Here is a 515,873-nt window from a genome sequence, read left to right as displayed (position 1 = left end):
TTTCTGTCGGGGAAATTGCTTACGCAGGTTTTACTTTGTGAAAGACGGGGACTCGGCGGGAGGGACCTTAAACAAAGCAAATTCATTTATAGTTAACATCTTTATTCTTGTCACCAATTAAGTCATATACACAATAATAAAAAATATAAATTACTGAGTATATTACAACTTTGTCTTGGTTCAAAGTAGCTTATTTAAAGAAATACTTTTATCTTAAAAATGAATGTTTTAACAAAATAAATCATATTAAAATCATCCGAAATAAATATGCACCTTAAACAAACCAAATTCACTTATAGTTTACATCTTTACTCTTGTCACCAGCTAAGTGACAAGAGTGCTTTCTGTCGAACTTAAATAATGAAATGGTCAGGTGCCTTAAGCCAAAGTGTACATTGTCCAAAATATTGAATATCTGTATTGAAATTTTAAAACAGGTATTTTAGTTCCTAAAGAGGTTTAATTCATTAAAAGTTATACTTTTTGCCCTTAAGAATTCTGTAATATTATTTTGATTTAGCAATACTAATTTTATTAACCCGGAGGTTATCTTTAAAATTTTCTTTTTGAGTATTTTTATCCTAATTATTACTTGTATTACTTATCAGTTTTGCCAATAATAACATGAATCTTATTAATATCCATAACTGACATTTATCATTGAAAGAAAACAAATCTAAAATATTACCGAATATATTAATTAAAAATAAAACATTATTTCTTACTTCTGAAATTTTAGTTTAAACCAATTTCTTATTTAAATACTAAAAATATTTTAATTCATTTAATTCGTAATTTATACCCATATTTCAACCTTATAAGTGGAACAATTCAGATCTATAAAATCCAATGATATTAGAGATACATACACTTTTAGCCAACGGGATAAAATACAGTTGCATATAAAACAAAAGATAGGATAATAAATACATCATTCAAAACTAAAACGCCAGCAATATGACCCCCCCACAAAAAAAACAAAAACAAAAATCAAAACAAAACAAAACAAAACAAAAAAAAAAATAAAAAAAATAATAAAATAAAATAAACAAACAAACAAATAAAAACAAACAAGCATACTAAATCAAACAAACAAAAACAAACAAACAAAAACAAAACAAAAACAAAACAAAACAAAAAAAAACACTGGGAGTGACATCAGGTGCTCCGGAAGGGTCACTGTCAGTTGCACCTGTCATTTGCAAATGGGTAAAAATCCAGTAAGAATGTTGCTTCCGACTAGATGTCATGGCAGTCACGAAGAGGTCTCCTAAAAAACAACGGGGCGATTATCCGATACAGAAAAAATTATTATCGAGGACCTAAAATCACCAAAACATTTCAGACAATAAAAAATATGAACCAAGAACGATTAATCTTGAACTTGACATCGTATGGTTATAAGAGTATTCGAAAATTAGCTGATCCCGCGCCAAGAACCTGAAATGTATCTCAACAAATCTTTGTAAAAGCCCTTACAAGATGGCAGTGAGATTTGAAAAAAAATGCAATGGACAAGATAACTTTCTGTCAGAAGATATATTTAGTTCTTGCAGCTCCTCCGACATAGTATTCCAAAGAAGCTACACCAATGCAGCCAGTAAATATCAAATTTGGTGGATTGTCAAGCCGGCAAGGCATGGATTATAACAGAAGATATATCTTGTTGGATGAAACTTCATGACGTCAAATCAAATTTTGTTGGCAATAGTGATGATATATTCAAAGACTTGCACATACCCCTGATTTCTAAAGAATATTAATGACAGAATCCTAGTTTGGCAAAGCCAGTTTGTGAACTGGTATCACAGGCGGATCCAGGGGTGCAGGCTGTTTGTCCACCATTTTTGTTGGAAAATTTGTCATTTTCATGTGTAATATTGAAAAAAAAATTGTTAGCAATGTATTCGCACCGACTTTCATTGAGGAATCCCGGGTGGCATCCTTTTTTTTCAAAGTGTCTGGATCTATACTATCTCTCTTGATTGCATAGAATATGCTTAATTGAGTAAAGACCAGGTTCATTTTTCAATGCAACCGTTAAATATGAGTCAGATAGTAAGGTTATGGGTGCTCCGTTTAAGGAGAAATTAATAACCTTAGTAAATTAAAAAAAAAAATTAGTTATAATTTTAGTTTTCCTGAATATATTTTAAAAATCTATAATGGTTTCTGAGAAAGAGTAAAACTGATTTTAAATAATTTAAGGTTTTGAAAATAAAGAATAATAAAGCGAAAATCTTAACAGGATGTACTTCCTGTCAAAACGAAAGTAGTTTGAAAGTAAGAGTAACTCACAAGCGATAAACGATGAAGAAAGATGAGCAACATGTCAGATGAAGAAAACAAGGATAAAAGAGAGAAAGTGACACAATACGAAGCATTTCTGAATGATAAACTTAAAGAAGATCTTAGGTTAGAAAACCTTTGTTTCTAAGAAACCAAGATTGGCAAGAAAGCCACTTCTCTGATAATTTTATGAAAAAACAAATCTAATGCACCACTTTTTTTAAAATCTTGGGTTGTAAATTGAGGTCAGTTTTGCACTTTGGCAGTTAAATTTTTGGAGCATTCATGGGGAAAGCCTCAACAATATGTAACAGGGGCTTGCTTCCACCACCAAATAAGCAGGTGCACTAGTATATAGACAATAGACAATAGACAATTTTATTTGCACAAACACATTTACAGTAAATGGTTATGGCATGAACAAAAAACAAGTACAATGTAATATATATTACATATAAACTAAATTTATAAATTTATGACCATGGTGCAACATATATATATATAACCTACAAGATGGTGATCAAAGATTTGGGGATGCCTAGCTTCAACTCATTTTTTCAAGTAAAAGTGATATATATGATTTTATTTGAAAAAAAAATGAGTTGAAGCAAGGCACCCTAAAATCTGGGATCACCCTTTTGTAGATAAATATTCTACTTGGGCTGCATATTTGATATTGGGAGCAAGCCCCTCTGAATAAGCCAAATAATAACTCCTATCATTTATGCTGTTTCAAATATTGATATCTACACCAGTAAATAAATCAATAAATATTTTGGGAATACTATCATGCCTGTGATATATATATAAATTCAGCTGGTTGAGTGGTCTAGGGCGCTGGACTTTGTGCAGGCGGTGTTGCCATAGATGTCACAGCGGTACGAGTTCGAGTCCCACGGTGGGAACAACCAAAAATTTGTTCGCAAGCTTGACCATTGTAACATCGTTAGGAATTTTTCAGACCCTTCTTTAAGTTTACATTATCTTTCCTGTATCAATTTGATCCGATGGAGCAGTGTAGCGAATAGAGTCGTCACATTCTGAGATTATATATATTAAGTTGTCCTAAGATATTTTATCCCTGCATGCTTCAGTCAAAACATGCTTGCATGTATTTAATCATACCATTAAACCCATCCTTTTATATATAGTTTTGAGATTTGGGGTGCCTTTAACCCCACGTCTGCTTAATGTAGAAATGGATTTGTTTTATTTGACCAAATTTACTCTAAATTACCTGCTGAAAAACTTTATACTAAATTCAGTTAATTTATTTTTGGAGCTCAAAAAAGAAGTACCTGTACAGACTTTGCTGTATTAACTGAGTTAGGGAGACTGCCCATATATTTCAACATGATTACTGCAATGATTACATGTTATTACAGATTAAAGAAATCAGGTACTAACTTTCCATTGTTGTACAATACCTTTTTGGAATCTAAGACATTGTATGTGTCGTAGAAGCCATCATGGTGTATGACGTTAGAGAAACTTTATTCACTGGTGACTGAGCAGTGAATGCATAACATTCTCTGACAGAGGTAAAAATTCTATGATGATATAACTGTTAAGAACTTAGGACTGATAACAAGACTAAAGAACACTGAAAAATTTGAAAATTTATGGTTTTATAACTGCAATGTGCATGCTTAGACTGAAGGAGGGAAAAGAAAAAGATATGATTTATTTGACAAGATTGAGGAAAAGTTGAGATAAGTTTATAAAAATTAAATTCTGACTATGTGTTTAATGACAGTTCAATTAAAGTAAGTAATGTTATATTTTAAGAATCAACTGATCATGTGATCAAGTCACATTTAATTGAGGAGAGCTAAGTCAAAGGGAGATAATCATCATATTTATGACTTAGGTTTTCTTTTATTTTTGTCAACAACCAATATCAGTATTTCCTCCTGCTCAATTTATTTTCTTATTTTAATGATTTTTATCTTTATCTCATGGTCAATGGTTGAATTATAGAAAAATGAAAACAACACTTTTAGTTCTTCATCCAAGATGTAAAATGCCTACACAAGTAAATAAACTGAGTCAATATGAGAAACAGTCATATGGTAGAGTTGTGTGAGTTACCATATTGACCATCGTTTGTGAGTTTATGATTTTTGAGTGTGTGTGTGTATATATGTGTTTGTCTTTGTAAGTTATATGTTTGTTTTTGTGTTAACAGTGTAGAAAATGCTTTTGCAAATGTGTATACTTTTTTATCAATTGTTACTTATAATATATAAATATGGGTGATAATATTACAATTTTATCTATGAATGTTAGGGATATAATGTCAAACCCTATAAAGAGAACAGATATTTTTAACTGGGTTAAAACTAGCTTGTTTACAAGAGACACATAGCACTAGTGAAGTTGAAAAATTATTGGGTGATGAATGGGGAGATAATTGTTATTTTAGTCACTGTAATAGATGTGCTGGTGTTTGTATCATATTAAAAAAAGGTCTTGATGTTAAAGTACATAAATATGTAATTGATAGTAATGGTCAGTTTTTAGTACTTGATATTAGTTTATATGACCAACATATAACACTTGTTTGTTTATATGGTTATAACATAGATAAGCCTGACTTTTTTGTTGAAATTTGTCAAAAAATATTGTCATTAACAAATACTTCAGTCATTGTATGCGGTGATTGGAATATTGTCCAAGACTATGGCTTAGATACTTATAATGTACATCATAACAGAAATCCTAATTTGAAGGAGAAGATAGAAGAGATGTCTGAATCTCTCGAATTGATTGGCCCATGGAGAACTTGTTATCCCAATGAAAAAAGTTTACTTGGCGGCAAAAAAATCCTATAAAGCATAGTAGACTAGATTATTTTTTGATAAGTGAGGATATTTTTGCTTTAATGAAAAATACAAAGTAATACCAGGTTATTGAACAGATCATTCAGCCATTTGTTTTACCTTTTCTGCAAGTCTTTCAAAAAGGGGTAGAGGGTAATGGAAATATAATTCTCAATTACCGAGAGACATAGAATATGTTCAGTTAGTCTTGTATAACTGATACTGTATCAGAATATTATGAGTCTGGAGATATTGATGACTACCTTACTGTGAAGCTTAATTGTAATGACCAATTATTTGTTGAAGTTTTAAAAATGAAGATAAGGAGTTCTTCAAAATCTTACACCATATCAAAATCCAAAAAAAGAAAAATTTGAGTACAAAAAAATTGAGAGAGATATTTTTAATTTAGAAAATATTATGAATTCTAACTCCTCAGAGCAAACTAACACATTATTGAACAATAAACAAGATGAACTTGAAAGAAAAAAGGAAAAGATGGTAGAAGGATTATTACTTAGATCAAGAGCCACTGGGCATGAGCATGGACAGAAATGTTCACAATACTTTTGTAAACTAGAAAAGAAAAGTTTTGTTAAAAAAACTAGTTCAGAGACTATCAATGATAATGGAGAGCATATAACTGATCAGAATGAAATTTTGAAACAGCAGCAAAACCTCTATAAAACTTTGTATCAAAAGACAAATATAAATGCTAAGGATGAAACATTTTTTAAACATAATGTTAAACTCACTGATGATCAACGGATTCACTTGAGGGAAACATAACTTATGCTGAGTGTGCTGAAGCTTTAAAAAACATGACCAATGTCAAAAGTTCTGGGTCAGATAGATACACAGTTGATTTTCATAAATTTTTTTGGAAAAATATTGGACCTTTTGTATATAGATCATCACATTTTGGCTGTGAAACTGGAAATCTTTCACAATTTCAGCACCAAAGTATCATTACATGTATTACAAAAGATGGTAAAGATAGAAAATTTGTAGCTAATTGGACACCAATAAGCCTCCTTAATATCGATACAAAAATAGCATCAGCAGCAATTGCAAATCAAATGAAGTTGGTCTTATCAAGCATTATTAGTGATATCCAGAAAGGTTTTATGAAAGGGAGATTTATGAGTGAAAATACTTAGTTGTTATATGACTTAATGCATTATCTAGAATAACATGATATAACTGGTTTACTACTTTTATTTGACTTTGAAAAAGCTTTTGATTCCATAGAATGAGATTTTTTGCTTAAAGCTTTCAAAAGCTTTAATTGTGGTAACTCCTTTTGTAAATGGTTTGAGACTTTTTATCATAATGCCCATAGCAGTGTTATAAACAATGGACATATTTCTAGTTACTTGAAGCTTGAGTGGGGTTGTAGACAGGGGGATCCATTGTCCTCCTACTTATTTATTATTGGGGTAGAACTTTTATCCATAAAGATGAAATCTGACCCTAGAATTAAAGGCATTACGGTCAATAACAAAGAGTCACTCATAAATTCAGTACGCTGATGATACATTTCTGGTCTTGGATGGGGCTCACATTCATTAAAATCTACATTACAATGTTTTGATTCTTTCTATAAAGTCTCTGGGTTGAAAATGAATGCATCCAAGACTAGAGCAGTATGGACAGGTAATAAAAATTATTCCGATCAAATAATATGTCCAGAGTTTAATCTTCAGTAGGCATAGATTTTTCACTTGATCTAAGCAAAATATTATACATAAATTTTACTAAGAAAATTAAAGAGGTTTCATCCATCCTTCAGAGTTGGCACCATAGGAAGCTCACTATGTTAGAAAAGATTACAGTAATCAAAAGATCAGCGTTGTCAAAACTTATTCATTTATTCACTGCTTTACCAAAACTCAACGAGATCAACTCTATATTTTATAATTCATGAGGGATGGTAAAGCTGAGAAAATTAAGCGAAATACTCTAATAGGTGAATACCCTTAAGGTGGTTTAAAGATGGTTCACCTCCAGTCATTCATAACTTATCTAAAGAAAAGTAGGATTAAAAGATTGATGGAAAATCCAAATGGAGACTGGCAAAATATTTTACTGTTTGAACTTGAAACATTTGGAGGAGACTAGACCAGAAAGATAAATTAAAAGAAGTTGCATTCTGTGTAAAAAATCCTTTTGGGAGAGATGTACTTAAAGGTTGGTCAAAAGTAAAACCAATAGCAAAAGAGAGCACAAAAGATGTACTCTCATTAGACATTCTCAAATTTGTTAATATAGATAAGTTCTAACATTTTCTTGGCTGGAAAAACTATGGTGTTCAACATATTAAGGATATCTTCAATTTCCAAGATAAGAATTTTCTTTCATAACCTGAAATCAGGCATTTAATACATGCAAGCAACTTTTTATATATTACAGTCTGCTATCCAACATTCCAACATGGATGAAAGGACTGTTGAAAGGATTGACAAGTTTCAATGTTGACACTTTCGAACCTTGTGATGTTATTCTTGAAAATATCAAGAAACACAAAAAATTAAAGTTTTTGTGCAGACAGCTTGTTCAAAATATAGTAAACTTGCCCTCACAATTTTTTTTAAGTAGGAGCGAACTTTGGGAGTTGAGATCATAGACTGGTCTCAATATTACAAAGTATTGCATAAATCTTGTAGGATATCCTTATCTGAAAAACTTCTTCATAGAGTTGTTGCCACAAACTCATGGTTATGCATAATCAAACTTGTCAATAGTAAGTGTTGCACTTTTTGTAAAAAAATGAAGAAACCATTGACCATTTATTTTTGGATTGTCCTATTATCCATTATTTCCGGGTATCTTTTGCTCATCATCCTCAATTGTATTATGAAGATTTTACTTTAGAGAAAGAACAAATGATTCTTGGATATACTGATGATAGATTTTTAAATTTATTGCTCATCATAGCTAAAAACTATATATACAAATGTAAACTTGATTTAAGAATGCCTACTATCAGAGAACTGATAAATAGAACCAAGAAATATCATTTCTTTGAGGAAAACATAGCAGAAAAAAACATAAATTCAATGATTTCTGGACCCCACTTCATCATATTTTCCCTCACCCACAGTAGAAGTTTATATGTAATTACATGTATATCTTTATTATGCCAAATATATTTCTAATAAGACAAAGATAAACTAGAATGAATGTGTGAGCGATAGATGTATGAGAGCAGGTACCCTAATAGATTATAAATATATTTTTTTGATATATAATGAAAACAGTATACATAGCCAAAATATAAGAAATAGTGTATATACTTTGTTATGTTTCATAAACTGCCTTTATATCTGTAATTGTAAAACCCTCATACACCTTAGTCGGGTGGTTTTGTAGAGGGTATTTGTAAAATCCTGACTATATTTGAAGACAAATAAAAAATAAAAAAAAACTTTCATTGAAATCTGTTCAGTAGTTACAGTAGTAACATCAAAAATAGAGAAAAAAACACACAAAAAGGGGCTCCAACATAGGTCATAAGATTTTCACGAAAATTTGACCATAGATAAATTTTAATATGCTGAACACTATTTGGTTAAACAAAATGTTTTTTGAGATATATGCAAAAAGCTGCTGTCTGACCCCTATGTTCTTTATGTGAGCTATTGCCATCACATGTTGTCAGTTGGTGCATCAGTCATCGCGTTCTATCGTTGTCATGGTTTTCTGTCATCAAATTTTTCAAAACTCTTCTACTCTGACACTACATGCCATAAAAGAACCAACTTGGTATGAATGTTTCTTGAGGTATCCTGATGTGGAGATTTTGATCCGATGAAAACATGGCTGCTATTACTAAAAATAGAACATAAGGGCCAGACAGAAGTTTTTGGCATATTTCTCCAAAATGTTAGGTTTAGCAAAATTCTGACATATGGTGAAAATTTTCAGCATGATGAGATATCTGTGGTCAAATTTTCATTTTATCTGTTAAGCCATGTTGGAGTTATTGCATTTTTTCAACATTTTTTGCTATTTTTAATGTTATTTCTTTCAAAAATTTTCTCCTCTGACATTACTGGACCAATATTGGAACCAAATTAGGTATGAATGTTCTGTATCGAACTGGCATGTGGGTTTTTGATCAGTTGAAAAACATGGCTGCTGTACCTAAAAATAGAACATAGGAGTCAGACAGAAGTTATTAGCATATATCTCCAAAAGTGTTTTGCTTGATGAAATCTATCTGTAGTCAAATTTTTATTTTAACCTGTAAAACCATGGAGTTATTGCCCTTTTTCTAAGTTTTAATGTTATATTTTTTAAAAATCTTCTCCTCTGAAAATACAGGACCAATTGGATCCAAACTTAGTATGAATATTTCTTAGGGAATTCTATATAGATCTGATGTGGGGATTTATGATCCACCAAAAACATGGCTGCTGTTACTAAGAATAGAACTTAGGGGTCAGACAGAAGTTTTAAGCATATTTCTCCAAAAGTGTTAAATCAGCAAAGTTCTGACAGATTAAAAGTGTTCAGCATGATGAGATCTATCTGTAGTCAAATTTTCGTTTTAATCTGTTACACCATGTTGGAGTTATTGCCCTTTTTAGACGTTTTATCTTTATTTTAATGTTATTTTTAAAAAATCTTCTCCTCTGAAACTACGAGACTGATTATAACCAAATTTTGTATGAATGTTCCTTAGGGAATTCTATGACATAGACTGACGTTTGAAAAACATAACCATGTTACGAAAAACAGAAGAAAAGGGTCAGTCCGAAGTTTTTCTCATTTATCCCTAAAACCGTTAGGTTTAGCCAAATTCTTTCAATTGTTAAAATGATCCTTATTACAAGGCCTACAAAAAGCTGTGGGGATCACAATTGTTGGACGACTCCTTTTTAGAGTTATTGCCCTTGTAAGGCAAAAAATTATGTTTTTAACAGTTATCAGCCAATATCTTGAAAATTATTATAGATGGAAAGTTTCAATTGATGAAATGATCCTTATGAAAAATCCTACCTAAGTTTTTGTGAGTCAAAGTTGTTGCACATCTCCTTGTTAGAGTTATTGCCCTTGAAAGGCAACAATTTAACAAGGTGAGCGATTCAGGCTCCTGGGAGCCTCTTATTTCAAATACTCTTTATTTCAGCATCCAGTGTATGTTAGCATGCTTGTAAGGTTCCTTAATTTTTTTCAGAAATATTCTTGAACAAAGAGATAAAGTTTACCAACAGATAGCAGAATATTCACAATTGGAGACAGTTATAGAAACTATCAAAGTAAGACTTAATATCTTTACAGCTTACAAGTCAACTATTGATTTCTCTATTTCATATTAAAGCAGGTGTAGAAGAGCTGTTCATACTTTATTTTTCATTATTTTATATCAGATGAAAGTTTTCCTTTCCCATAGATATAGAAATGGATTGGTTTTAATAGTTAAATAAAAACTAATCATTGTATATTATATTAATTAGAATACATTTTCCTGTTTGCATAAAATCATGGCACAAACTATTACAGTGTGGAACAAATTATCCATGTAATCCTGATTTTTTTTTTACAGTTATAAGCCCTAAAGTTCTAAATCCTTACATACTAGCAGAAAATAAGAATTTGACATTTCACAATAAAAAGCCTGTGGGGTTGTAGGACCTTTTCCAAATTTTATAAGAATTCTTTCCACGAATGTTAGTTATTATAATGTAAATTGATTTTTTTCAGCAATCAGACTCCAATGAAACTCTTAAAACGAAAGTTGATTTAGGATGCAACTTTTACGTTCAAGCTAAAGTGTGAGTAAGAAATTCTTGTACATTGAATCCCTCTTTTTAAAGATCTAAAAGAATAATTGCAAAAAACAAAAAATCAGTGAACATGGTACATTTTCTCTTGTTTTTCAAAATCCACAAGATTTTGGGTATTGCAGATATCATTAATATTTCTCCTAATTGCTAGGAAAAATTATAAAAAATTTCATTGGTAAATTCATATAGTTTTGTGTGAATATAACTACAATGTACAACCAAAATTCAATCTATGCAAAATGTCCAAACAAGAGAATGATGTTGTAAGACTAGTACATGCATAAGCAGTTAAAAAAGGGCGGTGCCCCATTTGCTTGAAAATTTAGTGGATTTATAAAGAGAATCACTGGTGCAACCCCTTAGGTCAGTCATAGTCAGTGGCCCCTATTTGGAATTTTTTGATCGACCACTAGCATTGAACCAGAAACTGTATTCTACTTTGGTCATAGGTTGGAGACTTAAACAAATTATAACAATAAAAAAATTTTTATTTTTAGACCCGATACCACCAAAATCTTTGTAAATGTTGGTTTTGGATTTTATGCTGAGTTCACACATGATGAGGCGCTTAAATTTATCAGCAAGAAAAACCAAGTACTCAATGAACAGGCAGAGAAACTTACTAAAGATGCCACCACAGTGAAAGCTCATATAAAGCTTGTCTTACAGGTAATTATATTTATGTACAGCAACAACATATTTTTGACAAATAGTATCTGAAATTAAGAGTTCAATAAATCTCTGTACTGTACTTGTCATGGGTTAAAAATATTAATACTCAGAATACATATGTTGCTATTAAACTCTGTGACAGAGGAATAGAGCTAATATGTATATCATTGTTAGATTACGATTTCAAAATTTAATAAATGATAAGTAACATGGACATATGTGTTTATCAGTAGTTTTTGATAAAAGTTAAACAAGGTCACCTTCAAATACATTAACAACAATAATGTATCAAAACGGGCATATACTTCCTGTTGTATGCACATATAAAATTCAAAATTGGGAGAGGACGACAAGGGTGGCAAACATTAGAAATGTATTCTGTATATGATGCTTAAAAATGCTGTTTCATGAGGTTTTGGTTCCTGATGAGGTTTTATGGCTAAATTTTGGTAAGGCATACCATATCATCTCATGTAAGTAAAAAGATCTGAACCTTAGAGTGATGAATTAAAAATTAAGAGCATGGATGGATCAAGTTATTTTTGGTAGGTTACTTATGTAAAAGTTGTGAACTATAATTGAGTACTGGTATATTTTGCATGTTAGTATTCATTTCTTTTGTAATTTTAGGGACTGCAAGAGCTTCAACAACTACCTGTAGAAACAGACAAAAAGCAATATCGTGATGTACTGTCTTAATACCATCTCCAGTTAAACAAAAACAAGTAGTTCTGAATAATTCACATTTATAATTGACAGGATACACTAATGTTTGGATGTTAGTGTGTGCATTTGTCATTCATTTTATTGCTTTAATATATATGACTCCATTTAACATCTTATAATTTATACTGTAAATCATAGCAGTTATTGTAGAATATAAAATTAAAATATGAAAATGGTTATATTGTAAATTGTTTTTTTCCTGATTGAATGGGTTCCTTGACAACCCTTTTGGATCTTGCACATAAAGGCAATTTTTTTGTTCACCCATATTGATATAATTCTGTCAGTTCATCCACACATTGTTTGAATACTCCAACAATCTTTGAGCACATTTATGCTGTAGTATGTTTGTCTCGATAATAGGAAGCTCCAAATTTTTTCTGTTTATCTCATCTTATATTTTAGTTGAAAACACAGTATCCTTATTTGACTACATGAAATACTGGTATAGTTTTATGACAGTTGTACAAAAAAACAGTGTCTTAATTTTTTGTATTGCACAGAACAGTGATGTGTTTTTTTGAAATTTCACAATACAGCGTAATAATTTTTGGTATTGCAAAAGTCAGTGTTATATATTTTTGACAGTGCACAAAACAGTGTTATATATATTTTGACATTGCACAAAACAGTGTTATATTTTTTTTGACATTTCACAATACAGTGTAATAATTTTTGACATTGCACAAAACAGTGTTATATTTTTTTAGTCATTGCCCCATAGAGTGTAGTAATTTTTCACATTTCACAAATCAGTGTTATATTTTTTTGACATTGCACAAAACAGTGTTACAGTTTTTTGACATTTCACAATACAGTGTAATAATTTTTGGCATTGCACAAAACAGTGTTATGTATTTTTGACATTGCACAGAACAGTGTTATATTTTTTTGACATTGCACAAAACATAGCTGTAGTGCCTGAAAGTGTAGGCATATACAGTGAAACCTGTCTTAATAGACAAACCTACATAAACTAGACTTTTTTTAGTCCCTTTATATCAGCAGTAATGTATTTTGAGCTTTGGTAAAAAGAGCACCTGTCTAAACTTGACAAATTCTGAAGTCCAGAAGGGGTTTACATAAGACAGGTTTCCCATTACAAGTTTAAAGCTCTTATCTGAGTAAACCAATTAATTAGTGTTAAATTCCAGTTATGTATAAGTACCTAACTGATGATAAAACTAGTGCAAGCATTATATATTCTTTATTTTACACTACATAACTGTTACAACTACACAAACTCTTGAATGGTCCTCAAGATTTTAATCATTGCATATCAAATCCTTTGAGTCTAAGTGATTCCATCCAATCTAGAGATTTTACTGTTACACTTCCACTATTTGTTGTGGCCTTTATTCTTCCATCTTTTCCAGACAAATGACCTAAAAATCAGAAATCTTCATTTAGTGCTAGTTTGTTGTGAATGTTTAGTGTAAGTAAGCAATACATCTCAATGGATTTGGATTAAAATTAAATCAAAGGTTGCTACCATGAATCTTTCAAACCAACAATAACTGACTAATATTATGAGTGTTATCTCTCTTGCAAATTCAAATTTCTTCAAAATATGTTTTGTAAGCATTCTCCTGCCAACATTACTGAATGGAATTTAATAAAATTTATACTTAATTTTCATTACTATGAATCATTCTCACAATTTCACAAAATCTGCCAATATTATTTTAATTACATATGCACTTTAAAAATGGAGCTGATGGGGGACTGTGAATTTTATAATTAGGAGAATAAAAGCAAATCAGATGTCATAATCTTTTTTTCTACATTATGTTGAACACTTTAAATATACATAAATGAAATCAAAAGTTACCATGGTCAAGGGAAATCAATGCAGTAATAAAGGTAGATATACTAATAAATATTAAAGCAAAATTAAAAGCTACATGTATTTATAGAACAAAGAGCTAAACAAGAGGCTTCCAGGAGCCTGAATTGCTCACCTTGTTAAATTTTTGCCTTCAAGGACAATAACTCTAACAAGGTATTGACCGGCAATTTTGACTCGAAGAAGACTTTGGTAAGACTATATATATTATAGTTTTCAAGATAATGGCTGAAAACTGCTAAAACATCATTTTCCACCATTCAAGGACAATAAATCAAACAATGAGTTGTCAAACAACTTTAATCTCCTGTAGACTTGTGTAGGCCTTATCATAAGGATCATTTCAGCTATTGAAAATCATAGTTTTCAAGATATTGACTGAAAACTGTAATAAAACTTCTTTCTTACCTTTCAAGGGCAATAACTCTATCAAGGAGACACCTGACAACTTTGAACCAACACAGACTTTTAGACTTTTATAGGCCTTATAATAAGGATAATTTCTTATCCTATCAGTTCTATGCACATTATCCTAGGAACTTTTATACCAAGTTTGGTTCTTATTGGTCCAGCAGTTTCAGAGCAGAAGAATTTTCAAGGAATAACATTAAAATAGCAAAACCATTCAAAAAAGGGCAATAATGTCTTCACAGATTATAACAAAAATTTGAATACAGATAGATTTCATCATGCTGAATGCTTTTACGATGTCAGAATTTAAGTAAACCTATCGGTTTATGAGAAATATGAGAAAAAACTGCTGTCTAACCCTTCTGTTGTATTTTTAGTATTAGAGGCCATGATTTTTGATGGATCAAAAATCCCCACCCCGGTTCTATGCAGAAAACCCTAAGGAACATCCATACCAAATTTGGTTCCAATTGGTCAAGTGATGTCAGAGGAGAAGATTTTTGAAAGAAAAAAAAACTTTAAAAGAGTAAAAAAAAATGTCAAAAAAGAGAAATAACTTCAACATGGCTTTATAAATTAAAACAAAATTTAACCACTGATAGATCTCTTCATGCTGAACACTTTAACCCTATTTAGTAATTTGGTTAAACATTACGGTTTTGGAGATATCTGTGAAAACTTTTGTCTGACCCTTATGTTCTATTTTAAATAACAGCAGACATGTTTTTTGACAGATCAGAAATCCCCACAATCATCATAGCCTAAAAAACATTCATACCAAGTTTGGTTTTAATTTGTCAAGTAGTTTCAGAGGAGAAGAGTTTTGCAAAATTGTTAACAATGACGGACAATATCAGATGCAAACGGAAAACGATGGACGCCAAGTGATGACAATAGCTCTCATAACTTTTGGTCACTAAGTGCACTCAAAGGACCTTAGTTTAGTACTGATTTACATACAATTTTAATACAAAAGTGAACAAATGAAAAACCCACAGAAAACTATTAGAAAATGAGCACTCAGGACAATACAAAGAAGTTTAAAGCTCATGTGAGGTGAGCCTTCTCTCCTTGCAAAAAAAAAAAGAAAACACTTGCCAAGTCACTTATTTAATATAGAGAATAATAAAATAAAAACTATCACCATTAAGATTAAGTATCATCGACAATTTTTCATGCAGGTAAGTTGGTTTAGAATAAAGCTTAATTACAAGCCAAATTCCCAATACATTGAACCTTGTTTTCTAAAGTTTCACTTACCTTGAAATTTTTCTTTGTCTCCAGTTACTTCCCTTTTCTGATCAGCTACATTAAGCTTGTCATCTATAATCACTTTGTTGGCTTGTAAATCTAGTTCTACAGAAGTTTCTGGAAGTTTTATAGTTATGTCACCTGTTACAAATACAAAGACTCTTAAATGTGCACCAAAAAATAGAAATAATACAATTGCTGAAAGGGATTCCAAAAAAAATTTGTATGTTAAAAAATGGTATGCACAATATCAACACTGACTTTATAAAGCACTTGACATGCTTAGACAATAATATGAAAAAAGAAAAATAAACAAATATACAATGTTTGCACACAAGTAGCTATAGTTAGCACAAAATCACCACATTTGTTGTGAACAAAATTTTATTGATGAAAATAAAGGCTTTCAAAGTAAATTTCAATAACAAATTTTGATTTCACTTAAAGTTAGAGAGAAGGAATCTACAAAAATCAATCCCTTCTTATCATCAAAAACAAAGTCACTGATACAAATTAATGTCTTATTCCTGTATACAATCCATGGATTTCAGTACTTTTGTTGTCCGAGTTCTCTAGGAGCTTACTTAAAGGTGCGTGTTTACACTTTTTTAGGACCTTTCGGGGATCTATTAAAGTATTAACCATTTTGTAATCAGGTTATATACTGTTGTGTATTTGTTGCTTTCACCATATCTGTTCTTTTTTCTACTGAATACAAACCATTATCTGTTTCCACAATAACATCTTCAGGTCTTGAAATAAATAAGTCTGTAGAACCATTTATTACATGTGATGTCAAACTACCATCTAAAGAATCTGTAAAATATCCTTTGTCTTATATCATTTTTTCTCCAGAAATCAGCAAAATGGTAAAAAAACATTCAATCAGTCATACAGAACAAAGAAATAAATTAAGGAGGTAGACCTAGGGTAAGGGATATAACTCTTGAAATCTTGATTTGTTTGTATCATATTCAATTTCACCAAAGCTTCTCAAGCTTTCATTTGAAGCAGAATAAATTCAATCCAAGTTAATTAGATGCTTACATAATATTGATGTGAAATGCTAAATGCAAACGTTCCAATGATTTTTATGAGATGTCCCTTACCCTAGGTCTACCTCCTTGAAGGAGTAGCTTTTGAAATTTATTGGCTTAAATCCAAAACAAATTAAAAAAAAAAGGAATCTGACCATGGGGAATCCATTATTTTTAATTAGAGTTTGTAGGATGCTGAACAACATGATGTGAACATTTTTTAAGTGCAGGTTTTGATTATTTGCCCTACTTAATGATAGAATGGATGTTTTACATGCTTTGCTAATTACATGTGTTAATATTAATATCTGCATTCCTTCCCCCATTACCAATGTTTGTTAATTTGAAGGAATTTACATGCTTACCACACCCCTGTCTAAAAAATGGTACAAAAATAAGTGTAATAAAATTGGATCTCTAAATTACAAGACAATTAAAATGAATTAGAAGTTTACAGTGATCAAATTCAATGGGGTAATACTTTCCACATGTAAATGAAAGTTTAAGTTCAATTTTGCTAGTAGAAATTATTTTCCTTTCCTAAATTCTATATATATCATAAGTTCAATTCAGAAGTCCTTAATTCATGTCAAAAACACTATCAGAATTGCTATTTAGCAAAACAATATATGTAGTTTAACAAAGCAAATTACCTATGACCAAATTTCCTTTGTTTACAGAGGTTTTAGATGCTCCGTGATTATTTCTCAGGTTTATACTGCCATTAGTACAAGTAAAAGAAGAAGAATTACTATACACAGAGGAACATGTAATACATCCCTCTTCCACACTACAATTTATACTCTGGCCTTGTATTCTGTCTGTTGTGATGTTCTGAAATGCAAAACACTATACATTCGTACTACTTACAACTTTATAAAAAGATATTATTCTTAAATTCTTCAAATTTGAAAGGGGTATCAAGGAAACCAGGAAAGGAACATTAATCAAAAAGAACGCTGATATGATAATGACTAGATAAGGAAAATAGACACTCACACACAACAATGAGCAAGAAATAACTAAATCAACACACATACATGAGCAACTCAGTCTCCACTAAAAAATGGGAGCATGGACCAGCTGCATTGGTAGGGTAAGCCTCCTCTTAGATCTATGATATGCTTCATGCTGTAGTGCACAGACATACAAACATTTCAGTAACACAACAGTTCACAAAAAAAAATTAAAAACAAATGAAAAAAATTATTATTCTAAGAAGGAATATATTAAGGATATCCCCTGTAAGACTAGGGAGTGTTTTTATGTTTTCATGGGTAACACCTCAGGCCTAGTAAGCAATTACTCAATGGACAATGAAGTCTAAATGAAAATAGAATATTTCTTTTCATACTAATGTGTACTCAGTCAGTCAAATAAGAACTTATAACCTTTTCTTTTTTCTGTTGATGGTAGTTTTGGGGTTACCCAAGTAAAATAAGGCAACATAAATGGGTAACCTCTCAGGCCTAGTAAACAATTACTCAATGGACATTGAAGTCTAAAAGAAAATAGAATATTTCTATTCTACAAGGTCTTGTTTCCCCATGTTATGAAAAGACACAGCCTGTTTGTTGCATAAAATGGCTACTCTGGGGAGCTAAATTCAACTGTGACCTTGGTAAATTTAAGTAAATCTTAATCTTATGATATTGGATATAATAAGACCATACAATGTATGTCAATGATGTTGGTCATAGGTTTATCACCATTTTACCATAGCTATGGTCTAAAGACCATTGAAGTACATTATATTAAAATTGGAAATAATTAATTGAAATTTGTTTTACCCCCTTTCCATTGACTGTAATGTTCAAGTTGCCTTGTACAACTTTTGTACATGTTATGTCACCATCTGTGTTGGTAACTCTAATTGTCTCTCCCTGAAATTTAAATTGTGTCACACTGTGTTATCATTGATTTGATTTAAAATTATAAACATTCTGAATTGTTCATAATGTGCTATACTTTATATTGCTCTATTTAACTATGATATTTTCGTCTATGTAGTCAATTACAAAAACTTCTCTCAGTCTAAGAAGTGAGCACAAACAAGGATAAGTTTTTGCTCATTTCTCCCTCTAGATTTGGCCATGAACACTGCTACAAATGCCCAAAAACTTCAACCACATAACCTGCAATTAATTTCTTTTTTGTTATATGCTAGTTTTTTTAAATGATAAAGAGCATGGGGATAATCATCATTGTAAAAAATCATTTCTTATACATGCATATTTTTCTGTGGCAGTGCATATTGCAAAATAATTCTTTTACAAGATCATTTTTTTATATTCATAGATAGTTTAATGCCAACAAATGTTTAAATGACTCTAATTAGTAATGAACATCTGCAATCAATTACACAAAAAATTGTAAATGTAAAATTGATCGTACATGTACATGTATGTTATGAGTCACAATGCTATTTCCTATTATGTCATTATAACTTAAGACTAATTTTACACTTAGTATTTTCTGTGAAATCAACAGCTATTACAACTGATTTATAGGCTTAAAGAACTTTACCTTAAGATTGTGTAATGAACATGATGACTTTTTCGTAGATATATTAATTTCATTTGTCTCTAGATTCTTGATTGATGTAGTGTTTCCATTACATTCTACATTCAGATCTGCAAAGAAGACCATATTGCTGTAATAAAAATTGTAAACTTCAAAAGTAAAAAAAAATTATTACAACACTTATAACTTCAACATTCTTCATTTCTGTTGTTATGGACTCAGTCTTGTATTCTTTGCCCCATAGCTTCTATAGTAAACTTAAATTTTCATGATTTTTAAAATAGACAAGGAGTTTCAATCTAACTTTTGACCTAGTTTTTCCATTAAGGAAATTTCAAAAATCATTTTAAAGAGCATTTCAGAAAAAAAAGGCACAAACTTTGGAACACCAGAACAGGCAAAACTAAAAATAGACTTTTCTTCTTTCACTTTTATTTTGAGTTCATAAAATAAACCCCTTTTCTGAAGCATTATTTTTCATGAAAAAACTGTTTTTCAGGTTGTCAGTGTCATACATGTACAATGTAGCTTGATATTCACCCTGTACTTTGGATGAAAAATGATAATCATTTGCACAAAAAAAATAGGAAAAGGCAAAAAAAAGGTGCACTATATTTTTTAGCCACCATGTTTTGATGTACACCTGCTCGGGAATATGCAATATAGGACTTTTACAAAATTAATGTACCTTATCCTATACAAAATGTTTGTATAGGCAGAGTTATCTCTCTTTATCTGTAACATTACTGACTTAAACTTTACATTCGTTTCAGTTTGTGTTTAAATAGAAGAAATGTGTAATTAATAAAAAGGTGCTTTGAATCACATGCTTTAGTCAATCTTTACAAATTACTGATTCTTAAAAAAATAATGTGGTTGCACTTAACAAGCCCATTACAAGTAAATGTATGTAAAACTATTGTCAACTATGTACAATCCATATTACTCACCATAATTAATAGGCATTTGAACTGTGCAAATAGCAGGAAAAGTAGCCATTGTATTGAACTTCGCGTCTAATTTGATATTGCTTAAATCTGATGTATCAACATCAAAGTCATACAACTTGGTTAGAGCAACAAGTGAAGCATTATTATATTGTTCTTCTGGAGATTCTGGGCAATAGCTAAGCTTGACAAGGATCTTCCCCATATCAGGATATTTTTGAGGGTCTAATGACTCTACTTGGAGACTGAATGGTACAGAAATGTTTAACCTTCCAAATTTTTTTACGCCATAAAACCATGTTTCTAGGAGCCCTGGCTGAGATGTCTCCACTCTAGTGTTCTCAGATTTGTCAGTTTCAAATGCCTGAGAACAGTAACACCGATAGCTTTGTCGCGATTTGCGAGTCCTGCTGAACACGGCAATAAATGAGCGTTGTAAATATTGGTTTCTCATTACTACAATTGACATTATTAGTACATAACGACAGAAAATACTGTGCTTACAAATTTTCTGGTTATACAACGTCAGATCCGGAAGCCAAAAAATATTATAAACTAAGACGGATGCGGACTATGTTTCCGTTCCATGGCCGTCCTGTTTTTTTTTTCCAGCTTCAACAAATACAACATAAAATACATAACAAGATTGAAATGTAAAACAGAAGACTTACATGGGAGAGAAAATTGTGATCACTTAAAAAGGATGGTCCTCATAATTTGAAATATCCACCATATATGTGAATTTGCCCTAGGGGTGACAAAGACTTTCACTGATATAGACCAGAGAAAAAGGTGGACCTCTGCTGAACACCAAAATTAATATATATCCATATAATTTTGAAATATAAGGAGGGACCCAACACGCATTTAGTTATTAAGGAATTGTCCACTCTGGCATGTGTGGTTGACTTGTTATATTTATAATTCTGAAATGGACTTATAAGAACTTGAAGTGCACAGACCATTTTATTATTGAGTTGGTGGTGGTTTGGTGGGGGAGGGCTCTGGGATTCTATGTTGAGTAAGAAGTTTTTCAGCAGCAGACGGAATTAAAAAAAATATTTAAAAATCTACACAAATAATGGGAGAAATATTGATTCATATATTTTTCTGTCTATATGGCTGAGTAAAATAATTTTTGGCTCAAATTTGAATAATTGTGTTTTTTTCTCTCAAAATGATCAAAGCCCCACCACACCTTCATCCCTTGCAATGGGACACCCGAAACGAAGACTATAAAACTTTCCATAGCAATAATACCAACGCATTCAACTGCATATTAATTATTACTTACTCCTTGAAACACGTAGGGCATATTGATTGATTGGTATTTTATCAGAAACCACAAGGCCGACGTCACTGTAAGTGGACATCACCGAGGATATTCACCAGTCTAGCAGTCATACTTGCCTGATCCGAACTATGTATCATACATTATTTACTGATATTTTCCGTAGCACAAAAATAGAAACCCCTAAAACACCGAGGCTTAACTACACCTCATTATTCTGCTGATCGGTGCCGTAAAACCGTCAATTCTAGCTTCATACGAGATCAAAATGTACCTCTTAAATATCATACACATGTGTTCTACGTGTATTGTTTGCTTGTGTAAGAACGGGAAGTTTACATTGAAAAATGAAATGATCGGTTAGCATTTAACTTAATGCAATATTACTCAGTCTCCGATTCAGACACAGGGCCTCGTTACAATTGGCTATATAGGTCATAAACATTATCGGGGCCCTGACAATGTTTATAATATAATCATTTCCAGTTGTTTAATCTGGTTCCTAATCTGATTCCCTGGTCAATATCATAAACTAATTGAGAGAAACTTGTGAAACAAAAACATTACCCGCACTTCCTGGTAACAAGTTTTTTTATTTTTTTTTATTTTACATTCCATTCCCTTGTATTAAAATGATTTTCATTACAATTGAATTTTTTTCGTGTTGAAATAGATTGAAAAAAAACCAACAAAAACGAAACTGACAAGACATTTAAAAAGAAAAGACGATATGACTCGACCTGGGTAACACGATACACACTGAACATTAACACATATACAAATGTCGTTAGATATGTGTGGTGGAAATATGAATATGGACAAAAATAATGACAGATATTGACTTTTTTTTTGAAAGAGATTCCCAAGGTTGCAACCGCCATGTAAAGGTATTTTTTTTGTGTTGTGATTGTATGAATGGCTGTGGTTTCAAAGCACGATATTTCAAAAGAGATTCTAACATTTCTACATGGGTAAAGGTCATTATCCGCTTTGGGCTACAGTTTGACTATTTTTTAATAGATAAATAAAACAGAAAGGATAATAACCCCTATTCTCATTGAGTAGCTATACGAAAAAAACAAATACTAGTATTCAATACAATAGAACCTTAATATATTTTTGATAAACCCCGCTCAGTTAGGTTACAGGTCACAATACGTGTAGTTTTTTTTCACCCCCTCTATTTTACTCTATGGCAAAGCAAATGTACACTTAATTTCGCATGCATGATCATTTAGCATTTTCTGTTAATAATCACTTGCTATAAAGCTCTCATGTATATGATTGTACATGCTTGTATGTCTAAGAATCATAATTGTTGTTTGTTATCACCCTTTTGGACAGCGAAGTCTGAATTTCGAAAATAATACAAAAGATGTTAGGCCTATTATGTTTTTTCACAAAAATGATGAAAGGTATTGACTTTCTCCTCGAGAGAGATCCCCAAGGTTGCAACCGCCATGTTAACAGTTAAACGAAAACAAATGTAACTGGTATGGAATGTATGTCAATGAAAAAAAAATAGGCAGATGTATAAATGCTTTTTCCATGGTTAGCACTTAAGATAACTTCTAATTTGTGATTTGGTACGAATGTTTTAAAATCAAATAAATACATATTTTGTTTAATAGGTCAACTTCGAAGATGTTTTGACAGAACCAGACGGTGTTCATAGTCTTGATGTTATATGGGACTGTGCTTACAGCTGTTATACAGGCTCAAAAAATTGTTGTTATGCAACATTGACATTCCTAACAGGAATATGCATTGCTCTTTGTTGGGGATGTCAGTTCGGATTTCTTGTATTTTATCATGTTTTGTGCATTTCTCCAAGTATAGGAGTGTTAACTAATGTACTCGAGTGTTGCCATGGCATTATTGGCAACATCGTCGTATGCTGTGTAGCTCCAGTCATGGACACTTTTTCCTTTCTATTTTCTAATATACGTATAGAAAGACTAAGAGGTATGTCTATGTATTATAAAGAAAAAGAAAGTAAACCTTACTTCATGACTTAGCTTAGCAGATGTATTTTATGTACTATGTATATCTGTAAGAGATAGTTGTTTTAAGTAAAATGTAAAACCTCATGTTAACTTTCAACCAATTCCAGTGTACTGTATCTGTTATCATTCTTCATAGTAATTTATGAATGGCGAAGAGTCAACAAATAGGAACAGCTACAATATCGATACGTGGAACAATAAATAAATAAATAAAAAGAGTTTCACCTACAAATATGTTTCGTCTTTTCTATTTTTTCATTTCACAACGCTGTGGAGATTGTGATTAAATCTTTCCTTCTTGTCATTATAATATTGAGTCGTAAGTTTTTCTTTTCATGTCCCATTTAATAACTTTTTAAAAGATAATAAAACCTTCCCAAGGTAGCCTAAATGACTTTTTTTGATAGTTTCTTAGGTTCATTATAATTTCGGTATAAATCGTGTTAATTTTGTAGCAACAGGGAAAACAAACTATACAAACAAACTTTTTTAGAATTTTAATAAGTGTACGTTTATTCAAAAGCTCGATTGAAGGACGTCGAATTGTGCGCTGTTTAAACTGAAATGAAAGATCACAGGCACGTCTCCCAAGTACACCAAGCTATCCGAGATGACAGAAAGACAAATCTAAATTAAATGCACACCATGCGAGACACCCCCCTGTTATCTCTTTGATTTTGATAATATTCAATTTAACAAACTAGTGTTTATGTCAGTATTAGTATTAAACGAAAGGGATAAACTGTTAAAATATTGACTTTAACGATGAGAAATTCAATTAGTATTCCATGTGAAGTTAACAAAATATACACTGTGCAATATTTTCGGAAATGGAAAACTGACATTTTGACTAGAATTGTTGAAAATATTAAAAACAGAGAAATACAACGAACAACGAACAAAAAAGGAGTCGAGCTTACAAGAAATGCGGACAGATGAATATACAGACGGACAAATACACCATCCTCCAAACTTTGCTTTCCGAGTTTTTAATAAATAGTTGAGGTAAAATACAAACCGATAGCTAAGTAAAACAAAATATACATGCGTGCATGTATCCACTCAGTACATCGATTGAAAAGAGCAATGAAAAATGCACATCATATTACGCGCTTACTTTGTATTAAAAACAATAAAAGAAAATATACATTAGAAGGAAGATATCACAGATACTGTAACATGATATTAGTGACCGTCAGTTTTAACATTATCAGCTTTTATTGTGTACAGTTATTCTGCTAAACAATAAACCACAAACTTCAAAGAATGGCGCAAAGCAACAGTTGATGGTTATTCCGCAATATTTCTGTAGATTTCCACAGACAATACTGTATTTCCGGAGACATGGCGAATAACACCAAATGCAATTAAAAGCAAGCAATCCAAACTCACATCCCCAGTAAAACGCTATACAGCAACCACAAAGAGCTGAAGCCAGCTTGTAACTGCAGTTTTTGGAACATTCGAAGCACTTGAAACTGCAGTCCCACACCATATCAAAACTCCGGATCCCGTCTGGCTCGGCCAAAACATCTTCAAATGCAACCTGCAAACAAAAACAAGTATAAACCAACTACAATTTCAGAATTTCATTCTCGATAATAACTTACCGATCCCTTAGAATAGACAATTGATTCTTAGAAACAGAGAAATCTAGTATTGAAAATATTCTTTGTATGTTAGTTTCGACGACGACATTTTCATTTCCTTGGTAGACGAGGTAAAACAATGATAGCTAACCAAATAGAAATACGAAGCTTTTAGATATGAATAATAAACTAATGTTTAGCATCGTGCTATTAACTGTACTAGAAGAAAATAAATAATACAAATAAATTGTCTACGTAGCTAATTTTTTAAAAACGTTTTTTTTTTTGTTTTTTGTTTTTGTTTTGTTTTGTTTTTTTTCTTGTTGGAGGGCATTTTCGTCTCCTTCTGTAATTTATAATAAACTCAGTGTCAGTAAGAATTAAACAAAATGTGATAAATTCATTATCTGCCGACAAAACTTACCCTGACATGGTCGTTAATGTCACACGGATCCCTATGCTCCAAATCGACCAGTTGCCTCCCCTGTTGCTGCTGTCCCGACATTGGAGATTGACTTGTGTTTAATTGTTAGATAAGAACAACGTTTGAGTCTATGCTTTCCTAATTATATCCAAATATTCAAACTTTATATAGAGAGGCACATCAACGGCTCTTTAAATATATTTGATAGTGCAATAGAAATCGTGTCTAATTCATGCTTGACAGGTTTGTACATAATATGGGTGATGGTTCGAATCACGCCATATGTAAAATATAGGTAAAACAGACCAAAGAATACCATCTGATGTTATGTTTGCATTAACACCCCCCACCCCCTCCCCCCCCCCGAAAAAAATGAAAGAAAGAAAAGGAGCAAATTTTATCTCAGCGACATCTGTGTTGTTTCAATTCTCACTTTGGATGTTCCATACCCAAAAGCTAGAGAATAATTGTTTTGATCCCCCTTTTTTTGGTGAATATCAAAGTTTTCTATCTTGTTCAAAATTCACTACTCTTTTTAATCATGTGCTTTTTAAATGAATGTTTATACTCAACTTTTGGGCATGTATAGCTAATTTTGGTAAGGGTAAGGATTTGTATGGTAATCAAAAGAAACATAATCTAGAGATTACGACTAGAAAAAGAATAAAACACACACACACACACACCAAAGAACACGAAAAAAATTGATTCTCGTAGAGTTATGGAATCCAAAATATGGACAGATGATCACAATCATTGTCTTTTGTAGAGACCGAAAGATTGCTATCAACTATTCATGTAAATTAGTTTAGGGTATACCAGTTTAAATTAATAAATGACAAATTAAGAGATAGAAAATGAAATAATACATGAAAGATTAATCAAGGGAACCAAGGTTATAGCGGTAATCAAAAGAATGTAATCCAGGGACAAAGACCAGACATGGAAAACAGACATACACAACAAAGAACATAAAGTAACTAAAATCATACATACAAAGTAACAAAAGCAACTGAGCAACTCGGACTCCACTAAAAACTGGGAGCATGGACCAGGTGCACCGGTAGGGTAAGCGTCCTCTGCTTCTTTAGAAACACCCACCGAGTTGCTCATAAAAAGTCAAGTCCGGGGTAGTCGAAAGAGGAAAGTAAAACTATGACACGTTGAACAAATCGGTTTTCATAGGCGCAGATGGATACACCGTAACGATCCACGAGTTCATGATGACGACCATAAAACTTGTAGTGATGACTTCAATCTTGTAGCAACATAACCCTGTTCCAGAAGCCTCTTTGATAGATTTCTAGCGCGATACTAAAAAGATTTCAAAGATGCAAAGCATAGTTTCGGCAAGCTCTGGCATAACGTATGAGCTGTGATATGAACACGCCATACGCAGGTGCTGAAGGGATGTTGCCACAGATGAAAGGAAATTTGACAATTCTAAATGAAAAGTCACCACATTTGTCGTAAAGTTTGGTCAATAGTTTTCCTTTACCGTCGATTTCCTAGTGTAGGTCAAAATATTAGGCTGACTTCACAGAGACTGCAGTATCCATTATCTCAAGTTCTTTGGGGGTAGATGCGATGTATCAAATCACCAAAATTAGGATTGTTTAAATATAATACGTCATCTATACAGCGGAAACTGAGATTAAAAAATCTAGCTAAACGATATTATTTCTTTTGGATCAGATCAGCTATGAAGTCAGCCTCGTAAGAGTGAAAGAAAAGGTCAGCAAGTAGAGGAGCACAATTTGTTCCCATTGGAATGCCGACCGTTTGTTGAAAAACACGTCCACCACACCGAACTAATATGTTGTACTGAAATATATGTACTGAAAATATGTATTTACAACAGAGGCGGAGAAGCCACATCCTTATCTACATGTGTTTTTGTTTTGATAAGATTATGGGGTTAGGACATGAAGATTGAAATCGAAATCTCTGCGTGGCAATGAACTCTGAACAAAAATGTATCGCGGAGAAAACTGATTTATCATATGTTTAATTGTTCAGAAACCCAAAACTTGCAATACCTACTTTTGTAATTATGATTTAACCATCAATGAAAGCAATCAACTATTTTTTTTTCAACCAAAATCCCTTTTAAACCATTGCCTTTCTTTCCTTGTTTGTTCTAAATAAAGCACACAAACCATCAAGAATATCAAAATAATGAAGGAAAAAGAATATAAATATACTTAGAATGAGAACAACAAATCTGTCCTTATGTTAGAATTCGACGATCTAGTTCAGATATAAAGCAGTTCAAAGAAACATTTACATGTATATGAATGTATGAAAAAAGTCAATCATCATCACAAACAAATTCTAAAAGAAGAGGCTGGTTCAAATTTGGAATAATTTTTCCCAAATAATCTCAGCCCCCTCCCCAGTATAAAAATAGTCTGAGCCTTAACTAATTAACCACACCCCATTGTACATATGTACATCACAGAAGCAAAAGTAAAGTGATATCATAATCATATGTTGCTTGATTCGTATAGCACTCATATGTTATTCGTATGTTGCATCATATAAGATTGCCATACATTTCATTAAAAACTTGCTTGTTTCGCCGAGTGTACGGGGCGCCGAATGGGACTCTTGTGGTTTTGTACTCAAAATTCAATTTTGTACAGACAAAAGTGAATTTTGTTCTACAAAAATGAGTTCAGATTAACAAAATTTATAACATACTACAAATTTTAAATTTTGTGTCACAAAAGTCAATTCTGTGGCACAAAATTCAATTTAGTGAGACAAAATTCAATTCTGTGTCACAAAAATCAATTTTGTCACAAAAGCCAATTTTGTGAGACAAAATTGAATTTTGTCACAAAAGTCAATTTTGTATGCAAATTAGTTTACAGAATCCTTTGAATATGCAAATGAATTCTCTCACCACGATTTTGTAAGAAGGTTGCTCATTAGATAGAGTAACCGCAGGTTTCCGATTACTTCGAGCAACGCGGGACGGTTTTGCGGTATTATATGGCAAGCTAAAGTGGACAAAAATGAGCATTTTCTAATATTAAAAAAATGATTTTTTAATAGTTCTAATTCATTTTCTAATATTACAATTTAAATTTCTTATATAACAAAACACTTTTTTAATATTAAAAATTCAATTGAATTTCTAATATTAAAAAACTATTTTTGAGTATCAGAAATTGATTTTCTAATATTAGAAAATGGATTTGTCGTATTCAATGACGATTTTTTAATATTAGAAAATCATTTTGTAATATTAAAAATGTGACTGATTTTCTAATATTACAAATTCACTTTCTAATATAACAAATTCAATTTGTAATATTACAAAATGTGTGATATTTTATAATATTACTAAATCAGGAATTTGTAATGTTAGAAAATGATTTTTTAATATTAGAAAATGAATTTATAGTATTAGAAAATGAATTTGTAATATTAGAAAATAAGTGTTCACTAATATTAAAAAATGATATTTTAATATTACAAGTTCATCTAATATTACAAATTAGATTTCTAATATCACAAAACACTTTTTGATATTAAAAATTCAATTAAATTTCTAATATTGAAAAACGATTTTTTTAATATAAGAAATTGATGTTCTAATATTAGAAAATGGATTTGCCGTATTCAGTTGCGATTTTTTAAAATTAGAAAATATATTTTCATATATTACAAATTCACTTTCTAATAAAACAAAATCAATTTGTAATATTACAAAATGTGTGATATTTTATAATATTACTAAATCAGGAATTGTAATATTAGAAAATGAATTTTCAATATTACAAAATGAATTTCTAATATTAAAAAAAAAATGATTTTGTAATATTAAAAATTCATTTTCTAATATTACAAAATATTGATTTTTGTCAACTTTGGCTTGCCATAGTATTGAAAATCTTTTAAGTTGCATTCTACAGTAAAACTGTTTTGAAATAACTAAAATTGCTATTATACGTTTTCTAAGAGATTTGTTTTGATAAAACTGGTTTTGAAATACGCGATTTTTCTACTTTCGATTGATTGTGCTTTCTCCTGGTGAATCACGTGGTCATTTCCTGACATATTTCAACTCAACTATAAAATGCTTTGTCCGACCTGTTAATCGCAACCAAATTTATTAATGTATTTGTCCCAAATTTTGCTTGTTAATCTGTCAAAGTCGGCGAAAGATATTTTTGTTCCACTATCCCTCACGATTTTTTGCCAGATACAGATAGATTCCTAATTTCATTCCAATTCTATTGATTTATGACACAAAAAATTCGGTCGAGTGGAACAGGTCGGACGAGATGAAAAACCGACATAGCACGTGTCTAACTTTCGTTTCCCTTTTGTTTACAAACACTCAAATGATCAATCTTTAGATTCAAGATTAAGTGACGCAGTGGGTTATACGATTACGATATCCGACATTCTTTCACTTATGTGCTTTATTATAACCCTTATCCACTATATTGCAGTGAATGCTTTAAGTTTGTAATACACTAGTACATGATGCTGCACATTTTGAATTCATTTGCATATCCAAAGGATTCTGTAAACTAATTTGCATACAAAATTGACCTTTGAGACACAGAATTGAATTTTGTAACACAGAATTAAATTTTGTCTCACAAAATTGGATTTTATCTCACAAAATTGAATTTTGTGACGCAGAATTGACTTTTGTGACACAAAAAATTGAATTTCGTCTCACATGTTTGAATATTGTAACACAAATAATACTTTTGTCTCACAAAATTGATTTTTGTGACACAAAATTGATTTTGATTACAGAAAGATCAAGTCCCATTCGGCAACCCGTAGAGTGCGGGCTTACAAGTTAAAATATCCCGTGAGTTTAAACTTTCAATGGTGATAGAAAAATAATATATGGTCAACTTCTAATGCCATAGTAATATTTTGAGTTTCTTAATAAAATACTACAGCACATAAAAAATATTAGTAATGTCAGCTGTGGGATAGTAAATACGGTTAACCAGATGGCGACGACTATAGCATAGCTGGAAATGAAGTTAACATTGTTTCAAGACGAATATTTTCAATTCCGCTGTAAAAGTTGTAATATAATAGATAAGTGCACAAAATTTGTGGAAAAATCCGACGAATATAAATAGTGTTTGAAGTAAAGTGTTAAATGCAATGTTATATTCTTATTTGTTATAAGATGTTCTTTAAATCTGGTAAATATCGGCGTTGTTAGTATCACGCACTTCCGGGATGTCAACGGCTTGTGATTATTCAAATGGTGACGTTTCTTTAAGATCAGAACAAAGTTTCTTTTTACATTGCAATAAATAAATAAAACGATCCCGTGCATACAGATGCAGACTACAGGTTTGGAATGTTTTATATAAATTGCCCAAAGAACAATGTTATAGAATAGTGCTTTCCTTGTGTTTCTTCCATTTAATAAGAACTAAAACTATTGCATTAAACATGATAAAAGAATATGCAAATCAAGAGCACCCCGTTTGTGTTGTCGAATATATTAGACGATTTGTGGCAGGGTGCTAATTCAATCTATGTACTGTATGACTCCGGCTAATTTCCATCGATAATGTCCCTGAACAACTGTGTAGAAATAAATATCCAAATTCTCATATAAAGGTTAATGTTATTTAATGATATAAGTTTTGTGATGTAAATGATTATTTTTATACATCTAAAGATTTTGATGCATGATTTGTTGTAACCAGGTATAATATTCATCAACCATATATAGGAGGAGGCTATTGCAGTAACCATGACTCTTAAACACATATATAAGCAACCGTATCATGTTCGTTCAGTTTCTACTCGGAAGGTAATCTGGACAGACCTAACATCAATACTAGTTGGATACGATACATAAGGCATCCAAAATGTCACAACAAAAGGGAGCAGGCGATTTAGACATGCTGAATAGAGATCCAAACGGCTTGAACGACCATGTCAAGGTATTTTTTACTTAATGACCTATGAGAGGATTGTTTCTTTGACTAATAGTAATGGTTTCCATGGAAAGCGGTGATGCAATAAAGAATTTTGTCAAATGTTGATATCACACACATAAATACAAAACTATTTTTCAAGAAGAAAACAAGTTTAAAAAATGAACTAAAAACATCGCATGAAAAAAATACTACCTTGATACAAATCACTGTCTGTAATTAGTACTTCCAGTAATCACAATCAAAGCTACTACTATGAAAGCGTACCATTAAGACAGAATTTAGAACAACATTCTGAATATCTTGACACGCTTTGATTTCTTTTCTTTTTCAGTGTCAATTCGAGGACGTTTTCGGCGAACCTGACGGAGCCCATTCAATTGATTGCATTTGGAGAAATTCTTTCCGTATCTTTGAAGCAGCAAAGAGTTGTTGTTATAAGTTATCAACCCTTCTTTGTGGACTATGTATTGCATTGTACTGGGGATGCTGTTTCGCTTGTATCGCTTTTGAGCATGTTTGGTGTGTTACACCTAGCTTAGCTACATTCAGAATCGAATGTGGTGCTTGGAGGAAGTACTATTCCATCTGCATGGATTGTTTCATGGCGCCATGTTGTGAAACAATGGGAAGATGTCTGAGTCAGATAGTCGTTCATAATAAATAGCAGTAACGTGAAGCATAAAAACGTATTCCGTCCAGACTATCATCTGATTTACAGCTTTATCACCTGCAATACATTTTGTACAAAGAATGAACCATTCAGGGATTAATATAAAAAAAAAATTTAAAAAATCGCTTTTAAGAAATATAACTAGACTTGGAATGTTATAGTGATTGGTCATGTGTTTTCTGTGATATTTCACTTTATTTTCTGTTTTATATATATCTATAGATACATAAATCTATTAACTTTTCAATTTTGTTTTAAGATTACTGAATAAAACATAACATGGAAGGCCGAGGAAAATAAAATTATAATATGGTTTAAAAGTCAATGATAAAATATTTCGGTGCATGCAACAATATCCAAAACAAATAGTCTTCATTTTCCAAGATTTCCAAAATAAATGTGTTTGGTGTTAAATGTGTTTAACTAGTCGAAAAATTATCCACTTTCTTTAAAGACTGGAAATAGTTTTAGAATTCTGTAACAATGACGTTGCAAAAATGATTGTTATACAATAAAAAAAAAAAAAAAAAAAAAAAAAAAAAAAAAAAAAAAAAAAAAAAACACACACACACAAAATTAACAAAAATAAGAAAAAAAGAAGATTTGCTTATATCATAAAGTATTAGAGGTTCATACTCAATGATTTCTTTTTCAATTTTTCAAGATGTACCTGATGATTTAATTAAGCTATTGGCTTATGGCAAACGATGCTTAGATTGCGTGATTGTAGGGTTCTTTTTCAAAAAAAGGAAGATCTGAATAACGAATAAAACAGATTAATATCATCATTTTTTTGTACATTCGTAAAAAAAACTCACAGGGATATCCTGAGATTTGGCTGACTTACATGATGTCTTTCCTACTAAATTGTGAAGTATCTATGACTGCGAGTACTTCAAATAAATTGCGTAAGTACGTGATGGAATTTTAAGTTGAAGACCTTGTAAGAATCATGCACATTCTGTAATATGTTATACACCAAAAAGAATACACATTTTTATTTTTTGTTATTAAGTTGCTTTATAGATGTATATGATGAAATGTATAATTATTCATTCCAATCTGTCTGGTTTTAGGAGATAATTTCTATTATATTTTATTGCCGTATTTAGAGTTATCTCCCTTAATTACTTCCTATATAATTTATATCTATTATGAACAAGGGTTAGATATGAAAAACCACATGTTTTTTTTGTTTACTTAATCATTTAAAAACAATATCAAAAACAAAAAAAAACATTTAGGCTTTCCAATCATGTTTCGAATTTTGCATGATTCTTAGCTGGAGTGCTATTTGAGTGGTACAATCGTGAATTATCTTGATTAAAAAAAAAATTTAAATAAATTTCTCATATCACAAAATCAACAATTAACTCATATTTTTCAAAAGAATTTCACCTATTTTATTTTACCTGTACAGTTTTCAATTCAGAATTTTTCATTTAATTCCTATGTGTATATGCCAAACAACCCATGTCATTTATCAACGTCAGAAATCGGTTTAAATCAGTCAGAAGTCGGTTTAAATCAGTATCAATGAAGAAGTGATAACTTTAATCACAATAAATGTCACCAAAAAGAATTAAAATATCACCAGTATTCAAACACAGAAGAGCAATGATACTTAAAGATAATTTGGGAAAAAGTCAAACAGTGGTATGATTTTGGGTCGAGTCAGAAGACATTGAATACTATATATATTGTCTTTGCCGTGTTTGGACTACAGATATCATGGATTGATCAGTTCAGTAAACGACCAACCCCGATGAATACACTTTTGTTATGTCTTATTCAAAACCAAAAACGTTACAAACGATACTAAAATATCATTTTTACACTTTCTTGATTAAGTTGTCAGTGTGTTATACCTTAATAGTACGTACATATCACTAAACATCACAAAATCTAGTATTTGAAAAAGAGCGGACGAGTGATTAGTGTATTAGAAATTATTAAAAGTTGAGTAAAAGCGAACAAAACATCTTTTCCATCGTTTATTTGCGACAATTAAATACAGTGTATTCATATGACAGCTTATCATTCAATATAAAATCAGTTTTAGTATTTTTTTTAACATATCATCGCAAGTCTTTAATGCAATTAAGTGCCATGGTCAAAAAGCATTTGTCAGGAAGCAATTTCCAGAAAATGTAGAGCATATATCAGAAAAACAGCCATTGACAGTAAATATTGAGCAATTGTAAGAAAATATTGAGCATTTGTCTGAAAATATAGAGCAATTGTAAGGAAATATGCAGCAATTATCAGAACATATTGAGCATTTGTCAGAAAATATAGATCAATTGTCAGAAAATATAGAACCATTGTCGGATAACAGAATAAGTATATTGGCTAGTCTCAGAAATATGTGATTATAACCATTATGTCATCTTCATCCGTTTCGTTTACATGCAGCGGATAGATTTGCTGATTTAGTTTTTCTTGCTATTGTAGTGTGTAGCATTGAAATAGTATGTAAATGTTACCGCCATTTAATATGGTAAATCATCAAGCTAAAAAAAATGTGACTTGGAAACTTAATCCAGTGCCGAATATATTATATCATCCCATAGGCCAAAATATGTAGTGGTATATTGTACTTATTACAATGATATTTCTTTTTGACATTTTATGAACTGACACGTTTTTCTACTTAGAGTTTTATACTTTACTCAATGTAATGTTTACAATTCCTTTTTTGTCACCGATTCATCAAAACTTTGAAAAAAATGACAAAGTAAACATTGAATCTGTGTTAAGGTTACAATAAATGATCTTAAACCTGATAAACAACCACGGTAAATTTCCCAACAACCAATTTTAGCAATCTTTACAATATGGACCGTTTACATACACTTTAATTGGATCCTATCTTGTGCTATAATTATGAGTGGCATTCAGTTCTGATTTCTTTTGAAAGTTACCATTGGAGGTTCGATGACTTGTTGATTGAGAGGGATCCATGGGGTTTTATTTTATGATATAAAAAAAACTATCCTTTTGTAGTAAACCATTCTTAAACAAATTCTTCATTTTTTACTTGCAATTCATCAACAAAAATGTAGCACTAAATATTTTCAAGCTACTCTGAATTTGACACTTCTGTAGGATTTTGTTATACCTTGCTGCACCTCTTTAGAAACCATGGAATATAGGTAACTATGAATACATAAAGTTTTGTGATATATAAAGAAGAAAGCTTGAGAAGAACATACATTACTGGGCATTTTTTTCTTAGGAAAAAAAACAGATACATAGTTTATCGCAATGGAACAGTCTGCAGCTGACGAAGTTGATATGGTTAATAGAGACCCAAACAACCTCAATGATCATGTTAAGGTAAGCCTACATACAATAATGCAAAATACATATAAATACATTACGTTTAATTCTTATTAATAGAAAGCCTACAAGTCAGTGCTGTCATCGGATTACTTTACTGCAGTTACAACAGCTGAAATGTGATTGAAACATTCTAAAAAATACATCCATATTATTTGAACATTTGAATTTGAAAAACTTAGCTGCTTCTTGAAACATCAATCTTGAGACTTCAATATAGACATGATGTTATTAGTTAAGATATTATTTTTCTTACTTTTTTAAATGAAAGTGTAAGTGACATACTGGGCATTCCATTTCCTATTGCAGGTCAGTTTCGAAAATGTGCTGGGTGAAGTCGATGGAATGCATAGTATCGACTGCATCTGGAGAAACGGCTACAAATGTTATAAGGGAGGCAAAAATTGCTGTTATAAGTTCCTTACAGCTGTCTGTGGATTATGTATAGCCTTATACTGGGGTTGCATGTTCGCCTGTGTTACATTCAAGCACGTCTGGTGTTTTACTCCACTCTTAGCTCTTTATAATGCCGAATGTGGTTTCCTGAAGAAACTGTACACGATAATAATGGAGTGTTGCTGTGGACCATGCTGTGCGACAATGGGACTTTTCTTCAGTAATATACACGTTCATAATAAATAGCGAAAAGTGTAAAGTGATCCTTTCTACCTTGATCCTTACACTTCAAAATAGAAACCTGAAGTTTGACTAGCAGTGTCCAATTCTCTGTGCCATTCTCACAAATGTCTGTGATATTTGATATGTTGACTTTTATGTAATAAAGTACCTCTACTTACGGATGCATCAGGGAGTCTCATTGTTTTAATATACATACTAGTATTATTTGTCAGTTATTTTCTATCTGCGTTTGTATAAAATGAAACTTGTCCCTTACATACATGTCCGGACACTACTGAAACTTTCATTAGGATTTTTTTTATATTCGAACTATCAAAACTATTGATATTACAAATTACACGTGGTTCAAGGAATAATCTCTCATCAATAGCATTAGAAACAAATACAAGGGAAGATCTAAATCCAAAATCTGCAAGAAGTACTCAAAACAAAAACTGTCGAAATAGGAAGCCAAATTCATCACCAAGAGGTTTTACCATGTGCAATACAAGGAATGAAGCCTCAGTTTTGAGGTATTATTAAATTTGTAATACTGCAATTTTGAATAGATAAAACATGATATAACTCGGGGTCTGACCTGTTGGTTGGTGCTTACCATCGTGGACCTTTATATAAATAAAAAAACAAAACAAACAAACAAAAACAAACAAACAAACAAACAAACAAACAAACAAAACAAAACAAAACAAAACAAAACAAAACAAAAAACAAAACACTACAAAACAGAACAAAATAAAACCAAAACCAATCATATTGAGATCGCAAAGTTGAATGACATTTCGATCAGTATTCGAATCAAGGCCACTTAAAATTAAAACTACTTAAAATAAACATAAGCAATAAAAAAAGTCACACTAAAACTCATTATAACAATCATATACTTTTCGTTAAACAAATCCTGACTTATTTTCTGAGATCTTGAGTTTAAAGAGAAAAAGTAATGTTATATTTTTGTCATTTACACGTATTTCATGTAAAACAACAAATCATACCATTTCCTTACGACTTGGTCAAATATTTTTATGCAGAACTCAGGAACAGCGACATCTTTAATTAAGCAGTTTTAAATATTATAAAATATAATTAATAGATCATAATAATAATTAAAATACGCAAACAGAAACAAACAAACAATCAGTTGATATGAAAATAGGACTTTTTTTAGGGTATTAACCAGCGAAGTAGTCCGATTCGTCTAATTCGATTTTTATCGTACATTGTTTACTGAAATTTTAACTTATATTGCACTTTCTCAAAAAAAATGACTTTCGTAATATGACTTTTCATCTGAATCTAGAAACCATCGTTCCGAATAATTCATATTCAATGAAATGAGTCATTGATAGCTAAGACAATAAATGGAATATTATTTGGAATATTAGAATATTGTTTCAAGGATATCAAAACATCGAAATATTAAAATAATAAGTTCAGAATCACCAGAAAGCACCGAAATATTCTTTACTCGTTTTGAGATATAGTAAAACAATCCAGAAAAATAAAAGTCTACTAATTAGAACCGCTAGTACTCATTTTCTAAAGTTCAGATGCTTATCGATAGTCCTATGGGAACAAGAAGAAAAATGGTACAAATGCAGAAAACAAGCTATGTTTTTAATTCGGTTCAATCTATAAATACAAAAACACCCATATTTTTTGTTTTATTACCGTTAGTCATTCCACAAAATTCTTTTTATACTATGCATACTCTGTGATAAGGGGCTATCATTTCATGTAAACAATCAAATCCGGGAGGAAACATAAAGAATATTAGATTAAAGAAATCTACTGAACGTCCTACCTCAATTTTGGAGTGATATGTAACTAAATGTTATCAAAAATGATGTATCAGCATCATTCTGAATGCTCACCGCTATTTTATAGGTAAACAACTATGTAACTGAATTAAGACCATTACAATAAAACACTCCTTTAAAACTTTTTCAATTGTTGTTTTTTTTTATTCTCTACGATCGGTATGCTATTTTTTAAGATAAGAAGATATCTGTTATTGTTCTAGACAAAGAATACTAATGATACAACTAAATTCGGCTAATAAACTATGATATAATTCAAACAAACAAGTCTGACTACTGGACTGCTGAATAGCCACATGTATATCAGCAGTGGCCTCGACTCAACGGCTTCAAAATATGAACTGTCCTCGCTAGACAAATATATAAATACTAATGTACAATTTTGCAATACAGAAATAAATTCCAAACTGTTAATTTCTACTGATATGACACGAATCATTTGCCATGTTGAGCTTGTGTATTCTGTTTTGTATTGTATTATAATGGTTTACTTTGTCTAATCCCTTTGCGCCATGTTGCTCGGTGGGTGTTTCTAGAAAAGCAGAGGACGCTTACCCTTCCGGTGCACCTGGTCCATGCTCCCAGTTTTTAGTGGAGTCCGAGTTGCTCATTTGCTTTTGTTACTTTGTATGTGTGATTTTAGTTACTTTTTGTGTATGTCTGTTTTCCATGTCTGGTCTTTGTCCCTTGATTACATTCTTTTGATTACCGCTATAACCTTGGTTCCCTTGACTACTTTTGAAACGCATCGCAATTTTAATTGTGAGTTTGTACTTAAAACTTTTAATATAATGTCTAAATGAAATAATGATTGACATAATACTTTATTTTTCAGAGCTCTATTGTAGAAGAGATTAGTTGTTTGAAAATGTTCATTTTAAATTTTAAACATTCTTTAAAGAAACTATTGAGAAAAAAAATGTTGCCTGTCGTTATGAAAATGACATAGTGCAATTCAAGTTGTTCAAATTCTTGAATGGTCTAATTTATCTCTGTCATATTTTTAGACATACTTTTGTTACTTTGTCACTATAGAAAGCCTTATGTACAATAGGCATACATTAAGTGATGTATGGTCTTTTCAAATGGAGAAAGCATCCTTGAGTCATATTTTATTATCAGATCGGTGGGGTTTTGACATGCATGTGTTCTGGTTTTTCACATTTTGCCTGATTCTTAAAAACACTTAAGCGTCAAACGAATCAATGTACTAAGATTGCAGCTCTGTAATCAAAATGCTATTTTAATTTTATTAATTTCATTACTGGTTAACTTACTTTGTTAAAGCTACCCTTTCTCTTAATATGTTAGAAAATAACCTTTTAATTTTTGTCCATCGGCATCATAATGAAGCGGCGAATCTATGATTAAATCATCGGGTGGTAACATGGAAACTTATCGCCACAGAGGACGACCTCTACCAAGTCATTAAACATTATGCTGCTTCAATATAATGAGGGAAATAAATGAGAAAGAACAAACTATGTATTTGAAACGTGGTTTTGATACGAACAGATTTCATATTTTCAGATTTTTTTTTCTTAGACATTTTACAAAAAAACAATTTTGATATAAACAGAAAGAGAACATTTACCCCATGAATTATTTCTTTATGATGGATATCTTACTGAAGAACAATCCACATGTTTCACAAATTGGCGCAAAACAACATTGTACAATGATACCAATATATTTTTGACAGCATCCAGCATAGATCGAGAATGCCCTTAGCCCTGGAGTAACACACCATACTTGCTCAAAGGTAATCTGAGCAAACATACATCCCCAATAAAGTCCAATGCATAAACCACAGAGAGTTGTTAAGAACTTGTAACAACAATTCTTTCCTCCTTCAAAACATGTGTAACTTAATTTCCAAACACAATCGATGCTATGGGTTCCATCTGGTTCTCCTAGTACATCTTCAAAACTGACCTATAAATACACAATTTTCTAATGAATAATGATGCTGTAAAACATTGCTTTTGAAAGTATTTACAAAATTGAGACATATTGTGAGTTCAGATCTGAATTCATTTATAAAGGAATTTATATGAATTCGAGGACGACTATGAAGCGGTAAAGATGTAAAAATAAGTTATATTTTGTACAAATTACTTTGACATTTGCTGTATTTAAAAAAATTAAAACTTACCCTCACGTGGTCATTCAAGTCATTTGGATCACGTTTATCTAAGTCTATTGTTTTTTCTGTCATGATTCAATGAGACCGTCTTCACTGGTCACTGCAGAGACAAAACTGAATTCTAACAATAAAACTTGTTTAATTTAAACCTTTTTTCTTTAACATAGAAAGTAACCAAGTAACTAAAATAATAGTCCTTGTAGGGTAAAATTTCTAATTAAGTAGGGTAACCATCTCTGACATGTCTAATTAGTAGTCTTATTACCAATAATTATGTTGAAGAACAAAAAAAGTGATGAATAATTTTTCTGTCATACGTCAATTTTTAATTTGTAATGAGAAAGTGTCCTAAAGTATTTTCTGTGACTAAGAAGAATATTGTCGTAAGTTAAACAATAGCCACTATTGAAATATTTTGCTATTGTTTCTTATTTAGGTATTGAAAAAAAAAACAATTGCCATTTCTCCTCTGTTTTTAATAACCAATTAAGTAAAGTTTTATCTAGAGTAACCATGGCTTCACAGAGTATTAACAAAGATAAGCACATAGCCTCTTTGAATATCATTTATATGCTGAACTGAACGACTATTACAATGTCTGTTGACCTACAGAAAAGAGATCCAAATGACTTGAACAGTCATGTTAAGGTTAGTGTTATTAGTGATAAAAAATTATGATGCAAAAGTGGAAGGGAATTTTCATTATTACATAACCAAAGATAATTCAGTGAGTTTTTCTTCTTGTCTCCAATTTCATGATGTGAAGATTGATGAGAGAGAGAGAGAGAGGGAGAGAGGGAGAGAGAGAGAGAGAGAGCATTCTTATTGTTGAAGTACACTCCATAGATATAAGTTTTGCTTAACATATTGCGGTTAATGTAACAAGCTAGCAATTTTCGACTTTTTGTGACAAAAATACGATAATATCATACAGTTTGATATTTTTAAAAATATCAAACATCCATATTTTAGGTTGCTTTTGAAGACGTTTTAGGAGAACCCGATGGGGCCCAAAGTATTGACTGCGTATGGGAATTCAGCTATAAATGCTTCAACGGAGGCAAAAACTGTTGTTATAAGTTAATGACTATTCTCTGTGGACTATGTTTTGCGCTATACTGGGGATGTTTGTTTGCTCAGATTGTATTTGAGCAAGTATGGTGTATTACACCCAGTCTGAGGGCATTCTCAATCTATGCTGGATGCTGTCAGAAGTACATTGGAATTGTTGTACAGTGTTGTTTTGCTCCTATCTGTGAAACGTGTGGATTGATATTCAGTAGAATATCTATAACAAAACCTTGACTTTGAGATAACAATGCCTGTATATCAGCGTACAGTTTTTTTATGCTGACAATAGTCAATAGGATATATTAATAAATGAATTTAGATTAAATTAATAACAAATTATGAAAAGTAATCAATATTTTCAAATCATTTCAAGTTCAAGCTATTTTTAATTCTGTATTCTGTAAGGAAGATACCGAACTACATTTGGGTCTCTTTTTTGTATTAGTCGATTTATGGTATAAAACATTAAGAAATTTGTACTAAGGATTTCCTTCAATAAATTTACAATTTTAAGTATAGAAAATAACTGATAAAGAACAGAGTAAAGTAAGTTTTGTACTACTTTTTAACACAAACGCAAAAATCATTTACAGAGAATACCTGAGGTATGGGTGGTTTGAATAATTTCCCCACTCGAGAAAATAATATATATACGAATTTAACATTAGAGAGCAGTACAATAGTTTATTTTATGACCTAGCTGAAGGCGAAAGAGTATCTCAAATAAAAAATGTAATAAGTCGCAAATACAAAATCAACTTGTGTTTTAATCATAGTTATAATAATTTGCAATACCTGATTATAAAACTTCATTTGTTATCAAGTAGATACTACAAATTGCAATATTAAGGAAACAAAAAGTATTATGCACTGTATACACATTCTGAGACAAACAATCAGTATAAATATTTTTTCGTCTTATATTACTTGAAGTTTTATATCCTGATAGAATGTACAATTTAACAAACGTGTTATCAATGTGTTATGATATTTACGAATGAAATGTTTTAATTTCGAATTCCAAATAGTTACCAAATATAAATTTAAACATAATGGACAGACATACATGTCCCCAACACTTCCATTAATTACATAAGAACAATAAATAACATATACTTCTATTGACGGATCGAAAACACACATCTTATTTGAAATATTTAATAAAAAGCCAAAAATATCGGGAAAAAAAATACCGAAGCCGAAGCCGGAAAACTAAAAATATAAAACTTAAAATAGTGACGATACACAATGAGAACAATATACAATGACACGCAAAATCTAAAAACAAGGAAACACACACACACACACACACACACACACACACACACACACACACACACACACACACACACACACACACAAACAAGACAAAACAAAGCAAAATAAAAAATAAAATTTCTATATCATTTACATTATGAATTCCCATTTAGGAACGGGAGAGATATGATGTTCACGTTCGGGGAGGTTGAAGACTACTACAGGAACATCCATAACATCATATTCATTTCTTATCACAAATCTGTTTCTTATTTCTAAGTTACTTTACGTTCAAAGAAATGAAATAATAAAACTTATTTTATGAAAAGGCATACCGATACCCCCTCCCCTCCCCCAATAACACTTTGCAATAATTTGTTCTTTTATACATGTGTACATGTACTTTGTTGAAATAATATATTAATAAGAAGAAAAAGAAGAAAAAGATCGCTTCAACCGTTCCGACCATCACAATAATGAATATTTTTCTTCATATGAAATGTACTATTACTGTTGTTTACTCATTACGGTGTATGCATCTGCACCATAAGAACTGATTTGTTCAGTGTGTCAAAGTTTTCCTTCCTCTTTCGTTTCCCCCAGACTTGATTTTTTATGAGCAACTCGGCGGGTGTTTCTAGTGAAGCAGAGGTTGCTTACACTACCGGTGCACCATGCTCCAAGTTTTTAGTGGAGTCCAAATTGCTTATTTACTTTTGTTAATTTGTAGGTTTTATTTTGGTTATTTCATGTTCTTTGTTGTGTGTGTCTGTTTTCCATGGATGGCCTTTGCCCCTGATTTCCACTAGAATCATGGTTGCCTTACTCTTCCTTTCTGTGTATTTGCCACCTTACTTAAATAAATATAACTTAAACAATGCAATACATAGCATATTATTCTAAGCGCCATCACAAGAGTTGAGGCTAAAATGATTATGCGATCACCCTCAAATTCTCCGACTGGAATTTAATGAAATTCTTAACCATATGGTGCAAATTTGTATCTCCTACTTTTTCCTTTCGAGATCAGAGTTTTTCCTGTGTTTATTCAACATTTTAGCAAACACCACTTCTTTTCCTAGAAATCATATTTTGATATAATATAAAGGCTGTGTTTTAGTAATCAAGAGAACCAAGATTCTAGCGGAAATCAAAAGGATGTAATCCAGGGACAAAGACCATGGAAACAGACATATAAACAAAGAGCATAAAGTAACTAAAATAATACATACAAAGTAACAAAATTAAATGAACAGCTCGGATATAAGTGTTTCGAAAAGCGTAAACTAGAAGATTTTGCTTTGTAACACAGCGTTTCGAGATCCCGGAAGTAAATAGTAAAATGCAGACCGGTCTTCGGATTTCAATACGTTCTACAACAGAAATTCCGGTTAGGAAAATGAAACTACAACGAGACTTACAGACCCTATACCTATACTCTAAATTGTGAATTAAAAATGAGTGTCAAACTTATTTCATGGAACCACTAGTTTTGATCTAAAATCATGTGCAGTTTTCATTTTCTTTTTTAGATAATACATTTTAAACATATAAAAATTGAATTTGAACTATTTTCATTTTTAGAAAATTGTTGATGAAAACACAATTAAACAAATAATAAAGTTGGGACAATCGAATGTATTATATTCCCGTTTTTTTTTTTTTTTTTTGCTTTAGTTCAACAAATGGTTAATTGATCGTAAGCAACAAAAATTTAGGTTAAACTTGTTTTCGACAACATGATAATTTGGGACAAAACAACTCAAACTAATAACTTCAAATTTACTTAAACCAATACATTGGTTTCTTTTTTTTTTAAAGTAATTTCATGAAGTTAGTAACATTCTGTATATGTATCGATGGACCTGAAAAGTAGGGACTCGAGTGTGTTGAACGAGACATGCATTGTAAGTACATTTTGAAACTTTTTAGTAAATTTTGATTGAATGATTTATAAACTCTGTTGAAAAAAAACATCAAACATGTAAAGATTGACATTTTAATTTTCGAAAAGTGCCCAATTAGTAAAAATAGCCGCCTGGGTAGAACGTGAGAAGTAATTTTTGCTAACTGACACCCGGACCAGAAGCTCATTAGCCAGATAAAATAGATAAAACTGTCAAATGTAACACACAAAGGTTGAGTAAAGATGAATATCCTTATTTAAATGCTTCCTACAGTTGTGGCAGAAGCGAATGTCTGTAAATTAGCAATACTTAAATGATTAAAATAGCAAGATCAGTATTTATACACTTTATTTCAACCGCTTGAATAGATAGGTGTTCATAAAAAAAACCTCACTTATGATTAAAACACGTTTTAAAGTTAAAATATTCAATTATAATCTACTCGTATATCTAATGAGACGCATGGCATGAGAAGAATTAGAAATTAGGATATAAATTTACATACAATAAGCCAAATTTAAAAAAACAATGTCTGACCGTTGATTATGCATATGTGGTTTTATTAATTGAAATGGGCATAAGTAATTGTAACTTTAAATAAGTGTTTGAATGCCTATAATCATTGTTTCAATACTTATTTAATTGTTATTTCATTCGTGAATACAAAAACAAAAAATCATCGATTTCAAAAGTGACCAACACACTAGGGTACAAGGTCCTGCAAGTTTATTTTCTTTACTGTTTCAAATCAATTTTAATCAGCCATTACATTGTCAATGTTGCTATAAAATCATGAACTGCAACATTATTTCTTCGGTTTCATCCTTCGCTCTCATTTTAAATTAAACTGAAACTCCTAACCCATGATTTGATTTGCTTAAATTACTTCTTTAGTATTTTTCTTACTTTCAGGTTGAATTTAATCAAGTTTTTGGTGAACCAGATTCAACACACAGCAACAAATACGTTTGGTTATATAGCTCTAATTGTTATGAGTGTTACAAAAACTTTTGGTATGGAATGTTTACAGCTTTGTGTTCTGTTCCAGTCGCTCTTACCTGGGGTTGTTCCTTTGCAATTATAACATGCCAACAGCTCTGGTGCTTTACCCCTACGACAAGGCTATGTTCCATACAATTTGGATGTATCCAGAAGTTTATAGGATTGTTTTCATATTGTTGTATAGCCCCCTTAACATCTTCGTGCGCTTTGATATTCAGATATGTGAGAGTTCGACAAAACTATACTTTTCATTCAGAATGTGTGAGGACCGAGGTTTATATATGTTCAGTAAAGGGTTAATAGGAACACGACACAAGAAAAATCTGTTTCATCTCCTTTACAAATAATGACAGTAATAAAATTGGATCTCGGAGAATGAATAACACTTAAAAATGCTCTTAAATCGTTCTTTATAATTATATTAACTTTGCATGTAAAAAGGAGTACTGAAGGGATTCATTACATAAGTTAGTTATTAGCATTTTCAACAATGAAGACAATTTGGTATTTTGTCGTCTATGTTGAGTGGTCTTAGATCATAATATGAATGCTCGATTATTTCTGTCTTAAAGTTGTTGTCTACAAATGGCCAGTACCTTCATTTATATCCGAATATAGAAGATGGAAAGTTTTATACGAAAATTTAATAATATTTTTAAAATGTTCATTGCTGTCCATGTAAATATGCTCATTGTTTGCTCATTGTTGTACATGTATTCAATGTATATCTTGTACTCAAGTTAACATTTGTGATAGTCATCTTACTTTTTCCATTAATTTGATATAATTAAACGAAAAGCAACTATTGAAGTTTTACATTTTGAGTATTTCATCTGTATTAGTTGCGTACAAGAATTATCGTTTTTATCTTATTTTCAGAGCATTCAACTTGGGGTAGAAGATACTTTCCCAATTTATTTAAGATATATGATTAAAAAGTCGTTAAACTGCCAAAATAATCAATCAAAGTCAAACTATATTTTTTAAATCGTATCATCTTTTTAGCGTAGTCTTTTCCATCCCCATTTGGTATTTCTTGTATTACGAGAAACGCAAAGGCTAGCATAGTTGAATAAACATTTGTTATGCTACAGGTAAAATCTTGTAAACCATCTGATTTTTGAAAAAACGTTAATTCAGAAAATATAAATAAGACATCTAAAGTCTTCTAAATTTATTTACAAGTATATATATTTTTTTCTGATTTGATACGACAAATTTGAAATAAAGACTGCTTAAAAGACAAGTCTTTGTTTCACTTGGGTGATAAATTAAGGCCAAACACTACATGCATTTACCATGCAAGTAAATGGTAAAAGGTAGTATTACATTGTCTCTCGGGAAAATTTAACAAATAAACACATTTGAAAAGAAAAAAATAATATCATATTACCATATAGTTATTCTTAATTCTTCCGTTAAATTTCTTATTGTTTTTATATTACCTGCATGGTGATTGGCATATTGGTTGGCATGGTACAGTATAAAGAGTGAAACATACATTAGTAATTGTCGATCTCCTGAACAGAGAGCACACTTTTTTTGTTAAGCCTACACAAGACCACACCATAATGGTAGATCTTGTTAATAGAGACCCAAACGATCTGAACTCTCATGTCAAGGTAAATATATCTTTATTGAATGGACAATAATGGTCCATCAATTTTTTTCAAGTGAATTAATTTTCAACTTTTTTTTCTCTTTTTTAAAAATAATTTTCACTCTCCAACTCTGAATTTGTAAAGCCAAAATTCTTTACTTCACTCAAATGACATGCATTATTTTGTTTTTGTTTGGTTTATATTTGAAGTCAGTCACTGGCATAACCATGCGCTATTCCGAAAAATTCTACCGAAATAACAATAAGATATTTACAAATATCTATTTCTTTTTAATGAATAAACGATAAAGGTTGTAATCATAAATAACAAAGGCTTAACTTTTCGTTAAGAACATTACATGCGCACTGCATAGATATATGTTAGTAACAAGTTCAACGAAAAAAAATTCTGTTCTTTATCAATTTTAATATATAAATGTGAAATAATTCTCACTTTTTCTCAGAAAGTAAAACATCTTCACGACTTATTCTCATATATTTTAATACATATATTTTTAGGTAGACTTTGAAGATGTTTTGGGTGAACCCGATGGAGCACATAGTATTGAGTGCGTATGGAAAGTTTCCTACATGGCGTATAGATGCGGAATCAATTGTCTCTACAAACTTCTCACCTTTTTAACCGGCATTTGTATCGGTTTATATTGGGGATGCTGTTTTGCTGCATTGACATTCGCTAATGTCTGGGCGATAACACCTTTTATGAGGATATATTCCATCCTAGCTGGATCGTGTCAGAAGGTGATTGGAATTTGCTGCAATTGCTGCTATGCACCATGTTTTGAGACTTGCGGATTGTTTTTCAGCAAAATTACTGTCCATAACAAATAAGAAGTGGTATCTGAACAAATTAACTACATTTGAAACATCGCATAATTAAGTGTTGGAAGATGCTGTAAACAGTTGATAAATTATAAACACAGATATAACAATCCAATAAACTTTTCTTATCAATTCTTTTGTGTCAAAATATGTTTAGCTCACTCGTAAAATTAAAATTATTGCTTAAAATTTATGAACCAACTGGAACAAAACAATTTTGAATTTTACATGAAATATCACTTCATTATTATTGTTAATATTTCAGTTAATTTATAGTCTAAATCACACTAAATATATTTTTGTTAATTGAACTTAAAATAAACGCGAACAAGAAGAAACACAAGTATAGACAACAACGAACAGAACCCCCACTAAAAGGGATACAAGACAAAAGTGGATGTAATTCAGGATCATGAAATAATGTAAATATTTCACAAGTGCTTTGATGGTTTTAGCATATAGTAGGATAGCAGTGATTTAAAAAAAAAAAGGCTTAAAATAACGAACGTTAATGTACCGAAATATAATACGGCTATATTTTGGTATCATTGTTCAGGAAAACCATTCTAATTTCAAATTAGAATTGTCGTACGAACATATTGTGGTCACAATTTGTAAAATTTTGCGTTTTGTGTGGGCGCCCTGTTTTGCTTCACAAATACAAGCCCTTAAAAAGTCAAGTTTGCTTATGAAAACATGAAAAAAAATCTTAATGATCTAAGTGTCTTTCAAAGTAAGCATTAATGATTACATAAAGTTGAATTTTAAATTAAATATTGTCATGCAGAGAATATTTACGTAGTTTTATGCAGACCGTATTTTTGTGCTAATTTTAAGCCAATTTTCATCAATTGTATGACACTCGTACATGTTTACCGACTACAATGGGTTTAAATGTATATATTTTGTAACCAGATACTTTTTGAATTAATTCTCAAGTTTGTGTAATGAGAAGAAGTATTTTTGATTAGTAAACAAAAAGGTCAATACCTGTGGTTTAAGGTACCTCATAAATGCGGAATTTCACGCATTCCGTATACAATCTACCGTATGTTCTGGTCAGTCAATAACTAGTACGCTTAGTCAAAATTACACTCTTGTGTTGTTGCGTTTTGCTAATGATATGTTGTGTACTGTTTATTCTGCTGGTTAGACTGGTTTCGTTTAGTTTGCGAGAAATCTTCGAAAGAATTTTGTATATGTGTTTTATTTGGATATCCGCTTATTTTGTTCAGTCGGACAAAATTTGAGTATGACACGTTTTAATTCCGGATTATGATAGTCTTTTAAACTTTCGACATCTAGTACTAAGACTAGTAGATTTGAGCGATGATCATTATGGGTTGAAAGAAATCTTAGTCAATAAAACATTTAAGTATATAAAAAGAAATGGTTGGATCAGTGGTTTAGCTAAATAAAAAATTATAAGTGTGCCAAAACCCTATGCTTTGAAAAAAAAGTACACATGCTTAACAAATGGGAATATTTGTTTCTTACTTATAAGAAGGCACACTGAAAGATTGCGATTGCATTAATTGTATAGACCCGATAAAATATTTCGACCCGCAACATTTCCTTTATATCCACACAATAATGAATTTATAAATAGTGTGTCAAGTCCTATGCAGAGCTCCGATTAATTCGGAATATCTGACTCATTATGGTAATATGTTGTTGGTCTAAGAAAAAAAATTGATGTTATTCTTATGATTCTCTGTTTATCCGTTCCATTGGGGAACACCCTTTCGCTATAATTCATTTTTTTAGTACCCGTGAAAAACAAGAACTCCATATAATTAAATTAGGGCTAAAGTGATATCATGTACTGCAAATGTTAAACTTGCAACTATAATTGTATAATATACCATAATTCCGAATCTTATCTCATTATAAAGTCTATAAACTAAGAAACAAAGAGTCTTGGCGATTCAAAAAAGCTCTGCCGCTTATACATGCAGTAATCACTGGGGCTTGCTCCCACTATATTGGTAAACAAAGGGGTAGAAAAAATCGCTATCGTCAATGTTATCCCACCGAGAGACTAGTGCAATGAAATTGAAATATCCTCTCTTTTCCGCCAAGATATTCTCATAACCAGTCTTCAAATAAAAAGCTATCTCAGTATCCAGGCACAAACTGTATATTCATAACAGGTCTGTCGACACATGTGTACTATTAAAACAAGTGTTTAAAGTCAATGGCTGATAAGCTTTTCAAGCCGAAAAAAAACTGTTGCTGACACAAATAAACAAACTGTCAAAAACCTGTCTTTGAAAAGCAGTTTTTGTCGTATTTCATGACATTCCAAAAACCTGGTAGTGCTATACAATACAATGAAAGACTTTTTGATTCTTTCTTTTGGCTTGCACCGACAATCGGCGATATGGAGTCAAAAACATACTAAGACCAAATCAATTAGGATACAAAAATGCACCGTTTCGTTATGTGCAATAAAGTCAACTTATGCCAACTTGTGCCAATGACGAAGTGTTGGTTCTGCTATTTTCCTTGAACTGCATTTACTGCATTATTTGTATTATCTTTTTTATCTTTTTAAAAAATTGATACATGACTTCCGTTTCTAAACAGACTGGTAGTTTTCGTTGTAGCCATGGCAACAAGAAATTTTAGACAGGTTAAGTGGTGTTCTTTCGAGTTAATGAAAACTTCCATGTTTATCTCAAATCTTGTCAAGAACTGATATGGTTATATAAAACGAAACAGTTTTGTGTAGTACCATATACGTATCTTTCAAATATACGAAATATTCCCACACTGAACAACATAGGAACTTGTTTTTGAACTAATGGAGAAATGGCTCTTTCAAAGCTGCTTTTTAAATAGAAAATTGAATATTTTACTGCAAATGTAGATATCAAAAATAATTTCAGAATGTCTTTTTTTATATTTACTTTCTTGTTTTTACATTTCGATACCTCAAAGGTTAACGTTGTCCTTTCATTTTGGACTGCTAAAATTTGAAAGTTTTTGGCACGTTTACCAAAAACTGCTGCGGACGGCACTATTTGCTAGGTTTTCTTAAACATAGCTATTGATACTTGGATAGGATGATATTTCTCACCAGCAAAGGGAAGTAAGCATTACAAAAATGATGCAACATTTTTTCTTAAAAAATCATGATTGACCCTTGACCATATTCGATGTATACGATAGCGCTATTTCGATGGAGCTTGAAATACGCTTTTCATCGATATATGATATAGCCATATTCTATTCCGGTGCATTAAATTCTCAAAAATTGATAGCCTGCTATCCTACTAATAACCTCACTGTGTCAGGTATTTGTTACAATTACTTATCCTTTGTTTTCGGTAAATATATATCCTAAATCAGTACCCATTTTCAATCAACTTCACCAATAAAAGAGAGGCTAATATCACTTTTTTTCTGGGGATGACTGGTTTGTAACGTTTTATTTATGTTCAATACATTCAATATTGACAGGTTATGTAAGTAACAGTTACTATGACTGTTGTTGTACGTCATTTAATGGGACATCTTATCTTATTTAAAGCAATAAAGTGAGAAAATTATATTTCATATACAACAAAACCCAATATCCTGCCTCATGAATGGTTACAAACGCTGTAAAAAAACAAAACTGGTCTAAAACGCTGTTTCTTCAATTTGAATATAGTAAAATTTTCAAATTAAAATCATAAAATTTAACCCTCGAGAGAATAAATGATATATCGGCTAAAATACCAAAGCGTGAACATTTGGACTTTTCGAATAATTCAAAATATATGTATTGTCAGAACGTGAAATCAGGAAACCAAGACGATCTACATATCCAAAGTTTAGAACCGGATAAACTGGATTACATATAAAACTGAAGATAAGTACAAGACTCATAAAACTTAAGCACTAGCAATATGAACTCCAACAAAAACAGGGTCTGACATCAGGTGCTCCGGAAGAGTGCCAGTGAGTAGTTTCAAAAGGCCGATTCTGCCGCACTTGCCATTTTCAAAGGGAAATCCTGCATAGGACCCCCGACCCCGACGGCCAAATGCAAACGGACGGCATTCCTATTGAGCATAGGGTAAATACGAGAATTATGACTTTCGTACACAATGGATTCGTTGACATTCCCACAGATGGGGATGACTTCATCAGCAAAGACGCCTTCCAGGAGAAGCTGCAGGATCAGAATCAGGAAGCACTCAAATGGAAGGACTTACCCACCGGTGTGATCTATAAGATCTTGGAGGTGGTAGAAGTGGATGGAAAATTCGGTAAAAGTAGAATCCTCACCCTGAAGGATCGAGACGGAGAGACCACCAGGATATGGGCCTGCCCCTCGCTCAACAAAGAGAAGGGTCCTTTGCAAGGAGCTTTCGTTCGGAGCACTGGATTCAAGGTGAGCAAGAAATCTCAGCAGCAGTACCTCACCTATGATCTGGTGAGGAAGTAATAAAAAATAATCGAGGGCTATGGGTAAGGAGTTCGAAATTTCCCAATCCAAATTACTGGATTGGGAAATTTTTTTTTTTTGGTCACTTGGAACTTTGATCTGGAGGATTCTGGATTAAGCGTGGGGAGCGAGGCGTAGCCGAGCGAGGCGCGCGTTGGAAGAATCCTCCCTATGGCGCATGCACAGTAAGGTCTTCACTAAAAGTGGTAGCCGTGGAAGGTTTTGGCAGCTGCTGCTTTTCGTCGTAGTAGAAGCTAAGACATTTCACAACCCCTGCAAATTCAGATTTATCGATATCATCATCCTCCAGGCCTTTGCTCACTGCATCTTCGATCTTGGATTGGTAGGATCTGACTATGCGCACGGTATCTTCATGCTTTTTACGCGTTTGGCGGATGCGCTTGGCTAGCACCGCCAACCCCGCCATCGTGATGGAATTCACGACGGCTAGTGAGCTCAACGGAATGCATGCCACGGCGCCTATCCCCGTTGCGGCGGTGCTGAGTGTACCAGTGGTGCAAACTACGTTGAGTACTGCACAGGTACCCAGAGCAAAAGACACCACTTTTTCCACTCGTTTATAGTTCCTGGACAGTCGAGCATACTCATGTTTTTCGGATTCAAGCTCTTTCTCGATCGACTCGATTCTAGCTTCTCGGTAGGATTGCTTCCCCAAGTCTGCGTCGTCCATTTATTAATATCTAGAGGAGCATGCCCAAGATGGGGATGCTTTTGAAGGGCTATTGGGACCAAGGATCAGTCCACTTACATCGTAGATCTGACGTCCGCTCTTCAAGTATAGCCCATCACCGTATGTATTGGGCAAAGTGCCTGGACTCAAATACAGACCACGACCACGAGGTTTCACGCAGCATACTTTCCCACCCTTCTTGAGATATAATCCGGATCCCACAGCCTTCTGGATGGCTGCACTACCCAAACCGCTCAATGCACCCACGCCCAAAGCAGGTAGCACGGTTTTGGCCAGCATGGGTAGCGCAGCAGAGGCAAGACCTGCTAGCATGGGGAGGAATCCACCTTCTTTCTGTATATTATGCCTCATCTGCTTCGGACTCATCTCCAAGACCATACCACCCTTCCCACTCTGCAAGAGCTTGGTGATGCGCTGGATCTGGCGGTGAGTGAGGAGCATCTTATGCTCACCGGATAGGTTTGCATGCAGCAATCGGACGCTCACGGGGTAACCCTTCTTTGCCGCACGCTGGATCTTCTCCGCCTGACCTTTCGTCAAGTTGAGACCGTACTCTTGATAATCCATTTATTTATACCTCGCGCAGATGGAAGCGGATGGTGAGATTCTCTCCTCGCAGATCGATGGGGCGGCCGTCTTGATCGGTCAGATACGTCTGCATGTGGTCGATGGTCCTCAGGGTCACGGGTAAGTAGACGAGATTCTTGGGGGTCTGGATGATCTTCATACCCGGATCGACAGCGGGAAAGAAGCAATAGATGGTGGACTGCTGCGTGCCGTTGACGTAGCTTCCGTGGATGATATCGCTATTCACCAGGATGCTATTGATGCTGATGATATTGACGATGTTCGCACCCTCCGCGTAGCCGTTAGTGCTTCGGTCGTAGGTATACGTCCGGCGCCCGAATCCAAGCACCGTACTGATGCTATTGGACACGTCGAAATCCACTCGATAATTTCTGGCGAGGGTGAGGGTTGCTCTCAGCGTCGCACGATTGGCATCGAGAAGGACCTTAGCCTTGTGCCTATGCAGCCGCAGTTGCCGCTGGATCACATCGTTGATTTCGTCGATGCCGTAAGAGCCGGTGCTCAGCTCGACGGAAAACCAGTTAGCTCCGTCATCGGGAGAGTAGCGGAAGGAATTATTATCTGCATGAATATTGGGGATGGAGTACTAGGTCTCCAGATTCACTAGGGCCATCTCGTAAGATTTCTCCTTGCGCAATTGGAGGGGTGGATTGAAGCGGGTCAAGATTTGGCTATCGTTCCCAGAGACGATGAAGGAGAACCCATGCTTGGGGTCGGTATTGGTGGCGATTTTCCGCAAAAGTGAAGCGTCCATTTATCTATCCCTCCTCAGAAGACGACGCTCATCTTCTGACCGTCGGATTCGAATTGGAGGATTCGATCGGAGATGACCAGGGCGAAGGCTTGGGTATTGGCAGGGACGTTGCGCTCGAAATCGGCTGGGATTTGGATATCCACCGTCGACTCTTTCAACCGCTCGGACTGATGGCTGACGTCGATGACGAATAGGGGATAGAGATCGATGAAGTCGGAGGGATTGATACCACCATTGCCCAGCAGACTTTCCATGCTGTAGAACTTCTAGCGGAATTCGGCGGCCTCCTTATAAACCCTGGCGACCCTGCACTGGGTGAAGACGGCATTGAAATCCACGGCGGGATATCTCTCCGCATTGAGGGTCGCGTGGATATTTCGCAATCGACAGTGGTCAAAGACGGCGGCATTATTCAGCTGGTTATTACTCCTATCGGTCTGGAAGGCGACGATGATCCATCGCGTTTTCTCACGTCCGCTTTTAGCGGCCAGACGCCAGTGGAATTGCAAGGTTTGGGGCACGGCGATGGAGTCGCACTGCCTCATGCGAAATCCGCAATCGATCTTGGGCTTGCTCTGGATGATCTTATAGAGCCGCAGCTTCTTTTTGTCGGAGGGATGACGTGGGGGACGAACCAGGAGACCTTGCTCAGGATTACCTTGGCCACGTCGTTGACGGCGGCAGCTCGGAGGATGGCATTTGCATCCGAATCGCGCACCAGGGAGAGTTCGTGCTTGAATCCGCAGACGATCTTATCGTAGTCCTCGGCAAAGCCAAAGACGTGCTTGAGCGGGATGGAGAAGGAGAAGGATCTCTTATTGGCTGGCTTGGTGATGATATATCCGTGGCGTGCTGCGAATCCGACGTTTTCTGTCTCAGCATCGGCCGTGGAGTCTTTGAACCATAGCTGGTTGAGGCCTTGGGATTTGGAGAAGTCGTCGGGGTACTTCAGCATACCCAGCATGGTGGTGGCAACGCCGGGATCGTTGAGGTGCTCGATCTGCTGCCCGGAAAGTCGGTAGCTGATGCTACGAAATAGATACATGGCGGCGTTATGGACGAGCGATACCAGATCACCGTCGGCAGACGCGGTGCCATCGTTCTTCTGAAGTCGGCCTTCGATCAAAAGATAGCTTTCGGCGGGGTGGAGGAAGAGATCTTGAGTCTCGATATTGATGCGTATCTCTGCACCGGCATTATTCAGCTGCGCCCCGGCTTGAGGTTCGTATTCGTGAACCTGATATTCCTGGAGACTTTCGTCGAAAGTCAATCCTTCGGTGATAGTGAGCGTATCGGCCATCATGTATTTATCTATAGCGCTGGACGAAGTCATGCATGGTGGCGATGCCCCCACCCGAGATGAGATTATTGCTGCTGTGAGGTCCTCTTGACCTTGGAGGATGGTGCTTGGGGAGCATTTTTCTTGCGAGTCACTCGATGGACGACGTGGTCAACGGCCTTGACCGCACCTTTCTCCACACCTTTCAGGGCTGCATTGGAAGCGGCACTCAATGCCTTGCTACCCAACGTCTTGGCGGTGGAGGAGGTAAGCAACCGTCCGGCAAGATTGGCGATGGTATCGAATAGTCCTCGTCCGCCGACTGCATATCTCCGGCGATAACCGTGATTCACTACCAAAGGCATCGTAAATTTATCTAGAGGAGCCCCGATGCAGCTTCTCGTACTCATCCCTGCTGATATGACCAGACTTCCTCATGGCGTCGAGGATGGCCACGATTTCGTTGCGCACCCCATTATTTCCAGCCTGGTAGGCGGCGGCGCAAAGATCGAGACGATCCAGCAGCTGGTCGAAGCATTTGAGAAGGAAGACGGTCGGCACCCCGCTGCCATACTTATCTTGCTTATAAAGGTAGGATACGATCTCCTTCCATTTGCGGCTTCTGTTAGCCTTTGGGGTCCTCGATAGGACGTAGTTTCCTTGATACATGGCACTCGACGCTCGAAGGATATCACCATAGGTATTCAGGTCTTCCACGTCGAAATCTTTGGGTTGCTTCAGGACCATAAGCTCCCACAGGCCGGGGGTACCCTTATAGCTCTCGCCATCGACGAAGATATCGTCTCCGTCGAAGGTGACGGGCAGACTTCCGATCATGATGGAGCCGTCTTCCACTCGCAATCCGAAGGTATGGTCAGCCTTGGGAGTCATACTGAGCTGAAGATAGTGCGTCGCTCGCGGACCGAGGCTGGTACTCAATGCTTGCTCGATAGCTAGTGGGTCGTCGTCGTCCCCAGCAGCAGGGAAAGGAGGGGGAAGGGCTGGCATCGGGGCGGGCAGAGCAAGTGGGATATCTTCAATCTTTTTGGTGATCTGGGAGGCAGTCTCCTTTTGCGTCTCGACCACGGGCTTGAATATCTTTGAGAGGTCGCGGCTGAGTCTGGATGCTACGCTTGGTCTCCTGCAAGTCCCTAGCAAGCGCCTCACACTGCTTGGGATCGGTGATCTTGATAAACGTCATTTATTTATAGCTTCACCATCGTCTCATCACCCCATAGCGTTCGGCCCATCGCCCCATCGCCTCCCATCGTCCCATAACGTTCAGCCGAACGCCCCATAGCGTTGGATCAATCATTCTCCCATGCTTTTTGCCTCCTGCGTCAGCGGGATGCAAAAACCGTGAATTCCCGAAGTTATGGCGGATCCTACGCACTTTCCATGCATTTGGAGGAGCAGAAAGGCTCGTGGCCGATCCTCCTCTGGGCTTTGCGGAGATCGTACTATCCCACAATCCTCACTTTTACGCCCGACCAGAGGGAGACAAATTTGGGTACGTATATAGTCCCCTCGTGGATACGGTGCAAGACCTTACCGCGGAAAATCTTAGCGCCGCACCGATAGCATACCTCGGGGAAAAGCTTCGAATGCCTCTTATCACCGCCCGATATGGAGGGATACGTGCACTGATGGCCGCGGACGGTCTTGATGCAGTACGGGGGTCCGGGCGGCTGCTTAGGTTTGCGGGAGGGCTGGAAATTATAGGTCCTTCCTTCGAAATCCTGATCATTGATGCGGCGAGCGTACCTTTCAGCTCCACATCTACTGCAGCAATACCCCGGGATATCGCCATTAATAAGCACGCGCTCCCAACGGTGCTTGCATTCAGGGGGTGGCTTGGGGCAATCTCCCGATCTAATTCCCGTTGATTCTCCAGGAAAAATTCCTGCAAGTGATCTATTCTTTTTCTTAGACTCGATAGAAATCGTCTAGATTGCATCGATATTTTCCAGCCGTCTTGTGAGATCGATGGTCATAAATCCGTGGCCCAGCAGTGATCGTATAGGGCATCGAATTGAGCCGGGGTGAGATCGCCGCAATGGTCCCGGCGGATATGATCGCGATTTTTGGCATCCTGCTCAAAGAGGCAATTGAAGTTGGCATTCTCCCGGATCGATTGCCGCGGGAGCTTGAAGTAATTTTGGCAGAGGTAGAAGCAGTCCACGTTATTATGACGACCGCGCACGTAGTAGTCTTCGCACTTGCTCTGCTTGCTTAGCATCAAGTCGTCGAAGACCATGAGGTTCTTGCGGGTGGGATCGAGCTCTCGAGGATCCGGCACATCGCTCGCCTTCTCAAAGAAGGAAGGTTGGATACCGCTAGGCTTGGTCGGCGTCTTCATCATCTGCACCACGTCGACCAAAGAGTGGGGCAGCGATCCTTGATGGAGAGAAGGTCGCGGATATCGTCTTTCGAAAACCCCTTCCCCAGCGCCTGCCGCAGTAGCTGGTAGATGGGCTGGTGGGGCGATTTACCGAAGACGTAGAGGCGATCGTAGTCGAGCCATCCATCGCGCAGGAGGAGGTTATTCAGCAGCGTCGTCTTGCCGCAGTCCGACTTTCCGATGATCAGACCTCGGATGGATCGCTGCGGGAGGAGAAAGTGGTTATGCCGACGACTCGCGGTGGGCTCATCGTAGGTAAGGTCTTCAACGTCCATTTATCTATATAAAATGGGAATGAAGATAGTCAACCATCTCGTCCGGTGGAGGCAGGCCGTAGGAGTCGAAGTAGACTTTGAGTCCTCCACGCTTATGCCAGCATGTCCAGTGCGTGCCCTGACCATGACGATCAAGCTCCTTGACGAAGATATGAGCGTCGTATACCTGAAGGTCTCCCAGACCCTCTGAGCGTGTGCGTAATCCTCTGATATGCTCTCCGGAGCGTGCTGAAGAAGGCTTCTTTGGTTGGGAGCTGAGTCTCTTCCATCTTGGCCGGCCCATCCATATAATCGTAGGGAAATACCCCTTTCCGAATCATTAGCTCGTGGCGATCGCCGAATCTCGCCTTCACGGTCGCGAATTGGTCGGGGGTGAGATTCTTAGCTAGGGTATCCAGGCTGTTGAGCATAAACCTGCACGAATCGACGAATCTCATCTCCAGATCGTCCACCTGCTTGGAGAAGCTGATATACTTCTCGTCGGTATTAGGGATGCAGTTGATCTTACCCTCGGTGTGACCAAGCTCCTTGACGAAGATATGAGCGTCGTATCCGCTCAAATTGTGGAAGAAGATGGGGACGTGCTTCGGAAGCTGGAAATCCAGATTGCACTGGTTTTGCGCTGCGCCGCGATATTTCCCGGTGAGATGGTCGTGATCCCGGACCTTATCCCCTCGCAATGCATCGCCACAGATGTGGCAGCGCGTGCTTGCTTCGAAGCGCGCCTTATCGTCGTCGGTCATCTCCATGGGCTTATTCTCCTTGTATAGTTTGGAGATGGTGCACACTTCTTCTTCTACGCATTGCACAAATTTCTTGGCCGCATCCTCCCCGCAGTAGACGACTGGATCTTTGTAGTCGCCGTGAGCGTATTTCACGTAATAGCAGAAACCCGAGGGTCGCTGCAGTTGATAGGCCTTCGTGTAGGAGTGTGATGGATCCGGCTGACAGGTGTTGAGCTTCTCCGTGAAGCACTCGAAATCCGCGTATATCGCGAAGGGGGCTCTCATCATCTTCTTGAGATTATGGAAGGTTATGGTGGCTCCTTCTTCCGGCATCTCGATCCTGACCGCCTCTTTCTGGGTGCAATACTCCATGTGCTCGTCCAAGATGTCCTGCCTGGAAAAGTGGGAGAGGCATCTGCGGCAGAAGAAGAACCCGTGACCATGCTCTGAGATTTGGGAGCTCAATAGTCGTGAGAGGCTCTTGATCCAGCAGTAATGCTGCTTATCTTCGCTAGTCAGAAAGAGAAGATCTACGTGGGTGGGACCCGTATTCTTGGATATCTTGAGTGGGTAAACCTGGAGATCCTCTTCACCATCCTCACCCTTCTTCACCCCATTAAACCCATAGACGTTGACGTTGATGGTGGGATTCTGCCTCTCGAATTTATCAATCGCCTTGAGCGAGACCGGGAAGTTGATGCCTTCGAAATTCAGTTCATCCTCCCATTTCTTGTACTGAGATACGCGGTTGGCTGATATCTGATCGACTTCTTCATGATGTAGGGCTGTCAGCACCGCCCACTGGAAGCAGCGATCATCCTCATTTTTCACGTTGACGATCGCCTTCTTTTTCGCGAGTGCTGATGGAGTCGGAATGAAGGAACCCCCCTTGAGTTGTTTGAATTAGTTGAGGTGAATTTCTAGTTTCTCGACGCGGCTGAAAGTCCACCCACTCCCTTTCCGCATGTATCTTGTCATACTTTCCTTGACCTTCGCGATCATGAAAGCGATCTCCAATTCGAGGTCAGATGACTGGTTGAGGGTAGCAAGAGATGATCGAAAGTAGGGGATGGCGTACGTATTTTTTTCCAGTCGCGGGATTGGTCCTCACCAGCTTATGTATTCATATTTATTACATCTTGAGAGGATCTTAATTTTGAAATTCAAAAACGCACATTTACAAATGGTTAGTTTTATCTTTTCATTTTTCTCAGTACGAATATTTCAATGAAACAATAAAGACAATCAAAATCATTTAGTAGGGAGGCAAAGTAAAGACATATTCAGTCAAGATTAGGTCAAATGTATACGATGAAAATCCACAATTTAGCGAAAAGGTTTGTTTCCGCAAAACATGAAATCAATTACTTGTTTGTAACAGTTATTCTGCTAAAGCATAATCCACACGTCTCGCACAATGGAGCTAAAACACAGCTATAGTACATGGTGTTGCACTTCTTTGCGACGTTGCAATTCAGGTCCAAACATCTTAAACAGGGTGTAAAACACCAAATATGGGTACATGAAATTATGGCGAATGAGCAGCCCCAAAACAAAGCAACGCATAATCCTGTAAGCAAAGTGAGGAATTTGTAAGAACAGTTACGTCCACAAGTGAAGCAACTATAACCAACAGACCATATACAATTGATGCTATGAACATCATCTGGCTCAGCAAGAACATCATCAAATGAGACCTGAAAATAGTCATTTTTAAAGTAAGATTAAATATAAATAATAGGGAAAAGAAAGTAAATGAACCCCCTACAAAACACTAAAACAAAATATTTCTACAAAAGTTGAAGATGTAGAGGGCATTATCATGATAAATTGACTGCCCAAAGAACAGCGAAAAATGATGATAACGTCTCTTGCAGCAGGGAATAGTATTATCATTATTAAAGGCATTATCACTTTGCATGAACAGTTAATGTATCAATAATGCACATCAGCAACAATTCTGGGTGTTTAACTGAAGAATCTGAAGCGAGCATTATTATGTGGAAATGCCATTTTTACTGGTAGAAATGAATACCCCAATGTCGAGTTTTAACCAATAAGAACAGCCCACTTTTCTCCGATATTAAAAAAAAAAGATCACAAAGGAAATAGGCACTTCGCTTCATCTGGCATAACATATTAGACTAGCGGAGAACATAAATAAAAAACATGATAAAAATGTACTATTTGATTTGATCTCGCATGCTTCACCACATAATTATAAAAATAAACATATTGAGTAAAAAACAAGTCTCAATTAGTGTTTTTGAAAGGCCAAATTATCATGGTAAAACTAGGAGATAGGTGAAGGTTATACTTCGTTTAGTTTTCCACCATTACAACCGAACACTTGTTATATTTTACCTTGATATGACTGTTGAGATCATTGGGATCTCTCTTTACCAAATCTACTTCAGCCATGATGGTGTGTTCTGACCGACTTCTATGAAGGTACTGGATCAAAATTATAATACATATTAATACTATTTAAAAAAATAAACAATGTTTCCTGTAGATAACAATAGATGCGTAAAAAGATTTTTAGATATCAGTTTAGACTGTTTATGATAATCAATCCAGTGCATATTAAAAATGTATTTCAACTGGATAACCAAGCCCATCAAATTGATAATATATCTATGACAAAATATTTTATGTCAAATTGAACACATTTTTAAGTTTTGATAAAGATCTAGGAAATTAAATTTGAAGTATATGTGATAATGATATGATATTTATTTTTACAGTAACCTCACATGCAACTTCTTTTCGACTGCTTTTTATTGTTGCTTTTAAAATGGTACTTCACTAAATAACTTGATTTTTTTTTATTTTCGCTTTTTGAGTTTCCTGATGATGTACTGATCATTTTGGGAAAAATAAATTTACTCAATTGATATTTTTTTATTAAAAATACCAATCGTATAAAAATTGCAAAATTTAGTATTGTGTATATGTGTTTCAAAGTTTTGCAACATATTCCCAGGACTCAATTTCTTTATTTTCTATTGATTCAAGTTCTATTATTGTTCTGTATACACTGAAATATATCTTTGGACATGGAATTCGGATCTTTTCGGCATCTCAAATTTAAATTATCTAAAGTGACATTGTTTCAATATATAAGTAAATGTGGCTTTTTGTATAATTCAATTCAATATATTTACGAGACCCTGTCATGGCACAACAAGTTTTACTGTGTCCTAAACAAATGCAAATAAACCTTTGTACTTCTTTCTGGTAGAAATATTTCAAAAGAACAGTCCTAATATTTCACAGGTATGAATTTTTGGATACAATATTACCTTCGTTATCGATTCACAACAATATTTTAAACGACTTACGATCGAGATCTATATACATGTACATACAATCAAAATGACACCCAAAAAGAAAGAAATGCTGTCCGGTTAATGTGGTGATGATTTTATAACAATTATTACTTCAAATGATAAAGCGATATTAGCCTACTGCTTTTAAACAGTCGAAAATTTGGACATCATCAAGATCTGAAAATATATTTTTGAATTCATTCTTTTTGTTTGGACTCCAAATACTGGTTTTGTCATCATATTTATAGCGAATGCCATATGTCATTTTGGTTTGCATTTGTCTGGTTTACGTTTGTTTTTATATAGCAGAAAGTGGCATAAATCAGACATCCTAACCAAAAGTCGTTTTGAGATGGAGTTAATGTTGGATTCTTCAGAGTGAAATGGAAATTGCAAAGAAGATGGGCATAGTTTGTGTGCATTGGTTTATCTATTGTTTATTGTTAAAAAGAATGTTCATGATATTATAACTAAACATTTTTTTTATCCGAAGTCACGATAAAATTTAAATATATAATATGTAAATATGCTTTCATCGTGTTGTTGGTAATTGTAACAAAGAAATATTCATTGTGTACTCTTTATTCACATCGCTCCTTTTTTGATTTTTTAAATGAGACTTGTATCGTCTTGTTCTCGGGATATTTGTTTCCTCCATTATTGCCACGTACTACTAGTTAAAATGAAACTTTACTATCACTGTAATTGTGTTCCATTAAGTCTTCATCTGAACTTATTTTGACCGATATCATTGTTCATAAAAATGAGAATAATGATATAGATAACCCAACAGAACCCAGGGTTGATTGATTGATTATGGTTTAACGTCGTATGACAGATATTCATGTATTTCAGGACAAGAACGATTGGACAACCTGATATGTACTGATCCGACGCGCTGGGCTGGATCATCATTGTTCATAACTGATAGAACCAGGCATTACACCCCACTTGGACGCCTTACTCCGAGCCAACCAGTCTTCAATATATCCCCTGAAATAAAAAGTGCTTGGCAATCGAACCCGCGACATCCCGCGCTCGAGGCTAGCGCGCATAGGAAGTATAAAACTTAGTATCTTGCATACTCGGCTGTAAAATACATGTTGCAAAAGAAAAACTCTTATCTTGTCTGGTTTTCCAGAGTTAAAAAATATATGTTACTAATTTTCAGTTTTGTGTGTTTTAATTCGGTTTAGTTCAGCATATTATTTATTTTTTCTGTGTGCATCTTCTTAGTTCGTCCCTCACTTTGCTTCTCGATCATGACTTCAATTTAGTTCCTGTTCTTTTATCTTCATCTCTTTCGTCTGCTCCGAAAGTGACATTTTATGAGCGGGTATTTTTATACAAGTAGAGAACGCAAACCCTACCGGTGAACCTAATCCATGCTCCCAGTTTTTCATCCAGTCCGGGTTGCTCATTCAATTTTGTTTCTTTGTACGTGTTATTTTAGGTATTTCATGCTTTTGTTATGCTTGTTTTCCCCTGTCTTGCCTTTATCTTGGAATATATTCATGTGTTTTTTCGCTCTTATCTTGGTTCCCTTGATTACTCTTATGGACTTTGTGGTATATGGTTTTCTTTGAAACTAAATTCATTGAATTTCTTTTGTTTTGAATTTTGAATCTAAATTTCAGATACGATAAAAAACATTTTTTTAAAGAAGTTTCAGAAGGACCTTAAAACTTTTAAGTACATGTTTTAAGAAGCATGCATGCTAAATTTATAATGTAAAAATATTTTTCTCAAATTTTTAAAGTCTCACTATCCATGAATATAACATCTCTACAAAGAAATATATGGTTCTTTCAAATCTTTTTTGTGTGTTCTTTTTTCACTTCCTTTGTGATAAATAAAACTAGATATTTCTTCAATGTGATCCTGTCTTCGGGTAGTCCCTCATTTGACACTAAGAAGGCCCTCATTTTCTTCATGTTGTAGCAATTTTTGACAAAGTGATCGGCCCGTTACCTGTTCATTTAATTTTCATTTCATAGGTATTTTAATATTTTATTCTAATTCTTTTCTCTCAGATGAGGAGTAGTGAATGAATTACCAAACTGATAAAGTCTAGGCAGTGGTCAAAAGGAATAACCAAAAAGGACACTAAAAAATTGCAATGGTCTGACTTGGTACAGGCACCTACGATGGAAATGTTGGGTTAAACCATGTTTTATAGCACGATAAATCTCTCGCTTCGATTATGGTTAATTGTTTCCCGTATGTTACAATATTAACCGCGATCGGGCAAAGTTGGTAAAATCAGTAACCAAATGAGTTCAAGGTATACAAATAAATATTTATGATATCATTAAAATCCATACATAGATACTTTACTGTAAAAGATAGAATACTAGTTTTTTTCAAGGATATTTTGTCTTCTTTTCGGGAATGTGTTTGTTATTGGACTTGAAACGCGAATTTAAGATTTTACTAAGATTACTATGCAAGTATCAAATATCAAATGTTTAGCATCAATAATGCATTAGTGGATCAATGTTGGTTGAAATATTCTAAGAAATAATATAAGGCCTATTGGTGAAGTGGGAAGATGATGTCGGTTTTCAACTCGAAGCCCTCTGTAGATTTTTGGAATAGAGATCCAAATGACTTGAACACAGATATCATGGTAAGAAAAGTAACTGCTTACATGACAATATATTTCATGCATTTGGAAAAACGTTGTAAAAATACTAAAAATTATAAAACGAATGATATTGTAAAATCTGTGACAGCTCAATACTCTCAGCTGAGAAATATAACAGATAATTGACTTCACAGTGTAGGAATTACTGATGTGTACTTTTATCAGTTGAATGTAGGCAGTTTTCAAAGAAATTGTTATTTTTGTAATGAAAATTCGTCTTTAATCTATTTAACAAAAAGATAAAATTATTTATTTTATTTCTAACTCCACTTTCTTATCTCTTTTTGACAGATTAGCTTCGATGATGTAATTGGCGAACCGAAGGAAATTAACAGTTCGGAATGTACATGGGAAAGTTCGTTTGAATGCTACGCTTGTTGGAGAGGATTAACATATAGACTACTCACAATATCGTGTAGTATGTGTTTAGCAGGACTATGGGGATGCAAGTTTGCCTTCATAGCTTTTCAACACGTCTGGTTTTTTACGCCAATATTAAGAACTTGTACCATATACTTGAATTGTTGTCAAAAATATTGGGGTACATGCGTTACCTGCTGCTTGTCACCAATATGTGGAATATCTTCATCTATTTTCAGTCGAATATTTATTCACAAGAGATAAAAAATAAACTAACAAGCTGACTTAAATTAAAAATTATCCATGATATTTATTACATTTGACTCTTAAGAAATGAATTACATATTTACGCAAAATATAAAAACGTTTATTTGTTTGAAACAATTATTCTGCTGAAGAACAATCCACATGTCTCACATAGTGGAGCAAACCCACAATTACAAAACATGGTGTTGCACTTCTTAACAACGTTACAGTTTACGTCCAAACATCTTAAACAGGGCGTACAACACCAAATATGAGTACACGAAATAATGGCAAATGTGCAGCCCCAAAACAAGGCAATGCATAATCCTGTAAGCAGTGTGAGGAATTTATAACAGCAGTTACGTCCACAAGTGAAGCAACTATAACCAACAGACCATATGCAATCGATGCTATGGACATCATCTGGTTCAGCAAGAACGTCTTCAAAAGAAACCTGAAAATAGTTTTAAACGATTATGTGTACTGTTTATGAACTTCATTGCAGAGACTATTTTTCAAGTCTTTATTCAAAGCAATATGAAATTGCAATGCAGAGCACTGCTTCAAACATTTTTCTGCATATCAAAAGATATGTATTTTAATCTACCCATTTCTAAAACTCAAATCAATATTTTACATTCTAAGTTTACAAAGTGCAAAACATCTGGAGTCAGATGTATTCATTCTAAAACATTATTTTTACTGTAAGGTAGTCAGGATACTATATTAGGAGTAATTTCACTCTGATCGTTCGTTTTAAATAGCGCTACAAAAATCGGGGGTCCTAGAAGGAAATATTTTTCAGCGAACCTTCTTGGTTTTGAAAAAAACACCGGAGGGAAGAACCAGGATTTATTTTATAGTGAATGGTGAATTAAGAATTACTTGAAGAACAATTTCGTTAACTTTCGGTTAAAATAGCTTTCCATAGAAATGTGATAGTTTGCATGTGATAGTTTGTAATAAAATAAAAGATATTCCTATGAAGAAAAAGAAAACTGAGTTCCCTAAGGTAAGATTAACTCACATCAATCGTACAAAAAGAGGAATACTCGATACGAAACCCCAGCATTAAACAATAGCACAATAGACTAAAAAGAAATTGGCATCATGCACATGCCATCTGGAACATATTTATTAACAACCAGGGGACACAATTAAAAGATTTTTTCCAAACCTATCGAATTTGACCTAATCTAAGTCATTCATAAAATGAATGGAATGGGGAAAGTCTTAATAAGAATTTTGACAGATCCAAACCTGTATTCCTCTAATAATAAAGTTGTGTTAAAACTGTGTTTTACTTTCGTCGAATTAATTTTCGGCGATATCACCCAACCTTTGTTATATCTTACCTTTATATGACTGTTGAGATCGTTTGGATCTCTCTTGGTCAAATCCATTTCCGCCATCATGGTATGTTCTGACCTAGTTCTGTGAAGGTACTAACTCAGAATAATAATTATGTATGTAATAATTAATTTAAGTCCTTTAAAGTAGAGACACACGCGGGAAAATATTGCTAAAACAAATGATATTGATTTATATTGGTTTAGACTACTTTAAATCTTAAAACAATTGTTGTTTTGCTGATAATTTAAGATAACTAATATGATTGTGATTAAAGCGCATGGTAAAAATGTATCTTTACACAATCAGTGGATCAAATCTGAAGTCTACTTAACAATGACTGCTGCCCATTCTATTGAAAATTAGACTAAATGCTATACATTTTATTAAATTAAGTTTTTTTCATGTTTTGATAAAGATGTAGGTAATTTCTCTTGGTCGTTTTTGATGAAGTTATAAATCGGAAGTATATTCATTACTATTTAAAAAAAAATGCGATGCCTGGCGTAAATTTTAAAATTTTGGTTTTCAAACATTTCTAAAGGTTCTCTGGTAATTCTGAGAAAAGTAATTTCTGTACTTTAAGAATTAGGGTTTTTCATAATTATTTGCAAACTTAAAAAGTGCAAAATCCAAAATCTTTATATTCTCTTGATTTAAGTCTTTTTTGTAATTTACGATACATGACTATCTATATAAATATTTTGGTCCGAATCTGTAAAGCATTCTAAGTTTCTTATCAACTATAAGATTTGGGTTGGTCGTTACTTTCATTAGATTTTCCTTGGACACCACGAACAAAATGAGAATGTTTGTCAAATAAATACTAGGTACACTGTATCTTATTTGAATACTATAATTTGTAGCTATCAAGTAATTAAAGTTAGACTTTTTGGAATAAGTATTGATTACCTCCTGGAAAATTCAGTAAGAATTAAGGTACAATAATGCCGCTTCCTGACACACTGTGGTCAGGCGGAGTCACAAAGAGGTCACATAGAGGTCACATAGAGGTCCCATAGAGGTCACATAGAGGTCCCATAAAAAAATGGTAAAACTCTATTCCACATTCCTACTTGGCGACATAATATAATTTAATAAATTTTCATTATTTGTATAATATGGAAAAAATAGGAAAATCGTCAAAATGATGTAGAAGTTCATTGAAGGCCAATAGACTGTTTTGACTGGCTATTTTTTCATTGCTTTTGTAAGGGTTTTTGTAAATCAAAATATTACCTAGTTATACACCCACGTAAATTCACTTATTTGTGACAGTATTGATTAAGCAACATCGTGTTTCGCAGTTAGATCAAAAGAAACAATCGAAACACACGGTGCAAAAAAACTGAAATTGGAACATGAAATTATTGCAAAACGTCACCCCTTTTAAGGAAATACACCTTTCATTCAGTGCAGTGAAGATTTTGTTACAATAAATTATTCGGTAGTAAAGCTGCTCTAACAGACTGTCTATATACAATAGAGACTAGTCTAGACACCAACCTGCTGTAACTAAAAAAAATATGTAAATGTCATTACACGAGAGATATATCGACAAAAATAAACTATGTACATGTATATTGACACATAAATTCGGCTTCATAATTAGGAAAAAACTCACAATTATGGTTGTTTCATATGATATACTAGAAATAAAATGTCTAGATTTTGAATTAGGAATGTTTCTTTTTGATCGATCGTTTAAATGATCATTTGGAAATTGATTAGTCAAGAAGGAATAATAATTGTGACAAAGAATGCTCACAACATGACATAACGATAAACTGGCCAATGACGGCACAGCTAATTTGAAAGCATTATCTTAACTTTTTTTAGAAATTAAAAATTAATCAGATATTTCTGCTCTTTCGTCGCTCAGTTTTTGGACTACGAAAATGAGCTCATTTGGCTTTCGTAGTTTTGTATTTTGTGCTCCACAGGAACATGATATAGTGAAATATATAGTATTGATAACGAAAGGGACTGGTTGGTTTGTAAATACTCAATCGTTAACTTTCATTTTGTCGATTTTTCTTATGAAGTCAAAGCATGAGACAACGGTCACAATAACATTAAGATTATAGTTCAGGTCGAGCAAAATTAAGATTGGTCTATACTCTAAAAAAGTGACCGAGTTTACTAAAAAGATCTTTTATATTTGTATTGAACATTGACAATTGTAATCTCCGTACATAATTTTCTATAAATTTTAGTGCATTTCTCTGCCACAAAGAATTTAATGTTTCAAATAAAATACACTTCGTTATAAAAGGTTTCTCTCATACAGGTGGCGAAATGGTGGACAAAATTATTGAGACGATCCTTATGTTGTCAATAGATAATATCTTAAACTTTCATTGATTAACGATATGTATCAAGACTGGAAAACAAACAGATGGAAGATTAAAACTTCAACAATTTGTTTAGCTTTGCCTAAATTCATACGACATACGAGATCTATTTTAAAAATAAATCATTAGGCAGGTGGTTCATTAATGCATTTAACAGGTTTTTAAAATGTTAATCGTGTAGATACGTGCCTATCTTTGTATTACGAACTAGTAAATGCCATTATTATTAACACATTTGTATCAAGTTTTCTTTTATCTTCAAATGAGATGAATATCTACATTTATTTCTTCTTTTTTCAATGTTTGTCAGCAGAGTAGAAGACAGTTTTATAATTTATAGGTATAGGTAATAGAACTATAACCATTATTTTAGTATGACATTACTATATATTTTTTTTTGACAATCCTGATCTCTGCTGTGATTGTGATTTTTGAGAATGGAGTCTCAAAAAATTCTATATAAAACTTGAATTACAAGGCATTATTTTGTTCTTGAGTGTGATTAACATCACATGTCGCCTCTCGTTCAAATCACCTTCTCTTTATAATAACTCTTTGTAGCGAAAGGTATGTAAAGTGGCTAAATTAAAGTTTTATGTTTTGGGCTGCATTGCATTATCAAATGATGTGTTTACAAGATTTTAACAACAGTTAATTGGAATTGCTATGAAATATTAAAATTATATTTATTGGACAATGTGTGACTCCGTTAATATTGACATATCTAAAAACGTTTATAATGCATGATTTTGCAATGGACGTGTTTTCTTTTTTAAATTCAAATAAAATTTTATATTTATGTTTTCAAGTTTTCCGGTAAAGTCTGATATGATACTGAAATATGTTCTGTTAAAACCTTAACTATATCTTTGGTACTATTGTAAATGTATTATATTTTTATTTTCAGCATTCAGGTTTTAAAATAGCTTCTTCGCCTAATCTTAATTTTTTTAATATAGTTGTTCTACAAATACAGATAGGTTTTAGAGGCTTGTTAAAAATTGGGTTACCAAATAGTATAGTTTTAAGATTTAAATATAACTTCTTTTAAGTCATTTTAATTGCTTCTATTCAGGTGCAGTAGGTTGAATAACTTGATATAATGAGCAGCCGCGCGAGACAAATATTTTCAATGTATTATTGAGTTGTGTTTGACTTGTTGCTCATAGTGTCGCCAAAACAGTAGGTAAATACACAAAACATATGAAAAATATGTAGGTTTTTTTAATTCAAATTGATGTAAAAAATGTGAGGTCACAACATATCTAATTTCATAAACGTTAAGGAGTACCCATGTCAATTAGATTTAAAAGAAATAAATGCATTGCTTACTTTACTAAAGGGGCCAATACTCTACTTATGAGATATGAAAATGCATTATTGTAGGTGTAACTTGTAATATGCGATTATTTTACTTTAAAGTGGGAGTTTTTTTGTAAAATAAAGGTCATTTACCATCACCAGAGCATTTATACGGATACATAATAGACTATTATCTAGTCAAACGCATGGAATAAAAACCTTAGACTGCAAAATAAAATCTCAGGCGCTGTTCATGTAAAAAATCTAATCAATCGTTTCATTCACTTTTCGTCACCAACAAATGTAGTTTTTAATTGGAAAAAAAGCATTATCCTTTAATTGACTTCATTTGGCAAAATTCGAAAATTCACTATCAATTGAAAATACACGTACTTATTTAGAAAAAAATTGTTTTACACCGCTTAATGTATCTTTTTATATTTGAGGGACAAAATCAATCTAAATGATGAATGCATTGTGTCTTTAGACATACAAACACGTTTCGACAACGAAATATAGAAGATTTTTATCTTTGTAATGAAGTATACAAATGTGCTCACAATAATCACGTTTTGTATAGTAGTATTTGTTAGTAACCGTTCAAATACCCATTACCTTGTCCGTATTTTCGTTTCGTTAAACGGTATACTGGTTTGTCAAAAATTTGTTTGGCACGGAATATTTAATTTCTTGAGTTCTTAGAGAGAAACGAAATTAAAAGTGTCATTTCATTAATAGAAAGGTTTTACAGCAGTGGACTGAATTTCGATGTTCGTCCATACTTACATATTTTTTATCTGTACAGAGTCTTTTCTATATTATCATGAAGCTTTTAAAGCAGAATTTCAAATTTTGATTTTAAAATTATCGATTGAAACCGACTGAAATCGCCATCTTTAGAGTCATCCTGATAATTACAAGTACATTACTACTTATGAAAACGGTAAAATATGCTTACTTGATAACAAAGAGTAATCAAGTGAACCAAGCAAAGGATTATAGGTATAATGACTAGACAAGAAAACAGACCCACAAAACAACAAACATGAAATAATTAAAATAACGCGTACAAATGAGCAACCTGGACAGGTCCTATTATATATTTTTTGTTTATATTTGGAGGTGTTTTTTTCCTAGGTAGACATGTATTTTGCTAATGATTCTTTATGAAATCAAACAAGGGATAAAGCAGTTAGTTTGCAGATGTTCTGATTTAATCGTTTTATGACAATAATCCTTCTTATTCAATGACAATTCCAAGAATAATGATGACGATTTTCTGAAAATATTGTGGAAGTTTGCATCTTTTACTCTGATATACTTTAACATCACATGTATGTTATATAGTAAAAAGGGGGATTAAAACTGTAGTTTTTATATTTGTCACATACATTAAGATATGGATCTGGCTCCATTACATAGATTTCGGTACTGGAGCTAACATAGATATGGGTAGGGATTTCATTTTGAAAAAATAATAAAAAAAAAAAAACCACTACCCTGTCATAAAATAATGGAGTAACCCCGCGCCGGTAATACGAAAGGTAATCCTAAGACAAGTAAATACGGAAACACCAAAGTGCCATGATAATCAATATACGAAAAACTTATAAATTAAAGAAATACACAGAAAACTAACAGAACTCACTAAAACTGAGGTTGAACATGCAGTTTCTGATTCTTGGTCAAGTGCGATGAAAGCGGAAGGAAATATGCAATATATATATATGTAAAAAAATATAGACAACAGAACAAATGAAGATAACGTATTTTTTTTCGTTGATTTCTTGACTTTTTATCGAACGTTTTTTGTTTTCTCTCTTTTATTTATTTATAAGCCTAGAGTTAACCATTAATGAATAATACATAGTGTAAAGAGAGATAACTCTACCTTCTCTGTCATTGGTAAAGACATTTCAAAGTTTTTGTATTCTACTTGGTGATACCGTACTCGAAAATGATATTCGAATTTTACTCAAAATAAGTCCAACAGATTCACAGAAAGGATCACAAAACGACCGTATAAACAACGCCCATAATCTTCCCAATGGATAAATATCGATTTTGCAGGACTTAATCGATGGCTGAACAGTCCATATATGGGCAAATGTTAGGCAGGCAAAGTGCATTCCCCAACAGAACGCACAAGGCACAGCAAATATTGCAGAGAGAATTCTATAACACCAATGCTTTGTGCCTGTAAAGACTCGAAAACTAGCTCTCCAAACAGCATCAATACTGTGAGATCCTTCTGGCTCGGCAAATATATCCTCGAACTGTACCTGAAATAATAAGTTTTCAATGAAAAAAAGATTGGTATGAAGTAAATAAGTAAATAGTACTTAAATTGGTATAAAAGATCGTTACGATAATGACTGTATTAATAACTTTGAACGTTGACCAATTGATGTAGAGGAAGCTACGATGACTGGGATAAACGAACAAACAATATGTAGTAACCAAAATGAAACTCACAATAAGGAAAAATTTGCATCCGCAATCAAGACACAAAATAAAAAGACTACAAAAAGATCTAGCATTGACCAAGTGTAGTAAACTATATCGAGTTCGATTGTCGAGTCGTAATAGTTGTTTACAAGCCGTACCAATCGATAATCGTGGTCAAAGACCTTTTGGTGATGTGATGTATCATAACAGTTTGACACGATATACAGACATTAGAGAGACATATTTGTCCCTTCCAAAATGCCGATTGCATTTCGAAATTTAAAACAAGCATTGTGAATATTTTCGAAACCTTGTTTTCAAAAGTGACTTGGTCTTTTCTCGTGGATTTTACAATGTATGCATGCAATCACATTTTAATCCAAAGTAGCTGCACATGCAAGATAGTGATTGAAAACCACCTAAGGATAAAATATTTGTACTAAACTTATGACTTAAACCAATAATCCATTTATGTTACTGATCATAAATTTGAAAGTATAAGCATATGATGCTCCTAACCTTACGCATCTTCTCATTCTTTAAAACATAATTTTCATATGTTTTCCATGCTTTTTCTTGTTTATGTAACTGATATCGTTTAGGATAAAAACGTTGTGTATGACATTAAGAGCACAGACATACAAATTTGTACATATTTATGATGCAACAATAACATGCACTAGTAAACAATTATTACTGTTACATCGCTTCTCTGAATGATTATATCCGCTACAATAATATGAATGTAGACAATTCTGGATAGACTACAAGCTATTCGAAGTGATTATGCAATGTGAAAATGTGCTAAATATAACGACTTCATTACACGTGTTTGTATGTGTTTTTGTATTGGTAATTACAGTTGCAGAACAACTATCATCAGTAACATCTAGCACTCATATACACATCTCTAAATGTATTTCATGATTGAACAAAATAGTAGAATGATTGCGTTATCAACGTCTTTAGTGTGATAAAACTATTTTCTTAGTGTGAAGTATAATCCTCTAGAATTTTAGCGATTTACAAACAAATCGTTATATGAGCCTTACGACATTCACCCATTCTGCACCTTTTTCATTCCTTCTCCCTAACCATGGTTAAAGTATAATAATAACATGTGTCATCCTTAATTTAATAGTTTTGAGCTTCAGGCAATTTACAAATATAAAAACCACGTCAAGAATTTCATATAAAAAAGAGGCATGTCTACGATATAAAAACTACACATGTATAATCTTTGTTTTAAGCACTACTGTATGTGATTCAAAGCATATCTCTTACCTTGACAACATCGTTTACATTAGATGGATCTCTGTCATATAGATTGATCCGGACACTGTTGGGTTCTTTGGACGGTTCTTCTGCCTGATAAATCCTCTGTACTCTTTCGTCCCAACAGGGGCTGGTAATAGGGGAGTCAGTCATTGATAGAAAAGTATGATAAAATATTTCTTATATTATGCATGAATCTGGGTAATGATTCATGCACGTGAATTATGATCATAGTAATTGTTGGTGTAAAGATAAGAAATGAAGAGGAAGCTGCGCACATCAACAGCAAAGTCAAAATAATCTAACTTTCTATTATGATAGAATGTCATGTTTTAATAACACGTCATCTATATAAGACCATATAATCGATTTTATAATGGTTAAATTTTTTTGATCAACTTCATTGATCAAAGACAGATTTTTTTATTATTATTAAAAGACAAAAATATTTCTGATCTGAAATTCTACCTCTTCATATCGGAGGAAATAAAATTAGAAGAGTAATAAAAGGAACCAAGATTCTAGCGGAAATCCAAAAAATGTAATCCAGGGATCTGCTTTTCTAGAAACATCCGCAAAGTTGCTCATAAAAAGTCAAGCCTGGGGTAGATGAAAGAGGAAAGGAAAACTATGACACGTTGAACAAATCAGTTTTCATGGTGCAGATGAATACACCGTTACGATCCATGAGTTCATAATGACGACCATAAAACTTCTGTAGTGATTACTACAACCTTGTGGCAACGCAATATAAAAAGTCTGCGTAGTTACGGCAAGCTCTGGCATAACGTATGAGTTGTGTTATGAAAACTCCATACGCAGGTGCTGAAGGAATGTTGCCACAAATGAAAGGAAAGTTGACATCACGTTTGTCGTAAAGTTTGGTCAATAGTTTTCCTTTACCATCGATCTCTAAGTGTAGGTCAAGATATGATGCTGACTTCACCGTGTCTGTAGTATCCTTTATCTCAATTTCTTTGGGGTATATGCGATGTATCAAATCCCCGAAACTAGGATTGTTTAACGATAATACGTCGTCGATATAGTGGAAACTGAGATTAAAAGATCTAGCTATCAGATCAGCTATAAAATCAGCCTCATAAGAGTGAAGAAATAGGTCGGCAAGTAGAGGAGCACCATTTGTTACCATTGGAATGTCGACCGTTTGTTAAAAGAGTAATCAAGGGAACCAAGGTTATAGCGGTAATCAAAAGAATGTAATCCAGGGACAAAGCCCAGACATGGAAAACAGACATACACAACAAAGAACATAAAGTAACTAAAATCATACATACAAAGTAACAAACGTAAATGAGCAACTCGGACTCCAGTAAAAAATGGGAACATGGACCAGGTGCACCGGTAGGGTATGCGTCCTCTGCTTTTCTAGAAACACCCGCCGAGTTGCTCATTAAAAGTCAAGTCCGGGGTAGACAAACGAGGAAAGGAACACGTCCACCACACTGGACAAATATGTTGATTTAAATCTGGTAGCAACATAATCCTGTTCCAGAAGCCTAATTGTAAGAAGTCTAGCGCAAAACAAAAAGTATGCGTAGTTGCGGCAAGCTCCAAAACGTTACGATAAATCCTGTATAGAACGGGCAATATGTCTTCCAGTTCAGAATGTTAGAATTGTTGAAATAACCAAAGTTGGGATATTTTTTCTGAGCGTTGACTCCCTTCAAAGGATAAAAATATATTAACTATTTTTTAATAAAAAAAAACATTTATTTGAACTATATGAATGCGAATAACGAATATTACATGCAAAAAAAAAACAAAATATAAAAATATATTCATATATACATATGTAACTTAAAAAAAGTACATGCGATGTTTAGCATTCTCTTTTAAACGATATCCGTACTTTGCTTAAGACCAAAGCAATAGATTCAAACAGAGGATCACAAAAAGCTCGGACACAGACTGACCAAACTTTAGCCAGAGGTCTGAGTTGAATCTGGAACGATCTTAAGGACGGTTGAATTGACCAGATGTAGTTAAATGCCAAACACGCAAAGTGAAGTCCCCAACAGAATGAACAAGGTACGGCAAATATGGCTGAGAGAATTCGGTAGCACCAATGTTTTGTTCCTGTAAACACTGAATGGCTTGCTGTCCATACTCCGTCTATACTGTGTGTTCCTTCTGGTTCTGCAAATATGTCGTCAAATTGTACCTAAAAAAATTAAATTGATTGCATAATAATAAACTTAAAAGTTTTATGGACAGGGTATAGCAGGATTGATCTAAAATTCAAGAGTTACATTTCCAAATGATTATCATAACTGCATTACATGTGAGCAACTAGAAAAGCACAGGACGCTTACCCTATTGATGAACGTAGCCCATGTTTCCAGTTTTGTTGGAGTCTGGTTGTCCATATACTTTTGTTTATATGTGTGTGTTGTTAATTATTCTGTGTTATTTATTGTGTGTGTGTATTTTCTATGTCTAGTCGTTGTCCCTGGATTATGATCTTTTTGTTGAAGTTCTAATTCTGGTTCTCTTGATTTCCATCTCATGCAGTTTACCATTTTCTTCTTTATTCGGACCACGAACTTCAGAAAATGAAAACTGTTTTCCATCTCAGCGATGAATTGGATATTATGTATAGGATTTACTGTCATCCTTAATAAATCCTTGATCTAAATCTCGAAATGAGTGAACACGAATTCTCTGTTTTCAGACATGGAGTCAATTGTTCTGAGTTTATTCATTGCGAAGTTTAATGATTAGAAACCGCTTCCAATTAAACGTAAAACAATTATTTGCCTTTCATAATGATAAAATGTTCACATCTGTTCCTTTTGCTTTAGATAAGGGTTTAATTTCTATTAAATTAGATCATTGTTCTATCCTTTATGGTCCTAATCTAATTGATTTAATAAAAAGTGTTATTTACTTTGGAAAAAAGTGGTGTATACTTATTTTTGTGGTTATATCTTTTTGGGTTCTTTTCCAAAGTTAATAAAAAAATGTTTTTGTGTAACGATTTACGGAGTTTATGCAGGAAAGAAGACAATCAACCATTTGGCATAAGAATGGTCGTCATATTAATCACTCAAAAACTATATATACTATTACTAGTAGTCTGAAATGTCAAAAATTATTTAGACGAAAGGGAAAAAATACAAAACTCATAAGGAAAACATAAGTCCTCATTCTTCATATTTTTGTGTGGTAAATATAAAAGAAGATGGATCCCCTGAAACACAATAATTATTTAAATGCATTGTCAAAAATTGAGATGAACCATTGTAAATGTTGAAAACCAAACAATTTAGAAGAAAATTAAATGAACTTTTTTTTTCAATATTCTTAAGTCTTTAATCTTAATTCTTACCTTGACCATCTGATTCATGCTGGTAGGATCCCTGTCATAAACGTTAATCCGAACATTCTTAGGTTCTGGTGGCACATTCAGTGGGGCATTTTGATATAGTAATTCAGGTGGTGTTGACATTTTAGAATGAGACTCAGACTGAGGTATATCCCGTAAGTCCTCTGGAACCTCATGCAAGGAAATTTCAGATTCCGAAGTTGCAATCGGAGCATCTTCATGAAAAGATCCTGCCTTCGATCCACGATCGGACATTTTGTTTTGACTCAATGTGATAAAGGCCTTCAATACAAAAAATAAAATTCCGAAATCAACAATACACAATTTATGAGCCGAGAAAGTTATTGTATGGTAATCCTATATTATTATCCAGCGAATGTAGTTTGTACCTATAGCTATCTATATCTTAATGATTACATTGATAGGACGTAGGAATGTGTTTGAGGATGGCATAATGAAGATAAACGGTCTTGTCAGTAAATCTCCAGGTCAAATGCTATCAAAGGTGTACTAGCGACGTTCAAGCCTACCTCATGCCCTGAAGATAAAGAATATGTAACGAACAGATAACATATATTGTTTCTGTCATCTTGTCATAATTCATTTATACTTATCGTCATTAAAGGTATAAAGACATTATCAAAATTGTCAATATTTGTTTCTTTAAAAAGGAACTTTAAGTATATTGTAGTTAACGAAATATCTAATAAGTTGCCAAACTTCGGATTTTTTGGAGTGAAAGAATATGCTAATAACGTGTAAAAATATGTTGGTTTAGGCCTATGTTTTTAATCACGTTTGTGTGTTTTAAATGTACTATCTGACATTACATTTGCATGTTATTGCCGAGTAAACAAACATGTTCTTGTTATTTTAACATACTAGTTTGGGGAATTTCCAGATGGCTTAAGTCCCAGACTATTTGAGAATAGTTGCATTCATCTACCGATACTGCAGAATCATCACCAGGAATATGTAAATGAGTTAAGGATACAATTACTGACACTTGCTGACACAAACAATAAGAAAAAGAAGTAAAAAATCATGTTCGGTTATTTCTGTCTAAATATAAATTAGCGATTGATACGGAGAAACCTACACATGCACAATTCATTTGTAATCGGACTTGCAAACGCATTGGCCAATACGATTTCCTGAATTATTGTAAATATGGGTCTATTTTTTTTCAATTTTATTAGATGTTTTTAACGTATTCTGAATTAATGATATGGAATTTGCGTATCTACAGTGCCTTGTTACATAACTGATGGGTGTTGTGGTTAAACTGATCGGGAGGTAGAAATTGTAACATGTTTGGTAAAAGCATTAAGGTGCTATATTTCACCATCTTTATAAATAAAGTATCAACTAACTGACCAATTTACCCGAACCTGTTTCTGTGTATATATACTATCTAGTGCAAGTGGAAGGTAGAATCATGATTAGTTCTTGTCTTGCCAGCAAATTGAAAAACCGTCAGTATTCCAGATTAACAACAACTCTTCTTAGCAACTCTTCAAATAATTATTTAAGGTACATGCAGTTGATATAACATTGAGAAATGAAACAGACTCTTCAATGGCTAATTTTAAAGTTTCACGGACAATATTATCAAAGGATAGTCTGTCAAATTATTTTTAATCCTAATACATGTATGAATTTTGTTTTGTAGAAGTACAGACTTGGTCTGATTTATCACTTTTGGGACAAACTGACGCCCGGTATGTTCCAATATTTAGCCCATAATTTGAAAATTCCTAAAAATTTAATTTGAATTTTTGGACAAAAAATATATATATATAATAAATGAAAAACAAAAAAGATACACAACTTTCTTTTAATGGCAGCTTGGTTGAAGATATGTATTTTTATTATTAAATAACTCAGGTTCTGAAATCGTTTGCTTGTATCAGATGTTTAGCATTGATATTTTTGTTCTCAATTTTGCAGAGCATGTAAAGTACATCATCAAATCGATATCTTTACTAAAAAGGAATTTATTCAGTATCTTTATTCATATAAATGTAATATATTACATTTCTGACGACTTTTTTCTTGAAAATGATGAGTGTTTTCAACAGCTTGTTCAGCATCTTTTCCGGACCTACATCTCGCATTCGACAACAGTGGTCATCTCAGTACTAAGATTTATGATAAAAGAGACAACTTTACTTCTAAAATTATAAATGTTCTTACTTGTGTGCAGGATTATACCTTCATCTCCTGCATATAGTGTTTATATTTCAAGCTAGAGCTAATTACGTAATCCTCCACCCATACGTTCGATTATGACACTATAGCATGCAAATGCTATTTAATCTCCACTGGTATATTCACGTCATAATGGAGAAGGAGGTTTGGCGCGCTGTAAAACCTAGATTTAACCCACCATTTCATTTGAATTATACCAAGTTAGGACCATTACCAGAAGGAAATTAAATGTGCAACTTTTCAAAGACCCAAAAGTTTCTGCAAATACCGCACAACCCTACAAAACAAGTTTAGTGTCCTGAAAAACCTACAGGATGATGACATCAGCATTGATTCGGCTTGGGAAATTACAAGAGACTCAATTCTACAATCATGTGAGGAAACGTAAAAAAATGGATGTCTGAAGATACTTGGCAAAAAGTTGAAAATAGGCGAAAATTAAAAGAAATAGTAGTTAGTGCAACAACAAGACAGCAAAAGAAACAAGCTGAAGACCAATATAGAGCTAAGGATAAGGATGTTAAGACCAGCTGTATACAGGACAAAAGAAATTGTAAGTAGAACAGCTAGCCAAGGAAGCTGAGTCAGCATGTTGAAAAGAGAATATTAAAACCCTCTATAATATCACAAGGCAATTGCATGTAAAAACGTCAACCACTAATACACCAGCTAACAAAACTTGAAGATCAGCTAGACAGATGGAAGGAACATTTCAATTAAGTTATAAATCGTCCTCCACCGGTAGATACACCAGAGTCAGAAGCTGGTCCTCCACTGAATATCAGAACCACCAACATCACAAAGACCAAGGTTCTGAAAGCAATAAAAAATCTTAAGACAGGAAAGGCAGACGGCATAGACAATATTCCACCAGAAGCTATAAAAGCACTCGATGATGTGTCAGTGACTTACCCACACAAATCACTGAATAAAATTTGGAACAAAGAACAGATACCAGATGACTGGCGTAAAGGATTACTTGTGAAGATTCCAAAGAAAGAGAACAAGTTTCAATGTAACAACTGGAGAGGCATAACACTACTATCGATCTCAATCAAACTACTCTGTAGTATCAATCTTCACAGAATGAAAACCAAATTAGATAAACAGATAAGAGAAGAACAGGCAGGCTTCAGACAGGAAAGATCTTTTGTTGACCAAGTAGCAACGTCACGCATAATCATTGAACAAAGTATTGAATTGCAAACATCTTTATATTTAAACTTTGTCGATTTCCAAAAAGCCTTTGATAGCATAGACCATCAAGTGCTATGGAACATCCTGAAACACTATGGAATTCCCGACAAGATTATTAACATCATAAAACTGCTTTATTAAGATTTTATCTGCCAAGTTATTCATGGAGAAACAGTGACTGACTCATTCCCGGAAACAACTGGAGTAAGACAATGCTGCTTTCTATATCGCCTCATTTTCATCATAGTACTAGACTGGGTTGGTAAAACAGATTATAACCATCCAAGGGGCATCCGTTGGAGTTTATCATCTTTCATAGAAGATCTTGAATTGCAGATGACATTTGTACATTAGTAAATCGATTCCAAGATTCACAACAGCAAGTTAACAACATAGAAACTGCAGCCGAAAGGACAGGTCTCTATATTAATCCACAGAAGACAAAATCAATGAGAATAAATGCCATCCGGCCTGAACAGTTCACAATCAACAGTAAAACATTGAGGATATAAACAACTTCACATACTTGGGCAGTGTAGTAAGCACTACAGGTGGAACAGATGAGGACATTGCTGCCAGAAAACGTAAGGCACAGAAAACCTTCCAAATGCTCTGGCCTGTTCGGAGAAGTCGTGCAGCACAAAAATTAAGATCTTCAACTCCAATGTTAAGTGTGTCCTACTATATGGTTCAGAAACTTGGAGGGATACTGTAGCATCAATCAGCACAATCCAAACCTTTGTTAATCGTTGTCTCAGAAACATCCTTGGCATTCGGTGGCCCGAGAAAATGTCCAAGACTTTTGGAACACTTATCCTATCCATAATCAAGTCAATTCAAAAATAAATCTGACAAAATAGATCTTTAAAACATCACTGGAGTAACTGCCACTGCAAAGGTCCTGAATTACTTGACTTAATCCACTTCGTCCACAAGCTAGGGGACATAGGGCAACTACAGTGTCTTTTCACCTTCTTCTGTCCATGGCTGCTGTTTTTGCCTCTTTCTCTTGTTTATCTTCTTTAATTCTGCTGTGAGTCCCCTACGCCAAGTATTCTTGGATCTTCCTCTCCTCCGATGTCCTCGAGGGTTCCAATCAAATGCCTGCTTGGTTACGTTTTTGTCACTTTTTCATAGAGTGTGACCTATCAATTTCCATTTTCTAGATCTTATTTGGTGTTCTATAGGTTGTTGGTTTGTCATGTTCGGTAATTTTGTTGTTACTTTTATCCTTACAGTCCACTGATACACGATAGCATCATTTTTTATTTTTTTGTGGTCTGCTACCATAGTGTACCTTCTTTTGGCCTCAGTGACCCTTATATTTAGCTGGAATGATATTCGGAATAAACCCTTATAATAGGCTACTATTAAAAACAAAGATTTTTTAGTAGAAACATTTATACAAAAAATGTTCAAAATCATCCAAACTAATCGCTCGCCTATGTTATAAGAAATATGTGCAGATATGATGGAACACAACAAGTGGGTGGCTGTAAGAGAGCAATCAAGGGAACCAAGGTTATAGCGGTAATCAAAAGAATGTAATCCAGGGACAAAGACCAGACATGGAAAACAGACATACACAACAAAGAACATAAAGTAACCAAACCCACACGTACAAAGTAACAAAAGTAAATGAGCTACTCGGACTCCACTAAAAACTGGGAGCAAGGACCAGGTGCACCGGTAAAGTAAGCGTCCTCTGCTTTTCCAGAAACACCCGCCGAGTTGCTCATAAAAAGTCAAGTCCAGGGTAGACAAACGAGGAAAGGAAAACTATGACCCGTTGAATAAATCAGTTTTCATGGTGCTGATGAATACACCATAACGATCTACGAGTTCTTGATGACGCCCATAAAACTTCTGTAGTGATGACTTCAATTTTGTAGCAACATAACCCTGTTCCAGAAGTCTATTTGTTAGAGTTCTAGTGCGATACAAAAAGTCTGCGTAGTTTCGGCAAGCTCTGGCATAACGTATGAGTTGTGATATGAACACTCCATACGCAGGAGCCGAAGGGATGTTGCCACAGATGAAAGGAAAGTTGACAATTCTGAATGAAAAGTCATCACGTTTGTCGTAAAGTTTGGTCAATAGTTTTCCTTTACCATCGATTTCTAAGTGTAGGTCAAGATATGAGGCTGACTTCACAGTGTCTGTAGTATCCTTTATCTCAAGTTCTTTTGGGTAGATGCGATGTATCAAATCCCCGAAATTAGGATTGTTTAAAGATAATACGTCATCTATATAGCGGAAACTGAGATTGAAGGATCTAGCCAAACAATATTCTTTCTTTCTGATCAGATCATCTATAAAGTCAGCCTCATAAGAGTGAAGGAATAGGTTAGCAAGTAAAGGAGCACAATTTTTCCCATTGGAATGCCGATCGTTTGTTGAAAAACACGTCCACCACACTGGACAAATATGTTGTCGATTAAAAATTCCAGCATTTTGTAAACAAAAAAAGCATTACTTTTTTCTTGCGTTGTTATGTTTTGCTGATGTTGTCTAGCTGTGGTAATTGTCCAGATTATTTGAACACCGGAAGTGACATCTATTTTTAGAATGTAGGGATTTTCCTCTATAACGAAATCGTCACATCAACAAGTCAAATGTCCAAGATGGATCATAAGAAAGTTTTCTCTGACACCGATAATCATGTTTTTTCACTCGATGATCTTATTGGTCGAGGAGCTCAAGGAAATATATACAAAGGGATTCACAAGGTTATTATAAGACAGTATTTTTATCGCTTGAACCGAAAAAAGATGTGCGACACCATAAAGGCATAATAAGAAACAACACATATACTAGTTATAGTCATTATAACCAACAAGTCCCTTAATATTCAGTTGTTAACTTAATCCGCAGCATTTTATTGATGTAAATAAATTCGCATTTTTGACAAAATTTTTAATGTTTTAATTTTCAATTTTAAAATGAAAGTAAAATGGATATTATGAAAGGTCTTCTAGTCAGAGAGTAGATCTCCCTTTTTCAAGACAGAAGCAATTCTTGCCAATCTTCTCCACAAAATTTTATCCCTCAATGAAAATTGTTCAATGATAGCTCATTTTTAGAGCAAAACATAAGCACACTATTTGTTGATTTTTCAGAAATTTTGAGTATAAACTTGTTTCTCAGGCGAGGATGAAAAATCGAGTTGTGAAGAAATTCAGAAAGGAGGAGCAATATGTGTAACCTACATGTATATATATGGCTGTACCTTTCCCAAGCTACATCTAAATGAATTCCCAATTTTCAAATAACATATTGCTGAATATTTGTGAAATTATATTGTACAAACTGTGTCTCATCCTACGATTCATACATGTTTATCTCCTGTCAGGAGGTTTGAACCTCTCTTTTTTAAACTTCCCCATTTAAGAGGTTGTCTCCAAACCTGCTGGGACCATGAACTTCAGTGACTAAAAATATAAATTGTAAGAAATATGTATTACAGGTGAATGTGAAAAGTTTGATATTTAATGTTCACATTTGACATTAAACATCTCAGATAATTTATATACATGCTACATTAAATAAGTGTAATCAGTAGTAACAAGTAATTATTTAACATTTTAGGAAGTTTAGTAATTCTGTGTACTTCCTAAATTAGCCAGTATACAGGTAATTACTAAAATAAATATGCCATTTTACACTTATTTACTGATTAAAAGATACGTGTACCTGAAAAAGAATAGACCTATTTCAAAACATTGTACCATGTAAATTACTTGCAGAAAGAACATCAAATGATATGTATGTATATATATATGTTATTCTAAAACATTAGCCCTTAAAAAAAGCATCACAAGTTTAATGCAAACAGCATGTTTTGTAGTTGCACTTTACAAAGCGTTGTTCATTTCAAATGGATTGTAATGTTGACAAACACTTATATCACTGATATCATCTTCAGATAGTCCATGAAAAGAAGAAGCCCTAAACTGATTTTAGGAGAATGTTGACACAAGAAATTCTGGGTTTTTTTTACCAAGTTTGTAGTGTTCAGTATTAGAATCAACCCCTGTCACAACACATAGCATATTGCTAGAGTTGCCCCTTACCCTATAAATATATATATATGCTTAAAATGGAAATTCTAACATTGTGGCTATGGGTTGAAAGATCTGGTTCTTCTTGCAACAATTTTTTTACTGTTTCCATTGGCGTACTATTACCACCATTTGTTTTTTTCTTTTTTTATTGAATTCATGTACAACTAAGTTGTTGTGTTTACAGTGTTCCAATGTACATTCATCTGGTTTGGTTGCCTGAAACATTGCAAGAGAAGCAGTACAGTTTTGTTGTAATTAATTGCTTCCACAGGTTCCGGAATAGCACTGACCTCCTTAGGTGTTAAATTAGGATTTTTTGTTTGTTTTTGGTTTAAGTGGGTTTGCAAATCTTGCTGGTATTGCAAAACCTGCAGATTCTGAATTCATTTGGAAAAGGAGTCATGGAAGCAGTTCATCAGCTAAAATGTTAACATCATAAATGACAAGGATTAATTATATGTACATGTGATCTACATGTATTTTACTTTTAATTTGAAAACAAATTATCAGCTAAACTGCTTAGTTTACTTTGAATTTAATTTTTAATAATGTAAAAATTTAATTTATGCTTAGTAAATAAGCCTAAAAGTGTCAAATATTTTTAGTTATTGCTGGTAATAACTATAGTAAACCAGGAAGTAAGTGTATTTTCCAAAACAGTAAGGAATTACTCGTAATAACTAAATTTTAGTAATTGTGTGTAATTCCTAATTACTCTTAGTTACTGTTATATATACACTGTGTAAGATTTAAGACTAATTAACAAGTGAACTGTTTTTGAAACCACCTTTTGACATGATTTACATATAGATTTTACCCCAGAGGTTTAAGATACATTCCGATGATGATCAAGTTGATAAAAGAATTAAGAAAGGTAAATGTTACTATCAAAATGCTCATTACTATGCTATAGTCAAGACCTTTTGATCTGAAGTTTATGTAATAATTTCTCAGTCTAAGGTCTTTACTCCTGACAAAAATTTCAAAATCTCCCAGTGAGTTTCATGGTTTATCACATGATTATTTCCATAGAGGCAGTGACAAGGATTACTCTAGAAATCTAGCAAAACTAACAAATTAGAGTTTCTCAAAAACAAAAAAAAAAACGAAATCCAACGCTGAGATCAGCCCTTTTATATTTTAACATTGACTACCGGTAGCAATAATTATAATTAGAGATACTCTTGTAAATTGTTATTTGATACAGCAAATTTTAAGTTAAATTTCTACTTCTTTTTCTTTAATATTCAATACTTGTTTCATAGAAGGAGACGTCTCCAAAGTGTACATACAATGTATTGCTGACAGTGCTATAGAAGAAAATAACTAAATAAAAACTTTTTTGCTTTTTTTATAATTGACTGATGAATTGTATACATTTTGAACTTTTTTTCATTTATTTCTAAATTCTTAAATATATAAAATTTATCATAAGTAATGGTATTACAATGCTATTTTTTCTATTGTGACATCAATATTTACAAGGAAATTTTTGTGACATTGGGGCTAGTTATGATAAGTTTTCAAAACAAAAAATTAAATTTCCTTACTGAGTAACAATAAGAAAAAAGTAACAATTATGATAATTATGATTGTTGCTTGGAATGGTGGTTTTTTTTTGTACATGTGATTTCAAGCTGAAAAAATTGAATGAAAAGAAAAGAATTTAGAAAAAAATAATAATGGCATGTAATTTTTATAGTATTAAACTCCTTGTATATATGTACATATATATACTTGTATATGAACATTTTTATAACCTATATGCTGACCTTCTCTTCCAGCCATGTGGCAAGCTGTGGTCCATTTCTACCTCTGAACTACACTAATAACCCATGTATTTGACTTGTTTTAGATATCTGGTGATGTTCACGCCTTAAAAATGTTCGAAAAGTACAATTTACAGACCCAAAGAGAAATGGACGCGCTCAGTAAACTACAACATCCAAATATTGTCAAGTTTTATAAATGTGAAAAAGATGTAAGTATGATTATAACTATTCATGAATGAAAAATGCAAAAAAATACTTTGTTACTGTGTCATACATATCATGTGTGTAAAAATCTAAAAATTGTATACAACAGCTACTATTGTTGGCATGTGTCTAAGAATGTAAAGCACTGTTTACTTGATCAGTAATGCATAAACCTCCTGTCCTTAGCCATGCACCACAAAGTGAAAGCCCACTTAAAAGTAACTCCTTGCTCAAATTCTGGCGTCATGGATTTGGTCTGGATTTAGGTTACAGACCACCAATTCAACCAATGAGCATTTGGAACGTACACAAAAATAGTCCTACGCAGAAATTACCCCTGTTCCTCATAGTGCTGTGAAAAAAGTTCTCATCTCATTTAAAAAATTTAAACAGTTTCTGAAAGGAAAAACATTTCTGTACATTTTATAGGTGCATTTTGCTTCTTGTGATGTGAAGCCTAATCTCCATAATGATTTCTAAATATACCCCTATCTTGTGAAAACACTGGGATTTCCCATGCTATTTATGGACACTTCACTTCCGGTGACCAGTACTGCACTGCAAGTCTGCTAACCTCACATGCCATTATGAGGATTGTGAGCTGACATATGTAGAATCATGCTGATATATAGTCCTCTGCAGGTTAAAGTTAAGGTAAAGTCCAGAGAATCCATTGAATATTGTGAAATTAGCATAGAAGCCTATGGGAAGTGGAATTAGTGGTTTCTAGCCTTAAGCTGAGGCCATGGCAAAATGAAAAGTTTCTTGGAATAGCTTTAAACTACTTGAAGATTTTGTAAACTTTGCTATGAGAGGAATACACTACAAAAATCCTTCAAAATATGCATTTTTTTTAAGTTATAGGTCCAAATTATGGAAAATTGGTCTTTTTAGCTGAATTTTATATCTTATCTTGTGAAAAGTGTAGAAAATTTAGTAAAAATATCAAATATTTAACTTTGAGGGATATATATACCTAAATATGGTGGTAATCAGCACTTGAAATCAAGTTTTGTGTAAATTTGAGCAAAAATTTGATTAGAAATGAGGAAAAACTCACTTTCATTACTGCGGTTAAGGACATATAAGCATTTCCCTATGGCAACATGGAAAATCCATTTTTGAGTACTTTTTTTGCTTTAGGTGCCCTTTACTTGTCATGTTTTATTGTGAAAACACTGTATTTACAAATTTAAAGCCAAAGATATCACCTTTTGTGAAAATTTAAAGATTTAGGGTTTTTGACATGTGATCAAGAAAAGGGGGAGGCATGTCAGACATAAATTTTTAAAAATAGACCAATTTTTCAGAAAATGACTACTTTTAAAGGCTATCTCTTTATTAATATTGTTAAAAAACAAGTTGTGATTAATTTTTTTTATTTGAAAAGTCAGAAAAAGTTCTTTGCAAATATTAAATGCATTTAAGTATGATAGAATATTGTCACTTTTTTGCTTGCGCAACTTGGTTACCCTATATTTAAAAATCAAATATTTAAAAAAGTGCTCGTGACATTTCACTGAAACTTTGCAAATGCATTCAGTATGTGTATAGGAAGATACTTGTATAGTTATTTATTTTTTCTAAGACAGAAAGTGACTCTTTAGGTTACAGACCACCAATTCAACCAATGAGCATTTTGAATGTACACAAAAATAGTCCTACGCAGAAATTACCCCTGTTCCTCATAGTGCTGTGAAAAAAGTTCTCATCTCATTTAAAAAATTTAAACAGTTTCTGAAAGGAAAAACATTTCTGTACATTTTATAGGTGCATTTTGCTTCTTGTGATGTGAAGCCTAATCTCCATAATGATTTCTAAATATACCCCTATCTTGTGAAAACACTGGGATTTCCCATGCTATTTATGGACATTTCACTTCCGGTGACCAGTACTGCACTGCAAGTCTGCTAACCTCACATGCCATTATGAGGATTGTGAGCTGACATATGTAGAATCATGCTGATATATAGTCCTCTGCAGGTTAAAGTTAAGGTAAAGTCCAGAGAATCCATTGAATATTGTGAAATTAGCATAGAAGCCTATGGGAAGTGGAATTAATGGTTTCTAGCCTGGACTGCCCGTTTATGATCGGCAGTGTTGATGTGGTTCTGTATATTATCTTTTAGGAATGCGTTGCTTCAAATAGAAAATGTATTGGTAAGTCCAGCATCTTGGCAGTCACGGTAGTACATCGCCCCATTTTTGTAGTATATGCATGGAAATATCTTTGACCACTCTGGTTTAAATTTTGACTTTAATAGTCGATCACTGCGACCCTTTGTAGTAGTTGACTTATTTTTAGACTTTTGACCTTTAGGTACGTTGTCATGTGACGACGAACTAAAATAGTTCGTAATGGCGGACATAGTTGCGATTCGAACTGTGAGATTGACATGAGACATTACAGTAACTCAAAGTAGTCCATGGGCTGGGAGAGTCCACTGTGCACCCCCTCACTCATCAACTTCATGGTGATTTTTAGGTACCTTTATACCTCCCATTACCGAATCAATTTGTCGCCAAAGAATATTCTCAGATTCTTTTTCAGTACAAGCCTATATTTGTACCCCACTGGGTCAAAAAACCAAGATTTTTGCAACTCAATTGTATGAGCGTCTAAGCCTTCCTGGGATAACAAGTGTAAACAAACTAAACAGTTTTAGGTATCATGATGTAGTGTATTGTCTCAGCTTTACAATGAGACCAGGAAAGTTGCAGTAACACTTACGCTTATAGGTTAAAATGAAAAAAAGTATTCCTACTCCGCTGAAAAGTCGCTTAAATTGACATATTTTTCAATGTCAAAACCCCTGGAGTATTAATGCTTCAGTCAAAAATGGGTTTTTTTGCTATTTTCTGTTTAGTATTATCACAATTTATACTTCTGGGGTTCTTTTGATGAATTTTGACGATTTTAGTAGTCAGAATTTATCAGAAAATGCAAAAAATGCGATTTTGGATTTTTCGGCCAAAAGTCACAAAAAATCGACTCTACAAGTTATTGCTCAACTAAAACGTTTCAAATTTGGTATCATTTGATAGATAATTTAATGTTCTGCATAAAAATTAACCACGAAAAAACTAATTTTCTAGAAATGATTTTCAAAAAATGTTAAAAATATTACCCCCACCCCTAGAAAACTGGTCTCAGTATCAAACAGAATTCTCACTCAAAGCATACTGACATCGTAGAACATATTTTAGGCATTCATAATTAAGATAATGATGTTCTGAATATATCTGATCAATTAAGGCACTTAGATTATCCTTTTGGGGTAACAATTAGTATAAAATCGTAAAAAGGGGAATTTTTCAGAATTTCAGAATTTTCTTCTATATCACCCAATATGTACCTTTTTTAGATTACCGTTGTTTAAACAAGCTTTTGTGTGATCCGGTACATTAAAATACTTAGAAAAAACTTAGAAAATTGATTCTTGCCTCAACAAGGTATAAAAAGTAGCCAAAAAATACAGAAATGCTTTAGTTTATTTTTTGGTGACAAATAAATTTGTAAATAGGAGGTGTAAGGGTACCTGAAAATAATATTTTGGTTGATGAGTGGGGGGTGAGTGCGGGGGGGGGGGGGGGGTTATCACAGTCCACGTACTAAAGGTTTTCATGAATGGCTGATATTTTTTTCTAACTTAAATATTAACCTTATTTCACATGTACTGAAACATTTTTTACTGTAAGCATTTATTTCACAAGTTTCCATTTCTTCGTCCCTTTTTAACTTACTTGACTTAAGCCTTAATTGTGTACTCCCCTGTGGAGGAGTAATCAAGGGAACCAAGTCTATAGCAGTAATCAAAAGAATGTAATCCAGGGACAAAGACCAGACATGGAAAACAGACATACACAACAAAGAACATAAAGTAACTAAAATCATACATACAAAGTAACAAAAGCAAATGAGCAACTCTGACTCCATTAAAAACTGGGAGCATGGACCAGATGCACGGGTAGGGTAAGCGTCCTCTGCTTTTCTAGAAACATATGCTGAGTTGCTCATAAAAAGAATAGGCCAATGGCAATTACTCTCCATCTGACTCTGTTCTTTGATAGTTGATAGTTTAGTGTTCCAGCAATGTCCACTTTCATTCATTTCTTTATCAAGAACTCTCCTCCAGGTTAATTTTGGTCATCTCCTTTTTTCTTTTTCCTTGAGGTGTCCATTGTAGGTCTTGGCAAGTGATGCTATTTAAGCCTTTACATATTGTATGCTCCAGTCATTTCCATTTCCTCTTTTTATACTTCTTGCATGACCCCTCCCCTTTTTAACACTCCAAAATTTTATCATTAGAATATGTAGGGTATTTGTCTCATTAGCATTTTCCAATCCATTTGTTTTACTATTGTGTCTACATTTGTTTATATGTATTTCAAGTATAACAGTAAAGATGTGATAGTAATGGAACTGTGTGAGGGTGGCAGTTTGTTGGATCTGATCAGGAAACCAGAGAACATTACAGGGATTGGTGAAGAGGAATTTCTTAGGGTTTTCTCTCATCTAGGTACATAAGGAATCTGAAATAACCTAGAAAAATACATTGATGTTGGGTTTCTACAGTTGTATAAAAAATAGTGGTGTTTTGGTTGGTATTTAAAGTCCTTGAATGAAAAAAAATACTTCAATTCAAGTAGTTTTGAATGGTTCAATTAAATAATATCTCTCAGTTTGTACTAGATTATAAGTATTTTCCACAAATTTCAGCAAATGACAATTTGAAGGAATATCTATAAATAAAATAGTTGAATGAAGAAGAACTTATATTTGTTTCTTTTTTAGTTTTAGGAATGAAACATCTCAGAAAACATGGGTTTTCACACAGAGACATCAAACCAGGGAATATTTTGGTCTGTGTTGGAGATGATGGCAGGTAATTCATGTACTATAGTATTACATATGGGTATAATACATGTACTATAGAATTACATACCTGTAGAATACATGTACTATAGTATTACATACATGTAGAATACATGTACTATAGTATTACATGTACATATATGTATAATACATGTACTATAGTATTACATGCACATACATGTATGATACATGTACTATAGTACTACATACATGTATAAATCAATACATGTACAACTTGATTAAGATACTTGTTACATAGCTTTGATATAAGTGATTGTTAGTCATTGTCAACTAAACAACTCAACATTAACTTGTATTATAATCTCAAATAAATAGAGATTATAAACAGTTTGATGGGCAGCTTTTGAAAAATCCTCCTTTCTGTGGTATAAATGGTAGTAGATATGTGATATTCCTACAGTATTTTAAAATATCTTATTTTACTAAAAAAAACAAGTACCTTACCACAAAACAATAATGAGACTAGTAACAAAATAGATGGTGATGTGTTCGGTAAACTTGTTTGTACATGTAGACTAAATTTTTAGTTTTTCTTTTATTTTAGAAACATTTACAAGCTTTCTGACTTTGGGACAGCCAAACCTCTGAATGACAATGATTTTTTTGTGTCACTGGTTGGAACAGATGAATATCTTGTAAGCAGAAAATTTATGCAATACTATAAATTAGTGCAAGATTTAAGTAGCAGTCTTTGTATGAATCTTGCAAATTCTGTAATATGTGATACACCCTAAAAAAGTCTACACATTTTTATTTTTTGTTAATATGTTGCCTTATAGATCTATATGATGAATGTATAATCTTTCATTCCAATCTGTCAGATAATTCATATTGAAAATCCAATGGTTTCTAATGTATTTTAATGGCATTTACAGAGTTATCTCCCCTAATTTTGAATTCTACAGTTTATTCTATACAACTTTTATTTCCTGAGAACAAAAGTTATTTGAAAAGCCAAGTTTTAATTTCTGTTTACTATTACATCTTAAACAAAATATCAAAAATAAAATTATGTAAGCTTTCCAACCATGAATCACATTTTGCATGATTCTTATCTGGAGTCGCATAGCATATTTTGTTCTTTGCATTAATGATATAAATGGAAATTTAAGTTTAACCCTGCACAAAATTATCTACATCGATATTAATGATACATGATATTGATATTGTTTTTGTTTCATAGCATATAGATATTGTAACTAAAGTTATTGGTTTTGACATGTGTCATTGAAAAATGGGGAGGGGCAAATTATGTGCAACAGTGCCGCTGTTTTTTGTTTTTCATGATCCCACTTACTATTTTGAATAGCATAAAGTTAATAGTCCTAAGTATTTGTCAAGGCCCAGATTTTATTTTATGATGAAGCATTTACCCATAAAGATAAAGGATCATCATTATGAAACTTCGTCTTGATATGCGGTTTTGAAATAGGGTACTAAGTGTATGAGTGTATGGCAACTTTTGTTGCATGTGTTTTCTGTAAATCTGATTAGTTTCCAGTGATGTTGCATTCCTATGTTTGGACAGTGGAATTTCAAACATTTTAAGTAGAGTTATAAATAAGAATGTTCAGCTTCAGAGCCATTACTCATATGGTTCTTTAGTTTTTTATCCTTAAAAAAATGTTTGTTTTTAGCATCCAGATATATACAAGGCAGCATTCATTGATAGAAGAAAAGGTGGAGGTACTTTTACAATAGCTGCTGATCTGTGGAGTTTAGGTGCCACCCTTTACCATACTATTACTGGGAAAGTTCCTTTTAATCCATATACAGGCAGGGAAGATAAAAATGTTATGTAAGTTTTTTTAAGGACAAAAACTAATACAGTAACTGTTGAAGAACAATTTTTCATGGATACTTGAGTCTTATTTCAGTATTTTTGTAATTAGTAACAAACCATGTATAAAATTCCTTACAAAACGTTACATTTTCTTTGAAAAAAACCTTTTTTGTAGTAGTGGCACCCATGAGTTTACAAATCCACACACAAAACATTTAAGCTAATAAATGTTAACAAACCATTGAAGTTGAAACACACTAAAAAGAATATCTTTACTGTACCATAATATCCTTTTTATTGTGGTATTGACGAAAATCATACCTTTTGTCAAAATGGATCACATTCCCTATGTTAATTTTACAGTTTTTGTAGCACTGTGCAACACCACTGATGATTTTCACTGATATACTTGTGTTCTATTTAAATACATTTATGATATTTCCAGGTATGAAATGATATCTGAGAAAGAATCAGGTGTAATAGCGGGAGAACAAATGTCAGCTGGTGGTAGTATACATTGGAGTAAAAACTTACCAAAAACTTGTAGGATGTCTAGGTTAGTCAATACTACTAGATTATTTAAGATTTTTTCAATGAGAGGGAGTTTCTCATGCTCATCTCGTTGAACGAGTTGAAAAAATATTTAATAATCTGTTTATCGCTGTTAGTTTTCTTTTATTTTCAGTTTTCTTGACCTAAATATTTAAGTTTCATAAGCACTGCAAATTTTCCTTTCAGGACTATTTTTCAGTGAAGTGCTATGTGATGTCACGTATGTTGTGCAACTGTGATACACATTTAAAAAAAAAATTGGTTAACTATGACAATTGTGTTTAAAATTTGTTAAATAATTTTAGGATTTATTCATTCTAATCGGGTAAGTTACTGTATTTGATCATTTTCCATTGTAGACTACAAAATATTGCCACAAATTAGCCATTATTTCATACGCAGTAAACAAACAAATGGTTATTTGGGTCGTCAAATATTCCTACGCTGTTGCTTGTATGTCATGCAAGGACATAGAAACTAGCGATAATTTTCATTCTCACTCAACTGGCGTGAGATTGAAAATTAGCGTACAGCAAGATCAAAGGGATTTTAAACAAAATAGCGATAATAAATCTTCCTCACTAATTAAGTACTAGTCCATGTAAAATTCAGACACTGCCTATGGTAAGGTGATTCAATGTGTAGAAAAAACCCATTGATCAGACAATACTCTTTTGGTCTGCGTATGCTAAATTTTTATGTGACAATAATCCTTTCTGTATTTAGATCTGTATTTTTTAGAAAACTACACTTTAACTTCCCACTAATATCAACCAAACCAAACCAAATCATGAACAATAACTCTTGCAAAGTACTTATTTCATGTACAATCTATATAAATTTTATCTCAAAAGTGCAACCCCAAAATGGAAAACTAAGACTGGTTCTGTAATCTATAACGGTTTCTGAACAAGAAATAAAGCTGAATTTGGTGGGTTTTAAACATGCATAAATCACCTCCTGTTTGATTTTTATAAAGACTGATACTTTAAAAAGATTAAAAAAACTGCTATTTGTTAAAGAGTTAATCTATCCAAAAATTTCTTTCCAAAAATCTCAGCAACCCTTCATGGTAACAATTTGAAATATAGTATGCAAGGGGCATCCACATCCTCATTTTTTGTAGATTATGTTTGTTTCAATGTATTTATGTTATATTGAAACCCAACGTGCCAATATCAAGTTCAGTGAAGGTACTTCATGGGTATCACAATTCACTTTTTGTTATATGTTGTGGTATGATTGCCAGTAGGGTATGTAAGTCTGGTCATGTGACTCTGTGATCTCACAAGAATTGGTCCTAGTCTACCATTCAAATGCATGGAGATTTGTCATTTACAAAGTATTAAGTTCAGTATTATAAGCAAAACATCTTTTTGTTAAAAAATATTGATAAAAAATGACAAACATCTACCAGTATTTCTACATGATAAAAGTTTTAACAATAAGCATGAAATAGAAGATTTTGCATTGTAATACAGCATTTCAAGATCCAAGAAGTAAATAATAATATGCATATCAGTCCGGTTTTCAATATGTTCTACATCAGAAATTCAGGTATGGAAAATGAAACTAAAATGAGGCTAATATTACCTATGAGATAGTCACCCACTAAATGGAAAGCCTTAAATGTAAATTATTTCATTTGTGGATAACCATTGAAATGGCTCTCAATCAATGTAAGTACTTCCATCGTATGTAGTATAATACTGGTGTGTATTTATTGGAATGGTCATTTTTGTTTATTCTTTATTAGAATATTCTAGTGTTTGACATAAATCACTTTCTATAACATTTTAGGTCAATGAATGCACACATTAAATCAATACTTGTAAACCTATTAGAGAGTGATAAGAGGAAGATATGGAGCTTTGAGGAATTCTTTGTTGCTGCTGATGAATTACTCAACAGAAAACAAATTCATTGGTTCTGTACAAGTACCTGCACACATCATGTGTCATATTTGAAAGAAAATGCGAGGTAAAGGCATTTTTTTTTTTATTATTGTACAGTGAAATCTGTCTAAACCTAACTCTGAATTAACAAGAAATCTGCCTACTCCAGACTTCATATAGTTGCTTTTTATTGGGGGATATTCATTTAGACTTAGGAAACATCAATTTGTTTAATTTTAACATTTAATGTTATACCCCTGCTTGAAAAGTGGGAGGTATATAGTGATCATGCTGTCCATCTATTCTTCCATTCATCTGTCCATTTGTCCATCTCCAGTTCTAATCTGCAACTTTTCTCAAACCATTGAATGGAATTTGATGAAACTTTCACACATTCTTTATCTCATGATGCTATTGTGCATTTTCTATTTTGATTTTTCATCTGAATAATAATTGGAGTTTCCTTATCCAAAACATGGACTTCGTCTTTGGTGGAACAGGGGTATACCTTCTTCTAATCCACAACTCCTCTTAAACTGCTGAATAGAGTTTGATGAAACTATCACACATTCTTTATCACCTGATGCCATTTTGTGCCTCTGATTTTTTTTTTTATTTGAATTAGTTTCTGGGGCTTTCCTATATGGTTTCTAGGAATGGGAGCATGGGGTATCACCAAGTGAGCTTTGCTACAGTTTTTCTAGTTTTAATACAAATCTTCATATCTTTATTAGAGCCCTGCCATGAAAAGTAGCAAACGCCCTATAGTGATCAGTCTGATTGTCCATATGTAATTTCTTTGTCTTTTGGTGTAGGCTTTTGATATTTAGCATGAGAGTTGATCATCAGCGCAAGATGATTTGTGTTCTACCATGGTTTGTTTCCAGGACATTGGACTGAGACATCACAGTCAAATTAATGATTTTTGCATACTGATTCATGTCTGGGCTGTAATGAGTTTTGCATGATAAATTGAACATGTTGTGCATGCCAGATATACATGATTTTTACCACAGTGGGGCCCATAGAGATGGATTCCATCTCGATGATATCTGATGCTTATGCACACATTTCTTGTTGATAATTTTCATTACATCTACTTGATGTTTTGATATCTTTCCCTAATTTACCTTGATATACTAAATATTACATGTCAAAATCTGTATCGCATGCTGTATCAACCCCAGACTCCTATATCACCCATAGGGCCACTGTCCCGCGGGTTGATATAGGTCGAGGGTTGATACAGCATGTGATACAGATTTTAAGATGTCATGTTCGTTATATCATATATTTGAACCATACTTCAAGTATGGTCTGCAACAGAAGGTATGCGATATAGGTCTAGAGATGTTGTATAGGGTAAATGATATAGGGTTTAAACAAACACTTGTAATACATTTACAAAAAAGTTTTATTTCAATCTGAATATATATGATATAGTGTAGTACGATTTCAGAGCCAGGTAATATCATTAACTTCCTGTTTTATGAATAGCAGAGTTATCATTAACTGACAGTACATATTCTTTGTTTTGTAGATTTAGTGAATTACAACAAGAAGTAACGTCACAATCAAATATTGAAACAAAATTCCAGTGCTTATTGCATAATGACAATAATATAAACTCTGTTTTATCAAATAATGATAAAGTAACAGATTTGGTTGTGACAGACATACAGACACCAATGTTGGTTGTAGAAATGAACAGCTCAGGATCAAGTGCTGGAGTTAGCTATGAGCCTTGGGAACAAGTTGTATTTGGTAAGTATGGTAGAATTTCAATCATTATAATGAAATTAAAATGGAAAGGATGATTTATTGCTGAAACTGTGAATTGCACTGTTGTTGTGGCTTCTAGACTAACAAAGGTGAGGAATTAACATTGTATGATATTTTCTTATTAAAGATCTATGAAATTTAGAGGGAAAATGCATCTATTTTATGAAGGAATAAGATAGGAAGTTATATAAGCTAGTGATTGGAAATTATTGCAATGTTTGCATAACTGCAAAAATTGCAAATGGATTGTTACCACAATCACTTGAACACATTCACATTTTTTAATAAAATGAGGAAGTCACAATAATAAATGCACACTGTAATTTTTTAACTTACAAAATCTAGATTTATGATGATTTGATTTTTTTCTATACAATATCTATTTATTTGATAGATGAACCAATGCCATTATTTGAGTTGACAGAGAGGACAGTGTATGATGTTTTGAGAGACTATCAAGTAGCTAAAGTTTTATGTGCAAAGATGTTCTTAATGGAGAAAATTGTAAAAAGACTACAGTTGAGCAAACAGTTGCTCTCACAAGCTGTTCATATATGCAGGTAAAAATATTTTGAAAGATGAAATAAGCATAGAGATTTCTTTATTGGTATATTTGAATATACTTCTTATTGTAGGCTGTTTGCCAAGGGTTTTGAAGGTTAAGTGAACTCACACTTTGAAGTAAAAGCATTAAACACTGTTAAATACAAACTAAAATTTGTTTAGCACTATCCAATTCACGACAGTTTTGTCCAAATTAACCTTCTCCAAACCCTTTCCCTAAAAATGTTTCTGGCTGTTGGCACGTAGTGTTACAAGTGTCATCTTGTCTCTGTAAAGTTGAGAAGAAAAGCTGATTTACTCTACTATTTAAAGAAACCCATAATTTCCATGTTCTACATTTTTACTATTAAATTTATAACAGACTACTACTCCTTGTGTAGGTTATTACAATTGATCAAATTCAAATTTGTTTTTCATTTTAAGGAAAAGTTAAATTACTGCTGTCCTTGCTCAGCTCATGTTAGTATCCTGATAACTTTAATACCAGAATTTTTTTTTTAAAAATCAGCATAAGAAAATGATGATATGTTGGAAAGATATTTCATTATAATCTTACCAGATAATGTTCTAAGTTATATATTTAATCATTTTGTAGAAAGCTACACAAGCAGAAAATAAGCAGTTTATCAAAAGAAGTCCAGATGTTACAACACAGACTGTCAGACATTACTGCTCTTACAGAACATTCCAAGAAAGACAGATTTACTGCACTGACAAGGGATGGAGATGAGGATGAAGATGATGTAACCATGGTAACCATTAAAGTTGCTATATCTCTTATTTGCTTCATAAAACAAATGACATTATTCAATGATAATTCTAAATTCTTAAATTGCTAATTATCATTAGATGTGAATGTGAAGCAGTGACAGATGAAAGATAAGACCCATTTTTGCCATATTATATATATGTAGATTTCAAACCTGATAAATTTAAAGAATTACAGTTAAATTTTATATGAAGTAGACTTATAAAGGAGCATAATTTTTTTTTTTTTGTACAAGTATTAGGTTTAACTGTAAATGGCATTTAAATTTTAATTGTCTTCAGAAATGATTTGGAACCATAGTAAAAAGGAGAACATTGAGTGCAGTGTGACATTCTCATAATGTTAATATTGTACGTACTTCCAATTCTCATTTACTATTTAAGTAAGATTTTTAGAAATTCAGGAAATCATTTTATTTTTAAGATGATATTGTGTTTTTACATTTTTCTCTATGACAAATCACTTCCGGACAATGATTTATTTGTTCTCATAGTTCTTCCTCCCACTAACTTGTACTTGCATGTTGCTGTAGAGCTCACCCCTCTCATTATGGTTTTACTGCAGATTGAGCTGTGCTAGCTAATAAAAAATGTAGTATTTGTGCCTTTAACTTTGTTGGTATACCTGCATAATTTTATTTTTAATCCTTCATCTGCACTGATCATTATATCATATTCCTTTTTTATTTCTCTATAACTGAATTGTTATTCATTTCTTTTCTAGACAAAGAAGAAAGTAAACAAATGTGTAGATGTACTGTCAGAACTGTCAGAGCTACAAGTGAATGAGAAAATACATTTCCAAACTCCATGTCCGAAGTGCCTTGACAAGAAAACTGATATGTAAGTTTCACTATCAGGTCTTATTGATTACTCTATGGATTCACTGTATAAAGTATTTACATTTCAGGTGCCTAGTGGCAGATATGGTAAGTATGGCTTGGCTGTACCAATTATTTTTGTTTGTATACCACTCTGTACCAAAAATGCTTTTCAAAACATTTAAAAAAATAGAGTATTTTATGCAGTTACTAATTTAAACAAGTCCAAACATAGAAAGGTGTTCTTCTTCCTCTACCGATCAAGATTTGGGTGCTTCACTTCTAATTTTTTCCTGCAGAGCTTACCTTATCATAGAATACTTTAAAATGGAGCTTAAACTAATGTATTTAAAAGAGTAATCAAGGGAACCAAGGTTATAGCGGTAATCAAAAGAATGTAATCCAGGGACAAAGACCAGACATGGAAAACAGACATACACAACAAAGAACTTGAAGTAACTAAAATCATGCATACAATGTAAAAAAAGCATGTGAGCAACTTGGACTCCACTAAAATCTGGAAGCATGGACCAGGTGCACTGGTAGGGTAAGAGTCCTCTGTTTTCTAGAAACACCTGCCGCAACAAGAATAAAACTGTCATTTGTCAAAGTTCCTATTGCACTATATACGAACAGAAGTTTCTGGAAAGATTTATATTTCTATATGAATGGATTTTGTTGTCCTTCCTTTTATTTACTGTCGTTTAACCTGTATTTTGAGTTTTTTGTTTGTTTGTTTGTTTATTTGTTTTGTTTTTTTTTTTTGGTGGAGGTATTCTTCATCTATAGTTGTATTTATGGCACATGTACCAGGTATTGTCTTTATTTAAGGCACAAGTATTTGTCTTTTCTTTGCTCCAGCCCTAGTCATATTTTATTTTTAAAGTGGGGGCCCCACTTAGTTAATTAGGCCAAAGACATTTTAAATCCTATGGAACAGTTTATGTGGGAAATTTTTACGTAAAACATTTTTTATTTATGTAAAAATTCATTTTTTTAGTATTTTCACCGAAAATATAGTAATTTTTACCCAAACATCCCACAAAACTTACTTTTTTATGTAGAAGATTCTAAATTTTTCATAAATTTTGTGGAAATCTCTCCCTAATGTTGAAGTGTTAACAGGAATATTAAATTTTCTTTATTCGTCTTGTTTTCTAGTGAAAGGAAAGTGAAGAGACTTGTTAAACAATCAGAAGAATTACTAAAGAAGTTCATGGAGAGACGTGGCCATAGAATGACTGTACATGTTGAATATATGCATAACTTTGATAGGTACAGTATTTATACTTTAAAAGACATATATCTGAATTCTGTCTATGGTAAAATGGAATAACATTAAATCTTTTTGATAGTACATGTATATGTATGTGACATTCAATAATTAGTTTGTCTGAATGCAGTTAGTTGGTTTTCTCTTGATTGCTATTCAGTAACATAAAATTGAGTTTTATATTTTTTGTTCTCTTTGTAAATGAGTATTAAATGCAAAGTCATCCTAACTATAGTAGGTTCACAGAAAATCATTATCTTTTTGATAAACTGTTTGATTTTCTACCCATTTTTTTTAAAGAGTTCCACAAAGACTTTTTATCAAAATAAAACAGTGTTTCATATATTTTTAGTTAACTTTACTCTTACATTTTTGTACATGTATTAAACATATGCACTTTTATGAATATGTGTTGATTTGTTTTATGAAGGATTGGTCTTGTAATTAAATGTAAGATATTCATTTTTTTAAGAAGGAAGATCAATTCAGTGGTTATTGTTAATATATATATTTGATTGTAGAAAACACATTCAAGAGCATTATAAAACAGTGCAGCATATGATGAATAAATGTAAAACAGAAGTTAATATGGAACATGAAACCTTTCAAGAGTGGAGGAGGTAAACACTGAAACATACAGTAAAACCTGTCTCAGGGTTTCCCTGAATAAGCTGAATGCATGTCTGAATTAGAAAGAATAATCAAGGGGACTAATTATTTTCAATGAATTTGTAGCTGTGTAAACCAAACACCAAATAAATCTTCCAGTCAAGGAGTGGATTCTGTTAAAACATTTTTTACTGAAATTTTAAGCCTCTATCTGTATGATAATGATAGGAAAAATAAATATTGGTGTCAAAAAGGGTCCCCAAATAATTTGTCCAAGAGACAGAATGTAATACTAAACATGCTAGTAATATAGTTTTTAGAATGTTTAAGATAAAGCATCTATAAAAAGACATGCTATATTTATCAGAGAATTGTAATGTTGTTATGTTCACAAGCAAATAATTTAATTTCTGATTTTGTGAAAAATTTTGTCCATCATCTCATAGACTAAATTTGTAAAGTGATTGTGAAGTCATCAACCTTTTTGGCTGATTTACTCCTTATATTTTGGTACTAAAATTAAATTAGAAGGAATGACTGTTAAATTTTCTTGGTCTATTTGAAATAACCTCAATTCGGGTGGTGCATACTTGGAAATAACGTGCTATGCAGGCTATTTATTGTGCACTGTATGATTGATATTATTTCCTTATAGACCAAAAAAGATAACAGTCATTCCTTAAATAATTTCAACATTTATTAGTGTGTCTTTAACCCATTGAACTTTGATTTTTTTTAAATAGTTTTTTTTTAGAGATGTAACCAAGTAAAAAGTTATACATTTTTTTAAGGCTTCACCTGAACTTAGTAACCAAAGCAGGAGAATTAGAAAATAGTTTAAAGGAAGCTACTTCCTCTGTTAATGACTTGGTACAAACATTTAAGGTAACTATCTTGTATAGAAAATTCCATCTGACTTAGTTGAAACATTCAGGGACATTTTATTTCTAATTCTGACTCAATACAGACTCCTAATTAACTGTCTAAACATGAAGTGTGATTTTTTTTTTAGAATGTATATTCTTTTCTTAAAATAGCGTTTAATTCATTTACAGCTTGAAATAAAAGAAATATACAATTAAGAAATATGGGCTTTTATGTGGTTATTATATAAATGAAAAATGACAGCTAAATATTCTTTGCAAGTAAGTCTATTGAAAACAATAAAATTCTGAGATTTTGAAATAAAGTATTGATTGTGAAATGTTCATGAACAATTAATTATAGTATATTTTATAAATATTTCAGGAGTTAAACTCCCAGAATCCCACAGTACCAGCTATAGGACAGAAAACAATGAGAAGGAGACAATTTGCTATGGATGTCAACTCAAGGTATTTTTTTTAGTTTTAAGGGGTTACTATTTATTTGAAAATTTTTTTACCATCTTGATTTTGCTGTTGTTCAGTTTGAATAGGGTAATTATAAAGAGATGGAGGAAAGGTCTTGCCTTTTGTTCTGTATTAAAATGACAGTTCTAGAAGTGAATTCATTGTTGAAGTGGCAATTCTAGAAGTGAATTCACTGTTGAAGTGGCAATTATAGAAGTGAATTCATTGTTGAAGTGGCAATTATAGAAGTGAATTCATTGTTGAAGTGGCAATTCTAGAAGTGTTCACAAGTTCTTGACATTTAAAAAAAAAAGTAGTGCAAGATGATGATTAGACAACATATCCCATTATTTGTTTTGCCTGTCCTCGGACTGAATTTGTTAATGGATAGAAAACATTAATTTATAGCCCCAACCTCTTCCTCCTTAGAAGCTTTGTAATCAACCCAGTACTCCTTTTAAATGAACCAAGGTTCTCTACTGAATCATCCCTGTATTCCTGGTGTTTAAAATTTATAAACATGTATTCATATTTTCAGGCATTTTGTACTTATAATAATGCCATTGAAAAGATTTAGAAACATTGTGCGACTACAGTTTTTGTTTTTTCCTGCCATAAACATAGTTATTACTTTATTTTATAGAAAATTATGATGCTTAAAAGCAAACATTTAAAAATCTGTTAAGGAGCCTCCTTAAAGGAGGTAGACCTAGGGTAAAGGACACAACTCTTACAAATCATTGCAACGGTTGTTTTCAGCATTTTACATCAATCTCATGTAAGCATCAAAGTAACTTGGACTGATTTCATTCTGTTTCAAATGAAAGCTTGATAGGCTTTGGTGGAACTGAATTTGATGCAAATATCTTTGATTTCAAGAGTCATGTCCCTTACCCTAGATCTGCATCCTGAAATTATAAGTGAAAAGGGCAGTCATAGTACATATACAGTAAATAGTGAATGTGAAGATGATTTTATTTTCATATGGAAGAATTTTTAGAATTTAGAAATTATGTATTTTAGAGTTGAAGATTTACAGAAGGATATCATGGAGTCCAAAATGCTAGCTGTCCAGTCCAGAGAGCAATTAGACAGGTAGTCTTACCATTCTCTCCGATATGTTTATTACTTCAGGAATACAAACTATCTGATTCACTCACTTTACCTCAACAATTGTACAATTAATAATGTGTATTTATATGTTTTTCAGTATATCTTTGAATCCACATTGGTTAAATCAGAATAAAGAGATAAAGTAACCACAGAGTTATCTTTCTTCGTGTGAAATCTTTTTCACTGACAATTTTGATTATTGATAATTTTTATACTTTTATATGTTATAGGTTTGTATGGAAAACATTACTATTTATCCTTTTCTTGATAGGGTAAGTACATGATGATGGTCAGTTATTTGGAACTTTATTTTTGTCTCCACTTATCATATATTTCACATCCATTTTTTTTTCATTTCAGCATGTCATCGCTAATGAGTGACTTACCTGATTTGAATGATGTTGATTTTTCTTCTGTTGCCAGTAAATCAGAATCATCATTGACTAATGGATTGAGTAATTACTCTGCAGACATTTCACTAGAGAATGACTTTGTCAAATTCGGAAATGATGTTTCTTAAGTGCCTTTTATGTTGGTAATAACATTACATATCAGGAATAGTTATTATTTTTCATTGTTATTTTAAGGAGGTAGACCTAGGGTATATGTTTGTATCATATTCAATTTCACCAAAACCTATCAAGCTTTCATTTGAAACAGAATGAAATTAGTAAAAGTTACTTTGATGTTTACCTGAGATTAATTAACTTCACAACTATATTGCAAGTTGCCTATTCACACGAATGTAATCCGTTTTTCAATCATAATATATGGGAGGAGTTTAAGATTTGATTGGCAGGTAAATAAGTAGTTCAAACTGAGGTTCTCCTAGGATTAAATCAATAAATAGAAATGGACTGCTTCTGAAATACAAACATTCCTATGATTTGTAAGAGTTATGTCACTTACCCTTGGTCTGCCTTCTCAATATATGTTTGGTTTGATTTGTATTTTTGTTACCTGCATATTTTTCAAGATGTAACTGGATTATGATTTATTAAGTATTAGTAAATATTATGTTACTGATTTCATGGACACTTTGTGTAGTATTAGGGTTTCTTCTGCCAGTGGCCATCTTAAGACTTTTGCCTATTTGGAAATGCAGCATTTCTCACATTCCTGGAAATAACCACAGGTCTATGAACATGGAAAAGACGAGTTTTGTCTTTTATGAATAGTTTCACATCATTTATTTTGGGGCCTTTTACAGGTTGCCAATGGTATGGGTTTTACACATCATTGAAAACCGTTTGGTGACCTGTAGAAGTTGAATTGTTCGTTGCTTGGTAGTTAGTGGGTGACTATCTCATTGGCAATCATACCACATCTCCTATTTTTATATCATATGATCCCTATCTTGCCATTCAAAGACTCATTTTTTTTTAAATTGTTTTCTTTCTATGTCATTTATTTTCATATTGTAAACTTTTCATTTGTCAGACATTATTGTTTGTAAATGAAAATAATATAATACTGAATATAGTTCTTGTTAGTAAAACTGTATTTTAGATATTCTCATTAAGGAGAGCTCTAAAATTACTTGAGTTCTAAAATATTTGTTATGAAACTAATGTTTACAGGAAGACTTAACTTTTAAAAAATCACATATTACCATTTTCAGTTTTTTAGTGAACACAGTTGTTGATGCTTAAATTTGACAGGATTGTTTATGCAATATTATTAAATCACTAGCATAATTGATGCTGGCTTCACATTTTTTGCCCAAAATAATTTTTGAAAAATAAATACACATAATAAACATACCTTAATTTTTATTTTACCATGAATATATTGACCTTCTGTATAAACGTATATGTAGTACATTAGCCATACATTTGAAAAAAAAATCTATTCATTAGGACATATGTATGTCACATAGACACATAGATATATAATCAAAGACAATAACAGTGTTTTATCTTGAAATAAGAACAATAAATAAGCTTAGAATGGGAACAAACCTGAGGCTTTGTCATGAAGTTGGTTTTGTTTATGCCAAATATGTATATTATTCTTTATTTCTAATCGTTACACTGTTACTTCCCTTTTCATTGCAATCTAATCATTGTTTTTAATTACATTTAATTCTTAAATGGCGGATTTCTCACTTCTTTATCTGGTTAGTGGCCTCTGATACTTTAAACAGGTATTTCACTCAAAAGATTGTAATAAGACATATTATCGCTAGATTAACCGTCAGTGCATTTTGTTTGCTCGAATAGGACAATTGCTATATAATGTGTATGTATTGGATAAAGTTTTTTTTTAAAGTTCATATCATGTCTAAGAATTATACCCAGATTCTATTTGCTGAATAGCAAACTATGCAAATTTATACTATTGAATGTAACACTGTGTAAGTTCCATGAAATAATTTAAGATTGTAAGCAATTTCGGCGACCTGTGTTTTTTTTGTCGGTAGGTTTTGCCTAATATTTGTGTCTATAGATTTTCCTTATTTTAACTGAGATAACATTAAATAAACATTAATATATTATAGAAAATAGATTTAAAGAAATCAGATCACCGACATTGATTCTATGTGATCTAGTCTTAATGTAGATTTTTTTACAAGATTTTATAAAGATTGTATAGGAACTTTTCTCTCTTTCACAAATAATAGAAAGCTAGAATGTCATCAAAATTTGAAAGAAAGAATACGTATCTGACATAATATTTTAAAAAGAAAATTTTGGATACCAACTTTAGAAAAATTCCCATTATATTTATATAGAACATTTCCCCGCCTCTTGAAAAAAAATTATATTCAAAAATAGTTTTGAAAAAAAAATTTTTTGCATCATATCAAGCACTGTATATTTGCTCATAAAAATACGTATTTTCATATGAAATTGCAAGATGGCCGGAAAATTGCTGCATAATATAGGTATGGTCTATAAATGGTTGAGTATATTTTGGATTTTTAACTGGATTACACATTTTCTGTAAAAATAAATGAAATTATTATATAGATAGCAGTTTATTTTTATCGGATGTTCCCAGTGTAATAAATTCCGATAATTCACACTGTGAAATAAATTCGGTAATTTCACTCTCGCGCTTTCTCTCTCTCTTTTATATCAATCCGGCAATCACAGAATTTGAAATTCATATTGAAAATATCGATAAATTATGAAGAAAATCTATATAATAAATAGGATAATCAACTGGCTATCGTGAATAACCAAAATATTATCACTCGTGCCAAGAACGCTTGAGGATTTAACTCGTGTGCGGAACAAGTGCCACACACTCGTTAAATATAGGCGTTCTTCGGCACTGGTGATAATATTTTGGATATTTACTCTTTCCAATTAATTATCCTATTACTGTTTTCTTTGTGAAACAATTATATCATGAACACTTGTTTGAACTTAGACCTCTCCTGTTGTGAAATAATGTCATTTAGTTTTATTTACTGTGATAAATCTTATGTTTTATTTTTGTTTAATAACTGAATCAAAGTTATAATAAAATTTTATATGAAGGTGTTTTGTTAACTAATTAGTGAACAGAGGTAGTAAAAAGTGCATGTACACGTTTTTCGAATGTCGGTTAAACAAGGACTTAGCTTAGGCTCCAACAAAAACTAGTAAGACGAGACATCACATTGATGATCTTAATTTGATAACGAGTTTAACAACTTTTAATTTACAATTGAAAAAAACGTGACATAATATAACTGATTTCCTCCAAGTGCACTTATACATATTAAAGTTTATGAAATTATATTTAAGACAATTTAAAAAAAAATTTCACTAAAGATGAATACTTTACATCCATTTACGTAGTAGTTTCACTAACGATAACTGTAGGACTTATACAAGGTTAGTCAAACCAGGAATCTCTTCATATTTATACAACCATATTTATCGTCACCAATTAGATTGGTGTGAAGAACACCGCCAGTTAAGACACATGGTTGTACAAAACGTCATTGAATTCGTCGAGAGAAAAAAAAAATGTGTAATATCGCCTTAAAATTGAATTGCAAAGTAAAAATCAACGGCGGTTTTTGACTTGCCAAGGTTTTTTTTTTAATTTGCATGTTTACCACAGAATGAAATCATGTTTATTGTACATAGTAGACTTTAAAAACCGTTTTTCTACATTCTGCTAAATTTGAAGTGGGTCCAGTCATTTTACATATTTAACTCAACAGATATATTGAAGAGGATAATAACGACACAGGAAATTAATACTAGGCAAGTTTTTGAATAATATCGGAGTTTATATTTTTTTTAATGTGTCGATTCTTATGCAAATGGTATCGCTTGACCAGGGTGTTGGTCATTCCTTGAATCTGCGAGTTCGTCTGTTATTAGGATAGGATAGGTCTTCAAATAACGAAGTTCAATTCACCGAAATATAATACGGCTTTTTTTGTCTCATCTTTTAGGAAAATCATTTTTTTCTTCCAAATTAAAATTGTCGTACAAACGTATTGTGCTCACAATTGTAAAATTTGGCGTTTTGTGAGGGCGCCCTGTTTTCATTCACAAATACAGGCTGTTAAAAAGTCGGTTTTGATTATGACTAATATGTTAATTATCTTAATGTCTTGCAAAGTAAGTATGAGGGATAACATGAAGCTGTAATTTAGATATTTAGATATGGACATGCAGACAATATTGACGTTATTTTGTAGACCGTATTTTTGTGCTAATTTTAAGCCAATTTGTATGAAACTCGTGCATGGTTATCGACCACAGTTGGTTTAAATGTAAAGATTTTGTAACCAGGTACCTTCTGAATGAACTCTCAATTTTGTGTAATGATAAGAAGTATTTTTAATTAGTAAACAAAAAGTTCAATATCGGTTTTACAAACTCGTAAATGCGGAATTTCGCGTGGTCCATGTATTATCTACCACATATTGTGGTCAGTCAATAATAAGTACGCCGCCAAAATTACACTCTTGTGTTGTTGCGTTTTGCTAATGATATTTTGTGTACTATTTATTCTACTGGGTTTATTTTGTAAAGTTTGCAAAAAATCTTCGATAGAATTTTATATTTATGTTCTTATTTTAAAAAATTTTTCAAGTGACATTTATAATACTCGGACCAATTCTGAGTATGATACGTTTTAATTCCGTTTTAATGGATGTCTTCACAAACCCCCAAGCCTCCCTGGTCCCCTACTTTGTTTTCGTTCATTTGGAACGGAAAATTTAAAATAACATGCAAGGTTAAAACGAACTATTCCCATATGAAATATGACAGTTTGGTATACCAAGGCGTAGAGCAAATCGCTATCGTCTATGCTATCCCGCCAAGAGGCAGGTGCAATGAAACTGAAATATCCTCTCTTTTCCCCCAAGATATTCTTATAACCTGACAGGCTTCAAATCAAAAGCTATCCCAGTATCCAGTAACAAACTGTATATTCATGAAGGATACCGGTGTACCTGCTAGAATGTTCAATACATTTACTCGCTTTTAATTCATGACAGCGTAACTCAGTTAAGAACCTATTCTTTCGACAGCTGGGTAATATTAGTGACAATTATATTTTTTTTAAGAAAGTGTTCAATGGATAATAAGTTCTTCAAACCAAAAAATATTGTTGCTGACACATAAAAACAAATTGGTGATAAAAAGTTCTTGGCGATGCAGGTTTTATTGCATTTCATGACCTTTCTGAAATCGGATACCACTATACAACACAATGGAAGTTTTTTTTCTTTCTTTTGGCTTGCATTGGCATGTTTAAAGTGAATATCGGCGATATGGAATAAAAAAAACTAAGAACAAATCAATTAGGATACAATAAAGCACTGTTTTGTTATGTGCAATAAAATAAACTTTGTGTTATTTCTGCTATTTTCTTTGAATTGCATTTATTGCATTATATTGGTATGGTCTTTTTTTCAAAATTGATACACGCTTTCCGTTTCACAACAACCTGATAGTATTCGTTGTATCCAGGACAACAAGAAATTATAGACTGTGTTCTTTTGAGTTAATTATATTCTATGTTTATCACAAAGTTTGTCAAGAACCGAGATGGTCATGTAAAACTTAGGCGTACTAAACAGTTTTGTTTAGTATTATATGACTACATTTGGAAATATACGAAATATTCACACAATAGTCGAAATGGGGACTTGTAATTAAACTAATGGAGAAATGACACTTTCAATGCTGTCATTTAAGTAGGAAATTCGATATTTTACTGCAAATGTTAGATATCAAAAAATAATTTCAGAAGGTTTATATATATATATATATAAACTTTCTAATTTTACATTTCAATACCTCAAAGGTCAAGATCGGCCTTCCATTTCGGACTGCTAAAATTTGAAAGTTTTTGGCATGTTTACCAAAAACGACTGCAGACGGCACTATTTGCCAGCTTTGCTTACATGTAGCTGTATGAGATGGAATTTTCTCACCAGAAAAGGGAAGTTAGTCATACAAAAAATTTTGAGGCATTTTATTTGTGGATCGAATAATGCTTATTACATCGAAGGTGAATTTCAGTACTCCGAAGAGAACAACATACCAAAAACAAACATATGTTATCTTTCAATTCATAATTCAACCCGAGATGGAAACGAAATAGCAAGGAACATCAAATATGGAAGTCGGCCCTGTTTATAGGAGCAGTTAAAAAAATTAGGCACCAACAAACACGAAATGATTCAATCATTGTTGAACAGTTGTTGTGTGTGCTAAGAATTCCTTAATTATAAAAAGAACTGTCAAAAAAGAAAGAAATATTGCCAACAAATATGCCATCAAAACCAGTTAGAAAATTTGTAATCGTATATAAGTGTGCCTCACGTTTTGAAGATTATGATACATTCTAAAACAAATAAAAACAGATATATCGGATTTGCCATATATGTTAATTTGTTTTCAAGTAAACACGTTTGACTCATATGTACTAGCTTGTCTTTCCTCGACATTTAATTCATTTTCCTCTTATTAGGCATTGGTAAAAACTGACAATAGATATATTAACACATTTTGTTTGATTTATCAGAATGACTATTTAAGTGTCAGTCTTTCTAAAAATCAGACAGTAAGTGATTAATTCATGTACGTACAAAAAACACCGAACTCTAGATCAGAAACAGTTACTGATCACATAATCAGTTTTTCACTTGGTTAAAAAGTAATCAAGGGTACCAAGGTTATAGCGGTAATCAAAAGAATGTAATCCAGGGACAAAGACCAGACACACACAACAAAGAACATAAAGTAACTAAAATCATACATACAAAGTAACAAAAGCAAATGAGCAACTCGGACTCCACTAAAAACTGGGAGCATGGGCCAGATGCACCGGTAGGGTAAGCGTCCTCTGCTTTCCTAGAAACACCCACCGAGTTGCTCATAAAAAGTCAAGTCTGGGGTAGAGAAACGAGGAAAAGAAAACTATTACCCGCTGAATAAATCAGTTTTTTTCATGGTGCAGATGGATGCACCATAACGATCCACGATTCATGATGACGACCATAAAACTTCTGAAGTGATGACTTCAATCTTGGAGCAACATAATCCTGTTCCAGAAGCCTATTTGTTAGAGTTCTAGCGCGATACAAAAAGTCTGCGTAGTTTCGGCGAGCTCTGGCATAACGTATGAGTTGTGATATGAATACTCCATACGCAGGTGCTGGAGGGATGTTGCCACAGATGAAAGGAAAGTTGACAATTCTGAATGAAAAGTCATCACGTTTGTCGTAAAGTTTGGTCAATGGTTTTCCTTTACCATCGAAGTGTAGGTCAAGATATGAGGCTGACTTCACAGTGCCTGTAGTATCCTTTATTTCAAGTTCTTTAAGGTTGATGCACTGTATCAAATCCCCGAAATTAGGATTGTTTAAAGATAATACGTCATCTATATAACGGAAACTAAGATTAAAGGATCTAGCCAAACGATATTTTTGTTTCGAAAAAAAAAAAACGATTTATAATGTTTTTAAGTCGGGATTTTAACTGAGTATGGGGAATAGAAGTATACAGTGTTGAAAAATCATAGGTTTTAATGCCATTATATTCAGATAATAGTTTTGAATTGATTGTCTCCAAAAGATCTTTCTAATTTTTCAGGATCCACATTGATTAATACCATTACAGGAGTAACAAGAGTTGTGGTAGGACTTGCAGACCTTCTTTGAAAGTTGTGAGTATAGAAGTTAAAAGTTTTGAAAGATACTTGGTGGTACATTTTGCAGATCTAGCTATGAAACGTTGTTTGTATGGATTTTTGTGGTGTTTAGGAATCCAGTACATAGACGGTAAATCAAAATCATCGTCCTTGGTAGAGAGACCAAAAGAGGATAGCACAGATTTATGGTTTTCCATAATCTCTTCTTTGGAGAGTGTGGTAGCAGTATAGGTCTTATCACTGCTATTATTTTCTACGTCTACCTTTGATAATTAAAAAAGTATGTAAAACGTTTTGCAGACAAAACAATGTTGTTTTGGGCTTTGTCTGCTGGTACGACAACATATTTGTCACGTCATGTATAGTAGACAACGTTTTTGCTACATCAGGGTCTTTGAAAACTGATGTAGCCTTTTCACTCATTGACCTACTTAAAACTTTCATTCGTTTCAAAATTAAAGACCTCATGGCCTTTAACCACTCTGACAGAGCATCGATGTCTTGTTCTCCTTTTATCCATTGTCTTGCATAGTCCTCCAAGGCATCCATAAGAATTTTAAAGTTATAATTTCAATTTATGGAGCGTGGTTCACGGTACTCGAGACCTTTAGAAAGGATATTACATAGAGATTCATTTTCGATGATGGTTAAATCTCCTGTAATGACGTGACCAGAAGGACCATATTTGAATGGAGAGTTTTTGCAAGAACAGTCAGGTGGTTTAGCCTTGAAGTCCTCTATCTCAAGGTTCTGCAACTCAAGGTTCTGCAATAGACTTTTATAATTGAAAATTTTGGATGCAATTGGTGAAGTATAGGAATATGAAATAATTGGTATGGATTTGTCTTTAAATATGAGGGAATTTGTTAAACATTACGCCTTGAGCAAATAATTATATATACAAACGTCTCAGAATGTGATGACTCTATTCGCTACTCTGCTCCATTGGATCAAATTGATACAGGGAAGATAACTTAAACTTATAGAAGGGTCTGAAAAAATTCCCAACAATGTAAGAACTGTCAAATTTGCGATGCAAATGTTTAGTCGTTCCCTCCGCGGGACTCGAACTCGTACCGCTGTGACATCTATGCAACACCGCCTGCACCAAGTCCAGCGCCCTAGACCCTTCTATATATATAAAATTAGCACTTAGCCAGAGTTATCGTTTCTGATATTGTATTGATTTGGTTGATTTCAGTGGGAGAAGAATGTAATATTTTCTCAAAAATACAGATCTGAATACAGAACAGATTATTGTTATAAATATCGTAAAAACATAGCATATGCAGACTGAAAAAGCATGGTTTGTTCGGTGGGATTTTCTACATCATGAATCACTTCACCATTGATAGTGTCTGAATTTTCTATGGACTGGTACTTAAAAGATTGAAAATGAATACTAGTCATATGGCAAACCAAACTGAATATGCATATTTTTCTTGTATGATTTCATATACATATATGCTCAATAACATATAAACTTCATAAATCGTTATTCTTTATGTTATCCAATACCAATAAGCGGAACACCCAAGCCCATTTACATGGCAATCGACTGTACGGAATATTTGAACAGTTACATTTATTCCTCCGTGGGATGTTTTGTTCAATTCAATTGAAATTCGGTACATAACAGATAAACAAATGAGTTGTTGTTCGGACTTGGTGCTCCAATGCATAAATAATTTCTTGGCGATTTTAGAGTAATAGCATACACAGCTTTTGTTGCCTTTATTTCTTGTTCTGTATACCTAAATTCAAATTAGTATTTTAAAAGACATGAACATGTATTATTGAACTTTATAACACGCCCAATGCTGTTAATAACTAAGTTCAACGTGTGTAAAAAAGTGTGATTTTTGAAAAATTAATACACACGTTATTGCTGTCCACTTAAAATCATACAGAGTTTGAATTATGCATTAAAAGAACTCCTCATTGTACTGACATTCAACAAAGATGTTATGAATATTATACACAAATAAAATGCCTAAAAATTGAACAAACTTTAAAAAAAAATGGAAAGTGACAATTTTTACACAGATTTAGAATTCTTCGGAGTTCAGAGACTTATTTTTAATTTAAATTCACTTTCTTTAGTGAATGAAAAAAAGAAACTAGTATAAAAAAAAATTAAGAAAGTCAAACTATATTGTTGGAATATATCTAGAACTCCTAACTAAAAACACTTACAACTGAAACGTATCAAAATAAAAAGGATAACATGTTTCAAGAAGTCGATTTTCAATTCATGATATATGAATTAAGATATAAAAAAATTGACTTTGCTTATAATCAAATTAGTTGACAAATGGGAGAAAAAACGAAGTCAAAACGATGATATTGAAAGAACAATCAAATAACATTTTTGAGTGTACGTGTTAATTTATTTGTTTATTTTAATTTATTTTAGAGAATGATATATCTCGGTGACAACTTACCAAACGCGGAGTAACTGTATCATTTTGATAATTCCATAAGAATGATCCATATATATAGCTTCAAAATTAGTTTTTAACCAACTACTGCTGGTGCTTCATTCATGAGTAACTTTCAATCGTAGAAAAAGCAGGATTGGAATATATTTGTCCTTTGAGATAAAAAAATTACCATCTAAAAATCAAAAAAACAAGGCAACATACACAGCATTTCATTTAATTGATGAATATATAAACCGCCTTATCAAAATTGGAATGTTTTGTCAACTTAGTCAATCTATAGTAGATGATTCTGTGAATCAAGACATGATATTGTAAATGTCAGAACTGAGGGACAACTAACTGTACTGGAAATTATAAAAACGTCATCGGGTTTGTTGGTGAAATATATCTTGTCACTGGTCTTTCAAATGATCTTAGTTCCTTTTTCTTACAAAGAGGCAAATACGTTCTTTCATATTTCATTTCACGAAATCGAGTATTACTGGAAAATTATAAGTGATACGTTAACATTTAATGGCACATGGAATATTAGGCAAATGGTAATTAAAAAAAACATAACAAAACAAAACAAAACAAAACAAACGCTATCAATATTTATATTCTCATGATCAGCATAGATCTGTTTGAAAAAGTTAAAATAGTAGAGGATAAAAAAAAACCATTCTATCATCTTTTTACACCAAGTTTAATGATAGATTTTTTAATATAACGCGAGCTGGGAACAAAATAAACAAGGAACATCAAATACGAAGTCAGCCAAACTAGACAACGGCTATTACATAAGATTTACTCATTGTTGAACAGTTGTTGTATGTGTTATGAATCTTTTAACCAAAAAGACCAAAAAGAGATTGTCAAACAAGAAAGGAATTTTGCCAATAAATACTGTGAAAGTGCAGTTATTCGTCGGATACCAATTTTCGCGGTTTTCGTGGGTAGTCCCAACCACGAAATTTGGTTCCAATCGAAACGGAGTTTCCCATCGATGTGTATACTGAAAACCACGAATTCAAGAATCCATGAACCTGTGTTCCTTCCCTAAACAATAACGTGTCAACATCGAGTAAATATAATTTCCAGTATAATTTTAGAGTATCAGTCAAAAAAATCAGACGGTCGATAGTTCATCCATGTAAAAAAATCATCGCACTCACTTTTATTCCTTGTTCAAAAACAGCTACAGATCACATAATCAGTGTTCTTTTTCATTTGGTTGAAAACTGCGATATGTCATGAGAAACAAAAATTAAACGGATTTAACATGAAATTAGCACTTAGCAAGCGTTATAGTTTCTTATACTGTACTGATTTGGTTGATTTCAGTGGGAGATGAATGTAATGTTTTTTTCCCTCAAAAATACAGATCATAGGTCAGAATACAGAAAATGTAGCATATATAGACTGAAAAAGCATCGTTTGTTCGGTTGGGTTTTTCTACATCATGAATCACTTTACCATTGGCAGTGTCTGAATTTTCTATGGACTGGTACTTAAAAGATTGAAAATGAAAATTAAACATATGGCGAACCAAACTGAACAAGCATAATTTTCTAGGATTTTATATACATGTACATGTAAGCCCAAATAACATATAAACTTCATAAATCATTATTCTATGTGTTATCCAACCCCAATAAACGGAACACCCAAGCCCATTTACATGGCAATCGACTGTACGGAATATTTGGAACAGTTATATTTATTCCTCCTTGGGATGGTTTTGTCCAATTCAATTGAAATTCGGTACCTAACAGATAAACAAATGTGTTGTTGTTCGGACTTGGTGCTCCAAGGAATAAATATTTTCTTGGCCATTCTAGAGTAATAGCATACACAGCTTTCGTTGTCTTAATTTCTTGTTCTGTATACCTAAAATTCACTTAGTATTTGTGAAAAGACACGAATAAGCAATATTGAACTTAACAAAATGCCCGATGCTGTTAATAACTATGTTCAACGTGTGTAAAAAGTATAATTTTTTTTTATAAATTGATACGCGCATGTAGTTTCTGTCCACTTAAAATCGTACAGGGTTTGAATTATGCATGGAAAGAACTCCTCATAGAAGTGACATTTAGCAAAGTACAAAACAGATGCAATTAATAACTTTTGCTTAGAGCTGGTCATAGCATATATGATTCGTTTCTTGCATTGTCGCTGTGATATGTCTTGCTTACAACTGTGTGTCCGTGTTTACTTATTTATTTTAATTTATTTCAGAGAATCATAGCCCTTAGTAATAACTTACCAAATGCTTGGAGTGACTGTATCATTTTGATATTTCCAAGAGAATGATCCATATATAGCTTCAAAATTAGTTTTTAACCAACTCCCCATCTGTACCAGTCTTTCTTGATAAACTGGTTGTATAGTACCATCTGCTGCGGGTGCTACATTGATGAGTAAGTTTCCACCTCGGCTGAAATTGTAGAAAGAGCAGAATTTTGTATTTTGGCTTTGGGATAGAAACTATACCATTAAAAATTCAATATAACACGACAACATACACAGCATCTCATTTAATTGATGAATACACAAACGACCTTATCAAAATTGGAATGTTTTGTTACGCTCAATTCTGTACAACTTCCAAGGACTTCGTTTCAGTGTGACTGAGTGTCACATGACAAAAAATGCAAATCCAAACAACTATTCTTGCAGTTTGTCAAGATGTGATTGAACAAACATGTACCTTATTGTTTCCACTAAAGTTGTTATTAATTCTTCAGTTGTGACAAAATCATTGAGTTCCGCATCTCTTCTGTAACCTTTAGACTTCTTGTCAATGGATAATGTTGATTCCCATTTCTTTGCATTGGCATCTATATGATAAAAATGAAACTAAAATGTCGATTGTACCTAAAACAAAACGATTCTCATCAAAGCAAATTAAAATAAAATGAAAGTAATTAATACTACTCAAGGTTAAAAACTAAAAAATATTAATGCGACAACGGGTATCTTTTTCTACGTTTTATGAGCTTTGTTTATTTGTTTTAAGCATTTCAAAAATACACACACAATTGCTGATTACCATACTAAGTAATTACTTGGTTCAAAGCAAGTAAAAAAGCCTCCATGTTTGCATGGTGTGTCATTCCCCCATCTGTCATTGACAACCACTTCTTCTTTGACAGGGCTGAAGAATAGAAATATATAACCGCATACCGTCGAAATGAATAACATAATTGTCATACTATTATAAATTTGCAGTCATCTATAAAGTTGTAACTTAGATTTTTAGGACAATCAACTTGCAACTGTATAAAGTAGCAATTAAGACAAGACAAAATCTGCCTTATACTCCGTGATTATTTATAATTGCATAAAAAAGATCGTTGAAAACGAATGAAGCATAAAAGTCGGGCTTACAACTTCGAAGTATAAGTTGCCCTAAAGTAACACTGCATTCATGCTAAACTTGGACGATGGCTTAAGTGTGCAGTCCAGATTAAACCTCTCAAGAACAAACCAACCTACTATTATACAGCCATGCCATAAGGTGAGTGGCATTCCAGTAGGAAGAAGGTGCATTTCCCGTGTTATCTGACCATAAAATATCTGGTTTGTAACGGTTTACTAAATCGTGTAGTTCAGGCATTGCCTTCATCTAGATGTGTTTTAAAAAGATAGAGAGATATCATGGAGACACAAGTTAACAATTTTTGAATGAATAAAATTATGGCGAGTTAAACGATTTTTTTTACCATGTAAATGACTTGAAAATTGAAGCGAAACTGAGGTAACTTAATTAGTGTATTGGATGTCGGGCGTAAAAAAAAATCTTATCGATCAAAATGATTATAAAATTAAAAATGAGCAAACGTTAATTAATCATATTGTTATCTTGGACTGATTAAGATGTCCCATTGTTTCCATAGAAAATCAGTAATTGCGAGCTGCCTCATACCAAATCTCCGAAGAAGATCTATAACTTCTTCCTAATTCACTTCGCTAGCGGCTAGCTTATAGCATGTGAAGAAATTGACAAGTCACGACTCCGCAAAGCGATTTATGTAGTACTGTTAATTTGCATAGAGACGGAGTTAAGCAGGATTTGGCTTTGAAATAGTGAATATATCCTCTATGCAAGAGATTGTTAAGTAAATAGCGGTGATTTTATACACGAGTCGGATTTTAAGAAATATACCTACAGAAACATAATGTTGCGTCTTATAATTATTGGCTTGGTCTCTCAAGAAAACAGGATGGAACCATTCACTGAGCGAATAATACAATCCAATGCGCATAAATTGTTTCCGTATCGACTCCACCATCTTTCCTGCATTGAATAAATTTATTTCAAATTACACATACTATACAATATCACATTTCTTAAAACATTATAATCAGTTTGAATTTAAATTTCTTGATATAAACACGGTGGAATTTTATAAGACAATATCGTACATTTTAACGCTTACTCCATCCATATAACCATATATGACTGAACATATAAGAAAAGTTATTGTAACAAAAAGAAAATTCAATTCTTAAACAGGATATGAATCATATATGTACACACAAACGTCTAAGAATGTGACGACTCTATTCGCTACACTGCTTCATCGGATCAAATTGATACAGGAAGATATGTAAACGTATAGAAATGTCTGAAAATTCCCAACGATGTTAGAACTGTCAAATTCTCGATGTAAATTTTTGGTCGTTTGGGACTCAAACTCGTACCGCTGTGACATCTATGACAATACTGCCTGCACAAAGTCCAGCGCCCTAGACCACTCGGTCAGCCAGGCTATATAAAAACATAGCTTTCGCTGGCCGGGTCATTCCTCCTCGTAGGATTAATCTAGGGCTGTAACTTAGTACATGATGTATGGTAGTACGGGACAGTTCATTTAGATGTTATTATGTAGGATAGTACTGTTCCGTACTACCACACATCGTGTACTCAGTTAAAGCCAGCTTTCCATACGTTTTCATATCTTCCCTGTATTAATTTGATCCGATGGAGCAGTGTAGCGAATAGAGTCGTCACATTCTGAGACGTTTGTATATATATATTTTCACATGAATATAAAGAATATAGGGAAAAAACTCTACCTACAATATCTGTTTTGGGTCCAACATCTATGGAGTTCCAGTTGAAAGAATAATTTGACGGCCACATACTGAACCCCTCAGGCGATTTTGCATTAATGACAACATATCTACAATAAACCACAGTAAGTAAATTCCATTTTGCTTTATAATCAAATAAACTTGTCTGTAAAATCAGAAAAAAAAAAAAAACGGTTAAATGATACAAAAAAAATACTGAAATAAAATAAAATAAACCCAAAATATCATTCAGTAAAGAGACTAGATAGATAATTTTATATGATAATATCAGGCATTACTGAGAACACTGGTCAGGGACTAATCGTTATGGTAAGCGTTTACAGTACTTCTTTTTATGAATACACACTTGACTTTAATTCATACAATACAAAATAGATATAACAGTTAACAACAATAAAAAAGACATTTGTTTGTATCACAATAAAATTATAGTATTGAAAAACACATTAACAAAGCGTAAAATTATCTTAAACTTACTCCGCGCCAGCTGATTGTAAAAGCATTGCCATTTTATCAGTGTTTAAAAATTCCGCAGTAAATAACGCAGCAAAGTCTGTATACGTAAAACCCGGTTTGTAGTTTATTCGCATAAAATTTTCAAGTTGAGGGTCCTTCTGTTTCTTCCAGTAGTACCAAAATGATTCGTTGAGAAAACTTGGTACTGAATAAACTCCCCATGAGACCATAATACCTACTTTAGCACCTGTATACCATAGGGGTACTGGTCGTTTGTCCAATGAGTCCCATGTTGGCTCATAAATGGTAATATTCCGACTTTCAATCTCAGGTTTGAATCGTTGACATTTTTGTTCAAGGCTTTTAATTTTTTTGTCGACATTTTCATATTTTGCAGTCACGATAAGCAATACATTGCATATCGAAAAAGATAATATCCATAAAAATGTCATCATATATCAATAAACAATCATAAATGTGTACAAATAGTCAAAGCTATACACGGTTACATTTTAGATAACAGCAGATAGATAGATAAAGGCAACTTTGGAAAAGTGATGTTTAATGTGCAATCTGACAATCTACACCGTGTCTAACCCATAACGCAGGTTTTACGATTTCAACGCCGGATCCATGTTTTTTTTTCTATAACGCCGGGCTTATTCATTTACGGTCATTTCGTGAGAAAAAAGTGGGTAGCTTTGGTAAGTTACTCTGATATGAATGCCCGTTTAAATAACCTATACAACAATATAAGCCTTCGGTGCTTAAGTGATTAAACTTTACGGGATTGCTTATCTACAGAGGTAAAAGCGTACTGTTTTCTCAATCATTTGTGAAAAGCAAATGAAAACAAAGCGAGTTTTGACTCTTTCATCTCAAAACGGTCGGTCTGGAACCTAAAATAGCTCTGAGGCTCTACTATTCAGAATGTGAAAAAAATCTCAAAGCATGGACACTACTCGTTACAAATTTGCAAAGTTGCTTCCATATATAAAGGCAGTGTTTGGTGCTGAGTGTGGCAGAGGTGTAAATTTTTGAAATAGCGAGTATACCCTATCCTCTGCGCAGGAGACTGCGAACTGACGGTTGTTCAAGGACAATTACAATAATCTAATTAGCGGTAAGTGGGATCAAAGACCGGAACCGAATGTCGATCCTCCCTTTGGATGAAGTCTGATTCAAACAAGTCAGTTTCTTAGGAGTGTAGAAATAGGTCAGTGTTTTCCCATTTAATTTATATTTATCGTTTATAGTCGGAATTAAAATAACTATTTTTTTTTCGAAACTAAGTCAGATCGAGAATCTGGTAGATAATTTCTGTGAATCGAGAAATGATATTATAAATTGTCATTGGTCTTCTAAAATGGTCTTAATTCATTTCCTTACAAGAGGCAAATAATTCTTTTTATTAAATTTTATTTCACGAAATCGAGTATTAATGGAATCAATGTCAACATCACTTTATAAAATAACACTTAGATATTAATATTATTTAATTAAAAGGTATATTTTATAAATGCTCCATTGATCATGTATATTTCCAAAATTATTCATTAGTTCTATATCAGTAAATTTCTTAGTTGAATAACATACCATTAAATAATATACAAATCATTCATAACATACTTTCTATCATACATTGCACAAGACCTTAAAAACAAAAAGACATTTACAGCTAGTTGTAATAGACCAGTTCCAATTTCAATACTAATGTATGTATGCTAGTGAGTAATTAAATAGCTCTCTAGGTAGAAATCTGATAGCTATTCAAACTTAGAAGACGTGTCCAAAAGATCATACAGGTGTTCTGAAGAAGTTAAGTAGAACACATTGGTAAAATGTAGGGCAGATTTCTACCTAGAGAGCTATTTAAACTACTCAGTACCCTACCTAAATTTGTATTGAAATAGGAACTGGTCTATTACAACTAGCTGTTACTTATTGAAAAAAATACTTTGTAAACTTTTCTTACTACACACATAACAACCATAACAAAGAAAGAAGAACAAATCAAATGTTTTTGAGGCCTACAATTTTGAGAACCCATGTCCATTTACAAGGCATCATATTGAATTGGATAGGTGGAATTTTTACAGCAATGCCTCCAGTTTGTCTCTCTGTCCACTGAACAGAAACATCTGAACCTAGAAGTGTTACTTTGGTGTCTGGTCCAGGTACAGGAGCCCACAGAATTAGGTTGTTGTTATTTGGCCATTGCAAAAATATTGCATACACTGCATTTGTCTTAGGTTGTTTTGTATACCTGAAACAATAATATATTTAAGAAGAATCATGCAAAATCTGTAATATGTGATACATCCCAGAAGAGGCTACACATTTTTATTTTTGCAGTTAAGTTGCTATATATGTCTATATGATGCAATGTATAATTATTCATTCCAATCTGCCTGCTCTTAGCAGATAGCTCAAATTCGAAAATCCAACAGTTTTTATTGTATGTTAGTGTCATTTACAGAGTTATCTCCCCTAATTTTGAATTCTACAGTACATCCTATAGACTTTATCTCCTAAGAACAAGGGCTATACGAAAAGTCACATGATAGTTGATGTTCACTTATGCATTTAAAGAAAATATTAAAAATAAAAATTTGTAATCTTCCCAAACATGAATCTCATTTTGCATGATTCTTATCTGGAGTGATACTTAAAGACAAAAATATCAAACAGCCTTCCGTTCTAAAGTCAATAAATTAAGACAACAAATTACATCATTCTAAACCCTTGTAAAGAATAACTGTTACTAAAATAATATATCCTCATCTTCAGATGCCTCAGTGTTTTAAGATCTGTGTTAAATGAAGCAATACTGCAAAATTCAGCAAACAATTGGTGATATAATTTCAGTCAGACATTTATGACTACTGATAAAACAGACTTACCAAACTTTTGAAATTACAGAATCATTCTGGTATCTCCATGGTACGGAGGAGTATATAGCCTCACCATTTACTTTAAGCCAGTCTCCCAATTGTTTTAATCTCTCTTGAAATATAGGTTTGATTACACCATCATGAGAAGGGCCTACATTTATTAGTATGTTACCCCCACAACTGAAATGAGAAAACATCAAAGTCTGAATTTACTTTCATGTAACATATAGTTTTCAATATAATTTTTTTTGATAACTTGATTAAGTTTGCAGATGCTGTTAGTATCAAATAAAACCAATTTAATATTGACTAGTTTAAACCTTTTCAGTTAAAATAGAAAATGAAATCCACAAAGGTAAATATAATGGTATATACCTGACTGTTTCCACAAGATTTGATATAAGCTGTTTAATTGAGAGGAAATCACTTAGAGATGCATTTCTCCTGTAACCCCAAGACTGGGAATCAATAGTCATTGCATTTTCCCATTTTCTTTTCTGGAGTTTGCCTGAAATAGTCAATATCTAACTATTTTTTTCAATCAAAATAATCTAGATTTATGCAGAGTATAGTTCAATCAAATCCTAATTACAAAGTGTCACATCAAGTTTTAATAAATTATTTTTAATGTCAAAATCTGCTTATGACTAACAGCAATATGCAACATATTTTGAATTTATCAAGTTAGTATTTCTATATAATTATAAAAAAAACAGTAAAAGAAAATTGCAAAAAAATCTTTAAAACAAGTTTTTGTATTTTCACCTCAGTTAATATTTATGTTTATCTGGATTATATCTATCTAAAGTATACTTAAATTGCATATTCCTAAATGTGCAATAGGCTTCCTTCCCTAATTGAACTATATCTATCAATACAAGTAAAGTATTCATCATTACATCTCACTATAAATTGGATTATATAATTTGTTTTCCCTTGTCTGTTTGGATTATATTGTTAACTACTGGTAAATTATCATCCCTATCTGTGAATAAAGGTAGAATATACTACCTTGCCTTTAATAAAGGTGAAGGCTCCTTCCTTACCTATCATCATAGGTAAAGTGTTCTGCCTTACCTATCACAAAAGGTAAGGTACCCTTCCTTGTTTATCACTAAAGTTGAAGTTTTCTTCCTGGCCTGTTAGAAAGGTGATTTATTCTTCCTAACTTTTCACTGACAATGTAATATATTTCCTTACCTGTCACTAAATGTGAAGTATTCTTCCTTATCTATCTTTATAGGTAGAATACTCCTTTACCTGTCAGTAAAGGTGAATTCTTTTTCTTTATCTGTCACTAAAGGTGAAGTATTATTCCTAACATATCATTAAATGTAGTATCATCCCTTATCTGTCAGTAAAGATGAAGTATTCATTCTTACCTATAACTAAATGTAGTATTCTCCCTTACCTGTCAGTAAAGGTGGTCTTCTTCCTTCCCTATAACTTAAGGTAGTATTCTCCCTTAACTGTCAATAAAGGTTAAGGTGAAGTAATGAAAGCATTTGTATTTTTCAGCTTGAATATATTGTATTTAGGATAGGACTAAATAAGCATGATTAACTTTTGTCCAATCCATTTTGTTTTTGAACAAATAAAATATGTTTAAACTATGGAGAAGTATGCTATCTTATCTATCAGTATTTCCTGTCACTAAAAGTGAAGTATTCTTCCTTACCTATTACTCAAGGTAGTATCCTCCCTTACCTGCCAGTAAAGGTGAAGTCTTCTTCCTTGCCTACCACTAACAGTGTAGTAGGATCTTTCCTTACTGGTCACTTAAGATGAAGAATGCTTCCTTACCTATCACTTTGACCTGTCTGTAAAGGTGAAGTTTTCTTCCTTACAAATCACTGACAGTGTAGTATGATCATTCCTTACCAGTCACTTAAGGTGAAGTATGCTTCCTTACCTATCACTATTACCTGTCACTAAAGGTTATATATCCTTCTTTATTTATCACTAAAGGTGAAGTGTTTTTCTTACCTACCTGGATTGTATCTATCACTACAGGTAAAATATCCACCATGCTTACACATCACACCACTGCCCCATCTGTCATTTGTAACCACTGTTTCTTTTACTGGACTTAAAACATAAATCCAAACGTAGATATTAAAGTTAATGAAACTTCAATAAATAAATGTGGTCATAAGGTATGACTGGATACTCCATACATGGGCTAGGATATTTTACCACAAATAAATGCAATTTCTTGGGCTGACATTTTCATCCCACTAGGGTTGTTGTCTCTTTGACATCAACCATACCAAAATCTATACCTATTCCCATTATAATATTGAAGTATCTCCAAGTGGAACTTTAGAACCTGACAAAAAGTGCTCTTTTAACATAGTATGTTTAAAAAAATATTCAAAATGGCCTTATCGATGCAGAAACAGTTAATTTTTTAAAAAAAATCAACATTTAAAAATAAAATAAAATTTGAATGAATTTTGAACAATAACTTTATTTTACCATATGTGTATTCCCTGAAAATATATCTTAATATATAATCAGCTGTTTTAATACATGCAATGATAATGTACAGAGGATAGAAACAGTCTTCCATTTTTTAGATAATAATTACCTGATGCACTTCCTCAGGTTGTTCACTTTTAATTTCAATATATGTTGCATAAAGTTTTAATATACTTCTCTATTGTTCAGACAACTACCTAAAGAAGTTCATTCGGTAATTTTCATTCAATCAAGGGAGAACTAACTCTATTACATAGACATCGACATAGTATGCACAATAACTGTCAGCATTGATTTGTTCTATAACGTTCCTTTTAAACCATACCTGTAGTTATATAACCAGGCAATAAACTCTGTGGAATTCCAATAGGTGTCAAAAGCTTCCCAGTCTCCATCAGACCACACTACATCAGGTTTGTATGTATTCACTAACTCATATAATTCAGGCAATGTCTTACTCTGAAATATGCTGACACTTTAAAGATGCTATCATAACCAGATTAATGACTAGATTCATATAATTGCTTATATTGGAAGCTTTAACCCTCTCACATGTATATAAATCAAACAAAAGTTTTAAATTCAAAGCAAAGATTTTTTTTTCAGACATTTAATATATTTTCATATGTTTTCTGCATTTATCATCCATGGATTTCTGCTTGCTTTCACCTTTGCTCCAGGTATTTCTTCCTTCTTCATACAGGTACATGTAATACTACATGTTACATGTATCTAAAACAATATATTACCTTTACGAAGTCTTGTGATTGGAACTTGTTAGCTTTGTCTTGTAGATACAATGGATTAAACCATTCATAAAGGGAGTGATAAAGTCCTACATGCAGATTTTTATTACGAAGGGCAGTGCTTAGCTCACCTGAAAAGATATCCATGTTAAGCATCTCTTACATTTTCAACTTGGCAAATTCAGTTATTTTATTTTAAAATTCTGATCAGTGGTAGTATTACTACACAGTATTGACTTAGTTATTAATTGTATACTGACTTAACAGTGGTACATATGTACATTAATGTATAACAGTGGTACATATGTACATTAACGTACAAGTTTTCATAGAATTTATAGCATAAAGATAAATTATTTTAGTACAAATGAGAATGCATATAATTTTATTGTACCAGAAATATATTTGCAAACTTCCAGACCTTGTCTTCAATACATGTATATTTTATACATGTTTGACATTATCAGCATGTTACATTCTGAAGCAAGCTGCTGGCATTCTTGATTGAAACCAACCACCCATCTCCACCGACCACTTTCTTTCCCATATATTCAATAAGAATTCTGCCTTCAATTTAGTGAATTTTTCAGAACATAATAATAATAATAATAATAATAATTGTCTTTATTTAGACAGGATAAACACATATTAGTACCTTATACTAGTTCACATAGCAGTCTGTATTATAATATATGCATCATAAAAATACAATAAAAACAGAGGGTTTTCATATAATCATATAAACTGACATCAATTACATAGAAAAATACTCTTCTAAATAAGATTTTTTAAAAGACCCTGACATATTACGATTTCTGACAATGTCAGATAAATTGTTCCATAGACTGATACCAGACACTGTTTGCAAATGTTTATAATATTCAGTACGAAATAATTTCATGTACATATTTAAATATATTCATATAGGAAGGTGTTTAATTGAGAAGTATTTTAAAAACTAAAATGACCTTTATGAATACAAAATAGTCAGGCATTGGCATCCATCTTAGTACAGATAATGTTTTGTGATGGACTCATTATATTTCTGATATGCATTAAGTATAACTTAAAAATATATCAATATCATAACTATTTTTGCGCTACCCATACAGTTAAAATGTGCAAATGTAACACTGCTATAAACTTTAAGTAAAGCTTCATTTGACATTAATGGTCTTAAGTCTTCTAAGTATACCAATTTTTTAAGATATTTTCTTGGAGATTATATTAAGATGTATCTAAGTTAAACATTCAGCTACAGTAACACCAAATAATTTGGCTGAGGTAACATTTTCTAATACATCATTGAACATTTGTCACCTATTTGTCATCTTCTAATACGTTTACATAATGTCAGCAAATTATGAATTGCAAGCCAGTAACTATTCATCAGCACTTACCTACTATGTCTCTTTTTGGACCTACAGCCATAGAATTCCAATTGAATGAATAATTTGATGGCCAATTGGTAAAGCCTTCGTGATGTTTTGTTGTGAACACAACATATCTGAAAATCAGCAAAACACTGAAAATATATTTTAAGTCAACAAAACTACTGTTATAAGGAAAAAATACAAGTTATTAATGTTGTTTTGCTCATAATAAATGAAATTCACACATTTAATTCTTAACATCACTTTTGTGAGATTTTTCACAATAATACAAAAACAAGATTGTTTTTATGTCGCAAAGGAAAAAGGTGCAATAATAAATGCATGGAAAAATATCTGAACTAACTGTCAGATTTTTAAACAATATCAATTCACTTACTTCGCACCTGAGTTTTGAAACAAATCAGCCCATTCATCTGCATTGAAAAACTCTGCTGTAAATTGAGGAGCAAAATCTGCATATGTAAAGCCCGGTCTGTAATTTTTCTCCATGAATTCTATACAGTCGTTATCCTTCGCCAACTTCCAATCAGACCAGAACCACTCTGACCGAAAACTTGGTACAGAAAACACTCCCCAGTGGATAAATATCCCAATTTTAGCCTCATCATACCAAGAAGGCAGAGGTCTTTTATCTAAATCATCCCAATTAGGAGAGTAAATTTTAGTGTTTGGTCTATGACTATGTTTTACATTGTCCAAATGGGAGGCATATGCGACTTTGTCATATGTTTGTGCTTTGGGTTCATACTCCTGAATGACAGTTTGCTGTTCAAAGACATTTTCGTCCTTTATATTAATTTCGTAAGATTTATCCCTAAAAGAAAGATAACACGTCGTTATTTCTATTAGAAAACATACAGTAATTAGAAGGTGTGACATTTTCTGATCCATTTTTGTTTACAAAATGTAGTAAATAACAAAACCGAATCGGTCGTTCATCGATCCGGGTTAATAAAAAATCATGACGCAATCAATTTTTATCCCGATCTTAACTAAAGGCGCTTGCAACTTCTTTCTCCAGATTTTGTTTCATTTAGGAGCTATAAATAAAAGAACTGCTATAGCATAAAAAACAGTTTCATTATATACTATAATATATATATTTTTTTTATATATTGCAGCAGATAACTTTTATTAAGGGTTTATTTGCAAGTTCGATAATACTCAAACATCTGAGGGGTGAACTTTATCGGAATGAGTTTTTTTTTTCATTTTAAGTAAATATTTGAAATGCTGCAGTGAATGTGCAAACAAGACATTTGGTCGCCTTGGTTAATTAATGAAAAACAGAAAATATTGAAAGAAGATAAAAAATTTCGTATCATAATCCTAATATAAAGTTACTGTTAGATCAGAGTTATGCCTAAAACTGACTTCTTGATGTAAAACTAGAATGTTTAGAAAAAGAACAATACCATGATGTCAATATGTTTTTTAACATATCTAACATGTTGTAAAGTTTATCTTATATCGGTATTATTGAGTCTTAACAATGTTTTTTTATGAGTTGCGCCAATAAAGTATTTGAATATATATGTAATGAATACTCGAGTAATTCTTATGTGTGTCTTCATGGAATTTATGACCAGGCAAAAACGATTTGGTTTTGGGTGTAGATACTTAAAATCCATATGTGATGTGCAGCCCGAAAATAGTGACGTAAAAGTGAAAAAAAACATCATTTTCTTTTTAACATCGCTTTTATACACAGCCAAATGTGCCACATTTGATTACCAAATTGTGCACGATTCATATGATATCATATGGTATTAATAATTTATCATATGATTCTAATGTTAATTTTGACATGGAAACGTATGATATCTTTGTATCTTTGTATCTTTGTAGATATATTATATTGTCTTCTTCTTGTTACAGTATATGTTACTGTAAAAAAAACCTTGTAAACTTGAAAAACATATGATTATCATACCATGCAATAAATTATAAATAATAAATTATTGTGATAAATGCAACATTTTTTTTCATATAATGGTGTTATGTTCATTTAACATTCATTAAACGAACCATTAAGCTGAATGAAATAGTTTTTAATTATCGATTCGGACATGAACGATTTATTAGCGGTTCTAAGGATTATAAATGCAAGACGCACATTAGATGATTTTATTATTTATGATAATTTTAAGTGATCCATGTGAGGCGCATTGACCGATACAAACAGTCATGGTTATAACACATAAAATAATGCATTGGTTTTATCTTAAGTCACTATTCTTATTATTGCATCCATAATTTTTAACTTTCTATCCTCTCGGTTTGTATACTTTAGTTTATACTAATTTAAAAGATATCTTGAGTATTACACAATGAGCATTAACAAATTATAAATAATTCATTTTTTTTTAAACATAAAGTGTCCAACTCGAACTTAAGTAAAATAAAAGACCATCGGGTGTGTCCATAATCACCGTTAATGTCGTTAAAAATACTTAAACAGATACTTTAATACAAAAAAAATATTCCCATACAAATGAATTATGACGACATTCATAAAATCTGCAGTAACTGAGCATTAAGTTGACTCAAATAACTCAAATTTGCTTTCAAAACTAAAATTTTAGGAATAGAGTCGACCAAAATTTCAACCTATAACATTTCGTTCGAACAATTAGCAATATTTGTCAAACATCTCTAGGACAATGAACCGTTTCTTTGATTAGTCATTAGAAGCACCGACCTTAATTCCACTCCTTTTCTAGGACATCGAACCGTTTCTCCATTTTAGTAAGCATAATTATCAACATCCCCCAAACTAGTTAATCAATAGAAAGCCTGTTCATGTTTTACATACAAAGTAAGATTTCTTATTATTTTAACAATATTCCAGCATTTTAACATGATACTTAAGTATTTATATAGGACATACAGTAACTTTTTTCGGAGCATTTTGTCTATCTGTTTTTTTTATTATTAGTTAAACATCAAATATCTAGAATAAATTTCATGACATGTCCAAAATACAGCAATCAGGTATGACAGCAGTAACTAGTATTTTACTAGGCATTGGGTAAATGAGATTCAGAATATTACAGGTGTAACGACCTAGGCAAAAATGAACATAATCCGTAGGTCTAATTGCCACCAAATCATATAACAATTTAAGAACCTTAGTTGGCACAACCATACCCCACACACCAACATGCACTTGTTGCATGGGGTATTTTAAGTCAATTTATGTTCAACAATTATGAATTTTTCAAAGCAGTCATTTTAAACACCCAAGTCCATTTACAAGGTATTTGTTTGTAAGATATATATGGTATATTGATGATTATTCCTTCATCGGCACCACTAGTCCAGTTCATTGGTTTATTGTATCCTAATAATGTCACTACTGTACTGAATGAAGGCACCGGAGCTCCAATAAATAACTTGTTATCCGTGGGCCATTTCAATACAATAGCATAAACTATAGTCTGTGAAACGGTACCATTTATCTTTTTCGTATACCTAAAAAAACAAAATAATTACGAATTATATATTGAAACCCTTGACAGATCTCTACCAAAAAAAATACTTCAAAATCAATAGCCCAAGAGTGTTGATGGATTCTTATTAAACCTCAAGGTGGTATAACATACAAAATGTATTATGAATAAATGCACATCATATGCAGTCACTAATTAGAAGTCAATCATAGGCAAAATATCACAATATTCTGAGTGATTTTATACACCTTGTTTTATTTTGCAATCTTTTCTGCTTGTGTTTGTTGTGATTTGCTCCCACTGTTCTATCATATTTCTTTATATTTGTCCTATGGGGTTTCATAACTAGATTTCAATCTGTTTTAAGTTAATCTTGATTTCACTCATCACTTTTCATCATTCCTTTCTCAAATATCTATCAGCAAAAGCTGTTTTGTGAAGATGTTTCAAAAGAACTTGTTTGGTCCTAATAGCATTTAAAATCTGGAATCTAGGAATCACTCGAATCTAGCTTAAATGCTGTGTAAAAGTTTCAAAATAGTGAATATACCCCATGTAGCTTACCATACATCATCATTACGATTATCTTTCTGGTATGTCCATGGGATGGATGAATAGATAGCCTCACCATTTACATCCAACCATTGTCCCAACTGCTTCAACCTCTCTAAGTATATAGTGGCGATTGTCCCATCATGAGCTGGACCTATGTTTATCAAAATGTTTCCTCCACAACTGAAATGTTCAGCGATAGCATAAAAGCAAATATCTAACACAAGTGGCAAATATCTGATATTGTAATATAATACAAATCAAACGTGTTCATAATTTAAAAAAATAACTATGCTATGATTTTTAAAAATCAAGAAGTTCAGTAAATAAATATTCTGTGTCACCACAGCAACAAATAAACCACACATGATACCAAATCTGAATTATAAACTCGTTGGACACAGTCTCTCTCCCATTGTACACAAAGGTGCTTTAAAAAGGGGAGCATTTTGATTACAAACAGCATGTACCTGATGGTTTCTACAAGTATCTTCAGCATTTCCTCCACTGTATAATAGTCCTCTAAAGAGGCGTCCCGTCTGAACCCCCAAGATTTCTTATCAATGGTCATACAGTTTTCCCACTTTTTCTTCTGTAAAGTGCCTGTAACATTACATTATGAATCGTGAATTATAACCGCCTAGAAATAAATACTTCTGAATTCTGCATGAAACACGAACTACATCCATATGGAGCACATGTTTATAAGAAGCTCGATGATATCTTAATGAATGAATGAACAATGATACATGTATACAAAATGAAAGCAATTAAAATAAGCATTGTTTTTTTCCATTGGAAGCTTAACCATTTTTTCTGCTATAGCTGTAATTGGCTACTGCCAGTGCAGTTGTCCTGTTGATACATTTATATCTTTTCATCAACACTATCTTGCTACTTTTATTTCTGTATGCCAATTTTTCTTAATCCAAATATCTTCAAGAAATTCTGTAGAGGGCAAATTTCAGTGCATAGATTTATTCAAACGCTTGTTCATAAGCCGTTAAAAGTATAATTTCCTTATATTTCTTAGTTTGTAAAATATAAACAAACATTATTATGCACCTGGATTAAACCTATCCTGACAGTCGAAGAAACTGCCATGTTTACAACGAACATTTTTACCCCATCTATCATTGGTTACAACATCTTCTCTAACTGGACTGGAAAATAAATTTGAATATTTTATCGAAATATGGTCAATCATAAAACACTATACGGTGAAGCTGTCTCATCCCGACAACAGTACAAAATGCTGAAAAAAACACTAACACGCGTGACACTGACTGCAAATTTTACTTACAAATATGTTTTCAGGAAATCCTGAATTCTCAAGATTTACTTATTATCTCTTTAGGTTCCTTCACATACGCTAAATACAATGTATGGCTATAAAAAGTGTGCAAGAACGCAAATCTTTCTAACCCAAACTTTGGTGACGTTACGCTGGTAAAGTTAATAGCCGGTTGATAATATCAAAATATTTAGTATTGAGAAGAACTAGCTTACTAAACATGAGCCTGTAATTTAATTAAAAATGTGTGTATACCTGTCATTATAAAGCCATGCAATAAATTCAGTCGAGTTCCAGTACGTGTCTTCAGCATCCCATTCACCATCAGACCACACAATATCAGGCTTGTATATATTGACTAGCTCGTACAATTCGGGCATAGTCTTGGCCTGTAATAAAAAATTCTTAACAACGTTCAAACTTTTATATTATATCATCAATTTTCCACTTACCTGTATCTTTTTTTTTAAATTTTTCGTCGTTAGTTTGTCGTTTCTTTCACTGAACATTTTCTAAGCTACATCTAGAGATCCGTGGTACGGGTGCCACAAAGTTAAAACTAGAAAAACAAAAGGATATATCCATTCCCCACCCCAGAAACAATGTCAAAATTTGAACAAAGTCATCAAACAGGCGGATGATGTTGATCTAGTCTGAAATAGAATCCAACGATCAGACATACATCTTCTGTCCAGTGGCTATGGTAAACTATTACGAAGATTTTGCTTATAAACTCAAACCAAAGAAGTCTTGAACAGGAAGTTGATGTGTGAAAATAAATCACATGATATAAAAAACATGTATGCAGCTCCCGTCAAAATATAATCATTTGGAGAGAAAATTATTACGAAAATATTGCTAATAAACCCAAATGCTCACAACATAAAAAAGCGTCGTCGAACAGGAATTTGATGTCAATCTAGTCTTAATTTGAATCCAATGCCAAGTGGTAGTGGTAAGTAATTGCTAAAAAGAATTTTTTTAAATTAAAAAAAAAATAAAATAAAAAACTGGAACAACTTTTTATCAAACAGTATGATCAAAGAGGAAGATGATGTTTCTTCGGTCTGAAATCGAATCCAACAATACGACATACCTATATAAAGTTTCTGTCTATATATCAAGTGGATATGATAAAAAAAAGATAAAATTAAAGAACAAGAGCCTCCAAGGAGCCTGAATTGCTCACCTGGTGAAATGTTTGCCTTTCAATGGCAATAACTCTAACAAGAAGATGTCCGACATTTTTTACTCCATGAAGACTTTGGTAGGACTTATCATGAGGATCAATTCATCAATCGAATGTTTCATTCTATCTATTAAATATTTCATGATATTGACTGAAAACTGCAAAAAAAACCCATAATTTTTTGCCATTCAAGGGCAATAACTCTAAATAATATATGGAGTTGTCTGTCAACTTAGATCCCTGAAGATTTTTGTAGGCCTTATAGTAAGAATCATTTCAGCAATTGAAAGCTTCATTCTATCTATCATAGTGTTCCAGATATAGGCTGAAAACTGTCAAAAAAGTCATTTTTCACCTCTCAAGGGCAATAACCCTTACAAGGAGTCGTCTGACAACTTTGATCCCTAGAGACTTTTGTAGACCTTATAATAAGGATATTTCAGCAATTGAAAGATATTGGCCAAACCTAACGCTTTTGGAGATATATGCAAAAAACTACTGTACAAACCGTATGTTCTATTTTTAGTAAAGGCAGCAATGTTTTATAACCGATAAAAAATCCAAACGGTCAATTTGTAAAGGATACCCTAAAAAAACAAAAATACCAACTTTCACTGAATTCTGTACAGCAGTTTCTGAGGAGAAGATTTTTTAAAGTAATAACATAAAAAAAAGCAAAAAATGTCCAAAAAGGGCAATAACTCCAATACGGGTCAACGGATTGTCACCAAAATTTGACCACAGATAGATCGCATCATGCTGAATACTTTTACCCAGTCAGAATTTAACTAAACCTAACGGTATTGGAGATTATGGGAATATCTGCTGTCTGACCCCTATGTTCTATTATTAGGAACGGCGGCCATGCTTTTTAACCGATCAAAAATCCAAATGGCCATTTTGTTAAGGATACCCCAAAAACAAAAATTACAACTTTCTGTATAGTAGTTTTTGAGAAGATTTTTGAAAGTAATAACATCAAAAACAGCAAAAAAAAACTCCAAAAAGGGAAATAACTCCAACATGGGTTAACAGATTTTTCACCAAATTTTAGAGAAAAAAGTAATTATTATATCGTGAATTAGTAAATCGCGGCCACAAATAAGAATATCGTGACCACGAATACGTAGGTCGTGGCAATGAATTAGTAAATCGTAGCCACAAGCCACGAATTTGATGTATTGTGTTGAAGAATCATTTAATCTAACTTAAGGTACAATATATCTGGTGTCTGTGAGTTTGTTTTCACAGTAAATATATTCAAATGTAGGGACTTACAGTTGGTATAATTACATTAAATATTAGTACATAATTGTTGATAAAATAGGTTTTTAAATCAATAGGGCACCGGCGATACCGTCCGTCTGTACTTTTAAACTTCAGCAATGCAACCTGGCATGGTTATTTACCACTATTAGAAGGTGAACGAATCGTGCATACGTGAAGATGTGGCACAAAAACTTAAATAGACAATAGGTACCCCCCCCCCCAAAAAAAAAAAAAAAAAAAAAAAAAATTCCAAGTGTCAAAAAATCGTGCTCGCACTTTAATACATTTTGGAGTTCAGTGATAAAACTTGACAGGCCTTTTAACAACTACAAGAAAGTGTGTTGCGCACATGAACGAATTCTGTAGGGATGTAGGGAAAAACAGATTTCTCTCTTTGTAAGCCCTTCCTTGAAATATTTAAGAATAAGTCTATCACGTCTCATCCTTTAAAAAAATGTAGGAGGGTCAACATAGTCTTCGTTACTTCTTATGAAATTGTGGTTCTATACTCAAAATTTATAGTCACGATGAACTAATTCGTGGCCATGATAAACAAATTCGTGGCCATGATATACAAATTCGTGGCATCGATATATCAATTCGTGACAACGATAAACTTATTCGTGGCAACGGCTTTATTTGACAAAAAATACCTTTCATAAACTCTAAATATTTCTTTTAAATTGCTTTGAGATGGATTTACTTTTTTTAATAATAAAAAATACGTTCAGTAAAAAAAATAATAAAATGGGACTCACTTTTGCCATGGTGCTGTAGTGAACCGAGACAATGGATATATTTTATCTGGTTATTTGTTTTTGTGTTTTTTGTTTTATTTTGTTTTTCGTTTGGTTTTTTTTTTTCGTTGTCCCTTTATGGCTTCCGTACCTTTCCAATACATCTTCACAAAAAGTTGTAACAAATAAGCCATTGGAAACAAAAACAAAAAGACATGATAAGCAATAATAAAAAATTACTCTCAAGGGATTTCTTATTTCCTGTCCTGTAAAAATAACATCTCGATAGTAGAGTTATTGTACCCAGTACGGTATTGTTTACGATTAGATAATTAATAAGAATAATTTGCCATAACACAATTTGAAAAGTGAAAAGAAAAATAAAACTTTATGTGAGTATGCGCGTATGTTTTTTTAAATGATGATATAACTTGCTTGAAATTGTAAATATTACATTCCAGATGAGCACAATAACAAAAATATGCAAATATTCTTGATTTGTCATATATTGTTAAATTTTCTTCCCTTTTTCCCTTTTTTAAACCCTTACCTAAAATATATATTCACAACTGCAAACATAAGTCCTATCTTCGTTTATTTCAAAAGAAGCGTTTTTATTATCGTCTTCATAAGTAAGTACATTTAATTGAATATCCGAACAGTTATGAGGTGGGTGAGAACGTGGGAATAACAATTAACGCCGCTTTGAAAAACCGAAATATTGTTATAAGAGGCAGGTGTCTCCTGTAAAAGAACAAAGTTGAATACTACTATATTATTGATATTTTTAAAAATAATCATGCCTTATACAGTTTAACATCAACTAGGATTTATTTTTCTACATAATTTATCAATACTTTAAGATGCGAGCTATATATTTGATTACTCATTGAAACATGTGTTCAGCACATCGAAATTTGACATATATATGATTGGTTTTATTGTATCTATAAACTGCTCAATCTCCTCCGCAGACCTATAACCGTTTCTTGAATTTCTACATATTACGCTGTTAGCATGCAGACAATACTATACGGGATATGAAAATATCCACAAGGTATGAGCGCAACTCGTCACAAATCCGAGAATCTGTTTGCGGTGTACTGTATTAGTCTGCATTAATGGTGAGGTTTGACACTGAGTGTGGCAGATGTAAAAAGCTTAAAAATGGTGAATATAACATCTGCACAGGAGATTGTAACCAGACAAACATTTAGCTTTTTGAAAAGATACGAAACCAGTAACGAATTAACTCTGTATCACAGTTGTAACTTCCTAGCAGGAAATATTCTATAGTCAAAGGTTTAAGTTGAATGTATTGGTTATCGTTATGAGGACTTAGTCCTCTATTAATAAAATGGTTATTGAAAACGTCACACTATGCCTAAATTACGATTATTACAATACTGAAAATAGAGTGAAGAAAAACGAAGTACAACGGCACAATAACCTTAACATGGGTACGGCATTTATATTGGCTTATTTAACACAGAGCGACTGCGAGATGTTAAATGAGAATATAAATGCCAAAAACCATGTTAAAATGAGTACAAATCTACCCCCGGAAGGAATTATTTCTTTTCTAATATAACAAAAACGGTAATTTTTGTGAGAACAATTTCCCTAGGCGTAGCCAAAACAACTCTGTTCCGTTTAACCTTCTCCGTATGGAAGTTTGATTAATTAAGAAATAAACCAGATATCCAAGTACACCATCTATTGAATAAGTATCAGTATAGTATTAGATAACCTCTCAGCCTTTAAATCATCGCGTAAACGTTTTTAAATGAGTGTTTAGTCTCGAAGCGACAGCGAAAGAAAAGAGACAGTGCACATGTGCTAAAGATGGAGTTGTACCGACATATACTGTTTGACAATATGAAGATGTCATATTAGAAGTACCGATATATTATCCAGCAAAATTTGTACTTTACTCGTTTCACATTCAATGTTACGCTCAGAAAGACATTTTAGTATCGTCTTAACTTATTACATTATGCATGGTTGCTTCTGAGGCACCAATCAATAGATTTTTAGGGGTTGAATACTAACCTCTACAAAATATCGAGTTTTAAACTTGTTCCGTTTATCTCTCAGGTACAACGGGTGGAACCATTCATACAAGGAATGGTACAACCCAAACTTCAGATCTTTTCCTTTAACGGCAGCACTAAGTTCCCCTAAAAATTCGGAAATGAATATAAGTCTTTCATTGCCACGAGCGAGTGTCGAACATTTTCAGGCTAAAGACCTTAGGCACATATAGTAGGTTCCAGTTCAATATTTCCGTTGCCTGGACTTCCTGATGAAATTTAGATCAGGTTGCATTTCTCTACCAGATTTGACATTGTATCCAGTACAGTGTCTTGTTTCGGACTATGCATGATTTCTTTCAATACTGAAAGACACCGGATATGATAATATCTTAATAGAAATGTGTGGAAGCAGCAACGAGGAATTTTCTCTAGAGTTTGCATGTAATATCTACCTATAAGCTGTTTCAAAGTTTTAAAGCTTGTGATGTCTTTCTACACACTTCAAATGCATTCAAATACAGTCTTCATACTACACTTATGTTGCTTGATCACTTAATTAAACTTAATTTAAAAATATGTTACCAACGAGATCTTTCTTCGGACCAACAGCTCTAGAGTTCCAACTAAAGGAGTATTCAGACGGCCAATTAGTGTATCCTTCGTGATGCTTTGATGTGAATACTACATACCTACAACACATACATGTAGGTTGTCCTTTAGTGTGCACTGCATCAAAGACACATAAAAAGCACATTGTGTATAGCGACCTGGGTTGCCAATACAGGTAGTTCAGGTGTTGAATCAATATGAAAGCTCGTACATTAAGTTCCAATGCATTATACAATGTACATGTATGCCAATATATTGAAATATGTTCCCCTTAAAATCAACCAGCTATGAAATTTAGATTCTTTAAAATTTGATGTATTCTATCTAACATAGCATATCAACAGATTGTTGTGGAAAAACTAATTCATATTTTTTTATACATCTTAATATCCAACAAGCCCGAATCGCTCACCTGAAAAAAAAAAGAAATCTGGTGGCCTCATTATTTTATCAAGCAGTACAAATATCAAATTACTTGTAGAGACTCAACCTAACATCATTCTAGCTTTAAGCTCTACATTAATAAACAATATTTCTTTCTAACACTACACATTTAATTTCATGTTTCATTTTTCAAGCCAAATATTTGTCATACAACTTTGACCCTTCACAGAAGACTTTAGCAGGTTTAGTCAAAAGGACCAGTTAGTAAAAGGACGTTTCTGTCTATAATGATATAAAATTATTAGCTAAAGACTTAAATAAATAAAACTCTTATCGGATATTGTAAACTTTGACCCAGTGGGTACTTTTGTAAAGCCCTTTCACCCGAAGAAGGAAGAATTTATTTTTCAGTATCTCTTATTTCAACAGATATGCAGGTAGTTGGTATTCAGAAATTACGACTTAATCCCTGTGTAAAATATCCATATTTTATGCTCCATCAGTCTTACCGACACAACTGCTAAGCAGATTTTTCATATTGCTGGTATCAATTTTGATATTAATCAACTAGGTAGTTTCAGAGAGGACGACTAATAAAAATATTTATAAGTCAACGACGGATGTAAAGTGTCGACAACAACTCGCATACATGTGTCTTCCGTATGGGTCAGCTAGATAGTGTTTCTTTAATATTTATGAATATCTACCTACTTTGCACCAGCTTTTTTGAAAGTTTCAGCCCATTCTACAGGATCAAAGAATTCAGCAGTGAACTGTGCCGCAAAATCAGCATATGTAAAGTTAGGTCTATAGAAGTGGTTCATGTACGCTACTGTTTCTTTCTTGTATTTTGCCCCCGCCCCTTTCCAGTTCCACCAAAACCACTCCGATTTGAAACTCGGTACAGAGTAAACACCCCAGTGTATAAAAATTCCAATTTTCGCTTCATCATACCACGATGGTAAAGGCCTCTTGTCAAGAGATTCCCAGTTTGATCGATATCTCTCTGGCAGAGAAACAGGTTGCACAGTGACTTCTGTTTCTACTGGCATCACTTTCTCAATCACGTTCTTCAATTTTTGTGGTAGTTTAAAAAATGATTCAGTGTCTTCCTCCTTTTCAAGAGGAACAACAAATGGGTTATCATAATCATCTACATCGACTGACGGCGGGACTTTCAGGTATTGATAGATTGCTAACAACGCAAGAAAACATATGAGAAAGCCAACACATTTAACCGTGACATCTCTTTGTCTCCGGTTCATTACCAACATTTGCTATGAAGCGTAGTTACCGTTGCATCTCCAAACTATTACATTTGATGACAATGTCACAACTGACTTCACAATACTTTTGCTACCTGTTCCACGGAACACTTGTTTATTATAGTAACACATCCGGTACTTGGTGGTATTGACATATTGTGTCAACATCTCCGATCATGCTCTTCCTTTTCTATAAAAATCTACATTTCAAGTATTTCTATTATATTTTACTGTAGTGTCGATGCGCTTGCTGTTTCCTTAATGTTTCTTAATTTTTTTCAGTATTATGATTTATGATCGTACAAATCATTACCGGGGTCATTATAAAACCGATTTATTCATGTTATTGTTTTATTAAAAAGGACATTTAACTTGCTATATTAACTCCTTGTGAACTAGTCCAATTAAGAACTTTCTTGTGTGGGGATACAGACGATGAGTGAAGTTATTTTATAATAAAACCCAATAAAATTGCTTGCCGCATCAGAAATTGGCATCTTTTCTTTAAAATGTGCAATGTTAATTATCTTCCTTTTGCATATCACGCCAACCCTCGCCCAGATATTTTTCACATGGAATACTTTAAGTGCCAAATTTTGTGTGTTTTTCACTTTAAAGTAAAAAAAAAAATAATAGGCGATTGGTGATGCTACAATAAAAAGTCATGGTTTTTGTTTTGAATAAACTGCTTTTTTTTCAAAATTCTTTATTTCATATGTTACTAAGTAATAATCTTTTTTTTTTCTGCATTTTGACACCATAAGTTGTGTCAAAAAGTTTGCTTTAAATCTGAAGAAGTCATACCATTTTTTTTTAATGAACCTAAAAATAATAGAAGATAAGAACTAATTAAATTGAGTCATGTGTTTTTAAACTCTTCCTTCATTTATAGGCTAATCCCTATGACAAGAAAAAATGTACACAAAGGAGAGAGAAGAAATGCATCGCAGCTTTCCAAAAACGAAATATATCTGTTACTATTGATACAAATTTGTATTCCCGACTTGCGGACCAACATTTTGTCAACATTTATCTCCTTTTGGAGCAGGTATCTATTCGGAACACGTAACGTTTTCCATCCGATATCGACGATACTTCAGAAAATCTCGAATGTCAAAAGGGAATTTCTCGTTCTACTGAGCCTGCCATAATTTTTTTTTACCCGGGATACAAATGAAAATCATCCTTATGTAACCTACCAACAAAATGAAACACCCTGTAAATTTTAGAAACACCGTTGTGTTTGTCTGCTGGGGATTCCATTTTCATTCAAGTCACCTCTTTTTTCTGCACCCGAATCCGAACATCGAATAGAGAGACTTCGAAATTATACCTGCTCTTACGGGTGGTAACTCTGCAAAAACAGGACAAAATATGGCTGTATCCCGAGCTCCGCAAGTAGGGACTGTATGAACTAAGTACTTCTGACTTGAAAGTTTAATATAGGTTCCCTTATTTAAGCACATATTATGTCATTTTGAGATTTTCATTTGGGTCAGATGTTTTGTTTTGTTTTTTTTTTCACTCCAGGTGCTTGCCAAATTAATATCATTACTTTACAAAGGCCCCGGCTAGAAGATCGTACAACTACACCACCCGGAAATTCTAATGATCCGTGTCCCACAGTCAACCAACACGCGATCGGGTTTCTGAGAAAAAAAATCCTTCAAAATGTATTTTTTTTAAAATCCTAAATCAGCCACATTAACATTTTGATTTTCTGGGGGATTCAATTCAATTTATGGGAAATAATTGTCGTTGTTGTCGACATTTATTTTTATACAAGCATGTAGATTTGATTAAACTTGCTTTGAAACACCACGTGTATTTTTTTTTCCGCAGAAACGTGTGTACAGTTGCATTAATACTAAAACAAATCTGAGTCAATGATATGTTTGAAGGCGTTCAGAATTGCTTTAAACTTTAACTTGTTAAAAGAGTTTATTATCCGTTATTGTAAATTCACCTACGCAGACGATATATACGATATTTCAAAGCTACACTCTGCTCTGCCTTTTACATCGCCTCGATATTCAAATTAGTACAATACACCTGAATCACATTCTTGGATTTGTGACTGATGAGTTGTGCTCATGCCTACTGAAATACCTCACATCCTGTTAAGCCACAATTTTCTCCGCATACATAAAACCGCTTTTGGATTTTCCATTTCGCTAGATGATAGGCTCTGCAATACAGGATGTGGGGAAAATCACAAGGCATGAGCAGTGGCCATTATAATTCCGCGAAGCTGTTTTCGGTGCAACTGTTTAAAAAAGATACTACGTTAGATTAAAGAATATCCTACTTAATTTGTAAAAAAAATGTACATGTTCTTGGATGTCCAAGTCTAATGTGTATGCCTTCAGATTTACGCCGTGAGTATACATAGGTAGACAAAACTCAACGTGCCGCATTAATTCGGTGTTACGTGGTTGTTCAAATTGTTGACTTTCTTTTGCGTCTGATTTGTTTGTGCTTGAGAGTAGAACGGCGTCGTGTGTCAAGTCGAGATCATCTATTATTATATAGATAGCAGTGTTTTAACAAGTTCCGCGTACCCGTTAAATCCAAGTGTTCTTCGGCACTCGTGATAATATTTTGATTATTCAATCTTTCCAATAAATTATCCTATTAATCTTGCTGTGATCTTCCATTTCATCTGCTGTGGTCACTTTTTAAAGAGGAGGAACAGAAAGTCTGATATGTTACGTCCTTGCGTTACTTACTTCCGATTTGCTGCCAAATCCTGTCACCAACAGTTGATTTTTTGTAGTTTATCTTAATCACCCGACCAGTTCGTCTGGTATGCCATAATTTTCTTGCACAATTTTTCATACGGTACTCTTCAATAAACCCTTTCGAAAGCTTTCCCAAAGTCAACGGAAATGACCAATCAATCTCCTGCTCCAAATGTAACGGAGTACAAAAAAAATTGTTCAACCGTATTTATCAATCCCTAAATAGTGCCTACTTTACTCTTATTTTTCTGTCTTATTTTGTTTTGTTTTTTTTTTTTGTTTTGTTTTTATTTTTTCGTTTGTTTGCTTGTTTTTGTTGTAAGTTTCTTTTTTGATTTTTTACACCACTAAGAAAATTATTTTCTGAGTTTGATCTGTTTCTTTTTTTTTCAGTGAAATATGATAGAAAACGAATGGATATGGTGGAGTACAACAAATACACCAGCGTATAACCTAAATACAACATTACTAAATACTTTCAGAGATCACCAAACTTCCTTCAACAAGTGCAAATACAGCTTTAAGTATACTCTGAAAATCTCCGACGACAAAAGTAATAAAATCCACGGTACCAGAACGATGACACTTCTTAAAAATAAAGGTTATAATTAAAAACACGAAATTAAGATACTACGTTTTGTGTCCATCAGATAACATCCGCAAATCAGTGAGAGTTTCTAGAACAGCCAAGAAAAGGGGGTTTTCACCAACGGGCCTGAAACCTTATGTTTGTGTGGTCTGGCTTGTTTTCCTGTGCTTCGTTTCGGTGCATGTGTTTTATATGGAACATATAAAGTTCAATTGAGTCTTCGAATATTTTACTGCCTACGAGAGATCATTCGTGGGCTAATAAAAGGTGATGGATCGTTAAAAACGATGCAAAATATAACATTGAATTAAATAAACGTCTAAATATGTTTAACATCACCAAAAGATGGTAATATATATATATATAAAGCATTGGATATTAAAATTGAAGATCTACGGAGGACGAAAAATATATGTAAAGACAAAGATAGCATCCCATATGTCTCAAAGTACAACCCGCGGAATGCTGAATTTTTTAATATAATTCATGCAAATTTACCAATATTAATGCAAGATCAACGGATGAACAATATTTTAAACAAATTTAAGATAATTAAAAGTAAGAGACACCAAAATCGTTAAAGAAACTACTAACATCGGCAAGATTTGATATCAGCATATCGGAAACTAAAGTTCAAAAATGCAAACATCCAAGGTGTGGTATCCGTGCCTACATTTTAGAAGGTAAATCTTTTACATTTAAATCAGGAGATGTATTTAATACAAAGAACAGTTTTACGTGTACCTCAGAAAATCTTTTGTACATTGTAACTTGCAGTGGTTCGGGGAAAATTATATTGGACAAACGGGAACATCACTCCGGAGATGATTTACAGTCCATCGACAACAAATCAAAATTCCAAAATATCGCAAAATACAATTAAGGGGACATTTAGGGTGCAATATACAGTTACATTAAGGCGCACTGTTTCGCACATCAAGTTACCCCCGTCAAATTTTGTAAAACTTAAAATTAAAAGTTGAAATTTGGTGGATATATTATTTAAATGTAGATAGGCATTTACACATAGACAGATGTAATATATGTAATGGTAAACAGGTGTAATTTAAAGGAAAAATGGTATCCGGAACGTTTCAGTCCCCTGCTGTGTTAGGTTCTCTCCTCAGCATCAGATGGCTGATTTTCAAAATACCTTATTTCGCACGAACTTTTGGGACTAAAACTGTGAGAGAATGAATTGAAAAGGGTCTTATTATTTTTACCTTTTCCCACCTACTCCATGCATGCTTTCATCCTGTGGTAGTGTCTAAGTGCCTGATATTTTATAAAACATAGTATTTGGCTGTCATTTTTGGAAAGGCACCCCTTGTACTAAAACTCAGTAATATTTTTTTCAGTATGTTACCATGGCACTGGATTTTATAAGAATAATCACTAAATTACTTATAAATGACTTGAACCTCCACACACCAAGGATTTAAAAAATATGCACTTTTTTATGACAAAACACTAGAAATTTCTGTGTGGACTGCCTCAAACAGCTTTGTTTCAACAAAATGAGACCAAATTTTCAGAAATGACCTAACTGTATTGTACTACCTTATGGCAAGTTTTCAGGAGCCCTACATCTGAAAAAATAGGATTTTCACTATAGAAACCACAACTTCTTGTGTACGTTAAGGTATACTGAGTAAGAAAATGTAGTTTGTGTTAAGAAATTTAATTGTTTAGTTCAAATAAGTCCTTAGCAACCAAATTTTCTGAATTTTCATCATTTCAAATGCGACGTCATAAAGGATAATCTTGTATCCTCTTGTGATATGTGCTATTCTAACCACGTTTAAGTAAAAAATGTTACTTCTTTATCTTATGATAAATAAAATGGATAACCGAACAAACTTTTTCTGTGCAAATAAGTATTGCAATTCAGAAAAGAAAGTCAAAACAAGCCTTTTAGTACCCAGTCTTATGTTTTGGGAAAACTCCATGATTTTCAATAATTTCATCGTCATATGCTATTTTTGGGGGTATGAAAACCAATGATGAGATAAAAACATCAAATAAATACTTTTTCAGTGCCCATAGTGTGAAAAAATCTGTGTCTTAATGTGTTTTCTCATTTTTGTCATGTATACAGCCTTTTCATTACATGAATGCATGTAGCAGAACACAAGGCAGAATTATCCCCAATCTAGGGGAGCAGACCAAGTATTAGATTTGCTCTAGAATCAATATCCCATGTTCAATTTTAATAAATCTGGCATTTTTTAATTCCATACTAATAGAACTTTCGAAAAATCACTAGACATACACAACTTAAAAAGTCCCCTTCTCCTTATGGCAAGTGTTCAAGAACCCTACATCTGAAAAAAAAATAGCATTTTCACCATAGAAACCACAATATCTTGTGTAGGTTAAGGTGTACTGAGTAAGAAAATGTTTGTGTTTTTTTTCACCTACTCCATGCATGCTTTCATATATACACTGCTCCATCGGATCAATTTGATACAGGGAAGATAACGGTAACTTAAAGAAGGATCTGAAGAATTCCCAAGGATGTTAGAACTGCCAAATTTGCGATGGAAATGTTTAGTCGTTCCCACCGCGGGATTCGAATTCGTACCGCTGTGACATCTGTGGCAACACCGCCTGCACAAAGTCCAGCGCCCCAGATAACTCGGCCAAAAAAACATTTCTACAGACAATTAAGGGCTGAGTTATATATTGGTTAGTTAACCATCAAATTTCTAGGATGTGTATATGGATCGTCCCCCCAAAACCAGGATCCCCTAACACATTATTTTTCTCATTCTGATTACGAATCAACTATTTATAGAAAAGTGGTGGGTCATTATTTGTTTTTATTTCATTTGTTTTTGTTTTCTTTTTTGTTTGTTTGTATGTTTTTGTTTGTGTGTTTTTACAAAAAAGGAATTTAATTTATTTTTGTATCTACATATATATAGAAGGGGATTTTTTTATTTAACATTATTCTGTCTTATGTAAGTGAATTAAGTTGTATAATTAAAGTTGACAGAGTTATCAATGTCAGATCCAGAGATTTACAAATCGGGCCCTAAACCAGGGTCCAAAGTTAATTAGCATTCAAAATTTTATTTTAAAAGTGTTCAATCTCAGTTTCAATAAAGCAGTTTGGAATGTATTAGAAGTACGTGCATAAACACAAAAGTGTCGAAAATTTCATCACGAAATTATCCAATAATACATAAATAATATGAAATAAAATGGCCTAGTCCGTTGTGAGTTTGTTATGTTTTATGGTTTTTAGATATTAGAGTTGTCCCGCGCTTTCTTATTGTTCGCTATCTTGATCGGGCTTATTGTTCGCCGGCTTATTGTTCGCTTGCTTGAGCTTAGTAATATAAAATGAATATTTTTAAAGACAAACTACAAGTAAACATTAATATTTTTCAGGATTTATCCATGCTACTTGGATCAGAAGAAGTCTTAGTTTTAGGTTGTGCATACTTTAACACCGTCTATAAGATACCGAAACTTTTACTGTGCCTAGTGACCTGTGTGTCATATTCTCGATCTATTAATGAAACATAGAGAATAGAAAGAACATGACAAGCAAATTTAATGACAAGCTCAAACTTATTTATCAATAACACTTCATTTTGACACAATGTCATACCTGTTATATAACGTCCAAAGAAATCCTATTGAAAATCTGAAGTGTAACCATTGGGAGTTGTTAAGGTTTGCCTTCTATTTCGAGTACCATTTGTAAAAATTTAAAAAGATAAAACAAGTACTTTTTAGTATTCTAACAATAAATAATAAATGGCACTGCTCAGATGAAAAGATAAATCTATATTAAGCACCAATCGTTAAATTAGCATGAATTTGCACTTGTAAATAATTTATTAAATGTTCTTTCCATGGTCCCATTGTGGGCTATACGATTTTGTTGATCCTCGATACATCTCTTTATGTGTCCTTAACGAGCCTAACTCCCTTCATGTGTGTACTTGACGATAAAGTGGTATTTGAAGCAGTTCGTTTACTCAGTTTTGAACCATGTAGATATTAAGTATATTATTATTTTATACCTATTTAGATAATTTCTAAACACATTCTTTTGTACATTTCTCATTTAATTAAAATAATACTAGAAAAAACACAGATTGAAGTTAGTCGTACTAATATTGACATGGTTCTTACAGATACCCATAATAAACTCCATGGATATTGTCTAAAATAAAGCTTCTTTTCGTGTTACTTACTCTTTTCGTTTAGTAATAACACGCTTGAAGAGGATAATCATGCTAGGAAAAAATTATCATTGAAAAACAGAGAAAATACTGCAAGTATTCACAGTTAGGCCCTAACAGTAAAATGTCAACTTAATGTAAATGATCGGGCAAACTTCATAGCTGTATCAATCAAAATAAACTTTTCTGTACACGTGCTTGTGAAATTTTGTTGTCAGTGACCGTTTTCAAATTGAGATGTGCTTAAAAATTCAAACAATCATTAGTATCTAGGTTAATTTCAAACACCCCTTCTGCATTGAATCTTTGTGTGCCTCATCAATCAATAATATTAATAATGATGAAAAGTATGTTCTGTGTGTGAAATTTCCTAATTAAGGATTTTCATTGGCCTGGGGAACAATGAAAAAAACTTGGTGTTAGTGCTTATCCTTAAGAGGATTTCATAAATTCAAGCACGAGTGTTATAATGTAGTAAGTACATGTATACGTCAATTGTTTGATCCTAAGGTCAAACTTTGACACAATTATTGAACAGGGTGTTGACAAAAGGTTGGATTAATTCCTGACCAAAGTCTATAATCACACAAGTCGACCTAAGTTTACTCAAATTTACCAGTATAAATAAAATAACTATATAATAAAAATTCTTTAATTCTCTTAAAGCACTCACCTTCGTATGAAGGCAATCAGTTCAGATTGAAAGTATAATTTATAGAAACTCAAACATTCCTTAAATGTTATTCCTTTTCGTAGATCAAAGAAAAATGTCATTTAAGCCATTCAATCAAGCTTAGGATCTGTTATATATACACCAGAAAAAAATAAAATTAGAGAGCAACCTCCTTCAGACTCAGAAAAGCAAACATTTTACACGTCCATTTTATAAGTTTACAAGCACCTTTGAAATGTTTTCTTGTTGAGACCGGAGCTAATTAGATGTAAAGTGTTTGCTTGTCTAAGGCTGAACGGGTGTACTTCCTGAATTTTAAATGTTTTTTTCTGTCAACTATACACTGGAATTTCATAACTTATATAAATTAAAAAAAAACAGAAGTTCCCTTATACGAATGCCAGTTAATCTGTATTATGTTTTTGATCAGTCAATTACAGTCATGGTTGTTTTCACGAACATTTCTCCTACTTCTCTGCTTTCACTCATTCGATCAAGCATGTTGCAACACAGAAGTTTTAGTTGTGTCATGTTGACTTTGACAAAACAAATAGATGACACTTGTAATTCTATGAAATATTGAAAGAAAGTATTATAGTTGTACAGCTAATAAATGTACTACTATTGCACTATCATTATTTGGAGAGAATGATTGTAAAGCATTGTTGAGGAGTACTACAACTTCGAGACATCTTGATGATAATTGAAATTAATATTGTAAAACAGAGATGTCAGAGGAATTTACAACGACCCCAGAAAAAAAGGATTTAAAATACCTTGAGTGGGCACAATTCCACCTTAAATGTAAAGCTGATCCCAAAGAGTAAGGCATGCACTGCACCGACAGGTTTTAACCCAACTTCCCGTGATGTTAAACCGAAAATAATTACACGAAAAATGATACTAATGTGGCATATACTCCAAGTGCAGATAGTATGGCCTCATCAACTGCATCATCCTAATGCTAGAATATTAAGTGTGTAGAAGTTTTTATAGACTAAAAGGCATGGTTTAAAATAGTTCTCCTTAAATAATTTCATTTTAAGATGATGTAAAGCATTACATATTTGATAAAAGTCCCAAGTTTCAAGATTTGGGAAGTTCAAAATACAACTGTTGTTTTGTTGTTTCATCTACTACAGTTGACATTTTTCAAACCTACCATTTAAAACTGAAATTTGATCCAAAATGTTATTCACTGAATGACTTCCCAGTAAGCAATAAATGTTTCACTTCTTCATAAAATCTCAGCATGGAGATATTCTTTAATCTCTCTGATCCTTATATCATAGTCAACGTCGACAGAAGCACACAAAAATAAAGAATTAATAAGTTACTATTCATTCTCAGTAAGGAAAATATTTGAGTGTTGGGTGGTTTCTATATGTTCTATCGGGGATTGTGCTATAACAGAATGTCTAGAAAGTACACCCTCGCGAGATTTCGACACAGTTATAGGTGGAAGAATCAATTTGGGAGTTTTGCTATCTGTTGCCCGCCATTCTTGTGGGCTTGGTGTTCTTGTTTCCGGGCTAGGTGTCTCAGACTGTTTGACCTTTCTTCTTTTAGCTACACGTTCAAGGAGAGCTGAGGTTGAAATTCTCGGATCTATAACTTCCATTTTTTTTCGCCGACTTAACAGAAGTTCAGCTTGTCGTTTCCGTATAACTTCCGGCATCATTTCATGACGCTGATGTTGTATCAATGGTTCTAAGTCACTTTTACTGCATCCAAGTCCATATCGGCCATATTTCCCTCCGAAATCTGGAAACGGCTTTTCTTTCAATATTTGTTCTAGTACTTTGATGTAAGCCTTGTGGTCTTTAAGGTTTCCCTTGTGAACAATCACTTCCTTTTCATTCTTCATTAAAAACAAGCCTTTTTCAGTTTCCACTTTCTTGTTTACAAACGTCAACTTCGCTTCGACACCTCGGTTCTGAACGTCTGCCATTTTGGCACGATAAAAGCACTGACGATGGAGGGACTCCATATAAGTTTCGGGGTAAAACTTGTTCGAATGTTCATCGTATATCACTCTCCGTTTTTTAGGAATAATTTCTTCTTCCTCCATATTTCTTCAATAAAAATTCATTTATTCGAACAGCCACCGAAACATCCGAACAGTCATCAACATTCTTTCTATATTCACATTTATAATTGTAGTCCAATGAATGTAAACGCTTATCCCTTTACTGTATGACCACAATGCAAAAATTATTAATTTAAATATTTAAGCCGATTCCATTTAAGTCATAGTTTCATAAATCCTATACAGATTCAAATAAGAAGATGTTTAGATCCTTAACGACTGACATTTAATTTCCATTTTGTTCAAGAACAAAAAAAAAGCGAAACTCTACACCAGGTAGCTCCACTGCATGCATGAGTTAGACCATTTATGGTGTATATATCATATATTGATTTACCAATAATCATAACAACTCCCTTTTAGTCCACACTCATCAATATTTTAAAGAACCCGTTCGGTTGATAACCGTGTATACTAATTGTTTAAAGTTATTGGCAACAAATTTCATTAAAAACTATTCAAAATACAATGAAAGTCACAGTGTTATTAGAGAGCAATTTAAAATTAATAGTCATTCATTGAAAACCGATTTTAAAAACCAACAAAGAACTCTTTGAATACCGGATGACGAGAGACACTCTGCCTATACAATAGTCCTTTAGAATGTTGTTATTAATGAGATAACACTATATCATATATAAGAAAAAACACCATTATTCATTTTTATGAAATATTGAATTGAAAAGTTCAAGTTGTGGATATTTAAACTATATCTTAAACCTTAACACCCGATTACAACAAACAGATAAGAAATGTTAAAATGCTTTTTAGCTGTTTTATTCAAATTCTTCAATAAGCATTTACATAAAATTTATGCTGTGTTGGTTTTCGTATTGATGTGTCGGCACATACATATTACATTTCGAAATTAAGTGTCAGTTATGTAAGATTCAGGCAGTGTGTGTATCTGGGCAATAAAACAGCATAAAACCTTGATATCGTACTTGTGTTAAATTCTAATACAAGACCTACTACATTCTGAATTCGATAGTAGTACCGCTACATCCAAAACAGAAAAATCTATTCTTCATTATCTTGGAAGATTTTGAATTTTTGCGTATGATGCCATTATTTCGCTTAGTAGGTGTATTTGTCATTTGAGGTCGAAGGCAGACTGAGCGTGGGGAACTTCTCACCGTTATTGAAGGCCCAAAGACTGCTTTTGACTGTTTTTATTTTTTGGCACTGTCTCTTTGACACATTTCCTGTTTCGACAATATTTTCGATTATTTTGCTTTAGTAACGCCTATTGCTTTTGCATGGGTATATTCTCAATTCAAATCTTTAACACTTCTGTCACTCTCTGTACTTATCCCAACACCTTTATGCTTAGCAGAGGTCATCTGAAAAGTTTCGCGCATTCCTATTGGATAGCATTACCAATAAGCAGTCCATTGGAAAGTGGTTATGAGGTCTGCGGAAGAGCTTGAAAAATATCAACATAAACTGTTATATTTATTGCGGAGACTGGGAAAATAATCATTCGAATATAGAGTGACGACCAATATCAGTGACCGGGTTGGTTTTTAACTGAATTATTCAGATTAAGACACAATGTTTACAGGGACACTTAATATCTTAAAAGCTTTTGTTCATTTGAAAACTACAACAAGCTTATGTAGAACATAACCAGATTTTGCACATATATTATTGACACATACATTAAAGATGTGTAAACCGGTCGATTTAGACTAAACTACCAACTACTTATTAAAATATGTTGATAAAATATTACGCCTGTAAATCAATTTAACAGTCTAGACACAACATCATAAAATTCTGTTTATTTTTAAAATTACTTGACCAGAAGGTCTTGTCATATTTATTATATGCAATGCTTTATGGATTATAAGGTTATTCTATCCTTGAATGGTCCTTCATTTAGGCTTGTCCCATTTTTCTGTCATTTTTGTAGCTTGTGTATTTTCAGAGAAAAAAATACATCAGACACCCTTGTATGTGCAAAATGAAAAGAAAATAACCGTATAAGTGCTACCATGCATCCTGCGGTCACTCTTGGGATTATTGTTTGCTTAAATTTCATTTACTTGATTTGAATAAGTTAGTTACATTAATAGTATTACCATGATTGATTTTGTTTGAATTAATGTTTCATAGTTTTTGTAATTGCTAATTTTTAAACTTTAAAACCCAAACCTACAGGATGTGGATATCAAATATGTATACAATGTATAATATATGCCTTTTAGAACGTTTGTTATGGACCATAGCTATGCATCAAATTAAAGTTTAAATGAACATAGTGAATTTTATTATTTGTTGCTCTTTTCTTTTGATACGTTGACGTAAATACCAATTAAATTGTCTAATATCAATATAGAAAACATATTAGAAATTTAAATTCTCAATCATTCACAATATTATCTAGAAATGTTTGCTGCCGGGAATACTGTAAGATCGGATGCTTCTTATTGATAACAATGAGGAGATACAGACTGATTTGCCGTAGTTATCAATTTTTCTCATCTAACTCTAAAAAACATAACAACAATAATTCAATCAAAGTAATGAACATATTGAAAAAAAGACCGTTCTACTAATGACCACCAAGACGAAATAAAGAAGATCTTAGTTTGCAAAGAGATATTCAGACTTATTAGGTCGGAAATAATTCATTCTACATGAAGTTTCTTATAGGAAGAGCTTGCAATGAATATAATGATCTAAAATCAATAAGCTAAAACAATATTCATGTACCCTGAGAGCATTTTAATTGATAAACGAATAACTTCATGATGAAGAGTTACTTAGTGATTGTAGAATTCCAATAAAAATTTAGAAGACCTCTGTTCCTTGACGTAAACGGTTCAATAAAAACACACCACTTAATGTTTCAAAAGAGAATTCTGCACGTATCACATCAACAATAAGATAAAACCCAAATCTAAATTTACGTTTTAATGATTTTACAACTTCAAAGAATAACAACGAGTAATTGATTCAATGGCGATGAGCTCATTATATTTTTACCCTTCTTTGGACAGATAAGTATGAATTAGTAATTAGTATGAAGTTAGTCAATATACGCATTCCCTGCTTGCAAAAAGGGGGCATATGATGATGAGGTGTCCGTACTTTCGTTACGTACTGTGGAACTATTCTCTTATCCGCTATTTCTCTACTCCTCCACTATTTTCTAATTGTATCTGTATGCATGTTGGCTCTCTAGAGTCAACCTACTATGCTATTGATCAAATATAGTACATAGATAGTCTACTAAGATGTTGAACATTTATTTTCAAGGTCGTTGATCAAAAGGTGCGAGTACAAGGTAAATATTGCATTTTTTTTTCTTGTTTATAATTGTTCTTACAATAAACATGGTCTAGGAATGAAGGAATGATATCTCGACTGTCTGTGTATTATTCCATGGCATAGACGTCTCTGAAGAATACATGGAATGTTTTGGACAATTCATCGGACAATGAACAAAATGAATCATTGTGTTCCTTGCATGGGGTTTATATATTTTATTTGTTCTTTCGGTAAATTGAGGTATTTATTGAAAAGTAATCGATGGAACCAAGAGTCAAGACAAGAGGAAATCAAAGCAATATATTCCAAAAATAAAGACTAGACAGAAAAAAGACACACACAAAAAAGAACATGGAATAACCAAAATAACACATACAAAGAAACGAAAGTAAATAACCTACCCGTACTCCACAAAAAATTGGGAGCATGGACCAGGTGCACCAGTATGGTTAGTATCCGTTGCTTTTCTGGAAGCACCCGCCTAGTTGCTCATAAAATGTCGTGTCTGGGGTAAACAAAAGATGAAAGGTAAACTATGACACGATAAACAAATCGGTCTCAAGGTGTAATGGTACCAGTATCGTATTGCATATCCCTAAGTGGGTGTACGTCAAAACATGGATGCTATAAAAATATAGTGCATTTTCTTTTTGCCTCTCTACAAACTAATGTTTTGTCAAAAGACATGAACAATGACTTAAAAAAATAGAGCAAACATCTCACTGTAAGATGAAGAACTTTTTTAAAAGAAAATCTAACATAATATCATAAAAATGTTCCACTGAAAAGGTTGGTTTGGTGAGTGCAAAACGAAAGTGAAAGTAGGGAAAATGGCTATTTATAGTTCAAGACTACTTTTCTGTCCAATCTTCGTGGACTCACCCTATTTTCTTTGCGGGAAATTATTTTTTCACATGTCCTTAGAAATGCTACATAAGTGAAAGTTTTATTGAATCAATTTACATATCTTTTAAAAAATCCTAAAAATATGCACTTCACTATAGAAGTCTATGGGAAAATTAATTCGATACTGAGACCTAATAATAAGATAATTAATTGGAAAGAGAGAATAACCAAAATATTATCACGAGTGCCGAAGAACGCCTAGATTTAACGAATGTGCGGAACTTATTCCGCGCAAGAGTTAAATCTTGATGCGTTCTTGGCACGAGTGATCATATTTTGGTTATTCGCGATAACCAATTGATTATCCTATTTATTATATAGATTTCCTCCATTATTCATTGTTATTTTTTACATAAATTTAAAATTTTGTGAATGGCGGATTGATATTCGTGTTGTGACGTTTTGGCGAGAGAAAGCGCGAGAGTGAAATTGCTGAATTTATTTCATAGTGTGAATTATCGAAAAAATTACACTGGGAACATTCAGTAAATCACTGCTATCTATGTAATAAATGGATATATCTTGTTGACGACAATAAAACATATGTAGTGATGACTTTAATCTTATAGCAACCTTGTTTCAGAAATCTAATTGTAAGAAGTCTTGCAAGGTACAAACATCCGTGTAGTTTCGGCAAGTTCTGGCATAACATATGAGTTGTGATATAAGAACTCCATACGCAGGTGCTGAAGGGATGGTGACACAGGTGAATTGAAAGTTGATAATACGGAATGAGAAGTTATCACACTTATATACGTCGTATAAGTTTTTTCACAAGTTTTCCTCCTCCATTGATCTCTAAGTGTAGGACATGATATAATACTGAATTTATAGTGTCTGCAGTGTCCTTTATCCCAAGTACTTTGGAAAGGGGGGGTGTATAAAACCCTCGAAACTATGATTGTTTAAAGACAATACGTCATCTATATAGCAAAAACTGAGATCAAAGGATCTGCCTGAACGATTTTTTTTTAGATCAGTTCAGCCATAAAGTCAGCTTCATAGCAGTGAAGAAATAAGTCAGTGAGTAGCGAAGCATAATTTGTTCCCATTGGAATAATACCGACCCTCTGTTGAAAACCACGTTCACTTCATTTGTGACAAATATATTGTTGAAAAAAAAAATCCAGCATTTTGACAACATCTGTTTCGGTATGTTTAGAAGATGATTTGAAGTCGTTTTTACAAAGTATGAAGACACTCTACCAAGTACTACGTACTTGAATCTAAGTGTTCCGTCTTTTTGAGTAATTACGCTGTAAAATGCTTTTTAGTTGGATTTCGATTGTGTATGGGGAGTAGTAGTATAAAGAGTTGGAAAATCATAGGTCTACTATGTTACGAAAATAATCTAGATGATAGAATAGATTTATGGATTTATGGTTTTCCACTATCTTCTCTATGTGGAAGCATAAAATGTATAATCACTGCTACTTTTTCCTACGTACACATATATGTTGATGATGTATTGTCCATCAACGACCCTTCTTTTGGTAAATGGTTAGAGAAACAGCATGTACAGCATCTATTTTGTACGTACATCTCGAATTTGACAATCATCTCAGCACTAAGATTTATGATAAAGAGACGATTTTAATTTCAATATCATAAATTTTCCCTACCTGTGCTGCAATATACCGTCTTCTGCATGTGGTGTCTATATTTTACAATTGATTCGCTGCGCTAGAGCAAGTACTAACTACTCTTATTTCCTTGAACGCCATAAATATCTGCGTAACAGACTCCTGAATCAGGGGTATAAGGAAATGCGTCTCAAAGGGTCTCTTACCTAATTCTTTTTTTAGATATCAGTCCTTGGTTGAAATATACTTAGTTTATTCTTAAAAATAATGAGTAATGATTATTTTTTTGTAAATTGTTCTTTGTGCTGATGTGACCACTGACTTACTGATTATGACACAATAGCATACAAAGAAATTGATAAATTATTAAATTCGAAGAAATTACCATTTACTTTTAGACAAGATATTTTATTGTATAATTATTTCTTTTAAAGAAATAAAGTCGAACGTAGTAATGACTCCAATTTCATAAAATTAGAGGTGATACTATTCTATGAACTATGTTGTAGAGCAGCGGTCGGTTACCCCACCGGATGACCTGGTCCATGCTCTCTATTTGCAGTGAAATCCGGGTTGCTCATATACCTTTATTGCTTGTCTTTAATTTCGGACTATAGTTTATTTTATTTTAATAGTTAGTTCTACATTATTGAAAAAAAATCTCCTTTGAAATCAATTGTTCTCACCAAGAACTTTCTGATAATTTTTTTATGACATTTGTTTTTATCTAAAGTGATTGATGAGATCATTTATATAATATGACATGTGTTCGGTTTAAGAAATCACCTGGAAGAAACAGGAGCTTAACAAAAGAACCCAGTTCTAATAAAACTTTCTTTACATTTAGTGAAAAAACAGCGGAAAATAATGGACGAGAACTGTATGCGTTGTTTTTTTTTCTTATCATTTTGTTTTATTCTGAGTTTATTTTTCGAACATTTTTCTTTTTCGTAGTTCGATATATTGTACCCAAAATATGTAAGTATTATTAGATTATAAAGCAACTTCAATAATGTACTGTAAATGGTAAAATACTTTTTACTTCGAACATAATCTTACCTAACATAACTTATGAGGTATTGAGAAGGTACTAATGTTTTTACTTAAAATTGTATTCTATATATTCTATATATTAAGCAATAGCAAAACTTTTCTATATTAAATACTTCTACATATATAAACAAGGAAAATTAGAGCATTTAAATGAATATAAAACACACTGAAAACATAATGAACCCCCCCCCCCCAAAAAAAAAAAAAAAAAAAAAAATGACGCATTGCACATATACTATCCACATCTTGCCAAGCTGATACACCGGATATCAGTTAAGATAAAAGTAAGCAAAAAATAAACGTAGAGCTATATAATTAGAAATCATTGAAAGCTAAAACAAAACGAACGACTTGAGAATGGTTATTTATATAAGTATTTACATATTTACATGCGCGCAACAAATAAACAAAGGCATAGAACGCAAAAAATACATTGCAAATTAAATACATCTCCCTAAAAGTTCCTCATGAAAATAGATAAATAAGCACCGGTCAATGCAAATAGATTTAAACCAATTTGCATTGACCAGTGCTTTCAGTGGCAAGTTTTCAGAACATCGGTGCAGCTTATACGTTTGGTTGCCGTTATTTTGATTACCGCTATAACCATGGTTCCCTTGATTATTCTTTCGGCGTAATGTAGTATGGTCCATCCCATTTATCACAACGTTTTCATGACAGCTTTATTTGTATTTTTTTATTTTCTTTCATATGTTTTGTCACATTCTATAGGCCTGAGGTTTGGCCTTTTTCATGTTGCGTTTTATACTTGTGTTGCGCTTCAAGAGTAACTATTCTGAGCTATTTCACGTATTTCTTTTAGATAATTATTGTCAATGTACTGTTTTGCGTCACTGCCAACATTTGTGGGTTCTGTAAATACAGTATCGACGAAGTTCCTGCTTTGTTATTGAACACGATGTAGAAAGCACTAAAGAGCACTGATTAAGTACATATTGAAGTGTTCATTGCATTAGCAATACCTGGAAGCTTATCGGGCCAGTCGGACTGGCCGTCCTTTTATATACATGCGCAGTTTTTCTGCAATTGTCTTGATATTACGTTAACAAATGCTATTTGTTTGTAGACTACTGGTGTTGATTTTCTTGATTTCAAAATCTCTTGCATATCTCTTGTAGTACTTTAGACAGGAAAGTTTGGCCGCGATCTACCAGGATTGAGTCTGGAGCGGAATATTGATTTATGCACAGTTTAAAAAATATATCAGCGACTCTAGTGGGACATGTTGATTTCAGTGGAAAAAACTTCCATATATTTCGAGAATGAATCGACAATAAGTGAGTATATCCGTCAGTATAAATGTTCCCATAATGTCCGTGCCATTGAATTGGACATTGTAAGATTTCAGAAGATCATCTCCAAAGCTTGAGATACGGCCAGTCTTCTAACAATTCGGTCAGCTCGACCTTTTCCTTTTGGGTAATACATATGATATAAATTCCGTTATCTATAATATAATCTTGTGTTTCTATTGTTATCTTTCTGGCGTGTTTTGTATCATCAGGAAGCTCCTATTGTAGTAAATAATTTTGAAATTCTTTTTCCTTTTCTTGCAGTTCAGTTAACTGGTTTCTGGTATCAAGAGTAATTCTATGGACTGACGCACAAGGATCTCTTCTGGTACCGTTGTATTATTACATGTAGCAGGGCTAGGCTCTTTTGGTGCTACTGCTAGTATGTGCGGTCGTCTACTCAATGCATCGGCGTTTCCATGAGTAATTCCGTTTTTGTATATCAATTAAAAATCGTAGGTTTGCAGCAGCATGGCCCATCTTGGTAATCTTCCTTTACTCCTTCATTTGTCAGTTTTTACCAGTGCTGTAGTGCTTGGTGGTCGGTGAAAACTGTAAATTTGCGGTTTTATAGATATACGTGGTATTGTTTTATGCCTTCTATTTTTGCCAAATACACCAGATCTCTGCAGATGCAGTTGTCTTTTTCAGGGCTCAACCACCGTCTGTGATCACCGTTTCTCGACCTCTGTCAAAGGACGTATACTATGGCGATCTGTGGGGCATCAGTGTATAGACTGAACGGTTTTTAATCTTAATGAAAAAAAATCTTAATCATAATCTTGAAAAATCTTAATAAGCCAAAATGGGCGTTAACGTGAGCAATCTCCGAAACAGAGGTTGGTAGCTCCTTCGTCTCTGTGTTTGTTTGACGTAGGAAATACAAGGAACCCTGTTTCGGAGATTGTAACGTGAGAATCTGTTTGATTTCTTCGAGGTCCGATTGACATGATGTGTCCCATATAAGTTTCGCCCCTTCCGCTAATAATCAATTAAGCGGTGCAGCAATCTTGGAGAAATCTTTTACATGTTTCCGGTAATATTCGGATAAACCTAAGAAAACTTAAACGTCAGTAATATTTTTAGGTATCGGAAATGATTGGACTGCATCTGTTTTGTCCGGATTCTCCACCATTTGACACAGAATGACACTGCGGTAGAACTAATGGTATAGTCTTTTAGTAAAACAATAAAAAACGATGCATATATTTTAAGTTATAACACGACGTATCAAAATACTGACAATGCGGCTTCCACAAAAATGTAACATTTAGGGAAGTCCGTATTTCAGTTAAACGCAGTAAGCATAACAAAAAGTGTTCAAAAACATTTGGTTTATCATTCGAAGTCAAATTGAATATTCCAATGAAAACTCTTGCAGTTACAATACGGCGTCCGTACCTTAGCTATCGGATTTCTGAATTGACCCCTGAAAGTTTATAAAACTTCTGAAGATATGTAACCATAGCAATTTAATGGATTATTTCGACACACATGTATAGCAAATAGTTATATACAATAGTTAGGGATTAAGTTTCAAGACATTTTATGATTATTTTAATTGATAGTTGAGAATGCGTTCAGATAAACACTTTTTTGTCGAAAGTGTTAATTGTCCTTTGAATATACTTCGACAATATCTGGAAATAGACCAGGGAATATTTATTTGGACATTTTTATAATTTAAACTTTTATAATTTATATACGGGTTAGTGTATAGTTTAAGACTTGGAAATAATTCTATTGTAATTATCGTTTATGTTTCTCTGCATTTAGAGTTTCCAAAGATAGTATGGGATATGTGTTGGACTGCTTTCTGTATGAGGGCACATGTTTCTGAATTTCTGAAAGTCAAATCTCAAATCTCGATAAACTGTCGATTAAGTTCAAATGACCTAAAATGTGTTATCCTTTTAACAAAATATTTGATTCCGGACACACTAATACCGATTTTCCTAGTAAGTCATTACACTTTTTGTCCCATTGAATATTGAAGGAAATATGGCCAGACTTTTAAATCCTCTTTCATATCATTTGTAACCTTTGCTTTATGATGAGGTTTTTTTTTCAAATTGCGATGGAATTTAAGAGCCTTCTGCAAAAAGTTCGCCATGAAGCAATAACCTGACATGCAAAGTTGACCTTTCCATTTAAAGACTGAAGCTCTTTCAATGTATAAATGAAACTTTTTTTGTATGAATAAAATAGATTATATCATTTCGTTATTCATCGATTTTTTTCGAAGGGTAGTCGTATAACCATTTCATTTGTATCAAATTCAATACCCAAGAAGGCTGACCTATTTGTAGGGTAAACTGTTAGAAGGATCCTAAATATTTACAGCAATTAATAAATATATCAAGAGTTGAAAATCATGGCTGTTTTCCTTCCTTTCCACAGAACAAGAAGTTATCGAGTGTGCAAAATACATTTACATTTATTATCAGATTGTACCTAAAGAAAAACTAGTGTAATGCAATGGAAATGGTTTCGAAAGTAGAAAAGATTATGTAAGTCACCATTGGTAAACAACTATCAAAATAATATTCATTTAAATCCGGTCAAATCACTTGGGAAAAGTCTAAGAAGCCGAAATGCATATTTGAAGTCGCACTTAGCAAACAATTAGGACCTAAATTTTGGATTATTGTTACCGCATCATCTGTTCTAGAATATTTTACCGTACAGTCTTATTTATCTGTGAAGTCATTTACAGAGTTATATTGGGGGGTGGGGAGAATAAATAATGAGTAAGCCTGAATTCAGTACTCGACCTTTTTGGTATTACAGCGATTGGAGATACACAGAAAGTTGGAAAAGGACCTAGATATGGTCCTAATATACATCCTCAATTTATCTTTTTCATATTTTTTTCCTTTGCGACTGTTGCTTTTTTTCCAAATAAAGTGCTTTAAGTTATATTCAGTGGGTATTCTCGGGCCAAAATATTGCAGTTTGAAATCAAATTGCAAACCATTAATTACATATCTTGCCATGGTTTTATTTGGATGGTTTATGAGACCATTTTAACTGCATCAACACTAATCGATGAACTGCCTTAATTAATCGTACATCTGTTTAAACGTATTACATAAACCTGAATCAGAATTAACTTAGTATTATTATTGTTAAGTGTAAATAAATCAAGAAACGACAAATTAAGCAAACTAATTTGTGTTTGAGTGTGTAACAAGTGTTATTTTTTTACATTCGACATTTCAGCTGAATCTAATAGTGTAAATGGGACCAGATATGCAAGTTTTCAGAAAGAAAGAATATCGTTTGGCTAGATCCTTCAATCTCAGTTTCCGCTTTATAGATGACGTATTATCTTTGAACAATCCTAATTTCGGGGATTTGATAGATCGCATCTACCCAAAAGAACTTGAGATAAAGGATACTACAGACACTGTGAAGTCAGCCTACACTTAGAAATCGATGGTAAAGGAAAACTATTGACCAAACTTTACGACAAACATGATGACTTTTCATTCAGAATTGTTAACTTTCCTTTCATCTGTGGCAACATCCCTTCAGCACCTGCGTATGGAGTGTTCATATCATAACTCATACGTTATGCCAGAGCTTGCCGAAACTACGCAGACTTGTATCGCGCTATAACTCTGACAAATAGGCTTCTGGAACAGGGTTATGTTGCTACAAGATCGAAGTCCTCACTACAAAAGTTTTATGGTCGTCATCATGAACTCGTGGATCGTTATGGTGTATCCATCTGCACCATGAAAACTGATTTATTCAACGGGGCATAGTTTTCCTTTCATCGGTTGTCTACCCCGGACTTGACTTTTTATGAGCAACTCGGCGGGTGTTTCTAGAAAAGCAGAGGACGCCTACCCTCCCGGTACATCTGGTCCATGCTCCCAGTTTTTAGTAGAGTCCGAGTTGCTCATTTACTTTTGTTACTTTGTATGTATGATTTTAGTTACTTTATGTTCTTTGTTGTGTATGTCTGTTTTCCATGTCTGGTCTTTGTCCCTGGATTACATTCTTTCGATTACCGCTATAACCTTGGTTCCCTTGATTACTCTTTATCAATATCGTTACTGCGCTTGCAAGTGTCGCAGTAAATCAAGTCCACAATTATTATATAATGACCATATAACTGCCGAGTCCATATAATAACAAATATATTTATTTATCTGAAAGAAATAATGATTCACAAATACAATCTGTGACACACAGGACACATTAACCTGTAAAAATCAATAGCAATAGCACCTACTTGACAGATGGGGCAATAAACGTTACGATAAAATCTTCGTTATAAATCTCATAAAAGATTATCACGTTTGAAATTAAATGAATAATTATGAAATTTCGGCACAATTTAAAATATCTTGCATTATTAAAAGAAACGTACTTTTAAATGTAAATTTACTTCTTATTAAATTATTCAAATCAATATTGAAATAAATATTGTTCTCTATAATTGTACTTTTAGAATAAAAGTGTTTTAGGAATAATATACCAAATTTATCTAAATTCCTATGAAAAGAAACTATTTATCAAAACATACCTGAACAGCGACATTAATCGACCGAATAAATTTGTGGACTAAATTTTGTTTGTACAAAAGAAAGTTTATATATCACTAACAGTGAAATTGACATGCAGTGCTCGTGCAATTATCGCGCGAAACCATCGTCATAGGCATATCTATTATATGTCGTCATGCTGTGTCCTTTGTCATATATGAAAGTACGTCATGATGAATGAAATGACGAAATGAATTGAAGATGAATTATGAAATGAAACTCAAATTCCAATTAGTATTTTGATATAAATAATCAAAATAATCAATGCGGTGACACAAGCATAATGAATCAAGCAATTTTTGTATGAATTTACGTAGATTGTGGAAATTGCCAACTGAAAGTGGTTTATTTTTGCCGAACTTTTCACAGAAATCTTTCTTCCATGTGTCTCGATCAAAAAGTGGAAGTTATCACTGCGCATGTGTACAAGTACCATTATACCAGGTAGGTACAGAAGGCGTTAAAATCCATTGATGTCATGAAACTTTAAAGAATTGATCCTTAACCATAGTTATTAGTAAAAAGGGACTCTATTTTATTATTTGATATGAAATCGAAAGTAAACAAACTAATGACGGGATTTCCCATTCTGTTGTGATACTCTGCGGGAATAACCGTTATTATTAGGAAGTTGTTTTGGTAATTTATAGAAATATTATAATCGCTATGATTACTGTACGAAAAGTCAAAAACTCGCGTACTTTGAAGTGCGAGTAAGGTCGTTGGAGCAGAGGTTGTGGAAACATCGAAAAACACGTATTTTTTGTTGTTGTTGTTGTCATCTTTCAATTGACGGTTGAAGTGTATATAAGAACCGGATATCACATGACAGAAAAACGCATCAAAAGTAAAATGTAGCCTTTCACCTTATATGTTCTTTTTTCTTTTATTAAGGAAAAAGAAGTAGTACCATTCCAAACAGTCATCCGTATTTTTTTTAATTTTTTTTTATTTTTGTTTGTTAGTTTATAGTTATGATTCTACAAGCAAACTCACAAGAAGCTAGAAGAGTGCATCGACCAGGCAATAGAAAAACTATAAGCTTCAAAATTTTTTTTTTCTAATGTCCAACATGTTTTTATGAACTATGTATCTCAAGCAAAGGTAGTGGTACACCTTTACAAACGGTGGTTGGCATATTCGTTTTATAGCACGTTCAAAACATAACATCATTTTAACAGATGATATATATTTGACAGTTGTAAAATCGTTGGGAATTTTTCGGACCCTTCTATACGTTTACATATCTTCCCTGTATCAATATGATCCGATGGAGCAGTGTAGCGAATAGAGTCATTATGTTATGTTTTGCACGTGATATAATAGGAATATGCAACCACTGTTTGTAATCATTTTTCTATCACATGAACAAAAATGCAAAGGAAAACAGTATATACGCTTTTCTAACGAACTAAACCCATCGTTTACCAGTACCTTTGCTTGAGATACATAGTTCATAAAAACATGTTGGACATTATAATATATACATATATTTTTTTTTAAATATTATAGTATTATTATTCCTCAATATTGACCCAAATAATAATTATTACCTGCTCATGAAGTCACAGAAACCCAAAACCCAAAATAAGAACGTGACAAAGTGATAACTAAAAATATATGAATTGGGGTGCCCTTAATCTAAAACTCAAAGACCTCGATTTTGAATGCTAGTTCTGACGCTAAAACGGTTCAGTTTATAAACATTGAATAATACTTACGAGAGAAAGACAATTGATTTCCGCATTATCTCTCAAAGTGTAAATTAAAGATTTATAAACAATTAATAGAGCAAGTTTAAGCTTTCGTACAGAATAAATCATGTTCCTCAAATAATTATAAACACTAATTATATTATATCGTTATTTTATGATTTGAATTTAAAATAAAGAACCTTTAGATGTTGCTACTGCAACCAAGAAGCTACATAAGCATACATTATACTTGGCCAGTAGATTTTAGACCATTCGGATAGGTTCTTGTCATTTAAGACAGTAAAAGAGCTAGCTGGAAAAAAATCTTAAAATCAGCACTGAATGCAGTTTTTAAAGTGTGTAGATGTGAAAAGGAAATTTCAAATTTAATATCGTAACAATCACATACTATTGGTTTCATTTTGTTCCTACTATATATTTGATTAAATATATATCAAATAATACATAATACAATCTCATCACACTCCCACGAACGATTTGTAGTATTTAGATAGCGAGAAAACCTACTTCATTAAGAAAACATAGTAACAATAATGTTGAAAAAGATAGACCATCAGCTGACTGTTCTTATACTTTGTTTAATTGTCGTTTCCTGCTAACATATATACACAATACTGTTAGACTCGGTTTGCACTTATATGTGGTAAATGTAATACATGACGGACTGATGGGTTTCTTAAAGCCATTGACTATCATTTAGGGTCCATCACGGACAGTTTAAAGCATCAAAGCGTTTACACAATCCCCCGGCAATATCATACCCATGAATGTAGGTCATGGTGTATTCGGGGAAATTAGTTGTCATGTGACCACGTTCATTCATTAAATTCATTAAACTACAAATTCATTAAATTCATACAGTCGGCAGACTTTATAATTATTTTATTTTCAAAATCACAAATAAAATCCTTTTGGTAGGGGGTCTGAAGGAGGGTCGATAGAATGACCGGAAACATTCATTAAATTCATTGAACATTAAAAGCATCACACATGATTTAATGTCGATCCGTGACCTAGTGATCCAATTTGTGATCTGCACGCTGTATAGTCTACAGCATTTGCTGAATCTTTGACCCAGCGTAATACTATTTGGGATAAAATCAACACTTTCCAGTGCAAAAAATAAAGTTTAGTTTCCGTTCACAAGTCTAAAATTTTGTAGGGTCGGAAGGTGGGGATTTATTTTTTTACTATTATTTAAATTTTGAAATGAAAACAAATCTGCAAAGACTAAACATGTAATAGACTTAGTCCATGGCCCTTTTGGAATTCGGCTCTGGAGCATTTTTTTACGGTGTTGGTCAAACAAAAAAATATCTCAAGCGCCGAATCCTAAAATGTGATTATCCACGGACGGCCAAGAACACACTCCCGGCATGTGTGTTTACAATCGATTATAAATACAAACAACCAGTATTTCTAACTCTTTTTTTCCATCTAGGATAGAAAAAAACATCTTTGGCTTTATTTTCTTCTTTTTTTTCTGAAAGACAGTCGAAAGATTTTTTTTAAATTATTTTATTTTCAAAATCACAAATAAAATCTTTTGGGTAGGGGGTCTGAAGGAGGGTCGGTAGAGTGACCGGACCCATAACAATTTTTTAGGTCTAAATGGATAATTTATATATTACTCCAGCAGTGCTAGAGGTTGTCTGGCAAGCTATTTTCTGACTTAGTTGGGGTATTGAGGAACGGAATTCCAACCTCTTACATTATAGGAGTAGTCATATATACAAATAATATAATGTTTTGGTTTTGGGTTTTCAAAAAGCGGTTCTGAAATCGATTTTTTTTTCAAATTTTTAAAATTTGTTCAATGGAAAAATGCTCAGAAAGCAGTCCAGGTGGTAGGTACATTCTTCAAATTGCATTTTATTAAGTTGAATATGGTCCATATTTCTTCACATTTTGCCGGAGGAAAAAGTTTGGGTCCAAGGTTAAATAAGACCTTCCTTTTACATATCTTTTATGAGTTTATGTTCCATACACGTACGCGTATATCATGCATATGAATTGTTTGACAATTTGTTGCAAAACACATGGCATTGAGGAATCTGTTAAGTTTGAGTAGCCCCGTTAGTGCCCATTCATGTAATGTGAAGGAGCTCCAACGATTTACAGTTTTGATATTGATATATGTATATGTCAGACTGCATGTACTGCCAACTCTATATGATTTTTAATTTAACCATGACTTCGTGCCAATAAAGTAAAGTTTGTATCTGTACATGAAAATATAAATTTAGTCTCCTTCATACGTAAATATTGTACACGTAAAAATAACTAAGTTTTATTAAATTGTGAAGAATATTTACATGATTTAATAAAAAATGAATTCTAAAGAAAAGTTAATGACAGTGTTGTGAAGTGCTGAATGTACATACAGGTAATGTTGGTTCTGAAACCAAATAATACTGGCAGTGCCTCTAGATATATATTGTATACAGCTGCAAAACAAGTACTGTAGTATACAATTTTTGTCCAAGGAAACATTTTTGGGCTACAAATGTATATAACTATTTAGAAGTTGTTTGATATGCCAGTATGGATGGATTTAGCCTTAATGTCCTTTGTATACCGGTATTGTAATTTTGTTTCATAAGAATTTAGAATGTTTTCTGTTGAGGACATGACTGTAACTGAGACATTTTTTACCATTATACAGTTTGATTCTCTTTTGCTAGAGAATTGTTTTTAAATAGGACGAATGTAAAAACAAAGACCTTATAGATGTAAATTCTTAGAAAAGCACAAACTAACAATTTGGTCCTAAGAAAGAATAATTGACAGGCTTTTAGGGAATTGGAAATAGAGCATGTCCAAACTCGAAATCTACCAATATATATGTATATATTTAATATAATAGTGTCACTTTATTTGTGATCGTACATGTATATTGGTATGATGCTGACATCGGTGTCCGTGTTATCGTCGTCCATATTCACTTGGTTTTCGTGCAATGACTAGTTATGGTTGATCAATTGAGACAAAACGTATGTATGTTCAAATCTGCTCCTTGGACAATACCAGTCTGCGTCCACACTTGTTGCTAATTGAAAAAAAAAAACATATTTTAGGAGTGAAATCAAAGACATCGCGTTTCAGATTTTGACATATTTTTGTGAAGTCGTTCACATGCCAGGACTTTAAAAATGTTATATATCCAATGCAATTGCAAAAAGAAATATTTAAAGTTTAAATGTGGATACCATCATAAGTCATATACAAAAATATACCACTTTGGTAAAATGTTTAAAAAAAAGTTTAGTTTGTTAGTAAGTTGTTTCATAATAAGGACAAGCGTATTATATGTGGATAAACAGTCGTTTTGAATTATGTTATCGAAGGACAACATTAAAACCTGTGGCTATGACTTAATTTGTTCTTAGCAGTTTTAAAGTTGTCGGTTAGCTATTTGACTTGTTGTTACACAACATAAAAGTTGTTATCATATTTCGGTTGTCATGGAAACCACGCTTTTCCTCAAATATAGACAAAAACACATGAAAATCCATTAAAAAACCAATTTTAACTGTATTTAATACACTTGTGTTACTTATTGAGGATATTAAAGATATTTAAACATGAAAATACTATGTTTTGAATGTAATTAGCACATATTTATCATTTTATTTAAACATTACATGGATTTCATACAGAAATCAACATGAGGTAACACACCAGAAAAAACCGCTATTTCTCAAAAATTAAAGTTCATTAAAACGCAATAGCAGAAAACAAAACCTGAAAAATGAATACAGGTGGTAATTTAAAGCCGAGGTTGATTAATTAAAAAAAAATTACGATCCAAAATTGGTAATTTTTAGTTAATCTAGCAAAATTGAAAAAAGTGAAGTTTTAATCATAATGTTAAATTGCAAAAAAAAAAATGCATTTAAAGGCTTGTTAATTGAAATGATGTAGTATGCCATTTAAAAACAAAATGACAAAAAAGTCTCAAAAATTTGTTGCTGCTAATGAATATTTCTGTTGCTAAGGAATTAAAATTCGAAATATGCAATTCTAAATATGTTTATGATACAAATTATGCCCTTTTGTGCAGACAAATTCAATCATGCATAGTATATAGGCCATGATTATACATAATAATGTGTTCTAGTGTTTCTAAACATGTACATATTGTACAAGGGTGTATAAAATGTTGAGGAATTGTGTAGATTATTGGATGCGCAGTCATTGATTTTATTAGCGCACCTGTAAAACGATATAAAATACATTTTTAAACATCATTGTAAAATAAACAAAAACTTTTTATGATCATTAAAAATTATACTTCAAGAAACAATCATTTCATATTTTGGTTCCATTCTTAAGAATAAAGAATTTTGCATGTTGTTCCTTATAGGTATATTGAATTCAATGAATAGGACATACAATTGTTTTTCTTTCTTTTGTGATGACTGTGACATGCTTCTAAAATCTCTGTAATAATCATGAAAAAAATTTGTAAAAAATAATAAATGTGTCTTTACAAGATATTAATTTATATGCAATTTTGTGGAAAATAGCATGTTACCAATAGATGTGGACACCAAAAGTAATTTTTTTTTCGAATAGACAGAAAAATAATTACCATTATTATTTATTATTTAATTTGAAACACCATTTAAATATCAAAATAATTTCTTTAAATTTGAATCAATAATGTTCAAAGTTATGACAATGCAAAAATTTATCAATTGAAAATAGATACATGGAACTTAAGTTATTCAGCCAATCAAATAACATCTTATAAACCGAATTAAATTATTTTCAGTCGAGCCTAAATAACTAGATATTGGATAGCATGACAACCTTAAATGGTTAAATTCTTTTTATATACATAGCCATGATAGACTGATTTTTTTCTATTTTGAAGATCTCGTTGTAATTCTAAAGATGAAGAAAAGCAATAAAATTTTCAAATCGACAGAAAAATAAATAGCAGTGTCATGACTCCAGAACCTACAAAAATCTGCATATGTAAGATCAAAAGACAATCATGATTAATAACTGTAAAGCTTGATCATCAAACAATTTGGCAATCTCCAGATACTGTAAAGCATATTTACAACAAGCATACAGACAGATGGACAGACAAACAGATACATGTATAAAGAAAGATATTTGTATATACCATAATACAATGTATCATTTTTTAATGGTGATATAAACATCTCATGTCTAGAACAATTACAACATCAGTATATATAACCATCTATTAAATCAGTCATTGTAAACTTTCGAAAAGAGAGTTTTCATCCAAATCTGCCAGAACAACCATAGCTCTGTTTCCAAGCCTTGAGAAAAATGAAGTTATCTGAGAAACAGATAGATAGTCCCTCCCAGAAAAAAGATGGTTTCCAGAATCATCTGTTGCGGTTTTTATTTCTTTCTGCGCTTCTTGTGGTGTTATTTTCCTGCCACTGTTTTCTCCATTTTCAAATTTAGATCTTAAAAATGCTTTAACATGCCTTGAGAATCGTTTTCTTGCCTTTACCGACTTTAGAGCCAATACTTTAGGAACTGAAGATACGCCTTGCAATAATTTTCCCAATTTCTGTTAATCTGATTATAAGTTGATTCACGCTGACGCTGTGTTTCCATTTCATGGATGCCATTAAATATATGTTCTTCTAGCTGTTGAAGACAGCAGTACACCCACCTTCAGTGCATAAAAGATTATTCTTTGATGTGTCCTCTGCATGTACTGTACACAACTCTGTTCTTTTTGGAAGAACCTTTCCTTCTTGGACTTGTGGAATAGAAAAGTCACTCAGGAGGACAAACCCTGTTTCAGGTTGTGTGGTACTAGTGAGAGAAAATAGATTTTCCGTTGAAAGGGTCATCCCTGTTCCAATTCCATAAGTTTGGCGTACAGTCATTCCTTTATTATGGAAATCAATTACATTTAAAGTGGTGATGTTCTTCATTCTGTGACTAAACAAAACTTGCTTTGATGTATCAATTTGGCCAACATACACTTGACAACCAACTACACCTGAAAAAGTACCAAATATTTAAGAAAAAAATAGTTTTGTAAAAAGTCTAAGTAGCAGTCTGTCTGAAAATCAGACAGAAGGTGATCCATGAATCTAAAAGAAAACACCGAATTAAGTTTTATTTCTTGTTCAAAAACGGTTACCGATCACATAACCAGTCTTAATTTTTCATTTCGTTGCTGCAATTTTGAGACAAAAATTACATAAATATATAAAATTGATACTTTGCAAGAGTTATCGCTCTTAATTCGGTTGATTGTGTCGGGATCTTGTCACCATATCCCATGTTATCCATTAGTCTGTTCTGGTAACAAAAAAAAATACTTTAATGGTACCAGACAAGTTTGATTTTAGAGCAATGGTAAATAGCATCCTAGGCATCCTAGGGAGAAGCCGTTTGGCTAAACGAATGAGCAAGTCATTTAAGACAATTTAAACGAAGGTAGGTGTCAATAAAGTCGTAGAAAATATTTTTATTCAAATTTTAACAGTATGTTATTTATGTGACGCCGAGTATAGTAGGTTGAGCATTATAAAACATATTGCCGTTTTTATAAAACTGTATTATTATTATTATTATTATTATTATTATTATTATTATTATTGTAGTTTAAACCTGAATATAAAATAATGGGAGTTCGTTTCTAATTCTAGTAATGATTTTACAAGAATTGTTCTCAAATTTCTTTAAGGCTCTAATCATCTTAAATGCATTTATATATATATATGTTGTAACAAGCATGTTTGTAACGAAAGTACCCATTCTTTCACTAATTCCTGGAATAGTTAACCACAACATTGCACAATGATAACAACCAGCATTATCTGACATAAAACAAAAATATACATATAAGGATATGTATATTTGTCTACATATAAAAACTATATAAATGTTCATAATCTGAGGCCTCCGGGAGCTGGTACAACGGACTTGAATTCCTTTTTCTTTAAAATTGCAAGGATATTGTTTTTGGTGGTTATTTTTCAAAACTCTTATATAAAACATTTTTAAAACTCATGTTTGGTCACAAATTAGTATCAAAAGCTCACCTGACCTCAATTTGTTTCTCATGATTTAAAGTTTTTCCTTTGAGACTTCAAATTTTCCGATTACCTTTTTGTAAATGAAACATACAGAATGTTTTGGACTCAGTTGAAGACTTTGTATTTTCCCCACTTTTTAAGCCTCATTCAAATGAATTTTGTACTCAAATAAAAGGTGTCAATATTGAATAAACATCTCATTTTTATGTACCTTAGATAGGCCTCAGTGGCATTTGTTTGTGAATGGCTTGAAGAGTATGCTCAAGAACTAGCGCAACTGAAAACCAGTCTTGCTTTACAGATTCAAAAATGTGAGTGAATGTGCGGTGTTGAAAAAAAAGAGAAAAAAATTTAGTCATCAAATATCTAATTTAACAAAAAAGCAAATTATAGCACGAATAAACAACTGTATATATAGAGAGGTGTGATCAAATATTTTTGAATGCATTAATTACACCAAATTTGAAGTAGAAAAACATTGTTTGATCGGATTATTATCTTAGATCCTTTGAACTAGTAAATAAATTTTGGATAGACGAATATTTTACTATATATAGAAACTGCCTAAATAGCAGTCTAGTTGACAAACATTGTATCGACTGATACATCTGCAAAATAACAAGCATTATATACAACAGTTTTGAACCATTTTTATGAATAAATTGGCTTTGTGACATTTTGCACTATGAAGTAAGGAATTTGCGGGAAACTGCACTAATTCGAGTCATGTAATAGTTTACAATACTACACTTACTGAGATTTCACGAGATGTTGATTTGAAAACTACTACAGACACATGCCAATTCTTTCATCTTTGTCCAAACCAATCACTCTGTTTTCATCTATACTGAAAACAAATATCCCTATATCATTTCATTTATTGAAGTGGTACCTGTACTTTGCCTAAAAAAGAGCTCCTTTAATTTGAAAAACAAACAAGCAAAAACATGCTGACAAATAAAAATAAAATAAAAACATAATTAAGCGGGAACAATAGCATGCATAATTTCATTTTATCTAAAGCAGATTGACAAAACTAACATGAAGTTTCACATGTGTGCAAGAAATATATCCCTCAACTCTTTCCATATTAAGAGAAAATGGTACAGTTCAATTCACATTATTGAAATTAAAATATTTGCTACAACTTTAGTTTTATTATTTTTGTTTCAATTTTTTTTTTAGATCCAACAAAATCCTTTCTTACGTAAATTTAACAGATGTGTGTTTTTTCTTAACTATATATAACTTTACCTTGCGGGGTAAGAATTTCATAGCCCAATCCATGATGACTAATATTTAATGACATTGCAATTCTTTTAGGATGTAAAGCCTTGATTGGTCTTGGTTTATGGATCTTACAATGTGTCTTTTCCAATCCTTAATCTGTTCAATGTTCTGTGACAATGTTTCTGATTCTTCAAGCTGCACTAATTCATTTTCTACTTCATTTAACAACTGACATCGATCAGAAGTGGTGTTATGTGGATGGTCACAGACACTCTGAAATTCTGCCTTTTTGGATCACTCAAAAGCCATGGGATGCAACGATCTGGACAACTGTTTTCAAACATACACTGGAATTTAAAGTCGGTTTTCAAGTAATTATTAAACTGGTATAGTTTTGCCTTTAAAGTGTCAAGCTGTTCCTTAGAGATAACACTATTACCATACATGGCCACCATTTTTTGTTCTAATGTTTTAAAGCTTTCATTTCCATCTGCTGCAATGTTATCAAGGCATTGGAGACTAGTGCGTTTGCATGCATTTAAAATTTTGTATAATGATGATTTACCAAGAGAAACAAAATCATTTGCCTTACAATAAGAAAGGTATAGGTTTATGGGAATGGCACATGGTACGTACAACATCGGGTATAGTAAGATTTTCTCCACTTTCAAACTTTATTTCTCTTGTTCCATAACTAATTGCCTGGACTAAGGATGGGTCCATGAAAAAAGATAAGGCATGTTGAAGCTTGGCTTTGTCCATATTTCCTCTTGGAAGATTTTCTTTGGGTTGAATTATGAGACCTGGTGTTTCAATATCTAACTTCTTGGCTTTATAATACTGATAAGATGACAGACATGGCATAGCTTTTTGAAGTTCTCTTTTAGTATATTCAGTTGCTAGTAAACTAATGAGTTGTAGTCTTAAGCTATTGTTGTCAGTATTGTCAATTATTTTAACAATAGTTCCTATTAGTGAATCATCCGTTTGTTCCAAGGCAACAACAGGTAGTTTCGAGGCCTTTAATTCATGTGACTGTCCAGGTGCTATAACTTCTAGAACGTGTGTGATTTCCCTTTACGCTTGTAATATCTTTTTGTGCGATCTGCTATATCAACCCGTCTTTTTTTAGCTGTGATCTCAAGGGACTCATCTGTTCATTACTCAACACTGACAGCAATGCAGTTGATTTGCTTTCTATAAATAAACCTACTGTTTCTTTTAGTCCAGTGGTCGATTCTTCACTGTAAGCAAAATATTCTGTTGACTGAGAATTCTCTAAAGATTGTGAATCTTCAGTTGACTGGCATTCATGTAAAAGATTTAAAAAAGGTTCTTTTCATTGAACTATGTAGAGTTTAATGTGCAATAGATCTATATTACAAAAATGATTCAAAGTAGTGTCAGTATATTTGGAAAACAGGGTGGTTAAGACAAAGCAAGTGGTTCCAGCAGCCTATATTGTTAGCCTAAACATAAAGCAAACCTCTGACTTGGGAATATGAGATTTAATCAGAGGGACACAGGAGCCTGTCATCGCTCACCTGGTTACCAAGAGACTTGAGGCAAGATTTTTAAGTGATTTACCCATTGGATTCTATGGTAAGCTATGTAAGGATATGGCGGCCATCTTGGATTCCGGCAAATAGGCTAATTTTAAGAAAATTTCAAAACAGCGATTACAAAAAACATAGAAATATTTCAAAATAACGACTTTAAGACAATTGAGGTAAGTTCAGTAAATTAATAAAAGTTAGAGGAATTTATTTTAATCCATTTGCCAGATGTTATGCATAATTTGCATACAATTAGTCTGTTGACCCTCGTGATATATATTGTGAAATATTTTAATTGAGGATCGGATAAGTGTTCGGTATTTTTGTTGTTACCCTTATTTATCAAGTATGGTATTTTTCTTTGAAAAATGTAGTAGAAGATTTAAAGCAATTTTACGGATTTAAACATACCTGTATCAAACCAGATTAATGCAGTAAATACGAATTCGACTTGGGCACCATCAAAGTCAAATGCCTGTTACATTGGTATGTTCAGATATGTTATTTATAAGAGTAAGATGTACAAAATAACGTTAACATTAAACTTCATACATTTTGACTGTTACCAGAGCATTTTTAATGCCAGAAAGGTTAACTGGCTTAATGTTTCTCCCAGGCATGTTATTTTAATCTTACTCAAGCGTTTAACTCAATATTGACTCAACAATTACTGATGCGATACCTAAATAGGAAGAAATAGTGAGTTTTTGTTACTTTCTCGGACATCATTTAAAAATGCACTTTTATATAATATATTTAATAATATTTCATGAATATTTTGAATTACCAATTTCACATTACTGTTGTAGATTTTTTTTTTAAATTTTAATAACTAAAGTCAAGGAAAAGGTGTACTATTATTGTTAGACATAGTCAACTCAAATCCTTTTTTGGCAGATTGGTAGATATCTTGAACATATAGTTCGAAGAATTATTTATGACCGAAATAATATTAAAATATCTAAAAGTGTTATTGAATTCATGCAGCATATTATGCTTTAAAGGATCTTTAAAAAGTTTGTCCGTAAACTGCGATTCATAACAGTAGAGAAACAATTCGGCTACGAAAGAGTACAATTATTCTTCGTTGAAATACTATCAACCTATCTGTATAAGTATTTCCAGATCAAATAAAAATATTGTCACTTAACATTATAGTCTTTATAAAGAGTAATCAATGGAACCAAGATTCTAGTGGAAATCAAAAGAATGTAATCCAGGGACTAAGACCAGACATGGAAAACAGACATACAAAACAAACAACATAAAATAACCAAAATAATACATACAAAGTGACAAAAGTAAATCAGCAACTACAACTCTGGCATTAAGTATGAGTTGTGATATGAAAACTCCACATGCCGGCGCTGAAGGGATGTTGCCACAGATGAAAGGAAATTTGCCATACGGAATGAAATTTTAACGCGTTTGTCAGTTTAGTCAAACGTTTTCCTTTACCATCGAACTCTAAGTGTAGGTCAAGATATGAGGCTGATTTCACAGTGTCCAAGAAATTAATTGAGAGGCAGATTTTTCAAAGGACCATTTAATTAAAGGGTAATCAAGGTAACCAAGATTCTATCGAAAATCAAAACAATGTAATCCAGGGAAAAGACTAGGCAAGAAAACAGACAAACACAACAAGGAACATAAAATAACTAAAATAATACATACATAGTAACCAAAAAAATGAGCAACTCGGACTCCATTAAAAACTAGGAGCATGGAACGGGTGTACCAGTAGGGTAAGTGTCTTCTGCTTTTCTAGAATCACCCGCCAAGTTGCTAAAAATGTCAAGACCGGGTTAAAAGAAATAGGAGAGAAAAACTGTGACAAGTTGAACAAATAAGTTTTCATGATATAGATGGATACACCATAACGATCCACGAGTTCACGATGACGACCATAAAACTTCTGTAGTGATACTTCAATCTGGTAGCAACATGACCCTAATAAGGATGTTGCCACAGTTGAAAGAAATTGACAATTCTGAATGAAAAATCATCACTTTTGTCATAAAGTTTGGTCAAAAATTTTCATTCACCATCGATTTCTAAATGTAGATCAAGATATGAGGCTGACTTCACAATGTCTGTAGTATCCTTTATCTCAGTTCTTTTGGGGGAAGATGTGATGTATCAAATCCCCGAAACTAGGATTATATAACGATAATACGTCGTGTATGTAGCGGAAACTGAGATTAAATGACCTGGCTAAACGACGTTCTTTCAGATCAGCCTTAAAGTCAGCCTCATAAGAGTGATGAAATAGGTGTACATGTAGAGAGGCACAATTTGTTCCCATTGGAAAGCTGACCGTTTGTTGAAAAACTGGACAAATATGTTGTCGACCAAAAATTCCCCAAAAATTTTCTGTCTATTTGGAAAATGATTTGGATTTTTTTTACTAAGTATGAGGAATATCTACCAAAAAATGTATATTTTTATCTAGATGTACTATCTTTTAGGAGAAACAACGCTGTATAATGTTTTCGAGTCGATATTTTAACTGAGTATGGGGAATAAATGTATAAAGTATTAAAAAATCATAGGTTTTAATGCCATTATATTCTGAAAATAATCTTGAGTTGAGAGTCTCCGGAAATCTATCGATTTCTTCAGGATTCACATTTAATTAATTCCACTACGGGAGTAAGAAGTGTTGTGGTAGGGTTGGAGACCCTCCCTGACAGCTGTAAGTAAAGAAAGTTTAGTTTAAGTTTTGAAAGAGTCTTCGTGGTACAGTTTGCAGATCCAGCTATGTAGCGTTGTTTGAACGTACATAGACGGTAAATCACAATCATCGTCTTTGGTAGAGAAACCAAAAGAAGATAGCACATATTTATGGTTTTTGTTTTTGGCTTTTGTTTTCTGTTCCGACGTTATGCTTATATCATATTTATGTTTAGTAGTACAAAGATTTTTTTTCGATCGACAATGGATGGGTCAGAAAAATATTTTTTAATTTCCCTAAGAAAGCAAACATTTTTTGCATAAAATGAAAGAGATATTTCCCCTTTTAAATTTCTAGGTAATTTATTTCTCTTCAGGCGTTGAAATTAATCAAAATACAACATTAAACTCTGAGAAAAAAATGCATTTGCGATTTGAAGTGGATATTTTTAAAACAAAATTTGCCATGTGCCAACCTCTGCCTGATTTTGCCTCGACGCCTTCTTGAATGCAAGGAAAACTTTGCACACTTTAAATTACTTACATTTCAGGTATTGTCGATTTTGACCGTTTTAACGACAATTTACTGATTAAGTTTGAACATAATCCTTTGGTTGTTGGAATATCTTGTGGATGTATATTCGTTCTCGTTGTTTGTGTGTTTTTCTGGTGAAACTTCAGGGTAACGCCTACAGAAACATTTAATCTCAGTGTGAGTGCATCTGTAAGTATAACCTATGTTAAATGTGTCTTCATGCAAAACGCTATTTAGAAGTTTGCTTTCGTTAACAAAACATTACAACACGATATTTGTAATGGAACACTTTGCAGTTATTTTGAATTGAAAATTGACTTATCATTGAAAAGTAATAAGGTGAAACGTTTGTCTTTTGCACCAAAACTCATTTCTGATATACAATCGCAAAAGATTTTTAATTCAAGGACATAGTCATAAGTATGAAGAAAAATACGAATTGGAAGGTGATCAGTGAAAGTAACTGTACTGTACAGTGCATAACTAATTCAATAAGTGGTTTTACATACCTACTTTAATTCTGTATGGTAATGTGAGTATCTTAATATAATTTACAGATAACGCAACCAACAAAGGGAATTATACTGTATGAGGCAAGACGGAAAGACTGTTCGTTAAAATTGCTTCAAGAAACGGCAAAGGCAGAATGTCATAAAACATTTTAAAAATTAGGTTGCTATTGTATATTAACCATAAAACCATAGAATGTAAAGTAGTGCAAACAAGAGGTTCCCAAGAGCCTGAATCGCTCACCTGGTTGAATTTTGCCTTTCAAGGGCAATAAATTAAAGTTGTCCAACAATTTTGACTCATGAAAACTTTGATAGGACTTATCATAAGGAACATTTCAGTAAATGAAAGTCTAAATCTAACATAGTTTTCAAGATATTCGCTGAAAACTGTAAAACAAACTGTCAATTTCCCCTGTCAAGAGCAATAACTCTTATAAGAAGGCGTCTGACAAATTTTATGCCTGAAGACTTTTGTAGTCCTAAAAATAAGGATCATTTCAGCTATTGAAAGAGTTTGGCTACACCTAATGGTTTTGGAGATATAAAAACTATTGTCTGACCCCTTTGTTCTATTTTAGTAACAGTGGCCTTGTTTTTCGACCAATAAAAAAAACCCATTTCCTATGCAGGATACTCCAAGGAATACTTACACCGTGTTTTGTTTCAAACGGTAAAATAGTGTCAGAGGAGAAGATTTTTGAAAGAATTAACATAAAATATAGCACAAAACGTTGAAAAAGGGCAATAACTCCAACAAAACTTAATGGATTAAAAAGACCGCAGATAGATCTCATCATGCTGAACACTTTTATCCCTTTCAGAATGGGCAAAACTAAACCATTTTTGAGATATATGCGAAAAACTACTGTCTGACCCCTATGTTCTATTTTTAGTAACGGCGGAAATGCTTTTCGACGGATAAAAAATCCCGACATCCGTTCTATGCATGATATCTCAAGGAACATTTATACCAAGTTTGGTTCCTTCCAATTGGGCAAGTAGTGTCATAGGAGAAGGTTTTTGAAAGTAACATTAAAAATTACAAAAAAACGTCGAAAAAGGGCAATAACTCCAACGTGGCTAAACAGATTAAAATGAAAATTTGACCGCGGATAGATTTCATCATGCTGAACACTTTTATCTGGTCAGGATTGAGCTTTACCAAATCGTTTTGAAGATATATGCGAAAAACTACTGTTTGACCCCTATGTACTATTTTTAGTAACGGCGGCCATGCTTTTCAATGGATCAGAAATTCCCACATCAGTTCTATGCAAGATACCCAAAGAAATGTTCATACCAAGTTTGGTTCCAAATGGTCAAGTAGTTTCAGAGGAGAGGAGTTTTGAAAAATTGTTAACGACGACGACGGATGACGACGGACGCCAAGTGATATATATATATAACACGTCTCAGAATGTGACGACTCTATTCGCTACACTGCTCCATCGGATCAAATTGATACAGGGAAGATATATAAACGTATAGAAAGGTCTGAAAAATTCCCAACGATGTTAGAACTGTCAAATTTGCGAAGCAAATTTTTGGTCGTTCCCTCCGCGGGACTTGTACCACTGTGACATCTATGGCAACACCGCCTGCACTAAGTCCAACGCCCTAGACCACTCGGCCAGCTAGGCTATATTGAATATAGCTTTCGCTGGCCGGGTCATTCATCCTCGTAGGATTAATCTAGGGCTGTAACTTAGTACATGATGTATGGCAGTACGGGACAGTTCATTTTAGATATTATTATGTAGGAGAGATGATCAAATTAATGATGCATGTCACAACAAATCAATATTATACAAACGTCTCAGAATGTGACGACTCTATTCGCTACACTGTTCCATCGGATCAAATTGATACAGGGAAGATAACGTAAACTTATAGAAGGGTCTGAAAAATTCCCAACGATGTTAGAACTGTCAAATTTGCGATGCAAATTTTTTATCGTTCCCTCCGCGGGACTCGAACTCGTACCGCTGTTACATCTATGGCAACACCCAGCTGGCTGAGTGGTCTAGGGCGCTGGACTTCGTGCAGGCGGTGTTGCCATAGATTTCACAGCGGTACGAGTTCGAGTCCCGCGGAGTTATAGTTATGTACATTTCTAATCGATTCATGAAAAATCTGTCATTAAGGCGAAAAAATAAGACTGATTATGGCTTTTCGTTGAAATATAAAGTTAGTTTCTCATTCGCACCTACCTCAACGAATTTGATCCGGTCTCTTATTTATAGTACTCCTACACCACTGAATGCAATTTACTGAATGAAACGGTGCACCTGGTCCATGCTTCCAGTTTTAAGTGGAGTCCGCATTCCTTATTTACTATTCTTTAGTACCTGTTATTTTGATTTTTTTTTTCATGTTCTTTGTTGTATATGTCTGTCTAGTCGTTATTCTTAGTCAGTTATTTTAATATCCAATCACATCTAGCTTCCCTTATTACTCTTATCTGTTACTGCTCCTACACTACTAAATGGCATTAAATCAAAGTTTAACACAATCTTTATTTTATAATGAAACGAATATTGGGACACATGGTTACCAACCCTCCAGTTACCGCTCGTACAACACTGAGTGGAATTTAATGAAACTTTCACAGATTCTTTATTATATAATACATGTACTGTTTTGCACCTTTTTTCAGATTTTGATCTAAAATCAATCTGGAAGTCAAAAGGTGAATTTTTCAAATGGGGGCGTGGGGGTATCAATTCAGTGAGCAGATTATTTAGTTTTTACATGACTTTGTTCTATGTATTTACCTTAGAATCTGGAAAAGAAGTGAACTCGTTACTTGACTATAGTCGGCGTCACATAAATAACATACTGTTAAAATTTGAATAAAAATATTTTCTACGACTTTATTGACACCTACCGTCGTTTAAATTGTCTTAAATGACTTGCTCATTCGTTTAGCCAAACGTCTTCTCCCTAAACATTGAATCGTTAAATTCCGGTCAGATTTTAATTCTAGGTGGCAATATTTACATAGTAAAAAGTCGGCCATGTTTACAGTGATCGGGTTGCTAGGAGATGTTGTTTACGTTTAAATGGTTTGTCCAAAAACCGAAGAACCCAGAATGCACTTCGGCGTTATTTCGGATATCTCGGATTTATTTTACGCGAACAACGTACAATACCGAGAAGTTGATCAAGCAGACGATTGTCACCGGAGTTTCGACGGGAACTTACGAACTTCGTTTGTAAACAAATCGTCCCGTAAAAACCAACATGGCGGATATTAGTATGGGATTTTCCCGTAAGGATTTGTTACGCATGATTTAAGCTAATAAGCGACTTGTTTTTGAGAAGCTGTTTGACTAAACGAATGAGCAAGTCATTTAAGACAATTTAAACGACGGTTGGTGTCAATAAAGTCGTAGAAAATATTTTTATTCAAATTTTAACAGTATGTTATTTATGTGACGCCGAGTATAAAAAGAAAAACAAATATGGTATTAAAATGTTCCTATACGAAGTGCTCACATCCCCTCACAGAAATTCAAGGAACAGTTCTTCTGATTAATTGCAGGCAGGTCGAGATGAATTTTATTTAATTCAATTTTACATCTTCGCCATGATAAATGTCTGTTGCCAAATACCGAAAATGACAAAGGAAAGTAAAATGGCTTTCTGAAATGAAAGACGAAAACCCTATGTTTTATAGGAGTTATCAGCAACTTTCCTATCTAAAGTCAAGGCAGGGAATATTTTCGCGATGTATAACTAAATAAAACTGAATGTGATAATTTGATTAAATCCACGTGTTCATGTCCACATGTTGATATGAACAATGACTGGACATTTGAACGAGCACATGTTAACAACATGTCACTATGCGTGGCGCCTACGTCATGACAAAGAATACAACTGAAAGCATAAATACTAGAGTGTGAAATCAATGTTGTCATTCTGCACGTCCATCACAAATCATGACTTATTTAGGTACGTACTGTATTATTTTATTCCAAAAAAAATCTTATTTTGCTTCTTTTTTTGTATACTGTATACTTTCTATTTTATTTGTCATACTGTCAACATTTATCATTCATTCCTAAATTTTCAATCAATACAACATCCACCATTACACAAACTAGGTTTTTTTTACATGAAGTTGATTGTTATTTATTTTTGACAGGTAACATTAATCATACAAGGACAGTTATTGGTAACTTAAACAACTCAACGTTTGAAGGTAAATCAATTACATTGAAATTTGACTTGTTCTTCAATATTTTGATGCCAATAATGAAGTGCTTATCATTACGGAAAGATTATTATAACAGTAAAAATACTTTTATAAAATCTACTAGAATTGATGCATTTTAAGCACATTTGAGCAATATTACTCTATTTTTTCCAACCATAAAAAAACATGACACTAAAGATAAAATACTCCTTGAAGAAATTATTATGATAAAGTTTGCAATTATCTCTAATGTACGACTTCAAAGTGAGGTCAGATCAATTTTGATGCCACTACATGTATTTAAAATTGTTATCACAAATCTTTAAAAGCTTTACCATCTTTTTTCAGAACTTGTCGAGTTGACAACAACGACCAACCGAACAGTTGAGTTTTACGACGTCATGCTTAAATTTGAACACAACCCAGTAGTTGTTGGAGTTGCTTGTGCTTGCATATTCGTTCTTGTTATGTGTTTGTTTTTATGGAGTTACTTCAGATCAGCACCTCAGGAAGCTTTTGAACACAGTTTTAGTGCATCTGTAAGTATACAGTTTATAATTTTTCGGTAACTATAAAAGCATTCCATTCTTCTCTGTTAATGTAGAACTTTGGTTTATTTATACAAAACGTTTTATTGATATTTTTGTTTTTAAAATATGCTTATAAAACAAATATACTGCATAAATTAATCAGTTGAACCCAAGGATTTACAAACGGTGGCCCAAACTATTTCTTCAGTTTTCTTAATTAGAAAGTGAATAAGAAATGTGATAAAGCTATATAATAATATTTTCATTATTAATATAACTTTAATGCTTTTTGGCTTTTTGGTAATTTTTCAATGTTTTAATTTTTTTTTATTTATTTATTTATTTCAATGTCATAAAGGGTAGAAGGTCATTCGCCTCACAAGCTCACAAATCCATCCCTTTTGATCCGCCTATGACAACGAGAGAAAATGAGATTTTTTGTTTTTAAAATACTTGATACTTAGAGTCAGGAACCATTTTCGCCACCCTCATTTTTGGCTAATAATATCATGTTATTTTTCTTCCAAAATAGAATATACACTATTAAGCAACATTAAATAATGTATTTTAATGATTAGTTGATAAAATTAAATCAAACACTGATATAACTGAGCTATATATTCTTGATTTTACAGGTTCAGCAGTCGCCAAAGAAAACAATAATGGACGCTGATGAAATGAAAGGTAGCAGGTCAGAGTTACTATTACAAAAGTTGATAATAGAGGAGTAGCAGTAACCGAGATCATGTCAAATGTGTCATGTTCGCTGAAAAATGTCTGAAACCATTTTATTGTAAGCTGTAGGTCGGGTATGGACGAGATATAGACGGGTGATATCTAGAAAAAATATTATACCGTATGATGATGTGTTTGTGTAGTTCCCATAAGAGTATTCATGCTGTCATTGGAAGGGAATTCATATCGACTTTTGAATTTGAGAATGTTATGAAAACTGAATACGTCCTTTGTTTTATTGTATACAATATAATTGCTACGTTGTTTTAATAAACAACTAATCTATTCTTTGTTTTTCCTACATTTTTTTATGATTCAGTGACTCACTCTCAATCTCACCAACCCATGTGATCTAGAACAGTTTTTTGGGGGTAGCACCAATATTGTCCAAAATGGTATTTATATATTCCGCAAAGCAATCAATGTGTATGACATTCCGTTCTCTTCAAACATATGGGAATGATAGCCGGTACAAAATTACAAACTCATTTTCATAACACAAAGAATTTCATAGGTAGATTCTAATTCTTATCTAATGTACCGAAAATCTGAAAATGCACGTAAAATTATAACAATGCAACCTAAATCAATCTGCATTTGAAATTAAATTGTGCACTACAAAAAGAAATAATAATAACTGCAATGGGTAGTTAAATAAACAATTGAGAATCCTATCTAACATAGATTCAAGTACCTATGGAATAAACCTTTCAGATAGTTGCCTACTTAACCACAAGGTAATGGTCATACAATCACAAAGATACTGACAGTACAGACTACTGGGTTGGTGAATAAACTAGAGGACATTTGGTCCACCAGCAGTGACTTCAACCCAGTGGTTATTGAATACAAAAAAAAATAATCATATATATTGCAAATTTCGATATATCTGCTGGTTCGAAATGTTTGTTTTCCTTTTTTTGTCCGTTGATTTTCCTTGTGATTCCATGTCAAAAGATTTTCCCTCATTTGAAATTTTGGTATTGCTTTTCATTTTTAACAATATTGCATACTGTAAAAGATAAGACAAAAAAATTACCATCCAACGAACAGTCCTGTCCTAAGTAAAAGTTAATGAAAGAGAGGAATACTCGATACGCAGACTAGGTACAGCACCACCTGTCGGGTGCAATGAAAACATCAAAAGTATATAGGCGAGTGCCTTAGGATTTTAATGCACCTACTTAACAAATGGTTAATTTTGGTATGGTTTGAAAGAAAAGTCATCATAGCATAAGATTTGATTGGTCGTAAAAGTTTCCCATGGTCACGTTTCTTAAAAATCTCGCGAGATCAAAGACAAGTCGAAAAGCTTTTAATTATACAGTGAGATTCAACCCAATATATTTTGAAACTTTTGGTGCTAAATTATTTCTCTTCTTAATAGAAAGATAAAACATTGTCATAAAAAGGAGAAAATCTTAATAAAAACAATATTAAACCATACATAATCAAATGGAATCATATTATTGTCGACCCCCTTAAACAGCACAAAAACATTATATTGCTTTAGATTTCTTATCAAAATAATCTATTTGAATTTTCGTAAGTCTTTTTTTTTCTAAAACATTTCGAATACATTTAAGCGATTTATTCACTTAATAAAGATCAATGATGCGAATTAATATTTTTACAAGCCTTTAAAATAAATAGCAGTGGAGCTGTCTTCCGGATCTCTTTTGTGTTTATCCCGGCCTCGATTTATTCATTGCGCAAATTTAAATATTCCTTAAAACATAATATTTGCGTACGAAAAGCTTATAAATTGGCATCGTTGTATGTTCTGCCAAATTCTGACCCTACCTCATCATTATACAGACTTGTTGCCATCATTTTAGATATTGATTTTATTACAATAAATACGTTACCATCATAAATTCTGAGTTAGTCCATCTGCGCAAGTCAAGCAGGCGGAATCCCCTATCTAAAAATATCATCCAATGGGATGATCTTATAGTAGCCATCTACCCTTCATTCATCCATTTATTTTCCACCTGCGCAAGAAGACACGTATTGTAAATAATATTGACATTTTGTAATATTAGAAATCTTGTTTGCTGAGGAATTTTCTTTTCTTTGTTTATTATTATTGTATATTGATTCTTTATTATAGAGTTTAATGTTAATAGCCCATTCCAAGCCATTACTGGCAATGATGTTTTTTGGATGGGTCGTTACCTTACGATAGTCAGGTGGTTACTCCAAATATGTCTAGTCAATCAACCGACGTTTTAACTTCGGTGACTAACATTACTATTCCACAGACGACCCCGGTTGTAGATTCTATGGACAGTAATAGAGTAATCCCTACTTTAGGTACGGTAATTCTTACAGTATCTAGGACAGTAGACACCAAGGGTTCAGTTTCCTATACCCCTGGTGTTTCTATGGTCTAAATTTACCTGGTTCAAGGCTCCAATGTCTTACTGTGGTGTTACTTTGCCCTCCTCAGCTAATAACTCCATGTCTTGGTCAAGGCATCCCTGGCCTCAGACTTACCCTTATCCAGGTTTTCCTGGTCAGGTTTTTCCAGGTTTCTGGTCTTATGGTAACAACTTTGGACATATTGTTCCTCAAAGTTTCACTCCTAGTTTGTCAACCCCTGCTCCTTCTGTAGCAGTGCCTTCTATTAGTGTTACTATACCTGCAACTGCACCTACCTCTTCTGTTAGGGGTCAGTCTTATCAGGTTACTAACTCTGCCTCCTCATTAGATGGGTTTAAGAGTGTTTTAGATTACTTTTGTCAATCCATATCTTCTGAGTTTGTTGCTTTCTCCAATCGCCTCACAGCTTTGGAGAAAAATACCGACCAACCCACACCTAACTCCTCCATGACTTCACTTCCTACAGTTCACAACTCTGAAAGTAAACATGAGGATAGTGATGATGAGGAACGCTTTTCAGTGGCCCCAGGTAGTCAGGAAGGTAATTTTTCCTCTGGTGAAGAAGGTGAAATTAGGGATCAGGTTCCTCAGAATGTTTCTGTTTGTAATACTGCTCCTTTTGTTATTGGTCGTTTTCATACCAATTCCAACAAGGCTGCTGAAAGTGAGGATACTCCTTCTACTTTGAAGGATCTTAGAGATTCAGTTTACTTTATTATGAGAGACGTCAATAAGGTGTCTTTTCAGTCACCTCCAAACCTAAGAGACTCACTTCAACTTTTGAAGCTTTTTGTGGTATGTCTAATTACCTACTTAAGTCTCATCCTAGTTTCCCAGAATCCAATCACATGTCCACTTCTCTTCAAATTATTAATGAAGGTATTATTAAGGACGAGGGATAAGTGTGGTAGCGTGCAATGTATGTCTCTGAATAAAATGTTTAATAGCTAAATTAGACAAATGCGTAACGAAAATAAACTATTTATTTAACGAAAACGATCACACTTATTGTAACAGGTTATCCAAATATCTTAATTTCAATCTTACTGCATATTCCGATAATTCCCCTAGATTCAAGTGATAGTAAGATATAGAGAATCTAACATAACGTTATAGTCCAATTCACCTCAGATTGTTTGCGGTTTTTTGCGTTTATTTTTGTAATTACTCGACGGTTCTTTTCAAAAACTTGCCATTTTATTCATGTCGTTCTGTACTACGATTCCCTTACAATTATTTTTCGTTCTTACCACCGAGATTGAAAAAATTCAAAATTTATTTTTCCTACGAGAATTTTGCATTGAATGTATTGTTTATCCGCCATCTTGTTTCTATGGATATTTTGAAATGTTCCCTATTATCTCACAATTGAAGAGGTGAAATAACACGTTTCCCCCCCCCCCCCCCCCCGCGCTATATTTCTGGTTCCCTGCTAATTCATTACTTTATGTGGTAAGACTTTTATTAAGTACCAGTTGTAACATTTTCATTCAGAACTTCTGGTTTTCTTTTACTAAAGGTAAAGAGCAGAAATATGGCGGGAAATCATGGTATTTCAGCTCTTCAATTGTGAGATAATAGGGAACATTTCAAAATATCCATAGAAACAAGATGGCAGATAAACAATACATTCAATGCAAAATTCTCGTAGGAAAAATAAATTTTGAATTTTTTCAATCTCGGAGGTAAGAACGAAAAATAATTGTAAGGGAATCGTAGAACAGAACGACATGAATAAAATGGCAGGTTTTTGAAAGGAACCGTCGAGTATTTACAAAAATAAACGCAAAAAACCGCAAACAATCTGAGGTGACTTGGACTATAGTGAAAACGATTTCAACCGAATACGATGGGGTAGGGGGGACACGGACGAAATAACATGGTCAGACACTGCCCATACACATAAAGCAAACTAATTAATATTCAGCAACATGCACAATTGACAGAAAATATTCAACAGTAATCAGTAATAAATTATCTCTTCGATCGTAAAATAAAAAGGACAGCGAACTAATTAGCCATAAAAGCGTGTACGGGAAATTATAAATATCAACACTGGTCTCAATAAACAGCTAGCCTCCTTCAACTAGTATCAAAAGATTGCTCTTTCTGGTCAGGAACAAGTTCTTCAATATACAGGAGAAATATGTATACATATATATGCTGCTAACCTTATATAATCTGAATAGAATAAATTACTGGAACGCTTAGGCAAAACGATAACTGCAACAAGACAGGAACCAGAACTGAAACCTGAAAGTCAACGCGCAAGCTATTTATAGTAGGGCGACAAAAATTACGTATCAGACAAAAAAACCACAAGAGTTTACCGTTAACATGACGTCACGACAATATTTGCACTTGACAGATATGTTCATCCGGGTATTTGGCATTCTAGAGTTTCAAAAGTAAACAAATGTCGGCGGCCATATGGATAAATAAATTGATAGGGAATAAATATGGATTTGTTAGTGTACACTCTCTACCACCCGCATCTAGAACATGATAATACAATCCTAAATAACAAGTAATCAAACCAGAGTGTTACAATTTTACAAAGAAAAGGGGGGGGGGCTTTTCTTTTACACACAATCCATTCATAATAATCACCCTATAATCCTATCAATACATACAACTATAGACAATAAATAAATAAATAAATAAAACAAAGCATAAATATGTATCAATCATACAATAACAATAGGAATTCCTAATTATCTCTATAGCTACTTTCACGTACTACTCGTTACACTACCCCCCTCCACTGAAAAACAAAATTCGTCCCCGAGCATGAGACATTAAATTTTGCCTCAAATGTGATAAATATGTACATTAAACATAGATACTCAATGTCTAGAAGAAGTTAAAAAGTTCTCTTAAAAAGTCACATTGAGTCTCGGTGTCCACTAAGTCCCGTTGAGATACGGTTGTTTGCGTCTCCGTTGACCTTCTCGGAGCCGACGGGTTGTACATTGGCTCTGTCTGAACTGAAGACGACCTTCTTCTTCGCGTGTTATGATCTGGGATCCAAGTTGATGTAAGATAGTAAATTGTGCTATCCGGGAAGACAACTTTTCCTCTTTACGAATTCCCAAATATCCCTCTGGGATTACGGAGACCTCAGTGGGATAACTGCGGGAGCGGGCGCGTATCCATCTTATTAACTCGACATCTTCACCAGCTATGTAAGAAGATAGAAGATTACGAAGTTGCTGCCTAAGATCTCGAATATTTTCTTGGTCTGGCAAGCTTGAATAGTCATAAGTACGACCTCTCCTTGGTTGTGTATTGTTAAGAGGTCTAGGAGGATAATATGGAATTCCCTCTTTAAATTCCACTCTCCTATAATCTCCTCCCATCCATGGATGCTCTGGGTCATACTCCCTTTCTGATACACATGAAAGATTGTCGCCGGTCGTCATGGAGGAAGCTTGAGTTTGAACCGAGGTAGGGGTAGATAATGTGAGGTCTACCATTGAGGCATCAAGATAAATTGGCTCAGGGCTAGCAATTTGAAAAGACTGTGCCAGTGGAGTTGGAGCCAATGATACTACTTGTACAGGTGCCATTTTCTGTTCTTGATCCAGGAGATCGTGATGTCTCCTCTTTTCATGGTCCTTCATTTTATATTTTGACTTTGAGGGTAGTTCGTAATCTTTTCATGGTCCTTCATTTTATATTTTGACTTTGAGGGTAGTTCGTAATCACAACCCTGAAATCTGCATCTCACCTTCTTTTCTCCATGGGCGTAACGTTGCTGTCTTTATAAGCTTTCTTCATCTTTATAATTTTTCATACAATGTTGACCAGTGTTCATCTTCAGAATAAATAATAAGAACAATATAATTTTGATTTCTTTCGATACATACTAAACAAATCTGAGCAGAGTCTGGCCAGTTTTATTACTCCAGAATTCGTAGGACGAGTGTCATTAACCGACTAAACTTCATATACTACTGGTAATTATAATGTTACTAGTTTCTACACAATCACTTACGCAAAGTTACTACCAAATAGTGCCGGTGACGCAAAGTAAAACTACTGTTGTTTATAAATAAAATATTTTATTCAAGATACATAATTTCGTTTATGTACGCGTATCCTTGCATAGTCCGCAAAGGGTCTACAGTTTTAATCGTAAATTTGAACTTAACTTATTCTCGTTTCAGGTCACTCACAGAACAGATGCCATTATTAAAAGGCTTTAATCGGTCATGGTATATGACATATTCCTTGGTGCCACCCACCTGCTTTATCTTATATATTAAATCTGTAAATATTGTTATTACTTCAATAGGTCCAATCCATGGACACTGTAATTTTGGACATTCCTTTAGACTTCATTGGATTGTAAACCCATACTTTATTTCCAACTTTGAACTGTCTGGACCTTATTTTATGATCATAATATCGCTTTTGCTTGTCCCTCGCTATGACCATTTTGTCTCTTGCAATATTATGAACTTTAATCATTTTATTTTGTAACCCTGAAACAAACTCTGGAATACTCTCGTTTTTCTTGTATTCGTCTGGGGCCCTCCCATATAAAAGTTCAACGGGCAACTCAATTTCACGTCCAAGCAATAGCATACACGGCGAGTAGCCAGTACTTTCATGTACAGAACTACGATATGCCATCATGGCTGTAGGTAAATGTATGTCCCAGTCACGCTGATCTCTGGTAATAAATTTACTAAGAATATCTTAAATAGTTCTATTCAATCTCTCTACCATACCATCGCTTTTAGGGTGAAGAGGTGTAGTCCTAGTCCTATCAATTTGCAACAATTGGCACATGGACTGGAAAAGTTTCGATTCAAATTGACGACAGTGATCCGTATGAACTTGCCTAGGGACCCCAAACCTGGCAATAAATTCTCCTACAAATGTATTAGCTATTTTTTCAGCCTCCTGATTTGGCATGGGATAGGCCTCTGCCCACCGTGTGAAATAATCAGTCACCACCAAAATATACTTATTTCCCAATTCACTCTCTGGGAGTGGCCCAAGTATATCTAAAGCGACTCTCTCCATAGGCGCCCCAACAAGATACTGCTTCATTGCCCCTCTAGATCTAAGTCTGGGCCCTTTACGTGAACAGCAAACTGTACAGTTTCTGCACCATGTTTCTACATAAACATTGTAACCAGCCCATTAAAACCGTGCAGAAACCCGATCAAACGTTTTATGCATACCAAAATGACCACCCGCGGGATCATCGTGGAGTAATTTCAGGACTTCCCCTCTCCATCAGAAAGGTAAAACTAATTGTCGCATGTTTCCATTTGTCTCGGAAACCCATTCCCGATACAATACCCCATTTATTATTTTAAGCTGGTCCCACTGTGACCAGTATGATTTAAACTCTTACTTAGAACTGATATGCTTTCCCAAGATGATTTGTTTTCGCTGTTTATTTTCATTTGCCTAACCATCTTAATAATATTATCATTCTCTTGTGCACGTATGACCTCTTCTGAAGATCGACTATCGACCCATTGATTACCCTCTGTTGCGTTTTCACAGTTCACTTTTTCACTAGACTAAATTGGACTTTAATGGTCTCATAGCTCTTAAACGACACGAGTTGTCGTCATCGCTATCGGTTTTTTTCTTCTTTTAATTCTTTACGGCTGCAAATTTTACAGTCTGTGCAAGGGCGACGTGACAGTCCATCTACGTTACCGTGTTGTTTGCGCTAATTCTGCAAATGAAGCGCCTATAATATGAGCAGGTGCCTAAAAATTGCGAACCTCACGAACAGAGTGCGGTTTAGGCCAATTGAATACAGCGCTAATTTTCCCGGGGTCTGTTGATATACCCTCTTTAGATACCACAAAAACCCAAAAACTTTACTTTTTCCTGAAACAGAGTGCATTTTTGTTTATTTGGTGAAATCTTTAGACCTGCTTCTTTTATTTTTGAAATCACTCATAGTCTCTTGAAAATATCAAAACATCATCTAAATATAATAAACAAAGCTGCCAATTCAACCCAGCCAGAACACATCCATTAATCGTTCAAAAGTTGCCCCGGCATTGCAAAACCCGAACGTCATGACTCGAAATTGAAACAACCCCGTTTTCGTTACAAAAGTTCGCTCTCGGTCAGTCTCACTTTCCATTTGTACTTGCTAGTAACCACTTTGCAAGTAAATAGTCGAGAAACAAACCGTGCATCTAAGTGCGTCTAGACAATCGTCAATACGATTGAGTGGAAAACTGTCCTTTTTAGTCACAGAATTAAGATGTCTATAGTCTATGGTCTCACTAACCACTTCCGGGTCAAATGGCCACCACCTATGTAGTACTAAAAACACACTGAACCTAGACATATGCATTGTAAATGTACTATTTGTGTGTATTATGATTAAAAGTAGTCAAAATAAAGCTGAGAATGTGTACTTTAAAATCATATATGTAATTAACTACAAAAGTGTATGAATATTGTTTACATGTGTGAGTAATTTGCCTCCATGCTGTCAGTTAGCAGAACAGGTAAAAATGTGGATTTTCAGTATTATTTATTCAAGTAAATTTTGTGAAGAATTTCTACTATCATCGTACCATTAGCATAATGATTTTGGAAGCCTTATTTTCCAAGCTTCGCAACGGTATGCAGCTTTAAGATGTCATTTGTCCTTGGAATTCACAGTGAGACTTTGAAAATTACTTTTTTAACATGTAAAGTAATGGAAACGTTAGAAGTGGTTAGTGAGACCACAAATTAAATTATGGCATATTTCAGAGAAATGCATAATTTGAGGAAAATTGCCTTTCCTGGTCATTATTTCCATTTCCCCATAAAATCAGTATAGTGATATTGGTAATCTGGCTATCTTTTAAGAGGTGCATTGTGCAAGGTATTTTAAAAAACAACATAGCAACAAGATTTTTATCAGTAACAGTGACTCATAACTTGACGTCATCCATGAAATACACAACGTCACTGCTTGGGATATTCAAAGTACTCAAATAGTCACACAGCACAGACTTAGAATCACACAGTAATGAAATAGGTATGATATAAATTGTTGAAATCTGTTCTTTTTTTCATAATGATAAATGATATTTACTATTACAACTTCTTGAATTATCATAGGTATCAATTTGGTGTGACAAGTTAGTTAAATTTGTAATTTTTTAGTAATTTAGGGAAAATATCACTGAGGGGCATGATATAAAAATGACCATTTCTTTGTAGTCCTATGTCTGATTTTGATAGTTTTGGTCTTATTAGACTCACAATACCACAAGCTTTCATAAAATGTAAAAAAAAGAAAAACATAAAAACTTATAAAATGTTTTTAAGGTCTCACTAACCACTTCCGGGTCAAATGGCCACCCCCCCCTAATGTAGTACCAAAAACACACTGAACCTAGACATATGCATTGTAAGTGCACTATTTGTGTGTATTATGATTAAAAGTAGTCAAAATAAAGCTGAGAATGTGTACTTTAAAATCATATATATAATTAACTACAAAAGTGTATGAATATTGTTTACATGTGTGAGTAATTTGACTCCATGCTGTCAGTTAGCAGAACAGGTAAAAATGAGGATTTTCAGTATTATTTATTCAAGTAAATTTTGTGAAGAATTTCTACTATCATCGTACCATTAGCATAATGATTTTGGAAGCCTTATCTTCCAAGCTTCGCAACGGTATGCAGCTTTGAGATGTCATTTGTCCTTGGAATTCACAGTGAGACTTTGAAAATTACTTTTTTAACATGTAAAGTAATGGAAATTTTAGAAGTGGTTAGTGAGACCTATACAGAACCTGACTGATTTGTCTTTCTTTGGGACAAGTACTATGGGGAAGACCACGGAGATTTTGAATGCTCAATTATACCCATGAATAGAATTCCCTGCACTTCACGATCGGCTATTTCTTGTCTTGTCAAAGGCAATCGCCGAGCGGTTTGTTTGATCGGAACCGCGTCACCAACACTTATTTTATGTTTAATAATATCAGTGGAGCCTAAATCATCTTTTGATTTCTCAAAAGCATCTTTTTGGCGCATTAACAGATCTCTAAATGCGACGCATTGATCGGAGTTAAATTTTCACTGCTTGCCTCAAATAGTTTAACTAGATGTTCAGGTAATTGATTCTCAATTTCACAGCCGGTCACCTTACAAATAGCCCCTTATTTTTGTTCATCGTAAAACGTTATTGAATCTGGACAATCTTCACATACAGCCAGACCAGTATTTTTGTAAATATGTTTTTGGAAATTTGATGTGTTTGCTAATTGCAAAGGTACGAAACCGCCACTGGGATCCACTAAAACCTTAGTTATTTATAGGTCATTATCAGGATTACAACAGGGTTCTACTAAAGCTGAAACCAAATGTGAAGGATCGCCTACAATTTTACTCGTTACGACTGTCTCAGGACAGGGGGTAAGACAAAATCGTCACTGGCTGTTACTTTAAAAGTGCTACACATCTGACTTTCCCTTCTCCATTTAATGTCTACCTCACCTATAGTTATAGAACTGTTTCTGATATGGAAGTCATTCCATTTATGTTCATTTTAAACTTAGCTTTTCCAAAAGTTTTCATCGGTTCGCTAATTTTAAATTTCTCTATTTCATCAGGTCTTAGCGACTCAGGTATAGACAAAACATTTCTAATGTGCATGACACACAGTGTCGACCCTGTATCTATCAGACAATTAATTTTAACACCATTTATTTCTTAACTTTAAATATAAACTATCACTAATTTCGGGTCCCTCGTTAAAATTAGTACAGATCGAAGGCGGACCTTTACCTTTAACCTCTAACAGTTTTCCGAATGAGACATATCAGTTTGGTTGCCGTGTGACCATTTTAATGTTGACCCGACCATACTACCGTTGTTGTTTTGTACGTGTCGCCTGCTTCGTTCTATTTCATGGAACTTTTTGCAGTCTCGTTTGAAATGATTATTTGATCCACAAAAATGACACGCTTTAACAGATCTAAAGTTTGTTGACTGCGTATTATTTTTAAGTTTAGCTAACCTCTCAAATACGTTGTCAAATTGTTCATCTGAAGAATAATTCAAAACTTCAATCTGACGTAACGAAATCTTGGTTTTGAATATTCTTGTATGCCCCCCTAGAAATGTTTCATGATGAGAAACTTTTTGGTCTTCCTCTTGACGAGATTCAGAAACAGCTCAGTCATACTCCAGCACCAGTCAAGGTGAACGTTTCTGTCTCAGGAAATAATTCGAAGAGAGGTGGTTCTTCTACTGGTGGTTCTTCCTTTCCTTCCACAGAAATGAGGAGGAAGGTTTTCATTGAGGGTGGTATGAAAGGTGGTCCTAAGAAAACGGTTACTAAACCGGTAATTTGAAAGGCGGTAAGAGGTCTAATCCTTCCACCAAGGAAGTTTGTACGTAAGTAAATGATAAAACTCAAATATCCAGAGTTTTTTGTTTTTTTTTCCAAAACTCCTCTTTCTCAAATCCCAGCATGGGAAGGTTAACTAATTTTCTGTCAAAATGGAAACCTCTGATTGTTGAGTATTGTTCGTAGTTCGGGGGGGGGGTTAACTCTAAAATTCATGGAACTACAACCTCTTTCACCAGTTCCTATTCCACGTTCCTATTCCACTGTCCAACACGACTCATCTGCAAAAAATATCTCTTCTGTCAGCAGAGATAGATTGTCTCTTGACAAAGAAGGCAATACAGGAAGTTCCTGTATTATCAATAGATCCAGGTTTCTATTCTCGGATTTTCCTTGTTCTAAAGAAAACAGGAAGAATGGGGCCAGACATCGTCCTGTCCATTCTCAACCTTTATTTGGCTGTTTTAAATTTCAAGGTGGAGACCAATCGTTCTATCAGAGCTTCAATACTTCCACGTATGTGGACCACTTCCTTGGATTATTTCCATATACCAATATGTCCTTACCGAAAATTTCTTCGTTTTGTCTGGAACAACAAGGTTTACCATTTCAGAGCATTACCGTTCGACCTATCTAATGCACCTCTAGTTTTCATCAAGGTTATGCAGACTGCCATAGCTCATCTTCACTCTCAGGCCATTCAGATTCATTCTTGTCTAGACGATTTTCTGTTGAAAGACCTTTCTCGGGACAAGCTTCTCGTAAACACGGATCTAGTAATCAAACTGTTTCTTTCCCTAGGGTTCCTATTTATTGGAAAAAGTCAGATTTGATTCCTTCTCAGGACTTTAATTTTATGGGAGAACATTACCTGACTCATCTAGGACTAGTTCTATCTTCTCAGGAAAAAATTCAGAATCTTAATTTGAAAATTCATCAGTTTCTTTCTCAGGAAACAGTTTCTGCTCGCCAATTTTCTCAGCTGCTAGGTCTCTTGAACTCTTTAGCAGTGTTGTTCCTCTTGGTAGACTACACATTCGACCTCTCCAATTTATCTACTTCACATTGGCTCCTGTCTTCTCAGAATTGGGAATATCAAATTCCAATTATTCCTCAGGAATTGTCTCCACACCTTTTATGGTGGACTGTTCAGGAGAATATTTTGAAAGGCCTATGTCCTTTCCAGTTCCCAGTCAGACTATATTCACAGACGCATCCAACCTCGATTGGAGCGTATCTGGAGGGACGTTCAGTATCAGGGGTATGGAGCCCAGACTTACTGAAATAACACATCAATTTTCTAGAGATGAAAGCAGTTCTTCTGGCAATCTCTCATTTTCAGCATATTCTGCAAAACAAGTCTCTTGTTCTTGCATCCGACAATACGACGGTTGTTGCTTACTTAAACAATCAAGGGGGAACTCATTGTTTCAAGCTATTTCTTCTTGCAAAAGAAATTCTACTTTTTTGCAATCAACTTCAGCCTCAGCTAGTAGTTCGTCATGTTCCAGGGAAACTCAATGTCTTAGCAGACTCTCTATCGAGAACTCTAGCCCAGTGAATACAGAATGGGAACTTCTCCAGTCAGTATTTCAATCAATAACTTTTCATTTGGGGTCTCTTCATGTAGACCTGTTTGCAACAAGTCTTAAATTCAAACTTCATGTGTTCGTGTCTCCTGTCCCGGACCTAGAAGTTTATTCAGTAGACGCCATGAGTTTTCCTTGGGAAGGAATGTTCTGATATCCATTCCCTCCATTCAGATTTCTGTCAGCTGTTCTTCGGAAGATTGCTTCTGAATATTTTTATTGCTCAAGCTTGGTATCCAGATCTTCTTCAACTGTCTTGTGCTCGTCCACTCTTACTACCGGTAAGACACAATCTTTTTTCCAAGTTCAAGGGCAAGATTCTTCATCTCAATCAAGAGAATCTACATCTTTTCGCGTGGCTTCTCTCGTGGATAGTTTCAAGGAGAGAGGCTTCTCTGAACGAGCAGCCAGACATCTCTCCCGAGCAGCCAGAGACTCTGCCAACATTGTATACGATGCTAAGTGGACAATCTTCAGTAGTTGGTGTAGTGAGAAGGAAATTGATCCTCTCAAAATTACTGTTCAGCATTTAGTGGAATTTCTTATCACAATTAAAGGTTATCGTTCTGCTATTTTCAGAACTATCCACTTGTCTGGTGGTCCTGATTTTGGTAGTCATAAGTACATTTCTCTTTTAGTTAAGAATTTTACTCTTGAACGTCCTAGACATAAGGTTTTAATTCCTTCCAGGAATTTAAGTTTGATTTTATCATCTTTAAAAACCTTTCCTTTTGAACCAGCTGAAGAAGTAGATATCAAATTAGCTTCAGGTAGGAGAAGAAACGAAATACATGCTCTTTCTATTTCTGACTCATGTCTACGGTTCAGTAGAGATAAATCTTCAGTCACTCTTTTAACTTATCCAGTTTTTTGGCCAAAAATCAGATTCCTAATAGAGGTTCAGAACCAATAGTACCTTCATTGCCTATTGATACTACTTGTAAACTTCTTTGTTCTATCAGAATTTTACTCATTTATTTACAAAGAACCCGTAGTCTTAGAGCTAAGACTAATACTAGGCTGTTTATTCCCATTAAGAAAAATATTAAAGATTTATCAGCAAAAACGTTACCTACCTGGATTTGTAAGACCATTCAGTTAGCTTACAATTCTTCTAGTGAAGAGTTTTTGTCTAGTCTGAATGGAGCTATTTCTACGTCTTGGGCACTGTTTCATAATACTTCTTTAGAGGAACTTTTATTAGCAGGTTTCTGGAGAACTGAAAATCCCTTCATTTCTCATTACCTATGATCATTATCTTCCAAAGCCGAGGGCTTATTTTCATTGTGGATAACGCCACAAAAAGTTGTTTTACCTCCTGCATCTTCTGGTTCAGGGGATTCAGCTTTACGTTAGATTCTGTGTTTTTTATTAATTTTATAATTTACTCAGAATTTATGATGGTACCGTATTTATTGTAATAAAATTTAACATTTTTAAATTAAAATGGGATTTTATAAAATAAATACTTACCATCATAAATTAAAGCCCCCCCCAGCTTCCCCTTCATCCCCTGTTATTTTTTCTTTGTACAGCTTCTTGCTTACTTATGTTTATTAAATTGATGAATAAAGGGTATATGGCTACTATAAGATCATCCCATTGGATGATATTTTTAAATAGGGGATTCCGCCTGCTTGACTTGCGCAGATGGACTTACTCAGAATTTATGATGGTAAGTATTTATTTTATAAAATCCCATTTTACTTTAAAAATGTTGAATTTCCTCAAACTCATTAAACCAGTTTGTGTGAAAAGTCAAGATGAAGAAAACAGAACATTTCTTCCACTACCGTTTGTCAACAAAGGTGCAGATGCAATTAATTTGGCTAACACCTTCCTTCACAAAACGTTACCAACAAAATTTCCCCATATTTCAAGGACAAATCCACACCAATTATTTCATATTCCTATAGTTCACCCATTGCATCCAAAATTTTCTATATAAAAGGCTATTGCAGAACCTCGACAGTGAGGACTTCAAGGCTAAACCACCTGACTGTTCTTGAAAAAAATCGCCATTCAAATATGGTCCTTCCGGTCACGTCGTTACGGGAGATTTTTCCATCATCGAAAACGAGTCTCTGCGAAATATCCTTTCTAAAGGTCCCAAGTACCGTGAACCGCGCTCCATAAATTGAAATTATAACTTTATAGTAAAACCATTGTCTACTATACATGACAAATATGTTGTACCAGCAGGCAAAGCCCAAAACAACATTTGTTTTGTCTGCAAAACGTTTTACATCCAATGTTTATTATCAGAGGTAGACGTAGAAAATATTAGCAGTGATAAGACCTATACTGCCACTTCACTCTCCACAGAAGAGATAGTGGAAAACCATATATCTGTGCTATGATCTTTTTGTCTCTCTACCAAAACGATGATTGTGATCTACCTTCTATGTACTGGATTCCAAAATCAACTAAAATCCATTAAAACAACGCTACAAAGCGGGATCTGCAAAATATACCACCAAACCTCTTTCAAAACTTCTAACTTCTATTATTAAACTTTTAATTCAAGATTATTGTCAGTATACAATAGCATTAAAAACTTTTTTTTCAACTTTTTATACTTCTATTCCCCATACTCAGTTAAAATCCGACTCAAAAATATTATACATCATCGTTATTCAAAAAAATACGGTACACCTACATACAAATATGTAGTTCTTAGTAGAGATTCCTCATACTTTGTAAAAAATAATTCTAAATCATCTTCCAAATATACCGACATCATATTTGTCCAGTGTGGTGGACGCGGTTTTTAACAAACGGTCGGCATTCCAATGAGATCAAATTGTGCTCCTTTACTGGCTGACCTATTCCTTCACTTTTATGAGGTCGACTTTATAGCTGATCTGATAAAAAAGGAACATCGTTTAGCCAGATACTTTAATTTCCGTTTCCGCTATGTAGATGACGTATTATCGTCAAACAATCCTAGTTTCGATATTTTGAAACATCGCATCTACCCCCAAAGAACTTGAGATAAATGATACTACAGACACTGTGAGGTCAGCCTCATATCTTGACCTACACATAGAGATCGATGGAAAGGGAAAAGTAGTGATCAAGAATAATCAAGGGAACCACGGTTTTAGCTGTAATCAAAAGAATGTAATCCAGGGACAAAGACCAGACATGGAAAACAGACATACACAACAAAGAACATAAAGTAACTGAAATCATACATACAAAGTAACAAAAGTAAATCAGCAACTTGGACTCCACTAAAAATTGGGAGCATGGACTAGGTGCACTGGTAGGGTAAGCGTCCTCTGCTTTTCTAGAAACACCCGCCGAGTTGCTCGTGAAAAATCAAGTCCGGGTAGACAAACGAGGAAAGGAAAACTATGACCCGTTGAATAAATCAGTTTTCACGGTGTAGATGGATACACCATAACGATCCACGAGTTCATGATGACGACCATAAAACTTCTGTAGTGATGACTTCAATCTTGTAGCAACATAGCCCTGTTCTAGAAGCCTATTTGTCAGAGTTCTAGCGCGATACAAAAAGTCTGCGTAGTTTCGGTAAACGTAACGATCTATACGACAAACGCGATGACTTTTCATTCCATATTGTCGACTTCCTTTCATCTGAGGCAATATCCCTTCAGCACCTGCGTATGGAGTTTTCATTTCACAACTCATACGTTATGCTAGAGCTTGTCGTAACTACGCAAATTACTAAATTCCTCCTTCATCTACCTTGGACTCATCTTTTTATGTGCAACTCGGTGGATTTTTCTAGATAAGCAGGGGACGCTTATCCTGCCGGTGCACCGTAAGACTATGGTGTATACAGTGTTTTTCAGCAATATCTTTTCCAGGTTTGCTATTTTGAGGACTGAAATTGTTCAAATGTAAATTACTGGAAGCCGTAAAATAATTCTAAAACCAGTGTTTATACACTCTTAGTAGAATTATCTACTTGGAGGTTACTTCAATCAGCAACTTATGTCACATTTTAAAATAAAATCAAAAGATAAAATCAACATCACAGCTTCTTCTACATCTCAGAATGAAAACTATGAAGCAAGGACGTATATATATATAGTGAAATAATCGGCAGAATATCATGAAAATAAAGGCACTAAAAAAAAAATACCGAACACTAATCCGATCCGTAATCAAGTCTTGAAACTCCAAAATAAATCTGACAAAAGAGATAATGAACTACTTGGTACAGGCAATTTAAACAAAGTGGTGGGTTAAATCTAGGTTTTACAGCACGCCAAACCTCCCTCTTACATACCAGAGGTGATTAAATAGCATTTGCATGCTACTCTGTCGTAATCGGTAAATCAATGGTCACGTCAACACAATGATCAATTTACCAACAAAAAAACAATTACAACTCATTATTTTAGAAAAAAAAACTGAGTATTTTTTAATCAAGGACTGATATCTAAATCAAAATTTGGTAAAAGACCTTTAGAGACGCATTTCCTCATACCCCTGATTCAGGAGTCCGTTACACATGTATTTTTGGCAATCAAGGAAATCAGAGTAGTTAGTACTTGATCTAGCGTAGCGAATCAGTTGTGAAATATATGTTCATCTTTGCCAAAAACACCATACGCATGAGATAAAGGTATATTGCAGCGCATGTAAGCAAATTTATGATATTAAAATTAAAGTCGTCTCTTTTTTATTATAAATCGTAGTGCTGAGATAACCACTGTCGGTATAGATAAAAAAAAAAAGATGCAGAACAGAATGTACCTATAGTCTCCTTATCTCAAGCTTTGGTGAATATATTGACGATAAACATTAAATCAAATGTTGATGGAAAATGTGAAGTTAAAGCATTAAGCATCTATTAAACATCTCTTCTTTACGAGATTCTGGAAAAAAATCAGTCTCGAATGAATATAAAAACTAATCGGTCAGGAGAGGAACACATGAATTACCTATTGGAATGCCAGCTTGCTGCTGAAAAATAGATCCTCCAAATGTAACAAATGTTGTCAATGAGGAAATTAAGTATAACGCAAACCTACGAAAGGAGACCCTAATCCTAGTAAGAAAATGTGACTTCTCAAAATCATTGAGTCATAAAACAACAAAACTGTTATCTCATCTATATGTATTCTCCCAAGAATTTATGTTTCATTACGAACAAACTTTGTCTCTTTCTTGTCGAATAATGAAAGTATTTTATAACGGATTTGTTTAAAAATATAACTAAAGGAAAGTTATATCCTGATACTTCAAGATTTATCAAGGGAACCAAGATTCTAGCGGAAATCAAAAGAATGTAATCCAGGGACAATTAAGACAGACACACACAACAAAGAACACAAAATAAACAAAATAATACATACAAAATAACAAAAGTAAATGGGCAACTCGGAAAGGTTTCAATCAACATCACAGTTGATATAGATGTACATATGCATATGTAGATGATGGCTTAATATACATATAAATCCTAGTTTCGTTAAAGTTCTCAATACCTGCAATTCCCACCAAAAAACTTTAATGAATATAAATAAAAAGATATGCATCACATACCGTATTGACCTGAGATCTGTATATTATCTCGAGGTCCATTGGCACGAAGGTTGAGACGGCATTTATACAGGTTTGATCATGTCATGTTCATTATATGATATATTTCAATTATACTTCAAGTGTGTTCCGAATAGTGGTGCGGTATAAGGTATGGGATAGAGGTACAATATCTGGTAAACAATACAGGGTTTAAACAATCACTTATAATTCGTAAACAATAAACGAATGCTACGTAAGGAGTGCACACATCTCAACTCATAGAATGTCAATATTAATTGTATATAATAGTTATTCAAATGTTGAAGTCAGTTGTGAGACAATGTGTTCATCTTTGCCAAAGAAATACCAAGCTGTAAGTTATAGTTATGTAATTCATTTTAGTTTTAAGTAAAGCAAAGAAAAAGAAATCCCTCCAGCTACAAATACGTGTAGTCAATGGACAACTTTAGCAGGACCCGGTTTGTCCATTTAATGTTAGCTAAAACTTTCATATGAACAATGATTAGACACTTTAATAAGTAGTTATTAACAACATTATCACTATAACCTTTTCTATAATGCGTGGCACCTACGTTATGGCAAAGAGTACAGCTGAAAGTATAAATACTTGTATGTGGAATTACTGCTGTCATTCTTTACTTCAATATGGCTTTGTTAGGTAAAATTCATTTATCATTTTTTAAACAATTATTTTTCTCATTTCTTGTAAAGTTTAAAATTTTCTGGTGAAATATTATTAATTTACTCTTTTTCATTTTTTTCTAATAAATGCAACATTTCACGAAATGCATTTTTCTGTAGTGAGACGAAGTTTATTACTGTTTATTTTTCATTTTTACAGGAATCATTAATCAGACAAGGACACTTATTGGCAGTTTAAAAGAAGTCAATTCAACTTTTGACGGTAATAAAAGTTACAAAGAATTAATATGATTTGTAAAAAGCTTTCTGACTGGTTGGTTCTCTTTTAGCAAACGTCGATCGATCCGCTTTCCGCCATTCAAATAATCCATAACAAAATGACGTCTTGATGATGAACAACTTCCTAATGTATAGATTTAAATCCACAAGAAATTAAACGTACTTAGAAATGTTACTATAGACCTCTAATGAATTTCACTTCTTTTTTCAGGACTTGGCGAGTCGACGTCGATGACCAACAATACAAATGAATTTTACGACGTCATACTCAAATTTGAACACAACCCAGTTGTTGTTGGGGTTGTTTGTGCTTGTATATTTGTCCTTGTTGTCTGTGTGTTCTTTTGGTGTTACTTCAGAACGGCACCTCAGGAAGCCTTTGAACTTAGTTTTAGTGCATCTGTGAGTATATCAATATGATTATTAGTCTTTCAGTTCAGTTAATACAAAAATACATAAGTTTATCATATAAATATTGCAAATTTTGGTATGTTATAAGTTATCTCTCATTAGCAGCAGAATTAAATTAGGACCAAGATCTAAATCTTAAAAAAAAGTTAATATACCGAAAGTACTCAAAACCAAAACTATCGAAAAGGAAGTCAAATCTGGCACCGAAAAGTTCTAACATGTACAATGCATGGGAAAATCATTCTTTTCTTTCAAAATATGTTCTTTGACCAAACATTCATTGCAACATGAAACATTGGAAGAAAACGAGATTATCTTTTTTTATAAAATATTTTAAAACTTCTTGATTGTAAGATATCACTTTTATTTTGTAAGCCAGTCGAATTCTGATGATACAATGAATTATATGCCCTTTTTAACAGGTTCTACAATCGCCAAAGAGGAAAATAATGTATAATGAGTTGAGAAAAGAAAGTACATCAAAGTTACTGATACACAAGTTAGTGTTAGAGGAGTAGAAGTTCTCAAGATCGTGTTTACTGAAACATTTATAAAAAGAAACATTTTACCGTAAAGCTGTTGGGCGGTTGTGGAGAAAGTTAAAAAACGGCAGATATCATGGAAAACATTATACCGTCATTATGGTTGATTTCTGTGGTTTCCTCAAAGTACATATGGTGTCATTGAAAGGGGAATTCCTGCATATTGACATTATAAGAATTAAATCCTTCATATATGCTTATATTATATATAATAGATTTTTTACATTTGAATATTCTCTCTATCTCATTTACTCAAGTTAACTTGAGGTCAAATTATTATCGTAAACATGCGAAAGGTAATGTGTTTAATTTTGGTCATCAGAGAATAACCGCTCAACTCAAAAAGTATTGAACTAATGTTCAAACTTTTCACTGTGTGATGTACATCTTTTGATATGGTGCAATTTGGACAAATGTTATATTTTTAAATTTTACCAACAAAAATACCACATCATCGAAATAGAACATTTCACAGACACCAAAATACAAAATACAAGTGCAAATGTACATGGCAAAAACATGAAAATGTAAGCAGGGACAATTCATAAACACACTGTAGATATAAACAAAATATGCAATCAAATATAAAAACAGACACACAAAAAAACACTTGCAGTATGAACTCCGTCACATGGACAAAATTGATAACAAATTTTAATTATGAGTTTTTAACTAGTTGAACTTTTTCCAAGTATAAGTACTTAAGATAATAAGTATTTTAACTGGCTAAGTGTTTCTGTGCATATTGAACATATTTATATCCTAATATAAAATATATGACAGAGATACAGGACCGGGCGTGTTATCGGTCTTGTGCTGTATTACAGTCAAAAATCGTTTATCTGTTGGAAGATCGAATAAGCTCCTCTATCGCAACTCGTGTTATCGAAAAGCGTGTCGACACACCGTCTACTATAAAAATCTGGTTAAAATTCATGATTTTTTTCCTTTTTTAAGTCATTGAGTTGTTCATTTACTTTTGTTTTGTATGAATTATTTTGGCTATTTTATGTTCTTTGTTGTGTTTTGTCTGTTTTCCATATCTGGTCCTTGTCCCTGGGTTGCATTCTTTTGATTTCCGTTAGAATATTGGTTCCCTTGATTACTCTTTTAAGATCTACGGTCACTATCAAAATAGAACTGGTTTACTTCGATTGTATAATGCATTGGCATTATAAACAAATCATTAAAGTTGTTTGGACAGTTCAAAGAAAGACATTAACTTGATTAATTAGTTTGTCTGCAAGATGGTGTTAACCTACCGTGAAAACTGACCGTTAATTTTAGATTGTAAAGTAATCAAAGTTCTTCAGATATCAATAGACAAGCAATAAAGATAAATTATCTATCCTCCTTACTTCAGCATGCAATGTCAATAGCTTTAGTAAATGTAATCTTAGTGAACAGACGTATTATTTAACTCTGTTGTTGTACAGAGCTTACGAACCTAAAATGTCTTAAATAAAAGGCCAAATACACAACAGATTGGTCGAAAAATTTGTGTGCGTTTTGGATTTTTGTTTTTGTTTTTTATTTATTTTTGTTTGTTTGTTTGGTTTTTTTTTTTTTTTTTTTCATTTAATTTGTAATACAACATCTGATTGGTTTTGTCTCTTTGGACGACATAGATTAAATTGTACAAACAACGTCTTTCGCGTCGATTACTCCGTAGTCCGCGATTAAAATAACTTTGGGGAAAATTTAAATTGGACTGGAAACGGTTAGAAATCGAATTATAAGGACTGTTTTTAATTCTTGATTAAGTTATTCTTTCATAACCAACTTCAGGACAATTTACACTTGTTCGAACAAAACAAAACATTTTTTTTTTCGCCTTTAAAATTTTGCGGTTCATGCTTCAAAAAACCACAACACTTGTTACTCCCGTAGTGGTATTAATTCAATGTGGATCCTGAAAAATTCGAAAGATCTTTTGGAGATAATCAGTTTAAGACTTTTATCTAAATATAATAGCATTAAAACCTATGATTTTTCAACACTGTATACTTCTATTCCCCATACTTAGATAAAATCCCGACTTAAAAACATTATACATCGTTGTTTTTCAAAAAAGACGGTACACCTAGATACAAATATATAGTTCTTGGTACAGATTCCTCATACTTTGTAAGAAATAATTCCAAATCATCTTCCAAATATACAGAGGAAGATGTTTACAAAATGCTGGAATTTTTAATCGAAAATATGTTTGTCCAGTGTGGTGGACGTGTTTTTCAACAAACGGTTGGCATTCCAATGGGAACAAATAGTGCTCCTTTACTTGCTGACCTATTCCTAAGAGTATCGTTTGGCTTGATCATTCAATCTCAGTTTCCGCTATATAGATGACGTATTATCTTTAAACAATCCTAATTTCGGGGATTTGATACATCGCATCTACCCAAAAGAACTTGAGATAAAGGATACTACAGACACTGTGAAGTCAGCCTCATATCTTTACCTACACTTAGAAATCGATAGTAAACGAAAACTATTGACCAAACTTTACGACAAACGTGATGACTTTTCATTCAGAATTGTCAACTTTCCTTTCATCTGTGGCAACATCCCTTCGGCACCTGCGTATGGAGTGTTCATATCACAACTCATACGTTATGCCAGAGCTTGCCGAAACTACGCAGACTTTTTGTATTGCACTACAACTCTAACAAATAGGCTTCTGGAACATGGCTATGTTGCTACAAGATTGAAGTTATCACTACAGAAGTTTTATGGCCGTCATCATGAACCCGTGAATCGTTATGGTGTTTCCATCTGCACCGTGAAAACTGATTTATTCAACGGGTCATAGTTTTCCTTTTCTCGTTAGTCAACCCCGGACTTGACTTTTTATGAGCATTTCGGCGGGTGTTTCTAGAAAAGCAGAGGACGCTTACTCTACCGGTGCACCTGGTCCATGCTCCCAGTTTTTAGTGGAGTCCGAGTTGCTCATTTGCTTTTGTTACGTTGTATATATGATTTTAGTTACTTCATGTTCTTTGTTGTGTATGTCTGTTTTCCATGTCTGGTCTTTGTCCCTGGATTACATTCTTTTGATTACCGCTATAACCTTGGTTCCCTTAATTACTCTTTCAATGCAACAACAAAAAATTTAATATACACAGCGTAGTTACAAAACATGTGTAATCTGAATGAAACTTATACTTTATGAAAACCTGAGAGTGCTCACTTAGAAACATTGCCTTAATGTTACAAACCGAATACAAACAAACTTACAAATATACTGGTTCGGCCTTTCTTTGTTTCTGAATAGCTGTTGAAGATATTTGCAAGTCTTCACCTTCTTAGGTGTTGGAAGGACAATTACCAAACAATCCATTTTATCAAAATTTAGTAGTAGTTAAAATTGATGATTTTAAGGTATAGGTTCATGATTTTTCGAATTGTGCCTCTTGTGTTGTTTTTCTATAGTGTTGAATTGAACAGGAAAATTAACTGATATTATAGATTTTAGCAGTGTGTATGTGTTTGTATGTTTGTTTGTTAAGCATAGCGTTCGTATAAGGAGTGAAGATTGTCTTTTAGGTTAAACACCAAATACAGAATTCACAACGCTTAATCAAAAATATGAGTAATCAGATAAAGTATGAGCAGGTGCTATTTTGAAAGCGTCAGGGCTAAGATTTAAAGTTGTTCAAGTAAGTGTTAGCAGTTTGTGAGTGGTTTGATGACACGCATATGACAGATCTACTACGAAAAACAACCATTTTCATGTTAAATTTTAACATTTAGTTATTTGTTTTGTTAGTTTGTTTGCGTTTTTCGTTGCTCTGTGTGTGTGTGTGTGTGTGTTATTTTTGTTCATTTTTAAAATTTTTTGTCATTGTTTTCTTTTTTTCTTTTCTTTTTTGTTTTTGTTTCGCTTATTTTAGTTCTAGTTGCTCATTTACTTTTGTTACTTTGTATGTATGATTTTAGTTAATTTATGTTCTTTGTTGTGTATGTCTGTTTTCCATGTCTGGTCTTTGTGCCTGGATTACATTCTTTTGATTACCACTATAGCCTTGGTTCCCTTGATTACTCTTTCTGTACCAAACGGTATTCCTGAAAGTCTACGGTCATCTCAATTTTAAATTTCGAGCCTAATCAATGCATGGGAAAACATGAAGATGCTCAATGTCACTATATGTGCATTGTATAGTAATGTCTAAGCATCCTGAGGTAATTTTAAAGTTTGTTTGTTTGTTTGTTGGGGTTTAACGTCCGAGCAGCAATATTTCAGCTATATTCAGACAATGAACATGAAATGGATGATAAAATGAACATGAAATGAAAAAAAGAAAGGATGGTTCACAAGGATAATAGGGTCGACAAATTTTTATTGCCACTGGAAAAAGGGGGGATGGGTAAGGTCGGGCAATTTAGCCTCCTGTGGTGGAGCGCAAAGGTTCCTACTCCTATCGAATACCACAGCAGGGTTCTTTAACGTGCGAGGAACGTGGCATCTTTCCCAACACGGTGCACCACTATGGTTTGCGGTCAGGTTTTCCGTATTATAGCCTGACAACCCCAGCATGTAACACGCCAGGGGTACCCAATTCCACCACCTGGGGCACACATCCCAGTTGCTCTGTGGGCAGAGCGCCTAGCCCCTGGCTAGATTTCTGAGCACTATTTAGTCGCCTTATACGACAAGCTTAGCGCTGCTGCAGACCTAGTCTTTTTAAAGGAATGGCGAGTAAATGTGACAAGTGTTGTTAACACTTTCTCCTTAACCTCTCTAACTGTCATGTATGAACATACAATAATAAATGTGTGCTAAAATACATAACAAGTTAAACGTAAAGAATGCGACGGTGGAGTAATAACATGGACACATTCTTGTATAACTTATTATTTAGCCAATATGAAGTAGGACAAGCAATCTCCAGTTATGACATGTTCCTTCTTTTCATAACCAATGCCTTAGCTCTAACAACGTATTGTTCGCTAAATTTGACGATTTTCTCTTTCCATTCCAGTCGTTTGTTGTAAAAACTGGATTTTTCTATGCTACCATTATTTGTTTTCAGTCTATAAAATGAGAGTTATCTAAAATAAATCAAAATAACAAAATTCACATGTGGGTAGCGTCATTAAGGGTTATTTCAGGGTCAAAATTATGAAATATTTTCAGAAATAATTATTCTAATTTAAAATTTTGTACTCAAACAATTCGAAATAGATTATTTAGGTAGGTCAAAACCCGCTTTGTAATTTGATGAAGACAGTATATGTCTTGTGCAGCACCTCCAAATACATAAAAAAGCAATCATATTAATGTTGCAAATTTTGGTATGTTGTGCAAGTGTTTAAAGTGCGTTTTAAATCAGAATTTTAGGGGTTTCGAATTTTTTGCTACTGCGCATGCTAATTTTGGTAAATAATATATGATATAAGTGAGCAAAAAATAGCACACTTGGTGAATCACTGTTGTTTGCAAAGTTTTATTCTATACATCGATTATTTCAACTCTCTAAGCATTGAAAATTACAAGTACACATTTTACTTAACAAAATACAAAATTACCGAACACTAATCCGATCGATCCATAATCAAATCAAGTCCCAAATAAATCTGACAAAATAGATATTACGTCACCAGGGTAGCTTATAGTGGTCCTGACTAAATACAGGCATTTCAAACGAAATTGTGGGTTAAATATAAATTTTACAGCGCGCCAAACCTCCCTCTTCCATTTCGGCGTGAATAAACCGGTGGCAATTAAAAAGCATTTACATGCTATAATGCCATAATCGGTAAATCAGTGGTCATATCAGCTAGTACATATTTAAATTGAAAAGATTTCATATAAGTGTGATTGCATACCTTTTTCAAAAGATAGAAATATTTTGAAAAGTCATTTATTTCTATCTCAAGCACTTCTTCCCACTTTTCAAGTTTAGCATTTGGTGAAAAAAAATACGCCATCTCTTAAGTTTTTATAAACAAACTTTGCCTTTTTTACTGATAATAATGACTTGATAAAAAAATCTTCCGCATGAAAGTTTTGAAAAGTAATATTATTTACATTATTTCTAATGTAATCTTTTACAAACTTTGGTATGCTAGATATCAGGCTGTAATATCTCATAAAATTATTACTCACTTCCTTGATTCTATCAAAAGACATAAAACTCTTTGTTTGTGGATCTATAATATCGTACAAATATTGAACACCAAAATGTTTCCAACCTTTATTATAATTAATTTCTTCACAAGGTACATAACTGAGAATATCGATAGATAGCATACTTTTCACACAATGCTTCACTATTTGCAAGGGATAAACTACATAAAACATCTCTCCAAAAAGGATTAGCAACCTTTACACTTATAACATTGATTTTTTTCTGTATGAAGTTGAAAGACACTTTCACCTCCATAATAGTAAAAATTCTTTAACACAAGTTTTTGCCAACGGCCATAAGGATTCCTAAAGAATCTCTGTACCCAACTCACCTTAAGACAAGACACAAAACTGAGATTGAAGGATCTAGCCAAACGATATTCTTTCTCTCTGATCAGATCAGCTATAAAGTCAGCCTCATAAGAGTGAAGGAATAGGTCAGCAAGTAAAGGAGCACTATTTGTTCCCATTGGAATGCCAATCGTTTGTTGAAAAACACGTCCACCACACTGGACAAATATATTGTCGATTAAAAATTCCAGCATTTTGTAAACATCTTCCTCTGTATATTTGGAAGATGATTTGGAATTATTTCTTACAAAGTATGAGGAATCTGTACCAAGAACTATATATTTGTATCTAGGTGTACCATCTGTTTGGAAGAGGAACGATGTATAATGTTTTTAAGTCGGGATTTTAACTGAGTATGGGGAATAGAAGTATACAGTGTTGAAAATTCATAGGTTATAATGCTATTATATTCAGATAATAGTCTTGAACTGATTGTCTCCAAAAGATCTTTCGAATTTTTCAGGATCCACATTGAATTAATACCACTACGGGAGTAACAAGTGTTGTGGTAGGACTGCAGACCCTCTTTGACAGTTGTGAGTATAGAAGTTAAAAGAAAGAGGTTTTGTGGTACATTTTGCAGATGCAGCCATGAAACGTTGTTTGTATGGATTCTTGTGGAGTTTAGGAATCCAGTACATAGCGGTAAACACTTCTTATCGTCATCTTCAGAATCTCAAAGAAAAATTGACCATCACACTTCAACTTGACATTGAGTAAATCTACTATATCTCCTGATAAATAGTATTCCTGAATGCTATCTCTGATGCATTGTTTTACTCTATTTACATACTCTAAGTCTCACAAATGTTGGAAATTAAATTTCCAATATCCCTTCCCTCTCTTTGCAAGACTCACAGTGAATGTAAATAAGATAGCAGAGTGATCTGTTCTATATCCTGGAATAGTATTAGTAGTTTTCATTAGGGAAAAGATATCCCCCGGGACCAGAAAATAATCAAGGCGACTTTGTCCCAACGGAGTAGGTTGTCGCCACGTGTATCTCCTAGCCTCAGGATAGCAAGTTCTCCAAGGATCTACTAACTCAAGGTTATCAATAATATCTTTTATCTTTTTCTGTGAGTTAACATTTCTATTACTTCTGATATTGAAATTATCGATTGAGTAATCCAGAACCACATTCCAGTCACCACAAAACAGAATGCTATTATTTTGAAAAGACAAGGTTTTCTGATAAACCTCTTGGAAAAAATTTGGCTCATCAGGGTGAGTCATAAACTCAAATTTAAAATAATATATCGACCATTGGGGTCAGTAAAGGAATCATGTACCTTGAAATCAATTCCCCTTCTAAATAAAATACAAACTTCTGCGCTTCTATTACTGTGGTGACTGAAACGGCTCGTTCCACCCCATTCATCTTGCCAATCAGTTTCTACTTCTTTGGAACTACGAGTTTCTTGAAGGCAAATAATGGATGCTTTTTTCCATTTTAACCAGTTATGTACATCAGTCCTTTTTCTAACACTAGAACTAATACCCCTAACATTCATCGATAGTACACATATACTGTTCTCCACTACGTATCCGGTAAAGAATAACGACTAATAGTTGTAAGCAAAACAATATAACAAGAGCAGAAAGCATACTTACAAGCACACATTAAATCAAAGATGACACCATTTTTCTCTCTCATCAAATTATCATTCAACATCATGTGTAAACAGTGTCAGATAATAGGCAAACAAATATTCTAGTCATACCAAATCTTCAAAATTATCAAATTGATTAAAAGTTCTAATATAGGTGCATTACTTTGTGAAAAGGAAGAAATTCATGTAAGCACTTATTCCCTGGTTCAACACTGGATTGATTGGGTTGGGACATCACAACATCAGTTGCCTCGGGCATGCGCTGTGGTAACCTAACCCTAGCAGCAATGCAATGTGAATAAAGCACATACATGTTGAAAGAAATTTGTAGAGACAAAATAAAACTCAAATTTTCAGATCAAGAGAAAAATTGATTCTAGCAAAATAGTGGTTCAGCTAGTATAAGTTAATATGCGAGCAATCTAACTATTTAACAGCAAAACATAAATGAATAAATAAAGAAGGGAAAAAAAGATACACAGCAAAAAGAAGAATAATAACTATTTAACCATGTTAACTTTGGATAATCGTTAAGAACTTAAAAGAAAGTTTAAATGCATGCTTTATGGTAACTGCACTAAAACATTTATAGAAAAAAAATAAGCGGATGTTCAATCTGATAATATGCATATTTATTTTTATCTTCATCTTCAAACATGTGGCAACGTATACGAAGTGTAAAGTGTTGAAAAGTCGTTTGAAGAGTACTGATTTCTTAAAACCTGCGGGATATTAGGTTTTCTAGTAAATCATAAGAATTTTTATGTATCCACATATGATTGATGCCACTACGAGAGTAGGTACATGTAGTATTGCAACTAGCTTGTTGTCCATCTTTCACTGCGGACAATATCTTCACGAGGTGAATTGACATCTCTTAAGTGGAGCAAGACGAAGGTCCAGCTATATGTACCTTTCTTTGTATGGATTCTTATGAAGCTTTGGAATCAATGAAAGTAATGTAAGTCCTCACATTTTGTTTCGATATTTAGAGAAGACACGGAGAACTTATAGTTGCTTAGGATTTCATCTTTGTCAAAAGTAGTACGTCTATATGTGGCGTTACCTAGGGTGTTATTAGCAATGCCCAATTCATTGATAAGGCAACTGAGTAAATGGGCGAATACAATGTTGTTTGAAGCTTTATCCACAGGGACGATAGCATGTTTGTTATGCAGTGAGGAAAGCATTCAAGTGCCTCATGGTCGTTGAATACGGACTTGGGTCGTTTACTGACACACTTCTTTAGATTTTCAATACGATTGGGTGGTTCGTATCCAATCTGACGAAGACTCGACTTCTGGTACTTGGTCCTTTCCTCTCGATCTTTATCCATAATTTGGCATGATATTCAACAGTAATTCATTTTGGTTTTGAAATTATATTTAAAATTCAGGACCTGTGGTTCTCGACCATGAGAAACTACTTTACGTAAGAGTTCATTCTCAATGATATTCAAATCACCAGTGATGACGTGACCAGAAGGACTGAAATTACAGAGAGAAGCAATCACGAGTCAGAGGGGACTTCAAGTATTCCTCAATATTTAGATTCTGCAATGTCTTTTTATGGTTGAAAATTCTACTACTTATTGTCTTGGTATAGCTGTACGAGACAATAGGTATAGATTGATTTTTGAAATATGGTGGAATTTTCGACACTACCTCTTTATGATGAAGAATATTGCTGATATTAATAGCATCTGTTTCTTTATTTGGAAATGGTATATAGATAAACTTCCGGCTGTCATCGTGAAAATACTTCTTTGTAATTCCAATCTCATTTGTATGGCTATTTTTCTACATCTGATTGATCAAGTGTCGGTAAAAGGGCACATTAAATGTGAGAAAGTCGAGATTAGGCTTTTCCCTAATGTTCAACCAATATCTTTTCAACTATTGTGACCCTCCTTCTTTTATAAAGTCATATTTCTTGTCAAAGCTTGTATTGGTGCATTTTTTTCTTCAGAAATAGGGTAACTTATTCATGCAACTTTCTTGTGTTTAAAAATAAATAATTCTTTGTACTTCTGAATGGAAGGATTCATGATGAATAATAATAATGCAAATTTGATCATAGTTTGAAGTGAAATCGAAGATTTATATAAACATTTTTCATACTGTCAGTCTATATTAGTCAAACAGATTGAAGTATTGGCAATAGAACTTTTAAACTGGTATTTTAATGTATGTGCAACATATCCTTGTCCAAGTAGTATGTATAATCTGCTAGGCCCTATCAATAAACTCATTGTAATAGTCCCAAATTCTAACTAAGGCTAGAAAAGTATTTCCAACTTTCGTAAATCTTGTATCACATATATGAAGATGAGCTAGTGTATAAAAATACAAGCCAACTAATCAAGGTTTTGAAATACTTTATCTTTCTTTCAACAGATTTAAAATTAAATCTTTATTTTTTATCAGAGTGAAATGAAATATTTATAAAATCTATACATATATACACAGAGACATACATGATCTACCAGATTGGTGAAATAACTATTCAAAGGACACAGAAATGTACAATTATCATATGATTACACTAGACCTGGTGATTGAATGAGAACAATACAGGCAGTGACAGTAAATGAAGAGAAGTAAAGAAATAAATAAAAAATAAGAAATAACACACCTTAAAATTTACAGAACTAATCACAGACTCCTTAAATATAAATGGTTCATTGTATAATGTCCTCTACCAAAAAACAAAGAGCACTTACGATAAAAATTCAATTGCAACTCATGAACAAATTTAAAGGCCAATACTGGTGACATATGTCTTTCGAAAGTATACACATTTCATAATTGTTTTAACATTTTTGGAGTCAGGACAGGACTTTGAAATCTTACCACACATTCATACACTCACTCATGGTATCTAGCACACACAAACACTCCTCCCCACTTCATAACACAGAAATCAGTCTAGCCAAATCAACCACCTGATTTCTACCAGCATTTACTGCACTCCTTAAAATGTGATTTTCATTAAAGTTAACCAATAATTTAAAAAAAAAACAAAAACTGTTATATTTATCACACATTATCGTGTGCTGGTATTGAACTGCATGAAATAAGCTGCTGTTGGAGGATTTGTATAAACTTCTTTTTCTAAGTACTGTTTGTGTGAATCCTGTTCTTGAGCAAGACGTCTGTTTTCATCAGCATAATCTCTGTTGAGGTCATGTTGCTTCCTATTCATCTCTCTTTCTAACAACATGCCTGCTCTTGCATTAGCATTGGCCTGCCTTTCCCATTCCTCATCTCTGAGTTTGTTTTCTTGGTCTCTTCGCTAAAATTGAACAGAATACAATCAGTAGTCTTTTCCCAAGGGAAATAGTTCTAAACCTCAAAATTTAAAGAAATTTATTACAATAGGGATATACAATGAAAGATAAAAATGTTCAGAAAATACTAGTTTTTAATTTTTTAATTTGAATTAACAACAATTTATAAATCTACTCATGAATTCCTTAGTTTAATTAAGAGTACATAGAATATCATAGTGCTTTTAATTGTCTATTTTTATCCCTTAGAAATTCAATGTTTCTTTTAAAAAATAGCCAAATGGTCAATAGTTGTTAAGAAATGTAAACGTCCTTTTCCCAAAGATTATCATATACATTTTTCAAAATTCAAAGGGTTTTTTTCTGTAAAAAATGGCCAATGTCCTTTGCTTCCTTCTCCTTTCACAATGCATACCTCTTTCTCCAATCTCTGTCTTTCTTGTTCTTTCCTAATCTGCTCTAGTTGTTGTGGACTCATTCCCTTCCATCTATCTGGAATAACACGATGAGGACCAAATGCACTCTGTGCTACAGCTGGATTCTCTGTTAGGGTATCTCCAAATATATGGTTGGCAATTTCGGTCATGTTATCATCAAAGTCTTGTTGTTTCTTTAGTCTTTCACGTTCATTCCTCTCTTTAGCCTAAAATGATGATTTACATTTTCTGTAACATATAGATATACATAATATATATTTCTTTATTTGAAAAAATCCTTTTTTTTTTGTTCTTGCGTTTGTTTGTTTGGTTCTTTTTGGTCAATTATCATATACTGGAACTTCTGACTAAATCAGACTGGAAGAGAATAAGCTTGTATCTGTTTTCTTCTGAACTTATTGCATCAATTTTTACTTCAATTTATGTTATTTAGCAGTACATTCTAGTCATCAAATAGTATTTTACTTTTTATATATTTCATTTCAGTGTATGTGTTAAGTACCAATCCACATAAATGTCAGACACCATCAATGGTAAAGTGATTCATGGTATATAAAAACCAACTTAACAAATGATGCCTTTTCACCCTACATATGTTATATTTCTACAAAACAATATCCATTTCTGTAAACCAAAACTTATATATACTTACCAGTGCTTGATTGTAATCTGTTGTAGCCATATTAATTGCTCTTTTACATTCCTCTTCTGCCTTTTGTAATTCCATTGCTCTCTGGTCTAGTTCTTTCATTTTTAATTCATACAATCTATCAGCTTTTTCTTGGTTCAGCCTGGCTTGTTCTTTTTCTCTTGCTTGCTGTGTTGACCACTCTCGCAGCTGTTCCTGTTGGAACTTTGATCTGGCTTTATTATTTAGATCCTCACCTGTAAAAAATATTTTTTTATCAATACACATATAAGCCTATTTCCACACAGTATATTAAAAATACAAGTTTAAATGAAGATATTAATATTGTAATAGTCTCATTTAAGATGGGATAGTACCAAGGAGTAATCAAGGGAACCAAGGTTATAGCGGTAATCAAAAGAATGTAATTCAGGAACAAAGACCAGACATGGAAAACAGACACACACAACAAAGAACATAAAGTAACTAAAATCATACATTAAATTGTAACAAAAGCAAATGAGCAACTCGGACTCCACTAGACATATGCTACCTCATCTTTAAATCTACCTTAGTTTTTTTGTTTATCAAAGCAATTCATTCTAATTTTCAATCTGCAATTATCGGTTGTTATTTCTGTTATATCATTTCAGAAATGAATACTTAATTTTATATAAGAACCATACCATCAAATTTTTGCAGACTTGCAATTCCACAGCGAGGATCATCATCACTGACTCTAGCTGGTTTATCTTTTTTCAGGTAGTCAGGATCGTACAAATCAAACTCTCTGCGACCATCTGGCTGCTGATGTAAAAGCCTGAATTCATTCATTGCTTGATTAAGGGATCTTACATCCTGTTCTTGTCTTTTCTCTAACATCTGTGATATTTTATCATTCCTGACTGCATCAGCAGCTGCAATTATAATTCACACATATCAAATCTAAAGTTTCAAGCAACTTTCTCATTAAAAGCACTTATTTGTTTATCATTGTATATGGAAAAAATACCACCACCTCTATTGAAAAAATAAAACTGACTTATGATAGTGAAGTAATGTTAATGAAATCCAAAATAAAGTACAAGAATTAATTACTAAATATCCACACTGCCAGTGTGGTTCAAGGTCTTCTCAACAAAATAGTTTTTAAAAATTTTACAAAGTATCCCTATTTTTTTTCTTGTAAATGAGCATCCATTGCATTGACATACTTTACTTCAACCGAGTTATAATGTGCAAGATACCAATATCAAATGGTTCACTTAAAAACATTGTCATGTAATTACCAAATGCTTCACTTCTTTTTCTTTCATACTCTTCCTGTTCTTTTTTGTCACGAGCTTGTTGCTCAATAGCCTGTAAATCAACCTGCATAAAAAAAAATATTTAAGTATTTTTTATTTGTGACAATTAGAATGTTTATGTTCCTGAAATGGTTAAATAATGATATAATAGATTAGATATACTATGGGTCAAAAAAAATTCTGGTTTAAAAAGGGAAACATGAAATATATTTATTAGGGGTATGGACATGTGTTTCTTTGGGAGCCTTACAGGTTTCACCTGTCACATATTTAAGCATTCAGTAGGAAAGGGAGAGACCTTCCACATGTATGATTAGTGTTCTAGCTAGGATTTGAAAATAGAGGAACGCAGGGAAGAAGGCACTTTAACACGTAGCATGTTTTTTTTTAACAAAAAAGGGACATTGATTTTGTATGTTTGTGTTAAGTCAGTAATTTGTATTCTTATTGCTTACCTGCCAACTTTTGAAAATGAAGGTAGCATCATAATTTGCAAACTGAGTAAATTTGAATGCATGATTAATATATGCATAACACCTTTATTGTATTGAAAGACCTTTCTCAGATGGCCAAGTGATTTAAGAATCTTAACACATATATATAGAGGTGACTACGCTGTAAATGTATTACTGCAACCTTCAGATCTTCTATGAAAGAGTTAGGAAATCAATTTTGATTTTATCAACTGTTGTGTGATCAAGATTTTCATTGCTTTTGCAGTTAGGCAGTAAATCAACTAATGGAGGTGATAAGGGCAAGTGATTCTTTACATTTATGACATGTTGCATGAAATGTTACAAATATTCAATATTGCTCCAATTAAATATCAAAATCTTAAGTAAGTAGAAGAAATATTATTTCCTATAACTATTACAATTACAACTTATGGAAAATGTCCTTTACTGTTGAAGATATAGAAAATTTTTTAAAATATTGAAATTATAAGGGAGGTAACTGACATATTGAATAAACAAACATGTGCAACATGCAATTGTTTACACCTGTAGTTCTACAAAATTTAGACCTGTTACCTTGAAAATATTTGTTAAATTAGTTGTGCAGTAGAAATTAATTATTAACCAATGACTAGCTGTCCATAAAATTGTTATAGATCCACTCGGGATTCAATTTCTACTTGTCAATCATTATCGGATAACCCTGGTCAGCTGATTGATCACCGATAATTACCTGAGGTTTACCTGAAGGTTAATTACGACACGATGTAGTTAATGAAGGTGACACTTCTTAATTGGCTTGGGGTTATTTATTAACAAGAGTGGAAATGTTAAAGAGCCATTCAGGTAATTGCAAATGAGCACTAAAAGGGTACTCAATAGGGGCAGAGGGGCGTGATATGGGCGGGGCACGGCACCCCTCCATTTTGCCATAGCTAGGACACTGATATGATATATGTTCTTTATACACTATTTTCAATGCCATCTTTTCACATTCTGTATGTTAGATCTACTGGTCAAGGAGAAGTTTTCACCAGCAAGTAATTATGCGAACTGAGTTTTCAACCCCTCATGTTTAACATGTTCTTTGCGGAATAAACGTCTAATTGCTGAAATTTTGCCATTGACATAGAGCTATCATTCAATAATTTTCAATAGGGAATAAAATTTTGGTGAGGAGATTGGCGTGAATTGCATCTGTCTTGAAAACGACAGAATCTACTCTCTGACCAATAGTACGTCGATGGAGTGATACATGAATGTCATGACACTAAATTTATCTCTAAAATAATAAAAGTATTTCCATAAAAATTCATAAATTGTAAAACATCATGCAAAATATCTACAAAATGATGATGTGCACTCGAAGTGTTAGTGATCTAATAATTTCTGTGGCGCCTTGGGCATTGTCTTACCCCAATCGTTCTTGTTTTTGCATTGAAAATTCTTGATTTTCTCTGTTCTTCCATCAATCTACGCCGCTCTATAGCAGCGGCCTCCTTATAATCAACGGGTAGGTCTAGCTTGTACATTTTGAAGGTTTTAGTGCCTTAAATTTAGTAAAGTATGCCTGCTAGCCAGCCAGGTAATCCCGTTGCTAAGTTTACGCTGTTGTTACCCGGAAGTGAAGTGCGAATCTACAAAACAAAATAAAAAAAAGCAAAAATATGATAGACAATCCTATCTTAACTAATTTAGTTTCAGTTAATCAAGTTACGTTTTTGGAGGTTTTCTAATTCTTCATTAATTTTTAAAAAATATATATATTAAATTATTCACATCGGACTATTATTTACATCTCGCATTTGGCGAGACCTATAAAGCGACGTCTGTTGGCGCTAAAATTTTGCACATAATGTGAATCAAAACATTTATTTTTAACTGTTCAGCGAACTGTAGCTGTGTTTCGTTGCAATGGCAGTTGCATTTTCCCCTCAGACCCATTTTACGAAAATGCCTGGTCACTTAAAGTACATTGAAGTTGACAATTTCAAATCTTACCGTGGTAAACAAAGGCTTGGGCCTTTCAACAAATTCACTGCTGTTATTGGTCCAAATGGATCAGGTAATTCGCATTATTTTGTATTACTTGTAGTTTATTAAATTGGTCCGTCAGTTGCCTTTTGTTTCTGCTTTAAAACATTATATACGTATTACCTGTTAATTGTGTAAGTTGCATTACATCTATGATCTACGAACACCAGTGCCAAAAATGTATATTTTATTTAGCTCATATTATATACCGTTAAAGTGTTTTAAAACTATGTATAGCATTATGAATAAACCAAGCTGTAGCTAAGCTGTTTTTTTACTGTCAGTAATTTATTTAGGTCCAAGCTAACGAACTCAGTCTGACATGTGAATGGTGATGAGAGTAATAATGACACATAAATTGAACTGATATATTTTGAAAATAAAATGTTAAAGTACATTATGCCATATCATGACATATTTTTGATTTGTACAATATATATATATATATATATTAGTGTACCAAGTCACCAAGAAGATATTCCTTTCTATTACTTTTTGACTACAATTTTTATTACATTTAAGCATTTCCTATTCTTTTATTTTAATGTGACATTATGGTTTGAACAAAATGTAGGTACATTTATGTATGTGTTTAATTCATGAGAAGGAATAGCAGTGGGTTATTTGTTATTTTTTCTTCTTACCTAATTGATTTTTCTTAAAAGGGTGTTGATTATGGGGAAAGAAAGTACATGTAATGTGCTAAATATGAAAAATCTTGCTATCAAATGCTCAGTGTTAAAATTGACATTTTTAGAATGTATTTGAACCTAATTAATTGTTTGTTAATTATATTTATCATACTTGTATAATATTTAAAGGAAAGTCAAATCTCATGGATGCTATCAGTTTTGTGTTGGGTGAAAAGACATCAAATCTACGTGTTAAAAAACTCAGTGTAAGTTAATATTTACTACCATCAACCAAAATTTTAATTTCTCCACCCATCACAGTGGAGTCACTTGTCTTCATTGTGAGACCACAAAAGTAAAAACTAAGATAATATTGCTCCATTTCTTTACTTTTCAATATTTTTTTCTGTTCATAACCGAGAAATATTACTAAACTGCTAGAACCATTATTGGAAAAGGGCCATGGTGCCGTGCCATGCTACTTTGCTTTAGATTAAACCCAAATTTAAGTAAACATTGGTATAAAGACAAGAGTAGTAAACTACAGACAATTTTTGAAATGGAGACTCCACTGTGAAGAGTGGAGAAATTAAAATTTGTAATTATTACCAATAGAAGTATTCAACACTTTTAAAGATCCTTTTTCTAATTAAATTATTACATTTGTGCTAAATTTGATATAATAGTCTTAAATGCAATTATAAATTTCAACACTCACATTAATTCAATATATTATTATTAGTGACTAGTTAATTGATTATCATCATTTATTTTTCTGCTGATTTTGGAGGAGAGGTTGTTTCATTTAAACATACAAATGGATAAGGTACTTGGATAAGCACTTTTTTGCAAAGGAACTTGCAATCCCCCATCGAGGCAATTTAAGTAAAGTCTATATATTTCATTCAATTTGTCAGTAGTATTGATAACCACCCATGTATAAGTTAAAATAGTGCCTTTCCCCGTACACCATATGTTTTTATAGAACAGCTCAAATAGTGTTTTATTATTCAATACCTCAATTGTATGTCAACTAAAGTTTTGGTTTAGATAGAATAATCTTCATTGAAACATTTATTTTCTCACTTTTTAGGATTTGATACATGGTGCACCTATTGGACAGCCAGCTTCTAATAAGGCTACTGTTACTGCAGTATATGTTAATGAAGAAACTGATGAAGAAACACATTTTACAAGAATTATACATGGATCCAGTTCAGAACATAAAATCAATGGAAAGGTTCATAACTTTCTTCAATTAGTACCACTAGATTGACCAATAAACATTACTGCATATAGATAACAAATAGTAAAAATTGTTTTGACTGATATGCTTTCAATTGACAAAAACAAAATGCTTTTTATAATGCTTAAACACATTGAGGGAAAAAAATACAAATTTTAATGTATACATGTAATGAGAATGGATATGGTGAATATGTCAGACAACAATCCCACCAGGATGAAAACTGTCCGCTCAAGGCCATGATTATCCAGCCAGATCGATCTTTTACTAAAATGGTTTAAAGGTCTAAAACAACATCTGCAAGAACTAAGTTTAAATTCAATATCAGAGTATCGTAATTTTAACTTTTTGTTTGCTCTTCCGCAGCCAGTTACAGCCAATCTTTACAATGCACAGCTCGAAAAAATAGGAGTCATTGTAAAGTCCAAAAATTTCTTGGTTTTCCAAGGAACTGTTGAAAGTATTGCAATGAAAAATGCCAAGGAAAGAACACAGATGTTTGAAGAAATAAGCAGGTAACCAATCATCTTTCATTGATTATGTTAAAGTAAACAATTTACTTAGCTCATAATTCTTTATACAATGGCACATGTACTTTTAATATATGATAATCTTTAATTATTGTATATACTATGTTTTATTATAATATTGACATGTCTTACGTGTACATATGGTGAGACTTTAATAATATATTGAATCTTGAATCTAGCTGCTATATTAGAATCTAAAAAATTGAAATTTTTTTTTATGAAGGCATTTGTTTTCAGAGAGCCTTATTTTCATCTTCACTCTTGTTTGATTGTATCTTCTGTTTTTCAGACAATTTTTTTTTTTTGGATAAACCTGTAACCATTTTTAACATTTATGTTTTCTTAAACTACCTGACTTTAGACGTTGTTGGTAAATTTTCTCAAGTTCTGCTTGCAATCATTTTGTACAAGTCTATTATGAACTAGGAAAACAGCTCATAGGGCCATTTTATTTGTTTAATGAAGTGAACTGCTGTACAAACCTTAAGTGCCAAGAATAAGTTATATTTAAAATTTGAAAATAAAATTAAAATTTGGACAAAATCATTGAGGTGCTATTGAAATATGCTGAAATTTCCAACTATGCTAACATATTTTACAGATCTGGTGAGTTGAAGGAAGAATATGATAAAGCTAAGGCAGAAATGTTAAAAGCTGAAGAGGATACTCAATTCACTTATCATAAAAAGAAAGGTATTGCAGCTGAAAGGAAAGAAGCAAAACTGGAAAAGGATGAAGCAGAAAGATTTCAGAAATTGCAGGAACAAATGGTAAGGACCTATAATGTGTACATATTACTTGAGTAATTATCATATGTGTCAATGAATTCAATAGAAAAAATTGTCAACATAGTAAATACTAAAAATAAACCATTATTTGCTTAAACACCAGCATTGGTGTATATTTTAAGATTATTATTATTTATTAGACAAGGATTACTAATAAACCAGAGTTTATAGAAGAGAAGAGTGCGTGTAAGTGTGCTTGCTCTGCTTATAATTAAATTAGGGTAGTGAACTGTGTGCAGTTTTCAGTGTTCTGGGTTAGTGAAGTTTGATATGTTTGTCCATTGAAATTTTTGATAGTTCTGAAAAAAGTTACAAAACAGCATAACTATTTTTGAAGATCTCTTCTTTTACTTTTTTGTATAATAGGAAGAAAAACAGTTAGAGTTGCAGCTGTTTAAGCTATTCTACAATGAAAGAGATATTGATGAGTTGGCAGATGATATACAAAGAAAAAATACATTGCTAGAGAAAGAAATAAGAAGGAGAGATAAAATAGATGATGAGGTCAAAGAAAAGAAAAAGGAACAGGGTAGAATGGTTCGAGATCTGACGAAAGTAGAACAGTCCATTAAAGAATCAGTGAGTTTTTGTCTTCTTAATTTTTTGGCATTTATGATAGTGTATGTCTGACAAACTTTTAACACTCCTGCCTTGGAAGCTTTATTTTTTTTTAGTTGTTTAATTAAATGTTTGTTTGAACAGAGGAAGCTCTCTTTCATGTATTCATTTTCCATGTCAAGTACAGAATAATTCTTTTGTTTTAAAAATCATTGAGAAAAAGTTCCAAAGTGAACTTTAAAAAAATAATTAATGTCAGTCTTACATCAACATGAAGTTATAAAGGCACCAGTGTTACATTTTAACAGGCAAACACTGAGGTTATTGTCGTCTGTATAAAAATCTGCACATGGTATGGATTTAATAGATTAATTCTTTGCTTAGTTTTGCTAAAATAGTGGTATTTTTAATATGACTGTCACTATTTACTCTTTTTGTAGGAAGTAGAATTAAATAAGAAGAGGCCTTTGTACATCAAAGCAAAAGAGAAAACATCACACATGATTAAGAAGGTTGATGCTGACAAGTAAGTTCAAATGCAATCATGATAACTCATAATGTACTCTTTGCTCTTCCCTCTTCAGGAATTTTTTAATTAAAAATTACTTGTAGATTGAAAATTAAGATACATGTGCAAATGAAGAATGAATTTAATACTAGTTTTTGAATTTTTTATTAAATACTCTTTATCGGCACAGTAAGCCATTAGTGGATTTCACATAGCTAAGTACTAACCAAATTATGTTTTGTATCTATAGAGATCAACTCCTATTAATAACATTCATTTTTTACCACAAATGATTTGTATCTACAATATAACTTCTATATTAGTGCTGAAAGTTTCCTAATTTGCTAGTGCTCATACTGACTGAAGTTTTAGTTCCCTTCATAACATATGCTGGTAAGGAAAAAACTGTTGTCATTGAAACAGATGTAAAGAATGCTTTTTCAGAAATTTTAAAGTGCTGGAATCCGCAAGAATTATACATAATTGAAAAATAATGAATCACACTAAAAAAAAACAGATGAATTTGACAATGTGACCACATAGTTGACGGTCTATTGAAGACAAATCGACAGTTAGAGGATGCAGAAAAGCAAATTCAAGGTTACTATGTAATGAAAGGGTCTCACTAACCACTTCTTACTTTTCCATTAGTCTATGTGTTAAAAATGTAATTTTCAGAGTTTCACTGTGAATTCTGAGGACAAATGACATCTTAAAATTACATACCATTGGGAAGCTTGGAAAATATGGCTTTTAAAATCGTTATGGTAATCATACAATGATCGTCGAAATTTTTCATAAAATTTAATTGAATAAAATAAAACTTAAAATCCACATTTTTACCTTTTCTGCTAATGAACAGCATGGAGACAAATTACACATACTGTATTCTTCTGTGTATACCCCACACCTTTTTTCAACTTTTTCTTTGTAACAGGAGGGGGTGCGCAGTATACACCCAAAAAATGAGTTTTTAGATTTTTTCTTGGAGACATAATTTTCGGGAATCAGAACTGAAGTTGTCAACAAAATACAATTTTGAGCCATTTCATATTTTTGATAATAGATTTATGTGAAATAAACAAGTAAAGTTTTACTGCTTTTTATTAGTTATTTCATCCATCAATGCTGTTTTCTTGCATTTCATAGTATGTACATAAAACTGTGACTATCTTTTTATTTTTCTCTTGAAACACATTGTCCTAAATATAATTTCTTTGCCTGTGTGTGGTGGAGTGTCAAATACGCAATAACAGGAGTGCCTATCTGTCCACAGGCCCATTGTCATTTAAATATTAAATAACAAAAGATCAATTTCAAAGGTGAAAACAAGTGTCTTATCCTTTAATCTGTCTGATGAACTGTTTCCAGATGTCAAATATCAATACAGAAGCTTGGCAAATTAAAACATCTTTTTTTATAAACTGTCTGACTTGACATGATTGTTTTAGTGTATACCTGATTTGCATAAGAACAGGAAATGTACACTTTCAGCTGACTCATTGGATGGAGCCAATACATCACTGTTTTCTAATCAATAAATGGCTTGTAAAAGCTGGGAAACATACAAAAATACTTTTATTTATAAGATTAATTATGAGAGTATACACATTTCAGGGAATTTTCTTTAATCCTTTCATCTCAGTGTGGTTTTCTGCTGGTGATTTTTCCTCACTTCCCAGTGTGCATTTTACATGGAAACGAACTTTTTTTGTCAGTCTCTTTCTCTAAGAAGTGGGTTTGTGGAATACACAAATACACACAATACATGGAAGAATACAGTATAAACAATATTCATACACTTTTGTAGTAAATTACAAATATGGTTTTGAAGCACTCGAATTACTGACACTTGAAAAAGGACCTAATGTTATTCTGCATTTCAGATGACATTTTGAATTAGATTTCATGGTAAGACTGTGGTGTTGTATTTTTTTCTTCTTGATATTACAGAATTTAGCACTTAAGAGAAAATTTGGCCAACAGTTGACAATCATGAACTCAGTATATCAAATATTACTTAAACTCATGTTATTGATTACAGGAAGTCTCTTAAGCAAGCAAAGAAAACACATGACAATCATGAGATGGAGGTATATTATTATGGTTTTTAATGGTTTTCTTGAAGAAAAATCATTGCATTGAGTTTAACAATGATACCCTTATAATGCATATATGATTTGTATGTGAATGTCATTAGTTAATTGTTTTCTGTAATCAAAGAGTTCCATTTTATGTTTTCCAAAGAATTTCTGTAATGCACTCACATTGGAAAGCAATGTAGATATTTTAAGTGATTATTCAATTTCACATTTGAATTGAGATTCTGTTAAAGTCTAGGATCCATGATCTGGTAGGCAAACAATGATGTTAATAAGTAGATGAGTATTAGAAACGATTTTTCTTCAGATAAGAGAATTAGAAAAGGAGCTAGAGGAAGTTGACAGAAAACGACAGGAGTTTGAGGAAAGAATTGAAGAGGAATCTCAGTCGCAAGGAAGAGATCTTGACTTAGAAGAATCTCAGGTATCAAGTAATACCGAACAGCAAAAAGTTCACAACTTGCTAAGTCATTTTTGTGGTGTGAACATATACTATAACACTGCTTAACATTAGAATAAAAAGAATGTTTTAGAAAAACTTTGTTTTGAATGTGAATTGAGTTAACTATTCCTTTTAATTTGTGACTCAGTTACTACTATTGTCTTTTATTGAACTTCTTAATGATTGATTTGTCCTCTATGACTTATTTATTTTGACTTTTATTTTTTATGCTGGAAATAATAAACTGTAATGGAAGGTTAAACACATTATAAAATCTGGTTAAGGATGCACAGTTACTTTAAGGTGCACTGTTTCACATACAAATTTTGTAAAATTTAAAATTAAAAATTGAAATTTTATGAATATATTATTTAACAGATGTAATATATGTTATGGTCAACAGGTGTAATTTAAATGAAGAGTGGTATCTGGAACATTTCAGTCCCCTGCCGTATTAGGTTCTCTCCTCAGCATCAGATGGCTGATTTTCAAAATACCTTATTTCATACAAACATTTGGAACATATTGTGAGAGAATGAATCGAAAAAGGTCTTATTATTTTTACCCTTTTCCCACCTACTCCGTGCATGCTTTCTTCCTGTGGTAGTGTATAAGTGCCTGATATGTTATGAAATATAGTATTAGGCTGTTAGTTTTGTAAGGGTGGGTACCTCTGATTTGTACTAAAACTCAGTAATATTTTTTTTCAGTATGTTACCATGGCTACTGGATTTTATAACAATAATCACTAAATTACTTATAAATGACTTGAACCTTCACACACCAAGGATTTGAAACATATGCATTTTTAAAAAAAATGATAAGAAAAAAACACTAGAAATTTCTGTCTCAAAACAGCTTTATTTCAACAAAATGAGACCAAATTTTCAGAAATGACCTATCTGTAATGTACTACCTAAGGATCATTTCAGCAATTAAAAGAATTTTGCTAATACTAACTGTTTGGGAGATATATGTGAAAAAACTAGTCTGATCCCTATTGTATTGTACTACCTAAACCATCTTTTATTTTGAAACGCCAGTACCAACCCAGGACCATTGTTTCCAACTTTCCAGTTTTTACCCTGATATTGCTATTTGTTATGCAGACTTTCCTTTTGACTACTGCGTAGATTTTATCAATTCGGTAAATTTGTTATTATTAATCCTTACCTGTCTGCTTCTCGAGTTTTGATTAACTCAAGTCAGAAAGTATTCTTATCTTTCATGGAAAATTTTTTGTAGGTACAAGAATATCATCGGTTGAAAGAAGAGGCTGGCAAGAGGGCAGCTAGATACATGCAAGAAATGGACACTATCAGTCGTGAACAGAAATCTGACCAGGATAGATTTGATAATGAAACAAGGAAGAAAAATGAACTCAATAATAAAATTAAACAAAAGGAAAATGAAATGGAAGAAAATAGAAAAAGAGTGGAAAAACTAAATGAATATATTAGGTAATATATGTATTAGGTGGGTAATCAATTATATATGCAGTAGTGGATAGGCATTGTCCAGATTAATGAAGGTGATTTGGTTTAAGAATGTTGTTTTAATATTAATAACTTTGAATGAAGAATTTCCGAAAATTACTGTCTAATTTTCTGTGCGTAGAACTACTAAGGACAAAAGCTATTAGGTTTTGCTTTAAAATCACAGAATTACACTTCTGCTGTATGAAAGGTTGGTATATTGGAATCACCTTGTCTGTCTAAATTTTGTCCAAATGTGGATTAATTTCAAATATGGTTGTAGCTTTATATAGATGGAGCATATGCTGAAGCGATGTTGGTTACTGTTTAGGAAGTCCTGTGTATTCTTTACTGTTGTTGTTAAGTTGAATGTCTATACATTTTAGGACAAGTAATCAGACAGTTGCTGAACAGAAAAAGATAGAGGAAGAATTAAGTGGTCAGGTTGACCAGGCAAACCAGAGAATATCAGAGATCAACACAGAGTTAGAATCTGTAATGGAACAGTTAGGAGAGGCTAAAGTAGACAAACATGAAAGTGCCAGAGCTATGAAGAAAAAAGAATTATTGGACAATCTGAAAGGCTTATTCAGTGGTGTTGTAAGTTTAAACTGTGTACAATAAGTATGACTGGGTTGTTTTAATACAATGTATGAGTCACTTAAGACCATAGAGTACAGATTTTTATGAAAACACCTGCTAATAGCACTTCAGATATTTACATCAGTACATTAACATTCAAGAGTGTGCCTGGGAAATGTCAGTAAAGTGATAATAAACTACAAGATAAAAACTTAAATATTGTCAATTACATGAAAAAGTGTTAACTTAAAATTGATATGTACTAATTTGTGAATTAATGTTTTTACTAGCAGATGTTTTTTTTCTGATCTTTTCATCTGCACCTAGTAAACTAACCTTTCTTTGTTAAAATTGATTGAAAGGTGGGATATAAAGTTTAAAATAAATTTCTAATAAGCTGTCAAACCATCAAAAAGCAGCTATTTTCTGATTCTTGATGGAGGACTTTTTTAGGATCGTTATGGACAGTGCCCTTTAGTTTTCACTTTGTCCATCATTCTGTTAGCATTTTTTATGTGAGCATAAAATCTCTGTAGGAAAGCTTAGTGATGAACTAAAATTTTGCTCACTTACTGATAACCATATATTAAAGATGTGCATTGAATAAAAGGATTTAATTTTTTGTTGTTGGAAAAAAATTAAGTAATTTTAGAATCAGATGATGGGAGTGCAAAAAATAACAATTATGTATTGTAGCAAACTAGAATTTATATACAGTAATTAATTATTGTACATTTAAAGATGTTTATAAATTATCTTTTAAACAAATTGGTTCATGACTTTCTGTGTCACGAATCAATTTATTGTTTATTTAAGGCTCAGCATTTTCTGATTTAATATTATACAGTATGCATAAAAAGATGTACATTAAAATGAATTTCCTTCATGTTCAGTAGATGTGCTAATCAGTTGTTACTGATTAACCAATTGATTATGATCACATACATGAATAGTTGTTGCCAATATTTTATTGAATTGAAGAAGATACACAAAATTACAAAGGTATATTACAACAATAACAGTACTAACTATTGAATTCCAGTTGTCTTAACAATCTTTTCAGACTAATACTCATATATTAACTTGAGATGGCTAGAAAACAAAAAAAAATTCTAACAAATTAGGCCAAAAATAAAAATATGTTTGTTTTCTCTCACCCTGACCAGGTCAAACAATTTTTTACTAAAAAATTTCGATGTTTTTTTTTTTTGTTTTTTTGTTTTTTTTAATTTTATTTTCGTAAAATAAACATGTCTGATCCGTGTCAGCTTTGGATATTCCTTTAGCTAATTTCGGAACTCACCGGGATTTACCTATCCAATGTATCGGTATTACTTCAAAAGATTGGCGTCAACTGTTAGAATCAAGTACAAACTATCTTCAAAAGTTGTTCCGGTCATAGTTAATAGACTGTACAGTTTTTTTCTCAAAACAATGTACTTGGCATGACGTTCTATATGATCTAATCATGGATGAACACGAGGTCATCGTCACTTTCAAACAGAGTTACCTTCCAGCCAGACTTTAACATGTTTGATGAATAAATAAAGGTTGTTCATAATTTTGACCCAAAAAATTCGAATATGTTCAATTTGATACCATCGGGGCCTCACCACCAGGCAGCAGAACCGTCTGATGATGCAACAATATTAATGTAGAAAGAAAATTTTGAAATATTAAACCTCAAATCCTGCATTCTGACAGTGTCTTGAACAATTTTTCAACAATTTTTAAAAATTGCAATTTTCTAAGGCCACCACCCCCCCCCCCCCACCTGGATCCACCACTGTCCCTGTTTCCCTTCCCTTTATACCACCATTTCCCATGTCCTGATTCCTCACTTACTGACCCTTTCAATTTTACTCCACCTTTTACTTCCAACAAAAAACACCACTCTTCGCCTGACAAGCTCTTCATTCCATTAGCGAGGCTTGTATAGGGGGTACCAGATCTCTATAATTTTAACTCTAGATATCCCCAAAAATATGTTGAAAAAATCCATGTCCCTATAAATAATCAAATGTATCCTGTATCCCAAAAATTTTTAAGGTTATTAATACCGATTGATTGTTTTTCACAGCTCGGACAGTTGAATGTTTTATATATTGTTATAGAACAGGAGTTTGTTTTAAACCCATCAAAGTTATCAACATATTTCTAGTCATGCTAGTCATTGCATTGAACATTTGATACATCTTGTCATGTTTTTTCAGATAATTTGTTTCTATTCAAGAATAAATGTTTTTGTTTATTTTTCAGTCCTTTGCATTTCAGAATAAAAAATGCTTGTCTGCCTGGTCAGTTTCAGAAGCTAGACCCAGGGGAGGGGAAACAAACATTCTTTTGAATATGGCCTTGTCTAATCATAACAATAATTATGAAGTGGGTAGTTAAATATGTATGAAGGGGAATAACTATAGTAGAGGATTAAACAGATATTTTTGGTTGTTTATGCATTTATAAACGGATCTTGGAGCTCCCAAACTCAACGTTTGGCTGTTCATGTAACGTTTGGGAGTGGAGAGATCCTTTCATACCTCCATGAACGACTGAAAATAGTTGTTTAATTCTCATAATTCTATTCCGACATTTGGGAATTTTTATTTTTTTTTTCAAATGTGTTGAATCAGTAAATGTATTTATAGAATCTAGTTCAGGGACAGTTTATTAATTTTGGGGCAAATTTACTTGTTGGTAGATTTAAAGCATTTATAAATTTCTTTCCCCAAGCTGAAAATTACTCTCTGTAAACAAACTGTACCTTTAAAATCAATTGTGGATGTAATAAACTATTCTTACGCGTATATTATGCCATTTAGTTCGTTGCCACACTCTTTTGAACTACACATCCGCCATATTGGTTTCATATTGACTTGCATTCATGAAGTTCATGCAAGTATGAGCTGTCTGGCAAAGGCGTTATCGACCGATCAAAAACTGCTATCACTATAAAGAATCTTATGATTAGAATTATAAAAAATAGAAAGAATTACTCGTTATGAAATTGCTGTTTTTGTTAGAATTTGAAATATAGATTTTACACCAACGATCATAGTATAGAACATCACAAAATTGATGCCAAAGACCATATTTGCATTGACAATTTTTGTCTTTGTCGTAATGTCTATTAAAATCCCATGAAACCACCCTGCCCCTCTGAAATGTAAGTTTGTAACCTGATAAATACACTTATTAGTTGCCAACCTTTTATGGAACATTCTGCATCTCAGTAAACAATTAATACACCTTCATGGAAACAGTTTGAAAATTAAACCTGTCACTTGATTATAGCATGGTAGACTGATTGACCTGTGTGAGCCTAGTCACAAGAGATATCAGATAGCTATTACCAAAGTGTTGGGTAAATATATGGATGCCATTGTGTGTGACACTGAAAAGACAGCCAAAGATTGTATACAGTACATGAAGGAACAGAGAATTGATCCAGAAACATTTTTACCACTTGACTATCTTGATGTTAGATCTGTCAATGAAAAACTTAGGTATTTAAATATTGATTTTAACTTGATTTGCTTATTTACACAATGTTCTAGGATTCCTATTTCCCGTTACCCGGGGCAAGTGAAATTTGGGTCAGGGAAAGTTAGGTACTTAATTACACTTTCCCGTGGCAAGTTGTAAGGATTTGTTTTGTTAGGAAAGCAGTCATTGACTGTGGGAAAGTTGATTTTATATGGATTTTTCCCTAGAAAACCTCAATTTATGAGAAATCCCAGAACACTGTTACATTTATATGCCTGTCTTTCGACATATGCATATTAGTGCTTACTAGGTAAATGGATGGATGAGTTTACATGGGGATTTCTCTAAAGTTTGGATATTTGGCCATATTATGTAACTGTCTACTTTCAAACTTTATTGTTCTTTCACCACTTTCATTCTGGTCTGAATCTTGTGCTATGTAAAGTATTTAATCACAATACAAATTCTGAGCTGTATCAATCTGGAATGTTTTGTCCATACTTTCCTTGCTGTTCTTGGTTCAAACTCTGTGGGCTATCAAGCATTGTCCCTCAAAACATTTTATCATCTGCAATTTCCCTGCCCCCATGCAGGTCCAGGTGTTGCAAGAATAGGCCTGCAGCAGCGCTAAGCTTGTCATAAAAGGCGACTAAATAGTGCTCAGAACCTTAGCCGGGGGCTAGGGCGCTCTGCCCACAGAGCAACTGGGATGTGTGCCTCGGGTGGTGGAATGGGGTACTACTGGCGTGTTACATGCTGGAGTTGTCAGGCTATAATACGGAAAACCTGACCACAAACCATAGTGGTGCACCATGTTGGGAAAAGTGCCACGTTCCTCGCATGTTAAAGAACCGTACTGTGGTATTCTCCCGGAGTAGGAACCATAGGGCTCCGCCACAGGAGGCTAAATTGCCCGACCCTACCCACCTCTCCCTATTTCAAGTGGCAATCAAAAATTTCTCGACCCCCATTATCCTTGTGTCCCATCCCTTTTTCATTTCATCATCATTTCATGTTCATTTTATCATCACTTTCGTGTTCATCGTCTGAGTATAGCTGAAATGTTGCTGCTCGGACGTAAAACCCCAACAAACAAACAAAGCAATTTCCCTGATATACAAGTTGATAAGTTGACTATATGATGTGCTGAAGATTATTCACTTTTCAAGATTTTAGTAAATAAATTATGATTTATGATTTTAGAGAAATCCGAGAACCAAAGAATGTAAAATTGGTTGTTGATGTGATAAGGTATAATCCTCCTGCCATTAAAAAGGCTTTATTGTTTGCTTGTGGTAATGCATTAGTCTGTGAGACTGTGGAGGATGCCAGGAAAGTTGCTTTCGGTGGTCAAGAAAGGCACAAGGTAGGCAGATTTGGAAAGCTTAATAGTTTTCAGCTTATTTCACTAGACAAAAATCTTACTTAAAAGTGAAAAGTATTCTCTTTAATGTCATGAAATGATTTGAGCATCAGATTGGATTTTTCCTTAAAACATTGTCCTAGATTTGGACCATGATAATACTTGAAAATAATCTAAGTTTGCTAGAAACATCACACCCACAAAATTTATTAAGGAACTTGTAACAGCACTACAATCTGTCCTTAATACCCTTCAATCAAAATCCTTCAATGTTTCAGATAAGTCCTTTGGAAAATTTAGAACCTCATTAATTTTTTGAAGGTCATGGGTAAAGGTGACCTAGTCAAGTTTTTTTTTTTTTTAGTGTGTGTGAAGTCGCTTTGTTTAGAGAAAAAAAAAACGTGTGATTTGATAGTTGTACACTAATCTATTTCAGTCTGTGGCTTTGGATGGTACTCTCTTCCAGAAGTCTGGTGTGATCTCAGGTGGTGCTAGGTAAGATACAGGTGTAAAGGTTTTTTTTATGTACCATATTTTGGTATGTATTATACGCATTTATGTATAGTTCACAGTGCAATTTTGAAGGTCAAAAGGTGTAAAAAAAAATTAGACATAGATTGCAGTAGATTGTAAGACAAAAGATCAATATTTTGCACTTGATAAGTCAGTTTATTTATCTTGATGTGGTATTTCCTGGAAAAATGTGAAGGAAAGAAATTGGTATTCACTCTAAAACATAATGAAAGATCAGTAGCTACATAAATTGGACAATTTTAATTTCGAAGCATGATAAAAATGGACTTGGGATATATGAAATGGCTTATAAAACAAAAGCAAAAGTCAGGAAAATTTTGGTCCCACCAACATTTCCAGTTTTGGTTGTAACTCATGCCCATTTTTTTCATTTTAAAATATAATTTAAAGGAAGAAAATTGGAAGAATTAATTTCAAGTTTCAAAATAATCATTTTTAGCTGCAAAAGTGTTAAGGAGGTTTTGGTAAAAAAGAACTTAGTAACTTTTTGGTTTTTGTTTCATTTCAATCTCTAACAATGTTTTATAGGAAAGAAATGTTGTACAACCTTTGTCTGAAACATGTTATTAGGACATTCAGGGTTTTTTCCAGGATTTTGAAAGCTTTAGTCTTTTTTGCACGAGAAAATGATGACCATTTTAATGGTATATTTTTTAAAGAAGTATTTGCATCTCACATGAAGAAGATATTGCAGTAGTGTGCTATTTATAGAACTGTGTAAAGACATTAAATAAAACTTACATAGCTGCCTTTGTACAAATCGTGCAAAATCTGAAAAATATGATACATCCCAGAAAAGGCTACATATTTTTATTTTTGTAATCAAGTTGTTTTATGTGTCTATGTTGTGAAATGTGTAATTATTCATTCAAATCTGTCTGCTTTTAGGAGATAATCAACATTGAAATTCCAATAGATTCTGTTGTATTTGAGTGTCGTTTACAGAGTTATCTCCCTTAATTTTGAAATCTACAGTGCATTCTATACAATTTTTATCTCCCAAGAACATGGGGTAGACGAAAAACTGAATGTTAATTTCTGTTTGCTATGGCAATTCAAACAAAATATCAAAAATAAAAATATGTAGGCTTTTCATCCATGAATCACATTTTGCATGATTCTTAGCTGGAATACTACTAAAATATATGTTGCATATGAATAAAGCACATTATTTTTTTCTACTATCATGCAAGCATGTTTTCTAGACAATCCAAATAGCATACCTGTGATTAAAAAAAAAATCCCCAGCCTTTAAGAAAAAATGCTTTTACACTAGCTCTTGTACTCAATCAGGGACCATACATTCTATACATCCCTGACATGATTTTAAATGTCTTTAATATTGAAAAAATGACGTTTTCTGCTCGGCCACCCTTTGTAGAAACACAAAAATTCATCTAGGACAGCCCTGTGCAGGTCCGGGTGGCTAAAGAATAAGCCTGCAGCAGCGCTAAGCTTGTCGTAAAAGGCGACTAAATAGTGCTCAGAACCCTAGCCAGGGGCTAGGGCGCTCTGCCCACAGAGCAACTGGGTTGTGTGCCCCAGGTGGTGGAATTGGGTACCCCTGGCGTGTTACATGCTGGGGTTGTCAGGCTATAATACGGAAAACCTGACCACAAACCATAGTTGTGCACCGTTTTGGGAAAGATGCCACATTCCTCGCACGTTAAAGAACCGTACTGTGGTATTCTCCTGGAGTAGGAACCATAGGGCTCCACCACAGGAGGCTAAATTGCCCGACCCTACCCACCTCTTCCTATTTTCAGTGGCAATCAAAATTTGCCGACCCCATTGTTCTTTTGTCCCATCCCATTTTTCATTTCATCATCATTTCATGTTCATTTTATCATCCACTTCATGTTCATCGCCTTAATATAGCTGAAATATTGCTGCGCGGGCGTTAAACCCCAACAAGCAAACAAAACAATCATCTAGGACGTTGTAGATATAAAATATTTCCCCTATGTTGCCTCATGAGATTCTATTTTTAGCACATTTCAACTCCCGAGTTAATGACAGTTTTATGTCATTATTTCACTTTTATATCTAGTATTGGTCTCTGAGGAGTTTATTGATATCATAAGTGATATTTTCAAGATTGTTGATATTGCCAACACACAATTACAAAATGTAGTGACACTAGGGTAGTGATCAAATTACTGACATTTGGTTAACACTCAATTTTGATGCACAAAAAAAAGTGATAATAATTTTTATGTGTAATTGGTGAATAAGATGATTGTTTACACAAAATGTTGACAGCTGTTGAGTTGTGATTAGCTTGGGTTAATAAAATGTCACTTTTGCCACTTGAACCAATTTTGGGATTACAGCTCTAAATGTTATTTGTACTTTCAAAGATTTCAAGTGACAAAAGTGTCATCTGAAAAAAGTCTTTCGTAAATGACAAAAATGACAAATGCTAGAAACGTCACTAGGACATTTGAGCATGATTTGAAGGAAATATCATTTAAAGTTCAATGCTTGAAGATGTATTTGAAAACTTCTTTCAGTGACATTTCACTTTGGGTGTCTACATTACGCAATGTCTTTTCTTGTAGGAAAATCTTTCATTTCTTGACCATTTCTTATATATTGATGCATTATACGCACCCTATGCTCATGAAATGATTTTTATGTAAAAATATACACATTATACACACCAAAATACAGTAGTTTTCTAATTGATTTTTATTTGTTTTATCAATAAATCTTTTTACAACATTGAAGCCAGAAAGTTAAGAACTTGTACACAAAATTTAAATGATTTTTTTTTTAATATGAAAAATTATTCTTCCTTTTTTCATTTTATTAACAACACCAAAAAAAAATACTTTCTATATTAGTCCATTACAAAATAAAATTCTGAAAATCACTTTTTCATTGTCTTTAATGTTCAACTAAGAATAAAAGGTCTATCTTCAGACATGATCTTTTTTCTGCTTTTGTGGCAGAATTCCCTTTTTTCAAATCTATATTGTTTCTTAACTGTAAGTTTGCTTTCAATTCACAAGTTTCAGCTTTTTATTGGCTTTGTTAATTCATGTCTGTGACTTTAAAACATCTAAGAAAAACACAAGACCTTGTAACACATTCAATTATTACTTTTAGTGATTTGAAAGCCAAAGCCAGAAGATGGGATGAAAAACAGCTAGGTCAACTGAAAATCAGAAAAGAAAAATTGACAGAAGAATTGAAGGAACATTTGAAAATGAAAAGAAAAGAATCAGAACTGAGCACCTACAGATCTCAAATTAAAGGTTTAGAGACTAGATTGAAGTACTCCATCACAGATAGAGATAACACAGTACGTACCACAATGTGGATACACTAATTTAGGTATTGTAGAGGATAGCGATAAATTTCTATGAACAGTGACAAAACGTAAAATGCTTTTTAGATGATAGTGCTGTAAAATAACAAAGTCTTGAGAAATTAACAAAATTTTCAGTAAAAAGACTTAATTCCTAAACTGCACTGGAACTTCAAAAATAGAATTACAGGTGTCAGACAAATAATATTGGGGTATCACATTTTATGGGTTTTGGCTCCACTCATTACCAATTTAAACTTTATTAGTCATATCTTGCATTGCATTACTTGAATTGTTTTACTGTATAGAGAACAAGACGAGTTAATCACACATTTGTTTGACTGTTGCTATACTGCCATTTATGGCCAGACATTTAGGAGACTGTTGCTATACATGCCTTTTATCATCACACATTTGGGAGACTGTTGCTATACATGCCATTTATCATCAGACATTTGGGAGACTGTTGCTATGCCTGATATTTATTATCAGACATTTGGGAGACTTTTGCTATACCTGACATTTATCATCAGACATTTGGGAGACTGTTGCTATACCTGCCTTTTATCATCAGACATTTGGGAGACTGTTGCTATACCTGCCATTTATCATCAGACATTTGTGGAACTGTTGCTATACCTGCCATTTATCATCAGACATTTGGGAAACTGTTGCTATACCTGACATTTATCATCAGACATTTGGGAGACTGTTGCTATACCTGACATTTATCATCAGACATTTGGGAGACTGTTGCTATACATGCCATTTATCATCAGACATTTGTGGAACTGTTGTAATACCTGCCACTTATTTGTTTCTCTATTATATTATGACTTTGTTATATTTTGTGTGTGTGTATTTTTGTTAACAATTTACAACATTTCAGTTATTAAAAAAAGTGAATCTTTCCTTCAGATGAATAAAAATGTATGGGCTATAGACAGAGATGTTGTTCAGTACAATGATCTTCTTAAACAATTTGGGGTAAGTCTTCCTACTTCTAACACAAGTTAATGTGATAGTTTTTTTTAAAGGAACCATGGTTGTTGTTTTTGAAAAGACATGAACCATAAAATCTTGCGTGCATTGTTTTTTTTTGTCTTTTTTGTTGATGAAAGTGAAGTAGAAACAGTAAATTAGAATTAACATTCTCTTAGGTATTGATTGATGACAAAGCTTATGGTACCAATTAAAATTCCCTTGCTACATAAATTGTGAAGGAATATTGAACACTGCCTTCTCTCAAACCTAATGTATCATCCATTTAGCATTCTAGAACCAACATCATCCAGTGAACTTTTGTCAAACTTGGTACATAGTTCGAGTGCATATGATGAAAAAACTAGAACATTATTCATTTCCAAGGCTAATGGTCAATGTCACAAAGCCAAATTTTACTCCATGCTATGTGTGTCGCGCCTTTGTACCTTTGTGAAATTCATAAGTGAATTTATTGAAAAAATTATTTGTATAGAAAATACAATGTGAAGTTGTGTGCTTTGTCTATTTTACAGCCCAGAACAGCAGAGTTAGAAAGAAGAATGAGGGAAAGAGGTGATGCAATGAAAATTATTAAAGATAAAATGAACACAGTAGAAGATGAAGTTTTCTCAGAGTTCTGTGTACAAATTGGAGTTGCAAACATTAGGTATAATTTTGTGAAAAAAAATATTCTTATACACTCATCCTTTGAAAGTTCCACTATGGTAAACCACTGTCATGTTGTACAATAACTCCAGAAGGTTTGAAAGGATTTAATAAGTTATTTTGGTAAAGTGGTTGCCTATAGGAAGAAGTTCCTTTACTTTTTTTGTTTTCCTGTTTTTTTCCTTTCAGAGTAGTGATACTTTGCAACCTAACAAAAGAGGGATACTTTTTGTAACTCTTTAAAGAAGGAATAGGCATATCATGTGTATTATTACATTACTTTTGTTTTGATACTTCTTTTTAGAGTAGTTTTTTCTAGCTATTGAGGCTATTTGTCAAGACATTTGTAAATTGTACACAAACAGCATATGATACATGGCTTTCCAAACTAGACAAAGTATATTGGATTATAAAAGTCTGTAATGAACTTTTAACATTAGGTCAATTAGTCCTAGTTAACTCTCAGGAGGATTATGATATAGCTGCCAAAAGCATATCAAGGATTTCTCATAAAATGACTGATTGTAAGAGGCAAATTATTGTCAATCTGTCTTATGGTATTTATATACCTATCTTGTTCAACTTAGACAATATGAAGAAAGAGAACTACAAATACAACAAGAAAGAGCGAAGAAAAGATTAGAGTTTGAAAACCAGAAGTTTAGATTACAGAACCAGATTGAATTTGAAAGGTCAAGGGACACAATAGGTAAGTACATGGTTTTACAGAATGTTCTGAACTATTGTACAATTTATATCCAATTCACAATATTATACCTCCATTCAACATGTGGGTGGTATGTTGGGATCACCTTACCCATCCGTCGGAATTTTGTCGCAATTATCTCAGCTCCCACTGGATGGATTGATTTCAGATTTGGTATGTGGCCTGTGTACATGGGGTGCTGTGCAATAGACTCCTGTTTCGTGGAACTTAACCAGTTTTCACTACAGGGATTTGATAGAGAAAATTAAGCCTCTAAATGGATTGATTGGTTTCAGATATATTGCTTTATATAGATGGGGCACATGTAAGCTATTTTGGGTTAGGTTCAATATCAACTTCTTGTATGAGTGGAGGTATACCTAGCAAGACAATGAGTGCTACTTCATGTCTGTATTGGTGTTTCCAATGATGCCAGATTCGTTTTAACAGTTGTTTTCAGATTAATGCATTTTGTTAACTAAAATGTATGATTTTTTATTACTACTAATTGTTTTTAAGCCGTTGAGATTCTTAAAATTCCTGTTACGAAAAAAAAGAGTTGAAATATATGGTGTTCTTTGGAAGAACTGTTAACGACTTGTGATGAAGATTTGTATGAAAGGCATTTCAATTATATTTATAGTACATCTAAAAAAATGATTGTTTAAATCAGTGATGTTTGATTTTGCTTCTCTGTAGTGAATGTGAAAAAATGGGAAAAATCTGTACAGAATGATGAGAAAGAATTAGAGAAAGTTAAAAATGATGAATCTAGACATATGAAGGTAGGTGAACTAAATGGTTGCAAATTGTAAGATACAGATGTAATGGTATGTCATTTAATTAAAATTTAAACATGAAAACAAAAACTTCAAGAGAAAGGATTTTGGATGTGAAATGTACTTCCATATACTTCCTTTGCAACAGCTGTTTTGTCTCAAATCATTTTATAATACTTTATATTTTTACTATAATGGAGTATGTAATTGTAGAGGTGTCATCTTTTTTTGTTACTGTTTTAAAGAAACATTTAAACTTTTGAATGTTAAACAAAGCCATGGTGGTCTGTTCCTGCTTTTTTGCAACTTTTGCACCATCTTGTATAAACATGCAGCAAGTGTTATTACGAGTAAAGTTTTACACATACATTTGTCACACAGAGATGTTCATACAAAGGGTAAGTAAATTATCACTGGAAGAAAATGGAGTTTTAACACTAATACAACATGCTTCAAAGGTGTTTTGGACCACAGCAGTAGTAAAACTGATAAACATAGGACCAATGTCATAGACCTATAACAAAGGTGTTTTGGACCACAGCAGTGGTAAAACTGATAAACATAGAACCAATGTCATAGACCTATAACAAAGGTGTTTTGGACCACAGCAGTGGTAAAACTGATAAACATAGAACCAATGTCATAGACCTATAACAAAGGTGTTTTGGACCACAGCAGTGGTAAAACTGATAAACATAGAACCAATGTCATAGACCTATAACAAAGGTGTTTTGGACCACAGCAGTGGTAAAACTGATAAACATAGAACCAATGTCATAGACCTATAACAAAGGTGTTTTGGACCACAGCAGTGGTAAAACTGATAAACATAGAACCAATGTCATAGACCTATAATAATCTTATTTCTGAAGTTTTACCTAATTTTACTGAAGTCATAATAGAATTTTGCTCCATAATAGTGGCCATTTTATACAACACAAAAGTTGGGTCAAAATATGAAGAAACTGGTACAAATATAATCAAAATAAATCGCATTGATTTACCTTGGGCAGGCCATTTGTGCCAATGTTTAACTCCTTGCTATTGCTCAGAGTAAAACAATGCAACTGTGGTTAAAAAATGATAGAATGGCTTTCCTGTGATTTTTTTTCTTAATTTGATCTTTCATGTTAAGTGACTTGTCTTTTAATTGATATGGTATAAAATGTGTTTACAGATAATAGATGAAGAAATGCAGAATCAAGAGAGATTTAAAACACAGAAGTTGACACTGAAATCACAGGTTGATGATTTTGAAGCTGAAATAAATGAAATAAAGAAGCGTCTAGCAGCACAGCAGAAAGAAGTTGCTGGAGCACAAAAACAGATCTCTTTAGTGGAAACAAAGTTGGAACAAAAAAGGGCTGAAAGACACAGTCTTTTGAAGGCTTGCAAGGTACTTCTGTTGCCTAGATAAAATGGTATTATTACTCAACATCCCATTCATCTATTTATAGCATATTTCCCATCACCATAAATTCCTCCACCCATCTTTATCTATACAGTCAAACCTTGGTAGCTCGAACTCCAAGCGACCATTGAAATGTGTTCAAGTTATCAGGAATTTGAGAAACTGAAGTTCGTATAATTCCGGATTTTTTTCCATTGCCAGTCCGAGTTCAACTTTATCATTAGAAATTGCTTACTCCCTATGAAGGTGTGTCAGTTCATAGATCTTTTTCATTTGCTTTTGGAAGATTATGTTGATTTGTGAACATTAAAAATGATGTGATTGCTTGAAAAAACATTCAGAGTTCGAAATCCTTGGTCAATAATTTGTTTTCATTCGCTTTTCTTTCATGCTTTCTTCATACCGACTTCAGAACATCTCGAACTTCAATCAGTTTTATATTAAGATCAAAACTACCTAATTAGTGATGATTTAAATATTACCCGTAATTAACTCAAGTGACACTGATTAATGATAGGGTTTCAGTTTTTCACAACTTTTATTACCCAAGCTGACAAAATGGCTGACGAGTTTGAGTTAGTGAGGGTTATTCTCTAAGATTTATTTCCGAACAGACCAAATAGTCAGTTCGAGGGTTTGAGAAATCGAAGTTCAAGAAATCCAAAGTTATTTATATTAATTATATAGAAGAAAATTTTGATATTTGAATTGTGTTCGAGAAATCCCGGGTGTACGAGCCATCTGAGTTCGAGCGAGTGAAGTTCAACTGTATGTTGAAAAAAAAAGAAATGGAATTTCATGAGAAGGTCTTGAATTGAAACTCTTCTAATGTCTCTTTTTACCTAATTGTCACTAATATATAATAGAAATCAGAATTGAATTACTGGTTTGTCTTTTAATATGTAAAAAGAAAATGCATCTTCAGTTTTGGCATTCTTTGTTGAACAAAGTGCCTGTAATGACTCTTCTGTTGTAGATTGATGATATCCGGTTACCCCTCGCCAAAGGTACAATGGATGACATCAGTCGAGAAGATGAACCATCAAGTGCTCTGGAGCCTCAATCAGAAAGTACACCAGCTGACAGTATGTCTAGTCAGGGAGCAAAATCTATCTACGCCAAGGAAGCTCAGATTATGATTGATTACAGTGGACTAGATGATGAACTTAAAGATGTAAGTGAGTTAAATACTGGCAAAATGGTTAAGTCATGCCTAGAAATGAATGATTAATTTTGTGACTTACTAATATGAATGCATCTTCTATGTCTGAAAATTCGTTTCATAAACGTTAACAAATTGTTCGAAGCAGTTAAAAACCGATTTGTACCATAGTGCCTTTAATCTTGAAATTTGAGCTGTTTAAATCTATGTTAAAGTCTATCTGTGTATTGGAAAAAACTATATTATTCTCGTGGTTTACATTAATCTGGCTGTGATATGTGATTCAGTTGGATAGTGGTGACGAAGTAAAGAAACAAACTACCCAACTTACAAAAGCAGTGGCAGACATGCAGTCAACATTACAGAGAATAAATGCTCCCAATATGAAAGCTGTTGAAAAGTAAGTTTCAGAAATAGTTAATGTTATTTCTGTACTTCTTGTAGTGATTTATGCAGTCAGACACTTGTTAGTGTTCACCTGTATCCAGCAATAAACTGTCTTAAAGACTATGATTAAAATATCCCTATGTAGTCATTCTATGTATAACTAACCATCTACGAAGACCACCTGTCTTATGTGACCATGAGTTTGTTGTCCGTTGGAAGGTCATCTTTTTTACATTTCTTTATTTTTTGCCTTAGTTATATAATGAGACATTTATACTAATCATTATTGTTTCTAATAGTTCTATAATGATTTGTTTATACATTTCTATACAGATTGGACGGTGTTAGAGAAAGGTTCCAAGAAACATCTGATGAGTTTGAGAATGCCAGAAAACGTGCTAAGAAGGCTAAACAAGCCTTTGAGAAAGTCAGAAAGGAAAGATACGATAGATTTATGACATGTTTTGAACATGTAGCTACCAGAATAGATGAGATTTACAAGGTATCATAGTAAAATTCCTAATGTCAAGGGAGCAATTAGGAAGTAACCTTTGTTATGTAAAACATAGGACAAGCCTGAAGAAATCAATTAGGAATGAATACTTTATAATGTACAAAATGACATTGTGCTGAAAGTTGATCACTTCTATAACTATAACTCCTGATCTATAAGATGTACACTAATGTGGTTGTAGACTTCTTTGTTCATTAGTTTTGTCATTAGTGTAGTACATGCTATTTTACACTTTAGGTATATGTATTAGCTATGGAGTTAAAATCTTGTAGGAATCTTTAGAAAATTAACAATATCATTACATATAGGACTTGGCATGACCTTTGAAAATTGATTTTGTAGGCTTTATCAAGGAATCAAGGAGCCCAAGCTTTCCTTGGTCCTGAGAATCCTGAGGAACCATATTTAGATGGTGTAAATTATAACTGTGTAGCCCCAGGAAAGAGATTTAGACCTATGGACAATCTGTCTGGTGGAGAGAAAACAGTTGCTGCTTTAGCACTGCTGTTTAGTATACATAGGTAAGGTTGAAGTCATTGAAATTGTTTTGAACTCAAAAATTTAAGTACTAGAAAAAATTGATTATGCTGTGGTATTAACAAGCTATTGCTGCTTTAGTTCTGTATATTAAACATAGTAGATTGAATCTTAATAGTGAATTATATTTTTAAGTCTGAAGCTTATAACTTTGTGTTTTTTTGTGGTATTGTTTTGTACACACAGAAAAGATTCAAGTCTATTAAAGACACTGACATTGATAACAGTTGTCATTTTCACAAATAGTCCTAAGTGTAAAATGTATCGTAAACATTGATGTCACAATGCTGTTTTCTGTTGTGACGTCAATATTTACAATCAACTTTGCTCTCACAAGTTTTTGTGAAGTTGACATCTGATACGCAATAACTTATTTCTTGCACATTAGTTATGGTTAATCTGGACTCTATAGTAAAGGGTACTGGTGAGACATTAGTTATGGTCAATCTGGACTCTATAGTAAAGGGTACAGGTGAGACATTCGTTATGGTCAATCTGGACTCTATAGTAAAGGGTACCAGTGAGACATTAGTTATGGTCAATCTGCACTGTATAGTAAAGGGTACCAGTGAGACATTTAAAACTTGTGTTGGTTTAATTTATAGTTTCCAGCCAGCTCCTTTCTTTGTTCTGGACGAGATTGATGCTGCTTTGGACAACACCAATATTGGCAAGGTAAGCATTGTCACTAATTTATGCAGTTGGGGATAATGATATTTTTTTTAAGTTTAAAGTGTGTAAAAGTGTTTCAACATTTTGATTCAGGAATGTTGTTGGAGTAACAGGACAGACTATTTTTGGTCATCATGATTTAACAATGCAAGACCTTGTGGATATAACTCCTTAGAAATCGTTTGATTGATTCTTTTTGGTATTTTTTTTTTATGTATGCCAATGAAGTGAAGATATGCCAACTACCTTACCTAAAGTTATGGCAAACTTTGAAGACGTTGTGTATGCAATGCTTCAGAAACTTACATTTCACTGTTTAAATATAAACCATTTATCATGTATACATTACTTCATTACTACACTTGGGTTGTGTCTTCTCATGTTAGGGCCCCGCCACAAAAAGTAGCAGTTGCCTTTTAGTGATCACTGTTTGTTACAAACTCAACTTCGGGCTGTAACTTTTTTGTCTTTTGATGTAGGCATTTGATATTTGACATATGGATAGATCACCTAAAGACAATGTGTTGCATACTGTTGATATTAACTTAGACCTTGAACTTCGACCTCAAGGTCAAATTCCTGGTTTTTTTTTATCTATGACAAACTGGTGTCTGGACTTTAACTTTTTTTGTCTTTCGAGGGCCTTTCATATTTGTCATGGGTTAATCACCTTAATAGGTTGTGTTGCGTTACATGGATGGCCTATGACCTTGAACTGTGACCTCTATGTCAAATTCCAGTATTTTTAATATATGACTTAATTGCCACGGCATGGCCCACAGAGATGGATTTCATCTCATTGATTCCTAGTTATATTTCACTAACTTATTCTGCCATAGAAGGGAACATGTATACACATAGCTATTTTTTAACTATAAATTCTGAATTTCTTAAAAGATTTTTTTTAAATGTAAGTATCTTTACAAAATTGCATATTGTGAGGCATGCAGTATTAATTAAGCAGTTTAGACTAGCTTTCTTGATGTAAAAGGACATTTAACTTTCGTTTTATTGTATACCCATATTTTTGTTAGAAAATAATCTTTTATTCCACCTTACCATTTTGATGCTGTTTATAATTTTAGGTTGCAGCTTACATAACAGAACAGTCCAGATCTTCTTTCCAGTGTATTGTGATCTCTCTGAAAGAAGAGTTCTTTAACAGGGCTGATTCACTCATAGGCATCTATCCTGAGGTAGGTACCCAAATGTTACTTGACAGGGCTGACTCACTCCTAGGCATCTATCCTGAGGTAGGTACCCAAATGTTACTTGACAGGGCTGACTCACTCCTAGGCATCTATCCTGAGGTAGGTACCCAAATGTTACTTGACAGGGCTGACTCACTCCTAGGCATCTATCCTGAGGTAGGTACCCAAATGTTACTTAATAGGGTGGACTCACTCATAGGCATCTATCCCAAGGTAGGTAACCAAATGTTACATCAATGGGACTGACTCACTGACAGGCTTTTATCCTGAGGTAGGTAATTATTTGATTAATATGGTCTGTTACTTGCAATAAAAACTCCAGAACTTATTCATGGTTAACAGAAATGGTTAGGAAATTTCAACAGGTAAAATTTTTAACATCTTTTTTACAGAATTTTCAGCTTTCAACTATTCAAAGGTGTGTTGAACTGTGTCTTGTTTGGGGGGGGAACAGTTTATTAAGAGTTTATTATTGAACAGCATTTGGTTTACTTCTAGAAAAGAAGGCATTTTTTTCTTTTCTACAGAATATAACTGATAGTAAATTTATGCCTTCAAATTGTTATTTACTCTATTTTCACAGCCTGGAGATTGTATTGTCAGCAATGTTTTAACACTTGATCTGACAACATACCCAGAAAAACTAGAACATGATAGCCAAGACAGTCCAAACAAGCCACAAAGATGAAAAAGTAGTCAATATGAAGAACATGAACTGTATTGGACAAAGCTGGTTATACTGTATCTGGTCTTCATAACTCAAAACTTAAAATATACTGAGTCTGAGAATATTCTTACTTCCACAGTAACATCAGTTACTGGAATTTTATGACATTACTATAGTTAAGAATGTTCTCCAACTTGAGTAATTTTTCAAGTTACATTGTTACAGGGCCTAGTGTTTTTTTCATTGTTCCAGTTGTTGTAAAATTAAGCTTTTATTAATTTTAAAAGAAGTATTTTAGACACATTTTTATCAGAGTATGTACACTAACAAACTTTAAAATCTTGATAAAATTCTAACAATGAAAATTAACAGCTTCTTTTTCATGATGCTACTGTAATATTGTAAATACAACCTCACTGTATAAATCTAACATATGATGTGTAAATAGAGATATCATGTAGAAATATTCATAAGCAAATCAACTTTATATTATAAATATTCATGAGCAAAATCACTCAATATGTAAATTAGACCATCTTAGTTACATGACATTATATTAGCTGTTGTTTTAAGTGTCGAATAAAACCATAAAACATCAATGTGTTTTCATTTATACCAGTGTCTGTCGCTGACACTTAACACTATAAATCAAATTTTTGTGAAACCTTGGTGAATTGGTTAACCCAAAACCCTTTGCAGGAATGTCAATGAGGATTTTTTATATAGACTGAAGCTCCCTTTCTATTTTTGTAAATTTATGGTTTTACAATTTAGGGTTAAAGGGGTATTTCACAGTTTTTGGACTGAAGTGGTTGCACCCACTCTCGTGAAACTTTGGGAAATAGCTTATTTCCATATTTGTAAGCAATCGATATCAATTTCTGGGTTCCCATTTTCAAGTTAATGGACTGTATTCACAAAACAGGGAGGATTTTGCCATATTCACAGAATAACTTAAAAATGCTTCAAGGAATTTTCATGGAATTTAGTTGAATTGTTTCTTGCTATTAAAATTGGCTTTTTGAAATTAGTATACAATTTTTATTATACAATTTTAGTTTTTGGACTTTTTTTTAAGCCTAGGATTGATTTTGGAGGTTGTGACTATAACGTTTAAGGCATTGGGGGAAAGAAACAGGGATTTTTCATGAAGTCAGGACAATAACTTGTGTACATGTGAATGGATCTCAGTGATATTGTACCACAAGGTGTCATACTACAAAAGGAAGGCTTAGATTGATTTTAGGCATTGTGCCTTGAACATTTTAGGAATCAGAGGCCCTAAAAGGGACCAGAAACAAACATTTTCATGATGTCTGGACAATTACTTTAAGTTAAGGTTCTGCTAAAGTCAATATCTAGGACATTCCTTACTGAAATGTTTTCATTCATAGTTTTAATAATACATTAAATTGAGCACTGAAACATTGCCAAATGCATCTTTATATGTATATAACACACAAGCACAAGTCAAACTTAAGAACAAATGTTTGATAAATTCTATACAACATTAACAACAAAAATGTAAACAACATACTTTAGAATAAATCTACGGCTGTCAAAAACAAGATTTGAAGTCTGAAATTCATATAGTTCTGTTCCTTAATGTATATAAAGATGCATTTAACAATGTTTCAGTGCTAAATTTAATGCATTGTTAAAACTATAAATGAAAACATGTCATTAAAGAATGTCCTAGATATTGACTTTAGCTGAACCTTAATGCATCTTTATAAAATTATACCACATAATGTCATACCACAAAAGAAGACTGTGATTACATGGTTTCCCTTATGATAACTTAAGTTAATGGATCTTGATGAAACTATATCACATGGTGCCGAACAACAAAAAGAAGGCTTGGTTTGATTTTTGGTTTTTTCAATTGAACCATTTAGGAATAAGGGGCCAGAAACAAGCATTTTCATTTTATATGGACAAGGAGTATAAGCAAATGGATCTCTTTGAAATTGTACCCAAGTTGCCCTGTCACAAAAGCACGACTTCCATTGATTGTTTAGAGGTGACCAATCAGGAATTGGGGGCTAGGCACAAGCATTTTCATGATATCCAGACTGAAAGTGAATGGATCTCGGTGAAATTGTACCACAAAGTGCTGTTCCTCCAAAGGAGGACCGCTTTCACTTGAAAAAAATCTTGTCCTGTGTCATTTATTTATTTAGAATGAAAATTCAGAGCAGTATTAAGCTTGGATGGTGTGTCCATACTCACCAAACTGTTCAGAGTTTGACCTGTGCAGTGTATCAATCTTCCCCCAGCAAAGCATTTTATAATATACCGGTACTTGTCCACGCATCATTTGCCACAAGAGGGATTGTTATTGCTGTATGAAAACAGGTGGAGATATTCCACTTTTATGGTTTTGATTTGTTCACAGCATGTAAGAGCAATTCCACCTAAACCACCCAGTGGGTTTTTAAAGTAACCTTATAGGAAGATAAGGCGTCATATATACATCATGGAAGAAGGAAATAATTCATCTTGCAAGGTAAAAACTCTCCAAGATACTTTATTTGAGATTGTAAAGTCTATTTTCAGTGTAATTGAACTTCTACTAAACCATCCACTTCTCCCAAAATAAGATGGTAAATCATGCTTCAGCTCAACAGTTTTTACATCTCTTTAATGAGGCTAATTGGCAATATAGGAAATCAATATACAGTTAAAAAAGGAACAATATTGGTAAATCCCTATTTGGAAAAAAAACTATTTGAAGAAAAATCAATTGAAAGACTGATTGGGGTTACATTCCCACACTTAAGTATATTTCAAGTTTTGTGGTGCTAGGACTTTGCCTTTTTATATGACAGCAAAAAATTTGCAGTTGTATAATGTTTTGGTGCAGTCAATGTCATCATCTGGGGACACTTGGTTTCCCTTATGATAACTTAAGTTGTGGTTGATCAATTGTTCTGAAATTTTTATTTGATTTTACTTACCACTAAAGGAAGGTTCCCATTTAATTTGGTTTTTGTGGCCCGTACCATTTTACAAAGGTGTTTCATTAATACACACATGGAATGTTTTTTTTTTTTTTTAATCTTTTATTTTTATTGTGTTCCTTATTTAATTCTGGTAAACAAATGGTACAAGTAGATTGACCTTTATCTAGTTAAAGGTGGTTAAAGTAGAACAAAGCCCAAAAAATTCAATTTTTAAGCTCATCTGGCCTCCTTTGTCGTCGATGTCGCCTGTCGTTAACAATTTTTCAAAACTCTTCTCTGACACCACTTGACCAACTGGAACCAAACTTGGTATGAATGTTCCTTGGGGTATCCTGCATAGAACTGATTTGGGGATTTATGATTCAAATAGAATATAGGGGTCAGACAGTAGTTTTTTGCCTGTATTTCCATAACCGTTAGGTTAAGCCAAATTCTGACTGAGTTAAAGTTTACAGCATGATGAGATCTACCTGTGGTCAAATTTTCGTATTAATCTGATAAGGTCTCACTAACCACTTCTAACGTTTCCATTACTTTACATGTTAAAAAAGTAATTTTCAAAGTCTCGCTGTGAATTCCCAGGACAAATGACATCTTAAAGCTGCATACCGTTGCGAAGCTTGGAAAATAAGGCTTCCAAAATCATTATGCTAATGGTACGACGATTGTAGAAATTCTTCACAAAATTTACTTGAATAAATAATAATGAAAATCCACATTTTTACCTGTTCTGCTGACAGCATGGAGGCAAATTTTTCACACATGTAAACAATATTCATACACTTTTGTAGTTAATTACATATATGATTTTAAAGTACAAATTCTTAGCTTTATTTTGACTACTTTTAATCATAATACACACATATAATGCACTTACAATGCATATGTCTAGGTTCAGTGTGTTTTTGGTACTATTGGTGGCCATTTGACCCGGAAGTGGTTAGTGAGACTTTTCTGTGAAGCCATGTCGGAGTTATTGCCCTTTTTGACGTTTTTTCTGGCTATTTTTTTCTAGACCAATTGGAACCATACTTGGTATGAATGTTCCTTGGGATATCCTGCATAAAACTGACGTGGGGATTTCTTATCTATCGAAAAACATGGCCACCTTTACTAAAAATAGAACATACGGGTCATACAGTAGTTTTTTGCTTATATCTCCAAAACTGTTAGGTGTTGCCAATTTCTGATCAATCTGTTATCAAATATTCATTTTAATCTGTTAAGTCATGTTGGAGTTATTATCCTTTTTCAATGGTTTTTTTTGTTATATTTAATGTTATTTCTTTCAAAAATCTTCTCCTCTGACACTAACCGACCAATCAGAATCAAACATTGTATGAATGTTTCTTGGGGTATCCTGCATAGAACTGCTGTGGGGATTTTTGATTCGTTGAAAAAATGGCCACTATTACTAAAAATAGAACATGGGGGGTCAGACAGTAGTTTTTTCACATATTTAGCTGAACTGTTTCAATTGCTGAAATGACCCTTATTATAAGGCCTTCAAAAGTCTTCAGGGATCAGCATCATCAGGCGACTCCTTGTAAGAGTTATTGCCCTTGAAAGATGATTTTTTTTTTACAGTTATCAGTCAATATCTTGAAAACTATGATAGAAACTTTCAATTGCTGAAATTATCCTTATGATAAGTCCTACCAAAGTCTTCTTGAGTCAAAATTGTTGGACAACTCCTTGTTAACTTTATTGCCCTTGAAAGACAAAATTTAACTAGGTGAGCGATTCAGGCTCCTGGGAGCCTCTTGTTTTTTATGGTCGGATTTCTAAAATGTTTTTTCTTTATTGGATTCCTCATAAAAATCCCTATCTGAATTTTGCATACAGATTTCAGAGTTCTGATAAGGGGTCAAAGGGGCCACACCATAAAAAATTGACTTTATTTTTGGTCTGATTTCAAAAACAAATTTTAATCTGATTCCTCATACATATCCCAGCCTGGGTTTTTCAATTTGATTCCAGATATCTCTTATGGTTTTTGAGTTAAAAGGGTTCAAATGGGCTACACCCCATACAAATCAACATTTTTATTTTTGGACTGATTTTGAAATTTTTTATTTGAATTTAAAATTTTATGCAATTTAGTGTCCAAACCATTTGTTGTGTCCGTAATGAATTTTAAGTTCCTATGCTTAAGTGTGCCAAAAACTAATAATGTGTCCACACTAGCCCCAACTGTTCAGGGTTGAACCACTGCAGTTGTATCATGCTGCATTTGGCAAAGCTTTGTATTATAAATGCTTAAATGTGAGTGTACCTTGATAGCTTACATATTTTGTGGGTGTGTATTCTGATCACCAGAACAGATCAGCCTACTCACAGTAATGAAAGAGATGAAACAATTATTTATATACATCATAAAATTTATTGTTTATATCATAATTTAAAATCTATTAAATATCACAGATAAGAAAAATTACTTCAATCACATTCTTCCCTCTCATCAGACACTTGGATGGCTCATCCTAGCTCTCTTTCTTTCATTCACATCTTGAGTTTTAAACATAATCACATTATAATAAAATCTTTACACCTAATAGGACCTGTAAATGCATTCCATTACTTCAAAATCCCACAAACTTCAAGCCAAATAAATATCTCAATATCGGCCTTTTATAAATGAAAGACATGACTATATATTCTATAAGAAATAACATTCTTCACATTTTTATTGTGAGTGCTAAGAAACCCAATGCTAGCAGTTTAAATAAATTTCATGACTTTATAAATTTAATTGGCTTGAAACTTGATGTTGTGTTCCATTAGTGCATTTAACATGGCATTCTTCATTTTTTTTTCAGATTGTCAAGCTCTTTGTTGCACAGGAGCAGGTTGGCCTGCCACTGAGGGTCCTAGTGACATTGTTTTCTCATTAGCTCTCTCTCGAACATGTTCTGCCATTCCTGGCAGTCTAGAGAAGTAGTTCCTGGCTAGTGTATGCTTCTGTTTAACTCTGTGCATGAACACTTGTCCATAACCCTAAAATATGGAATTATTTAATATCATAATTTTTCATGCATGCAACCACTCAATGAAAACCACTGTTAAAAGAGATTATTTTGATGAAATCCTTAAACTGGTGAGTAGCAAGGCACTGTAAATAAATTTATTTTTTGGACCAGTTTTAGGCAACTTAGTGTTACAATTAACACTTGTTGTGTCATGGGGATCATTTCTATGTGAAGAACATATAATTTAATTTGTGAACTTTTGTTTTGGTGAAAAATGAAAAATATTGGTTTGTTTATGAAACAAAAGAATGTACACTTTTTTAGATGCTCAATACAGGAGATTTTCCAGTAAACAAAGTAAATTCTTCATTATTTTTTTCATACCTATAAAAACATATAAATATGGAAGGATATGCCAGAACACTTTCTTTTATTTGCAAATTTCTTAAAACCAACTACAAACTCAGTACTAACCTCTTCAAGATCAACAAGCTTAACATGAGAAGCAGCTTCATCTTTTGTAAGCAAGATACAGTTCCATGGAGACCATTCTTGGTGTTTATCCCAGCGTACAAATGTCAGATCATACAGATCTTCCCAGGCACTCAATATACTCTGACCACTCCAGATCTTCTCCACCAAATAACGTAGATCTTGTTCCTATAAAAGTATGCCACAAAATTAACATGAGTTTATGAAAATATACATATGACCATTTGTACTAAGCAGGTATTGCTTGAAGAAACATTATCTGAATACACTTTGACAATGAAAATGTTTTTTGTTATTCAAGACCAGTCATTGAAGACCCATTCTGGCATGGGAAGGGGAGGGGGGTGTAATTGATATATATTTTTTGAAACAGCAATGATTTTTCTATATAACACTTACTTGTAACAAGAAAGCAATCCTTGAACCATCTCTTTGGCCTTCCTCTGATTTCCGAAGACATTTGAGCATATGTTGGTAAGTACTAAAGTCTTGCCTTGTTCTAGCATCATTATCAATCTTAGCACATCTTCTACATTTACCAACATTACGAGAATTAGAAGACAGAGCAAAATCTGTCGAAGGCAGGTACTGGTTACAGCTTGGACAGAAATAGATATTCTTCCGTAGCACTGAAGGATCTTGAGGTACCTGTAAAGTCAGAAACAATGTAGAAAAATTGCTACTCAAATGTACTAGTAAGTACATAATTGTAACATAAATATTTTAATATGCAAGCATACATTTCTTTCTGGAACAAATTATTGTGACTTAAATGTGAAAAATTTCTTTGAATAAAACACAGATGATATAGAAGCATATGATGCAGCAATTTACTGAAAGGTTTTCACTTTTTGTGCCTTTCTTTTTATTTATTATTGTTTCCATTGTTTTGCAATATATAGCACCAGGAAAGGTAGTTTAAAAATCTATGAAACATTCACAGATGGTAATAATAAGATATCTGTTTATAGATGCATCTGTGTGTATAATAAAGTTAACCTTAAGAAGTTTGGCAGCCTCAGGATTGAAGGTAGGTGTCTTGATATACTGTAGAAACAGGGTGGAAATTCTCTTCCTAAGACCATCTAAATTGTTTTCTCTGACTCCTCTCATTAGAAGATCAGCCTCTCTATCTATCAGCTCTATTATTTCTTGAGTAAGTTTACAGTCATGTTCCTAAAATTACACCATAATAATTGTACCATATGGTAATTCTTTTTCTTTTAAGGGAACATTGAAAAATTAGTATTTCAATTGGATAAAGAAAAACATGGAAATGTTCAAGTTTTCCCTGTGATATTATTTACTAAATTTGGGAAATTGTTTTATCTTGAGGGAAAAATATTATCCTTCAGTGTCTTAAAATGGAGAAAAATACCCTCCACATTACATATAATAAGGATATATATTGATTACAGAGAACATTATTTGTATACCTTAACAGTGTGTTTCAATGTAAGTAGTACATCTAATCTTTCATCCTGTGTCAGATACTTCATGTTTATACTGTTATAAATATCCTGTAATTCTTTAGCTCTAATTGTGTATGGTGTATCCATTTCAGTTGTTTTACCATCAAAACCTTTCCATTTCTTTGGAGCAGCCGCCTATATTAAAAATTCACAATATTTAATGTCATTTAGTTATAAATCAACTTACCAAAGGAAAGTATTGCATAATGAAATTAATCCATTTCAATAAAAAAAAATATTAAACTTCATCATGTTTCAACAGATCATAATTATGGTTGGATAATAGCAAAATCATAAAACTAAAAATAAACCTTCCAACATTAGAAAAAATAATTTGACATGATTGTTTCAATTTCTATATGGCCATTGTAAAAATTTAAATACCTTGCTAAGAAACTGTTGTATTCTTTTATCTTTATTCTCACCATCAGCCTCTATCTTGTGTCTACCAATAGCTGATATCAACTGTGTTTCCTGATCCAATAACATACATAAAGCTGCTTTACGTTCAGCACCAGTCAAAGTTTGATCGATTCTCTCCATTTCTTCTAATCTCCATTCTACAGAACAATGCAAGTCATTTAAAAATGTTTATGCCTTCATATTTAACAGAAAGTGTTTTGATTTCTATTACTGAAAGTTTCTTATGTTATCAAGAGCCTTCTGTTGTAATTTTCATAATGAATGTTCTTATTAGAAAATTCAGCTTAAGTTTATCACCTACAATAAAAACTAAGCAGACGTTTTTATGTACCATCAAAGGTACACTGGATGTTAATAAATGTGATAAGACATTGTGTCAAGGGAGATAATTTGACAAAACAAAAGATTAATTTGTGTAAATAGTGACAACATACTCTCCAAAGCATGATATAATAAATCAAAATCTTCTTTTGTTTTTGGATTCATTCTTCTTTGGAATTCTTTCCTAATTCTCTCTTCTTTTTCTTTTTTCTTTCTTATTTCTTCTTGTTTCTCAAATTCTTCTCTACGTTTTTTGTCTTCTTTCAATTTGTTTACATATCTCTTCGCTAACCATCTCCTATAGTATTTCTGAATAATTATTATCTGTAAAACAAACAGAAATAATTAATTTTGTTTACTACTTGTATCCAAATTTTCTATATTTATTAAACTACTGTAAATGCATTTGCAAACCTTCAGGAAGTGTAGAATTTAATGAGTGACTAACCATTTTTAAAGTGGTTACAGTGTATATACCAATATACCATTGACCTGATGTATCGTCTTTCATTGAAGAACATGTTTATCATTGACATTTTAATATTCTAAACGAAACCAACATGGAGTTGCATGTACTGTCATGTTTGGTATACCTACTAGTATGGTATACATATTTCCCCATAAAACAGAGACACAAAAATGAAGTTTTTATGAATAAATGACTTACTCTTTGTAAAATCATATAATGATGATCATCAGCTGTAGTATATTTGCCTGGTGTCATCAGTTTGTCTGGGTTATTTGATATGAACACACCAATTTTTGTCATCTGTGTTGACATGTCATTGGTTGTTTGTTGTACTTGGTGCTTCTGTTCAACAGTTTGTGTATCTCTACAATATTTAGGGACAAGTGAAGGTGGAGGTTGTTTCTTCATAGTTTGAGCTGAAGCATGGTGATACTCTACCCCAGACTGTTTGTGTTTGTATCCCCCAATAAATGGCTTTTTCCTTGTGGCTCGCTCAATCTCTACAACCACATCCCTTGCTTCTTCACCCTCTGAAAAAGAAAAAAATATTGGTAGACACTTGTCAATGACAAGGAGATACTTCAGATGACTGCATACTTCTTTCCACTGTTTCAATTTTGATGTGATTGATATTAATTTTTTTTTATGTAAGATTAGAAGAGAAAAGTGTGATGTTTTTCAAAGGTATGGTTTAGAAAGTACCTTCTTAAGACAAAACAAAATGGAAGGTTTTACAGAGTTAAGAAGGCTACATCTTTACCCAAAAAAAGCCATGTTCTTACCTTCACCACCCTGTATTCTCACAGTGATGACATCAGGCATGTGGTATTCCTGTTTGGGACGGTAAGTTTTGATTGGGGTATTTACAGGGTCAGTGGATTGTAATTCTAACTGCACAGTTCCATTGGGTCCTACACCTAAGTCAGCCAGTGCTAAATTGTCATCAGCTTGCTTTCCTGAAAAAAAAATTATGAAAATAGTAAAATTTTCAGAACTTTTGCACTAGTAAATGAAACCAGTGTTGTACAATATTTCATAAACATATACTAACTAGCTAATTTACATATGACTTCCAATAATTTATTAACATTAATCTGATTTTTAAAAATGAAACTATTTTTAATTTGGATAATAATGAGCTGGAGTATTCTTAATTCCAGACTTACCATCAAACATTAAGTACATCATGTTAAACTGCATCTTCAACTCAGTAGCAAAATGGTCTTTTAACTCTTTCAACGTCTGTCCTAATGTACAGGCCAGTGTCACCACTTGTCCACTGGGCATCAGTACAATTTTAACTGAAATTACATAGAAACATAATGGTTTATATAGAGAAAATTAAAACAAATATTTTTCTAAGGTTTCACTTACCACTTCCGGGTCAAATGGCCATCCCCCTCCCTATGTAGTACAAAAAACACACTGAACCTAGAAATATGCATTGTAAGTGCATTATTTGTGTGTATTCTGATCAAAAGTAGTCAAAATAAAGATGAGAATGTGCACTTTTTGTGCATATTTGTAATTTACTACAAAAGTGTATGAATATTGTTTACATGTGTGAGTAATTTGCCTCCATGCTGTCAGTTAGCAGAAAAGGGAAAAATGTTGATTTTCAGTATTTTTTTCAAGTAAATTTTGGGAGAATTTCTATGGTCATTGTACCATTAGAATAATGAATTTGAAAGCCTTATTTTCTAAGCTTCTCAATGGTATACAATTTAAGGTATCATTTGTCCTAGGAATTCACAGTGAAACATTGAAAATTACTTGTTTAACATGTAAAGTAATGGAAACATTGGAAGTTGTTAGTAAGACCTAATTTTATGACTACTGCATTAAAAAAATAACAAAGAATTAAAAACAAAAACAAAAAACAAGTATAAACTGTATGCAACAAAATCATTCTACAAGTCTCCAAAAAGTGAATGAGTGCAAGTTTTCCATTATAAAATAAGTACAGAAACTTATAAAATCATTCTTTAATTTTGCCTTTACAAGAAAACAATCAAATATTTAAAACTTTGTTTCTCTGAATATGGTTAAGACTTAAGAATTTATTTTTCTGACTCAGACATAATTAAGTGCTACAAGAGCAATATATAAACATGTACATTATTTGTATATAACAATATAGCAAACAGTAAGAAAGAAAACAATGACGTGAACCACTTAAATGAAAATCAGAACATATGTCAAAAATTGTGAAAACATTTTTTTTCAAATTCCTTTAAAGTACACATAACCTTCCAGCAATTCCTTGATTACAAATGGACAATAAACCCTGCATCTTGATAGAAGAAGGGTTCAGAGTATAATAATTTGGAATATATTTATTCCTCAGTACAAGTATACTAATACTAATTACCTGTTGCTGTGGCATCTAGGTTAGGTTTGGTTGGTTCTACTTTTTCAGGTTCCATACTATGTTGGGTAGGTTGCGGTGTACCAGGTGGAGCTGGGATATCTGTACTCTCTTTAGTTTTATCTCTCTCTGGTTCATCCGGTTTTGTTTCACTTGGTTCTTCTGCTTTAGTTTCTGTTTGACCATCAACCTTCTCTCCACTCTGACCATCCACTTCAGTCAACTCTGCTTGATCTTCACCTTTTTCACCTTGGTCCTCTGGACTCACCTCAGTTTGACCTTCAACTTTCTCTTCTGTCTGTCCATCTCCTTGCTCTTTCTGTACATCTTGAGGGTCATCTTTTTTCTCCTCAACTTGTTCTGTTTGTTCTTCTTTTTGTTCCGACTGTTCTTGTGATTGATCTTCCTTCTTTTCTTTGGCTATAAATGTAAAACAAATAGAAAGGTTTGAGCTTAATACTGGCAAATCTTAAATATAAAATACTCTTTATCTGGATATTATAAGAAAAAAAAAAACAACAAAGTCCAATCAGTGGCATAGAAGAAAACTTTGTGAAGAAACTTTTTCAGTATTCTTTTTGAAGATTATGAATTAGTAATTTTTTTATGTGATGGTTAATGTATCAGTTTTACAGAAATATTAACTGTTATTTTCTGTAATTTAATTTTTAATTCTAAAGGACAATGCCATTTCATGATTTGTAGGTCAGTTTTTAATACATATAATGATACTTTCTGTGCACATGTTTAATCAAAATTTACCTTCTTGTACTTCTGGGGCAGACTCTTCTGCTTTTTCGCTTACTTCAGCTACAGCTTCTTGTTTCTCAGACTCTTCAGTTGGAACTTCTGTTTTTTGCTCAGTTGGAGCACTACCCTCTTGGTCTGCCATCTTTTTTTTCAAATCTATAATAGTGTAACATTGGTTCAAAAAGTTGTGTAAAAATTTATTGTGTATTATAAGTCATGATTACATTTTATTTACTACTATGCAGGTTTATTTAATGATGAACATAATCTTTAATGTGTTGTAAGAAATACATGCAGAACAAGTGACACGAGGCTTTTTAACCTGAGTAAAGTTGATAGTTAGTACCAACTATGCTATGCAAAGTAAAAATTAAAGTTGTTCAAGTTTTATGAAGAAATGAAATATCACAGACAGAATAGCAGGGCAACAGCTATATATCCTAATTACATTGTACTTTGTTAAACCAAACTATACAATACTAATCAACAATCTCAAACTACATGCAACACAACTCCACTACAATATCAGTTAATTAACTGCTAGGGCCAACTACATATGTATAACAAAAACAGTTATTCTCCATCAACAGTTGAGTAAAATTCACTTCCATTCATTATCATAAATGCTGGGTCTATGGATCAGTTTAAAGATTAGAATATGGAATGTATTGAATTTATTATCTAGTTGTCTTGCAAATAATTTTAAATGTGTGTGTGTTTTTTATTTCTGTTCAGAATATATAAATCACTTCACACTTCATTAACATTAATTACATATATTTTATGATACATTTCTATGTCTTCTGATTTACAAAAACAACATTTGACATGCAATTTTAGATCACTCCACTATTGCCCTTTTTGCTTCATCTTTTTCCATTTTATTATTTACATGTATAAGCAAAATTGTTAGTAATTTTTATGTCTGTAAGCACTGTAATGACAAAAAGTCATCGTTGATGAATATTGTATGATACTGATGTTACCAATTTTCATGACTGACAGTGCAGCTACCATTTCTTGCAAGGCTACATTCGTAAAATTGACTGCATACTTGTGAATGGCAATGAAGAAAATAATGTATAAAATTTCCATTGCTATTGAACTGTCCCTCAATTGAAAGATTAATGACATCACAATGTAAAGTTACATGTACATGTCAAAAGGTCATTTGGAGACATGGACTGATTCAGAAACCTTATGGCATTCTGGGTTGCTAGTACTGTTCATGATATTCCTGATTAGTCAAGAGATATTTAATAAATACGTTGTTCATGGGGACAGAAGTTGAATTTCTGAATTGGTCCATTCTGGGGTCATTCATAGAAAAATGACAAGCAGAAATTCATCTATGGCATACTGACTGTTGGAACAATTGAGCTAAATATTTTTGAGGGAACTAATCCAATTCGGGATTAAGTGTCCAAATCGATTTTCCACTGTGGGTGGCAGTCACATTAGAAAACCACTTCAGACACTGGGATTATACGGGAACTAAAATAATAGTACATGTAGTAACAGTATGTACAGTATTCAACAACTGGCTACTCATATTCATGTTATGTATAGAATAACTTTTGAGAAGTGTCTAATTTACTGTAACTTGAAAATGAAACATCTGAAGACTGACCGTTCTCAGACCAAACTCAAAATTGCCCAAAAAGACCATTGTTATTATTCAAGTAACAGTATGCATTGATAAGATGAAGAGTCCAGTTGCAGATATATGTATTTAAGTACCAGTCCACATAAAATTCAGACATTGCAATTGGTAAAGTGATTCATGGTGAAGAAACCCCACCAAACAAAGGATGCTTTTTCAGTCTACATATGCACTTTTTAGAAAATCATACATTCTTCTCCCATTAAAATCAACCAAATGAAGCCAATCAAGAATGATAACTCTTGCAAAGTGCAAATTTTATGTACAATCTATATAATTTTTATGTCAAAAGTGCAACAACAAAATGAAAAACTATAAGACTGGTTGTACGATCAGTAAGTCAGTCAGCAACTGTTTCTGAACAAGAAATAAAACTGAATTCGGGTGGGTTTTTCACATGCATGAATCACCTCTGTCCGATTTTTAGAAAGACTGCTACTTAATATTTTTACTGTATGTGTTAGCAGAGTGGTTAATTCAAAAACATAAGCTTAAACGTGTAATTTTACCTAAACAGTCATGTACAGAAAGCCGCCATTGAAGGTTGTTTTCATGACGTCAAGGTAACCGAGCGGAAGCCGAGATGAATTCCTAACAACCTAACTGATTAGTCCAAATGCTCAATATATCCAATCAGAATCGATCTTACTTCCATGTTTAGGAGCCTTGCGCCATAACAACACAAGCCAGTGCGAACTCCAAAATATTAACTTTTTTCTTGGTATTTTTTTCTAATTTGTGTGGATATGATGTAAAACTTGACAAACCTAGTGTTACCAAAATCTTTTTGAAGTTCTATCAGGAAGCCAAATGTAAGTTTTGCCAATGCAGAGATGTAAATATCAATATGCATGTCCCCATGTCAACTTTTTTTACCCTGTTCTATATTACCTATCAGTCTGCATGGCAATATGCCATTAACTTAACCTGGAGGTTACTTAACTTTGCTTTGAACTACTTGACAGTCTCTGCAGGTGTTAAGGTTAGTCTCGTCCATCTTATTTGTTTAGACTGTTCATCTTTTAAGTGAGAATTGTCTGTTAAACATGACAAGCACCTGCTTTTGAATTTTTTTATACAGTGTACTGGACATAGAGTGATTGACCCTCAACCTGATCTTTTCCTCTTAGTCTTACAAATTGTTGATATTTTATTCAAAAAAAATATCTATAATATGCCAATTGTGGTTGTAAGTCTTGTTACAAATGTACATGACTCATGAATTCAGGAGAATGGGTACCTTACTTCAATTCAAAAGCATGGGACATGATTTATAGAATAAATACTGCCATCACATCAACTAATATCTCTTAAGTATAAATAATTTGATTAAAATATGACATTTTATCTGTTGAAATTCCAAATGAAAAAAAACCTGATTTATGCATAGCCTACAACCGAGCATCCCACTTCAACATTTTTACATTTGTTACGTCATTGAAATGGGGACGATAGATGAAAGGGGAAAGATAGGATAGGTAAACGGTTAACTCAGTTGTCCATCCAAAAAAAGATAATTAGGCCTATTTGATCAAGATACTGTGAATAATTTTTATTTTTCTCTTTGTTTATAAACTACGTGTTATAATTTTATATCAATTTATGTTACTTTCACTTTGAATTCACTTCCCTGACCAGTTCTGCGGACCTGTCTGATACATATTCTGCTTGACTGGCTGTATGCCATGCTCGGTATAAATAATAAATGAGATTAGCAGGCCTATTTTCATTGAGAAATAAAATATTGGTAGAAGATAGATGTGAATGCTTCTGTCATCATAAATTAAAGAATACTCAATTAAGAGAAGTTTCTGTTATTTCATGAATTTAACCAGTATGCAGTATTTTAAGAGTGAAAACATTTAAGTATAAGAAAAGCTCCAACTTAAAAATCAACAAAGGATTTATGTACTCTTGCACTGTGCAGAATTGTACTTCCATCAGTACTTCATTTAAACAGGGGTACTCTTCTCTTATCCATATCTCCTCCTGTACCACTGACTAATTTATTTTCATAATCATCTTGTTTACTAGACTTTCCTCTGCACCATTTTATTCCAGCTGTTATGTCCAAGATTTATTGCTTGTGTGTATATTCATTTATATAATCTTTTGGTATTATTTTAAATGTTAACTGGCAGGTGAACACAGGAACAATAAAATGCAGAAATATGCTACATTGTACACTTTATTATCAGTATTAAGGCAATGTTTTGCTTTCCTAATATTCTGTATCCAAAAGTGAAAATCATTCAACATTTTGTAAGCTATTTTCAAGCAATTTTAGAAAGCCCATACTTAATATCTTGCGTAAGTACCAAGATTATCTACTTTTGCAGAATATGAAACACTCAAGTTCATAGACATCTATGCATGAAGTATGCGTTTCATATTGTTTGATCAAAAGTAAACTTTTCAACATTGATTTTTGCCTTTGTTTTAGATGGCATCCAGTGGAAAACAATCGGCTAATGGAATGAATGGTGTTGCTAATGGTGTGTCAAGTGGGACACCAAATGGACAACAGAGGGTCAAACTTGGGAGCATTGGACCCAATGGATATCCTAGACTGCCACCAATTAACAAACCACAAAAGAAAACTGAAGATCCTTATGCTAACAGTAAACTGATGACCTACAGATTGGCTAATGCTAAACAAGCTTTGCTGATGAATATTTTGTAAGTGTTATAATTTGTTTAATAAATGGCTATATCTGTTTATATGTAACATCGTTGGTTTGACACCCTCAGGATTAAGTCTCCTCCCATTTTCTAATAAAATTAAGTGTTCAAATTAAGATAAAAGTAATCTGCATTGTGTTAAATAGACCATTCAAATTGTTAATTAAATCTTACTTTGGCTTTTATACATGAAAGTGTACTGCTATATTGAACTTATGTTTTATTTTAATTCTTCTGTATTTGATTTATTGACAGAACTGAAAAATCCATGCAAGACTATATGGAAACAGAAGAGTTAAATACAATAGCCCCAGAAAAACCTCCCAGCCCGGATTATCCCCCAGAGGTATGAGTTATCTCCCTTTGTATCCATACATTGTTTAATAATCTACACATATACGATGCTTTTTTTTTACAACAATTACAAAAAATTTGAAGACCAAATCATGTGAGTACCAAAATGATTTGGTAACTATTGAAAAGAAAATAGTATTTTGTTTGATTTCTCGTATCAGACTGTAAAAATAACGATTTTAAGATTACCCTCATTTGTTGAATGTAGAAAACAAATGACCATTTCACAATCCTCCTGCAATGCACTATCCTATGTCAGACACATTTGTTGATTTGTAATGATGTTGTATTAATGCATGTTATGTCTGATCATCAGATGATGAGTAATGATCGTAAGGTCAGGGTATGTATCTATAGACTATAGACAGTAGCGACATTGCACATTGTATATCTATTGCCTATTCTATATACATGTACTTGCACATCCATGTTGTCTCAAAGTCCAAGCAATCAGGGGCTTTTGTTGATATTTACTGACTGGAAGTTAAAGCCCTTTAATACTTAGATTTTATTTAGACATAGTTTATAAGAAAATGATAAGGCCAAATAAAAAATATGTATGGTTTTGGTCACCCCAAAAACATAAGTTTTTACTGCTGACCCTAGACTTTTTTGCCAAAATGATGAAAAAAATGATTAAAAACCAACCAATCGTAAATCTCTATCACTTCACTTTTTTTCAAAGTTCAGACCTATATCTACAATTATTTGGTTCAGTAATCATAAAAACAAGAGGATTTAGGTTTTAAAACATAGAATTTTAGTTAATATTACGTTTAAAGGCGGTATTAATTAATGAAAATGACAACTACACATTGTGGAGTGACCTAAAAATTAAAAAAAAAAAAACCTATCTACTGATCCTGTTTTTCTCAAAGATGACTGGAACCACACATATTTTTTTTATTTGGCGAAATGTTTCATTGTAGATGATAATGCAATACTCTAGTCATAACAAATTAGCATCTTTTCTTTTTGAAAAAAAAAAAAGATGAATTGTTGGGGTTTAACGCCCGAGCAGAAAATAAAATCATATAATATAGTGGATATTCTATTTAGTAGAAAAAAAACTGTCCAGTCAGTATATATATCACACTTACCTGTAGATATAGACAATGCACATTGTAGTATATATATCATGCACCTATGTTGATAGATGATGGGGAAAGAACGTAGAATCAGGGTATGTATAGTGTGGGTGTGGCTTCATATTAATAAATGACCTTATATTAACATGCTTTATATGTCACTACTTAAATTGTATACCTTACTAACGATTCTGTAGGAAATATGACTATAATAGCTGTTCTTTACCTGATAACTCTCTGGAATATAAGTACTTGCTCTTTATTGGCCTTCCTGAACATTACTAATATGTCTTTCTGTCCTTTGGAAGTACTGTAGTTTTATGGTTACCAGTTTTGGGGTCTCAGGAAAAACTTGGGAAAGAATAGGGTTTTTTAGTTACCAAGCAATTATTGCTGCAATTGGAAGGTTTATACTTTTATCATTGTTTTCAAGACTTTGAATTATTCACTAAAACTGGTACCTAAATATCACATTATTTTCATGGTATATTTTACATGTTTACATGTATCAGATTTACTAACAGTGATACATCACAGTGTGTTGAATGTTGGCTGACCCTAGCTTTAATGTGTGGCTAATGATAATGCATGTGTTGTTGAATAATCCATGTTTAATCTAATTAGATGTATGTTCGTCAATCAGTTTAATGTCCTTTTATTCATTTTACCTGCACAGTAATTGAAAAAAGTCATAACAGAATGATTGAAACTCTCATCTCATAACTAAGTTTTGTAGAGGAGTTATGAATGCTTCTTTGATTCAACTTGTTAACCCTTTTGTAAATGAAAACCTTAGCAAAACTATAGTCTTCTTATGCTTTTGAAGGGAGGTTCATTTTTATCCATCAACCCAGTGAACCCACCACTGGTACATGTTTAACTTGAGATATTGTTTTAGTTTATTAATCAGCTGCTACACACAATGACCCCTGTTTTTTGTTATTTGTCTCTCAAATTTTCAATAAGTAAACTGTAACTGATTATTGATTTTATGGATTAAAATTTAAATGCCAAGATCTGTATTGTATTTATTAAAGTCTTTGGTTTCATTCCAACATTTAGAGTTTGTTTACCAGATATACATGTATAAGAATATTTAAAAACTCTGCATTGGCATATACAATTATAATGTGTACTGAAACATGACCTTACAAATTTCCCCAAACTTTTTACATGGTCATCACTTCAATCTATTGCACAATAAAAACTAATTTTTAAAATCCTGTAGAACAGTGAAGTAACTAATGTAATAATCTACATGTACAGTTTCTATTATATGTTTTAATGATCTTTTGGTCCTTCTGGGTGTTGAGGTTTTTTTATTTTTTTATTATTTAGGGGGGTTTAAACAACTGAAAAAATACGTTTTAAATAGTTGTATTATTGTTGTCCCTCTATTCAACCCTTGGTACTTGGTCTTCCTGCAATAACTTAAAGGAGAATAGAATTGATCTCTGTAAAATTGTTCTATAAGGTTCATACCTCATAAAGATTGATTTGGGCCCAGTTTTTTTTAGTTGGTCCAACATTTTACTATGTTTGGTTTCTTTAAGAATAGAAGTTTTTGGTTGTTCAGTATTCTTAATTTAACAGTGTAAATAGATTTTGGACCATAACAGGTGGATATAACTAATTTTAAATTTTGATGTTACATGACGACTTACATTCTGTTTCAGAAACCTATGCTTTGTCAAATTCATGTATTCAATCTCAATTCGGAGTTGTTAGAATATATACTTGCCCTAGATTGTTAGGGCTCAACCTCAGCAATAATATCAAGCTGAGCCCCCGTGGAGTATGTTTTAATGCTATATTAGCTATTGATAGGTGCTTTTGGATCTTATAGCTTTAATATATGTAGAGCCAGCTTAATAATTCAATCAAATATGAATTTTTTTTTACATTTACTAAAACCGTATTTTTACATCCTACACAGTTGAACTATCAGTACCTTAAGAAATGTGTAGAGAGTGGACCTATTACACCAATGCAGAAAGAATGGGCAGAACACATTCTGACGATGATCCCAGAAAGACTCCAACAAACAGCAGTCCTAAAAGAGGTGATTGAGGAGCTTTTTAATGAAATCAGAACAGACTATACAGGCAGCATGAAGAAATCTATGGGTAAGACTCCTGAACTAAATGTTGTATTTTGTAATGAACAGGTTCACCAGTTTGGTTTGTGACCTCTTGATGCTACATCATACTCTATTATAAAAGAGTTTCTTATTTTGATGAATTTACTATTCAGGGTAAGAATATAAACCATTTGATTCAACATCCCAAAACCCTTTTCTTTCAGAAATATGTTAATAAAGATTACCTTTTATTTACTGTTTAGAAAATGTTTTTTGTATGGTACTAGTATTAGTTGTTTTCCTAGTTCAGACAAACCCTGTATTCAAATTCTCAAGGAAGTGTAAAAATTCTTATTGAATTTGTGATGTTCATTTGAATCCATGATTTAAGAAATAATTGAAACTATTTTTACAGTGTCTATATTAACAAAAACATTCAAATTTGAAATAGATCAAACTCCTTCTTATTTCAGTTCAACATGTGCTAGTGAAACCAGAAGTAAAAGGGCTTGAAGGTGATGTAGCTGGACCCCCTCCTTCTGAACCTGAGTAAGTATTAGGCTTCAAACATAATTTGAACACTTCCAGATCTTTAGTAAGTTGTTATATTTCTTTCTATGGAATCTGTGAAAGTCCATAAGCCTCATCTGCTAGACTCTGAATACATAGATTGGTCATGTTCTGGTGAAAGGTATATGTGGATATGAGTCCTGGAGTCATTATAGCTTGAAGCAACTGATATCAAATTAATGACTGCAGTAGATAAAATTACCCAAACACATTTTCTTACTTGGTCAAATCACTGAATATAGCTCTCAAATTTGTCAATGAAAAGCTACCAATATCTTTTTCTATGTTCTTAATAATTAAAGGATAAAAGTTATGGTTTGAGCATAATGATTGTAATGCAATTGACTAAATACAGAATGATATTTTGATGAATTCTGATACATACTGTGTGATGTTATAGATACAGTTTTATGTAAGTACCAGTGTTGTACTTTTCATTTTAATCTTTCCAGAAATAGACATGAAATCCCCATGACATATGTTTGGCTATGGACTTTATGTATACAGGGAAGGCACTTTTTTAAATTCATATATACTAAGTAGTTGGTTATAAAAACTCTTGACAAATCGATGAAGTATATAAACTTAGCTTAAAATTGTTTCCAGGTTCAGAGGCGAGTCCTTTGGTGAAAAAAGTGCCTTCTCCTTATTTGTTTTAATTAAACAGCCATAAGATGTTCTTTTACATATATAGATATAATTAACAATCTGTTTCACTTTCCCTCTTTTTGTTGTTGCATTATTGGTCTGTCTCTGTGACTTTTGCATTATATATATTTTTTTAATTTCAATTTTTAAGATATATTTTAAGAGTGGGTGATTTTTTTTTGTTTATTTTGTACATCTATTTATACAAATGTACTACTCTTTGTGTAATTTCAAGTTTAATATTTTTCTTCTTTATATTTTCAAGATAATTCCCTATTTGACTATTTTGACCATTTCTTCTAATCCTCATATATTGTCCATGACCTCATAGTGGCAGAATACAAAACAGTGACATCTTGCATTTCTTACACATTGCTGAACTAATCTCAACCAGTATTCTTGAACTGAAATAAGTTGAAGATTCAACAAGAGTAAAACTTGGGAACTAAAAATTTCCCATTCTTATGGTATCCTTTACAAGGGAATCTGATTACTCAGTTTTGTCTGACAGGTATAACTTACATGTAGATGGTTTAATTGTGTCTTATGCCATAACTTCAAACAAAGTTTATATAGTAGTGCTTTGTATTACAGGGGATTAGACTACTCTCGACCATGGCATGATGACTTTGTAGATAACAAGCAAATTATTAGAGAAAACCTGCACATTTTACACCCAGCCATGATGAAAGTCCTCAACATGTGTCAGATGACACTTGGTAATATGGTCTTGGTTGACTGCTCCCAGTTCAGGTTAGTGATTATAAAATGCAATTATTTACATGATGCCTTCACTTTCCAGGGCTGTCAAACAGCATGAGATTTGGCAAAAGTATTGAAGATCAAAAGAAAATGTTGCCAAGTCAGCTTCTAAATGCATAAGTTTCACACGGAACGAGTGAGAGTTGGCACTATTACACTTCCTCATGTAAAATGTGACAAATGTTTTGATAAGAAACATTTTTACAAAAAAAGGGCTGATCCTTTTTCATTTAAAATGGAGGCTCCTACATAAACTTAAAAGATAGAAGTTTGAGTTTGAAGATCTATGCTTGAAAAGACTATTACATGTATGAATTATTGTTGTAATACTGTCGTTGATGGAAGTTCAATTCTACATTATTCAGGGCACAAGGACCAATAGAATTTGAATCCTTTAAGAACAATGTGACATTAGAAATAGAGAAGACAGAAGAAAAGTTGATGAACAGGTATGTAGGTTTAAATTCTGTTTACTCACCTTTCTCTCCCCTCATTTATTTTGTTATTTAGATTTTACTTAAGCTTGATCAAACTTATGGGTTTTTTTGTGTTAATTCCCATAATAATACTTGCCTTTGGACAGATGAAACTGATCAACACTTGTTTGTGTTATATATTCATACTTCATTGTAAAAAAATTAGTTCTGATTCCAAATACACATAAACTTGAACAGAATTGATGATGATTAAAGAAAATCCCCAACTATTCATTTTTATCCTTGTACACTTTCATGGTGTTTTGTTAAAGGAGATATCTATAACCTGGTCTTTATTTCAGTTGGTGGCAAGATATAATACAGATCTTCACAGACAAATCAACAACAGCCTCAATTAAACCAGACAAAATTGATTCATTTTACAACAGTGTGACAACACTCATAACAAACCAGGTATATGACATAAAGTTATACTGTCAACTTCTACTAGCCAATTTTTTGAAAGGCTAAATTATTAAAGCATTGCAATTTTTTGTTTCACCGTATAAAGTACCAACCAGTTTACTCAAATTACTGTTTGGACACTGAAATTTGTATGACTTAATGGATTACAGTATTTACATACATACATGTAGTCATACGATATGAATTACAGTATTTACTCCCAAATTCATACGATATACTTTAGTAATCATCTCCTCTAATTTTGAATGTTATATTATAGCTGAAAGATCTATTAGTCAGAACCATTAATTCCTATGTTGAACTGTTTGATGAAGATGACAAACGTTGTCTTCCTCTCCTGAAAATGGAGCTCACATTTGATGATGAGAAGATGCAGTTTTATCCTATGAAAGAAGACTTAGAAGAGACAGTTTTATATGTTGTGGAACATATTTGTAAAGCCATGCAACAGTTACCAAATATCCAGCAATGGCTGTCTGGAGCTAGTGCCATCAACATGATGGAGATTAGTGTGGCTGACCATATCCTTAAGAAGGCTAATGACACTTTAAAGGCAGCAGTCAAGCGATACTTCAAAGATCCTGAGGATCATCTGGAATCTTTTGGTGAGCTACTTCTCAGATATTTGATACACTAATGTCATATCATGTCATACCAGTAAAGTTAGGTTGATTATTATAGAAATGCAAAAACAAATCTTGTTCTGTATTATTTATTTGCAAAGAAAATTTGTTTTATTGAGCACTTTATCTTTTAACCAAAAGAAATTACAAGCCATTATTGAGTTTACAATGTGCATTATGGATGAAAATTGATTGTTTTTCTAATTGATTTGTTCCTATTTCAGTGAAGAGGTATGATTACATTGTGAATGGAGAGGCTTTGGCAGATATCCAGGAATATGTCAAGAAAGAACATACCTTTGCTGAATATCAAGTGGTGCGTACAATAAGATATGTGGCTTAAGGGAACAATTGACTGAAAAATGCTTGTTCATTTTTTTACCTGATAAATTTTTAATAAATGAGAGATATGAGAAATTTATGTGTCACTTTCACTGTAAATACCACCTAACATACATTTGATAACTATGCATTTTCAGCAAATTGACAAGTACAGAAACTTGGCATCAGAGATAATGGGTTTACCAAGTATTGAACACTTTGATATGATTCGTCTTGACTGTGAAGATCTAAAGAGAGGATTGGCTGAAGCTTCCAGAGAGTTGGCCAATGAACTCCTGAGGAAGGTGTCAAATGATCACAGAGTAGAAAATCAAGCGTAAGTAAACAAACAATTTCTTCTTATGTAAAGATAGATTTTGATTTTTCAAGTAGGACATTTGTTTGTAATTTCTACAGATTCATGCTCAATGTTCATTTGTACCATTTACTGTTGAACAGAATTTATGATGTTAGGTAAGTTCTTCAAGATAAGTTTGTTAGTATGTTTTTCAAAATTGTTAGATCTAATTAAAGCAACGATATGTTATTGGTAGTTTAATCATGTCATCCTTTCTTTTCAGTATCTGTAATGAGTTCAAGGTAATCCGAGACAGAGCCTTGAAGACACCAGAGACCAGTGAAGAACTGATGGAAATGATGACATTTATTACCAATGCTAGAAATATGGGCATGGTTAAACTGAATGACAGAATCTCAGAGTCTAAAAATAGACTGAAATATCTGATTGATGTTTTTATGTTCACACCAGAAGATATTGAGTTGAATTGTGAGACACTGACTTGGCCACAGAGGATCAATCCAGTGTTTGATTCTAATGATGAGGTATGGAAGTTATAGGCTGTTCTGTTGATCAATTCAGACTGTACCATTGATATTGTCAAAATTAACTCTTCCATTTATGGAACTGTTGTGAACTGAGGTTTAAGCACAAAAACAGAGTGAACAAAAATAAATATAAGGAGATTTTTTTAACATGTGTTCTTTATTTCAACTTCAGTTTTTTAGTACATGTAATATGATTAGCTGAGATAATTGTATATGGACTTCTCTTCCTGTCACACTAAAACATTGTAGAAAAAATAGTAACATTTCATGTTTGGGTTTTCAAATATCTTTTTGTTTAAAAACAGCTTGTGGAGAAATCTAAACAAGGTGGAGAGAAACAGCTGTTGGAGAAGAGAGAGAAGGTTATGTTAGAACTGGAGAAACTGCGGGCCAGGGTGGATGAGTTCAATGACTATGGTGAGATGGATATGATGCAGCAATATGTCAGCGATGTTAGGGTTGTACAAAAACGTCTACAGGATGTTCAAGAACAGATTACATGGATAAACAAAGAAGAGGCTCTATATAAATATCCAGTCACCACTTACCCTGACGTCAATGATATCACCGTTGCTGTAGATCCATTCCAGAGATTGTTCAATGTTGTACTCAGGTGGCAGAAAGCTGAGAAAAAGTAAATTTTCTAGTATTGCATTTTTTAAATTTTGTACAGAATATGGATTGATGCAAAGTATTGCAATTCTTTTTAATGAATATCATAACAACAAAAAACAGATTAATTATAGAATATAAAAATTATCAGATTAACCAGATAAATTCCTTTTATTGTAGTAATCAGCATTTTTGGTCATAAGAGGAAAAGAAATAATTCATTGAAAAGAGATTCTTTAAAAAAGTGGTAAGATAGACAATATTAATATCTTCACACGTCCACAAACATGAAAAACAGAAATTACATGCAACTATGATTATTGAATTACAGATGGATGGATGGTGCTTTCTTGGACCTTGATGCTGAGAATGTAGATGGAGAAGTAGATGAATTCTCCAGAGAAATATACAAAATCCAGAAGGTATTTAACCAGAAACTGAAGAAAATGCAGATGGAGGTTGATGAAGTAAACAGAGAGAGGAAGAAGAGGAGACGCTTAGCTGAAGAGGGAGATGGTGAGGTAAACCCTGAGGACCAGGATATGGTACTACAAGTGCCACAGGGATTCAACATCTGTAACTCTGTCATGGACCAGACCAAAGATTTTAAGGTAAGATCATGTACTATAGTACTTAAAAGGATTTTTGTTCATTGCTATCAATCTGATTGTTTCTCATCGTATCAAAAACATTGTTAGGAAGGCTTCATTTCCCTACATTAACTTGACATGATAAAATGCTCGTTATTTTGCAAATTAATAAATCAAACTTTTAGTCATGCATTTATTTTAATGCTGTTGTGGAGACAGGAACTTCAGTAATGACAAAGGCCTTTCTTTTACAACTCCAATTTGAACTACACTGTCTTGTGGTTCTAAAATAAAGCAAATTTAAGAAATCTAATATAAATGATGAAAAAATTGATAATATTTTTTCAGGATAATATTCCTGTGATCTCTATCATGTGCAACAAAGGTATGAGGCCTCGTCATTGGAAGAAGATGTCAGATACTGCTGGATTTGACCTTACACCAGATTCTGGCACTACACTGAGAAAAGTACTCAAGTTAGATATTGGTGAACACATGGAAATGTTTGAAGGCATTAGTGCTGGTGCTAGCAAGGTGAAAACAATAATGTTTTTTGCTTGATCAGAATTAAAAAAAAACAACAAATAATGGATTAATTGCTATTATTAACTTTAAATTGAAATGGTATTTATTTCAACATTTTATATATTAACACTGTCATCATCATATGGAAAGATTTCATTTCCTAGAGAACAACTATTAGTTCTGAAGTAATATGTATTCCATGATTTTTTTATATTGAAATTAAAACATGTGCCTGTCTTTTCTTAGACTGATACTTGTCAAAATTAGTAATTGTATGGATTTAATTGCCAAAATAGGAAGTTTCTAGTTTGAGGCAACCCAAATATTACACCTGTTTTCATCATTGTTTGTTTTGCAGGAATTCTCTCTAGAGAAGGCTATGATAAAGATGAAGGAAGACTGGGAGGGAATCAGTTTCAATCTATCCTCCTACAGAGACACAGGTGTCAGTATTCTGTCAGCTGTTGATGACATTCAGACGACCTTGGATGATCAAATTGTCAAGACACAAACCATGAGAGGCTCACCATTTATCAAACCTTTTGACAAGGAAATAAGGGTAGGTTGATAAACATTTCATACTGAAATCAAGAATTTGTACAAAAAATAGACAAAAAGACGGTTTGCTTGAGAATTAGCATAAAATTTTAAAGCATCTGATAGATCTCTATTGTTAATTCCTGGGTTTATTTATAGGAATGGGAGGAACGCTTATTAAGAATCCAGGACACTATTGATGAATGGTTGAAGGTGCAGGCCCAGTGGCTGTATCTAGAACCTATCTTCTCTTCTGAGGATATCATGCAACAGATGCCGGAGGAAGGTAGACTCTTCTTGATTGTTGACAGGAACTGGAAAGATGTGATGAAACACACAGTGAGGGATCCAAAGGTTTGTGTTTAAAACCAGTTGGTTGTTACTTCAAGAATTTGAATGAAAATTTGAAGTTCAGATTAACTTCTAGTCTAAAACATAAGTAGAAAAACTAAAGGGTTAATCACCATTTGCAAATCTTTGCATTACGGTATTGTGGTGTATATAATGCACATATTTTTACATAGAAATAATTTTCAGACCATGGGATGTGTATCATGCTTCAATATATAAGAACTGGCCACAAAATGAAAGATTTTCATATGAACAGAGGTCGCGAAATGTAAACAAACTGGAAGTAAAATGTTACAGAAAGGAGGTTTATATAATCACCCAATACATCTTTAAATTTGAATTTTAAATGATATTTTTTTCAAATCATGTTATAATATCTTGATAATATGTTTCAGACAATGGTTGAACAATATTTCTTAAAAACATGGTTAGAGGTTAAAATGAAACAACTAAAAACAAATATGTAACAAAGTCCTATTTTTGTCCAACCCTCCTTACTAAGTGCTTTTGCAGCAGAAAATGAGCATTTTTGTTTTGGAAATACCCTTCAGTATTTATATTTCTGTATTACAGGTCCTGGCAGCCACTAGTTTAGCAGGATTACTGGAGAAACTTCAAGACAGCAATGGCCTGCTTGATAAGATTATGAAGGGATTGAATGCCTACTTGGAGAAGAAACGTCTGTATTTCCCTAGATTCTTCTTTTTGTCTAATGATGAAATGTTAGAAATCTTGTCAGAGACCAAAGACCCCCTGAGAGTACAACCTCATCTTAAAAAATGCTTTGAAGGCATTGCCAAACTGGAATTTGACTCTAAGTTGGACATCTTGGCCATGTTCTCTAGTGAAGGAGAGAAAGTTACATTAACACAATCAATATCAACGTCAGAAGCAAGAGGAGCTGTAGAAAAGTGGCTGTTGCAAGTACAGGATATCATGTTAATGTCCATCAGAGAAGTCTGCGCTAAAGCTATGGATGTAAGATTTATACTTAAAAGGTTTAATTAAGGTTGTAAGAAGAGCATGCTTTTAGTAGTTAGTACTCTTTAGCTGTGGAAATGCTTTATTGGGTAAAAATGGATTTTTATTATTTTTTATAGAGACTTTTATTATAAGGAATTTAAAATATATAGAACAGCTAGGACCTTGGACATCATTGAACTAACAATAAGTCATATATTTCTGTAGCTAGTAACAGTTTTAATCTACCTTAAATTAATTCAGAAAGATTTACATAGCCTTATCAATTCATACATCTCACAATAATAATAAATTTGTCATTGATTGGTGCATTTTGATTAACTTACATGTTTTGATAACAGACTGTAAGAAATATGAAAAGGGTAAGTAACTAAGCTGTTGTCAGGTCACTGGTTCACATGGTTAGAGCATGAGCCTGTGTCACATAAGACTGTTACAAACACAGTGATTGATTGTAAACAAGCATGATTTTTAAGTTAAAAATGTGTATGTTTAGGAAAAAGGACAGTAGAATCTCTTGTTTTAGTTTCAGTAACTTGGGTTTCAAGTATACAAGTATTCTTATTGATTAATCCAGTAGTTCTTTTTTATTTTAAGCTTGAACATTTTCTTAATGTTAATAATATTTTTGTAATGAACTTCAGGCTTATCTGATTGACCCTAGAATTGACTGGGTTAGAGAATGGCCTGGACAGGTTGTCCTCTGTGTATCACAGGCCTATTGGACCAAAGAAGTCCATGAAGCTATTAGAGGTGGACCTCAGGGTCTGACAGACTATGTAGAGAAACTGAATGCACAAATCCAAGATATTGTCATACTGGTTCGAGGAAAACTGTCAAAACAAATCAGAACAACTCTTGGAGCCTTGGTAGTACTTGATGTACACGCCAGAGATTGTGTTTTAGAAATGGCAGACAAAGGTAAGATTCTGAAGTACATTTTGTGTTATTATATAGTAATTGTGTTCAAAAAGAGGTGTCGTATATTATTATGAAAATTTTAGGGATAGGTTCCCCCTTACAATCATGTTAAGACTATCAGTCCTGTAGAAGTTATTTCACATTAGTTAGTTTTAAGTAATTTATAAAGCTTATTCCCTGAGTAAAGTTATATGAAATTCTTGTCTTGAAAATTACCTTGAATTAAATTTTACATTGTTACCATACTAGGTGTGTCCTCTGAGAATGACTTTAACTGGCTGGCTCAGTTGAGATACTACTGGGAAGAGGAGAACATGAGAGTCAGGATGACTAATGCTACTGTCAAGTATGCCTACGAGTACCTCGGAAACACTCCACGTCTTGTCATCACACCCTTGACGGACAGATGTTATCGTACCCTGGTTGGTGCTTTCCACTTAAATCTAAACGGAGCTCCTGAGGGACCTGCAGGAACTGGTAAAACAGAGACTGTCAAAGATTTGGCCAAGGCTTTGGCTGTACAGTGTGTTGTGTTTAACTGTTCTGATGGTTTAGATTACTTGGCTATGGGAAAAGTAAGTCAAGAAGAAATTTTATTTTGATAGCAAAACCTAGTGTGAAAGAATTTTTTATCTGTACTTAATTAAATAGCGTCTTATATATGCCATAGAAATCTTGTGAGTTTTCTTCCACTCAGAAAAGCTTTGAAACTCATTTGGTAATTTAGGGCAATTTGTTTGTTTTGGTTTTCTTATATGCTCTTTCTATATTAATTACATTGTATTTTTTTAATCCATTTCAGATGTTTAAGGGATTAGCCTCAGCAGGTGCTTGGGCTTGTTTTGATGAATTCAACAGAATTGACTTAGAAGTATTATCTGTCATTGCTCAGCAGGTAAACTAAGGAATGTTTTCATATCTTTAAATATCAACTTTGCTAAAGAGAAAGTTTATTATGTTAAAATAAAAGATTCTAAATGCAAATGATATGTTTTTATCAGAATATAATCTATGTTTTTAAAATTCTCAACTAGATTTTACAAATGGTGAAGGAATAATGATTATGCAGGTCTGTTGTATTGTTATTTCAGATTCTGTGTATTATCAGAGCTGTTTACTTATTGTATTGTTATTTCAGATTCTGTGTATTATCAGAGCTGTTCAAGCTCATTTAGACAGATTCATTTTTGAAGGAACGGAACTGGATCTGAATCCCAACTGCTATGTCTGTATTACAATGAACCCAGGTTATGCTGGGCGATCAGAACTTCCTGATAATCTCAAAGTCTTGTTCAGAACTGTTGCTATGATGGTACCAGATTATGCTATGATTGCTGAAATCTCCCTGTACTCCTTTGGGTTCCAGAATGCTAGAAATTTATCTGTTAAAATTGTGACAGTATATAGACTGTGCTCTGAACAGCTGTCATCACAGTTTCACTATGATTATGGAATGAGAGCAGTAAAAGCTGTGTTGTCTGCAGCTGGTAATCTCAAACTCAAGTTCCCAGATGAGGATGAAGACATTCTGGTAAGGAAAAATTTCATTTTGCAGAGGTACAATATATTGGTTCAGTTTAATTATTAGTCAGTGTAATAACAAAACTCATAACAAACACCTAACAAATTAAGCTGCTCATAGGGTGGAGCAGGTATTATTGCAAGATATATCAGGTAAATTGATTCTATAATAATTTTTTTGTCAACCTTGTATTGTATGAAAATACAAAATATTATTAATCAACATAGTGAATAAGTTTATAATACTTCTCTTGTTACAATGGTAATTTCTACTAGAAGCATCACTTGATAGATATTTGTGTACTTTTTCAGCTACTGAGATCTATCATTGATGTCAACTTACCCAAATTCTTGTCCCATGATATTCCACTCTTTAATGGTATCACATCAGATTTGTTCCCTGGTGTCACTCTGCCAGAAGCTGACTACAAACTCTTCCTGGAAGCCATGGAAACAATATGTCAAAAGAAGAACCTACAATTTGTTGATTTCTTCAGAGAAAAGATTATTCAGACATATGAAATGATGATTGTCAGACACGGGTATGTGTAACTATAGAGTATAGGATGTATACAGCTGATATTTTGAATTTTATTTTTAGAAATATGTATGCATAAGTATCAAGAAGGTATTATCATTGTGTTGAAGTAATGTTTGTACATCAACACATTAAAAAATGGAGGAATATCATGCAAAGGCAGTGTGCTATGCATATACTTGATAAGGTTTTCCTACATTAAAAACACTTGCAATATCTTTCACGAATCAAGATTATGGGCTCATTGTATAATGAAAAGCAAATGTTAACTTTATCCTTCAGTATAAAGTACTTGCATACATGTAGGTGTTGTAATAAAATTAATTACAAAGTTTTGTTCAGAGAAATTTTAAATGCAGTCATTATTTAATGTTTACTTTCTTTTTTTTTGCAGTTTTATGTTGGTGGGTGAACCATTTGGTGGTAAGACCATGGTACTGGAAACTTTATGTGAAGGAATGACCTTGCTGAATGAACAGGGTCATGACCAAGATTTTGAAAAGGTCATGTACAGAATAATAAACCCTAAATCCATCACTATGGGTCAGCTGTTTGGTATGTTTGATCCTGTGTCTCACGAATGGACAGATGGTGTTGTTGCTAACACATTCAGAGAATTCTCTTCTAATGACACACCAGATCGTAAATGGGTAATATTTGATGGGCCTATTGATGCTTTGTGGATTGAAAACATGAACACTGTATTAGATGACAATAAGAAACTTTGTCTGATGAGTGGAGAAATTATTCAGCTGTCCAATCCAATGAGTTTGATCTTTGAGACCATGGATTTGTCACAGGCTTCTGTAAGTATTTAATCTGTAGTTGAATTTGTCAAAACTGTGACTACACAAAAGATTTTGGTAATATTGAAAGACTTATTATTTGATGAGATTTCCATATTAGGCATGCATGGTGTTGAACTATTATATTGTGCTGTGTGTTAATTAATAAAAATAATCACCATATTTTCGAGAAAAAAAAACAAGCAGCATATTTATATAGAACAATATCCCAGTTTTAGTTCTTATTTCATTACAGCCTGCCACAGTGAGCAGATGTGGTATGATCTACTTGGAACCATCATCTCTGGGTTGGAGACCTATCTTTAAGTCTTGGTTAAATGTAATGCCTGAAGCACTGGCAAAAGAAGCCTTGGATGTTGTAGAAAATATGTTTGAATGGCTTGTTGACCCATGTCTTGAATTTGTCAGAAAAAGTACAAAGGTAAAGTGGTTAAGTAGTTACTATTTTTCTCATTCAGAAGTCTTCCATCATTACAACCCTAGTCATTCATTAAGTATCTAATTAACAATATGGAGGACATGAACATTAAATGTCCTAAAATGTTGAAATAATAGTAAATGTTTTTGTAGTCCTCAACTTTCAGTTTTCATTTTTTAATTTTTTCCTTCAAAATTTGTATAAGGTAACATTCTGCTATATGCTATATGTCTAAACAACTAATTATTTCTGTTATAAACAAAAGGATGATATGGTAAATTTATATTTTACATTGTAACACTTTTTCACACAGTATCACACTGCAATGATTTGATGTACTATTGGATATTGTTATTTCTTTTCATTTCAATGTCTGTTTATTTAAATTGAACCAGAATTTGAGTTTTCACGTTTGGTTAAAATTAACCAATAAAAGGATCTCCTTTAAAAATTATCTTGTTAAGTGGAAAGTATGGGTTTATTGAATTTGTTTTTAAGGCCAAAGTTAATATTAAGGAAAAATCCAAAACACATCCTAAATGATTGATGTCCCTTGTTTGACATTAAAATATGTTTCACAGTTTAGATGTTGAAACATATGATATACAAAAAAACAGCTCTGGTGTTATTATCTCTCAGGGTTGTAATGGGATATGATATGGAAAACCCATTGGATATTCTATATATATATTTTTTTTTCTTTTAAAATAATTATAACCCCCAATAATAATTCCTCTTTAAAGTATCACATACAATCCATCCTGTACACTTTTTGTCATGTACATAGTATTCTGATGAAATGTCAATTTCACTTATACTATATATAGACTTCAAACCAACATTTTTTGTTGTCTTTTCATCACTTATATCATCGTAATTACTATTAATTCATATTCAATTTCTTATTTATATATTATTTGTATTTATCAGTTAGATATTCCAGTAATTTAAAACACATTATCTTGTGATCTTAACATTGAATAATGATATTTATAACATTTATTTTACACCTCCCATTTAATTTTCTTCCTTTTGTAGGAGTATGTAGCTGGTCGCTATGGTAACCAAGTCAGATCTTTGATGTACTTGTTTGACATGTTATTACATGAGCATGTCCATGCAGAAGATGCCCATGACAACAAAAATCTCAAGATATATGCTGTGGTAAGTTACGTTATAAATTGACGCTAAGAAAATCTAGACTTTTATACAAAGCTTTGTCTTTTGTTTTAAATTAAAAAGTTTCTGTTGTTCACAATATTTGTATTATAGACCATATATGTTAGATCATAGTACACTCTAAATTGAGTTATTTTTTTTTATGTAATTTTATTTCTGTTGATATAGATTCTGTCAATATAGGGCAAAAGCTAAACACTAAAAGATTTTACCTCGTGTCTTTCGTGGAAAAAAGAATTAAGAAATCATAACTTATAGTGTAGATATGACAATCATTTATTATTTCATTTCAGTCTGCCATCTTGTTCTCTATTCCCTGGAGTATTGCTGCATGTGTAGACAATGAAGGTAGAACTAAGTTTGATGCCTTCTACAAAGAGCTTATCTCGGGCAAGATGGAGGAGTTCCCTATGCCTAAAGCTATAGGAACCAAGTTTGATGTACCAATGCCTGACAACCAAAATGTATATGAAGTCTTCTATGAAGTAAGTGGTTGTTATCTTATACAATGCCTTATTTATTTTCCTTTCCATTCTGAAGATGCCTTAGGCAATAAATTGATACCTCATAAAGAACGCAAGACGGGAATAATCAAGGTGTCTAATATATACATGTATAAATCTTCACAACAGCGCAATAAACTTTGTAGTTTATTGCACTGTGGTGTCGAAGTCAGGGTCCTTATTCTTGGTAAATATACTTCTGTATGAATTAAGAATCATCCACATTTCCCCGTACCTCTTTCTTATCAGATATATAAAATGAAACACAAATGCTATGATACCTATTTATTAACTACAAACTATCAAATCATTGATGTACATTGGAATAACTGGGGACTACAAGCTGCATAAACTAATAAAAACAAACAAGAGTTACACCCTTTTTCCATGAACTAAACCATCGAGGATCAAGACGGGGGATGCTTAACAAAGAAAAAAGGTCAAGGTTTCAGGAAAGATTACATCAATAAAACATATTGTTTCCTCTGAGGATAATTGATAAGAGAAGAATGTTGATATTGTTCTCAGCCACTTGTAGTTTTCCCAGAAATAGAGGAAAAATTGATGAATTCTGTTTTTAGTTCAAGAACCGTGGTGCATGGAAACACTGGAATGAATTGATCAAAGGTCAGGAGATAAAAGCAAAGAAGATCAGAGAAATGTTGGTACCCACTATGGATACAGCTAGATATACCTTCCTAATGGATCTCTGTATAGAAAACGGAAGGTAGGTTCTCTCTTTGATAATTTGGGTACAGACTTTCATTATTTCTAAAATCTAAGATATTCTAAGCACTATTACTCTTTGGTATTTTACTTTCATTATGGTTAATATATGCTTCAGTTGTAAATACCTCGATTAAGAAACAAGATGGAATGTATTTATAACATAGATAATTTGTTGACAAGTAACTTTTTGTTGTCCTACTTTTCAGACCTATCTTATTTGTTGGACCCACTGGAACTGGTAAATCAGTGTATGTACAGGATAAATTGATGAATGGTCTATCTAAGGACAAATACCTGCCTAATTTTGTCAACTTCTCTGCACAAACAAGTGCTAACCAGACACAGGTATTGTTTTTTTTCTCCTATCTCGGTGTTGTTGGACATGATGATGATCACATTAAAATGTCCATCACACTTTTCACCTAAAGCATTTTAGATACATCAAGTATTTTGACATTTTTCTTGTGACATGAATGTACTTAAGGCAAAAATAAATTATAGAAACATCCTGTGTTTTAACATTCTATTGGCAGTTTTGTTCTCTAGTAAAAAAACATGCCGGTAGTTTAGATAATATTAAGTTACAATGATTTCTTTCAAAGTCTTATAAAAAAAAATTATGCCATAATATTTTCAGAACATTATCATGTCAAGATTGGACAAGAGAAGAAAGGGAGTATTTGGACCTCAAATGGGCAAGAAATGTGTCATCTTTGTAGATGATCTGAACATGCCCGCCAAGGAAGTGTATGGTGCACAACCTCCAATAGAATTACTGAGACAGTTTCAGGATCATGGATACTGGTAGGGTATTACTTTAAAACTTCAGTACAGTAAATTCACAAGTCTAGTGGCACTTCACTCGATAATTTTTTTTAGCACATATTGCCGTATCAATTTTTTCAGCTCTATAATCATTGCTGATAATCTCAAGTAGACCTTGAATTTAGATCCATAAAATTCAACATTATTGAGGCACTTTCCCTGAAATACAAAATATCAACAAGCTATTTTTCTTGTGGTTATCATAGCATCATATTCAAAATTTTATTTCTATTAAATCCATATAATTTGTCTTGAATTTCAAAGAATGTACTCAGATGTACTTGAAACCACTAATAAAATGATATATTTCTGTTTTTAGGTACGACTTGAAGGACACCTCTAAGCTCCGCCTACAAGATGTCCAGCTGATCTGTGCTATGGGACCCCCTGGAGGTGGCAGAAATGATGTCACACTCAGATTTATGAGACATTTTAACATCATTGGAATTAATTCCTTCAGTGAAGAAACCATGGTCAAGATTTTCTCTATCCTCATCACAACTTATCTCAGAGTAAGTGATAAAAACTGCATATTACAACTTATCTCAGAGTAAGTGATAAAAACTGCAGATTTAATTTAAATAGATACATTTTTAGTTTTTATTTTTAGATGTGGTTTGTTTAAATTAGTTGTGCATGTAATAGATATAGTGTAAGGTAATATTTTTCATTTATTTGCTTAAAAAGTCAGTAAAACAAAATGTAATTGATCGGTAATTCTTCAACACTATTATCAACTTTCAGGGAGCAGAGTTTTCAGGAGATTTCCTGGCGTTAGGAAACCAAATTGTACAAGCCACCAATGACATGTACAAACAGGCCATGGCTAACCTGCTGCCTACTCCAGCCAAATCTCATTATGTGTTTAACTTGAGAGATTTCTCCAGAGTCATCCTTGGTGTCTGCCTTATCAAGAAAAATGAAGTTCAGAACAAGAAAGTCATGATGAGGTGCTTATTTTGGTTTGTTCAGTTTTACAATGAAAATATTTTCACTTCCACTCTTTTTCTTTTTAAATCACTTTTTTTTGTCATTTAGAAATTAAATTAAACTCAACCTACTTGCTACTCCTTAAAATACATGTTCATACATGTTGTTTTGGGGATAAGTTTTTTTATGCCAATAAATTTGATTTTGTATTTTACAGACTATGGGTGCATGAAGTAATGAGAGTGTTCTATGACCGTCTCACAGATGATGCTGACAGATCCTGGCTATTCAAGTAAGTTTAGTAAACTTCTATCAAATTTGTGCACCTTTAAACTTTAAATTTCTACAGTATGAAATATGTGTAATGACATTACGTTATTTCATATATTTCATCTTAGAATAACCGTGCTCAGGAATGGGAGGCCAAAAAAAAATTGAATTAGATGACTTTAACAACATTGTAGTGATTTTATTAACTCAATTGCAATACACAACAAGTCTCTTTTTTAAATTATTTACAGGACAACACAGAATGCTGTCAAAGACTTTTTCAAGGAAAGTTTTGACAGCTTGTTTGAACACCTTGCTGGTGGTGGCACAGGAGAAGGAAAGGTAAAATTATTTGCTAATTTCAGTATTTCAGTTAAAAAATGAAAACAGTTTTTCAATCGATACTAGAGCATCATTTTTTTTTATTTATAACAACATCTTTAAAATCATCTTTTTTTTATTACTATGAAAAAAGGTGTGTTAAAGTTTGAGAAACTTTTAAAATATACTTTAAGTTGAGAAGGAAATACAGACCTGACCTTGTTTCACTTAAAAAGCAAAATCCTTCTTGTTCATACTCTGATTTAACAATTAAAGTATGATTTTATGAATAAAGTCTTCAATCAGCACATTGAGACCAGTATGAAATTAGAAATAACTCGAGTATTACTGATTTAACAGGGTCCTCCTGGAAAGGTACTAGACATTAAAGTGACTGCTAGAATATTGTTGTAGATATTTAGTACTGTGTGTCTTTCTTTCTAGTTCATGTAAATGAAAGCTCTTTCACATTTCTTTGTAATTGAAGTTGAGAATATGCTTAGAGTTAAATAATTTCTCAGGCTATATAGCACTTCATTTTTAATGGAAGATTTACAAACTAGTTTGTTTCATAATGCAAGCAAAGGAAGCAACTGGAGCTTGAAATATTTTCCATCTGTTACAAAAAGAAATCATGTCATTCATTTGTTCTGTGTGGTTATAAAACTTGGATATTAATGAATGAAACTTTTGAAAGCAAATATTAGTAGCTTTGTTTCTTATTTTAAGCCTAAATTCATTTCACAAAACAGGAATATGTTGTTACAAAATTGTTGTCTAATAGAGTGTCATGTCCTCTGTTATACAAATTCCTTCTAACTTTCTTAAACTGACAAGATTTTCCAATGGTCTAGACTGTCTATATGTTCTGATCTTGTCTATCTAGACTGTCTATATGTGTTCTGATCTTGTCTATCTAGACTGTCTATATGTTCTGATCTTGTCTATCTAGACTGTCTATATGTTCTGATCTTGTCTATCTAGACTGTCTATATATGTTCTGATCTTGTCTATCTAGACTGTCTATATGTTCTGATCTTGTCTATCTAGACTGTCTATATGTGTTCTGATCTTGTCTATCTAGACTGTCAATTTTCTGTTTCAAAAGTCATTAGATTCTTGTAATATCTCAACTGTAATACTTTGTTGTCTTCAAGTCAATTAGATATTATATCTGTGGCTTGAAAAAAAATGGTGCCCATGTTTTCATTTTAGCTTTATGAATAAGATAATTATGCAAAGTAGAACAAGAAATTGGGTTTTTGATGTACATGTAGCAGGATTTAATTTGTCATGGTTTTTTTTTTTAAACTTAAAATAATTGATCTGTAATTTCCTATAAAACAGTGTGGTGATTTAGAGGTGAGAAAAGCATTCAAGTTACACATCATGTTCATTTTTTTTTTCAGTTTGAAAATGATTTCCCTTTCTTATTTATATCTTTGATCTTTTAATTTATGACAAGTTCGACAACAATTTAGATCAAGTTTTTTTTTCTGATATTGAATGTTGTGTCATCAGATTATTTTAGAATTGCTTACTAAGTTTGTGTACATGGTTCATATTATACAAAGATCTTTGTTAATACAAACCACTGGAAACATGTTAAAATTAAAAAAAGAGTGGACTTCTCCTTTGGGAGAAGTTGGTCATACTAGTTATTGCTCACATATGATGTTTCTATATACCTGTATCTTGAGATTTACTTGTACTCGAATTTAAGAAAAACTCAAGCATTGTTTCATAAAGTTTTTTTTTATTTTATAGTTTTTTCACTGTTTGATCATTTCATATCAGAATGCATGAATTTTCATATTTTTGAATTTGCACTGTCCATTTTATTCATCAGGATTTTATATTCCTATTGAGCTTGAAACAGTAAATCATTGTGAACAGTTAAAATGTATAATGTAAAAGTGAAATCTTTCCTTTATTGTTTGCTTTTCAAATGATCAGCTACAGTGAAACCTATATTGTCTTGATGTACTGATGGTTCTTATTACTATTTTTTTTCTAAATAGTAATACCTTAGTTTTTATTTCTTTTTTGATGATTTTATAATTTTATAAGAACAATTTTTTAGTTTTTATGTTGTCTTACATATTATATACACAATTTATCTCATTCCCTAGGTTAAAGAGGATGATTTGAGAAGTTTGATGTTTGGTGACTACATGAACCCTGATGCTGAACAGGAGGAGCGTGTCTACGATGAGGTCAAATCAATGGACAATATGTACACCATTGTAGAACAATGTCTTGAGGAGTATAACAATACACATAAAACTGGAATGAACCTTGTCATCTTCAGGTAACATCTACATTTTTAATTTTTTTCGGCAAAAAAATCTTTTGATGTACAATATTGATTAGAAGTTATGACATTCTTTATGTTTCTCTTCAGTATTAGATACATTAAATAGTGTGGAACTGACTAATACAAACTGACTTCAGAGTTAACAAATTAGTACTTAGTAAAATATTTCATTGTTTCAACTGTTGGTAGGCAGTCTACACCAATGATACAAACTGGTTATCGATTGCTTGATTTACTTACCTAAACTGAAAATGGTTACCAGTAGGAAATATTGATTGACAATGGTTCCTTTTACTGGTAAATATTAATGTCACTGGTTAACTAAAGTTCCAGTTTGCAGTACTATGAATACATATTTTGTCTTTCTTTCACAGATATGTACTTGAACATCTTTCCCGAATCTGTCGTGTCCTGAGAATTCCTGGAGGTAATGCCCTACTGGTTGGTGTTGGCGGTAGTGGGCGTCAATCTCTAACAAAGCTAGCCACAGCCATGGCAGGATATGAAATGTTTCAACCAGAAATCTCCAAAAACTATGGAAAAACTGAGTGGAGAGAGGACATCAAGTCAGTGTTGAAAGGTTGTGGTGCCAGTGGTAAGACTACTGTATTCCTTGTAACAGACACTCAGATCAAAGAGGAGTCCTTCCTGGAGGACATTGACAATTTACTGAACACTGGGGAAGTTCCAAATCTGTTCCCACCTGATGAGAAAGCAGAGATCATGGAGACTGTTAGACCAATTGCACAGGCTGGAGACAAAATGGCAGACTTCAGTCCCCTGGCATTGTTTGCTTTCTTTGTGAACCGTATCAGAGAGAATTTACATATCATAATTGCCTTCAGTCCTATTGGAGATGCCTTCCGTAATAGACTGAGACAGTTTCCTTCATTGATCAACTGTTGTACCATTGACTGGTTCCAGGTGAGGAAATATGAAAGTTGTATTGTCGAAAACTAGACACAACTACATATCACAATAATGACTAGAATTATGGAAAATATCTTTGTAAAGAAAAAGAAATCCCACTTTAGAGCTTTGTAAATCCTATTCTTTTGGAATGAAATTAGATGTATATACTGTATGAAAGGTGTAAAATTTGGCAATTTTGAGGCTTAAAGATATACTATGGTAATTGATGCACTGAGTACTGAAGCCCAGAATCAATATTTTGTGGAAATCAATTTGGCATCTTTAGACAAACCAATAAGATAAACAAATATTTCTCACTATACAGTATTCAAAGAATGCACAAATGTTCACAAGTCAACAAGTTACTAGATAGGAGATCATTGTTTACGATCAATGTCTAAATATTCCTAAAACACATTCCTAACAAATTAGGTCCAATATGTGCAGTATCTCTGTTATATGTTATTGATATTGACAAAGACATTTTTAACCACATACAAACAAATCCCTTTTCAGGTTTATTCCTGTATATTATAACTGACCAATACTGTAAGAAATGTTATTATAATGCCTCTTTTTGATATATTTTGATTAGGATGAATAGATTTTAATCTAACTCTTAAATACAAGCATGTAATCCATTTTGTAGTCTTGGCCTGACGATGCTTTAGAGAGAGTCGCAAACAAATTCTTGGAGAACACGGAACTATCTGACCATGATAGGAAAGAATCTGTAATGATTGTCAAATACTTTCATCAGAGTACCATGACACTGTCAACTAAGTTTTTGAATGACCTGGGCAGACATAACTATGTCACTCCAACATCCTACTTGGAATTGATTTACTCATTCAAGAATCTATTGCAGTCAAAACAAGATGAAATCTCCAAGGCTAAGAGGAGATATGTAGTGGGTCTGGAGAAACTTGCTTTTGCTGCATCACAGGTATGTGTTGTTTTAGTATATTGTATGGTATGCAAAAAAAATGCAACCCACACAACCTTCATCTGCTTTTGTTATGTAAGCTTATAGAGAAATTTAAAGGTCCTACTATCCACTCTGCATTAAATTTCTTTACTTGTCAGACTACATTCTTAACTGTGTTGAGAATTTATGTTCAAAATGTAGGCATTTAGCCTACCAAGACTCAGCTATACAAAGTTGAAACAGAAAGCAAAAAGGATATGGCATATTTTGATATTCAAAAAATTCTGCCATTGCCTGAGCTATTAAAAGGGATTGGTTGTATATACATGAACTAGAATTTATTAACCGTACTTGACTATTTGCACACCAGTACTTTACTTTTTATTAAAGTTACAAGAACATTTTCTTCTGTTTGACTCTATTTTTTTTGTATAGGTTGCAGACATGCAGAAAGAATTAGAAGAACTACAGCCACAGCTTGTAGTTTCTGCTGAGGAAAACTCAAAGATGATGATAGTTATTGAGAAAGAGTCGGCTGAAGTAGAAGCCACAAGTAAAGTAGTAAAAGCTGATGAAGCTGTTGCCAATGAACAGGCTGCAAAGGCTCAGGCATTGAAAGATGAATGTGAAGCTGAACTGGCTGAAGCTATACCTGCTCTTGAAGCTGCCCTAGCTGCTCTGGATACCCTGAAGGTATACAAATGTCTAGATACTATGCTTGATATCCAGACAGCATATTTATTAGACAAATGTTTCATCCCTCCAATTCAGAAGTAGCTGATTGTATTATCAATTGTTCTAAAAAAAGGATGATTTGGAAATGTTATAAAAATTCTATTTATTTTTATGCATTAAACATGTTAAAGATGACAGTAAACTTTTTTATTCTACTGAATTTAACTTTCTTATAGATCGAGTAGCAAACTGGGATCGTTTACTGATTTCAGTAAATGACATTCTGTTTCTATTTAATAGCCTGCTGACATTGTCATTGTAAAGTCTATGAAGAACCCCCCACCTGGTGTCAAACTTGTGATGGCTGCTGTTTGTGTAATGAAGGACATTAAACCTGATAGGGTCAATGACCCAGACAAACCAGGACAGAAGATTCTAGACTTCTGGGGACCATCCAAGAAAGTGTTGGGTGACATGAGCTTCTTGGCTAATCTGAAAGCTTATGACAGAGATAATATTCCCGTGAGTATAGGAGATGTTGATAATATATGTGAGGTCATTCATTTTTCAGGGATGATTTTCTTCCTCTTTTTGGCAGGTATCCATATTTTCTAATCTGGATTTTACCGTAAGGATTCTTTATATTACAGTTTATTTACTTCCAGTTTTACCAATTTCTGCATACCTGTTGTTCCTTGTAAAATCCTCTCTAATTTTTATAGATTTAGTTTAATAATAGGGAATGAAATGCTCATTTTATTTAGTTCTATCTATTTACTCAAATCAATTTCCATGTCATGATGTATATTAACGAAATGTTTTTTTCTTTCAAATTTACAATTATTCAAATCTCTGGATCTTTGATAGGTACATGTAATGACAAAGATTCGTAAGGAATTCATTACCAACCCAGATTTTGACCCTGCCAAGGTAGCCAATGCTTCTTCAGCTGCTGAAGGTCTGTGTAAGTGGATCTTGGCCATGGAGATATATGATAGAGTTGCAAAGGTGGTAGCTCCTAAGAAGATAGCTTTGAAAGAAGCTGAAGATGACTTGAACAAGACAATGACACTGCTAAATGCCAAACGTGCTGAATTGGCAGCAGTTGAGAAACGCTTGGCTGATCTGCGTGCCACATTCCAGGAAATGGTTGAAAAGAAAGAAAATTTGGAGTTCCAGGTTGACTTGTGTGCCAAGAAATTAGAAAGAGCTGAGAAACTGATTGGTGGACTTGGAGGAGAGAAAGATAGATGGACAGTAGCTGCTACAAACTTGCAGAATATTTTTGATAATTTAGTTGGTGATGTGTTGATTGCTGCTGGTGTTATTGCCTACCTTGGTCCCTTCACCATATCATTCAGAGATGAATGCACAAAAGATTGGGTTAAAGTTTGTACGGTAAGTTTAGAATGATCTTATATTCAAAATTTTTGCTGATTCGATGTGATCAAACTCGATGAAAGTATTATTTCAGTTTTATGGATTTTCTTCATTCATTGATGAAAAGAAATCTTGTTATGTAAAGTATAAACAAAATATTGTATAGTTACCTGTTTCTTCTGTTATGAGCTCTGATTGTATAACAATTTTTTTATTCCTGGTTTTATCTTACTAAATAGGAGAGGGTATGTACTATAAAGAATCTTAGTCCTTTGTTTCCTTCTAGATAGAATTGTCCTACATTAACTAAAAGATATCCTTTGGAAAATAGTTTCTTCATTAATGTAGATTTAGTGTGTACATGTTTTGATGTGAAACTTTGCTTTTAAAGATTAATTTTCATCACCTGTCCTTAGCGTAGTTTTTTTATATTTGATAGAAATAAGACAACACTGGTTGTCTCTTAGAAAATTAGTGTGTAGATTTTGAAAGAAAAACTGTTATTTGAAGCCAGAATTGATATGTTTTTAGTAGATTTTGCCCAAGCTTTGGAAATGCACCAAAAATGTGTAGTTGTGTTTCTTTTAAAATGTTTTTTATTAAATGTTAATTGTAAGAAAAATTTTTCAGAATTTTCCTATAATTGAATTGAAGTTACTTGTTCCTAATATATATGTACTTTTACTGAATAATTGATAGTTTTAATGTATTTATCATAGGAAAAGGTAGGTATTGCTCTTATGATAACAAAATATCGGATCCCTTACTAGAAATGACATTCACCCACACTAATTTTTGCACTTACAGCTATAGTTACTGGCTGCTGTAATTTTTATTGTCTATATTCTCTCACAGGAAAAGAAGATTCCATGTTCTCAGGACTTCTCCCTGAGTAAGACCCTTGGAGAGCCAATCAAGATCCAGGCATGGAATATCCATGGTTTACCTAGAGACAGTTTTTCCATTGACAATGGTGTTATTGTTGCAAATTCTAGAAGATGGTAATACAATACTCCACTTACTAGGAACAAATAGATATCAGAAAAATGTCAATAAATGATTTCATTGGTTTCTTGTATTATTTTAATGCTAAAAATATGAATGTTAGATAGAGTGGGGATGGTAGTTGGCCCTTGATCAGTTTAATTAAATTTTAGGAAATCTAACAAAAAATCATAAACCAGCATTCTATGCACAAAAATGTTTGATGATGGCCATTTTTAAAAATTACGTTGCTGGTAAGCAGTTTTGACTTCTAGAAACACAGTGGTCTGAAATTATTTTTTTGATTAGATAAAATGGATAACTTCCTAATTGTTTTTCTTCAAATTCAGGCCCCTGATGATAGATCCTCAAGGTCAGGCCAACAAATGGGTCAAGAGTATGGAGAAGGAACATAAGTTAGCAGTCATCAAGCTGACAGATTCTGACTACATGAGAACTCTGGAGAACTGTATCACCTTTGGATATCCCTGTCTCCTGGAGAATGTAGCTGAAGAGTTGGATCCTTCACTGGAACCTTTGTTATTGAAACAAACGTACAAACAAGGTATGCAGTACTACTACCACAGAAATGTTGGATCTTTAATGATTCTGTAATAATTTCTATATGATTAGAGTCCTGACTGCACTTTTGTGCTCAAAGCAACTTAATCAAGCCAAATTTAAATTTGTTGAAAAAAGTCAAGTCAAGATAAAACATTTTAAAGCTCTTTATTCCCAGGCTAGGTCTAAATACAAATGCCATGTTGTAATGAAAGATGTATAAATCTTGGTGATTCTTCAGAATTGTCTTGAATAGTATTTGACCTTCTTAACTGCAAAGAATCATTGCTATGAATGTATGTTATTTCTGTTTTAGCTGGCATTGACATGATCAAACTAGGAGAAAATGTAATTGAATACAGTAAAGATTTTAAATTCTATATCACAACTAAACTGAGAAACCCTCACTATCTACCAGAGGTGGCTGTCAAGGTGTCACTCCTTAACTTTATGATCACACCTGAGGGTCTAGAGGATCAGCTCCTGGGTATAGTTGTAGCTAAAGAAAAGTAAGATACATTTCTATAAACCTTGTCTAGACTACTAGTATAAACCTTGTCTAGACTATTTCTATAAACCTTGTCTAGACTACTAGTATTTTTGACGTAGCTATTTTAAGTTTCTTTCAACCCTGCCAACTAACTAAGGGACCATATCTATATTCAGTGTTATGAATTCAGGAGAATATAACCACAAAATTTTTGAAAGACTGAAATATTCAGTTCTTATAATGATAATTCTGTTGAATGAAAGGTCTTGTAAAAAGAACAATTTTCATGGGCACCAATTGTGTTGTTGTCTACAACACAAAATACATGAAACTTGTGTGTTTTAAAAATACTATGTAAAGGAATCATATGGAAACATTTTATTTCTTTAGGCCAGAGTTAGAGGAAGAGAGACAGGCTCTGATTGTACAGAGTGCTGCTAATAAGAAACAATTGAAGGAGATTGAAGACAAGATCCTTCATACACTATCATCCTCAGAGGGTAACATTCTTGAGGATGAGACAGCCATTAAGATTCTTGACAACTCCAAAATATTGTCAGATGAAATCTCCAAGAAACAAAAGGTATGGAAATGTTTAAATAGGTTGTCCACATAGTGACGTTGAAACTCATTTGATATTTGTACCATTATTGAAAGATGGTCAAGTTGCCAACTAGGCATGGCACCAGAAAAATAATGGTACCAGGAGAACCCAAGTCAGATTTAATTAAATTGGTTTTCCAGTTCTTTAGAATTTTTTTAGGCAAACTTTTTGAAAATCCAAAATAAAATGGTATGATCAAAAATGTACCAAATGTTCCCTAGGTTCTACCTGAATAAAACATGTTCTTTCAATTGCTACACTTATTAGAGGTGGTAGAATATCAATGGTTTAAAAAATGCATAAAGACTTAAATAAAGGACATGGTCTAGGTTTATATGGGTCTAACTGCATGTTCAGGTTAATTTCATGTTGGATAACTTACATTTTAGATTGCTGAGGAAACAGAACAGAAGATTGATGCTTCTAGAATGGGCTACCGTCCCATTGCCAAACACTCCTCCATCCTGTTTTTCTCCATCGCTGATCTTCCAAATATTGACCCTATGTACCAGTATTCATTGACATGGTTTGTCAACCTGTACATATTATCAATTCAGGAAAGGTAAGGTTATCCATAGCAAAGTTTTAGTAAAGTACAATTAAATAAAAAACAAACAAAAATATCATGGAAGTGAAAAGATATGCATTAAAGAAGACTTCATCACTTCAACAAATTAGGTCAGTTTGATATGAACCACTTATGTTAGGTCATTCATATTTGGTATGCAGCTGCATTAACATTACTGATTCTAAATTTCCAGCATATGCCCCAGTAGTCATGGTCTATTGACCTCCAGATGATCACTTCGTCACTGTTCCACACATTCAAACAATAAACTATACACGAGTAATCTGTCCACTTTGATGGAGTCAAATGCTTGAATTAATATTATATAAATCATTAGTAACACTGACACCATCAATCAAGTGTTGAATAATAGTGTCCATGTTTGATAGGCAAGACATATCTGTGATAACAGTTTATTTGTATTTTTTTTTTTTAGAATGTTTTATGTGTAATTATGATGTATAATAATGTTTCATGGTATATTGACAAATCAATTTATTTGTAGGAATTTCTAACCTGTATACTCTCCCTATATAATTTGCTGTTGTTTATAAATTGATGCTTCAAATTCAGCATGAAGTCATTTCCTTCAGAACATCAATATAGATCATGTTGTCAGTCATTGGTGTATGTGTTTATAATAACTTCAATCACTAATAGATTGACAGAAAAAGATTAAACTGAAGTGTGAAGAGGAAACAAATATATCAGGAAAATTTACATAGAATAAAGCCAATGTTTAAGGTTAAAAGAAAAATGCCTCCATTTTGGCAGAGAACTTAAGGGACAAAATTTGATAATTACTGTCAAGGCCTTCAAACTGATCTTGTTCTTTTTATTGGTACATCAATATCAGTATGATATTATATTGTTGTTAAACATCCATGATCATGTTGATGAAAGTACATCTTTGATGTTATATTGAAAATATCTCAGTGTGAAAAATCAGTATTAGTGTTAAAATGATGAGTACAACATGTACAAGTACTTACATGACACATAAAGTTGATAACCGTATGTCAGTAAAAGGCTTGGTTTGTTTACAGCAATAAATCAAAGATACTGGAGCGACGATTACGCTACCTGAACGACCATTTCCAGTTTCAGTTATACGATAACATTACTAGATCATTATTTGCTCACCACAAGTTGGTGTTTTCATTCCTGCTCTGTGCAAACCTATTGTTGTGAGTATGAATGAGTAGATAATGTACTCAGAACCACTCACTAGACATATATACATCAGGAGTAGAATGGAATAGTGATGGAAGGCATAAAGGATGATTATATCCTTCTACCAGGTTACTGGGTAATTTGGACTCCAAAACAAAATTGCCAACTTATCAGTTTTAACCTATAGCATCTATAACAGTTGAAATTGAGGTTTGACAATAAATAAATATGTTTTTGTTTACTGTATGATATTATTTGGTCATTATAAACTTTCAAGGGAGATAAATCAGAACTTTAATGCCTTCCAGCAACCAATCAATCAGTAGCACTGTAATCAAACATTGCATGGAACCTGGTAGCAAAACATCAAGAAGTCAATAACATTATCAGTCAGACCTGATCTTGTAGATTCAAGGCTAGTTTTAATATGTAGATTAGTTTAGAATTGCATGTACATGTATTACAATAATAAAATCTGTTCTTCTACTTTTCTAACTATATCTTAAAATCAGGTCTTTAAGAGGAGGACTATGGGTTATCAAAATTTTTATTGAATGCTGATTATCCTCACTTAAATACAATTTAGACAATTTAAACTCTGATGTTGTTGACTTCTTGAGATAATGGTTCAAGTGAATAAATACTCTAGTAGCACTAACATCAGCATGTAAAATGTTGTATCAGATCTTTCAGTGGTGCCCTGTGGAGAACAGACTACTTGGCTAGTAACACAATATTCTTACTCTGCTATCATCTTTTCATTTTTTCAGCAACAAATCCAAGATCCTGGAGAGACGTTTAAGATACCTTTCTGACCACTTTACATACAGTTTATACTGTAATGTTTGTCGCTCATTATTTGAGAAAGACAAACTTCTCTTTTCTTTTGTTCTTACTGCTAATATCCTAAAGTAAGTAGAGAAGGTCCATCAGGACTGAAGTGTGTTGGATTCCTTTTAAGTTCTTGTGTGTTGGTTTGTGTGATAATATTCTTACTTTTTCTTATTTGAGCGTTTTAAACCTGAAAATCATATATATAACATGTTACCCATATTTAACATTTTGTTAGCATCATATATTGTTTTTACAAGTCAAGTTAATTTTATTGTTGTTTGTTGATATAATCAAGTTTTCACCCTAATGATTTTTCACACTTAATTTTTATACCCAGCTACACAGGGTATCATTTAATGTTCAATTAATTCCCTGTTTTTGTTTGTTGGTGTAATATTTACATAAACAAAAGGCAGGTAGTACTATCAGTTTAAAGATAGAGCTTTGTTTGATGTATTTGCTTTCTCTTTGGGTTAAACCCATGCTTGGTAGCTTTTAATGTCAACTTTAATGGTAAGATTTTCAAGGAAAATCTTAAAACATAGTAAGATCATTTAAATGATATTTATCGATTTTTATCAATTTTGCTATAGAAATTTCACTGTAGTGCTTATGCAAATAAGTTTGGTATCCCATCACAACACTTCTAATATATATAAGTTGGATATTTTAATCAACTCAAGATTTATCAGTAAATGTATTATGGATATGCATAAGGTTCAAGTTACTACACACGATATGGTTAGACTTTACATTACTATATGGAATAATCTATGGCTTCATACTGAGTACTTCTGTTATAAAGGAATTCACCTTTCATGTGAGTGTTTTTTGTGTTCTATTGCAGATTTCTCTTCCCAATACAGTGATCCAACAAGCTGCAAAAAAAAAATGACCAAGGGAGATAAATCCTTTTGGTTGAATCTCTGCTTGTTAATTGTAATAAGCTTTTTAGGTCACTGTTCTCCTGTAAGATGAAGAAATCTACTGCTTTGTTCTCTAATGATCTGAGTCGCATGTTTCAAATTTGTTACATTGTTTGTTCATTGCATGCAGTATCTTTAATTTACTTTAAACTATTTTACTTGACATTGATTATATTCAGATTTAACTCATATCATGTTATGATAAGGATATAGTGCCACTGTTAGTAGAGACATTTTAAGTTAATTGAAATGAGCATCCTTCCATTTGAATTGAAATACATTTTTTACCCATATTGTACTTATGAAATTTGACTTTTGTATTGACATGTATGTACAAAAATGTAAATCTTATTTTTATTTCTAGTGCAATAATTTTAAGTGTTATATATTTGGTTAATTTTGTTTAAAAAAGAAAATAAATGAATTTATTAATTCTAACTGTTTGCACTGTTGTTCAATTTTTGTTCATTTCCTTCTGTTTAACTCATGTCCTTTTTTGTTATAGATCTAAGAAAGAACTTGATCAAGAGGAATACATGTTCTTCCTGACTGGAGGTGTCGGTTTGGAGAACAAGCTTTCTAATCCTGCCCCAACATGGCTGACTGATAAGAGTTGGGATGAGTTGTGTCGTCTGTCTGATCTTAAATCCTATAAAAAACTAAGGTATGAATATAAATATTTATATCTTTAATTAAGATCATATGACAATTTGTTGAGCCATATATTTAGTTTCAGGTAACACCTTTTAAGTTATGTATCTTTTGAAAAACAAGTTCCTTTTTGTCATATTGAGTCATTAGGTGCAATCCATTTTATGCAAGAATTGTTTTGAGAGTTAAATTTTTGTCTTATCAAACACGTTATCAGCAATATACAGTATGTATTCTGCAAACAATAACTGTAGCTGTCTTATAGGTAGAGTTTCACCAATATTTTTCTTCAGGGAACATTTTATGAAGAATCTGGAGGCATGGAATAAATACTATAACTACCGTGAGCCCCACAATGAAGAGTTACCTGCTCCTTTCCAATCAGACTTGAATGAATTCCAGAGAATGTTGATTTTACGTTGTATCAGACCTGACAAGGTTTGTTCCAAATTTTTCTTTGTTCACTGTAGTTTGTTTTCCACTGACATAGACATTTTATGTAGTATTTTATACTGAAATTAGAAATAAATGGATTTTTGAACAAAGACAATATACTACAGAAAAACAGACTGAGCAATGGACTGTTTTAAAAATATCTCATAACCTGCCTAGGTTACATGGTTAGAAGGGTCTTTTTTTCATTTGTTTGTCTGTTTGTTTGTTTGTTTGGGTTTTTTTTGTTCCATGTAGTGACACAGTGCAAAATTTGTTTAGGTTTTTATCTCTGCTTGATGAAGATTGGACTTTATGTTTTCTCTTCTTCTGCAGATTATACCAGCCATAAATAACTTTGTGAAGGATAAGCTTGGTAAGAAGTTTGTTGAGCCTCCACCATTTGATTTGGCCAAGAGTTATGCTGACTCTAACTGTTGTGCTCCATTGATTTTTGTGTTGTCACCAGGAGCTGATCCAACCATGGCCTTGTTGAAGTTTGCAGAAGACAAAGGTTTTGGAGGAAACAAATTCAACTCTATTTCTTTAGGTCAAGGACAGGTAAGTTGTTATGGCTAATAATTAATACAAATGTGTTAGAGGGCTGGACAAACGTTGAATACCATGATTTAATAATATTAAAAGTACTAATTGAGTGTGATGTTATACCAGTGTTAAAGTGCTTGTATCAAGAACTATCATTGTTTCCCATGACAATCTCAACACCCTTATATATGTGTCAATAGATTTTTCAATTCATACTCTTTTGTGGTAAGTTGATGAGCATGCTCAATAGACACTTCCGTGAGATAGGGCTTGGGTAGAACAAAAGAATTTTCCTCGTGGAAGTGTGTATTGAGCACGTATGCTCATCAACTATCCCGCAGCTAGCACAAAAGGGTCTATTGTGTTCAAGCAACAAATTATTAGCCAATGTATAAAAATAATGAAATAATTCAGGATTTGATCTTATAAATCATTTTGAAGAGCATTGAAATTGTATTTTTATTTCGTGACAGGGACCTATTGCTACTAAGATGATCCAGCAAGCCAGAGAAGAGGGAAGCTGGGTAATGTTACAGAACTGTCATTTGGCTGTATCATGGATGACACCTCTGGAAAAAACCTGTGAGGACTTTACACCAGATAATACTCACCCAGAGTTCAGACTGTGGCTCACCAGCTACCCATCAGATAAGGTATAGAATAGTGTCCTCTTATTGTTTGTTTTTTCTATATATGGCTGCTTTCTGGATGTCTCATAAACATTTCCCACATCTTTTTTCCACTATCATGTATTATTTATGAATTCTATTGTTGCCCCTGTAAAATTGATTGTTTATTAATGAAATTGATCTACCATATAACCTGTAAGGTTGAAATATTACTGAGGCCTGATGATTGTTTTGATGAAGGGGTATGTACTGTCCCATCAACCAAGCAGGATATTCTTCAAATATATTAGATTTAATGGCTATGATGACTAATTATTTGTTACAGTTCCCAGTTACAGTATTACAGAATGGAGTAAAGATGACCAATGAACCACCAACAGGACTTAGACAGAATTTACTACAATCTTACCTCAATGACCCCATCAGTGATGCTGAATTCTTTGTCGGATGTCCTGGGAAGGAACATGTAGGGTTACAATAATTTTTTTTTTTTTTTTTTTAGTTTAAATTCATTCTCAAAGCAAGTTATTGTGAAGTTCATTAGCAATAGTTCTGAAATTCAGTTTATTTGTTGCAAAATTTTTTTCATCAATTTATCTCTCAACTATGTGATTGTGTATTTAGTTTTAAGTGCCAGAAATATCAATAAAGTTTTATGATAGCGTGAAAATTGTGTATTAAAAGACAAGGACTATATATTTTTCCGCTTGCAGAATTTTGAGAAGTTGCTGTATGGACTGTGTTTCTTCCATGCCTTGGTTCAGGAGAGACGTAAATTTGGACCTCTTGGATGGAACATACCTTATGGATTTAATGAGTCTGATCTTAGAATCTCTGTCAGACAACTTCAGGTAAGAGGTAGAGTGAATAGTATCTTGGTATGAAATAATTAAGTGTTCTGTTTTTAAATTTAAATATTTTTTTAATGTAATTCAACAAATTTTTCTTTGTTCTGTACTGTTTATTTTTCACTTTTATGTGTCATAATGAAAAGTTCTAAAATCAGTTGAACACAACGCTAGTTTCTGCCATCATAGCACAAGAAAAATCTCTTAAAGGGAATTTTAAATGCCCTTCATATCTGAATTTTTTTCTCCTATTTTAAATATACCTATCATTGCCATTTCTTTTCATAAATCAAGTCAAATTAAACTTCGTAATGAACCATTCTTTTTGTATCTCTAGATGTTTATCAATGAGTATGAAGAGGTTCCATTTGATGCCATTATTTATATGACTGGAGAATGCAACTATGGTGGTCGTGTCACAGATGACTGGGATAGGCGCGTTCTCAGGGCTATTCTAAGGGATTTCTACACTCCAAATATCATTAATGAGGCTCGTTACAAGTTTTCACCCAGTGGCAACTACTTCTCTCCACCTAAGATGTCATATGAGGATTATGTTGAATTTATTAGGGTAAGTGCTGTTAGTTGTTAGTAGACTGAGAAATTCTGGACAACTTCAATAAATTAAAGAATTTTATCAAAGTATTCAAAAAAGCCATATCACTTTTTTTTTTAATCTATGTAACTGTTTAGATTATGGTCTTTTTTTTTTTTTTTTTTTCAGAATTTACCAATGAACCAGCAACCAGAAATATTTGGCATGCACGAAAATGTGGACATTTCTAAAGACATGCAGGATACAAAACTACTGTTTACTTCAGTGCTGTTAACAGAGGGCAGAGGTGGTGGTCACGGAGGAGGACAGGCTGATGATTCTCTCTACACCATTGCTGGTGACATTCTGGCTAAGGTATGTTAAGGGGGTTAGTATGATAGACAGGTCCATGATTCTCTCTACCTGGTGACATTCTGGCAAAGGTAGGTTAAGGGGGAGGTTAGTTTGATGGACAGGCAAATGATTCTGTCTACACCAGTTTGATGGACTTCTTTCTACACTATTGCTAGGAACATCCTTGCTATGGTATTTAAACAAGAGGTTCATGGTTGGGTACAGAATGATGATTTTCTCTTTACCATCCTGTGAGACTTTATATTACCGTAATTAGAACATATTTTGTTTGTCAAATCACATTCTATTCTAAATTAATGTAAATGAAAGGAAATCTGAACCAAGCTTTTAAAACTCATTTGTAAATGTGTTTCCTTCTGATTGCTTGTTATGAAAACATGTTATATGAGTTGCATATATTTATTTCAATATATGGTATCAACACAATTTTCTGATGTGATATAGCATATTTTGTTTCCTTCGTCTAGCTTCCAAAGAATTATGACATAGAAGTAGCAACTAAAAAATATCCTGTACTGTACTCTGAGAGTATGAATACTGTCCTTGTACAGGAAATGGAAAGATTCAATACGTAAGTAATGCTATTGTGATTACAGCCAATTAATTGCATAGTTTTTAAATTGCAAAAAGATTTTTTTTGTATCATTGTATTGTGTGATGAAATGAAAGAAATGTCATTATGGAAATTTAATTAGATTAAACCTGTTTTATCGAAAATTAAACACATTTTGAAAATATAATGTACAATATACGATTTATTAAAAAGTCAATAGGATTTGGCAACAAGCTTTTACAGGCCATTTCCACTTCATGTTCTACTGACTTATTTTACTTATACAACAAATTAATGACTTTTACAATACACTGTGAAAAAAAGGTCAATAAATGTGATTTTTATTGTAAAATAATTTAGAAGAAAAGAATTAAACAATGTAATGAACAACAATTATCAATCAAAGAATTGAAATTAGGTAAGAAAAGAAATTTAATTCTCAACAACTTTCTAAGCTTCCAAAGTTTTGTATAGTTTAGTTGCTATGCAAATACAAAAATTACCTCTTTGATATTATTACATCCACACAAATATATTTAATCAAAAATTGACACTGACCTCAGCATCAAAGTATATTTTTACAATTTTATAAAGAAGAGCTCTTTAGGATAGAAAAACACCATTAACATCATATATCAATATTCTTATGTCTACATAGATTGCTGTCAATAATCCGAACCAGTTTGGTAAACATACAGAAAGCCATTAAAGGTTTAGTGGTCATGTCTGCTGAACTAGAACAACTATCAAACAGTCTGACGATTGGTCAATTACCTGCCATGTGGTCTAAGAGGTCATACCCATCACTAAAACCTCTAGGAAGCTACATCAATGACTTCTTAGATAGACTGAAATTCTTACAGGTAAGTTACACTTTGAATACGATTCTTTTTATCTCAGTTTGCTGATAATTATGAGAATTTTGATATACTTTTCTTGCAAAGACTTGCTGAGTCTAGTATTTTGCCCTACTTGAATGTCAAAGATCTAATTTCTAAAGTCCAATTTAATGATACTGATATGTTGTAGAAATGGTATGATGAGGGAAAGCCAGCATCATTCTGGATATCTGGATTCTTCTTCACCCAAGCTTTCCTGACAGGTGTCATGCAGAACTTTGCTAGGAAGTACACTATCCCTATTGACACACTAGGATTTGATTTTGAGGTAAGTTAAGATTATATTTATCTCAGGGTTGTCTTCAATTGCACAACAAATACTTACTTTAAAGCCAACTTATAACACATTACTCTTGTTAATTGTGACGACAGAAAGTATCATTGTGGCAAGGATTTTCTCCGAAATCACATTTTTTTAATTAATAATTAGATTGAAGATTGCCCAATCACTGCACCTGGTCTGTGGTTACTCCTAGTGGCTTTGTCATTGTTACTTTATATATTGTGAATTATTACTATTTCTGGAGAAGACTTCTTAAATATGTTATTGCTTTTGTGTCTAATCCATTTTGTTATTTGTTAAACCTAAACAACCAATGTTATCATGCTTGTTTTACTTGAAGTTTAAACTATATATCAACAGGTTCTGCCACATGATATGATGACTGAACATCCAGATGATGGTTGCTATGTGTACGGTCTATTCTTAGATGGTGGTCGATGGGACAAACACAAGTAAGCTTTATCTTGCCATATTGATAAAAGCATAAATGTAGTGATAAACTTTTGAAAGATTTTGTTAATTCTGAAATTAAGATTTTTAAAAAATATTTTGTTTTTCTGACAAAACCAAATTGCCCAAGTGTAATTCTATATACATGTATCTTTATTTATTAATTTTTTTTCCCAGGGGTCTTTTAACTGAACAGCTACCTAAGATTCTTTTTGACCCAATGCCAATTATCTGGTGCAAACCAGCCAAGAAACTAGAGATTGACAGATCTGACAAGCGGTATGAGATCCCCATCTACAAAACAAGTGAGAGACGTGGTGTGTTGTCCACCACTGGACACTCTACAAACTTTGTGTTGGCTATGTTACTGCCTACAGACAAACCTGTGTCACACTGGATCAAACGTGGTCTGGCTCTACTCTGTCAGCTCGATGACTAGTTTGTTATGTTTTAGTGCTGTTATCACATTGAACATTGTGTTTATTATCAAGCAATCATCCTCTATGCATTTGTGATGGACAAATGGGTTTAAAAAACATGAAATACACCTTGTTTAATTTTCCATCATATTTTGTTATTTTTATTTATAATTGTTCTGCTGTGATATATTCAATTCTTTTTTATGTATTTATTTTAGTTTTTATTTTTATATTTTGCGAAGTATTGGAAGTAATTACTGTTTCATGGATACTTCAAGCACTGGTGTACTAATACCACAGCTTCTTTTGATAGGTATGGTGATAGAAGTACTTGGCTGATGATGAAATTTTATTTGTTCAGCTGTAATATTTTTTTATGTATACATAACTTAATAGTCATCCATAATCATTATTCCGTCCAGTATTTTCTAAGTTATTACAACTTTTTTTCCTAATTATATTTATTCTATTAACAAACATTCCATCCATAAGTGTTTTTACTGATGTTTACATAATGTTACAAAGACGGTTTGGTTTGTCAAACCTGAACAGTACTTTCAGTTGGAATTTTCATTGACTAGAATTAAAATGTGTTTTTTTTTTTTCAAATTTTTATGGTTTATATATTCAATATTTCTCACTCCAGTTTTTGAGGTGTTGAATTTGTGCAGTTGACTTATGGTCAAGTAATGAAAATGTTACATGAATGCATAAGGATGTCATATTGGATTGTTATTTTGTAATTAAGACATCCTCAAAAATTAGGATGACATAACTAGGCTAATATATCTGGTTGTATGAAGATTGAATGTCTAAAAAAATTAAGGAAGAGATGAAGTAATGTAAGTGTCACTGAACTTTATCTTAAGTTCTTTTTTGTCGTCACAAAGAAATGAATGTTTCTGGAGTTTTGATTAGCTTTGTTGTATACAGAATATGAATCATTAACGTCTGTGATATACCTGAAAATTTCAGTGTTTTATAAAAATAAATTATGGTTTCACTAGCATATGTTGTTCATGGCAATTGCCTGACTGTTTCACAGTTTTAAAAAATATTAGCAAAATACAAGTACAAAACATTCATACAATATTTTCTATACAAAAATTTAAAATATAAATTTTGATGCATGTCTCCTACTGAGTTCCATACATTGTGGATCATCCCCTTAAGGTACACTCTGAAGTGATATAACTTATGTGTAGTATAAAACTCACACAAAGTCATTACTTCATAGTTATAAAACACTATGGACTCAACTATATGATGAACAGTAGCTTCTTGAACTATATAAAACGAAATGACAAGACATAGATAATCCTTTTATATAATTTTTAAACTTAACTAAATATCAATAGCATGTTCAAATCCGAGTTAACCCTATTTCCTTCTTAATTTTTTCTCAATACATCGACTTTCCAACAATACTTTAAAAATGGTTTCAAAGGCCCGAGCTCCAGCAATAAGCTTGCTTTTGCTTGTATAGTTAACCTCTGGTTTTTGGTGGGGTTCGCTCTGTTTTTTCCAGTATGTGTACTTTTTGGATCTATTGTAATAACGGTATGTTCTTCATGTATGTCCGTATGTCCACCAAGTGGAGTGATTCACATAGGGTTGTCTAATGAAACACTTATCCACCTAAGGGCTCACGCTACTGGGTGATTCGGGTGAAATAGTCGCCCTGGAGTCGCTCACTTCACCCTCAGACAACACCAAAAGCGAAGTGAAGTCGCCCTCTCACTTTCAGACATCGCGTATGTTCAGGACTGTACTCCATCTTTTAGTGGTATTTTGACCAGAGTTATATCTCTTCCGATAACACTAGGTGTCAGTCTTGTATTACATGTTCCTGAGCGGGTGTACGTTAAACATGGAGGCTAAAAATTATAGTGCGCTTCCTTTTTGTCTTTTCCTGTTTTTGTTTCTTGGCAAATGGCTATAATTTTTCATCAAAAGTACAGGGTAAATATCAAGCTATGACACAATAAACTTGTTTTTGAGGAAAAACAGTGTTTTCATGAAAAAATAATGCTTCAGAAAAGGGGTCTATTATTATGAACTAAAAATAAAAGTGAAAGTAGAAAGTCTATTTTTAGTTTGACCCGTCTTGGTGTACCAAAGTTTGTGCCTTTTTTTTCTAAAATGGACCTAAAAATTATTTTTGACATTTCCTTAATTGAAAGACATGGTTAAAAGTTAGATTGAAACTGCTTGTGTATTTTTTTTTTATAAAATCATGAAAATTTAAGGTATACTATAGAAGCCTATGGGGCAAACAGTACAAGACTGAGACCACTAGGTACGAGAACACAATTAATTCCCCTCGGTTTTCGTTGTATTCGAATATAGTTCCAACTTTGGTAGTAGGTACCTTCCACATTTTTTCATATTTTTACTGGTAACTTATTTGCTTAAGTTTTGGTAGAAAATAGGTTAAAATTACATGCGATTTTTTTTTCATTAATCAATAGGGTATGCAAGTCTCGTTCTAGTTTCATTATCTTTACCGGAATTTACGACGTAGAGGTTACAGACCACCAATTCAACCAATGAGCATTTGGAACGTACGCAAAAATAGTCCTACGCAGAAATTACCCCTGTTCCTCATAGTGCTGTGAAAATAGTTCTCATCTTATCTTATTTAAGCAGTTTCTGAAAGGAAAAACATTTCTGTACATTTTATAGGTGCATTTTGCTTCTTGTGATGTGAAGCCTAATCTCCATAATGATTTTTAAATATACCCCTATCTTGTGAAAACACTGGGATTTCCCATGCTATTTATAGACCCTTCACTTCCGGTGACCAGTACTGCACTGCAAGTCTGCTAACCCCACATGCCATTCTGAGGATTGTGAGCTGACATATGTAGAATCATGCTGATATATAGTCCTCTGCAGGTTAAAGTTAAGGTAAAGTCCAGAGAAGCCATTGAATATTGTGAAATTAGCATAAAAGGCTATGGGAAGTGGAATTAGTGGTTTTTAGCCTAGAACGTATTGAAAACCGAAGACCGATCTGAATTTTATTGTTTACTACAGGGTACTCGAAACGCTAACAATGCAAAATCTTCTAATTTATGTTTTTTCTTAATACCTTTATCATGTAGAAATAGATATTTGTCATTTTTATCCGTATTTTTTACACAAAAAGATGTTTTGCCCTCAACACTGAACTCAACGCTCTTTATGACAAGTCTCCATGCTTTTGAATGGTAGACTAGGACCCATTCTCGTGAAATCACGGGGTCACACGACGAGACTTACATATCCTATTCTGACTAGAAGTTGTGATTTGGTTCAGTGGAAGAAGGTTAAAATTTAGGACTTTTAACTCAGTTCATTTGCCATGTTTATCCCATCTCCGGGTCATATGTATTAATTTCAGAAAATGATGGTAAAATTTTCTACAATATATGTATAAAATCCTGTTTGTACATATCTTTAGGCCAGAGAAGTTTTTTTTTCAGTTTGCGTCGGTGGAATTTTTTTAATCTGCTCAAATATGTATATTGAAATGCACTTGAAAATTAATTGTGGTCTCGTGCCTTCAAACAAAAAATGGCGCCCGTTCGAGAAAATAAATCGTAAAAATTTTTGAAATCTATCGAATTATCGGTTACAAGCAAGAATTTTAATCAGCTTTTTGTTTCAAACGTTTAAAACTGGATTTGGAACGAACATTCTTCAATTCAGCTTATGATAATTCATGTTTTACCATTCGCATTTCGTTACGAAACGTGCAAATTTGTCGTGTGGGTTCTTAGGACTTAGATTAAATTTATCTTAATTGATAATTCAGTAGCAAACCCGAAGCGTTTCTTTTGATCTTAATGTTTCATTACAGAAAAGTAAATTCTCCATTTCGACGGAATATTTCTTAAGCTTGAGACGAGTTCGTACCGACCGCTATAAAATATGTGTCAATAATGTTTAAGTCTTGATATGTCAGTAATAAATTTTTGATATGATTATTGACACTCTTGATCAACTTATATCAAGAGAATGGATATTTTGAACAAGAAATCATTACGGATAAAGTGGGATCTGAAAAAAAAAACAGAAGAAAATGAAAATTCCAACAGAATGTCAATGCCTGAAATTTTATTCCAGTGCTGCTAAAAAGAACAAAATCAATAGGATAATGCAATGCAACAAGCTTTGCTTTGCTCAATCATATATAAATTTTGCTGTAATAAACTTGGTAAGGGGTAGAGAAAGAGTAATCAAGGGAACCAAGGTTATAGCGGTAATCAAAAGAATGTAATCCAGGGACAAAGACCAGACATGGAAAACAGACATACACAACAAGAAAGTGAAGATTATAGAAGTATAGATTAGAAATGCAATTTCATGAATATATGAAACAGGCAATCATTCAGTCAGCAGGCTGATTTTATTTTGTCAAAAATATTTAGTTACTTATATATGTAGCTTAAAGAAGCAGTAACATTTATCTCAATAAAAGAAAATGAATATTTGAAAATGCTTGCTTATATTGTGTGCATGTAAGTAACACATATAATTTAAAAAAAAACATTAGTAAATGATGCGCGTACACATTCACTTCTCCCTGTTCATCCCCACTTCTCCCTAGTGTCTCTCTGAAAGAGAGTCATTTCTCCCTGTTTTTCTCAAGTAGCTTGAGCACTGCACCTATAGCTAAATGTTAATATGTTTTCAATCAAAAAGTTCAACATAGCAATGATAGTATTATCTATATTTTTTACCAAGTTCAGAAATAAAACGAAGTTTCTTTCGTCCTATAACAAGATATGTATCCACGTGTTCTTTCCTTTCCATATCCTTTCCTCTTTCGACTACCCCGGACTTGGTGGGTGTTTCTAGAAAAGCAGAGGACGCTCACCCTACCGGTGTATCTGGTCCATGCTCCCAGTTTTTAGTGGAGTCCTAGTTGCTCATTTGCTTTTGTTACTTTGTATGTGTGATTTTAATTACTCGTGTTCTTTGTTGTGTATGTCTGTTTTCAATTCTGGTCTTTGTCCCGGGATTACATTCTTTTGATTACCGCTATAACCATGGTTCCCTTGATTACACTTTCACTGCCTTTGAAAAATGAACACAGCGTAGAAATTTAAATATTTCTTTTATATGAGGATGCTGGATAGTAGTTACGGATGAAAAGGGTCGAAACACAAAAGTTCCTGAGCTAATGCACGAAGAAGCACCCCTTATGCTCTATCAGTTTGGTTAATTGAGAATCGCTGGAGTTGGTCCCCTTAGGTCGGCCAGTGGCCCTCCCCTTTTTCGGAATTTCAGGAATAGCCACTGAGAAATTCTCGTTAAATTCCTGAGCGAAACCTGCAATTACCGCAGTTTTTTACGGTCATATTTCACCAGTTGTTAAAATGGGAGTAAGTAGCTTAATAAGAACTTAGTAGTGCGCTAGATGACCCAGCAAAAAAAAAACCCAGAGCAAAGACATGAAATAAATTCTTATTCTTTGGTGACCAAAACGAAGAAGACTTTGATTGTCAACGATTTTGTTCTTCTGTATATGTTATTGTTAGATTGTCTTGTATTGTTTCAATTCAAAATTCTTTTATCAGACTAATAACTGATAAATACGTTGTTGTTTGGTGCTTAATCTGCATGCACAACGTGTTTGCCTCGCCATTAGCGTATAACGGAGAGTTCAACTTTGCATATAGGCTTCTCTATCTGTATCATACTTTGGATTTGATACCATCTCTACACAATGTCGTCGTCTTTTTTGTTGTTCTTAAGATCTATTAAATCTTGCTCTAATTTGTCTACTTTCGATCTTAAGCTGCTGATATCATTTTTAACAGAAAGTTCGAGACAATCTACTCGCTTTGTAAGTGTCTCCCCTAAATAATTGACATGATTACAGAGAGTTTTCACTACATCACTTAATTCCTTGATGTCATTTTTGACGTCAAAATAACGTAAGTTTGTTTCACTCATTTGAATGGATTCGTTTTCGGTATCGCTATTTCTTCTGTATAAAACGGAAATGTGAGAACTATCTACACAGTTGTTCTCACTTGTGACTGTATCATCTCCATGGGTGTGTGAATTGTTTCTTCTGTTTTCAGAATTGTTTTCGTTTACTCGAAGGCAATCTATAAGTTTTACTACGAATTCCTCTTTCGTATCGTGTTTCCACTCGGCATTGGTTGTAAATCTAACTAACATTTCTAATTCGTTTGTCATGAAACCTGGGCTAATTTCCTCAAGTTTAATACACAACACAGAACCTGGTCCACTTTGTACAAATCTTTCGTGAGCTAAAAGGACCTCAAACTTACACCATTTACTTTGGGCAAGATTGTTAGATAGAACCAGCAGAATTTTCCTACTTTTCCCCATGTTTTCTATAATATTATCGTGAATCAGCCTTCCATATTCAAAGTCTCTATTGTGTAGACACAATCGAAAGTTGTGTTTTTCTTCCAAAAACTTTAAGAGATGTTTCATGATCCATGGCTTGTCATGTTCGCTGAAAATCACAAATCCATCAAAAATAGCATCGCTGTTATAACATAGCTGGTTACTAGGCCATTTTGTTAAAGAACGGCTGAGTTTATACAGCCAAAACTTCAAGTAAAATCTTGTTCGAAAAGCAACCACAACGATCGATCCACACGCCACAACTGTGACTAGTATTGAAAATACGACTACCACGAATAACGATTGACACACTACCTCCGTAACAATCTTACCTTGTTTAGATGGAGGGCTTTTACAGATATAGTCGTCGGGATAGTTTTTCAATGAAATGTTATAGTCTACGACTAACGACTGAAGAAACGTCCCCACAAATAGTTTCGAGTTTTTACATGAGCAGTTAAACGGGTTATTAGATATGTCCATGTATTTGAGGTTGCTTGCAGTCTTTATACATGATAGATTAATTTCTTTTATATCATTGTAACTTAAGTCGACTACGTGCAAGTTCGGGACACTTGTAAATATGGCGCATGGAAATTTTGTCCAGGACATACCGGAAAGAAATAACTCTGAGACATTAGACAAAGGTTTGAATAACTTCTTGAGAGACTGGTCGTCTTCTGGCAATTCAGAAAGTGACAAGTCTAGAGTTGTAAGATTTGGAAGTTCATCAAAAACGTTTTGAGATGGGTTTTTTATTAAAGAGAAATTACTTAAAAAAATTCTTGCTAGTGAAAAACTGGAAAAACTTAACGCTTCAAAGGAAATATGATACCGTTGGCCAGGCTTTTGTGTATTGCACGAACTTAATAAAATTTCTGTGAGATTTTCGAGACTTTCAAAACTTCTGGAAGCTATTCTTTGTATTGGATTCTCGAAAAGATTGATTTTCTTCAGATTAGGGGTGCATTTCCCCACCATTGGTGATATTATTGAAATGTGGTTCTTTCTTATGTCCAACTCCACTAGTTCCGGAACGGCGCTTTCCATGGAAATCAAGTGTATAAAGATTTCGGAGAGCATACAAAATTTAGGAATAACTGCCAATTGGTTGTTCTCGAGAATCAACGAATTTGTCGATAGCTTGCAAAAGAAATCAATGGTCTTAATTCGATTATTTGAAAGTAGTAACGAGTTAAGTCTTGAAAACTTCTTGAAGTAACAACTATCTAGCGCTGAAAGATTATTGTTCGCAAGTGAAAGGTGTCTTATATTGTTCGTCTTGAGTTTAGAAAACAACTTTGTTATATCACGATCCGTTAAACCAAGTCCACTCAATATCAATGTAGCATTTTCTCTCAAGTTTAGACTGAAAAACGACTCTCTTAATGCCACAAGTGAAACTCTGTCGTTGAATCCAAGGTCAAGGAAGAATAAACTTTCAAACTGTGAAAAGGCGTTCGTGGAAATATATTTGATGTCATTCTTCACAAGAGAAAGAGATTTCAAATCGCACTTTGTCAAATTACGAAAAGTCTCCCTCGTAATGTAAGACAAGTTATGACCAATAAATTCAAGGCTTGTGACATCAACCATCTTTGGTATGTACTGAAGCCGACCTCCATTCGTGTACTTACATTTAACCCATTTGCCAAGGTCGAAGCCCTCGCTGGTACAGAATTCAGCCATGTTTGTAGATATGATGATTGCGGTCGTACCAGTGACCAAGAACAAAGCTATCCAAGGCATTGGTTGCTCTGGTACCTGTAAATATGATTTGATAACTTTTTAGTTTTTGATCTTAACTCGTAGATACCATGCACATATATATTAAGAGCAGATCATTGACTTACACGTGCAATACGTTACGTTGGGTTTGATATTATATTCACATGGAAACCGAAAATGGGCTCATATCTATATTCATTAAGCCATTGGCGAAGTCTACATAGAAACATAGCAGAATTTCACTCCTGTAGATTATTGAGTGATATCTATTTCTATATATTAATTATTAAAGTCTATAATATACTTAGAAATTCAGCGTATGACACTTTATATAGCAGGCGCGGATCGAAGGACTGGCGTACCGGGCGTACGCCCCCCCCTAAATCGCTAAGAATTAAAATTTTCACCATGATACTTTTTACCTTGCTTTGAACGGCATTTAATTCAATTAACATGAAATTGATGATAACATGAACATGAAATGATGATAAAATGAAAAAGGGATGGGACACAAGGACAATGGGGGGTCGACAAATTTTGATTGCCACTGGAAATAGGGAGAGGTGGATAGGGTCGAGCAATTTAGCCTCCTGTGGCGGAGCCCTATGGTTCCTACTCCGGGAGAATACCACAGCAGGGTTCTTTAACGTGCGAGGAACGTGGCATCTTTCCCAACACGGTGCACCACTATGGTTTGCGGTCAGGTTTTCCGTATTATAGCCTGATAACCCCAGCATGTAACATGCCAGGGGTACCCCATTCCACCACCTGGGGCACACACCCCAGTTGCTCTGTGGGCAGAGCGCCCTAGCCCCCGGCTAGGGTTTTGAGCACTATTTAGTCACCTTTTACGACAAGCTTAGCGCTGCTGCAGGCCTATTCTTTTATCACCCGGACCTGCACGGGGATTTTAGGGAGGGTATGGACAAAACTAACAAACCATAAACAACTACATGCATATAGATACCACATCAACATTAAACACACAAAACACTATCAAGTATCAAACATAAAAGTGAACAGTGACCTATCTACCAGTAAGAAGATTGAACAGTGACCAATCTACCTGCAAGAAGATTGCCTTTTACATGAAGCACAGTAAACAGATTAACTTACAATATTCTTCTACTTGGAGTGGCAAGAAAACGAAGTCACATGCCGTATATACGACTATGACTTGTATATCCTTCTTTGTTGTTACTCTTCCTTGTTTGGGATATAAAAATATCAAATCACATTTAAATGTACACCTCCCACATTATAATTATTTTATCGAAACACACTGATATGGCAAGTTATGTGTTGCAAAATTCCTCACTTTCGATTTTTATTCAAAATTTTCTTATTAATATACAAGATTTTTTTCATTAATATGTAAGGGAAAATACTTTGGTAAGACTCAGAAACTACCAATCGCAGCCTCTTGATACTTGGTATCAAGTATCAGGTATGGGCCCCATATTGTGGAGTAAGATAACAGGCCTATCGAATATCTTATTCCGGACAAACGGTAAACGAAATGCAGCCATTTCTGATCATTTTTTTTCATTTCATTTGTTACAATGTATATCTAAAGTTTATGGGATATCTTATAAAGTTTATGAAATATCTTCTGAAGTTTATGAGATATATTATATCTTTCATAAGACATCTTGAAAATATATTATATGTTTTTTTTCTTTAAAAGATCTCATTAAATATACGAGATATATTTTATAGTACATGTATATAAGAAATCTCTCATAAACTTTATAAAATATCTTATTTATGTTTTTAATATAAGATAATAATATTTGTAGGATATCTCTGAACATGTAATAAATATGGCGTGCCATATATCTTATATTAAAAATGTTAATAAGATATCTTATAAGGTTTATGAGATATCTTATAAAGCAAAACTTAAAAGACATCATAAACTTTATAAGAAATCTCAACACTTTATAAGATATTTTATGAACGTTTTTAATATAAAATATTTTATCAGCTTAATACGATATCTACATACTTTATCAAATATTTCAAATATTTAAAAAGATATCTTAACTGTACATTATATGACATATCTCATAAAATTTATAAGATATTTTATAAATTTTTAAGATATCTTATTAAAATAGAAGATATCTCATAAATTTGATAAGAAAACTTTAAAGAGGAATAAATATAAATACAACACGTCATGTTGATGAGTGTGATTGCACGGTGGACCTCCTGGCCATTGACTACTACATTTTTTTTTAGATTGTAAACTCTCTTATTCAAAGTTAAGCAACTTAATATAGTTGCTTACCAAATTAGAAATATTGATTAAGTAAGAAGTCTGATTATTGTACATCAGAATGGTTTGTTTGTTTGTTGGGTTTTAACGTCCGAGCAACAATATTTCAGCTATATCCAGACGATGAACATGAAGTTGATGATAACATGAACATGAAATAATTATGAAATGAGAAAGGAATGGGACACAAGAACAATGAGGTCGACAAATTTTGATTGCCACTGAAAATAGGGAGAGGTGGGTAGGGTCGGGCAATTTAGCCTCCTGTGGCGGAGCGCAAAGGTTTCTACTCCTATCGAATACCACAGCAGGGTCCTGGTGTTAAAAGAATAGGCCTGCAGAAGCGCTAAGCTTGTCGTAAAAGGCGACTAAATAGTGCTCAGAACCCTAGCCCGGGCTAGGCCGCTCTGCCCACAGAGCAACTGGGATGTGTTCCCCAGGTGGTGGAATGGGGTACCCCTGGCGTATTATATGCTGGGGTTGTCAGGCTATAATACGGAAAACCTGACTGCAAACCATAATGGTGCACCGTGTTGGGAAAGATGCCACGTTCCTCGCACGTTAAAGAACCCTACTGTGGTATTCTCCCGGAGTAGGAACCATAGGGCTCCGCCACAGGAGGCTAAATTGCTGGACCCTATCTACCTCTCCCTATTTCCAGTGGCAATCAAAATTTGTCGACCCCATTGTCCTTGTGTCCCATCCCTTTTTCATTTCATCATCATTTCATGTTCATGTTATCATCAATTTCATGTTCATCGTCTGAATATAGCTGAAATATTGCTGCTTGGACGTTAAACCCCAACAAACAAACAAAACAACCACAGAAGAAAATGGAATAAACATTTAACAATGACACATGAAGGGAAAATAACACAGTCGTGGGTCTGAGTAAACACCCTAGTTTCCTTTCCTATACGAACAACAAAAATGTTAACGTCGCGCTAATAGATATATTTTCTCTTATTCTCTCTGCTTGTTCTCTGTGAAAAATAAATGGTCTATACTTTATATGTATAAATGTTTAAATTTGGCAATCCATCCAGCCCATGCGAGTAACTTTTGAGGTTTTTATATGAATCTCTTTTTTTTGGGAATTTGATCCGAAATGAAAGAAAAATGAAAAAAAAAATTTATTGTACCCACCAGTTCAAATCTTCCGGTAGTATCCAAAACGCTTGGTGTATTTGGCTAGTGCATGTTAAAACGGAAAGATTCCGATGTATTTTGGTTTAACAAGGAATTTTTGAAAGGCAAAACCTTGACAACTGAAAGGCATTTTTTTTAGATTACATGTAATTAATTTTACAATGGAATGGATTGTTTTTGTTTTTTTTTTTTCGTGTTTCGTTACATCAAAATTGCAATAAAACTTCGATTTTTTTTGTGGTTCTTTATTGAAACCCTCATTAAATGGGCAATTCTTCAACAAATTTTGAAAAAAAGATTCAGACTTGAATTTTTCGTTAGTTTAAGGACTTGAAGCAAATATTTCTGATAGAATGCTCCCTTATCACTAGCGGCTTGATTCCATTACAAACGTTAGAGAAGGAGACGAAAAATTGGGCATAGTATAAACAGCATTAAATAGCGGACATGTCTGAGAACACACATAATAACTCAAATATTGAAACAAAATGATCTAATGATATTTTTTGTGATTTAAAAAAAATCTGGTCCCAACTGCCTGTGACCTGAGCCTTACAAGTTTGATATATCGAAGTCTTTTAGTCCTATCTTAAAAAAAAAGAAATGTTTATCAATAACCTCGTGTTATAGGAATAATTTACAAACATGTAAACGTGTGGGATTGATTTGTTTTCGGGGACAGATTTACAATTATTACACTTTATTAAAACAAAAGTCGCTGTGATATTAAATAACCAGAATGCGAAAAAAATGAGTGTTTTGGGCATTACAAGACATCCAATTTCTATCGTTATGAAATTTAAGTAAAAGTGCCTTATTCGCTTTTAATTGCCATAGTACGTCAGTATTTTGATTTTATGTGCGGTGTTCGGTTGTTCGATCGCGTCGAAGGTCAACGGCAACCTTAAGTAATGAGTTCATCAATAACTTCAATATCGGTTTCGTCATTTTACTCCTCGCAAATGGTTCCGATTTCTGAGTCAGGAGTCAATTAGCCTGCAGATGTAATGCTTTGAACTTCACATCCATTAATGTTGCCTCCAAATGTATCACGATCACGATCATATCAAAAGAAACTTCTAAATGCACGCTTCGAATTCCTGGTGGTTCGGTGTGTTTGATTAAACTACGTTTATGGTACAGAGAGGTTCAAATAGGTCTACGTGGATATTGCACTATTTCTGCATGTACCGCACGTATTTTTTGTTATAAATGTGAAACCCCGCGGATCTTTCGTATGGACGTTTCGGGAAAGAAAGCTTCGAATAAGATTATTATTGCCAAGTTCATTTATACGGGAAGAAAACTTGATGATAAAAAGTTTCACCGTCAGTGAGGGGTTCAGAGGATCCCCGCTACCTCTTTTGGGAAAATTTTGTTAATTTCGTGCAAAGCTTTGGCAAAAATAGGAAATATTAGCTTGGGGCCTCTTTTTTCTAGAACCTCCACCCCTTAAAAAATTCTGGGTCATGCTGTGAATAAAAATTATTTTTTGATACTGAGACTAGCTTTCTAGGGGTAGGAGTGATATTTTACAATTTTTGGCAAACTCTTTCATGAAAATTAGTTTTTTGTGGTTTTAATATGTAGAAAAAAATTAATTATCTATCGAATAATACCAAATTTGAGACGTTTTGGTGGAGCAGTAACTTTCAGAGTTTCAGAGTCGAATCTATGCCAGTTTTATATGTTTATAAACACGATTGATTTCTTTGATGCACAACACAGAATCGGGTCCACCTTGTACAAATGTTTCATGAGTAAGAAGAATCTCTTACACACACCATTTACTTTGGGCAAGGTTAACAACTAGAACCAGTAGAATTTTTACCCGTGTTTTCTATAATGTCATCAATAAACAACTTTCTGGGGTCGAAATCTCTATAAAGGAGACACAGTCCAAATTTGTGATCGAGAAACGTTGAGAGATGCTGACTAACCATTGGCCTGTTGTGTTCGCTAAAAATTACAAATCCATAAAAAAAAAAACAAAAAAACAAAAAACAAAAAAAAACAAAAAAAACAAAAAAAAAACATGTCCATTGAATTTGTTAATTGTCGGGCTTCTTGGCCATCTTGTCAATGCGACTCATTTTGATGTAAAATCTTGATTGAAAACCGACAACAGAGCCACACGCCACGACTTTGAGCGAATAGAGAATACGACCACCCTGACTTACTTTCAACTTCTGTAATTAATTTTCCTCCTCTGGAATGGAAATTGTCACAGTGGTGCATAGAGGATTGATATTCTTGTAAAGAAATATTATATACATTTCATTAAGGCACCGACCTTTTTTATACTGGTGTCGGGGCGGGGGGAGCTGGGATTATTTTGATAAAAATAAAATTATCGTAATAACGGTTTTTCCCAGCTTCCCACCCTCCTCCCGCCCCAAAGAAGAAAATGCTAGATGTGTCTGAACGTACCATATATCTTACTTACAGAGCGTGTTGAGTCAATAAACCCACAGCCGAACAAATTATTCGACAAGTCTAGATCGAGTAGAACGAATCCAGTATGGGGTTCGGCTTCTAATCGGATATTGTTCCAAGAACGAAAATTCTAATATCTCGGCGACAAACGGTATCGCCAAAACGAACGGAAATGTCTAAGAGGAAGTCCAGTTAATGTAGTTTCTATGTCTTCGGTTACTAAAAAAATATCTAGAAGAATTTAAACAAATATATTCACATCCCGATTTATCAAAAGATTATTAAATAAGATATACGAAGTTTTTGTTTTATGAGATTACGCGGAAGTGTAGTGTATTGGGTATCAAAACTTTGAACGGAGTCGAAAGATCCCATATGGGCATATTATTTATCAAAATACTTCTAGCGAGTTTTTAACACTCCAAAAAGATTTACTACTACTATTTTCATGAGCTTTGTTACAAAAATTCATGATTGGATATTTTATGATATTTTATGGTATCGAGCGCGCAAGTAAGTCTGGTTGTTGAAAAAGGACTTGAATTGGAAATCAATCTATATTTATTAAGTTATTTGCGAAGTATAGGAAGCCAGTTTTATACTGCTAGGCTCATCCTTTAAAGAGATAGCAACAATTTTGTATTTGTTAACAATTTCACTTTCTGAAAGTTTAGTCAGTTGGAACTTAGGTGTTCTTAATTTCTTTTTGTAGAATTTCAATATAAATATTACTTCAAATAACAACATTATCATGTGCAGCTTTATCAGCAGAAATAAAAACGCATTCCGTGCCGAGTTCATTCAGTTTATGTTTTATTCAGAAAATACGGTGTAAATTACGTTTTTTAAGTGTTCCTCGAAATGTTTTATTTGGATATCAACTATTTTCATTTTCATAACTGTTTTGAAGAAAGAATCTAAATCACGCTTAATCCATTTTGTACAATACGAATTGAGTGAGTTCTGGATGATGTTACATTTATTCCGATTTGTTGCTTATAGGTCCAAATTAGCTTCTTTTGAAGATGCATGTCTTTATTATGAAGTTATCAAATTTAAATAGCGTACCTGTTTCTAAGGATTTCTGCTCTTTAATGTAGCGTGTTTTGTCATTCTACAAAAGAACAGAATTACTGTGCATTATTGGAATAATAGTCAATCAGATTTAATAGACGATCTTATATTCTGGAAACGCGTAGTGTCTTATAGTTTGGCCGTAAGTCATGTTTTTTTTCTTAGTTGTTACGCATATCAAAGTAATCACAATCTAATTTAGTTTCACTTGTAACCAGCTTTCTGATTGGTTTGTTCTCTTTCCAAGTTACACGGTGTACAAATCAAAAGCATGTTTCAGGAGTCTAATTTCAAGGAGTCTAGCACGATACAAAAAGTCCGTGCAGTTTAAGCAAGCTCTAGTATAAGGTAAGAGTTGTGATATGATATTCCATACGCAGTTGTTGAAGGAATGTTGCCACCAAAGAAAGGAAAGTTAGCAGTGCGGAATGAGAAGTCATCGCGTTTGTAGTAAAGTTTGGTTATGGGTTTTCCCTTTCCATCTATCTCTATGAGTAGGTCAAGATACGAGGCTGAGTCCTTGGTGTTTATATTGCCTTTCTTGGCAGATGCGCTGTTTAAAACCCGAATCTAGGATTGTTTTGAACAAAACGTCATCTGTATGGCGTAAACTGAGATATAAAAATATCAAATCACATTTAAATGTACACCTCCCACATTATAATTATTTTATCGAAACACACTGATATGGCAAGTTATGTGTTGCAAAATTCCTCACTTTCGATTTTTATTCAAAATTTTCTTATTAATATACAAGATTTTTTTCATTAATATATAAGGGAAAATACTTTGGTAAGACTCAGAAACTTCCAATCGCAGCCTCTTGATACTTGGTATCAAGTATCAGGTATGGGCCCCATATCGTGGAGTAAGATAACAGGCCTGTCGAATATCTTATTCCGGACAAACGGTAAACGAAATGCAGCCATTTCTGACCATTTTTTTTCCATTTCATTGCATTTGTTACAATGTATATCACAGGATAAAAACTTCGAAAATACAAAAATCTTGGGATTTGTTGATACAATATTATAATATATGTTTATTGTAAAATATTGATCCCGGAACATTCTTTGGCGGTAAATTGATTCGTAAATAAGTTAACCGACTATCATAATCAGGAGTTGATGTATGGCACGCCGTATTGATATTTATTCCCTGTTGAAGATATCTCTTGTACTTAATAAGATATCTAATAAAGTTTATGTGGTATCTTCTAAAGTTTATGGGATATCTTATAAAGTTTATGAAATATCTTCTGAAGTTTATGAGATATATTATATCTTTCATAAGACATCTTGAAAATATATTATATGTTTTTTTTTCTTTAAAAGATCTCATTAAATATACGAGATATATTTTATAGTACATGTATATAAGAAATCTCTCATAAACTTTATAAAATATCTTATTTATGTTTTTAATATAAGATAATAATATTTGTAGGATATCTCTGAACATGTAATAAATATGGCGTGCCATATATCTTATATTAAAAATGTTAATAAGATATCTTATAAGGTTTGTGAGATATCTTATAAAGCAAAACTTAAAAGACATCATAAACTTTATAAGAAATCTCAACACTTTATAAGATATTTTATGAACGTTTTTAATATAAAATATCTTATCAACTTAATACGATATCTACATACTTTATCAGATATTTCAAATATTTAAAAAGATATCTTAACTGTACATTATATGACATATCTCATAAAATTTAAAAGATATTTTTTAACTTTTTAAGATATCTTATCAAAATAGAAGATATCTCATAAATTTCATAAGAAAACTTTAAAGAGGAATAAATGTAAATACAACACGTCATGTCGATGAGTGTGGGTGCACGGTGGACCTCCTGGCCACTGACTACTACATTTTTTTTAGATTGTAAACTCTCTTATTCAAAGTTAAGCAACTTAGATATAGTTGCTTACCAAATTAGAAATATTGATTAAGTAAGACGTCTGATTATTGTACATCAGAATGGTTTGTTTGTTTGTTTGTTGGGTTTTAACGTCCGAGCAGCAATATTTCAGCTATATCCAGACGATGAACATGAAATTGATGATAAAATGAACATGAAATAATTATGAAATGAGAAAGGAATGGGACACAAGGACAATGGGGTCGACAAATTTTGATTGCCACTGAAAATAGGGACAGATGGGTAGGGTCGGGCAATTTAGCCTCTTGTGGCGGAGCGCAAAGGTTTCTACTCCTATCGAATACCACAGCAGGGTTCTTTAACGTGCGAGGAACGTGGCATCTTTCCCAACACGCTGCACCACTATGGTTTGCGGTCAGATTTTTCGTATTATAGCCTGACAACCCCAGCATGTAACACGCCAGGGGTACCCCATTCCACCACCTGGGGCTCACATCCCAGTTGCTCTGTGGGCAGAACTCCCTAGCCCCCGGCTAGGGTTCTGAGCACTATTTAGTCGCCTTTTACGACAAGCTTAGCGCTGCTGCAGGCCTAATCTTTTCACACCCGGACCTGCACAGGGCTACATCAGAATGGTGTATTGCGATTAATATGCACAGCACGGTGATCCTACTTGACCCGAACGATGGAGGAGTTCGGGCTCTAAATGTCAACTGGTCTGTTTGAAGCGTCACTGGCGTGCTACTATCAACCAATGAAAATAGGAGTTACATCGAAGCGCCTGCTATGACATCAATGAACAAAAAAAAAGGTTGAAATATAAATAAAAAAATTCTTGCATTATAATTAAAAAAATCTTCCATATTAATGAAAAAATCTTAGTTACTAGTATTAATAAGAAAATTCTTGCATTATAATGAAAAAATCTTCAATATTAATGAAAAATCTTACATATTTATAAACGATCTTTGCATCATAATAAAACAATCTTGCATATTAATGAAAAAAATCTTACATAGTAATGAAAACATTCTTGCATGTCAATAAGAAATCTTACATTATAATAAAAAAAAATCTTGCATTACAATCAAATATCTTGCATATCAATGAAAAAATCTTGCATATTAATGAAAAAATCTTGCACATTAATGAACAAATCTTGAATTAGAATATAAAATCTTGCATTATATTAAAAATCTTGCACTTGTGTTTATTATAATTTGCCAACTATCAAAATGACTGTTTATTGAAATTTATTTTTTTGTCATCTGCTTAAACACATAAACATAGAACATTTAGAACATTAGCTCATTATACGAGGGATCTGCTTGAGCCCCCTTTTGATATCTTGTATCCATCTTTGTACCACAGAAGAGCCCTGTGCAGGTCCGGGTGTTAAAAGAATAGGCCTGCAGCAGCGCTAAGCTTGTCGTAAAAGGCGACTAAATAGTGCTCAGAACCCTAGCCGGGGGCTAGGGAGCTCTACCCACAGAGCAACTGTGTGCCCCAGGTGGTTGAATGGGGTACCCCTGGTGTATTATATGCTGGGGTTGTCAGGCTATAATACGGAAAACCTGACTGCAAACCATAATGGTGCACCGTGTTGGGAAAGATGCCACGGTCCTCGCACGTTAAAGAACCCTACTGTGGTATTCTCCCGGAGTAGGAACCATAGGGCTCCGCCAGAGGAGGCTAAATTGCCCGACCCTATCCACCTCTCCCTATTTCCAGTGGCAATCAAAATTTGTCGACCCCATTGTCCTTGTGTCCCATCCCTTTTTCATTTCATCATCATTTCATGTTCATGTTATCATCAATTTCATGTTCATCGTCTGAATATAGCTGAAATATTGCTGCTTGGACGTTAAACCCCAACAAACAAACAAAACAACCACAGAAGAAAATGGAATAAACATTGAACAATGACACATGAAGGGAAAATAACACAGTCGTGGGTCTGAGTAAACACCCTAGTTTCCTGTCCTATACGAACAACAAAAATGTTAACGTCGTGCTAATAGATATATTTTCTCTTATTCTCTCTGCTTGTTCTCTGTGATTTGGATTTTTTATTCCAGTAAATGCACAGGCCACGAAGGGTTTTCAAAACGTATAACTGTACAATGAATATGTATTATGTTAAAAAAATATTCAGTCATAATGAAACAATAATCTGGCCTAAGAAGCGGGCAAAACATTCTTGCCAGCATAAAAATAAAAGCCCAAGAAAAATAAATGGTCTATACTTTATATGTATAAAAGTTTAAGTTTGGCAATCCATCCGGCCCCTGCGAGTAACTTTTGAGGTTTTTATATGAATCTCTTTTTTTGGGGAATTTGATCCGAAATGAAAGAAAAATGAAAAAAAAACAAAAACATTTTATTGTACCCACCAGTTCAAATCTTCCGGTAGTATCCAAAACACTTGGTGTATTTGGCTAGTGCATGTTAAAATTGAGTAAAAACGGAAAGATTCCGATGTATTTTGGTTTAACAAGGAATTTTTGAAAGGCAAAACCTTGACAACTGAAAGGCATTTTTTTTAGATTACATGTAATTAATTTTGCAATGGAATGGATTGTTTTATTATTTTTTTTCGTGTTTCGTTACATCAAGATTGCAATAAAACTTCGATTTTTTTGTGGTTCTTTATTGAAACCCTCATTAAATGGGCAATTCTTCAACAAATTTTGAAAAAAAAAAAGATTCAGACTTGAATTTTTCGTTAGTTTAAGGACTTGAAGCAAATATTTCTGATAGAATGCTCCCTTGTCACTAGTGGCTTGATTCCATTACAAACGTTAGAGGAGACGAAAAATTGGGCATAGTATAAACAGCATTAAATAAATAGCGGACATGTCTGAGAACACACATAACAACTCAAATATTGAAACAAAATGATCTAATGATATTTTTTGTGATTTAAAAAAAATCTGGTTCCAACTGCCTGTGACCTGAGCCTTACAAGTTTGATATATCGAAGTCTTTTCGTCCTATCTTAAAAAAAAAAAGAAATGTTTATCAATAACCTCGTGTTATAGGACTAATTTACAAACATGTAAATGTGTGGGATTGATTTGTTTTTGGGAACAGATTTACAATTATTACACTTTATTAAACCAAAAGTCGCTGTGATATTAAATAACCAGAATGCGAAAAAAATGAGTGTTTTGGGCGTTACAAGACATCCAATTTCTATCGTTATGAAATTTAAGTAAAAGTGCCTTATTCGCTTTTAATTGCCATAGTACGTCAGTATTTTGATTTTATGTGCGGTATTCGGTTGTTCGATCGCGTCGAAGGTCAACGGCAACCTTAAGTAATGAGTTCATCAATAACTTCAATATCGGTTTCGTCATTTTACTCCTCGCAAATGGTTCCGATTTCTGAGTCAGGAGTCAATTAGCCTGCAGATATAATGCTTTGAACTTCACATCCATTAATGTTGCCTCCAAATGTATCACGATCAAGATCATACCAAAAGAAACTTCTAAATGCACGCTTCGAATTCCTGGTGGTTCGGTGTGTTTGATTATACTACGTTTATGGTACAGAGAGGTTCAAATAGGTCTACGTGGATATTGCACTATTTCTGCATGTATCGCACGTATTTTTGGTTATAAATGTGAAACCCCGCGGATCTTTCGCATGGACGTTTCGGGAAAAAAAGCTTTGAATAAGATTATTATTGCCAAGTTCATTTATACGGGAAGAAAACTTGATGATAAAAAGTTTCACAGTCAGTGAGGGGTTCAGAGGATCCCGCTACCTCTTTTGGGAAAATTTTGTTAATTTCGTGCAAAGCTTTGGCAAAAATAGGAAATATTAGCTTGGAGCCTCTTTTTTCTAGAACTTCCACCCCTTAAAAAATTCTGGGTCATGCTGTGAATAAAAATTATTTTTTGATACTGAGACTAGCTTTCTAGGGGAGGGAGTGATATTTTACAATTTTTGGCAAACTCTTTCATGAAAATTAGTTTTTTGTGGTTTTAATATGTAGAAAAAAATTAATTATCTATCGAATAATACCAAATTTGAGACGTTTTGGTTGAGCAGTAACTTTCAGAGTCGAATCTATGCCAGTTTTATATGTTTATAAACACGATTGATTTCTTTGATGCACAACACAGAATCGGGTCCACCTTGTACAAATATTTCATGAGTAAGAAGAATCTCTTACACACACCATTTACTTTGGGCAAGGTTAACAACTAGAACCAGTAGAATTTTTACCCGTGTTTTCTATAATGTCGTCAATAAACAACTTTCTGGGGTCGAAATCTCTATAAAGAGGACACAGTCCAAATTTGTGATCGAGAAACGTTGAGAGATGCTGACTAACCATTGGCCTGTTGTGTTCGCTGAAAATTACAAATCCATCAAAAACAAAAACAAAAAACAAAAAACAATTAAAAAAACATGTCCATTGAATTTGTTGATTGTCGGGCTTCTTGACCATCTTGTCAATGCGACTCATTTTGATGTAAAATCTTACTTTCAACTTCTGTAATTAATTTTCCTCCTCTGGAATGGAAATTGTCACAGTGGTGCATAGAGGATTGATATTCTTGTAAAGAAATATTATATACATTTCATTAAGGCACCGACCTTTTTTATACTGGTGTCGGGGCGGGGGGAGCTGATAAAAATAAAATTATCGTAATAACGGTTTTTCCCAGCTTCCCACCCTCCTCCCACCCCAAAGAAGAAAATGCTAAATGTGTCTGAACGTACCATATATCTTACTTACAGAGCGTGTTGAGTCAATAAACCCACAGCCGAACAAATTATTCGACAAGTCTAGATCGAGTAGAACGAATCCAGTACGGGGTTCGGCTTCTAATCGGATATTGTTCCAAGAACGAAAATTCCAATATCTCGGCGACAAACGGTATCGCCAAAACGAACGGAAATGTCTAAGAGGAAGTCCGGTTAATGTAGTTTCTATGTTTTCGGTTACTAAAATATCTAGAAGAATTTAAACAAATATATTCACATCCCGATTTATCAAACGATCATTTAAGATATACGAAGTTTTGTTTTATGAGATTACGCGAAAGTGTAGTGTATTGGGTATCAAAACTTTGAACGGAGTCGAAAGATCCCATATGGGCATGTTATTTATCAAAATACTTCTAGCGAGTTTTTAGCACTCCAAAACGATTTACTACTACTATTTTCATAAGCTTTGTTACAAAAATTCATGATTGGATATTTTATAATATTTTATGGTATCGAGCGCGCAAGTAAGTCTGGTTGTTGAAAAAGGACTTGAATTGGAAATCAATCTATATTTATTAAGTTATTTGCGAAGTGTGGGAAGCCAGTTTTACACTGCTAGGCTCATCCTTTAAAGAGATAGCGACAATTTTGTATTTGTTAACAATTTCACTTTTCTGAAAGTTTAGTCAGTTGGAACTTAGGTGTTCTTAATTTCTTTTTGTAGAATTTCAATATAAATATTACTTCCAATAACAACATTATCATGTGCAGCTTTATCAGCAGAAATAAAAACGCATTCCGTGCCGAGTTCATTCAGTTTATGTTTTATTCAGAAAATACGGCGTAAATTATGTTTTCCAAGTGTTCCTCGAAATGTTTTATTTGGATATCAACTATTTTCATTTTCATAATTGTTTTGAAGAAAGAATCTAAATCACGCTTAATCCATTTTGTACAATACGAATTGAGTGAGTTCTGGATGATGTTACATATATTCCAATTTGTTGCTTATAGGTCCAAATTAGCTTCTTTTGAAGATGCATGTCTTTATTATGAAGTTATCAAATTTGAATAGCGTACCTGTTTCTAAGGATTTCTGCTCTTTAATGTAGCGTGTTTTGTCATTCTACAAAAGAACAGAATTACTGTGCATTATTGGAATAATAGTCAATCAGACTTAATAGACGATCTTATATTCTGAAAACGCGTAGTGTCTTATAGTTTGGCCGTAAGTCATGTTTTTTTCTTAGTTGTTACGCATATCAAAGTAATCACAATCTAATTTAGTTTCACTTGTAACCAGCTTTCTGATTGGTTTGTTCTCTTTCCAAGTTACACGGTGTACAAATCAAAAGCATGTTTCAGGAGTCTAATTTCAAGGAGTCTAGCACGATACAAAAAGTCCGTGTAGTTTTAGCAAGCTCTAGTATAAGGTAAGAGTTGTGATATGATATTCCATACGCAGGTGTTGAAGGAATGTTGCCACCAAAGAAAGGAAAGTTAGCAGTGCGGAATGAGAAGTCATCGCGTTTGTAGTAAAGTTTGGTTATGGGTTTTCCCTTTCCATCTATCTCTATGAGTAGGTCAAGATACGAGGTTGATTCCTTGGTGTTTATATTGCCTTTCTTGGTAGATGCGCTGTTTAAAACCCGAATCTAGGATTGTTTTGAACAAAACGTCATCTGTATGGCGTAAATTGAGATAAAAGAAGGAATATGTCGGTATAAGTAGCGGAACACAATTTTGTTTCAACTGGAATGAAGTTGAAGTTGAAGTATCAACGATGTAAAATGCTTTTGAATCGGGATTTCAGCGGAGTATGGAGATTAATATAGTGTAAAGGATTGAAAAACCATAGGTCTTGATATGTTCCGATAGTGATTCCGATAAGGATTGAAAAACCATAGGTCTTGATATGTTCCGATAATGATCTTCTGAGAGTAAGAAGTGGCGTAATAAGAGTGGAGACCCTCTTTGACAGCTGTTAGTGTGGCAGTTGATAGTTTTGAAAGAGGCATGGTAGTTCATTTTGTAGCATCGTCTTCTGTAGAAAGACCGAAAAATGATGGAACGGATTTATGGCTTTCAATCATTTTTTTCAGAATATGTTACAAGCTGTCTTATTATTGCCAGTATTTTTCTACATCCACCTCCGATACTAAACGTTGAATGTGATTCGTCCAACACACAAAAACAATGTTGTTTTGGGCTTTGTTCACCGGTACAACAATAGACAATGTTTTTTTTTACATCGAGATATTAGGAAACTGATATAGCACTGACACTCATTGATCTACTTAGAAATCTCATGTGCTTCAGGATTAAAGACATCACAGCTTTCACCCACTCTGACATAGAGTAAGGTTTCCTTATTTTCGTTTTATCCATTTTCTGGCATAGTCCTCTACGGCATTCATAAAAATTTTAAATTGAATTTCCGATTTATTAAGCGTGGTTCTTGGAATTCGGGACATTTAGCAAGGATTTGACGGAGAGATTCGTTTTCTACGACGTCTAAATCTTACTTGATGACGTGACTGACGATAGAGAAAGTTCACCACATAACGAAACAAATAAGAATATTCACCACCTAACGAAATTGTTTAGTATAAAGCAGCAATCACTTTACAAATGAAATAGTAAATATTTCCAAAAATTGGCGCAAAAGAAACAGAAAGAGACTCGGTGATCGTCAGTAGACAAGAATGGGCGAGAATGAGGGCATTTCCATTTAAGAGACCGAATAATATTTTTCTGTATTACATGCGAAGAATGGCCTTGGCCAGGAACTTCATAAATACAAGTTTTATTCTAACATTAAGGCATCTAATATACACTGCCTATCCTGGCGAAATACGCAGTAGACCAAAATCATAGTTTTTCAACTATTTACCATTATTAGAATGATAAAACTTTTTTTACATATCAAAATTGAGAAAAAAAGAGAGAAAAATATACTATTTCAACTTTAAAATAGTTCACTCGTGCAATGAGTTGACGCTTTATAATTCTTAATTGATACAAATTTATATCAAACTCTGACAGTGGTCAATTTACAAATGTAATTTTACGAATAAATAAAGAATTTAATTGGATTATAGTAATTGATTTATAAGCGATAGTATTAATTACATAATGACAGCTGACAACTATTGATTTTCTTTAACATATGCAAACTCGCCTTCCATTTTGTGTCGTCACGTGACATGTAAAAGTGTTGAATGAGAAGTCGTGCGAATACACAAATGACTTGAGAGGGACGTACGAATTTTATTTTGTCGCATAATTTCTCTTTCATTTTGGACATAATGCCACTGTTTGGTAAGAAAGGGGACAGTGATAAGAAGCACCAAGGGAAAGAGGATATACGGAGGCGTTACGACTTCAAGAAACGTCTTGGAACGTGAGTTTTTTTCCCATACACATCTTTGGAGCACCCCCCTTTCAAATAATTTAGTGACTTTTAACGTTACCCACATTGTTTTGTTAATTTGGAACGCAATGCATTTCCCTTCATTAGAAACTACCACATGACCATAATGTTCAGTCATCAGAAATCAAGCACCTGTCAATTGAGATATACAATGTTATTCATTGTAAACAATTTTATGTTTTCAATTAAGTGTTAGTGTATTGGTCACTTACAAATTGTTCCTAGTAATTCCATGGACACAAAGTCTAGAAATTTTAACACTCAAATATACGAGACTAACATGGTCCTATTATTGCAAGAGAGTGAAATACTATGTAATATTACCCTTTTTGGATAAAAGTTTTTAAAGTTAAAAAACATGTACAATGTACATGTATATTTACATTTGGTATCTCAATCCCTGAGTGATAAAAGCAATGTTATACTCCATTTATCTTCTCAAATCCTTAAAAACAGGATTTTTTAAATTTTTTTTATACCTTGAGTTTGACTAAAGTAGAATAAATATTAAGTTATTATCTCAGTAAGGAAAACTACATATTCATATACCAATGTTTTAATTTTCATGGGAAAACTTTTACTTTGTTAAAGCCAAATTGCAGATCTTTTTTGGCATTCATGTATGTGTACATGTATTTACAATATATGAGGATACATGTACTTTTAAAATATTATATTTTATATTGTGCAGATTGAGGTACAATTAAGTTGATAAAATTTTATCAACTTAACTGTATCTTGCATGTGTCTGTCTTAATGATCACCCGATTGACCTTATTTTTAGTTGCAAACCTATTTCATTCATTAAAGTCATGCCCATAGGCAGGTATTTGTGAAGAGGGTTACATTGACTTGCGAATCTCAGCTTTAATAGTCAGACTTCAATCTAAATGCTGAGTTTAATAGTGCTTGTTGGTTTCCATGGGGGGTTAGTCCGAACCCCTTGAACCCCCTGCCTAAGAGTATGAAAGCTTATGATTAAAATGAAGTGCAATATAATGCTATGGGTTGTAGAAAACATCCTAATAGCCTTAAAACTGTTGTAAACTTTAAAATAAGAAATACATTTCCTGTTTGGGATTTTTTAGGAGGATGCTTATGTACTAATGTTCTTGCAGATGTCATAAATAAGATAAAAAAATCAGTTAAATGAAAAGGAGACAATTTGACCTAGGCAAATGTATCTGTAAACAGATAAACATTTTTAGATAGACCAATGAGTGTTGCCTTGAACTGTTCTTTTTCATCCTGATGGGATTATTGTCTCTTTGACATGTTCACCATATCCATTCTTCTTGTGTTAAGGTATAGAAATGACCCCAAATATAAATGAGTTAATATAGACTCTTAAGGTTTGAGAAATGATATAGTTAAGGCTTTAATTAAAGAATATATAAAGTCTATAGAGAATAAAGTGTCCTAGCCCTTTCCTTCACAATATAGTGCTCTCTGTAGCTTTTGAAAGGGCAAGTTAATCAAGTTAAAAAAGGTTAATTTAGTTGCTGGAGGCCACCATGCGCTAAACTATGGACATCAGTATTTAGACAGTGGAAAAGGTTCGAGATACATGTAGAGTCAATTTTAAAGTTTTTCAATGGAGTTTCAATATAAATAAGAAAAACCGGTGTTAAAGAGTAAAAGAAAAATTATAGGAATGTAATGATGATAATTTTATTAATATTGATAATATTTTAAGCAAAAGGTCTATTGTGAATTTAGAAATGTTACTTTTTGGCAGATTTAAAGCTGATTGGGAAAATAGAATTTTAGATCAAGACATTGGTAAAAAACTGCATTCATATAAATTATTTAAATGCTCCTATGGAACACAGAAATGTTTGGGATGTAATGTTGATTATAAATATAGAAGTGCATTTACCAAATTTAGGTGTGGCTTTGCACTACTGAAGATTGAGACTGGTCACTATGAGCATAAAAGTATTGAAGAAAGAACCTGTTTTCATTGTAATGATTCTTGCATAGAAGATGATAAATGATGTTTTGTCCATTATAGTCAGATTTGAGATCTGCTCTTTTTAATGAAGTCTGTAGAGATAATTTTGAATTTACACTGTAATCGTTTGTCTGATGACGAAAAATTTATTTACCTTTTTAAATTGGATGAGTTTTTATATTAAGTTGCCAAAACCTGCTTCAATATTTTTAGTTGAAGGAATAAATTTTTATATTCTTTAATACTTAAAATAATGTGTTTTATAATGTGTATAGTTGTATTATATGTTTTAAAGTCTCTCATAATTCTAATTATAGAATGGCACTTGTGTATTATAACTATTGTTTTGTTGTCTTAAAGGAACTATATGTATTGTCATACAAGTGGTGAGACTATGATACAATATTGGAATCTACATGTATAAGAGCAGCTAGGATGTGTGCCCCAGATGGTGGAATGGGGTTCCCCTGGCATGCTACTTGCTTGGGTTGTCAGTCTAAAATACAGAAAACCTGACTGCAAACTATAGTGGTGAAACAGGTTGGGTATGATGCCACATTCCTTGCACATTAAAGTACCCTGCTGTGGTATTTGATAGGAGTAGGTTCTTTTGCCACAGGATGCTGAATTTCCCAACCCTACCCCCTCTCCCTATTTCCAGTGGCAGTTAAAATTCATCCACCCTATTCTTGTTGTGTCCCATCCCATTTTTTATTTCATCATTATTTCAGGTTCATTTTATCATCCATTTCATGTTCATCGCCTGGATATAGCTGAAATATTGCTGCTTGGGTGTTAAACAAACAATCAGTCAATCAAACTTTTTCCCCATGCTGTGAAATTAATACTGAAGTAAGAAATACTTGTAGATGTAATTATTATGAATTATTAAAAGATACATGTACAAGTATTTTAAAGTATTCTAAGAGTACCCCCAATTTAGTGAGAAATATTTTAATGATAGTGGTGTACTTGGACAGGAAATTGATTTTCTTTACTTGGAATACATTGTATTATCAGCATTGTAAACCTACAACTGGACAACAGGATGTAAAATACTACATGTACTTGTAGTACATTTTGTATATCTACTGAATCAAACTAATATGTTTTTCTTTTTAAGCAGATATGTACATGTACAATGTGGTAAATAAGAGATCACTGGTATATATGTAAATGTACATTTGTACATATACCTCAAGTGGGATCAACAAAACTTCACTTTTGCCTTTTTGAAAATTAATATAGGATATATTCAGTCTGAGTGGTTATAACAGTACTTTTTTTTTATCAAATGTGTAAATGAATGCATTGCAAATGTCTCTCTGTTGGAAGTTTTATATCTTGAGCACTGTAATATTCTCAACTTATCACATATGATTGGATTTGATTTAAGGATAAGTATCCTTGTAGGAAATTTGATAATTTATCCATGTCTCCACTTGAATTGTATGCTTGATTAGAAATTTATATTGACTTATATTATTTGTGTTGGCACTGTAAATTTTCTCTGACAAATTTCCTCAAATCAAATGTGAAAAGTCAGAAAATTATGTCTGAAGTCGTTACAAAAGGAGTTTGTCTCCTTTTAAATGACATTACCGGTATGAAGAAAATAAATTTTGTTTTTTTTTACATATAAGTTCCATAGTAATTTGTGAAAATCTTCATGTAGAAACAGGTCTGATGAATCAATACTGGGACATTCCACTTGTAATTTGTGACCATTGGGAAATGACTTTAATGAAAAATCAATTGGAATTTTCTGGTAATACATTTTAATGCTTCAATGTAGCTATGCTAAGAAAAATATTTGTTATAAATCTGGTGTTAAGGTCTGTTTTTGTTGTTGATATGCTCAGCATGAAAGATAATTTCAACAGTGGTTGAAGTGATAAATTTTACATTGTACACATGTACATGTCCATTTGTACAGGTGATAAGACTCATATTTTTCTGTAACTCAATTTATAATTGATCCTTCCCCTTCACTACAAGTTTTTTTAAAAAATCATTAAGTCTTATCATCACTTTCAAAAGTAAAAAAAAGTTTTATCAGTGGCCCAGTAGCTGTTCAAATCCTTCACATGTACATGTATTTTTCATTGTTTATTTCTTTTTTGTCATACATGTACATGTATCAAACGTAACCAAGTTTTAGATTCCAAAACTGAAATTTAAAGTACAATCCGAAATATTGGACCCTGTGTATTTTTGGATCAAATTTTCAAATTTTATATTGAAGGCCAAAGTTTGGTAAACTTTGTTCATACAATTTTATCCCATTTTTAAGTCGCTAATATTGTTAGCGACTTCTTGCACTCATAATTTCAGTACTTCACACTCGCATATAATTTTCATAATTATATATTACTACACCACATTATGCTGCTGATCGGTGCCTTGTTTACCATAATAACTTTATAGTTCTAGCTTCATACCAGATCAATATATATACATATATATATAGGGGCTCTGATAGTCATTACCAGTTGTTTATTTCCCTGGTCAATATAAAAAATGACCCAATGATCGCTAAAATTTTGAGAGAAACTTGTGGAACAAAAACATTACCAGCACTTCCTGATAACCAGTTGTTGTGATTGGAAAACATTCGGGTCATCACGGTTACAAAAGAGTAATCATATTAAGGAAACCAAGATTTTAGCGAAAATCAACCAATATTAAAGCATATTGCATTCGTGCCACTTCTGATGTAAGCCAGATCAACAGCATATAACATTTGACAATCAGCGACTTTTAAGACTTCAGTCTTTGATTGTTTTGGTTGTGGTAATTTATTCCATTTTTGTTTTGGTTGTGGTAATTTATTCCATTTTTGTTTTATTTGTGCTAATTGTGATCAGTAATATATGCCTTGTGATTAGCAAAAAACATCCAATAGATTGTATTAAAAAGATAATTCTTAACATTCTAGGGTATTGCCCTAATGTTAAAATAAAAGTTGTAATATAAAATATGAATCCAGTTGACATTTTATTATAATAGCTATTTGTTTGGAATACAGAGTACCATATTAATTTGACATTCATACTTTCCATATTAACTTTATGGCTTTGTCCAATTTTATCAATAACTTGGTAGAACATTAATACAAATGTATAGTTGAGTTATTTCAGACTCAGGGACCCCTGTTCAATCTGTAAAGTGTTAAAATGTTCTCCTCATGACTTTGAGATTAGGCATGTCTCCTTAGGCTTCTCCCCAAACTTATACCTCAATACTCATAAAGCATATAAACTTAAATTTAGTTCAGATGGCACAGTGCCAAAGTGACAGAACTGCTAAGCACACTGTCATTTGGTCTGGGAGAAACAATGATTATAATGTAGTTTTTGTGGCTGTTAATTTACATGAATTCTGTCAAAAGAAGATATTCACTTTGCCTTTTATGGTACATGTCTGATTGTAAAAAAAAAATGAAATGATTTTTAGCTGGAATTACTTTTCTTGTTCTCTTTGTAAGCATTAATGAAAATTGTTGAAAATGGTGGGAAAAATTTCAGCCCTTCTTGTGACTACATACATTGTACATGCCTTATGGGAATCCAAATATCATTAGGAATGCCCATGATTTTTCCAGTAACAACAAATATATAACATATGGCAATATTGACTACAGGGATATCATTTTATTAGATAGATTAAAGAGTGTTTTATCTAGATATTTCTACAAATTACTATTGAATGATTTCATATTGGAGTGTACTTACATCCTTAAAGCCCATTATTGTGGGTTTCAGTCCCCTCTCATCAAATAGACTATAGTACTTTGTATTTGTTGATGGAAAACTCTATGCATCATATTGGAAATGGATTTATTTGTGTTTTTTTTTTTGGAAGTATTGAAAATGTTGGATGGTCATCTGATTTTCCGATGGAATCCAAATCTCTTTCAAAATGTACTTTTTAAGGTCTTTGTCATTATGAGACACTGCTGATCATTTTTTTATTTTTTAGTTGTTTGATAATTAAATTGAATTGTTATATCCTTATTCTGTCATGAATTAATTCTTGTTTTCAGGTTTAGGCCATGTATTTGGATTAATTGTCTTTCTATTTTTGATGCTTTGATACTTTTTGCCTATATTTTAAAGAGATATTGTCAAATTTATCTCGCATTAAACCATTAATTATTTCTAAAACTGAACAGTTGTTGCTATGATTTTCATTTTATCATCACATTTTAAAGGCAAATGTAGTTACAATTGTACTGAACAAAATTGGATGTCTTTAAAATAATGTTTAGAAGGTGGCTGGAGAAATTAGTAATTTTTTTAACAAAGTCATTTTCAATTTCATAGGAGTGATTTTTAGGATTACCATATAAAGTGTTAAGTAGCAAACATTACCTGACATAAACGTGTGTAACTAGTGTTGCATTATTAAGAGATTTGGTGACAACTGGACATTAAATTGAAGCCAACCTGATTTGGTCCATTTTTCTATTTCTTATGTTTTATTGAAGTTACAAGTCTAACTTATGTGGAGAAGTAATCTACAAGAGCCCCACATGATCTCAGTATCTCTCCTTAAAATGATGATTATGATAACCGATGATGTTGCTTGAAAAGAAGGGGGTATATAGTGATCAGTCTGTCTATCTGTATGTTTGCTCCTCTATTTGTCTGTCCCCAGTTCTCAAGTCATTGAATAGAATTTTATGAAACTTTCACATATTCTTTATCACATGATGCCAATGTGCACTGTATAAATATCTGAATGTGTGTACCTCTTGTTTTGTTTTTCCATCTGAAAGACTTCAGATTCTTGAGGGGAAGGAGTTGAGTAACAGCTAGTAATGTGGACTCACAGTTTTTCTAATTAACAAATACGTTTTGGAACTGTTTTTTGCAATTTACCAAAGTTACACTCAGATTGATTTTTAGCACTATCACCTTAACTCTTTTAGGATAAGGGGTTGAATATTCGGTCCACAATAAAGCATTTTTCTTGTCTCCTGACTATAGCTTGAGTAGAGTTTAATTACTCAGAAGTTGCACTACAAGTTTCCATTTCACAAAAGGAAAATCATTAATATAAGGTTTGGGTTTATTTAATTGCTTATAGTCTTTACCATGTTTGAATAAGGGACCAAAAAAGGTAACAAATCAGAATTTTCTCAAACTCATTATCAATTGATTTAATATTTCTTAAGTATGTCTGAAATTTTAAGTTCTTTAACCACTTTCATTACATGTATTTTCAGATAGTTATGGTGTATTAAACATTTTATCACAATTAAAAGTTATATCAAGTTTTAATATTTTGCTTACCATTGCCCAAACTATTCTGATTTTGAACTATGCAGTCATATTAAGTCGCATCCTGTGAAGCATTTTATTACTTATTGGAGTTATAGCTGCTTGTAGTGGTACTGCTATATATTTAGTATATTAAGAATTTTTGCCTGAAATTAATCAACTTTTCTTTGAAGATAGTTGGATGTAAAATCGTAGTTTTATAGACCAGTTGATTAATGAACAGTGGTTATTATGTACATGTAATTGTTTTTCATTACTGATTGTGACATCAAATACATCTCCAGTCTACTATAAAACATAGGTTTCAATTTATTTTAATGATCTGCTGTTGATGATTTAGTAGACTTACAAATGTACATTCAACAATGTAAATGTTTGTAAGTTATATCAGTGGAAAAAATTAATTCAAACTTAGGTATGATTTTGTAACTCTTTCTTTCTGCCTGTGTATGATTATGTTTTGGGGCCACCTGCAGCCTGCCCTGTGGTATAAGGGTTTCCTCATCATTCATGGAAGACCAATTGGTGGCCTTAAGGTTATTGTCTCTTCGACATATACACCATACCTGTTTTTGTTATATTACAGTACTTGTGGGACTTTCATGTTTCACACAATTTGCCTATGTTTTTTTTTAAAATTTAACCAGCCTGGGTTTCATAAAATTCTCAAGTTGAGAACTTCCTCAAATCTTGAGTATTTCCTCAATCTTCGATTTCAAGTTATCTGATCGGTTGAAATAGGTTGAGAGAGGATTAGAGGAAAATCTGAATTTAAAGTTCTTCTTGTGAAAATGAGGCACAAAATCAGTTTATTAATTTTTTTTTCATGTCTTAGAATTAACAGTTGGCTGGTGTTCCTAGAGAAGCAGAGGAGGTTTTTTTTATATTAGTTCAGCTAACTCCTCCCCTCTCCTCATGTCGGGCTTATAAATATATGTTCTTAGTTATTATGTCCTTACTGTATCATCCCGTCACCTTTAAGCTTTGTGGGTTCTCAGTTTTACTGCTGTTGGTTGGACATCTGTCCTGTCATATTCCATTGTCTTTGACTTTTTTTTCATGGGAATGATTTCCAATTTGGTACATGTACATGTATGTAGCTTCAACCAACCCTAAGACTTTTGGCAAGATAACACATCCACTTATTGTTTATGGTAAATCTCTCTGAATTCAATGAATGTTTGATGTTTACTTTTTTTTAACTGTATATAAGAGTTACTTTTAGTAATTTGCATCTGTGGCAACATCCCTTTAGCACATGCGTATTGAGTGTTCATATCACAGCTCATACATTATGCCAGAGCTTGCCGAAAATACGTAGACTTTTTGTATCGCACTAGAATTCTAAGAAATAGGCTTCTGGAACATGGTTATGTTGCTACAAGATTGAAGTCATCACTACAGAAGTTTTATGGTCATCATCATGAACTCATGGATCGCTATGGTGTATCTATATGCGCCATGAAAACTGATTTGTTCAACGTGTCATAGTTTTCCTTTCCTCTTTCGTCTGCCCTGGACTTGACTTTTTTATGAGCAACTTGGCGGGTGTTCTTTGAAAAGCAGAGGACACTTACTCTACTGGTGCACCTGGTTCATGCTCCCAGTTTTTAGTGGCATCCAAGTTGCTTATTTGCTTTTGTTACTTTGTATGTATGATTTTAGTTACTTCATGTTCTTTGTTGTGTATGTCTGTTTTCCATGTCTGGGCTTTGTCCCTTGATTACATTATTTTGATTACCACTATAACCTAGGTTCCCTTGATTACTCTTGCAGCCACATCCTCATCCATATATAATCATGGAACTTATATTAGCTAGAATCATTCTCTGTGTTATATAAAATCAGGGAACACCAACTTTGACTAGGGACAATTCTCTGAAGACATCATATCATTTACTGCCAGAGTATTTCATTATTTTTTCTTAAACGACAAAGAAATTGATGCCTGAATAAAGTAAGCAGTTTGCATGGGTGTCTTTATCAATCTACAAATTTGACTGGTTGTGTCTCGATTTTAATTTGAAGGCTGAGATTTTGGAGAGATTTGTGTTGATTAAAAATTAAAAATTACTGTGTTCTTGTCTAGGGACATGACATTTTTGGAGTAAGTTTCATCAGAACTGTCTCAGTATCAATTCATATTGGGTTGTGTGCATTTAATTTTTCTGTAGGATAGAAAAGTTTTGAATAAAATAAAATAAAATAAATGTACTGCTAAAAAGAGCTTGCAAAACTTGACGAGAAAAGTCATTGTGATGAAATGTATTGGTATGCAATTTAAACTGATTAATACAATTCTTTTATGTGAATGATTGAACATATTTTCAGGAATTTAGTCCTGAAATAGCCAGCATTTTCCTATCTTCTAAAACATAAACAGGTGGTACTAATGGACCCAATATTAAAACCTTAAGAGTGACAACATAACTTGAGTTACTAACATCGCAGCAGTAAGGTACATGTACATGTATAAGGTATCAGCAAGAAGAAAAGTACCAAAGCATCAAAACAGAGACAATTCAGAGACAATGACCAAAACTTGAAATCAGAAAACAGTGATGATCTACTGGTACATATACAATATAGGCTACAGAATAAAATACAATTACTTTTAAAAACAAAAGATCAGGAAAACAAGATGACCAACAAAAATTAAAGCAATTTCAAACTTGGTCACAAAAGGCAAAAAATAGGATGTGATATCAGGCACTCTGGTTAGGTAAGCATGTCCTGCTCTGCAAGCAGCACCCATTACTTCAAAAGTGAGTAAAAAGGATGAATATTGATAATACTTGGTGATTTTATCCTGTGTTGTGCAGTGTTACTATCAGTATATTGTTCTTTATATTTTAAAGTCACCCCTAACCTTTATAAGGACATATTTCTAACACACATGTTAATCAATAAAACATTCTGTACAAATGTTCTGCATTCTATCTTATAAAACACTCTGTTTCACTCAGACTAATGTCACAACCACTTTCTTACTGACTCAAGAGGTTATATATATTTTTGTTCTGTTCTTATGGATTTTTTAATACTGTTGGATACCCACAATAAATATTTTATTGATATAGCAATACTACTGTCTATAATAGTACACCAAAATAGAATTCTGTTTCTATTTATGGTAAAAATTCTTACACCAACAATTAATCAATAGTTTCAATAGGGACTGATTTCTAAAGAATAGTTCTTATTTGCCTTCTATATATATCTATATGTTAGATAAGTATTTTTGGATTACTGTATACTACTGAGATAACAATTTTCTACAAATAACCGAATTGGGATTAGGATTGGTATGAAATCCAAACTGCCTTTATCTGCCTTTACTTGATAATTTAGTTTTTAGATTGTTCCTCTATAATATGAGTATTTAAAAACCTTGAGGGGTCTAAGGTGTCATATGTATGGATTTTAATTCTTAACTTTAGAAAAGTTGTTATATATTATCTCTTATTCATGAGACTTTCCCATTAACTTCTGACAATATATATATAAATACACAAGTATAACACATTTATCCTTTTTTAACTTTCATTAAAGGTCATTGGTATGAGATTGACAAGGGGAGGGGGTGGTGTCAAAGTGCAGGGCTCTTTTGTGCTTTCTTTGATAAAAATCTACAGATGAAGATTGAAGTGCACTTTCCTATGAAGTGCAACATTAGAATATCCTATCTTTTGCATTACTACCTTCCAACAAATATATGTGGGCTATAACTGATCATACATGTAAGTAAAAGTGCTTTAGTTATACTGACCACTGGATTGGATGTAACCCATGACTTTAGTTATCCTGACCACTGGATTGGATGTAACCCATGTCTTTAGTTATCCTGACCACTGGATTGGATGTAACCCATGTCTTTAGTTATACTGACCACTGGATTGGATGTAACCCATGTCTTAAGCTTATCTTAGCCCATTGCTCTGTGATATTAATGTTATATTTATTGTTTGAATAACTGAAATATTATCATTAGTGTCGAAGAAAAGCAACATTTAATGAGTGTATGGAAAAGGTCCTGTGCATTAGTCTTTAAGCCTTCTAAGCCACAAGTACAAAAACATACATACAAGTTATTGATTGGTATGTTTGATACAGTAGATTCCTGTTAATCACATAACCGATTTGTCAGAAAAAAATATGCAATTACTGTGAAAGAACTTTAATTCATGGATACCAATATTCGTGGATTAGGGAAGAAACACAAGTTCATGGATTCTTGAATTAGTGGTTTGAGATTTTCAGTATACACATCAATGAAAATCTCCTTATTTGATAGGAATCAAATTTTGTGGATTGGCCTTCCCACGAAAACCACGAAAATTGGTACCCCACGAACAATAGTACTTTCACAGTAACAGAAATTATCATTTCAAGGGAAATATCTAGTATTTTTAATATTTAAGTGAGCTTAATGTTCTTTTCTTATGTCTAATTAGATTCCAGCTTTAGTGTCTAGTCAAAAGAAAGAGAAAATATTGTTGTAAAAACAAATTTCTTAAGAAAACTAAGATATTTCACTAATGACGCATTGTTGTTTTACCCATTAAGGTCATTTTTGGGTAAATTTTGAAAAATATTTATGTGATTAAGAGGAATTTTCTGATTTTTGGTCTTATGATCTGCATATAAGAGGAATTTTTGACATGGATAAAATGGGAAATCTTTGTTGTTCTTTTGAGTTTATATGCAATTAACAGGTATGCAATTAAGTGGAATCCACTGTATACATATTTTCTCCATTAATTTATTGTCATTTTTAAATAAATTTCAAGTGGCAGATTTAATTATAACATCAAGTTAAAATAGTATCTTAAGAAAAATACTGTTGTAACCTTTTGGTAGGTGACAGTCAGATAACAAAATTTATTACTCTGGGAACATTGTTTTATATACCATAGACTCCATCCTTCTATATTCCAGTGTATTCTTTATATCCATTCATTTGTACTATTATTCAGCAATTGTGTCAGACAATAATTTTTTTCTGTGGCTTATACATTACAAGAAGAGTTCTAAAAAGGGAAGAATTTTAATAGTCTCATCCCCTTTCTTTAATTACATGATATATCTGGTCTGTAATAAAATACATGTGAACTAATTTCTGTGAGGAAGCTTCTGTTTTTAATTCAAATCAGCAACTTGTACTTAATGATTTCTTTGCTAAATTTGGTCTTTAATGGGTGTCATGGTTTTATTTTAATCTCTAGCTGTCAGGATAAGACAGCTTACATGTTATATGATTGGTATATGGAGTATAGACATGAAACACAAGAAAGTATATGGCAAGTGTTTGGCATGTGCTATTAAGTACTCAGAACTTCAAATTCACTTTGAAGGGATGAAGATCCTGAATTTTCCAAGTTTCTAATCAAATGTCCACTTCAGGAAAACCAAAAGTCCTCAATGAAGTATCGATGAAAAGGGTTGGAGGTCAAAATGATATTACAAATGTTCTTTTTTAAGAAATATTGCTGAGAGAATCCAAAATGTTGACTCCATCTGTTAGATCATTTAAAAATAGACAGTAAGTAGAGCAAATTGAAGTTTGACAATGGAAAAAAAGAATAGATGTGGTGAAACATGACAAATGTATCTAAATCCAAAATAGTTAATATTTTCAGAGATCACCAAAAGGTCAAGTGTAAACACACCTTTAAGTAAGCTCTAGTATATTTTAAGTACAGTTATGCACTTTGGACAGATGTTGCTTGTCTAAGACTAGTAATGAGAGTCGTAATTCCACATGAGAGGCTCTGGATTTTTTATGAATGAACTGAGTACCTAACCTTAAAAGTCTGTATATCAATGTTCTTAAATATGATTCCTGGTATTTCTTCCCACTGATGTTTTTTTCTACTTTTCTTATATAGGTTTGCCTTACTGCATGTACATCTTTTGAAAAAAAAGACATCTATCTGTAGTCAATACATTCATACATGAATTAGGATAGGATGTAAATGGGCATTAGTGTAGACATGATGAAATCATATTCTAGAAATAAGTTCAGTTTTGAAAAAAAGTAATGTTGCATTAGCATGCCAAGTATCCAATAAATACTATGTAAAATTTAAATATTCACCCAGATATCCTTAGACTTTTACTGATTTTGGAAGTATTTCTATTCCATGACAGTTGAATTGAGATAAATAAATAATAAATGATTCTGGTTATTGACTAAGTATTGATGTCTGGACATATTAGAAATACCACAGGGATATATGAAGACTTTACATTATTCTCTGATATGATTTCTCAAAATCTTTATTAGGTTGTAAATTATTTATTAAGTGAACTTTATGTGATATGGAAGAAGACTTGTAAAGCCTTTAAGACATCAAGATATTCAAATTATTAACTTGCCCTGTTGGAACCATTGAAATACTGCAAAACAATGTAACACAGTAATATTTAATACACCTCGCTGTATGTATATGGTGTAGTAGTTTTTTTCATATATGTATATTTTGTGAAGACTTGACGAAATTATCTATTGAACGACAGAAAAATTTTTCTGCATACTTTACAAGTAATTCACATCTAATTTGCGCAGTTTAACTCATGTTATGTGACTATGATGTGGAAAATAATGTGATATTGTGAACATTTTCTAAATTTTTTTAAGCAAATACATCGCATGTAGTTAAGTTATGTAAGAAGTTTGACACAATTTACAGTAAATTTGAACTGAGAAGCATGGTCACTTTTTATAAGATTTGTAAAATACAGTGGAGGACAATTTTCAAGATGATTTAAACTGTAAATTGTTGAAATCTTTGAAATGTGTAAAATATATATGTTTTTTACCTCAAATATAAACATTTAACTTATGCTTAGGGTTGACTTGTCGTTTAATGAGTTACTGGTACCATGAAATTGATTTTATATGTCATTTCAGTTTGTATATGCCCTTTTAAGATCTTCACTCCATGATTTCCAACATTCTTACGCTATTTAATCTTAAGTTGAGTCAAATGCCTTGGAGTTTTAATACAACTGTTTATATTCTTTAAAATCTTAAGTTGTAAAGAATACATAAATTAGATTTTAAAGTCATTATGTTATGGTTTTAATGTTTAGCTTGGTGGTTTTATTGAAAGAAAACCTTTTGAGGACAGTTTGATAAGGAATAAGAATCATTTTTATGGCTGCATTGATTGTAAATAAAGAACTTGCTCAGTTATTTATAATGTATGTCTTTCGTACCTGCATAATAATTTTCAATAACTTGAATTTTAAAGGAGGAATGTAAAAACTTTTTATTATTAAACAGCAATTATAGCAGGTGTGTCTTATTACTTGCATGAAGAAATCCTATTTAACTGAAACATTCAATACATGTACTGGTATGACTGAGGTTATATCTCTTGTAATTCCATCATTCAATACATGTACTGGTATGTTGGCAGAGATGGTAATTGAAGTTGTCTCTTATAACTTGATCATTCTATTCATGTACTGGTGTTTTGCCATCATTTAATAAATGTACTGGTATTTTGGCCCCTTTCAACAACACCACTGAACACATGTACTATTATTTTGCCCTCCTTTCAGCGCCATCATTTAACACGTGTACTGATATTTTGGGCCCCTTTCAATGCCAATATTTAACACATGTACTGGTATTTTGTCCTCTTTCAGCACCATCATTTAATACATGTACTGGTATTTTGCCCTCCTTTCAACAACTACATTTATTACATGTACTGATATTTTGGCCCCTTGAAGCACCATCATTTAACATATGTACTGATATTTTTGCATCCTTTCAACATTAACATTTTATACATGTACTGGTATTTTGGTCTGTTTCAACACATATACTTGTATTTTGGTCCCTTCAAACACCATCATTTGACACGTGCACTGGTAGTTTGGTCCCTTTCAACACATGAACTGGTATTTTGGTCCGTTTCAACACATGCACTGGTATTTTGGTCCCTTCCAACACCATCATTTGACACATGTACTGGTATTTTGGTTCCTTTCAACACCATCACTAAATACATGTACTGTTATTTCAACCACTAACATTTAATACATGTACTAGTATGTTAACACTGGTAACTGAGGTTCAACTAACATGCTTTTGTAAAATTCAGTATCCTTGTTTCGTGTGTACATGTAATTATCGAAAAGTACATGTGGACTTGAGTCACTCCCAACATTTACAGTATCTAGTGTCTGTCTCATTTCATACAATATTGACCAGTTTTGTATAGTTAAGATGTTAAACTTTGATCTAATATATTTTAATCTGATACAAAAATTGATATATTTACCAGCAGGAGGAGCACATGTACTTTCATTTCTCTTGATGTTTTGCCAAGTTGTTTATTGGTAAAGGGGGAATTTCCAATTAGTTTATTTTATTTAACCTTCTTATAAAGTAATAAAAAAGACTGAATAAATTATAGGTTTTTCAACCCATTTAGCAATAGAAAATTGTACCTTTTTATGCTATGTAAAGGACATATGTTTTTTCAAATCAAACTTTGACACAGCTTTGATTTTAATTACCGGTAATTTACTAGTAACCTTAACTTAAAGGTTACTGATGCAGAATATAATCAGTTCTATTTAGAACACTCATTATTACCTTTTCTAAATTCAATGAGTAAATGGTACACAATTTCATTCTTATTATGTTGGGAAATGTATAATATAGGTTGTACCTTTCAATTGAATTATTTTATACTGAAACAACAGTATCAATACTTGTGATCTCATTGTCCTGATATGATGTAATGAAAGACAGATGTTTTGTAGTGTATACTTTCATTCTCTTTATACACAGTACATAGACAAGGACTCTTTCATCCCTTTTATCCACTACATGTACTTTGACTCCTTTCATCCACTACATGTACACCGACTCCTTCCATCCACTACATGTACTTTGACTCCTTTCATCCACTACATGTACTTTGACTCTTATCATCTACTACATGTACACTGACTCTTCCATCCACTACATGTACTTTAACTCCTTTCATCCACTACATGTACACTGACTCCTTCCATCTACTACATGTGTATTGACTCCTTTCATCCACTTCACATATTTTGACTCCTTTCATCCAGTACATGTACTTTGACTTGTTCATCCACAACATGTGCTTTGACTCTTTTCATCCACTACATGTACTTGAACTCATTTCATCCACTACATTTTAATTGACTCCTTTCTTCCACTACATGTACTTTGACTCTTTTCATCCACTTCATGTACTTTAACTCCTTTCATCCACATGTAAATTGACTTTCATCCATTACTCATAAATTGACTCCTTTCATCCACTACATGTACTTGACTCCTTTCATCTACACTGTACTACATGTAAATTGACTCCTTTCACCACATTGTATTACATGTGAAATGACTCCTTTCACCTACATTGTACTACATGTGAAATGACTATTTTCATCCCCTACATGGACATGGAATTGAACTCTTAATGCAGATGTTTTTAGGTAATTATCAAAACAAATAATTAACACTTTTCATACATGTAGCATGATCTTTATAGGTGGTGTTATATGTAAACCATACTGACCTTATCCTTTTCTACAAGATAATATATTTAGGTAATAGCATGCCAGCAGGTAACCCAGTGACCTAAATATCTCTTTTACCATTACAGCTAGTTGAATTATACCAGTTTCAATTTCGATACAAATCTAGGTAGGCTTCTGAATAGTTCAAATAGCTCTCTAGGTAGAAATCTGCCCTACATTATGCAAATGTGCCCTACTTATCTACTTCAGAACACCTGTGTGATCATTTGGACACTGTCTTTTAAGTTTGAATAGCTATCAGTTATGATGACCTTAACCTCTAAAGGTCAAGTAAATACAACTCAATGAGGCCATTTATATCATTGTTCAATTTTCTATACTAGTACATTTTCAAGTTAATATTTTATGGCATCTTATATGCACAGTGACTGTTAACCAAAGAAAAACATGAAAAATGATACTAGTATTTACAATCATTTTACAAACATTTCTTCAACAACTTTAAAAAAAATAAAAACTGTTTAATATTAAGAAGGTCGTTAGAAGGACTGGTTCATGCATTTATATTGCAAGATGAAAACAGGGCCATTTTGCAAAAGTGTAATGAATGTTACCATAACTTTAAGCTCTTAAAACTACTTCAGATAGAAAGAATCTGAGTTTAACAATGTATGAGCATCAAATTCTTTATAAAAGAAGTTTCAGCATTCAGTTCAATCAATCGAAACTAACAATAGGCTTGGTTTATGAATATTTAAATAAAATGAACTGTGTTATCCAATCAGAAACAATTGAATCACTTGTAGAAAGAGTACAAGCTACCCAAACACAGTGGTGGATGGCATGATATAGAGGTTAATGTCATCATAATTGACAGCTATTCAGACTTAGTGTCCAAAAGATCACACAGGTATTCTGAAGTAGTTAAGTAGGACACATTGGTACAATGTAGGGCAGATTTCTACATAGAGAGCTATTTTTATCTATTTTTTTTTTGGCCATTCATGAAATGTTTAAGAGGATGTCTTTAAATTTTCATCAATAATTCGTTTTGATAAATGTCAAGTTCAAATTTGTCTGATAAAAAGTAAGTTTTTACATCCTTATGAATTTTAAAGTATTTGTAAGAATTGTGCAAGTTCTATGATTTGTGATACACACACCCCCAACAAAAAAAAAAGGCTACATACTTTCATTTTTGTTTTAAGTTTAATAGGTATTAGTATTAAAAGTATCGAATTTGAAAGCTAGTAGCCCATATATGTGTATTTTATGAAGCATTTAAGGCTTAGGGTGGCTTCTGAAAAATTGATGTTTGAAAAAGTATCCCTCTTTTTGAACATTAATTTATGGGCAGAAACGCCGCATGACATGATGGTTTTTATTTCAAAATTTAAAAGCTATATAGGTGTATTTTAGCAACTTTGCATTAGATTAGAGGAATTTCACCCGTATCTATTTTTAGATTTTAGTGGAAGTGAGGACCCCCATACTGAAATTGCATTGTGAATAATTTCGCTCTTGTAACCTATAAAACTAGTTTTTAAAACTCCTCTGCAGATATTATGTGCCTGTCCACAGTCAGGAGATGTTGGTCATTAATATCTCTTTATGTTGTAGTTTGATTTTGAACAATTTTCATTGCTTTGTTATCATGGGCCTAATTCAGAGCTTACTGTTTTTTTACTTGTTGAAGACCTTTTTGTAATCTCTGAAAGTGTTATATATTTCTGATTTAGGCTATACACTGTTCAATTTGTTACATTTCACCATATCCATTCCTTCTTTCATTACTTGTCCTTTTTGTTCAGGTTAAGAAATTTGTGGTCATATTATGCTACATCACAGGTAAAATTTTAATGAAATGAAAGATTAGGCATAATATCTAATTGTAATAACTGTTTAGGGATTCAAAATAGTGGTGATCCTAGTTCTGCTACCCTCCATTTCTGGCCCAAGTTGTTTGAAATCTCATTTCAAAAGGTCCTGGACCTTCAGCCCTTTTCATTGACAAACTATCTAGGACTTTTCCTTTTCCTCAAGTAGACCATTGATTTCTACTCTTGAACCACTGCTGTCTCCAGTGAGCTTAGTATTCTAGGCCTATTTCTGGCCAGGGTTTCATAAAAAATCTCAAATTGAGATTTTCCTCAGATCCTTGAGTTTCATTTCAAGTAATTTGACTGGTATAAATTTGAATTGAAAGAGGATTTGATGAAAATCTCAAGTTGAGATTTTTTATGAAATCGGGCACTGGAAAGGCAAATTTTGACTAATTTTTTGTTGTAATATTGTATTATAGCAACATATTAAATGTGTCATTGATTGGTTGACAATGTGTGAAAAGATGAAAAATACACTACTAAGAAATAAACTGTAGAACTATTAGCAATACTTGTAATTGAAAAAAAAAATCAATTTTTGTATTATTTTATAGTGTATATGTTTTGCATATTGTACTTCAAATGTTAATAATTATTACAGCTGTATGGTAACTTTGAGTGGATTTCCAGTTTTATTTTAGATATTTACGTATTATGTCAACAAATGAAATTGATTAATTTTCATTATACTTTAGAATTAAAGTTTAGTAAGTTGAATGAGCATCTTATTAAAGAGAAATTATTAATTATAAAATTTCTGTTTTACAATTATATACTTTTATTTACATACTGATGAATTATTTTCTATTTTTGGACATAGTTTTATTGAATTAGTTAAATGCACTTAGTCTGTTTCTTGTTTGAATACATAGCTGCTTTGATCAAGTTTTTCTAGTCTTCCAATTTTTCTTTATTCATCATTAACATTATTTTACTAGGATTATGATATATTCATACAGTTGTATAACGTGAATTCAAAATATACATGTCTCTTTTCAAAAAGGTTGGGGTTATGACTTTTTAGGGCCAATTTGGAGAAAAAAAATCCAGTATTTTCTGGTTTCCAAATATAAATGTATCCATGTAAAGATGAACATGTTTTGATGGAAAAACTGGTCTCATATTCATGAACATGCATTTAACAGCTTTCATTTAATTGTGTTTAGAAAAAAAAACCTGTAGTTTCATATATGTGGTTATATAAAACATAGTTATTGCTTTGAGTGAAACAAAACATGTTAAAAAGGATTTAACATCCCCATGTTTCCCCAAGGCAGATTCAGGTGGGGGGGGGGCTTTAATTTGATCAAATTTTATAAGGGACTTTGGTGTTGTGTTAAAGTTGACATTTATTTTGTTGTATTGTTACAGGACTGCTATATTGACAAAGTATTTCCATTTGTAGTCATTGTTTAGATTTGTCTAATTTATCTGAAGGAAGAAAATTTCTTATGTGAAATATAACAGTAATTAACTCTAAATGTGGCAACAGGTATTCCATTTTCAATACCTTTATGAATTATAATAAGACTGCCTTTATCAGATTTATAACATAGACATTTGAAATGCACATAGTGGAGACTTTTGCAGCTTGATGTATTCCACAAATAGCACAGAAACCCAATCTTTTAGTGATGTAAATGCTTAGTGTGCCTTGAAGTTACTATAAAGCTTCTGAAAATTGTCTTTAATGTTATTGAAAATGGCAAGTCATTCCTATTAAGAAAATTGCATGATATTTATGGGCATAACATCAATAATACAATGATAAGAATCTGTTCAGTTTTCTTCCATGCTCAAGTAAATGTTATTTACCCCCAGTATTAGATTATTTGACTTGTAAATAGATATGAGATTATGATATTACAGTTCTGATAGCATTGCGTCATTTAGGATTGGAATCTACCCCCAGATTATAATCCTTCCTTCTATAAGCAAAATATAATCATGTGTTGATCATATTATATCTAAACACCACAAACCACAATTTCAAACAGACATTTTAAAAAGCTGTGAGGTACATTATTATATGTCAGTGTTTGAATTTGCCTAGTGTCACCATAGATACCAGAGCACTGTAACAATTCTTTCTTCTATCAGCACCAGATTAGTAGGTTTCATATATTGTATATATAGAACTTAAGTAGATATTAAAATTGGCTTGGATAAAATTTCCTTTCCTCAAAAATTATATGTGGCAACTGCATGTCAAACTGACAAGTTAAGGAATTTACCATGATTTTGAAAAAAATCAGAAAGGATGGATCTTTAAATGGGTAGAGAAAATCCATGTATGGTAAAGAAATAATATAATCAGCTTCCCTGTAGGGCTCTATGGAAAATAGAAAACATCACTTTTCCTACAATTTCAGAAATCTTTAGTTTAATAGTGGAGGGGGAAACAAGAATGATCTGACTTATTGATCTTCGAAAATTCTACATATTCTCACATATTTGGTTTGAAACTAATACATTTTTACTTTAATTATTTTTCAACCTGACTAGTCCACCAACCTATGTAATCCATAAACCTGTGTAATCCACCAACCTGTCTAATCCATCAAACTGTAATCCATCAACCTGTCTAATCCACCAACTTATGTAATCCATTAGCCTGTGTAATCCACCAATCTGTCTAATCCACCGACCAGTTTAATCCACCAACGTGTAATCCATCAACCTGTTCAATCAGACATTATTTTCTGGATTAAAAGTTTTCTGTCTTATAAAACAGATTCTACTAAACAGCTAAAAAACTACAATAATCAAAGTAGTGTGGGTTTTACTGTACAACTACTAACTTCTGTAAGAAATGCTCTGTGTGGGTTAATATAAGCTTATGTAGGCAATGCAGGTTCTACTGTACAACCCCTAACTTCTGTAAGAAATGTGTGGGTTCAATATCAGTTAGTGTAGGCAATGCAGGTTCTGCTGTACAAGCACTAACTTCTGTAAGAAATGTGTGGGTTTAGTATTAGTTTGTGTAGGCAATGCAGGTTCTACTGTACAACCACTAACTTCTGTAAGAAATGTGTGGGCTCAGTATCAGTTTGTGTAGGCAATGCAGGTTCTGCTGTACAACCACTAACTTCTGTAAGAAATGTGTGGGTTCAGTATCAGTTTGTGTAGGCAATGCAGGTTCTGCTGTACAACCACTAACTTCTGTAAGAAATGTGTGGGTTCAGTATCAGTTTGTGTAGGCAATGCAGGTTCTGCTGTACAACCACTAACTTCTGTAAGAAATGTGTGGGTTCAGTATCAGTTTGTGTAGGCAGTGCAGGTTCTGCTGTACAACCACTAACTTCTGTAAGAAATGTGTGGGTTCAGTATCAGTTTGTGTAGGCAATGCAGGTTCTGCTGTACAACCACTAACTTCTGTAAGAAATGTGTGGGTTCAGTATTAGTTTGTGTAGGCAATAGATTAATAGGTTATCCAAGAATATGAAGTTTTGTTTCAGTTTAATAATTGCAGTGTAATCTATCTGTAGTTTATATAACAGACGTTTACCTCTAGATCCATATGTCTTTGATTCTGTTGTCTGCAATTTATTGTTTTAATGATTAAAGAAAAATGGTAGATATAGCACAGACATCAATGAGACAATTGACTCAAAGATCCCTCCAAGAAAGGAAATCTTATTGATTTTATGTAATCTCAAAAAAGTCTTCACTATTGTAATTGATGGTGGAGAAAAACTCTTTGGTAAAACATATGGTTTCATGTGCATTATGTATTGATAGGGGATGTCAATTATTCACTATGCCTTTAATCTTGTGTAAAAAGTCCACAATTGTTTTATTACCTCCTACCCGAACTTAAGATGGTTCCTTACTTAAAAGGAAATCTATGGCATTAACTCAAAGTCTTATTTGTTATCCTTGCATAGTTGCCTTAATTTCAGGTAATTTTAGAATAAAAAGTCTTTTAAAGTTCAGAAGTAAACATCTTCATAATGCACTTGCTTAACCCAATGAATACAATGATATGGTGTATTGATAGCTTTCAGAAACATAACTTTAAGTAATGCTTCTTACATTAAAGAAAAACTACTGGTGATTGGAGTCAATTTAGAATAATTGATGTATGCTTTAGATTTCAGAATTGGCCCTTTTCCACAAGTCAGTAAATAGCAAAATTTTCAAATTTAAATGATAATGAACCATATTGGGCCATATCATGTTACTTTGGAGATTATCTTCCACAAGCATAAAAAATGACATGGGTTGGAGGATTTTATTTTTGTTTTCTTTTCAGGAACAGTTAAATCTGAATAAATGCATAGCAATGTAAATTAGCATATGCTTTCAAATATGTATACTAATATTGTACTTAGATTAAGACTTTGTTATGACTGAAAGTCAATAGTATTGTCTTGATGGATACAGACATGAAAAAATTTTGAAAATTCAAAGCTCAGGAAAAAGTAAACTAATAACAAGTACTATCTTTGAAAAAATGCATTTTCTCGCTTTGTTCATTCCATATTTATTTTGTGAACTGTATTAACACTGTGCTAAGCTTAGCTTAGTAATTCAATTATTTAATTGGTTCAAGGAGAAAGCTATTTCCAAGTATTCAATATATTTAAGATTATAATTCAATGTATCAATAATGATTGAAAATATTCCGGACAACAATGCCCCTAATGGAGCCTTGAATTTCACAGTTGCTATCACTTTCGTCCAATGAAATGCAAGGTTGTAAGCTCAGTTGGATATGTTGCCATGGTTAAGCATCAATGGTATCAGGTGATTTCAAAGCGAACTCAACACTGATTGCGTGGGGAAAAAATTGGGGCAGGGTCTTTTGAGATGGTATGAGCAAGAGTAGTATCTACAAATTAACATGATGAGGCCCTGACTGGACAGAGTTAATTCATGTTTAGCAAATGCATAACAGTTCTGAATAAATATCTAATTTTGCTTTTTGTTTGATATTTGACACAGAGGGAACAATTTTACTTGTTTAAAAATGGTATGGTTTTAACTATGTTGACAATACTGAATGGTATACTAGTACTGTAGATGATTTTGTATAATCTTGAAAAAGAAGATATACAACTTTGGAAATCTATCATTCACACCAGCTGTAGTATTGTATAAAACCTCTTAGGATTTGACTATTTTTCTTGAAGTCTTACTGTTAACAAAAAATAGTTTTAACATTTGTTCATCTTTGGCTGCACAAGCTTGATAGAAATCCTCATATTGAGAACTTAAGATCATTGATAAACTCAGACTGAAATTACTTTCATTGCAGTTTAGAATAAGGTGATGATTATTCTATTTTTTTTTTCAGTGGTGCCTTCTCAGAAGTCTTCCTAGTAGAGGACAGAACTCAACCAGGGACCTTACAAGCAGTGAAATGTATAGATCGTAAAGGCTTGCTTGGGAAAGAAGATTCTTTAGAAAATGAAATACGGGTCTTACAAAGGTAGGTCATGTGTGGAAACTCATAGGAATGTTAATGAAGCAAAAGACCTAAACTGTATCAACTTAAGTGTAAGGAAATTGATCTCAACAAAATAGTATAACAATGGTTGATACCTGAAAAGAAAGGGTTGGATTGATTTTTGTGGTGATGACCCTAAATGTGTATGAATAAGGGCCCAAAACAAGCATTTCATAAAACTTCTGATAAATTGCTTATTTCTTAAACAATTTTAGTGAGATTTGAAATAAAGTCCTTAAATCTTTAGTATGCTGACTGTAATTTATTGTTGGTATTGCCATCCACTATGTCAACTGGAAAAAGAAAATTGCTTTTTCACTGCCATATGGATGGCTAGCAGTGGTGTTGCTTACAAGTATGCCCAGATTCTCAATCATCCACCTCATTTTGATATAAAATTAATGAAAATGAAATTAAATAGTTATTGCATGTAGGCATCCCCTTTGTTTAGAACCTGGTTATGGCACTGGCTAGTCAGCTTTGGCTCTGAATAGTATGCTTGGATAGAACCATGATGATCTGTGTTTCTGTAGTGTGTTGTGTCAGTTAGGTAGCTTGCGTCAGTTTTACAAAAGTCATAAGTGTGAAATTGATCGTAAATTATGACGTCACAATGCTATTTTAGGTTGTGACATCATTACTTCCGATCAGCTTTACACTTACAACATTGTGTGAAATGGACGCCATATGTTTTAAAAATTAGTAGAGAGACAAAGATTACATTTACAATAACAGTGCACTGACTTAACATAAAAGGAAATGTTATATATGGATGAAGCTTACATGTAGATCCATTGGAAAACACAAGGGTATGCCAAGCATTATCATCTGTTCAAGCCAAATTACTATATCAGAGTGTTTGTCAAGTCAGTACACTGTTATTGTTTTTATACTTCATAAAAAATTAAAATAAAGAAAAGCTTTTAAAGCAGGAAAAACAATGTTTTTATTTGAAGTGGGTGACATCCTTGCAACTTCAAAACAATGTAACATTTGTGATGTTAAAACAGAGTAGTTTTATTCAATCAGCGACCATATATCACTTGTAATATATGATCAAGGCATTTTGACTGCTCAAATACAACAGTTGTGGTATGAATGGAGTTAGGTCATCAGTAATGGATCTAATGACCTCTTAAAGGTGAGGAAGTACATTGTACTTTCAGTCAGAAAGGTTTTTACTGTAAAATGCAATTTTCAATGTATGGCTATTAAAAAAGAATGTTTTTTATCTTTCCATATTTGTATTGTGTGTTTTCTTTTTAGTATGTAATCTACAATCAAAATATAATCTTGGTACATAAGCATCAGTAGGAGATATTAATGTTTCAGGATGTATATTTTTTATCTTTGTTTCCATTTTCCTGAATCAGTAGTCAAGAAGGTTTTAAAGTACACATAGCATTTGTTTTCCTTGTTTGAGAACATTTTAGCGATGGAATGAAATAGAAATAATGCTTGTAACTGGAAGGAAATATAATTATCAGTGTCCACAGGATAATTATTGTTTATTCCAATTTGCCATGTAAACACTGGCTCAGCTGCAATATTGAAACAAAACTAAAATGAAATTCTTCCAGGAAGTCTCCAAAATCAATTATATGTCATGGCTGATAATGACATGTAGAGGTAGACATTAATAAAATTGAATTAGGTCACCATTTGTCTGTGAAACTTGGACAGGACTTAAAACTTTCCTGAGGACAATGTCTGTATGTCTGTCTCCTGCAATTGGTCACTTTTTAAAGTGTAATTATCCATCAAAGTACTTGGGATACCTTTATATGAAATTGACTGATTAGGAAAATGCAATATTTTACATAAAGTCTAAGTTTAATTATCTTGCTGGACTGGCAGGGGTGAATTCAGACAGGGGCAGTGCAGGGGTGAATTCAGGCATGGGCGAATTCAGGCAGGGGCAGTGCAGGGGTGAATTCAGACAGGGGCAGTGCAGGGGCGAATTCAGACAGGGGCAGTGCAGGGGTGAATTCAGACAGGGGGAATGCAGGGGTGAATTCAGGCATGGGCAAATTCAGGCAGGGGTGAATTCAGACAGGGGCAGTGCAGGGGTGAATTCAGGCAGGGGCAAATTCAGACGGGCAGTGCAGGGGTGAATTCAGACAGAGGCAGTGCAGGGGCAAATTCAGACAGAGGCAGTGCAGGGGTGAATTCAGACAGGGGCAGTGCAGGAGTGAATTCAGACAGGGGCAGTGCAGGGGCGAATTCAGACAGGGGCAGTGCAGGGGCGAATTCAGACAGGGGCAGTGCAGGGGCGAATTCAGACAGGGGCAGTGCAGGGGTGTGCCCGTCCTAAAATTTGCAAAGCATGGGTTGTCATAGGTAGATTTAGGCGGGTTTAGGTTGAAACTTTTAATTTCTCACTAATTTGACCACAAAAGATATCTGACAACGCACACATTTATTTGTGTGTACATACGTGTACATGACATATGGAAATTTGTTCTTTCTTTGATCAAATATTTTATATAAATGCCAAACTCTGTCTTAAATCTGTGCTTGTTTCATCTGTTGTAGTTCTTGATAAATCAAATTAGCACCAGTGTTTCCTGGAGTTCAGTGTGAAATATTACATTGTTAAAGAAACAGGATTTTCCAAGATTATTTGCCATGAAATTTGTTAGTAAAACAAATTGAGAAATCTACTTCAATTTCAATTTTGTCTCCAGAGTTATCTGAAAATTAAGTTTTGTAGCACATTTAAGAAACACAATCTAAAAAGCTGTTATGAAAATGAAAAGTTGACAAGTTGAGAAGCAATTCTATTATAGTTTAAATTAGCCATGTTTTGAAATTGTCTTTTGATGATTTGACAACAAATAGTTGTTTACCATATATCAATTTTGTTTTGGAAGTGCTACATTCCAAGGTGTTGAGAAAGACCGAAAAATGTTAATTTGCATAATTAGCCCAGATAAAAGGAACCAATATAATATCTCATTAAGCTTCTATTCAGAAAACATAAATTATAATTCTTTGTGAGGTTTAAATTTTTGTGGTATTCATGGGTCATTTCTTTCTTTTCATTTCTCACTTTTTTCATGGAATTGTTATGAATCGTTATGTAAAAAAAATGTCGGGTAATGATTTGTGATGAATTGTTACATAATGAATACCAAGCTGAGAAAACATGTACATGTACTTACTAATGAAAATTCTTTTGGTATGATATTTTTTATTCTTTCCTTTAAATTACTCCTGGTTGCTAGACCGAGAAAGTGATATGGTCACACACATTGTTGAAGAAAACACAATTGTTAATACAGAAAATTATAGATTGAATTTAAAAGGTTGAAATGGCCACTAATCTACTGGAAAAGTTTCAACCTGGTTATAACATTGCACCAGATATCAACTCTAGGTTACTGTTGTGTCAATGATATTTTTGAGTGAATGTTCTCTATCCTTGTTAACTGAGTAATCTATGATAAAATATACAAATTGTTCCATTTAGTCAATGGATGTAGGATCTAACAATACTTCATTCTACTTTTTGTTCAGATGACCTTTCTGATTAACCAATAAGAATTCAGCTTTCATGATTGTGAAAGTATTATACCAAAAGACAAAACCAAAGGATTCTGAAAAAGTCATCTAAACAGAAAGTAGAATTAAGTATTGTTGAATCCTACCGACAATAACTAAATGAAACATTTTCAAGAAGGTAAGGTATTGTCTCCCAGAGACCCTAGAATTTATAGGAGGACAATCAATTTACATGTAGCAGTAAAGCTTCTGAGCCAAGCTGGTCTTTTTTTTCAATTTAAATTGAAACTTAATGTATTTTTAGCATTAATACTAGACTTTATAGTGAGTCTGCAGGCAAAAATTTTTGTTCATGATTTTTTTACTAAAACATTTGGGTGCCCTTTGTTGAATTGAATGTGCAGTTGATTGGAAGAATCTACAAATTAAATTGATACTCTTCTCTTTATTTAATCTGTTCCCTCTCCTCTAATATGTACCCAGCCATAGCATGAGCAAGCCATGGATTTCATGTCTAATAATTCCATTACTTAGAGTTCTGTGCCATGCTTTAATTTAGAAGTGTTCAATAACCTCAGTGTTAATAAAATGTTCATTTTGTTATATTTACATGTTGCTGATTTTGCAATATTTTAAATGCTGATTTGATACCTAGTAATGTTATTTCTTGGGCAACTCCAATTATGTTGCCTTATATTTATCCCAATGAGATAACCTGGTTTCCGTACTTTATCATGTCTGCCCTTTAAATGTAGGAATCAACAGTCATTGAAGCACATTGATATTTTGCCTTTAATGGCCTGTCACTTACATTTTAAAGATAGATTGGAAAATTATTTTATCATTGTTGTAACATTAGTTCAACCCCCACATTCCTTAGTATTTATATATTTAATTGACATTTAATCAGAGAGCTTTATGATGTGATCAATTTAAGTATGGTTGCATGTAAATAGGCATAAAGAGCAAAGTGTCTTAATGATGAAATGAACACTTCAAGGCCAGATCCAGGTATCAATAATATGTCAGCAATCTTTAATACTTGTTTTCTTTTGTCTTTTCTCTATGTGTGGTCATATTACTTCATATCAGTCATTATATTAATCCAATAAAGTTTTTAAGCTAAAATCTGACACTGTTGGAAATCATTACTAAACATTAAAACATTAGTTATTGCAATGTGCATAATGGAATAAAGTAATTTTAATTGAGGTATCATGAGTTAAATAACAATAATTCAGATCTGAATATGGACTACATATTGTGATTTCATATCCAAGAATTATAGGTTTAAACATTGTTATATGGTATTCTGTAATTTGTGTTAGAATGTCAAAAGTTATCATACAGTAATGCCCTCTGCAGGTAACATGATAGTTGCTTATGTAGAGGGCATTATTTTTTCACGTGGCCAAAGGCCATGTGAGCAATTGCCATCACTTGGCATCCATCATCGTCCTAAACAATTTTTAAAAACTCTTCTCCTCTTGACCAATTCCAATTAAATTTAGTATGAATGTTCTTTAGGGTTTTTTTTCATAGAACTGGTGTAGGGATTTTTTATCCATGGAAAACATAGCCACTGTTACTAAAAAAATAGAACAAAGGGATCAGTCAGAAGTTTTTATTCCACATACATGTATCTCCTAAATCTTAAGGTTTAGCCAAATTCTTTCAGTTGCTGAAATGATCCTTATTATAAGGCCTATAAAAGTCTCCAGGGATCCAAGTTGTCTGTCGACTCCTTGTAAGAGTTATTGTCCTTGAAAGGTGAAAAATGACAATTTTTTTTTACAGTTTTCAGTCAATATCTTGAGAAATATGATAGATAAAATGAAACTTTTAATTGCTGAAAGCTGAAATGTACCTTATGATAAAGCCTACAAAAGTTAGTGGGTACCAAAGTTGTGAGATGACTCCTTGTTAGATTCAAGATTGTTGTGCAAAAATTATGTTTTTAGCAGTTTTCAATATCTTATAAAAACTATAATAGATAGAATGAAACTTTGAATTGATGATATGATCTTTATGGTAAGTCCTACCAAAATCTTCATTGAGTCAAAGTTGTAGGACAACTCCTTGTTAGAGTTATTGCCCTTGAAAGGCAAAAAGTTAACCAATTGAGCAGTTCAGGCTCCTGGGAGCCTCTTGTTGACTATTGTTTGCCCTTTGGAATTTCACTGATTCTACCACCCAAAATCTTCTTGCCTTGCTTGGTTGGACCTTTAATGTATTTACACTCCCTAACATGTAATCCTGGAATCACCATAATTTTTTCTTTTCATATTTTTTTTCTCTAAAACCTGTTGATTAAAGATAGTAACAAAAAGGATTTTTAATTCAATGACTTTTGATATTTAATCACTTTCCACATATCATTTTGATTAAACATTTATAAGCATCATAATTTTTTTTTGAAACTTCCTTGTAAGACCTCAAATCTTCTTTATGTTGGAACCAAATGATGAAGTTCAGTTCAATTATTCCTTGATTTGATTCTGGAAATATTTTATATTTCTAAACACCCATGTGTACTAAACGTCTTTATCATTTACTTTCTCCTCACATAAATCATTAGAAGTAGGACTATGTGTTAAGGTGTGTGTTTCTTTCACAAAGTTGTTTATTTCAGAAAGATTAAAAAAAACAAAAAAACAAAAAACACTTTCTTTTTCTTCTTAGAAAGAATAATCTTATTTTTCAGAAAATTTCCATACATTATATGACTGTTTAGTCAGTTGACATGTTGAACCAGAAATTATGAAATAAACTTTTTTTGTATTGATGAAGTGCAGCTGACATTTCAAATGACAGTTTTTTACATAAGATATATTTTTTCTTCCACTTCACAACAGCATGTCTACCATAATAAATTCATAGATATCTTGATTTTTTTGTAGCTCCCTTGAGGATTTACAATGCTATATGACTAATGATTTCAGAATCTTAATTTTAATGGATGTTCATGAATATTCTATTAATTTCTTCTTGAAGGTTGCTTGCCTTAATGGGTAAAGCTTCTTGATCAGTGGGAACCCAGTTACAGGATTATCGCAGTCAAATTTGACATTCTAAGTATAATATTCCTTTCTGAACAACTTATACAAATTAGTTTGTTTAGTGATAGTGTTAACTGTCTGTGAGGCCCATATTGGTCTCAAATTATGGGTCCACAAGGTCAAAATTATTCTTTAAAAGGCTCAAATGGTTAAATGAACCCATGCTTGTACACAAACTCTGCAGACATGTATTAATTTAAGTTCATTTTTTCTTACTTTTTAAAAACCAGTAACTATGATAATTTTATAAGAAGCTCATCTTTTATTATTTTGATAGAAGTTGTTTTTTTCAGGAGCAGTGGCTATTTTCAGATAATCACAACTTACTGAAGGTCAATGACTATCTTGTGTGTAGTTGCAGAGATTTTAGAAAGGGTGGGTTCTGGTTTAGTTTCAGAAGAAAAAGAGGGGTCCAGGCTATTATTTGCTAATTTTTGCAAATAATTGCAGGAAATTAACAATACAATATTAACAATATTTTTCTGGTTGTGTCAGCCAAACATAGCTAATGGTTTTGTGAATATATGCTTTGTCCATTGACCCACTGAACTAACTTTATCACTTACATATAGTATATTAGATAGAGAATATCAGAGTATGCTTAGCTTGATCAGTCAATACTATTTAGTTAGTAACATAATTAGCATCAGTTTATAGAATGTAGATACTGTTTTTGGCTGTTGGGGTCTATTTAACCTTGACCTTAACCAGTGAAAAAAAAAACTCAAATGCTTTAAAACAGAAATGAATTGATCTAGATGGAATAAATCAAGTTATTACAAAGAAGTTGGGAGGTTTTTTATTTTAATTCCAGGACAATCCATGTTTTTATCCCTGCTTTAAGTAGTAAATTTCGGAGTTAGCATTACAGTCCGCTCAGTTTTACAATATAGAAGAGTAATGTGTTAATTTAAAAAAAAAATTACATTAGGCTGTCATATCAAACAGGTCTAGGGGGAACATTTTGTTACTTATTTGTGTAATTACACATGGTATGTTACAACACTTTATTTCCTATTCCTATGTCAGGTTATTGTTGTTAGTGTGTGTACCTTAGTCCAAATACAATAATATATTGTGTTATTACAGTATCTATATCCTATTAGGAATTATAGTGACCATAAGTATATATTGTAACATCTTTATTCAACAAATGACCTCAGTATTCATATTAGTCTGATAAGTAGGTATCATCGTAAAATTCAGATGGTAACATTTTTAGTTTACCTGGCCATAGGCCATGCGAGCTGCTGCCTTCACTTGGTGTCTGTCGTCATTGTTAACAATTTTTCATACCTCTTCTTCTCTAACACTACTTGACCAATTAGAATCAAACTTGGTATGAATGTTCCTTGGGGTATCCTGCATAGAAGTGTTGTGGGGATTTTTGATCCTTCAAAAATCATGGATACCTATACTAAAAATGGAACTTAGGGTCAAACAAAAGCTTTTTGCTTGCATCTCAAAAACTATTAGGTATAGCCAAATTTTGATATGATGAGATCTATCTCTGATCAAATGTTTATTTTAATCTGTTAATCCATGTTGGAACTATTGTCCTTTTTATGTTTTTCCCCATTTCCTATGCTATTTCTTTCAAAAATCTCCTCTGAAACTACTTGACCAATCAAATTCAAACTTTGCATGAATGTTTCTCAGGGTATTCTAAATAGAACTGATATGAGGAAATTTGATCCTTCAAAAATCATGGCAGCAACAGCTGAAAATGAAGCAAAGGAGTCAGTCAGAAGTTTTTCTCATATATCTCCTAATATGTTAAGCTTAGCCAATTCTTTCAATTGCCAAAATGATCCTTATTATAAGGCCTATAATAGTCTACATTGGGTTTAAGTTATTGGATGACTCTTTGGTGGAGTTATTGCCATGAAAAGGTGAAAAATGGCTTGTTTTTTGTTGTTGTTGTTTTTTTACAGTTTTCAGTCAATATCTTGAAAACTATGATAGATAGAAAGAAATATGCAATTGCTGTATTGATTCTTATGATAAAGCCTACAAAAATCTGCGGGGATCAAAGTTTTGGACAACTTCTTATTAGTGTTTTTGCCCTTGAAAGGCAAAAAAATGATGTTTTTAGCAGTTTTCAGCAATTATCTTGAAAACTATAATAGATAGAAATTTTCAATTGGTGAAATGATCCGTATGATTATTCTTACCAAAGTCGTCATGGAGTCAAAATTGTCAGACAACTCCTTGATAGAGTTATTGCTCTTGAAAGGCAAAAATTTAACCAGGTGAGTGATTCAGGCTCCTGGGAGGCTCTTTTTTTAGGTAATGAGATACAAAGTGATTCATGAATGCACACTGAAGTAGAGCTTTGTTTTTGAATAGAATATTAAAATAATGTGCAATATTGTATCCAAATGAGTTGTATCCATAATAAACTGTAAATCTCTATGTTGAAGGGTGCCAAAAACTAATATTGTTTCCACACTTGCCCCCAAGTGAACAGAATTCAACTGGATGTGGTCATATCATGCTGTGCTTAAGGAAGATATCTCAGTATTTGTTGTTCACATTTTCATGAAAATTTTTGAAAATAGTTTTTTTCTATGTATGTTAGCTCCCTTTTTTATTGTTTTAGATTTCTGATTTTTGTTTTTAAGTTTTTTTACTTAAAAATAAAAAGGGGGGCTTTCCTATGATTGCACAATAACTTGAAAAACTTTTCAGGACCTTTATTGAATTGGTTTTTTTTTTTATTCATGTATATTGGTTGTATTGTTAAACTACAGTCAAAATTCAGCATTGTAACAAGCTTTGATTTTGTGTCTATATTTGCCCCCATCTGTTCAAGGTTTGACCTTTTGAGATGTAGCTGGCTGTGCTCTACTTAGCATTCACTTGTTTTGTTCATTCTAATGCAGATTAAAATAATGTTTAATTAAACATATAAATCAAGGCACAACTCATTTTTACTTTAAACTTCTTTTCTTTTATTAAAATATGTTTTGTTTCATGTGACAAAATGGAATAAAAATTGATGAGATTACTGGTACTTTTCCAATATATTGAAAAATAAATTGAATGCTTGGTTGTCAAGGTTTCCTATTAAACAAAAGTGAAGAGGATGAAAAAAAAATTTGCCATTGTCAAGTGTAATTTTCTTGTTCATTTCGTGTTTAATCAGGTTATTCTGTTGTTGAGGAAAACTGTAGAAAAATCTGGGGCCCATTTCTAGGAGAACTGTATCATGGTCTTGTAGCTCATCTCAAGAAATCTAAAAGCTTGTTTACTAAGTGAAAATTTAGAGAAATAGATACTTTTATAATGTTTTTCAATCTTGAAGTGAAGAAAAAAAAGGTTTCATCTGAAAGATTAACACAAACTGACAGATGAATAGATGAAATGAATTACACATGCATATATACCAGTAAGCCCCCAGTCCTGTTGGCTGGGCATAAAAACCCTAAATGTACCAGTCTTTGTCATCATTGTCTTTGTCCTCTTGAACAAATTTCAAAACTCTTCTCCTCTGACAATACTTATCAAATGGAACCAAACTTGGTATTGATGTTCCTTGGGGTATCCTGCATAGAACTGTCATGGGGATTTTTGATACATAAAAAAACATGGCTGTCTTTACTAAAAATAGAACATAGGGGTCAGACAGTAGTTTTAAAACCACTAGGTTTAGCCAGATTCTGATGTGGGATTAAAGTGTTCAGCATAATTAGATCTATCTGCATTAAAATTTTCATTTGAATCTGTTTAGCCGTGTTTGAGCCTTTTTCAGCATTTTATCGAAAAGTTTTAAAAACTTTTCCCCTGACACTACCAGACCAAGTGGAACAAAATTTGGTGTGAATATTCCTTAGGGTATTTTTCATAGAACTGATGAAGAGATTTTTGATTTGTAGAAAAACATGGCCAATGTTACTAAAATAGAACAAAGGGGTCAGTAAGAAGTTTTTCTCATAATCTCTAAAACCATTAGGTTTAGCCAAATTCTTTCAGTTGCTGAAATGATACTTATTATAAGGCCTACGAAAGTCTCCAAGGATCCAAGTTGTCAGACAACTCCTTGTTGGAATTATTGCCATTGAAAGGGGACAAATGATTGTTTTTTTTCTTTACAGTTTTCAGCCAATATCTTGAAAACTATAATTGATAGAATGAAACTTTCAACCAATGAAATGATCTTACCATAGTCTTCTTTGAGTCAAAATTGTTGGACAAATCCTTGTTAGAGTTATTACCCTTGAAATGCAAAAATTTAACCAGGTGAATGATTTAGGCTCCTGGGAGCTTCTTGTTTGTTATGTATTATAAGACATTGTGTAAACATGTATTGTTTACCCTATTTTGCATACCTTATATTACACCCCATGACTTTCAAATGGTTATCATATATCCTATATCACATCACATACCCTATATTGCACCCCTACACAGACCATACTTGAAGTATAGTTATAATATATGATATAATGAACATGACATGTCAAAATCTGTATCATATAAGGTATCAACCCTTGACCTATGTCAACCCGAGGGCCAGTGGCCCTTTGGGTGAGATTGGAGCCTTGTGTTGATACAGATTTTGGCATGTAATATTCGGTATGTATCTGATTATTCCAGACCAACTGCAGTGTTGTATTGTTGCAACCAATAATAAATAAAAAACAATTATTCCATCATTAGTCTTTTCTAGATCTCTAGACCATGATGTAAAAGAATTACTCCCATTTTCCTATTGCTTGATTCTATTACAACAAACAATGAGAAAAAAAGGTTATTGAATAATTCTGTGAAGGTTTTAATACTTTATATTCCTTGCAAGTTGAATACAGGTAGTTGTTCTTTACATGGAGATTTTGTTCAGACTATTGTTGTATTTATTGATCAGTTCAGTTTGTGTTTTGTTGGTTTATAGTATTATGCAGCCAGCTTCTGTTGACTGTGACAGAATTAAGATGGCTTTCATTGTTCATGCAAACTAAGTATCCAACTTTAGTTGACCAACCTTTTAGAATTTGACCAAGTAGGAAGTTAGTTTATAGACAAATGGACAGACAGTGTTCTGACATACTGACTTTTTAGCTCACCTGGCTGAAGGCCACGTGAGCTATTGCCATCTTTTGGCGTCAGTCATAGTCGTCGTTGTTAAAAATTTTTCAAAACTCTTATTTTCTGACACTACTTGACCAATTTGAACCAAACTTGGTATGAATGTTTCATGAGGTATCCTGCATAGAACTATTGTGGGGATTTTTGATCTGTTGAAAAACATGGCCGCCATTACTAAAAATAGAAAAGAGGGGTCAGACAGTAGTTTTTTGCATATATCTCCAAAAACCTTTCGGTTTAATTAAATTCTGACAGGGTAAAAGTGTTCAGCATGATGAGATCTATCTGTGGTTAAATTTTAATCATTTTAATCTGTTAAGCCATGTTGGGAGTTATTGCCCTTTTTCAACATTTTTTGCTATTTATGTTATTTCTTTCAAAAATCTTCTCCTCTGACACTACATGACCAATTTGAACCAAACTTGATATGAATGTTCCTGTGGGTATTCTGCATAGAACTGATGTGGAGATTTTTGATCTGTTGAAAAACATGGCCGCCATTACTTCAAATAGAACATAGGGGTCAGACAGTAGTTTTTTGCATGTATCTCAAAAACTGTTAGGTTTAGCTAAATTCTGATGGGGTAAAAGTGTTCAGCATGATGAGATCTATCTGTGGTCATATTTTCATTTTAATCTGTTAAACCATGTTGGAGATATTGCCCTTCTTCAGCATTTTTTGCTATTTTTTGTTATTTCTTTCAAAAATCTTATCCTCTGACACTACTCGACCAATTGGAACCAAACTTGGTATGGATGTTCCTTATGATATCCTGCATAGAACTGATGTGGGGATTTGTGATGTGTCGAAAATTATGGCCGCTATTACTAAAAATAGAACATAAGAGTCAGACAGTAGTTTTTCACATATATCTCCAAAACTGTTAGGTTTAGCCAAATTCTTTCAATAGTCGAAATGATTCATATTAGGATTACAAAAGTCTTTATGGATAAAAGTTGTCAGATGATTGCTTGTAAGAGTTATTGCCCTTGAAAAGGGAAAAATGACAGGTTTTTTTTTGTACAGTTTTCAGTTAATATCTTGAAAACTATGATAGAAATTCTTCTTAAATTTACTGCCCCTGGAAAGACAAAATTCAACCAGGTGAGCAATTCAGGCTCCTGGGAGCCTCCTGTTTTTATATAGTTTTTCAAATTTTGCAGTTCTCAAAATGACAAGCTGTTGTTGATCCAACAAGATCTTTTACTTTAGTGCTGATGAATTTTGTATGACCACCATAAGGTTGTGGTCATGTAATGGTATGACGCTTTCACTATCTGTTGACACTTGCTTTTCGTGTGACAACTGTAATATTAGTTGGTCAATAGATAAAAAATTTTTTTACAAGGTTTCAAACCACAAATCAGTTTTTTTTTTTGATAAGGGGCCAAAAACAAATATTTCATAGAATTTAACGATAACTCCAGTTAAAGCATATGGATGTCTCAAATATTTTACCGCAATAATCTATACTACAAAGCTCCGACTGGCTGTTACCTTGTGGGGGTTAAGACTTAATATGTTTGAACATAAATGGCCTAAGTGACATCATAATATTCCTTTAAATTCCATATCTCATCCATACATAGTACTGAATCACAGTTTTGAAGTTTCTGTAGCATCTTATGCAGTTGAGCAGATGGCTATAGCAATTTTGTCATCCTGAATAATAACTTCCAAAATAAGACTGTTATAGCAAAATTATTTCTAAGTGTACAAAATTTCCTTAAACTACAGTGAATTCAAGTATTGTTGTTCCCAATTGAAAAAAAATCCTTGAGAAACCAACTGGAGGGGTCAATTAAAAAAAAATCAAAACAAAAAAATTTTGGGGACTAAAATTGAGATCCACTTTTTATATTGGAGAGAATATCATAGTATGTCTAAAGGTCAGAGGAAGGGGTTAACTGTGATTCCTGGAAATCATTTAGTATAGTGTTGATGTAGGAGTAATTGTCATCCTGTTCCTGAGATCAGATAACATCACTCATATGACTCCATGACAAATGAGCATTATTTTTATAAAACTCTGTATGGTACTTTTGGGTATTATACATTTCACAAGGAAGCAAACAGTATGTTTTAATTGGAAATTATAAACCCCCATAACTCTTGTTATATACTGGACACAGTCAGGAACAATTTACATAGTCATAGGAAATGTATTGTATTTGTATGATAGCATATATTGTGTCTATTGGGAATCTGTAGGATATTGTTAATGACAACTTTGATATGTACTGAATCCCCATTAAAGAATGGCATTCAATAGATTGTTGAGTGGGAAATGAAAAGGGTTTCCATCAACAGAAGCATTTATTTTAATTAGATGTGCACCAGATCTAGTGGGAGGCACTGAACAAATATTTTTTTAACTCTTTAGCATAATGGATGTGTTGATGGGTGATTCTTGTCAGTGTGATGAATGTGGGCTTGTTAATGGATATCTATGGTATTGTTCTAATTACCCACTTGTGTTTTAATTTATTTAGTTGTTTTTACTGTGTTTTTTTTTCATGAAAGAAGCATTTGCCTTGTACAGTTCATGTGAAACTGGTTTCAATTGGAACTCCTCAGCGTTTCTCATTACACTAAAGAAAAAATTTGGAGGCACTATAGGCGGAAGAGTCTGTCTGAAATTTGACTAATCCTATTCTAAAATTATAGTTTTACCCTGACTTTTTGTCTTAGCTCCTCAATTCCTGCCAAAATGTTTTGAAAGAGTTATTGTTCTTTATTTCTAGTGATATCTAACAATTTTTTTTAGCACTACCTGGTGGATAGAACTACTTTGATTCGCCTATGACTACAATTTTTGAAAAATTTTCAAGAAAAAATTCTCATTTTAGTATTAAAGTTTATATTTTTTGTGTAGCGGAAATGGCAGAGTAGTCCCAACTGACTTTGGTTTTATATAATGACATCTGGAGTATTGTAGTTTTTTTATGTTCAGAACTAAGCAGCATAAGACAGAATTTGATTTGTCTAAATTAAATGCATTTAATTAGAGTTAGGAATGAACAAAATATAACAAAATTGGAGTGACAAAAAATTCATACTGGTCAGAGAGTACATCTTGCCATTTTCAAGACAGAAGCAATTCTTGTTAATCTGTTCACCAAAAATAAAGCAAAATATCAGATATTAAGACATTTTGTCTTGAATTTGGGCATGAATTTGTTTCACAGGAGAGGATGAAAAATCTGTTGGCGATCATTACTTTACATCAAGAACTACTCTTTAATATTGATCCAGAATTTATTCTATGGAGGAGTAATATCTACTAGTATTCTCACCGTGAATGATCATATTTGGTTGTTCAGGATTATTTATTGGTTGCCCTTTATATTCTATCAATATTTGATTTTCATGTCAAACCAATCTCTGAATTTTTCTAATGGCACATTGATTTCACTGACCATCGGATAACTTGAACATTGTAGAAACGTTGTTGTTACAGCATAGTCACAGAGTAATGGGAAAAAATGTTATTTCACATATGAAACTTGTTTGTTTGTTTGTTTGTTGGGGTTTAACGTCCGAGCAGCAATATTTCAGCTATATTCAGGCGATGAACATGAAGTGGATGATAAAATGAACATGAAATGAAAAATGGGATGGGAAACAAGGACAATGGGGTTGACAAATTTTGATTGCCACTGGAAATAGGGAGAGGTGGGTAGGGTCGGGCAATTTAGCCTCTTGTGGCGGAGCCCTATGGTTCCTACTCCAGGAGAATACCACAGTAGGGTTTTTAACATGTGAGGAATGTGGCATCTTTCCCAACACGGTGCACCACTATGGTTTGCGGTCAGGTTTTCCGTGCTATAGACTGACAACCCCAGCATGTAACGCACCAGGGGTACCCCATTCCACCACCTGGGGCACACAACCCAGTTGCTCTGTGGGCAGAGTGCCCTAGCCCTAGGCTAAGGTTCTGAGCACTATTTAGTTACTTTTACGACAAGCTTAGCACTGCTGCATTCCTATTCTTTTGTCACCTGGACCTGCACGGGTACATGTGAAACTTGGTAGTACATCCATGATAAACATACCAGATAAATTTTAAAATACAGGAAAGTGATACTTCTCCTAAACCAAACCTTACTTCACTATAAATCCTCAAGCTCCACTAAGACGGTTGTTTATTTCCTCTCTTACTTACTACTGCAGACATTTTGTAATTCTTGGACATTTCTAAAATCAAACATTCGGCAATTGGATAATGTCACATAAAATCATCAACTTTTTCCTGACTTTGCAAGATTCTGACATTTTCTGAGTGGATCTGTTTGAAGCTTGTCAAATACTAACTACATTTGACATTAGAATAAGTCAATCTTGTTTCAGTCCATGCATGTCATAATTCTCTGAACCTAAGTAAAATCTTACCTTGGATATCATTGAATTTAAAAAAAAAATACTCAAGTATTGGATTGAAACACACAGTAACCAGTATTCTCAGACTCAAATAATTCATGAAGTTGTGTGGTACCAGGGTCAAATATTTGTCGATAAAGAATGAAATCTTAAGTTCAAAGGCGGTTTGATTCATACAGTATATACTGTATATGTAGAAAGTTACAATAGATTACAATAGGTAGGTGGATTTCAGTTATTTAGTGCTTATAATCATAAATTGTTTTCCCAATTTTGTCTCTAAGAAGCCTGATACTCTCAAATTCTTATAATTGTCTGGGTCTATGTCCATAAATCACAAAAGAATCAAAGCTAACGCTCCATAAAAGGTCATCATTTTTCCATCTATTATGTAACATTAAGAATGGTGTCCTGAGAGTGAGAAATTTGTCTGTAGAAATGGTTTCTTTCTAATGTTAGCCAGGAGGGTAAGGTGTCCATTATTAAGAACTAACTAGAATAATGTGTCTGATTTCCATGTTTTAAAATGTGTAAGTTTATCTTGTCAGTAAAGGTGGTATAATTTGTCTGGACTTGATGACAAATTGTTTTCATGTCTAGCTGATGCTTTTAGAAAAGTTATAGCTCACAGATTTTTGTGATTTGTTCTTATGCTAACTGTATATTTCCCTTACTGTTTATGGGCATATTAAACAATATTGAGATATCTGGCATTTCATAGATTTATTACCTTGGAGACTCAAATCTCTGCTAGTTCCTTAAACTCTTGTCACTGACATTTAAAGTTTTGTAATTCTTTCTCTTGAATATTGTTTTTCAGATTTACAATTGCAGAGTAGGTCTTGAGGAAATGCTTTTCAAAGTACAAACTACCTATCTACCTGTTCATTGGTTGTAAACAGGAATTTTTCTCATAAGAATTTTGACAAAAATACCAATCATATATACTACACATGTTTCAAGGAGTAACCTCTCATCAGCAGCATTATAATCAAATACATAGAAAGATATAAATCCAAAAATTAATTGTATAGTATATACAAGAAGTACTCTAAACCAAATCTGTCAAAATAGGAAGTCCAATCCATCACCCAGAGGTTCTACAATGTGCAGTATATTAGGAATGAAGACTCAATGTTTTGGGTATTTTGAAATTTGTAATACTTGTACTGCAAATTTTGATAAATTTGATTATTGCAATCTGATGTAATTTGAGGTCAGACAAGTCTGACTTTTGGGTTGGTAAACACCCTCAGGGACATTTGGTCCATAAGCTGTGGCATCGACTTAGTGGTTATAAAATACAAAAATGTTAATCGCATATACTGCAAATTTACTAAATTGATGACTCTAATATCATAGAATTTTGTTTCTTTTGTTTCTTACCAATTCTATATTTTCCATCTTGTTTTTTTTTTTGATATTGGACATTGACAGAGTCCTCAGTGAAGCACATACAAAATTTACGATGTCAGGAACCAAGTATGAATTAAACGAAGGGATTTGGGAAAAAAAGTTTTCAAACCTAAATTAGATCATAATTAAGAAACTGAATCCTTGCAAGAAGTTGATTATCATTTTTCTTCATTCTCAAATACTTAAAATTAAAAATTTAAACCATATTGACTGGTTGAATACAAGAATCAACATCTTGTGAAGAAAGTTTTGCATATTTCTTAGGATATGGATACTTCCGTGTTTTACTGAATATTTTCTATTTTACAGATTGGATCATCCTAACATAGTCAAACTGCTAGATGTATTTGAAGATAAATCTCATGTATATTTAATCATGGAATTGTAAGTATTTTCCTTTACAGTAAACAGTGAATTTTTGCGGTAGTTTAATTATTGCTTTTTTTATCGTGATAAGACCTGTTGCCGGAAAATGAAACAGTTAGGAGTATTTACTTCATAGAACATTATACATGTAATTATATTTGAGGAACGATCATGAATTCAAAACTGTACTTAAGTAGATCACTGAAACTGGAAAAAAAGAGAAAAATTGCACAAAAATTTCTTGGTTTTCAGTAGTTGTTTTCCAAAGGGTGTCAAAATTCTTGTTACTCACTTTAGGAGAAATTGAACTTGTTCTCTCATGAAGAATTAAAAAAAAAATAGATACTGTGTACCAGACCTTGAAAGCATTCTTTTGTATCATACTATCAGTGTTTAAGTCTAGGAATAGGCCACAAGGGGTCATGTTGGCCCAGAAACCTTGTAGAGCGGGCCTCATGTAGGAATTGGTGTCATTGTCAAAATATAACAGGCGCCAAGTTCCGTGTATAACATGCCGAAAAAGGAGACAAATAAAATTCAGAGAGGTTGTGGCAATCAGAAGATTTGACACGGTCTTTTGAGTACTTAAGTCACTAATGGCATAATTTTTTGATAAAAATAATTTGGCTAAGCAAAAATTTTGTTATGAAATTTGCAAAACACAGTGAAGTGGAAAGCAACTCTGATTGCAGTTTGTATGTGTATAAAGCATTTGTACTGTTAAACACTGTAGGTGTCTTTATAGGTGTTACCTTAAAAAATTCTAAAGTGTGTGATCTCCCTCTCAAAATTTTCTCAATGCCAGAAATTTGACGATTTATTACAATTTGAAGCAAAAAAATTCAGAATAAGACTGGAGAAATTTTGAATGTGGCTAAATCAGGCCAATAAGCAGTAGACTGTTGAAATTTTCATAAAATATCAGGAGGCTCCAATGAAAAGTGTGAAACTTAACACCTATATTTCTTGTAGTCACCGGCATACTAGGTCTACATTTTAAGGTAGCAATATGCAAAGGTAATGGCCCCAACCCACACAATATTGATTTGTTGCCTTCAGTCTGATGAAATTATTGTGGGTAACCTTGAAGTTGTGATATTATTTCATCAATTGTTATTGTACAAATAAATGATTTCATTTTGCCCAAAGCCTTCAGTGTTGTTTACAATTTGGTTATTTATTGGTTAGAAATACATGATAAATGACATTGGATTAGAGGTGACTGGATCAAATCTCATGAAGTTTAGCTTCTGAGTTCTGACTAACAAGATTAGGCTCATCAATCTTTTTAAACTGAAACTTTACAATTGTTGTTCCTTAAATTGATTTTTTATCATTATTGAGTTTTATATCAAACTCTACAAGTTGGAACAAGGCAATTATTGATGATTGCTGCTAAGCTGACTGGTGTGGTAACCTACCTTATGTGTTTATTTATAACCAAAGTAGAGTGGGACTAATTTGTAGTGCTTGTATGTTTTTTTTCAGTCTAAATTATTAAGATGTAATTTTACTTCATGAAAGCAATTCACACTTCACTTGTTCCTGCTGATGAACTCTGACTCTAACATCTGGGTTTTAAAGTACCAAATTTTTTCTTTAATATATTATCTATATGAATTAGATTTCATTGGATTTCTCAAACTTCTGAAGTGGGGAATAATAAAAGAGGCAAAGAATATTTAACGAAACAAAATAATGGCCAATGAACTCTGTCCTCTGGCATCACATGTTTTTTTCATTTCAGACTCAGGTTGTCAAATTTTGATTGAGGAAAAAAAAAAAGAAAAAGCAATTTCAAAATTTCAGTTTCTCAAACTCTTAATAAGAGTACTTTTGGATGATTTTGGAACACTTTTTAATGTGTTAATACATATTTTATATGTCTGTGTTACTAATTATTTGTCTTATTCTTTTTAGCACTGATTCTTGGCTAAATTTGTATTTTGCATTTGTCTTTATTTTGCCCATGAGTTGACTCAATTATTTATTTATAATATATATATTCCCAGACAATACTGTGTAATATCCCTTGATTTGTTAAAACTTTCTCATAGATTTTGCACTTCACACCATCAGACAAGAAAACATAATCTATTTATTCTGATCACAAAGAACTAGATATTGGCTTTCTGTTATGGGAATGATAAATTTACAATTAGTTCTACATATGGAGGAACAGTTGTGGAATCCCAGAAGAAAGCAGATCTAAGGTTTTCCCCAAAGACATATAAACAATAAGATAACAGAAAAAGTGAACAGCTTTAGTGTATAATAAGTTCAGAATTTCCAACTTTATAACCACTATAAATAGATTAACCTACATTGCCTGCCTGTTTTTATATGTTAATATCCAGAAATTTGTGCTTTGGGAGTTGGATGTACCAATGTATTACTGTGTTATATATTCATTGATTCTGAATGGTCTTCAGTCTTGACATTTAGTGCTAAAATGTTCTTCATATTTGGATCTACCTTTGTTCAATTTTAGATCAACTTGAGGCAGTAGGTTCCAGTGATCATATGCTTTCACCTTGCATCCATTGTTGGTTTTATAGCAAATGTTTATTTAAACTTTAATGTTTTGGTCAACTATACCACTAAATTACATGATGTAGAAGATGATTAAATCCAAATACATGTTATCCCTCCCACATTAGGGGGGAGACTTCCACAAAATTAATGAAAATTTAAAATATCCCACAGAAAAATTCATGGTAGGTTTTTGGTTAAAATTACTATATTTTCTTTGAAAAATGCTAAATAATTAAATTTTTACAACAAAAAATTCATGTCATTTCAGAGTAACCGGTGGTGAACTTTTTGATAGAATAGTAGAAAAGGGAAGTTATACAGAAAAAGATGCTAGTGATCTGATACGACAAGTTTTAGAAGCTGTAGACTATATGCATGAAAGAGGAGTAGTACATCGAGATTTAAAGGTAACAGTTACTGTAGGGATAGATCAATGCAAGGACCCTGCAATGAAGATAATGTAGGAATACTCACATTGCTCATTGTAGAGAAGAAGTTGGTGATGTCCACTTGAGTAGATGAAAGTAAATGAAATTTGGAAAAATAAGAATCAGTTTTTAGGAAATAGCAATATTGTTCCAAAAGCCTGTTTGTTCATTTACATTCAAGTAATAGCCTTTTATAGTTTTGATGAACAATTGGTGGGTTTAGTAAGGCGTAGGAATAAATTGTAACTGGGGTTTTCCAAAAAGACTTAGTCCTTTTGTAATTGACCTACATCAATTAGTATTAAAAAAGTTTGATAATGAAAGGACTATAAAAGTCATTTTAAGAGAGATAAAATCTTCAAATTCCTCCGATCATTGGGGTATTTTGTTACATACATGTACATATATTTGATTTCCCTTTCTGTATTTAATTTGAACTTCACTTCATGCAAAGTATATTCCTGTTCCAAAAAATTCTTAATATCTCTGTCATTATCTGTTCACTCAGATTTATGTTGATATTGGTGCCTTGCTGGTGAGGTGTGATAAAGAACTGATAATAATTTTACGACATGGGCCAATTTTATTCGATCTTGAGTTGATTTTCCTGTTTTGCTTGCCAAACCTGTTATTGTCCCTTTTGATAGATGTATTATCATTTAATAATAAAGACCAGTATGATGTAAAATATAAAGTCTATTATGATCATGATGTGTTGGAGGCTTTTTTATATACAAAGAGCAATATCTATCCTTTATATGGACATTTATTGTTAATGGCTGGTCTTTATAGTCTCTGTCTTGATTAAATCACAATATCAGCTCATTTTACATGGCTTATCAGGATTTTATGTCAGGTCTTCCTCCAAAATGAAATATTAAATGTCTATGATAGACTAGGGTTAGTGTGAGATAAAAGTGTTGTGATGATTTCAATGTAGTATTCTTGGCATTCATTGTTTTAGATTCTAAGATATCTCTTTTGACTAGTATGAAATCATTGGATGCTGCTTTGTTAGGCCATGTGTTGAAATGGCATGATATCGATGAATCACCTGAAATTGAGTTCAATGTCAGATAAAACTAATAATATCAAAGTGTTACGGTTTGTGTCATACCAATTTTTATACAACAGCAAACAATATTGGGAGCAATATAGGTTTCAGTTTGTCTATCTGTCCATCAGGTTATTTGTCTGATGTAACATCTCCTTCATTACTTGATTCTCATAAAACTTGATACAATGGTAGATCACTATATGGTGATGTTATTATAGTCAAGAATTTCTGTATAAAGTTGTGTAAAAAATATGGTTAATAAGAGTCAAGTATCACACACACTGCAGGGGATGTTTTACTGGAAGTCTTTATAAGGACAGTTCTTTACTTTCATTACTTTTTATGTAGATCTGTCTTAACAAAAAGCAATAAAATTCATTTAGCCAGTTTATAAGAACTTAACTGGCATACTTAGGAAATCATCTGTGCAGTTTGCTAATGGTGTAACAATATGTTGTTTTTTCCAATTCATATTATTGGATTGTTATACAAAATACAGATTGACCCCCTTTTCTGTAAGATAATTAAAATCAGTTTTCTCTGTGTTTTGGAAAGTCCTAAACTCATTTCTGTTAACTTCATTTATAGTAAACATTTGATGTAAGATATCACATAGTTAAATAGATTGGTTGTTACTAGTATCAGCTGAGAAAGAAAAAGCTTTCCATTAAAACTAGAACAAATTGAACTGAGGTTGTTGAATATAGGAAGCTGCATCTGAGTTTTTAGGGCCTCGATATGTCTTCTGAAAAATGTGTTGGAAAAATGATGAGGGGCATCGGCCTTATATTTGAAAAAGTGGTGCGACAAAATCTTATCTATAAGGGAAGAAGACCTTTGACATTGAAATCTTCCTCAATTTTGAATGGTCCCAGAATACATCTATTATACAGTGTATACAACTTTGACTAAATAGACAACAACTGTATTTTGACAGGAAATAAAAACAATATATGTATGAGGCTTAGAATCGTTGTAAAACATGAGGTTTGCAGAGCAGTTTTTTTCTGATTGTGCCGAATTCTTATATTTTGTTTATTTCTAGTTAATATACAGTTATTTTCTTTATACTGCAATCCTTATCATTTTTAATCAAGTTTTATTTTTATACGACATGTTTTACATTTCTTCCCTACTTGTTGCCCCTGATAGTGACTACAATAGACAGGTAGTTCATGCATGGGTAGGAAAGTAGGCGGGATGAAAGTGTTATATACTATCAGTGACCATATATCACCAATAAATATACAGTCAACGCTTTTTTGTTGCTCAAATAGAACAATTGCAGCACAATAACCAGTATCCTGATGATGACAATAAATTGAATAAATGTAACAGTGATGCCTGTCTTAACTGAACCCTGAATAAACCACAAATACCTGTTTAAACCAAACACCTGAAGACTCTTCTTATCAGTATTAATGCATTTAAGTGAACATTTGTACAAACCAAATATCATCAATCCAATAGAGGTTCAGTTTGGACTAATTTCAAGGTATATTTATAAACCATACCTGTTAACCCTCTCACTTTTTTAGGGGAGACCCCACAATCAATGAAATATTTAGAATCTTGCATTAAAATGTCTGATTTGTGGGAGGTTTTAGATAAAATTACTATATTTTCTGAGAAAAAATACTAGATAATTGAATTTTTAGTTAAAAAATTGTTTTTACATAAATATCTTCAACATGGGGCAGTGTCAGTTTGAGAGAATCTCCCTAATGAATTGTTCCAAAGGTTAACAGATATGCATTTACATCTCAACTTTTTATATTTCTAAAATTTGTTGTACACTGTCTGGTTTTGAGTTGGGATCCTATTTATTTCGTAGGATCCTATTTATTTCATAAGGCTCTTCAGTTTTTGAGCTTTCATATAATCATACTGATTATACGTTGATAAGGAATGATAGGTGTACCAGGGATCTGGTCATCTATTTAGTTAATCTCAGGAATGATATGTGTACCAGGGATCTGGTCATCTATTTAGTTAATCTCAGGAATGATATGTGTACCAGGGATCTGGTCATCTATTTAGTTAATCTCAGGAATGATATGTGTACCAGGGATCTGGTCATCTATTTAGTTAATGTGTACCAGGGATCTGGTCATCTATTTAATTAATCTCAGTACTTAGTTGTTGATATTAGATGAAATCAACATATTCTACACATGTTTAGATTGTCACTATCTTTGAACTCCATATTTTGAAACTAAATCACTTGTTTTTATTGCTATCTTCTTGTGATAGTTTACTCATGTTTTACAGCCAGAAAATTTGTTATATCACAGTCCAGAGGAAGATTCTAAAATCATGATCAGTGATTTTGGTTTATCTAAGACAGAAGAATCTGGTACTATGGCAACAGCTTGTGGAACACCAGGTTATGTTGGTAAGACTTTACTTTAATTAGATATATCGACACAAAGTGAAAGTTAGGCAACTATTTAAACTTTGTTATTGTTTAATTTACATTCCAAATATTGAAACTAAAACTTTTCATTTGATTTTACAGAAGTTAAACAAGCCTAATTATAGCTACATCTTGAGCATCTAAACTCAGACAAAATTATTTTAAATGATCTTCACAACTATACAAACAACATTTCATAGCTGGATCTGAAAAATATACCACCAAACTTCTTTCAAAACTTTTAACTTCTATACTCACAACTGTCAAAGAGGGTCTGCAGTCCTACCAAAACACTTGTTACTCCCATAGTGGTATTAATTCAATGTGGATCCTGAAAAATTTGAAAGATCTTTTGGAGACTATCAGTTCAAGACTTTTATCTGAATATAATAGCATTAAAACCTATGATTTTTCAACACTGTATACTTCTATTCCCCAGTTCAAATCCCGACTTAAAAACATTATATATCTTTGTTTTTCCAAAAAAGATGGTACACCTAGATACAAATACATAGTTCTTGGTAGAGATTCTTCATACTTTGTAAGAAATAATTCCAAATCATCTTCCAAATATACAAAGGAAGATGTTTACAAAATGCTTGATTTTTTAATCAACAACATATTTGTCCAGTGTGATGGAAGTGTTTTTCAACAAACAAACGGCATTCCAATGGGAACAAATTGTGCTCCTTTACTTGCTGACCTATCCCTTGACCGTTTTGTGGCTGACTTTATAGCTGATCTGATCTGAAAGAATATCATTTGGCTAGATCCTTTAATCTCAGTTTCCGCTATGTAGATGACGTATTATCTTTAAACAATCCTAATTTTGGGAATTGATACATCACATCTACCCCAAAGAACTTGAGATAAAGGATACTACAGACACTGAGAAGTCAGCCTCATATCTTGACCTACACTAAGAAATCTATAGTAAAGGAAAACTGTTGACCAAACTTTACGACAAACGTGATGACTTTTCATTCAAAATTGTCAACTTTCCTTTCATCTGTGGCAACATCCCTTAAGCACCTGCATATGGAGTATTCATATCACAACTCATACATTATGCCAGAGCTTGCCGAAACTATGCAGACTTTTTGTATCGCGCTAGAACTCTAACAAATAGGCTTCTGGAACAGGGTTATGTTGCTACAAGATTGAAGTCATCACTACAGAAGTTTTATGGTCGTCATCATGAACTCGTGGATCGTTATGGTGTATCCATCTGCACCATGAAAACTGATTTATTCAAAGGGTCATAGTTTTCCTTTCATTGTTTGTCTACCCCGGACTTGACTTTTTATGTGCAACTCGGCGGGTGTTTTTTGAAAAGCAGAGGACGCTTACCCTACCAGTGCACCTGGTCCATGATCCCATTTTTTAGTGGAGTCCGAATTGCCCATATGCTTTTGTTACTTTGTATGTATGATTTTAGTTACTTTATGTTCTTTGTTGTGTATGTCTGTTTTCCATGTCTGGTCTTTGGCCCTGGATTACATTCTTTTGATTACTGCTATAACCTTGGTTCCCTTGATTACTCTTTCACACAAATCTCATGTTATTTACATCTGAATTGAGCAAATAGAATTTATGACAGAGTTCACATGATATTTTAGTAAATCAATCCTTCTCACAAAATTCATGTGAGCTTTTTATGTGATTTTCCTGTTAAGTGAACTCACATGAAAAACAAGTTAATTTCATGTGAAGTTCACATCAGTTTCATATGAAGCTCAGTTCACATAGATTTCATGTGAACAAGATTTGCCTGTGTGCAGGCACAGGAAAAGTACTGTCAATATTGTATTGATGCTTAATAACTGCAAGGTCTATAATTCAGGAATTTTGTTGGGGTAAAATAGCTGCCAGCAAATGTATAATTTCATAGTTAAGGACTAGGTGCTTATTTTATGAATCTGACATATTTCACAAACCTTAAAATTGTTGCAGTGCCTTTGTAGATGAGTTACCTTCTGTAGATGCTACTTTTCCAGATATTGTTTCTATTAAAGGAGATTAAGCTGCTAACGATAAACTATCCCTCTATAAAAAATTAGTCCTTTACCTTGTTTTTTTAATGAAGAATCTTTAATATTAGTTTCTAATTTTTAGGTGAAATGTGAATATTTTCATGAAAGCTGTTGAAATTAAAAAAAAAAAGGAGTGGGTGTGTTGGAACCTGTTTAATCCCCTTAATCCTGTAGTCTATTGAAATTGTGATCTGAAATGATGTCCATGATTTTATATGTCCTTATGTTTTGCATTGAAATTAAATTAGCAATATATACCAGTATGTGTACTCCTTTAAGAATTTTATTTATAAAGGAAAGATTGATTTTGTATGATTTGTTCAGTTTTTATCCCTGAATTATTAATCAAGGAAATGTAGACATGTCATATTACACACCTGGCTAATCTTAAATTCATTAGTTTGTACTGTAGTCTATATTTTCTGAAATCCCTTTCATTCATGTTGAAGGAAGTTCTCTTATTCTTATCTTAACTTGCTGAAGATTTCTTCAAAATGATTTAATGGAGAATGTAATTTGTTATTAGATCAATATTTTATTAATCCAAGTTACATTGAACCTGCTCTATAGATTGTATCCACTTTCCAGAAGAAATACATTTCTTTTCAACTTGAATCTTTTACGTTCTTATTATGTGAACAACATTGTTAAAATTGGAAATTAGAATAGGTAGATATGACCTTGGATACATTTTCATTATATTTGCAAACAAAATTTTTTCTGTAGATCTTCCACTGTCAAGTAAATTAAGTGAACAATAATGAATTTACCATGACCAGTAGAATACTTGGCACATCCAACGATGATTGACTGATGATTTGACAATGACATAAATACAGTTGATATTCTATTTGTAATGTAGGATCTGATTTCCGATCTATTTGTAACGTAGGACTTCCAATTGAGAGATTCATAGACCGTGGCTATACCTATTGACTGTTAATGTTCCAACTCTTTCGTTTATTTCCAGCACCAGAAGTTTTAGCTCAGTTACCTTATGGAAAAGAAGTGGATTGTTGGTCAATAGGGGTTATAGCTTATATTTTGTAAGTTTATATTAGTTGTATTTTTGTGTCTCAAAAGTGGATTGGGCTTATCCTTGTCTGTCATATGTCATCCTATATTGGTCCATTTCTGTTTATGGATCATTCTGCGATTAATAGTTTGCTACAGGTGACATTTCTGTTATCAACACTTATAGTTACTCCTGTCAATCACATTTTCATGTTTATCAAAATTAAGTTCAAGCCTGACTTTGAGTTTTACCAGACAAGTGATATTATACACATACTGACTGCAGTTGAGAGTGATATTCTAGATAACCACGCAAAGGAAGAATATCTCCCTAGACTTAATTTGAGGGTGATATTCTTTGCTGAGTGTGGTGATCTAGTATACCACCCTCAACTGCAGGCAGTATGTGTAATCTGAATGTCATTATAAAGTTGTCTTAAATAAATTGTCTAAATGTTCCAATTTAGTATTCTTAAATAAATAGAACAATCTCACTCCTCTTTGCACCATATATGTGTCCTCTTTGTGCCCTAATTTACAAAAAGTTCTGAAAATGTCTTCATTTGCATTTTATTTTCCTTTTTTAACAAATTATTGTCTTGATGTTTTTGTTTGGGCAACAGTATAAAAAAATTGACAATGAATAGGAAAGGATAGGACAAATTTCTGGTTTGTTGTTGGAAGAGGAATGTATACTCAAGTATACCACCCTCCTGAATTTGCTGAGGAATGGTGGTATACCAGGATAATTTATCTTTGTAAACCACTGGAAAACGTAGGATTTTATATGAAGTATAATATATGTTAATACAAATTTTGGAATTTTGGTGTTAAATACTACAAGAAATCTATTGTGATATTACTTTTCATTTCTTAAACAATCTAAGACTAATGTAAAGAATTTCTAAACTGCTGTATTAAGTCCTAGTTATTAATTTGGTACTTTGAAATCCTTTATATCATGATGATACCTATTCTGTAATTAAGGGTTGTGAGTTAAAGTAAATGTCAATCATTCTACCCCCACCCCCTTTTCCCATCTGTTATTTAAATTTGGTGTGTGGCTTTATAATGAGGTATGTGATATAAACTTCCTGTTTTGTGGGATTTTGCTTATTTTCACTATATGGAATGATACAGAAATTTTTGTCATTAAAATTAAGTGATTTTGGATACTCTCCAGTATGAGTGAGGGTGATACCTAGATAATGCATGCAACTTCAAATAGTTTTTGAAAATCATAGTACAAAAAATGTGTAAGTTGCAAATATTTCCTATTGCTTAGAGAAATAATTTGGTACTACTTACTTTTTCACAGTAACTTAGCTGTATCTTAAGTAACTGTCTTTGTAAGAATCATGCAAAATCTGAAAAATGTGATACACCCCAAAAAAGGCTACATATTTTTATTTTTGTAATTAAGTTGTTTTATGGGTATATACTATGAAATGTGTTATTATTCATTCAAATCTGCCTGTTCTTAGAAGATAATCAACATTGAAAATCCAATAGATTCTATTGTATTTGGGTGTCATTCACAGAGTTATCTCCCTGAATTTTGAAATCTACAGTGCATTCTATATAAATTTTATCTCCTAAGAACACAGGTTATATGAAAAACTGAATGTTAATTTCTGTTTACTATGGCAATTCAAACAAAATAATCAAAAATAAAAATATGTAGGCTTTTTACCCATGAATCACATTTTGCATGACTCTTAGCTGGAGTGCTACTTAAGTGCATTGATAGATTTAGATTTGCTGCTGAATTTATTATATGATTAACATTTTTGTGTGCAGTAATCAGTGCATTTTCCAAGTGTTTCAAACAATAAAAAAATATTTCAAGAGGAAAGTAACTGTTTTTGATAATTGTATGAAAGGTTTTATGGTTTTTTAAGTTGTACTGAGTATCAAAATATCATTCATTGGTGATCCAGAATAGTTTTATAGGATCAGTATATCCCATTTAATGTTTTAAAATTTCTGTAAAAAGTTGCTTAGTGCCAAAATGCAGTACATGTTAATTATTTGTACATAGTAATGATTTTGGAAAAAATGCAGGTTATTTTTTGGTATAATGTAATACGTACATTTTGAATTTCCTGATCTGGATTTATAGCTCCTTTTCAAAGAAAAAGGATTTGAAGTTATCTGTAATCATCAAATCATCTTTCAATGGTAAATATTACATTTGAAATTATATATTGTAATTATTGTGCAATTCTTTCCACATTCTTCACATGCCACAATTCAGAACTTCTACCCTAAATTAGATATCATGTTTATATGAGATAATCTCCCTTAATTAGATAACATGTCTGTATGAGATAATCTCCCTAAATTAGATAACATGTCTTTATGAGATAATCTCCCAAAATTAGATAACATGTCTGTATGAGATAACCTCCCTAAATTAGATAACGTGTCTATATGAGATAATCTCCCTTAATTAGATAACATGTCTGTATGAGATAATCTCCCTTAATTAGATAACATGTCTATATGAGATAATCTCCCTTAATTAGATAACATGTCTGTATGAGATAATATCAAACATTGGTTGTTTTAAAAATACTGAAATCTTTATTTTCATGAATCAACAAATTTATGTATTCAAGTACCAGTTCATATAAAATTTAGACACAGTCTATAGTACAGGTGGTTCATGGTATAGAAAAAGCCACCAAACAAACAATGTTTTTTTTTGGTCTTCAGATGCTATATATCTAGGTAACATTAGTCTTTTCTGTATTCAGATCTGCAATTTTGAGAAAATCTTACTTCCATTTCACACTAATATCAACCAAATCTAAGCAAATCAAGAACAATAAGTCTTGCAAAGTGCAAATTTCATGTCCAGTCTACATAAATTTTATCTCAAAGGCACAACACCCAAATGAAAAACCAAGACTGATTATGTGGTCTGTAACTGATTCTGAATAGGAAATAAAAGTAAAATTGGTGGTTTTTTGCCATACATGAATCACCTCCTGTCTGATTTTTATAAAAACTGCTACTTAATAGGTAAAAGAGTCTGGTAATTACTGCTACATTGTATTTAATTAGGTTTGAACATGTAATTAATGCTTTCTGTTTAGATTATGTGGTTATCCTCCTTTCTATGATGAGAATGATTCGGTGTTGTTTCAACAGATATTAAAGGCAGAGTATGAGTTTGATTCTCCCTACTGGGATGATATATCAGAATCAGGTAAGATTCTTCGTACTGGGATGATATATCAGAATCAGGTAAGATTCTCTCTACTGGGATGATATATCAGAATCAGGTAAGTTTCTCCCTACCGCAATGATATATCAAAATCAGGTAAGATTCTCCCTACTGGGATGATATATCAGAATCAGGTAAGATTCTCTCTACTGGGATGTTTTAGCAGAATCAGATCATATTCTCTCTACTGGGATGATATATCAGAATCGGATAATTTCCCATTTCTGGTATGATATATCCGAAATTGGAAACTTAGAATTGTGATAGTTAGTATGTTTTAAGATGAAAAAAAAACTATAGACATAATTATTTATCATGCAAATTTCTTTATTAGTATTATAAAATATTTTTGTTTTTCCTTCCCCTATTCTCCCTTTGTAAGTCTGTAGCTGCCACTGGTTCATATTAATTTTTTGGTTATATAAGTAACACAATCTATTTGGTGTACAAGTAAAGACAAGTAAATGGCTCTATGCAGGAGTAACAAAGGGAAATTCAAAACAAGCTGAAGGTAAATATCCTGATGGATTCAACTGAGAATAAAACATTAATTTGTACACATTGGTACCAGTACCTTACACAATGCTGCAGTTCTGGTGTTGCAGTGCAATATTATGTGCAAAACTAAAACATGCATGAACATTGATTTATTTTCAAGAGTTACCTCCTTTCTAATATCAATTTTATACTGCTTTAAAGATAGACAAATTCCAATGATGAAAATGTACTGCAACAGATAAACAAGATTTTAATGCAATGGAGTAAATACCTTGCTTAGTTCATTTGAATTATTGTGAAAGTACTTATATTCGTGGATATCAGTTTTCATGGATTAGGGAACAAACACATTTCATGGATTCTTGAATTCGTGGTTTTGAGGTGTTTGGTATACACATTAATGGAAATCTCCTTTTCGTTGGGAACCAAATTTCGTGGTTTGGCCTACCCACGAAAACCAGGAAAATTGGTACCCCATGAACAATAGTCTTTCACATTATAAAGATATTAATTGCTCATTCTGTATATTTATATGTCACTAGGGACTAAGAATTCAATGTCACAAAACAATATGATGGTTGCTCTGGTATTGACTTGAACCTTAATTTTAAGAACATGAAGTAAACCAGAAATCAATATTTTATCATTGGTGACCATTTTAAAGGTTAAATAAAACTATAAATAAGGAGATGAATGTTATAAACAAATGCTTCAAAAGCATTTTTAATGAGAGAAAACAAGTTCCTCGGGTTTTTGCTCTTGTTGTGATTTAATGCACTGTTCCTTCCATAAACAACAAAACCAGTAGTAAAAAGTAAAAAATAGTATTCTGGCCTTGAATGATAGAGTGATGGGTTCATTCCTCGACTATGCCATTTTCTAGTACTTAAGATTACTTTCTAATTAAAAAACTAAGTACATGTCAACATTGTGGTTGAGACTTTTATGACATTGTCATTTTTGTAGCTAAGAATTAGCATAACAAAAGTCATGAAATCCACAACAAACAGTACAATGTACTAATAACTTTAACCTAGTATATATGTTAAGTCTATTCTTCCATGTTTACCATACATGCTATACATAACAAGATCAGTTCTGGTTTTTTTAAAACTCTTCCCTTAATAAGTAATGTACCAGAATTCATAAGTTTAAGGGATAAGCTGATAGATATCTTAGTAGAATAAATAAAAAGTATCCTTATATATGGTACTCGTATAATTTTTAATTACTGGTACATATAATAATGTAGTATCATTAGTGTGGAACTCTTCATTCATTTTTGTTGGAGAAATATTTTTTCATCTTGTACCCAATCATGAAACAATTTTGTTAATTGATCAGAAAGAGTTTTAAGATTAACTTCCGTCTTGACTACTAAAAGTTAAGCTGACTTTATTGTAAGAACAGTTAAACTTGCACTTATATTATGCTTTCAATTGAAATTTAGCCATGAATAAACAATTTTATGATTAATTAAATATTTCATGCTTCCTGGTTAAAATGTAATCAAGTTTTACATCATTTTTGAAAAATAAACTACTTATGTCTAACATGGTTTGGATTATGAGTTCTGACTTATTGAGTTTTACTGTATAAATCTCATCAAAGACATCAGTTCATTTGTTTGTGTTTGATGAACTACTGGTGTCCGATGATATTTTGACCCCACCCACTCTACCTCCCATCCAAAAAAAAGAAAGAAAAAAAATATTAACACCAAGATTATGATAACAAATAAGTTTCATTTATTGCTATGATATTTAATTACAGAGTCAATATTCCCAGGTCAGAATATTATATGGCACTGGTTTATCTTTACTTCATGTTTTATTTATTGTATAGGTTTTTTTTTATGATTATGAAGTAATATTGCCCCTTCACATTGTACTTTTATTTTTTATACTACAAGGGATGAATTTAAAGCTTTTTTTGCACCAATGCAATATAAGGTAATAATGAACCAAGCTAACATTTGGTTGCTTCCTGTAACTTTTTAATAGTGCAATGTATGATGCAATACAATATATATTAATATCATTTTCAGCAAAAGAATTCATTCGAAATTTAATGTGTAAAGATGCTAAGAAGAGGTTTTCTTGTAAAGAAGCTATAGCGTTTCCATGGTAAGTACCATTGAGTATATTAGTTTGTTAGGACGCTTACCCTACCGGTGCACCTGGTCCGTGCTCCCAGTTTTAGTGGAGTCGGAGTTGCTCATTTACTTTTGTTTCTTTGAATGTATTATTTTAGTTAGTTTATGTTCTTTATTGTGTTGGTCTGTTTTCCATGTCTGGTCTTTGTCCCTGGACCACATTTTCATTTCTGTTAGAATCTTGGTTCCTTTGATTACTCTTGTAAGAAAGGTAAGAAAATACTGAAAGGGAGGAGAATAATTGTGTTAAGAAGTTCAGAAAACAAGTAGGATATGAAGAAAATTATTTATTATTTATTATGGTATTTGCAAAGATAATTATTCCAGAGATATTTACCCACCATGAAACAATATGGGCAGTAATGCTGTCTGTCCTAACATCCATCTGTCACTGCCTATTTACATACTACACAGTTATTTTGATTCAACAATTTATAGGAGTTTTGTCTATTTAAAAGGAGTATGTGTACTTCAGTTTTCATTTTAATTAGGCAGTCTTGTCGTAATGTATGCATTCTATGTTCTGACGCTGAAGAAGTGCATGAAAATATGAAGCATATTATTATATAATTACACATGACGGTTCTTGGTAGATAGCTGAATTGAAGGATCTAACTTGTTTCTTAATCTTTTTTTATGTTTCCAGGATATCAGGAAACACTGCCTTAGATAAAGATATCCATGCCTCTGTTAGTGAAAATATTAAGAAAAATTTTGCAAAGACTAAGTGGAAGGTAGGTAATGCTATGATACAAATGAGTCGGATGTTAAGATGTAGGTTAAATCAAACTTACATGAAGTTTGAGGTATGATATTTATGATAAATGACTTCATGTGCAGTTATGGTGAAAAGAAAAATGAGATGTACGATGTACAATAGTCCTTTTTCACACTTCTGACTTAGACTGCATTTTTTAACATTTTTTGCAAAGCGAAGTAACTTTCTAACCGAACAGTCTGGTTTGAAATTTTATTGCAGCAATAGACAGCAGTAGACTTATAATTCTAAATCTCAAATTATTTTAGTCACAGTTAGTACTTACTTTTAAATAATTTATTTCAAATAATTGAGGTGTCTAATGAAGTGAAAATAGTAATCATTTCCAAGAAAAATGTTTACTGTTCCTTTGCCCAGTGAGACAGTCAATCAGGTTGTCAGGTGTTGGTGGATTACGTCCCTTTGAAAAATTACTAAAATGTTGTGCATACCATAAATATGAAAAAAAGACAATTGTTGTGCAGAGCAACTACTTTAAAGATTTCTACCTGGACAAAAATGAAATGTATGTGTAGTAAACCAAAGTTATGGAAATACTAACGAGACAACTACCCAGACAGCACATATCATTTGAAGAACATAACGAATGTTTAACTTTGAAACTTAAACACCATGTATTGCTTTGTGATATCAGGCTCATGATCAAATTCAAAATTTTCAACAAACAATTTATGAATGAAGCATGTTTTTGGTAATATTAAATTTTGTCAATTTCATATGTTATTCCATGATTGCCAAGTTGTCTGCTGTGTTTGGTTAGAAATGAATGATTTCACCCTAATGTCATTGTTGGTCATTAATGGGTCTTTGTGTCATTATTTTACTTTTTAGTACATTTTGAAGGAGTGTCATTGTTCTGTTACCGGTACTATGGATTTTATTACTTTCTTTGTTAGGGCCTTTCAGAGCTTACTTGAAGGTGTATTAACACTAATTGATAACCTTTTGGTGATCTCTATAAGTATTTACTATTCTTATAGGGGTTATACGATGGTGCATTTGTTGCATTCCTTTTTCTATTACACTGAACAGCATGCACTTAGATGTGTATACCTTGCTTCTTTTTATCTGGTTTGGATGTAACACATTTTTTAAAATGGTTGTTTTATTTATTTCTGTAGCAAGCCTTTAATGCAACAGCTGTGATCAGACAGATGAAGAAATTAGCAATGAACAAAGAGGACCATTCTCAGTCATCACACAGACAAACTGCATCTGCTGGTCTTCAGACCTAATACAGTGGTCTCCCCTAGGTAGAAACTTCTTTGTTGACAACAGCAGCAGATGACATGTCATTCCAGCTGAATCATATCAGCGTTTAATGTTTGACTGACTGTTATAAGTGTTTGGTGCATCGAGTGTTCTTGTGATTTACCAACTTGACCGGTTTTATTAGAGAATATGTTGTAAAGTCACAGAGTTATTTTTAGCTTGAACATCAAACATTTTGTTGGAGGAAAACATGTTGTTAAAAGGAGAATTCCATGAGTTCAGTGGAGATTAACTTGTAAAAGTCTTGAATTGTTTTGTACTTTATATTTGCTAGGAAACTGAATTTATTGTAAGACTTTGATATCGTCAGTTATTTTGTTTCCATTGTGGAGGCCATTGTACCAGATTTTGAATTTCATTTATATATCTCCAGTCGTTTTATATTGTTTATGTTAGCTTACTTGTAGATTTGGAAAATATGCTTTATTTGATTAGAAATGTGATCCTACATAACTGCTCTTTTCTTAAAACACAAATGATATATACTATTATTAATAAAAAAAAATTTGCTAATATATTGTAAAAGTTTGAAAATCTTACAAAATTCTTATTTTTAAATTTTTTTGGTTTGAAAGGAAAAAAAATTATTAACAGGTTAAATTTTAAGTATTCAAAAAATGTTATGTACCAGCTTCATTCCAAGATTTGAATTTGTCTATTGTTTAACATTATTATTTAGTGAACTTATTGTCCCATATGCATTTGATAATCAGTTATGACTTTCATTAGTTCCAAACAGAATAGTACAAAACTTAACCTTGTCTTAATATGACCTAATTCTCCTCTGCTTAAATATTGAACAGACAAGTTTCAGCCCCATGAAATAATTTCCTGTGCAGGTGTTCACCTAAATAGACAGAGTTCAAGCAAATTTCTTACAATCTTAGCTTTATTTTTCACTTGATACATGTAATGCGTAAGGTATTTCACTTACTTTTTTTAACTCTACAGAGGTTAGCATTCTAGTTTCGTAATGTAGCATTCAATTCATAAAAAAAAACTAAACATTTGAAAAGTCCCAAAATATATAAGGCAGCTTTCATTGTACATGAAGTCCCCCTTTTTAGGCCTGTTTTTCAGGGTACAGTGTACCTAAGTCTGCATAAGATAAAACTTTCAGGTGCCATATGCCTTTTCTGTCTCTTCTAGAAATAGATGTATCCTAACAATTTCAAGTCATTTTAAGAGCTTGAGTTTTTACTCTTTAAACCTATTTTCACAAAACACCAGAAATAAAATCCATATTAGAATTGTGCTTAACTGTTCTTTATTTCATTGAATTACAGTCAGTGATTAGTTACCAAAGAATCCTTGAATAGTTAAAAGCTTAATTATTTTAGTTTCTGAAGATTTGTTCAGTCAAGGACTTTTTTCTCACTTGTTTTTATTTTTGGAGTAAGAGTGAACAAGAATGAATTTGTCGTAACATTATGTTTACACCATCAGTTGTTGAGTTTTAAGAAAGAATGTGTATCATGTACAAGCCGTCATTCCTTTATTGCATTTAATGGACAAGTACTTGCGATAAGTACAGTTTGCAAGATTTTCAAGTTTTCATGAGAGAAGTTTTACATTTGTGACTACAATATACCTCACTGAGATTGCCACTGTTAATCATGGGTACTAGATTGAGTAGATTTAGAGAGTAATTCATGTATAAGTAGTGGTAGAAGTAGTGGTTGGTCCTGTCACCAAAGGTTTCCTGTAGAAGTACTTTATCTTGTAGATATCAGTTTTTGTTGTTTGTAAGTAATGACTTACAGTATTTTATGATCATAAATTAGACGTAATATTTTCATTTGCAATCAGATGAAATTGATTGATGAAGGATTAGAAATGGAGTTCCACTAATAAAGTGACTTTCTCGGTCACTAACTTGGATCAAAATTTTCTGAAAGTGTTATGGTTTATTTATCTAAATTTTGTGGCATTTTTGTCACTTCAGCTTTGAATGAAGTAGATTTTATTTCTCATTAATTTGTAACAATTATATTTGTGGTTTGATAGACATAGTACCAGTCACTATGATTTATGTTATAATCTTTCCAAATATGTCAAAGACTTTTATATTTCAACTTCCACTTTTTTACGTTTGGAATACTTGAACTGAAATGAATATTTTTTTTATTATAGCACTGTAAGATGGCCTATAGTTGTAATGCAGTACTATAAGATGGCCTATAGTTGTAAGCACTAAAAGATGGCCTATAGTAAGCACTATAAGATGGCCTATATTTGTAATGCATCTTGAAATTAATTATTGTTACATCATAGTTGAACACAAAAAACTAGCAATATACCAGCAAAATGCAAATAGTTTTAAGTTTTGGATTATATTGTTACACATTTACTATTAGCCTTTGTTAACTTTCTTGTTGCTAGTACATGTTATGCTGTATGATTACAAATTGTTGTAGTTTTAAGGCTTTGCCATTATGAATGGACATTTACTGTCGTCAGTTTAGCCTAACCAAGACTGTCTTGATTTCTGAATTTGCAGTTTAGTAGACTATTATTTTGTTATTAAAACTTGGTTGTGTTTTTAATGACATTGTGATATAAGTAAAACTTTTATTGATATATAAATTGAGAACAGTAAATGGCTGAACAAAAGCAATCTCTATAGCCATCTAAATAATTTACATTTAAACAGTACATGTACCAACAAGTATCAAGATATATGATTTTAAATGTTTTGATGAATTTTGCTTTTGATTATTCACAGTGATCAAATGATGCAATCAAAGTAAATCAATGCTAATTTTTAGGAGATATATTACCATGTATTTTTGTTGCCATTGAATGAATTAAATCTCTTGTTTGGAAATCACTTCTATCTATTTAGTTTACTTTTTTCTCATAAATGAATAGAAATCCATCTTTTTAAATCTCATTTTCCTGTTTTAGCATCATGAAAAGTCTTAAATCCAATTTGATTTTGTCAATGTCCTTGTAAATTTTGCATTTGCATTTAGCCATGACAAAGATAAAAGTATGAAACATATGTACTACAGCAGTAAATGAAAAAAAGCAATTTACATTACATCTTTCCTTGCTAAGGGTTGAAGTTGCATAAAGTCCTTTAAGGGGAATTTTCACACCAATGGTTGTTATGATCAACAACTAACAACCCATGACGAGGAAAGCGGTTCAATTTAATGTAGCTTTGACATGAACCAAGGGTGCTCTCTGTTATGCAATACATACCATTTATTTTGGTATTTTTCTTTTGACTTTTCTGCTATATATGTATATGACAGAAAGAATGGAACACAAATTTGTTTTTACCTGGAATCCAGGTCCATGATGGTACTACATAATAGAGTGCACCCAAAATTGTAGTAGGACCAGGTCACAATTGTTTATGCTTTCCATGTTGATTTTATCCTTGTTGATGTTGTTATATTGGACTATTTTGTCTGAAGACTCTATTAAAATTTGTACTTTACTTTATTATTTTCTAAATGTATATTTATTATTACTGCACTTTTCAACATAAATATTTTTATCAGCAGTATTTTTGCTATTGAATTATTCTCCTAAAAATTGAAATCCTGAGTGTTGTATGGAAATTTATGTGATAAACAGATTTGGAGCAACATGATGGAGACAATTGTTTATTATGGTGATACATAATACAAACAAGACATATGTCCTGCATGTACAAGGACTTACCTGTAAAACAAGTACTATCTTAAAAAAAAGATAACTAACGCATTTTCTCACTTTGTTCATTCCAAATTTTTTTGTGAAACTGTATTAACACTGTGCTGCGTTTAGTAGTTCAATTATTTTATTTGTTCAACAAGTAAGCTATTTCCAATTATTCAATATATTAAAGATTATACTTCAATGTATCAATGTGATTGAAAATATTCTTAACAACAATGCCCCTAATGGAACCTTGAATTTCACGGTTGCTATCACTTTTGTCCAATGAAATGCAAGGTTGTAAGCTCAATCGGTTACATTGCCATGATTAAGCATCATGGGTTTCACTTGATGTCAAAGAAAACTCAATACTGCATTGTTGAAAGGTCATGATAAGTTAAAAAGATTTGATTAGTCACAGTTGTAAAGGTTTGCATAAAGGTAAGAATTAGGATGGCAGAAGTTGCATTTGGTGGTTCTATACTACTTAATTACTGTTGTAGCCTATCAATATTTAAACTGGTAAATCTCTGAATTCATGAAATAAAAATGAGGAAAAACTAAGATAACAATCTCAACAGCAAAATAATGATAAAAAGTACAATAGGAAAGTATTGTGTAGTATTCAACAATTTCAACTCCAAGTAGGACCTGCTTTAAAAGGCAAGCTCTTTCATCTCTGCACAGACATGGTAACAAAATTGCACAAAACCATCCATTTATGAGCACTCTGACAATTACCAAAAATATCAGAACAGGCCATTTTAACCACCAAATACATTTCAGGCTTTTGGTGGAGGTATAAGAATACAGTAGAATTTTTGTATAAATGTTGTACCTACACCTAGTTTTAGGGTATACAGGAATTTTCTGGAATGCCTGCCCATGTACATGTATCTTGGATGATATAGTTTGAAAGGGAGATAATCCAACTTAAAACAGTTTTACATGTTTGAAGCTGTGGCTGGTGTGAGGAAAGGGAAGGAAAATTATGATCAAAAGTTTTAAAATTACATTTACATTGAAAATGCTAAATGTCTTTTCATTCAATATAAAGTACAATGTATAAATATCTTCAATTTTGGGGGAAATGTTTTTGCACATCGATGCATATGATGAAAGCATAAGGTACCAACTATTACCATGAGGGAGAAGGACCAGGGATTAAAAAAAAATATGTCCAATTTATACTTAAGAATTTTATTTAAAGGGAGATACATTGACTAAAGAAAATTACTTTGAAGTCTGGATATTATCCCAGTAAAATGTTAGTGTTCATAAAATACATTCTGCTTTACTGGGTATGTGAACATTTCTGAGACCAAAATCTTTATACTGAGATTTCATTATCTTGAAGAGTAATCAAGGGAACCAGACATGGAAAACAGACATACACAACAAAGAACATAAAGTAACTAAAATCATGCATACAAAGTAACAAAAGCAAATGAGCAACTCGGACTCTACTAAAACTGGGAGCATGGACCAGGTGCACCGGTAGGGTAAGTGCCCTCTGCTTTTCTAGAAACACCCGCTGAGTTGCTCATAAAAAGTCCAGGGTAGACCAAATGTTAAAATCACTTTAATTTTAAGATCCTTAGACTAAGCTATTTCAGGGAGTGTATATTGGATAAATAAAGTCCCTGGCTGTTTGCGTAATAAGTTCTGTCTGACAAGATATGGATCTTAAAGCAATATCAATGTTTTGAAATGTCAAAAACAGAATGAATCAGTTCAAAGCAAGATACCTTCAGGATAAAAAAAATACTTTAAACTTACACCAAAATGAAAACTGATATAGATTCTAAATTTAAAATTATAATGGACACAGTTACAGATTGTGCAAGAGCATGGATAAAAAGAGAAGGAGCAGGACCCACACAGATTGGATACAAGTGGTTAGGCCTTTGGTATAACATGGCATTCACAACCTCAAATACTGCATGAGTGATAGATCTTAATCAGTATTTAAGGGCGTAGATGTTGTAAAATATTTCTTCTCTCCATGAGAAATATGTTGTCCCTGTGAGCAAAGCTCTAATAACATTATTTGTATGTTAACTGTTTAATTAAAGAGCTAAGAATAAAAGATGAATGGGGTTATATTAAATACAAACGTAGTGTGTTCAACAAGTATGAAATCCTAGCTAACCACAGTCAAGTCCTTCATGACATAATTGAATATTCCTTCAATTGAGAAGTCTGAGGACTTACCTTATTTATATTGGAGTCCAATTCTACATAAAAATCCATACAAGTAAAGGTACATACTAGCATGAACATCTACTTGTTCAACAAAAGAGCTGTCTATACAGTCTGCAGTGAAGGAAGGACTACAACAATACTGTGAAACTGTGTACTAACTAACTAAGGGGGGTTTAACGTCCTTGACTACCCTGTCGGGTCTCGCACGGACGGTACTGTGTACTCGTGTAGTGGTATTAATTATATGTGGATTGTGAAAAAAAACTCTTAAATCTCGCTCATTCGCTGCAGTTAATTGTTTTAAAACCTTTGATTTTTAACATTATGTACAACCTTGCCTCAGAATAAATTAAAAACCTGTCTAAAAGATTAATCATCCACAAAGCATTTAACTGAAAGAATAGTAATTCTCACCAATTTGTTGTTTTAGGATACGATTTTACATATCTTACCACTATAACACAAAAAGACAAAAGTTGCTGCACTGAGTAATAGGTGATCAGTATTCTACAGTTTCTCCTTCACAACTTTTTTGTCACTTTTGGGAAGGCAATTTTTTAACAAAGCGGCATTCCAATGAGGACTTATTGTGCCCCTTTTCCTGTTCTTATATGGATCGCAGTTCATTTAAAATCATATAAAATATTGACAATGTTCTTTCCATTAATAATCCGAAAGGAGAACGGCTTCCGTTTATTTATTCATTAGAACTAGAAGTGAATGCGACTGCTGACACAGGTTCCTCAACACTATTTTTAGACCTTCATTTAGAATTTGACGACAGTAGTCATCTCAGTTCAAAATATATGACAAATGAGTCAATTATAAATTTCCCGTTCATGTGCAGTGTTTCCCTGCATATGGTGTTTATATTTATCAAAGGTGTGTCAGAGCTAAAAGCGAATATTCTGTGTTCTTAAAATGCCACCTTTGCCTTAGAGACAGGCTTTTGGATTAAGGTCATCAGAAATTGATAATCGTTTATTTCTCATCAGGACAAGATAGCCTATGGTTATTTTCCATAAACTAATTTGGTACTGTGACGTCATTCCCGTTGATCGATCCGCAATTCAAATAATTCCAAACTGAAAGGAGATTTGGTGAAGGGACTAATTTTAACTTCAATCGATTCAAGACTTTAAATGAAATACCAAGTTATGCTCGCATAACCAACGTTGGAGCAGTTTACGCTTGTTCATTAACTCCTTCACGGTTCATAAAGGGTAAATTGTCCCCAAATTTAAAAGAAATGTCAAAAATTTTATTAATATGTCCCATATGCTGCTTTAAAAAAATGAAACCGAAAAGCACATCTTATTGAAACATGATATTCTGCTTCTGACAAACAGATTTACGTAATGTCTGCAAATTAATTTTCTGTAGTTTTTACTTTGTATATTACAAAATGTATTATTTCTTGAACTTGATTTATCTTCCCCACAAAGTTCAAGACTTATTTTGAAACCCGGGGCTTGGATATTTATTTATTTTTATTTTCACTTATATATTTTATACATATCTTCTATATGATTACCGATTTTGACTGGAGACAATTAAATGCTGCCCATTTCTGCTGAAATACACCAGAAAACACGAGAAAATATTTTTTTTTAGATCTAATTGGGAATGGGGGAATGTGAAAGTTTACATTAAAGCGGGAAATTGATTCGGAATAAAACTTTCTCTTTGAAAGTAAGAGTCCGAGTACTCCGAAAATCACAGGGCAAGGTCGTCTACTTTCAATTTATCTTCACGATCACGTGTTTTTTTTTTTGAGTTCGAAACGACTTGAATAAATCTGTGGCAGGTAAATGGGGTAAGCATGTATTACCAGATATACTGTGATAATCGTCTCTTGTCTGCTTACAATAAGATTGATTTTAAGTCGTATTTTCTGGGAGCAGTCCAGATTGAGACTGAGAGACTCTTAAAACAGGTTTTAATAGTTTTATGATAGACTGGATGAACTTATTTTCACTTGTTTCATCAACTTTGACACTCACTAAAAACTTTAATAATAATAAAAAAATAATAATGTAGAACATCACAGAGACTGAAATGATGTACATAAATTTTCCTGTTAAGGTTCATATGTCATAACCTTTCGAAAAATATGGCCTCAATTTTACTGAAAAATTCACTGTGACTGCAGACAATATAAGTTCCATATTACATGTGTATTAAGTTCTGTATTACACATGTGTTAAGTTCTATATTACAAGTGCATGTTTATACAAACCCACATATAAATCTGTATATTAAAGTGTGTTAGTTTATTATTACTTGAGAAAAACCTTGCACCAAAAATGATGATGGATCTATAGAAGCTTTTAGTGCTTATTTTCCAACCCAAAGATTAAGGTATCTTGATATAGTCATGACATTTTATGAAGCATTTCTTTTTAAATCAAATGTTTATGCCTCACTCGCAGAGAGGCAACTAAGCAAAATAAAAATTAATCTCTGAAGACGGCATAATTATTTGGGCTATCCCATGAGGGAATCGCTCCTGTATCACTTTCCCCCTTTATTGATCTTCATTGACCAAGTGAGCAAGTTTCCAATATAACAAGAATGGATATGGTGAATATGTTAAAGAGACAACAACCCTGCTGGGATAAAAATATCAGCTCAAGAGTAATCAAGGGAACCAAGGTTATAGCGGTAATCAAAAGAATGTAATCCAGGGACAAAGACCAGACATGGAAAACAGACTTTCACAACAAAGAACATAAAGTAACTAAAATCATACATACAAAGTAACAAAAGTAAATGAGCAACTTGGACTCCACTAAAAACTGGGAGCATGGACCAGGTGCACCGGTAGGGTAAGCATCCTCAAGGCCACCCATTGGTCTTCTACAAACCAGGAGGGAACCCTCACACCACAGGACAGGCTTTAGCTGGCCCTAAAATAACATAATACACAGGTACAGTGAAATAGTTATCACTATATACTCTGGCAACTTACAAGTAAAGTGAAAGTGAAAATGAAACAAGACATACAGCAGCCAGAAATTCCTGGTTTGCGACAGGCAGTATTGCTGTTCCCACCACAAGTATACATCATTACCAGTTAGACTCTGAGGCCACAAGCTTGTCTCTAATTTTGTTGACTCCAATCTTAAGTTTATATGACAATACCATACAATAAGTGTTGTCAGAATTATTTGGTTGATATAACATTGAGTAAGCACTATTTTTGTCAGATTTCTGTGAAACTTTTCTAAACAGAACATCAAATGTACTTGATATCTACCTAAATTGGCCATCTTGTCCCTTGATATCATCTTTGTCTATCTGTACTGATGTAATTGGTCTGTCAGTTTCTTCTGGTCGAAGTATTTTTATGTTGCCGCAAAAGTTTGTATTGTCATCCTTTTCTGCAGAAATATGAGTATCAATTAATGAATGGATCTTTATGAAACAATAACACAAGGTTCAATGCAACTTGGTAGGAGTTGTAGTTTCAATTATTTTAGAAATAAGGGAATAAAAGGGGCAAAGTACAAGCATTAGGTAACTTGAAGTTTGTGAATTGCTTGTTATTAGTTATGAGGTTTAGATGTGTTGACTTGTAATGTGTTTTAAACTATTTATAGGTTTCCAGAAATAACATCTGATTTCCTGTTTTCCCCATATTTATGTATACTTATGAATAAGGTTATGCTTTGCTTGGCAGCATGCCATGTGTCATGCTGGTCCGGGTGTCAAAAGAATAGGCCTGCAGCAGGGCTAAGCTTGTCATAAAAGACGGCTAAATTGTGCTCAGGAACCTAGCCGGGGGCTAGACGCTCTGCCCACAGAGCAACTGGGATGTGTGCCCCAGGTGGTAGAATGGGGTATCCCTGGTGTGTTACATGCTGGGGTTGTCAGGCTATAATACGGAAAATCTGACCGCAAACTATAGTGGTGCACCGTGTTGGGAAAGATGCCACGTTCCGCCGCCACAGGAGGCTAAATTGCCTGACCCTACCCTTCCCCCTTTTTCTAGTGGCAATTAAATTTTGTCAACCCTATTATCCTTGTGTCCCATCTTTTTTTTTTCATTTCAACGTCATTTCATGTTCATTTTATCATCCATTTTATGTTCATCGTCTGAATATAGCTGAAATATTGCTGCACGGACGTTAAACCCCAGCAATCAATCAGCAACATGTCGTGCAACCTGAGAACTTATTTTGTCTAAAATCTGTTTTATTTTACTATTAATTGCCCTTTTTAATTTTTTTATTAATTTGTGGGGTTAAAAATTACATTTTGTCAAGTGAACAGCTGTGGTGTTCAAACCATGTTACTAATATTGGCATGTTGTCTTTCACTATATCAGGGTTCAACTAAACAGTAGTCCTGTAGTTCTGTCCCTACCTAGTTCTTGAGAGGACTAACTTGAATTTTTTTATTTGTAGTCATTTGGGCTACTTAAATTGATGCTAATTATTATCTCTATGGATATGACTGCAAAATAATTTTGAGGACTACATATTTTATCAATCAAAATGTTCTGTTGGCTACCTTGCAATAAGTTAATTCTAGACCCTGTATATTCCATACTGTGTCAAATGGCCTACTTTAATTCAGGCTCATCCTATACCTGTATATAAAAATGTCTTTAAACAAGAATTTTTTTTATTTCTTCTGTGAATAACATAGATTTGCATTTTAAATGGCTTCTACTATAAAAAGCTATGAAATCCAGCTGTTCTTAAAAATAGCTTTTTAAAACATTAAAAAAATTCTCTGAAAGTATTTGTTATATTATTCAAAGATGGAACCAGAAAGCAAAAAGGCAAGACTAGATATTGAAGACCAACATGAAAAGGAAGGGTCAGAGAAAGCCAAAACAGATTCAGCTGAGGGGTCAAATGATGTAACAATGAAAGATGATGTTCCTGGTGAGGTCAATGATGTAAGTGAAGAAAAGGCAGCAACAACTAACACAAAAGATTCTGATCTGAAGTTAACAAAAGAAGAAGATGTTGGAATATTGTGTTATATCAGTGACTTACCTGGTTGCCATGGAGTCATTAAGCAAAGGTATTTTCTTTCTTTTTGTTTGTTTGTTTACCAAAAAACCACACATATTCAAAAAGAAAAAACATTCATTTAAAAAAATGTCCTAGTTGTTTCAAAATTTTTGTCCTGTAAATAAAAGTGACATGTGAATTCAAATCATAGTTCTGTCCTATAAAAACCAAAAGGACTGTTAAAACTTACAGTTCTCAGTAGCATTTGAAAATAACTAAGCTGTAGTATTCAATATTTTAGGGAGCTTCATTATCATTTTCAAAGACAGTTCTTCGTCAGAGGTGAATCTAGAAAGAAGTAGGTTCCATAAAGCTCTATTTTGGACCCGGTTTTCAACGTTTTTGAAAGATTTGTTATGGTCAATACTAGTTAGTTTATATGAAAGGATAATGGTTGTAGTAAATACATCTCAGTCGCATTTGGCGAGATCATGAATGATTTTGACCTAACAGCAGTCAAAATTAACACAATATTAAAGCAATCTTCCATTTTGTTGTATTTTTGCACATATTTTTCTGTGGTTTTTGCCTTAAACGGAAGTAGCCGCATCCATGTTTATCCAAAATATTGACATATATGTTGTATCTCACAATACAACAGAATATATATGTAAAGATCAAGAATGAACACGCATGCAGCCACATTTGTTTTTCACAAAAACTGTCAAAAATATGCTGAAATATTGAGATTTTCTGGATTTTTCATAATTTAGCTAATTTTGTTTTGGCCTAAATCTTATCGAACTAGCTGTTGTAAACACTTATGTGTACAAAAACGATAAAAATCTTTATTTTGAACAATTTCAAATTTTAAGGCCAAAATTGGCTATAACCGAACCTTCTCCTTTATTAATGAAGGGGTCCAAACCAGGAACCCCCATTGATCTGCCACTGTTTGTATAATTTATGTCATTGTTGTTATAGATACTCTGATTTTATTGTGAATGAAGTTGATGAGAGTGGAGAAGTTGTTTACCTTACTAAACTGGAAGTTGGTCCAGAGACAAAGCTCAAGGTATTTGATGAATGGTATTGATTAAGAAATAGTAATGGCTGATGAAGGCTTAAATATAACCCAAAAGATCTGTTAGTGTTGCTGTGGCTCATTGTAATGCATAACTGCCAGTGGCATAGAATTCTGTCTTATATTTGAGTACCATGTTGAGATATAACATCATTATACATGACCTTAAAATACAGTTGAAACATTTATGTATTCATGAAATAACTGCAGAACATATATTGTTATCACAAATATATCTCGTTTCATTAAAATTGTTTCCTTTTTTCTGCTAATGGGTGTTTCTGAGATATGACAACCAGTGTACGGATAAGAGCTTACACACTTAGGCCTTACATAGTTTACTTGTTACATCCAATTAGAATAAGGGCATAGGCAATGATACAGATGATTTGGCAATCTATTTTCACAATTGTGGGAAATGATGAATGTTTTCTTCTTGATTAATGGTAGAAGATTGGCTATGAAGTGCAGTATTATAGCCAGCACTCCACAGTTTAGTTTAGTTTCCCACTTTTGGCTAGGGATGAAAAATGACATAAATGGAAACCGGTGGTTGCTATAGTGATTAAAAATGAAGAATCTATTGTTGATAAAACATTTTCTGAAAAAAGGGGACTTTTAAAAGTATTTTGCAATGTTTTATATATTTTCAATGTTGAAGGGGCTTTTTTTCAATGACAATTTGACTTCATTGTGAAAGTGAAAGTAAGTCAATTTTTCACCATGCTAAATTTAATACCGGTAAGTGGATTACAAAGTGAAATAGCTCAAAACCTAACCGGCGATGCCCATATGAGGAAGGGGTTTTCGAAGGAAAAAGTTTGAACAGTTTCAGGGGATGAAATAAAAATTGCAGATATTTTGCGGGAAATTTGATATTTTTAAACCTGATTTTATGAACTTTTTTGCAAATTTTTGCATATTTTTGCATGGTTTCTATGGTAACCCTATATGCTGTGGGTAATTTTTTTTCCAGAAAATTTTTACTGCATCCTGAAGGCCTTGGCCAGAGCTATTTCCAAATATATAGATTTACAGATGCTTGACATTTTTTTAAAGTGATAAATGTTACAAAGCATCAGATTACAAGACCAAAATTAGGCAGTTCTACAATACTGTGGAGTGCTGGCTATAGGGAAGAAATATTAAATTTGTCCCTCTTAATCTTATTTGCAGAGTGAGGAGGTGGATTTTGATTTACCAGATGGTCTGATTCAGTCATTGACAGAGTTATCATCTGCCACAGACCCTAATCCAGATTATATCAACATTGAGGTATATGTTCATGTAGTTACAGAATAAAATCTTGTTATTTCCTTGTAATGCCTAAGGAGGTAGACAAGTTTGTTTAACAGCACCCATCTTTCTCTGCACATGAAAAATTGAACTAGTATAAAACAGGATATGTTCAAGTAATCAACCATTCTGATCTTGTATAGTATTATCAGCCATAGGATGTTTAACTACAATCAATCTATCAATTTTTCTCTGGTTAATTCAGAGACCTGATTCAAAGAAACAGCTTTTCTAAATTGTTATATGGAATATCACAAGCCATTAAAAAAACCAATGTTGGGTTTTTATTTAGTTTGATGGGTCTTTTAATGTTTAGGATTTACATAAAGACATCACTTTGAGATTTGAGATCTACACTTTAAGGTTTGGGGAAAATGTAAATACATGTATCTATACTTTACCAATTCTACTTTTCTGTTACAAGATGTATGACAAATACATTTTGGGGTCCAGTTATCAACAAGAACTAGGGTAATGGTATTTTCATTATTTGGGTTGTTTATTCCTAACCCAAATTTCAGTTTGGAATAACATTTCTAACCTTTAGAAAAATTTTGAATCAAAACATATATTACCGGTACTGTTTTTTAGTGTACTTTGACAGAGCATTTTTGAACACCTACACAATGCAATCATTTAATATTGCCAATATAGGGTTATTAAATGGTTATTTTATGATCCCTTTATTAACTGATGACTTAAAATAACAGGAGTTATCTGTACAAACCTTTAAATACAGCTCAGTATGACATATTTCCTAGTGAAGACTGTAACACTCCAGATCTCTTGATGCATTTATTCACCCCAACTGTTCTTTTCTATATAGATCTATATTAATATACCAAGTTTGCTGATACCTTCTCAAATTGGGTTTTTAATGCATTCTTTAGCTTTTCCCACGAATTTTATTAATGTGTAGATCATTATACAGTTTTGATTTTTTGTGTGTTAATGTGTTTTTTTTTTCACATATAGAACTTAAATGGCGGACAAGTTTAACTTTTATACAGGGCCAGAATTAATACAGGGCATGTGCCCTGTATTAAATTAATACAGGGCAATTGCCCTGTATAAATTATGGTTGCTAAAACCTCCTGTTGTATTAAAGGGGCAATTTACATTGTATTTTAAGTCATCAGTTAATAATAAATGTTACAAAACTTTTGTTTAGATGATTGTTAAAGATATTAGATGATAAACAACATATTTCCTGATACTAATATTGCTTTATTACTGAACAGACTCACACAACGAACATGCTTACAATTTATATTAGAAAGTCATTTCATGCTTACATTGATTTTATTTATGAGAATATGGAAGACAAGGAACAGAGGACAAACTACCACAAAGCTATAAAGGCCAAGTTCCTAGGCTTAGATACATCTACAGTATGCCTAGGAGACAAGAAACACATCAAAGTGTTTAAAAGAACAAATGATAGTACCAACAAAAAATGTAAGTACAGTAGATACATTTTGATACTGTAAGACCTTGATTTGATGCCCCTCAAATTATTGCCAAACTCGCATATCGCCACAAATTTTACTCAAACTCCATTTATTGCCAAATAACACCAAAATCTGCCTGGACAGATAGTGACATATTAACAAGGTTTTACTGTATTAGGAATTTAATTTGAATGAAAATCAAGTATATACAGTATACTCAGGGACATTTGGTTCTTCAACACTCAAGTTGGAGATTTAAATCTGTGTTGGTCAGTGAAACACCCCGTCAGTCAGGTTTTTTCTGGGTAAAATATGAGTATTACACCCATCCAGATGGGACAAAGTATATTTCGGTTGTTAATTGTGTACGGAGAATCACTGACCTGGGTGTGAAATTCACCCAGGACTGTGAAATTAATATTATTGATTTCTGCCAACAATATGGACTTGTAATGAGAAAATCTTACAATAAATATTTATCTTTGATAAATACTTCATAACTGTCCCATATTGAGTTATAATTAATTGGAGTTCATTTGATGACCAGACACACATCATAGACATTGTATTCATTGTTTTCATTTAAATTTCTAAAAATAGATAACTATGTGCGAAGTTTGTCTTACGGGAGTATCAATTAAAGTTCAAAATCTTGTAACAAAACTTATTAGAAATGTGCTTTAAATAAGAAATGTCTCAGAGTAGACTGGAAGCATTTTTAGTGGTTGAAAATGACAGACTGAAGAAGTTTTTTCAAGGTCACTGTCTCAGATACAAATGTTAAATTATAAAATTAAACAAAAAAAAAAAACAAAAAAGGTACAAAACAATTGGCCTACACCTCTCCTCATATTTAAGATACTTCATATCTTATTATATTTTTAATTGTTTATTTAGCAAAGACTAAATGGAAACAAGAATGGCCTAAAGACAGGGGAGACTACTGTAGATTTGTGTTGTACAAAGAAAATAGGGATACTATGGCTGCAATTAATGATTTATCCAGATTCCTAAGGTTTGGTAGTACTTTACTGATAAGAGGACTGTAGTTTTTTTCTCTTTTAGTCCTTTTTGACAGAATAACAGACTATAGATTTTGTCATTTTAAGCTCACCAGGATGTAGGCCATATGAACTATTGCCTTAATTTAGTGTCTGTCATCGTCATTGGTGTTGTACGTCCTTGTTGTTGTCGTCATCAGTTGGTGTTGCTAACAATTTTTAGCTCACCTTGCCAAAGGTCTCGGCCGTCAGTATCTTCCATAACAATTTTTCAAAACTCTTCTCCTCTGACACTATCTGACTAATTGGAACCAAACTAGGCATAAATGTTTTTTGGGGTATCCTGCATAGAACTGGTGTGGAGATTTTAGATCCATCGAAAAGCATGGCCCCCCCATTACTGAAAATAGAATGTAGGGGGTCAGACAGAAGTTTTTCACACTTATTTCCCAAACCATTTTAGCCAAATTCTGATGGAAACAAAATTTTCAACATGATGAAATATATTTGTGGTCAAATTTTCTTTATAATCTAGCTATGGTTGAGTTATTGCCCTTTTTAGCTCACCTGGCTGAAGGCCAAGTGAGCTTATGCCATCACTTGGCGTCCATCGTTGTCTGGACACGTTTTTTCTCCTCTGAAACTACTGGACTGACAGGTTTTAAACTTGGCATGATTGTTCCTTAGGGTGTTTTGCACAAAATGACCGTTGTGATTGTTGATTCATGAAAAAACATGGCCGCCGTTACTAAAAATAGAACATAGGGGTCAGATGGCAGTTTTTTGCAAATAACTCATAAGCCGTTGCCTTTAGCAAATTTCTGCCAGGTAATATTGTTCAGCATCATGAGACGGACCTATGCCAAAATTTTCAAAACAATTGGTCAACTGATGTAGGAGTTGCAGCCCCTGAAACAGTTTTTTTTGCATTTTTCACATGTGCAACTTTGAAAATCTTCTTCTCAAAATCCATAGCACAGAATTCAATGAAAGTTGGCATTTATGTTCCTTCGGGTATCCCACACAAAATGATCGTTGGGATTGTTGATTTATGAAAAAACATGGCTGCCATTACTAAAAAATGAACATAGAGGTCAGATGGCAGTTTTTTGCAAATAACTAAAAAATCTTTGCCTTTAGCAAATTTCTGGCTTGGGTAATATTGTTCAGCATCATGAGACAGACCTATGCCAAAATTTTCAAAATGATTAGTCAACTGATGTAGGAGTTACGGCCCCTGGAACAGTTTTTTGTTTTTCAACAAAATCTTCTTCTCTAAAACCATTTAAGATCATTAAATGAAAATAAGCATAATAGTTCTTTAGTGTATTGTGCTCAAAATGACTGTTGTGATTTTTTATCCGTGAATAGATATGGCTGCCTATACTAAAAATGGAACTTAGGGGTCATAAGTCAGGTTTTTGAAAAAAAAAAAAAAAATGTTGCCTTTAGCAAAATTCTGGTTCAGGTCATGAAAATGCTATGAATAATTTTAGTTGATTTTAACTTAGCCTGTCTCATTCCTGAAATTTTTCAAAGAAGTAAATGGTTAACAAGGTGAGCCATTCAGGCTTTCTTGAGCCTCTAGTTTCAATGTTTTTTTGCTATTTTCAATGTTATTTCTGTTCAAAATCTTCTCCTCTGACACTACTTGACCAATTGGAACCAAACTAGGTAGGAATATTTCTTGAGGTATCCTGCATAGAACACTTGTGTGGATTTTTGATTAGTCCAAAAACATGGCCACCATTACCAAAATAGAACAGAGTGGTCAGACAGTATTTTTTCACATATATCACCAAAACTGTTAGGTTCAGCCAAATTCTTCCTATCATTTGAATGATTCTTATAATAAGGCATACAAAAGTCTGCATTGGATCGAAGATCTAGACAACTCCTTGTTAGAGTTTTTGCCCCTGAAAGGTGAAAATGTTTTAGCAGTTTCCAGCCAAGAAATTTTTTAATAACTCCATGTTAAGAGTTATTGTCTTTGAAAGGCAAAAATTGAACCAGGTGAGCGATTCCGGCTACTGAGAGCCTCTTGTTACTTAAAATTTTAGTTTCCAAGGGTTTACAAAATTTTTAACCTGGTATATTGCATTCATCTTTGCAAGTTAGGGATCAAGTTCACATTTTGTTCCCTTCATCTTCTAATGTTTCAGTTCTGTGAATCAACCATGGACAGCTGATATTTCCAGAAAACTTAATTAACCGAATGTAGTTGTGTATGCTGATGAGCACTGTAGTAGCCATCACCACAGGTCCAGTTAAGGTTCATCAAGTCAAATCATTTTCATACATACATATTTATATATGAGAAACATTGACTTCAGTCACGTTAGGGCAACATCTTAAGCAATTATTATAAATTGGATACATTTTGAAAAGTGCTATTTCTTTCTTAGAGACAATGACTAGTTAAATCTTACAGGAAGATGATAAGCACATGTCCTATATTTTTTTGCAGAGTGAATAGGAACATATTTCATTATGCTGGTACAAAAGACAAGAGGGCAAAAACTTGTCAGGAAGTAACAGCTTATAGGTAATAGTTTACCATCTTATGCTTATTGTAGATACATGTATGGCCTATTAGGTTTCATCAAGTGTACAATTCAACATTCTGTAAATAGAAATAGACACACTTGTTTTAAGTAACTTTATCATTTATACTGGTACATGTATTATATTGCATAAGTTTTAGTTTTTATTTTAAGATAAACACATTTAAATTTGCACTTTACCACTCATACTGGGAGAGTTAACTCACTAACACCAGTTTCTATATCTACTTATTTTATAAGCTATGTAGAAAAATAAATTGTTATAAAGATTTCAACACACTGCCACAAAATTTATATATTAGATGACTCAACTGGGCTGAAATCATGTTTTTCAGGGGGGAAATGAAAACATAGAAGTGAATTGTCTCCCTTGACCCTAAAACAAATGAAATGTTTTACTAACTGTTCCAAGATTATTCATGGAAATAATTGGATTCTGATAAAAAAGAAAATATACTTAGCCTTTAAGAACAAAAAGTTTTGCCATTTATTCAGAAGGCCTTTTTTTTTTAATAAGTTGGTTTACAACCCAATTTTTGTCAAAAGTGGAATAAAACTAGAATTTCAAAATTGCATTATTTGTTTTACTGCTGACCAAATTTTTCCTTGTGTAAATAACAAAGTCTCATGTGTTCCAGGTGTTCCAAAAATTAATTTGTCAGTTATTAAAATGCTTGTCTTGAATGGATTTTGATAAAAGCATTTCAATGATGTAGTTCGCAAAAGGCAGTTCTATTCATTTAAGGTAGGAGATACATAAATATCGTGTCCTAGAATTTTTCTGAAATTTTGCATATGGAAAGATCGACTCGAATGCAATCATATGACAGAGAAAAATGATATCGTATCGGATTTTGTTTTCTAAGTACATAGATTTGAAATATACTAGAAAATACATAGGATATGTAGGGAAATTGTTAAAAAACGACAGGTATTAAATTATTTCTTAGTATTGTGAAATAATAGTGCCTAGAATTTTCTTTAAGAAAGAGTATATAATTTTCATCTTTAATAGCTATCAAAAGATGTATAAAAATCACTTGACAACGGGACTCATTAACCTGTCATGCTCTCCTAGAGTGAAAATACTTACCTTTTTTTTGTTTTTTTCGGTAACGTCAAAATTTATTTCGGCGACGTCACATATCTTTATATGTTATACGGTTGGAAATTTTCTTCAGTTTTAAGACAAATTGATCGTCATTTGTAATCAGAATGGTGAATTTAAATAAATGAGTTTAATTTTGACAATTTACATGTACAACATCAAGCTTGTGTTTAGATATGTTTGAAAACGATCCCGATTCTTTCCTTCTATTTGATTTATTTGATAGATTGTTGTAGGTATGCCAATTAGATATCTTGCGCTTTTTCCATCGAACCCCCCCCCCCCCCCCCCCCCCCCCATTTTTCCAATTACCACATTATTTTGCTTTGATTTCTTTTACCAGTGGTGGACCACGTAATGTGTGGGAGTGGAGAGATTCGTTCATATGTGCTTGAACGACCGAAAATAACTGTTTAATCCTATAACATTTTGTAAATCATACTTAGTCAGGGATATTTCCTTTTGTATGGCTCTATCAGCGCAGCTTTCAATCCTTTTACCTATTTCTTTTTCTCTTTGTTTCTTTGTTTCTTTTTTTATTTTTACGCGCATTTGTTGTATGTTCACAAAAATGTAACACACTCTTCCCATACAAATGATTTTATAATATCATTCATCTAACTTGTTTTTATATATATTTTATTCGTCGAAATATGACAGGTCATTTATTTTTAATTGGAGGAAATTTCTAAATTTCCCTTTTTTTTTCATAAAGAATGCTCCCAAGACCATATCTTCGCTCAGATTTGCAATTATGCAAGAATAGAGGAGAATTATATACAGTTTTTACACCCTTTCAGCATATCTGTCAGATGTCTACTATTCTATCGTGGCGTGTCTCCATTCCATATTGTTATTACTTTCTTTCGCATTCATTTTTTCTTTCTCATGAACATCTTCTGGTCTCTTTTCCGCAAAGGTTATGTTATTTAGTATAATACAATTTACGAACGAAATATTAACGGGAATTTTGATTGCCGTCAAACATTTTTATTTAGTCTATGGTCAAAGGGAAATAACTTGCATAGTAATGGCAACGACAACATTTTTCCCGTAATCTGCTAGGCGCGTTCATTTACGTAACTTCTACCTTAACTCCCTTGTACATTCAATGTTGACCACGAGAAATGAAAGCATAGAAGACTTCATTTATCTTCAAATTATTCTGTCAATACAGTTGTTTTTTTTTTTGTTTTTTTTTTTTTGTTTTTGTTTTTCTTTTTTTATAAAAGGGCTATGCCAGAATTAGAAAACAGGGTTCGTGGGAAAGGTTTAACTTTAGACAGGTTGGGTGGGAGCAAATCCTCAGTTTAATTATTATACATGAATTGGGTGATGCTTCCAATCAAGGTAACAGAATTTACAAACAATCTCATTACACAAATGTTGTAGTGGTGAATTTACAAACAATCTCATTACCAGTCCCCATAGAAACTCGGAATCCAAGGACCAATAGAAAGAGTATAATTTAAAGAGGTACCTCCCACCAATAAGGACCTCACATACAGAGCAATTTATTGTACATGGATGGCACTCCCAAAATTAACTATTAAAAAAAGTGAATGCCATTTTTTTTTACCTCCTCCTACCCAAAATTTACAGACCTACTGTCCGTAAACCAACTTTTAAAAAAAAGGCTAAAGTGATTTTGAATTAAAATGAAAGAAAATAATGAATTTTTTGTTTTTGTTTTTTTTTTAAATATTCTATGGTTGCTTCAGCTGTACATATCCTACTAATTACTGGTAATTCAGAAATTATTGAGCGCATTATTTATTGCAATTTTGTCATAATCAAAAATACTGTTTATAGTTCGCAATTCTGAGAAAAATCCGACATTAGTTATGTTAACAATTTCATAATACAAGTTCATATTATTACGACTTATCATCAGTTGCATTTTTTGCAGTAATAAAAGCATCACAATCTGATTCAAATATGACTTGCTCCAAAGCTCTTTAACTGGAAAAGAGAACTGGAAAAGTTTAAATCCACTCCAAACAAAACTTTGAAATATTGTTACATACCAGGTGAGTCACTAATGAAACACAGGAATGAAAAAAGAACCTGTATTTTAATTTTTCAAACAAAATGTGTTTCATTATGGGGTGAAAATAATAGTAACCAGAATATCTTTTCAGATTGGTTGCAGAAAGATTGGAGGATTTGAATACTCGTATGAAATACATGAAATTTGGCAACTTTAGGTACTGTAAACTTATTCATTTCTCAGTGTGCTTATATTGTTATTTTCAGGGTGGACAGATAAACAGTAGAAATAGTGCCCACACAACTGATTTTTAACACTTCAGAATGCTAATCATTTTTTGAAACTGTATAAAATTGATAAATGTACCCACCAATAAGTACACTTGACAGAATGAACAGAAATAAGCAACCATGAAAACTAATGTGTTAACAATAGTTCATTCTTATTTTATTGCTATTTTATTATTAACATAAACAAACAAGTCATATTTTGTTACTAATGATCATTTAAAGGTAAACATATTTTAGTGCCATTCAGTGAAATTTTATTTTGTTTTGAAGTGTTGATAAACTTATTTGTCTGCGCTTATTGTAAATGGTTTGAATTTCTTATTTCAGATATGTAAACAAACCTTTAAAGCTTGGGCAATGTAAAGGCAACAGATTCACTGTAGTTTTGAGGTAAATGTCAACCATTCTCCAGTTAATGTTAAAATACATCTTTTAAACTAGGCCAGCATACTGATTATATAATTTATTTGACCTATTTCAAGAGTATTTAAAATAGATTTGATAAAAGGTAATTTCATGCAAAGAAAAACTGTTTATGTACAACAACTGTTGAATCCAGCCTTTAATGACAGTACTATTTCATTGGCAATAGTAAGATAATTCTATTGGCCATTGTTGTTCCTGAACATCTATTTTTTTATGCTACACTGAAAATTGTCTTCAAATCGATATTGTTATTTCTAAGTTATATATTGTATGTCATTTCATTCTGATGTAGATTTGTAAATAAATAATTTATTACAAAATTTACTAAGTGGCATTGCATTATAGAAATGTGACTGAATCTGAGACATTGACTAAAGCCATGACATCTCTGAAGGACAAAGGTTTTATCAACTATTATGGGATGCAGAGATTTGGTACCACTACAGTACCAACACATCATATTGGACGGTAGGTAGAAATCTAGTGATGTACATGTATAAATTATTTCTCCATAGAATTGATTACTTGAAAACTGTCACTATACCTTACTAAATTTTGTATACATGATCACTTGAAGGGGTTAACAACCAGGTAAGCATCCAAGCTACTGAAGGCCAATTGTTGGGAACAAGAAATTGGCAGTAATGACCATATTTACACTTTATAATTGTTTATCTCTTTTATCACAATGTACAGTATTGTAAATACAGAGAGATAGATAAATGTTTTAAATTTGAGATAAAATGGTATTGAATAAAGCCTTGGCTAAACATACTTTCCTATACAGACTCTGTGTCAATTTTACAGATCAGTATTGAAGAATGATTATGAAGAAGCTGTCAATCTAATTCTGAGACCAAGACCTGGAGGTAGGTAAAGTTGAGATCTGTCCGTCAGATACTGAGACCAAGACCTGGAGGTAGGTAGAGTATAGGTCTGTCCATCTGATACTGAGACCAAGACCTGGAGGTAGGTATAGTATAGGTCTGTCCATCTGATACAAGACCAATCAATACCTGAAGATATGTAGAGTATAGGTCTGTTCATCTGATATTGAGACCAAGACCTGGAGGTAGGTATAGTATAGGTCTGTCCATCTGAGACCAAGACCAAGACCTGGAGGTAGGTAGAGTGGAGGTCTGTCCATCTGATACTGAGATCATAACTTGGATGTGGGTAGAGTGGAGGTCCATCCCTTTGATACTGAGACCAAGACCTGGAAGTAGGTAGAGTGGAGGTCTGTCCATCTGATACTGAGACCAAGACCTGGAGGTAGGTATAGTGGAAATCTGTCCATCTAATACTGAGACCAAGATCTGGAGGTTGGTAGAGTGGAAGTATGTCCTAATACTGAGACCAAGACCTGGAAGCAGGTAGAGTTAAAATCCGTCCATCAGATATTGAGAATTAAGACATGGAGGTAAGTAGAGCAGAGTTTTGTCCTTCGGAATAGAATAATATTTGAACAACATAGGGTTTATTTGTATGAATTAGCCTGTTTTGATAGGACTAAATCATTATTAGTGGTAGAGAGCATGAAAAATCCATATGACCACACCCAAACACACTTCTTAAAAAAACAGTATTTGATGTTTATGACATTCAATGTCTCCTTCCTTGGAATTTGGAAAAGAGTCTGTTTTAACTTATTTGAAATATGTATAAAAAAACAGTTATTTCCAGTGGTTCAAATTGAATGATATATATATGTAAATCATTGGATATTATGTCATAATAATGTAATACTCAAAACAAAAATTTGTTACAGAAAATGGAAAGGTAGTTGCTTGTCGAGAATGTTGGCAAAAAAATAAGAATGCTGCAGAGGCTTTGAAAGGACTTCCAAATGAAAATGCTATAGAGAGAACAATTTTAACCGAACTTAAATCTAACAGCAGAAATTACAGCAATGCTTTCCAGAGAGTAAGTTGGCGATAGAACTATATAGCATGTAATTTTGTCAGTAAGAGTAGAATGTATCTTGTTTTGCGCACTTAATTTTTTTATCCTTTCGCATACAAAGTTTCTAAGGAAATACAGTAGTGTTTCTGTTCATCTATAACCATAATTTCTCATGTATACCATTGAATAAACATCCTTCAATGAGTTGTTTTAATTGATCTGTAGGAAAGTTCAGAACCAGGATCAAAGGTCAAGGTTGCAGACTTAAGTCTATAAAACAATCAATGTCATTAACCTTCATGTACCAGTAATTTGATATGAAGTAAATATTTGGAAGAATTATATTTTAACATATGCTCCTTTTCATCCATTATATTTTTGTGGTATTGAATTTTCAATCCACGAATGAACAAGGAAGTTTTTAAAAATAATGTCTTTCATATTTTTTTTTGTTTGGATGAATTTCTCTTTTATATGACAAGGTATGAGCAATTAAATTTATATACCTAAAGTTTATTTAACATGAGCTCCCAACTTTATTTTCAGATTGGTCGAAATACTAAGCTGCTATATCTCCATTCCTACCAGAGTTATATATGGAACACAGTGGCTTCACATAGAATCAAACAATATGGTTTAAAACCTATTATAGGAGATCTGGTCCTTACACAAGATATAATTGATGCTGTGGAAGGCGGTAGGTAGAGTGGAACCAGTTACGAGTAAGATATATATCCAATTTTAAATAGATTTCAAAAATACTATTAGTATGAAATAATAAGATATACAACATGTAATATGTAGATGATTGATATTTTTTTTCGTCTGAGCAAGTAAATCAGCTGTGCACAGTTTAAGAAATCAAAAAGGTTATTTGTTTCAGGCGAAGATAATGGAAGTGGAGAAGTGAAAAGAGCAGAACCAACAGTAGTCACAGAATCTAATTTGTCTCAGTACAATATACAGGATGTAGTACTCCCACTTCCAGGGCATGATGTACTCTATCCTGATAATGATGGTAAGTTTAGTGTACAGGATGTAGTACTCCCACTTCCAGGGCATGATGTACTCTATCCTGATACCCACTGTAAATACAGTGTTTAGGATGTAGTAATCCCACTTCCAGGGCATGATGAACTCTTTCCTGGTGCTGACGGTAAGTACAGTGCAGAAGATGTAAAAATCCCACTTCTAGGACATGATGTACTCTACCCTGATACTGACGGTAAGTACATTGTACAAGATGTAATAATCCCACTTCCAGGACATGATGTTCTCTATACTGATAATGATTGTAAGCATATTGAACAAGATGTAGTGCTCCCATTTCCAGCCTAAAAATGATGGTAAATGCAGAACTTTTTTTATCCTAACCCTTTTTTTAAATTGGTCTTCACAATTGTCAAAGGGTCCAAATTAGAAATTAGTCAATTACCACCTCTGCTGTTATGAATGAATGGTTGATTGATTATGGTTTAGCACTCTGTGATAGATATTTTATGAATTTCTGGACAAGAATGTTTGATTGGTGGAGACTCTATTTATACCCCTTCCCACTTGCAAGTTTGAAGTTGTTATGTAGCGTTAGGTGTGTCCGTCCATCCTTGGGTCCTTCCTTTCCTTACATAGGGGGCCAATCTCATTTCTGTTGCTCCTCCCACACCACTGAATGGAATTTAATGAAACTTTCACATAATCTTTATTAGATGTTCTAATTGTGCTTCTCTTATTTTAGATTTTGATCTAAATCAAAATTGAGGTTAAAAGGTGCATGTTAATCAAATGTGGAAGTCAGGGGTATCAAGTTAGTGAGCATTACTCACAGTTTTTCTAGTTAGTAATTTTCTGACACGCTGAGCTGGATTTAAAATTTGAAAACATACAAAAACAACAGCATGTAGGTAAGCATGTCATGCCACTTGGACACATTTTGATATTCTGCATGCTTGGCAAGGAAGCAGTGACTTTGGTATAACTTGGTAGGAATTAAACCCAAGGGCAAAACCTTCTACACTCTACCACAAACACTTTACCACATGACCAACCAGGACAATTATTCAGAGTATGATTCTTGCATTATGGAGATTTATATTGGACTGACAGTTCAAGGTTTTTGTCATTTTTCTTTGGTTCTGCTAGAGCATACTGTAATTTTAAGTTTTCCTGATAAAAAGTCAGAACAAACAAAGTAGCTTACCGTGAATGTGTATCCAGAATGCAAGAACCTTCTCAGTAAATATATGTATAATTTATAACTGTTTATGCTAAAATTATACTTTGTAGTTATTAATTTTAATTTGTTATTTAATTACTGTAAAAGTATTAATTTTTGTGGTTGCTAATTTTCACAGTTGCTGTCAATTGAACATATTTGCGACTATCAATTTTTGTGGTTTGAAAAAAGGGAAAATGGTTTACAGCGTTAAAAATCAATTTTGCAAGTATAATTTTTTGTCAGTTTATCTGTGCACCATAAAAATGTTTAGAGTATTTCCTTTAATGATTATTACATTACAGTTGGAAACCTTTATCAGACATTATTTAAGGAGGATGAACTTTCAATGGACAGCCTAAAACATAGAGTCAAGTAAGTTAAATTCATACCTAAGCCCTACAAATACCTCAATATATTTCACTTTTATTTTATAATTATTTGGGGGATGAAACTCCTTAAAGGAGAATTTGGCTGGCATTAATACCAGCCTCCAAATCTATCTTTGTATAGAGTGTTTTATTGTTGTGACTTTTCAAAAGTATTTTTGCACAGTCTAACAATTGTTGTTATTCATTAAAAATACATCAAAATCTACCATCATGAAAACAATGATTGATTAAATGCGTAACTCGATAAATATCATCAGTACATTTTGTGCAAATATGATTTATTTTGGTTCATTTGTAAAACCTTTAGAAAAAATAGTTTTCAGTAATATTGATGAGTGTGATTCATTCATTAGCAACAAAGCCTCTTTAATAGTCAATAAATTTTACAAAGTTGTCTGTGCATTTTAAGTGTTATTTTCATTAATGTCTTGTATTGTGGAAATTGATGCTACCCTTGTAGGGTATTAGCAGTACTAGATTCTCTGGCCAATTACTATTAAAGCTATCTGTAGTCATTGTCTATTAAAGTGAATTCAGAATAGCGAGTTTCCTGAAAATTCAGCACATCAAAAATATGATAGCAATAAGAAAAGACTAGTCTATATTTCTAGATCCCTGGCTTTACCAGGAGCTTACAGAAGAGTCCTAGTACAACCAACTGATGTATCATGGAAGTTTTATAGTTATGATGATGTTAGTGTGGATTTAACTCTTAGTGATGTAGATAAGCTGAATAACAAACCTGAACCACAATCTCAACAAGGTAAAGATATAAGGGTAGGGCTGGTCTGAACAAGATAAGGATAGGGATTGTCTGAATATGGTAAGAATTGGGCTAGTCTGAACAAGATTATGATAAAAGGTAAGAATAAGGTTAGTTTGGACAAGTTAAGGATAGAAGGTAAGAATATGGCTAGTATGAACAAGGTAAGGATAGAGGATAAAAAATGGGGTTGCTTTGATCAAGTTAAGGTTAGGGATAGAAGGTAAGAATAGGTTGGTCTGAACAAGGTGAGGATAGTGCTTATCTGAATGCCAGGTAAGGTGAGGTAAGAGTTGGCCTGAACAAGGGCTTGTCTGGTTTTTAACCTAATCAACAGTATGAGCATGATTTGGCTAGTCTGGATTATGCTCATGTCAAGAACCTGATGTACTGTCTGAACTGAAAAAGGCTAGAAATATCAGAGTATTATCCTCAGACAAAAACCAGTGGCCAGGAAGTATGGTAAAGCCTACAAAAGTCCCGATTTAGTCAAAGTTCTAAGACTACTTCTCATTAGATATAAGAACTATTCCCTTGAAAGTTTTTTTTCTTAAAACCATAATAAAGTGTTTCAGCTTTAAGCCGTCTTTAGTTTCTTTCCCAGCTAATTCTCGACATCTTTTAGTTGATGTGTCTTCAGTCGTTTACAGTAAGGTTGAAGAAGAATATTTACTACAGAAACATTCCCTAGGTAATTTTAAAACAATAAAGCCATAACAGATAGAAAGAAACTTTCAATCAATGATAAAGTCCACAAAAAATCAAGTGGTGTTCGGATTGGCCTCAGTAAATAAAAAACGATGTAATTCTTGCTGTGCTTAACTGAATAATATGGCCACCAGATTTTTTATTTTATCAGATGGTTGGGTGATTCAGGCACTTCAGAGCTTTTGTCTTTGTTTATAGTCTTGAATGGGGGAATGTGTATCCTGGTGCCTTTTTCTTTTTGGGATAGGGGAATAATTATATGCTAACCCTTTCTTTGTTTATAGTAAATTGTGAAATGCTTTATCTAGCTTCTTATCACTTTACAGCTTGATAATCCACTTATAGTGCAATTAGTACAATTGTACAGTGGTCAGTTATTAATTGTACCATTCTGATAAGGCCTTAATTGTTTCTCAAAATCAGGTTAGGTTAATCAAATTAATATTAAGGTATTAATTTTTTTTATGGTGTACTGATTTAGGCTATTTTTGTGATAGACAAAAAGGGCACAAAATAGTTCCTGCTAATTTGATCTTTTAACACTGTATAATAACATAAGCATAAACCTTTTTGAAAGCACAAAAATTGATACCCGTGAATATGTTCACATGACAAAACCCGAAAAATTAATAAGTTTACATTAACTAGTCCTGGTTTGACAGTCTAATGTTTTAAACAACTCTACTCACAGATTATTATCCTGTTTTTCTTTTACAGATGGACAGTATACTGCCCTGAGGATAGATTTGACCCTTCCAACATCATGTTATGCAACCATGGCTCTTAGAGAAGTTCTTAAAGTAGACACTTCATCGTCATATCAGTCTACATTAAATGTTTCATAGCACACTTTTTTGTTTTGATTTAAAATTCATTGTCCAGCTTCAGCTTGGTGACTTTTACCGTGTGTAAGCTTTTTGGTTATCGGTCTTTTGTCTCCCTATTTTTCGGACAATTACCAGTATTTTTTTTTAGGGTTTTGTAATTTTTCATTGCAAAAGTCAGATCGCCACTTCATGGGAGTGATTTGAAATTATATTGATGGGTTATAGTGTGTGTAAACTTATTGACTAGGTTCCTATTTTTAATGTTATTACTTTTCTCTTCAAAAACTACAGCACAGAATTCAATGAAATTTGTTTTGATTGTTCTTTAGGTATGAACTTTTAGGAATTTTTTTTTCAGAGAAAAAACATGGTCACTTTCACAAAAAAATAGAATGTTACTTATCAACCTAGGTGAGCAATTCAGACTCTTTAGAGCCTCTAGTTTAGAATGTATCTCTTATAAATCTTCAATACAAAAATCTCAACAACTCTTCATGAGAATGATTTGAAATTTGGTTTGCAGCATCATCTTTATGGTTTGCAGCATGTTTATGCGTTTTATACATATAAATTATTTGCAGACATATAATGGTTGACCCTGTTGTTATCTGTATCATGGATTTCCATGTTGTCTTCAAATGTAGACACATGGTTTTTGTAGGATAAATGTTGGTTGGTTTGATCTCAATAAAATTTCACAAGGTTCCAAAACATGAAAAAATTATTATTGTTGATTTTGATGGGTGGTGGATGGGGTTGTGGAATTAGAATAGAGGCCAAAATGGACCAAAAATAAGCATTTCATAGAATTTTTAAGGCATAACTCAAATATGAGCACACAGATCTCTTAAAAATGATAAATGATGAAATGATATTTTAACCAAATGTTTTATACCTTAACAGTCTGAGATTGACTTCCTTTATTTGTATCCAAATGATAACAAGAGTAAAAATGTAAGGATCTTTATGATGTTGTTCAATAAGATTCCATCACAAAAAAGGAGGATTTTGATAGATATTTGAGGTTATATCTCTTACTGGGTATAAAGGGGGCCTTTAAAACAACCCAAGAGTCACTACGATTCTAGTCAGATTTTCATCCTTTGTCAAATGTTAAATCACAATCCTAATTTAGAGCTGTATTGGGCATGAACTGGTCGTCCACATTTATCCCAACTGTTTAGGGTTTAACCTCTGCTGTCACATCAAGCTGTAGCCTGTGAAGCATTTTAATGATATAAATTTGTCGATTGCTCATTGTGACAATGACATGATTTGTAATTATGAATCTATTTTCTGATACTTTATAGTACAGCAAGAAGAATTTCCTCAATTCTGAGGAGTTTCATATGACCAATGTCAATTACATTCACAATTTGATACTGTTAGCTCTCTGACAAATCTGACCATCACCAGATGTAGATTGATTACCTGATAAGAACCTGTCTGCTATAAGTAATGTTAATACAAAATCAACTTGTGGTCTCTGACCGTTTCCTTGTTTTATAAGCACTCGTGTCTTTGCTGAATTTATATTTTTGAAGCTGTGCAGTATAAAATACTATTTTGAAGATTGAAGCTAAATGTTAAGGTATGTCATTTTTACTAATGAGTTTTATATCTTTAAATAAAATCTTAATTTTTATTAATCCAAGGGTAAAAATTAGATTATTTTGTACTAAATTGAAAAAAATCACATCCTTTAAGTCTGTTTAATTGATGAACTACACCATATTCCACTGTACTGTTTTGTCAATCTGTCCATATGTCATGTTATAATTAAGAAATTAATAATTTTGATAATATGTGTTTCCAAATACATTGAATCTACTTTCTTTATTAATCATTGGTAAGTGAAATAAATTTAAACTTATGGGCAGTACATAACTAGAGAAAAACCTCCCCCTTTCCAGTGTTAGGTGAAATTGAAAGTTTAAACATTAGAAAAAAAGGTAAAGATAGATGAATGGCTAGATTAACAGAAAGACAGTGGAATGTCAAAATATCTCATCTGTAAAGACAAGTTGATTGCTTATAACTTAATTATTGTGTCATATATCGTAACAAATTGTTTTTTCTTACTCATAACACATAGTATAATATGCCTTGCATTATATGACAATATTATATTATAAATGTTTTCTATTTTTTTCTTTCAAAATGTTTAAAATGTCTGAATACATTATTTTGGGCAATTCTATTTTTTTTTCTTTCTTTACAGCTTTGTTGTTTTAAATGTTTGTATACGTACAGAAGTGGAAATATTGTCAATAAAAAGTAAGTAAGCAGGATTTTCATAGTAAACTATCTTTACATAACCATAGATTACTATATAAACATGTCTAATTATTCCTATCAACACTGAATAAGAGCGGATAAATATAGAGTTATCTTCTTTGTTTCCTGATTTAAAAAAAAAATCATCTTTCACTCAAGAAATATCATCTTAAAAACAGATATATATTTTTTTAACAATGGCTTCTGTCTTGAAATTGTTGTGTAAGAAAAGTATAAAAGCAGTTTCCAAATACATGATTACATGTATTTATTTCTTTTACTTTCAAGAGAAATTAGAAAACTTTATTATTACAAATGCTGTTGTGCAAAAATACTGCTAAGTGAGTGTAAAATAAGATGAATAACACAAGGTCAGTATGAATTTTTATTGCTTACCTCAAAATTATAATTAGTCAAACTAACCAATGTATGTTGAAGAGATACTTAAAGATATGACAGAACCCAAACAGTAATTAGAATAGAATTCTTCCTTTGTTGCCTGCCTACATTCTTCTACAATTCCTTTTTTCCTAACTTCCTGTTCAACAATTTTGTTTATAGTTTGACCACATGGTAACTTGGGGTGATAGTGTTGGGTAATATTTTGTGAGCTTTGCTCAGTTTTCATATTACCACAAAAATAGAGGTATGATGTTGTCATCGTAGGCAAAGTTCAGACAATATTTAACGTGAATATAAAAGTATTTATTTCTGTTTCTCCTTGGAAGTACATGTATTATCTTAAAACAAATTTGAATAGCTGACTTAAAAAGTATGTCATCATTTTTTTTCACATGATTTAAAGACTATATGACACTTCAAAGATTGATAGAAAATAATGAACTTCTACTTCCATTGTCTGATTTCATCAAATTTCTGAAAGAAAACAGAAGACCAGAAGATACTTCAACCAGACTAGACAACATCCAGAGAGATTTAGACAAAAAGCATGGGCTAAGAAGACTGCAAAACACGATTTATATTGAGTTAAGTGCATTCATTTTATATGTGTTGAGCAAAACAACCAACAAATTTATTTGCAAGAACATATTTAATGACATACTGCATTTAATATCATATGAGAATAAGCCAAGTGAAGAAATGTATGTTAAAAAATTGTACAATAATTTGGCCAAAATGTCATCCAGTTACAAGTACATGACAGATATTCACAGATTTTGATGATAATGCTATTAAGACATTGTATACCAACTACAGAAACAGTTATTCAAATTATGAATGGAAATTCATATGCCAATTTGAACACCATTTCCAAAAGCAGCACCCAGAGGTTAAAGACTGATAAAACTCTTAAACGTAAATTTCACCTACTTGCCTAAAGAAGTTGGTAAAGAAATAGTGCAGCATGGTAAAGACTATATAAGCACTACTCAACAGAGGAAAACAATAGCAGAAATCTTACATCATGATAGTTTTCAAGTGAACCATTTTCATCTATACATTTCTATAAGGAGATGCATTGCTGCAGATTTTAAGCCATTAGGTGAAGTAATGGAAAACATACATTGTGTTGAATGCTGTATAGAAAGTTGTGACCACTTACCAAATGGTATCCATGTGTTTTTTGAGATGGCTAAAAGAGATGTAACTGAAGAAAACCTTTACAACGTCATATTCATAATACTATCCAAAGTCAGCAAAACACATGGTCTTTCTATAACTTTAAATTGTATTCTTTGAACCTGGTACCTTCAATGACTACAGATGTAAAAGCTGTCAATCTTCAAATTTACACAAGTTTCATTTGAGGGACGACTTTCATGAGAGAAAATTATTTGACAAGACAATGTCAGTAGACAAATTGACTGAAGATGACTTGGAGAATGTCCCATGCCTAACTACAGCTTTTGGTAAAAAACAGTTTTGTTAAACAAGCATTGATGAGATGGATTGTGAGAGCTCTCTTTACATGCCACTTGATTGGAGATCTTTTGATTTGATCCAGGAATGGCACTTGGAAGTTCCCTTACTTCTTCAAACCTTGATGGGAGGCATGTTTATAAATACAGATAGTGTAAAAAGATCTGATCGTCCCAAGCTTTAATTGATGCAAAATTAGCTAGACTGTACTCCCTGACTGACATTGGGCTTAACATACTGAACAGAAACCATAGTGGAATAATTCAGCAACTAAATACAGAAGATCTTATCATAAACTACCACTCTCTTGCCACAGTGTTTGGTATAACATCTGAAGCTGGTATCTCTAGAAGTCAAAAATGAGTAGAAAACTGGCCTCTAAACCAGATTGATGTTGACATATTATATTATGAAGCATACTCTGGAATATATGTCACAAGATGAAACTGAAGTTTGTCTCTAATATGTTAATATGAGAGATTGCATGTTCAGGAATTTCCCATCCAATCTTGAATGGGAATATTCTTTACAAAGCAATAAAATGTAAGAACTCATCTTTTAAATTAACAAAATCTTTAAATAGACTTATTAAAAAAGATTATATCTATCACATATAGTTAGAAAGTGTTTATAAATGGTTTTTTTTGTACTGATTATTGATTCCCTCTTTGGAGCTTTGCATCCAAATTAACTATGGTATTTTTTTAACCAAGTTGTTCACTTGGCACAGGGTATGCTCTCTTTCGATGCTTTTATAGTTCAAGCTAAAGTTGCAGTAGTAATGGTATTGAACGTGACCGGACGGGTTAAAATTATTTTACTCCGGAAGTCGTTATGCGCGGTATATTAAGAGTCAGGACATTTCTAGGGTTGTTTTGTCGGTAAAATTTTGTGAAACATTAAGTTTTCATGTGAAAAATGTACATGTATAAACTTGTCAACTACACTATCACCAACACACACGTATTCAACAGTTACTTCATAATCGAGGCCTAATCATTTCGTCAATTAACGGTTACTACAGAATGTATCTGCTCATAACCAATACTGTAAATTAAAGCAGTTTCTGGTATAGAACTTTAGACACCTCGACGTAAGTACGTTAATGTTTATAAAGCAATTATCATATACATTTCATGTACATGTATAATTTCAAGACAGCCACGTTTATCGAAACTGAAGTAAATGGGCAGCCTGGATTCCGCTATGAACTGGGACCAGGTGCATTGGTAGGATAAGCATCCTCTACATGCTTTTCTAGAAACATCCGCCGAGTTTCTAATAAAATTCACGTCCGGGAAAGAGAGAAGGAGTATCGGTTCTCATGGTGCAGATGAATACAACATGCATTACGATCCACGGGTTCATGATGACCATGAAAAAAAATTGTAATGACTCGGATCTTATAGCAACATGATAACGCTATCCAACGAAAACTTATTGTAAGAATACTAGTAAGAATATTAGCGCGTTACAGAACGGCAAGCTCTGGCATAACGTATGGGATGTGATATGGAACTATACACAGGTGCTGAAAGGATAGTTGACGATACGAAACGAGAACTTATTGCGTTTGTCGAGTAGTTTGGTCACGCGTTTTCCCTCTTCATCTCTAAAAGTAGCAGAATATGAGGCTGACTTCATAGAGTCTGTAATGTCATTTACCTCAAGCTCTTTGGGAGTAGACACGATGCATACAGTCCCCGAATATAGGATTGTTTAAAGACAAAGCCAATAGTCTTTCAAAAGGGTTGTATATTAATTTGCTACACGGGCAATTCTCTGAAAGAAATGACTCACGAAATCTGCTCCAGAAAGTTCACCTTCTAATAATCATTTTATGTCTCATATATAACAGTTCCTTGTGTAATTTTTTCTAATGAAGTCAGATTTTCGGGTTGTGGCGGTAAAAATAATTTTTTCGCTTAATTGTTAATGAACTTTTTTCACAGACAAATATAATACAGTGGTGTAACGTAATTTTCTTTAAACTGATACCTTTGGCAAATAATTGAAATGACTATAAGCTAAGCGATTTTTAAATAATGACATATATACAAGTGTGCTCGGTCCATTATTATGCTGTATTATGAGCATGTAGACCGCCAATTAGATCGTGTATTTATAGAACGCGCTAATATCGTAAATGTAAACCGCTCATGTAGGACCCTATAGACTTTACAATTCATAAAACACCAAGGCTTCAATCATTCTTTGTATTGCGCTTGGAACAACTTTTTGTGTTGGGTTTGGCTTTCTATTTCGATATTTTTGTTTTTGAGTTCTTGTATACCAGGGGCGTAGATAAGCCTGTTTTATTTGTACGCAAATTTACGGCGAGGGGTCTGGGGTGGGGGGGAGGGGTGGTCGCTCAAGGCCCCCAGTGAGTCATTGCATAAAACCTTTATTTCATCTTTAAAATGTGTGTTTTTATTTTTGTTACTTTTTCCGAAAGTACGCAACTGCGTATTTGCGTATATGCAGCTACGCCCCTGTATACATTTTATAGTCCTTCTTTCAAGCCGTGGCTTGGCTATTTTCAAAACACATTCTATTTTTAGTTTTATTCTATATTTAATTAAATAAAATGCTCTTAAAATATATGTTCGATCTTTAGAGGTTATACGATGGTGAGTTGTTGCGTTTCATCATATTTGTTCCTTATCCTTTTGTACTTGATATTGCTGCTGCTGTGGAAGAGTAATTAAGGGAACCAAGATTCTAGCGGAAACCAAAAGAATATTAACCAGGGACAAAGACCAGACACGGATAACAGAAAAACGCAACAAAGAGAATAAAATAACCAAAATAATACATACAAAGCAACAAAAGTAAATGAGCAAGTCGGACTCCACTACAAACTGGGAGCTGTGAGTGTAGACCAGGTGTACCGGTAGGGTAAGCGTCCTCGGCTTTTCTAGAAACATCAAGTCCGGGGTAGACGAAAGAGAAAAGGGAAACTATGACACGTTGAACAAACCAGTTTTCATGGGGTAGATGGAACGAACCACGAGTTCATGATGACGACCATAAAACTTCTGTAGTGATGACTTCAATCTTGTAGCAACATAACCCTGTTCCAGAGTTGCGATATGGAAACTCCATACGCAGGTGCTGAAGGGATGTTGCAAACAGATGAAAAAATGGCGACAATACGGAATTATAAGTCATCGCGTTTGTCGAAAAAATGGTCAATAGTTTTCCCTTACCATCGATCTCTAAGTATAGGTCAAGACATGAGGCTGACTGCTTGTTTATCTCAAGTTCTTTGGGGTAGATGCCATGTATCAAATCCCCGAAACTACGATTATTTAACGATAATACGTCATCTATATTGCGGAAACTGAGATTAAATGATCTAGCTAAACGAAGTTCCTTCTTTTGGATCAGATCAGTTGTAATGTTAGCCTCATTGGAGTGAAGGAATAGGTCAGCAAGTAGAGTAGCACAATTTGTTCCCATTGGAAGGCCGACCGTTTGTTGAAAAACACGTCCAACACACTGGACAAATATGTTGTCGATAAAAAAATCCAGCATTTTAAAAAATATCTTCAGTATATTTGAAAGATGATTTGGAATTATTTTTTTACAAAGTATGGAAATCTTTACCAAGAACTACATATTTTTATTTAGGTGTAGCGTCCTTTTTGGAGTAACAACGATGTATAATGTTTGTGAGTCGGGATTTTTACTGAATATGGGGAATAGAAGTATAAAGAGTTGAATAATCGTAGGTTTTAATGCTATTGTATTCTGATAGTAATTTTGAGTTGAGGATTTCCAGAAGATCTTGCGAATTTTTCGGGATCCACATTGAATTAATACCACTACGGGAGTAACAAGTGTCGCGATAGGACTGGAGACTCTCTTAGACAGCTGCGAGTATAGAAGTGTAAAATTTTGAAAGAGGTTTGACGGTACATTTTGTAGATCCAGCTATATAGCGTTGTTTGTACGGATTCTCGTGGAGTTTAGGAATCTAAACATAGCTGGTCTGCTGGTACATTGAAATTATCTCCATGAAACGTTTCTATGGCAAGCCAAAAATGGACAAAAATCAATATTTTGTAATATTAGAAAATGATTTTTTAATATTACAAAATCATTTTTTAAATATTAGAAATTCATTTTGTAATATTACAAATTCATTTTGTTCATTGTTCGACAAAATTTCGACGTCTTTTTTTTTTGTGTTCTATAATTGTTAAGCAAGTAAAAAGAAGTGTGCTTATTTATTTTTTTACATATATTAACACAAATGAAATGTTATAGAGTCACTTTTTGTCTTAGAAAAAATAAATAACTATACAGGTATCTTCCTACACACATACTGAATGCATTTGCAAAGTTTCAGTGAAATGTGACAAGCACTTTTTTAAATATTTGATTTTTAAATATAGGGTAACCAAGTTGGGCGAGCAAAAAAGTGACAATATTCTACCATACTTAAATGTATTAAATATTTGCAAAGAACTTTTTCTGACTTTTCAAATAAAAAATATCAATCACAACTTGCTTTTTAACAATATTAATGAAGAAATAGTTTTAAAAGTAATCATTTTCTGAGAAATTGGTCTATTTTTAAAAATTTATTTCTGACATGCCTCCCCCTTTTTCTTGATCACATGTCAAAAATCCTAAATCCTTAAATTTTCACAAAAGGTGATATATTTGGCTTTAAATTTGTAAATATAGTGTTTTCACAATAAAACATGACCAGTAAAGGGCACCTAAAGCAAAAAAAGTACTCAATAATGGATTTTCCATGTTGCCATAGGGGAATGCTTATATGGCCTTAACCGCAGTAATGAAAGTGAGTTTTTCCTCATTTCTAACCTAATTTTTGCTCAAATCTACACAAAACTTGATTTCAAGTGCTTATTACCACCATATTTAGGTAAATATAGCACTCAAAGTTTAATATTTGATATTTTTACTAAATTTTCTACACTTTTTACAAGATAGGACATAAAAATCAGCCAAAAAGACCAACTTTCCATAATTTGGACCTATAACTTAAAAAAATGCATATTTTGAAGGATTTTTGTAGTGTATTCCTCTCATGGCAAAGTTAACAAGATCTTCAAGTAGTTTAAAGCTATTTCAAGAAACTTTTCATTTTGCCATGGCTTCAACTTAAGGCTAAAAACCACTAATTCCACTTCCCATAGGCTTCTATGCTAATTTCACAATATTCAATGGCTTCTCTGGACTTTACCTTAACTTTAACCTGCAGAGGACTATATATCAGCATGATTCTACATATGTCAGCTCACAATCCTCAGAATGGCATGTGGGGTTAGCAGACTTGCAGTGCACTACTGGCCACCGGAAGTGAAGGGTCTATAAATAGCATGGGAAATCCCAGTGTTTACACAAGATAGGGGTATATTTAAAAATCATTATGGAGATTAGGCTTCACATCACAAGAAGCAAAATGCACCTATAAAATGTACAGAAATGTTTTTCCTTTCAGAAACTTTAAATTTTTTAAATAAGATGAGAACTTTTTTCACAGCACTATGAGGAACAGGGGTAATTTCTGCGTAGGACTATTTTTGCGTACGTTCTAAATGCTCATTGGTTGAATTGGTGGTCTGTAACCTATATTAATTAATTATCCGATTCGATATTAATTTTTCGTACGTTTTGGTCAATAGAAATGATCAGGTTACATCCTGATATGGTAAATAGTTTGGCATCAACCATTTAAAAATGATTTGAAGGAAATTTTATCCCATGAGAAAAATGTTAGGAATTATGAAAACAAATTTCGTGATTCGCTAAAAAAAGTAAAACACCCTCACTTAAACAGAAGCCTACAAACCTACAAGCACAAAAGTCAGTAACACCCCCCCCCCCCGAAATCAAATTGTGGAAGCGCATAAATTTGATTTTACCAAAAACTAAGAAGATTCCTATTTAAATTGGACTTTGTTGCCCCTGTCGCTTTAGAAAAAGGGACCAGATAGGATAAAAACACGTGTTTTTATTAAGACCCATGTAGATTTTTTTCGATTTTAATTATTCTGTTTTTAATGTGTTCTTTATTTAATTTGAGTAAAAGTTGGGTCCGATTTGAAAAAAAAATAATTAAAAAAAAACATTTTTGCAATATTTGTACAGCTTATTATATCTTATAGCTTAATTAATTGTCAAGAGGTACAATGTAATTGAGACGATCATCAAATACGTTGATTTTACAATATTTCACTAGCGAATGTACAAGCGAGTGTCTACACACTTCAAAATACTTTGATGCTGACACGCTGATCCCGATTTCACCAGGACATCATTGTACATGAACAGACAGGAGTGCGCGCAAAGGGGGGGGGGGCTTTTTTTTTCCTGTTTTCTTTTCAACATTTCTTTAATTATTTTTATCTGATTCGCTAAAATCGTATTTTTTTTTAATTCATTACATCCACAGTCGTATTAATTTAATCCAGTATCGTACTTTTTATTGTTTTTTTAAATTGACGTTATAATTTTTTACGTCGCGAAACAGAACGTTACTTTGGAAACGTCAAAAAATGTGCTTTGTGACATTTTTGATAGACACGGTTTTACATTTGTATATATAACCTATTTGTTAAGCCAAAGAAAAAAAATGAAATGATAAAACCATAGAGGAGGATGAATACATTTTTTAAGTATATGAAGAAATCGACTCAACGCCATTTGCCTTTTTGAACAATTCGTTTGAATTTCGCATGGTGTACGCGTGAATAAATAAAATATACAAATTTCAGATGTTGTGACATTTTGCTTAGACACAGAGAAAATGCTGCGCTAAGATACATGTTCAACCAAGTACCATTATTTTTAGAATATACTATCTGTAGCATATATACATGTAAAACTCAAAATTTCATAGTTATTAGTCCACTCAAAGCTAACGAAAAAAGCTTTTGATAAAGACCGGGTAGCACCCAACGTGTAGAAGACGTCGTGAAAAAGACAACGTGACATCACAACATATGTGCGTACTTATCTACGAATAGACAATAAAACTCATTATATTTTAGAATAAACATGATATTCTGAATATTTATACAGTTCTTTAAGAGTGAATATACTTTGATAAATATACTTTCGTTGTTATATTTTACAACCGTAAGCAAGAAAGTAGCCAATGGCCAACGTCGAAAAAATTAAGATTTGTGACATAATTGAAATACGGACAAAAAGGCTTTTAACAAAAAGACTGATTGAACATTTTATATATTTTTTCATTGGGGTTATGTAATAAATTCTCGATATAGTTAATGGAAGTCCCGAATAAAAAAAGCTGTTCGATATAACTTCAAAAAAAATGTCTAACATTTTGTCTTTAAATCGATTTCTTTCCGTTTTTACTATGTCCACATCAAAGAGGAGACATTTGTGATATTGTAATACGCTTTGATCTTAACATAACGTCATGAAAAATATGACATCATCTGCAGCACAAACTGCTCTTTCCAAAAAAGTTTGTTTTATCAAAATACGCCAAGAAACAAGTTAGATATATTGGTGAAATGGGAAGCAAGCATTTCATAATGTTACATATGAAAATGGATGTTCTTGTGATCGAATAGTGCTCTCCCTCCACAATTAATGGCATCTTTCAAAGATTTATGATTATAATCCTAAAACAACAACCATTTTCGAACATTTTAATATCTATATTGCCTTTGATAACTCCACATTCTAATAGCAACATTAAGGTTCTCGTAACCAGCCCCGTTTCATTCGAATGCGACACCAACAACGTACGCTACGTCTTTGCAATATTGCAAAATCAATCACATTTTTTAATATTACAAAATGATTTTCTAATATTAAAAAATCGTAACTGAATACGACAAATCCATTTTCTAATCTTGAAAATCAATTTCTTATATTAAAGAATCGCTTTTTAATGTTAGAAATTCAATTGAATTTTTAATATTAAAAAGTGTTTTGAGATATTAGAATCTAATTTGTAATATTAGAAAATGAATTTGTAACATTAAAAAAATTATTTTTAATATTAGAAAACACTTATATTTTCTAATATTAAAAATTCATTTTCTAATATTACAAATTCCTGATTTAGTAATATTACAAAATATCACACATTTTGTATTATTACAATTTAAAATTGAATTTTTAATATTAGAAAATGAATTTTTAATATTAGAAAATGAATTTGTAATATTAGAAAATCAGTCACATTTTTTAATATTACAAAATGATTTTCTAATATCACAAAACCGTCATTTGAATACGACAAATCCATTTTCTAATATTCAAAATTAGTTTTTTAATATTAGATATTCATTTGAATTTTTAATATTAACAAATGATTTTTTAATATTAAAAAAGTGTTTTGTGATATAAGAAATCTAATTTGTAATATTAGAAAATGAATCTGTAATATTAAAAATCATTTTTAATATTAGAAAATGCTCATTTTTGTCCACTTTGGCTTGCCATACGTTTCTTTTTAAATTTATACATTTTGCTTCTTTCATCGAAGTCAAACACTTCATAAAATTTCAAGAAATTTAAACGAGCCAAATCAATTCGGTACCTCCTTGAAAGAGGAAATAATAACGCCGTGAGAAAAAGGGTTTTGATGAAACGGGCCTACAACGGCTCCCAACGAAATGGTGCCTTTTAGTCCGAATTTCCTCTGACCCTGCAACCGTCCTCTTTTTTTATTTGGATATTGATATGTCGGGTTGGGATCAGAACGATGTGCCATACAAATAGTTGGAGCTTTAGCGGTACCGCGGAGTATCGCTCCTTCAACCGCTTGTAACGAATTTCAAGTTGAAATTGTGCATGTTACACCTACCAAGTTCGATTCCGGAATCATTTTCCTGTATGCTGATACCAAATTTGCTACAAAAATTACATTTATTATTGAAATTTCGATAATTTTCCACGAGAGACCCTGTTTGTTGACATTTTGAACCGTAATAGAGAGTAGGCGGAGATATCGGTGTCCTGATAATATACCGGTATATGACCTTTATACAATCAGTTGTAACAAACGCCGGTGTTTGAATCGGAAAATGGGTTATATTGTAATATACCCTTAGGGTAGCCATAAATTATTCTAATTTTCAGTACATTTTTGAAGTCCAAGTTACCAAAGCGTTAAGATGCTCTGCCATTTTTGTGGAACATACTCTTTCCCCGTGGAATTTGGAAAGGATGTTATAGGCTAAAAACCACTAATTCCACTTCCCATAGGCTTCCATGCTAATTTCACAATATTCAATGGCTTCTCTGGACTTTACCTTAACTTTAACCTGCAGATGACTATATATCAGCATGATTCTACATATGTCAGCTCACAATCCTCAGAATGGCATGTGGGGTTAGCAGACTTGCAGTGCAGTACTGGTCACCGGAAGTGAAGGGTCTATAAATAGCATGGGAAATCCCAGTGTTTTCACAAGATAGGGGTATATTTAAAAATCATTATGGAGATTAGGCTTCACATCACAAGAAGCAAAATGCACCTATAAAATGTACAGAAATGTTTTTCCTTTCAGAAACTGTTTAAATTTTTTAAATAAGATGAGAACTTTTTTCACAGCACTATGAGGAACAGGGGTAATTTCTGCGTAGGACTATTTTTGCGTACGTTCTAAATGCTCATTGGTTGAATTGGTGGTCTGTAACCTATATTTTTTAGCATTCATTTATCTTTGTCAGCCCCTTTTTTGTAAACATTGCGACTTGGACATTTAAAAATAAGGTATTTCTCAGTTTGTACGGCATGTTAATGCATTTAAGTGTCATGCTTACTTAAAATAAGTTTCGGGCTACCTGTAGCTCTTATAGAACTGCCACACGTACTGTTGTTTCAGAGAAAACATGTGCGACTGATATTTTTCAAACTTGTCACTTCCATTCTTGGCGTTCACGGGAACGCCGGAAGTTTACATTATATCTTAGCTTTGCCGGATTTTTTGCATACAAAAGATTATTATCGAGTCTTCCTTAGACCATTTGGCATTACAGAATTTGTTTAGGTATTCATTTTATTCATATTTAAGCGCTCTATTAACTACGTTCTACGGATCTGTTTTAATGCGTAGGCGTTCATGTACATTCCATTTAAACGACGTTATACGATTCAGGCATAATCATGACTCATCCTAGTTTTAAGTTTTTGTGCCGGGAAATTTGAAATATAAGTCTGTATTTTTATTAAAAATGGTATCTTGGCCGACCGGCAACTTAATGTAAGATTTTGATAAAGTTATTAGCCAAAGTTAGGGGCTGCCAGCCGAGTAAGGTGTAAGGTTCTGCCGGCAATTCCTGAACCTATAAAAGGCGGGAAGCACTGCGAGATGGCATATCGAATCAGTCTCTCGAGCTGAGAACATCTCGAACACACCCCCCCCCCCCCAAAAAAAAAAAAAAAAAAAAAAAAAAAAAGGAACAAAAGAGCTCACTACCAGTTCCAATTGCTTAGCCAGGTACATAACATAAAGTTTCCAAGTATGCAGAATCATTTTTGAAGTAAAGATAAAGTAAAACTCTTTTCACGAAAATAATACCGGAAAAGAATCTTATTTTTGAATAACCCCTTCACCAGAGAAAATAATGACGGATATTTGCTTCCATTTTGACTACACAAAATTCTATTTAAAATAATTTTGAAGAGAATCAGACCTTTGCAATAGATGAATTTCAAACTATTTTTGAAATTGAATGACGATGCGATATCCCACCACACTGACGACCTGCCTTATATAAAAGAGAAGCTACATATATTTTTTGGGAACAAGGAAGGCCATCATCCGACATCGTATTTTTTTTTTTTGGTTGATTGTTATGCATTGATTTGTTGTTAAACTGGAGGTTATGATGAACTTATGAATACAATTTATTTTTACAACATTATTGCATTCCCCTCTGCTTGAAGCCAATCGGAGAAGACCAGACCCACTCGCCCGTCTATTACACACTGGTGTCAGAAGTGGAATTTTTATATATTTTAAAAGTCCAAGGACACGATCTCACAGCCTGGATAGAGGCAACTTTTATATTAACGGACCTTTAGTGTGATGGAAACTTAGTTTATATACATTAGTTATATTTATTTTAAGAGTTAACAAGCAGTTACAGTCGGAGTAAAGAAGTCAGCAGTTGTCCGAAAGTAAAATGGCAGAGTCGCCAGACAGAGATGTAGTTTTCCGACGAAACCAAAAAGATCGTGAAGTGATAGAGCAAAATGATCATGAAGACGAGCCTTTAGAAGATGAAAGGCAAGTCTTACATGACAGAGGTGACGGAGACGTCCGGGAAAATGGTCCACAAAGACGGAACAGAGAGGTACAGGGAGATGCAAGTACTGTGATGTCCTACAAACTGTCGGTTAAACCAAAGAATTTTGAGGGAGTTGAAGACTGGGAAGAGTACATTTCTCACTTTGAGATTTGTGCTGAACTTGGAGGATGGACGGACCACGAGAAACTGTTAGCTTTGGTGATGGAATTAAAGGTACCAGCAAGAATTTTCTACATAAGCCTATCAGCTACAGACAGACGTACGATGCCTTGGTCCAAAGACTAGCCCAGAGATTCGGCAGTACAAGACAGAGGAGCCGATGGTTGTCCAGACTTGAGAGTAGGAAAAGAGTACCAGGAGAATCAGTTACCGTATTAGCAGGCGATTTAAGACTGATGGCACAGAGAGCCAATTCAGACCTAGACGGCAAGGCACAAGAGGTGTTGGCCCTGAACCAGCTCTATAAGAGCATATCATCAGAGGTTAAAAACCAATGTACCAACCAGGGTGTGAGACAGTCATAGACGCTGTTGAAGTTACAGAGCGGTATGAGGCGATAGTTGGCGACAGTACAAAAAAGAAAAGGTCTAGTTTTAGGAAGGTGACAGAAGCAAATTACCCTGAACAGAGCAACAAGAATCATAGCGAAGACAATCAGATGGCAGAGGCATTGGACAAGCTTACAAGATTGTTTGACCGCATAGATGAAAGAAACGGTCAGACGAATAGAGGTTATGGTAGACCAAATTCTTATAGCAGAAATTTCAGAAAACCGCTAGCATGTCACGTCTGTGGCCAGATAGACCACCTTGTGAAAAACTGTGCAGCGTTCTCCAAGGGCAAAGAAGAGTTCAGAGCTCAACAGCAGAGCCAGCGCAAGCAAGATACACAACAGAAGAGTAACAGCTCCAGAATTAAATCTTCAATGCAGACCAGGGAAACTTCAGATCCCCACTGACTTGATAGGCCGGGAGACAGTGGGCAAATTACGGTCAGAATATTTGAGAATAGGACATTTGGGAAATATTGGGGGAATTTACGACAATGGACTTTATACCAGAGGATATATTAAAACTTTACCACTAGATGTTTCAGTTGATAATGGTTCCACCTCCACTTTATTGGGTTACAAAGTTTACAAGAAGTTAACAGAAACTTCGAATTTACAGATTGAATTAGAAAATGCAGAGTACAAACTTTATGATGTAAACGGAAAAGAGCTAAGATTGCATGAAATTTTACCATACGAACTCCTTTTAGGGAGCACCTCCTACAAGGTTAAGTTTTTAGTATGTAGCATAGACATTGATGTCATTTTGGTTCAAGACTTTCTCATTGAAAATGTTAACAAAATTGACTACAGGAAACACACACTCATTATTGATGAAGATGAAATACAATGCTGGTTTGGTGGACAGGCTAATGTGAGATGTAGGGTCGTCTCGAAAGAAACAATAACCATCCCAGAGAAAAGTAGAATGTTCATACCAGTAACTGTCCAAAACAAGGAACATCTTAGTAAATGGGGATTGATTGATGCAGGTAAGAACCCGAAACCAGATGATAAGGTCTATCTGACAAGAGGAATTGTTGATCCACATGATGAAAACGTCAAAATACAGTTAGTCAACTTGGGAAACACACCAGTCATAGTCCATGCAAAAAGAAACCTAGGTATCTGCGAAACATACTTCGATCAAGACCAATCAACAATAGCCCACTGCTATAGAATACGATAAAGCGATGATCCTCCCACTGAGACAGTAATAGAGTTCCTTCAAGATCTATATGATGGGAGCACAGAACACCTCCCTGACAGAAACCGAAAGAAACAAAACTTCTCACACAATTCGAAGACGTTTTCTCAAAGTCAACGGACGATCTAGGTAGAACAGATCGGGTACAACATCGTATCAATACAGGTACATCAGCTCCAATAAGACAGCCACCTAGGAGACTACCACTAGGAAAACGAGAGATTGAAAGGGAAGAGATAGCCAAACTTCTGAATAGGGGAGTAATAGAGCCTTCTAACAGCCCATGGTCCTCAGCAGTAGTACTGGTAGCAAAGAAAGATGGATCCACTCGTTTCTGTGTAGACTACAGAGCGCTGAACAAAGTCATAACTCATGATGCCTACCCACTACCAATAGTAGACGAATGCCTAGACTCCTTGAATGGTTCTGAATGATACAGCTGCCTTGACCTTAACCAGGAATTTTTCCAGATTGGCCTTGATTCGAGAGACAGAGAAAAAACAGCATTCTCTACCAGCCATGGTAACCCCATTTGGCCTAGCCACGAGTCCTTCAGTATTTGAACGTCTTATGGAAGACGTCCTGCGATGTTTACAATGGTCCGAATGCCTACTTTACATGGATGACATTGTCCCGGCTCATACTGTTGATCAGGAACTTACCAGACTCGAGCATGTTTTTACCAGACTCTGAGAAGCCAATCTGATGCTGAAACCATCTAAGTGCGTCCTTTTCCAGAAATCTGTCAAGTTTTTGGGATATGTTGTGTCTGCCGAGGGTATCAGCACCGACCCTGACAAAATCAAAGTAACATAGAAATGGTCCACTCCCAAGAATGTCAAATAGGTAAAGAGCTTCCTTGGACTATGTGGGTACTACAAAAGACATGTAAAGGGATTTTTCGACATCGCTAGGCCTCTACACAGGGCTTGCAAGGGAAAGAAGCTAGTGTGGACCAGTGAATGCAATCAAGCTTTTGATTTGCTTAAGCAAGCAATTATCAGTCTACCAGTGCTCACATACCCACAGAATAGACAAGAATTCATCCTCGATACGGATGCCAGTAGTGTAGCAGTCGGGGCAGTTCTAGCCCATGAAATTGACGGAAAAGAGCGAGTCATAGCATACATGAACAAGACCCTTAACAAACACGAAGAATCCTACTGCACAACAAGGAAAGAAGTTTTAACGGTTGTGATGGCTCTGAAGACCATCCACCATTATCTTTATGGTCAGAAAATACACTTGAGAACAGATAATGCTGCAGTAAGCTGGTTGAAGAACTTTAAAAATCCTTCTGGTCAAATAGCAAGGTGGCTGCAGGTTTTGGGCAGCTACAACATGACAGTTTCTCACAGAAGTGGAAAGAAGCACAGCAATGCTGATACCCTTAGTCGAACGCCCTGCAAGATTTGCAAGAGGTATGAGAAACATGATGAAGACACTATTAAAGATGGTCAACCTTGACGAACACCTTGGTGGAACTGAACATCCATGTTCCTTGAATGATGAGGGTCATAGCGGAGATCAAAGTACAGAAGATGAGAGGGTCGTACCCAAGCAGCTTTCCGAGGAACATTAATCGGAAATCTTTACTGAATGTACAACGAGGGCTATAACGAGAAGTCAGCAACCAGAAGTCAGGAACAGTCAACTTTTAGTAGGATGGGAACCATAACAGAAAAGGCAAGAACAACTAACAGATGTGAGCATATCACCACTTTTTGTTGCAAAAGAAAACGGGGAATCCAGACCTGACTGGAGTATGATATCACCGAAGAGCGCTGGATTGAAGACCTTATGGGCACATTGGGAAATATTGGAAATACGAGATGGAATGCTCTAAAGGAGATGGGAACTTGATGGAGGGAAAAGCTCAAAGCTCCAGCTCATCGTTCAAACAAAGAAAAGACAAGAAGTACTGAAGCTTTGCCATGACATACCAACGTCTGGTCACTTAGGTGTTGAAAAGACGGTATCAAGAATCAAAGACAACTTTTACTGGCCAAATACGAAAGAATCTGTTCAAGGATTCTGCAGAAGATGTGACCGCTGTTTTGCACGTAAACCAAAGAACGAAAGAGTAGTAGCCCCTCTTGCCCAGTACATAGTCGGAGAGCCAATGGAAAGAGTTGCATTAGATATTTTGGGTCCACTACCCATTACAAAACAAAAGAATAGAAACATTGGTGATCATGGACATGTTCACAAAATGGACAGAAGCTGTACCAATCCCTTCACAGGATGGCACTGTCTTTGCCAACGCACTCATTGACCAGTTTGTCAGCAGATTCGGAATCCCATTACAGCTCCACACAGATAATGGGACAAATTTCGAATAAGAAATATTCAGGAAAATGTGTGATCTATTAGGCATAGACAAGACTCGAACCACGAGTTACAGACCACAATCAAATGGTGCAGTTGAAAGATACAACAGAACCCTTCTGACTATGTTAACAATGTACTGTGAAAAGCAACAAAATTTATGGGATCAATACCTGCAGCAGGTGATGATGGCTTATCGTTCGTCCGTGCACAAGAGCACCTCTAGGACACCAAACTCTGTGGTATTTGGTCGGGAAATAGTGTTGCCGCTCCGAGCCGTGATCAGCGTTCCTGTCGTAGACGACTCGACCCAACCATCCTCTGATGCTGATATGTATATCATTAACCTAAAAAAAATTACAAGAAAGTCTTTGAAACAATCTTCAACATACCAGAAGCGTCATTACGACCTTCATTAAAAGCGGGACGGCCAGTTTGGATACATGAACCAGGAAGAAAAGTAGGAGTATGTTCGAAACTGACGTCTCCATGGAAAGGGCCGTATGTAATTGAAAAGAAAATTGATGACATAACTTACCGAGTGAAGAGGTCTGTTCGCCAGCCATCCAGGGTTTACCATATTGACAAGTTAGCCTTGTATTCCGGAAGGAATATACCATCATGGACAATACGTTATGTGAGAAGATGTTAACATCAATGCAAAGGAGAAGATCAGCTTTCCGTTCTTACAGGAGAAGAAGATGGACGTCCACAATTTAGGAATTTGAGGCTGCTTTGATCACCCAGCGGTCAAATCACATAGTCCATTTAAGTAAATATGGGGCTAAGACGGGAAAAGAACGGCGACCTGAAATGACTTAGCATTGATATTTGATAGTTTTCTTTTGTTGTTGTTTACATGCAATTAATTCAACGTTCAGATGATGATAGCTTTCCAAAAAAAAGAATTTTAAAACAAGGAAAATAAATTAAGGAGGGATACAAGAAAATAAGTACGTCTGGATAGTGTGGTGGGATATTATAACCAGTAATAATGACAGTATGACTCAAAGATGTCACTTATTTCGTGATGTCATCAGTTGTGAAGACGAAGTGTTGGCTGTGCCTAGAGACGTTTAGTAGCGCCAAAGAATTGAAGAATCATGCAGGATCCTCCAAGCATTCTGCAATGAGAGTTGTCTGTCCATGGTGTTTTGAAGAAAAACATACCTACAGAACCACAGCGGAGCGCCTGAAACACGTGGACAAGAGGCACAAGTACGTCCAAGATGAGATGAAGAAAGAAGACTTTTTTTCAGAAAGGAACGGCTACTGGATGGCCCTGAAGCCACAGGACTACAAGAGAGTTACGAAGCCCACAGATTACAACAGTATTGTTGCAATAAAGACCAGGTCCATAATGGATGGAGAAGATGAAGACACAATCAAGAAACAAAGAACGGTGGAAAAAAGGATGTGAAGCCATGAAGACCGGAGAGACAGCACCTCATAAAGAAGTGAGAAGACCATATAGTCCCTCAAAGCCATCCATTCCTGAGGCAAGACTCCGGCTAGTGGATCTCGAACTGTCGTCTAAAGGACATGTTGCCTACCTCCTTGATGAAGGAGCCACAATCGGAGATGTTTGGTACAAGGCTGAGATAAACCAAGAAGTAATGATGGACAGACGGGCTTCTGAAGAGTTACTTAGGCGACTTCAGATCATAAATTGCACCAGAACCATCCCAGGCAACTTTAATACTTTGGCAGGAGACCACTACGGGATTACCAAGGCGGCAGCCAAAGAACTGGTTATTGCTGAGAAGTACGTCATAAAGGTATTCCGACAGATAACATCATTCTCTGTGGTGTCTAGGAAAAGAAAACTCCAGTGTTTGGCAGAAGAGTTAGGAGTTAACGATGATGTAGAGATTATCGAGCCTGGGAAAGCAGACCAGAAGCAGACAAAAAAGACAAGACTGCCCCCCCCCCCCAGCATAGCCAATTCAACAACAACTGATAAACCACAAGAGCAGAAGGCTTTAGTAGCAGAACTACCAGAAAAAGAGTCCACACCATCAAGTCTCCAACTTATTAGGAGTGAACAACTGAAAGAAGCAGAGAAAGAAACATATGAAAGATTACAAGATTCTAACACTCAGAAGGAAGACCAAGATGATACGCCATTATTTACCAAGGTAGTGGAGAAATTGGTAACACCTGTTAAGACGCCATTGAAGAGAGTAGAGTTTCAAGTAGGAGTAGATAGGACTGAAAATATGCTTGACGATGATAAACTTAACCAAATAGATGAAGAGTTAGAGAATATAATAATCCTACCACTTGTTGAAGATGAAGACAAGACTCCAGTGACGGAAAAAGCCTACCGCCTTCTAACTACAGGAGTTATGCCCTTGCTACCACCAGCAAGACGAGAATGGGCGGGCATTGATCCCATCGAGTTGGTGAAGACCAGCAAGACAACCACCGTATGACCACCAGAAAACTGGTCAGAGATGACCGAGGAGGAAAAGTTGACTGCGTGGACCTGCACACTCATGGCAATGGAAATAGAGAATGGAGTGGGGTGAATTAAGGACATCGGAGAACTACTGGATCGGTACGCTTTCCTAGCACTGCCAGAAACCCTTGTCACCAAAAAGGAGAGTAACATGAACGCTAACGTCAGCCTCCTTAATTACAATGTATTCATAGACATCTGCCACGGAGAGATAAAGGGAATGAAAGCGGAAAAGTGGATAGATGTTTTCGTTGCGGCAAAGGTGGGAGTTGACACTTCGGGATCACGCGTCCTTCCTAAGATCCAACATGTACATCTCCGTCTACGAACAGATATAACTTAATGTCAACTCCTATAAAGACAATCAAGAACGTTTATAATGACAGAAGTGCCAATTACTTGGACATTTGATATGACTTTGCATGTCGTTTATGACTTTTTGCATGTAGTTGATACCTATACAGGCGATGTGCTAAATACTTCCCTGTTCGTTTTCCTATTTTTGAATTCGGGAGAATTCAGTACTTGAGTTGGGGAGGGTGTAATATACCCTTAGGGTAGCCAGAAATTGTTCTAATTTTCAGTACATTTTTTAAGTCCAAGTTACCTAAGCGTTAAGATTCTCTGCCATTTTTGTGAAACATATTCTTTCTCAGTGGAATTTGGAAATGATGTTATTATATTTTTAGCATTCATTTATCTTTGTCAGCCCCTTTTTTGTAAACATTGCGACTTGGACATTTAAAAATTAGGTATTTCTCAGTTTGTACGGCATGTTTATGCATTTAAGTGTCATGCTTACTTAAAATAAATTTCCGGCTACCTGTAGCTCTTATAGAACTGCCACACGTACTGTTGTTTCAGAGAAAACATGTGCGACTGATATTTGGAACTTGTCACTTTCATTCTTGGCGTTCATGGGAACGCCGGAAGTTTACATTATATCTTAGCTTTGTCAGATTTTTTGCATACAAAAGATTATTATCGAGTCTTCCTTAGACCATTTGGCATTACAGAATTTATTTAGGTATTCAATTTATTCATATTTAAGCGCTCTATTAACTACGTTCTGCGGGTCTGTTTTTATGCGTAGGCGTTCATGTACATTCCATTTAAACGACGTTATACGATTCAGGCATAATCAATGACTCATCCTAGTTTTAAGTTTTTGTGCCAGGAAATTTGAAAATATAAGTCTGTATTTTTATTATTAGTGGTATCTTGGCCGACCGGCAACTTAATGTAAGATTTTGATAAAGTTATTAGCCAAAGTTAGGGGCTGCTGGCCAAGTAAGGTTCTGCCTTCAATTCCTGAACCTAAATAAGGCGGGAAGCACTGCAAGATGGCTTATCGCATCAGTCTCTCGAGCCGAGAACATCTCCAACAGACCCCCCCCCCCCCCAAAAAAAAGGAAAAAAAGAGCTCACTACCAGTTCCAATTGCTTAGCCAGGTACATAACATAAAGTTTCCAAGTATGCAGAACCATTTTTGAAGTAAAGATAAAGTAAAACTCTTTGCACGAAAATGATACCGGAGAAGAATCTTATTTTTGAATAACCCCTTCACCAGAGAAAATAATGGCGGATATTTGCTTCCGTTTTGACCACACAAAGTTCTATTTAAAGATAATTTTGAAGAGAATCAGACCTTTCGAATAGCTGAAGTTCAAACTATTTTTGAAATTGAATGACTATGCGATATCCCACCACACTGACGACCTGCCTTATATAAAAGAGAAGCTACATATGTTTTGGGGAACGCTGAAGGCCATCATCCGAGATGGTTTTGTTTTGGTTGATTGTTATGCATTTATGCATTGATTAATTGTTAAACTGGATGTTATGATGAACTTATGAATACAAATTATTTTTACAACGATATTCTTCATTATTGCATTCCCCTCTGCTTGAAGCCAGTCGAAGATGACCAGACTCATTCGCCCGTCTATTACAATATTACATAAATTCAATGCTAACCATATCATTATCATTTAATGTAAACTTCACGTTCTAATACAAGCTAAAAAAAACACGCATAGACATGTGTATGATATGTACGATATAGCGTTCTTTGGGTCGTTTATGATATTGTTTATGAATCAGATTAAGCAGCTGGCAATGAATATTCATAAATATCGGGGCGTGCTCGATATACCATGTGTATGTAACGAGCCTCGGTGCCTAAATCAGAAACTGGGTAATGTTCAAAGCTAACCGATCATTTCATGTAAAATTCCCTTTCTCATACAAGCACGAAACACGCGTAGAACAATATTAGCGACTTAAAAATCATAGGAGCACTATTTTTAGAACCGAAAGTCAGATCTGTAAATAGAAAATGCATATTCATTAATTATGACGTAGGGCGGTCTACGGGAAGAAAATTGTTGAACTAAATACTTTTAAAATACCAGGTAGGTTGAAAATGGCTTCCTCTCGGTCAGATAAAGGGGCCCAAGTTGCGAAACTATGTGAACTGTGCAACGGTCAGAAAAGTGTCCAGTGGATATGTGTTCAATGTCATACCGTTATATGCAGCGAATGCAAACGAATTCATCTCAACACTCCAACGTGCTCTAATCATGAAGTTGTTGATTTTGCAACTGGCTTGGAGAGATCATGGCGACCTGTCGTTATAACTGATAATATTCCATGCGATTCACATAAGAGGCGGTCGTATTGCATGTTCTGTAACACCTGCGACTGTCTTGTTTGTCCTGAGTGCATAAGCGGAGACCATAAAAGACACGATTTTGAATCCATTGATAAAGTTGCTCAGGAGAAATCTGGAGCTCTACAAGAACTACGTGCCCGATTATCTGATTGTCTGTCTATATGTAAATCGGAATCAGCAAATTTGCCTAAAGTGAAACAGGAACGAACATTGCACTATGATTTAGCAGTAATGAAAATAAATAATTGTGAGCGCGAGCTAGTTGAATCGGTCCAATCGTATGCTGCCAATTTAAGAAAAGACATTGAAAAGGAAAAAGAATCAATATTTGAGTTGCTAAAAGAAAGAGAATTACAGTTTAAAGAAGCAGTTCGGAGTTTAGATCCCCTACACACAAAAATAATGAATACACTAACTACGAAAAGAGCAGACAAGATAATATCATGTGCGTCCGAATTTGACAAAGGATTACCCATCTTCAGCTTTACTAAGACACCAACAAATGTACTGAATTTTCGACAAGGCAAACGTTCATTTCATTTTGAAAAGGTGTTTGGGTCCCTAGAGCTTAGTGTGGTCATCGGTGACCAGGCAAAATTGAACTTTTCCGTAATTAAATCATTCACATCGAAACAGAGGTACGTCGATCCGTTGGCACTAGCTGACGAAAAGGCAATGTGGATATGTGACAGCGAAAGTGTTACTTTGAAAAAAGTTACAATTAATGAGACTATTGACACTCAGTTAGAAAAGTCTATTAAAGCTATCGATATGGCGAAGACGAGAAGAAATGAACTTTTCTTGTCTGTTGAGTCAGACGTTAAGCTTTTGACGGAAGAAGGAGAATTAAAAACTTTCATATCCGTTTCACCATTGCTGACTCGAGGGATTCATGTTACTAGGGACGACGAATTGCTTGTTGGGGTAAGAGAATACGGTGACCCCACAAAATTTACCGACAAAAATTGTAGAAAAGTGGTTACTTTTGGTATGGATGGCAAAGAGAAGCAATCATACGAATTTGACGAAAATGATAAAAGGATGTTCACTGTTCCTGTGAGAATAACATCGTCAGCTAATGGGGATATCGTGATAACTGATCACGAGTCAATCAATCATGGAAGATTAGTAACCATCAGCAAATGGGGCAAAATGAAATGGTCATACAATGGAATCCCAACGATGAAATCATTTTATCCAAAGGGGGTAGTTACAACGTCTACTGGTTACGTTATAGTAACCGATTTGTTTAATAACTGTTTGCATGTTTTGTCAGATAGTGGGCAGCTGATTAATTACTGTATCTTAACAGACCAGGGTTGTATAGGACCATTATCGCTGGCTATAGATGATGACGAAGAGTCTCTATGGCTTGGATGCAGTGCATCTAGTGCGCAATCGAATGCGAAACTTCACCTGCTTAAGATTGGATTGGCGCGATGAAATATTAGCTAAGTTCGGGAAATATTTCCACTGCTTTCTATTAAGATTTTTACTTAGTTTAAACATATTTTATTTATTAATATCAAACATATGTACAAAATAGATCAATCAAAGTTTGACAGACAGGATTCGGAAACAAGCACTAAGCATTTATTAATCCGTCTCCTTATCAATACTCACAATTTATACATTTAAACATACAACAAGCATGTTTAGGAAATAAGAAACATCATGTACATGTACTACTATGTAATGTAATATAGATATTGATAATGAAGAGAAATTAAATTTGAAAATATAATAATTATATATGTAATCATGTTGGGAAGAATGAAAGAAGTATTGAAGTGCAGATCAACAGAAGCGTTTGCTCTGAACAATGTATTTTTGAACAAGTTTAAATACATAAATATTTTCATAAAATGTTAGAATATCTGACCCAATAACAAGTTTATATCGATAGGATAATTAAGTGTATTTAAAGATAAAGTACGAAGCTGGTCATTCTTATGACACTGAAAAAGAAAATGATAGGTTGATTCGACATGACCACAAGATTACAAGACTGCAAGATTTTGCATATGTACAAAACATAACAGATGCTCGTTAAGGGAGCTGCACACTTTATAAAAACACAGGCATAAAGTTTATATAGGTAAACCATTGAAACTTGAAATCACATGCATATTTTAACGAACTCAACCCTAAATAGTTCACCCTCGACAAACTTTACATTTAAGCCTGAATAGTAAGCTAGTTCAGTGGCGGATCCAGAGTTTTAGGTAAAAGGGGTGGGGGAGGGGGCACTATTTTTTTACAAGCTCACTGGTGAAGATCACGAAGTCATCTGAATTTGCTTGGGGGTTTTGGGCATGCCCCCCACGAAAATTTTGAAATATTAAATCTCAAATCCTGCATTCTGATGTTATCTTGAACAATTTTTCAACAATTTTTTTAAATTGCAATTTTCTAAGGGGGCCGGGCCCCTCGCCCCCTGGATCTGCCACTGTAGTTTTTCTCCTCCACTTATTTTAGTTGGTGTATCTTGTAATGTTCTCATTTTGACGTAAGAAGCAATGCGAGAAGAACATTTAAGGAGATATAATACTAAGATGAGATACGTAAAATTGAGCATTAAGGTGACTGTAGAACGCCTCGGGCAATAAAGATATAATGCCACACAACACTCCTCATTTTAGCAGCTGGAAGCAGAGCAAAGACCAATGGAACATCATTGCCATTCTTGCTACCATGAATTGCATATAACTGACAGAAGTATTTATAATCAAACGGCATACTTTATGCATTACCTATCTTATGATAATGACAATAAAACTCGTATTTCATTAAGACCTATATAATCACTATCTGGAGAAAACGAAGAACTCTGATAATTTTAGTGCGATAATGGCTACAAACCACTAATTCAGATTCCCATTACTCTCCATGTTAATTTGCTCATTTCCAGGGGATCCTCAGTAGTTTACCTGAAGTTTAACGTAACCAAAACCATATATCACCTGAAACATACACATGTACTGCTATGTCACTCGAAATTTCATAATGCAGTGCAGCACTGACACTCGAACTCATCTACCCTAAAAATTCTTTATTTAGACCATCTTTATTTATAGTTCAACCAAATTTGTTTATTTAAATTTGAGGCAGCATTCGTTAGGCTCAAAATTATCAGAATAAAATTCCCTTTATGAAAAAAGTTCATTCATTTAAAAATATTGTCAACTTTTTTTTTATAATGGCATGCTAAACGGACTACTTAGAACCTTAGGACTGTTTTTGTGTACGTTCCAAATTGATGATGGCGGTCTGTAACCTAATAATGCGCGCAGTAACCACATTATTTCACATAGTATCTAGCTGCGAAACGTAGCTCCGACTATTTTTTTTTTGTATCGCAATGAGCTACGATTTTGCAGCTACATAGTGTCGCGATAATAACAAAATCTAATTAATGTGGTTTTGGCGTTCCATACATACTGTTCACGCCTATACAATTTTAATACGTCACAAGTACACTTCAATAGGTAGTGAGTTGTTTTCACAGACCATTCATTTTCCCACACACACACTGTTTAAGGCGATGAAGGGAATTTTGCTTCTTACAGTGTAACATCTTCAATGGTATCCTCTAGACTTGTATATTTTTTTGTTAGTGCTGGATCATCATCACTCAACGATCAGATGCTGGTTGTCAGCTTCCTTTAAAGGCAATATGTTATAAATACTTATCCTAATATGTTGGTATTCAAAACACATAACTTTAAAACCAAGCTTTTTTTGGTTTTGTTTTGTTTTTTGTTTTTGCATTTAAGATAATAATTACTTTCTATTGATTTTATATATTTTTGTTGCTAGCGTTTTTTACCTTCTTTTATGATTTGTCAATAGACAATGATGGTTCTATGACAAGTCTTTAATTGGACACATTAAAACATTTCTTATTCTCAGGCCCATAGAAACATAACTACAACATGTTTTTTTTTTAACAGTTTTTATTTGGAAGTCAGCATACACATTGCTTTAAATGCCTTAAAAATGCTTTGTATAAAAAAATTCTGAGCTAGTATAAAAGCCTATAAGAAGCTGTAAAAGTGAGATGCACAATGCATGCATCAACTCCATCTACTGGCAAGGGACCCTACTAAGGGGATACAACTCTTATGAACAAGGTGATTCACAGATGAATAATGGTCATGCTACAAATGAAAACAACATACATTTGATTTTTATCTAGCATGAAATCTTTTTCCACTTGCATTTTAACATTCTCCCTGGCAATAATAGCAAATTGCATATATGTATTTATAGAAAGTTTATTTAATGATCAATATAATGCCCTATTCTACATACAAAAATATGGCTACAGAATTTTTATATGGCAAAACTTCAACACATTTCAGATAAACTTCACTTTTAACATTTTATCTAAATGCAAGATGAAAAAGATTTCACAATATTTTGTTCTCTAAGATGAATATTGCAAGTTTATTGTTTGAGAAACAATTTAAAATTCAAACAATAACATTCCAGATGTATATCTTTATAAATTTTATATACAATATTTAACAAGAAAAAAATAAAAAGAAATGCATATGAAATTCAGTAAGAAATTCAACAAAAATATATATTTTTTTTGCACATTGTGACAATATATAGTTAAACACGTTGCATCCAATACTTAAGTGTATATGTAACATTTAGCACTCATACAATAACATCATATTACCCTTATGTACAATAAAAAGTGGAGAAAGTGGAAACATTATTTGACACATTTGTACAATTCTTTTTTTTTCATAACAGAGTATTGTGATAATCAAAATCCTTCATTTCGTTGTGTCTAAATTAAAATTATGCATAAGATGTGTAAGTCAGAAAAGGCAAGAAGAGTTAACAAACACATTAAATTAAAAGCACCATAAACATATTACATCTCTTCAACAAATCTCTTCAGTCTCAGTCTACTTTCAGCATAATGTGGAGCTGTTACTATAGCAATTTCTGCTACATAAGCATATATGTAAATCACTGACAAAAATTTGTAGAATCTTAAAAGCAAAGAAAGTAAATTAAGACTGAACCAAACATAATGTATATAAAATATCAACAAACAATCTTAACAATATATGATTTGATATTGGGATCCAGTGATCTACATTTATAGCTAATTAGCATATCATGCATTCGTCCTCCAAAAGACTCATACAAATTCACTTTTATGAAAGTCATCATTCATTCTTTATTTATTGCTTTATGGGGGTGATGGGGAGCTGTTTATTCTACGTGCACACAGAATGGACTGCCTGGGATCTGTTCCTCTCCCCATTTAACGATCAACATGTAGTCTCCACGTTCCTTTACAACATAGTTGATTTTGTATTGATAGCCTCCCTTGTGGTGGACACACAATTCTTCACATGGGCCTTTAGGTCCCATCATACCAACAAACATCATGTTGTTTCCTGAAACACAGAGGAAAGTTTTTATACAAAAAAGCCAGGAAAATGTATTACTATGAATGTTTTTTTATCGTGGTTTCTAAAATTGGTATGTTAATTGCGTCAAAAGAGACCTCAATTGCACAGTTAAATTGAGTGAACAATTTTCTAATTTGTACAAATTGCCAATTGGTTCAGGAATATATCTATCATATTTTACAACAATGGTTATCTGATGTATATAAAACAAACGTTCAATATAAATAACTAAATTTAATCAAGATAAACATACCAGCATTGCTTGTATCAACGTTAAATGTGGCTTGCTTTCCTCTAAAGGCTTTCTTTAGGCCATTTCCTTCACATGTAACTCTGCTAGCATCTGACTTGAACTGTGGTATAGCCTGGAACTTGCTCATCACACTGGTCTTTGTGACAGTTTCTACAACCACTTGGGACATTCCATGTTGGATAACATCTGATGGTCCAGCTTGTCCTAAAGCCAGAAAAGCTTGTTGCTTACTTAAACTAGCAGAGATTTTTTTCATAGGTTATCGATACCCCTGCCTATATTGAGTTTTAAATGAATTAATGTATGACCAAGACCAATAGTAAACACCACGTACAACCTAACAACACCCGTGGTATTACTTTGGAACTTCCAGTAATATAAGTATACAGCCAAATATCAAAACAAGATTCATACAACTGAAGGATTACTTAACTTATCTGAATATTATCTTTATGAACAGATGTCCAATCTACATATGTAAAGCAGTAAAACTTAATGTCCCTTACACAAAGAATACTAAATGATTATCAGCAACTTATCATTTCTTTCTTATGAAAAATAGGTAGAGGAATGGTTTCTGAAACCTAATCTTTAAGAACTGCACAGTATGGTAAACCTTGAAACAAGATATGTCCAATTTTTAACAAGAGATAGAATCACCACTCGTTCTGATTTGAAATGTGATATACAATTTTAATATACAGATAGCAGTGTTTTATCGAATGTTCCCAGTGTAATAAATTTCGATAATACACACTGTGAAATAAATTCGATAATTTCACTACTTGGACTTTCTCCCACAACTTTGATATAAATCCTCCGTTCTCAAATTTTGAAATTTATGTTGAAATTAGAAACGAATAATGGAGGAAATCTATATAATAAATAGAATAATAAATTGGTTATTGTGAATAACCAAAATATGATCACTCATGCCATGGACGCAATAAAATTTAACTTGCAAGCGGAACAAGTTCCGCACACTCGTTAAATCTAGGCGTTCTTCGGCACTCGTGATCATATTTTGGTTACTCACTCTTTCCAATTAATTACCATATTAATCTCAATTCCTAGGTCCCTTCCAGATGAAATATACCTCTTATAATTCTAATACATGCACCATCATACCTTCAATTCTAGCTTTAAATGGACTACCAGCAATGTGAACACCAGCATATCTGATGGTAATAAGATAATCTCCTGGAGCTGTGGGGTAGTATGTAAACTCATATCCTTCTTCCTTTTCAGTACACTCTAATTTGACCTTGGAAGGACCTTCAACTGTTACACCAAGGGCACCAGGGCCAGCATTAACTGTGTTGACAAAGAACTTGGCAGGCTGACCTGTAACAAGTTACTTCTAAGTTAATCTAGTGTACTGCTAATACATAATTTTAGTTAACTCAAAGTTACTGAATGACTATCAGTTTATAAATGATTGCCTTTTAAAAAGGCTTTCTTTTTTCTCCATTTGAATTCAATATGGACATTGTTCAGCTATCATTATCTCCTAGATACTTTCTCTGACTATACTAACTTTAAGACGTCAATGCAGCCCAGTTTTGTGCTGACAATTATTGAGCATAAAGATGAGATTATCATACATCATAAAGAAAAATATGCATACAGAGTTAAAAACTATACATGACATGTAAGGTTAACACCTGTATTTAAAGCTATAACTAGTAAGGTTCAACTAATGGCTTACCACCATGTTGATAACCTTACCTGTTAAGCAAGTTCTAAGACCTTACCTGATTGGCCAGTTCTTAGACCATCACCACTAGCATGAACCATTCCTGGGTCACAGTCGACTTTTCCTACCATGATACGGAATGGACTTTCAGGAATCTCACAGTCATTGAAGAATACATGTACGTTATGACCTCCATTCTCCCTTGGAATAAATCTAACAGCATATTGACCTACAATCATATAGAGACATTTAATCAATAAATTCATGAATTCTTCAGGTACATTTAAAAAGTAAAAATTAAACAAATAAGAAATCCTTCTTTATCCCTGCTTACTAGAATTTTCCTGATTTTTGATCAAGATATGTTTTTGTGAAAACAATACACAGACTTTCAAAAATTCTCATTTTACCACTACTTTTTGACAAAGTAAGTAAAATAATAACAACAATCTCTGCCTATCTGTAAAACTTGAGTTACCATAATAAAACAGCCATAGAAAAACACTAACCATCATCAATTTCCTGTACAATTGCTTCCTCCTCTACTCCTGATGGGGCCACTACTCTGGCCTTGAGCTTTCCTTTTTGAGCACCATTGAAGTTAACAACAAAAGCGGCAGGTTTGCCAATCTGAAGTCCTTTAGATTGTAATGCACTAACAGATAATTTTTTGGCATCTCCAATACTTGGAGAAACATTGACTCTAAATGGTGAATCTGGAATATGTTCATCGTTAAATTTGATTGAAACTAAGTATTCTCCAGGTTCAGCAACTTTGTATGTTACACCACATGATCCGTCTTTCCTGTCATCAAAGTCAAGCTCCGCCTTTGATGGACCTTCTACAGCAATAGATAGGCCACCAGCACCAGCTTCACGGGTGTAGATGTTGAAGTCACCTATAACAAGATGAACACAATCTTAAAGTACGTCCATTCTTCACATATGCTTTGGAGATGGCCACTTGTCAATTTTACATACTTATCATATAATTCTTCAAAGTAATACAGGTCATTCAAAATGTTTACCGACATTGGATCCAAATTTGGCAGAATGAACTACAATAATTAATTACTGAGCATATTTCTTTATAATGTATTAGAACTTAAACAAAATCTTTATTAAAAACACATACATGGTTGATTGATTTCTCCTCTCTCAAGACCAGGTCCGGCAGCATGGACTTTGTGTGATCCACCACCAGCAATGGGACCGACTGTGAATTCGAATGGACTACCTGGAAAATAGATATAAAAAAATTTCAAACTGAAACCAATTTGAAAAAGTTAGAGGACCAGTTGAGCAAAATTCAAAACCTTTCTTGCAATTATCTTGGATATGCATTTGCTTTGATGGAAATAAATATAAATTCTGAATGTATAGATAACATGCAAAATTTTCTTCTTATTCCTCATGCAAGGAATATTATTGCTTGTTAATGCTTATAAAAAAAAATCTGTTAGGTTTGTTTCCTATTTTAATAATAATATCAAAATTTTATATCTTCATTAATGTAAATTACCTCCCCTGGCCAAAACACAAAATGGCATAACTAATAAAATAACCATTTTTTAAAAGTATTTTTGTGTCTCAGTGAATATGGTAAGTCATTTAGTATGTTTATATGCTAAACTTCAGACTTTCTATAGGAAGATGTTTTCACACATGAACTAGGAGATTCAGCATTAATTTTATTCTAGAATTGAAACTGGCTGAGAATACATCAGAGCGTGTCCACTTTCTCCCTCTCTCTACAACATCAAACTTTCAGACCAAAGTAGTGGTAGCACTTACCTGGGATGTGCATGTCCTTGTGTTTGACACTTACAGTGTGGACACCCATCTCCTTGGGAACAAATTTTATACTATAGTGATTATCATCTAAACTAACTATATCACAAAGTTCTGTTACTCCTGATGGATTTGTGACAGAGGCTGTCATGTCAAATGGACTGGTTCCTGAAAAAAAAAATAACACAAAAAAGTTCAGTATATGTTTTCTAGCTAAGGAGTACTATAATGGTGCCGGCATTTACATGTACTCAAAATGAAAGATGAAATAATAGATTTTTTAACTTTATCATTTTAAAGCCTAAATGTAAAGTATATAACTAAACAGAACACTAATCTTATAGACAGTTCCTTATATGGTATGATTTTAAGTACGTGTCTGAATGCATTCTATTGCAATCTAATTTACTAAGACTGTTTTATCTACCACTGCAATTCAGTCAACTTTAACATAGGAACAAATCATGCTCACTTTATATATAGAAACAAATATCAAATGTGAAGTAACAAACCAGTGATATAAAATATGGGTGGAGTAGAAACATTGTCAAAGTTGTTGTTAAAACATTGTTTGAGATAAGTTTTTGGCATTTGTTAGTTAGTTTTGTGAAATTATCAATTAATATAGGGAAAAATGTGTGGAATAAAATAATGATTTTCTGTTGAAAAATTCTTTGTTATGATTTGCATTATTAAAATCATAGGGAATCACTCAAATTACTATATCTAAATAGCGGTAAAAAATCTCCTGAAATTCAAATGAAACAAATTATTTTTACATCATGCTTTGATAGGGTATAATGTTCTCAAATTAACTATAGTGGCTTAAAATATGGATCTCTCAAATAAAGACTAGAACTAAAATCAAACACTCTTTGGAGGAATTCAAAAGTTTGTGGGATTCACCCAACAAACCTTCTTGTTGTTGTACTAAGATGGCTTCTATCTGTTCATGGGTCATCATTTTCATGAAGAAAGATGCTACACAAAACATTAATGGATATATATGATAAAGAGGTCGGCAACAAAATAGAATTATCTACACATTTAAGGGTGGTCTCTCACCAAGTCATGACAAAAAATATGAAAATGTAAGAGTAATTAAATGAAACTACAGAGCCATGGAAGATGTTCATGAGAAAGAAATTTCTATAATGAAGGCACATACACTTATTTTTTTCAAAGAACACTTTTTTTTTAAATTATAGCTGAGGAGCATTATATTACACGTCATAGCTCTTGATTTGTTAAGTTCTGTAAATGCTATATTAGATCTATTAAAGACCAATAACCATAAAAAATGTACCTACCTGGAATCTTAAGACTAAGTTCACACTGGCTTCCTATGTGCATGACATCAGCAGCCTCTCTGTGACGAGTGATTCTCTCTGTCAACTTAGGTGATGGCTCTCCAGCAACCTTCACATTGAATGGACTTCCTGTTAATTATAAGAAAATGAAAAAAATATATTTAAGATTAAAATACACATACATGTTGAAATTTATCAATAATATTTTAAATTGTAGATTAATATCAAATTGAAAACTAACCTCTATACATGACGGTTGTTATAGCTGATGAACTTAATGAAGTTCACCTTAAGTTGAAACAGATACTATATGTCTGCAATAATACAGAAATTTTGGCTTCATAGTATTCCTTATCATCATGTATATCATTAAAGTAAGGATATTTATGGCTTATAAACAGTGATACAAGATCACTAATGGAATCAAGGTCGAACAAAGGTCACTTTCACTATCAGAACATTCAATATAACGCAGGCTAAATTTTAACTACAGTTTTCAGAGCATTTCCTTCAATCAAGTGTGTATATCAGATCAGTCAATATGAGACCATCGATTAATTAAACTTAATATTTCACATGTGATGACAGATTTTAATATATCCTTTATAAATGTATTTACCTGGAACATGTTCATCAGCAAATTTAACATTGACAATATAGTTTCCAGGTTCTGTTGGTTTGTATGTGACACGACAAGCTCCATCTTCGTTGTCTTGGCACTCAATATCAGCCTTGCTGGGTCCTTCAATTGAAAGACTCAGTCCTCCATAACCTGAAATATTGAAAGCAAAGTTTAAATTATACTTTAATACAATAATTAAATAAAAAAAAGCATTGTATAATAAAACATCTCATTAAGAAAAGAAATACATAAAGATTATTATTCAAAATTTTAAGGTAAGAGAGTATAACTACCTACAGCTGATACTTATACAATAGTTGATTATATAGTGGGCATTGTCATGATAAATTGTCTGCCCATGGGACAGTGATATTACCTGTAATGTTGATAATACCTGGAGTCGCAAGTGAGGGCATTATCAATATTGAAGGCATTTCACTTCCCAATGGCGGTCAATTTTAATGTGAAAATGCTCTCTACATAAGCAACTATTACATTTATTTCATGAAATAAACTATCAGTACTGTGTGGTAATGCCTAATGTATTATCATGTGGTAGTACCCTCAGAAACTATCAGTACTGAGTGGTAATGCCTAAGGTATTATCATGTGGTAGTACCCTCAGAAACTATCAGTACTGTGTGGTAATGCCTAATGTATTATCATGTGGTAGTACCCTCAGAAACTATCAGTACTGTGTGGTAATGCCTAATGTATTATCATGTGGTAGTACCCTCAGAAACTATCAGTACTGTGTGGTAATGCCTAAGGTATTATCATGTGGTAGTACCCTCAGAAACTATCAGTACTGAGTGGTAATGCCTAATGTATTATCATGTGGTAGTACCCTCAGAAACTATCAGTACTGTGTGGTAATGCCTAATGTATTATCATGTGGTAGTACCCTCAGAAACTATCAGTACTGAGTGATAATGCCTAATGTATTATCATGTGGTAGTACCCTCAGAAACTATCAGTACTGAGTGGTAATGCCCCAAGTATTATCTTGTGGCAGTACCCTCTTGACATTTAAACAAACGAGTACCACAGGATCATGTTTTAAACAATAAGAATAGCTCATTATTCTATGATATGTAATTATCTAAATAATGAAATAGAATTATTGAATCAGGGCATTATACAGTTATAAATATATTATACATACCTGCATCCTTTGTATCTACAGTGAATTCGTTGAGTTCATTAGCATTGCCTTGTTCAAGACCAGGTCCGTAAACTTTGACCTTGCTAGCATTGCCAAGTTCACTTTCTCCAACTGTGATCTGGAAAGGACTGTTCTGGATGTGGTGACCATTTCTATATACATTGACTAAATGCACTCCTACTTCACGTGGGGTAAATGAGATTCCTGCAAAATATAAGATGTAGAGTATGAAGCAATATGGAGTAATGTAGCTGGGACATAATGTTTGAGAAATGTAGAATGTCAACATCTGTTGGGAGTAAGGGTGTCTAACCTATTATTAAAGTCACTGAATCTAGCAACAGAATTAATCCATTTGGGCTTAAACCAATTTTGAATAATAGCACAATAGAAAGAAAAGAACTTACCTAAATGACCATTTGCTAATCTCTTCAGTAGACAAGGTTCTTCAACACCAGATGGCGTTCTTATTGTGGCCATTAAGTTATTAATATCTTCTTCAACAACTTTAAGTTCAAACTCGCTGCTGCGACCAAACTGAGACTTCCTTTTGATTTCACCTGGTGGAGCTATTAAAAATAAAAATATTTCATCATTTCTAAAAGTAGTGGTAAGTATTCCATTGTTAACCAGGTATTTGTTATATATTTAGGCATACACTTTTAACAAATTAATTGTTTTAACACACTTATTAAAGGAATTAAAAATATATAACTATTCTTGTTGTTTTTAAGTACCAATACCTGGCTTACTAAGGCTCACATATTAGAAAAATGTTCTAATATTGACAGGCAACTCAGGGCATTCTAAAACTTAACAAAGTTTCACCAAAATAATTAACAATAAACCCACCACAAAATACAAGTATGTCCACTGTAATTGCATATATATCAATTGGAAAAACTAAAAAAAAGCCATTTTTTATGAATTCTTCGAATGGAAAACCATGCATTATTGGAATACTCACATGTGATTTTGGATGTAAATGGTGATCCAGAAATGTGCTGACCAGCGAATTTTACAGTGATGTTATACTCTCCAGGTGCAGTAGGGATGTAGCTTACTGTACAAGTACCATCGCCATTGTCGTTACATTTAATCTCTGTCTTAGATGGTCCTTCGATGGACAGAGAGAGACCTCCTGAAAAAATGAAACAGGCAAATTTTATTTTATTTTATATCAGCATGGGAAACTAGACAAGTAATTAGTTTAATTCCATAATAAACTCCCAACACTACTCACAACAAAAAGATTGAATAGTCCAGTAATTACATCCAGTTCCCAATATAGCAAAAAGACATACTACTGGTCGGGAACAATTATTGGAGAAAATTAATTTTTCAGCAGTAAACACACAGATGTGTTAAAATTAATTAAGTTAAATCAAATCAGAAACACCTAAAACAAATTATCACAAAATTAAAATCTGCAATGTTTTTCTCCGCTCAATATAGAAGGCATTGTAATTAGACTATCTATGAGCACTGTTTCTCATGAAGTAATTTATGATTAGAAAAAAAATCATATTGATAAATTCAATATAGTATAAGCAAATTATCATATTCCTGATATCCACCTTGGTCATCCTTGGTCACAGACATCGTACAACAAATAATTATTCCTGACTAGATTTCAAATATTACTATACACACTATGAGAAACAGAAAAAACACAATTCTCATTATCAAATGTTATGTACTTTCTTACCTCATCAGATACAATATAATCCACAGAAAAAATTTTGATGGAAGCCAGAAAAAGTGTTATGCAACTTAGTAAATATGCTTAAACGAATCCAGAAATTATCCAGAAGTCTTATCATATATAGTTGGTTCTGAACCAGTATTTATCAGACACAAAGTGTATTTATCTATTTAGTTAGAACTGAATGTGTAAATTATTTGTTTATTCCAAATATATGGATCAAATTTCAATATAGCAATATGTATTCACCCGTACCTCTCTATCACCATATCTTATATTCCACTTAAATTAAAAGTTATTAGGTATCCATTGTATCAGTCAACTTCGTAAATGAGATGCTTTAAGAAACATTTGAAGCAAAATCAGCAACCTATAGCATTTTCACTTCTATAGACCAATACTTCAACACTATAGAACCCAACAGACCAATATAGGACTTCTATAGACCAATACTTCAACACTATAGAACCCAACAAACCAATATACGACTTCTATAGACCAATACTTCAACACTATAGAACCCAACAGACCAATATAGAACTTCTATAGACAAATACTTCAACACTATAGAACCTAACAGACCAATATAGGATAACCATATAGAAATCTCACAATAAACTACAAACATGACTTTCAAGGCAGCAAACATTACATGATTTGCATGAAAATTTCTACTTGAGATTCTATTGAAATCCCACAGGACTGATCTAAAGGCATTTCCGCCTTCACAAATAACTACATTAATAAAAATGTTCGTTTACTTAGATATTTATGTGTCTAGACTTTATAACAAAACTAGAATCAAGCAAAACTTCAATATTGATTGTGATTGTTTTAACTTAATAGTAAATCTTTCAACGTCTATTGTTTTGGACATTTTATTGTGCATATCTTTTTAGATATTGTAATGTATTGATACAATTCTTTTGTAATGCATTGTGGAACTACTTCATCACATGCAATTCCTTAATAGTTTTATTTCATACCATTAAATGCATTAATTTTTCAGCACATACAGATTCTATGTGCAAGTGATCAAATATTAAATACTGGAGATAATTTTTAGTTTGAACTATTTTAACCTCCTTCAAAAATTAAAGAACTGACTTCAGCAATTGCAGCTTTGAATAAAAATGATTGAAACTTGATACCTGCTCCAGCATCTTTTGTAACAATGGTGAAGTAAGCAGGTTCATTGACGATTCCATGACTTAGACCAGGCCCATAGGCAGTGACATGTCCACTGTTTACAGCATCCACATGGAATTTAAATGGACTTCCTAAAAATTAAGAAATAATTTATGATCAAAGATACATAAGTACTTGTTTTTTGCCCTCCCCCCCACAAAAAAAAGAATATCAGTCGTATTTACAAAAAAAAAATGTAAATATGACCAAATTATTAGCACCCTGTATGGATTCAATTTCTAGGCTTGTTCCTACTGATGGTATGCAATAGAGGTTGGATTACATTAATAGTTAATAATTAACAAAAGACCGAGGAAACTGGATCCTTATTTTAATATATGAATCTCTTTAAAACCAACATTAGTAAATTATCCAATAAAGATCATCATAATTTACAAATCAAGAAAAAGAAGATTATAAACCATGGTAATATAAAACCTAAACAACACTGATAATGGGAGATAACTATAATACAAATCAATGCTACACAAGTTATTATGTAATCCAACTGTACTAGTAATACCAGTTCCTGATAAAATTCTTATATCATAATCAATATACATCTGATCCAATGATATACATGTAGAAATTGTGTCTACTTTATGATAGTACACCCCAAACCTGGTTTTAGGTCTTATTTATGAGAAGGAAGTTATCAAAATGCCAACTACATGTATCGAGATAACAATCAAATGGTTTGAGATCTAACAATGTAAGTCTGGCAGAAATAAAACTAAATACTTAACAAGAAACTAGTGGCACATTTAATTATTAATGTAAGATCTTGGACAAGTTCTGTGCAATTGTCAAATGTTGCTTATCAACAAAGGTCAGTTGTCAGTTCTTATATAAAGTTTTGAACAATTTACATCAGACAGCATACTAATTTAATTGTGTTTTGGATGGTACTGAACCTGTGATCCTGGCATAAACAATTTCTTATCAAACATTATTAGTATGCATTTATTGATTTTTTTTCTACGCAATAATGAAAAAAAAATCTTTAAAAATAAGATTTCCATTGGAATTTATTACATTTTTGTCAAACACATTTCTAACATCATACAAACTTTGAAACCATTTACCCCCCCCCCCCCCACCAAAAAAAAAAGTTTACCATTACATCTAATGCAAAATTTAACTTAATATCACCATACAGTGTATTTATTGTAGGAGTGCTCATGTAAATGAGAAAATAGGAACCATGTGCTTTTGGTACATTTTTTAGCTTGACATGTGTTCAATTCTTTGAGGAGCTTTTGATAATTAAAATAGGTCAACACATGTCATGCTTAAAATAGACCAAAAGCACATGGTTTCTGTTTTTATTTATATTCAAATGGATAAGCTTTTTACCTGGTCATCATACAAAAAATATGGATATAAGTATTTTATTTGAAAATTTTGCATTAGTTTTGTGTATATGTGACACAAGTTTGTATGATATAAAAAATGTGTTACCAAATCTGTTTTTATAAAGAATTTTTTTCCATCATCCTATAGAAACCAGGGCTGTAGATAAGGCAGCAGTACCATTGAAATGGCCAGAGTCCAAAAAAGGTATTATCTAAATTAGGAATTATTTTGGAATTTAGAAAATGGCAAAAAAAATAATTTGTAAAACTAACCCTTACTAAGGGGGTTAGTCATGCCAACATGGCTAAGAGATAAGTTTAGTTGAATAAGAAAAGGCATGGAAAACTTACTAACCCCCTCAGTCATGATGGCATGACTAACCACCTTAGTAGTAGAAATTTTTCTAAATAATTTTTGTTACTTTTTTTCTTCAATCCAAAATAATTCCAAATTCAATAATACCTTATTAAAGATGTGGGAATAAGAAGGGGAAGTAGACCATTTATTCTGAAACCCACAAAGTCAACATATACCAGTACTCAACCGTGCATTATCATTAAAAAAAAACATAAGTTTGACCATTTAATACAAACTAAGTACAAGTTCTGGTAAGAATTATGCAAATAAAGAATATCAAAGGTAGAAGGTCATAGTTTTGTCAACTTTATTATAATCAATTAAAACACTAATTACTCAACTGTATGCTAAAATAACAATAAGAGGTTGGAAAGTAATTTCTCAAACAGTCACTTTAGAGAATTTATTAAAAAGTATATTTCCCACCATTTTTCCCAATAACAGATCACAATAGAACTATTCAATATTTTCTCTATTTTACTTCTATCACTCCATTTATTGGTTCTCACATTACCAGAGTCACATGGTTGGTGCACTTACACTATTAAGAAATTGACAATAAACTACTGATGTTACCATCCGCATGATTCTTAGGTAAAGTGGTACTTAACATACCTTCAATTTCTTCATTGTTGTAATTGACATGAAGTTCATGTAATCCAGTCTCTGTTGGCTGATAACGGATTGTGACAGTACCATCTTTGTTGTCCTCAATCTTAGGGTAGGCTTTCTTACCAGAAGGCATTACTATGTAGGCTATTAAAAAAAGAAATGGAATTTCAAGACAATAAGGTAAAATAGAAAAACAGATGAAACTCATTTTAGCTTGTTTGACATGGTAATAGAATTATGCTTTGAGAAATCATTGTTAAAACATTTTATTCTGCAAAAACATGATAAAAACATTGCAGAAAAAGTTAGAGTACCCCGTTTAATCATGAAGATAAATAAGAGCATGACAAGTTCGGATATACAATTTAATCATTAACAGATGGACAACATTGAACATATAATGGTATACATAGAGTTAACTCACCTGATACAAAGTTGAAAATAGGTCCAACAGGTATACAGAAATCAACTGGTTGGAATAATCCTGATCCAGGAGCAGCTCCCTTAACAGAATCAACAGTATCCGCAGAAATCAGATCTTCATTTACCTAAAAAAAAAAACAGAGGTAAATTCAAATTGTATATTTTTCTGAAGACATTGGGGAAAACCAATAATTTCTTCATCTGATGGAATTTTCTACATTCAATAATTATAACCCAGAAAAGACAAATGAAAAAAATTGTCTATTTTAAAACTATTCCTAAAACAAAGCAAAGAAAATTTTCAAAGAACACTGAATTTACATACATTCATGCTTTTGGCAACGTTTAACTATTGTAAGATTTTCAGCTTGTTAAAATGAAGAGGAACTTTATCAGTTATAAAAGAATGCACTAAAAGCATGCAATCAATCTATCTACGATTCTTCCTTTATCTTATGAAAGTTATTTTTATGCACAGTGATTTCATCAAATAGAAAGAAAAAAAAAACAAAAAATATCTAGGTATGCTAATCACACAATGTATCAATAAAATTGGCACATCATGCTAAAACAATGCAAGATTCATGTAGGTGTTTAATGATAAAGCAGACAAAACTTTGTGAAAACAAGCAGTTAACTTCACTGATATAGACATTCTACATAAAATAGGAGGATTTAACTTTTATTAGAGCCTTTGTTAGATAAACAGTCATGAGCTTGAAGATGATTTTCCTTTTGGGGTGAGGTCTTAAAAATGAATTTCAAATATCTGAAATTTCCTGTTTTTTTTATAATTTTGAAGAATGTGTCCATTAATTTTTAATAAATTGTGATGCCCCATCCAAGAAAAAAGTCTTGAAATTAAGAAGTGGACCATTGTTACAAGAAAACAATAAGGCTATAAATTAGCCAACCAGGACATTTGTGGATAAATTTAGAAGAGGCCTACGAGGACTGTTATCTTACCGGTTGCTTGAGGTAGTCTTCATATTCTTCAGGTGAAACAGCCTAAAATAAGGTGAAGTCAGTCAGACATGCAATTAACATGCAGTTAATTAACAGTTACTATACATGGTGGTCTTTTCAATTATACAAATTCAAAGCATTAAAACAAAGATGATTATGCAACTATGCTGAAGAGATCAGTTGCAAAAAACATACAGGTGACTCCTTCTAGTACATGTAAGCATGCTAGATTTATAACAAATATTGAGTTTATTTTTACATTCAAAATTTACATGGTTTAACAAGATGCTTTAATTGCAATATAATCACAATTAAAATCTGGCTAAATGGAATTGTAGATAAGATCATTTGCCAAGAGAAGAAGGAATTATTTCTTTCTATAATCAGGAATACTATCTTAAATATTCACAAAAATTTTATCATAATCATACTTTAGTAATTATAAAGCTAGTGAAGTGAAGAATTATATTCATTAAATAAAAAGTACAAATTATTTTTGAAGAGCTATTTCATCAAGTCAATAAGTTTCAACAGATAGGAATTTTTTTGTGAGTGTGTTTATTCTAAACGATATAATCATTCCACTCAAAAACATAAGGAAGAGATTTAAAATCTGTATTGGGTTTTGAATGTTTTTATTTTAAGCTGATGAAGTTTTAATTGACTCTATTAAGAAAAGTGATAGACAACAGTCAACTGAAATCCTCCCCCTAACTTATAAAAAATTAAGATTACAAAATTTTCCTGTTTCCGCTCATTTTTTAAATTTCATAAGTCTTATTAAGCAAACATGCAAAAGTCTTATAATTTCACCAGCATGTAGAGTATCTAAAGATTATCTAAGTGACCTTTGCAAACATAATGTGAAAAATAGATTATAAATACACACTGTTACTACAGCTGTCTTGAAGGTAGAAAATCCAAATTACTCAGTATTGTTGAATATACAGAAAAGCCCTTTGTCTTATGAAAAGTACAGTTTACAAGTACATGAACAATTCTCTGCAGAATCAATGATAACTAAAGCTAAGAGTTTACTTAGCCTTTATAAAATGCTACTAAATGACTGCAGGGTTCCTGTCTGGCTTAGTAGGTGTGGAAAGAGAGATAACTCTTGACATTTTCTGAAAGGATTTTCAGGTGAAATTAGACTCTATTAACTCTTAATCAATTGTACATGTATCTAATAAAGATACAATAACTTACAGACACTTGAATCATAACTGAATGCTTCATCATCAAAGAGAAAAGCTTGATAGTCAGTGAATTTATCCATTAAAATAGTTTGGAAAATTACAATAATTATCATCTGATAACTAAAACTTTAACTGAATATTTTGGTTTCATTTAAGATGGAAGTGAAACAGGTGATAAACTTGTACCTCCAGATTGATACAAGAAAATATTTTTTTCATTGAATTTTTAGTGGTAGAATAACCAAGCAAAAACTAATGATTAAATTTAAAAATAAGGTTAATCTCAAAATAGTTTGACTACCAGATAAGATCATGAATATACTTTTTCTTTGTAGCTATTATATCAGAACTCTTTGAAGCCTATAAATCTGATTGGTCTCTAACCTTTAACTAATTAAAGATGCCAGAAATACATACACAGAGGAAAAAATGTTGGCATCATGTTTCACTAAACATTCCAAGCAATGATATACAACATTTTAAGTTAATGAGTTAAATTGGTAAGGATGTACATCTCTATTTTACAACTGTTAAGCACTTAAATGATTTACAAGTGGACTGTCTAATTCATTGACTTATTGAAATGAATCATTGGATGTTAAGAAATGCTGAGTTTGCCGATTATTTTGATCATACCTGTGGTAGATTACCAAAAGGAACATATTTTAGACAAATTATATATTTATTGTTTATACACACCTCTCTAGCAACGGGTAGATGTCATTAGCTACTTAACAGGAACTTAACATCAAATAGAAAGAGCCATTTGAAATATAACGCAGAAAATGGAGAAAACAATCAAAAGGCAACAGCTTTAATAGACCAGAAAAACTGAGGTAATAAAAGAACAGCGTTCCAATGTCCACGTGAAAAATAAATGTGGATAACTTAAAATTCAATGAAATTTTCTAAGTCCAAGGCGATAACTTCCTAAAAATCAATCAACCATAACCAAAGTTGAACTTAACCTGTAACTTCTCATAGTAAGACTACATATAAGATATAAAATCATTATACACGTCACAGGGGGCAATAAGTGAACACTGTCTATTATATCAGAGAGCAATGTCTACTATTGCTTCAATAAACCAGAGAGCACTGTCTATCATAGCTTTAGTTAACCACAGAGATTTAAAGCAAGTCCATATGGTTTCATTTTTAGAAGTCATTTCTCTCATCCCTATCTTACTAGTCTTCACAGCTGCCACTCCTGTAATGGTTGAAACCCCAAGGCAATGCCCTTTCTGTACTGTTATTTTAAGTAAAAACACCCAGACTACCAGTATTCAGCCCCTATTTACATATAAATGGCATCAGTTTGTTTTACAATGTTTACATATTTATTTTTCAGGTCAATTGTGATGGTCAGTTATAAGATGGAATGTAGAGTGATAGTGGGGGGTCCATGTTCATTCTTCATCTTTCAGACAAGATGCCAGACTTTGATAAAAGTATGATAAAAACAAAAAGATGCACACATGTAAATAGAATTAAAACTCATTGGTCAGAGGAGGGTGGTGCTTAGTCAATTTAGATATTTTCATGTGATATGTAAATAAGTTTGAACAGATCAAGGATGAAATGTTTGTAAAATGCTTCTACTTCTTAAATGTGACTATCTCTCCTTCATATAAACAAAGGTACGAAGAAAACAAACTTGAGGTTCAATAGTAACCACTACTAGTTAGTCAAGTTTATATATAGTATATTCAGAATTGTCTAATATTCATCTGGTGCTATTCATAGTGGTCAAGGATGATAAAACTAGTATACTGAATATCTCTTATGACAATTTATTGATGTTTGTATCTCTAGGCTTGGCATGCTCTAAAATGTGGTAAAATTTACCTGCCAGTACCAAATCAGGACCATTGCGGTTGTTTCCAACTTTCTGCCTTATTATTACCATTTGTTATATAGACTTTTTTTGCTTTTGAATATTCCTTTTAACTATTGCCTAGATTTTGCCTACCAGTTTGGTAAATTTTTTTTTGTAACTTTTATCCCCTTACAGTAGAGATACATTGTAGTATGATTCTATCTATCATGGACTGCTTATTAGTTAATTAATAAACCACGAACAGTTCAAATGGTTAGAAATTACGCAACTAATAGTTTCAAAAGACTTAAAACAAGAGCTATGACAAAAAGAAAATAATAGTTAATTTTTTTTGGATTCCATGTTTTTAGACAAATGTGATTCTGATCAAATTGAAACTGATCAAAAACAGTAATTTATTACATATAACATAGTTACTTGGCAAACATATCAAAAGGCTCAAGCTTGCAAATATGTATTCAAACAGAATACATCTAGCTTAAATATAATACAGGAAAATGAATAAAGTTAACAGTTTGTAAAAGACTTTAATATTCTGAAAATGAACTAATAACAGATAATTTATCATATTTACTCATTTTCATATCTTCTTAATGTTTTTCAATTAAAATTTATGTTGCTTTTAAAGTGCCATACTGCACTTTGTATGAGGTTTCTCACATTGGTAATTACATAACTGATATTAATGTTGACTGATAAATTCTGATGCAGGTTATGATAACACATATCTTTCTTTCCCAGAAACAAGGTACATTGTATTATTTGAATTTGGAATTATATTGAATTTAAGAAAATAAGTGAAAAAAATAATTATAAAACCTACCTCTACTAAGGGAGTTAGTTTTGCCATAATGACAAAGGGGGTTAGTAAGTTTCTTTGACTGTTGTTCTCCTACAAATCCTACCACTTAGCAATGCCTGCATGACTAAACCCCTTAGTAAGGGTTAGTTTTACAAATTTATTATTGGTCATTCTCTTAATTCTAAAATAATTCCAAATTCAAACAATACTTTGTTCAGATAGAACTGTACAAAGACATCATGTAATAGCGAATATAATAATGATGTTCAGAGGATAGTCGGTCTACCCATCATATAATGAACTTCAGAAGTTAACTGCAGATTTATAATTTATATCAATATCTATCAAATTGAAATCTTCTTCTAAATTGGCCAGTTAATGACCTCAGAATTGATCATGTAATAATAAATTTAATCATTACGGTATGGCTATAATGCCTTACTGTCCACAATCTATCTAAAACTGTGTGTGTGGTACAACCATACCAGGCAAATCTTTAAAATTGATCTACCCAACATCTACGTTAAGGTTCATCAAAATTTCAATGAAAGTAGTGGAAGAAGTTGGGCTTACAAGGTAACAAACAGACAGACAGACAGAAAAGGAGATACCTATATAAATCCCAAAACTTTATTTGTAGGGTATCTCTTCTTTGGACTGTATTGAGAACAACATACTTGAACAATATATAAATACAAGAAATAAAATACAGCAATGAATGATAAGGGGATTCTTTTGAAGGGATATGACTTCCTAACATACCAATCAGTGAAATTTCCAAAACCGATAAGTTCAATACTAAGAATTTGGTCAACAAGTACTAAAAATGAATTGGTAAAACGTAATTGAAAAAAATCCTTAAAAACAACTGTCAAAATCACAAAAGAATTCAAAAATAAAAATGATGGCCAAGGCAAAAATTAAATAATCATTTATAATCTCTTACCTAAGAAAGTGGTATCTCCAAACTTAAATAATAAAAAAAAAACAAAATATTTTCACTGTATTATTGTCAGTTCTCCTCAATTTTCACTGAAAAAGTATCAATCTGACAGGCCACTGACAACTAGTTTAAAGTTAAATGTTCATCTATTTTGGCAGCCAATCTATTATTGTGCATCTGGCTCTCACAGAAAATCATCAAATTTACTATCTCTTTTATCAAGCCATCAAGTCTGTGGTATATATATGCAGTCATATTATTGTTTGGCTACTGCAAGAGAACCATCTCATTTGCTTATAAGCTAAGAAAGATGATTCACCCTATTTTTTTCAAATATTTTTTGTGGGTTATAATAAAGGTTGATTTAAAGTTTTTATTATGTACCATTTATTGAGTAGAATGGACAACTGGGTTGACCACTGAAACCCATTAAATTTCCCAAGATACCTCTTTACATTAAAAACAAAAACCTGATTGGCTAGAAGTAAAGTAATGGGAGTGAATTCTTAGTCAGAGAATTCGGTTAACCATTTTTGAGCATCACTGATATGTATCTATCACTCTAACTGCTTAAATCCTTGAGAAGTCTAAAAATACATTTTAAGACTAATAAAATTTCTTGGCATGAAAATGGGATATTTGCATTTCAACAAACATTTATTGTTTTCTTTTTTTGCAAGAACCATCAGTGCCATCATTATAATTTATGTACTTTAAACAAATTTGCGGCATATTTCCCCATTAAGAATTTCCTATAATTAATTGAACTTCATTCTGAATAGGAGATATTACTGTTTTTTACTTTAAGTATAAAATGTTTGTAACATGCTTAGTAGAAATAGAACAATATCATGTCCAATGAATCTTTGAAATATCTATAAATGAAAGATTGATATAGTAAAGGATTAAGTATCTAAAATTATCATGCATCTGGTATAACTCTGATACATGTATTTTATCTTTACTTTTGGTATAAGTAAATGACTATGGAAAAATATTTGATTCATGCATAAAGCATTGAAATTAAAAAAAAAAATCTAAAGTGACTCTTTACCTTGAACTTTCTGGTGTTGGTTACAAATAAAAAGTTTAGATTGTTCATGCATATCATATTGAGGTTTAGATAGGAAATGTATCTTACCGACCCATTCCAATCACACGCTGGGTACGTTATCACCTTTGGGGTAAAATTAAAAATAAATATAATTTTGTTTTCACTTTGTAAAAGCTGTTTAAAATAAGCTGGTGTATCTCTTGCATGCTAATACTTTGTGTCTTAAGAAGCATTATACAGTAGTTAGAAAAGATCAAACAATTTTATAATGTCTAGACAATGGTAGTATTGATACTTATAGTTGATTGATACTAAAGAATGGTCTGGTCAAACCGATGTGGAAATTTACATGAAGAGATCATGTGCAATGTACTTATATCAGCTAATTAAAAGCATATACCTTTTTTTTACTTTTTTAAAAAGATATCAGGCTAGGTTGGAGTCAAATTCTACAAATAAGCAAGCTGTACTTAATGGAAAAGCACTCTGTCTTTATACTAGTACAATAAGACTGCATGAAACAGATTTAAGGAAATAGCAGATACATGTACAATAGCATCATGTACCAAACTACATTGACTACAAAACATTAGAATAGAAAGAATCCATTCTTGTACTGCCAGACCTACTGACCAGTCCACTTATCAAACCATGCCATAGATTATATTTTCCCTCCATGCAGTGGAATGTATCAAACTTTACTTAATCAATGAGCTGATATATTTGTCTTAATTTCTGGATTGCATTCCTATGCCATTTTAAATAGAGAAGAAGCATCCAATGAAAATGCATTTGCAATAAAAATAGGTGCTATGTACATTAAAAATCATTAAATCCTTCAATATTTAATGATTTAAAGAACAAAACTGTTGAAAACTTATCAAAGATGTATTTATGTTAAAATTTAAGAAGTCATATGCAACTGCAAAAAAATGTAAAATAGCTGTGCCAAAAAAAAAAGGAAGCTCTGAATTCAAAAGAACAGATTGAATCTGGCTTAAAGGATTAATAACAATGTTTCTGACATAATTATTTCTTCCACTTTTCTGTTGGAAACTTAAAAAGAACCATTTCAGAAGGCCAAGGTCTCCAGTATGAAAATCAGTCACATTAAAGTACACATTGCATGTTTTAAATGATAGAAACTCATTACAGCCTTCATTAGGGTAGAGGATAGAGCCAAAAGGAATCAAATTAGCTTCTATAATACTTGCATTAAGTGTTATTTTCGTATTATTTTCATGTTATTAATTAATGTGTTTACCAGTAGCTTAATTTTTGGCAAAATGACATTGGAGTTCAAGAATTTAATTAAAAGCAATTTTCTTGAAGTTCAACATTTAAATATGCCTTCTCAAAAACCTGCACTATTACCTATATATAACAAGGATTACTGTAGAACTTGATGCATATTTAGTCATTTTTCTACACCTAAATTTGACTCATCCCTTCTGCAAAGTCAATAAACAAGAACATAATCTTTCAATTATTTAAAAAAAAATGTATATATTTAAGTCAGCAAAAGTCAGCATGACTTTCTCTTGCTAACACATACATAACTTCACTATGATTGATGCTATCTAGACAGCTGATATAGACTGTTGTCAGTGTAAAAAGTTATGAGAATCTAACAAGAGAGAGAAAAAAATAGGTACTGCCAAACCCTCAAAGTTATTACACATTTAACTGAATTTGTTCATAAATCAATTTTAAACTTCAAAATATCACAGTAACTAAAGCATTTTTAAGCTTGGAATTGTTAAAAATAATAACTGCAAATAATTGGACTGAATCTTGTATAAAATATTATAAATAGATTATAACTACAAAGTCATTTTACTAGATGATTCAATGTTTTATGCAATTTATTCATGCCTATTTATCAAGCAAATAGAAGAGTTAATCCTATCTAGCATGCTTACATGTACATTCAAACATGCTGTCAAATAGATCCAAGTAGGTCATCAATTACTGATTTCTAACAGTAAAATAATATAATAAATGTAGGATTTGTTTTCATACTTATGTCCTAAATCTATAGCAGAACATGCAACTCAGAACATACTCAACAACATTGAAACTACAATATATCATAGCTCTCACGGACCTGGTCTGATTTCATAACATATCTCCTTTTAAATTTCTCTCCATAACTTTGCACACTATTATAACAATAAGTTAAATTTGAATTGGTGCAGCAAGGTAAAATTTATTGATTGAAAGTATATTATGAAATCAAGACCAGATACACTAATAACTGTCTCCGATGAACAGATGATTGAAAGCTACACACTATTTTAGTTTGCATGTGTGGTGTAAATTTGTAAATGTAATGACAAGAATCATACGAGGGCCACACAAGACTTACTGCAGTGTAACCAGTGGTCTAAAACAAGTGTACACATATATAACATATATCAGAAAGTGTACCACATCTTATAGAGTTTGTGAGCATGGCTTATCATGCAAGGTTGTTTTGTGATGTTGCCATCTTTATATTCACAGTGAGTTTACAAAACGTTAATGTTCGTAGCAAACAATTCCTGGACTGTCTTTTTTTGCAGATAATCAAGTTTCCCAATTTGACCAGTAAGTACTTTTCATTATTTCTTAGTCATGACACATGATCTCTTTAATTGAGTGTCTGCATGGTTCTTCACATTGAGCAAGAAATTTATATAACAAACTTACTATCTCCGGCTAAATAATATCTTCACAACAAACAGAAACAAAACGTTTTGCCTACCTGTATATCATATTCTCCTCCTGGGACGGTCTGACCACCAAATTTAATACTGATTGTGTAAGCTCCCTCAATCTGTGGGGTGAACAAGAGACTGAATGTACCATCAGCATTCTCAACAATGTCAATATCAATGTCACTACCCTGTGGACTACGAATACGGCAGGTAACTTTACCATCTCCAGCTTGTGAGGCATCAACACATATAACAGTCTCCTTGTTCACTTGTACTGTTTTGTTCTCAAGACCCTCTGTGAAAATGAAGTAATTGTTTTCTGAGTAATTTTTAATACATTTTTTGTATATTCATAATTGATCAATTTCAAATTATATAAAAAGATGAAAGCAAGTGCCTCAAATGGTTTAATGAAATTCATAAATTCAAGATACAACTGTGCTGATTGTATTTAATTATTTCAACTGGTTTAAGGAGGTAGATCTAGGGTAAGGGACACAACTCTTACAAATCATTGGAATGTTTGTTTTCAGCATTTTACATCAATATCAGATTACTATCATGTAACTTGAACTGATTTCCTTCTATTCTATTTCTAAATGACAGCTTGAAAGGCTTTTGGTGGAACTGAATATGATACAAACATATCACTGATTACAAGACTTATGTCCTTTACCCTAGTGTCTACCTCCTCCAGCGGGACTATCAAAATTTAAGTTTAAAAACTTTACCATTAGGTGCAAAGTGAAAAACGGCACATTGCTCAGATTTTTTTTTGCAGCAAGTCAAAGCTACCTTACATATAAAAACTAGCACTACAATTCATTTGGTAACTTTAGAATATGAGTTGTTACTAGGATACTTACCTGTAATAACACACTTGCTAGCATCACCAGTTGGGTGAGAAGTGACCTTGAATGGTGAGTTAGGTACCTCTTTGCCAGCAAACTTGACTCGGAGTACGTATGTACCCAAATCATCAGGTACATACTGTACAGTGTATGTTCCATCCCCATTGTCCTGTACTAGTGGTTTGATGAAGGAACCATCGGGTCTCTGAAAACAAGCAAGGAAAGTTGGAAATTGAACATCTATTAATAGCCTATATACATTTAAGTAATTTTCACAAACAATTAATTCTCAATAATTTCATGTGCAACAAAAAAGTGCAAAAATAAATCAAAATGAAAAAGTATGTTTCATAATACATCAATGACAGTCACAAAATGGCCACAGAAATGGATTGACATCCTAAATCACAAAAAATATCAGCAAAAATAAATCAGTTTATAGTATTCCAGAAGAAATGTAAACTCCAATTTTTTTTAAATTCTAAGAGAAATACATTTAAAATCTTACCATATTATGGATGTAATCGGCAATCTTTTTCATTTCATTGCTTCAACTTTCACATTCAGGTTTATTTATTTGTGAGAAAGTTATCAAAAGCAACTGATTTTATAATATAGAAGTTACAACAAATGTAGTATTTCATTCCTAAGACATTGTACATCATCATAAAGTTATAAACACGGAAAGTACATTTCACACTTATTGCAAAACAAATATTGAGACTGTTCAAATCTTTTTCTTTCAACACTTCCATGATACAAGACTCGTTAACAGGAAAAGATAGATAAATGTATAAAAAAAAACTGTATTTGTTTGCATAAGAAAAAAAAATTGATGCCGAATGATAAAACAAAACTTGAACAGGTTAACACCTATCATAGTGGCAATAAACAATACACAACTGACAGATGAAAAGTAAGAATCAGTAATACAATACACTAATATATCATTCAAAGTTATTGGCCAAAGATCAATTCATTAAGAAGAAACCAGTAATTATAATGTCAGCTAAAGTGTTTGAAACTGATCATGAATTTATCAGCTCCAGATCATATTTAATCTCCTTTGAAGTTTATATACCATTAACAAAGATAATGAAAACAATTCATTCAGTTCTTATTGCACCTTGTTTAACATGAAAAGTATCCCAACTCCCTTTCATAAATCTTGAAACATTTAATATGATATTAAGCTATGTCTATGATGAATGGAGCTCAATGTCTTATTTCAGACAAAACAGTGCCTCCGCTCTTGCGCAATCATCCACTTCCATGTTGACAATTTTTGTCACTTATGTCAGAATATTTTAGCCATTTATAGTTCTGGCCTTACATTCTACATATATAGGATGTAGCTGACACTCAGTCCATATTATCAAAAATGCAGCCTATAAAGCAACAATTTCTGTTATCCTTATGAGAAGAAGGTGAAATATCTTTCTGTACTGAAGAATACTACAGAAAAACTTGCATCAGTACAAAACATCAAGAGGAGCATTTATCATTATTAATCATGAGCTGACAAACAGACAGACAAACAGAAAACTAAAAAATACTTCTACCAGTATGAAACATAAAGAAAACATTTCCAGCACTACAGGTATCAATGATTAACAGTCCTATGTACAAACGGACAGAAAACTTCTACACAGAAGGCCTGGCTTATCGGTACAACATCAACAGGAGGACTTTCAGCATTACAGGTATCAATAGGGAAAGACAGCCAGACAGACAAGAAAACTAAACTAACATTTGTTCAGCAAGTTTGTCTTACCTGTACAACAACATCAAGAGGAGCATTTCCAGCATTACGTGTATCAATGGTAAAAGTAGCAGGCATACTGGCGTACACATTCTTGCCAACACCTGGACCAGAAACTAGCACCTTGCTGGCATCTACACCTGGGAAAACTTCCACTGGGAATGGACTGAAATAAAAAACACGCATTTATAATTTTTTGCTTCAAAATTTACAATATAATTTCCTATCACATAAAACTATGATAAACTAAAATTTATCACATACATAAATTTTCAGTTGCTTAAATTAAGAGAAAACAATGTATAAATGATTAAATCAGCTGAATGGGCCAGGTCTAGATCAGAAAATTATCTTAACTCTATTTAGTACATGTAATCTAATCATGAGTACACATCGTCCAAGTTCTTAGGGCCATCATGACCAATTTGAGAGAAGAAGCAAATTCATCACTTTCAGTTTAATGAGAGATTTGACACTTTACCCACTTCAAAATGTCCCTACCAAATTACACATTTTTAATTCCCTACCTGCCAGGAACATTCTGTCCAGCATATTTAACATCAACTTTAGCTTTGCCTTCATCCTTGGGATAGTATGTAGCTTGGATTTCACCCTCAGCAACAGGAATTAAATCAACTGGATTGGCTTTGCCTAAGAGATAGATTTACAATCAGCAATTAGTTCTAATAGAATTTCAAAAAGCTAACACAGTAATTATACAAGATTTTACATAAGTTTTTTTTTAAGAACTTCTCATTAAATCTATATAGGAAACAGACATACAAAATGAAAAAAAAAACATATTTGTGATTAATATAGTTTTTATTATTCTAACTATTCAAGTAGGTAAATGGATAAACAAACTTTCACCAATACCTGTAGAATCAATATAGCTGACTTCCAAAGGAGCTTCTCCAGCCTCGGCAGTGTTGACAGTGAATGTGGCTGGTGTGTCAGATGGAACACCTTTGGTCTTATCCAATCCTGGTCCATAACAACGAACTTTGTTAGGGTTGACTTCATTGGATACCTTGACATTGAATGGAGAGCCTGAAAACACAACAGATGACTGAGTAATGTAGAGGGAAGGGAAATAACCATGAGTGATCAAATTGTCTAATTAACTGAAAAATGATAAGACTGAAAAAAAAAACACAAAATCTTTATAAAAAACATTGTTGATGAAAATAAAATAAACTTCATGTTACACTGTTTATTGTGTGATGTTTTGAGCATTTCAAAATGGTGCTTACACTCCCACAACTAGAAAAAAATAGGAAACTAAGGAAAAACAAAATGGAGCTTTCTGCCTTTTAAAAACCTATCCACTGAATTTTTTTTCACACTATTGTACAAGAAGGCAGAGGTATACCTTAATATAACTGCCAAAAATAAAACTGAATGTAATTGAGAATATTTCTCAATAAAACAATTACATATCATAACATACCTGGGATTTCCTGATCGGCAAACTTAACAGAAACAGCATAATCTCCAGGTTTGACAGGGAGGTAATCCACTGTACATGTACCATCATGGTTGTCCTTACATCCAATCTGTGTCTCAGCAGGTCCATCAATGGCCAATCCAAGACCACCTTGTCCAGCACCCTTGATGTCTACAGTGAACTCCTGTTTCCTGTTGACAATACCACCATCCAGACCAGGTCCGTAGGCTTTGACACGGCTGGCATCACTGCCTGGTGTGGCGTTAACCTTCAATGGACTCTGGGGGATTGGCATCTCATCATAGGTAACATCAATAGCCATTGTACCTAAGTAATTTTAAATCAATTATTCTTATTGAATTCTTGTGCCTTTTTACACCTCTCTATAGGTGTCAATCATATCGATTTCTTATCTTTGGTTTATTGGAATTAAGAAATAGAATATTCTAATATGATGTCTTTCAAAGCTCTTTAGACCACAACTGTGGTAAAACAGTGATAACCAAATGGCCAACATTATAGATGTATGATTGTCTTTTTCCCACATCATAAATATTTTTACCCAACTTTACGTCACAACAAAATTTAGTTCACAAATGTCACCATTTCATGCAACAAATTGGCTGTGTCTATTAAACGTATGAAGAACTAGTCCTTTTAGAATTGAAATATCTTAAATCACAAAAACTCCATTTCATAATTGTTTTACCACAGGCTGGCAATTTATGTCGATATTTAAACCCTTGCTACTGGCCAGGAGAAAATAATGCAATATTAATGGCCAGCCCAGGATAAAACAAAATACAAAATTTTCATGATTTATTTCCAAACTAACCAACAACAGAGTTAACAGGAAAGGAGGATGGGCGATAAAGTGTCTAAATGGCATAAAACTAAACTGCAAATTGATCATGAAGTGTTGAATAATCTTAAATCTATCACAAATGAGAAAACATAAATAATTCTGGTAATTCTTAAATTGAAAGGACAGAAAAATTGCTTGAAGTTTATCAATATTCAGATATTCTGTCAAATTTTGTACTTTTTGGTCATTTTCTGTTCATATTTTTGGCAAGGAAATGGTGTCCACAAGAAACTACTTCATATTTAATGAATACATTCATTATTACATAGTTAATTACATGTGAAAATATTAAGTTGTTTCTTCTATGTGGACATAGTTTTTTGGATGTAAATGTGTCTGTAAAAACAACAAAATTTACAATTTTCAGCAGTTTTTGCTAAACAACGTAAAATTATGGCACCATTATGATGTCATTACTATGAACTAATGCCACAAATTATTATTATTTACTTATATTTATGTATTTATATATTTTACTATGTTATGAATAACTTATATATTATTACAACAAATTTGATATTTTTAGGCAATACTCATAGGTTAATGTCCCTACAGTAAAACAAAATATGGAGTTTCTGTGATTCATTTCAACCAACAACAGAGTTCACAAAAAATTTATAGTGATTTCTTTGTAAAACAAAGAACAAAAAAATTTGAAATAAAAGCTCATGGAGTAGAAAACTTAAAAATATAGTTTCTCCTTCGGTATTGAGTGGTCTAAATTTTTTCTCCATTCAAATGGTAAAGTTTTAATCTTAATTCATCACAATTGTAATAAATTGAGGGAAGTTCAAAATTTACCTTCCTCTACAGGTGTGTAGGGAACATGGTAGGTTGGGTCATTTAAAACTTACCTTCCTCAACAGGTGTGTAGAGAACATCATATGTTCCATCCTTCTTGTTGGTGACCATAGTATCATTTCGGACACCAGATGGATTGGTGACAATGGCTCTCACGTTGCCAGTTCCATTTGGTGATACAGATTTGGCATCTACAGTGAACTCAGTGGGAGAATCCATGAATACTCCTAAAAATCAATAAATTAATAATTAGTTATATATAAAGTTTGAAAAATCAAAATAAATCTATAATTTTCTAAAAATATCAGAAAAATTTTCAAAATAAAAAAGATGAAATGAATCACATTCAGTAAAGAAAAAGAAAAAAAAGTACAAAGTCACCATATCTAGTTGTATAGTTTGTGAACCACCTTTCAGAGTCTACTCTCCATCGATGTGACATTTTCCTGGAGAAATTATAAACAAAAATGATTTTCAAAGGTTTCACAAACCATTATATATGTAGGCGACCAGACCAAGAACTGAAACATATTGTGAATGGAATACTATGGGGGTAATTATCACATTGTCCACATTTACCTAACACACTGATTTCTGCACAATATTATCTCAAGTCTATTTACTAATTAAGTGTAAGTATCTGTAAAAATCAGGCAAAAATGGGAAAAACCAGAAACATGCATGTCAAAACCCTACTGATCTGCCAATATAATTTCACTCAAGGATGCTTCCTCTGTTTGAAAAGACCATGGTATTATCTCTGCATCACTGGATTTACTTAAAGAAATTTTTCAATAAAATGTTAGAAAAATGATGCTTTGGACAGAGTTATCCGCCCCTGAAATGTTCATTTTCAATGCATTTCATAATGTACCAAAATGATATGGAAAGTTCTGTCTGTTTACCTTGGTTCTGATAGTGCAAATAGTCAAATTGAACATTCGAAATAGTGGTTTTTTTTTATATCATGTTTTAACCACTGCTTGATTCTTACAGGGACTGACTCTTAATTAATGTCATCATTTCCCATCATGCAAGTTCAAATATCACTATGAACTTTAACAGTAGACATCTTCACTTGACATTTTTCTATATACAGAAGGTGGATAGAATAAATGTTATCAAAGAAACATATAGGTATTTTGAAGGACACCATTAATTTGATAATTTTGATTCTTTTATAGAAACAACATTAAACCAGTTGTAAAAAGAAGGAGAAAAGATAGACCCTCAACCCACTCAATACATATAATACAGGATAAGATAAAAGTACATTCCAAATCCTTATATGGCTTGTGGAAATTCACATAAACAAGATGGCTACATGAATATTTACTGGATTACTAAATCAATAGACAAAAGTATTTACAAATTCTGTTAAGGATTTCAATACTTTCATTGCTATTAATAAAATACGTTACTTGTCAATAGGTATGCAAGGGAGATAATAATATTTTCATTCAAATGTGCAACATACAAGCATTGTACATGTATGCTTGCAGTTAATTCTGTCTTTTCTCTTCAAAACACATCAAATATTTTTTTACTTTTTGTTTGTTTGTACTACAACTAACACAAATAATTAGTGTGTAAAATTAACAACATATAAAAAAGCTTTAGTGTGGTAAGTTTGACACTCTTTTGTACTCAGCATTCAATAAACAACTCACAGGGCAAATCTATTTTCTAACGTCCGAGCTGCAAAATTAGATCCTCCTGTTGGTATTACAATAGAAAACATCTAAATCAAGAAAACTCCCATGCAGAAAAATGGTCAGGAGTAATATAGTGTAGTCTTCATTCTAAAGGTTGATTTTAAAGTAACATCAGTTTCCATGCATTTTCAGTAGAACAACAGACAGATTCTAAGAAAAAGCAGGTAATTTTTTCAGCCAGCAGTAGACTAGAGAAGTTAGAGAAGACAGTTATTATATTTCAATATTGCTCCATTCATCCACAGCCCAGCTATATTAAGTTATTGCGCAACCACAGGTAAGCATGTATTATTTTACAAGGGATGTAATTCCTCCATACACAGGTACATAACCTTCCATGCAAGTGCCAATCATTACCCGCTTTGTCAACTCCAGGTCCGTAAACTTTGACCCCACTCAGATCCTTGCTTGGTTTTCCTGGTTCTATTTTTGGTTTGAATGGTGATTTTGGTATCTTCTCACCACCATAAGTAACATCAATATTGTACTGTCCTGGTTTCTCAGGGAGGTAAGATACATCAATGGTTCCATCGGGTTTCTCCTTGACATCAATCTGGCATTCCATTGGACCATCAACATTGATACCCAATTCACCTGGTGCTGTACACTCCCTTGTATCAATGGTAAATGTAGCAGGGGTGAAGGCTGTTCCTTTCTCTAAACCAGGACCATAAGCCTTGACTTTTGCAGCTCCTTCTGGGACAACATCCACCTTAAATGGTGACTGAGGCACTGGTTGGCTGCCATAGCAAACATCAACTTCATGAGGTCCAAGTTCAAATGGAACAACTTGTCCAACAAAACCCTCTGGAGTTTGTTTGACTGGGACATCAACCTTCTTCTTAGAGGGTGTTGTCATGGTAACCTTAGCAGGTCCATCAGAGGGACCAGCTGCCTTAGTGAGAATGCCAACATCTCTCTGTTCACCAATTTTAATTGCTATGAAAAAGATAAAAGCACAATTAACATGCAAAAGTAAGCATTTTTCTATAGTGATGAAGCCTTAGTAGATGCATGGAAGAAAGACTGTATACTTACCGATCATATATCATTATCATGGAAGTAATTAGATACTAATGTACCACTAAAGATTTTCTTAGGTACAGTAGTCCTCTCTTATTATCTACTGGAATATCATGTAGAAAACATTTTTCATTAACCAACACAGTCTATAAGCAGTAGTATTTTGACTAACTGAGAAGCTTTTGGTAACTATTGGTAACTGAATAATAAACCACTGTTCAAAATACGTCAACAAGACAAAAGTAAGACTATGAAAAAATTGCAATAAAAACAAAAACAAGATCCATGCAAACTCTTCTAAATTAAACTATACTTTTTTTACAAATACAATGAGACTGAAATTTACAATAAACTGATCTCCTCCCATACATGATGATGATTGACACTTGTTGTATTCAATTAATCATGACAAAACTGCAATGATTCAAACTGAAAAACTGAAAATTGCAGTGACTTTTACTCCATAGCACCAAAAGTAGAACCTTCATATCAAATCTCCTTCTAAAAAAAGTATCTCTAGAAAGAATACTACATTGAAAACATTCTCAATACACCACCACTTACGTTTATCAAGTCCTGTAACCTTGACCTTGCTAAGGTCAGCACCTGGTACAACACTGACATTGAAAGGAGACTGAGGAACTGGATTACCAGCACATGTTACATCAACTGTGTGAGGCCCAACTTCTGTTGGAACAATTTGACCTACAAAACCTTCAGGTGTTTCCTTCAGAGGAACTTCAACCTTCTTTTTAGATGGTGTTGTCATAGAAACCTTAGCAGGCCCATCTGGTTTTCCTGGTTTTCCAGCAGTCTTGGTGAGAACAGCAATATCTCTCTTTTCATTAACTTTAATTGCTATTAAATAAAGATTGGGATTTTCCACTACTATGAATAGAAAGGCAGGACATGCACTGACTTCTTCTACATAGAACCTTCTATTTTGCTTCCAAACTAAAATTTATAATCTAAGTTAATTTCCTTTTTTTTAAAAATCTATAAATATGCAGTAAATTATCAATAAAAAATATAATAAGTAAATCTATGAACTTTTGAATGTATAGAAAATAGCACTTTATTGATATATTTCAAAATAAATAAATAAAAAATAAGTTGAAAAAAAATGTCAAAAACTAAATGCATACAAAAATGAAACTTTGGATGCAATTTAGTAAAATACAACAAAACAAGTTCATTCACAGACTAAAAACAAAACCATGTTAGAAAATTTATTTTAAAAGAGTAACAAACAAATTAAACAATTTTCGGCAGCAATTAATACTCATGTTAGAGAGAAAACAAAATAAGACATAACATAAACAAAAAAGGAAAAAATCAACAACAGAACCAGCCAAACAATAACAATCTCAGGAATAAATGTATCCATGGTAATGGTACAGACAAAGAACAGTTAAAGCTTGTTTTAATCAACAACGCTGACAACAATATATTTGAAAATATACAGATAAAGTCAACAGATACAAAAACATTGATAAGTTAGATGATTCATCACCAACAATAACAGGCATCCAATGACATTGATAAGTTAGACCATTCATCACCAACAGTAACAGACATCCAATGACATAATACATAATTATCTTTATTGAAAGACATGCTAAAAACAAAACCCTCTCCATAGAGTATTGAACAAGAACCAGACACAGATCAACAAAGACGACTTACGCTTGTCAAGTCCAGTAACCTTGACCTTACTTAGGTCAACACCAGGTACAACATTGACAGTAAAGGGTGACTTTGGAACAACAGAACTGCCATATGTTACATCAATTTTATGAGGTCCAACTTCAGTTGGAACAATCTGACCATCATAACCTTCAGAACTAACTCGGACAGGGATTTCAAATCTCTTTTTAGAAGGTGTAGTCATGGTAACCTTAGCAGGTCCATCAGATTTACCAGCACTCTTGGTAACAACAGATATATTCCTTTTCTCCCCAACTTTAATTGCTACAAGGAAAGAAGCAAGCTACAGTAACCAGATTGAACTCAACCCTAACCTTCACTGTAATTAGTATGCCATCTACATAGCTATCTTTAACAGCAGCTGAAAGACAAGTTATTTCGTCCTTTTAAGCAGCTCTTCATATGTAATTATAACATTTTATAACCTATAAGCAGCTAATCTAAATCATCTAAAAGCTTCTTGACAATAAAACATTTCCACCAGTAATATTTCCTGTACATAAATATCAGTTGACAGCCACACAAAGCAAGCAGGCAACATGCCAACTTACGAGTGTCAAGTCCTGTAACAGTGACCTTGCCAAGGTCAACACCAGGTGTTACATCAACAGTGAATGGAGATTTTGGAACAACAGCACTTCCATATGTTACATCTACGGTATATTTTCCAACCTCAGTTGGAGTGAGATTACCAACATAACCGTCAGGTGTTTCCTTCAATGGAACTTCTACCTTTTTCTTGGATGGTGTTGTTGCGGTAACCTTGGCAGGTCCATCAGATTTGCCTGCTCCCTTTGTTATAACAGAGATTTCTCTCTTCTCATTAACTTTGATAGCTGAGAATAAGAAGGAAAGAAAATAGGCAAAGAGCTCAACAAAGGAGATAAGCAGAAACTTCTTACAGTTAAGTAAAGTTACAAAGCAGTGATAAAAATAAATAAGAACACTTGGTTTTATTTATTTAATAGAATGAAGAGTTTGAAGTAGTTTCTACAGAAGAGTCTTGAGTATATATTCTGGTAAAAATCAATCAACTACACGTTTTAAAACTGTTTTATGTTAAACTGTTATATATCTACTAATTAAATAATCATTTTATGATTTTTTTTTTAATTATTTCCTCACTTCATGCAGGATGCATGAAATCCATTTCAACATCTGAAAATTAAGATGTGCTTAATATCCAAGCCTTAAAACAATACAGAATTCATTGTCATGGCAAAACTTGATACATGGGTAGACATAGCAAAAACTGTCAACATGTAATTACAGACAGTTAATTAATTGTTGATAACATGGTTTGTATTTCATTTTGTAAAATCAGTAAGTAAAATGAGTGGAGACAGCATATAACAAGATATATGGGACAAACAGCAATTAAACAATTAGTTAACGATTTAAAAAAGTTATGTCAATGATGTCTTGAGCAGACAATGTTCACATAGACCTGAAAAGTGAATATACATATTTTAAAAGCAACACAGATGTCAAAACACGAGGTTCAGTGGGTAAAAACTGAAAACACCATGCACTGTTAAGGCAACAGACCCACTTACGTTTGTCAAGTCCTACAACCTTGACTTTGTTAAGGTCAACAGCAGAGGTGACATTGACAGTGAAAGGTGATTTAGGTACACTGAAACTGCCATATGTCACCTCAATGGTGTGTTGTCCAACTTCAGTTGGAACAAGTTGGCCTTTCCAAGTTTCCAAACTTTCCTTGACAGGAATGTTAACCTTCTTTTTACTGGGTGTAATCATTGTCACCTTGACAGGTCCATCAGCCTTACCACAACCCTTGGTGATAACAGAGATGTCTCTCTTCTCACCAATTTTGATTGCTAAGAAAGAAATACAAAGGAAGGTAATCATGCCATTTTTCTCTTTGGGCAAGGACATACTTTTCATATGCAGCTGAACCAATCTTCTGGGTTTCTTCTGATGTTTGCACAAATGCATTAAACAAACGCGAAATTATAAGCTAAACCTTCATATATTTTTTTACAATTTGGTGTGTCAAATTTTGTATACAGTACCAACACAGACATACTATTGAAGCACCTCCATTATCAAGGCCCAACTGCATATAAAAAAAAACATTTTAGGGAGATTACTTTCTACAAAAAACATGGAAATTTAATTTGGACCACTGCAAATGAAAAGTTCTCAACTTCAGTACTACTCCTACTAGGAAAAGCTTTGATAAAAAACAATTAACAAAAAAACAAATTGAAACTTACGTGTATCAAGTCCAACAACCTTGACCTTGCTGAGGTCAATACTGGATTCAACATTGACCTTGATAGGACTCTTGGGAATTTCTTGGTTGGCAAAGTAGACTGAAACAATGTACGTCCCTGGGCTATTTGGTGTGTACTCAATCTTAAATGTTCCGTCTTTCTGGTCAATGGTATTGACTGGTACATCTTTACCTTGGGCATCAACCAATGCAATGGCAATGTCTCCTGGAAACAATATTAACATATTTATAAATTCAACATCTTATTTCATTGCTTTGTTAATGTAATTACAATTAGAATCCCTTGAATTTCTAAGTTCTATGAAATAATATGAAACTTGTTCTCAAATAGGCAAGCATTGTATAAAGTCAGTGTTTAGTAGTATTTAATATTGCAACCAACTTGCAAGGGAAATATATGCTACAAGGATTAATATTCCCCAATTTTCATGCAGTAGCCCTTTAACTGAACTGCAAAGAATAGAATTTGTTTTTTACAACTATTGACATAGTGAATTTGAATCTATATTTGCATTAGTGCTTTATGAAAAATTCATAGCATGCTTACCCTAAGTTGTTTTCTGAGGTTAGAGTAAGCATGCTATCAATTCTAATAGCACAATAAATAAAGGTTTTGAAAAGCATCATCTTGACCAAGAAAGCAAAGAAATAAAACCTAGCAAATTTTGAACACTCACCTCAACGGACTAATTATGAAAAAAAGAATATTTTTTGACTCCTTCACTAGAGAAATAAAAAATCAATACATGTACTAAGAAGATTTTTACCTGGACCAGCACTCTTACAGTCAACAATAAAGTAGGTTGTTTTGAAGGTTTTGACACCTTTCTCTACTCCAGGTCCATAGACCTTTACATTACCAGGGTTACTCACTTCTCCAACATTCACCTGAATAAAAAATAGCTCATCACTATGTTTAAATGATTATTTTTAACAAGTTAGGTATGATAAAAACACAAATGAATGCCTGGGCTTTTTGTAGTGTGTATGCTTTAGTTCATTATTCCAAAATTTGACCAAATTCATTTTCAAAGTTAGCCAAAAAAGTGAATAGTATCCTTAATTCTCTTTTCCGGACAGCTGGGCACTTCGAGATCTAAGCGGCGTAGCGAGTTGAAGCATCATAAGTGCCTTTGGTTAACATACGTAGAACCCCAAAACCTAATTAAAAATCTTAATTGTTAAAAATTCTTCTTCAAAAACGATCTTTTGAAGAGACGATCCAAAGCATTTTTTTTAATGATTTCTATACTCAAAGATATTTTATGATTGAAAAAATATATTTTTTTTACCTCAGCAGATGGATTTAGTAGTTTGGAATAGCTTTCGGTCAATTCACACCGAAAACGAGAATGCTAAGTAAATTTGAAGAGTAAAACAGTTTCAAGAAATCCTTGCTGTTATCATAAAAATTAAACACCACTCCATATAGAAATAAAAAAAAAATATGGCAATTGATAGAAATTGATTCCCTATTATTGTTAGTTTTTGTATTTATTTCAGCGGTTATTTCCAGAAATGCAAAGTTTTCTCATATTAGCACTGTTCCTTCTATGCAAAGGGAGATAATTCATTGATAATTACAAAGAACAAATTTATAAAAGTTTCACTAGTGCTTTATTAGATCATAGTTTGCCATTATTTGAATCCTTTTATATAAACAGTTAAATAAGCAAATTCAATTACAATTTTGAAATCATCATGTGCCATTCACCGTTGTAGGTTAGTTTGAATTGGTATGGAACTATACTTAAAATCACCTAACACAACCATTAAATTTATCCTTTTATATGGCGTTTACAAAACCCAGAGATGATTTACCTGGAACAACAGGTAAGTGAAAATTGACAAAATTGAAGTCAAAAACTTGTAAAATAAAGAATTGTTAAGGCAAAATCTGAATCACAAAAAAAAAAAAACCTGCCAAAAAGAGGAAGAAAATTATCCCTGAAAACCACACTTAACAGAGATGAATGTTTGACCTTTTCTGTTTGAGTTAAATTTACCTTGAATGGACTCTTAGGAATCTGGACACCACCATATGTAATGGTGACAGTATGTTTACACTGTTTCTTTGGCATGTATTTACAGGCAAAGGTACCGTTCTTCTTGTCTACAATTTCTACATTGACAGGTTTGTGTTGATCATCTTCACATGTGATCTTTAATGGAGCCTTTCCAGCCTTGCGGGTGTCTACGGTGAATTCAGCATATTTGTTGGTAGTGACACCAGTTTTCTGTAGACCTGGGCCTTCAGCAATAACCTTGGATGCATCAAAAGCATTGGTAGCTGGTGCAATTTGAGCCATGTATGGAGACTCTGGAATATCCTCGTCATTACAAAGGATGTGCACAGCATACTCTCCAGGGCTTGTGGGGTAGTATGTAACATCAGCTGAACCATCTCCATTGTCTTGACAATCTATCTTAGCTTCTGATGGTCCCTCAATGGAAAATCCTGAAAGAAAAGAAAAATTTGTTTCAATTATCATAATTATTTACACATACAGTAAAGAATTGATATATTTTCTTTATGCAATTAGTAAAGTGCACTTGTCATAATGTTAATTTCCTATTGCCATATCTTTTTTCCATTAGAACATGATCTATATTTTACAAAAATTCTGCAAAATGAGACCAGCATACCTAGTTTCAATGTAAAAAAAAAAACATTGATCTTGCAACTGCAAATTAAATGTCTATCTACACTATTCTTACCTAAAGCTCCGACCTCTCCGTTGGTCTCAACAGTAAACCTAGCAGGCTGGTTACAGACACCTTCAGAAAGACCTGGTCCATAAGCTCTAATCTTGCTGGTTTTTGTTGGACCCACATCAACCTTAAAAGGACTCTTTGTGATATGTTGATCTCCGAATGTAACATTGATAATGTACTGACCGACTTTAGGTGGGATGTACAAGCATTCCCAGACACCTTCTTCTGTTTTTGATTTTTGTGGAACACATTTGATTTCCTGACCACCTTGAAAACCAAAATACATAAACATATGTTGCACAGTACACATTTTATGAATTCTCTACATTTTCAACAAACTTTTCACCATGAATGTGTAAATGTACTAAAAATCATTTACTAGTAATCGATCAATAAGTTACTTAACTGCTTGCTTAAATACATACTTTGCAGTTGTTCTTTTATCTTCAAAACTATTTTAACCATTATTTAAAATAATTTTATAAGATTTCAGACTTCTATATAAATGCTGACTTACCTGGACCAAAGATTTGAACTTTGACTTCACCATTTCCAGCTCCCTTAGTGTGCACTCTGAATGGAGCTTTATCATTGACCCTAATACCTCTTGGTTGGATACCACGTCCAGTAGCGTAGCACATCTTGGCATTGGAAGCTATAATCAATGTATATTAATTTAGAGATAAAAAGTCTCACAGATAATTCAGCACAAGCACATCTTGGTATTTTAAGCCACAATTAACATAACAGTGTCAATATATTTATATGTGCGAAGAGAGATAAAATTAAAACTTATGAGATTGAACAATTAAAAAAGGTTTTTACTGTACTTTTATAATCAATTGCGTATCAGAACTTAATGGAAGATTCTGCAGGAAAGAAAATAACCCCTACTCACCAGCACCAACACCAACACCAAATGGTGACTTTGGAATCTGTTGTCCAGCAAAGTAGACATTGACGGAATGAAGTCCTTGTTCCAATGGTACATACTCTACCAAGTACACACCATCCTTTTCTTTACCAGGAGCCAAATTGATACTGGGACGAATGGTGTCTTTACGGCCATGTGGATCAAGAACGACAACATCCACATTACCTTTGCCAGCATCTATAAAAACAATAATATCATAGTAAGAATCTTCATCAATTCATATACATAGTTTTGCGACATATCAATGAACTACTCAAACCAAACTTTGGCAATCTTCTACCAATTCATACCAAACTTTAACCATGATTATAGCTATCAAACAAAAAACACATTTCATTCTGTCTATAAATAGTTATCATGCAAAATCTAACTTCAAAAAATATTAATCATTTAACATTACAAATTCAAAAGCTTAAATCTACACTCTATTATGCTATTTATGAAATTACACAGTCACATGCTTCTATTTATACATCAAATCTTCACATTAGAGTACTAAATAACTAATACTATTTCTACAGTATACTATTGGTTAATATGTATACATGAAACTACAATTTATATTTTACATTTATGAATATGAACTAAAATGCTTCGCAAGGCTCAGCTTCATACTGAATTTGGGGCAAGTATGGACATTCCTTTCTATCTAAATATAGCTTTGAATTCTGATTATGAAAAAACTTTCAACACAGGATAAGAATTTGACCAGAATTTTGGCCTGTTATTCCTAAATGATTGAAGTTGAAACCTTCAAAACCAATCCAAACCTTTCTTTGGGATGATGGCACTTGTGGTACAATTTCAAATTGATGCATTCCCTTTCACTCAAATTATTATCAACAAGCCTAAGTCCCTTTGTGGCCTCTTATTCTTACTTGGCTCAAATCAGCCTCAAAAATCAGTCTTCTTTGATGGTATGGCACCTTGTAGATAAATCTATATGAGATCCATTCCTTTTTATTCAAGTTATTGTCTAAACATAAGGAAGATGCTTGTTTAAAGCCCCATTTTGGTCCTTTGTTCAAAAAAAAAAAAAGGTTAGTCTCAATCTAAAAATCAAATCCAACCTTCCTTGTTATACAATTTCAAAGTGATCCATTCACTATTAGTCAAGTTATTGTCTGGACATCAAGAAAATCCATGTTTCTAGCTCCACCCCCTTTTTGGCCCCTAATATCTGAAATGTTCAAGTCATAATACCTAAAATCAATTTTTGTCCATAACATCATAGACATTTCTATGCTTTTTTCTGGAGTTACAGTTAAATTCTATGAAATGCATGTTTTTTTGCCCATAATTTTAAAATGGTTCATGCCATAACCCCCACAATCAAAACCAACCTTCCTTTTGTGGTTTGGAACCTTGTTATAAAACTTTATAGAGATCAACCAATAATGAAGTTACCACACGAAAACCAAGTGTCTACGGACAACGAGGACAACAGTCCTATACCATTATATGACTGCAAATTTTTTACGGTCATATAAAAAATGGCGTAATTGACACATATAAATGACTTGAGGAAATAAAAAACCAAAAAAAGCTGCAAATAACAGGACAATATGGCTGCCTTTAATCTGCAGCGGACAAGACAAGGAAAGTGGTTAACACTGGAAACATGGCTTCAATATAGATTAACTTTTCTTAAAATAGCTAAGTTTGCAAAAAGGCTGTTTAAATGAGGCAATTTTTAAACTTAGATCAAGCTAAGCAAATTCATTAAAGTGTTTTGTGCTTTTTTTTAATGAAACACTTAGAATATGTGTTTCACTAGACAACAAAACATTAGAATAGGGAAACAAATTTCTTCATAAACAATTCATAAAAACTTAAAATACAATGACTTTTCAATGACTCCTAATTTCGCTGAAATACTTGTTCAGTTCAAATGTAAATGATACTTAAGATGACTAATGTTTATTTACTAATATTTGAATGATATATTGAGTGAGTTAAAAAAGAGCATATTCCAAACACCAGAAAAATGTGAAAAGTGAAGCAGTAGGCAGAGTGAATGATGTGCATGGATCATTAATACATAAATGGAATAGAGGTGGCACAATATATCTCCCTGTAGTACTCACCCTTCTTTGGAATTGGTGCACCAGAATCTATTAAATTGATGAAGTAGGAAAGCATGTGTATTATCAATTAAACTTAAAAGGAAATAACCCTTGATTTTTCCAGGCCTATACAATGTATTCCCAAATGATCTTTGTAGTTTAGAATGAAACACAAAAAAAGTTTATAATGTTTCAAAAATTTAAGTGAACTATTTTAATTAAATACTGTTGTATAAATCCTGGAAAAATCTCTTTCCAAAACTAATATCAAAATAAAATGATTTGGTTTAAGCAGACACCATATTCATGTAGTTGAGCAACATAAGATGATAGTATTTGTTTTTCTTTAAGATTCAACTTAAATGATTTAGTTAGTTCACAATCAGCTCTATATATCAAAGCATTTTCACACGTACTAAAATAAACTAACACTCAATCACAAACCTAACTAATATAAGAAATCATTCATATGTCATGTCACATCTTTACAAACAATCAAATATAACTATTCTAAAAAACAACTTTATTTCAAAAGAAAATGAGTCCAGTTTTTGTATATTAAAGATCGAAGATGAAATATATGTATATTCAGGCATTTCAAAAGAATAACCAAGGAATATAAAGTGGAATAAATTGAAATAAGAGCTTAAGATACACCTGCAAAGTTCCCACAAGCTGGGACATAATAAGGATCATAAATGCATAAAAAAAAATCAAGTATCAAAATATATTTCAAATACTTACTTTCCAAACTTCCCTCATTAACTAAATTTCAATAATATTCTATAAAAAATCAGAACACGTGAAGACAAAAGACATATATAGACACATACTTTTGGTGAAAACTTCGAAGTAGGTTCTCTTAGATGCAACGACTCCAGTCTTTTCAATACCAGGACCAGCTGCTGTGACCTTATTAGCATCACCAGCCGCACCTTCTACTCTGACCTTGAATGGACTCTTGCTGATTTCTTTACCTCCAAATTTGATAATAACCTGATACAAAGTAAAAGTAAAATTCAGAAAAAAAAGCTGAAAAAATTGAGTTATCTCCCTTTTGCTGATTACAAGTTATTTTCAGAATGCATATTCGTTCAATCTAAATCTTTCTGTGAACATTAATCTTGCTAAGTCAAAGAGCTTAAATAATAAACAATAAGACAATTACTCGTACTTTTGTAACAATTCAGTTATCTCCATTAGGGTAGATCATGAAGCCTTAAGCAAAGTGCAAGTTTAAGCTTGTGGCATATTTTACACACCTGACAATTCCTGGTTGTAAAGTTAAAAGAATACATAATACAAAAACTAAGAGATTCTATCAATAACTTATATTATGTCCTGAACATTTACGATAAATCATATAAATATATTTAAAATGACCTGGACAGTTACCACTTGATAATTATATGTTTTTCATAAATTACAATAATACAATACCTTGTATTCTCCTTCTACACTAGGTACATATACACAGGAGTATGTCATGTTTCTGTCTTTGTTGTCTACTACTTCACACTATAAATAAAATAATACAATGTGTTAAAACATCAAAGTGATAATACAGATCAGTGATGTTAAGCAGCAAGCTTTTCTTGAACAAAAAAAGTGATAGTAGTCTTAACTGAACCCTTTTGGATAAATAGGTTCTGTTTAGACAGGTGTTCTTCAGTTTACCAAGATTAAAAGTATACATGAATTGATATAAAAGTCTCTGGTTTAAACAGGTTTTTGAATTATTCATGTTTGGTTTATGCAGGTGTCACTCTATCAAGTACCAATGTATTTTCATAGATGTTTTGATTCATGTATACTTATTAAGATGTTAAGATTCCAGTGAATTTCCCAGGTATTTGATCTTGCTTCTAACATTCTTTCAAATATTCCATAATAAAATGAAATTATTGAGTGGTTTCCTGTAAACATACTAATTCTTGCTATTTTCATGATGGACAGAAAACTGCAAAAAAATAGTACACAAGAAATTGATTTTTAATATATAATACTAATCGTTATTTTGAAACTGTAAAAACTGACACCTACGAATATGTTCACTTGACAGAATCTGCAAAAATTAGCAACCAAGAAAATTATTATGTTTACAGTACTTTATGTTTTGTTGTTTTTTTGGGAGTTTGTTTTTCCTAAATTAAGTTGTTTTAAAGTAATTGAATAGAGGTTGAAATATTAAGTAAAATTATTTTTTCTACAAGCTACGATTTCCCAGGTATTGGTTAGTTATCAACCACCATGTTCAGATATTATGAAGGTCATAATATCCTATATTACTATTTGTGTAGGTGCTGAATATTGATAGCATGAACATTAAACAGATTGAATCTTCTATAAATCATTGAAACTACTGCCTTAAAGATATTTTATTAAAAAAAAAATTAAATCTTAGTTTTCAAAGTTATGAGTTATGATGCTATCTTTTTATCAGCAGATGAATGTTGACCTCACAATTACTGGTGTTTGAAATTGATAACATCTATCCAAACCATAAAACAAGGCAAGATACCTCCACTAAATTTTTGCAACATTTCTGCATTAAGATTTCTTCTTGATTTACAATGAAATCAGTTAAGAATTTTGAACTATATATAACCTGCACCTGTTTATGTGCAGTAAATCAATGTGAAACAGGAAATATCATTATCAGGTAAAGTCTTTAATTGAATGAAATGATTGGACATGGCATTGATAACTGGGTTGGCATTTTCTGGTATACTTGCCCCCCTTATTTCAAGGACTGGTGCCAATCATGAAATTACCTTCAAGCGGCCTACACCCCCCTTCCCCCCTAATTTTTTCCAAAGACAAATGATAATCTAGGAATTAGTGACCTATTAAGGAATGGATGGTTATATTACCTGTTCTGCTACTCCTTTAGGGTTCAAAACTTTGACCTCGAGTGAACCTTGACCTGCTGAGAAAGTTTCAACAGTAAATCTAGCTGGTGCTCCAACCTGGTTACCCTTGGGCTCCAGACCTGGACCATAAGCACGGACTCTGTTTGGGTTGAGTTTTGGACGGACTGGTGCTCCTGGTTTTAGCTTGGCCTTGGGGAATTGTGACAGGTAAGTCATCATGGACAGTTCATCAACCTTGGGGTTGGTCATTTCGTCTGGTTTGATGAGCTACAATTTAAAAGAAAGCTTGAATAATGTTAGATTTAAGCACTTTATGTCTTTGATGAACAAGAAAAAGACTGATGAATGCTAGTGATTGATACGAAACACATCAACACACAAGAGTTATACAAGCTAAGATTCTGTTAAAAAAATAATGTTCCATTTAAGAACAAGTTATCTTATTTTTTACTTTCACCTCCACTGAATTTTCCTTATCCAACACTGAACAATATCTATCATCATCTTCACTCAAATCCGCCATTTTTACTAATACTTCACAAATACTTGACTTGTGGACTATTCAATGACTTTATGGTCTTTTTATACTGTTTAAACACAGACAAAGACTATAGGATGTCCCAAATTGTTTACATAGACAGTAAGTATCATTTATTCTACATTTGACATTTAACCAACAAAAAAGGGAGAATAAGTAAAATCAACACCTCAGAACTTAAAAACGACCTTTGTTAATGACCTTTCTAACTTTAACATGTAATCAACAGAATAGATACTATAAAAGAGAAGTGCTATATAAATCAGTAGTTTTTTTTTATCCTTTAGAAGTAAACATTCCATATACCCTGAACTTATCACCATGTTAATTTTGCCAAATCATATAAATGGCTACAGGTAGCAAAATCGTTTTATTTTCTTTTTCAAGCAAAAACCAATGAACTGATAGAAAAGATCCTGGATGCACTTTTTCCATTTTTTTCATAATTGAAAATAAAACAAGTACCGGTACTATCTTTAAAAATAAAGATAGCCGACACAGTAAAATTTGTTCCTTTTACTTATAATTTTCATTCGGGAAATAACACATGGCACACAATTTTAATTTTTGATACAGTTTTTTCTAACACAACTAAGTTATCAGTATTTGGCCAATCAGGAAACAGAATTGCGATCAGGTGACTTGTGTTTCCATGGAAGAGCATCTTTAAGGTCAAAGGGTAAAAAAGCGAAACTATACCGACTGCACCGGAAAAAACCTCAGCTACTATTACACAAAACAAATGAAAAGAAACACTTGCTAAATAAAAAAGTCATTAACTCTATGTAAAAAGAAGTTACTAGTGGATTAGAATAGAATAATTTGTATTTACTCCATATTTTACACCTTAAACTTAGGATACTCTTCATGTAATATAATGATTTTGTTTTCCAATTTTTTTCAATACATTTCAGGATAAAAAGAAACTGAAGACTCAAATGAATACAAGAACTGAATGTTCTCCATATATGGCTATTTGAGATATTGGGGGTATGGTGGATACAATGCTTTGTACTTGTGGAATATCAAGCCATGAGACATTGGGGGTATGATACAATCCTTTGTACCTGTGGGATATCTAGCCATGAGATATTGGGTGTATGGTGGATACAATGTTTTGTACCTGTGGAATATCTAGCCATGAGATATTGGGGTATGATACAATGCTTTGTACCTGTGGAATATCTAGCCATGAGATATTGGGGGTATGATACAATGCTTTGTACCTGTGGAAAATCTAGCCATGAGACATTGGGGGTATGGTGGATACAATGTTTTGTACCTGTGGAATATCTAGCCATGAGATATTGGGGGTATGGTGGATAAGTTACAATGTGTTGTACCTGTGGAATATCTAGCCATTTTTCAGCAGCATCCATAGCTTCTTTGGCATTTTTCTTGGCATCTTTAGGGTTCCAGTCTTCCCAGTCTGGGCATAAACCTGAATACAGAATTATAATATTACTTTGTAGAATAGTAATAAGAAAGGGATGATACATAGGGAATTAACCAGACATAAGATGACTCACTGTTTGTGATATAGAAATATGATCAATTATAAACAGAAATAAAGATAACATGTAAATACAGATAAAAGATTTTGACCAAAAAGCCGATTCAGCTTCAAATAACGAATGAATGTTAACATATACACCTTCTATACACTGTATTTTTGACATATACTTAATAACAAAAGATTTAGTACACTTTCAGTGTGTGGGATGGTATCACTCGTAAATATATCCATGAACGAAATGTTTAGAAATAGAAGTAGTATTTCTTTGAAATACTGCTTGTAATATTTGTATAGCAAGGGTAAAAACATGACCTCCCTTGGTTTCACTTTCACCGACATATTTCCACTGTATTATTTCAAGGTTACTGTAAAGGGTGTTTTTGTCTTGCTTGCATTAATCATAACAATTTACTATCTCATGCCAAGGGTGCATAACATGATATAACAGAAAAAAACTTATTGGTGATGATTCACGATAATTAAGTGCAATATTTTTAATATTATCAGTACATTTTTATGTGGTTAATTAATTTCTAAAACTGTTTTGGAATATACAAAGACCTTTTAGGTTTGACATTTCCTTCAGCTGCATTAGCCTTGGGATACCTAATAAGTTGTTTATTTTTTTCTTCAATCCTAACTTATTTCAAAGAATCAAGCATTTAATGGACCCATTTTTACAATCCGAACTTTTTTCATATTCCAAAGAATCAAGCATTTGATGGACCCTTTTTTTCAATCCGAACTCATTTCAAAGAATCAATCATTTGATGGACCCTTTTTTTCAATCCTAACTTATTTCAAAGAATCAATCATTTGGTGGACCCTATCTTCTATTTTTTGTTTTCTAGAAAAATTTCAAGCCAAATATAAACCAATACAAAAATGGGCAAATGTAAACATTTTCATTGGTCTTATAGTTAATATTTATCCATCATAATGAGTGTTGTCAATGTCATTTTAAAACATGTGATATCTATCTGGACCAACAGCATCAACCAAAGCACTGATGGCATTACCATCGTTCTAAGATGTCATATCTTACCTGGACCAACAGCATCAACCAAAGCACCCATCGCTTTACCATCATTCTAAGATGTGATATCTTACCTGGACCAACAGCATCAACCAAAGCACCGATGGCTTTACCATCGTTCCAATCATTGTTAAAGTTCTTAATGGGCAGTTCTGGACACTTGCTCTGTACCCAGTTGAGCAATCTCTGTTTTGGTGTGGGTCCACCTTCACTGGGTCCTGGTTCTTCTCCTTCCCACATGGGCATGGAGATAGAGTAATGTAAAATGAGGGTCCATATCAGACCAAGGATCAGCTTCAAGTTACCATCTACAATATCTGAAGAATCTGAAATGGAAATAAAATGAATGATAAGTCTTAATGTCATTCAAAAGACAAACTTCAAAAGTATGGATCAGTGACATTTCCAGCTGCATCAACATATAGCTATAATTCAAAATGTGTTAAATTAGACAAAGAACAATATAAATATACAATTAAAAGACAATTTAAAAAACATGGTAAAAAAACTTGATACATAGTTCAAGTGTACAAGAATCTGAAAAAGGTGATAATCTTCGTTGTGGCATTTTTTTTTACTGTGATAACAACATACATGTACAGTGTAATTAAATATCATTATGTAAAGAGTTAGGCCATATGTTTATCAACTTTCTTGATTTTGTAAGAAGTATGTGTTTTCTTTTGGTAGCAAAGATCTCCTTGGAAACCTCAAAGAAATAATAGAATGCAGCTACGAGTTTGTATAAACAAAATAAACAAAAAAGAACCAAGTCTTCAGTACCAGTAAATACTATTTACCAGCAACTGGTATATTGTTTTGTTTTGTTTTTCCCTGTTGAAACATTCTTCAAGATTTGAATGAAAGTCAAATTATATTCACAGTTCAAATATGTACAATGTAAGTAATGTAATTCATTTTACATACTACACATACTACAGTAAAGTACCCCACCCAAGGATATTACGACATGTCATACAACACAGAACATATGAATAAATTTACATATTACATAAAATACAATAATAATGGGACAAGTGCTGACAAAACTATTACAAATATCATCAATTCAATTTAAAACAGTATGATCTATGATAGATCTACAAAGCCTCAGGAAAGATGAATTTCTAGTTCAGATAATTCCAGCAGAATTTCATTACAATCTATCAATCTACTATGAATACAAATGCACCATGCATCAGCCTGGGGCTTCAAGAAGGGGAGCTTACTCTACTGACCTTAGCAAACATCTATACATTTTGTATTTGTTTAGTGATTTATACTCTTGATACTATGGTGTATAGTAGATATTTGATTATGTTCATCTAGTGTACTTGGGAAGTACATGTACTTCCATAAACATTTAAATTATGACTCAATTTATTGTTTATTGTTTACCAAAAAGTCTATAAGAATAAACAATATTTGTGGTCTAATGGTTTGAACCTTCCCTTTTAAATATCCAGATACTCCTTCACAAATTCTTGTTCTTACTACTCTACTATAGGATGTTCTTCAGTTACAATTTAAATGTACCTTTGCAACACTAAACTTTTACATAATTGATAAGTTTTAAATGCTTTGATATCCCTTTTCATGCCCTACTACTGAACAATTCATATATCAAAGATCAGACCTTAGTTTTAGGTTTCTATATCCTCTGTTACAATCCAGTGTTAAAGGTTTATATAGAAAGGTTTGAAAGAGAAGATGTATGTATTAGAAGTGTAACAGTGTTAGAAATAATTTTTGCTGTAAGTTGCCCTGTTGAAAAGTTGAGGTGATTTTATCTCGCTCCAAAATTCACAATCCCTTTCTCCATGTTTCCTCCTATTTGACTAAATCTTTTCCTTGTCCAGAGGAAATCTTAGTTTCCAGTCATTTCCAGATTTAATGAGCAAGTGGGCATTTTTTTCTGACACTGTATAATTCTAACTCTCATCAAGATCAGCCAATTTAATAAGAGATTTGTTCAGTACAGGTTTAAGGAGTACCAGTTTATTATGGTTGTAAGAAATTCAATATTCAATAAAAAATACAAAAACAATGTGTTAAAACAAAATAAACAGGCCACAAACACTAACAAAATTTTGACTGTATTACAATGTAAACACATGTCCCAAGTACTATGAAAAATGTTTTCAAATAGGCAAGACCACAAAATGATATTATGTGCAATTTGTACCTGGGAAAGAGATTTTTCAGTCCTTATCTGAAGGCACCAGACAGAGAATCTCTTTACACCTTCATAAGATTAAAGATATCAAATACATCAAAACAAATCTGAAAGTTCCTGAACTTCTCAAATAACAGGTTAAATCAGTAATGTCAATAAAATCTATTTTTTAATCTCCTCTACTCCCACACTGAATTCAAAAATAAATTCTGATCTAAATCACAAAAGCATTGAGCACATTCTATAAATTCCAGAAAAAAATATCACTAGCTAAATACTACTACAACAGTTCTTATCAATAATTTTATGCATATTAAACTCAACCACCCCCACATTTATCAAGGCAAACAACTTATTTTACTACTACAAAAAGATTACTCATTTCCAAATATTTTGACACTTTCCCTAATTTCACTGACGTATTATGTGCGATTATGTGTACAATGTGCATATACACGTTATTTACATCAACAGTTTACAATAAAAACATACCGGTACCTACAGAATGAGTAATTAATTAGTTCCACAGGAATCTGCCTGATCAGAACATTTTCTGATGATCAATCACTTCTTATCTGAATGCATCATTTAAGTACATGTATTTTAACTTTCATTATCTGCCCTCTCATGAACTGTACTCCCATTAAGATTACCACACAATAAACAGTTCATGACTATAGGGAATATTGTGAACATTGTCAGACTATGATTTACTCCTGAATCTCAAAGTCTCTTTTGGACTTTCTAGATCTCAAAAACATGTCAACTGATTGATACTCAGCTCATGAGATTTTTACATTAGGACTTTTTATTGATGGTTCACACCTAAAAGGCTAGAATCAGAACAATAGACTTGGAAGAAGAAATATATTTATAACATCACATTGTACCATCAATAATTGACTAACGTTCCAATAATGGCCTAAATATGATCAAAACTGCCAATACAATACAAAATACAAAAATGCGCCAATACGGTATAGCCATCCAATACAGGATTTAATCGTCCAATACGTTGTATTGGATTGGTTTAAATCCATATTGGCCTAGCATATTGAACCAGTCAGTCAATAAAATATAATTGCGTAAGGTTTTCCATATTCGCTACGCCTCAGTCCAATATTGCTAGCCTCAGACCAATAACTAAGCCAATGTGGAAAATCTTATGCAATAATGCTATAATATTTATTCACTATCCAACCACCATACTGCAAATTAAACACAAATACCTAATATAACTGTAGCAAGTCTACCAGTGGTCCTTTTCAAATTAGTCATAAGTTATGGAGGCATTCTAGATCAAAGTATTGTGACGTCATAACTTCTAAATTATTTAACAATTCTGATTTTTTGCAAAATGTATTCCCTTGGTAATATAATTGTTAAGGACACAAAAGTATAGCTTTCATAATTGCTGCAATGTTTCTTGAAGAAAAAAAAAACGATGGAAGTAAAAAGTTACTTAATTTACACATAAGTCACATTCACCCATTACATAAATCATAAACAAAGTTAAGATTCAGCATTTTTGTTCTGACTTTCATTTCTTTCTTTCTTTGCATCAAAGAGTTCTGATAATTCTACACAGGTGAGAACTCCTAGTTGTACACATAGAAACATTTTATTGAACAGCTGTTTACAAGAAATGAGCTACAAATGGAGTCTCTACATGTACATTAACATTAAAAGTTAAGGAAATTGAAGGAGGTGAAAGGAGAAGCCTATTAGACTAATAACAATCAAGAACAAGGTTAAAGCAGATAGAAATATCAATTGGAGAAGGAAATTATACAAACTACCTTCTTTATCAATCATTGCTCTCTATTAAATCTGAATTTTCTTGACTTTATCACTGAATTCATATCAGATCGTAAGTGGCATCATATCAGTTTTGGATTTTTACAATCAGATCTGTCAGGTTATGAATAACAGTAGTGTTAGCTGTGAAAAACATTTGGAATTGAATCAGCAGTGAAAACCCAGTATACTAAAGATCATAGACCTAAACAGTCATGTAAAGGACTGGAGTGACTTCCCCTGACTCATTCCATAGAAAATATATAGATAAAATTGGTAATAGATTTATCAGCTTATGAAATATGGTCCACATAGGTGACTCAGAAGAACAAAATAAGCTTGTTCAGAAAACAATTATAGTCATTCATACAAATGCACCATACCAACCAACTTAAAAAAGTTTACTCTGTAACTCAAGGGAAATCATACAGAATCGGTCAATTCTATTTTAATTAAAACTCCCTGCATTAAATTGTGTAAAAATACTCTTTTGACAATGAACATCCAAGAATATCAAAACAAGATAGTAATTTAATTAAACAATGAAATGCTAGAATAGAAAACAATGTATTCTATGCTGATACAAACCTTATCTTTACCAACACTTAAATAAAGCAGAGCTACCATACAATGTTTTATTGAGTTATAAATATACCAATTGAGAATAAAGCTCTTTTTACTAAAATACATGTACAAGTTAAAACAGATAATGCATGTAATTGCATGTCAAATTACTAACTATAAAGTATATCAAAGTTGGGTAGGACTAGCTTTAATTTATCCCACTTCTAGTCAAAACAGAGATTAATTCACAAAGTATTTTGTCTGAGGTAATTGCCAGCACTGAATAAACTCCTTTTTATCAAAGAATGTACTTTAATATGTGGCAAGGTGAAAACTTTAAGAAACTATGCAATGATTTTGAGCCTATAACAAGACAAAAGACTCAATGATATAGACCAATGGTTTGTTAAGAACAAGATTCATGAACAAAACTCCTACGAATTACTGAGAATTACATAGCAACTACAGAAGAACTATAAAGAACTTATCAAACAAATAATTTTTTTTCTCATGTTTTTGTACAACCCTCTTGATATTCCAACTCAGTTTTCATTAATATTTTGAGAATCAGTCAAAACATAAAACTTATCATACATGATGTGCGTTTTCAATTTGTCTTCATGGTTTATTGTTTCTCCATATCCCCTTTTCACATGTTCTTAATGCCCTATGTGCACGCCGTATATACCTCACTTAACCTCAATTCACATTCATATTTCAGACAACCAAAGCAGAGCATTAGATTTCAAAGGTAGTCTAGACATTGCAATACTTCAAGAGTGTTTTTCTGTCCTTTAGTGAACTAGGTTTACCATAATCATAAGATAATGCTGTGCAAAAACAAGGACTGCAATAGATACTAAACCACAAGTAAATAGTCAAATTTTAATTTAAACCGATTCTAATCCCACTGTACACAAACTCGTCAGTGTAATAATATGGCCACTGTTTAAACTCCAAATTTACCTTAAATGGTAGAAATAAAATGCCAGAGGTCAAAGGTAACATACTGAAACTGAACAGTCAGCTGTTTATTTTTGATGTAATTATATTGGGTAGTTTCTATTGGTATAAGTTGTGACAGTGGGGTGGTGATTAGTAATACTGTAAGGTATGCATGTAAATCAGCAGGAGAGGTTTTACCTGGTCATGCAATTACTGTTCATTAAGTGCTGATAGCATTATAAGCTATGAATAGGCTACAGAAAGGAAAACTGCTGATCAGATATACTGCAGCATCATTTACATAACAATTAGTCATTCATTGAGGATAATTTGTAAACTATTGACCCTCACAAGAAACACCCTTCGAAAGCCAAGATAGATAGCTAAGGCTTGAGGAATTTGTTTATTAACATGACTGTGTAAAAATATCTTTAGAACAATTCTTCTAGCAATGTGTATAATAACATGCTAAATTTAAAATTTATCTGTTTGAAATGAATGGAATATATTTAATACCTTCCTAAAATTAAACCATAGATGAAAAGGTTATACATCTATGATTAAACCAATAACAATTAAATTTTTATTTATATCTGATATTTTTTGCACTTCAAAGCATTATTATAAGGGCACATTGATAATAGACAACAGCTACAGGGCTTTACATCTGGGCGAGAGTTAAATAAACATGTAAGAATGTATATAAGCCATGTATCAGTAAAGTGAAACTGACAACACCTTGTAAAATATCAAACCTTCCCCATTCTAAGATTAAAATAGATCTCTGTACTATCAATAACCACAGTAAAATTCTTTGGGATATGGCAGTTTTATTGTAAGAATGTCAAAATATGTGATACATTCAAATTCATGAAATATATTAGAACACTTATTTAAAAGCAGAATTCCAAAAACAAAACCAATGCAAGATAAATATGCTTGAAAAAGGTGATCATACAAACAAACAAAAAAATAACTAAAGTGCAAAATTTAATGGACTCACGAATACAATGTTTAAGCAATGTTATATATGCATTTCAAAAGTGCTTGTGTACCAGAAAGCTATTAAATCCATATTGAAGAAGCTCATTTTGGAGTATTTTACAGGTAAAGCCAAGTCCAGATGGTCCTCAATATTAGGGCACTATAAATATGAAACAGTTAGAAGGCATAAGCAAAAATTTGAATTGCAACTTTTTTCAATTAATGAGTTCTGTGTGCATTACCAGTATTGTTTATAGGTACTCAGTTTTCCTTTGAAAATGCAGTTATTCCAAAATTCAACAAAATCAACTGAGTACTATCATACGCATCTTAAACAAATTGAAACTTATTTATGAGCAGTGTATAAACTCCATACAAGTACTTGAACTATATCAAAAGACCTTTTCTTTAGTTTAATTCTTCCTTTTGAGCACAGGTATTAGAATGACCTTAACCTTTATCTTCAGAACCTCATAAATCATAGATTAAGATAAAAACACATTCAATGAACCATCTGATTTTTTACACAAAAATCTAAATACTAAATGTAAATTTCCACATGAATATGGAATCTCAAAGATTTGTATCATCTGTAAAAAATCTGGTCTGTTTTATGTACTTAAATCCAATAAGTAAACAGAATGATCAGAAATGCATTAAATTTATAAAACGTGGCTATGACATACCATTAGTTATAACCATAACTAGGTGGAGTGCAAAAAAGTTGATTTATCAGTTTAAGCCCACGCAAGTTAAATCTGCATGAATTTCAATCTTTGATACCTAAGCAAACTTGAATATGACCCTTCGAAACTCAAAAACTTCAGAGATAAAATACTTGTGAATTTTAAAACAGATATTTGCTTTTCACGCCATTTCATAATTAGTTTTCCTAACCCAAAAATGCAACTATATGACGAGATTGACTATAAAGAGGTATTCAAATGTTGTTATGAAAACTAAGAATATAATACTGTTATATCATGAAACAGAACCATAGCCAATAACAGGGAAGATCGAAACAGCAATATGTAAAATAGACAAGATCTGCAGATAATTGTTTCACCAGCCTCTTACAAAAATACATATAACAATCCATTACTGTACTACACAGCAAGACATCAAGCAAAAAGTATACCACAAAGGTATAATCTGATACAGCAGTAAAACTGATTCTTCATCAAAAAGAGATAGGCACATGTACAGAATACTTGTTCATCCTCATTATAATCAAATGTAATTATAAGTTTAGGTAGTTACAAGGCATGATCCTGCAGCCTATAGAAGTCATCAGTGATGAAGAATGCTGTGATGATGATGAAACTTCATTGCCAAGAAGAAAACATAACAAACAATTGCCGATCAAAAAACTGATCTGGTGCCCTGCCAGAAGTCTCAAGGTTGAATACCGAGTTCAGTTATCGGTGTTGAATACTTCTATGTAGGAATAGAGAGTAACCTCCCTTACACAAATAAATTTTCTTTGGGTGCATTAGCATAAAAATTGTGACCAAGTGTAAAATTATTTTGTTCTGTTTTGCTCTGTAGCCTTTGTTCTTTCTATTTTGTATGTAAATTTCTTATTGAAATATTAAAGCTCTTAAACATGCTGAAAACATCCATTAATTATGTGTTGACACAATCATTTACTTACTCATGTATACATTATAAGGTCATGTTTAGTCTACAAATTTCTGAGATATACTGTTCAATGAACCCATTTGTTTGCCTATTAATCAATTTAAAGTATACCTAATCATTCAGTAAAATTTCTCATTTAACCAACAAGCATGTCAGATTTAATGATAAACCATACACTTATATATTAAAGAAACCTGCAGAAGATGTGAGCATCTACAGATTGAGATTAGCTAATGGATGACGATCAAATTGTTATGCAGCCTTACAATTCCATGAAATTTGCTGTAGAAAAGAATTGCAAAAATATTTTGAATTGTATAATGAAAGAAAGATAGAATTTGTTGGAAGAGAAATGGAATTAAAGCTCCATATAATCAAGTTTAAATGAGACATGACTATCTAAAGTCAGATTTAAAGAAACCCGAAATACATGTACATGTTTTTGAAAGCAATGGTATTTCACTGGTATATTTATGTTGTCAGTGAACATGACATTCCCCATAGTGATCACTATTTCACTCATGTTGGGTGGGCTTTTAATCAGTTTCAAATTAAGTCTAATTTCATTCAACCACAGAACAAGGTTTTGATATATATCAAATTAACCATTATGATCACAAATGAAGCATTCATATTTTGGCAACTTTCAAGGGTTATAGAAACCTTGCCCAAGTCTTTCTGTAATATAAAAAAAACATTACAAGAACTAAATTTGCAAATATTTAGCATTACAGAAGGATAAAGGTTATATGTTTTTGATAGATACATGTACATAGTATTAGATAGCAACATGTCACATGTCTAGAGTTACAGGAAGGTTCAGCAATTGAGAAGTACATATACCATAATAAAATAACAAGGAAAGCTTATAAGGAGTTTTTTTTTTCAAACATAAGCATAGAAAAGATTAAACTTAAGACCCACAAAAAACAGCACATCTGATACATCTCTTTTTTATGTATCAAGTGTAAACAATGAATCATACTTTTTGGCATAAATATAAAGTCCCTTCTTCAATTATGACAGTCAGAAAAACAGAGTAAATAAACTAGCAGGACTGTATCTCATATCACCAAACAATCACTTTGATAACTCAAAGATTAAAAGGTTGTAAAGGTAAGAATTATTCTGGTCAAATTGAAATTTCCTTGATTCATTTAATATAAGTACATGTATAAAGGTGAAATTGAAGATTATATCTAGGTAACACAGATGCTACATAATGATGCATGATACACACTGTAGATCTATGGTCTACACCCAGTGGGCTTTATTTGAATGGATGAGCATCAAAATTGTCAATTGATGACCTTGGAAAACAAAATAGAACTTCTGGGTACATTTGATACATAGCAAACTGAAGGATTTGATTTTTAGTATCAAGCATGAAATGACACTTGACAGAAGCAAAACCTTTTGCAGAAACAGAAAGAAACTTGGAGCTTGTTTATATAATCTACTTTAATGACAGAATGTATAATTGCATGTACATGTATCTACATTTGTTTTGCAAACCTATACAAGAATTTTTTTATTATAATCTGACAAAACCGATGTCATCTTTAAAGTCCTTGATGTTAACAGTGATGCTCTGTTTATCATTGCATTGTAATATCCTTGCCCCTCTTTTCAATTTAAGCTGTTCAATATCCTCACAAAATCCAAAAGAAAAAAATCCCTTTCTTATAAAAGTTATATAAGCAAATTTTCTAGCCACTCAAAACTTGTCAGATGCCAAGCCTAGGTAGACCACATTGATATCTTGTAGTATAGTGGTTTTAATGCCATATTTGGTAATTGCATGGTTGGGTAACTGGGAGACATGAATGATATAGTTTACATTGGATGTACAGGTGTGCAAAAGCGTACATAATTTACCAATAGGTATGGTATGAGCTTGTCACCAATAAATTAAATTGAAAAATTGCTGAAAATTTACCTGTAAAAATGAAATGTAATTTTCTTGTTTAATAGAAAATACATACATGTATATTCAAACATGCCTATGGGTTAGGTAATATTTATAGAAAACTATTTAAATTTTCCAATTTAGTGTTCCAAAACATAATACTGGTAAGTAACATCTAAATACAAGGACAGTGACCTAAATTTTAAACTGAATTCCTGTTTCATAGAATTCATTACCTTCTTTTTTGTTGGTCCTCTGCACTTTAGTAAGTTATTGAAAAGTTAATTCCAAAGAAATCAAAATTCTCAACTACTTTCCTATAGTATCGCTAACACATGAAATACAAGTTAATGTAAATATGTCTTTAAGCCATTTTTTTTTTATAAAAGGAGGATTTGCATGTTTTTGCCAAAACTTTGCATAAAATTAACTAAAATTCCCAACAAAAGGGTGGGTTCCAGAGGTTTCTCTTGGCAAAGAATATTTTTAAAAATCATCCAAAACTTATCCAAGAATATTTGATAAATAAATAAAATCACTATTTGACCCAGAATCTTCAGTACAAATTCAAAAAACAGGCAATGCTCTTTCTAGACAGAAAAAGACCTACAATTCATTTCCACTGCAACCATATGCAGTAATGTAACAAACAGATTTGGGTGTGTAACATGTGAAGGTCAGATATTCCAAACAAAATTCTAAAGCACGATATGAATGTCAAGGACATTTAACTGCTGTTTTACACTACCGGCCCCAGACTTCTGCCTCATGTGATTGTATTGTTGTCACCACAGGTATAATTATAAGGTAACAAATGAACTGGCCATCTCTGATGTAACTAGAAAAACCTACCATATAATTTATGTAATATGCTATGGATACACAAGAATAAAATTTATAACATGGTTTTAAAGTTTTGTTAAATTTTCTCAGCAGGACTGTTATTCGTTCTTTTCATAACTTTTCAATACAATGTATCTTATGGCTGACCTTGAATTGAAGTCCGATCATAGGAGAGACATTTTTATTTGCTAAAGTAGTATCCATTTTTCCAGTCAAGGTAAATTCTTGTTTATGCATCTACAAAACTGAAGTAAAGCGACAAATCCCTCTTATATAGTTAACCCATTTGATCTAGTGTCAGTGTATGTTCACTGTAGCACATGTAGTACCAACCACTGGTGAGCTTAGGGACAGACTTAGTAGTTTGGCCTTTTTGTCATTGTGACCTTCACTACTTACTCCTTTCAGTCAACTATCCAGGCTGATATAAACAATTTGTAATACATGTATTATCACCTAACAATACAGAACATATCCTGACTAAAAGCCTGAATAATCCTATTAAAACTCTAAAATAGAAACTTCATTCACCAAAACTGACCAAGTACTTTAGACCACTTGTTAGAGATTAATACTGAATCAAGGAACAAGACAAATAACAGGAGTGTGAAAATAAATACTGAACAAATAAAGCCAAAGTCATGTTGATGTTTACTGATGGTATTTCCTACTTTGATTGTAATTGACTAATGAGTGCATGAAATTAACATTGAGATCTAAGGGTAGGTTATCTACATGTATTATTTTTTCAAAATACTTGAAAAAAGTTACTTGTGAGTACATGCAAAAGAGACCTATGGCTGGAATAGAGGTCTTTTATCAAGTCCCAGTTAAGATGTAAAGCTGAAGGTCAACCTAGAATCCTTAAGCACTTTTACAAAGAATGCAGGTTTTCAGACATTGGATTTACTTATCATTTTTTTAAGTTTGAACCTGTACATAAAAGATGCAATTACTCCCGGGTTATAAACAGATGTGCATTAAATACAGTGGTGAAATCACAAGGCTATCTGGGAAAAGCTAATAAGCTAATCTGAGCTAACCAAATAAGCACTGTGAATGTACATGTAATTGCTATTTAGGTCATAGACAGTAAATATGCTACATTCAACAATAAGGAAACACATGGGTTTATTCCAGCTGATTATATTGACCCATCAATTGATGAAGCATACCCGACTGTTTTTAATTCACAACAAGACAATGATTAACAGATTTATACCATATGGAGTTCAATTATACATTACATTAATTAATTACTATACACACTCTATAAATAATGTAATCAACTAGTACTGAAGTAGTTACTCATACCCAAGGGACAGCTGTAGCCATAATACATGTAGGTCTCTCTTCAGCACTCAATTTTCAATCAGCAAAAGAGAGAAAAAGGAGAGAAATGTTGAAGATCATGCAGTCTAAGTAGGCTACAGCTTGACATGGGTCATGGTCCTTAGGGATCTAAATCAGAACATATACCATAACCAAGCATTTACTTCCTACTGAACCTGGGCTACCATTGGGAGTTCTAGGAGTTTGTTCTAAAGCACATATAAAACACTGAAGTAAAAAAAAACAAATGACCATTGATATTTCTCACTACATGTACAGGTATATTCCTTGTTTATGATAATGTTCCTGGTAATAAACCAAATCATTCACCTTTGGAATAATCCTAGTAAGTGATCAGGCCAGAAGTGATACTGTGACAATTAGATGGTCTGTTAGGTGTCATTACAAACTATAAATGGTCAGTAAAACCATGTGTGATGTCATTTAGACCTAATAAACTATTCATTTATTAAAAGACCTTAGGTACCAATGTAAGAACTGTATACAAGGCCCCTGGCATTATGTTCATAACATCAAGTAATTCTAAGGTTAACACTATTCTACAGAATTAACCAAAGTAGAATTTCATTGCTACCAATGTTATCTATGTCACTGTCTTTTAAAACCAAAAAAGCTTCTTTGCTACTGCTCTCCTGGTTATTTTCATACTCATGACAGAAACACAAATATCAGAGTGGGATATAATTCCATATATTGCTTTGACTGCAGTTAACCTGTCCCCAAATCTTCCAATGACTGAACAAAAATATTTTGAATATAAATTCTATAAGTGCTCTGTTAATGTTTTTTTTTAATTTTACCCTCCCATCTACAACTTTTCCAATCCTTTGTTCTTTCACTTTCTGTTGACCTAACAATAGATTTTTTTATGAATAAACTCTGACCTGGATGTATGTATTTGACATTAATGTATTTGTGATGCTTTTTACCATAAACAGTATCATATAAAGATAGATTTTCAATTTCAGTAACAGATTTTTATGGCAGATACGTAAATGGATATGATTTTCTACCTGAGTGATTAAGATTCCCATTTACTCAGAAATTATTGAGTATGGAGGAATGTGCCAGTAACAAAGCTGTTAAAAAATATTGCATTGGACTTATTCAAAATCAATCTGTTGAGTAATATGATGGCAATCAAAATCTTGCCCCAAATTAACAAAATTCAAAGGGTGTGCCAAGTCCTCATCATCTCCCCTTCCCCCTGGTCTGCCACTCTAGGTTTGCTTATAAGACCAAATTTTAATGGTATGCAACTCAAAAAGCTTACAGTAGTTTTTAGATCATCCTAGTCAGTATGTAACATTTTTTTATGTTACCGATTATTATTCAAGCATCCTGCACCATGATATGAGACCTAAGTATCTTAATACAAAAGTCTGAACACAAACACTTATGACTGCACTTATCTCCTTCAAATTTATGGAGTATTAGAAGCAACATTACATACACCATATCTTCCATGTATTGTTTTTCAAGGCAATTTTAAATATTTATCTATGATGCTACATAAAACACAGGATGCAAAAAACAATTCCCATGAAGACGTCATGAGGTTTTTAGAGACATCTTAATTCTCAGAAGATAAAACATAATTACACTGCAAAAAGTTGGAATTTTTCTTTACTTTTACCTCTGTAAGACACCTATGTGTAATCGATACAAAATATTGCCAGGGGAACTAACATTTACTAGAGGGCTAAAAATCCAACAGCTTTACAACTCAATTGCCCTACCTCCCAAGATTGTCTATGAACCACAAATGTAAAAATGTTTATGCATGTACCATTGTAAATTCGGGCCTGTTAAGTGATTCAGCTCATAAATTTAAATACATTTACAAGAATTTTTAATATGCTTCAATCTTTGATCTTAGAAAAAAATATATTTTGAAGACTTGATTAAAACCATTCTAAGTTTCATGAAGAATAAGAGCACCAAGAATCCTAAAAACTGGTACAGGAAAACAGATAATTACACACTTCTAACTCTTTTCTCTGTTTTAGAGTACTAGCTTGAGTCAAATCCTGAACATGTACATGTACCAAGTCAGAATAAATATCAAATTCTCCAAAAATATTAATGTCAAATGTAAAGTAACCTTTACAAATGGTATATTAGTTGACCCTGATGACAAAGGTCTCCATATCATTTTACACAAATCATTTTACTTTCGAAATGAAAATCTGACTCACAGGTGAACAGATATTTATACAGCTTCTTACTGTATTGAGTTAAGGAGGGTTTTAAATTCTGAATCAGAAATTTGAATGAATAAAGAAAAGAATTTTGTATTTTTATATCACCGGACAGAATTGCAACCAGATCATATAAAACTGGCATGTTCAGGGCTAAAATAACAATACACTATAAAAGAGCTCTGATTTATCTTATTTTGATAAAAGGTGTAAGACTAGGCGAGACCTTGCCATGAACATGGAGCTCTGTCACGGTATCAGGTAGAAAGTTTGACAGCTGTATAATTCCAAGTTAGGGCATACACTATTCTTTCAATCAGAACTTAGATACAAAAAGTCTATTACATGTAGTAACACCCCTTTAAATAATTCATGGAGTTTTATGGTATTTTAATGTACTTGTGTTGTGGGGTATCATAGATCTAATGCTCCATCTAAATTTAAATACTGATTTCCTACGGATTGATCTCATCCCTAACAGTAGGTTAGGTTGGTAGGTAGACTTCATTGTCAGACAGGCAACAAATTATTAGGTACAAGTGATTTATTTCCTTTTATCTCCAGATTTTTAACAGGTAACAGATAATTTTCAAAATTAAATTAAATTCCAATAAAATGAATTTCACACTGGGCTGGGGTCTAAAGGGACAGTTATTGAATTGATATTAAATAGTTTAAGTATTGGTGTATTCAATGCAAATCTTTTGATTTAAGCATAACACTTTCTTTCAATCCTTGTTTAGAAACTAGTACATAAACAATGTAGATCTTATGTACAAGTTTCTAAACTAGGAGTCATTAACTTAATAAATATATAGTTACAATATACATGTACATGTATATGCAAATTGAATGATTGCTTTGAATGTTACAATTAAAATTAAACTTTTCCAGTACACTGACAATCTCATATTATTTCACAATTTAAATATTTCATGAAAATGTCCAAGTGTTATTTTTGTTGTTGATGTTAACAACTAGCTTGTAAGTGTATAGTGAATTGAAAATTGTTTATAATTTTATAACTCTCATCATCAGCACATTCCCAATTATGTGTATTGGAAAGACATGCACACCTTTATAATACAGGTAAACAATAACAATTCGTCATGTATGACGTGATTACAGGTAGAAACCTGCGTGTGTCATTAAGTCATTAAATAATGTTTATATTTTGTTTTAGTGTGCCTTTTATTACAGTAGTACTTTACCCAATTAGCCCAGGTCGAGCAGGTGCGAACAGTTCTAAATATATCCTAGTTTCACTTTGACTCAGTCAATCACAAACGAAAATACAGGTGTGTCAATGCTTAACTGATTTACCGGCAAACATGCAAAAATAAACAAAAACTTCCCCTTACCTATATTTACAATCCTAATGCCTTCATCTCTCTCTAAAAACTCTAAAACTCTGGTGACATTCTCTAATTTTTGGGTCCTGAAGTTGGGTCTTCTGTTGACATGTTTGAATTTTTTGCCGGATAAAACTTCAACCAGAGCTATTAATCTTAATCCATCAGAAAGATCGGTTTCTAAATCAGCAATTCCTTTATTAACGGTTTTAAGATGCTCATTTGCCCATCTTGTAAAGGTGTTTTTTTGGATTAATTTCCACTGAGCATCATCAGCGAGATCTCTCTCCGTCATAGGCATCTCTTCGTCCTCCTCGTCGTCGTAATATTGTGCCTCGCTTTGGGCCATGGTTGATTTATATAGGTGGTTTTACGCTTGAGTGGTTTTAAATGAATAATTCAGAAAAGCTGTTGGTGGGCGCTGTGTTCGCTCCCTGCTGGTCAGTCTACGCTAATTAATGCTGGTCTTGTCTACTTCTGACTAACCTGTGAAATGAACAGAAAATATTTGACATCAGTACTTGTACAAGCACGTATTGTTTTGTACTAAAAGGAAGGTCAGCTAAATACTAAAGTATGTAAAGCATGAAAACACAGAGGAAAACACTTAACATCGCACTTATATATGTAATTGTCATCTGTAGTTATTTGAAATTGACAATAATAGTTTCTGTATTTTTCATGCAAACTAACAAAACGGATCACTGTTGGGTTTAATCTATTGAGCTCATGTGTGCGCGCGAGTGTCGGATACACGCTAATCCGGCCACGGTAAGTGATCTAATTTTGTTAAAACTTAAAGCCAATTTATCATTGATTTGGAAAACCGTGCAGACTTTTTCTAAAAGTAGAACTTACCTCATTACAAACTAGAAAAACAGTTAAACGGGAGGACACACTATACGTAGTGCGCCTGACTGGTACCACGCGTGATAAATTGGATTACATCGACAGATTTCCGCAAGGACATATCTTTAAGTGGTTTTTAATTCGTATGGTTGTTGTTTATTTTTCCATCATTCCATTCCCCCCTAAAATTTCGACGGAAAATAAACCCGGAATACAATGAGTTAAAGCTATTTCTTTGATAAAAAAAAATAAAGCCGTTGGTTGTGTACGCCCCTTGAACAGTTCGTTACATATAACGAAAATGGATATAGTGAATGTGTCAAAGAGACAACAACCCCCATCGGAATGAAAAATGTCAGCTCAAGGCCACCCATGAGTCATCAATGAACGACGAGGAAACCATCACACCACAGGACAGGCTGCAGCTGGACCAAAAACAACATTATACAAAGGTACAGCGAAAAAGTTACTTTTAAAGACTCCAGCAACATAAAAGAAAATTGAATGTAAAAACTAAACAAGACAGGCAGAGGCCAGAAATTCCTGACTTGGGATAGGCGCAAAAATGCGACGGGGTATTACTTTGGCGTGATCACATCCCTCCTAGCTCTTTTTAAATATGGCCACTGTGGAAAAAAATATCACACAATTAAGTTCACTTAAAATCAGTTCAAAAAGGTCCGACCCTTGTTAAAACATAACTTAAGAAACTGATTATATTACATGTATCTACCTATTGAAAAGGTATTGTCATGATCAAAGCTGGGCATATGAGGACATTATTATTTAAATCCTGATTTTATACTGTACGTAGATCCAGGCATAGACCCGAAATAATATATATTGGACTTCTGTTTGACCTGTATTAGTAAGAATTGACAAAGGCAAAATGAAGCTTAACTCTTAGAATATAAAGTTAGGTTCAAATAGAAAATCACTGGACATCACTGTAGCCTTCACCCCTTTTCGGGAGTCTGGAACCGCTAGTGTTTGATAACATTTCATTGGTCAGATTTGAAATTGTATCATATTTGTACTATAAGTTACCTGTGTATGGTTTCAATGACCCGACTCTACACGTTTACGTACTCCCAAACATTTAGAGTGGGGAAACGCTCTCGGACCCACGTGGGGTCTGGGAGTATGCCAGCCCCATACTCTGACTGAGTTCTTCGATCGGGTATCCCGAAGGCTGGGCTCCGCTGCCTCCAACTACTAACAGACATTTATTTACAGAATCCCCGTAAGGGGCGGTCGTGCGAGATCCGTAAGGATAGTCAAGACCGTAAAAACCCCCAGTCATCATCAATGACCCAGTAAGTTATGTATGTTGTTTTCGAATGGTGACTGGATTTCGCTTAAAAAAAGTTGTAAACAGTTGAAATAAGTTACTAACAACGGATGTGTTCATCTCTCTCCTCGTGGAACCAGCAAAATCTTTCGAATGTAGACATTTATTACATGTCTAATGCAAACTGTTTTTCGCAAAAGTGGCAGTAACCTATGGGGTTAATTGGTATTTCTGAGATAAATCCAAACGCAACAGTACCAGAAAGATGGCAATTCTCAGCAATGTACATGTATTTCCACACAATATGTCAAACATGCATCTGAGGGGATTGTATTATACATGTGTTCGACAGATTAACCGCAAAACATGTATTGAACATGCAAGAAATTTAAGTTAAATGACAAATTTCTTGGGCATTGTTAATAGAAACAATAATTTCACCTTGTGTAGTCTACATAATTATTTGCCACACTAAGAGGTCAAACGACGAGGAAGCTCGTGCCACCCGGCAAGAGGTCAACTTAACACTGGATTTTAATTTATAAATTCACTTCTTTTTTTCACAATGTCGATTTTTGAGGTGACTCAATGGTTAATGGCGAATGATATCAGGCCAAGTAAACCTAAATGGTAGGTTATCGTCAAACCATCACAAAAAATATGGTGCGGGTGGGAGGATTTTTATTTCTATTTTTTTAATATTATTTCTTACCAGATAGTTATCTCAAGTATAGATATGTTCTAAATCCATAGCTCGGGGTCCCTTATCTTTTATTCACTCAAAGTCAGAAACATATTTCTACGACTGAGAAGTTAAAAATAAACCATACCGACAGACTGTTTTAAATGGTATCTCAGAAAATACTAGTAAGACATACAAAGTATGACATTGCAGTTCGTGATGCGTGTGTCAGAAAATCTCGTGTTATCTGATGAAAAGCAGGCACCTGCTGTATTTATGTATACAAAAATCTCTTATCAGTGAGTTCTTTCAGTTTGGTACTTTCAAAATGTCAATTTACTGCTTAAGTTCGACATTCGGCATAAAATATTATCCCCGTGTTCACGTTGAGCTGTGTTATGAGTCCACAGGGCCGTAGCCAGGGGGTGCGACGGGTGCGATAGCACACTCCCCCCCCCCCCACCCCCTTATTAAAAAAAAAAACAAAATAAAAATTGATTTACATCTTACCCAGTAATTAAAGAGAAATCCTACCAGATAACCAAGTAAAATTGCCTATCAGTGATCAGTTCGCAACCCCTCCCCTTGTTCAGAAAGCCTGGCTACGGCCCTGGTCCGTATACTCAATAAAAGAAGAGCCGATTATCACACCTTTGACGTTTTGCGGGAAAAGAGTGATAACTCTGTTTGATTTGTGAACGTCAATCTGTCATTCTATACTGTCAACCTAATATAGCGGTACTGATCCTTATTGCTGTTGGTTATTGGCAAGCTCACTGCTGGCGTATTGTGTTTGATATGAATAACTTAATGAATTAATTCAGAGAGAGCACACGTCATTATGTAAAATACTGACAAGTCAAGTTTGTTACTTTCTCTATTTCTGTTAGCTTGTAGTGAGCATATAAAATATTAACCTCTACAAATGTCAACAGAAATTTTCGTCGCTTCTTTTTTTACTTTTAACAGGAGGAAATCTTGATATTCAGTAAGCATCGACAGAAATTCTTCTCATCAAATTATTTTAAGGAGTAACACTTACAATGCATGTAACACTTCCATTTCCTGAAAATACTTGTCTCAAATGTCGGATTACAAACAGTTTGATAGTCTTGTTAAAAGTTGTTTTAAAATATTCTCACAGATAAGACAAAATAAAACAAAATTTGTTCTCAGATCAGGCTCGGGTATAGTCCCATTCCGATAACCGATGACAAATCGATAGTTGTTTATATGTGATTGTCGACGATAACGACCACCTGACGTCAAATTAAGGAGACGAGAAAAATAAAAAAAAAAGTTTAATCTTTAAATCGTGTGTATCTTAAAACGATTAAATAAACTTACTTTTGTCAGAATAGCTAGTCCGAAACTTAGTTCCGGTGGTCAGAATACAGCCCTGTCCTACTCCAAGAGATGACAAGGAAAAGGGAGATGTTATTGTACCAAGTCGGTTTGTCTCTCACCACACACAAATTTTCAACAATCTAAGCCAAACAGGGCTGGTATATAAATAATCAGTAATAAGATTGGCTCACATAGATTCCTCTGAGAGTACGCACTAATCACTTCCTCACTCTGTCAGTAAATACAAGTGTATTCTACGCATTGCATTGCTTCCATATTTGGAACGCGCGTGAAAACCGATACTATTGTAAGATACTGTGTGGATGCTCGTGTGTCATGCGGTTACAATGATCACAGTCAGATAAGAGGTGGAGGAATTGACCAGTGACCAGGGTCTGGGGGTTATCATTGGGTGCTAAATAGTAACATCAATACTCCCCGGCGTTGTAGAAAGCGACCCCCTGCGCACGCGATAAGCCGGTTAATAAAATACATTTGAGATCAGTAATTGCATTACAGGATTATGATTCTATCATCACTAGTACACGAGTATTAACATTATTATCTTATGTTTGTAGAAATGATAATATCTTACGCATATGTTTTTCTGGGATTAGTTCAAGGTGCTAAAGACCGTTCAAACCCAATTACATTGTATTTTCTGTTCTGATTCAGTATTTGGAACATTGTAGAACAAAAATGGAAATAACTTACTACTTAAAGCTTTCTTTGTCCACCTATCTATTTGAAAACAGAAACTTTTCGCACAATATTTTTTATAACCTAACGGAGAACCCACTTGTGCAGTTATGTTACAAATTGGTTGATAGAAATTGGAGACATCCGTTCATAAACAGCTACTTAAGAAACCGAAAACCACACATAGGGTGCGACTATAGTTTATAGGCTACTCTAAATTAGGACGGAGAGAAAAATCGAAACAAACTAATTTTATCAAATGTAAAACTTACATTAGATAGTGAAAATATAAATTAACAAACTTTCGAAAGGGTCAAATAAAGCCTATAATATAGCAATTTTGACCCCCCTGTAAATTGACTTCTAAATGAATTTCAAATATGTGTAAACCTCCATAACTGTAAAATTTCATAAAAGTTAAGTAAAATTGAACATGATGTCAACGAAGTAGAAATATTATAGAAGAAAACACTTTTCTCAATAGGAAATGAGACTGACCACTGGACGGGGTCATTTACAGGTCGATTATAGTTACTTGTAATTTGGTCTAGAAAGACCAAGAAAGGGGATTTAACAAGATGTTTATGAACATCCGAATTCCGACACATACCACATAGGCCTAGATTTAGAGAAATAT

General features: G+C 33.0%; 28 protein-coding genes, 1 long non-coding RNA gene and 1 pseudogene across 46 annotated transcripts; 14 read left to right on the top strand and 16 right to left on the bottom strand.

Moving 5' to 3' along the window:
* Window positions 1-2,241: 2,241 nt before the first annotated feature.
* LOC148627608 (protein UXT-like) lies at window positions 2,242-12,478 on the top strand. 2 transcript variants are annotated; one of them, XM_088575806.1, is made up of 5 exons: window positions 2,242-2,415; window positions 10,294-10,375; window positions 10,821-10,891; window positions 11,401-11,572; window positions 12,206-12,478. In XM_088575806.1, the coding sequence occupies exons 1-5, from the start codon at window positions 2,321-2,323 to the stop codon at window positions 12,272-12,274; spliced, it is 489 nt and encodes a 162-aa protein (XP_088431932.1). In that variant the 5' UTR covers window positions 2,242-2,320; the 3' UTR covers window positions 12,275-12,478. The 2 variants fall into 2 exon arrangements, with proteins under 2 accessions (XP_088431932.1, XP_088431941.1); XM_088575815.1 differs by lacking the exon at window positions 2,242-2,415 and adding an exon at window positions 3,574-3,688.
* A 1,015-nt stretch (window positions 12,479-13,493) lies between these two features.
* LOC148627607 (protein FAM185A-like) lies at window positions 13,494-21,704 on the bottom strand. Of its 2 annotated transcripts, none has more exons than XM_088575734.1 (7): window positions 21,611-21,704; window positions 19,373-19,479; window positions 18,637-18,729; window positions 17,500-17,680; window positions 16,530-16,625; window positions 15,819-15,950; window positions 13,494-13,686 (listed from the first exon to the last, which is right to left on the bottom strand). In XM_088575734.1, the coding sequence occupies exons 1-7, from the start codon at window positions 21,687-21,689 to the stop codon at window positions 13,571-13,573; spliced, it is 804 nt and encodes a 267-aa protein (XP_088431860.1). In that variant the 5' UTR covers window positions 21,690-21,704; the 3' UTR covers window positions 13,494-13,570. The 2 variants fall into 2 exon arrangements, with proteins under 2 accessions (XP_088431860.1, XP_088431852.1); XM_088575726.1 differs by lacking the exon at window positions 21,611-21,704 and adding an exon at window positions 20,320-20,814.
* A 2,391-nt stretch (window positions 21,705-24,095) lies between these two features.
* Window positions 24,096-25,829, bottom strand: LOC148627606 (caveolin-1-like). Its single transcript, XM_088575829.1, has 2 exons — window positions 25,627-25,829; window positions 24,096-25,159 (listed from the first exon to the last, which is right to left on the bottom strand). Exons 1-2 carry the CDS (start codon window positions 25,705-25,707, stop codon window positions 24,824-24,826), a joined length of 417 nt encoding a protein of 138 aa, XP_088431955.1. The 5' UTR covers window positions 25,708-25,829; the 3' UTR covers window positions 24,096-24,823.
* Window positions 25,830-31,406: 5,577 nt separating this feature from the next.
* LOC148627605 (caveolin-1-like) lies at window positions 31,407-32,485 on the top strand. The gene is made up of 2 exons (XM_088575712.1): window positions 31,407-31,571; window positions 31,900-32,485. Exons 1-2 carry the CDS (start codon window positions 31,497-31,499, stop codon window positions 32,230-32,232), a joined length of 408 nt encoding a protein of 135 aa, XP_088431838.1. The 5' UTR covers window positions 31,407-31,496; the 3' UTR covers window positions 32,233-32,485.
* A 2,927-nt stretch (window positions 32,486-35,412) lies between these two features.
* On the top strand, window positions 35,413-36,387 carry LOC148627604 (caveolin-3-like). Its single transcript, XM_088575681.1, has 2 exons — window positions 35,413-35,577; window positions 35,890-36,387. Exons 1-2 carry the CDS (start codon window positions 35,506-35,508, stop codon window positions 36,220-36,222), a joined length of 405 nt encoding a protein of 134 aa, XP_088431807.1. The 5' UTR covers window positions 35,413-35,505; the 3' UTR covers window positions 36,223-36,387.
* LOC148627603 (caveolin-1-like) lies at window positions 36,107-40,370 on the bottom strand. The gene is made up of 2 exons (XM_088575696.1): window positions 40,192-40,370; window positions 36,107-39,971 (listed from the first exon to the last, which is right to left on the bottom strand). Exons 1-2 carry the CDS (start codon window positions 40,252-40,254, stop codon window positions 39,639-39,641), a joined length of 396 nt encoding a protein of 131 aa, XP_088431822.1. The 5' UTR covers window positions 40,255-40,370; the 3' UTR covers window positions 36,107-39,638.
* Window positions 40,371-40,696: 326 nt separating this feature from the next.
* Window positions 40,697-42,154, top strand: LOC148627602 (caveolin-3-like). The gene is made up of 2 exons (XM_088575653.1): window positions 40,697-40,830; window positions 41,155-42,154. Exons 1-2 carry the CDS (start codon window positions 40,777-40,779, stop codon window positions 41,485-41,487), a joined length of 387 nt encoding a protein of 128 aa, XP_088431779.1. The 5' UTR covers window positions 40,697-40,776; the 3' UTR covers window positions 41,488-42,154.
* Window positions 42,155-46,887: 4,733 nt separating this feature from the next.
* LOC148627601 (caveolin-1-like) lies at window positions 46,888-47,994 on the top strand. The gene is made up of 2 exons (XM_088575669.1): window positions 46,888-47,041; window positions 47,539-47,994. Exons 1-2 carry the CDS (start codon window positions 46,991-46,993, stop codon window positions 47,869-47,871), a joined length of 384 nt encoding a protein of 127 aa, XP_088431795.1. The 5' UTR covers window positions 46,888-46,990; the 3' UTR covers window positions 47,872-47,994.
* Window positions 47,995-60,274: 12,280 nt separating this feature from the next.
* On the bottom strand, window positions 60,275-61,551 carry LOC148627600 (caveolin-1-like). Its single transcript, XM_088575637.1, has 2 exons — window positions 61,399-61,551; window positions 60,275-60,731 (listed from the first exon to the last, which is right to left on the bottom strand). Exons 1-2 carry the CDS (start codon window positions 61,453-61,455, stop codon window positions 60,399-60,401), a joined length of 390 nt encoding a protein of 129 aa, XP_088431763.1. The 5' UTR covers window positions 61,456-61,551; the 3' UTR covers window positions 60,275-60,398.
* Window positions 61,552-65,658: 4,107 nt separating this feature from the next.
* Window positions 65,659-67,156, bottom strand: LOC148627599 (caveolin-3-like). Its single transcript, XM_088575624.1, has 2 exons — window positions 66,975-67,156; window positions 65,659-66,073 (listed from the first exon to the last, which is right to left on the bottom strand). Exons 1-2 carry the CDS (start codon window positions 67,032-67,034, stop codon window positions 65,741-65,743), a joined length of 393 nt encoding a protein of 130 aa, XP_088431750.1. The 5' UTR covers window positions 67,035-67,156; the 3' UTR covers window positions 65,659-65,740.
* A 4,661-nt stretch (window positions 67,157-71,817) lies between these two features.
* On the bottom strand, window positions 71,818-74,606 carry LOC148627598 (caveolin-1-like). The gene is made up of 2 exons (XM_088575612.1): window positions 74,358-74,606; window positions 71,818-72,907 (listed from the first exon to the last, which is right to left on the bottom strand). The coding sequence occupies exons 1-2, from the start codon at window positions 74,499-74,501 to the stop codon at window positions 72,542-72,544; spliced, it is 510 nt and encodes a 169-aa protein (XP_088431738.1). The 5' UTR covers window positions 74,502-74,606; the 3' UTR covers window positions 71,818-72,541.
* Window positions 74,607-76,057: 1,451 nt separating this feature from the next.
* Window positions 76,058-78,144, bottom strand: LOC148627597 (caveolin-1-like). The gene is made up of 2 exons (XM_088575604.1): window positions 77,698-78,144; window positions 76,058-76,530 (listed from the first exon to the last, which is right to left on the bottom strand). The coding sequence occupies exons 1-2, from the start codon at window positions 77,947-77,949 to the stop codon at window positions 76,189-76,191; spliced, it is 594 nt and encodes a 197-aa protein (XP_088431730.1). The 5' UTR covers window positions 77,950-78,144; the 3' UTR covers window positions 76,058-76,188.
* A 5,536-nt stretch (window positions 78,145-83,680) lies between these two features.
* Window positions 83,681-107,291, top strand: LOC148627596 (serine/threonine-protein kinase TBK1-like). The gene is made up of 18 exons (XM_088575588.1): window positions 83,681-83,831; window positions 87,022-87,147; window positions 91,536-91,662; window positions 91,938-92,028; window positions 92,584-92,674; window positions 93,677-93,837; window positions 94,268-94,378; window positions 96,175-96,354; window positions 97,810-98,033; window positions 98,446-98,611; window positions 99,211-99,367; window positions 100,108-100,226; window positions 101,366-101,479; window positions 101,999-102,097; window positions 102,878-102,971; window positions 103,335-103,420; window positions 104,441-104,512; window positions 104,891-107,291. Exons 1-18 carry the CDS (start codon window positions 83,718-83,720, stop codon window positions 105,048-105,050), a joined length of 2,292 nt encoding a protein of 763 aa, XP_088431714.1. The 5' UTR covers window positions 83,681-83,717; the 3' UTR covers window positions 105,051-107,291.
* A 9,325-nt stretch (window positions 107,292-116,616) lies between these two features.
* On the bottom strand, window positions 116,617-121,012 carry LOC148627595 (plasma alpha-L-fucosidase-like). The gene is made up of 8 exons (XM_088575574.1): window positions 120,870-121,012; window positions 120,157-120,263; window positions 119,247-119,374; window positions 118,569-118,702; window positions 118,143-118,231; window positions 117,785-117,914; window positions 117,341-117,511; window positions 116,617-116,961 (listed from the first exon to the last, which is right to left on the bottom strand). The coding sequence occupies exons 1-8, from the start codon at window positions 121,010-121,012 to the stop codon at window positions 116,706-116,708; spliced, it is 1,158 nt and encodes a 385-aa protein (XP_088431700.1). The 3' UTR covers window positions 116,617-116,705.
* Window positions 121,013-122,108: 1,096 nt separating this feature from the next.
* LOC148627594 (alpha-L-fucosidase-like) lies at window positions 122,109-129,062 on the bottom strand. Its single transcript, XM_088575559.1, has 8 exons — window positions 128,522-129,062; window positions 128,152-128,258; window positions 126,755-126,882; window positions 126,331-126,464; window positions 125,515-125,612; window positions 123,900-124,032; window positions 123,534-123,704; window positions 122,109-122,896 (listed from the first exon to the last, which is right to left on the bottom strand). The coding sequence occupies exons 1-8, from the start codon at window positions 129,034-129,036 to the stop codon at window positions 122,644-122,646; spliced, it is 1,539 nt and encodes a 512-aa protein (XP_088431685.1). The 5' UTR covers window positions 129,037-129,062; the 3' UTR covers window positions 122,109-122,643.
* A 1,196-nt stretch (window positions 129,063-130,258) lies between these two features.
* Window positions 130,259-141,072, bottom strand: LOC148627593 (alpha-L-fucosidase-like). Its single transcript, XM_088575545.1, has 8 exons — window positions 140,379-141,072; window positions 139,257-139,363; window positions 138,691-138,818; window positions 133,699-133,832; window positions 133,215-133,312; window positions 132,620-132,752; window positions 132,162-132,332; window positions 130,259-131,619 (listed from the first exon to the last, which is right to left on the bottom strand). Exons 1-8 carry the CDS (start codon window positions 140,939-140,941, stop codon window positions 131,355-131,357), a joined length of 1,599 nt encoding a protein of 532 aa, XP_088431671.1. The 5' UTR covers window positions 140,942-141,072; the 3' UTR covers window positions 130,259-131,354.
* An 8,027-nt stretch (window positions 141,073-149,099) lies between these two features.
* LOC148627592 (uncharacterized) lies at window positions 149,100-151,824 on the bottom strand. Its single transcript, XM_088575532.1, has one exon. The coding sequence runs from the start codon at window positions 151,203-151,205 to the stop codon at window positions 150,471-150,473; it is 735 nt and encodes a 244-aa protein (XP_088431658.1). The 5' UTR covers window positions 151,206-151,824; the 3' UTR covers window positions 149,100-150,470.
* A 2,341-nt stretch (window positions 151,825-154,165) lies between these two features.
* LOC148627591 (uncharacterized) lies at window positions 154,166-161,481 on the top strand. Its single transcript, XR_015919319.1, has 5 exons — window positions 154,166-154,232; window positions 154,488-154,515; window positions 157,943-157,966; window positions 159,181-159,339; window positions 159,619-161,481. It is a non-coding gene; the product is annotated as an uncharacterized LOC148627591 (long non-coding RNA).
* A 9,229-nt stretch (window positions 161,482-170,710) lies between these two features.
* LOC148627590 (uncharacterized) lies at window positions 170,711-176,077 on the bottom strand (annotated as a pseudogene). The gene is made up of 8 exons (XR_015921498.1): window positions 176,024-176,077; window positions 174,983-175,204; window positions 174,248-174,869; window positions 173,926-174,194; window positions 173,412-173,518; window positions 172,894-173,037; window positions 171,291-171,436; window positions 170,711-171,163 (listed from the first exon to the last, which is right to left on the bottom strand). The product of XR_015921498.1 is annotated as an uncharacterized LOC148627590 (transcript).
* A 6,987-nt stretch (window positions 176,078-183,064) lies between these two features.
* On the top strand, window positions 183,065-184,865 carry LOC148627589 (uncharacterized). The gene is made up of 4 exons (XM_088564674.1): window positions 183,065-183,134; window positions 183,328-183,384; window positions 183,727-183,917; window positions 184,544-184,865. The coding sequence occupies exons 1-4, from the start codon at window positions 183,122-183,124 to the stop codon at window positions 184,637-184,639; spliced, it is 357 nt and encodes a 118-aa protein (XP_088420800.1). The 5' UTR covers window positions 183,065-183,121; the 3' UTR covers window positions 184,640-184,865.
* A 14,489-nt stretch (window positions 184,866-199,354) lies between these two features.
* On the top strand, window positions 199,355-205,585 carry LOC148627588 (uncharacterized). The gene is made up of 4 exons (XM_088575526.1): window positions 199,355-199,637; window positions 204,330-204,392; window positions 204,621-204,811; window positions 205,243-205,585. Exons 1-4 carry the CDS (start codon window positions 199,613-199,615, stop codon window positions 205,336-205,338), a joined length of 375 nt encoding a protein of 124 aa, XP_088431652.1. The 5' UTR covers window positions 199,355-199,612; the 3' UTR covers window positions 205,339-205,585.
* A 10,773-nt stretch (window positions 205,586-216,358) lies between these two features.
* Window positions 216,359-221,203, bottom strand: LOC148627587 (RIB43A-like with coiled-coils protein 2). The gene is made up of 6 exons (XM_088575514.1): window positions 220,988-221,203; window positions 219,100-219,181; window positions 218,497-218,727; window positions 217,835-218,067; window positions 217,161-217,388; window positions 216,359-216,750 (listed from the first exon to the last, which is right to left on the bottom strand). Exons 1-6 carry the CDS (start codon window positions 221,102-221,104, stop codon window positions 216,502-216,504), a joined length of 1,140 nt encoding a protein of 379 aa, XP_088431640.1. The 5' UTR covers window positions 221,105-221,203; the 3' UTR covers window positions 216,359-216,501.
* Window positions 221,204-221,354: 151 nt separating this feature from the next.
* Window positions 221,355-249,457, top strand: LOC148627586 (structural maintenance of chromosomes protein 1A-like). Its single transcript, XM_088575501.1, has 27 exons — window positions 221,355-221,637; window positions 222,428-222,504; window positions 223,332-223,478; window positions 223,851-223,999; window positions 224,616-224,784; window positions 225,169-225,381; window positions 225,801-225,886; window positions 227,913-227,961; window positions 228,278-228,394; window positions 229,658-229,872; window positions 230,274-230,487; window positions 233,761-233,972; window positions 235,156-235,318; window positions 235,752-235,810; window positions 238,961-239,156; window positions 240,081-240,149; window positions 240,680-240,813; window positions 241,400-241,521; window positions 242,218-242,303; window positions 243,475-243,693; window positions 244,685-244,882; window positions 245,158-245,270; window positions 245,591-245,759; window positions 246,114-246,292; window positions 246,914-246,983; window positions 248,066-248,176; window positions 248,775-249,457. The coding sequence occupies exons 1-27, from the start codon at window positions 221,487-221,489 to the stop codon at window positions 248,877-248,879; spliced, it is 3,792 nt and encodes a 1,263-aa protein (XP_088431627.1). The 5' UTR covers window positions 221,355-221,486; the 3' UTR covers window positions 248,880-249,457.
* A 4,727-nt stretch (window positions 249,458-254,184) lies between these two features.
* LOC148627585 (IQ motif and ubiquitin-like domain-containing protein) lies at window positions 254,185-263,361 on the bottom strand. The gene is made up of 13 exons (XM_088575477.1): window positions 263,261-263,361; window positions 261,101-261,244; window positions 260,342-260,758; window positions 259,137-259,271; window positions 258,753-258,926; window positions 258,169-258,500; window positions 257,615-257,825; window positions 257,142-257,317; window positions 256,722-256,892; window positions 256,285-256,461; window positions 255,685-255,933; window positions 255,268-255,453; window positions 254,185-254,821 (listed from the first exon to the last, which is right to left on the bottom strand). The coding sequence occupies exons 2-13, from the start codon at window positions 261,228-261,230 to the stop codon at window positions 254,648-254,650; spliced, it is 2,532 nt and encodes an 843-aa protein (XP_088431603.1). The 5' UTR covers window positions 261,231-261,244; window positions 263,261-263,361; the 3' UTR covers window positions 254,185-254,647.
* Window positions 263,362-263,402: 41 nt separating this feature from the next.
* Window positions 263,403-306,165, top strand: LOC148627584 (dynein axonemal heavy chain 12-like). Of its 9 annotated transcripts, none has more exons than XM_088575452.1 (62): window positions 263,403-263,563; window positions 265,195-265,430; window positions 265,689-265,779; window positions 266,104-266,130; window positions 268,812-269,001; window positions 269,429-269,504; window positions 270,768-270,926; window positions 271,301-271,384; window positions 271,714-271,825; window positions 272,097-272,442; window positions 272,685-272,776; window positions 272,940-273,118; window positions 273,363-273,624; window positions 273,933-274,261; window positions 274,571-274,850; window positions 275,178-275,363; window positions 275,713-275,913; window positions 276,051-276,245; window positions 276,816-277,220; window positions 277,868-278,144; window positions 278,394-278,719; window positions 278,947-279,039; window positions 279,283-279,675; window positions 279,978-280,207; window positions 280,598-281,009; window positions 281,245-281,430; window positions 282,466-282,591; window positions 282,900-283,091; window positions 283,691-283,836; window positions 284,045-284,183; window positions 284,476-284,642; window positions 284,983-285,175; window positions 285,408-285,613; window positions 285,811-285,885; window positions 286,115-286,205; window positions 286,545-286,559; window positions 288,317-288,495; window positions 288,876-289,425; window positions 290,063-290,359; window positions 290,777-291,034; window positions 291,317-291,538; window positions 291,884-292,414; window positions 293,252-293,397; window positions 293,731-293,945; window positions 294,258-294,450; window positions 294,822-295,014; window positions 295,425-295,597; window positions 297,547-297,687; window positions 298,416-298,430; window positions 299,042-299,200; window positions 299,481-299,625; window positions 299,956-300,180; window positions 300,639-300,818; window positions 301,120-301,260; window positions 301,508-301,645; window positions 301,980-302,213; window positions 302,367-302,552; window positions 303,020-303,123; window positions 303,764-303,968; window positions 304,135-304,272; window positions 304,648-304,739; window positions 304,915-306,165. In XM_088575452.1, exons 2-62 carry the CDS (start codon window positions 265,195-265,197, stop codon window positions 305,174-305,176), a joined length of 12,039 nt encoding a protein of 4,012 aa, XP_088431578.1. In that variant the 5' UTR covers window positions 263,403-263,563; the 3' UTR covers window positions 305,177-306,165. The 9 variants fall into 9 exon arrangements, with proteins under 9 accessions (XP_088431578.1, XP_088431530.1, XP_088431583.1 ...); XM_088575404.1 differs by lacking the exons at window positions 263,403-263,563; window positions 286,545-286,559 and adding exons at window positions 263,690-263,733; window positions 287,532-287,546; XM_088575457.1 differs by lacking the exons at window positions 263,403-263,563; window positions 266,104-266,130; window positions 298,416-298,430 and adding exons at window positions 263,690-263,733; window positions 266,944-266,970.
* A 3,075-nt stretch (window positions 306,166-309,240) lies between these two features.
* On the bottom strand, window positions 309,241-314,526 carry LOC148627583 (toll-like receptor 2). Its single transcript, XM_088575490.1, has 2 exons — window positions 314,373-314,526; window positions 309,241-313,292 (listed from the first exon to the last, which is right to left on the bottom strand). The coding sequence occupies exon 2, from the start codon at window positions 313,275-313,277 to the stop codon at window positions 310,866-310,868; it is 2,412 nt and encodes an 803-aa protein (XP_088431616.1). The 5' UTR covers window positions 313,278-313,292; window positions 314,373-314,526; the 3' UTR covers window positions 309,241-310,865.
* Window positions 314,527-329,998: 15,472 nt separating this feature from the next.
* LOC148627582 (calcium/calmodulin-dependent protein kinase type 1-like) lies at window positions 329,999-393,099 on the top strand. The gene is made up of 10 exons (XM_088575391.1): window positions 329,999-330,212; window positions 354,198-354,332; window positions 372,108-372,182; window positions 374,968-375,106; window positions 378,456-378,579; window positions 381,604-381,679; window positions 384,749-384,861; window positions 387,425-387,503; window positions 388,179-388,266; window positions 389,432-393,099. The coding sequence occupies exons 1-10, from the start codon at window positions 330,118-330,120 to the stop codon at window positions 389,543-389,545; spliced, it is 1,038 nt and encodes a 345-aa protein (XP_088431517.1). The 5' UTR covers window positions 329,999-330,117; the 3' UTR covers window positions 389,546-393,099.
* A 4,038-nt stretch (window positions 393,100-397,137) lies between these two features.
* Window positions 397,138-418,441, top strand: LOC148627581 (pseudouridylate synthase 7 homolog). The gene is made up of 17 exons (XM_088575380.1): window positions 397,138-397,254; window positions 400,207-400,475; window positions 401,390-401,480; window positions 402,666-402,764; window positions 404,099-404,243; window positions 405,134-405,251; window positions 407,705-407,782; window positions 411,051-411,116; window positions 411,517-411,579; window positions 411,961-412,083; window positions 412,423-412,484; window positions 413,384-413,538; window positions 414,064-414,214; window positions 414,401-414,535; window positions 416,035-416,104; window positions 416,733-416,884; window positions 418,310-418,441. Exons 2-17 carry the CDS (start codon window positions 400,207-400,209, stop codon window positions 418,435-418,437), a joined length of 1,905 nt encoding a protein of 634 aa, XP_088431506.1. The 5' UTR covers window positions 397,138-397,254; the 3' UTR covers window positions 418,438-418,441.
* Window positions 418,442-442,770: 24,329 nt separating this feature from the next.
* On the top strand, window positions 442,771-444,654 carry LOC148627580 (uncharacterized). Its single transcript, XM_088575367.1, has one exon. The coding sequence runs from the start codon at window positions 442,827-442,829 to the stop codon at window positions 444,516-444,518; it is 1,692 nt and encodes a 563-aa protein (XP_088431493.1). The 5' UTR covers window positions 442,771-442,826; the 3' UTR covers window positions 444,519-444,654.
* Window positions 444,655-447,336: 2,682 nt separating this feature from the next.
* Window positions 447,337-514,674, bottom strand: LOC148627579 (filamin-C-like). Of its 7 annotated transcripts, XM_088575305.1 has the most exons (44): window positions 514,538-514,674; window positions 510,378-510,854; window positions 494,678-494,929; window positions 493,395-493,492; window positions 491,514-491,780; window positions 490,081-490,158; window positions 489,474-489,636; window positions 488,662-488,688; window positions 486,539-486,751; window positions 486,158-486,295; window positions 485,644-485,907; window positions 484,932-485,383; window positions 483,693-483,813; window positions 482,906-483,130; window positions 482,222-482,506; window positions 481,217-481,501; window positions 480,645-480,929; window positions 479,523-479,816; window positions 478,293-478,874; window positions 476,274-476,447; window positions 474,558-474,881; window positions 473,984-474,157; window positions 473,635-473,758; window positions 473,120-473,273; window positions 471,361-471,550; window positions 470,542-470,789; window positions 467,883-467,918; window positions 461,961-462,002; window positions 460,996-461,119; window positions 460,575-460,715; window positions 458,210-458,338; window positions 456,321-456,494; window positions 455,761-455,922; window positions 455,354-455,557; window positions 454,186-454,338; window positions 453,567-453,695; window positions 453,172-453,237; window positions 452,260-452,424; window positions 451,601-451,702; window positions 450,975-451,364; window positions 450,524-450,694; window positions 449,898-450,113; window positions 448,770-448,973; window positions 447,337-448,501 (listed from the first exon to the last, which is right to left on the bottom strand). In XM_088575305.1, the coding sequence occupies exons 2-44, from the start codon at window positions 510,715-510,717 to the stop codon at window positions 448,314-448,316; spliced, it is 8,553 nt and encodes a 2,850-aa protein (XP_088431431.1). In that variant the 5' UTR covers window positions 510,718-510,854; window positions 514,538-514,674; the 3' UTR covers window positions 447,337-448,313. The 7 variants fall into 7 exon arrangements, with proteins under 7 accessions (XP_088431431.1, XP_088431476.1, XP_088431439.1 ...); XM_088575350.1 differs by lacking the exon at window positions 488,662-488,688 and having other exon boundaries at window positions 494,613-494,929; XM_088575313.1 differs by lacking the exon at window positions 488,662-488,688.
* Between the last annotated feature and the right edge of the window lie 1,199 nt (window positions 514,675-515,873).

Source organism: Perna viridis, chromosome 1 (genome assembly GCF_037379345.1).
Source record: "Perna viridis isolate PV_CMFRI_1.1 ecotype Kerala chromosome 1, ASM3737934v1, whole genome shotgun sequence".
Taxonomy (NCBI): domain Eukaryota; kingdom Metazoa; phylum Mollusca; class Bivalvia; order Mytilida; family Mytilidae; genus Perna; species Perna viridis.
The sequence above is the reverse complement of the archived record's forward strand: the minus strand, read 5'-3'. Positions and strand labels throughout refer to the sequence as shown.

Excerpts from the sequence above, each read along its gene's own strand:
- LOC148627580 (XM_088575367.1), top strand. The coding sequence starts at position 442,827 with ATGGCTTCCTCTCGGTCAGATAAAGGGGCCCAAGTTGCGAAACTATGT.
- LOC148627602 (XM_088575653.1), top strand. The coding sequence starts at position 40,777 with ATGTCTGTTGACCTACAGAAAAGAGATCCAAATGACTTGAACAGTCAT. Across the intron at positions 40,831-41,154 it reads ACTTGAACAGTCATGTTAAG|GTTGCTTTTGAAGACGTTTT; the intron begins GTTAGTGTTATT and ends TCCATATTTTAG.
- LOC148627579 (XM_088575305.1), bottom strand. The coding sequence starts at position 510,717 with ATGGCCCAAAGCGAGGCACAATATTACGACGACGAGGAGGACGAAGAG. Across the intron at positions 453,696-454,185 it reads TGCTGATGAACATGTTCCAG|GAAGTCCATTCAATGTGAAG; the intron begins GTAAATACATTT and ends TATAATTAACAG. Across the intron at positions 450,695-450,974 it reads TGTACAGGAAATTGATGATG|GTCAATATGCTGTTAGATTT; the intron begins GTTAGTGTTTTT and ends ATATGATTGTAG.
- LOC148627607 (XM_088575726.1), bottom strand. The coding sequence starts at position 20,785 with ATGTCAATTGTAGTAATGAGAAACCAATATTTACAACGCTCATTTATT. Across the intron at positions 16,626-17,499 it reads CAAAGGAAATTTGGTCATAG|ATTCTTTAGATGGTAGTTTG; the intron begins GTAATTTGCTTT and ends GATATTTTACAG. Across the intron at positions 15,951-16,529 it reads TATTGTGGAAACAGATAATG|GTGACATAACTATAAAACTT; the intron begins GTTTGTATTCAG and ends TATTTGTAACAG.
- LOC148627601 (XM_088575669.1), top strand. The coding sequence starts at position 46,991 with ATGGTAGATCTTGTTAATAGAGACCCAAACGATCTGAACTCTCATGTC. Across the intron at positions 47,042-47,538 it reads ATCTGAACTCTCATGTCAAG|GTAGACTTTGAAGATGTTTT; the intron begins GTAAATATATCT and ends ATATATTTTTAG.
- LOC148627608 (XM_088575806.1), top strand. The coding sequence starts at position 2,321 with ATGAGCAACATGTCAGATGAAGAAAACAAGGATAAAAGAGAGAAAGTG. Across the intron at positions 2,416-10,293 it reads AAACTTAAAGAAGATCTTAG|AAATATTCTTGAACAAAGAG; the intron begins GTTAGAAAACCT and ends AATTTTTTTCAG. Across the intron at positions 10,892-11,400 it reads TTTTACGTTCAAGCTAAAGT|ACCCGATACCACCAAAATCT; the intron begins GTGAGTAAGAAA and ends TTTTATTTTTAG.
- LOC148627606 (XM_088575829.1), bottom strand. The coding sequence starts at position 25,707 with ATGTCGGGACAGCAGCAACAGGGGAGGCAACTGGTCGATTTGGAGCAT. Across the intron at positions 25,160-25,626 it reads ACATTAACGACCATGTCAGG|GTTGCATTTGAAGATGTTTT; the intron begins GTAAGTTTTGTC and ends TTTTGTTTGCAG.
- LOC148627597 (XM_088575604.1), bottom strand. The coding sequence starts at position 77,949 with ATGTCCGATCGTGGATCGAAGGCAGGATCTTTTCATGAAGATGCTCCG. Across the intron at positions 76,531-77,697 it reads GCATGAATCAGATGGTCAAG|GTACAATTTGACGACATATT; the intron begins GTAAGAATTAAG and ends TAATTTTTTTAG.
- LOC148627589 (XM_088564674.1), top strand. Across the intron at positions 183,385-183,726 it reads AAACAACTCAACGTTTGAAG|AACTTGTCGAGTTGACAACA; the intron begins GTAAATCAATTA and ends ATCTTTTTTCAG. Across the intron at positions 183,918-184,543 it reads AACACAGTTTTAGTGCATCT|GTTCAGCAGTCGCCAAAGAA; the intron begins GTAAGTATACAG and ends TTGATTTTACAG.
- LOC148627598 (XM_088575612.1), bottom strand. The coding sequence starts at position 74,501 with ATGACTGACTCCCCTATTACCAGCCCCTGTTGGGACGAAAGAGTACAG. Across the intron at positions 72,908-74,357 it reads ATGTAAACGATGTTGTCAAG|GTACAGTTCGAGGATATATT; the intron begins GTAAGAGATATG and ends TTATTATTTCAG.
- LOC148627595 (XM_088575574.1), bottom strand. The coding sequence starts at position 121,012 with ATGTCGACAAAAAAATTAAAAGCCTTGAACAAAAATGTCAACGATTCA. Across the intron at positions 118,232-118,568 it reads GCATGGCTGTATAATAGTAG|CCCTGTCAAAGAAGAAGTGG; the intron begins GTTGGTTTGTTC and ends TCTATTCTTCAG. Across the intron at positions 117,915-118,142 it reads TTTTACTTGCTTTGAACCAA|ATGCCAATGCAAAGAAATGG; the intron begins GTAATTACTTAG and ends TTTATCATATAG.
- LOC148627582 (XM_088575391.1), top strand. The coding sequence starts at position 330,118 with ATGCCACTGTTTGGTAAGAAAGGGGACAGTGATAAGAAGCACCAAGGG. Across the intron at positions 375,107-378,455 it reads TAGTACATCGAGATTTAAAG|CCAGAAAATTTGTTATATCA; the intron begins GTAACAGTTACT and ends CATGTTTTACAG. Across the intron at positions 378,580-381,603 it reads TGGAACACCAGGTTATGTTG|CACCAGAAGTTTTAGCTCAG; the intron begins GTAAGACTTTAC and ends GTTTATTTCCAG.
- LOC148627599 (XM_088575624.1), bottom strand. The coding sequence starts at position 67,034 with ATGATGGCGGAAATGGATTTGACCAAGAGAGATCCAAACGATCTCAAC. Across the intron at positions 66,074-66,974 it reads ATCTCAACAGTCATATAAAG|GTTTCTTTTGAAGACGTTCT; the intron begins GTAAGATATAAC and ends AACTATTTTCAG.
- LOC148627583 (XM_088575490.1), bottom strand. The coding sequence starts at position 313,277 with ATGCCTTGGATAGCTTTGTTCTTGGTCACTGGTACGACCGCAATCATC.
- LOC148627592 (XM_088575532.1), bottom strand. The coding sequence starts at position 151,205 with ATGGAGGAAGAAGAAATTATTCCTAAAAAACGGAGAGTGATATACGAT.
- LOC148627584 (XM_088575452.1), top strand. The coding sequence starts at position 265,195 with ATGGCATCCAGTGGAAAACAATCGGCTAATGGAATGAATGGTGTTGCT. Across the intron at positions 278,145-278,393 it reads TTTAGAAATGGCAGACAAAG|GTGTGTCCTCTGAGAATGAC; the intron begins GTAAGATTCTGA and ends TTACCATACTAG. Across the intron at positions 301,261-301,507 it reads GATGTCCTGGGAAGGAACAT|AATTTTGAGAAGTTGCTGTA; the intron begins GTAGGGTTACAA and ends TTCCGCTTGCAG.
- LOC148627596 (XM_088575588.1), top strand. The coding sequence starts at position 83,718 with ATGTCCAAGATGGATCATAAGAAAGTTTTCTCTGACACCGATAATCAT. Across the intron at positions 83,832-87,021 it reads TATACAAAGGGATTCACAAG|ATATCTGGTGATGTTCACGC; the intron begins GTTATTATAAGA and ends GACTTGTTTTAG. Across the intron at positions 100,227-101,365 it reads CTTGACAAGAAAACTGATAT|TGAAAGGAAAGTGAAGAGAC; the intron begins GTAAGTTTCACT and ends CTTGTTTTCTAG.
- LOC148627604 (XM_088575681.1), top strand. The coding sequence starts at position 35,506 with ATGGAACAGTCTGCAGCTGACGAAGTTGATATGGTTAATAGAGACCCA. Across the intron at positions 35,578-35,889 it reads ACCTCAATGATCATGTTAAG|GTCAGTTTCGAAAATGTGCT; the intron begins GTAAGCCTACAT and ends TTCCTATTGCAG.
- LOC148627605 (XM_088575712.1), top strand. The coding sequence starts at position 31,497 with ATGTCACAACAAAAGGGAGCAGGCGATTTAGACATGCTGAATAGAGAT. Across the intron at positions 31,572-31,899 it reads GCTTGAACGACCATGTCAAG|TGTCAATTCGAGGACGTTTT; the intron begins GTATTTTTTACT and ends TTTCTTTTTCAG.
- LOC148627593 (XM_088575545.1), bottom strand. The coding sequence starts at position 140,941 with ATGTTGGTAATGAACCGGAGACAAAGAGATGTCACGGTTAAATGTGTT. Across the intron at positions 138,819-139,256 it reads TCCGAAGAAAGATCTCGTTG|GGGAACTTAGTGCTGCCGTT; the intron begins GTAACATATTTT and ends CCGAATTTTTAG. Across the intron at positions 133,833-138,690 it reads AAACTCGATATTTTGTAGAG|GCCAAGACTATGCCCGAATT; the intron begins GTTAGTATTCAA and ends TTTTTATTACAG.
- LOC148627603 (XM_088575696.1), bottom strand. The coding sequence starts at position 40,254 with ATGACAGAAAAAACAATAGACTTAGATAAACGTGATCCAAATGACTTG. Across the intron at positions 39,972-40,191 it reads ACTTGAATGACCACGTGAGG|GTCAGTTTTGAAGATGTACT; the intron begins GTAAGTTTTAAT and ends GTGTATTTATAG.
- LOC148627588 (XM_088575526.1), top strand. The coding sequence starts at position 199,613 with ATGGACTTACTCAGAATTTATGATG. Across the intron at positions 199,638-204,329 it reads CTTACTCAGAATTTATGATG|GAATCATTAATCAGACAAGG; the intron begins GTAAGTATTTAT and ends TCATTTTTACAG. Across the intron at positions 204,393-204,620 it reads AGTCAATTCAACTTTTGACG|GACTTGGCGAGTCGACGTCG; the intron begins GTAATAAAAGTT and ends TTCTTTTTTCAG.
- LOC148627585 (XM_088575477.1), bottom strand. The coding sequence starts at position 261,230 with ATGGCAGACCAAGAGGGTAGTGCTCCAACTGAGCAAAAAACAGAAGTT. Across the intron at positions 259,272-260,341 it reads CCTAGATGCCACAGCAACAG|TTAAAATTGTACTGATGCCC; the intron begins GTAATTAGTATT and ends ATGTAATTTCAG. Across the intron at positions 256,893-257,141 it reads TACAACAGTTTCTTAGCAAG|GCGGCTGCTCCAAAGAAATG; the intron begins GTATTTAAATTT and ends TTTTTAATATAG.
- LOC148627587 (XM_088575514.1), bottom strand. The coding sequence starts at position 221,104 with ATGTACAAGCTAGACCTACCCGTTGATTATAAGGAGGCCGCTGCTATA. Across the intron at positions 218,068-218,496 it reads AAGTCTGCAAAAATTTGATG|GTGAGGATCTAAATAATAAA; the intron begins GTATGGTTCTTA and ends TATTTTTTACAG. Across the intron at positions 216,751-217,160 it reads GACAGAGATTGGAGAAAGAG|CGAAGAGACCAAGAAAACAA; the intron begins GTATGCATTGTG and ends GTTCAATTTTAG.
- LOC148627600 (XM_088575637.1), bottom strand. The coding sequence starts at position 61,455 with ATGGCTGAAGTAGATTTGGTAAAGAGAGATCCCAATGATCTCAACAGT. Across the intron at positions 60,732-61,398 it reads ATCTCAACAGTCATATCAAG|GTCTCATTTGATGATGTTCT; the intron begins GTAAAATATAAC and ends GACTATTTTCAG.
- LOC148627586 (XM_088575501.1), top strand. The coding sequence starts at position 221,487 with ATGGCAGTTGCATTTTCCCCTCAGACCCATTTTACGAAAATGCCTGGT. Across the intron at positions 240,150-240,679 it reads ATCTTCTTAAACAATTTGGG|CCCAGAACAGCAGAGTTAGA; the intron begins GTAAGTCTTCCT and ends TCTATTTTACAG. Across the intron at positions 246,293-246,913 it reads CTGCTGTTTAGTATACATAG|TTTCCAGCCAGCTCCTTTCT; the intron begins GTAAGGTTGAAG and ends TTTAATTTATAG.
- LOC148627581 (XM_088575380.1), top strand. The coding sequence starts at position 400,207 with ATGGAACCAGAAAGCAAAAAGGCAAGACTAGATATTGAAGACCAACAT. Across the intron at positions 412,485-413,383 it reads TCTGAGACCAAGACCTGGAG|AAAATGGAAAGGTAGTTGCT; the intron begins GTAGGTAAAGTT and ends AATTTGTTACAG. Across the intron at positions 414,536-416,034 it reads ACTCTATCCTGATAATGATG|TTGGAAACCTTTATCAGACA; the intron begins GTAAGTTTAGTG and ends ATTACATTACAG.
- LOC148627594 (XM_088575559.1), bottom strand. The coding sequence starts at position 129,036 with ATGGATCAGAAAATGTCACACCTTCTAATTACTGTATGTTTTCTAATA. Across the intron at positions 126,465-126,754 it reads AATCACAAGACTTCGTAAAG|AGTAAGACATTGCCTGAATT; the intron begins GTAATATATTGT and ends AGCATATTTCAG. Across the intron at positions 124,033-125,514 it reads TAGTGATAGATACAATCCAG|GCAAACTCCAGAAAAGAAAA; the intron begins GTAGGTAAGAAA and ends TGACTATTTCAG.